The sequence below is a fragment of the Zootoca vivipara genome, chromosome 8 (genome assembly GCF_965207765.1).
Source record: "Zootoca vivipara chromosome 8, rZooViv2.hap1.1, whole genome shotgun sequence".
Classification (NCBI taxonomy): Eukaryota; Metazoa; Chordata; class Lepidosauria; order Squamata; family Lacertidae; genus Zootoca; species Zootoca vivipara.
In genome coordinates this window covers 42,765,234-43,341,949 of record NC_142591.1, presented here as the reverse complement: position 1 = coordinate 43,341,949, position 576,716 = coordinate 42,765,234, and the positions used below count along the sequence as shown (strand labels likewise).

Below are 576,716 nucleotides of genomic sequence, written 5' to 3'. Positions count from 1 at the left end.
TATAATGTTCCCATCTGGCGACTGTAAGGGTACAGTGATAAAGTTGCATTCCTTGACAATGGAAGAGGTTTGGAAAGGGTGAGACAGTGAATATGTTTTACAGAGACAAATAATGCTATGATACAGTAATTGACTCTCATGGTTTGAAAAATGACATTTTGGATGTGATCCCACCTTCTGACTTTATGCTTGTCAGGAATAGGATCTATTAGTTCTTAACAGAAATAATAATAATAGCAAGCAGCCAAGGACAGCCGTGTGAATTGGCTTTAAATCAATGTTTCGTGTCCCCCTCCTCCTTTGTGGGCTGTTCTTAATTCTCTGAAGTTAAGAGATGAGATTTTACAACCTCCAGCCCTTTTTGTCTTTTCTTTTTTCATATTGTGAGGTTACTAACCTTTTGCGGATTTTGTTTTCTTTCTTTGATAGTGGTCTGTGTCCCCAAAACCAAGATCTCCTATATTGCTCTTAGATTAAAGAGAAATTAAACAAAAGAAAGAAAGAAACACTGGAAATGTTTTACATTTTGTCTCTCATCAACTGTCATGTATGCTCTTTAAGCTGCTATAGGAAACTCTACTTTCAGTTTATATCATTTATATTTTAGTTTATATTATTAAATATACTTTCCTGGTCCATTCAAACAAACACAGCAGTGACCAATAGATGTTAATTCTTCATCAGTTTAAATGGCACTCACTTTGAACAGTTGTTACAGGAACCTCCCTGGATGAGAGCTCAATGATCTTGGTATTAGGTAACGTTTTGTTCTCTTTGCTATAGTAATTTGGACTGCAATATTTATTTTGGCATTCCGCTCTTCAGTGACTCGGCCTCAGCAAAATGCTTTGATGATATTTACAAAAGGAAGATGAAGCCCAAGAGACAATATCTTGCTTATTAGTATAACTTTACTTATGACATAATATTTATTAGCATACAACCCTACGATTTCTATACATGAGTTATTTAGTCTAATCAAAATTATTTTCTAGATTGGTGGAAATATTCCAGACTAGGGATGGCCAAATTCCAGAAGTATATAGTTTGTGAATTGTGAATACAGATGCTGGACCAGAAGAACATTTGGTCTAATTTGGTAATCATCATCTTCTTCTTTGCAAAGTTCTGAACCAGAGACTTCCTAGTTCACATTCACATCCAATACGGGTCTTCACACCCTGGTCTGATGACCACAGATTAACTCATCTTATTTGTTTCCCTGAAGCCCACTGGAGCTGCCGCTATTGTTGCTTGCAGAATTTTTAAGGTTGCTTCAAGCTCAAGATGACCATTTTTCTGGATAATCATCATCCATGGTGTTTTCTTCTAGTTGTTTTCCACAAGCAATCCAAATGGGGTGTGTGTGTGTCCTGCTTTCTATGCTATATGGAAAGAGCATAGCTTGGTGCTAGAACATCTGCTTTGCATGCATTTCCAGGTAGGTCTGTGAATGTCCGCCATCTGAAACCTTGGACTGGTGCTGCCGGTCAGTGTAGAGAATATGGAACTAGGTGGACCAATGGTTTGACTGGGTATGAGGCAGCTTCCTAGGTTCCTATGATCACTGCTGATCCAAATGGATTGGCAATATGAGCATGAGTGGTAAAGCAACGGCAAGGATTGCACCAGCCCCTCTCCCTTGTAAAAGGTGGTACATTTTCTCCTTGTGGGGTGCTATCTGAAATGTACTGAGGAATTTATCTTAGAAACATTTTGAACTCCTTGATACACAAGTTAATGGTAAGGATAGTCAACATATGGTGAATACCCGGGCATAATGTGAACATTTAGGGGCTGTACTCTTCTAAGCTAAGATCATGATCATGGGCACTGGTCTCATCACCTCCTGGCAAATAGAAGGGGAAGAAATGGAGGCAGTGAGAGTTTTTACTTTCTTGGGTTCCATGATCACTGCAGATGGTGACAGCAGTCACGAAATTAAAAGACCCCTGCTTCTTGGGAGAAAAGCAATGACAAACCTAGACAGCATCTTAAAAAGCAGAGACATCACCTTGCCGACAAAGGTCCGTATAGTTAAAGCTATGGTTTCCCCAGTAGTGATGTATGGAAGTGAGAGCTGGAGCATAAAGAAGGCTGATCGCTGAAGAATTGATGCTTTTGAATTATGGTGCTGGAGGAGACTCTTGAGAGTCCCATGGACTGCAAGAAGATCAAACCTATCCATTCTTAAGGAAATCAGCCCTGAGTGCTCACTGGAAGGACAGATCCTGAAGCTGAGGCTCCAATACTTTGGCCACCTCATGAGAAGAGAAGACTCCCTGAAAAAGACCCTGGCGTTGGGAAAGCCTGAGGGCACAAGGAGAAGGGGATGACAGAGGATGAGAGGGTTGGACAGTGTTCTTGAAGCTACCAACATGAGTCTGACCAAACTGCGAGAGGCAATGGAAGACAGGAGTGCCATGGGGTCACGAAGAGTCGGACAACAACAACTCTTCTAAGCAGCATTTTTCTCAAGTTATCTTCAGTAAATAAATGAAGACATAGAATCAAACCCTTTTTTTAAAAAAAGTGTTCAAATTGCAATTGTTTTTCAAATTCATTGATTGTGACACTAGTGTACTCTTCGTCTGATTTTTTGTAGAGTATAATTTATGCCTCCTCTTTTGGAGTGCTGTTTCATTTGGCCCATATTTGAATATACTGTCAAAAGAAAAGAATGCCCTTCTTGAAAACAGTATCAAATATTTTATACGCAGTGCGTTTTAAAGAGTCCCTGTGGCAAAGGCCTGTATTAAATTTCTTGTTCACAGTTGTACTAAAGCAAGATCTTACCCTATCTTTTATATTCCTTTTGTACATATCATCAAAGCATTTCACTTAGGCCAAGTCACTGAAGAGCGGAAAGCCAAAATAAATATTGCTGTTTAAATTACTAGGGCAAAGGGACTACAATTTTATCCAACACCAAAATCATGGATCTCTGATCTAGGGAGGTAACTGTAGTAAGGTTTCTACATTTTATAGATTTGGCTAACATATCAGTTTTGATTATGCTGGTTATTTATTCCTGATTACTACAGACATTCTTCCATCTAAACAGTAATTTATCCTGACAGACTTTTGGACTGGGAACATTTATAGTAACTTAAAATTACAGTTGCTCGTCAAATGAAGGTCCTTGTTCTTACGTTCTTTAAATCTCCAACTAGGTCTCTTAACAGGAGTAAAGATGATGCATGTGAAGTAGTCTATTTCTTCTGGATCCTTTCTAGATATGGAGAATGTAGGAAGTGCCTTGTTGTGCCACATCTAGCTCAGGCCTGTGTGCACCACTGGTCTTCCGCTGTGGGTCAGGATCCAGTACTCTGTACCAACCTGATCTAAAGTATGTCATAACAGCACTGCCACCACCATACAAAAGCATGGTGAAAAATTAATGTGAGCCCACAAATGCATGTCTGGGCTAAAGGTGGCATTTATAGTCCCAGCTCCTGCCTACCTAGCAGTTCGAAAGCACATCAAAGTGCAAGTAGATAAATAGGGACCGCTCCGGCGGGAAGGTAAACGGCGTTTCCGTGCGCTGCTCTGGTTCGCCAGAAGCAGCTTTGTCATGCTGGCCACATGACCCGGAAGCTGTCTGCGGACAAACGCCGGCTCCCTCGGCCTATAGAGCGAGATGAGCGCCGCAGAGTCGGACACGACTGGACCTGATGGTCAGGGGCACCTTTACCTTAATAGGAAGAATGTCATGAGATCACACAGCACTGTGAGAACTGGTTGCAATGGAAATGCTAATCAGTTGTGGGGATCACATTTACACACATTCATCCAGCAATAACAACTGAGAAAATTACACTTCTCTGCAATCAAAATTCTAGACCACCAATAAAAGACATCTAGAACCATCCTCAATGGCAATGCTAACTTAGAGATTATGGTCTGGATCCTACCACAGCTGCTGTATCAGGACCACACTGGGCCACAGCTCAGTGGCAAAGCATCTGCCTTGCATGCAGAAGACCTCAAATTGTGTGAAGAACAATATGGGATGTACATAACTTAAATGAATAAATAAGAACAATCTGATTTACATTTGGTTCCTGACCCAAGAATAGAAAAGAATCCACAAGCTGAAGTCTGCTACTCTATATACATCTCCCTGCCTGGGTTGCATTTTAAGGCTGTATGATACATATCCCAGATACACTGCCCACATTTGTGAATTCTCTTCTTTCTGGCTTAAAATGGATCACGCTGTCTCGTTTTGTGACGAAAAGCACATGAAACCAAAAGGATTAATGCAATTTGTCCTAACCAAGACATTAGGGTTGTGTGCCCAGCCCAATAAAAGGAAATACATTGTTCATGATTTCATTTGCAGTGACAGAACAAGAGAAGGAAAGAGAGAGACAGAGAGTGAAAAAACAAAAATACAATATACAGGAGCCTAAGCTGAAACCTCATTTGTCACGGGAAGGGGGCTTTGGCACAATTCAGCCTGTTTGTAATGTAGTGTCTCCAGTCGGCTTGAGTAAAAGTTGGCTGCAGTTTCTTAGAACCTGCCTTTTGAGACTCAGTGGCTGCTTTTCTTCCCACAGATTTGATTACACTAATTGCACATTTTTTACAATTATAAAATCAAGGTCATGGGACAACATAAAAAGCTAGAAATTGATGGCTTTTGTTTTTATCCTGCTTTTAGTGAGGTGTTTGTCCTTTCCCGCAGCTGCATTTTTAACTAGCCTATAAACATTGTAGATCGGTTGGACACAATATTTTATGGATTTCAGCTTCTTTTTAAAGGAAAAACATGTAGGAACAATGTGATATGACAGAAGGAAGCTCTGTCAAGATTCTTGGTTGTTTTTTTGTAAAGCTGTAGTCCTATAACACTAAATCCTATACTTCTGAATAGATATGCATAGGATCGCACTGTCAGGGCTTACCCACACTTTTGCTTGACCCATATTTTGATCGTATTGTGTGCCAATTAATTTCCCCAGGTCTGAGAGGGCCCAGGCGCAGTGGAGCCAAGGCAGAAGGGGGCTGAATACAACACAGGTGGCAATAAAACACATGACAGCCATATGGGATTAAACAGGCCACAACTTCTCCAAAAGATAACTGGGTGTGGCTAGTTTATATTTCCCGGGAGGGGGCACGGCTGTGGCTAGTTTATATTTCCCGGGAGGGGGCCAGAAGGAAGACTGCGAGATGAAGTCTCCCCTCTGGTCTGTTCCCCAAGCCATGTCCAGAACTCCCCTGTGGTTGGTCGCACTGCTCATTAGAGAGTCTCCAGCAGCCAGTGTGGTCCATAGGAGTCAACTCCTAGGAGCGGAGGGATCTTCAGCCCCCCCCATAAATATTTGAGGGGGTGTAGCGGTCACTCTGACCTGCACATCACCACTGGACGTTTTACGGTCGATTGGTGATGTGCCAACTACAAAATAAACACCTCCACCAAAACACCACAGACCAGGATACAGATAAAATAAAACGAAGTTGCTTTATTGTGTGTTCATATGCTTAATGGTTGCAGTACAAATCTTAGGTTGTTCTAAATTTCAGATGGTTCCTATACCGGCCTATTACCTCTAATTATAAATTACCGGCCTATTACCGCTAAAGTCAACTAAGTAAATATTTATTAATAATCTCACAACTTTGTATCCCGTCTGACTAAATCACCACCTATTCTCCTTCCTCAATATATTAAACCAGCTCTCTTTGCATATAACCAACCACTCCTAGCTCAACACCAACTCCCACTCCCTCAACCTCAACTGACTTAACTCCACCTCAACTGACTAACTGCCACTCGGGAGGGGTTTTTATCCCTGGGCTGAGCCCGCCCCCGAGGGTTCTGGGTCTTGTCTAGGTGGCGAATCGCCACAGGGGGCTGCTCCCCCCAAAGTTGATGGGCATTGCCATTCAAATGGTGTGCATGCACCACATCATGTGATAGATTATGCAGGGCAGGGCTTACCTGGGCTATTGCTCCGCGGCAGTGCCTTGCGAAAACCCAATCTTGTTTGTTGAATCAGATCTTATCAGACGCATGGGAAATCTGAAGAGAAATTTTGCTTCACCAAGCTTCAATCCGGTGAGTAAGATTGGATTTTTGCAAGGCTCAGCCACAGAACAATGAGAAAGCTCTCGGACCTGGGGTTCCATGCTACTTCCACATCAATCTGTTTTTTATTTAATCCACACGCCAGTTTGAATTCAAAGTACCTATTTAAATGCATGATCTTAAATGCACTTTTAGACATATTTTATCTCAACACACACACACACATACATACATACACACACACACACACACTGTATATTTTATCTTTTTTTAAAAAAATGTAATTTTAAAACTTATCCTAAAATATCCCAATTCAAAATGTAATTTTGAGATGAGAATGGCATTGCAAAAGGTGGAGAAGTGTGACATCTGAAGAATGGCCGTGTTCTGACCTGCACATTAGTTTAGCAGTCTGGAAAGTTCAGATTAGGGCAACTTATATCAGGGTTTTAAAATAATGAATTCTCCAAGCAGCCATAACGTCTAGTTTGGCCCGGCTTTCCAGCTGCTAATACACATCCAACCATATTCCTGTTGGCCCTGTCAAAGGCTTCATGTCCAGTTTTATAGACCACCACAACCCCGTTAAATTGCCTCAGTCTGCTTTGCAGATGGGGCGGAGGGAAATGAGGAGAGGCGTGTATTTCTACATTTGTGAGAAAAGTGCATAAAAGACAAGGAATGAATCAACCCAGAAAGCGGAGGTGGACGAGGACTGTGGTTTAAGTGGGGATTTCCATCGAACCAACAGTAGGTGACGACTCATGTGGAATGAATACATACCAGACAAGGCATGCAATCCCTAATATTGACCTAAGAGCCCAAAGAACTGGGTGTGAAGATTGGGAGGAAAGCAGTGACAGATGTGTTTCTTACCCAATGTAAGTAATTGTCAAAATGGACGGCACAAAGAAAAGGTTTTCATTTACTGTATTATTTCAGTATGTATAGCCCACTTTTCTATCCCAAAGGATCTGCAAAAGCCCAGAATTATTTGTGGGTGTGTGAATATGCATCAAATGTGCTTTAAAGGTATAGCAGGTACTCAGCTTAAAACTCCTTTTAAGAGTTGGGTTGGAAGGACAAAGGAGTGTGTGTGTGTGTGTGTGCGTGTGTGTGGCCAGAGCAGAAAGAGAAGCAGCAGAAGCCAGATGGCTGATCATGGTGAAGGTCTTTTATATTAAAACTTCATATTTGTCATTCACTTCTAGCTTTCTTCATTCATAGAAGGAACAACACAAAGCCCACTTTGTCACCTGCATGAAATGAAATCTTATTCAGCAAGTATGCAAAGGAAACAATTGCACAGAAGGAATGGCACCGAGATGCAACAATTACTGTGATAATTAAATCTTACTCTTTTTAATTCTCCCCCCCCTTCCCCTTCCCCTTGCCTCTCTTTGTTAAATTTGCAAATTAAAAATTAATTAAAAAGAAAAAGCTTATATGTATGTTAAATACATAATTGATTCGTAATTGCAGCAATTATTATATTAACACCCAGAGAGGTAGGCAACAATTAACAAGAAAAAACACAACCATAGCACATGTATAGTGATTAAAAATCACCACCTGAGGGTGTCCTGCTCCAGGTGACTCTACCTTCAGAATGTAGGTGAGGGGAATTGGTGGCAGGGCCTTATTGGTTGTGGTGACTTATCTAGGGAATGTCTTCCTCAGATGCATTTAGCTGCCCCCCCCCTCATTACTATATTTCAGATGCCTGTTGCATTTAGTGACCCCTGATTTGGGATCTGCGTGCTTTTTATGCCCCATCTTCTGATATTGTTCTTAGATTGGCTTAATTGTTGGGTTAGTTGCTTTTAGTTAATCATTTTTAAATTGTTAATTTGTTTGAGTTATTCTTTTATAAATTCCATGTGCCCTTGTGCAGAAAGGCAGGAGAGAATTTCTTTAAATAAACATTCATGCCACATGTTGATAATCTCAATATGGGATAGGACACAGAAAAATAAAGGAAATACACATTTGCCAGTATCACACTCTGATTACAGATTTGGTTACAGGTAGGTAGCCGTGTTGGTCTGGATCGAAGTAAAATAAAAAAAAATCCTTCAGTAGCACCTTAAAGACCAACTAAGTTTTTATTTTGGTATGAGCTTTCGTGTGCACTTCTGAAGAAGTGTGCATGCACACGAAAGCTCATACCAAAATAAAAACTTAGTTGGTCTTTAAGGTGCTACTGAAGGAATTTTTTTGATTACAGATTGAATTCCATTTTCCATTACGAAATAATATTGCATGCTTTCTGGATTAGGCAAGTGAGCCATCTTCTTCTACCTAGAAGGTTTTATGGACATTTTTACAGGTGAAGACGCATCGCTTATAAACACAGGTACAGAATTCGCTAAAGCAGTAATCACTTCATCCAAGATTTGATTGCCATAAAACGATCTTGTGGACATGCCGTAAGACTACTTCTTTGACATCACAATAATTGTTGTGGAGACCCCCAAAATTGGGTCTTTGGTGGCTGTACCTAGTCAATTGGGGGGGGGGAGCTGCTTTTCCATTTGGCGTTTGTGTAATTTGAGTTGCATTTCCCCCCTACATATGGGGAAAATTTATTATGGTGCATGTACCGTAATATTTCTTAATGTAACATTAGATTTCCTACACTGGGAGGGCTGAATTTGTAAAGTCTGTAACAACAACAACAACAACAACAACAACAACAACACAGCAAAATCATACTGATATGATCTCAGAGCCAGCTCCTTCATCACAGTGTTCAAGACTGCGCAGTGCTGCGACTTTGCTTCTGTAATACTTCAACAAACAGAGTCCTTGTGCTATTTCTCTTCATTAGCCTCACGCACCAGTAAAAATATGTGCCAATGTTGGCCTCATGCAGAGGAACAATCAGAGGAAGTAGTTCAAAGAGGTCATTTCTCCCCTTTCCCTGTGACCTGTGCTTCCCTCCTCCCTTAAATCAGCAGCGGCAAAGATCAAGAAGTGTCAAAAGATTAAGATTTTCCACTTCGGAGCATTGTGTGCACGTTAGCAGCATTACACTACATTGCCCATGATTCGTTTTTAATTTCAAGATAGATAGATATGACAGGCAGAGGAAGAATGGGATGTAGCAGAGAAACCGTGGGAGAGGAAGGGTGTTGGTTAAAAAGCTGTGAGAGATTAAGGCAAATACCGCTTTTCAAATAGATCTTTGTATTTTGCACAAGTTCTTTATGTGGAGAGAGAACAAAACAAAACAAAAAAATCAAGCTCCACGTGTCTTTGAAACTCCTGTGTTTCCTAAAAGGGCTTGCAATTATGGTTGCCAGCTGTTTATTATTTTACTTGTCCATCCACATAAACTCATAAAGCTGGCAGGTGGCCAGGACTGAAGACTGAAAAGCCTGTGAACTTCGGAGTCAAACTAGCTCTTAAAAAATAAAATAAGATCATATTGGCCTCATTTTTCTGCTTTGTCCTCACAGTTGCTTTCCAGGTACTGCTCTTAACCATTAAAGTTCTGACACCCCAGCCCTGCTCAGCAAGGTGGAGGGAACTGCTTCTGTATCTCCTTGGATTGCAGTTGTAATGTTTATATAGGGAACAAATGGAGAAATAAATGTTGTGGTTATGAATAGGATGTATCAGAATCATCTGGGTGTTGCTTGGGGGGGGGGAATCATCCAGACATCCTTTATGTAATGCCTTTATGATGAGTTGGGCTCATGATGCTATCCTATACAACTTTTAATATTGTTTGTGTCTGAAAAATGTTTTGGGAAGGCCACACTTCTTCATTTCCAATTGGTACATATCTTATCATGTCTTGCTGAAACCCCATAACATTTAATACTACAAATGTTCTGGGTTATTTTTGTCCCTCCTTGACTGTACACGTGTCCTTTAAATACTACAACTGCTGTGCAAAATGGCAAACAAGTGAGTTCTTTTTGGTGGTGTGGCCATGTTGGGACCACATTTGAAGAGGTCTTTTAAGAGTATTTCTTTTTATAACTATTGGGGTTATATTCTCAGCAGGGGTAATAAAACTGGCCTTGGTGAAACCAACCAACAACGGAGGAAGTATCTGATGCTTGGGTTTCAGACTGTGACAGTGGCTCATGAAGAAACACTGATTGTGCCAATATGCCTGAGAAAGATTGCCTTTAAAAGTTCACAGGAAGCCTTTTCACCAGTGAGGTACAGGTGTAAGAGATGGATTCATGGAGTCACTGTAAGAACATTTAAAAAATGCCATGCAGGGACCTGTGTGCACATCCTTTCCTTTTTGAAACCCAATCTTGCCTGGATTTATAGCAATGGGAATGAACAGAACAAGAAAATCAAAACAATCAGAGAATTCAGCCCTGTGCGACATTGCATCCTAAGAATGAGATGTGAAGCCCTTTCTACCTTTCCATTACAGAGTCTGTGTGTATTGTTCAGTCTTTAACAGTCTTTTAAAGAACTCTCTGTTTGGAGTTGGATAAGCAGACTATCATTAATTTTCATACCGTAGTTCTCCTTGGTATAATGTTGTTTCCTTATCTGTCCTCTCTCCTTTCCTTTGACTCAGCCTTTGAACGTTAATCTGCTCTTCAGTGATGACTGCATCCACCCTCATATCGGATCTATTTGTTTGCATTGCTTGAGCCTAAACTGGATTGCAAATTTCTTCTAAGAGGTGGTGGTTTTGATAACAAAAACAAAAAGCTTCACAGTGTTTCAAGAATGCTCAGACCTGGGACCCTTGAGTAAAACCAGGGAGCTGTGATCTGGGTTTGAATCTCCAGATTCTGTGTGTGTTCATGTGCAGAAATCTACACAGAGGACATGATTCAGAGCCCTGCATGCAGTAGGAAAAAGGGGGGGGGAAAGCAAATTTAAGAGTGCATAGGAACGCATAACACTTACTTCAACATACAGGATCACCTATGGTGGTCTACTTATCCAGCGGATAAGGCAATCTGACACAAGTGGGGTGTGAAGACACTAGAACAAAGCAGATTATTTTCCCCAGCCTCTGTTTTAAACAGAAACACACAAAAACACTCACATATGGCGGCTAACAGATTGAGGTTGAATCCTGACAAGACAGAAGTACTGTTCGTGGGGGACAGGAGGCGGGCAGGTGTGGAGGATTCCCTGGTTCTGAATGGGGTAACTGTACCCCTGAAGGACCAGGTGTGCAGCCTAGGAGTCATTTTGGACTCACAGCTGTCCATGGAGGCGCAGGTCAATTCTGTGTCCAGGGCAGCTGTCTATCAGCTCCATCTGGTACGCAGGCTGATACCCTACCTGCCTGCAGACTGTCTAGCCAGAGTGGTGCATGCTCTAGTTATCTCCCGCTTGGACTTCTGCAATGGGGCTACCTTTGAAGGTGACTCAGAAACTACAACTAATCCAGAATGCGGCAGCTAGACTGGTGACTGGGAGTGGCCGCTGAGACCACATAAGACCGGTCTTGAAGGATCTACATTGGCTCCCAGTACGTTTCCGAGCACAATTCAAAGTGTTGGTGTTGACCTTTAAAGCCCTAAATGGCCTCGGTCCAGTATACCTGAAGGAGCATCTCCACCTCCATCATTCTGCCCGGACACTGAGGTCCAGCACCGAGGGGCTTCTGCCAGTTCCCTCGTTGCGAGAAGCCAAGTTGCAGGGAACTAGGCAGAGGGCCTTCTCGGTGCTGGCACCTGCCCTGTGGAATGCCCTCCCAACAGATGTCAAAGAGGAAAACAACTACCAGACTTCTGAAGGCAGCCCTGTTCAGGGAGGCTTTTAATGTTTAATAGATTATTGTGTTTTATTTTTCTGTTGGAAGCCGCCCAGAGTGGCTGGGAAAACCCAGCCAGATGGGCGGGGTATAAATAAATTATTATTATTATTATTATTATTATTATTATTATTATTATTATTATTATCATTATTGGTATTTCCCAAGTTCTGTGTTTAAGGCATGGCATGTGATGGGAGTTTTTTGTTTTTTGTTTATCTCGGTGCTCCACCTTCCTCATTCCTCTGTGTGTTCTGGGAGTCCAGGGGGAGCGGAGCTGGTCGCAGAAGGAGGGGGAGACTACCTGGAGTCTTCAGCAGACTGCTCATTGCTGCCTCTTGGCCCCCCTCCTCCTCTCCAGCCTCTGATTCTGAACTGCCCTCTGCCACAGCCTCTTCCTGCTCACTAAACCTTGTTGCTTCTTCAGCTTCTGACACCTCCAGTCTACTCCCTCTTCTCCCTCTGACCTCTCATTGTCATCCCACCACCAATCCCCTGGCTCTGAGTCTTCTTCTCCTGGGGGTTCCCTTGGGGTTTCCCCAGCTGGTGCCTTCCACCACTCCTCTGCATCCAGTCAGTCCATCACACACACACACACTCCCAGGATAATGGGAGTTACTGTCTGGTTTTTTTTTTGCAAGAACCCAGTTATTGTCTTATATTCTCATTATAACAGGCAAACATTTCAAGGGACTCATGCAGCTAACCCTGGCCTACATTGTTTAGCTGCTAGTGACATGCCCTGGCTCATGATATCAGCATGGCAGAATCTTCTTCATGTGGTATCAATGACAGTAGCCCAAGCTCTGCAGTCAAACTGTCAAGCGCAGCCTTGGATGGTGCGAAATACTCTCACACTCCTCCTTGCTGTATTGTGACAGGACGATGTGTGATTGCACTAATAATGCGCAACGTCAACGTTATCTGTACAGGAAATAGTTGCCTGGCTGATGGTAGTGACAGCCTTTAGCTCGAAACCCAGAAGATTAAACCCAGCTGGTTGAGGGCGATCCCAGTCTAGTAAATTTCTCCATGTCATTGACTTGTACCGGTATGTAACTAGGGGAAGCAGCTGCCTAGGAATTACAAAACAGAACAAATAGGCCCCCGTTGTGAGGTTTCCCCTTTTGCTTCACGCAATCATCAAAGTACCCATACTACATTAGGGCTAGTTTATGCCACAGTAGTGGCAAGGGGGAAACTGCTCCACAAAAATAACTTCCTGTATACAGAACGGTGTACATATCAGCCACCCTGTCAAGCCTGTCTTTACTCTCTGTGTGAGAATGTTTATTATTATTATTATTATTATTATTATTATTATTATGCCCCACCCATCTGGCCCCAGCCACTCTGGGCGGCTTCCAACCCATATATAAACATAATCAAGCACTAAACATTAAAAAATCCTGATACACAGCTTCCTTCATTTTTTCTAAAAGTTATGTAAATAAATACTTTAGCAAGAAATCCTCCAGTATCAACAATCAATGGAGGGAATCAGGGAGGGAAATGTATAATAGTTGTTCAAGACTAGTAGTTAATTTTGAAATGCTAGTTGTTTAGAGATGGCAGAAGTCCCATGCCTGTGACACACATGGAGCATACAGTATGCCTTCTGCAAGTGTCCGCAATAAATGGAATTGTCTTTCATTGTTATGTACTAAGCTTGGATCCTAGAACAATAGGCAAGTAGGATCCTAGAATGCAACAACTGATTGGCTTGCAGTAGAAGACCAATCAGGCTCCAGGAAGAAGTTAATCAGCCTATTAGGCTGATAGGATTGTAGAATGCAACATCTGATTGGCCTGCAGGAAAAGACCAATCAGGCTCCAGGAGGGAAGCAGAACCAGCCAATCAGACGGGACTCATTGTGTAAATAATGTATATAAAAGCCTGAGGTTTGGGGGGCATTTCATTCACTGTTTTACAAGTTGCAATAAAGAGCATGAAGTCACTACAGGACTCCGAGTATATTTCATTCATTGAGTCAGACCATTGGTCCATCAAGCCTTGAACAGTCTACACTGACTGGTGGTGGCTTTCTCCAGGGGTTCAGGCAGGAGTCTTTCCCAGCCCTATCTGGAGAAGTTGGGGATTGAACCAGAGACATTTTCTGTGAAGCCAGATGCTCTACTATTGAGTTAAATCCCTTCTTCCATCTTTTCCTCTCCATCCCATCTACTTCATGCTCAGCTCCTGGGTAAACCCAACTTTCCTGATTATCTGATTGTATCTTGTCATTGCTGAAAAGTATATATTTTTCAGCAGTTAGAGGAGATTCTTCCTACAAGCAAAGCTGTAGAAGGAAATCACATCACCAGTGAAGGGACTGCCAGCCCCGTTGGCACTTTTCTTCTCATCCTGTTTTCGGAGCCCAGTGTCTGTCATCCATTCAATAAACAAGCAGCTTATCACACCATAAACATTTATTTAACCCCCCCCTTCACCTAGATCCTTACCAGCCAAGCAAAGGGCTTGATGGGGGTATCCCCTTCCTGTCTCATTACCACGGCAGAGAAAGACACACACACACAAACTTTATTCCACTCTGCTCTGTTCTTCTGACATATCTGGAAGGGAACACTTCATTTCACTTGGCTGATAAGTACCTTGTTTCCCTGCCTTCCTCATAGCTCTTAGAGCACGGCCACCCTGCTTCCCTGAAGACATCCAACTGGAGTTAGCTCTAAATTCTGGAGATGGCAAGCACAGTTGTTTGCATTTCTTCTTTTAACAACTGACTGTGCTGGACCCAGATTGCAATTCCAAAGTGTGTCTGTGTGAGAGAGATATTTTATTATATATATCTCACAAGATATTCTTTGACTCTGACATCATCAGAAAATGGAATTGGTTAAGCATGTCCATTTCCTTAGCTCCCACAATATCCATTTTTCTCTCTGTGGACTTATTTTGTTTTTCTTTCATGGTGTTGCTCCCACACAATGGGGCCAATTTTTGCTCAAGACAAAGAAAACATAAACAGACATGTATTTGGAGTTAGCACAACGTCTAAGCTCAGATGACTCTCCCCCTCCTTCCCTGCCTTTCCTCCCCTTTTTTCTATTTTGCAGCATATAAGAGATGCATTGGTCACTGCATGTTTTAACCATTATATATCTGATTTACAGTAAGTGGGAACTGTGTGCCTCTTTTTGAGAGCTGCAGTCCTAATGACACTTCCTTTGAAGCACATTCCAATTAAATCAAGGGAACAAATATTCAGTAAAATGTACACCAATCTAGGGGAAATTGGCTAGCTCAATGGGACTTAAACATTACTCATTTTATTTGGATCAGGGAACGGTATTTAGGATCAGGTTGTAAGGGTTGCAAAAAAGGAGCAGCAATTTCCAATTGCAGTGAGTGTTTTGTGCTGTAGAGTCAGAAGAAGCATTATACTCATCCCTCTGTTTGCTGCAGGTTAATGAACCTCAGTTTGGAAAATTGCCTGCACATTATGCTTCATAACTTTCTTTTTAGAAGGTCTAGACTTTTTTTTAAAGAAACACAACCACAACACACAATGAAAGCTCAGACTTTGGGGGTCCTGCTGGCATGGGCCTGCTGCAATTACTCCACTTGTACCATTATAAATCCAGTTATCTTAGGATGCCATGAATTTCTATGGCTTGGTGTCCAAGCAATAGAAATTATAGTCCCTTGTCAATTGCAGCTCTGCCTTCACTCATTAGCTAAAATGATGGGAAAATGGCAGCAGCAGCCAGGATAGTTCATTTAATAGAAATAGGTTAGAAATTGCACATGGTGCTTTAACTCTCTTTGTAGAAGGGCTAGAAGCATGCTTTTTATTTTATTTAAATGAAGTCTCAGAGTCTGGTGCACCTGTTTGGGGGTACCAATGAAGACCTTCATGGGTGCTGGGTTGGCAACCCCCCCCAAAATGGGCCATGCCTCCTTTAGCTTTAATTGGAGAGTAGGGAAAATGAAGAGTAAAAATGGCACAACACACTAAAATACTAGAATTTACTCAGCCTACCAGTCGCAGGATACCCTAATTCTGCACGTACTGTGCATACATATAAACCTGCCGTTGATTATGGCACTCCTCAAATGCCCGAAGGGTGGTTGTCACAATGAAGAGGATAAAGGACATGTTCTCCATTGGCCCAGATGGCACAACTAGAGCTAATCGGTTTAATTTACAAGACTGTAAATTTTGACTGAAGCTTCTTGATAGCAGTAGCAGATCAACAATGAAATAAGTTACCTAGAAGTTGGGATGGGGAAGAAATTCAGTTCAGATTGCATTTAAAGCTGAATTTATCAAATTTGCATTTTCTGAAACAACTTAAGAACTTAAACACAAGCATTCTTGAAAATTTTCTCTTATCTGAATTTTGTGATGCAGCTAAACAATGTTTCGAAAATGCAAAAAAGGGGGGGGTATAAAAATGAACATATCTGTGAAGATAAGATACAATGCAGGATTATATTAAACAGAAGTTGCTTGCAAAAATGTGTACATTAGTGCAAACTGCAGACCAAAGTGTGTGCATATAGAGAACTTGGCACTAAAATGCTGGAGAATTTTCGTGAGGATTTTTTAAAATGCAAATCTCTGCAGAAATGTGGACAACAGAATTTAAAACTAGAAAAATTAAAGAGAGAGAGAGAGAGAGAGAGAGAATTGAAATTGACAGATCCTTTCTTTTTTATAATATTTTTATTAAGTTTTTGCATATATATTCCATAAATCATTTAACATTCATTCATATCTTATACAATATTTTTTGGACTTCCATCAACCTCATCTTAAGATTTCTAAACTTTTTAACTTCATCTAGTATTCCTTATTTCAATATTACTTTTAATATTAATTTAATAATATTAATAATCCCTAATCGATTTTCATTTTCTTAATTTATCCCTGTAATATTTCATACACTTCTCCTTACAAAACTTCCTGCAAACCTACAAGCATAATTTGTTGATTACAATTGTTTTTCAAATATTTCTCAGATTTAGTCCAATCCTTCAAGAACATCTGGTCCCGCCAGTTTCGAATTCTTCCTGTCATCTTATCTAATTCTGCGTAGGCCATCAACTTCATTTGCCATTCTTCTATCGTCGGTAATTCTTCTTGCTTCCATCTCTGCGCCAACAGTACTCTTGCTGCTGTAGTCACATATAAAAACATTTTTTATCCTGTCTATTGATATCCTCTCCTCTAATGCCAAGTAAAAAAGCTTCTGGTTTTTTAATGAATGTATATTTCAACATCTTTTTCAACTCATTATATATCATTTCCCAGAAGCTTTTTACTTTCTTGCATTCCCACCACATGTGATAAAACATTCCTTCTTTTTCTTTACATTTCCAACATTTATTACTTGTTTTGTACATTTTAGCTAATTTCACTGGTGTAATATACCATCTGTACATCATTTTCATTATCTTTTCTTTCAAAACATTACATGCGGTAAGAAATTGACAGGTCCTTTCATCCCTGCCTAGAGGACGGATAGTGGGCTCTCCTTTGTTGGAGGTCTTCAAGCCAAGGGGTGGAAAGCCAGCTGGTGGAGATTCTTTGCTTTGGATTTTCTGCAGTGGGTTGGACGAGAAGACCTACAGGTCCCCTTCCAACTCTGTGATTCTAAGTTTGGGTGGTTTGGGGCAGTGCTTTTATTAAAGTGCATGTGTATTGCTAATATAGAGAGTGAAAAGAAATGAGACAAAGGAAATTAAAGCTACAGAATATGGAATAAACTTGTGAGTGTGTATGGAAGTAACCAGCACACTGCTAGCTTTTGAATGCGTTGGTTGAACATTAGGAACAATTCCAGGAATTCAGAACTCTTAAATCGGGGATTCAGGTAATTAGAGTTCTGGAAGCATCCCTAAGAGCTGATCAAATAGGCAAACAAGCATGAAAAGCAATGCCGGTTTGAGGTGCTTATAAATATCCCACTGTAGACGCACACAGCAAAATGAAAGTGCCCATTAGCATCCAGTATCCAGTTTTATCCCAGCAAGGGAATCCTCACACTGTAGCAGTCCCACTGGGAGAAGCAGTTGAAGGGCACAGCGTCCTGCTTATAAGGGCTGCCTGCCAACCTTTTGCAAGAATGTGTGTCTCCCTATTTTCCTCTACAATAAAATAATAATTTGGCAGAGCCGGGGAAGAAGATAGTAAATCAATACCAGATTGCAGACCTCGCTGGGAAACTCAGCCTATTTGTCAAAGCGTGTCAGCTTGCTATGTGAACTGAACCCGGTTCGAAGCTTCTGTACTTGCTACATGCTTGGCTTTAGGAAATGGAGAAAAAGCTCAACTCCGTGTGGTGCTCACAACAGGGTTAGCAATAACGGTAATGTGCTTTTGAGAAGAAAATGCTGGTTGGGGTGCAGCGTTTGTTATCAAGATTTCAGCACATGGGTAGGGGAGACTTAGACCTTCCTTCACTGATCACTGTCTCTGTGAACTGCTCCTTATTCCCTTTCAATGTGACAATTAGCATTAGGAGAAAGTTCCCATTGGCAGCAATCACAGTGATAGTGGCAGGGAAGGGAAAGCTTAAATCTCTCCTCTGCATACAATACATTGCCAACTTGATGGCAGTCCCCTTGCCTCATGCCATGCATTTAATGGATTAATTGCTAATCACACTGTTAATGGTGCATGTAGTCAGGCTCCAAATTCATGGTGTTGAAGGAGGAGCAATGTCATTATTTGTCCAAATGGGTGCCATTCCACTAGTCTTACACTTAGTGAGCAATGTGTGGTAGGAAGGAATCAATGGCAAGTAGAGTAGAACCTGGGAAAGACTGGGTGAGTAAGCAGCCACAATGGTTATCTGAGACTGTGGGGCAGGTGGTGTTTACCTGCCAGCAGGAAAAGGAGGAAGAGGAACAAATTGAGCCTTGTCGACTCGGAAAAATAGAGTGGGATGCTACAGAAATGACTGGACTCTATTTTCAGCCCTTATGTGATGAGCAGTTGATCGTGTTACTTGTATGATGCCATGAACTTTTTCCTTCTTACAAGAAATCCAAATCATTCAGAATGTCTCAGGAAACACCTTTCTAGACGTTTATCCATGAACATCTCATACAAATATGGTCTAGGTGCAATCATGAATATAATCCCCTGGTGATGCCACAATCTACTTAACAAAGTTTTCCCAGTTTGTCCCCACCCAGATATACTTCAAACTGAAGCAATGAGCCATAAATAAAGAATATGGTGTTTGTTTTGTTTAGAGTTTGGTCTCCTTCTTTTATTTTTTGTCTCATTTGTGGAGGTTGGACCAGTTTTATTTCCCCAAACCAGCAACTAGGCTCCCTGTGAGGAGGTTTGAGAACCCTGAGCATTAGAGAATGTTTTCAAACTCAGTTCCTCCAAGATGAAAAATGTAGGCTGTAACAGACACATGCACTCTCAATCTCGCTTTTCCCCTCACAGCATTAAATTTCTCCTTATCTAAATGTTTTATAGCAAACATTACAAATGCTACTTTACTTCCATTTTGCCCTGATGCTGTTTGGCTGCTCTTAGTGGAGTTGTTCGGCATTTGCCTCCTGGCGTCCGAGATCAGAAGCAGGCCTGAGGCTGTTATTTATTGCCTGGCTTTTGCTTTCGATAAGAAATATTCTTTCACATGCCACTTTCCTTTTACAGAAGCGCCCTGTGTCTGGTGTTCAAATTATGCTTTCCAAGTTCAACTGTGCGTCTAATTGTTTCTGGCTTCTTGAAAAGTACTCTGGGGTAGTAGACAAGCCGTCAGCATGTGGGGGAAATGACCAGTGACTTAATATAAACCTCCTGCCTTTTATCAGCTAATGTCCTAACTTGGGTTCTGGCACAGACCTTTACCTTAAAGCCATCTAAATCTTGATGGAAAATAAAATGGAACTTCACATACCTGTCCTGTGGATTGCCCTTATCAGAAAGGGTTAATTGGTTCAATTAGCCCCCTCCCCACGCTTTCTAGCTTTCCGCACTTTATGATGAAACAAGACATATTGGCATTTTTCTTAAATGAAAGTATCTTGCAACTTTGGATATGAACTATGCCACTTGTTACACTTCTTCATGTTTCCTTGGATCTCTTTCTTACCCTGGAAAGATAATGTTCCCTTGACAGAGCTAAAGGATGCTATAGCAAAGACTGCACTCAGAATTTCCATTCAGGACAGCCTTTGCTGTTTTTGTGTCCAATACAAGTACCATTAAATTTACTGTTACAGGGAAATGTGTTCAGAGCCAGTCAAACCCGTGGGCACATAGGTGTTTCTGCATGCACCTATATGCATAGGTTTTGGGAAGGGAAAAGCTACTGAACTGTCAAGTCAAGATGGACCAGATCAAGCCTAAAGTGTTTAGTGCCTTTATCTGCATTGACAATACAGTATATGCTTTATTATTAAATCACTTTGGGTTGTTTTATGGGAAACAATTTCATGACTAAAGTAAGTAAGTAAGTAAATAAAATGTTGTTTTTCATTTCTTGGGGTTTTTTTTGGCTGATTATTGCTCCAACTGTTTTACCATTTGATTGTTTTTACTGTTTTGTGCTTGTTTTATTGGTCTGTCAATGGCTGGCTGCTATTAGCGGTCACTTTGGGAGAGTTTAACAAAAACAATTATAGTTGTTAACCACCCTGAGTGTCCTCATGTAGGGATGGGAATGCGGGTTGTGAATATTTTAAATAAATGAATAAAACATGCCCTGTGGGTGGGTGGTGTGGCTTTTCTTTGCACTGGCTAATTCATTACAGTGGTACCTCGGTTTGCGAACGCAATCTGTTCTGCAGAGGCGTTCGCTCGCTGAAGGCATGCTTCTGCGCGTGCACGAAGTGCCGATACAGCGCTTCTGCACACACACACGCTGCGCGGATCACTTCTGTGCATGCATGAGCTGCGCAGATCGCTTCTGCGCATCCGTGCGCTGTGTAAACACTTCCGGGTCCACGGCGTTCATAAACGGAGGTGTTCATAAATGGAGGTAGGCGTAAACTGAGGTTCCACTGTAGTTGATTCCAAATGGAGGATAAATATGGCACAAAGATCTTGCAAATGGGGCACTGGCAACAGGTTGCTGTTTTCTAGTTTATAGGATCCCCGCCCCCAGAAAGGGTACATCCAGATTAAATGGGGCAGGTGTATACAGGCTGCCATTTTGATGCCAATGACACCCATTCCACAATAGACACCCAGCTGGACACACACACACGCACATTGACAACTCTCATAGATAGCTTTGAATTCCATTGACTACTCCTCATGCTTGTGGGCATTATTATGACTTGTGGGGAAGTATCTAGCTTCCACAGAGGAAATGGATTTTGTGTGTGTGTGTTTTGGTTAATCACCATGTATAACTGCATGATAACATTTAAAGTAAAACACAAGACACAAATCTCCCTACTCCAAAGATTTGGGAAGGTTGGCAGAAGAAGCGCAATCTCAGAACGGACTGTTCTCTGGAATCTGGTCATAGGAGCCACAGGGCAGGTTTCCTTTGAACGACAACAAAAGAGTTGTTGTTTAAAAAATCAGCTGAGAAACTCTTCTGCCCATGCTCAGCAAATATCAATGGATGAACCGTTAAAGTTTATGGGAAGTTCCATTAAAAGAGGTTTGTTTTTGCTTTTCCATCTGAAAGTGACATCAAATAAACCAATATATATAAAGGTTGAAGTGTGGAAATGTGGAGATGTGGCATGTGAAATGTTGAAAACCATTATAAGACCCTTCATTTTCTATCTAATCTACCTATGTATATCTATCTATCTATCTATCTATCTATCTATCTATCTATCTATCTATTTTTAATGAAATAAAAACTGTAAGGCTAGAATAAACCATTGAGACAATGCCCTTCATGCATACATGCCTAACATATTACTGCGATATACTACAATATAAGGACGGAATAATCACATCAGCCAAGCGAGGGACAACGTTTTAGCCATGATTTTACCCAGTGTCTATTCAATGTGGTAGTAAACAACTAATTGCAATGTAAGCAAGTGTGCTTTCAGACCACATTACCTCACTACCGAGCCATTGGATTGAAGCATGTTGGTTTATGTCCAGAATCAACAGACCCACCTCATTTTAAAATGTCTGAAGTTCTTTATTCCCCAGGACAATTCTAGGAAGATAACACTCCAGAATTTTATTCCTCCAACTATTACTGTGTGTGTGTGTGTGTGTGTGAGAGAGAGAGAGAGAGAGAGAGAGAGAGATGAACAAATATTTTATCCTCTCAACTTGTTACTGTATTTTTATGACCACATGTCCATGGCCTGTGTAGTACCTACAGTATCCTGTTAACTCTAGGCAGACAGGTTGTGAATGACTTCAGATAACCTGTGCTCCCTCTGCTGGTCCGAGAAATGCGGGAAATAAGCAGACCCACACTTTGAACGGAGTATACCAGAAAATGTAACAGCAACACTTTTGATTTCAGGCAAGATATGTGGATATATTTGTGAAGTGGAATTTGTAGGAGCCAACCAATGTTGACTTTCAATCAAATTTTATAACTGCTGAATGTACCATAAAGGTCAGTCTCTCTCTTCCTTTCTCTCTCTCTCTCTGTTTTTAAGATAAGATAAGATATAACTTTATTGTCATTGTACATAGTACAACGAAATTGAATGCCGTCCCATTAAAACAAAAACAAAAACACAATTACAGCCACATATACACATACATACACACACATCGCAACTCCCCAAGATCATATTATTTGCTGTAGTGTAATAATAATAATAATAATAATAATAATAATAATAATAATTTTTATTATTTGTATCCCACCCATCTGGCTGGGTCTTCCCAGCCACTCTGGGTGGCTTCCAACAAAGATTAAAAATACATTAAAACAATTGATAGCCTACTAAACCAGGTTGCGGATGCACACACACACACACACACACGTGTATATACATACACATGATGGCACTACTTAATCTCTATTTTTTTAAGCCTCACACATATGAAGCACATTGGAAAGGAATGGGTCTCCATCCTGAAATACCCCACATGGATCTCAGTTGAGTATTTCCTTTTATCTCTAGCCCTTGAAATAGTTGTGTGACCGTGTGACAGTGCCAAAAACCCTATCTATACCTCTAACCCTGTAGCCTGACAAAGACCAGCCCACATTTATATTTGGGTGCGCACGCTAGATTGCCGACCGTAGCTTGCTTTCCCTCCTTTATCACACTCATGAGCTGATTTTGTGTGTCCGCGTGTGGTTTTTTTATGTTTTTTTTTAAATGAGTGCAATGACATAAGCGCTGTGACTTCCAGTGATGCTGTGTACCAACAATTCTGGCAGGAGTCAAGCATTCTTAGAAAACCAGGCCATTTTTATGTATGAGGTGCTTAAATGCAGTCCTGGATGAAGTCAGTCAGCTTAAACACTTCAGCCAAACATCCCCCCACTCCCCAAGCATCTAAACTATTTCCACTTTCAAGTGGGCCACTTTCTCCTCGACACTTGAATCTTTTGGCAAAGAGCACCAGTGGCAAGAAAAGTACATCTTCTCCAATTGGCTCAAAAGAAGAAGAAGCCAAAAAGAGGTGGGTCAGTCTTTCCTTCCCCTTCCCCCTCTCCTCCAAGTATGCAGTGGGTGGGTGTTTTCAAGGAGTGTGTGTTTTGGATGAGGGAGAGCATCAGCTGCCTGGTATCAGTCCTCTGGCTCCGGCTGGGCGGGACGGAGTCTGAGCAGAGCCAGGCGCGGGAGGGTCAAGTACAGGTTGCTGAGCAGGAAAGAGGCAGGGGGAAGGGAGGCCTGGGTCACTCCTTTCTGTCTTTCATTCCCCCCCCTTTCCCGTCTTGCACAGTGAAGGGAATGTTGGGTCTATTCCATCAGTGTGGTATGTCTGTATAAACATCATTAGCCCGTACCGAACTGACATGCTGTAGATTTTCATTTCTCCTTACAAATTGCTCCTCTCCACAATAAAAATACCAGCCGTATTAGATGGAATATGTTGAGGGAGGGTGGGCAGAAAGAGATGGAGATGTTTATTCTCGCTCCCTTTGATCTCGTGGAGAGCCGGGAGCAGGCTGCAGGCACGAGAGGCGACGGAGACAAAGGCAAAGACGTCACCCAAAAAGAGTTGGGTTCTTTTTCATGCTGGCGCACCAAACAGTGGGCCCTGTTTTGAAAACAGGTAGGAGGCTTGGAGGCTTGATTCATGGCAGGGCCCTTGGAATGATGTCATACATTCTTCAAGGGAACACTCCATGGCAGCAGAAAGCAGAGTTGGCCCCAATTTTGCCTTGTTTCATCCTCCCCCAGAATGATCCTTCTTTAGGCAAGAAATTTAACTGATGGCTCCAACTTCTTCAGCAATTATATTCAGCGGTGATGGGTGACTCTGCTCATTGCAGGGTTTCTTGTTTTACCCGTCTTAAGTTCAGTATTCCACATTTCCAGTTCAGTTTGCAATATTATTTTTTAAAGTCCTTATGAAAATTCACCAGCGTTTTAGCATGAATTTCTCATAAGAATGTAAGAAGAGCAGTCTGGACAGGCCAGAGGTCTATCTTGTCCAGCATTCTGTTCTTACAATGGCCAGCTAGATGCCTGGGAGGAACCAGCAAGCAGGATCCAAGCTCAAGAGCACTCATCTCTCCTGCAGTTTCCTGCAACTGGTATTCAGAAGCATCACTGCCTCTGACCGGTGCAGGCAGAGAATAGCCCTCCTGGCTAGTAGCCGCTGATAACCTAAGCCTCCATGAATTTCTCCAACTCTCTTTTAAAGCCATCTAAGTTGGTGGCCATCATTGTCTCCTGTGGGAGTGAGTTCCATAGTTTAACTACTTGCTGTGTGAAGAAATACTTCTCCCAATACACGTTTGTATGCATCGTTGTCAAATGTACGCATTTCTGCTAAACTATTCCATCCAAGTAATGTACTTTTATACGTCCATCTTCACCGAAACATTATTTTTTATGGACACTTACCCCAGTATATGTGTTTCTGTACACATCACATGACCAGAAAACTTAATTGCAACATTTGAATAAATGTCAACTTTGAAAGATGACTGTGTTTCAGTTCTGATTGTTTTTGAAAGTAAGAATTTGGTTTTTTTAAATGGCTTTAAATGTGAATGAAACTGAATTTTTCACCAGCCCTACTTTTCAGACCTGAGTTTGGAATGGCTTTTGGGCCCAAGGGCAGAGGTTTTGACATTAGACCTTTTCAAAATAAATTTGACAAATGTGGCCATGGGCCTGTCTGGTTGTTTTGAACCCACAAACCCTGGCAACCCACAAACTCAAAACAATATTAATTATTGTAGCAACCATGCAAGGGGGGAAACGACTGGTAGTTTGAAGGAGTAGTAACAAAGTCCTATCAATGCATAGTCTTCCATCTGTTTTTACCAACAATTCCTATTTAGAAACTTATCAGCCTTTAAAAACCAAAACCCTTAATTAAAATTTCTAGAGAAAAATAGCATGGAGCAACACACCCACCAGTCTTCTTCCAGGAAGCCTGGAACACTGGTTGACCGGCTGAGTAGCAGCATCAATCCTCCTACACATTATGGCTATTTATCACTGCAGGCACTCTCCTGAGATCTTTACTCAATGTCTGAAATGCCAGTGCTAGGAATACAGAATGAAAGGAAAGCGGAAGCTGCCTTTTTACACAGTCCTTTGATAGATTAGCAAAATGCTCTCTGTGACTTCAGTAGGTCCGTGTGGAAGCAACTTGAGGAGCACTCTGCATGTGATGTTTTTCCTACATGGAAAGCATTAAATGTCTGAAATAGCATGCAGTCAAATGTCACATGTAACAATTTCAAACACCTGTATTTTTCTCTATGCACGAAAGCAATTAGATGACCATCATTGACCGCTGCTGCCCAGCATGTTCGTCAATGAGCAACATAAATGCACATCACATCTGAAGATCTGCACTCAGGTTTCACAGGATTGTATCTAGTATTAGTCATTTCAAGCTGACCCCTTGAAATGATTGGGCATGACTAATACAGGACTATTAATTTTCTTCTTCTTTTGAAAAAATTAAATACCATTTAAAAAGATATGTGAATAAATATATTCTACGGGTTTCTCACTATTCATCTCTCCCACCTGCCTTTCCTTGATTTTGGAATTGCTTTGCCCTGCAGGCTTTGCCCTGCCAGATCTGCAAATTTATTATGAGGCAGCCCGTTTGTGCTGGTTAAGAGAATGGATTACATTGGATAATGCAGACATCCTGGACTTAGAGGGTCATGATTTAAAATTTGGCTGGCATGCATGTCTTTGATATGGGAAGGCAAAAATCTATAAAAGTTTTATGAACCATATTTTAAGGAAGAATTTGTATAGAGTTTGGGAGAAATATATAAATTTGCTGGAAAGGAAAACATCTCTATGGCTATCTCCCATTGAGGCTATTACAATAAAGAGAGTTAATATGGATAGACAATGGGCAACTTACAGGGAATTGCCTCACTTTAGGGGGAACCTAAATTGAAATCAATAGAAAATGTAAAGAGCCATGTTACAGACAGGTAGCTCATGATTTGAAAAAGAACTCTTACAAAACAAAGAAAACCTATTATCTAAAGTGTACAATCTGTTGTTAGTTTGGGAAACTTCTATGACACATTGAACACACTTTTCCATTTAGAGATATCCAGTGCTTCCCCCCCCCCCTGGGGGGGGTTACAGGGGTGTGCATACTCCTAAACATTTTGTGAATCTTTGTACTTTTGTTCATTTACTGCAGGGGTCAGCAAACTTTTTCAGCAGGGGTCTGATCCACTTGTGGGGGAGCCAAACTATATATTTTTTTTGGGGGGGGGTGAATTAATTCCTATGCCCCACAAATAACCCAGAGATGCATTTTAAATAAAAAGGGCACATTATACTCATGTAAAAACAAGATTCCCGGAACGTCTGCGGGCCGGATTGAGAAGGCGATTGGGCCAGATCTGGCCCCTGGGCCTTAGTTTTCCTACCCATGATTTACTGTATCTATTTTCCCCGATTTGAACTATAAAATGGTGATTTTCTTGAGTCAAAATGAGAATACCCCTTAAAAAAATTAAGAAAAAAGCACTGGGGATAGCAACAATTAACATCAACAGTTAATTGTTCGCCCACTTGATCACTTCAGTCTGTGGAACTGGAACTGTTACAGGTGCCCCATAATTCTCATCCCACAGTTGTGAGAAACTGGTCTTTTAGTGTGGCAGCACTGCACTGCCTATTGGGGTTAGGCAGACACCTCTGCTGTACTCTTTTTGTCGCCCGTTTAAAACATTTTTGTTTGGGAAAGCGGCAAGCCTATCCAGATGCATAGATACTGTTGTCTTTTGAATCTTTTTTTATTGTGGACATGATTTTTATTGTTTGTAACTGTTTTTATTGGCAATGTTAATATTTCTCGCAAACTGCTTAGAGGCTTTACTGCAATCAGTGTTGTTGGGCAGGTGTGGAGCCCCTTCCGTTGCTGGCACCACCTATGTCTGTTTTTATCTGTTTTCAAATGGGGTAATGCAGAATCACTCTGCAATGAGAGTTTAATCTTGGAATGAAACCAGCTTCTCAAGAAGTGCTTTCCAGGGTCAGAATTATTCCATATATCTAGATTGGGTGTAGACTACATAGAAAAAAAACGAGTACTTAGTCTCTATTGGTTCTGGAATAAAATGTCATGCGTACACCCCCTCAATTTTTCCCTCCAAAGTTATCATTCCGTCTGCCTTTTCTCACTCTAATTAAGTTAGTCAACTTGGCGTTCCAGGTAATTTCCCACTCCTTAGAAAGCCAAGTGAGTAGAGTAGGTGGTTTGGGATTTTCCTGGTTTTGGCAAATGAAGGTTTTTGCTGCCTTTAATAAATTTTACTCAGAGTAGACCCATTGAAATTAATGGCCTCTCACATATTGCGTAGGACCATCAAGTTCAATGGGTCCAGTCTGAGTGGAACTTAGTTGGATGCAACCCATGATATTTCCATGCAGGGAAGCAGGTCTGAGAGGAATGTGTTAGTGGGGAACCAGGCCCATACCAAAGGATTCTCAAGCTGGAGCTGCAATCTTTCAATCATAGCAACACACTTCCCAATAAAGTGAAACATACACAGGCTCAGTGGTTTTTTCTGCTAGCATTGCTTGATGAAATGTTTAGCTTTGTAAAGCCTGTGAAACTTTCTCTGCACTGTATTGCTTGCACCTAGTTAAACTTTATATCTACAGTTTTCTTTTCGACACACATGGGTTTGTAATTCTTGTGCAATCATCTGAAGTTATCTTTATGGTTTTCAATTTATAATTTATTTTGCTCAGTCTTTCCCCAGAATGCATTGGTCTGGAGAATGCAAGGCAAACTAGACAGGCAGCTGTTAACATGATCAACAATGTGAGCTCTCCCCACCACCCTAAAAGGAAATAGGAGGGGCAAGGTGGCTGAACTGGATTGAGACCACAGTGAGGGGGGTGGAGAGAAAATTCCCCTCAATGCCTCCTGGACCCCATTCCAAACTATCCCCTACAGTAAAAAGCCATTGATGCTATTGCTAATGGCATCCTAGTCCTGACTCATATGAACTCTGAGTGGGTACAGCCATTGCTTCTCAGGTTCAGGTCCACAATTGCTTCTTCTGAACTAACTTATAGTTCCTATGAGATCCAGGTTCATATGAAACATTCTCTGAATGAACATATGCTTTGGGAAAGTTGATGGGTGTCCTATGTCATAGCTGACAGGGCTGTCTTAAGCATATGCGGCGCTGGGGTGCAAAGATCTGCCCGGCGCCCGCCCCGGTTCCCCAGTCCCAGGCGCGCAGGAGGGCAGAGCCAGCTGGCCACCTCAGCGTCTCGCTGGCTCAGTTGCCCCCAAACTCAACTCTCGGGCCCTGGACTCTCGGCCTGGTGTCCCTGAGAGCCCGGTGCCCAGGTGCACCCCCAAGCACCTATGGGTAAGACGGCCCTGATAGCTGGAATGCCTGGCTCCTCCTCTGGGAGGAGGAGAGTCAGTGTGGTGTAGTGGTTAAGAGCGGTAGACTCGTAATCTGGGGAACTGGGTTCGTGTCTCCGCTCCTCCACATGCAGCTGCTGGGTGACCTTGGGCTAGTCCCACTTCTCTGAAGTCTCTTAGCCCCACTCACCTCACAGAGTGTTTGTTGTGGGGGAGGAAGGGAAAGGAGAATGTTAGCCGCTTTGAGACTCCTTAGGGTAGTGATAAAGCGGGATATCAAATCCAAACTCTTCTTCTCTTCTTCTTCTTCTACCCTTGTTGTGAAAGGGAATAGCCAAGCACAAAACCCAGAACATCGAGCTCTTGTTTCTCACCAGCTCACTTGACTGCTGAGACTGGCTCCTTTCTACCTCTGGTTTTGAATAACGACAAGAGCTGCAGCCCTTGAGGCAGACCTGGCAATTTGTGGCTCTCCAGGTGTCAGTGAAGTACAACTCCATCACCCAACAATTGTTCATGCTGGCTGGGGCTGATGGGAATGGGAAGACAGCAACATCTGGAGAACCACAACTATGCCATTCCTGCCCTGCGGGGAGTGAGTAAGGGACATGGACATGCCTAACACAGACAATGAACCACTCGAGGGCCAGTAGTGTTGGAGGAGGCAGAAGCAGCCCCAATGTTATTGTGCTGTGTTGTATTTTTGTGTAAGCTTTGTGGATCCTTCAGAATAGACAGACAGGATAGAAATTAGGGTTGCCATATGACCGGAATTTTCCAGACATATCAGGAATACCACAGTTGTCAGCAGCGTCCGGGCAGAAATCAAATGTCTGGGAAAAACCAGGTGTATGGCAGCCCATATTGGCAGTGCCGATTTTGCCCCCTTAAAATAGCTCCCTATGGAAATCAATCCACCAAATGAACCAAGTAGAGACAAAGTTAACTTCCCCCTAAGGATTTTTTTAAGAGTTTAAAAAGTATGTGAGTCTAGTCATAAAACAAAATAAAATCTACATAAACAGATATATTTTGGATCTTGAATATTGCTGCTGCTGCTGCTTCATAAAACATTACAGAGCACATATTATGGGGAAAGAGCCTTGCAAGGCTGCACTTCTACATATGCTTACTTGGGAAAAAGCCTCAGAGAACATTGTGGGACTTAAGATTATGCATATGATTGCACAATATATTGACCACCCGCAGTCCAGTCAGATGAGAAAGAACTAACAACTCATTGGAGCAGTACTCAGCCCAAGCAGCTCTTCCCTTTAATAAGCTACTACAGGTGACAATGACGATCATTTTGATGGGACAGCAAGAGTGGGGGAGGCTGCAGATATGCGACAGAGTGGTTCTGTATATATTGCTGCTGAGGTACAATTCAGTGTTGTTGTTGTTGTTTTGGGGGGCAGCATTGTTTTCCTTCTATGTTCCGCTAAGTTTTATTTGTGATGCAGTTAGACTACAATGATAAGCCCAAAATTATAAAGGAAACCAGTGACTTAAAAGTTCACTCTATATTTTTCCTTCGCAAACTCAATTCTGTAGAGGTGACAAATGTTTAATAGATTATTGTGTTTTATTTTTCTGTTGGAAGCCGCCCAGAGTGGCTGGGGAAACCCAGCCAGATGGGCGGGGTATAAATAAATAAATAAATAAATAAATAAATAAATAATAAAATGCAAGCTCCGTGTGAAAATAGAGGAGGGTCTTATTCTAAGCTCTTTGCTGGACTGTCTTCATTAATGTCTTAACCTTTTCGCATCATGAAGGAGCAGTAGTGAAACGTTAAAGAACCAACTTGTGTAAATGGAAGCTTTGCTTCCCATGCAAACTGCAGATGTGAGTACCCATTTCCCATTATGACTACAATCGGGGGCTAAGAGTTAAAGTCCCCTAGCCCTCCCAGCAGGGTCCCAATCCAGATCTCCCCTGCTCACACGCCTACTATTTAAATTTTAAAAATTCCCATAATTACTAATTGTGTGTATGGTATGGCATCCGTCACACATATCCCTTTTGATGGTTCTGGCCTAACATGTACAAGGGAATGTAACACTCTTTCCCATGAACACTGAGTTTTTCCTGCATGTCTCTGAAAGGGACATGTGTGCATTTCCTCTGGGCGCATTACAATGGAAGCGCAAGAAACAGACACATGATTCACTCGTGCTTCCTCTTCCCATTTCCTTAATGTGCAAAGCCATCATTAGCCTTGACTTTCCCTTCCACTTTCTCTTACTTCAGAAGCTCAGTTATAACATATTTTGTTGACATTATGTGTTTGCCAAGTTTGGGCTGTTCAGTGTCCATAGAATTTCATTCAACCCCCCCCCCTGGTTCCTTATCCCTTTTATCTTTGCTCTTATTAATGTGGTTATCCGTTGACAGTGTTTGCTGGAACAAGTACAGGAACGCTGGAACAAGCAACACTTTCCTGTTGTTGCAAAGTGCTTGTTTCGAAATGAGCACAGTTCAGCAGGATATATCATGTTACATGTTGGGGAGGGGTGTATCTGTGTATAGATGTGTATTACCGGTAAGTATATGTGTGCAGTATGACGCAATGCAAGTTAATTGTGCTGATCACTAGAGATGAATATATTTAAGTCTTCAGGAGAGAAAGAAAGTGGAACATCCCCAGAAATCCTTTTTATTGCACATTCATCAATGGTGACTGGTGCCATTTTGACTTGGTAGGGCTGCAATTTTTCACCTTGCATTTTCCCTCACAATAAGACTCATACAGCAATTGTTTAGGAGAGTGTGCCATTACATATGTGCAGAGTGCCATTGTCTCCCCATTGAAAAATATAAATTATTCTCTGCACATCTATGGGAAAGAGCTTACATGTAAGAGTCTCCAAGTATTATTTTCAGACAAGATTTGTTGTTGTTGTTGTTGTTGTTGTTGTTGTTGTTGTTGTTGTTGTTGTTGTTGTTATGAGTTTGGGGATTGGCTTCTATAGTGCCTGAGTCCCTTGTAATCCCTGGAGTCCTGTATCCAGCAAGGGTACAGGGGTCAGCAAACTTTTTCAGCAGGGGGCCGGTCCACTGTCCCTCAGACCTTGTGGGGGGGGGCGGACTATATTTTGAAAAAAAAAATATGAACGAATTTCTATGCCCTACAAATAACCCAGAGATGCATTTTAAATAAAAGGACACATTCTACTCATGTAAAAACATGCTGATTCCCGGACCGTCCGCGGGCCGGATTTAGAAGGTGATTGGACCGCATCTGGCCCCCGGGCCTTAGTTTGGGGACCCCCTGGGTTAAAATCTAATGGAGGATTCCGTTGTTGAAGTAGCCAGGCCAGCTTCTTGGTAATGGGCCTAAGCATTGTCCATAGTCTGACCAAGGAGGTTACTCTGACCCAGAGGGCAAACGGGTGGGTCCCCTCCCTCACTTGGTTGGTAGTGAGAAGAACAATAGCTAGTATAAGAGAGAGCTGGGCTAAAAGCAGACAGAAACCAAAGAGTGAAAGCCATGTTTGATTTCTGCTTGAATCCAAGACTGTGGCTATGGAAGAAAAAAGACCTCTTGGGGTGTTAATGCTGTGAGCCCCTCCATCATAGGCTCAGGTTGTATATATGTTGTACTACTACTACTACTACTACTTCTACTAATAATAATAATATATGCTGCCCATCTGACTGGGTTTCCCCACCCACTCTGGGCAGCTTCCTACAAATTATAATACCCAAACAAAACTTCCCCGTACAGGGCTGCCTTCAGATGTCTTCTAAAAGTCAGATTGTTGTTTATTTCCTTGACATCTGGTGGGAGGGCATTCCACAGGGTGGGCGCCACTACTGAGAAGGCCCTCTGCCTGGTTCCCTGTAAATTGTGTCCCCCCCTCAAAGAGGGCACATGTTGCGGTGAGATCTGGAGACCGACCTCCTGTGTTGTGGGTGGGTAAGATTGGTTAGCCACAACACCCGATTGGTAGGTCCCTCGGTGTTGGGATCAACTGGCCAATGGGGCACAGTCCAAATGGATTGAGGGACCTACCTATAGCCATGCACGTGACCCAGAGCTTCCTCTTTCGGTGTGTGCATTCAGAACACCCGCCCACCTCTCCCTACTTTTAGGGCTTTGTGGCGCTTGACCTTGCTATGCCATCATGTGTTGTCTGTCGTTGGGACAGGGGCACGGCAGGAATTTTCCCCACTTGGCTGATTGGCTGTTGCCATTTGGGTTTCGCCTGCCACGTAGCAAATCGTCACAACTTGTAAGGTTGTGGATAGGCACTGGTTCAGGTGATAGGGATGGGAGAATGCTCTCGCCATCCCTGTGTGAAGGAATCCAGGGACTCAAATGGTTTGGTCAACCCCTGTGAGGGGGTTGTGCCCGTGCCAGAGTCCAGGGGGACATCTGGGTGGTGGACATAGCCTGTTCCTGGCTTTCCGCCATTCCAGGTGTTCACCCTTGGCTGACCTATGCTGGTGTCCTCGGTCAGCGCTACCTGCAAGGGTGCAGGAAGCTAGTCGAACCAGAGCCTATGCAACCATTCACTTTCTGTAATCAATAAAGTTGTGGCCTAAATTCTGCCAAAAACCAAACCAAAATTTGAGTCAAGTGTGAATTTATTTAGGGGGAGGTCTGAACACGCAACCTCACTTCTTGAATTGAGAGAACCGCCAGAAGGCCCTCAGAGCTGGACCTCAGTGTCCAGGCTGAATGATGGGGGTGGAGATGTTCCCTCAGGTAAACAGAGTTGAAGCCATTTAGGGTTCATACCACAGAGAACCACAATCTCCGCTGTCCCTTGTTCCAGAGATTAGGGTGCCTGCAACATTATTATTAATTACTCACCCTTCACCCCAAGGTCCCAAGACTGACTCACTATCTCTTGGAAAATAAGCCATGACACTTGACAAAAACATGTGAATTCATAAATTGTTTACAGGAACACATAGTTATTCAAAAGTTTTTAAATGTGGGGAACAGTTGCTTCTAGTTGCATGCAGTTTTCCTTCCCCACAAAATCAATTTGACTTTTCAATACCCAAAACTTTTATTTCTCTAAATTAAAGGATAAAATATTCCAACCAATAAACAAAACATCATTTGTGCACATTGTGCACACTGTTCAGGGCCTCATACCCTGCTAGCAAAAAAAAAACCCTGCCAGGCCACAGCAAAACATATTTACAGTGCACAACTCAGTCCTGAATATGTGAAATAATAATATCTTCTGTGCAGAGTACATCACGCCAATTAGTAATCATAATCAGCATGATATTTATGAGATCAGGGAAAGTACCTTCCAAGTCATTGCAAGAATGCTTTGATGGTGTTTCCTGCTTGGCAGGGGGGTTGGACTGGATGGCCCTTGTGGTCTCTTCCAACTCTATGATTCTATGAAGTCTGAAGAAGGATGAGGAGCTAGTCAATGTGATATCCAGACAGGCTTAGAACTTTTCATTTTGGAAATTCACTGACAAACTCACCAAAAAGTTACTAAGTCATAGTCAGAAACAAATGGATTTAATTGTCCTCAGCCTCACAATGATGATATTGTTCTAAAATACTGTAAGTCAGAGGCCTTCAACCTTTTTAATCCACAGCTCCCTTGACCAACTACATTATTTCTGCAGCACCCCTGTCGAGCTCAGGAGCCCAGTTATGTCACCCATTACCTGCAAAGCTGGCAGCCTCTCACCCTTTTTCGAACACCCTCCCTTGTGGAGTATTCCCTTAGCTTCCTCTCCTCTCCCCTCTCCTTGGGAATCCTTCGGGCAGCCGCTGCCACCGCCCCAGGTCTCTGAGCTCCTTGCCCCAAAGAGAGGGTGTCTCCTCACACTGCCCCACAGGAGCCTGGGACTTGTCTGTCCATTCCCAACAGCAAGGGCTAGTTGACTGGGCTCCCTCGCCCGCTTGCTTGCTTACTCTGAGTGTGCTTCAGCTCCTGGCAACCACCACCCCCTGGCCAGCCCTAGAGGCACCATTCGCCTGTGGGGCTTATAACCAGGGCTGCTGCAATAAACAACTGTGCAAGCCTTTGGGAGGCAGAGACACAACAGGGGATCAGAGGAGAGAGGGAAGGAAAGAGGGACAGAGGCCAGGGTTGCCCGCGGCATCCCTGACCATCATTCAAGGCACCCCGGGGGTGCCAGGGCACACTGGCTGAAAAGCACTGCTGTAAGTATACATCAGGCCTCCTTGCAAAAAAAGCTCCGTACAAGCTGTTATCTCCCTTTCCAAAACACTCAGACTCATTTAAATGACACAGTCCAACTAAAAGCATGAGCCTTTGTTTTGAAGAGTTTTGTCTTTGGCAAAGTTCCCAACTTGGCAATTGTCCTGTTTTTAGCCAGGCAGGACCATTCTGTCATCCCCCAGCCTTGCCAATGCCTCCTTTCAGTCAAGCCATTTAGAAACAATAGCAGCAAACCTTTCAAAATTCAAAATGTTCTGAACTCAAGCTAGGAGACGGGGTGGGGTAGGACGGGGAGGTTTCCCACTTTGGAAAGCTAATCAGTCCCTGTATTTACCATACTTATCTACACAATCAGTGTTGTGTCATACCTAACAAGACTCCCAAAGTGACATTGGTGGGTGCTGGGTCAGACTGGTTCTGCCTTGACCAAAAACATAAGAAGATCAGGCCAATCAACCATCTAGTCTGCCATCCTCTTCTCTCAGTGACTGATTGGTGGCCATCACTGCCTCTTGGGGGAGCGAATTCCATAGTTTAACTACGCGCTGTCTTTTCTTTTATATGTCCTGAATAGCAGGATGGCGAGCAGGATACTTGGCTGTTGAGGAGTGCACCTATTAATAATAGAGACAAAGGAACTTAATTAGTGGGCCATCTGGCTCCCAAATCTGTTTGACTGGCCAGTTACATGTAAATTGGCCAGAGTTTCACAGAAATCAAACGTGGAATCTGCAGGTGTGAGGCGTGGCCCTGGAAAGTAAGGGGCTTTATTTTAGAAGTGGCTATTTTGGATGCTGGGAACAAAAAGCAGATGGAGAACTGTAAGCTTGCTGGAAACTAGAGATCTGTAATGATTCTGCCTAGATGTAATGCACTTCTCTCTCTCTCTCTGTCTCTTCTCAAGTAAAGATATGAATGGATAAATTTCCCTAGACATCATATTACTCCAATGCTTTTTTTTCCTGGTGGAAAGTGAACTGGAAAGATTTCTTTGAACTGCTTACCCGCAAAGAGGGGTCAAAACAAAGGCATAATATTCATTTTACCTGCCCTATTGGCAATCACCTATAAATACTGAGTTAGTATCCAACATGCTAACATAAATTAGACATTTGTATGCACTTTAAACATAAGCTATGCATGCACTCAAATGGGTCAGCCTATGCCTTTGTCGTATTTCAAACGTTACCAAAATTTATGATATTCTGAACTTGTGGAGAAATCCCCTCTGCTTCAAGAATATCTATCCCCAGGTTTGCACTCTGGTGAGTGCATTCTGGTACAGAACTTTTGGGGAATTAATCATTACCGTGTGAATACTCACAGTACACATTAATCAGTAGTGCCTGTAGTTTATATATGTATTGAGTTTCAGTGGCTTGATTTAAACAGATCCTCCGCAACTTAGAACATAAATATATCTGACATGCTGACTCAGGCTATTCCCTTTTCCATGAGCTGGTTTCCTTTTCAAACTCATTTCCTTCGTCTTAGGCCTCTCTGCAAACCTGGGCTGCAGTCCGAAGCACACTTACTAAGAAGTAAGTGCCATCAAGTTCTATGGGACTTGCTTCTGATTAAACATGCATAGCATTTTGCATAGCATAGCACCACCACAGTGCCTAGAATGCAACATGTTTAAGATTAGCTATGGGCCTATTAGATATCCTCAGTTTAAGTTCCTGAATTGCAAACAAGAGTAATAGTAGACATTGGTGAAGCTACTTTATACAGAGGCAGATCATTGGTCTGTCTAGTACAGTGTTATCTACTCCAGGGGCAGACAACATTGTGTCTTCAAGATGTTGGAGAACTCCCATCATCCCTGACGTTAGCCATGTTGGCTGGGCTGATAGAAATTGCACATCTGGAGGGCACCACATGTGGGCCCTGGCCTACTCTGACTGACAGTGGATTTCCCAAAGACTCATGCTGAAGCCTTTCACATCTCTATTATCTATTAAACTGGAGATGCCACGAACTGAACCTAAGAAAGGAGTGTAGTTCCATGGTAGAGCATCCCCTTTGCATGCAAAAGATGCAGGCCCAATCCCTTGCATCTTTAGATAGGGCTGGGAATGTCCCCTGCCTAAAACCCTGGACAGCCACTGCAAGTCAGTGTAGTGTAGACAAGGCAATACTGAGCTAGGTAGACCAGTGGTCTGACCCCTAAGTTCCTTCAGCAGCTTCCTAAATTCCTATGACTTTACATATGCAAAGGCAATGCTATGGCTCCTATCTATTTTTTAAAAGACTCCGCGGCACGTTTTCCAGCCCTTTAATCTGTACTTGTCCCTAAGAATTTTGCTGAAATTTTGCCTAACACATGTTATGAGGAATGCTCCTTTGATAAACCAGCATTGTAATCGTTTTCAGGCAGCGATTTCACTAAGCCTGCAGCTTTTAAAGTAAAGTTTCTTGTAGCTGAAAAGAGAAGACAGCCAATTCTGGTGCTACATTTAATAATTCATAAATCAAATGAAGTTCAGGAGGGTTCAGAGTTTAAAAGTTTAAAAGTTTTGCTTAAGCTGCCAAAGGTTTTAAACAACAACAGAAAAAAACACCAACAAAACTTTTCCATCCTAGAGTGCTACGCTCAAATACATGCTGCTCGTGTATTCATGTTTGTTTACTCAGAAGTCCCACGGACTTACTTACAGGTAAGTGTGTGTGTGGGGGGGGGGGAGATTAGGCTTCCAATACATGTAAAATACCTACCTCTATTTTTATCCTTTAAAAAAAATCTTCCATGAATATCTAGGTGACATGATTTCCTTCTGTAAACGGTACCCAAATAAGATCACAGCTTGCATGAATGATACATCAGTTGCTGCTGGTATGGTTATCCCTGCGATTACTGAAATTCTGTTTTTAATTGGTCTTAATATTACTGTTTTTATGTTGGTCTCTCCTATTTCCTCCTATCCTACTTTTTTTGCTTTTATGTTAGATTTTCATATACCACTTAGAGATTTTAAACTATTAAGCCATTTAGAAATCTTTTAAAATATATAATAAAGTCAATCAATGGTTATTATGTATAATAATAATAATAATAATAATAATAATAATAATAAATTATTTATTTATACCCTGCCCATCTGGCTGGGTATGCCACACAGCCTCCAATTGCATATTGTTCATAGTTGCAAGGGAGGGTGGGAGGGGGGAGGCTGCCCCCTTAAATCAAATAAATAAATAAAAATAACTAACTGACCAATTGCATCACAGATAGCTCTGTTCTCCCCCCCCCTAACATGAAGCCAGTAGGCTACTGAAATCTCACTTGCAGGAGTATTGGGGAGGAGTGGCTACCATCCATTTCAAGCATGCATAAGTGATTCTACAAAAAGGCCCTTATAAATCACTGTCATTTAAATCCAACACAGGAATCTTCCATCGTTCTGCCCGGACACTGAGGTCCAGCACCGAGGGCCTTCTGGCGGTTCCCTCGTTGCGAGAAGCCAAGTTGCAGGGAACTACCGGTAGACAGAGTGCCTTCTCGGTAGTGGCGCCCGCCCTGTGGAACGCCCTCCCATCAGATGTCAAAGAGAAAAACAGCTATCAGATTTTTAGAAGACATCTGAAGGCAGCCCTGTTTAGGGAGGCTTTTAATGGATTACTGTGTTTTACTTTTCTGTTGGAAGCTGCCCAGAGTGGCTGGAGAAACCCAGCCAGATGGGCGGGGTATAAATAATAAATGATTATTATTATTATTATTATTATTAATTAGGATTATTTGGAAAAAGTAGTTATTGGGGGGTGGGGGGGGGAATACCTCTCCACAATTTGGATCTAGCTGCACAGTCACATTAACTTTCTTTGCCTTAACTTTCTGATTAGCTATGGTGGAGCCAGCGGTGGAGGAAGCTGCTTGGGCGGCGCGCCCAGGGGTAGGTGCGAGGCGAGGGCGGGGCACACTGCAGGGCCTCCGGAGTCTGCCTGCCTCCTCCCACTCAGCCGCCCTACGCCCTACAGCTGGGGGGGGGGAGGCAGTGGGCGGATCGTTTGGGCAGCGCAGAGCCTGCACGTGCCGAAGCCACCACATCTCTCCCAGGAGAGACGCATGGCTCAGGCACACTGCAGGCCCCAGGGTGAGTGCCGCCCAGCATTTTGACACCCGGGGCAAACCACACCCACCACACCCGCCTTCCTCCGCCCCTGGGTGGAGTCCAATGTTTTACAAATGTTTCCATTGCTTTGCCACTCCAGAGCAGAAGGGAATGAAGAAGCCTTGTTGGATACAAGGAGTCCATTCCACTCGTGCCCCTTGTGTCTGTGAGTCAGATAATCTTCCCTGTTTTGTGGAGTCCCACAAACCAGATGGGTCTGACTGTACTGTACTTTGAAGCTGGTGGGTGGGATTAGTGCTTCTTCTGACTACCCACAATCAAAATGTTGCCCTTGATGCTTCTTTTCCCTAAGCAATATTTATTGTAATTTCCTATGAAAAAGTAGGGGCCCCAGGTGGCGCTGTGGTTAAACCACTGAGCCTAGGGCTTGCTGATCAGAAGGTCGGCGGTTCGAATCCCTGTGACGGGGTGAGCTCCCGTTGCTTGGTCCCAGCTCCTGCCAACCTAGCAGTTCGAAAGCACGTCAAAATGCAAGTAGATGAATAGGAACCGCTACAGCGGGAAGGTAAACGGCGTTTCCATGTGCTGCTCTGGTTTGCCAGAAGCGGCTTTGTCATGCTGGCCACATGACCTGGAAGCTATACGCCGGCTCCCTCAGCCAATAATGCGAGATGAGCGCGCAACCCCAGAGTCGGTCACGACTGGACCTAATGGTCAGGGGTCCCTTTACCTTTACCTTTATGAAAAAGTAGACTTGCACGCAGCCATCCATGCATAGATGCATCAGTTTCTGTCTCTGTCACGCCCCCCCTCCCCAATTTGCAATAGCATGGTAAGCATAAACATAGCTGCCAAGTTTTCCCTTTTCTCGCGAGGAAGCCTATTCAGCATAAGGGAAAATCCCTTAAAAAAAGGGATAACTTGGCAGCTATGAGCATAAATCTATAAAACTGTTTGTTTAAAAGGGCTTGGCGCTGCTCTCAGTCAATTCACTGTTAAGCAGTAATTCTGGATAAATTCTATGTGCATCTAATTGTACTGTATTGTTTCCGCTAAAGGTAAAGGTAAAGGGGCCCCTGACCATCAGGTCCAGTCGTGTCCGACTCTGGGGTTGCGGCGCTCATCTCGCTCTATAGGCCGAGGGAGCCGGCGTTTGTCCGCAGACAGCTTCCAGGTCATGTGGCCAGCATGACAAAGCTGCTTCTGGCGAACCAGAGCAGCACACGGAAACGCCGTTTACCTTCTCGCCGGAGCGGTCCCTATTTATCTACTTGCACTTTGGTGTGCTTTCGAACTGCTAGGTGGGCAGGAGCTGGGACTGAGCAACGGAAGCTCACCCCGTTGCAGGGATTCGAACCGCCGACCTTCTGATCAGCAAGCCCTAGGCTCTGTGGTTTAACCCACAGCGCCACCTGGGTTTCCGCTAGGTTTGTGGAATTCCAAATTTCCAGCAAAAAGATTTCATAGGATTAAAGTCCACCTCTTGAATATATTCAAGATTAAACCACCAAAAAGCATGGGAAGTGAGAGCACTTGTTAAGGTTACTTTTAAAAATGGCCCTTCCAATAACTAAAGCAGCAATATCAGCTCAGGTCAAACAATCCACGCCCTTACTATGAACAAACAGATTTGGAACTTTGGCATGTATGTCTCATATATAGGTCCATTTAAGGGATCATTTAATAATCAACGAGAGTTTGGAATCAATAAGTTGGCAAGAAATCAAGGTGTTGCTCAATAATAATTACATCCTGGAGGAGGGCACTTTCCCTAAATGGTGCTCAATATCCCAGTACAAATAAAATTTTTGACTTCACACTTCCATAGGAAAGGCATGATCCAGCAATAATGCTAGGCTTCTGTTTCATATTTGGAAATGTGCTGGAAATGTAAAAGGGCTAAGCTAGCCATTTTCATAGGTGGTAGACTTGCTCAATAGCAAATACATTTTTTTGTATAAGATTAAAGAGGCCATTGAGAGAATAAAGCTGCAACTACTAACTACCATTCAGTTTAGAGTAACTTCTTAGCAAACATGCTTTAAGTTTGCAAGGTATTTTGTTAAAGCTTTGCTTGGTAGAGCCACTGTTTTACCAGTTAATTGTACACATGATATTCTAACTTGTCATTGTGAACTAATCTCTTTCATGACATTAACTCCCAGGATAAGTATGCAAAACATTGTAGAGTCATGTCCTTTCCACCAGCTGTAGAACAGGAACTGCTATAAACTATATTAAGGTGAAAGTATTTAGAAACTCACACCTCTGATTTACTCCTGGCAAAATAAGACACATGTGTTGACAAGTATGATTTCATTTACAGCAGTGCCACTCATTTATATGCACACTATAAATTATTCAAGATTTGTATGTATATAAAAAATAATAACAATAAAAGGAGAAATAAGTTTAAATGAAAACTCATTTTGAATTTGGGTACTAGAACTAGTGCCTGAAATTATTTTCTTCTCCTCCCTCCCAAGCCCTTTTCTTTTGTGCCATGCCTTTTGGAGACTGTAAGGGCAGGCGTGGGGAATGTTTAGTTCAAATGTTGCTGAACTACAACTCCCAACTGCTCCAGCAAGCATGTCCATTGCTAGAGACCCAAGTTTGATCTTATCACTGGCATTTGGAAGCCCAAGCATGTTTACACTAGCAGAGGAAGGAGGTGTGGGGTGTGTGGTCAGCCCCGGGTGTCATCCCTGGGGGTGTGTGACATTGCTGCCCCGCCCCCGTGACACTCACCGTGGCTGGCGGTGCCCCTGTGCTTGCCACCCTGTCTCCGTGGGATGCTTGTCGCCCCGCCCCTGTGGGCGGCTCGCCCCACCCCCGTGGGCAGCTTGCTGCTCTGTGTGCCGCAGCAGCTAGCTCCGCCTCTGCATGTTTACCCAGAAGTTACTATAAATTCAAGAAAAGGCTAGTGACTCTATAAAGCAAAGGCTTGAATAATATTTTTTGCATTTTTAGTTTTTTTTGCTGAAGAGCAGGATAAAAGGTTAAATAAGTAGTAGAAGAAGACGCTAAAGTTCCATGGGGTCAAGAGCAGTAATCCATTTAATAAATGACTAAAAAAATAAGGCCCTTGTGATGAATGGGATGGGAAGCTGAGGTGGTGAGGGATATTGTTCAAGGAGTTTGAATAAATGGGTTTTTTTTTAGTTGTTGTACTAAGTGGCATTTGGCCTAACTAGATCCTGGATCTAGTTCCTTTTTGCTGATTTGAAATGAGAGTTCTAGCAACCTTGTACCATATCATATTTAGTTCTATAGGGTTCATTCATAATCAATAGTTATAGAAATCCTTAGTGACAGAGTCCTTTTAGAAATCCTTTTGCCTATCAGCCTAATTTTCATCCTGTGCATCAGATACTAGTGGCTGAGCATTGCTCCATCAAGCATTTCGGATGTGATTGTGAACCTTCTGCACTGAAAAGTTGTTTGAGTTGTGGTACGTGCCCGCAGTTTCACAAACCTTGAAGATGTGTGGCTGTAAAACTAGTGTCCGAAACAGCAAGCTGTGTTAGTGCCAAATCAGTAAGCAGCTGGCCACCAGGTGGAGCTCTAGTTAGCTAATACAGTATGAGCACAATCCAGCTGAAGTTGGTCACGGCTCATTGATATTAATGGCAGATTTTAGCAAGCACTTTACTTTGTCCTGTTCAAATCACCAAGGCCTAAAAGTGGTTAACTCAGCTGGGTCACACCCTGTATGTTTTACCACAGACTTGGCTGCTCTCAATTAATTGAAGTCATTCCTGATAGAGGTAATAACCAACTGTGGATTTGGGAGGGGTTTTTTTTGGTGGCGGTTTTCTGCAGATCTCTGGAACATAGGAAGCTGCTGAGTCGGACCATTGGTCCATTTAGCTCAATATTGTCTACACTGAGTGGCAGCTGCTCAGGGACTGAATATAGGACTTTCTGCCTGAAAAACAAGTATGATGTCCCTTCATCCATAGCTGCTTTCTGTGCAGTCATTCTGTTGCTGCCATCATGCCCATTGGCTCTAGAAAGTCTCCCCCCAACCCACTTTAGCAGCCATGGACATTCAATCATCTGTGCCAAATATTCAAGCCATCCTCCAGGTGCTTAACTTCATAGCTGCCAAGTTTTCCCTTTTCTCGCGAGGAAGCCTATTCAGCATAAGGGAAAATCCCTTAAAAAAAGGGATAGCTTGGCAGCTATGCTTAACTGTCAAGCAACTTTCAGTACTGAATTCAGCACAATTTTATTTTATTTTATTCCATTTTCGAATAAACAGAAACAACAAAGATTAAGCAGGTTATTGTAACATGCAAAGGAATTAGGGGTGGGTGGGTGGCTGGCTGGGGAGAGAAGATATGGAGGGGGGAAGGGAGGGGTATAGCAAGGCCCCAGAACAATATTCACTTGTTTTTCAACTTCATCACAATTTTTGACCTGGTTGTGGAATCAGGTAGAACAAGAGTCATATGTCGTCTGATCTATGTTGTTCTAGTTTATATCACTACACGGCATGCAAGAAAGTCTAAAATCAGGATCACAGCCATTTGTTACTAGAAATAAATGCCAGGCATGTATTGGGAAAAAAAAACATGCCATGGACTATATTAGACAATGCTGTACTGCTTTTCCCCCTCGGAGCACTATAGTAACCTAGCAGTCTGTAGCCACAAGTGCCTTTAAGATGAATCATGCATGAAAGCATCACATGGCTTGCTCTGAAACTGCCTGCAAAATGCTGTGAAACAGGGAAGGAATTGTCTCCTTTCATTCAAATCCAGTGCATTTCATTATATCATAGAATTGTAGAGTTGGAAGGGATCCCCAGGGTCATCCAGTCCAACCCTCTGCAAAGCAGGAATCTAAACTAAACCATCCATGACAGATGGCCATCCAACCCCTCCTTTAAAATATCCAAGGAAGTAGAGTCTGCAACCTCCCAAGTAAGACTGCTCCACTGTCGAACAGCTCACTGTCAGAAAGTTCTTCCTGATGTTTTGTCGGAATCTCCTTCCTTGTAACTTGAAGCCATTGGTATGAGTCCTACCCTCCAAAGCAGGAGAAAACAAGCTTGCTCCCTCTTTCATGTGACAGACCGCATTTGAAGATGGCTATCATATCTCAGTGTGTGGCCACTGTCAGGCTTGCCAATTGTAAGGTTGGCAGTTCAAATCTGTGCAACAGAGTCAGCTCCCGTTGCTTTGTTCCAGCTCCTGCCAAGCCAGCAGTTCAAAAGCATACCAACACAAGTATGTGGTGGGAAGGTAAACGGCATCTTCATGTGTTCACAGTGTTCCATACACCAGAAGTGGTTTAGTCATGTTGGCCGCATGATCCGGAAAAGCTGTTTGTGGACTAATGTCGGCTCTTTCGGCCTGAAAGTGGAGATGTGTGCCACACCCCATAGTTGAATTTGACTGGACTTAGCTGTACAGGGGTCCTTTACCATTACCTTTTTTTAGCTTACTACCCCTCCCCTAACACCCTATGTTTTGCATGTATGCTAAATATATAAGGTAGCAATAGACAATGCAAGAGGATGGTGTTAGCATGTCAATTCAGTAATATTCCAAAGGCGTCATAAAAAGACACACTGACTGTTTGCATTGTGAACACACATTGTGACTGAGTGCAAATATTGTGTCAGACATTGCATTTTCACAGTCTCTCCTTTTGTTTGTTTGTTTGCTTGTTGTTGTCGTCACACATACTTAACAAGCAGACACAAGGAAGGAAATGTTTAGGATCATGGTACCAGTCAAACTGAGGACCTTTGGAAACTCATTTGGAAAACTAATGGCAGATGTGTAACTTTAAAAGATGGCTTAAACAACACTTTCAATGTTGCAATAACATGATTAAAGGAATAAATGGGAGTGTTAAGCAGGAGGTGCAAGGATGTGCACACCAGAAAATGAGAACACAGTAATAAATTAAGGGATTTTAATCTCCTAATAAATATTTTATCTCTCTTTCCTTTCACTATGACAGTTATATTAAAGAACCTCACCCTTTTAAAGGACTAACATAGTTTTTTTTTTAAAGCTGCAATTTATTTATGGTTGGTTGCTTCTGATACTGTATTCCATGGTGAAAACACTGGCGTCTTTCACTTGAAGCATTAGATGCCACTGTGATTCCATTGAACAATGCATGCCAAATTAGTCCAACAATATTGGACTAATAAGAAGGAAATGAAGAGTCTTGGAATGTCGATCATTCGCAACCCAGGATAAATATGGTGCTTGGCAACTAAATGAGGTGATAGTAGAAACATGGAATTTTTCCAAAACTGTATGTTTACAACAGTGACTACTTAGCAATATTCATTAACTTTGACAGAACTCTGCACACAGAACTGGGTGTGTTTCCACAAGTGAAGCTAAGAATGCCTTCAAGGGCTTATCCACATTAGCATAGAAAATTGTGACCAAAATTCAATCATTTCTGGTTGCTGAGGGCAGGAGCTCAGCACAGTTCATTTATACTACTTAGTTGCTACACCAGTCTAAACAAGGCTGTATTCTTGTTCTGAATTTCTCCCACATTACCACTGCAAGATGTTTTAGCTAGGAAAACAAAATTTAACCCACGCTTTCGTGGTGATCCTTGTGGTTGCATGACTGTCACTAGCATTTATTGGACAGCACTGTAACATCACTAGGAACAAATGGTGAAATCCCTTCCGTCACACGCCTCTGCTTTTCTGTACTTTGTTCATTATTGTTATAAATTTACTTTTAATTAGAGACTGCCATGGTTGGCCTCAACCCTGACCATCATACGTTGATTGTTTCTTTGTGTTCGGAGCCTACATGTAGACCAAGTTGCACACAAACAAACTTTATGCACAAAGGAACCATCAGTGTGTGAAAGGCAGGGCCTACCCCAGCAACCCTGATCCTATCAGACTGGGGTGGTCAAGCACAAGAACATCAGCACAGCCCTGCTGAATCAGGCCAAGTTCTTATGTCCAGCATCAAGTTCTTATCGTGATGTTGAGGACAATCTGCAAGAAGGAACTGGGTGCAATAGCGGTCCCCCTCCAGTTGTGATCCACAGCTATGAAATTCAGAGGGATACAGCCATTTTTGCATTAAACTGATGCAAGCGGGAAGTTGTAGAAAAAAGTTGTGCTTTGTGCTCAGACATATGGTCTTGTATATGCTTCCAAATATTTTGCTAGGATGGGATCGTTTACTCATCACTGAGGAAACATGCTCCAACTAGTTCATAATGTTGCCACTTGTCTCCTGATGGATATCAGGAGACAGAGAGACATTCAGTCAATTCTGCGATGGCTTTGTTGGTTGTCAGTTAGTTTCAAGGCCCAACCCGAGGTGCTGATGCTTACCTTTAAAGCTCTCCTGGGAACCACATGCCTCAGAACCAACCTGCCTTTCCCTCTATCAGCCCCACCTCTTTACATTCTCCAGGTTGGGTCCTGTTCTGCGTACCTCCACAGCCTTTCATTTCCCCTGAGGGCCTATCCCTGAGGCGGAGGGATGGCCCCTCTGATGTGGTTTGGAGACGCCCTTCCCATTTGACCTCTCAAAATGGTCTGAACCTCAAGTAGCAAAAGGGATTCAACCGTTATGAAAAAACAGCAAAAAATACAGTACACTCTGAGATAGATGTTAAGATTATATTTAAAGGCCCTACGGTGTTCAAGCATTCATCTTTCTCTGTTTGAATCAGTGACTAGTTCCGTTCTTTGCTTGAGCAGCTGAACTCCTTCAATCTGGTAAGAATTTGAAAGAACCCACACTCTCTCTCTTTCTTTGGTGATCACTCGTAGCCGAGTAAGATTGTCTTCCATAAACACGGTTTTAACAATGAGTCCGCAAGTGACTGTGGAGGCCGGCCATTTCTGGATCCACATGTCCTTCCACAGTGGGGACATTGGTTTCTGGACTGGAGTTGATCACGGCGTGGATTTGCCAAGCGTGCCTTCCTCTTAGCACGTTTCTCCCTTGTGTCCCGAGTTTGAGTATCTTCAAAACCCATGACACCTTTGGTAAAGGCTGTTCTCCAATTGGAGCACTCACAGGCAAGTGTTTCCCGATTGTTGGTGTTTATACTACTTTTTTTTAAAAAAAAATGCCTTGAGACAATCTTTAAACCTCTTTTGTTGACTACCAGCATTATACTTTCCATTTTTAAGTTCGGAATAGAGTGTACTGTAGTTGCTTTGAAAGATGATAATCAGGCATCTGCACAACATGACCAGTCCAATGAAGTTGATGTTGAAGATGTTTCAACACTGGTAATCTTTGCTTCTTCCAATACACTGGTATAAGTATGCCTGTCTTCCCAAGTGATGTGTAAACTTTTTCGGAGACACCGTTGATGGAATCCTTCGAAGAGCTGGAGATAGCGTTTATAAGTGGTCCATGTTTCACAAGCATACAGTAAGGTTGATACTACAACACACACACACACACACACACACAGAGAGAGCAGAAGTAGACTGTTTCAAATTGTTTAAACATGCTGGAAATTAAATATACTTTTATCACTGTACAAGTACTTTTGCAAGCTTTTTAGGGTGTCAAACTCACCTCTTCCAAGTAGTTTTTGGTTACTGAATAATGGTGAGGCCGGTGTGGTGTAGTGGTTAAGAGTGGTAGACTCATAATCTGGTGAACCAGGTTCACATCCCCACTCCTCTACATGCAACTGCTGTGTGACATTGGGCTAGTCACACTTCTCTGAAGTCTCTCAGCCCCGCTCACCTCACAGAGTGTTTCTTGTGGGGGAGGAAGGGAAAGGAGAATGTTAGCCACTTTGAGACTCCTTAGGGTAGTGATAAAGCGGGATATCAAATCCAAACTCTTCTTCTCTTCTTCTTTCACTATTGCTATTACCTTATTACTTCTTTTTCTTTTTTGGTAAATGTTCTGGTGGGAGATATTTTTGTTTTGCTGCTTTTAATCTTTGTTGTTAGCTGGGAGGAAGGTTATAAATGTTTCAAATAAATTTGTGTGGTGACTCCTCTTGTCTTTGAAATGAAGAAATGAATGTTGGAATGAATACTGTATTGCACACATAGCTCTGTGCTACAAGAGTTTCATGGGACCCTTTTCCCGATGAAGAGATAGTTTGGCTACGGGTTCCGGTTTCCGCCTGCAGGAATGGCGGACCTGTTTTCCATCCCTCTGACCTTCGTAAGGAATTTGGCGGTTGCTAGGGGAGTAAATGGCAACCTCCTACCCTCTCCGGGGGTTACGGAGAGGGGCCGCTGGCCCGCGATGCCCCCAGACCCACTCCGACTGTTTATGGAGTGGGGGGAGCTTGGGCTGAAGCACTTACGAGGGCCAGGACTCCCGGACGCTAATCTGCATGGCGGGGATTTCCATGATTAAAGAAGATAATTAGGCTTAAATCTATGGACATACTTCAGAAGGAGGGGCAGAAGCGCTGTTTACTGCCGAGAAATCTATGCTGCTGAGGGTGAGGAGTTAAAGGCTGTATTTCATCTGGAAGAAGGATTGATGGGGACGGAGCGATAAGGGAAGCGAGTCTTTTTTATTTTTTTTCATATGAGTTACTTCGTACCTTCCCAGACGTGATGTCCTGGCTTGTTTGGAGTGAAAGAGAAGCAAAAGACTGTGTGAGTTGAACTTTATAAACTGTTGTTATTGAGCATATTTTTTGAAGATGAGGAGTTGCTGACGAGAAAAGCCCCCCTCTAATTGGATGGGAGGAGTGCCTGGACGCGTTCGGAGGATTTATGAGTTGTGACGCACTTTGAATTGGAGCAGCGACCTGAAGCTAAGTTCAGCTATAGGGCAAGGAGATCCATTAATTTACCAAGAGTCTATGCATGGTGTGAGGTCTGGTTCTTCTGCCTGGAAAAGCTGTAAATTTTATAAAGATCGTTAATCTATGAGAGAAAACGAAAGTGATTTGAGTTTTTTTAAGATGGCGCTGCTTCGTGTTGAGAGTCGACGCAATAGGGACGCTCCAGACCAAGAAGATTTATGGGGAGGCTGGACCGATTAACTCACACAGGAGAAAGAACATTTGTGAAACTTTGTTTGACATTTATCTCAGCAGCTGGGAAATAATCGGTTGAAAGAGGAAAACATCTATGTGACTGTAAGGGAAAGATCTGGATTATTATGAACTCGGAGAGACGATTTGAACTTTAGAAAAAAGACGGCAGTGGACGGTTGCGAGGAATCCCCAATTTCTTGAAGCATGGGAACCCAAAAAATTTTTCTACCGTGTTTCTCATATTATAAGACACGTCTTATATTTATTTTTTCCTCAAAAAAACACACTATGGCTTATTTTCAAGGGATATATTATTATTTTCCTCCTGCTCCTGCCGCGGCCAGCATTGCTGCTGCGCCTATCACTATGTCTTATTTTCGGGGTATGGCTTATATTCCTTGAATACTTAAAAATCCTGCTATGGCTTATTTTATGGGTATGTCTTAAAATATGAGAAACAGGGTAGATGATTTGGCATAACATTCGGTTTGATTGATATATATGTGTATAATTTGAAATAATGAATGTGATATAATTGGTTTTAATTGGAAAAATTAATAAAAATATATTTTAAAAAAAAGAGATAGTTTGGCTAGAGTTATTTATATATCCAGAACATTTTTATCCTGCTCTTCAGCAGAAAAAGGCTCCCAGAGCATCTTGCAATAATCAGTGATAAACCCCTAGGTTAAAATCTAAAAGATATAGCACAAAAGGAAAACTGACTGGGTGGGAGGAAGGGAAAAAAGCAAACTTGGGCACTAGTTCTTAATTACAAAGTTCTTATAATGACCAGTTTAAATGGAAAGATTTCTAGGAGAGGAGCAAAATTTTTCTGGTAATGGAAAAGCTTTCCAGTCCCGTCTCCTTCAGCAGCCTATCATGGCAGGATGGTAAGACCAGGGTTTTTTTGGGGGGGGGGATAAACAAAAAGATGATGGGAAAAGTAATTAATCATAAATAGATGGTTTTTTAAAGAACACTTCTGACAAGTGATTTATGTCTTGAGACAGAAAAGTGAAGGGGTATAATTGCAATCTCCTATCTCCATCACAAATAGGGTTCAACTGGTTACCTGCATAGGGAATAATACAAGTGAAAGGAGAGGCATAGTTTTTGAATTGAGTAAGGCTAAAGAAAGGTCTGGGGCCAAACTCTATATTAGTAAAATAAAAAAATTCCTTCAGTAGCACCTTAAAGACCAACTAAGTTTTCATTTTGGTATGAGCTTTCGTGTGCATGCACACTTCTTCTATATTAGTAACTTACTTCCTCTTGTGGATGGAACCCAGTGCTGTATATGGAGGTTTGTTGAAAGAATCTATTGGTGATCTCACAGTGGTGAAGGACAAAGGAAGGAAAGGACAGCAAAGAGTCATTTTGTACACGACCAGGGGGGAGAGGGGGAGTGCTAATAGATTTGAACTATTAACACACTTGCTGAAGAGCATGGAACACAAAAGAACGACCCTGGATGCATGGGAACACTAAAGACTGAAAACTCCACTTCTGCAGGAGTTCCTTGAGGCTAGGTTCTCACAGCTCAGTTAATTTACACAACTCCAAAATTCTTTTGGAGCCTCTGTGGCCTAGACTAGAGAATGCTCAGAGGGTTGCCGCAGGTGACGCATCTCTGGGGGCCTTGTGGACTTCCGGCGAGGCAAGATGGCGGTCGGCACGGAGCCACAGAGCTCCTGAAAGTGACCAGCGCTGCCGGAGCTGCCGGACGGGCTCCTGAGCCACCAAAACCACAACCGCCAGCGCCCGGCCACCTCCCCAGCGGCAGACCCATTGGAGAAAGGCCTGAGCCCAGAGTCCCACTGGGAAAGACCTCTGGGTTTTTTCTTATTTTTTTCCCCTTTAATTTTTTTTAAAAAAAACTTTAATAATTTTTTTCTCCCCTTTTTCCTTTTTTTAAAAGGGGAAACAATTCTACATTTTTGTTATTTAAACTATAAATATCATGAAATTATGGTTTTTTGTCTCGAAGTGACACACCACCCGAGTTATGCTTGGTTTTTTGGCGATTTTTTACACACCAAGCTCAAAAGGTTGCCCATCACTGAATTAATACCTTGAAAGTCCCCAGTAAAGGGGGGGAGGAGTGACACAGCAGCTGTGGTTTGTTCTGTCATTTCCCCATCCGTTGTATAATCCACCTGGACCTGCGCTGCTGTTTCTGCAATGAGCAAGTCTCCAGGTGTGTTGTGCAGCAGGTGAGAGAGGATACAAAGGGTCTAGGCCGGGCACACATCCCCAAACTGCGGCCCTCGAGGTGTTTTGGCCTACAACTCCCATGATCCCTAGCTAACAGGACCAGTGGTCGGGGAAGATGGGAACTGTAGTCCAAAACATCTGGAGGGCCGAAGTTTGGGGGTGCCTGGTCTAGGGGAACGGCTTGGAGAAATTGTTTCTGTTGGAGCTCCTGCTGGATCAATAAACCTAAGTGTTGATCTCTGGGTGCCACGTGGCAACTCCAAGTTGCCTTCTTTGTGTTGAAAGATTGTGTAAAAGTGTCATTATTGTTTCACTGTACCTTTAAGAGTCAGGAAAGATTTAATGACTGGGGCTCTGCAGCTGTGGAGCAGCTCTACAGGTGTTGCTGTGAAGCTGATGATGCAGGGTATATCAGGGGTGTTGTGTGTTGCCTCTGTGCTGGGCGTTTTCCCAGTGTGCTCTTGGTGGGTGGTTTGGTTGTGCGGGTATTTTGTGTAAGCTTAATTTAATTTTTGTTATTTTTACTTTCTCCATTAAACCAAGCATTTGTTTAAGTCTTGGTCTCTATGTGTAAGTTTCTCAACCAGTTTCTGCTGATTTTGCTTTTAACCCCAACACTTTGTAGAGATGTTTCCTACTGGTTTCACTATGGAACTGCCTCAGTTATACCTGAGCTGCCTCCTATTTGCTGTTCTTAGGGAATTAGGGGAATGGCTGCAGGGAAGTGGATGTGGCGGCAGCTGCATGGCTGCTCAACTCTTGGGGAGATTCGGGAAAGCAGGAAAGCTGAATGGTTTTATAATTATAGCTACTTCTCTCACAGGGTTGTGTTGTGATAAAATGGGGTGGGGATAATGGTATGTGTTGCCCCTTGGAGGGAATAGTGGGATATAAATGTAACAAATGAAAAAAACGAATCCCTTCCACACTCCATATCCAAAGTCACACTCCAAAGTCACCAGACTGCTGGGTCCAAGATCAGCATGTGGGTCCAGCAGGTTAGCTTGAAGCTGGATTCTGTTTGCACATGATCCTGGTAAAATATTCTGAGAACAACTGGGTTAAACCACAGGTCAGAAGATTTCATCACAGGTATTTAACGTTAATGTTATGTTGTCTGCAAAAAAAGGAACAGAGCTATGGCGCACTGACCAATTCCCTTGTAACTCTTTTATGCTCATGGAACATAAATGTGGGGAAACCTTTGACCCTCCAGATGTTCTTAGACCCCCAGGTCGCCACAACTCACAAGCCAGCATGTCAAATAGGCATGGGTTTAGGGAACTGTCATCCCTCAACGCTATCTGGAGGGCCAGAGGATGCTCATCCCTGCTTTTGATCCGTATGCTTATATTTCATTCTGATACAGCTGTTCTTATAAGCATGTACCCAAGGAGCAACTTTTAAAAAGCCAGCCCATCACCACAAATGAATCAAAAGGGATCCTGGGCAGCTGGTGGTTTCAGAGGACTTCCATATGTTACTCCCAGCAGCAGAAGACATGAGGTGGGGTTGGAAGAGGTGTGAGTAGCATCTTACAGTCTCTCCAGGGAAGACCTATTAACTAGGGTAGGAAAGAGGTGTTAACTACCATCCCTGTTTTGAAGTGGATGTTGCTGTGCCATCCACACTGGCGTGCCAGTCGTAGGCACTGAGCATGGAGATTGGCACAGTCCCATGTGGAATGCAAATGTTCAACAAACAAAGCATACTGATCTTTGGGGAAATACCTTCAGGGCCTAAGCATACTTCACAGTGGATGGATGTTTCCATGGGTGAAGCTCCCTTACCTTTATCTTCTCATCCCCAGATTATCGAGATATGGATCTATGAGAAGAGACGTAACAGGAATACTGAAGACTGCAGGAGTCTGGCAATGTGAGACTTTATGTCTGGCACGGCTTGAGAAGAAGGAAGTCTGGCTTCCTCTCTTAATTACGAGAAAGCGTACATGTACAACCAAAGAAAGCATTTGTCAGTTACAAGCACCTACTGCCTTTCTTTTAAGCCTGCAAGCAGTAAATAGTTTCAAAACACGAGGAATGGAATTGTAATTTGAGTGTCCAAAAAATGAAAGGAAGAGAAAACATATTTTTTTATAAATAAAATGCATGGTTTTGTTAAATTTAACTCTGAAAATATATTTTAAACTCTTCTGAAAAGACAGAATCCGGAGCTGAAATCACTGATTCAATCCACCACTTCTAAACTAGGTTGTGGGAAAGTGTGTTTCTGATTGGAAAGAGACTCATTTCCTTGCAGTGAATTCCTGAACAGGCATTATGCTAAACATTGCTTGCTTCCTTAGTTGTAGACATAATTAAGAGTTGCTCTTGTTGTGTATCCCCTACTGGCATGGAAAGGCTCTAAGCAACTATTTAAGTGGCACCCGCGCCACCCTCTCCAGCAGATCCATTCCAGGGACTGGGAGAACCTGCCATTTCCACTCCCATAATTATGTGTCCAGATTAACGGATATTTCTTGCTGCACTGGTGCAGCCTAGCAAGCTTGCCTGAATGTTGAACAATCACAAAAAGTAAACACAAAATGTAAATCAGGGCCCTAAAGGTTACCTTAAGCAATTGCAACTGGAAATTAGAAAAATCAAGACCAATATGGTTTACAGGTTTAATTACAATGAAATATAACAAGTTATAAAATTATGTGTGGCAAGGAGAAAGTAGATAGAGAAAAGATTTTCTCTGTCTTTCATGACACTAGAACTTGCAGGCATCCAATGAAGCTGAACTTTGGAAGATTCAGGACAGATAAAAGAAAAACCAAAAATTCATAAACCGAGGTGTTCATAAACCGAGGTTCCACTGTATGGTCAAAGGCTGCAAAAGTCACAACAATATTTGACAACAGGAAGGATCTTATACTGAGCTTAAGGTAGGGGACACGATTCTCCCCCTTCTGATTTAAACGCCACAATAACTCTGTGAGGTAAATTAGGCTAAGAGGCAGTGACTGGCCAAATATCACCCAGTGAGGATTTGAATCCAAGTCCTAGTCCACTAAAAGGGACCCAGGTGGCACTGTGGGTTAAACCACAGAGTCTAGGGCTTGCTGATCAGAAGGTCGGTGGTTCGAATCCCTGCGACGGGGTGAGCTCCCGTTGCTCGGTCCCAGCTCCTGCCCACCTAGCAGTTCAAAAGCACATCAAAGTGCAAGTAGATAAATAGGGACCGCTCCGGCGGGAAGGTAAATGGCGTTTCCGTGCGCTGCTCTGGTTCGCCAGAAGCAGCTTTGTCATGCTGGCCACATGACCCGGAAGCTGCCTATAGAGCGAGATGAGTGCCGCAACCCCAGAGTCGGACACAACTGGACCTGATGGTCAGGGGCCCCTTTACCTTTACCTTTACCTAGTCCACTACACCACACTGGCTCTAGAGACAGCTTTGCTTGTGTAAGTACCATGGTACAAGTAAATCAATCTTTCATCTGATATCATTTGGGTACAGCGATGGGAGAATTGTTTCACTTTTATGAGAAACAAATTTTGCATGGTTTTAACAGAGAACACAACATTCTTTAATTATAAAGCTTATCCTGTCATTCTGCAATTATAGTTTCATGCTCTCCCACCACTCCCTGCTAGCCCCCTTAGTTTCTGTGTTGTAGTACAGTGTCCCACCATAAAGCCCAAACTCCATACCAAATCAGGCCAATAAATCAGAAATCCTAATAAAAGGGAGGAGGACTTTAAATGTAGCGCGTGGGTCTGACTTGCGCTTTGGTCAATCCTGGGCAAAGTACACTTTTATTGGGCCAACATTGTGCAATAAACACGGCTCCAGAGACCTTTGCCCTACTGCTTCCCAACAGAATTTATGTTTTGTTTGCATTTGGGGGTGGAGGGCAAGTGGAAAAGGTAAGGATTGTTGTTTTAAAGTCCTTATATCACACCACTTATGCTATGAAGGTAATCTCAGAGCAACACTAAGAAAGACTACTTTGCATTATTTTCAGAAGGACTGATAAGAGAAAAATCAGCTGAAAAATCAGCTGAGAATATTATTGATTTGAATTGTATCATGTTGGCTGCAACCTAATGAGTGAGTAGATTTGCTGAGGGTTTTGTTGCTCTTTTAGGGTACGATTTTCCTGTTACTTCAGATTTGAATTCGCTTTCTTGAAACCTAGCAGTAACCCCATGATAGGACTTATTAGCATATCTCACCATTTTCTAAAAAAAAAAAAACCTTGATAAGAACTAGTCACATCTCATCTCCTCCTAGCTAACTGTGATAGAAGAGATTCCAGTGACAAACTTTGTATGTTCACCAACCTAGAATTCCATCGGTCAGGCATGGCCAAACTTGGCCCTCCAGCTGTTTTGGGATTACAATTCCCATCATCCCTGACCGCTGGTGCTGTTAGCTAGGGATCATGGGAGTTGTAGTCCCAAAACAGGGCCAAGTTTCGCCATGCCTGCTAGGATAAAGGACAGCCTAGAAATGTCAATAGTAAAAACTGTATTCAGGTTTCTTCCCAAATGTAGATAACTTTGCCCTTATTTCATCCACTTTCTGAGATAATGAATTCATTAGGTTGAATCCCAGCAATCATTGCATGAAAAAAATTACTTCTGTTCAGGCAACAAAACCTCTCTTCTCCATGTGCCCCCCCACTCCAAATCTGCTCCAGAGGGTTGGGGGAACCTGTAGAGCAAGTACAGTAGATGGGAGGAGGGTGTCCAGGGGGCAAGCAGGAGAAGACAGAGAGGAACCTCCTCTGCAAAGTCACTCATGCAATGACTTTGTTGGGAAAAGTCCATTGTTCATAACTTTTTTATTATTCTTTACATTCCTGATACCTCTTCATTTGGTGACCATCTACAGTTTTGATCAACGCACTCCTAGTTGCCTTTCCCAACTCACTAAAAATAAAATTTACTTTTAGCAAACATTTTTGACCCAATTCATATAAACATCAATGGCACCACCAAATTCTTTCTCATTCTTACAGTTCAATGGAAATGAACTTGTGACCCAACATGTTCATATCTGTTCAAGATTGCAGTAATCCCTGTGAGGTTGCTAGCAAGGTTTTTTTGAGCTATTGAGCTGGGGAGACATGCAAGCGGTTACTCTGAATTCACCTGTAAACTGCTGCATGTCGTCAATTAAAGAAAAGAAACTAGATCTGAAATAGTAATCCGCTTGACTCATTTGGAAGAAAATTAATTTGACCAAAATGTTAAAAATAAACCTGCTTATTTCACTGATCTTCTGCCACATATCTAATAGTTAAAGGTAAAGGACCTCTGGATGGTTAAGTCCAGTCAAAGGTGACTGTGGGGTGGGGTGCTCATCTCACTTCAGATCAAGGGAGCCGGCGTTTGTCCACAGACAACTTTCTGGGTCATGTGGCCAGCATGACTAAACCGCTTCTGGCACAATGGGACAATAGCTGTCAACCCTTCCTTTTTTTGTGAGAAACTGCCTTATTCCAAGCCACGGCTGTCAGCCTTCCCCTTTTTTTGCTATCCTGGATTGTTAGATATACTGTAGACTGTCCCCAGGATGGGTGAGGCTGCTGATCCCTTATTTTCAAATCTGAAAGTTGACAGCTATGAATGGTACACCGTGACAAAAGCCAGAGCTCACAGAAATGCCATTTACCTTCCCGTTGCAGCAGTACCTATTTATCTACTTGCACTAGTGTGCTTTCGAACTGCTAGGTTGGCATAAGCTGGGACAGAGCAATGGGAGTGGGATTGGGCCCCACCCCCACCCATTCTCATTGCTTCTTATTATCATGTCCCGTTCGTTATCTTTGTCTTGAATGGTACCATAGCCTAGAAGCTAAGAGAGACCGCAGTGTTCATTGTACTGATACATTGACAGATTGAAGAAAGGTGGCATGTCAAGAAATTGCTTCCACTCATGTTCATGCTGTTTTGGTAGGGCTGTTAAGACAACACTGTCCAGAAAGAAAGTACCGCATGCATGTGGATGAAAAATGTAAAATAAACAAATAAACCCAGCTTCTAAAAGTTGAAAAAGAGGAAAGAGAATCATGACAGATGTCCACCCCCGACCCCTGTTTCAGCCAAAGCACGTTGAAGGCTTATCGCTTTTGCTTTTTGCCTCTGTAATACTTTTGAAATGTATAACAAAACAAGCTTTTTGCAAAGACACCATCAATCTTCATAAGAAACTGGTTCTGTTGAGCATGTTACTAGATCTGCTAGTGTGTCTGTACACACATGCATATGAACCCATATTTTACATGCATGTACACGGACAGTGCTCACACCTGGGACCTTTACCATTATGTGCTGCAGACAGAATTGGCTGTGACCACCTTGCTCACACTGGAAAATTAGGCAGTCATCACTAAGAACCAAATATGAGTGTGCTTCTTCCAAACAGCTGGCAGTAACCACACCAGAGTTGCAATTGCAGTATTTATGAATGATTAAAATGGTTTAAGGGTAGAGTGGCTTTTGCAGCTTGAAATGTCATTACAGAAATATTAAGACAGGGCTACATGGGCTACCCAACCTGTGTGGCCTGATACATGATTGCAAAGGTAAGAGAGAAATGGCTCGAGGTGAACAGTTGTCTAATATGGAAGTGGGAGGATGAACCCAGTTTTGCTAGGAAGCAGGAAAGATTCAGACGGGGGCGGGGAGGCCACATACAATGGACTAGCTTTTTCCAGTCTCTTTCTGCCATATGCAAATTTGCATTATATTTTGCTGGTGCCACACACTCAGGAGCCATGCAAAAATATTGAGATGCCTGAGAGAAAGAAGACAAGTTTGGGATTTCACCTGAACACTCCACACTTTAAAAGCAGGGAGAGAGGCACTATTCTGTGCAGATTCCTCACCTCAAGGTTCCTGTGGCCACTCAGTTCCAGCCCAATGCCTAGTGTGAGACATCTGCAGGGAGCTTTGTCGCCATCTGAACCTTTGTTGGCAAGTTGGACCAATGGCCTGACTCCATAGAAGGAATGTCCACATGCTAATACTGTACAATGTTGACAGGTCATCTGACATGGTAAATTGCCAAGAACAGACTAGGTGACTACAAATCACTAACAATCTCAAATTAACAGGTCAATGGACTCCATCTCAAAAGCATTTCAGAGGTGCTAAGGACAATGGTATACAGTACAGTACATGTTTGAAATATTCTTGTTTTCCACAGAGTCAGCAAAAGAGAGTGGCAAGGAGAAAATATTCCATAATTGCATCAGCCCCTTTTTTATTACATGTCATGTCATTGCTCCCTGTTATTACACATATTTGCCCTTTGATACAGATCAAAAAGTGCATCTGTTAAGGAAATTAATGAGTCCATCAACTGCTTTACTGAGACTCCAGCCCCAGAATTCAGCTTCCATGCATGGGGACACTGAAGAAATAGAAACACAAAGACCTACCAGTATATTTTGCGTAGAGAGCAATGCTCCCCCTCCCCTCAAAAGATTTTCCCCTTCCTTGACATACTGTATTCCAAAGGCTAACACAGATGAATAGTGGGGTTGGGTGCATTCTGACAATCCATGCAGACTTTCTCCCTGCTTGGATTGTGTAGGTAGTTCAACACATTGTCTACATAACCTACCATCGAGCTGGGTGTTGATTTTTCTCATCATGGGCATTCAGGCAATTTGTACTCATGGCAACCCTATGCACATGACAACCAGTTCACCATGCACACATTTTAGTTGTGGAAATCCCCCTCCTCCCACAACCGTACATAGGCATTAAGGCTGAAAAGCAAGCAAGACATTTCAGATAGACATATTTGCAGTCATGTCAAGAAGGGTCATTTATGTACAGCACCAGAATCCCTATTATTGCTCACCCTTTTGGCTGGAATCTATGCACCACAGATCACCACATCAGGTAGGCAACTTACCTTCTTGCATCCAGTATGTGGGGTTGTAGACATGGCACTTCTGTCTTAAGTAATGAATGGATGGCTAGTGTCTTATCAAACGTTTTGATTGATCCCTTGTGTGACCAATGGGAGTACCAGAAGTCATTTCATTTTATTTGTGCTTGATTTTGAAATCCAAAATGGAAGTTTGAGTAGTCACCGCCTGCTGGTTGAGTCTTTTAAAAAACCTGAGTACAGCTAATCCACAATTTCAAAATCATGAGCTTTAAGATCAGGTTAATTGTGAAGTTATTTCTATTACCACTTTGGCCTTTTAGTCTGTCTTTCAGGATAAAAAGTGCCATGTTGTACATTATGTGTAAAATCATGATAATTAGAAATGTGCTATAAAAAGTGAAAGGTGGGGGGGGGGAGAGATAAATATACTGTGAATCTAAAGGTTAGAGGGCTTAGGGCCCTCATATTTATGGGACCACCTCTCCTGGTATGCCCCACAGAGGACCTTAAGGTTCATGAATAACCAAAGTTTAGAGGTCCTAAGCCCTAAGGAAGTCAGACTATCCTCCACCAGGCCAGGGCCTTTTCAGTAATGGCTCCAACCTGGTAGAATGCTCTGTCCCCTGAGACTAAGGCCCTACAAGATTTAACCTCCTTCCGCAGAGCCTGTAAGACAGAGCCATTCCGCCTGGACTTCAATTTAAATTCAGCCTGATCTTTTATTCCCCTTCTCTTCCCTCCCCCTCTTTTTATGAAGATTACCCGCTCTTGGACCCCACAGCTAACTCTCCCCTGGCCTTCTCGCTGGCCCAAGTAGGACTAATTTAGCCAGCTAGCCCTGGTGACCAACTAATGTTTATTGGATGGGTTTTCCCCAAAATTGATTTTTGAACTTTGAATTTTATTGTTATTCCTGCTTTTATACTGTATTTTATGCTGTTTTTATGTTGTATCATAATTGTTTTCAATTTGTTGTTAGCTGCCCTGAGCCCGGTTTCTGAACCAGGAAGGGCAGGGTATAAATAAAAATAATTTATTATTATTATTATTATTAGCTTTTTAAAAGCCCCTGAAAACTTTTGTCCTGCCAATAGGCTGGATATTAAATTCACTGAACATGTCAATGAGAAAAAGGATGTGTGACCCTACCCAAGTTTCATTATTTTCAATGGGGTTTAGTACTGCAGTCTAGAATAAGCAGGTTTCCTTGCATCCTTTCGGAGAGCAATGGGGAACCACCAGCCACTGCAGATGCTGCTGGACAGCAATTCCCATTATCGCTGGCCATTGGTCACACTGGTTGCAGCTGATGGGAGTCCAAAACCATCAGGTCCAAAAACATCCATGCAAGGGAAATTGACAAAACAGGTACTGGGTCAAAAGGTGAAACCTGCCCTTCACACTACAAAACCAAAGTATGATCTCAGGTGGTAGATGTCATGGACTGGCTCCCTGAGCATAGGGCATGAGACTCTTAGGGTTGTGGGTTTGAGGCTCACACTGGGCAAAAGATTCCTGCAAAATAGAGGGTTGGACTAGATGACTAGTTGTGGTCCTTTCCAGCTCTACAATTCTATGATTCTGCGGGAATCTGTAGCCCTCCAGATCTCTTTTTGGCCTTCCAGTTTTCATCATTCCCAGCAAATGCATTGGTCACTGATGATTGGAGCAATGTGCGGAGTGCCGCAGGTTTGCAGCCTCTGGCATAGCTTATACTGGTTCAAAAACCATGCTAACATTGGCATTGCTGGCTAGGGATAAATGAGATGAGATAGCATTATTTGCGTGCATGAATGATTGGAAATAAGAATATTCTTTTGATTCCTTTCCAAACTTGTATGTAGCTGTTCCTTGAGTACACCTCTCTATTGTATAATACACGTAAGAGAAATCACATTGTACAAAGAGAGAAAAACACATAACCTTTTATTTTTAAACCTCTGGTGAAAACTTTTCACATGACATCCCTTTTTTAAAAAATGTAAACCAACCTAGCTATGGGTCAGGTACATTATACAGATTGCATCCAGTACTTTAAAGATGCCTAAATATTTTGTTGGAGTATTTACATACTTTATCCATTAGGTAGTAAAGTTTCACTGCAACTGATAATTCTTCTAGCACATACTTTATTCCGTGGCAAGATACTGGGGATGACTGTGTATATAAAAGCTCATGTCCAGATAGACAGGTAGGGTCAATTTCTTTTCCTGAGAAAACGTTTGTTCTTGAAACTTGTACTTTATAAATCAGAAACACAGGAGAATGTTTTCTGTTACAGTAAAAAAAAAAAACTTGCAACAAAAGGATGCTTAGTTAACTTTTTTCTTTTAAATTATTTACGTACCATTAAGTTAAAATGTTTACATTCATTCCATTCATTCATATAAAAAACTGTTGTTAAATCTTATGCTGATGATTTAACACTGATTGCTGCAAGACAAATTGCACTTTTTTAATATAAAAAAACAAAATTATTGTATATATGGAAGGGGGAGGGGGAAAAATCTGAATGCTACCCTGTTTACAAATTCTGACTGACTACAAACAGTTCAGCCACAACATAGACGCTCTGCCTCCTCCATCACAGTATATGTTAAAAACAACAACGAAAATATTTTAAACAAAAGTTCTCAATAGCCAGTTCTAATGGGAGAAGGTTTTTTTTTTTTTTACAAAAATGTGTTTCTTTCCTTCGTTAGGCTGTATTGGAAGTCTGCTTCAGAAAAGCTACTCAGATATGGGGGCATGTCGTGAGTGGAAGGCACTAGCTGAAACACTGACATGCAAGAGGAGATTGCATCGAACTCTCAAGTTCAATATATGCTCACTTGTTGCTTAGCTCTTCTGTGTTGCTCTATAATGCAAGCTTTGCCTATTTTGTCTTACAACAATATCAACACCAATCCGATCTTGGATGTTGGTAGAGTGGGAATGGGGGAAAAAATACACAACCCACAAATACACAAGGTGGCACTGGTGGTTGTGGTGAAGATGTAGCAACAGTGCAGATGGGCACTCCTCGTTGAGCTAAGAGAAGTGGTTTGGACTCCCTTGGTTGTCTTGCATAGCTGAGGACCTGGGCAATGAGACCATGAGAAGAAAAAAAAACCACCCCCCTTCCCGCGCGCACACACGTTAGAATCAAGGCACAAAAATGACTGGCAAGGAATGGCCTTGTCATCATAGTCACGGCTTCTTGGGACAAAACAAAACAAAACAAAACAAAAAAACAAAAACCACAAGTGTCGCTGGCTGGCTGATGCCCAGTGCATGGATCCAGCACCACTGACTCATCACCACTTCATGCTAGAGCCAAGGCACACCAGGAGGAATCCTGTCTCACAGAGGCCGTGACTTCTGCAGTGGAGGTCAAGCTGACGCCTGAATACAGCCCTTCCTGGCCGGAATATTTGAGTGTGCTAGTCTCGGGACTGCTGGCATTCTCTCCCCGGCCGGACATCACGGAAGAAACTGCCTGCAGAAGAAGGAAAGCAAGGAGGGATCAAAAGCTGTAAAAAGCAGCACATATTTATCAAGGAAAAGCAAATCTGCCTGCCCAGGCTGGGTGACTGCTGACACAATCACAGGAATTACTACCCGTCCACCCATTAGGCTGAGAAGTGATGAGAACATCATTCAGTTTGAAGGAGTGGCGTGAAACATGCATGAAGTGAATCAGTTCAGTGTCTTTGGGTTAGATCTGCACACGTAAGGCCCCAAAGCCCATCCACCCCCCCATTGCTGCTTCCTAATTCATTAGGTTTTACACAAAAGCAAAATGTTTCCAGACTGCACACTCTGGACCTGTGTGCAAAGTAAGCAGTTTTCAAAGGTGAAATAAGTAGTGTCCTGGGTTTTATCTCAAAATTATCAAGAGGGTTGGAGAGCCGCTTCTGTTTGGTGCATCATTATGGGGAAAGGAACAAAATTGGTTTAATATCTTATGTTTCAAGTGGGAAGATCGTTTTTCAATCAGATTGAAGTACCCAGGAACTCCAATTTCCCTTCTGGTGATATTCCTGCAGATGTGCAAGGTCCAGGGAGTTCAGGAGCCATACGCTGAATTTAGAAATGCATCTTTCAAAACATTTTATTTATTTATTTATTTATGGAAATGGTGTCCCTAATCTCCCAGCCCTGCACCCACAAGAAAGGAGGAGTCCTCTTCCCTTTCCTCTCTGCGAACTGGTACTCAGGTATATGCACAGCACGTGACTCACATTTCGAGAACAACAACAAATGCTTGTAGATAAGTTCAGTGCTTTTTTTTTCTTTGAAAAATGTTTGGGGGTACTCTCATTTTCCTACTCATATTGAAATACTGACCCTCAATGAGTCCAAACGTAAGATTCACAAAATGTTTAGGGGTATGCGTACCCCTGCCCCCCCCCCAGGAAAAAAGCACTGGATACATTACATTCACACATCACCTTTCAGTCAGAAATGGCTCACGAAGCTGTTCCTCTACAGGCCAGGCCAGATAAATCAGTTTATTATAGGCCAATGAAAACTTTCAGTTGCTAATAACACCAGTTCTCTGAGAACGGACTCACTCCCTCTGTGTAGGGAACTCTTGATTCCATGCCTCATTTTTTGCTGCTCCTGAAACAGCATCTAGCCATTGGTTTATTCAGAATTATTTATCAATAACCAGGTGTTAACAAAATAACACCAGTACAATAAAATAGCAGTAAGCCCTGGTTTGAACATCACACTAAACCCAAACTATAGCTTAGCAGGACTGCATAAGTATTCCTGGTATTTTTTATTGACATGATGTGGTGAACTAAACCAAAGTATTGTCTGAAATGGGGCTCGTGGTTATGCCCCCTCCTCACTAACTATGGGCTGGAACCAAGGTTTCTTCGGCTAAGCAATAGTTTAGCTTAGCATGATGTGCGAACCAGGCAAAAAAGATAATTCAGAATGGTCAGTAAAGCTGGCATTAAGGATATATGTGTGAATATTTGTGAATATATGTGTGGAGTATTTCTAAAGGCAGGTAATTTCACAGTTGGGGGGGGGGCACCACAGACAAGGTCTTCAAGCCGCCATTAGATATAACTCTACTAGGAGCAGTGTGACTAGCTGGGGCCGATGAGGACAATCTCAGTTAATGGGATGTTCTATAAAGGCTATCTCTTAGATAGCCTGGTCCTAAGCCATATGGGGTCTTATCAGTAGACAACAAATCCTTAAACTTGGCTTGGTAGTGAATAGGCAGGCAGTGCAATTCCTTCAGCACTGGTGTACCTTATGTACACAGTCAAGCACAGTACTCTGCAAGAGAAGGTGCCCTGTAGATACCATTTCATCAGGAAGTCTGTTCCCTATGATGTAGGAATCAGACTTCTAATGTGGCGGCACCTAATCTTCAGAATCCCCCTCCTTCTCCCGTCCCATTATAGGTCAGACAGACACAATCTTTCCTGTCTTTACGGCACCTATTGAATAGGTTTACTCTCAAAAAGCCTGTTTAAGTGGTGAATTTTATACCAGTTATCTGTAAGGGCCTTAAATTGTATTTATTTCTGTCCTATTGTTAATGTGAATGTAGTTAATTAACTAAACAGACAAGCAAACAAAATGTTCAGTCAGATGCTCCAATGAGCATAACAACAGCAACAACAACAACTTGTTGTTATTCACAAAAGAATCCCTAAAAAGCTGCAGCCATCCCAATCTTTTTGATTTTCTTTTCACAATAATGTATTCTAGCAAGGTGTTCCAAAATTGTCTTATAACCATACTGCATGAGCCTCGAGCCTCCTTCCTTCTGCTTTTTTTAAAAGCACAATTCAACATCAAACCCTATTTTAGGCCCAAGGAAAACATGTGAGTGGTTTTATCACTGGCACAGTGCACACAGCTCAGAGTGTGGTTGTGCGTGACAGAAAATGGGGCTGGCTGGGCTACATGACAACTGGCAGTGGGTATTCAAAACACAGTATCAGTGTGAATTCCAGAAGCTGGCCTTGGGACAAGAGATAAGAAATGGGAGTGGGGAAGGACAGGCAGGCTGCTCTAATGAATTATGCACCTGGTGTGGCCTTCCCCAGCCTGGCGCTCTGTAGACTACATCTCCCATGGCTGCTGCAAGTAAGTTGTAGTTCAAAACATCTAGAGGGCACCAGGTTAGGGAGCAGGGATTGACAATGACGGTGGTTCAAAACAAAGTTTAAGTACAGCAAGAAGGGAGTTTGGAAAGGATCTGTTGTGTTAACCTTTTGGTATTCGCTTCTGTGTTGTGCCCCTATTTCTTCTCAAAGACACATCAAAGAAGCGTTTCAGTTAAACGTGTTGTAAACTTTGTATGAGAAATCAGGTAAGCGAAAACAGAACTCCACAGCACCATCTGGTGTCACAGTGTTAGAATGCATAAACAACGCATATAAAGCGTTTTTTCTTTGCCATTGTAGTTGAGTCCCTTAACACGGGTTTGTTTTCTTGAAAACAAATGGGGAACAAGCAGAGGCACAGTCCCATATTATTCTATATACATGATAATACATGGGTTTATCAATATTCATATTTTAAATGCATTACTAGGTTCAGATGTGTTCTATTTTTTGTGGTATGAATATAAATGGGAGAAGAGAGCTGGAGGCACGTGAGATACGCTATCTAATATGGAAATTATAGTGACTTTATTTTTTTAAGATTCATTTCCCCTTTTCCCTCTTCCAATATGCACTGTTTTTTTACTCTTCTTTATACCCCCCCTCTACCTTTTTTTTTGAGGGGGGAATGACCTTTATTCAAGTTTTTACAGATGTGATGTGTCAGTCTACACAAATTATATGCTTAATATGTTTGCCTGGTATGGATTTCTTTTATAGATATCTATATTATAAGGATATTGTAGTTCCTAGCATTGTACTATCAATGCTTGGAATGTTTTCTACTAACGTAGTTACCAATATATTGCCTTTTCATTTATGAGTAATATGGATTTTAGTAGTTGTATTTTATGCCTGGGCATTAGAAGATTTTGAGATGGAGAACAGTAATGTGTCCTATACTTATAGATGACAGATATATTATACTTACAGTACTTTAATAGATTTATTATGACTTTAAAATTTGTTACATGGTGTGTTAAGAGCTTAGGTTCTTCTAGCAAAGGAAACAGGTGCTCAATAAACTTTATTTTTAAAAAAACTTAAAAGCTGATGTGGCATTATTACAGGAGACACATCTTTTTGTGGAAGATAAATATAGAATGTGTGGGAAAAATGGTAGGGAAAGTACCGTATTTTTTCATCTATAAGAAGCCCCCAAATTTTGGACATTATTTTTTTTGGGGGGGGATTAGTCTTATAGTAAATGGAAAAATACAGTACATGCTAGTGATCATTCTAAGCATTCTATACTGAACCTCATAGAAAATATCCACTGGGGTTTGAAGAAGGTGGTTGCAACATGCAAACCCAAGAATCTCTACATTGCTTGGAATTATTTGGCACCGTTGTCTAGAAAAGACGAATGAATCATTTCTGCACAAGCAAAGGAATGTGTTTTCTCTAATTGATTAATTCCCTTTTTGTGAACTGAAAAAGTCTTCTAAAAAGTCTTCATATTCTTTTGTGCCAATTTGGAATTTTCTATGCTGCCAGAGATAAGAAGTATGGAAAGTTGCAGAAATGAAATATTACTGCAATCACTTAACTAGCAAGTGTATTTGGAGGATCGTGAGTGAAGTACTAGTATTGTGGCTTCGTGGTGGGTTATCATCTGCAGCATTTTTAACGTGACACCCTTCTTATCTATCCCTACTTCCATCCTGTGAAGGATATTGGGATGAGAGACAGGAGCACTAGTTGAGTGTCTCCCGTCCCCACCGCCTCAGTGTGCATGGCTCAGGTGTGCGGAGTGAAGTGCAGCCTTGCTTCCTGCCAACACCAGTGCACGAACCCAGCTCTCACCTTCTGACCTCCACAAATTCAGTAAAGATTCAAAGGAAGAGCCAGTGGTACTCACATAGACTTTTCCCTACAATGAGCAGCCCTGGTCGCCCAAGGCTCCTTCAGCAAGTCCCCCATTCAGAACTTAGTTGAACGTATGGAAGTCAAAGGAACAGATCTGGCCAGGTGCACAGACATAAGAGGTGGAGCAAGCCCAGGATGTGTAACTAACTCCATCCTCCATGTGTGGCCAACATCTACAATCACAAAACAGCCTTACCATGAGGCAATATGAATCAGTCACTATAGAAAGCCATTTATGGGTGTGACCTGTGAGCCCTGGGAAAGCAATAATTCAAGCATGCACACATTTCTATGGAAAGGGTCCCTTCCATTTCTATAGTCCAATCAGGGGCACGATAGGTAGGACTGCATCATCTCATCTTCACATGATTTGCATTAGCAAATACTGGGGGGTTAGGTCAATGCTACTGGTTAATGATTGCTGTGGAAAATCCTAGTGCTACATACAGTAGGGTTTCTTGAAGCAGATGTGTAAAAAGTGCAAAAGCAATAGTCATATGTACATGAGCCTTTAAAAAATGTGTACATGTATCTGGAAAATCTAGACAAAACAGATTTTCCAGACAGGTGCATCTGGATGTTTAAAGTTGTGCCCACACATCTCTTGCCATCCCACTTCTGTGTGTTTTCTGCAGAAATCAAAGCAGGTAGCAATGGCTTTAGTCCCGGAAACAAACAAACAAAACAAACAATCGTACAGCTGTGTTTCTTACTGCTCTGACAAACATTTCTCATCATGCTGTTCGTCCTGGTCACTATTCTTATCTTCATCTACCACTACCAACACACACACACACACACACCATTGTGCACTTAAAGCCATTCACCAGCATCAAGGATAATTCCTTCTTTCCATTATTTTCCATGACCTTGACAGCTCCACCACCACCACCACCACCACCACCACCACCACCACCACAATCCCCAGCACATAGCTGTCAAGCTCTCCCTTTTTTTAAAGGGAAATTCCCTTATGCTGAATAGGCTTCCTCGCGAGAAAAGGGAAAACTTGACAGCTATGCCCCAGCAAGTGTTTCACAACTCCACAAATGTGTTTCAGTGTGGTTGTATTTTGTGTAGTTTGGCAATGTTAAGTCTCTCTAGGGGGCCTGAACTGCTGGTGGATGCATTTGTTATGTTGTTGGTGTATTGCAAACCACAAGCTTGCCCTGAATGTTGAAAAATAGCATGCTTTGCACTTTTGACGGCATGCTCCGCATACATTTAAAACACATTTAACGCCCATGGCTTCCCCAAAAGAATCCCAGGAGCTGTAGTTTACCCTCCCACCCCACAGAACCGCAATTGCCAATAGCTAACAAAGTACAGTTCTTAGGATTCCTGGGGAAAGTCAATTGTATGGTGTGCACGCAGCCCTGGAATTAAAGAGCTGGAAGGGACTTAAAAGGTCATCAAATCCAAACCTCTGTTGATGCTGGGAATGCCCAAACAAAGCAACCTGCTTGATGCACTACCTATGTTTGGTTGGTGTTTGGTGTGATAAATATGAAGGACATAATCTAGTCCTCAGGAACATGCGGTGACCACATACTCAAATGTTGTGAATATCCATGTCTCCCTAGTACGGTATATGTTTGGAAATATGCACCTCTCCTCTGTACATCACATGTTTTCTCCAGCAAATACCAGTTGGACACTAGTATTCCCGTGCTGAATAAAGGACCAAAAGCCTCTAACCAAGTCAGGTATGGGGATCAGATGGGCTTGCCTCCTAGTAAATGTGCTTAGGAGTAAACTCATTGGAACTCGGTGCAACATAAGTCCAAGTTAGCACACATTGGCTTGTCACATTGGCTTTTCAGAAGCATAACTAGAAGGCCAACCAGTTCAAGGCCAAGCTAGCAGCACTGTAGAAGTGCAGTAAATGTCCATCCATCCATAATAACAGTTGCAGGAGGACATGTTTTCTCTTTCACAATGTAACTGCATATTTGAGCAGTGAAGCAAATAAAAGGAATTGGGTCAGAGAACAAGAGACACTGAAACCAAGGATCATAAGACAAATAGCTATGGAGCTTATTTAACTAAAAGGAAGCCAGAATGAAGCTATTTCCAAGTAACGGACATGGCTGGAATACATATACAGTACAGCTGAATGTGCAATGGATATAAATCTAATGCACACTGCCCAACAGCTCCTCTCAGAGTCGCGCTTCTGTTATGGGGATAGAGCCCAAATTCCAGCACAGAAACAGCAATACTTTGTACTTAGGAAATGTGCCCTTTTTTCCTAGATCAAGGGTGATGAACCCCCAGGCCGGATATGGCCCACAGCTGGATTTCATCTGGCTCCTTGGGTTCTCCTCCTGCCCATGAGCAGGAAAAAGCTGAGAGGGGAAAGAGTTTTGATGTTCTGCAGAATGGTCAATTGCAACTGTGTTTTCTGAAGGAAAATCAAAGCCAATGGAGAAATGTCCCAACAGAGAGGTAGACTTATTTGCAAATTTGCCCAAAATGTTGGGCATTTTTGCAGTTGGATGCGTGTAGTTTTGGGGGGTGCAATTGCATTTTGAAGTTTGAGGCTCTGAATCGCTGTAAAGCAGGGCTCGGAGTTCAGCTGTGCATTCAACTGAGTCTTGACATTATTTGCATTCTTCTGCTGGGATTACAGAGTTCTTTTTGCCTTTTGCACAGCCAGTACAGATAAAGGAGGTTGGAGAGCTTTATAAACAAACTTTGTTGGGTTTTTTTTTAAGTCTATGGAGAAAATGGAAGGGTAAAGCGAGTGGCACTGCTAAAAAAATATTTCTCATTTTCCATAGGAAACGGCTGTTTGTGCCTCAGCTCCCTTTTGGGTCTGGTCCAGTGATAGGTACTACACAGCCTCCTATTGGAAATTGCTTAAATCATCAGCTAGCTAAACTGTTCTTCAGAGAGCCTATATTTTTACCGTTCACTATGGCTTATCATGACAGGCAAACTGGAGCAATGTTTCAAAGAGCCATACATATTGAGATGTCAGCAATATGCAACTGTATCAAAACGTAAAATTGAGTTGGTACGTGGTCTACTCAGAAGTAACCCCCACTGATTTGAGCAGGACTTACTTCCAAGTAGCTTGCATAGAATTACACCCTAATTACTCAGTGAAAAAGGAAGATGTTCAACCAAGCACCCAATTTTAATTTAAATGCTTGATAGCCCTGACATACACTTGTATAAAGTGAGTTGAGCGTTAACGGCTCTCCATCATTATCTCACAAAGGTGGATTATATTCACTTAATTAACCTTATCAACAAGGTATTTGCAGTACTCAATGCTGAAATAAAATGTACATTGGAAGTAAAAGTACCTATCTTCCGCTCATTTACCTCCCTATCAAATACATCACCATCAGAAAAGGCAGCATTTCCTAGACTGGACCCATGAGTGGGGAGATGGACTACAAGTAGAGCTTCAGTACTGTGATTTCTGCCAATACTGTATCTGTGTATCTGACCCAACTCCCTGCTAGGACTGCTGATCATGAAGGATTTCAGAATATACAGCTTTTATGAAGCGGAAACTTGTTTTAGCCCATGGATCACCCCAGCCTGGATCAGGGCCAACGCCTATTGTACAATATATTGTACAATATAAGATAGGATACAGCACAGTATAAATAAGAGATAAACCTTGTAACTTAATAAAGATGTTTGTGAAGTACTTTAGTTTTACATTGTGTTTGCGTTGATAGGTAATTTCCTCAGATATTCCCCATCCAGTATCAGCTCCCTAACTGAAAAGTTTATTTAGATTACTGTTCTACTAGATAAGATAAAAATGGAGATAACGTGCGCCACAGAAATCTACTCGCTTGCAAGCATGGATACTATTTTGTCACTTACCCCTGAGGCTGTGGTTTGTGTGCTAGGGGAAGCATTTTTTCGGCAGTCATCTGAGTTCGTAGAAGACGTGGAAGTTGGAGTCATAGGAACGGCATTATTGCTATTATTACCTGCAACGGTAGCACCCAGGTTAGAACTCTGCGTTCTCCAAATGGCCAAATCTCTGTCCCTCCACAAACTCTTTGATTATATTTACCCGAGCATGACTTTGTCTTAGCCAAGTTCTTTGGTTTTCGTTTCCTGGTTTGAATTCCCTCTTTCTTCATAGCAAGGGGTCGGGGCACCTAAAAATGCAATACCCCCAAAATTTAAAAAAATCTGAAATTTGTTTTCTCTTTGGATACATTAGAGACATGCTACTATAAGCAACATTACAGTGAAAATAATGGCATTAGGACATGTTTAATTCATTATGTAACCACTATTCATGTAAAATTTCACTATTTTCCTTTCTCCAGTTCGACACCCCATATGTACACAGAGGAGCAGCCATAGGATATGGTTATGATTATTATTCTTTAATCTGGCTGGCAAACAGTGACACTTGATTCTGCAATGGACATTGTGTTCTGTGCAGATATAGAGCTGCATTGTACATATGTGTGTGGGATCTTTTAGGCCTATAAACCTTATCCATATTCAGCATCCTCAAGAAGATGGTAGAATGGTAGTCTCCTTTTGGGCGGCTGTGTTGGGAACAGGGCTAGACACAGTCCAACCTTTTCTCATCCATCTACTCAAGAGTTGGGCCTTTCCCATCAAACTTGCAGCCTTTCTTATCAAAAGCCTTTCCCCCCAAACTTGAGGTCATTTCTCCCAATTGTCTGCACTCTTAAGAACTTCTATGTGGCTAGAATGTTTTACATGTGGAGTAAACCAGTGGTTCTCAATTTGCTAAGTACTGCGGAGCCCCTGTTTTTCAAAAGCTGAACCAATGGACCCCCTACTTTTAAAAACTTTGATATCTTTATCGTAGTTTTTGGTATGTGAATGGTGCCACAGACACCCTGAGTGGGTTATGCAGACCCACTAGGGCAGGCAGACCACCCATTGGGAACCACTGGAGCGAATTATTCCTTCAAAGTCAAGACTGTTCCCTTTCTCTGAAATAGATTTTGCACTTTTACAAGTGCCACGTAATGTCTGTTCCACATTTGCAAAGAAGTTGATATTTTAATGCGGCAGAACCTGTGCTTTGGAATTCCTGACTCGACAATAGGCAGGCATCCTCGCTATCTTGCTTTAGATGCCTAATAAAAACTTTTTTTTGTTTTGGCAAACCTATCCCAACACATAATTTCATTGGCTATATTTGTTTTAAATGTGTAACTGATGTTAACTTTGTTCTACCGTAATGATTGTTTTATGTACTGTATATTCGTTTTTTCTAATTGTTCTGTGGATTTTTGGTTGTGCTTCATCTACAATTATATCTGTACACTACTGAAACCACTCTTCGATTAAGCAGTTCATAAATTTACCAACTACTAAACCAATAAATAATACCGAAGACCTGTTAGTAGCAGCAATCAGTGACTTCTGTTTTCTGTTTAAATTATTCTTTACTGGAACATTAAATGATGGGCTGTGACAAGACGTGGTGACATGGGATTTCTCTATTGACATCCCCTATCATTTAATAGCTAAGTACAATTGCATACATGCAAAATAAAAATAAATAAATTGGGAGGGATAAGAGAAGCTCTCCCCACCCCAAACCCCTTTCACCTGCCTAGCAGAGTTGGACTTAGGTCTCCTGTGAAACGAAATGCATGTTCCATCTCAGGAATGGTGTGCTGGATGGAGTGGCCTTTAAGCATGCATCAAGCAAGGACTGAAATAGCTCCTGATAATATGAAGTAGCTGCTCACCCCATGAAGTTTCATGTACAGGCCACAGGCATTGCATACGGGCTCTCCTTCTGCATTCCTGCGCCAGAGGGTGGTGGTCGTAGTGTGACAGTTGGCACAAGACAAACCCACTCTTCTCGAAGAAGGCTAAGAGGCAAGCACAAGGGAACGCCAGATCAATACAAAGACATGTGGAGAGAGCTCTTCTGCACATAAGCAGTAGCAGGATTGTGTATAGACCACAAAACTGGCTTCAAAAGAAATAGAGAGAGAGAAACAGACAGACAGACAGACCGACCATTAAGTGGTAGAAAAGTAAAGAGTCTCAAAGGTTTAATGGGCCAACACATTTCAAAAATATATTCTCCATGATCACTCAAATACACAATGCTATGTTTTCTACCATGCTAATTCATTTGGAAGGAAGTTCCACTTTATTCGACTGATAGTCAGAAAGAAAAACATTTCTCAGTACAAATATAAAAATATAAAACTGAAGGCATCAGAAGGATACATAAATGAAGTAGGACCGCGCTACTGAACCTCCTACAGGTAACCCACATGAAGGCATTCGATTATACGTTTCCGACACTTGGGCGCCAGGAAGAGGAATTTAGCCACTGAGAAGGTTATATTCCCAGTGGCCTTGTTTAGCAAATATGCTGCCTGCCGTTCTCTTAGTCGGGAACTAAACTAAGATAAATATGGGGTTATAATATATTGCCTTAAATCGTTATAAAAGGGACAACTTAGTAAAACGTGTTCTGTGGATTCTACCTCAACCAAGGCACAATGGGAATTCATTTGGTTACACAGTATGGTTGAAGGAAAAGTTGTGCCCCTGAATAAGATTTTTTAACATGTTAGGCCAGAGGTTTTCAACCTTTTTAATCCACAGCTCCCTTGACCAATTACATTCTTCCTGCGGCACCCCTATGGGGGTCAGGAGCCCAGTTATGTCACCCCTTGCCTGCAGAGCTGGCAGCCTCTCACCCTTTTTCAAACACCCTCCGTTGTGGACTATTCCCTCAGCCTCCTCTCCTCTCCCCTCTCCTTGGGAAGCACCCCCTGGCCAGCCCCAGAGGCACCATTCGCCTGGGGAGCTTGTAGCAAGCGCTACTGCAACAAACAGCTGTACAAGCCTTGGGGAAGCAGAGACGCAAGAGGGCATCAGAAGAGGGAGGGAGGAAAGAGGGGCAAAGACCAGTGTTGCCCACAGCACCACTGACCATCACTCAAGGCACCCCAAGGTGCTATGGCACACTGGTTGAAAAGCACTGTGTTATTTTTCTGTGCCCTTTTCAAACTCCCATCTCTCCCCTCAGCTCTCCAGTAAATTGGCTAGCCACTTATTTTTATGTCTCTGTTCCCACCAAGAAGCAAAACTAAAACATCTTGCTCCCCCTCCTCCTGAACCATTATAGTTTCAGTTTCTGCCACTTCTTCCTGCTCTTCCCCCCCCAAAAAAAAGTGTTTTGGGAGCATCTGAATATATTAATCACCTTCCAGTAATTCATGCAAAGAGCTATGTGGAAAAATTAACATTCCAAAATCCTTTGCAGAAGTGGGCTTTAATTGTTGTTTTTTGGAAGGGGGTGTCAGTAAACTCATGTATAGCAGAACAGCCTATATTATAAACAAGTCATTTATGGCACTCTTCAGTGGAGTTTGGAGCCAAGATGAGGCAACTCTACATCAGAAATAATCGTACAACAAAGAGCTTTACAACCACAGACCATAGATCATAAGTAAAGCTGCTCCCATAAACATGTGAAATGAAGGTGAAGGGGTTATAAAATTTCCTGTAACAAGTGATCTCTTTTCCATTAATCATGGGCAAGAATTTCAGCTACATCATAAATCTGCTGTTTTGCACAAGTACTCAAACATTACAAAAACACAGACTGACTGACTATAGATTTACAAACTAACACATTTTGGGGGGGGGATCCATTACAGAAATATGTATTTTTCTCATCCAAGATTGTAAAATGATGACACCCTGGGAAAAATGAATTTGTTCACGTTCCACCCACCCTTCTTTCTGCAAAATTTGCCATTGTTTGCTAGGAAATTTTTTAACCATTGGCTCTACTGAGACAAGCGACACATAAAAAAAACACCATTGTCAAAATCTGTTTAGAATATTACTGTTTCTTTATCTTTTGTCACTTTTATAACAGAAATGCATTCTTAAGCAACTTTTAACAGATAGAAGGGACAGTAAGGGGGGAGAATCACAGAATTGTATGATTATTACATAAAATGATTTTATTACTAATTGTGTTATTCTAAGGATAATATTAGATTCTCAGCACTCATTCTGGAAAAATGTATATTTCTAGTTTTTATGGTTCCAGGATTTCCATTTGTTCCAATGGCTCAGGAGCAAATTGACCAATGTTTCTCAACAATGATCATCAAATAGTTTTGTCAATGTGTTCATTATCTGTCAATGTTTTGAGGTGGCAGTTCTAGGGTACAACATTAAAGTTCATATAAATTAGATAATATTGGAAGCTATTAAAATAAATGTACAAATTATTTCCATTAAATGGGCTACAGTATAGTCATGTCTTCTTAAAAATATATGACCATATATAAAAGAAAAGATGTATGAAATAACTCGTTTCCTTTTCACTTATTTGGAATAAATAGAGGTATTTTTTATTCTTGTAATGTGGTTATTGGGGAGACACAGGAAGACTTTCTTCCTCCTAATTAGATTATGCCCTACTTGATGAAATTAGGTAGCTAACTAGCTACAAAACTCCTCCTGTTTTTAACTTTGAAAAGCCCTTTGTCCATGATGGCACCATTGAATAGATGGTAATCAGGTGAGGAAAGTGTGACTTTTAAAAGCTCATTGTCTACCTTGCCCAGTTTGTTTGTTTGCATTTGAAAAGATTGTGTCATCTTAAGGCAGCCTAAATGAGATTAGCATTGATTAAATTTATGGTAATCAGGATTACAACATAAACAAAATGCAGTTCAAAATCTGTAATAGTTGGCTGAGATGACATAGCCTAAATAAGAAGAGTATTGATTAAGTAAAATGCAATAGTAAAAAAATCAAAAATCTCTAATAGCACATTATTTTATATGGGAGGAAAATGAATATATTCCAGTTGCAAGGGAGGAAAATTTGAAAAGTCTTTCTGTTAATTATTAGTTAGCTATAATTTCTTGCCTTCCAAATGTATTTTTCTGGGCTATTTACATAACATTCATGTAAAATAACATGAAAATACAAAAACTAGCTGGAATAATAATAGATAGTGTAGTGTAAAACAGTCATTGGCTAAATGAGGTTTCAAATTATGGGTTTTTTTTAATGTTCTTTACCTGATCGTAGATGCCAGGTAAACTTCCATGGGGAAAGACAGGTAAGAGAATACCAATACCCCAAAGATCCCTCTCTGGTTACCTAGTGGTAGGATGAGTTGAGATGGAGTGGAGTGGAAGTTGGTGAAGCAATGGCAATGTCTACAATCCAGGGTAACTGAATAACCCTTAAAAGCCATCTGAGAAAGATGGAAATCCTCAGAGGCTGGATATTTCCCCTTTGATAGGATCCCTAATTCATGCTAGTTACGCCATGCAACGGGTGTGCATTTCTTATTTAATAGTCAAAGGCTGCATTTCAACTTTGTGATGATCTTCTGTTGATGCTTACTGGGTTTTACTTCCAGGTCATTAGGCATCAGACTAAAGGGTTTGTGAACCCAAATCACCTAAATCCCAGCCAAATGCCAACATCCTAACTGCTACACTACCCTCTTATGAGTTCACTGTTCTCAGATTCTAATTAAGTGAAACAAAATTTTAAAATTCCTTCCAATAACACCTTAGAGACCAACTAAGTTTGTCATTGGTGTGAGCTTTTGTGTGCATGCACACTTCTTCAGAAGTCACCAGACCCTTATATATAGTGAGAGGGTGGAAAGGTGTATTACTCAGAATGCTGGTTGGCTGATAGGTGTGGTAAACCTGTTGACGACTGTTAACGCCTGCAATTGGACTTACAGGAAAAAGCAAGGGTTGAGATGGCTAAAAAATAGCTTTATCATGAGATAAGAATCAAATGTCTCTATTCAGACCAGGTCTCTCTAATTAACTGGTTATTGTGCTAACACACAATATTGTGCTAACACACCCTGATTTTTTGGACTACACCATTGCTACCGGTAGTTCCCTCCCCACATCTCATCTTACTCTGTTGGAGGCATCTAGGGGGAAAGTCTGACTGTGACATGGGATTTTTCACAACCTCTTTAAATATCAGCTTGGCTATAAGCAGAGCCAGGGCATGCATTTTGCTGTTTGAGACAACAAGATGACGGTCCCTCAGCTCCATACAGAATCTTACTTCAACATGAAGCAAGGATAGTGTACATGAGAGCAGCTGGCTTGCTTGGGGAGGACAGGAGAGGCTGTGCTGTGTACATACACTTCCCTCCCTCACGGTGCCCATATGTAGAGCTGGCTCTAAATGAGCCATGTCTGGTCCTTAAACACTTTGGAACTCCCTTCCTACTGACATCAGGCAGGCGCCCTCCTTAAACTCTTTACAGTGCCTGCTTAAAACATTTTTGTTTAGGCAAGTCTATCAGGAAATGTAGAAATTGAAATTAAAACACATATCTTTTGGGCTTATTGTTGATTTTCACTATCTTTTGAATGTATTTAAATATGTGCCGTGAACAGTATTTTACTGATCACAGCAACATTTTGTTTTGTAACATTTTGTTTTATTACAATCAAGCAGTATAAAAATTTTCACTCAATTTATTGGCTTTGATTAACCAGGGAGAGAGAGAGAGAGAGGGTGGTAGTGGTAAGGAGTGTGTGTATAAATTAGACATTGAGAGCCCCAAAGAGGAAAGACAGCAGAGTTAGAACCTTCAGCCTTTCAATAAAAATCCTGGCAGGGTGTGTGCTTGGAAATGACCCCCCACCAGCCTTCAGACTTGGCTCTGGCCATAAGTGACACATGCATATGTCCTTTTGACACCAAGAAACAACCCCCAGCAGCGGAAACTAGCCCTGAACTACCTAGGAGAGGGGAAGGTGAAAGGTGGAAAGTGGCCTCTTAGCCCAAAGCCTCCCCCAAAATGGTCACATCAAAAGACTGAGTGAGGCTTTAGTGTACTGGTCCCTCTGCCCAGAGGTCAATTCTGGGCCAAGTCTCACCCGAAATTTAGTGGGATGGAGTAGCAGGATAAACTCTCAGGTAGAAGGCAGTTAAAGGCGTCTTCCCATTAATTTGCCTTCCCCCCACACACACTTCCACAGAGGAAAGTGACAAATGAATGAATGATTGAAAGCAACTTAGAATCCTAGGCTCCCTTACTTCCCAACACCCCAACTCATGAACCTTAACAGCCATTCTCATGGAGTGAAAATCTTATTCCTAAATTGCTTTTATTGTGCTTTAATCCCTCAATGAAGAATGGCAGCATTTGGGATATATTTGTTTCCTGGGTCAAACTTTAATGATGACAAAGTAGAAACTTGTCAGGAATGTTTGGGGAACATATTTTATGAATTGCTTAATTCTGGAGAATTAGTGGTTTCTACTCCTAGTGCGCACTGACATACTTTGAATTCCTGAAAATCCAGCCCTAAAAATCTCAAGGCTTATTAGACAGCAGTGAGGATCACAATTTTGTTTCTGAAACACAGTACATCCTCATAGTCCTTATGATCTGGTAAAAAATGCTTAAGGTAACCGGGGGATTTCTTTTACCAGAACCAAACAGATAACAACTGTCTATATACCAAAACTACAATTAGGCCATTCCCCATCCTGAAGAAGAAGAAGAAGAAGAAGAAGAAGAAGAAGAAGAAGAAGAAGAAGAAGAAGAAGAAGAATCCTGAAAAATGAAGATTGGATTCAAGCAGCTTCATTAATTTCCTAGCATTGGCAATATTTAATTGCATCCCAGACTTAATCCCACTACATGGTTAGTGAGGATTCCTTCATTATTATTTTTTGCTAAACAACTGACCATATTGAGAAAAACACGTCTAAAGTCCACATAGGCTTTTGGAACTTGCCCCATGCATTTAAGATTTGTAGTACGTCTTACTGCATATATCTTCCCCAGAAATAAAGCTTACTGAGTTAAAATTCAAAAGAATGTATGTGTGATTGCACCCCCTGTGAGTGCCATGTTTCAATCATTTCATTTCATTGCTAAATCCAAGTTCAAGTTGGCTACTTCTATAAAACAGCCTAATTTAGGTAGTTTTTAAATGAATGACAGAACTGGACGAAAATCCAAAACCTCAAACCTTTGATTTTTTAAAAGACGTTTGTTTGCAGTGCAAAAGTTTAAAGTACAACTTCTTTCAGAATGTTTTTAACTGTGTAACTGCTTTGAGATTTTTGGGGTTTTTTAATTGCCATCTGTTTGTCACTGTGAACCTTCCACATAGCAAGTAGCTCTTAAAATGAAGCAAGAAGTTGTGGTTCTTCTGATACCATGGATCCGCACAGGGCTATTGATTTCAGGCATCTTGTTTTGCAATAGAAAAATATTGAACTGCAATGTTTAAGCAGGAGGGGGAGAGGATCAATGAATTCATGGATCTGGGTGGAGACAGGAAAAAGACCATTCAATCTTTCACTCACCCCACTACTCACCACTCTCTTGTTGTGTGACTTGATGAGAGGCCTGCTAAGTCCATTCATTTTGGTGTAGAGCCCGCAAGCATTGCAGAGATAGTTGCCAGTTCCATCCCTTCTCCACAGGGGGGTCTGGTAGGAGCCACAGTTGACACATTCCCGGCCCTCAGAGAGATCCTCCAGAAGCTCTGTAGCGGAGAGGGGCAAAGAGGCTGAGTTAGCTTGGCAGTCATGCAGAGTCTCAGCTGACTGCTTTGGAGTTATCTTGCCCCTCTCCAATCTCAAAAAAGAAATCAGCTGGATTGCTCTTCCTCCCCAAAGACATAAAGTGGCTAGTCCCATCACATGCAGTGGCCAAGGATTGCACCCCATGGATTAACATCACAGTCAAAACAGCTGTGAAAAAAGCCACACTAAATTTTCAAGTGCATCCTGCAGCCCCCCCAATCAACCCATATTTTCCCCGAATGATTCAAAGTGCACATTAGATGCACTTAGAAGCTGCAGTCGTCCTATCCAAGTTTACGGGGGAGTTGGTACCAATGAGCAAAGCAGGATTTACTTAAAAGTAAACACACATATGCTGTCTGGTTGCAAGCTCTTTGAGCTAAGAGAATAAAATCAACTTCTGAGTAAAGTGGTTAGGATCAGATTCTGCTCAGAAGCCTAAAACCAGTGGAGCTTCCCCTCCCCCCCAATGAAGTTCAGCAAATTAAATGTCTTTAATTATATTTATAACAGCTTTTCTCCAAGGTGCAACATGTAGATAGCTATTCCCCCTGCTAATTTTACAATCACAACAACCCTGTGAAGTAGGTTCGGGTAAGAGGTAGTGAATGGTTCAAGATCAACCAAATAAAGCTTCATGGGAGGGGATTTGAACCCAGATCTCTCTCTCTCTCCCAATCTAAGTCTGACACTAAAACCCCAAGGCAGCACACTTTCCCAAAGTAGTTCCCAGAGTCATTTGTAAGAGCAAAAACAGAGACTTCTTGCGGCATCTTAAAAACTAGCAATTTTATAGTGGCACAAATTTAAATGGATGTGAATCTTCTTCATATCCATGTACAGTACTATGCAGGTATATTTACACACACACACCATTTTTTTCCATTATAGAACCCAAAGTGGTGTACACACAGTTCCCATGCAGCCACACAAACCCCCACCCGGACCTTCTTAGCTGGGATGTATGCAGAATAAGCTCAGTGACCCTTTAAAAACTTAGCACCAAGCGTCAAAGAAACAATTGGGTTTTTCTGGTTTTAGCTGTTCTCATTTTTATATGTGAGCCATCTTGAGTATCCTGTCAGGGAAAGGGAGGCAGGGGTAATAAATAAGAAGCAGAAACAATCAAAATGCTGCTGATTTTAAAGGGAGGCTCCAGGTTGAAACTGAATTACAAGTCCCCAAAGAGTCCAAATGTGATCATTTGGGGCTTGAATGATCAGACCCAAAGGAGCAGAGCTGAACTTAAGGTGTGAATCAAGTTTACCTATGGGGCCTCCCTTTGACATTCCTTTACAGCCACCTTAATATCAGTGGCAAGAGAGTCCTGGTAGACCAAAATGTTCTCTTCCTGGTTTATATACAGTATTGCCATTGCTGGTGTCAAATTTGTATCTTCCTATTCCTACACACACAGAGTTTCCATGGACTGCTCTGGTTCGTCAGAAGCGGCTTAGTCATGCTGGCCACATGACCCGGAAGCCCTACACTGTGCCTCTGCCAATAACCCCAGAGTTGGTCACAACTGGACCCAATGGTCAGGGGTACCTTTACCTTTTATTTCTTCACACAAAGACTGGCCTGTTTGCCTTAATTGAAAGGGGGGCAGATGGTGGTGTATACATAGCTGCCAAGTTTTCCCTTTTCTCGCGAGGAAGCCTATTCAGCATAAGGGAAAATCCCTTAAAAAAAGGGATAACTTGGCAGCTATGGGTGTATATCACTTTGCAAGATGAGATGATCAATGAACCCAGAGTAGGCACGTTGCCCGAGTAGGCATGGGGAGAGAGTGGACCTCTATCTGGCCTTGCTGTTGGGTCTGGTTCCTGTGCCTGGAACTACTGAGAGGCTGTTTTAGGTTGGGGACATAGAGGTCTGTCTGCAAGAGAACAGTCCTGCCAGCCGAGATGAAACCGGCTCCCTTTTCTTCCCATTCCCAATAACCATCTACTTGGACACTAAATTTGCAGAGTATTCTCCCATCTTGACCTTGCATGTCCTTGGTCCTGTTCAATAATGAAAGTAGTAAATCAATCCTGCCGCCCTACTTCTCCTGCTTGCATTAAGCCTGCCTTTACTTCACAGCAAATTTTTAAAACATGATCCTTTCAACTGGGGCTTAAAAAAAATAAAATTCCAATTTAGAGAGGATTGCAGTGATGAGTGTTACCACAGCAGCCTGAGGGAAGGTCACGTATCTCTTTCGCAATGCTACAAGCCCCTTCCTCCTCCTCCTCTCCCCACATCCACCCAAGTCAGGCGCTCTGGTCAAGAAATGGGAGGCAAATTCAGCATTTGCTGAATCTGGGTGTTCCCTGGAAAACTTGAGCCAGCAGCCTTGGAGGCAGGAGAACTGCAGGCAGGAAGGCGGTCGTGCCCTCCCCCCTCCCTCCCCCCAGTCCTTTGCGGTTATTCCCCAGCTACTATCTCGTCTTCCGACGGATCGGCTCAGGCAGCGGGCTGAGGAAAGAGATCACTCAAAGCAAGCTTTTAAAAATCCAGCAGAATTAGTTTTTGCCTTGCTTTCTGGCTTCAGCAACCTCTTGCGCTGTTCTCACAGCAAACGCTGCGCAAAATGCTAAGTAAGCCTTGGCAATTTCAGATAGGCTTCCTTCCGAGTAAGGATGGAGACCCAAGTGGGAAAACAACAGGACTCGCCCAGGAACACGGTGCGTTTGCGGTGCAATGCTTAAGAGTGGTGCCTTTACTCAAAAGTGTAAATCTGCACTTGCTCCACGGGGCTAACTCTAGAATAAGTGCGTTTAGGATTGCCGCTTTAAGCACCTTTTATTTTAATTTGTCCCTGTCTTCTCCTCTCTGAAGGGATTTAAATCGGAGTCACTTCACAATTCGCGCGCGCTCATTGGTTTTTACTGCTTATCTTAGACCCTTGCTGGGATCGCGACCTGGAACGTTAATAACTCAGTTTCTGCGATCGCTCCGGATTTCCTTGAAATCCAAGCCAAAGAATGGCGTGGTTTACAACGGAGGACAACATCTTCCGTGTTCCCGACCCTAACTCGAGGGCTGGGAATTCCCTGTCGCGATTTTAAAAGCCTCAATTTCCCCAGCGCATTTCTTTGTAGATATATAGATACAAGGGTGTCCGCCCCCCCCCCATTTCCAGGGATCCGCATGCAGCCCGATCTTGTGCAAGCTTACTCAGAAGTCAGTCCCTCAGAGTTCAGTGGTTCTTAATGCCGCGTAAGTGACCCCCAGAATACATGCACCTAATGGGGAGTTCGCCCCCTTGAATGCGCTGGAATTTATTGTCAACATTGGGTACAGTACATATTTGGAGTAATTTACACGGGAGTGCAGCTTCCCCCTCAAGGAGAGCGTGCCTTTATTGATTAATAGAAACCTTTATAGACCGCCTCGTGAAATATCAAGGCGGTGTCCAACATAAATGTGCAAGTGCAATAAAACATGGCATGCATTTTTTAAAATATATATAAATGCGGGTTATTGATTCTAATAAAATGCCATTGAAATCGGTGATTTAATTATGCTTTGGAACAAGCTGCTCCAGGCTCCCTTGAAATCCCCACTATTTGCCTTTGGCGCTGAGTTGCAAGGGGCTTAAGCCCCCCAAGCAGTTTCTTTGGAAAGAGGAAGGAAACTCCGTTTAAATCAATGGGCGGGGGGACGATTAAGTCGCTGCGAAAGCCTAACGTCGTCGTCTCCCCCCCCCAAAAAAATCCATGTACTTCGCTGGAGAACGGGACGTGCCTCGACTTCGAGAGGATCTTGAAGGTTTCTGGCAAATCCCAGGGGGCGTTCTCCTCCCCCACCAACCAACCCCCCTAAAACCTGCGGAACCGAAATAAAAGGGGGCTGTGGAAAAGCGCAGGCGCCAGGCGGCAGACTGAGAAGCTTCTGCAAAAGATCGGAGGTTTTGCCTCTGTGCAAAGGTCGGCAGGCTTCAGACTACTTTTCTGACCAGAGGACAGAGCTAGGACAGAACTGGACTTAAGCTGCTAGTTGAGAGGTTTTTATGGGATCGAAGTGGATGCGAATTGCGAGCGGGAGTTGGAACGATCAACTCTGTACCGAAAAAATAAAAATAAAATAAAAAATAAAAAGCTAAAACCAATCTGCCAGCCGGAGCTCATAATCACAGAAGTCCGTGCAATTAAAAAAAACAAAACAAAACTTCTTAGCTTACAATCAAATATCCGTTTTCCTGGGAATTAGCCCCAATGAATTAAACGGGACTTCCTTGTGAATAGATATGCTTAGGAGTACACTGTCCATTTTAAGATCCACCAGATTTTTGGGGGGGGGGGTAATTTCAAGTAAATTGATGGCACCTTTGGGGAAAAGCAGGCAAGCCGTCCTCTTTGAGTGTCCCTAGGCACCCGCCAAGTATGCCTGCTGCTGATCACAGTCTGATTTTATCACAAAAGTTCAATTACCGCAAGATAAGTCCGTATCTAGAGAATATATGATCCTTCTCCCTCCCACCCCCAAGAAACAATAATATCCAAGCTTTTCAATCTTTCTGGGAATCCATGGTTAATTCTCAAAACGGTTTCCAGAAAGCAGAACCCGAACCCCACATATAAAATCTCCCTGCTGCCGAGAGGAACTGGAGAAATGCTGTTCCTGCTTCTTCCTACTTTGAAATTACTGTTGAAAGTCACCGGATCGTTGCCTTAGGAGAAACCTCTGGAAAATGGGCACGACTGCAAGCCTAGAAGTAACTTTCCCCCCATTGTTTCAAGCCTGCGCAAATAGCGCCGGCTTGAAACTGTTTCAACGGCCTCTCCTGTCCTTTACCTGCTTTGCAGCCCTAGGTTTCTGCTCTTGCGCGCGCAAGAAAGTGAAAGGGACCTCGTAAATGTCAAAGGAGCCATTGCTATTCGTGTTTAACGACAAGAATGGGGGAGTCGAAATCCTGGTGGGGCGAGAGACACCAGCCCACCCACCCCCGCTTTCCCAAAGATCTTGTCTTTTGGAAAGGATAAGAAATGGAACAGGTAAAATCGCAGCAGGCCAGGACTCATTCCTGGTGCAACGTCAGTCTGTAGTTTTTGAACACCTCCTGGAAAAAATCTGTTCATCTCTGCACTACAAGCCTCACGTGCCACGGCTTCAAGGACACTGGAGTCAAACAGTGAGATCACTCCCCATGAAAAAAATAACACACACGCGCTGTGTCTTATCCTGAAGAAAACGAGTTTATACGAGACAATAAGACGTCCATCTCCTCCTCTTCTTTAATAAAAAAAGGTTTTATAAATAACAATTTATTTAAAAATTATTTTAACTTTTTTATAAATGCTTCAGAAGTTTATCTGGTTGTCCTCACAACAAATTTCTCAGGTAGACCACTCACTTTACATGGACATGGGAGATTTTAGGACATTTCAGTAGTCTGCTGCAGTTAAGTCTGGTTCCAAGTTCCACCCATAATATTCAACCCCATAGGTTAAGTTTATCCATCAAAATTGATTTTTTAAATAGTGAGAAACTGCTGTCAAGAATAAATGTATACTAAATAGTTTATTTGGAAATAAACCTAATGGGATTTAGTGGAGTCTGCTTCCATGTATCTTGCATAGCAGCACAAAAATAATTTAGCCATTTATAAAATTTAAATTAATGCACTCTTTATTTTATTCCCATTAAAAAACCAAATTAATTTTGTGCTTATTTGTTTTCTTAAAATGTACGTTAGAATTCTGGATTTCATAAACTAGCAATGATTTTGTATAATGATTAAAATCCAGATCAAAAATTTACTCTGTGGACAGATTTCGGGTAACAATTTATGCATCCCTCGTGGTTGCACTTAATTTAATATTAATTATTTGAGCTAATAAGTTGTGAGATCCTCATTCTTTCAATGCCCCCAAGCTGGAATCTATATTAATATGCATTGTTTGCAGCTGTCATTGCAAGGTGCAGTACTGTTTACTGTGTTCACTTGCTTGATAGATTGCTTAAAAATCAAGGCTGGTATGCCCCATCTAAGCAGTCTAACATAGTATTTAGCATGCAAGCAGGCATGCTTATGGACACAACTTAGATTCCAAAAAGAGCTGTGCTTATTTAGCACTAACAGTCAATAAATTATATTAAACTATTTCAATCCATTTTTCAGAGCAGTGTGTTTGTAGACATAGCTGAAGTTTTTAAAATATTTATCTAAAATTAATTTTCTTGCAAGAACAATTAACAGAATGCCAACTTGCATATATAAAGTTTAACACAACAACACTATCCCCCACCCACCCACCAACAAAATTCTGGTCCTGCACAATTTAGTAACAGAGGAAGCTGCCTGGCACTGAGATGGCCCATTTACTCCATCTTAGTCACTCAAGTGTTTGTTACATTTACTGGAAGCTGTTCTAAGACTGGGAGCTGGGGAGACAGGAGTCTTCCAGCTCATATAGAACTTTTTACCCTATTAAGAACTTCAACAGAAATTTAGGAAGCAAATTTTTTTAAAAAAAAAATTAGAGGAAATTTAATGTAAAACATATAGGAAATCTACATAAACATATCGATCAAGCAAGGTGTGTGGAAGCAAATTTCTTTGCACAGAGCTTATGCAGATGCAGGTTAAAAGCAGCATCTGCATTGCAATATGAATTTGGTCTGCATCAGCTGCATGCCTAGGCTGGATTGCAATACAGTCCCCCAACTCACTCTGCTTGAGAAGTGCGTGGACGAGGTTCAGACTTATGTTCTGTTTTATTCAGTTTTACTTTAACACAAAGAATTTCCCAGTGTACTTGTTTATTAGTGACAGTTTCCAAAATAAACTGTGCAGGAAAAGCAAAGTACATCTTATTCCCAGACTCTACAAGGACAGTGACAGTGGTAGAAATTGTTGTGATTTAGTGTCCCTCCAATGGAGCTCAGAGTACTCTATATAGAAGTATTTCAACAAATGAATGATCCTGTAGACGTGTGCAGGATTGCAGCCATGTGCTACAATCTTATGCATGTTTCTACCTAAGTGAGGTTGCAACCCTATACTCCAGGGGCACCAAATGTGTAGAAAGTAACAAAGGTTACAACTACAGCCATTACTCCACCTGCTTTTGCCTCTGGCCCCAACTGCCAATGGCATTGGGGCCCCAGAAGCAAATGTGTTCTTTGGATCCCACCCCACCCCACCCCCAATTACTTCATACTCCTGCTGAACTCAATGGGGCTGAGCATACAAGTACTGTATAGGATTGCATTAAAAATACTATTTAGATTAATGGGCCTTAGCTTAGTTTTTAATGTTTGAAGCTGTATTGTTTTTAATATTCGGTTGGAAGCCGCCCAGAGTGGCTGGGGAAACCCAGCCAGATGGGCGGGGTATAAATAATAAATGTATTATTAATTATTATTATTAGTAGTAGTAGTAGTAGTAGTAGTAGTAGTACATAGGATACCGTAAAGGTACCCCAGACCATTAGGTCCAGTTGTGACTGACTCTGGGGTTGCAGCGCTCACCTCGCTTTACTGGCCGAGGGAGCCGGTGTACAGCTTCCAGGTCATGTGGCCAGCATGACTAAGCCACTTCTGGTGAACCAGAGCAGCGCACGGAAACGCCGTTTACCTTCCCGCCGGAGCAGTACCTATTTATCTACTTGCACTTTGACGTGCTTTCAAACTGCTAGGTTGGCAGGAGCTGGGACTGAGCAATGGGAGCTCACCCTGTCACAGGGATTCAAACCGCGGACCTTCTGATTGGCAAGCCCTAGGCTCAGTGGTTTAGACCACAGCGCCACCCGCGTCCCTTAAAGGTCCCTTAGCTGCATGTATTGGCTGTGATCCAAAGGCTCCCCTTCTTCAGTGTTTTACACACAAGCAATGAGGACTTTCTCAATCTGCATCAGAGGGTGGCTATCAAATCTCTCCCCACCACCACCATATGCTTGCCCACAGAACAAATCCTCATTTTTTTTACCATCAATACTGGCTAAGCAGCATTTACACATTTCCCCAAGGATCTTCACTTAGACCCCGAGTGAGGTAGGTTACTACTGTGTCAATATTACTGACCAAGGAGTAGAAGAGGTTAAGTGAGAGGCAGTAATTTGTGCAAGACCACCCAGTGACTCCATGGCTCAGGTAGGATTAGATCCAGGGGCCCTTACTGATAATATCTTGCCTACAACTATTGTTCTGCACCAGTTACAAAGGTATGAAGAGCCCAATACTTGGCCTTGGTATTGGAATCAATTGTAGGAAGGATCAGAATGTAGCTGCTTGCAGTGAGTTTTCTTAGGCAACAGCCTACCTTACTTCCTCAAATGTTCTGAGAACAGTTACACAGTAACTCCGCAGTAAGGTTCCCCCTGTTGAATTCATTTCTAAACACATTGAGTCTATTTAGAACTGGAATAAAGGCTTTTAAGGGACTCTAAAGGGAACTCTGATTTTTTTTTTAAAGCAACATCTTTCTAGATATCACATCATGGATACAGTAAAGTCCCACACAGTGAAGATTGAGTTGGGTATAGATGGGTGGGAAGCATTTCTGCTGGCTCATGTGAGGCAATGGACTAGTTTAAATTTAGAGTACTGTAGTAAAAAGCTTCGTGTCACTAAAATAAACTATATGTATGGTATACTAATGTTTTTTAAAGAAAATATCAACTCCCTTTAAATATTTACTTCACTCTTAAAGTGTGTGTGTGTGTGTGTGTGTGTGTGTGTGTGTATAATGAGTATACCCTGCTTTCAATTTAGTTTAGTGACACAAATTTGGGATGAGTTGTGGGGGTTTCTTCTGAAATGATTAATATATTAATCTTTAAACACTTATTTTTCAACACCAGAGCTTTCCATTCTGATTTTATCATAGTATTGAATTCAGCGATATTGCAATATTTGATTCTTCTGCATTATTTAGCCAAAAAAAAAAGTGCTTCATTTCATTCAGAGTTCTCCTACCGGTAATTGATTTTGGAAAATCATCCTGGATGCCCCCCCCTTTTTTTAACAACAATGCGGTATTGAGAAACTAATGTTTGTTTTAAAAGGTTACCCAATCAATCAATGGGCTAAAAAGCACGCAGTTAACTCGCTGAACTTTAACCAGCTAGCAGCCTGAGTTTTTGTATTTTGCAGAGACACGTCGCCTAGATGTAGATGAACTAATTTAAGACACACAGTCCTCTCTTCTTCCCCTCCCACTTTTTTCTTTTTTTGCCAAGTCAAATAAAACCGGTTCCTAGTCAAATCGAAGGGATAATAGAGCAACGGGCTTTGGGGCGCCCAACCTTGAAACTGATTCAATCATTCCCAAGCCGTTTTAAGGCACAATCTTGCAGCCAAGCAGGCCGTTGATTAGGTTAACTTCCTCGACTTGGTTTTGCAAAGAAATGCCCGGGGAGACGATCCCGGGTTTTTTGTCTACTGGAGAAAAAACAACGGCGGCAATTGCACAGCCTATTGTGGTTTAATACTTTACAATGTGCACATTTTCTCTCCCTTAAGAGCAAGGGAGGGTGGAGACATTGGTGGCGGTGGTGCATAGATATCGCCGTCTCTCCCTTTAAGCTATTTTTTCACACCTCGCCAGGAGAAAAAGGGTGCTAAGCGCTGAGAAAAACTATAATAAAGCCAGTTTTCAAAGGTTTCTATCTTATCAGGGCGCTTTGGGCTTACTCCATTGTTCTCAACAGGGGGCAGGGGCGGGGCGGCGTTCTAGGATTGAATGTGAAAAGAACCCAAGAGATTCGGCTTTGGATTTTATTTTATTTTTTAAAGGTGTCCCACCCCTTTATTTAAATTCTGGCCGGGGTTATGATGAGATTTAAAAGAAAGCCATTACTTGGCAATCAAGGCAGAACGACTCTAGGTATATTATACCAGCTGTTGGGAACGCCAGCTGTTGCAAGCGAGCTCAGGTCCTGCTACTGAGCTTCCCAGAACTATTTGGTTGGCTTCTGGAAGACCAGGATTGCTGGACCAGATGGGTCTTCGGCCTGATCCAGCAGCCAGTACTTTGTAGAAGTTAAAATATTGGACCCTTTAAAGAAAAACCAGTCGCCCAGCCCTGCACATTTATCCTTGCCTTGCTTAACGTCTGGCGCTATGTGGCAGCCATCTCTCTCCACCACCCTCACCCAATAAAGGTCCATTTGACAAAATCCATTTTCAGGAGCCTGGTGTGAGATGGTAGAAGGCAGTTGCCAAGTGTTTGGCAGCTCCGCAAGGATCCCAGCTGTTTGTGACTTGTCTTTTGGCACATATGTCAGCATGTATGTGGCATTTCAGATACAGGCAGCCATCTTTTCTTTCTTTCTTTTTACAGTAGGTCTTGCTAACTACAGCTTAAAGGTGGGGGAATAAATGCTATCTCTTTAAGAAAGAAAGTAAGAGACGTCACTATAAGCAAAAAAGGGTCCAGTTCCTGAGAGATCTCAACTGGTCCAAAATATATTTGTTATTAAATGAAATTATGATTTTAGAAATGGCCAGTTAAAATCCAAAATATCTTCAAACACATTTTTCTAATATTAGTTTAATTAAATTATCAATCATTTCCCACAACACAAGGTCCCAAAACTATATTAAAATGAAACACCTAACTTCCAACTAAATGGATATGCGGCTCTTTGCGGCTCCTACTTTTTAAAAAAGCTGTTATCTGAAAAAGGTATAATGAAGTGGTACCTTCTCTTTCCTTTCACTTTCAACCATCCCATTAAAATTCTGTTCAACCCAGGGACTTGCTACATTATTACCCAGTCTCCTCTTTTTTTCGTGGCTAAACCCAAAATGAATTATATGCTAAACACATTTTACCTATTTACCCTGGGCTAACCAAGTCAGGGTGGGAGGCCTTATGCTAATTCTCTCTTACTAGGAAACTCAAACCTTTGAGGCTTTCACACAGGTGAAGCAGGTAGGTAGGTGATGGTAAATGTTGTGGACTAAATACCGATGTTTTGTATGAAATTGGAAGACCTTTATTTTATTCTTTTAAGTAGATTACTAGAACGAAGTCCAAAATATCCTGTCCACAAGTTTGGTTTAAAAATAGTATCTGACACCCAGACATTTTTCCTCAGGGTCCTTCCCCAACCATTTGATCAAAGGATTAAGACAAATCAATTTTAAAGGAATCTACCTGCAATGATATTACTGACTGCTTCCAAATGGGAATCTCTATTTGAAGGGGGGAATCTTAATTGCTGGAAATCTAATTACTTTATTCTTTTTAAAGAAAATAAATATTATGACAACCAAATATTTATTTATGCCATTATTTTATTTAGGGAGATCAGTAGGAGAGAGGAGTTCAACTTTGGGAATAACCACCACTACAGAGTAAAATAGTGTTTTTCTACTCCTTAGGTGGGTCTGATTTCCACATATAGAAACGAAACTAGGGAAGAGGACCCCAGAAACCTCCTTGTAATTCTCAGTAGTGAATTGTGGTCACTACTAGTGGTATCTTAAAAAGCAACTGAAATTCTACATTTGCCCCACCAATTTGTGATAAACAACATTTCACTTAAACATTATCCGATTGCTATTTATCCTGTATATTCACTGAATTTATGCTGAATATTCAACCCTGAACAGGCACCTTAGGACTAAGTGTTAACCTCCTACATCCTCTTCCTTTGCAAACTTAAATGCCTGATTCTAATTAATAAGTTTTAGCGGACTATTATTTTAACACACACACACACATTCACATATTTTAATATGTTTTATGGCCTTTAAGGATCTTTGTCCGAAAGCCAAAGGTTTCTGAAGGTAGGTTTAATGGGGGGTGTCTGCTCCCCCCCAAAGGAAAAGCCCTATAACATTTTAATGCCAGTTAAGGTCCCTGGGGCGCCTCTGTTCACAGGTTTCTTTCCAGCTGCGGGCGAGAAAAGGGAGGCCCTTAGATTTCAGCTCCGAGGAAGGAGCATAGCTGCAAAGTTATCCCTTTTTTAAAGGGATTTTTCCTTATGCTGAATAGGCTTCCTCGCGAGAAAAGGGAAAACTTGGCAGCTATGGGAAGGAGCTTCTCAACCCAGCACCCAATACGACAAAGCGGCGCTCACGAGGTGAGGTCACGCTGCTCAAAGCCTCAGTTTCCTACCACCTTTTTAACCCCAAACTGCAGGTTAGGGCGGTGCTAGGGCGCGTGATTGTAGCCTGGAGGCTCCTTCGGGGAGGGGGGGGCGTTTAACCCTTTCCCTGCTTGCCATTGCAGCTCTCCAAATCTCCTCGACTAAGACGTTGGTAATGAGCGTTTCCCATCAGCTACACAAATAACAACCATAATACAGTATTTAAATCCTGAATTTGTCTTGAGCTGTCTGCTTTCAAATACATGATCATCCCCATTTCCTGTTGTTGTTGTTTAGTCGTTTAGTCGTGTCCGACTCTTCGTGACCCCATGGACCATAGCACGCCAGGCACTCCTGTCTTGCACTGCCTCCCGCAGTTTGGTCAAACTCATGTTCGTAGCTTCGAGAACACTGTCCATTTCCTACTCAATGGATAAACAGGGCCACCATTCAGCCAGGTTCATTGGGGCAATGGGGAAGAGGGGGGAACCAAGCATTTACATGGAAACCTCTATACAGTATCTATCAGCCTCTATCTGTGTATATCTAACGATATTGATCACAGCCCATGTGCCTCTAAGCGATGTACAGGAGACCCAGTACAGAAAGACAAACGGAGCTAAAGGCCAAGCTAGACATAGTTATGTCCAATACGAACTATAACTATGTCTAGCTTTAACTCATTTTTTCTTTCTGTATTGGGTCTCCTGTACATCGCTTAGAAGCACATGGGCTGTGATTAATATTTGGATGAATGTGCCCTCTTTATTCCCAAAGGAGGAATCGGTCCTTCCAAGCCTCCGGTCAGGAGCAGCTGAAAGCCTGACCATTGCCTCCCAACAAATCCTTGGCCCAGCAACAGCTAAGGGGACACTTGGAGAGGGTTACGGGGAGAGAAGATAAAGCGCCCCTCTTTTTGCCTTGGCACAACCGCCACGGCCCAACCGGCAACGGGTCCAGCTTTTGATCCCCGTTTCTCCTCTTTTGCACTTTCGGGGTTCTTTCCCGCATCATGCACAAAGGAGCGCAGTGGACCCAAGTCAGTGCAGACGTGATTAGGAACTGGGTGCCTGTGGCGATTTTCTGGGTAGAAATGTGCCTCTTATTTGTCAAGCCAAGAACACTAGAACCTCTGTTCATGTCCAAATAAAAACCATAAATAATCACCATCACATTTTAAAATACAGCAGCACCTTTTAGAGTTAACAGTCTACACACGCTCAGTTTGCTTAATTTTCCTAGGATTCTTGCTGACCCAGAACACCTTTTCCATGCAAAACTTCTGCCGCTTGTTAATTCGGATTCCCACTTGATGGGACGCTTCGCCTTTCCCGTGTCCTGCCCTCCCCAACCGTCTGCTTCCCTGTCCTGCCTCTCTTCCCCAATTTGGATTGCCACCCCCTCGTTTCCACCTTACCTGCGCTGGAAGGCCGCATGGCGAGGGGCCCGGCCCGGCTGGGGAGGCAGTGCAGCATGGTGTTGTCGAAGGGGTTTCCCCAGCCCGGGCTGGTGAACTGGGAGCCCACGTAGGGCGCGTAATAGGATCCGTTCAAGGGCCGGAACTGCTCGCGGGGGCTGTAGGCGGCCGACTCCCGGGCGCCGCCGTTGCTCGCCGGCGAGCTGCTGCCCGGGTAGCTGAAGCGGCCCGACGCCGGGTGGGCGCACCCTCCACCCGTGGCGCCGTAGGGCGCGGAGGGGCTTTCTGGGCCCGCTTGCGGGGGCCACGCCGCCGGCCCACCGGCCTGCCCGGGCCCCGGGGTGCTGGGCAGGTAAGGCAGCATGGAGCTCACGCGGGTGGTAGGCACGTAGACAGGCGATCCTGCCGAGGAGGGCACGAAGCCGCCGCCTGCACCGCCCGTACCCGGGGACGAGGCGTCGTAGGGGCCCGGCTGCAGGCTTTGGTGATGCGAGTGGTGATGCGCGTGCGGGTGGTGGTACATATCCTCGACGGGCGGCTGCGGCTGCTGCGGTAGCGGCTGCGAGGGATCCGGGCTCAGCTTGGCCGACGTGCGGCTGGACCAGATGAGCTTGTTGGCCTGATCCAGGTCCGCTAAAAGCAGCACGTCCTCCCAGCTGGAAAGGCCGGACGGCGCCGCGGCCAGGGAGACGAAGGGGGCCAGAAAGGACCGGCCGTCGGGGAGGCCCAGCGGCTGAGAGGTCTGCAGCGCTCCTCCCGGCTCCTGCTTGAAGGTCCGGCCGCCGCCTCCGCCGCTACCGCTGCCGCCAGGGGAGCAGCCCGAGGACGAGGAGGGCGACGGCGAAGGGCAGGGCAGCTCCCGCGGTGCCAACGAGTAGGGCAAGTCGTCGGGGCCGCAGCGCTTCAGCAGGCACCAGCCACTCTCAGCCAGGGCCATCCAGCTCCGAGGCGCTCAGCAATTCTCCCTCGGCCTTGCAGCGGCGGCGGTGGCGGCAGCTTCTGCTTCTCCTTCGAAGCTAGGGTGTAAGAGAAGAGGGGAAAGGCCCGTTAGCAAATGCCAGAGGTAGACGGGGCTCTCTCTCCCCACCCGGCCACCCACCTGCCCAACCACCCGATTTCAGTCTTGCAACTTAAGAAGCACGTTGTTGTCGAAGAGTGCCTCTGGGCACGTGCAGAGTACTAGCCGCTCACTACTAAGGAACCGCAACCGCGACCCTCACAACCGAAGCTACAAGAAAGGGCTTTTAAGCCGCCCGCCGTACCCCTGTTCCTCTCCTTTCTCGAAACTAGCCACTGACACAAAATAAAGCGAGGCCTGTGGCGAGTGCGCGGCTCTCCGCTCCCACACCAACGGCCGCGCAGTCCTTTCGCGGACAAGAAGCACAAGAAGCGAGCCCTTTCGCTTGGGTTCCCCCAATCCCATCCCTGCCTCTTTCCTCCTCCCCAGCCTCGGCTTGCCCACCTGCAAAACGGAGCCGAGCCAGTGGAGTCAGCCGCGGGCGCAGCGCAACGAAGCTCTTTGAGCTCCGCGGGGACGCAGCAGGAAAGTGCAGCGCCTGCGCCGCGTCAAAAGGAAAGCAAAGCAAACAAGCGGGCTTGGGGTGGGTGGGAAGATCTCAGCAGGCTACTCCTCGCTTGGTCCCACCTCAGCGTCTTCCAGGATCGGGAATCCCTCCGGAGTAGCGCCTGCCCCAGAACAGCAGCAGCACCGCTCAGCCTGCCCGCCCGCCGCCGCACCGGGTCCGCTCGCTCCGCCCGGGCTGCCTTTTGCTTACAGGCAGAACGAGTGACAAAAGCCAGAGGGGGCGGGGGATGCGGGCCGCCTCCGCCAGGACCAGCACCCCCGCCCACCAACAACCCGCTCGCCGCCCAGCCCCACTCCTTGGTTTCAGCCAATGAGTCACTGGAATGGCTCCAGAATGAAAACAATTCGCAATGCAAGCAAACGGGGGCGACGGAGAAAAGGTGCTGCCGCCGAGCAGCCCAAGGGCTCAAGGGCAGGAAAGTCAGGGGGTGATCAGTGACATACTCCCTTCTTGGAGGTCCCCAGGGCAGGCTGGGTCGGGGTTGGCTGTGTGGGCTGCCCCCCACCCTCGAGGATCAAAGCTGCCAAGGGGAAGTAGAGGAGGAAGAGGTTGGTGCCATCTCCTCTCCGGCTCGCCGCGGCCTGCAGAGGGAGACCCGCCTGGGAAGGGGGCCTCGTCCGCAGGTCAATGGAAGCCCCGAGCCCTGCTTGCAGTCTCGGCCTTATTCCAGCCCTCCCCACGATCCAGGCTCCGGATCATTGATCCAGGGAGCGTCCCAGTGCCGCCGCAGTCGTGCGCGCAGAGCCGGCAAAGCCTCGCCCGCCGTCCGACCCCAGAGGCTCTAAGTGCCCAAATTCTCCCGCGAAAGGCGCAAAATGGGGGAGGGTTCCCTCAGGGTAGAGGGGGCCGAGATGTCAGCGATTAGGCCGATTAGGCAGACCCCGGGAAGAGGATGCTGACTGCCCGGGCTGGGGGCCTCGCCGGGCCCTGGAGAAGTCCAAGGACCCCCCTCCCTCTCCAAGTTTCCCAGTCGCACCTTTGTGGCGGCGGCGGCGGCTCTGCGAGGGTCCTTGTCGGGTGTGTCTCGGCAGGAGGCAAGGCTGCCAAGGCGAAGAGGCGAGGCGAGGCGAGCGGGGCTGCGCGGCGGCTGCTGTATGTATAAAGAGCCGAGCGAGAGGAGGCGCCTCTCTCAGCGCGGCAGGAAAAGTGCAGCCAGCAAGTCCTGGTTGGAATCAGGGAGCTCTGAGCAAACAGCAAGGAGAGAGTATGGGGGCAGGGAAAGAGGAACGGTGGGGGTGGCTAGCTGGGTGGGTGGGGGTGGCTTGGCGGGGGTGCCCGTCCCAGCGCCAGCCAGCCCCCCCCCCGCGCCCAGGAAGACAACCCGGCGCTGGGGTGGAGAAGCCAAGCCAGCCCTCCCCTCCCCTTGTAAGCCAATGAGGTGCTGAGGAAGGAGGCGAGGGGCGGCCGGGACAGGATCGGGAAAAGCGAAGCGCAGGCAAAATCCCTCCGGCAAAATGCGCGGCTCCCAAAATTGCCTCGGGGATTCAGGCGCAATACCACCCCTTCCATCTTTCCCCTTCATGTTTCCTCTTATTATATCGCATCAAGGTATCACATCCTTTCCCTAGTAAACAAACAAACAAACAAACAAACAAACAAACCATTTTCCTCCTCTGATTTTAAATTCAGTCATGGGTAAGGTTTATATTTCTTCCTTTATATTGTTTCTTCGTTTTTCTCCGCGCTCCTCTAGTTCTGCGAAGATTCCTCTGAAGGAATCAGGAGAGAAAATGTGTTTTCTTTTATTTTGAAGTTAAAGGGGCCTTCCCCCAACCTTTTTCGCTTCTGATCCCTCCCAGGCAGCTGAGCCCAGGTCCCTTTGCCCAGAACCAGATCTGCGGAGATCCAGGGTCTCCTGGCTGGGCCAGATCTCCTGCCTGGACATCGGTTCCTTCCTTCGGCTTTCCCTGCCCGGCGGTCTCTGCCTTTCCTCTCCTCCTCTCGCTCTCTCTCCCGGGCCTTTGGCTCTCTTATCTTAACTGCATATATGGTACTTAACAGGAAAGTGACTGGAAATTAAAATAACTTCTTCCCTCGGAGGTTATCAACTAGGTATCTGTCATCATCAGTCGGTCCAGAAACCAAGGCATCTGCGCCCAGGAGCTGGCTCGGGTCCCCCCCCCTCTCTCTTTCTCAGTGGATTTTTGAATTGTATCTGTCGGGAAACAATTTCGTGGCCTTGGCTAAGCGAGCTGCGTTTCCCGTCACCCTTCCTGGGCGCAGATGCCTCGGTTTTTCGCGTGGTGTTATTGTTGTTATTGTGCGCGTGGTGTTATTGTTGTCTTTTCTAGACAAGGAAAGAGGGAGACCCCGTCACTACCGATTTAGATTGCAAGGAATGTTTTTTTATTTAATAATATTTGGGTGTACTGGTCAGAATACACTGTGTACTGTATGGATCCATATGTGTGTGTGTGTGTTTGTAATGAGCGCGCATATATATTGTTTACCCGCTCTCTCATTACACACACACACACACACACACACACACAGAGAGAGAGAGAGAGAGAGAGAGAGAGAGAGAGAGAGAGAGAGAGAGAGAGAGTCATCTTATGTATGTGCCTCGGTGTTCGCGTCTGACTCCTGCAGTGCGTGTGTGAGTGAGCGAGAGAGCAAATGTGTCGCTTAACACATTTCATTTCCTTGAAAACAACCTTAGTTTATTTCGGTTAAACTTCTAATTGCAACGGAGTGAGTGGGTGAAGGAAAGACTTATTGACTCAGACGTAGAAACAAATAAAAGAGGTGATTCGACTTCACAGCCTCCCTGGAAGGGGAAGCGGGAGTTGATATACCTGAAAATGAAAAATGGACCGAATCTATTTTTGTCATCTTCTTCGTGCATACATGGAAAAGGTTGTGCTTGTTAACAACCGAGTTTCAAGATGATCCAAAAGCACGCATTTCTGTGCACGGCTGTGCAGCGATCCACAAGGCGCTGGGATCCGAAAAGCGTGGCTCAGGGAAGGCTGCCTTTCGCTCTTCGTCTAGTTTTGCGCTTTACAACGCGGGCCCGGGCACAGCTCGGCTGCAAAACAAGCTCACAGCCCCACAATCTCCCAAAGTCCCCCGTGATCCAACTTCCTAGGCGAAGCTACGCTTTATGGAAAGCGTACATGACCCCCCCCTCTACCCGCAACCCCCCCCCACCAGGCTGTGTGAGTTGCTGGACTGTTGCTTGCGAAAAACAAATGAAAACTCTATGATGATGAATCCTTTCTTCATCATTCTCGGAAGCTTGGCAAGGAGCCTTTGCGCCTAAAAGTGCGAGCTTCAGGGTTTGTGTGTGTGATTGTGGAGACTTGAATGAAGGATCCACTGCAGGAGCTAGGAGCCATTCCAAAGAGCGCCTGGGCGATTTGGGGACACCCCCGTCCCCGCCGTGCCAGGGCTAGGAGCGACGGCTCCGCAGAGCTCTGATTTCTCCAGCGGCTCAAAGGTGAGCTACGTTGTGAGCCTCTAGTGTCTCCCAAACGTTTTTCCTCGCCGCTGAGCTGCGCCCCGCCCCCTCTTTCTCCAAAGGGCTCCGAGATAAGCAACTTTTGCATGTTCAACAAGGGGCCTTATGCGGGGCTCCCCCCCCCCACCTCTGCCTCCCTCTGGATTGGGGCGGCTCCTCCTGCCTCCAGTCTCGCTCAGTTGAAAGACAATGGGAGAAACTGGCAGGGTCCGTCTTTGCCCTCGGCATGTTCTCGGCTCTCGGGAGAAGTCAAGCAAGCCCGAAGGTAGAATCCAGGTGGATGTTAGCTCGGGCGGAATACAGTATTACAAAGAAGGCAAGGGAAAAGAGAGAGAGAGAGAGAGAGAGAGAGAGAGAGAGAGAGAGAGAGAGAGAGAGAGAGAGAGAGAGAGAGAGAGAGAGAGAGAGAGAGAGAGAGAGAGAGAGAGAGAGAGAGAGAGAGAGAGAGAGAGAGAGAGATGATGGGGAGAGAAAAGTATTTTGGTTCGGGGGCAAATCTGAGAGAGGCTCAAGGTGATGTTAAACACGATTCATGTCATTAGTTCCAGTGGTGGTGGGGTTGTTAATTTTTTATATGCCTCTTAAATTAATGTCGGACTAGGCTTCTATCTAGGCGATTTGCAAAGCGCCAAAACCAGTCAGGCAATGAAACATACAGTACTAGTTTCTTCTAAGGAGTGTCTGCAGGATGGGACTGTGTACCCTTAGGGTTGCATATTAGAACGACCCTAAACACACACATGTATACATCCTTGTGCACTTGTATACCATAGAATCATAGAATCGTAGTGCTGGAAAGGGACCACGAGGGTCATCGAGTCGAACCCCTGCAATGCAATAATATTTTGCCCCGCGTGGCAACCCAGGAGTTATGATGCAGTTATGATGACGAGAGCAAAACAAAAACAAAAAACAAAACCCCCCAAACAACTGGTGCTCCAGTCGACGCTCCTTAGAGCTGGTGGAAGTCTGTCGCCCTTGTCAGTCTTGGATGCTGTGCGGTGCGGGCCAGCTTCCCGGTTCCACAGCACTCTTCCCCCAACTGATGAAGAGCCCCGAGAAATCAGACTCGCGTACTTGTTGCACGATCCAGCAGAGCCAAGAGGGGCGGTCCTGTCTCTCCTTCCAGGCCCAAAGGGAAAGCCTCCGTAGGCTACAGTCACTGCCCCTAAACCCAACCTACCTCACAGGGTTGTGGGAAGGTGGGGTTAAAGGAGGAAGGGTGGGAACCCTTGTAGGGCCTTGGAGGAAAGGGTGGGATTTGAATGCAATAATCAAATAGGTAAATGTGCAGATGCTGGCATATAGCAGGAAAGAGAGAACGCCTGGCAGATGTCTCTGGGCGGGAATAAGAAGCAAAGACCAAATCAAGTAAATAAATAAAAATGCTTAACTGACCAATTGGTTGGTGATAACTCGGTTCTGTCCCCCTAACATAAAGCCCCCTCCCGTAAAACAAATCCTGGCTATGCCCATGCCTCTCTCCTCCATAGGAGCTAACTCTTAGGGGCCGTGGGGGCTTCGCCCCCCCCCCCACAATAAAATATTTGAAGCCCTCCCCCAAAGTTGATGGATATTCCTATTCAAATAGTGTGTGCGCGCGCACTGTGTTATGTGATCGATTACGCGCATTGGGGTTTACCTGGGCCCCCACAATATTTTATTAAAGTTGGCACCCCTGCCTCCCTTCCTCCCTTTACCGAACCAGTTAGTTGGGGCTAGGACTCCAAAAGCCGCCCTCCCCACGTGCCTCGTCTGCTAGCAGGGAATGGTCCCCGCACCAGGGGCCAACTGAGAGTCATGCTTGGGCCAGATGTAGCTCGGGGGCTGTCAGTTGCCTATCAGAGCTCCAGGGGCGCTCCTCTTGCTTCACCAGGCCATGTCGTGCCGTCGCCCCGTCTAGCAGGCAGGGAGGAGGCGAGCCTCTTCCTTTGGTTGCTCGTCAGTGCAAGTGGCGCTTTCTATTCTACGGGGGGGGGGTATTTTGGCTAAGACGCGCAGGCAGGCAGGCAGCCAACCCCCCGGCCCCCAGCCTGCGTTTGAAATCGTCATTCGCAGCAAAGACTTCGAGGGGGAGGACGGAGGAGTCGTCCTTGCACTGCAGCCTTGTTTGCTTTTCAGGTCTAGAACTGGCGTCGGAAGTACGTGAAAAGCGGGACCAAGGGCAGAACGGAACAACCGCATATTTTTCGGCTGGGTCGCGTCAGTTAATTAGGACAAGCGCGCAGCTTATTCAAGGAAGCTTTAACGACTGTCCGATTTATTCTGCCGCAAAGCTCCGTAAACGAGAGTTGACTTCCTCATTTGTCACAAGAAATCTGTGAAATCTTCAAAGGGCCACGAGACTCGTAATATTTCATGACACCTTTAGCTCCCTTATCCTTGCCAACTACACCTCTCTCTCTGCCTTTCTCGCTTAAAGAGACGAGCGAAGGTGCCAAGCATCAATTGCTCACTTCATTAGGGGCAGGTTTTATTTTATTCATTTTATTTAAAATTGCTTAGCCCACCGAAATGAAAGCGGGTTCAGTTTACACGTCCGCATGCATAGTCTCAATTTGACAGGACGTTTAGGATTTTCACAAGATTACTGATTTTGTACACACACACAAACAGATCTGGAAAACATTTAATCCACTTTCATCACAGTGACGTTTTAATTATTCGAAAAATCCACAATACCGCTGCTTTGTGCAAATAGCAATGAGAAGCTCAAATGAAATATCGTCGATCATACAGCCCTTGTATGTATATACAGTATACAGTATATACAGTATACAGTATAACTTAGTACGGTACACTGGGATTCAGACTTAGATGTGCTTCTTTTCTGAAAAGCGAGGGACCCTGACAAAGGACACTCCACTCTCCCGCGTGCGCGTGTTATGGAGTTCGATATTATGGGTCAAAAAAAAGGAGAGAGGATACAAATGTGATTGGGTACTTTGTACATGCCCAGAACTACTCATTTCACGCCGGAAATCTCTGTTCTAGGTACCTCCGCCCCGATAACGGGCGTTTGGGAATCCACTGTTCAGTAAAAAGCACTTTTCTTATGTTCAGGAACACTCTCTTGCTTATGATTAACCCTTAAAATTGAGGACAGCGCCCTGGCACAAATGAAACTCTGATGCTATCTCGATTGGTTGGGTTGGTCCAGTCTAAGGTCAAAACATACTTAATAGAACGTAAGTGCAGATAAGTAACTTAGATGTTTACTCTGTGAGTTATTAACACTTTCAGATCAGAACTGAACCTGAAGTTAATCATGATGACTAATGTAAGTCTTTTTTTTTTTACTTCAAAGTGGAACCAACCAAATGCAAGTAATTTCGGTTGTACTCATTTGCACGCTCACCTGGGAGTAAACAGCACACATAGACATACACAGGATTGTGTTTTTATTCTGGATCCAATCCATTAACACACACCACCAATTGTTGACGTTTTTTTTTTTCCGGGGGAGGGGGACCGCCGAACAGAATAACCGGGATCCCTCATGTTGCTTCGGAGAGACAAGAAGAACTGGATTTTACCCATCAGCTGTCCTGAGCAAGTTGAGTCCGGAAGAGGAACATAAAGTTTCTTTTGAGATTATAATCAGGATTGTCTCGGTCACGAATTTAAAAGCCTCAGGCAAGGCCAGGCGTGAATTTATCACGGCTATGTATCGGCCTGCGGCGTAAGTTCCATGGAGTTCAGTGGGGCTTACTCACAACTAAAGGAGTGAATGGCAGCCTTTGGCTACCGTGGTCTAGAAGACAAAAGAGAGTTAGCTGTGTTTTTCAGCAGAAAGAAAAAGACGAGACTCCTCCTTTTTCCTTTTAGAATAAATAAATGTGTAGCTTTCATTTATTGGATTCCAGTTGCACAACTCCAACAGATAAGGCGAACTACAGCATAAATTAAGCTGTTATTCAATCCATTACTAAAAACACTTTTCTGTTCTTTTTTTGTTTAAAATAAGCAATTCTCTTACTTTAGCTTGCCACACAACTTTACACACAGCTTGGGAGTAAGATCCACTGAATGCTTTGTCCAAGGACCCAAATCTGCCTGGGATCCGGCGGCACATAAATGGTAAAGTGGAGGTGGGGAATCCGCTGTCCTCCTATATCCTTGCATATCTTATTCCTAAATCTCCTTTAATCGCTGATACCTATTCATTCAGGAGAGTTTACGTGCCTGTTTGTTCACACATTGGATTTCTCTCCTGGGCGGCAACCAGCTCCACACAACCTTGTCCTTGTTCAAATGGGGACACTCACACCCACACCCACACCCTGCCCCAAGTTAAATATGCACGCAGCCTTTACAGCTCGAGTCTAAACGTGTTTCCTGGGATTCGCTAAATTTAATGGCTCTCTCTCTCTAAAAATACATATACATACATACAGGTTACAGACTTATTTTAGCAGCATTCTTATCAAGAATGTCTGGTAGTACTGTCGAGAATATCGCCTTAACGTGTGTTTTTTTCATGTAATCCGGTTTGGGGATCCGCTTGTATATTTACAATGCGAACGCCCCAAATTGTTTTATTCTACACGGGAGAGCTCCCATAGAGGTCGAAGAAATTAGTTCGTCCTTCTGCAGAGTGTCAGGAGCCCCCCTGAGCTGCATGGGTCTTAGTGTACCCCCGCTGGGCAAATCCCATCTAATTCAACAGTTTACTTTCAAAGAAGTGTTCGTGGTTGGGATCCCGGTCAAGAAAAGGCGACTGACATTTCCGTAGACTGCTAAATTCCTACGACTGAACTATGGGATAAATTCGGGGTGGGGGTGGAGCTTCTATAATGCATCTAAGATGTTGCACCCTGTCCGCCTGCTATTGCTTTTATCAACATATTATTGCTGTTACTGTAATAACTAAACCATTATTATATTTATAAATTATCTATTTTCACAATCACCGTCTTTATTTTTATGCATTTATATCCCGCCTTTGTCTCAAGTTGGGATTCAAGTCGGTTTACAAAATTTCAAAATATCAGTTTATAACACAGAGAAATAAAAACTCGTTAAAAACGATAATTGAAACTCCTCAAAATTTATCATCCTCATCATCACATTACTTTTATTGCTGGGGTCCTGAATACAGAATTTATTTTTTAAAAAGAAAAGAAATAAACGAAACAAAACCTTGGAAGTGCACAGTCGAGCTAAAATTCTAACTCCCTGTGATTTTAATAATGTTTAAATATGTGTAACCCTTTTGCGCTGGAGAGGAGTCGTGTGTGTGCCTCGGATGAGACTCGGCCTTGAATTGGGCTGCGCTGCGCATCTCTCTAAACTCGGAATCCCGTGTGACTGAAATGCGCTCCAGGAACCTGGGACGTGGCGGCGGCGTTTAGGATCAGGGCGCGGTGCCAAGTCCCAGTGGGCAACGTGTCTCCAGGCTCGGCCTATGCATTAAGTAGAGAACGAAAGGTCACTTTGGTAGCTATCAAAGGGGAGACGCGCATTCTTTTCAAGCTGTGTTTATGTAACACGCTGTGCTTAATAAATTGCTGCTCAGCTCCGAGCAGGCTGATAAGAGCGGACCTGACGGAGAGAGCCAGGCTCTGGGCTGGGCTTCCCCTCCCCCTCTTCTTATCCGCACTTCTTACCAAGGCAGGGTTATCAAGGCCACCCAATGGATGCGAGGAGTCCCACACTCAAAACTCCCCCAGACAGCAAATCAAGAAATGCATTCAAAGGAAAAAGATACATTCGGAAAATATTTTGTCTAGGCTACCTTCATTTTTTAAAAAAACTGTCCTTTAAACTCTGGGAAGTAAATCCACACACACACAGAGAGAGAGGGGGGGAGGGAGGGAGGGAGGGAGAGAGAGAGAGAGAGAGAGAGAGAGAGGGAGAGGGAGAGGGAGAGGAGAGAGAGAGAGAGAGAGAGAGAGAGAGAGAGAGAGAGAGAGAGAGAGAGAGAGAGAGAGAGAGAGAGAGAGAGAGAGAGAGAGAGAGAGAGAGAGAGATCTTATGTATGTGCCCCGGTGTTCGCGCCTGACTCCTGCAGTGCGTGTGAGAGAGAGCTAGAGAGCAAATGTGTCGCTTAACACATTTCCTTGAAAACAACTGGAAAGTCCTCTCAAATTGTTGTTTTACTGCTGAGTGTATACTGTATTCCAAGACAAAAGCTGCTGCTGCTGCTTCTTTGCCGATCTCTAGAGTAAGAGTGCATAGCTGCCAAGTTATCCCTTATTTTAAGGGATTTTCCCTTATGCTGAATAGGCTTCCTCGCGAGAAAGGGGAAAACTTGGCAGCTATGATGAGTGTCTTCCATAAACACGGTTTTAACAGCGAATCTGTAAGTGACTGTGGAGGCCAATTCTGGATCCACACATCCTTCCACAGTGGAGACAGGTTTCCAGGGAGTTGATCATGGTGTGGATTTGCCAAGCGTGCCTTCCTCTTAGCACGTTTCTCCCTTTCGTCCTGAGTTCGAGTGTTTTCAAAGCCCATGACACCTTTGGTAAAGGCTGTTCTCCAATTGGAGCACTCGCAGGCCACTGTTTCCCAGTTGTCAGTGTTTATTCTACTTTGTGTTAGATTTGCCTTGAGAGAGCCTTTAAACTCTTTTGTTGGCCACCAGCATTACGCTTTCCATTTTTAAGTTTGGAATAGAGTAGTTGCTTTGGAAGATGATAATCAGGCATCTCCACAACATGACCAGTCCAACGAAGTTGATGTTGAAAAATCATTGCTTTGACACTGGTGATCTTTGCTTTTTCCAGTACACTGGCATTAGTTCGCCTGTCTTCCCAAGTGATATGTAAAAATTTTCAGAGACACCATTGATGGAATCTTTCAAGGAGTTGGAGATGGCGTTTCCATGTTTCACAAGCATACAGTAAGGTTAGTAGTACAATAGCTTTCTAAACAAATGTTTTTGTTTCCCTGCAAATGTCCCAGTCCTCAAATACTCTGCACTTCAATCAGGAGAAAGCCGCACTCGCAGAGCTGCAATGCGAGAGCGGCAATGCATTGGCCACATAGAAATAAAGATAGGTTCTTAGATGTTCTGAATCTGAACCCTACATAAGAACTTAAGGAGCGTGCTGTTGGCTCATCTAGTCCAGCATCCTGTTCTCACAATGGCAGATCATAAACTCAACAGTAGCCTACTCTTCCCCATCAGGGGTGCCAACTTGAATAAAATATTGGGGAGGAGGCAGATAAGTCCTGGCCCGCATAATCGATCACATGATGTGGGACACACACACCATTTGAATGGCAATGCCTATCAACTTTGGGGGGGGGGTCTTGACCCATTCAAATATTTATTCGGGGGAGGGTGAAGGGACCGCAGCCCCTAAGAGTTTGCTCTTATGCTCTCCATTTGTGCTCCTGAACAACTAGTATTCAGAAACACACTGCCTCTGATACTACAGGCAATGCACCTAATAAGTAGTCATTTAATGATTGATCCTTTCTGGGTATTTTATTAATATTTTTGAAATTATATACTGCCCTATATCCGGAGGTCTCAGGGCGGTTCACAGAATAAAATCAAAATATAAAACCTTCAGACATGACACGGTTTCCTACATGCAGACAGTCATTCCCAATGACCTGACTTGCAGTTGAAAGCTCCCACTCCTGCTCATCTTCACATGTCTCCACACTACAACATGTCTGTACAATATGTGACCCATCAAGCTAAATGCAACCTAGCAGCCACCCTGGAAAAAAAAAGTGCCATAGCTGTACATGGCACAGTGTTTCGCTTGGTGGGCCACACACTGTGCTTTCTTGCATTGTAATTGTCTCGCTTCTGAAGTGACACAGAAGATGTGTGACATGATGCATTCTGATTAGGGTGTCAGCTTGGAAACTGGGGAGCTCTGCATAAAAAATCCCCTATTTGGCCACGTAGTTGGGGACCTTGTCATGTAACCTACCTCACAGGACTGTTGTGAAGATAGAATGAGTTGGGAAGCAAAGGACCATGGGTACCAACCCCAAGCTCTTTGGGTGGGGCATCTATGCAGGAAATAAATATAAAATGCATAGCGCTGACATCCTGCATCGGTGCACAGTAGTAAGCTTATAGGAAGAGACTGGAGAGAGAGGGGAAGTGCCTGCCAGCTTGCCCTGTGGGCATTGCAGCAACCTTCATGTGGTTCTGGAACACGTACAACAACAGTAATGTGCATATTCCTTGGGTGAGACATCTTTCCAATTGACCGGAGCCGCAGATAGAGACAGAAAAGTTTCTGAAAACCAGCTGCCGGAAAACACAAGAGGAAACCTGCTTGCGGGTTTCCCAAAGGCATCTGGTTGGCCACTGTGAGAATATAGATGGGATATTGGCCTGATCCAGCACAATCTTCTTGTGCTCTTATGTCATTTCAGTGGCATGTCTTTCCAAGCAAGCCAGTCTAAGTTCCTTGTTAGGGCTGCGAGAGAGAGGAGCGCAGACTGGCCTGGGCACTCCATCCCACAATGTGCCGCAAGCTCAGAGCAGTTGGTGATTTTAATCATTGAACTTTATAGGTTTGAAATGGCTGTAATGTTAGCTTTTCTTATCTTATCCGCAGTGCAGGGCATGATTCCAGCCTTGTTTTCATTTTTAGTTCAAATTTCAACCTGCGATTAGTAAACCTTTTCCCACACGCCTCAACACAGCCTGAAAATGGATCTGGCTGCATGATGGAGCAGCCAGCTGACCACTCAGAGCATAGCAGCAGTGCAGCCGAGCCTGATTTTCTGCACCACAGTATACAATTATTGAAGGGACCAAATGACCAATGAAGCCTAGCCTGTTGGACAATGCAGCACCACCATCAAAACAGTACTATCTAGCCCAATGTCATGTCCACTATCCAGAGGTGGTTTGTGTATACGGTACATTATAGCATGCCAATTGCGCTCAAAACCATGGTGTTAAAATGTATTTCTCTCGATAGCTTCAAAAAGTGACACCTGTAAATGGTTAAAAACAGAGGTGTGTCAGTGAAAACAATTACAGCACAATCCTAAGTACTGGTAAGTTTATGTAGGGCTACGTTCCACCACTGCAGATGGTGACAGCAGTCACGAAATGATGCTTGCTTCTTTGGAGAAAAGCAATGACAAACTTAGACAGCATCTTAAAAAGCAGAGACATCACCTTGCCGACAAAGGTCCGCATAGTTAAAGCTATGGTTTTCCCAGTAGTGATGTATGGAAGTGAGAGCTGGACCATAAAGAAGGCTGATCGCCGAAGAATTGATGCTTTTGAATTATGGTGCTGGAGGAGACTCTTGAGAGTCCCATGGACTGCAAGAAGATCAAACCTATCCATTCTGAAGGAAATCAGCCCTGAGTGCTCACTGGAAGGACAGGTCCTGAAGTTGAGGCTCCAATACTTTGGCCACCTCATGAGAAGAGAAGAATCCTTGGAAAAGACCCTGATGTTGGGAAAGATGGAGGGCACAAGGAGAAGGGGACGACAGAGGACGAGAGGGTTGGACAGTGTTCTCGAAGCTACCAACATGAGTTTGACCAAACTGCGGGAGGCAGTGGAAGACAGGAGTGCCTGGTGTGCTCTGGGCCATGGGGTCATGAAGAGTCGGATGCGACTAAATGACTAAACAACCAGTTCCACCATAGCCCTGTCCAGTCGATTAGCAGCCACAAAAATGAAGGAAGTGCTCTGCTAAACCTTGCCCTCTAGATGCCAGCAAATCTACTGGCCATGCCCCAGCTCAGCAGGACCTATACACAGATGTATGTATTATGCAAGGCTCTCTCCATGGCAATGCAAACCCTGATCTCCCAGGGTTTTCATTCCTGAAGAGGAAGCCCAGAATGCATGCAACTAATCCAGAATGCGGCAGACAGACTGGTGACTGGGAGTGGCCGCCAGGACAATATAACACCAGTCCTTAAGGATCTACATTTGCTCCCAGTATGTTTCTGAACACAATTCAAAGTGCTGGTATTGACCCTGGCTCAATTGCTACCTCTTGGCCTAACCTATCTCACATGGTTGCTGCCAGGCTAAAAAAAGAAGGTGGGGGGAGCCATATACACCACCCTCATCACTTTGGAGGAACTGTGATACTTCAGGTGATGCACAGTGATGCCAGTGTGATTCCACACACTGTGACATATTATGGCAGCACCACAGCCAGTGCAGCCTCTCCTCGCTGCTGCAGTCTGTTGGCTCCAAGGCCAGCACCCATGACACTAAGCAACTTGGCTCCACACCGTCTGGTTTCTATTGTCCTTTTCCCACCCCCAAATGCAGCACGTGACAAAATGGAGACTGCATGTGACGCAGTCTGCATGTGACTGACTGGGGAAGTTCCGTTATCATCTCTAGCTGTGAATCAGACCCTTGAGGTCAATGGGCTACTGGTTTTGATAAGCAGATGTAAAGTTATGTGTCTCATTTTCCCACAGGTTAGCCTCCGTGGCTCCTGATGCAAGTTGCTATTCTGCTTATCTACCCAGAAGGGACATCTTACTCCCAGCATGCTTTGGGTCCACCCACCCCCAACGAGAGTAGCTGGTGTTGTTATTTGGAATCTGCGCTGAATCACATTTTAGGAACAATGCTGTTGATGTCATCTTTATCTTTATTGCTGAATTTGGCAATCTTGTGGGCATGACTGCCACCGTGATGTAACTGCTTGCCAATAAATAAATGGGGATTTGGCTCTTGATTTCCGTGAGATGCACCTCTTGCTTGGCTACTCCACGCTGGACCATATTTTGACAATATAGCTGTAATGAATGGAATGGCAAAATATTAGCATTCTCATCAAGAATGTCACTCACTGCAGCAGCTATAACTAATGGAAAGAGCTGCTGTAAAGCATGGAATATCATTTAGTCCAACCCCCTGCAATGCAGGAATGTCTCTCTTCCATGTGCCACCCAGAGGTTCAAGGTGTGGTGGCATGTGGAAGAGCCTTCTTGGTAGTGGCTTCCAGGATCTGGAATCTGCCCTGCTCTTCAGATGTTCACCTGTTACATTGTATACATGATATACATTTTGCTGACATGCCAAAGTGCTCCTTTTCGCCTAGATTTGTGGAGTGTCTTAATGTGAGTTTTTCATTCTGCATCCAATGTTGTTTTACTTTGGATTGGTGTTCTATGCTCCCCCCCTTTTCATTTTAGATGTTTTATTTTCTTAATTCTTATTGTTCTTTTTGTGGGACTGTCTTGGAAGACATTTCATCCCGTTTGGTTGAGTTGATCCTTTCTCCTTGAGGATCCCAATAAACTTGTGAGGATCCACAAGGTTCCATGGAACAGTTTGAAAATCACTGCTCTGAAAGAGAATCACCAGTGGGGTTGAGTTTTTTTTGTTTTTGTTTTTTGGTAGAATGTTAATGTACAACATTTCTCTCCAAAAAATAAATAAAGCCTAGGCTAAACAGGGAGCACTTCAGACAGAGGAGGCTAGATAATATAATTTTCCTTTCCCCAATCTCAACATGGGCAACTTTAATGAATGAATGAATGAATGAATTGATCAAGCTACTCATGCTCCTACAATTAAACAAGGTTTCTTTAAGTGGGTGACAACAACAAAAATTAGTAGATTGTGGTGGGTAAGCTATTTTGCTGGCTCCCTGGAAGCAGTTCAGGAGACGGATGGTTGGAATAGTGTTTTGTTCAATCGTATTATGGCTCAGTCTTACAGTTTTATTTGATGAGTGGGTTAACCCCAGAAACCACATGACATCTCATCCTTGTGAAGGAAACGCCAACCCTCTGTGCTTTTGGGTGATTTCCACACATATTTGGAAGGTCGCTCTATGAAAGATCACATAATGTGTAATAGAAAACAAACATAACATTTTATTATCTTATAGACATATGCTGCCTTAACGTAAATACACTTATTTCAAGGATTCCCCAGGGAGAGGGGGTGGAATTGAGAAGTCAGTTAGAGCTTTAGTTCTGTGTTAAAGATTAGCAAAGACATTTTGGAAGGTGATGGCTTGAAAGTACCTTACAGACCCACTCTCCATACAGACTTCAGTATGCAAGGAGATCTGAGCTAGTTCCTCCAGCTGCATGGTTATAACCATGGCTTTAACCAGCTATTTTTGTTTCAGACCAGGGTGGAGTCTGAAACCAACATTTTCCTCTAGCAATAGTTTAGAAACTTTTATCTTGTTACAAAGCAATGTTTTAACGGCCTGTGCATCTTTTCTGACTGCTGTATGGAAAAGCACATGAATCTGACCTTTGAAGAGTTTTTTTATGCTTTGTCAAAGAAGCCACAATACAAACTCAGACGTGGTGGACATCCAGCCTCATCAAGACGAGTCCTTCCAGACCATCTATTTTGTAGAAGAGCACTCTGAAGATATGAAGTCTCGGCTCCAAAAATATGCTCTTGAGATCAAGAAACCCTTTCCTCTTCATTATAATCCCTTTACCTGCAATGTTGAGGTTCTTGACTCACCACAGAAAGTGAAAGAAATTGTCACTCACTTGAAAGAACAGAAAACCCTCTGCTATGCCTTCAAAAAGCTTTCTTAAAACAGCTGGCCTAAGCTATCCCAGTTATAAGATACTTCAGTATACCTGAAGGAGCATCTCCACCCCCATCATTCAGCTGGGCTCGGAGGTCCAGCGCCGAGGGCCTTCTGGCGGTTCCCTCAATGCAAGAAGTGAGGTTACAGGGAACCAGGCAGAGGGCTTTCACAGTAGTGGCATCCACACCCTTGCATCAGATGTCAAGGAAATAAACAACTATCTGACCTTTAGAAGACATCTGAAGGCAGCCCTGTTTAGGGAAGTTTTTTAATGTTTGCTGTTTTATTGGTTTTTAAATATTCTGTTGGGAGCCGCCCAGAGTGGCTGGGGAGGCCCAGCCAGATGGGTGGTGTATAAGTAGTAAATTTATTATTATTATTATTATTATTATTATTTAGAGAAATGTGATTTACAGTGCATTTGTGGTCATAGACGTTTCTTCGGTCAAAGAGAAAATGTATTGGTTAGTATTCTTAGTGGTCAATCTTTAATAAAACATAGCTTGTGGAAATGACAATCAGGGTTGGGGAGAGTCCCCTGAATATTAAGACTGACAATTCCATCAGAGGGAGAGTGTGCTTGTATAAGTACATTTGTTTCTAAACACAGCTTTGACTCATTCATATGTTACAGCTTTAGAGGTAGCCCCCCAAAACAAAACCAATACAGGAGCATAAGTTTATTTTTATTTTTAAAAAGCACCTTATAGATACCATCATCACAATAGGGACATACAGTATTGATTTAAGCTCAGATCTCATGGTTCCTGCCCATGCATCACTCCTGCAAAAGCTGCTGGCATTTTTAAATCTCTGTAGAGAGAGAAAAAACAATGGAAGAAAATAAATCTGTTCTCTGAAGGAACTTAATGTAAGTTGCTGACACAGAGCCATACAGTTAAAAAGTTCTCCTGTCAGGTCCCCTTGAAGTTCGTTTCCTCTCAGACATAGATTTTTCTTCGTCTTTAAAAACAAGACCAGTATTTAAACAGCACTCTCATTCTAAACCTCTTCTCAAAACGATGAGGTTAAATTAGATACTATAATCTCATGCTCACTTGGCTCCATGAAATAATTTTTGCATTTTTGCTTTGGTGAGGAAAACATTTAGACCAGCATTCTGTACAGCAATTTCTCACTTCAGCTACAAAGAAAAGGAAACAATAGAGTAAAGGGCACAATTTAAAGCCTGGATATATCGAAGCATGTATCAACAGTGGCTTAAATCAGTTCAATGACACCTTTTCCTGTACTCAGGTATTATTTGGGTCTGATCATATTGTCTTGTTCTCGGTAAGCACTGGAATGGGAATAGCTGTAAAGGTTTTATTATCATATAATGATAAGGTTGCATACTTAAATATGCACACTTAGTAAGCCCCATTGCAAATAGTTTGAGTAAATATGCATAAATTTTAAATCGACTAAAGTTGTTTTGTTGTTGTTGATCGAACAGTATATACACCTTCCTAAATAAGAAACAAATGAAGGCATTTTAATATGGCAGTTTATTGTGGCCTCAGAGTTGCTCTTACATGCAAGTGTTGATGTCCGTATGACATCATCCTCATCAAAATGTTATCCCATATCCCCACCTTCCATTAACTCAGTTTCATAGTTTCTGCAGTAAAAGGAAAAAAAAACTTACTGAGTTTTCTGTGGAAACAGACTTCCTCAAATGGGAATAATATGCGTTGGCAACTTGACGAGAATGCTGCTGTATGGATGCTGTGCAAAACTTGCATGCATGAGTAGTACCAAGTCCTGCTACGTGGAAGCACCCTTGGTGCATGAATAGAGCGATATAGCCAATATTTCCCCTTCTGGCAACTCTCCTTGTAGCTCAGTGGCAGAACATCTGCCTTGAATGCAGAGGATCCCAGGTTTAATCCCTGGTGGTATCCCCAGTTGAGAATGTGCCCTGCCTGGAAACCTGAAGAAGCTGCCGCCAATCAGTGTAGAGTGACAATACCGAGTTAGATGGACCAATGGTCTGGCTCAGAATAAGGCAACTTCCTATGTGCCTATGTTGTACTCTTGCACAATTACTGACACCCTTGTGTCTGAAAGGTCACTCCTTAAGTATACAGTCATACCTCGGGTTACAGCTGCTTCAGGTTGCGTCTTTTCGGGTTGCACTCCGCGCCGAACCCGGAAGTACCGGGACGGGTTACTTCCGGCTTTCAGTGCGCACCCATGCTCAGAAGTGCTAAATCATGCTTTGCGCTTGCGCAGAAGCGCTGGATCGCGACCTGCGCATGCGCAGACACGCAGACGCGGGTTGTGAATGCTGCGGGTTGCGAATGTGCCTCCTGCACGGGCATCCACTGTAATGAAATATTCCTTTAAACATGCCCCCAGCCCTGACACTTCAATTTTATTTTACTTTTAAAAATACAGTCAAATCATCTCTGAAGGCTATCAGAAAGCAAGGAGCCATTTTTTTCCTCTAGGATGTAGAAAAACTCCCCTCCAAATTTCAAATGACATTCCCCCCTCTTCTCTTCTCTTCTCTTCTCTTCTCTTCTCTTCTCTTCTCTTCTCTTCTCTTCTCTTCTCTTCTCTTCTCAATAATGGCTCCTGCATTGAGCTTCTTCCTCCTGCTTTTGCCTTTGACAAAGTCCTGCCTCTGACAGCGCTGATCTCCTCCTGGCTTGATTTACAGAGTGCTGTCACTTTTCTGCTCTTTACTTTCACAATCGCACATTCAAACCTGATAAAGTTCAAGACCCCAAATGCTTAGAGCTCTCCGAGATTTACAGGGTCTCCCTGTGGATGCCTCCTGAGCAGCATCAAGGCTGATGGAATCCTCCCAGGAGGAGCTGGTGGAGATAAACTCAAAGCCCTGGGAAGGGGGGGGGGAAACCGAGAAGGTAGGTAGGTAGCTAGTTTCCATCCACTCCGTTATCATCTGCATCAGCCAAGACATCTATTCAAAGTTCATCTCTCTGAAAGCTTCTAAAAGTTCCTCTGAGTGCCAGAGACATATTTATTCCAATTCATGAAGAAAGCAGTATATTTAAAGGTATGAATGAATGTGATGCCTTTGGCAGGGCTAGTTGCTGCTATGTTGGGAAATCTCTGCAGCTGCAAGGAGGTTTGGTGGGAATGGAGCCTATTTCTTGAATCTGGTGTCAAACAGTCATTCCCAGCTGCTTTGAACCGTGAGTGGAGCCCAAGCGACTTCATGGGTGAATCATCCATCTGAAAACAATAGATAGCAGAGAGGCTATAACATAGCAAAGAAAGATACTAGGCTATACCGTAAGTGCCTATTAGCAGAGACCCATGGGGCTAAAAGGACGCAAAGTACATCCAGGTGATCTAGGGATGCTGGGAAGCCTCCCAGGAAGAACTTCATGGCAAGAGAAAGACCAACCTGACCCCATCCATTGACCGATGAAGGAGAAGCTGTTCCAATCAGTGCCGGGTTTACGTATAAGCTAAACAACCTATAGCTTAGGGCCCCACTCTCTTGGCCCTCACAAAAAAATTCTTAATTGTATTTCACTAGTAATACACTTCTTCTCAATTGTATTTCAGTTCAACAATTACTTGGATAAAATACATATTTTGTTATGTGCAAATGGCTTTAGGTCCATTTGGTCCATAAATTACCATATAGCATATATTCAACACAAAAAACAGCAACAATTTGTTGTTGACAAAGGACAGCTGGACATATAAAAGGCCCCATTACCTTCAGTAGCTTAGGGCCTCATCAAACCTAAATCCGGCCCATGACTGGCTCTTCTGGCAACTCTAAACAGGCACGAAGGTCATAACAACAATGGAATCTGCCTCATATTGAGGTTGCTTTCAATGTCCCCAATGTAGTGGTTAAGAGCAGTGGACTCGTAATCTGATGAACCGGGTTTGCTTCCCCACTCCTCCACATGCAGCTGCTGGCTGACCTTGGGCTAGTTACACTTCTTTGAAGTCTCTCAGCCCCACTCACCTCACAGAGTGTTTGTTGTGGGGGAGGAAGGGAAAGGAGAATGTTAGCTGCTTTGAGACTCCTTAAGGGGAGTGAAAGGCAGGATATCAAGTCCAAACTACTTCCTCCTCCTCCTCCTCCTCCTCCTCCTCCTCCTCCTCCTCCTCCTCCTCCTCCTCTTCTTCTTCTTCTTCTTCTTCTTCTTCTTCTTCTTCTTCTTCTTCTTCTTCTTCTTCTTCTTCTTCTTCTTCTAGGCTGCGACATTTTGACTGGTCCAGCATCACCTGTGGAATTCATGGCTAAGTGGAGATGAGATCTTATGTCTCTTTGGTCTTAGTTTAACACTCTTACCAATATAGACCATGCCCTAAATCCTTGTATAAACCATAGACAAAGATCTGCCTACAAGACACATGGAAAGCATTAGTTGTATCTGTCAGTCTCTGACTGCTTTGGTCATTATGGACAGCAGCTGTTACTGTTGCCTTTTTCTTTATGTAATCTAAGACAATACTGTAAAATAAAACAATTATATGCACAGTGCCTGGCGTGCTCTGGTCCATGGGGTCATGAAGAGTCGGACACGACTGAACAACAACAACAAAGACAATAAAATAAAAGAATTATATGCACAACCAATAGAATATCACAGTATAAATTTCGTATAAATACAACAGAAGGTTTTTGAGAGAAAGGGATGCTGCATTTTCAGGCAAAGGACAACAAATGCAAACTAATGGCTGAATCCCAAATGACACATTATAAACACAAGCTCACAAAGATAACCAAAGAATTAAATATATATATACACCGGTATATACTGGTAGGAAATGGTTAATCGTGGAAATAAATTCTGTATCTGAGTGCAAAGTGCCTACTGTGTTTAAAAAAGGAAAATCACTTAATTACGTCCGTTGATGTTGGTTATTCATTTGGGGCCATCAAGCAATAAGCGAGTGTAACTTATGGACTGCAATATAAATTGGATCTGTGCCCGCATCATTCAACAAAAACAGGGTTACTGCAAAAACAATACAGAGATGAGGTCAATTGCACAGAGTTCATGAGACAGTTATATCATCTAATTATGGCATGAAATTCACTGGGTGTGCCAGATGGAACCGTTAAACAATGAGGAACCCAGCAGACAGTTCTGAGCAATTCATCTTGGCCTAGCACCTCTTTATGCTGACCTTTGACACCTGAGATGTATCATATTTTTCCATGTATAAGACTAGGTTTCCCCCCTAAAAATAATGTCCAAAATTTGGGGGAGTCTTAAACCTGGGGGCATCTTATAGACAGAAAAATATGGTATTTTTTTCAGAGCTCACCTATTTTTGGTCCCTGCATTTTTTAATTGTAAGTTTTTTTTACTGCTTTAAGCTGTATTTTAAATAGTTGTAACATGCCCTGGAACCTTAGTGTGAAGGCCAGTTCAGTAGTAGTAGTAGTAGTAGTAGTAGTAGTAGTAAATTTATACCCCACCCATCTGGCTGGGTTTCCCAATGTTAACCAACAACCACCATCTAATGTTAACCCACAGTGGTAGGAGGTTCTTTGCATCAGAGAAGATAGAGAAAGGAGGCATATAACCCCTACATTTCTGGTCACTTTCCCCCTAAAACTACTCCAACACTCCTTTTACTCTACCAGTGTTCCAGACCTGTGTTCATCTTGAAAACCTAGGTCTTTTATCCAGTCCCAAGGACCCTTTGCAATAGAGAAGCCATCAGGCCAATATTAGCTCCCAATATGCCCGACTTAACGTCTACAGATCACAAAACTACCTACCAATTCTGTAAAAATAACCACCTCACACATTTGAGAATTCACTAACAAGCTGAAGCTCATGAGCCAAATTTTCTGTGTTTTTTATAATGTTCATCCATAAAGGAGCGCCATGCATTCCTCAATTCCATGATCACACCCTGAAAGTATGGAAGTTGGAAATGGGTGCATAACAGAGTGTTTAGAAATATCAGCCTTCATTTTAATTACTTAATCCTTTATAAGTAAACTTTAAGCCAACTGCAGTCTACCTTCGGTAGTTTGAAAAGCACCAGCTTTTTCCAAGGAGCTTTGCTAATCCTTTCGTGCTTAGCTTCTTTAAGAGCAAGGGTGTCATGAACGAAGAGCTTAGCAATCAACATGAATTTCAGGGGTAAATGTATTGCTAAAGAAAGTTTTGGAGATGTCCTCCAAGCTCATCTTGTCTTTTCTAGAGTGATTCATGGCTTTGAAGACTTGGCAAAGACAGCAAGCAAGAATAATAATTTGAATTATTTTCATAACTTGAAACCATCTTGCTGTGAGCCCTTGGAGACCTGCTTGCTGCCTTGTAGGCATTTTTCAACTGGCCTGGGAGGGTGAGGTCCTGATTGACTCCAGCGACAAAAGCTGAGGCTGCTGAGCAGACTCTTGGGCTGGGGTAGGGCTTTTTGTTGGGGTGGGTTGTTGCTGTTATTGATATTAATCTTTTGCATCTTTATTTTAGTTCTTATTATGATTTATGTGGAAATTGTTCAGTTTGGATGTGTACTTTTTGATGTGTTTTATTTATTGGTACGACAACTTTTGCTTACAATGTCATATGTGCTATAATGTTTTTTTTAGAACTGTCTGTTATTTGTTTACAGTCGTACCTTGGTTCTCGAACAGAATGCGTTCCGGGAGTCCATTCGACTCCTGGAACCGTTCAAAAACCAAGGCGTGGCTTCTGATTGGCTGCAGAAGCATCCTGCAGCCAATCGGAAGCTGTAGAAGCTGCGCTGGACATTCAGTTTCCGAAAATCATTTGAAAACCAGAACACTCACTTCCGGATTTGAGCGTTCAGGAGTCGATTTGTTTGGGAGCCAAAGCATTTGAGATCCAAGGTACGACTGTATTTGTTTTTGGCTATATTCTGTATCTGGCTGACCAGTAAGATCTGAAGATGACAACGACTTTTGGTTATGTTTGTAAATATGTAAGTTTTATCACGTTGTAAACCACCCTGAGCATGGTTTGAACTATGGAAAGGTGGCAGTACAGTCCCTGGATCTGTAATGCAAATGTACCATTGCTGGTTACAACTGCAGAAGTAACTTGATCTCTCCCCACCTAGCTTTAGAAATCCATTTTATTGGAAGCTAATGAAAGCTACTGATTTATTGCCCTGTCTATTTCCTCTCTCTAAAGACACCTATATATGCAATCAGAAGAAATGGGAATTCCACCCTCTTTGACTCTAAATCTTGTAAAAGCAGTTAATATACTTGGGCATTGTAAAGACGACACAGATACTGTGCTTTTAATAAGGCATGTAGCGATATCAGTCCTTGCATCTGGCAGGAGGTGCAAACTCTTAAATGAGTGGGTAGCTGTAGTCTCCAGTGCTGATATCACAGAGTGAAGCCACAGTGCACTATTGCTCACTGATGCGAGAGCAGTGGGTGCGGAGGGCAGAGGCAATAACTCTCGCTAGGCTTCCCCAATAACCTCCATGGAAATAAATCATTTTAAAACTGAAAGTTCTGTTTAAGCTTGACTGCTTAACTGAAATAAATGTTTCTATAAAACATGCTTACAATGAATTACGGAGTTAAAAGTGGGAGAGCACATTCCACAGTGTTGGTGTACAGGTGAGTAATAGAGGGGCACACCATTCAATACAGGTCGAAGCAAAGGCAAAGGGTGCAGAACGAAGGTGAGGGCAGAAGAAGGGCTGAGTCAATGTGCTTTCCAAGTGCTCAGCTCACAAAGAACTGGAACCTTGGCATTGAGTATCGCAGAGACCTTGCAAATGATTGAAATAACCATTGTTTGAGGTTCAGTGTGAAAAACGAATCTAGTGAAACAGCACATTGGGTTGTTTTGAAGATTTTCACAATCCTAAATATCCAAATAGCTTTTTAAGCAATATGTCATGGAATGTAATTGCATGCTTGTTTACTAGTAAGGGTTGCAGCCATAGGCTTTTATGTATTTATTTATTAGGAAGTCTGGGATAGCTCACTCAGTAGAGCACGAGGCTCTAAATCTCAGGGTCATTGGTTCGAGCCCCACATTGGGAAAAGGATTCCTGTACTGCAGGGGATTGGACTAGATGACCCTTGTGGTTCCTTACAATTCTCTGATTCTATTCTTTATTTGCCACTTTTTTCTTTCAAGGACCCTCTGTGAGGGAACTTGATGGCTGAGTGGCAATTCAAACCCTTGTGTCCCAGCACTATAACCTTCATGCCACACATAGATCACCTATGAAATTATTTTTAAATGTATTGAACTTCCATCTATTGATTTCTGCTATGTTTTTTTTTATGTGATGCCCACATTATATAAATCATTATTTATTTAATGATTTATATCAGGCCTTCGCCAGGTTCAATCTTGCTAACTGTAAAATAAATTATTAGTTGTAGTAGTAGAATTTTTTTATGAATCACAAGATCCCATAAGGTAATACTCGATAATTAAAAACAATGCATAACCAAAACACAACTTAAAAACAGAACACAACCCTCACTAAAACAGAACCAGACAACCCAAGAGTCTGCCGAGTCTGCTGACTCAGGCCAAAGTTTCATTCCAGAATCCTGTTCTCACAGTGGCCCATAGGAAACTCACAAGCAAAACCTGAGCACAGCAGTCTGCTCTCCAGCTGCGAATCCCAGCAGCTGGTGATCAGATGCCTACTGCTTCTGAAGGTGGAGAACTTAATACTCATCGAAAGATGGACGAACAGTATTTGCAGTCTTGCTGAAAATGGGGCCAACCTAATCTCCAAATGAAGGGAGTTCCGTTGGACTGCTGCTACAGAAAAGCCCCCACCCCAGGTACACACCAATCTAGCAATCTAGCACACCTTTGCAAAAGAAAAGGAAGAATTGATTGATCGGAGTAGCATGGAACTGGATAACACTGTTCAAGGTGGTATCATCGTGGAGGTTTCCAGAGCGCAATAGTCAGGTTATTTTGGATCAGTTTCTATTCTTATTCTTATTATTTTATTATTAAAATTTGGATACCACTCTATACCCTCTGATATTCTGCATGTACCACTTAGAACACCCAGAAACCAAGAGGCCAAGAAACGATGGTGTTTGACAACAGTAACATGAACAGCAATATTATTAACTTGGATTCGCTTCCTTGAGCTGCCCACACTTGAACTGCATGAAATCCACCCATTCCTATGTCATGAAATGAATCCATCCATTCCTATGTCAATTAGAGCTTCAGACTCTCAGAAATGAACAATCTCCAAAAGAGAACGTCCACTATACATAGCCCAGCTAATGAATTGCCAAAATAGGAAATGTCTGGACCAGAAGCTACCTACTGTGGAATCTATGAATAGGCTGACCTTTTTGCCATTGTTTTTCCACTTTCCATGTGGAAAACAAGACAGGTTGTAACAATATTATTTAAAGGCTTGAGCTGGTACCTAATTACTGCCCCTGAAATGTTATGTATTTAGAGCTCTAGCACTCTGGCAACACAAGTCCCTCATGCCTGGATTCAAAGGCGGACTGGATTCTAAGTGAGTCAAAAAACCCTGGGCTAAAAAGAACATTTGGAGGACTGTATGCTTCAAAGTAGGGAATTTTCTACAATATGCAGCTTTTCACTGTGGCATAAGAAGCTAAACAACATGCTATCCCCCCTCCCTTTTCTATGCATCATGGTACAGAAGCCCCCTAAGGATGTAGGGTACACCCATAGCTTCAACCACTGTGTAAAATGAGAATTATGTGCATTGTAAAACCATCATTGAAATGAGCTCTGGGGGAAGCGTCACTTGTTCCTAGAGGGAGGAAAGCAATGAGAGATTTCTTCCTCTGGGGAGCTATTGACTGATTCCAGCAATTTTAGCTGAGGATCTGAGAGAAGATCACAATCATGTCTACTCAGGTGATCTGCAAATCTCACTTGAAGAAGCAGAGCTTTAAACTAAACTGGAGGGAATTTTACAAGAGCAAAGAAACCCTCCTCTCTCAGACACACATGCACACATACACCCTCACACATAGAGAGAAATGACTTCTTCAAGTTCATTGTTCACTTCTAATAATTTGATCAACATTACTCATAACCTATTCCTATTTAATGAGAGTAGTACAGTAGTAGTATATATAGTAGTTTAGTCAATATAGACCTAAAAGTAAAGCAGTCACTTCTAACTGATTAACACCTTTGTATTTATGATGGAACAATTTTTGACCTAGTCACAGGTTTTAATTTCAAATATTTTACAGCTAGATGAATTATGTGTTGGCGATGTTTTTAGGATATTAAGCAATGGGCATTTGCGTGTGGAGACCTTTTAACTACCCCCGAAATAAATTCAGACAAGACTAAAATTGTAGGTTTGGTTTTTGGCAGAATTTAGGCCACAGCTTTATTGATTACAATCAAGTGAGTGGTTCGACTAGCTCCCTGCACCCTTGCAGGCAGCGCTGACCCTGGGCACCAACCATAGGTCAGCCTCGGGTGAACACCTGGGACAGTGGCAAGCAGGGGGTCTGCTAGGCCTCCACCCAGATGCCCCCTGGACTCAGGCTCCAGGCACAACCTCTCACAGGTAAGACCAACCATGAGTCCGTGGATTCCTTTTAAAGGAATACCCATTGCATAGGGATGGCTAGGCATCCTGCCACCCCTATCACCTGAACCAGAGCCTATCCGCACAGCGCCGTCTTAAGCGCCCCTGTCGCCATGGTGCGCCGGTTCTCTCCGGCGCCCTTCCGCCCCGTTTCCCAACGCGGTGGGCGGGTGGGCGCTGCGCTGCTGCGCGGCGGGCTGGCGGGCAGACACAGCGCGATCTCTCCGGCGCCCTCCCACCCCGTTTCCCAGCGCAGTGGGCAGGTGGGCGCCGCGCGCAGCTGCGCAGCGGACCGGCCGGCCAGCAGGCGGGCGCAGCTCGCGGCGCCCTCCTGGCGGGCCGGCGCCATGGTGCCCTGCGCCACCGGGGGTCTACGATGAGTCGGCCCTGTATCCGCAACCTTACAAGTTGTGACGATTTGCTACACGGCAGGCAAAACCCAAATGGCACCAGCCAATCAGCCAAGTAGGGAAAATTCCTGCCATGCCCCTGTCCCAATGACAGGCGACATACGACGGCATAGCAAGGTCAAGCGCAAGCCCTAAATATAGGGAGAGGTGGGTGGGTCTTCTGATGCACTGGCCCCAAAGAGGAAGCTCAGGGACACATGCATGGGTTTAAATAGAGGTCCCTCAATCGCTTTGACAGGCATCCCTCTGGCCCAATTGCACCCAAGATCAAGGAACCACCAATAGGGTGTTGTGGCTATCCAAACATTTCCACCCACAACACAGGGTCTGGTTGCCAGGCACTGCAACACGTGCCCTCTTGTTAGGGAGGACCCAATTTGCTCTAAATAATTAGCCTGGTAATTATGAGTGCAGCTATTTTTAAAAAACAGAAAGTGCTTTTGCAGGTCTTTCCCTTACATTTAATTAAGAAAGCACATACCGTAGGGGACACATCATGGAAATAAGAGGTAGTGGAATGCCTGTTAAACCACATTATCGTTATTTCTCTGAAGAACGCTTTAATAATGCTAATCTCATCTCCATGCTTTGACAGAAGTTGTAGTTTCCTTCCTTTTCTGTTTCCTAAAGCTGAATTCTTACATGGGGTTTGTTTTATAGGGGGCATTATTATTTTACTTAATTACCTCATCTTCTGAGAACCAATATGTTATTGACCTAAGAAGAGTGAATAGTATGAAAGGGAAGAAAGGAAGAAAGAAAGAAAGAAAGAAAGAAAGAAAGAAAGAAAGAAAGAAAGAAAGAAAGAAAGAAAGAAAGAAAGAAAGAAAGTTCTATATTTTATAAATTGGCTCGTTTCGTAAATCTTTGTTGCTCCATGTTCATAGTGATGGACAGTAATACTTGTGTTAGAAGGTTCTTGTTTTGAGCTACTGCGGGTGAATAGTCAGGAAATGCAGTGTGGGAGTTCCTCTTAGTCTGGCCATAGGACACTGGGATAGGAATATGGGGGAGTGTCTTCTGCATTAGCTGGACCTAAATTGATATAATGTGCTGCTTAATCTGAAAAGCTTAACATATGCAGCAATATATATTAACTGACGGTGTGGAAGATTCCCAAGTGAGAAGTGAAAATGCTTTAAAATGCACATGTGATTTTTGCCCTAAGTACACTGGCAAGGAAATAAATGCCACTGAATTGATGGGATTTACCTCTGAGTAAATATGGATAGGGTTTCACAAGAGTTGAAAATAATAAAAGCATAGACCCCTTCCCCCCCCCCCACTGTGTCCTGTCTATCATCAGCATAAATTGGATTGAGTAACTGTTATTTGCTCCAGTCTCTGCAGTAACATAGCTGAGTGGGGATGGGAATCTCAGATCTCCAAACTAAATACCTGGTCCCCTGACCACACCAGCAATTATGTAAATGAAAGCTGAGTATGTTGGGACATCTTAACGTTCTTGCAAAAAACACCCCTGGACCACAACAGAGTTTTCTGTTCAGCAGCTTCCTTAATGCCAGGTATACAGAATAAACATGTTCAGTTGGGCCTTAATGTTTAAAACTTCCAAAGGAATGTGCCTTCCTTTTAATTAAATGATAGGTGTATGAACCAATTAAAACAATTGATGTAAGTCGGGGTGGGTGTGGGTGGGAGAACCAACTCAGATGCAGACGCCCTGATCCAGACAACTCATTGCATCCCATTGCAATGCATCCCATTGCATCCCAACTGCTTTTCCACTGGCAGTTTCAAGAGCAACTTGTGATCCAGGGTGGAGCCAAGCTTGTTAATGATTGTCCAAATGGCAGAGGGGTAGAACTAGACAATGGAAGTGCAGGGAGACAGGATAGCAATCCTAAGAAGTCAAAGTGCTGCAGGGTAAAATGTACGTGTCACAGGCATTTGGAGAGACCCACCATGTATAGGTATTTATATGCTAATGCTAGAGGCCTGGGAACAAAAATGGGTGAGCTGGAGTACTCTGGTTTTAAAAGAAACCCTAGGTGGAATGGTGAGAACTAGCAAGGCATGGTTAACTCAGGATACAAATTCTATAGCAAGCTTTGTCAACTTGGTGCTCCCCAGATGTTTTGGATGTATTTCTTCACACAGGTCCCCTTGTGTAATTTCCCTAGTACTGGGGAAAGTTCCCTGTTGTCATTAGACAACAACATTGTTGTGTGTTGGTGTGATTCCAGTATTGTGTGATCTGCATAATCAGGACCAGTAGGTCATAGCTGACTTCCCATGGTAGGCATGAGGTTGGGGGGGGGGCAAAGAATCAGCAGAGACTGTATACTTCTTCTTCTTTGGCGATCACTCGTACCCAAGTAACATTGTCTTCCATAAACACGGTTTTAACAGTGAGTCCGTAAGTGACTGTGGAGGCCAATTCTGGATCCACACATCCTTCCACAGTGGGGACATAGGTTTCTGGGTGGGAGTTGATCATGGGGAGGGTTTGCCAAGCATGCCTTCCTCTTAGCACATTTCTCCCTTTTGTCCTGATATTGTGCACAGCGGTCATTTTGTGACCCTTGGCAATGTCTTAATTTTTTATCATTAAGAATTCAGGTAAAGAAGGGCATTTCTAAAACTTCACACCAAACACACACACACACTTTATTTTTATGTCTACTTTTATGTTGAAAGTTCATTACAAATAGAGGGGGGGAACGGCACAGGAAGGGGGAGGCGCAAGAGAGGCATTTTACGATTTTACAATGTATGAATACTAGCACCACAATTTTTTACAAGCATTGAGGAGTAATGATGTAGCAGGCTTTTCTCTCAAATTCTAACCTGTTTCTTGCATCATTTGGGTGTGTAGAAGCAGCATGGGTCGTTGTGGTTTTCTTATTTAAAAAAACAGACCCTGAAGGGATTGCCTAATCATTCCAACTATTCTGAGTTAACTGGATTAGCTGGCAAACCAAATATTCCAGCTACTGACTAGTCAGGCTCCTAAACAAATGTTGCCAGAAATCCTGTCTTCTTGAAGCAGCCTCTTTAATCTGAAACTACAAGCACACACAAAGGACACGATAGACTGATGACAGATATGAAGAAATGTAAATAATCTATTAAAGCAAGGCGGCTGCCTTCCATGTTTTCTGTGATTAGCAGTATACAGAGGATATTTGCACGCGCTCAGGAATCTGTTCCCCTGGTGATAGAGCCTGGTTGTGTCAGCTGTCATCTTTTTATTGTTTCAGTTTGGGACTAGCTTCCTTTCTGTTTCTTTACATGCATTTATTAGAAATGATAATATCATGTGAAGTACATCATTGCAAAGGAGAACAAGAGGAAGTTTTGGGGAAGCATCAAACTTTAGGAATGGGAGGGAGAATTATCGCTGCAGCTTTAACTTTCCTCTCAGAGGTTTGAAATGATAGCTCTTAGATAGATACGCACCACTTCCTAATACAACAAGGATACAGTTATATATCAAGAAACATACATGCAAACGTATATTCTTTCCATTGTTTACATTGTTGGGGTTTATAAAAGCAAAGCAAAACTGAAAGTCTGGTGTGCAATAATAATACCTAGCATTTATGTAGCACTTTGAAAGCAAACATGTATTATGTATTCCAAAATCCAGATTAGGTTAATACAACTTTTATTAGACCAGTTTTTGTAAGATGTACACTTATGGCTTTACCAGCAGCCAATTGCCCCATTTGTTTTCTTTACCATGTAGCCCCAAGCATCCCCAGACTTCGGCCCTCCAGATGTTTTGGACTACAATTCCCATCTTCCCCAACCACTGGTCCTGTTAGCTAGGGATCATGGGAGTTGTAGGCCAAAACATCTGGAGGGCCGCAGTTTGGGGATGCCTGATGTAGCCTGATAAGCCCAGAGAAGTTTAAAACTTGCATACTATTTTGTGAAATTTGGATTGGCTTTATAAAAGTATTGTCCTAAAGAAGCTTTATTTTTCTTATGGACCAACACAGCTTCCTCACTTTTTATCTATTATCAAGTTAACCTTACAACAACTCTGTAAGGTACAACGACAACAACAACTTCTTGCAGGTGCTGGATGGAGGCTGAGCAAAAGCTGACTTGCCTTAGAGTCAGACCATGTAGACCAGGCATAGGCAAACTTGGCCCTCCAGAGGTTTTGGGACCCTGTAACTCATTCATAACCCAGTAGGGCTACATTTTAATCATAGCTGCCAAGTTATCCCCCTTTTTAAGGGATTATCCCTTATGCTGAATAGGCTTCCTTGTGAGAAAAGGGAAAACTTGGCAGCTATGATTTTAATCTTCTTGGGAACTGAAAGCTGCAGTAAGAATTTCAAAGGGATTCCAGAGTGAGACAGCTGAAAATGAAAAGATGTTATCAGCAATGACTATTTGAATGGTCACAAAGCTTGTTTTGCATACATTTAAGCTTTGATTAAATTGTCAGAGACTATACTTCTTGCATTTCAGGGCACTTTGTGTTACTATTTTACATTTTACACACCCACCCCTTGCTTTGGCAGAAAGGGAAGCTCACAGAAAGGCCACATTTTATCATTGTTCCCTTGTGTCACGTGAATGCATAGTGGCCAATTTAGGGTAACACTTCAATGTATCCAGTGAAATTGATTCTAGTCCATAAAAGCTTTGTTAGTCTTTAAGATGCTACAAGACTCTGCTGTTTTCGCTACAATGAACAAGCATAGCACAGAAATAATTCTATATCACATCACAGTCAGAAGAGGATTAGGCCTTTTAATGTGTTTCTTTTTTCAGTAAACAAACAACCCATAATATATCAAGGGTAATTTAATCAGTACAAAGCCTCCTGTCAACCAAATATTTAACGTGGAAATGCCCAGAGGTCCCGGACTTTCTAGGCTAGTTTCCTGTCACTTTTCTTATCATAAAACACCAAAAAAAAAAGGGGGGGGGAGAGAGCAGGTATGTTGTACAAGAGCACCAATTTCACTGTTTTGCACTACCTGAATTTGCAGGCATGTAACTGAATTAAGCTGCAAATCACGAACAGTTTGGAAGAGGCTTTGGAAATACTGTATATGAAGTAATTATTTTGTTTTGTTTGAATAAAGCATCTTCCTTCTAGGACAAGGAATCTCAAGGTGGCTTAGAGCCAATTAAAAATAATCAGCATCAAAAAGCATCAGCTAAAAAGTAAATATGCAACAATGAAACAAAAACACAAGTGTGTGTCTAAAAAAAGTTTTTCCACCAGCTTTCTAAAAACCAACAAAGGGGTGAGTTCAACAGCTGTAAAGGTAAAGGGACCCCTGACCATTGGGTCCAGTTGAGACCGACTCTGGGGTTGTGGCGCTCATCTCGCGTTACTGGTACGGCTTCCGGGTCATGTGGCCAGCATGACAAAGCCGCTTCTGGAGAACCAGAGCAGCACACGGAAACACCATTTACCTTCCCCCTTGGAGCGGTACCTATTTATGTACTTGCACTTTGACGTGCTTTCGAACTGCTAGGTTGGCAGGAACTGGGACTGAGCAATGGGAGCTCAACCTGTCGCGGGGATTCGAACCGCTGACCTTCTGATCGGCAAGCCCTAGGCTCTGTGGTTTAATCCACAGCGCCACCCACGTCCCTAGAGTTCAACAGCTGAGTAGGGCTTAATTTCTTATAGCTACCCACATTACATCAGAAGGTGGTTCATTTTGAGCAGGAATTCCTTGAAGGATCTTAAATGTACTGTATTTAGACTACTAGGACAGCCTCGTGGCAAGCTCCCCACTCTTCCTTATGTCAATAGAAACCCTGATGCAGGCCTGTGTTGAGCCCTGACAATGAGCTGTATATACCCCTATATATAAACGCCTGTTGTGTTACCCCAGGCATCCCCAAACTGCGACCCTCCAGATGTTTTGGCCTACAACTCCCATGATCCCTAGCTAACAGGACCAGTGGTCAGGGATGATGGGAATTGTAGTCCAAAACATCTGGAGGGCCGAAGTTTGGGGATGCCTGTGTTACCCACACTTATACAGAAACTGAATGAGTAAGCAAGCTACAAAACACAACACCTGTTGCAATTAGCGATATGTGTGGATTGTGTAAATGTTATGTAAAACAGTATTTGAATTTTCTTTGCATTGGCCAGGCACGTAAGATGTAGTCATTTGTCCAAGAACCTTGTAGCCATTCTTATTCCATATTAGGCATGTAGGAAGCTGCTGAGTCAGACCATTGATCTCAGTATTTTCTACACTGACTGACAGCAGTTCTCCAGAGTTTCAGGCAGGGCTCTTTCCCAATGCTACCTGGAGATTCCTGGGACATTGTGAACGAACAATAAATGCTCTACTACTGAGCTGTTCTTCCATGCTACATTGACAACGAGGTCCAAGCAAAGAATGACCCGTGAGAAACCTGTCCTAGTGGGGGAAAGGGAGACTGAGTCATGCAAACAAACTCCCACATGACAGAAAGACCGGCTGGGTAAGGCGCACATTAATATTGTAGAGAGGAAACCAAGCACCTTTGCATATTGGGACTGCTTACAATGACTTTTGTTGCTGATGGCGCATGTTTGGCTCTCCTTGTTAAATGTTGTTAAGCAGGAAACAGGTTTTAAGGCAACAGGGTCCTTGGGAGTTCAAACTCCTGCCTCCAAATGTTCTTACAAGATGCACACTTGGCACCGACTTACAGGAAATATTTAATTAGAATCGGAAGGCGCTGGCTCCACTGACCTTGTATTTATATTCCCCGTGTACTCTGGGCTACAATGGCTTCGGCTGATAGTTTACACTGGTGATTTATTTATATCAACCAATGGAGAGTTCTGCGGATTCGAGGAAGATTTGAGTGGATTTGGGGGGGGGGCAGCTCAGCGAGCAGGGGATGTGGGAGACAGTAAAGGAGTCCTCTTCTAAAGGAGGGGGAACATGAATTAAACAGGGAGAGTGACATATTTATGAGTCCAGTATCAGTTGCCTGCACTGATAAGCCGTGGTCATTAAAGGAAGGAAAAGTCACCTTTGTGTATATAAAATATGCAAGATACATAGCTTGAAAAGAGTGGACAGGAAAGCATTGGGTAAATAAAGGATATCCCATGAAGCATAATGTGCAAATGAAATTACCTCACCAGACAGGAAACTTATCCATTTATGCAAAAGGCATTTAGGAAGCGAGGGGGGACCGTGTGCTCTTATTATTTATTTCATTTGTATGCTGCCTTTCCTCCAAGGAGCAAAACAAAGCATTCATCTTTCTTCCCACCTATCCACCCTTTTATCCTCACAACAACCATGTAAGGTAGGTAAGGCGGAGACACAGTGAGTGGCCCAAGGGCACCCAGCAAGCTTCATAAAACAAGGGGATTTCAGCAGCCATCAAGCAGAGCAATAAACAGCAACAGCTTCAAGCTAAACAAAAACCACAACAGCTCTACAGAACAAATTAACGGAGAAGCAAAATCAATTATCACTGGAAGCCCAGGCAAATATTTGGATCAAAACAAGGAAACAATAGATGATCATAGTAAAATAAGATTCAGGTAGGTAGCCGTGTTGGTCTGGCACAGTCGATTTTATATATATATATATATATATATATATATATATATATATATATATATATATATATGTCCAGTAGCACCTTAGAGACCAACTAAGTTTGTTCTTGGTATAAGAACTAAGAACACAAGTATCTGAAGAAGTGTGCATGCACATGAAAGCTTATACCAAGAACAAACTTAGTTGGTCAATAGTAAAATAAATAAGCAAATAAACAGAGGGGTGAATTTTCAATGAAACATGTACTGGATTGTACTGAATTTTAGGGTATTAGCACAAGCATACAACAAAGGTCGGGACCCAGGTGGCGCTGTGGTTAAACCACTGAGCCTAGGGCTTGCTGATCAGAAGGTCGGCGGTTCAAATCCCTGTGACGGGGTGAGCTCCTGTTGCTTGGTCCCAGCTCCTGCCAACCTAGCAGTTCGAAAGCACGTCAAAATGCAAGTAGATAAATAGGAACCGCTACAGCGGGAAGGTAAACGGCGTTTCCGTGTGCTGCTCTGGTTCACCAGAAACGGCTATGTCATGCTGGCCACATGACCTGGAAGCTATACGCCGGCTCCCTCGGCCAATAATGCGAGATGAGCGCGCAATCCCAGAGTCGGTCATGACTGGACCTAATGGTCAGGGGTCCCTTTACCCTTTACCTTTACAACAAAGGTCAGTACTTTTATGTAATTTCTCGAGTTGGCATCGCATTCCTGCAGTGCTCCAGAATCCCCTCTCATCTCCATTGGTATTGTGTCCAGTTTGGCATACAGATAGGGAAGCATCACCAAAATAAGAGATTTAGAGGTGGCAAGAAGGTTTATATACTGGTGGCATAAAGGAACAGCAACAACACAGTTACTACATGACTCTCTACTTCTTAGGTTGCATCTACTAGTTGCAGATGGTGACAGATGGGCCTAGCCTAGACAGTAGGGCCTAGCCCTAGCCCTTGTCTGGAGTACTGTGTCCAGTTCTTGGTACTACACTTTAAGAAGAGTATAGCCAAATTTGAACAAGGTCAGAGGAGGACAACAAAGATGGCCAGTGGTCGGTGGTTGGGCAGTTAAGACCTATGAAGAAGGTTAAAAGTAACTGGATAGTAAAATAAGACTGAGGACATGATAGCACTCTTCATGTGTGGCCTGGAGGGCTGTTACATAGAAGACAGAATGTTGTTTTCCGCTGTCCTAGAGGACAGGACTAGATCTAAGGGGCTTAAGTTACAGAAGGGTAGATTTCAGTTGAAAAACATATTGATTGTAAGATGAATTTGACAATGGAACCACTTATGTAGAGCAGGGCTCCACAGACGATGCTGGACTACAACTCTCATCATTCCTAATTATTGGCCATGCTGGGAACTGGATTCCAGCAACATTGGAGGGCCAAAAGATCCCTAGCCCTGACTTAGAGGGATGGTGGGCTCTCCCTTGCTTGGAGGTCTTAAAGTGAAGGCTGGACAACCATCTGTTTGGAGTCTCTTGTTCTGGATTTTCTACAGTGGGAAGCTGGACTAGGAGAGAGACCAGTGCCACTTCATGGCTGCTGCTGCTGCTGCTCTATTTGCAATGGGAAAGGAGATCCACTGGGAAAGTAGCTGGAAGAGAAAAGATGGATGTTGAAGGAGCAGTAAATTAGAAGACTAGATGGCAGACTCCTCTAATTCTTCTGAAGCATAGCCAGCTTAGACAGTCACCACTGAGCAAACCACATTTTCATTTGGGCTCATACAAACAATGACATAAAAGGTGACTACAGGGATGACTCAAGTGCCCACTCCAGTAATCTTAGAAGAAGAACAATAGAACCTGAACCTCTAATCCTTTTCAAGAAAGAAGATAAACATAATAGCAGAGAGGACAAGCAGAAAGAACCACAACCCCTCTCTCCCTTAGCTTTTATAGAACTCTTCAGGAGGAGAGGTTGATGATTAATGTTAATTGGTTCAGTCCAGCCCTGTGGAGTATTGTCATTGGTTTCAGTGGAGAAAGGATTGCGTTTATTCCACAAGGGCACAGAATTACACATTTTGCACGATCCCACTAGTTAATGTTATGAAAAAATGTACCCCAAAATGCGTTGCCTTTTAAGAAGGACAGACGCGGGTCGGAAGCTCCAAAATTTGCACTAAGTTCAGCTCCGCCGGGAAAATGACAGAGACCACACGATGCTGTCAGGAAAAACAAACTGATCCCTTTATTGCAGAATGCAAAGCTACAGCTGTAGGGTCCCTGCCTCTGGAAAGAAGGAAGGAACCCCGGAAAATGGTAAAGTCCCCTTATATACCCTCCTGTCCCTGCATGGAAATCTCTGGACTGGGAGGGAGGGGGAGACAAGGGCGACGGGTGGGGGATCGGATTAGCTGGGTGCGGAGATGACTTTTCCTTTCAGATGGAGAGATGTCAATCGCTCTTCTCCTGTCGCTGATGGTGCTCCCTGTTGTTTGGCAGGAAGGGCAATCAGTCGAGATGGGTGCAGAGGTGGGGCAGTTCCTGGCGATTTCCGTGGGGTGGAAGTCCACCCGGCAGGTGTTTTCCTCCAGGCCATGGAAGGGTGGGCTACGTTGAGGATGGCAATTTATTTGAATAAAGTTGTTCCAGCTAATCCCTCTATTGTCCGTGTGTCCTTGAATGGGTATAGGGTGGTAGTAGGGCAAGGTTCAGGTGGGATGGGATCATACAGGGTTCATACAGAAAATATACCTGGAAAACATACCTAATACAGGGATTTCTAATTAAAAGGTAGCAGTCCTGACATATACAGTTCTAAGATATAAAACAGCAATTCTAATACAGAGGCAGCGGATAGAGATTTCATGGTAAGAGAATATATAATAGGCTGTATTATTAACTTGAGTAGAAAAGTATCACTTTAGATTTGGGCGGTTCCCCCCCCTTCTTCTGGAAACATTGTTTTGTTCTGGGCGGAGGGGAGGTGGAGAGGGGAAATGTGTGAGTTTATGCTAACTGTTGTGCATATGCAGATCCTTAAGCCTCCCAGAAGTGCAAGCTGGATTTCGAAAGGGCAGAGGAACCAGAGACCAAATAGCAAACATGCGCTGGATTATGGAGAAAGCTAAAGAGTTCCAGAAAAACGTCTACTTCTGCTTCATTGACTATGCAAAAGCCTTTGACTGTGTTGACCACAGCAAACTATGGCAAGTTCTTAAAGAAATGGGAGTGCCTGATCACCTCATCTGTCTCCTGAGAAATCTCTATGTGGGACAAGAAGCTACAGTTAGAACTGGATATGGAACAACTGATTGGTTCAAAATTGGGAAAGGAGTACGACAAGGTTGTATATTGTCTCCCTGCTTATTTAACTTATATGCAGAATTCATCATGCGAAAGGCTGGACTAGATGAATCCCAAGCCGGAATTAAGATTGCCGGAAGAAATATCAACAACCTCAGATATGCAGATGACACAACCTTGATGGCAGAAAGCGAGGAGGAATTAAAGAACCTTTTAATGAGGGTGAAAGAGGAGAGCGCAAAATATGGTCTGAAGCTCAACATCAAAAAAACCAAGATCATGGCCACCGGTCCCATCACCTCCTGGCAAATAGAAGGGGAAGAAATGGAGGCAGTGAGAGATTTTACTTTCTTGGGCTCCTTGATCACTGCAGATGGTGACAGCAGTCACGAAATTAAAAGACGCCTGCTTCTTGGGAGAAAAGCAATGACAAACCTAGACAGCATCTTAAAAAGCAGAGACATCACCTTGCCGACAAAGGTCCGTATAGTTAAAGCTATGGTTTTCCCAGTAGTGATGTATGGAAGTGAGAGCTGGACCATAAAGAAGGCTGATCGCCGAAGAATTGATGCTTTTGAATTATGGTGCTGGAGGAGACTCTTGAGAGTCCCATGGACTGCTAGAAGATCAAACCTATCCATTCTTAAGGAAATCAGCCCTGAGTGCTCCCTGGAAGGACAGATCGTGAAGCTGAGGCTCCAATACTTTGGCCACCTCATGAGAAGAGAAGAATCCTTGGAAAAGACCCTGATGTTGGGAAAGATTGAGGGCACTAGGAGAAGGGGACGACAGAGGACAAGATGGTTGGACAGTGTTCTCGAAGCTATGAACATGAGTTTGACCAAACTGCGGGAGGCAGTGCAAGACAAGAGTGCCTGGCGTGCTATGGTCCATGGGGTCACGAAGAGTCGGACACGACTAAATGACTAAACAACAACAACAAGCCTTCCTTCAGGCAGGGTCGTGTCCTAGCGGGAGGGGTGGGGAGACAGGGAAGATGGCATTGAACAGGATTCTGGGTATTGCAGCTGTCAAATTCTGTCACCCCTCTCTGTTCATTAATAATGGTGTCCTGCAACCCCCCCCAATATGATTTTATAACAGTCCCCTCTCTGAGGCAATATTGTTGTGTAACAACCAATCATTGCCTCACATAATCGACAGTGACGTATTCTCAATTTCCCAGGTGGTACATTGGCACAACCTCGGGGTATGTGGTGGCGGCTCAAAGGGGGGCTTGGGTGAAGCATTTTATAAGAAATGGTCTATTTACCGGGAAGGTCCACCAATGACTGAAAAATGCAGTTTCCTTTGAGTCTGCCTTTTGTGTGTTCTCAGGTGTCAAAGTTAGCTTTCTGGTCCCACACCTCCATCATGGCACACCTCCATCATGGCACAGCAGCAACAATCCCTGGTGAATCCCCTTAGGGCTTTCATATTGACCATGTCACCTGGCACTCACCATAGCTGCCACAGGTTTGGACATGTCATGAGAGAGATGCCTTTGCCTTGGCCTTTCTATGGGATTTTTTTATTATAGGCTCTGGTCTTGCAGTGTAGGGAGTTGCTCAGTTGCTCTTAAAGGGAGAAAGCTACTTGCACCTTGGATACACTTGCCCAATTAGAATTGACCCAATTAGAATTTATACAGCCCCATAAAAACCATTCTGAAAAGGGCACATGTCCAAATTGGTCAATTTAATTCTATAAGGAATCATTCCTGGTAAATCAAGGCATATACACCTTCTTGTATCTGCTGTTTTCATGGATCCTGAAACTGCTTCTTGGTAAAAAGAAGGCTGGCACACTACAAAGTGCCAGGTGAGATAAGGAAATGTGGTCATAAATTGATCTAAATCTCAATAATGGACTATGCAATAGCCTGATCTACAGTGGAACCTCGGTTTACGAACACAATTGGTTCCGGAAGTCTGTTCATAAACCGAAGTGTTCATAAACCGAAGCAAACTTTCCCATTGAAAGTCATGGAAAGTGGATTAATCCGTTCCTGACAATGGGAAACGCTGCGCTGTGCTCATTTAAGGAGGCTGAAAACCGGGGGGGGGGGTTTCCCTTCGGAAGCTCTTACCTCGCGGGTAGAAAAGGGCTCCCAGCAGCAGCAGCAACAGTGGCTGCGGAGGAGGAGGCAGGTGGAGACTCCCGAGCCGCTTCATGGTGGAGACCCCTGCTGCAGCTCCCGCAGCCCCTGCATGACACAGCCTCTCCCCTGCTTAGCAAGCGGCAAGAGGCTTGTTGAGTCGTTTCATTGCGCGGCGGCGGCGGCTCTCCGTCCCTCTCGCTCCGTGGTGCCGGCGGGCGACCTTCCTCCTTCTCAGAGCAGCCGCCACCACCACCAGGCGCCAGGACTGGCCGGGGTGGCTCGCGGTGGCTCGCGGGGTGGCTCGTCGTCGGCTGCTTCCCTTGACCCTGTGCCGACGTCTGTCTCCACCCCGCAGGGGCGCGACTGCGAAGGCCCGGCTTCGCTTCTCTCAACCCCTCCGCGAGGCTGGGCCTTCGCCGTCGCGCTCCTGCGACGTCTCTCCAACTTCTCTGTCGCGTTCCTGGACGGCGCGAAGGTGGAGAGACGTCGCAGGAGCGCGACGGCGAAGTCCCGGCCTCGCGGAGGGGTTGAGAGAAGCGAAGCCGGGCCTTCGCAGTCGCGCTCCTGCGACGTCTCTCCACCTTCGCCGTTGCGCTCCTGGAGGTTGCGCCGTCCAGGAATGCGACGGAGAAGGTGGAGAGACGTCGCAGGAGCACGACGGCGAAGTCCCGGCCTCGCGGAGGGGTTGAGAGAAGCGAAGCCGGGCCTTCGCCGTCGCGCTCCTGCGACGTCTCTCCACCTTCGCCGTTGCGCTCCTGGAGGTCGCGCCGTCCAGGAACGCGACGGAGAAGGTGGAGAGACGTCGCAGGAGCGCGACGGCGAAGGCCCGGCCTCGCGGAGGGGTTGAGAGAAGCGAAGCCGGGCCTTCGCAGTCGCGCCCCTGCGGGGTGGAGACAGACGTCGGCACAGGGTCAAGAGAAGCAGCCGACGACGAGCCACCCCGCGAGCCACCGCGAGCCACCCTGGCCAGTCCTGGCGCCTGGTGGTGGCGGCGGCTGCTCTGAGAAGGAGGAAGGTCGCCCGCTGGCACCGCGGGGCGAGAGAGACGGAGAGCCGCGGCCGCCGCCGCGGCGCAGTGAAACGACTCAACAAGCCTCTCGCCGCTTGCCAAGCAGGGGAGAGGCTGTGTCATGCAGGGGCTGCGGGAGCTGCAGCAGGGGTCTCCACCTGCCTCCTCCTCTGCAGCCACTGTTGCTGCTGCTGCTGGGAGCCCTTTTCTACCCGCGAGGTAAGACCGGAGCGCTTCCGTGGCCTCGGAAACCTCGGGTTACTTACTTCCGGGTTTCGATCGTTCGTAAACCGAAAGTTCGTAACCCGAGGTGTTCGTAAACCGAGGTACCACTGTATTAGAAAACATGAGTCCTCCATTGGGCGTATAAGGAATAATACCACCATACAATAACTTACTATACATTAAACATGAAAACAATTACACACAAAAATGCCCCCCTTTGTGGAAATAACATATACTTGTCAGACATAGGTCAACGTTTCTGCATAATATCACGTAACATAAAACATAATTATATATCAGTTGCATATCTTGAGGCCAACTCTTAACAGGGCACAGAGTCTTCCTTGCAATTCACTTTCCCCCCTTTGTCAGCCCTCCACCCCCCTACATAATAACACATAATACACAAAACCTACAAATTAGTAATTCCACCCCAGTTGGATGTCTTTGAGGAAATCGTGGTTTTGAGGCAGTTCTTGCTTTTTCTCACATCCTTAACCATTGGGCACATGGGCTTGAGGTCAGAAAGGGAAAGAAAATGTCCTTACAATTCAACTCCCTCCCCTTTGTAAATTTCCCCAATCCCCCCTTTCGTCAGTCCATATCCCTTTGGAATGAGATTGTTGTGGCCAGTTTGAAAACTCTGGTGTCTGTTGTTGCAGGTAAAAGTCTTGTGGTCCGGAGGATTTGGGTTCAAGGTTTTTTCCATCATTGCATCTGTAGTAACATCTGTAGAAGGAGTATGCTGTAAGGGGCAGGGTTTGGGGTACTTAAGGGCACAGTTAGAAGAAGGAAAGGACAAAGGCCAAAGGGAAGAAGAGGGAAAAAGGGGGGGGGGAAATATCTCCTGGAGTTTTCTTGGGAAGCTGCAAACAATAAAATCTTGATGCATCAAGTATTTTATTCATCACATTTCTATATAATTACTACTGTTGTTAGCTGCTAAGTCTGTTTTCCTTTACCTAGGGGTTTATTATTATTACTACTACTACTACTACTACGGAAAGAATGACTTAGATGTTACATTCACATGTACAGAAATAAAGAGTAGAAATACAAAAAAGTAGAAATGCAAAATAATGCAAAAATAAGAACAAAATAATATTTAGATTACCACTCAAACAACAATTTTTTTCAGATGGACTTGACACAAAAATCTCAGATTAAAAAAAGAATTATTATCAAATAATATGAAGACATTATAAAGACCATACAGGTTAATATTGGACTGTAACCTAAAGATTTGAAGGTGAATGGTAAAATAATGGGGGGAAACCTTAAAAGTCATCATGTGCTATCTGATAAAAGAGAACTCTATGGGGAAAAACATAGATGGTACCTGAATAAACATCAGTAATAAGTTTTGGAGATGCAGTGAATGAAAGACCTCATTCCACGTGATGGACTGATGGACATGCCCCAAAATATAACAAAACAAAACACTGACATATGAGGAACCAAAATAAATAAATGCTAAAACACACAATTTCTAATAATGAGCATCTCAAATAAATGCTAAAACACACAATTTCTAATAATGAGCATCTCAAATGAAAATAAAGAGAGTAGCAATCTAAAGTTGTGCAAGTATGGTTAGATTAATTTCATAGACATAATGGAAAAACTGATTTAATAAATGAAAGCAGATTATTTGTAACCTAAAGAGAAGCGTCAAAGTAAAGGAAATATATAAAACTATAGCGGGAAGTAAACTAATACAGCAGGGATTTAAGCTCGTTTTGCAGACTGTAAGGAAAGAAATTACTGTTTGTATCTCTTCACCCCCCCTTTTTTTTTTTGCTGTGGGAGAAAAGAATAGACACTTGTTACTGGGGTTTAGTCTTCTTAAAGGTTCACATATCCTTTAGAAATGTTCTTCCTGGGAAAGCTGTGAGAATAATTTTTGCATGTTAGGTTGGAACTTTGCAAGGGGGGAGGTTATGCAGGAGTTAATGCTTGGGGTGAAATGCAAATGCAAGATAAAGAAAGAACAATAGTGCCTGGGAAAGAACAATGGTGCCTTAGTTTGCATAGTCTGTCACCTGGGTGGGTCTGACCATCAGAGTAGTATGAAGAGAAGACAGCGAGATTTTCTATGAATTTCCAAGTGTGAAGGGCACTTTACATTTAGAAATTTGAATAATATTTCATGTGCAGAGTATAACCTTGACACCTCTTAAGTTACAACCTTCCTTTTCTCCTCTTGAAAGGGGAAACAAACAAACAAACAACAACAACAACAACAACAAATACTCAAGAGATGAACTCAAATTGGGAGTGCTGAGATATTTACCTCTGGAAAGAAATTTTGCATGTTATATTTGGAATGATGGTCCAGCACTTGACCCTTTTGTTTTCTCAAGTGACCCCTGGAGTCAAAGACACATAAGGAAATTTAAACAAATTTCCCCCTGCAGGGCACAGGCCCTTCAGCATTTGGTTGCTGTTTTTGTTTTGTTTTTGTTTTTAACCTCCTTTCTCTCTCTCTATTTTTCTCTTCAAGCTGGCATAGCCTCTGTGCATGTACAAAGTTCATGATTCAGAAATCCATTGTACCACTTGAAAGTGTTGCAGCTGTTGGCTAAATTACCATTTGAATAGAGGAAGGGAAGGGTGAATAGGTTAGATTTTACACAGAAACCCAGCAATTTACACTTCCAGCAACAAAAAGTGGTCAAATTAAATTCTTTGGTCAGTTTAAATTCATTTCTTTAGCTTTTGTGTCCTGAGATATTTCTGACACCTCTTATTTCCTGTTCCTTGCTGCTTAGGAAGCAGGCGTATAAATCTTAAACTTTAAATATATAAAACTTCAACATCCAGACAACCCAATATTTTCACAAGAAAGCTGCAATAAAAGTTTGGTTAAATTAAACTACTTAATGAAGTCATAGCACTAATTAGCCATGTTTACTGTACTATATAAACATCTCATACCCCAGGCAAAATAAATCTAGATTTGCCCCCTTTATCTACAGGGTTTTGGGGTGCAGACTTGTATTCAAGAATATTTCACAAATGTGGATTATTATTATTAGTGTGCTTTCCCTCTGTCAGAATTCATAAATTGCAAATGTTTGTTTGTTTTAAATAATTTCAGCCATGGCAGACTAAATTCCCTGCCCCCTCATGTATGGGAAAATGGCTACAGGGTCACCATTCATGAGATATTTTCTGCCATTTATTTACAAGGGAAAATGGTCAAGACTTTCATATGTGCTTAAACTTTAAACCTTAATAGACAAAATGGTAAAAACTTATATAATCACTCCTTAAAAAACAACGACACTCTTGTTCTGACTCTGAAAACCAATAATCTTTCATTGCCAGAAAGCAGAGCTGGGCTGAATTTCAACCCATCACCACATCAGACACATTGCCTTTCACATAGCTCTAAAATGGAAGTTAGAAGGGACCCTGAGGTCATTTAGTCTAACCCTCTAAGATACAGGATTCACAAGATTTGAATGAGAATACCAACCCTATACAGAACCCTTTAGCAGATGAGTTTTTTTCTTAAGAGACTGATATCAGGAGCCCAACAAGAACCCTTCTGTCCAACACAATCAAAGTTAAAACTAGACTCAGATAGACAATTCCTGGCTATGGAAGCTCTACTTTTGACAAACAAATCACCTTTATAGGAATAGCTGTTCAATTTTCCTTTAGTCAATATTCCTCTAGTCACTTGGAGAAAGACTCCCCTTTGTAGCCGCTCTCAATAACAACATTTGCACACCTCATTCTCATATTTATCATGTTTAAGATTGATCGGTTCAACATTGTTTCTTTATACTAGAAATTTAAAACAAGTTGGCAGTTTTAACTATGCACACTTAAGAAGGCAGTCTATGGATGTTGTGGCCAATTTAAACACAACCCCATAACATTTCTAAACATTGAGTACATCTCTTATCCACTTATAGCTGGAGTTTATGAAGTGAACATTTTCAAGTTTCGAAATATTTTCAAAGCATTGAGCAAGCATTTTCAAAGTTACAACTCTTTATTTTCCTTCATCCTGCCCCTCTTTTTACTTTTGGAGAGGAAAAAATGGCCTTCTACAGCCTCTTTAAAACAAACCTTTACACACTACGTCCACTCTTTTTAATATTTGCCATGTTTTGGGTTGATCAAGCCCTTACATAAAAATTATTTAAGCAAGCTTGCATTTTGTTTTGGTTTTTTCTTTTGTTTTAGACCCTGAAACATTTCTTAAATACAATTGGAGGCGTTTATCAGAGTTCAGACGGGAAGTAAGCTCTCCTTGGGCTTATTTCTCCCCTGAAGCCTGCAGAGTTGTCTCTTTGGACAGGGGTGCACCCATTTTTGCCCTGGTCAGTCTCCGAAGGGGCACTTGCGCAAGTTCTAGCCCTGGACAGTCTCCGAAGGGGCTGGGGGGGTCTCTCGGGGTTCTGGGGATTCCTGGGGAACCTGGGGCACGTCTAAGGAAAGTGGACTGACTCCGATAGGAAAGTGAACCGACTCCGATAGGAAAGTGGGTTAGGAAAGGTTGCTATAAGGGGTCTCCTAAAGGAAAATGGGATTTTGGAAAGTCTCTTTAGGAAAACGTTCTAGGAAAGTGGACACACTCCGAGGAGGACTCCTATTCCCACCCACATTTTAATAGTGCCACAGCAATCTCCCTGCCTTTTATACTCTAGACTCAGGTCCTACTGAACGCTTGCCTACGCAATGTCAGATCGGAACTGAGGAATACAAAGTAGGAAAGGGAACGGGCGCACTTGCAATCTCTGGTCATGGGTCATACCCAACAAGGGTCGCCATGGCAGAGGGGCGTCTTCACCCGGAATAGTTAGAGGATGCCTTGAAACTCTCTCTCTGGGCAGCGATGGACCTGTGAGTTTCAGGCGAGAGAAGGTAAAGTTACCCAAGGCTCGCTATCTGGGCAGACTCCGACGGATAACAAGCCTTGGAGAGAAAAGGGCAGCCGCAAAACCTTCAGCCTAGGCAGACTCCGACGGGCTTTGGGCTTTTGGCTGTGAAAAATAGGAAAGAGTTTGATTGCTGTGACAATTCCCACCCCGAAAAGCCAATTTCCCTATTGATACTCACGTTGCAGCGCGCTGCCTTCTTTTCCTGAAGCTTGATCACCTCGCGACAACAGGAGAAGAAAATCTTGGAAAACAACCCCCACGGCCGTCTGGATCCTGTTTGTTTTGCCTGTGTGGTCCCGCTAAGGATCCCAGTTAGGCCAGAACTCCAGGGACAGTCGGGGAAGGGGATCCCCCCTGCAAATGGCTGGGTGCGCTTGGGCTCCCCAACCACGGCGCCCCAAGAGTACGGCTAAACGGAGTCTCCTGGCTGGCTCACCATATTGTTATGAAAAAATGTACCCCAAAATGCGTTGCCTTTTAAGAAGGACAGACGCGGGTCGGAAGCTCCAAAATTTGCACTAAGTTCAGCTCCGCCGGGAAAATGACAGAGACCACACGATGCTGTCAGGAAAAACAAACGGATCCCTTTATTGCAGAATGCAAAGCTACAGCTGTAGGGTCCCTGCCTCTGGAAAGAAGGAAGGAACCCCGGAAAATGGTAAAGTCCCCTTATATACCCTCCTGTCCCTGCATGGAAATCTCTGGACTGGGAGGGAGGGGGAGACAAGGGCGACGGGTGGGGGATCGGATTAGCTGGGTGCGGAGATGACTTTTCCTTTCAGATGGAGAGATGTCAATCGCTCTTCTCCTGTCGCTGATTGTGCTCCCTGTTGTTTGGCAGGAAGGGCAATCAGTCGAGATGGGTGCAGAGGTGGGGCAGTTCCTGGCGATTTCCGTGGGGTGGAAGTCCACCCGGCAGGTGTTTTCCTCCAGGCCATGGAAGGGTGGGCTACGTTGAGGATGGCAATTTATTTGAATAAAGTTGTTCCAGCTAATCCCTCTATTGTCCGTGTGTCCTTGAATGGGTATAGGGTGGTAGTATGGCAAGGTTCAGGTGGGTTGGGATCATACAGGGTTCATACAGAAAATATACCTGGAAAACATACCTAATACAGGGATTTCTAATTAAAAGGTAGCAGTCCTGACATATACAGTTCTAAGATATAAAACAGCAATTCTAATACAGAGGCAGCGGATAGAGATTTCATGGTAAGAGAACATATAATAGGCTGTATTATTAACTTGAGTAGAAAAGTGTCACTTTGGATTTGGGCGGTTTCCCCCCCCCTTCTTCTGGAAACATTGTTTTGTTCTGGGCGGAGGGGAGGTGGAGAGGGGAAATGTGTGAGTTTATGCTAACTGTTGTGCATATGCAGATCCTTAAGCCTTCCTTCAGGCAGGGTCGCGTCCTAGCGGGAGGGGTGGGGAGACAGGGAAGATGGCATTGAACAGGATTCTGGGTATTGCAGCTGTCAAATTCTGTCACCCCTCTCTGTTCATTAATAATGGTGTCCTGCAACCCCCCCCCCCAATATGATTTTATAACAGTAACAATGCATCGCTTTTAGGAAACTTCAAACCATTCCCAAAAGGAAACTTCACAGCCGTTATCTGTTCATTGTGCAAGTCGCATCTGGAACCTTATTTGAATATTCACAAACAGAATGTATATCCAGCCACATCTGAAGGGCCACAGCTTAGCAAAATCATGACCCTTCAAGAACACATTCCAGCCAGGTCAAAGCCCTTGAGGAGGAGGGGTGTCGAACAGGCTGGGTGGGGGCACGGCTGAGGAGGGAATGTGTTTCTTCTCTTTTGGAGGTGCCTAAGTGTCTGCCCTAGCCCAGGAGCAGGGCGTTTTGAATTTCCCCACCTTCTTCTCAGCATTTTCCCACTCTTACCTCCCCCCCCCATTTTCACCTTCAGCATTTGCATATAGACACTCAAGGTCACAAACAGATAGGAAGGTTATGCCAATCAGCAATGAATTCCCCATAGTTGCCTTTACCTTACCTTCCAAGAAAAAAGCTGCATACAAGGAGGCCAGGGTAATGAAACTGTGCATAAGATACACAGATACACAGTTGTTGGGGAGTCTTTCCTTGCACTTGATCCATAAGTTGTGGTTAGTGCAGAATGCTAAGGAATGAGACCTTATCAGCATGTAGCACCTGTGTTCAGAGATCTGCACTGGTTGCTGATTTGCTACCAGGAAGGTTCAAGGTATTCCTGTTAGTATATAAGGCCCTTAACAATTTGGGACTAGTTTACCTTTGAGATTGCCTCACCCAATGTATGCCCACCTGACCACTGAGATCTGCAGAACTGGCACTGTTATAGACACCACATAATACCTGGGACGCAGGTGGCGCTGTGGGTTAAACCACAGAGCCTAGGGCTTGCTGATCAGAAGGTCGGCGGTTCGAATCCCTGCAATGGGGTGAGCTCCCGTTGCTCGGTCCCAGCTCCTGCCAACCTAGCAGTTCGAAAGCACGTCAAAGTGCACGTAGATGAATAGGTACCGCTACAGAGGGAAGGTAAACGGCATTTCCATGTGCTGCTCTGGTTCGCCAGAAGCGGCTTTGTCATGCTGGCCACATGACCTGGAAGCTATACGCCGGCTCCCTCGGCCAATAATGCGAGATGAGCGCGCAACCCCGGAGTCGATCATGACTGGACCTAATGGTCAGGGGTCCCCTTTTCCCTTTACCCTTTAATACCCATTCCACATTAGTAAGGAATTGATACCACATGTTTGCAGAACAGTCATATATAAAATAAAACCATTTGATTTGATATAAATATATTCGGCATTTGGAGGAGAGAGGGTGCCAATTCTTTTAAAAAATTAAAATCACACAAATTTCTCACCAGTTTACAAATACAAACCTTCATCATCCCATTATAATTTTTTCCCATTTATTGTTGAAATTTATCTTGCCTCATGTCTGTTAATTTTTCCCATAACAATTAAAAAACACAGAGAGATATAACCAACCAGAGTTAAGCACTTTCAGTTTTCATTTATTTCAGTGAGAAAAGTAAGCAAGGTTATGATCCTATATAGACATTTATCAGGGAGCATCTCTGAGCTGGCATATATAAGATTGCACAGAAGTCCCTTCTATTAAATTCAATGGGACTTTAAGCTTTCTGACTTTGATTAGATATGAGTACGGTAACTGCAGCTTAAAAGTATGGTTCTTGCCAGTTTGCTCTTATTTCTCCATGCTCATATAATAAAATCTAGGGATTAAAATACTGGCAGATAATATATATTTTAACACCTATATTGGTTTCTTTGATAGTTCTGTTTTTAACAGAGGGTGCGTTCAAATTGTTGGGGTTGGGATGCAATCATGTAAACTGGCAAACTGAGGTCATGCAGTTAAAATGGATTATTATGACTTCTGACTTTATCTCCAAGAATATACAGTACTGTATCTTTTTATCATGCATCATTTTCCTTTTGATTTAGCAAATAGAGCTCTTTCTTTTACTTTACATGCTTTAGGCATGGACGAGCACAAAAATACCAAACCCAGGCTTGCCATTGAAATGAGTGTACTGTATCTGAAAATGTCAGAGGTATGCCATTAGACTTTGCTGTAGTCCAGAGTCAGCAAACTTTTTTAGTGGGGGGCGGTCCACTATCCCTCAGGCCTTGTGGGGGGCCGGACTATATTTGGGGGGGGGGGGAGAAAAAGAATGAATTCCTATGCTCCACAAATAACCCAGAGATGGATTTTTTAAAAGCACACATTCTACTCATGTAAAAACACCAGGCAGGCCCCACAAATAACCCAGAGATGCATTTAAAATAAAAGGACACATTCTACAGATGTAAAAACATGTTGATTCCCGGACCGTCCACGGGCTGGATTTAGAAGGCAATTGGGCTGGTTCCGGCCCCTGGGCCTTAGTTTGCCTACCCATGCTGTAGTCCATAAAGGGATTCCAGTATCACAGATATGAAAAGGGCTTTAGTATTTGGCTCAATATGACGCTAAGAAACGGACTGGTAAGCATACGTCAAGCTATTCTTGAAAGGTGCCTGGAGGTTTAATTGCTGACTTCAGTAAGATGTGATTTTCATTATTTTTATCAATTAGAGTCATACCTCCAAAGTCAAACGCCTTGCGACTCAAACGTTTGGGCTCCCGAATGCTGCAAACCCAGAAGTGAGTGTACCAGTTTGCAAATGTTTTTTGGAACCCGAACGTCTGATGTGGGTTCCGTGGCTTCCGATTGGCTGCAGGAGATTCTTGCAGCCAATCGGAAGCTGCGCCTTGGTTTCTGAATGTTTTGAAGCATGAAGAATCTTGGGAGCTGTAGTTTACCATTCACAGAGCTACTATTCCCAGCACCTTTAACAAACAAATACAGTATAGTGAAGTGTATGAGTGAAAAGCTATAATGACTGTATTCCCTGACCACTTTTTTTTCAAAGGCCATATGATAGTAAGGTAACAGAATTTAAATGCAATAATAGACTATAAAACAGACTGCAAAAATAAAATGTGCAAACTACTCAGAAACTCAGAACAAACAAACCGAAACCTTCACAACAGCAACAACAGAATGATCTTTTTGTTCTTTAGCTATGATTCTCCACTTTTTGGAGGTCTTCTGTCCCCCGCCCCCCTCTGCCCTGAACTGCTGCAGGGAAAAGTAAGTGGAGGGTCAGAGGGATGAAGACACTGAGCAAAGCACTTGGGAGACGGAATATGTTTGAAGCCAAACCACAGGCCGCATTTGTCAAGCTCTTAAGAAACAGAAATGAAGGATCAAAGCAGGAGCCTTCGACAAATATTAACATTTGTCACCTACTATAACTTTTGATGTGCTTCTTTTTGAATTTTGTAAAGGCAGCCAAGTCCTACAGGAAAGAATCTTTGTGCATCCAGAAGAATAATATAATGGTAATGTTGCCATAATAAGGAAGTCCAAATTTAAGATAAGACACTTTGTATGCTTCTCCCTCCCACCCACCCTCCTCCGCCAACAGAAAAACAAGCCATCTATTCATAATATCTGTGTAAAGTATCTTAATATCCTACCCTAACAGATTCCTCTAATTTATTATCCATTTAAATGGTGTTTTTTATTTTTTAAAATAGTTTTTATTAAAGATTTTCTTGTGTAACAAACAAATAAAGAAAAGTACACATAGCGCCTCCACTTTCAATTCGTATAGTCTTTTTAACAGTTTGTTTACATTTGGTATGAGACGCTGTTGTCATAGACATTGTGGGGTTGGGGGAAAAGGAGGGGGGAGAGCTGGGGGGAATAATGATATTTTGTTCTATTGCATTGTGTTTGTGCAGGGTTTTTGTGCCAGCATCATGTGGGTAGGTTCGTTATTTCTATATTTATTTAGGTTTTTTGGGGCACTGTAAGCAATTGGGGGGGGGCGGGTCCAGAGTTTGGTTCGGTTAGTTGCAGTGTGGTTTGTTTGTATGTGTGAGGGTGAGAGGGGGCAGTTGTTGGGTCAGCTTAGTCATATTGATTCATATGCTACTGGGGGGAATAGGTAATTGTCTTGTTGTGCCATACATGTGATAAAGGGGAGCCACACTGGGGTGAAGGCGCTCTCCTTTGTTAACCATTTTAATATTCATTAATGTGCAGTTAATGCTTGTTGGCTGTTGTTGAAATGGGCATTCAGGTGTTGTTCTTGAATTTTGTACCCTGTCTAGAAAGAACCTCAGCCTGCAAAGGTGCTTACATTTTGAAAAGAAAAGAAAAGAAAAATGAACTTTTATTATTAAATGTTTTATTATTAAATTAATTAATAAAACCAACCATTTAAATACTGCAAAAATCACCAGATTAATAGCTTTCTTTTTGACAATAGAACAAATACATTCATTCCCATGTAAATATTTTGATAGTTTTCTCTCACCTTTTTTATCACCTAGGCAATGTTAAACAATTTGGAACAACAACCTTATCTGGTCCCTTTTCAAATCTTGAATCTAGGGCCAATCCATACCTTGGCTTAATGTGGGTTGTGAATCCCTTATGCCTCCTTTAGTCTCTGCTTGTCCATTCAGCATTCTCCTCCAACTACTGCTATCCCACACACTTTCTCCTCCCTCAATCTAGAGATTCCCTATGTAATCAGTGTGGTTTATGTGTTGGTATTTTCAAAGCATAGGGAATCTCCAGATTTAGGGAGGAAAGAGTAGTTGGAGGAGAACGCAGCATGGACAAGTGGAAATTAATTAAAGGAGGCAGATACACAATCCACATTAAGTTGAGGGATGGGCAGGCCCTTATCCTTAATCAATTTCCCTGCAGATCTTATTAAATGGAACTCTTTATGTGTGTTCAAATCTCAAATCTCTGAAAGCTACACGCGTCTCTGCAGTGATTCAAATCGATGAACTGATACGCTAGAATATTTTGCATTTCAATGGAAGATCACATAACATTTCATCTTTGCTGACTTAAAGTATGTTATAGCTAGGCAGTTTTTCAGCTCAAGATTGTCATATGCCTTTCTCCCCCCTTTAAAATACAGCTCCAGGAGACACGCTGAAAAATTAGCAGAAAGGTTCAAAGAGGAATCTTCACGACTGGCTTTGTTTCAGTTTTCGAGCGGGATTTGTCAGCTACGCATTTCTTCTTCCAGCAGACTAAATAAGAGACAGAAAGCCAGATAATTTCTAGGGCCAGAGATGTGCCGAGGTCTCAACCGGCCGGGCGCCAGTTCTGTTTTCCTCACCCCCTCAATCAGGTGGTGTTCAACTCTATGCTGACATCCAGACCAGCAGAAATCCAATTTAGAAGTCTTGGCCCTGCTGCTTGTTTTATGAGCAACTTGAACCATCCTGAAAGATTTACTGGTCTAGGGCCTAGGTATTTCTCTGCATAATGTGAGATGCATAATAGTGACAATAGCTCAGCCTTAATTTAGGAAATCTAGTCACTGTCAAGTATGGTAAATCATCTTTAAAACAAACACTCTTAACATTTTCAAGATAAAGTTCATTCTCCTGTGATGATGTGGTAGTATGGAATGCCGCGAGGATCTGGGCAGGGATTCAAAGCAGTAAAATCACATTAGGTAAGATATAGCTGCCTCTTGTTGCCGGGATTTCAGAGAATGTTGGCACCAGGGTGACAGGCCGGATAATCCTTAACGGGGCAAGTGTGTCTGATACATGTTCTTTGTTCCAGCAGTTTCGCCTTTGTATTTAAAAAATATTTTAATAGTACACTCTTGATTTTACATGCAATAAATGCAAATAATTGCTACGCTATTTGTTGGGGAGTAGGGGAAAGGATCTGCGGCCAGCCCTACCATTAAGCAGAAGGAGGTGGCAGCCTCAGGCTGAGGATGCTGAGGGGCAGGTAGTTGCAGTGACGTGTTGGAGCAGAGCTGTGTCTGCCCCACAGCTGGCTGTGCATTACCAGGGGCAGCCGAGAACAGTGTCTTGTTCCCAGTGTTGAAATAAGATTCAACTACTAGTTCAGCTGGGACGCGGGAGGTGCTGTGGGTTAAACCACAGAGCCTAGGGCTTGCCGATCAGAAGGTTGGCAGTTCGAATCCCCGCGACAGGGTGAGCTCCCGTTGCTCGGTCTCAGCTCCTGCCAACCTAGCAGTTCAAAAGCACATCAAAGTACAAGTAGATAAGTAGGTACCACTACAGCGGGAAGGTAAACGGCATTTCCGTGTGCTGCTCTGGTTTACCAGAAGCAGCTTTGTCATGCTGCTCACATGACCTGGAAGGTGTATACCGGCTCCCTCGGCCAATAACGCAAGATGAATGCCGCAACCCCAGAGTCGGTCACGATTGGACCTAATGGTCAGGGGTTCCTTTACTAGTCCAGCTAGCTTCTGTACAGAGAATAACTCGGACTCTGCTTCATCTTAGGCAGCAAAATGTCTTGGTCTGGTCCTAAGAGGATTCAAACCCTTTCTTTGAGGAAGTAATTGTGAGGAAGTAATTGTGTGGCTTTATATTCCTAAACAGATATTAATAAAATAATAATTTATTATTTATACCCTGCCCATCTGGCTGGGTTTCCATTTTGTTACTGAGAAAATTAATTTTTATTTTTGTTGGTCATAAAATATTTCCCTGCCCTGTAGCTCTGGAGTAGAAGCTATTGTGATTCTTCTGAGTGTTAAGCAGTACATGCTTATATGAGTGTCAAAAGCAGCTATTGCATTGACAGCGCCAGTGCCATAGCCATCTGTTTTCAAATGCTTCTCATTATTTCATACTGTCCAACTTTTTCCAATGCCAATCTGGGATGCACATCCTCTAGGACGGGCTCCCAGGTGAGCCACATGACTCACACCTTGCTCTCCCCCCCCCCAAGTGATTTTTTTCAGAACAAGAGCGCAGTGCAAAAATGTGCAAGATCACAGCACCCAAATGGCCACTGGGATCTTGCGTGAAAAAAATTGGATGTTCCATTTTTTCCAGTGCACCTGGAAGGTATGTTATTTATTAATATGAGGTGTCTTTCATGGTTACCCTCTGAATGCAGCTCCCAGAGTGCTGAAACACACTGTTTAGAGCATCAGATTATAAAACCAGAGGTGTATGCATATGCATATTCTAGCACATTAGGGTGGGGAATGATCGCAGCAAGAGATTAAAAAAAAAAAGCAAAACAAAGCAGTACAAATATTTAAACACACAGCAAAAATAACAGATTAAAAAACCACCAGCAGCCGATAAATTCTAAACGTAAATATATATTCAAAGTAGTTTGGAATAAAAATGTATTCAAGTCTTATTTAAAAATCATTTGTGTAGGTCCCCCACATACCTGTCTAGGGAGGGAGGGAATTTCATAGTCCATAGGCTTATATTGGTGCAGGTGGTCATTCCAACAACCTGGCCCCAACTGGTATGGGCTCGAAATTGGGCCCAAAAATGCTCATAGCACTTTGCGACCATTTATAATGACATTATTGCTACTACCATAGATAAGCACCAGTGTGAATACATTGTTAAGGCAAAAATAGTCTTTGCTTTACAACTTGGAAAGGCCCTCTATATACAACAGTGCTTTTGGCTGCAACAATCCAATACTCCCTTACTTGGGAGTCAACCCCTCTCAAAAATAGGACTTACTTTGAGGGATATAGGATCATGTTAACCTGTTTTGTGACTCTAATGAGAAAACTTTGCTAATGCTGAAGTAAGGCAAACATGTTGATGCTCTTTAAGTTATCTCATTTTGCTCAGATTCCCTTTATTAATATATGACTGGTTCTGGATGTAATCCCAGGCAAGCTAACTTCCAAGTAAACACACGGGTGATTTTGAATGAGTTCTTTATCTATATTTTTCTTAATGAAAAGCGTAAAGTAAAGCACCATAGGTGCTTCCAACATAGTGATGGTTAGAACTGGCTCTGCAGGTTTATCTGTCTGCCTTTGCACAATGTTGCTCTTGTAAAACTTTGTACTCTAACATGTGAACTCCCAGTGCCCTCACAACATTCGGTTCATTTCCTCGATATCACAGCAGAACAGATTCTCAAGAGACTATAAAACTGAAGGTGTAGGAAGACGTGACTTGAAAATTGTTCTCATCAAGGTGGAGAACATAATCATAAAAGTGCTCGAATGCAAATACATCAGAGGAAGTTTGTGAAAACTTGTTTCACACCTAAGCATGTACCGTAAGGTGACTACAGAGCATAAAAGGCTACTTGCAATAAAACAAACTGGTTTATAACAGGGGAGTTATGCATGGATTGTAATCATTGCCATCAAGTATACCCCACAGGAACCTTGGATGTATAGTTCTGTATTTGCCAAGATTCCAATTTTACCAGCGGAGGTGGTGGACGCCTTGAAACATGAAAAATCTAGGAGGGTGTAAAATCCAATACATGCTGGAATAGCCATTCTGTAAATAAAATTGCTGTAAGAAGAAAGGGGATATGCTAGAAACAGTTGAGATCAATTGTTTAGAAATGAAGTCCTTGGAATATTAACATTTTATTAACCTGAAGACGGAAACCATCCGGAGCAGCATAGAAAGGGCAAGAATAATCAGTTTACAAATATATGAAATTGCTGAAACATTTTTGTCTGATAACACTCAGTGCTATTTTTCTAGAACTCACCACAAACGCCTCCCTTGTTCTCTTAGAATAGCACGGCGCCCACCTGAGAGGTGCCAGAACTGAGTTCCAACGTGTTCTGGCTGAAAAAGAGCCCAGATAACAATATTTTGGAAATATTAGAAGTCTGAACTGTATAGAATTCAGGTCCTGTGATCAGCAGCAGAGGAAGCCGCTTGGACTCCTGGGGCAGTGCGAGCCACCCATAGGGGCGGGGCGAGAGGGGGGTGAGTCGTCCATAGGGGCAGGTCGCATCGTGGGGCCTCCGGAGTCTGCCTGCCTCCTCCCACTCTGCCGCCCTACAGCTGGGGGGGAGGCAGCAGGTGGACCGTTTGGACAGCGCAGAGCCTGTGCACACCCAAGCCACCACGTCTCTCCCAGGAGAGACGTGTGGCTTGGGCGCACTGCAGGCCCTGCAGTGAGTGCTGCCTGGCATTTTGTCACCCCCCTCAGTGGTGACACCCGGGGCAGCCTGCACCCACCACACACCCCTTCCTCCGCCCCTGCCTGTGCTAAAGGCCACTGTGGACCAGCACTCCATGATGCAGATGCAAGGTCCTGTAGAGGGAAATAACATAAGTGTTTGTTGAAACAGAATCTTGCCCTTGCTCTTTCCTGAGCTACAGGTCTCTTAGCACAGCCTAGATGAATTTTAAGGCACCTACCCAAAAGAAGGTCCAAAGACCTGAATTCTATCGCAGGGCAACGACTAACATATTGAGCAAACTTGAATATTTTCAGTAATAGGAAGCTGCCATATGCTGGCTGGGGCTGAGGGGAGCTGGAGTCTATCATCTTGTTGGCCACAGGCTCGCTACCCCTACTCAAGGGGAAATTTACCTCAGTGACAGGGACGCTGTTAGAGAATGGCCCAAGACCCGGATTGCAGGTGCTGGGCCTCAGGTCACCTACCCCTTGGATTCCTAGAACTAGTTTTACATAGCTACTACTTTGTGGTTCTCCAGCTGCTTGAAAACCGAACCATTGATTGGTCCTTCCTGAAGAATAAATCAGGCTTCTCCCTCAGAATGCAACTGCTACAGTTCCAGCAGGGTCTCCTGAAATCAGCTCGAAGGCTATAAACCAAATAATGAAAGAGTGCAGAAAATGAAGATGGTGGGGCTCCACTGATATATTTTGTTAAAGAAATTGCAATTGATTTACAGGTCAGGGGCCTTCATCAGTACTCTGCAAGTTTAAGACAAAATATTTCAAAAGTTACTTTTCAGGGGTGGGGGATATTTCTGCTGATCCAGGAAATGTTCTGAGGGCAATGATACATAACTGCAGGCAAGTAAAGCGATGTTCTCTTCTAAGCTGGGCAGAAGTACCTTTTGCAGGATAACAACAGTTTACTAGGATTCACTCCTCAATTTCAAAAGTTGGATTTCCTGAGATATTTGAGGGTGGGAGGTATGGAGTTCAAACAAGAATGAGGAAACTGTGGTCCTGCAGGTGTATAAGTCCAACTCCCATCAGACCCAGCCAGCATGGCCAATGCTAGGATGATGGGAGTTGTGGTCTATCAAAATCTGTAGGATCACACATTCCCAATCTCTGCTGTAAGGCCTCCTTCATCCTTGTAAATTCTACAATACAGGGGCCCTCCACTATCATCATCCCTCCACCAACTGGATAAGTATCCTTGGCACAAGAGGATAGATATTTGTCCACCAGGGAATGGGTCCCTTCTAAGAGAATGTTTCTCTCTTCCTCAGGGTGACACTCACCTTCCCCAAGACCCTCATTCTCCCCAACACCAGGGGAGCTGTCAGTGTGGGAACGGGACACAGCAACAACGTTCCTGAAGGTTTCATATCTCTCTCTCTCCCCCCCCCCCCCGTTTCTAGTGCTGCCACCTTGGCGTCTATGGAACGAACTTAGTACTCTGCTCCTGAATCCTCTAATGACAGCTACCATCAGATGTTAAACAGCCTGGGTGACAAAACTGATCCTGTAGGTTAATTCCCACAGGACTGAGCAACAGTCACCCAGTTCTATTCTCTGGAACTGCCCCAGGAGATAGAAGCAGGATCAAATCAATACAGTATGGTGTTCCCATTGCCCATCTCTATGTAGTGGTCTAGAAGGTTACCATGGCCAATGGTCTCAAAAGCTGATGAGAAGTCAAGGAGAATCCAAACAGGGTCATGTTCCCCCATCCCCAATACAGAACATCCAGGTAATAAATTCAAAGCATTCAGGAATGGCTACAATATTGCAGTATTTGGGTGTTGGAATCATCTGTAAAACTCACACATCCCTTATATTCAAGGCAGCACCTCAAGTAACGTTAGCTCTGCTAGCTAGGAGAAGACCCTCTACTTCCTAGTACCAATCTATGGCAGTCAGAGTGCTGCAAAAATAGTGTTTCTGTCAAAAAATATATGTGGTTCCTGTGGAATAAATGAGCCAAAATTCATGGTTGTGTTAACTGTTCAGAAAGGAACTCAGCAAATACCGTCTAACTGTGTAAAAGCAAATCACAAGTAACAGATATTTTATCTTGTTCAAATCTATCTAGTTCCCTTAGGCATGTAATCCAGCCTGAAAGCATTGAAACACCTTCTTATCTTTAATATATTTACACTCCCATTTCCAGATAGGGAACTCCTGGACATCATGCCCAAGGGAACACAAGTTGTATTCGCTGGAAATAATCGCAGCATGCAAGGGATGTTCAGCAAAGCTAGCGCATATATACATGCCATAGAAAAAACTTAAGAGTTCCTGGTGGGGTTTTGAAAAAAAATATAATCTACAGGAAACTAGAACTGGATTATCTTCTCATTTTATATGTATTGAGAAAAACAAATTTCATCCCTTGTGTACACATCCTAAAAGAGGCTCCCATTTGGGGAATAACCAGCTAACCATGCAATCCTATACACACCATTGCCTAGGGGTGTGCATCACTGAAAACAATAAGAATTACTTTGGAGGAGAATGTATAGGATTGTAGCCTAAATCGTTTTTATTCACATTCTGCTCATGCAGATGTATTTTTCTCTTTTCCACTTTCTAAAAATATATATTGGTATCTTTCTTTATCCTTTAGGTAACATAACCAACCACAGTCCCTGAAGCTCCAAGCATCTCTTTGACGTGATGAAGCAAGGTCTTCTACAGGTTTTTGTTTCCCCCCTAAATAAGGTGGAAAAGGTGGTCAAGAATTTCCCAACTGGCTCATGTCTCTGAAAAGATAACCTCTGGTCAACTGAGTCCCAATTCTTCTGTCTCCACTTTGTGATATATTTTATGATCTCAGACACAGCAGATTGTTAGCCTGCAATGTTTGGAAATAGTAGATGATTAAACCTTCTGGCCAGGTGTAAATGCAACCTTTGTCTTCCTCAAGCTGTGCGAGAATTACCTTCCTTCTCAAAATTCCCACCTGGCATTGAGCCTTACAAACAGCCTCATCATACAACCCAAACCCAACCTTCCACAATTTCTGATTTATGAACATATTAACGGAACATATTCACTGGGTAACCCTAAGTTTTAGGGAAAGTGCTGAGCAAGCCACTAAAAAAATAGAAAGAATGTGCCCTTGGAGGATTGTGTGCCCCCCTCTTCCTCCACGAGAGAATTTTGTACCAGGTAAATAATAAAAAAGTGTAATGATTTACTAGGCTTTTAAAGTGAACTGAAGGTAAGTTTGCATTGCTGCTCCATCTAAATATTCGCTCTGCCTCTATTTCCCCCACCTCCACCAGTGTCACATGGCAGACTATTCCCAAATCCTAATGCACCCATAGTTCTTTAATAATATGATAGTTATTTTAAATCTTACCTTGAAGTCCTAAAAATAAGTCCTATAAATAAAACATTGCTTCACACACAGAGAAAATCCAAAGAATAGTTTCATTTCTTTGGATACGAGGATTTCACATTTTTTTCCTTCTTCTGGTAGGGTTTCTGTATCATATGTCTATTGAATTATATTCATTGTAAATTGTTTTGAGACTTCTTTATTGCAGAGCAATATCCAAGTCTAATAAATCAAATCAGTCATCAATAGTTGCACAGCAGGCAGAGATTCAACATGTGAAGCTTTCCCCAAGTCTGGAATTACAGTGATGGTAAAGTTGCACCTGCAAAAATGGTAATTGTCATAGAATTGGAGAGCTGGAAGGGACCCCAAGGGTCGTCTAGTCCAGGGCGATTCAGCACGCAGGCCTTGAGGCTTTGTTTGACGGCCCCCATGCAGCCCTTGCACTGCCTTCCCAAAGCCAGTTAAGTGAGGTGCTGAGCTTTGGAAAGGAGGCAGAGTCCTAGAGTCCTCCCACCTCCTTCCAAAAGCTGAGAGAACACTAACTAGGCTACACTTTGAGAAGGTGGAAGGCTATAGGACCCTATCAGACCCCTCACACCTCCTTCCCCAACCCCAGTGCCTTGCTTACTGGGTTTTGGGAGGGCAGCGTGAGGGCGCGGGCGTCAAATTTTTGATTCACTCTCCCCCCAGGTGACAAGGCAGTGTGTGGCCTGTGGGTTCCATGTCAAAGTACTCTTGTGGCCCACTAAGCAATATCCCCATATGCTGTATTGTCTCCCATTCACTCATATAGGAAAATAATAAAGCACTATACTTCAGGGCAATAATGTAGTGAGGTGGTAGACTGTGTTGTTGGGTCTGCACAAACCACCTTCAGTCCACCAATTCAAAGTGTTGGTGCTGACCTTTAAAGCCCTAAATGGCCTCGGTCCAGTATACCTGAAGGAGCGTCTCCACCTCCATCATTCTGCCCGGACACTGAGGTCCAGCACCGAGGGCCTTCTGGCGGTTCCCTCGTTGCGAGAAGCCAAGTTGCAGGGAACTAGGCAGAGGGCCTTCTCGGTGGTGGCGCCTGCCCTGTGGAACGCCCTCCCAACAGATGCCAAAGAGGAAAACAACTACCAGACTTTTAGAAGACATCTGAAGGCAGCCCTGTTCAGGGAGGCTTTTAATGTTTAATAGATTATTGTGTTTTATTTTTCTTTTGGAAGCCGCCCAGAGTGGCTGGGGAAACCCAGCCAGATGGGCGGGGTATAAATAATAAATTATTATTATTATAAATTATTATAGAGGTTGTAGAGTACAAAGGGATGGGTTGCGTTTCCCTCTCCCCAGCAGCCCCTGCAGCCCTGCAGGGCTGGCCCAACCATGAGGCAAGGTGAGGCGGCAAATACAGCTTTCAAGGAATGCATCGCCCATTGCTGCAGTGGAAGTGGAAATGGCAGCTGCAGCATGCTACTTGGAGGCCAGATTTGTCTCCTCCTCAGCAGCTGCCCCCCCTTTCCACCTCTACAGTGGCCTCTTGGTGAATAGGAGGCACTGCTGGTCTCCTCACACCCTTGTTCCCAATGTCAATCTTTATTCCCCACTTGTTCCTGATCTTCACTCATACCTTCTTCCCTGGCAGTGGCAGGGAGATACCATTTTGGCGCAGGTGCAAAAATGTCTTGGGCCACCCCTGTACCACCCTGTAATATTCAGATTATTCTGATGCCACTGTCTGATGTATCATCACGATAATTTTTTTTCTAGGGTTAAAGAAATACTGCACAGAAGAAGCAAGCATGGAGGATGGTTTTTGTCCACTCTCCAGTCAAATTGTTCAGCCTGCTCTATATCTCTCTTCAATGTCATTAGCAAACTCAGCCCTTTGAGGGTCACTGTCCAGAGGCCATTTATTTGCTTTTTAAGGTAGAGTTCTCACCCACAGGCATATGATGCAGAGAGATTATTGCTGAGCAAATAATGGGCAGTAAAGGCCCTTGTCCAAGTATTTTCTCAGCACATTGGCACTGACTACTATTCAAGGTAAAATGCAAAGGCAACAAAATTGATCTCCAAATATCTTTATTTCATTTTGGTCTCCTCCCACCCTTGAACCTCTGTTTGCTCAAACACTGTCTTCCTCCTAAATTTTCCGATAGAAATTCTGGAGAATAGAGAGCAGGTGAAACTACTGAAAACAAGAGATTCTTTTTGTCTAATTTCTGAGCCAAGAGGAGGCAATGCTCAAGTGACCAAAATAGATGATGATGATGATGATAAACAGTATAAGTGGTTTTGCAACCTCTTGCTCCAGAAGGTCTTCTGTGCCTTTGAAAGATGTTTGGCAAGGAAAAATGTCAATAGATAAGATTTCCCCTGGTATTGAGATAAAGTGATGAGGATGGCTTGTTAAATTTCTGTCTATCAAGAAGCTGCTAAAAGGTGTCTTGACTGTTTGTCTACCTCCCAAAATCTCCTTCTAATCCCTAGTCATCTTCTGCGCAATGTTTTTAATCCCGGAAAAATGGACAATGTTCCTTTGCCTCTCAGAAGCTAGTTTGCTCCATAAGCAACATTGTCCCATTAGTAGGGTTGCCATATTTCAAAAAGTGAAAATCAGGACACAAAAGTTCTTGAGGAAATTCACCAAAATCTAGACTTCTGACATTAGGACGTTAAAGAGATTTCCACTCAGACACTGCTTCGACTGCCATATTCTGCCTATATCCGGGAAATTCGGACGTAACAACCAAACATTCCAAGCCACCACACCAGCCACTTTTATCCATCTGTTGCACAAGCTTCACAGCCACACAGGAAATACTAAATAAACAAGAACTGCATTGTAATACAAATTATTTACGTATACGGAGGTTGCCCTGAGAGATGTACCTACGAGTTTGTACCCCCAAGTCAAGTCTCCAAGTGGCTAATTGGAATCAGTAACAAAGGCATCAAAGTGACTCCAGTGTCATTCACTGTTTGTTCCATAATATATTTTGCTGTTCTGATTACTGTCATTTTAGCCCAAATCATTTTACTAATCATTGCATGGACTTTGTGGCTGTTCTTCCTAGCAGAGTGGCCAGCTCTGAGTGACCATTAGGCACGAGGAGCGACGGCAACCAAGAAGTAGATCAAGCACCGCATCTTCTCCATCCTCGCAATTTACCTCTAAGATTCCATCTATCATTTGCAAAGCAAACTTAACAGGAGAAATATGAACACAGAACTGAGCAAAGCAGCTGCATTAACAATGTCAGCCAGAGGGTCAAGTGTTATGCGACTGACTGCTTGACAAAGACGGAGGATATACTCTGACCCAAAAGTGAGGAACATGAACATCCCCTACAGTTCATTTTGTCCTTGGCTCTTGTAACAGGAGTGAGGAAACTCAAGCTGAGCCAGGCAAAGCATCTGTATAGATCTATGTTAGCCTTTCCCCTCTATCTAGTCTTTGTTTTCTGGCTGTTTAACTGGGCTTAAAGCTATTTCCATTTTTCTATTTTTCTTCTTCTACGCACTTTTCTTCTCAGTACATTTCCCTCCTTATCCTTAATGCTGGGCTGGGGGCGGTGTGTGTGTGTTAAAATCTTTGTTTCTTAACTTCAGCCTTGGCAGCAGGCAGAGATGCTGGGAGCTGTGCCATAGTTTCATTCACAGGGAATGAAATATGCACCATCCTGATAAGAATGGAACTATGGAAGGGAAACTGGGCTGCACTATATACCTGTTGGTGAATAAAGGCAGGGTTTGTGACAAGGTATTCCCTGCAGTGTCTCATGGTAGTTTTCTTCCCAGCACAAACAGCAGCCACTGGGGAAGCGACGTAAAAGTTGCTGTTGGCATCTGACTGTCTCGAGAGACCATGGAGTGCACCCCTGGGGGAGAAGTCAAACCGCTATGTTAGCAGCACCGAAGTGACCTCCACAGGGCGCAAGCCTGGGAAGTGTGTATGGGGGCCCTGCACTGCCCAGACATGAGACCCCCCTCTTGGTCTCACTAACATGGTTCAAAGGAAAGCAGTGCAATACATTTGGTACCAGCTTGGCTGCAGGAGCTGCCAGAAGGAGGCTAAAAAGGCACCATCCAGCCACTCCAGATTTGTGTAGGGTTTACTCCTTAGCCTTTTCTTCTCCCAAAGATGTCCTGCAAGGCAGCAGAGGTTTAAGATCAGTTTTTTCCTTCTTCTAGATGAGCTGCTTTTCCAGGTTGGTGAGACCCATCCGCCTCTCACTTTCCACTACAGCAGGCATCCCCAAACTGCGGCCCTCCAGTTGTTTTGGCCTACAACTCCCATGACTCCTGGCTAAGAGGAACAGTGGTCAGGGATGGTGGGAATTGTAGTCTAAAACAACAAGTCTAAAACAACAGCATGTGCAGAACTGCCTTCTTGACTGTTGGACCCACTATTGATCTTGTCCATTCAATCCACCGAAGCCTGTCTTCGCGTGCAGGGGAAGTCTCTAAATCACCAAGGGTTTGAGACCCATCAGCTAACCTCACCTGGATTAGCCAGCCAGTCGCAATCATTCCAGGAGCCACAGGTGAGAGCTGAGTGCAGAGTGGGGACCAAAGGAGGACAAAGTACCCCAGAAGGTGCATGGCATGCCCCCAACCAGAGCTACTAAACCTCTCCTAATATACCACAAAAAGTATTGAATTGGCATAAGTGATGTATCTTCACTGTTAGGAGCAGAGCATTCACTATGGTTAATCTGAGATCAGAGGCTATATAGTCAGGGGTGTCTTGCCCATAGAGGCAAGTGGCATAGGGCGCCAGGGTGCCAAGTTCCAGAGGGAGCCAGGAAAGAGGCGGAGGCTGGACGCGACACCTCCCGGCATCAGCTTGCTGCCCTCGCCCACCTCCGCCATGCTGCGCTGAAGCAGTGCCGAAGCAGTGCCACGCCCGGAGCCTCCGTCTGACATGGCCACCGTGGCACAGGCACCAGGGAAGACGTAGAGGCTGGGTGCGGCACATCCCAGCATCAGTTCGCCACCCTTGCCCACCTCACTGAAGCGGCGCCGCACCCAGAGCTTCCGCCTCTTCCCCACCGGAGGAGCCGCTGCCCGCCTCCTCCAGCCCCGCAAAGCTGCCAGCAGTGCCGTAAAAAGGTCGGCAACTCTGGGAAACAGGGGGAGGGGGAGGGGCAGAGGGATCTTTGCACCACGGTGCCAGATATGCTTAAGGCGGCCCTGTGTTAATGTTCTGCTTCACTCAGATTGAACAAAGGGAGTCTTTAACTTGGTACAAAACCAAAAAGTCTGCTCTTAACCGACTTTGCTGCATCCTAGTTCTATGGGCTGAGAGTGTCTGACACAAGTGACACAAGTGATCCATTTTCAAGGGACAGCTTGCTTCTCCTGCTCCACTTGCCGTTAGGGCTGCAAGACATATGTGGTTCAGCTGGCATTTGGCTGTCAAATTTCCCATGCTGCATTGTTTCAAATTGTTTTGCTTATTATATTTTAAGCAATGTCTTTGTCCACTTCGTGCCAATATGACACAGCATATAAACAGCCTCAGCCCAGCATACCACCCCCATCGCTCAGCCCAGACACTGAGGTCCTCCTCCGAGTGTTTTCTGCTCACCTCAAGAAGCAAAGTTACAGGGGACCAGGCAGAGGGCCTTTTCGGTAGTGGCGCCCTCCCTGTGGAACACCCTCCCTTTGGATGTCAAGGAGATACTGTATATTCGGTATTTTCCCCCACGACTTTTAGAAGACATCCGAAGGCAGCCCTATATTGGGAGGTTTTTTAAAGGCTTGAACTTTTTATTATGTTTTTAGATATGCTGTAATCCGCCCAGTGTGGCTGGGGAAACCCAGCCAGATGGACGGGGAACAACAACAACAACAACAACAACAACCTGCCTTAAACAAATTTGTGGGGAAAGTGAGCTTGGAAAAAAGATCTGAAGGGAGATATAGAGATCGGTGTCTCCGGGGGCAGGGGGAGTTGCAGCAAAGGAAAATGCGGCAGAGGTATCTTTTATAGCAGGTATCTTTTATAGGAGAGCGGAACATAATAAAATCCTGGTTGGATCAGGCCAAAGGTCCATCTGCTTCAGCATCTTGTTCTTACAATGGCCAGCCAGATGTCTATGAGAAGAGCGCAAGCAAGACCTGGGCAAAACAGCACAACTGAGAGAAAGTCAAGGTGGGGCACAGACACCTGGAAGATGAAAGAGAATTTTAGCTAAGGAGACATGCAGAGGAAGTGTCAGAAGTTTAGAACATTGCATAGGGAGAAGCAAAACAATCTGGCAATGGACTAAATATTAATTTAGTCAAATGTTTACCGTATATTGCTCCTTTCCTGTCCTAATAATAGGACTTGCAAAACAGCTCAAATCAAGGGGGGTGAGGGTTTAAATAAAATTACCAAGGCTATGTGCCTGGTCAACAGGGTGGGTGGTGGCATTGCCAATGGAGATGAAGCAAAATCATCATTGTAATTTGCTGTTTGTTCTGTTAGGAAATTATCCAGTGCCAGCTGATAATGAAAACACTTACTACCTAGATAGAAGGAGAAGTCTATTCATGCAGTAAGATTTAAAATGACTCTCTGTATCTAATGGTTGACCGATTGAATCCAAAGTAACTGTTGAACTATGTTCTTTTAAGTATGGTCCATGGGGTCACAAAGAGTCGGACACGACTAAACAACTAAACAACAACAACAATAATTTCATAGCTGTTGCTCTTTCTCTACATTTCACCTCCAGCCATTTTTAAACTTCCCTGCTGTAAACTCACTTGGGTACTTTCTAACCATTGCTTATATCAAATGTTGTTTTATGACATGTTCAGTCTGAGGCTTTTTACATATGGCATAGTTTGTTTTTACAGTAGTTTTTGGTATCAACCAGGGTGCGTATTGGCTGGTGTTGATGTGTATATAATATGTATCAATATTGATGTATATTTAGCAAAACAGTATATATAAAATATGAATTACGTACACATTAATGAGTTGATTACACATTATTAAACTATCAGTGGAATTTTGCAATCTAATTTAAATAAGAAGGTGGGTGAGAAATTCTGCTACTGTAACTGCCTCAATGATTTTTCTTCTTCTAAGTGCATTAGTGGTATTTGCCATTTCCTTATTTTTAGTGTTGAAACCTTGGGAAGATGTTATTCACTGCAGCAGCAAAAAAAGTAGAAACAAAATAGGCAAGGTCAGACATCTGCTGCTTTCCCCACTTTCTTATCCATGATGTCACAAGCATCAAGGTCTTCTGGCTCATTTTGGCTCACATCCTTGCAGAAGACACAAAGTGACTCAATTTGCAGCCTTCTGTTTTAGTCATAATAGATGCCTACTTGTTAGAATATGAGGAATGCAATCCAGTCCCATTAGAACCAGTGGGAACCTTGCCATTTACCTCAAAGTTATATGAACTGCTTGCACCTTTCTTCTGCAACTGAATCAAGGACACAGAGACTGAAATTAAGAGCTATGTGCAAATGCATCAAGCGGCCTGGGGCTTATTTATTCATTTTAGATTTATGACCCCAACCACTGCCTATCAGCAGATGCTGAAGACTTGACTTGTCCTAGCCTTATAAAAGCAATGTACCAGTTTTGTTTTTATATAATTGTGTATATATACAGTACACACACACACACACACACACACACACACACACACACACACGACCCACATGTTTTAAGATCTATTTCTAAGCTATCCCTTACCATGACCCAAAAGAACTACCGTGTGCCTGGGTGATACCATAATGAAGAAGAGAGTTTGTGACCTGGGAGAAACCACCAAGACTGTTTCTTTGCTTTTTCTTGCTACTCTAACACAGTTGTGGGGAACCTTTTACCCTCCGGGTGTTGCTGAACTTCAGGTCCCATCATTGACCATGATTGCTAGGGCTGATGGGAACTGTAATTCAGTAATGTCTGAAGGTCAAAGATTCCCCACTCCCACACTAACATATCACAAAAATTGGCTACTCAAGGTGATCCTATCGGGTGATATAATGGAGACAGCAGGCAAACATGAAGGTAAGCAGGTATGAGGTTTAATGGATTCAAACCTTTTAAGACTTTGCAGGTAAAAAATAGTGCATTGAATGCACACCAGAAGTCAGGGCAGACACTGACCAAATATGCTTCCAGCGACTAATCTACTTGTCAGGATAGTAGGCACTGTGTTTTCTACTTTCTGCTCACCATAGGATACATTAAAACAGCCCCATGTGCCTTGTACAGTAGTGTGATATATCAAAATGCTACAGCTGGAGATATGGAGTAAGTATTGAGCTCTTAGACCTGGCCCAGGTGAAAAGATACAGAGTAAATGGCATCAAATTCCATGTCTCTGTGGTTTCACCCAGTGAGCCCATATCCAATCGAAACAGTGGGAGAGACAGAATAGGACATAGGACAAAATGGTGACTGGGGGACAATATTAGCATTTCTCCATCATTTTCCCTGTCAATATTTTACTCACTCTGAAGAGATATTGGGAATGCCGGCAGCCATGTGGCCAATATCTGCTGGTCAAGAGTATTAAAGATTACAGAATTAACATGATCGAAAGGACCCAGTTCACCCTACTTTTATTTTGAAAGAGAGATATTCTGATTTTTATTTTTATTTTTACATTTGCGTCTTATCTTTCCTCCAAGAAGTCTATACACGGTTCTGCCTCCATTTTGCTCTCACAACAATTCGGTAATGAAGGTTAGGTTGAGAAAGAATGAACATCATGGCCAAACGGGGGTTCAAACCTGTCTTACTTTGACATCCTAACTGCTACACCATCTTTGCTTCTGCAAGCCACAAGCTCTATCCCAGTATGATAAAAGCCAGGCTGGCAGAGATCTAGAGAAGTAGTGATATTCAAGTAGCCTTGAAGCTGCTTTGCAGCTTTCAGCGGCTGACTCAGCAGTTTCCCTCCCAAAAGAAATTAACAGTCCACATCAAAGTTGGATTTTTTTAAAAAACAACAAGGACAACAATAATAAAGTAGGGAGCTGATACCCACCATCCTGAAGCCAAGTGATACCTGTATTGACCATTTGCTCTGTCATTTGGCCTTGTAGAAACATTTCACATGCATGACACACTTCACATGCATGAAATTACGGCGCTTGATACCCAAGGCATCGTCCTGCTAGAATCACCTTCTCCACAATCCAACATATAATTAAGCACACATAACATACAGTCATAAACACATGGATATCATATCAATCAGCATGGGCACTGCAACCCCATGTTCGATTTGGTCCCTGTTTTTCCTTTTGAGAGATCAACACAGCTTTGAGCACTCTTGTAATTAAAATGGAGATAAATTTTAGTTAATGTATACACACACACACACACACACATTTCTTGCTTTGTATTAAAACCTAAAACTGTGCTTGGTTTTTGACCTTGCAGTTACCAAGCAGTAGGAGTCAAATGATGCAGCATCTTTTTATAAATACAGCTCTATTCAGTGCAAGACAGGAAGCGTGTTAAAAGTGTTTCCCAAACATTAATTTGGGGGGTGGGTCCATGTCTTTGCTTGATTTTAAATTAAAAACTTGTTCTGCGTCTGATAGGGTCTTTTATGACATTTCTCATGTGACAATAGCAAAGAGTCTGTTCCACTTAAGTTTTGTAGTATTGCCTACTGATTGAATCAGAAGCACATGATTAAGAGCTGGCCAAAGACTTTTTGGCACCAGATGCAGATGACAAAATGGCTTCTCCCCCCTGCCAGGGAAGAAGGGATGAGTGTAAATCTACATTGGTAACAACAAGGGAGGAATAATTATATACAATGGGAACAAGGGTGGGAGGAGATGGGCAGTGCCTCCTATTGACCAAGAGGCCACTGTAGAGGTGGCATTGGGAAGTGCTGCTGAGGAAAAGGTAGATCCAGCCTCCAAAGAATTGCAGCAAGGTGGAGAAAGACTACCTGTTTTCTCTAAACAAAGTTTCAGAGTAGTAATACTGGCCCAAACAAGGCACATATCAGCATGTTACTGAAATTCAGTACTTTGATTCCCTACTTAATTTTTAGTGCTGGTTCCTTCCATTGTATTTCCCAGTGCTGAAATTACAAAGGAAGACAGAAACTATGTTTAAATAATAAAAACCATCCATCAACTCCAAAAGGGTCAACATTTTCTTAACCACACTATTAAAAATTCAGCAAGTCTGCCCACATCTCAGCTCAGAAAGGCGGCAGTGGAGCAAAAAAGAAAGAAAGAAAAAGAAGGTAAACTCGAACAGAAGGCTGTAACAAAACCTTTTTGTGTTATTGGTGGAAATGAAAGAGAAGTGAAGGGGAAAAACAGAGGAGGGGTGGCTAATCTGCTTGCCATCGGAAAAGAGCCGTCACAGTGTTTTCCTTTCTACGTAACACGTGGGTTGCTTAGGGTGTACAATACCAGGCCGTGCAAAGGCCTTGTAACCTTCTGTTTCAATGGCTTGTTGACATAAGGTGGAGTTTTGGGTTACTGTGGTGGAGGCAGCTTCCTGCCACAGTTTCTGATAGCCATAAATCAAAACATTGTTACTGGCCTTTTTGTTCGCAATCATGCTAGGCAGAAGTATAAGCTTTTTACGGAACCCCCCCCCCTCCTTATGTTATCCATAAATATCAGAACGCTTCTCCAGAGATTAAGCCCTACAACTATCTCCTTTTTTAAAAGTATTAGAAAACTCATTTGGACCTCTTTCAATCTCTGTCCCTCTCTTGCTTTCAAAGGAACATAGGAAACTGCCTCCTTCCACTTTCATGGGCCCATCTTCAGCCTAGCTGGTGTGTGAATGCCTCAATAAATGGTTTCTGACCTCTGCATATGCCATAGCAGCGAACCTTCCAGAAACTGAGGTAGACCTTATTGGAGCAGACCATGTTCCTTTGTTTTTGTGGGACAAGGTATCATTCTGTGAGAGGAAACTGTGTTACAAAAAGGAACTCTCAGTCAGCAGTGTCAGGAGAGAAAGATATCACAACCAACAACAACAACGGAGCTAGTTCTCCACAGCACAAGTAAAAAAATCAACTGGGTCTGTTGTGGATGGAACCAGAAGTCAAACTTGCTACTCTTCCACTCAGGGGACTCAGCTATATAGCTACAAATAAAACGTTTCAAGTGTGTTGTAAAGTGCATGATACAATTGTGACACTAGATGGTGATGGTGAGCTACGGCAAATTTAGTATTTTTTTCAACACTTTTTTTATTTAAAAAAAGCATTTTCACTGTGTTTGTTTCTATGTGTCTAGATTCCACCAGGCTCTCCTAACTCTGCCTTCAAATCATGGAAATTATATTCAAGTTGCTCTAAATAAATGGTATCACACCTTTCATGGTGCTGGAAAGAAGTGGGAGGAAGGCTTCAACTTCTATGGAATTTATTTGTCTGGTCAACATTGTCCTCTGGCAAGTAACTTTCAGTGAAAAGTCTCACTAAGAAGACAAAAAGACTGACAGCTGTAACTTTATATATCTAAATGTTTGCAGATACTTTGTAAACTACTCTAAGGGAAAGATCCCTTATGCTGCCTGCACTGTGACTTGTGTAAAGGAGTTGATCTCTGAGGTACACAGAAGGAAAAACTCTACTGGCTTTCTAGAGTCTTCCAGGGAAATTCAGCTAGAAAAGTATGGAATGATAGTATAACAATGCTGCATACACACCACCACCACCACCACCACCACAACAACAACAACATATTACCAATATTTATACCCCACCCATCAAAAGCACATGGCTTCCCCCAAAGAATCCTGGACGCTGTAGTTCAACCCTCAAAGAGCTACAGTTCTGAGCACCCTTAACAGGACTTTCTCTGACCCAAAAGATTGGGCCCCATTTTGGATGTCTGAAATTCTATTTTCTTTTCGTTGATTTGTTTGTCTATTGCTGTTCCAACTGGTTTTTGTTTGCATGCTTTGATAGCATATTGTGTGAAATATTAAGTGGTATATAACTGCTTTAAACTAATATATACGGTATATTCTATGCCTGCATTGACACTAGACAAATGAACTTGGAACGCCCAGAAGATCAAATATATGAGTGGTGGCAGACCTTGGGGTCTCACATGTCAGCGGTCCCTTGTGTGACTCAAAATTCGGTGGCGCCCCACCTCTCGTGCACCATTCTGCATCATAGTTGTGGCACCCCAAAGGCTTTGCACTCAATGTGACCAAACCAGTCACGCACCCCAACATGCACCTCTGTTATGAGTTATAATACAAGTTATCACTTCTATTAATCATTTTGATATTTCATTCACAGTTTATTTTATACATTCTGTTGACGTAGCATCACATTCCTACTTTAGCATGTCATCTTTATCACATTATGTACATTAAAAGATGCAGCCACTCTTCTTTGGGCTCATTTGCACCAGTCCTTTGTACCTTTCCAAATTACAATGACACTTGGATATTATTCCTTTGAAGTGCTTGATTTATTTCAACAATAATTTTGGGATACTCCAGCAAATGAGTAGATGATGTTGCTCTGCTCATATTTAGAGCTTTTCCTGTCAAAATGTTTGTGTGTGTTTCAAGTCCTGTTATAGTATCTTTAAGCTGTGGGTACCTAAACCTTCTGCTTTCTCATCACACATGTGATAAAAGAGACACTTGCCTATCATAGTTCATGCTATAAGAGTCTTTAATGGACTATGGGCCTTTTTGCGCTTGCTGACAACAAGATCTCTCCAAGATTATTTTATCTCCCCACCCCCACCCCACCAGACTGCTTCTACAACCATGAATCTGAGGATCAGAGTTTTTCACAGCATCTCTTGCCTTTGCCCAGTGGGTAAACAGACAACCAAAATATCCAGATCTGAGGCAGCTTGACCTTTCAGTGACCCTTAGGCTGACCTAACACAAGTCACTCTCACCAGCCGATTTGTTTATCTTGGGTTCTTGGTGCTCTGAACCCTAAAGCATCAGCATTCCCAGTCTGTAAACTCCCAAGTCCCACTGCGGCCACTTGCCAGTCACAACTTAAGTGCCTGCCGCCAGCTGAATGACAAAAGCAATTTTTAGTTTCTACTCCCATCCTTGAGATTCAAGCAGACTGGCGGTGACACAAAGTTTCCACAGACGGTGAAAGACCCCAAAGGCCTTCTAGCTTATACCCCCCCCCCCTCACTGCCATACTGTTATCTCTCTGCCTCTGATTAGCAGTCTCTTTCTCTCTCACTCTATAAATTAAACATGCATCCTCTACACAAAACTCGGTGGCAGTGCCTGGCTTCCTGACATGCTAAGTGAATAACGCAGTTGAAGTGATGCTCTCATATCAACAAAAGATGGTCACCCAATAAAGAGGTCGTGTGATGTCTCTTTAACTGTTTGCAGTTTTTTAAAACTTTTTTTTTTAAAAGTATTTCTCCAGCCGTCCCCTCAAAGATATTGGACCAAGAATGAACATTCATTTATCTACCACCCATTCATTTTGTTTTTATATACAGTGGTACCTCGGTTTTCGAACGTCTCCGCCAACGAGCATTTCGGTTTTTGAACACTGTAAACCCGGAAGTAAATGCTTTGGTTTTCGAACACGCCTCGGAAGTTGAACATGCCACGCGGCTTCCGCTGAGTGCATGATCCTGAGGCCTAGCCGTCAGCTCTTGAGTTTTCGGTTTTCGAATGTTTCAGAACTCGAACGGCCTTCCGGAATGGATTATTTTTTGAAAACCGAGATACCACTGTATATAAAAACAAAATGAATGGGTGCTAGATAAATGAATGTTCATTTGCACATTTTCTTCCTGTGAGGATACGTGGGATGAGGCTCATTAAGCAATTTAAACATATAAACCAGGGATAGAGGACCTGAGTCCAATGGGACCAGCTTGGCTCTGTGACTGTGGGTGCCCAGAGCCATGGGTGCCATGCAGCGTGCATGGCCCTGGCACCAAAATTTGTGAGTGCCTGGCCCCTTCACTGGGAATTTTGTGGATGCTTGGGCCCCCAGGGCCCCAGGGAGTTGTCACCTATGCCTCCATGTATCTGTATCAGGGCTTCTGCAGGCCTTTCACCCTGTCCCCCAGTCTTACTTCTCACAAGCCCAACTTCACACCCCGAGAGTTTTGCCTGGCTGGAATGTGTCCTTGAGCTATGGTAATGCTTCTTGGTTGTCTGGTTGGAGGAGGGAGAGGGTTGTGTGAGTGTGTGTACAAACTAGCCAACTGCACCAAGGTAAAAAACTGTATTTGCTCCTCCTCCCACTTTTGCTTCTGGTACTGTCCACCTCTGACACGTGTCCCATATATGGCCATTGGGCTGAAAATGGCTCCCCACCCCTGATATAAACAGAACTCCCTGTACGAAAATGGCTTTGTGGTAATAGTTAATATTTAAATAAAGAAAAGGAAAACATGTCTTATATTCACAAGGGCATAGCCCTGCATAGGCGCGGGGGGGCAGGGGGGGAAGCTGCCCCACCCAAATCAAGTAAATAAATAAATAAATAAATAATTTTGTCAGATTTTTCTGAGCACTTGGGGTCAAAACAAAGTAATTTAAAACAACTGCTGTTGAGTCGTTTCATTCCAGATCTGCTAAAGGTAAAGGTAAAGGGGCCCCTGACCATCAGGTCCAGTCGTGTCCGACTCTGGGGTTGCAGTGCTCATCTCGCTCTATAGGCCGAGGGAGCCGGCGTTTGTCCGCAGACAGCTTCCGGGTCATGTGGCCAGCATGACAAAGCTGCTTCTGGCGAACCAGAGCAGCGCACAGAAATGCCGTTTACCTTCCCGCCGGAGCGGTCGGTCCCTATTTATCTACTTGCATTTTGATGTGCTTTCGAACTGCTAGGTGGGCAGGAGCTGGGACCGAGCAACGTGAGCTCACCCCGTTGCAGGGATTTGAACCGCCGACCTTCTGATCAGCAAGCCCTAGACTCTGTGGTTTAACCCACAGCGCCACCTGGGTCCCAGATCTGCTAGACAGAGCCAAGCATAAGATGAAGGCAGGTAGGTGTCCTGCTCCCACCCCAACATAAATCCAGGCTATGCCCATGTATGTTCATAACATTACATTGGTATTGAGCTGTGCAAGAGGAAAGAAACAAATTGTCTTTCTCCCAGGTGGGTGCATGATCCACCAGAGAACACCTGAAATGCTAATGTTCGAATTTACCAAGGAATGTAGTAAACCCCATTAGAGATAACTTTAGATTTGGTCATTGTTCCACACATGTAACAATTTCATTGAGGCTAAGTGGTTTTTTAATCCTGTTGATATCAAACAATATATATGTATAAAGAGTTCTGTGACTGTAATACCAAGGGAGGGCTACACATTACCTCCAATATGCCTGAGAACACCAGTTGCTGGGGAACAGGAAGAGGAGAGTACTGTTGTGCTCATAGCGTCAGAATAGGAAGCTGGCTGGACGGTGTGAAAAGAGAATGCTGCACTAAGCCTTTGGTTGAACCTAGCAGGGCTTTTCTGATGTTCTTACCTCCCAAACTTTAAGCCAAAAGCATTGCTGCTTCATACGGCCACACTTCTCTAAAACGCACAACTGTACTAATCTGGGCAAGCCAATAATAATAATAATAATAATAATAATAATAATAATAATAATATTTATACCCCGCCCATCTGGCCGGGTTCCCCCAGCCACTCTGAGCGGCTTCCAACAAAATATTAAAATACAGAAATCCATCAAACATTAAAAGCTTCCCTAAACTGGGCTGCCTTGAGATGCCTTCTAAAGGTCTGGTAATTGTTATTCTCTTTGACCTCTGGTGGGAGGGCATTCCACAGGGTGGGTGCCACTACTGAGAAGGCCCTCTGCCTGGTTCCCTGTAACTTGGCTTCTCATAGCGAGGGAACTGCCAGAAGGCCCTCGGCGCTGGACCTCAGTGTCTGGGCAGAATGATGGGGGAGGAGATGCTCCTTCAGGTATATAGAAGAACAGATTTCAGAATGCAGACCAATCTTTTCCATAATGTTTGTGTGTGAGAAAGTGGGCGGGGGCGGGGGCGGGGGAGGAGAGATGTCATGCCAGGGAATGTCTCCTCTCCCAAGAGTGACTAGAAACACCCCATCTCAAATACAGGCCCATTATCAAGCCCAGCTTAAATAAACTTCACTGTGCATTCAGCGATCAACCTCCCTCAGAGCTGCTGGCTCCATTCATCACTGCCACGTTTTCAAAGTGACTGCGATGACAGCTCATGATCATTAACCTAGTGATGGTGTGTTTTACATTAAAGTGAAGGCACATCAAACAACAGGCCCTTACAATTCAAAAAGGTAACTAAATGATAAAATAGACATTCTCCAGCTAACCACATACAGATGGTGACAAAAACCTGAGGAATGAAAAAGGACTTTGGGAGAGGAAGAAGAGCCAGCTATTTATGCAGCGATCGGTTGTTTTCCCCCACTTGTTGGCATTATCATTGATTATTATGATTGATTTGGGAGGATGAAAATGATTAGGATTTTGAGTGATAGTGTTTTGAGTGACTTATGTCATAGACATGCATGCTATATTGTTGAAACTTTTTGTGTGACAAGATTAGAAACTCAGTTCTGGACCTGAAAACAAATTCCTGAACTGATCATGTGCTCAGATATACCATGTTCTTTAATTCCATGCCTCTCCCCCCCAGACACGATTTTGCACCTGGCTCCAGTTAATGGATCTTGGGGTAAAACCTGCAAGTCTGAAGTCTGCCCACCCTGGGATAAAGATAAAGAAGCGCATTGGGTGATCTTTGGCCTTTCACCATCTCTCAGCCTTGCTTACAGTGTTGTTGTGAAGACCAAACAGGCAAGTGGGGGAAGGGAAGCCTTCACACACCCTTAAGACAAAAGGTAGGGAAAATATGAAACAATTCAAAATAGTTTTTTAAAATGCTGCCATTCCCAGCTGAAAGAACATTATAACTATTGTTATTTGAAGTGAACATGGGACAGCCAAAAGCCCTCCACCATCAATACCAGCTTTTGAGAGTCTTACATGGTAAGACTTGATCCAGCTTACCTTGATCCAGCTGTAGCCATGGTTAACTAGTTGAACATAATAAACTCTCAATATATACATTCCCATTTGGCCTATCATATCCGCTCAGTTCTATGGCTCTTGGATGACCATGCTGAGGAGGATGGGCATACAGATCAGAGTTTTCAGAGATATGTATGTTAGTAGTGATAATAATAATAATAATAATAATAATAATAATAATAAATCAATAATCTTTTAGTTAGAGATAGTGCTTCCCTAACACTGGAGGTGATCTTGGTGGGGAAGAAAGATGGGAGAAAGATGAGAGAGATACAGCAGCCTAATCATTTCTCACACCTTGCACAAGAGAACTGGCTGTGCACAATTCAATTGGGTGGTCCATTACAATTACTTTAGAGTAGACACACCCAGACTGCTATCTGTCTTGCCACTGTATTCCAGTTGAATCTGTGACATGGTGCTCATGTAATAATTTTACTGCAAGTACACTTTTGGATCACCAAGCCGTGTTTTCTGAAAATGGTACAATAAAAAAGGAGGCAGCAAAATTCATCCATGGGGGGAGGGGGCGGAACCAAACTGCACAATACCTTTATTAGGACCAGCTAAGCAAAAGGTGTGGGCAAGCTTTCAAGTTCACCAGGATTCTAAAGAAGAATTCTGGTGAACTTGAAAGATCCCTTCCTGCTTTGCAACTTGTCCATAGGTCTTAATAAAAAGTTTTTGTTTTGTTTTTTGAAAATAAACAGAGATCTAGTATGTTACAATGATAAAACCAGGAGTAATGTAAGCATTATCAGAAGACTGGTTTTCAACAGTTTCAAAGCTTGGTGTATGTACTAAGAGGGTCATGTGAACCAATGAGTTTGCATAGAAAAACAAGTGAGGTTAGTGAGCAATGCGAACACTTAACTCAGCACAAGTAAATATTATTCTTAGCACAATCTGTTGTTGAACAATAGTCTTAAAGAGCAGGAGCCCCAGCACAGAGTGACTAAGGAAAGCTATCATCCCAATTAAGTCATTGGCATTTTGCTTTTAATCCAGCAGGGCTATTTATTTGAAATATGTACATGCCAGTCTTACTTTTTTTTAAAAAAGTGATACAATAAACATTTCTCATAAAATGATTTTTTTTAAAAAAAATCAAAACAAAACCGTTCTAACAGCAGTGATAAATAAAAAGCTGTATAAAATCAGAAGAAACAGGCTAATGAAACATAGCAGCCACCAATCACTCAAGGAATTAAAAAGCCTTGACCTGTCAGCCAAATAATAAAGGTGTTGGTGTGAACCAGACCTGTGTGGGGAGAGTATGCTATAGCCAGGGCACCACCACTGAAAAGGCCCTCTCTTCAGTGTTATACAGTCTAGACAGGAGTTCTCAGGATGACTTAATACAGATTTCCTAATCAAGTAATGTAAAAGACGTAAAATTATGTAAAAGACATGCAAAAGACAGATATAAGCCTGGGTCTTCATGTCTGCAGGGAGAGGGGAGTAGGATCACAGCAGCAAACCACACATCCCATCTCAGGAGTGAAAATTTACACTTCTGCAGCTTTCCTACATGTGTGGCAAACTAATGGGGGCTCCAGGTACAGTCAGAAACCCTGCAAAACATCTAACCATGTGTAACAGCCTACGTGTGCACAGGTTTTATGTGTGTAGTGCAGATGTGCAAACAAATACCCATTTGCTAGTGGACAGTGTCAGAGCCCAGCAGGATCAGAAGAAAATGCTGGGGTCCAAGGCTGGCACAGGTCATCTTAAGGTAACAACTAAGAAGCTTAAGAGCCAGAGGCAAGCAGCATCGGCCAGAAGTGAGGTTCTGTAGCCAGACAAAAACTAAAAGGGCTGTAGCAAAGTTGTCAAAGACAGGCCAGTGCAAGTTCTGAAGCAGACAAAAAGGTATGTCTTCTTTGGAGATCACTCATAGCCGAGTAAGATTGTCTTCCATGAATACGGTCTTAACAGTGTGTCCGTGACTGTGGAGACCAGTTCTGGATCCACACATCCTTCCACAGTGGGGATATAGGTTTCTGGGCAGGAGGTGATCATGGTGAGGATTTGCCAAATGTCCCTTCCTTTTAGCATGTTTCTCCCTTTCATCCTGAGTTCATGCTTCTTAAAGTCCATGACACCTTTTGGTAGAGGCTATTATCCGATTGGAGCGCTCACAGACCAGTGTTTCCCAACTGTTCAAGCTTATAATACTACATTTTTTTTTAGACTTGCCTTGAGAGTGCATTTAAGCTTCTTTTGTTGTCCACCGGCATTTCACTTTTCATTCTTAAATTGGGAATAGAGTAGTTGCTTTGGAAGACAATAATCAGGAATCCAAACAACATGACCAGTCCAACGAAGTTGATGTTTAAAAAGGTATGTATTGCCTTCTTGAGTGATGAACTGCTCAGGCTGAGGAACCAGCCCTGTTCATGTCCTATAATATTGTCCCAGTTGTATCAAATCAGAAGAGAAGGAGGGAAGAGGATAAATGCTTGTGCAAACCTGAATAATTAAGATACTTAAAACAAATGCTGCTTGGCACACTGTATAGACATGTAACATTTACAAAAAAAACGATAGCCCACCCTGCATGGATTTCTGCTATTTGTGCTGCTTTGTTCCTTTGAGATCTCTCGCATTGAGTTTCAAATTGTTCCCTCATTTCATACCTCAAAGGGGATTTTTTAAAAAAAAAATGTATGCACACAACACACACTAATGAACATCACAGCTGATTTCTTTTTTAAGTGAAAGGGACATAGTAATTTAAGGAAATTACTAGTAATTATCTAGGGAGCCAAGAAATAGGGATGCATTGCCACAGAATGTAAATTTATTGGGATCAATTGTATTCCAGCTTTAAGGTTTTGGGTACAAGCTGTCTGTGGTGTGCCTTCCACAATAGGGGGTCTGTTCTCAGCAGGGGACAAACTACAACAGTGGGTGAGGGTGGTGTTTGTTGTTTGTATTATAGTTCTCTGATATTTATTTCATTTCCCCCTCTCAGCTTCCATTGGATTAAGCCTCCCTCAGACAATAGAGCCAACTCTGGCTGTTTAGGTTAGTTTTTAAAGGTCAATAAAGTTCTTTCTTTCCCAGGAAACCCTCTTCCTTCCTCTTCAGTCCTGAGCGTTCCCAGGGTTAGAACCTCATGGTTGATTTCAGCTTCACTGGGTTTGGCCATTACCCTCCCTCCCTCCTCCTTCCAAAGTCATCTCTTTTATGCAAAGGGGGGTCCTTAGATTTTGTAAATAATAGACAGATGAGGAACTGTGCCAATCAGCTACTTGGAAAATATCCAAGAGCACCTAGCCATGATTTTAAGTAGAATCTCAATGACTATTCTGCTCTCATGTAAAGTATTGTTTCCTACACCAGTGGAACAGGGAGGAAATCCTAAACATACGGCCTTAGGCTTCCAAGGATGTGCATTTTTGGTCACTGTGCTTGCAAGAAATATGACTAAGGCAGAGTAACCTGCTTCTCTCTTAGTGAGGGTTGCTTAGCATTGCTTATGCTGTATTTGCATCTAGTGCTTTTGGCTTTGCATGCTCTCATAGGAAGAAAATAAAAAAAAAATCCTTCCAGTAGCACCTTAGAGACCAACTAAGTTTGCCATAGGTATGAGCTTTCGTGTGCATGCACACTTCTTCAGATACGAAGGCTTAGTTGGCATGCACATGAAAGCTCATACCTATGACAAACTTAGTTGGTCTCTAAGGAGCTACTGGAAGGATTTTTTTTTTGTTTCGACTACGTCAGACCAACACGGCTACCAGGGCCGTCTTAAGCAGATCGCACGCCCTGGTGCTGAGGGGCGGAGATCGCTCCGCCGCCCGCCCCGCCTTCGCAGGGCGCAATTGGTTTCCGCGCGGCTTTGCCGCCCGGCGCCCAGCTTACCAGCCCCGCGCCATGGTGCACTGCGCCACCGGGGGTCTACGACGAGCCGGGCCTGACGGCTACCTACCTGTATCTCATAGGAAGATTGCACAGTTCCACACAGCTTTAGAAATTTCGGGGTATTTTGCACACATCTCTTCACTAGAATTCTACATGCTTACATCCAAGCACCTTTATTTAAAGCTACCCTTCTGGACAGTGTTCTCGAAGCTACCAACATGAGTCTGACCAAACTGCGGGAGGCAGTGCAAGACAGGAGTGCCTGGCGTGCTATGGTCCATGGGGTCACAAAGAGTCGGACACGACTAAACGACTAAACAACAACAACACCCTTCTGTATCTTTCAAGCTCATCAACTGCACAGAATATGAAAGGAACATAGGAAGCTGCTTTATATTAAATCTGACCTTTGGTCAGTCTAGCTCCTTCTACAGTGACTGGCAGTGACTTTCCAGGGTTTCAGGCCAGAGTCTCTCCTAGCCTTTACATGCAGATATTGAGGATTGAGCCAGGGACCCTCTGCATGCAAAGACCTTGCTCTACCACTTAACTCCGGCCCTTCCCCAAAGGGAGGTGAGGGGGGGAAGGGTCTCATTTTCAAACTCGAATAGGCAAATCTTACTTTGGAAGATGATACGGAAGGAACACACCAAGCTCATCTCACAGAAAACTCACTTTACTATCGCAAAGGATAGCTGTTCCTACCAGTACGATAAATTGCAGCGCTCCGTGCTGCTTACACCCTGGATATAATTTGGCAGTTGTTGTTGTTGCATACCATAATTACAAACAAAAACAATACTCCTCCATATTATTATTTCTGTGTGTACCTTCCCAAGGGCCGCATGTACACTTCCTCACATGCAGAACCATAAGGCTGGTCCAATGCACTTCTGGTTGCTAAAGAGTGCTACTGCTACTTTATGAGGAATAGCTACTCTGGTAAAGAAAACTTCTGTAGTTCTGTCTTTAAAGTCTCTCGATTTTATTTTTGGTTTTTTGCAGTGAGGGGCTCCACCCATCACAGCTTAGTGAAAACAATCTGTTCCTTGTGTTCATCAAAACACCAGTCAAGTACAGCCATCAACAAAATCACAAGATAGAGATGCCTCCTTTCCATGTAATTATAGGATGTTCCACTGTCTTCCTGGAAAGCTGCTGTGGTCCACAAGTAACAAGAAGCATCATAGAGCAAATGCCGTTACAAGCAAATAGAGCTGGGGGCAGGGGCAGGGACGATTCCTGAAGTTTATTCTAAAAATTGACACATCTGGGTATAAATAGCAAGAGAGGCAGCATATCTTTGCCACAAATGGGGCATTTTGAGCCAAACTTCTTCTTCTTCTTCTTCTTCTTCTTCTTCTTCTTCTTCTTCTTCTTCTTCTTCTTCTTCTTCTTCTTCTTCTTCTTCTTCTTCTTCTTCTTCTTTTTGCAGCACTCTTTGTAGCCATCTGGTCCCAATCCATGTGCAACAGATTGTGTTTTAAAACACTGCTTGCTATGCCAGGATAGATAATGTAATTAATAATATTATTGTAATTAATTCACTGTTCTCAGAGTTCTAGTTACAGGTAGGTACCCATGTTGGTCTGCCATAGTCAAAACAAAATAAAAAAATTCCTTCCAGTAGCACCTTGTTGTTGTTTAGTCATTTAGTCGTGTCCGACTCTTCGTGACCCCATGGACTAGAGCACGCCAGGCACTCCTGTCTTCCACTGCCTCCCGCAGTTTGGTCAGACTCAGGTTGGTAGCTTTGAGTAGCACCTTAGAGACCAACTAAGTTTGTCATTGGGATGAGCTTTTGTGTGCATGCACACTTCTTCAGATACACTGAAACAAAAGTCACCAGACCCTTATATATAGTGAAAGGGTGGGGAGCGGTATTACTCAGAAGGGTGGTGGGAATCGGTGACTGTCACAACAGGTGTGGTAAACCTGTTGATGGCTGTTAACGACTGCAATTGGTCTTACAGGAAAAAGCAAGGGGTGAGATGGCTAAAAATAGCCTTATCATGTATAATGAGATAAGAATCCAATGTCTCTCCATTGTTATAAGTTTGGTAATAAGTTGCAATTCAGCAACTTCTCTTTCCAGTCTATTTCTGAAATTATTTTGTAATAAGACAGCTACTTTGAGATCTTGTATAGAACAACCTGGGAGAGTGAAGTGTTCTCCTACTGGTTTCTCTGTCTTGTGATTTCTGATGTCAGATTTACCGTATGTCCATTTATCTTTTGGCATAGGGTTTGGCCTCTTTGTCCAATACAGAGAGCTGAAGGGCACTGTTGGCATTTGATGGCATACACAATGTTAGAAGATGAGCAATTAAATAGTCCTGAGGTGGTATGTTGGACGTTGTTGGGGCCAGTAATGGTGTTGTCTGGGGGTATGTGGCAGCAAAGTTGGCATCTGGGTTTATTGCAGGCTGTCTGTAGGCAATGAAAGGTCTTCCTCCCAGAGCTTGAGAAAGAGAACTGTCATTGTCTAGGAGAGGTTGTAGATCTCTGATGATGCGTTATATTCAGAGTGGGAGGGATGGAGATTAGGGGAGGGTTTTTTTACTCCACACCTCTTACTAAAGACCTAATGAGGAATTTGCAAGTGAATGGAAGGCCATTGCTAGCTGTTATTGTAAAACAGGGAGAGATGTTGCAGACACAGATTCCCTGATAAATACTCCATGCAGAGCAATTTGGCTGCTGAGCTAACAAAGTCTGCAGCAGTGAGAGACAGATCAATTAATTAGCCGCCACCAGTCATTACCTGTATGAGGATTGTTGAGCAGAAAGCCTACTCTGGGGTCATCATTCATGAGCACAGACTTCCAGATCTCTTAACACCCTTCTAAGCTATAACAATGAAACTGCTACCTGATCAGCAATTAATCAGGACCAGATGGACCTTTTAAATGCAGAGAGACAAGAGAGGTGGGCTTCCTGGTACCCTTTTGGCAGAACAGTTTTATGGGTTTCTAGGGGAGTCTACCTTCATATTTACTAGAAGTACATGGAACTAATTTTAACAGTGATCACCTGGCTGGTGACATTTCCTTCCTCTGGTACCTGAAACACACACTTTTAACGGACTTCTGCCCAAAAAAGATTTAAGATTGAAATCCTATAAGGACAAACTCCACTGCCAAGTGGTACATACATACATACATACATACATACATACATACATACATACATACATACATACCTAATTTTATTTCTACGCCAACTTTCCGTGGTTCAAACCATGCTCTAAGCATCTTACAACATGAAAAACGCATGACCACAACATAACAAAAGTAGTAATAAATAAAACATTGAAAAACACACAACCAAGCTGAACAATTTCCATATAAATCACAAGATTTAAATAAAAACACAAAAAATAACAGCAACAACACACACACACACACCCCAAAAAACCCCTAACAACACCCCAGTACAGAGGCTCCCCCCGCCCTAGTTTTTCTAGCAGATAATCAGGTTAAAATACTGAACTCAGCCCTGGGAGTGACACATCCCCACCCCCCTTACCGGAGACACACTGGCTTTATTGTTACTACACATCTTTTAGTAACTCTACCATGGCCAATATTTGGCAAGACACCTTGGAATGGCTTTCAGCATCTGATGAAATGCATCTTTTGCCGAGTGAGCATCTAGGAGAATGAAAGGATTAAAGACAGATTTCTTTCTTTTTAATCCCCTGTAGAGGCAGGTGACCTAAGCCCATTGCACTCCTTTATATGCCACTTTACAAGTAAAACATAATGGATAATGCACCAATTGTTAGCCGAAAGCAGTCATTATAGCTGCCTCCTTAGGTTATGATAAAAAGGGAAATTGCAAAACAAATTATCCGAGGTCCATTGTCTTGATGTTTATTCATCTGCTTCAACACACACACACACACACACACACACACACACACACACAGCTCACGCAATTGGTGCTGCCCAGTTTATTGAATATTCAAAGTTGCCTGCCAGGTTGGATGTAAATGCTGTTGTTGTTTAGTCGTTTAGTCGTGTCCGACTCTTCGTGACCCCATGGACCAGAGCACGCCAGGCACTCCTGTCTTGCACTGCCTCCCGCAGTTTGGTCAAACTCATGTTCGTAGCTTCGAGAACACTGTCCAACCATCTTGTCCTCTGTCGTCCCCTTCTCCTAGTGCCCTCAATCTTTCCCAACATCAGGGTCTTTTCCAAGGATTCTTCTCTTCTCATGAGGTGGCCAAAGTATTGGAGCCTCAGCTTCACGATCTGTCCTTCCAGGGAGCACTCAGGGCTGATTTCCTTAAGAATGGATAGGTTTGATCTTCTAGCAGTCCATGGGACTCTCAAGAGTCTCCTCCAGCACCATAATTCAAAAGCATCAATTCTTCGGCGATCAGCCTTCTTTATGGTCCAGCTCTCACTTCCATACATCGCTACTGGGAAAACCATAGCTTTAACTATACTGACCTTTGTCGGCAAGGTGATGTCTCTGCTTTTTAAGATGCTGTCTAGGTTTGTCATTGCTTTTCTCCCAAGAAGCAGGCGTCTTTTAATTTCGTGACTGCTGTCACCATCTGCAGTGATCAAGGAGCCCAAGAAAGTAAAATCTCTTACTGCCTCCATTTCTTCCCCTTCTATTTGCCAGGAGGTGATGGGACCAGTGGTCATGATCTTGGTTTTTTTGATGTTGAGCTTCAGACCATATTTTGCACTCTCCTCTTTCACCCTCATTAAAAGGTTCTTTAATTCCTCCTCGCTTTTTGCCATCAAGGTTGTGTCATCTGCATATCTGAGGTTGTTGATATTTCTTCCGGCAATCTTAATTCCGTTTTGGGATTCATCTAGTCCGGCCTTTCGCATGATGAATTCTGCATATGTTAAATAAGCAGGGAGACAATATGCAACCTTGTTGTACTCCTTTCCCAATTTTGAACCAATCAGTTGTTCCATATCCAGTTCTAACTGTAGCTTCTTGTCCCACATAGAGATTTCTCAGGAGACAGATGAGGTGATCAGGCACTCCCATTTCTTTAAGAACTTGCCAAAGTTTGCTGTGGTCGACACAGTCAAAGGCTTTTGCATAGTCAATGAAGCAAAAGTAGACGTTTTTCTGGAACTCTCTAGCTTTCTCCATAATCCAGCGCATGTTTGCTATTTGGTCTCTGGTTCCTCTGCCCCTTCGAAATCCAGCTTGCACTTCTGGGAGTTCTCGGTCCACATACTGCCTAAGCCTGCCTTGTAGAATTTTAAGCATAACCTTGCTAGCGTGTGAAATGAGCGCAATTGTGCGGTAGTTGGAGCATTCTTTGGCACTGCCCTTCTTTGGAATTGGGATGTAGACTGATCTTCTCCAATCCTCTGGCCATTGCTGAGTTTTCCAAACTTGCTGGCATATTGGGTGTAGCACCTTAACAGCATCATCTTTTAAAATTTTAAATAGTTCAGCTGGAATATCATCACTTCCACTGGCCTTGTTATTAGCAGTGCTTTCTAAGGCCCATTTGACTTCACTCTCCAAGATGTCTGGCTCAAGGTCAGCAACCACACTACCTGGGGTGTACGAGACCTCCATATCTTTCTGGTATAATTCCTCTGTGTATTCTTGCCACCTCTTCTTGATGTCTTCTGCTTCTGTTAGGTCCTTACCACTTTTGTCCTTGATTATGGTAATCTTTGTACGAAATGTTCCTTTCATATCTCCAATTTTCTTGAACAGATCTCTGGTTTTCCCCATTCTATTGTTTTCCTCTATTTCTTTGCATTGCTCATTTAAGAAGACCCTCTTATACCTCACCCTCCCTGCCAGGATATTTTCTGTGTTCCCAACATAGCTGCCAAGTTATCCCTTTTTTAAAGGGATTTTCCCTTATGCTGAATAGGCTTCCTCGCGAGAAAAGGGAAAACTTGGCAGCTATGGTTCCCAAGTTATGGACTATTCTACCCAAGCATGAGAAACTGCCATTTGGACTGCCAGGATCCAAGTTGGAGAACATGATCTCTTCCAGCAACCAAAAATAAAGCGACTGTGACTTCTCCTGCCCACTTCCTCTTTGGTCCTGTTTCCCCTCTCCCCAGCATACTGGAATTGATCAGGGCTCCAAGTATGCCACACAGAGAGCCAGTGAGAAAGAAGGCAGGCAGTAGACATTGCTATCTTACCTCCTGACACATTCGGAGATGTAAAGGTAAAGGTAAAGGGACCCCTGACCGTTAGGTCCTGTTGTAACGTGGGGTTTGTGATTTCAGCTCTCTTCACATAACATGCTGGAGACAGTTCTCTAGTAACAGCTCTTTATTAAAGTGAACAAGACTGAAGACTGAGGAGAGGAAAGTTACATTTATAGGGACAGGGGACTAGCTAGGAAGGGATACATTTTGGAGGGAACAATATCAGGCAATCACAGTGCTGCCTTTTGGAGGGAACCAGTAAGACAGAGGATCCAAATACAGCAGCTTAAATGAACCAATAGTAGCTGTACCCTCTGGAACCAAAAGGCAGTTACTTTATCCTAATGCAAATACAGACAATAATAATACAGATATAAAATCCTTTGACTCAATACACAACACCCCTCCCCCCCTAGTGAGCACAGCAGACGTAATCCCTCAGGTACTGTGGGGTCCTACAACTTCTACCTGATCTCCTGACAACAGGTGTTGCAGGTTCTGGATTGGGTGTTACCTGTGGTGGAGGGGCTGCTATAGGGGTTTCATCAGGAACAGATGGAGTCCCAGACATCTCAGGGTCCCCGACCTGTACCTCGTCATCCTGAGGACTAGCAGACCCTGGTTCATTTGCTGAAGCCCCTGGTGACTGCACCTCTGGGCCATCTTCACTCTGGTCTCGCAGCTGTGCGTCATTAGCCAGGGATGAATTATCTGACTCCTCCCTGCTGAGCGCCCGGCGCCTCAGCTGATCTATATGTCTCTTCCAAACTTGCCCATTTTCCAAGGTCACATAATAGGACACAGGTCCACTAGCCCGGGTGATCACACCGGCCACCCACCGCGGACCTCGTGAATAGTTCCTCACCCAGACCAGATCTTCAGGGGCGAGATACCTTGTTGTGTCAGTCTCAGCCTGGGGGGTTGCTCTTGAATTACGGTTTGGCATTTTATCTGGGTGGACATAATCCAGCACCGTTACCAGTCTTCTACCTAAGAGCAGCTCGGCTGGCGACTTGCCCGTCGCAGTACACGGTGTTGCATGCTGCAAAAATAACATTCGCGCAATGCGAGCCGACCAGTTACCCTCCATTAAGCGCGCAATGGATTCTTTGGCCGTTCTTACCATGCGCTCAGCCTGCCCATTGGAGGATGGGTGAAAGGGCGCGGATGTGACCCCTCTTATAAAGTTATCAGCCAAGAATGCCCTGAATTCTTGGGATACAAAAGCTGCCCCATTATCTGATACAATGGTCTCAGGTAACCCGTGGGTAGCAAACAGCTGCCTCAACACCTTGATTACGGCAGCTGATGCCATGCTAGGGACCATCGCCACTTCTAACCATTTGGAATATGCATCAACGATAACCAAAAAGACCTTCCCTTGGAATGGCCCAGCAAAATCTATGTGCAGCCGGCTCCAGGGAGTCCTGGACTGCTCCCACCAGTGGACTGGTGCTCTGGCCACTTCTGGCCGCACCTCTTGGCATGCCTTGCATGTTCGTACCCATTGTTCTATGTTCTGGTCCATTCCAGGCCACCACACATAACATCGGGCTAGCGACTTCATTCTGACCATTCCCGGGTGTCCCATGTGAAGCGTCTCAAGAACCCTGTTTCTCAGTGGTGCTGGGATGATCACCCTATCTCCCCATAGGAGACAACCCTTATGCATGGACAATTCGTGCTGCCTTGTCGCATAAGGCCTGAATTTTTCTTCATGCGGACCACCTGGCCACCCCCTCCCCACCCAAGTGAGAACACGGGAGAGAACAGCATCTTTCCTAGTTTTCTCAGCTATATCCGTAGCTGTTACAGGAGCCCCCGGAAGTGTTTCTAGCATCATAATGTGCTCCGCCGGAGCAGGATCCTCATTGCTCCCGCCAGGAAGGGGCAATCGACTCAGCGCATCAGCATGGCACAACTGTTTCCCTGGCACATGGGTCAAGGTGTACTGGAACCCATTCAGGAATATTGACCAACGCAACATTCTGGGGGAGAGAATTTGTGGCGTTTGTTTGTTTGGGTTGAACAACCCTAACAGTGGTTTGTGGTCCGTTTCAATGGAGAAATGGCGACCGTACAAATAATCATAGAACCTTTTGATTCCGGACACAATAGCCAGTGCCTCTCTATCAATTTGAGCATAGTTGCGCTCTGTGGGCGACAACGTACGGGAATAGAAAGAGATGGGCTTTTCCGACCCATCCGGTTCCCTATGACTCAGCACAGCCCCCAGACCGTATTGAGAGGCATCACATGCCAGGACCAGCGGCTTTGACTCATCATAATGAGCAAGGACGCTCCTGCTACTCAGCATTCCTCGCAAGGAGTCAAAAGCCTTCTGCTGCTCCCGCCCCCATCGCCACACATTCTTTTTCTGCAATAGTCTATGTAATGGTTCAGCTACCGAAGCTTTCTGGGGTAAGAACGAATGATAAAAGTTAATAAGTCCCAGGAATGACTGCAACTCCGTCTTGTTCTGTGGTCGTGGTGCCTCGATGATGGCCTTAATCTTAGCATCTGTGGGGTGGATGCCTGATGCATCAATTTTAAACCCCAAGAAATCCACAGTTGGCACCCCAAAACTGCATTTTTCTTTTTTCAGTTGCAACCCCACCTCCTTGAACTTGAGCAACACTGCACGGACACGCGCAACCAGTTCCTGTGGGTCTTTTCCAGCAATCAAAACGTCATCAAAAAATGGCAAGACCCCCGGCAGACCTCTTAACAGGCGTTCCATGAGCCCTTGAAAAATCCCTGGGGCCACACAAACTCCGAACTGTAATCTGTTAACTCTGAACGCCCCTTTATGTGTGACAATAGTCTGTGCTTCCGCTGATTGTGGGGTTACTGGCAGCTGTTGGTAAGCTTGTGCCAGGTCAATTTTGGCGAACACCTTGCCCCCAGCCAGTTTAGCCAACAGATGTGATACGACTGGAATGGGGTATGAGTTTCCCCTGAGTGCCTTATTGATAGTACATTTGTAATCTGCACATATCCTGACTTCCCCATTTGCTTTAAGGGGCGTGACGATTGGAGTCTCCCACTTAGCAGAGTCCACGGGTGAGAGAACTCCCTGCTTGACCAATTTATCCAGCTCTGCCTCGATCTTGGGTTGCAGTGCAAATGGCACTCGCCTTGGTTTGAGTCGGATTGGGGCCACCCCGGGGTCCAACTCGAAGTCAACTGGGGGCCCTTTGTAACAACCCAGTTTTCCATTAAAGAGACCAGCAAATTCCTTGCATAATGCCTCGCTCATCTCAGGGCAGGTTTGGATTGAATTAAGCCCTGAGATACTCAATCCCAGGGCGGGGAACCAGTCAGTGCCCAGGAGACTGGGGCGACTGCCCTTCGCAATCACCAGTTTGAGTACAGCCTGTTTGTCCCGGAACTGTACTCTCACGGCACACATTCCCATAACATGGATGCGGCCTGCTGAGTACGACTGCAAGGTTGCCGGGAAGGGCTCCAGAGGGGGCAACTTACCCCTGAGGAAGAATGTCTTCGCGGTCTGGTCCGACACGATGGTGAATGCAGATCCGGAGTCCACCTCCATGTCGCACTGCTGACCCTCAATCTTCACCTTGACGTGTGCCTTGCCTTGCGCTGGAAACTGCACGGCCCTCCCGTTGATCTCCGTTACGTAGTGGCAGTCCTTTAGAAAACGAGTTGCTGTGGGCGGTCTGCGATGCTCCAGTCTAGGTGCTCCTGTTGCTCCCGACGCCGCCGATCTACAGACCCTGGCGATGTGACCCGTCTTTCCGCACGTCCGGCACATAGCATCCCTGAAACGACAACTCTTCCGCTCATGGTTTCCGCCACAACCTGGGCAACTGCCTCGGCGATCTTTGTGCACTGTGCAGGCCTGACGCACCAACTCGACCCCACGGACTGGGCTCTGGCTCGGAGTAGCCTCTAGCTCGTCCATGGCATGCGCAACTTCTATCTGTGGCTTAGTGGCCTTGTGACTGGCATCAAGCTCCTCTCTTTCATAATTCTCCGTGGCGGTGGCCTCCTTCAAGGCTGAAGCAAGGGTAACCTCTTCTTTAGCCACGATGCGTCTTCTGGCTTTCTTGCTGCTCAGACCACCAATAAACCGATCCAGGAGAGCCTCTTCCAGATTTTGGAAGCCGCAGTGCTGAGCGAGCTTCCGGAGTTCAGCCAGAAATGCGGATACAGACTCCCCAGCATGCTGCTGCCTCTTATGGAACTCCATCCGCCGGGCCATCTTGGTCTCAGTAGGCGCCAAGTGGCTTGTTAGGCAGGCAAGAATATCTTGGAGAGATGTCTCACTCAGCTTCGCTGGAGCAAGTAATGCCTTGGCTAGCTTGAAGGTCTCGGGCCCACAGTAGCTCAGGAATGTGGCCCTTCTTTTGCTGGCATCGGTGATCCCTTGAGCCACTGCGAAGAACTCGAAGCGTTCGACGTAGTCTTCCCAGGTGTGGGGCTCTGATGGCTGGAAGGGCTCCAATACCCTTGGACTCTCCATTGTCCTAGCGGGCAGGGTCGTCTTCTCAGCTGGCCAGTGAGTCTTGTTCTCAGCTGCAATCCGGACTCTGAGGCAGGGTTGTGTTTAACCGCTCCTCAGCATTCCGGATCCCATCCTCGTCGCCAGTTGTTGTAACGTGGGGTTTGTGATTTCAGCTCTCTTCACATAACATGCTGGAGACAGTTCTCTAGTAACAGCTCTTTATTAAAGTGAACAAGACTGAAGACTGAGGAGAGGAAAGTTACATTTATAGGGACAGGGGACTAGCTAGGAAGGGATACATTTTGGAGGGAACAATATCAGGCAATCACAGTGCTGCCTTTTGGAGGGAACCAGTAAGACAGAGGATCCAAATACAGCAGCTTAAATGAACCAATAGTAGCTGTACCCTCTGGAACCAAAAGGCAGTTACTTTATCCTAATGCAAATACAGACAATAATAATACAGATATAAAATCCTTTGACTCAATACACAACAGGTCCAGTCGCGGACGACTCTCGCTTTAGCATTCTGCAACTTTGATTCTGGCAGCTGCAATGTTTAGAAGTCCACTCCACGTTTTTCTAGTAGTTCTAACACTGCATAATCTGGAACAGATCCAAACTCTTGTTTCAGTCAGGACTCACACTCCCTCTACAAGCTACACTTGCTGTGAATGATTCCTGGTAGACCTCATTCTATATACGTGCTGCTACTAAAATAATTTTAATAAAACCATTTTTTTCTGGCTTTCCTTGGCCTCTGAAGAACCATACAATAACACTTCCCTAGATAGCTATAGCAGCATTAATAACAAAGTCTACTTATATAAATGTTTACTTTTGTAAACACGGAGAGACACACTGGAAGCAATACACTGCTTTCTGTAATGTAATCATAATGTAATGCAAGATAATAAGAACCATTAGTGGGCAAGCAATGATAACATATACAGTATTATACTCAAACTATATAGTCACATGCAAGTCAAACAACTGAAAACCATTTCCTACAGATTAAGAATTCACACTTTTCGTCAAAACAGTTGCATTTATTCTCCAAACATGTGCAAAACAGACATGAATTGACTCACCCAGATGAATTGTTTCAAAAGCAGGAATAATATCTTGCCACTGATTTGTAATTCTGGACTCAGGCTTCTCGGATCAAATGTGGAGTGATTGTAGCTTATATCATATGACAAAAGCCCATGAATGTCGTATTAGAGGCCCTTTGATTCCATATAGTACAGGTCTAATTTCTAAACTTGCACACTGCAGAAACCCTCCCTTAACGATCAGATTCAAGGTCAGGCTTCATACAAACCAAATTCAAATATGGCTAAGTAACACTTCCTGAGGAGCTGTTTAGCCATTTGTCAAGGAACAGCTGTTTATGCTTGCTTAGATATAACTATTGTGCATAACAGAGATTAGGGCAACAGCAGCATCATATTTAAATTGGCACTATTTAATTTCCATGTTTTTTCCACAATTCTGTGCAAGGAAGAATTTAGATTCTCTCAGTGTGCTTTGCAGATGGTGGCTTTGTGTGTTATTTCTGTCCCGCCTTTCCATTTCATATCCAAAATGCCCAATGCGGCTTACATTATACAATAATACATCAATCATAAAAAACAGCAAAAACTTCAAGCTAAAAGCCAAGGGCTAATAGGGAATTTTCAGCAAGTGTCTTAAGACTGTCAAGGAGGAAGCCATATGCACCTCCCAGGACAGGACACTGAAATACAAAATACCAGGAGAAATCTAATTTGTGTGTGTTATGTATATGCAGCGAACAAACATCACATCTCACAATTATACTTTTATATTTACAACTTTTGAAGTGGGCTTATTCTAGTCATAGACTGAGAGATAGATGCATGGAAGTTTCTAATTTAACTGTAGCAGAACTTACACCAAGCTTCTCTAGGTATAATAGTGCAATCTTACTAATTTTTATTCAGAAGTAAGTCTCATTGAGTTCTGTGGAACTTACTCCCTGGTAAGTGTGCTTAATATTGCAGCCTCAATACTGCACACCAACTATCTACTTCATCGCACAATTTTTTACAATAGGTAAATTAATTATCTGGAAGGTAATTATACCAACAGTATGCTTAAGTTCAGATAGCATGCAGGTACCCTTACAAAGAGCAAGCATGGAAAATTATTCTCCATAGATGATAAGGATTATATACTTATTGTGATTTTTACATTGTGATGTATACAACGTTGTGATTGTTATATACAAGGTGGTATAAACAGTGCTTTTTTTAATAAAAAAAGTGTTTAGGGGTACTCTCATTTTGACTCAAGAAAATCCCCATTTTATAGTTCAAATCGGGGGAAATAAATATAGTAAATGGACATTGGAGTAACAACGGAACTGATGATTCACCGTGCTAGAGAAGAAACTTAAAAAACATAAAAATAAAATTAGTTTCTTCTCCTGTTAGATTCACAAAATGTTTAAGGGTATGCGTACCCCTGTGTACCCCCAGAAAAAAAAGCACCGGGTATAAAAACATTTTAAAACAAATAATATATCAATTTTAGAGCTGATTCAAATTTGCAATGATGCAAGTCTATATATTAAAAAATAGTGCATAGAACACAAATATTGAGTGATTGTTTTTAAGCTTGTGTAAGTTACACAAAGTAAAAACATGACATTAAAAGTAACAAGAGAAGCTATAAAACAGCAGCAGATAAAACAAAATAATAAACACCAGATTAAAAAGCCAGACATAGCAAGCATTAAAAACTCAAGAACCGAAATGTCTAGATGTCAAAAGAAGAGGAGTTTGGCGTATCCGCTAAGAGAAAGGAATTTCAAAATTGTACTGCCACCACCGAAGTGTTGTCATGGGTACTTGCCCATCAGATTTCATGTATGGGCAGGACCATGATCAGAGCCTCAGATGTGACCTGGACCCCAAAGGCTTTCAAGGTTAAAATCAGTGTTTGATCAATCCCTCAAACAACAGCCATGCAATGCTAGACAAGAGTAATATGGAATGCAAGAAGCTGTCATATGCAAAAAGTGGACTATTGGCCTCCATCTGGCAGTGACTTTCAGTACATAATTTTTCCCCAGCCCTACCTGAAGAAGCCAAGGATTGAATCCAGGACATTTTGCATACAATACATGTGCTCTGCCAGTGAGAGACAGCCCTCCCCGACAATTGGATGGAAGCAATAGCACAGGGACCTCCACAGGAAGCAGGGAAAACCTCCTTATCTGAAGCTGTGAGTCAGTGTAGAAAATACCAGATAGAATCTGATAGAGCTAGACCAATGGTCAGGCTTTGCATACGTAAACTATTAAAATAATAGATTGAAAAGATACTTGGTTGTTGGGGAGTTTTGTTTTTTTTATGGGAAGGAGGGAACTTCCAATCAGTTGGGTGAATTACAGCACACAGAACCAGCACAGAAAAACATTTGTGAAACCATTCCAACTAATATCAGTGTCATTACCCTTCATCTGAAGAATCTGAAGAAGTGTGCATGCACACGAAAGCTCATACCAAAATAAAAACTTAGTTGGTCTTTAAGGTGCTACTGAAGGAATTTTTTTTATTTTACTTCGATCCAGACCAACACGGCTACCTACCTGTAACCATTACCCTTCATCGTTTGGGGAAAACAAACATAATTTTACTGCCATATGAAAACTGTCGCTGCATTGTTAAGTAAGCAGTTATGATACGCTGTGATATTAAAGATAAATACGCTTGTCAATTGAGCTGAAGCAGTTAATTAGATAAACAAAACATCTCATTTTTATTTCCTCATGACCAGCAAGAGATGGGTAGAAAGTAGCGAGTATTAATGATGTTATTTTCCCTACCATGGAAGAGTGTTTTAATAAACATACAAAGCAACTTTATCGGTCCTCATAAACCTTGATTGAACACACAGTGATAAGGTCTGTTTAAAATGTCATCTTCACAATAACACACACAGAGCCAACTCGAGCCTTAGCAATGACCTGTGTAAAAGAGGCCGCTCTGGAAAGTGCAGGCCCCGTTGTGCGATGTATATCATATAAACAGTTCAAAGCTTCTGTGACTGTTCTGTGTGTGCGATTATGGGTGGCTAAAAGGTGGGGGTTGTCAAGTGTGTATATACATTTATGTGGCACCAGCTTTAAAGGCTATTTTCTTCCGAACAAGTCTGGCTTTGGTGAAAGGTGAATAGCCTGAGAGGGCTGGGTCCTTTGAGCCAGAATGACCTTCAGCACTTAGATCTGCAAATAGAGACAATTTCACAGGGCTTTTTGAAGGAGAAAGGCCTCTCGTTTTAATCACCATCATTATCATGATCAATGCTCACACACAGCCTATGAAAATAACCTAATTTGCATGGCAAACTATTTCAAGTCCTGTGAATGGAAAGAAGTGACGGAAGAATTTTGTGGAATGAACAGCCTCGACACTTTTAATTTTCTTTAAAAAATGTAACTAGTCCTACTAATTCCAAATCCAGTAAATTGTTGTCTTTTTCTTTCTTTCTTATAATCTCATTCTTGTCATCTGTGGCCTGGGAATATTTATGGTAAATGTCCGAGTTTTTTAAAAACCAGTGACAACAGTGACACCCAATGGTACTAGGAGGCAAAGCCCCAGTCAACAGATACCATAATAAATTCCAAATCTTTTTCAAATGGAGAATACTGTATTGGAATAGACAGGAACAGCATCTGAATGGAAGAGTAACACACCAGCAATTTCCTTTTGCAATGGAAGCCTGGTTTTGATGTGGGCAGTGGTGTATTGGCAAGTGAAGATATTGCAATTCAGCACAATTTCATTGTTGTTGTTTAGTCGTTTAGTCGTGTCCGACTCTTCGTGACCCCATGGACCATAGCACGCCAGGCACTCCTGTCTTGCACTGCCTCCCGTAGTTTGGTCAAACTCATGTTCGTAGCTTCGAGAACACTGTCCAACCATCTTGTCCTCTGTCGTCCCCTTCTCCTAGTGCCCTCAATCTTTCCCAACATCAGGGTCTTTTCCAAGGATTCTTCTCCTCTCATGAGGTGGCCAAAGTATTGGAGCCTCAGCTTCACGATCTGTCCTTCCAGGGAGCACTCAGGGCTGATTTCCTTAAGAATTGATAGGTTTGATCTTCTAGCAGTCCATGGAACTCTCAAGAGTCTCCTCCAGCACCATAATTCAAAAGCATCAATTCTTCGGCGATCAGCCTTCTTTATGGTCCAGCTCTCACTTCCATACATCACTACTGGGAAAACCATAGCTTTAACTATACGGACCTTTGTCGGCAAGGTGATGTCTCTGCTTTTTAAGATGCTGTCTAGGTTTGTCATTGCTTTTCTCCCAAGAAGCATGCGTCTTTTAATTTCGTGACTGCTGTCACCATCTGCAGTGATCAAGGAGCCCAAGAAAGTAAAATCTCTCACTGCCTCCATTTCTTCCCCTTCTATTTGCCAGGAGGTGATGGGACCAGTGGCCATGATCTTGGTTTTTTTGATGTTGAGCTTCAGACCATATTTTGCGCTCTCCTCTTTCACCCTCATTAAAAGGTTCTTTAATTCCTCCTCACTTTCTGCCATCAAGGTTGTGTCATCTGCATATCTGAGGTTGTTGATATTTCTTCCGGCAATCTTAATTCCTGCTTGGGATTCATCTAGTCCAGCCTTTCGCATGATGAATTCTGCATATAAGTTAAATAAGCAGGGAGACAATATACAACCTTGTCGTACTCCTTTCCCAATTTTGAACCAATCAGTTGTTCCATATCCAGTTCTAACTGTAGCTTCTTGTCCCACATAGAGATTTCTCAGGAGACAGATGAGGTGATCAGGCACTCCCATTTCTTTAAGAACTTGCCAAAGTTTGCTGTGGTCAACACAGTCAAAGGCTTTTGCATAGTCAATGAAGCAGAAGTAGACGTTTTTCTGGAACTCTCTAGCTTTCTCCATAATCCAGCGCATGTTTGCTATTTGGTCTCTGGTTCCTCTGCCCTTTCGAAATCCAGCTTGCACTTCTGGGAGTTCTCGGTCCACATACTGCCTAAGTCTGCCTTGTAGAATTTTAAGCATAACCTTGCTAGCGTGTGAAATGAGCGCAATTGTGCGGAAATTGTGCACAATTTCATTACATAAGCTTTACATGGGGCACCATTTTATAGCTTAGTTACAAATACATTTTATCCGCAATTAGCGCTTAAAAGCTTTTGGAGTGATAACCCTTTTAAAACATTTTTAAAAACTGCTTAAATGAGAGTATTATATTTCTATGGTCCTATGTGGTAAATTAGGGACGCGGGTGGTGCTGTGGTTTAAACCACAGAGCATAGGGCTTGCTGATCATAAGGTCGGCGGTTCGAATCCCTGCGACGGGATGAGCTCCCGTTGCTCAGTCCCAGCTCCTACCAACCTAGCAGTTCAAAAGCACATCAAAGTGCAAGTAGATAAATAGGAACCGCTGCAGCGGGAAGGTAAACGGCGTTTCTGTGTGCTACTCTGGTTCGCCAGAAGAGGCTTTGTCACGCTGGCACATGACCTGGAAGCTGTACGCCGGCTCCCTCGGCCAATAACACGAGATGAGCGCTGCAACCCCAGAGTCGGTTACAACTGGACCTAATGGTCAGGGGCCCCTTTAACTTTATATGGTAAATTAAAACAATCTAAATGGTCACCACCATTTTATTATTATAAATTAATTTTCTTCCATCATACATAAAACAGAAACAAAAACAAAACAACAAATGTAATAAGACAAAAATATCAGAAATAACTAAGAGGGCCACGAATTCATTCTCGTAATTGGTCAACAAAATCTGCATTTTCTGTGCTTGCAGCACCAGAGTTCTGGTACTGAAGGAAATAATTTGTTGGTTAAAATAATAAAAGTCCAACCACAGTATAAAAACTTTCTAGCTCTTCTAAACCTTTGGAAACCTTTGTATTATTCCTGTGGTTGCAAGGCTACAAAAATGATTTCGGCAGGCTCTGCAGTCTTCCTTCATTGTGCTATGAATATCCTAGCTCCACCATTGTGGAGTCTTGCACTTTTGAACCAAAATATTAAGCACACATGTTTCTTCTTCTTCTTCTTCTTACATTCCATGGGTAATTATGAAGATCATGTTTAAATTAATAAATGCTTATTGCAAAATTATCTTTTTTTTTAAAGGATCCTTGGTGCAGTATTTCCAATTGTATGGAAAGTTCATTGCAGCTCTGCTCTGAGTTTACATTGCGAGATCAGTTAGTGTTAGTAGCCACCCACCTGAAAGCAGACTTGGAGAGAAAGAACGGAAGTCTTCTAGCTCACTCTCATTTATAGAGAGATAAGATTTAACTAATAACTGCATTGTGATATGATCTTCTTAGCAGTAAAGTGCATTACTGCCCCCTAGTGGACTCTCTCTCTCCCCACCTAATCCTTAAGTGCTTTTGGCCTTCGGAGATAACCTAATAATCTTTGGTTACAGGTAGGTAGCCGTGTTGGTCTGGATCGAAGTAAAATAAAAAAAATTCCTTCAGTAGCACCTTAAAGACCAACTAAGTTTTTATTTTGGTATGAGCTTTCGTGTGCATGCACACTTCTTCAGATACTAATAATCTTTATTAGAGATTCATCTTTATTCAAATTTTATTGTTTTAAAAAATGTGCACTTTTTAGAAATGCTTAGATAAAACATGGGTCAGAAAATGCTTGCTATGGGAGAACACCTAGCTCTGTTTTAATTTTCAAGCCTTCCTTTGTGTCATTGGGCTGTCCTAGATGAAAAAAGGCACAGATCTAATACTTAATTCTGTATTTGCAAGAGAAACACAAGCAGCTACCATGGTGCTCTGGACACACACACATTTCTAGTCTCCAGGCAGCTGTCCACAGATCTGTTGTTGCAGCAACAGGGAGACCCTACTCTGCTGCTGGCTTATATACCCTCCCCAGTCGGGTTGCATGCCCACAACCTGAGACTTTTCTTGCATGTAAGGCGCCACTTTTCTTCCCACCTCAAGATCCTCCTGGTTATAGGAGACAATAGGGACAAGGGAAGGTCCGCTGAACAGCTGATATGCCTTCCTGTGTCTCAGCCTGCCTTGACGCTCCCTTCTCTCCTGGCTCCTGCCTTGCGGGCAGTAAGACCCCATAAATCAGTGGTCAACTCTTCTGGGGCTCTCCCCTGGTCCCCTGCCTCAGTCACACATTCTTTGGAGCCCTGCAGTCCCTGACACTTTGCAATTTGAAAGAGGACATGTACTGACCTAGAAATATTGAAGCCAACAAAAGTTGTCATCACACCCATTTTACTCATCAAGCAAAAACTGAATTATTTTAATCTAACCAAAATATCTTTTGAATTCCCAAAACATGTTAGAACATTTTAGCACTCATTTTTGGAATTTGAAAGTTGAAAAATTCAATATGCCCCACTACTGCATCTTCCATACCACCAGAAGCTGACCACCCTCAGTACTCAACTATACTATACTATACTATTACTATACTATATATACTATACTATACTGTTCTATAGTCTAGAAATACTATAGTTAGTTGGTAAGCTGGAATTAGTCTAGTTTTAGAGCCACCACATTGGAGTTTATTTTGTGATCTGTTTTGACCTCTTGCCTGCTTCCCCCTACCCTTTCATTCTTAAGAGTTTCTTAATTTGACCACTGAAGTGCGATTGCCAACCTCTGGATTCTGGAATCCCCACATCTAGACACTTGGAATCCATGCTACAGAGTTTAGGATCTGAGGCATGAGAAACCAGCACATTCTCCTGAACTCTAAAAAGGTAAAGGTAAAGGGATCCCTGACCATTAGGTCCAGTCGTGACCGACTCTGGGGTTGCGCGCTCATCTCGCATTATTGGCCAAGGGAGCCTCTGCCTGAGATCAATTCAGTTTTCCACAAGCTGAAATAATTGATGTTATCTACTTTGTGACCATCTCCAATTAACCCATCTGAGAATGCATCTCTAGATGTCCGTAGGACATTGTTTATAGACATCATACTAAATCCTTCTGCAAAACATATTCCTTGGGTCATTTCATTCACCTTTGTTGGGCAAAATAATGTCTTGCTAGGTTGCTCAGTGCTTGCATTTGTTGAGTTTACAGTTCTCTGAATTTGGTGCCTCCTAAAGACACAGCTCAGTCTACTCAAGCAGTGGCCACAAGTGCAGGCATTTTCAACAAATGCACCTTTGCATCATGTGTGTCAGGTTGAACCCAAGTACATTCACAAAATATTGCAAAATAGATTTGTACTCTTCTTCAGAGGTTGTGCTTCAGAGGTGTCTCCTCCAGCAGGTTATTTAAAATTGTTAATTTAGCTGGTGCCCACTTAAGTCAATAGGAGTAGCTTAAGAACATTGCTGTTGTCCTAGTGCCCACTCAAGAAGGGACCACTGGCCTCACCTGAAGGGTGTTTCTGAGGTAGCACCAGGACAACACCAAGACTCCACCCCCATCCCACTGCTGACCAACATACATGCAATAATTGAAGACCTAAATGTCTAGAGTGCAACCAGTGCAAATATGTGTTTGTGTTATTGTGCTTTTATGGAAGTTGCATTGGTTGTATGTACTTCCTTGAGTATTAGGTATTCTTCTACATTTGGTTAGAAGCCAAACTCACTCAAGGAAGGAGTGAGTCAAAGATTCTGTTGGGAGTGATGACATTTTCCGGCCTTCAAGCAACAGGATGACTACAGCTGACTTGGTAGTTTAATGTCCATTTGAGAAATGTAGTTTCCTGCTGCTGTATTGCACAGCTGCTCTTTTCGCCTATTGGCTGTGAAGTAGTGCCCTACTTCCAGTGGCCCTTGGCAACCCTCCTCACCCCCAGCTGCTATACAGCACAGGCACAATGCAAAACACTGGAGCTAGGAAACTGGCTGCACAGCCAGAAGAGAGCACACGGCTAGTTTAGGGAGCTAATTACTGGAACAATATCCGTAGGAACCCTGTTACCATAGGTGTTGGGCCCTATGGGTAGTTCTCTGATCAGGACTGCAAGTACTGTTTCTAATATTGTGCAGATTAGAATATAGTTTGACACAGTCATACAATTCAGGTTTATATTTACAGTTTAATAAAAGTATAAATTCAAGTCTCAACATCTGTCTTCTATACTATAAAGGTTTAACAAACTACTTATTAAATAAATTAAGAAAGGTTTAAACAAATGTAGTTTTCTGTTGGCTAAGGGATGTTAAAGTAATTTTGTTCTCTACATTGTGAACAGAATGACATAAAATAGCATCAAAGCAACAAAAAGTAAGATTTGCTAATACAAGTGCCCTACTTCCTTCTACTAGATTTGAGGTCAATGCAGCACCTCGCATCCATTCTTTTAGACAATGAATAACTTAATTCACCTGCTTATAAGACTAGTCATGCTATGAATGTGTTTTGTAGAACGGATAAAAGGGACAGAGGATACAAAATGATTTAATAACTTTATCATTCAACTTTTCCAGCTGTGCTAAAATAATAGAACACAGAATTACACCATTGTATACCAGAAACTCCTTTGTCACCAAAGCATTGACATTTGCCCTACCTATGACATACAACATTCTTCCTTTACTTTTCGGCATAAAATGCCTCGTTTGTTTTAGTTCCTTATATAAACTGGGTGTTCAAAATCAATGAAAAGTTCTTTGATGGCAATCTCCTGAAAAAAAAATCTAGCCCATGTGCCACATTATTTTCTTAATTATGTTACTATTAATAAACTCTCGAAGATCTTTTTTCCGTGCATATGCATGCACAATTTCAGAAGCCCGTTTGGAACTAGCTATTTCACTTTTGAAATACTGCAGCAACTATACTATTAAATAGCCAGCAATTTCTAAATCAGAACAGAAACAATTATTTTATAAATGTAAGCATGCTTGTCTAAGAAGTCAAGCAGCTCACACTTATCTAACAAATTTATACTTCATTCTAATACACAATCATATGCATCTTTTTTTGAAAGATAAATGTAAGGGATCCAAGACCCGTTTGCTTTTATGGAACTTCCAGGTGGCTGTGCTTAGGAATCACAGCACAATCCTATATACCATGGATATTTTTATGTATGCAATGTTTCTGTACCTTCTTCCGTTACAAACCATTCCTAAGACATGATTAACTTTGTTCCAGGCAATTTGCAAACTTCTGCATAAAATAAAACAAAAATCTCAACCCAAATTTATATGACACAGATTATATTCACCAAATATACGGTAGTATATTCCTGCAAGTACGGTAATTCCCTTTGAGCAAATTTAACAGGAATCAAATTGTTAAAGGCAATTTTCTTTCTAATCTAATGTTTCACCACATGCTTATAAGAATTTGACTGAATTGGAGTTAAATACAAATAAATGGTGTATCTGTTAATTATAAATCCAAAAATTAAGCTTATTCTCTGCAATCATGCACCATCTAAAATATGTGATTTAACCTTTGGGAGACTATCTATAGCCTACTGCAGAACATTCAGAGCAAGATGCTTTTCCATATCCTTGGACAGTATTTATATTAACCCATCTTTGCCTTATCCTCCCTAAACAGCCCCATCCCCCAATTTAAAGAAATCTCACAGACATATCAAGCACTGTCTTGGTTATTAACTGAATGGTCCCAATGAAGTTTCACAAAAGAAAAGTTCATGCATACTGTGAAGTCTGCACCAAAATGAGTAATATTCATATTACAGAAGCTACTGTTCCTATTTATCTTAAAACTCTTTGCTGTATATTCCCTTTTTGCAAGGTGGCATTTAAGTCCAATTACTAGACTTAAAATGTTAAATTCTAGCCTATGGATAGAATGGTTTTCTTTTGCAAGTATACAAATAATAAAGTCTGTCACCATTCTAAAAACTGTTCTCCCAGTTGAAGGGATTATGGCCGAGATCCTAAAAGCCTCTCAGGCAGATATAAGGTTTTGCTATTATGCAGTGGGTTTTCTTTTTATTACTAGCAACAGCCTGTACTGTATTCAGCACCACCACATTGGGTGTTTCTCCCATTTGTGGAGGCGGCATTTCAGGAGGCCAATTCTAGAAAGCACCCCTGCTATGTATGTGGAGGCTACAAGCAGTCCTTTAAAATCAGGAACTTCTTTTGTAATAATCCTCATTCTCCTTTAAACTAATGTGGAACAATAAGAAAACCATACAAAATTATAGGCTTTCAGATTTTAGAGGCATTTTGTAATACTGAAACACTATTCATTTATTGTGCTGATTTTTTAAAATTCCTGTACCTAGCTCCGAGGCTTAGCTTGCTTTTGCAATTTATTACTGACACTACTATGAAAACGTATTTAAAACAAATACAATTTAGAGAATTAAAAATATTTATACATGAAAGCAGATGACAGTATAAAAATCAACTGTGAAATTAAGGGTTCATACATATAAAATAAAAATACCAACAGGAAATTGTCCCTTTAACATAAAGGGGTTGGGGAGAAAGAGAAAGGCAAAAGATATAAAAAAACTGCATTGTTAATTAACCTAAACTTGGTTTAGCTTTCTTGATAGGAGAGGTTGACCACTCAAATACTGATTTGTATTGTCAGTCTAAGCACTTACAATGCAACAACTCCATAGCATTAGAAATGTTTTCAGGACAAACTTTAGCTGCCACTAAAGCTTATGAAGATTCAATGAGCAAAATGTAGTAATAATATGACAAGCTACCGTAAGACACTTTATATTTTAATACAAAAGGATTCGTCGTTCAATAGCCTTTCGGCAAATAGGACATTCACTCATTCGATCGCCACAAAGCTGACATGTTCCGTGACCACAGAGAAAGATCATATTCTTTAGACGGTCCAAACACACGGGACACATGGTCTGTAAGAGACAAAAATGAAACTAAAGAACTGTCTGGAGATAAACAATAACCAACTATTATACCTTATTAGCTTACTACGCCTAATGTAAATACCATTTTCAGAAAGTGAGGGTGGTGAAATAAATACCATAAAAAACTCTGAAGGATACTCATCAACCATCTGTCTTAAAGTAGTGTTGCTAAAATTTAACTCAGCCATTAAAAATTCTCAAAGCACTTAACATACATCTTTAGCGGTCCTCACAGAAAGATACACCAGCAGCATTCTGTATTGTATATGGGCTTAGGCCAACTTCACATTCGCTAAATGCATTCAAAGTTTAGAAGTTTCTTCATAATTTTATATTAAGACCATCATTGCTAAGGACATAACTGTCTTTGTAAATGACATCTATTTTATACAATTATAAGGTATAGTGAAACATGAAATGAATCTGTCATACAGAAACAGACTGTGAAGCTCAGTTAAACACTTCTGAAATTTTGGAAACACACAAACCCTTTTGGAATTTCTAATGGCAACTAAAAATGAAATTTTCATATATTTCTAAATATTATGACCCCTTTTGAGTCTGTAGAACTCTGTCTGATGTGATATTAAATAAAAATGGAGGCCATGACGCCCAAGTGCTGTCTGTATCAAAGGAGGCCAGAAAGGAGACTGTTGGTCCTGCCTACAGGACAGAAAGGAAGGCAGAGTCTAGTTGGGATGACTTAGCTGATTTGTCCTTGGAAGGATAGACCATTCAGGAAACTCACTGCTCAGTTGGAGGATCACTGCTGTCCTGAAAATAAGTTTAAATATAAGTTTGGGGGCGGGGAGGGGAACAAACTAAAGGTGGCTTTTGGCTTTTTATCTGTGCATTCATCTTTCTCCTCTCCTTTTTAATAAAAGCATAAAAATTAGGGATGCTTTTGAAAGCAGGACTAGTTGTAGTTTCCTGTGGATTTGTTCTCTTTGGCTCTTGTTCAGTTCTCTGGTGGCGGGGGCGGGGGAGAAGAGACTATGGACTATATTCAGCACTGTACAAACAGTTCCACTCATGCAATGGGATTTCCCCTTCCTCTTCTCTCCCCACGCACCCCCATGATCTGCTCTGCAGTTTACGTGAGAACCATTGCTGTTTATATTTTCTGCAGTGTTTGTGCTAGAAAGTGGGTAGAGGAGAGGAGAAAGAGTAAGACATGAATAGATGAGGGAGTGCCTTTGCAGTGATTGTCTTAGCACAGGCACCCCCAAACTTCGGCCCTCCAGATGTTTTGGACTACAATTCCCATCTTCCCCAACCACTGGTTCTGTTAGCTAGGGATCATGGGAGTTGTAGGCCAAAACATCTGGAGGGCCGCAGTTTGGGGATGCCTGTCTTAGCAGTAGCATCCTACCGGCACTTTCTTGCTGTCCTGATTCAGAGGGAGCTGAACTCAACACTACTGCCTGTTAACTACTGTCTTACTTTTATCACTGTTATTTATTTTTATCATCAGCTTTGTGGATAAGGGCTGGGTAACAAGATAGTGGACTAATAGATAAAGGTTGATGAGGTCCAAATAGAAATGTCATTTCTAATAAGGATTTAAAAAACAAACAAAAAACACCCTTCTACAAGGCAGGGTTTCACTATTTGCAAAGGTTTAAAACCCATATTAAATCCGCCATAAAGTTTGAAAAAAAAGAAATGTACAGTAATTTTTTCAAATGATGTTCCTTTTGTCCTACATTCCAATTGTTAAACAAACATGAAATTAGTTGCCTTTGCGCGACGTATGTCCATGCAGCATTTTTGATGTCCTGAACCTTTCTCCATATATATATGCAGTGCACAGCATGCCTATTATCTATATTACTTTAATTGTTGTTTTAATAATTGTTAACTTGCCCCATGATGTGAAGATAAAGGATTGGTAACAAATTAAAATAGCAATAATAATATTCATAACATAAACCTTTTTATTGTTAACTTTTATATAATGCCTTAAAAAACCAAGCTTTCTTTTGACATTGATCATAAAAGTGTATCTATTTCTTTTACCTGTTCCTTTATGTCCTGCAATTGCTGCTGCAATTTCTGTACATCAGCGTTGACATTGGTATTGTCCTTGTCTTTCTGCAGAACAGGAATGTTTCCACTTGCTACACAATGCAGAGAAAAGAAAATGGTGACATGAAATACTTACAAAAGAGCTGAATCAATTTAAAAATTACTACTAGCCTGTTAATTGCATCAGAACAATGGTTCCAATGCAACCCATTTCCTGAATCAGGAAGGAGTTTGCAAATTGAAACCACTGCTAAAAGAAGAAAAATAAATTAACTCACCAATGTCATCTGTGGAGTCTTCTGTACCTTTCCCACCACAACACATAATGAAAGGCACTCTTCGTTCTACCACTGCCCGACACTGTACACATTTTTTCATCAGGCTGGCACAATCTGGAGGGGAAAAATTATTCAGATTGATGCAGGTTTTCTTACTTATTTAATGTAAAAGTGGAATGTAAACGAACAGATTAACAAGAAAATATCGTGGGGAGCCTAGAACACATATCACACCCGTTTTGCATACCGTAGTCCTCACCAGTGAATATTGATTCATCCATGTTAGGAACTGGAGACAGTTTATTGTCCAGCACAAGATAGTTTCAAAAAGGTATGCTCCTCCCACCAGCATCTACAATCAGTTATTCACTTTTATAAGCAAAGGCATGAATCTCACACCAATTTGGGACTAAGCCTTTCCTCTTCTCTGGTAAGGGGGTTGGCAGAACACCCCGTATACATGTGAGTGTGACAAACTCAGAAACTAACTTTTATATTTTAATACATACATCTTCCGATAAACTCGATCTATTTCAGTAAGTGAATTTAATCATCTTATTCCACAGAACAATTGTTAGCCACAAAAAGAACTTACTTTCACAAGCACACATGTGTCCACACGGCTGAAAGAGCACAGCTGCTTTTTTGTCTGAACATACTACACATTCTTCAATCTACAAAGAAAAATTACATAGCTCTTCAACTTTTCATAAACAAGTTTTTAGTTTCTCAATTGTAGCTCAATCAGCTTAATGTCTGTTCTGGGTACATTAGTTCAAAATATGATTAAATATAACACTATAAAGCCTATAGAATAACATGTCTTGCTAGGAAGACACAATGGCTCCAGTCTCACAACATTTTAACATTCTTTGAGTGTGTTAGCACTTAGAAAAGGATGATCTGATAGACACAATATGCTTGTATTTTTTTAAAAAAAACTTTTCACAAATCCCTCACAAATGCTCTTGAGTTAGCTTAGCAACTGATTGGTTAAAAAAAGAATGAATAAATGGACAGTCCTCACAGCGGAGTGAGGTGAAGCAGGGTCTCCTAAGCAACCAGTGGTTTTTAATTTTTTCATAAAGGATTTGGAGTTAAGGAGGAGCAGCAAGGCGGGCAAGTCTGCACACACTAAATTCTTCAGGGTGGTGAAAACCAAAGGAAACTGCAGAAATGCAAAAGGATGTCTCCCAAAATTGTAGACCTAGTAAAGGTGCAGAGAAAGTCGATCAACATAGTCATGAGGGTGGAGCACATTCTGTACAAAGGAAGGTTGAAAGTTGGGGGTGGGGTTTAGTTTCAAAAGTCAACCAATGAGAGTGGGAAAAGGTTTATAAAATTCTGCAAAGCATGCAGAAAGTGGAAAGAGATTTCCCCCCCTTTTACTCATATCACCAGAACTTGGGATCATCTAATGAAAATGATTGGCAGAGATTTAGCACAGTCAAAAGTAATTCATAAAAATATAACAGTCTGCTGGTTAGGACTATGACCCAGAGTGTCATTTGCTTAAGTGTTTCTGCTCTAAGTTTAAAATGCTGCATAAACACTTATATTTTAAGATATGTCATACTAAAATGAGCTGGAAATAAAAGCACACACCTTTGTCCTGGACTGAACTTGTTCTTTGCAGATAAGGCATTTCTTGACTCTTGGTGAACAGAGGGAACAGGTAGCAATATGCCCACATGGACCAAATAGAGTATCTCTCTTCATATCAGAACATACCATGCATTCTTCTAAGGTTTCTGAATCATTGCTGATCATAGAAGGGCTCCGGGAACCAACCTGACCACTGAACACAAATATTCATTGAGACATTATATAAATATTCAACATAATGTGCATAGTTCACCTAACCAGCCATGTACAAATGACTTCCACATGCATAACAGGGCTTTCCCCTCCTCTCCACCTCCTGCAAAATTGGCTTGGGATGTGTGTGTTTTGGGAGAACCCCCTAGAACAGAGTATATTGGAGGGGAGAGGGGGCTGGCAAGTTGCAATGCTTACACAGGTTGAATGACTGGAAAAGCATGATGTTCAATTCCAACTTATATATGTAATCATTTTGCATTATATCATACTTGGTTCTATTGCTTCAAGATTAATATTTACTCATCTGCATTGGTAATTGAGGGGAATAGTAAACAATGCACCTGCCATTAAGGTAGAAAGAATTAGGTAGAAAGAGGTGGCTATTCTGTATAGCTTAAAATCATGCCAAAGGCAAAATACCTTAAGTTTGGTAAGTATACTAATTTTTTTAATTTTTTACATCCCTCCTGGACTGCTTTAACACTCAGAGCGGCACTGACATTTAGTAAAAATTGAAAACAAATAGCAGAACAATATCTTCATTAATACTTCTTAAAACGTCACAAAGTGTGCATGCAAAGCTGAATTCATCAAAACTCAATCAGGCTAGATATTATGCAAAAAACCTGACAAACTAATATTATTTAACTTCCAGCTTGTTTTTCTTAATGTCCAGCATATGAAGAATCTCAACAAACTCAAAAGCCCTCCTTTATGGCTTTTCAAATGGTCTTGGCCACATGCACTTTTGACTGACTTTTAGTTAAATTTATGTTGGAAAACTGGCAAAACCTTGGATTATTATTTAAATATTTCAAAAACCTGTGAGGCCCACTGAAGAATAAAGAGGCAACAGCTGGGATCTAAAGTGCTGCATACAGAGTTCAGACTGGGCACAGGAACCTTTACCTCATTCCTTCAATTGGCAAGTTTCCTAGGCAGCTCAAAAATCCACTGCATGGTCAGGGGCTTTCTACACCAATATCCCATGACACACAAGGTGCTGCCCCTGGGAGACTATATGCAACAGTGTGTATGTGAACGGAAGAGCCAATTTTGATCATGGCTCATATTCAAAAATTCCTGACTTCCTGTATGATCTGGAACAGGGAGCATGCATTAAGTAATTTTCTATCACAAAGTTTTGACCAATTTCAAAATGTTGCTGAGGGCAGCATGCACAGAATAGCCACAGTGGACAGTGAATTCAAAATTCAAAAACGAAAACATTGTATGACATGTTAATTAAAAGTCAATGGTAAAATAAAATAAATGATTGAAGAAAAAGGTTCCACTAACCCTGGGGTGGAGAAAACATTTTGGCTCCAGGGGCTGATTTCAGGCCCCAACCCGCAGGACAACTTGTGGGAAGAATAACTCACCTGTGTATCACATGTCATTATGATGTCATATGGTTGTCCTGCCTGCCCATTCAAACCCCCTGCATATGGTGTACCCCAAGCATTTGGGAACCATAGCTCAAGGGGCATTGCCGCCCCATGTGTTGCACTTTGAGAGGGGAAAGGAGAAAGTAGTCTGCATTTTGCAGGCACTGCCAGCAAGTGGAACTTCTCATTGTCAATGCTTGCAAAAAGAACCTTTCTCCCCTCTCTATCAGCCCTATGGTCGGCACTTCTCAAAGTGTTTGACATAGGGCTAGGAAAGGCTTCTTTCTCCCTTTCTGATCAAGTGATTGGGAGCAAAGAAAGAAGCCTGAATATTTCAAGTATTGACTGTATACAGGAGAAATCCCTCTCAGTCAATGCCTGCAAAATACCAGGGCTGACTGTCTTTACAGCCAAACTGAGCTGGATTTAAGCCCTTGCTTGTCAGCTAAACCAAGGATTGTATACACGAAAACATTAAGAAATTTAAATGAGAACACCACTATTCATTTTAGCTCACATGAAACTAAATATTGTGAGAATGCAAATCTACCTTAATTTTATTTGCTTCTTTTAGAATTGGGATAAACGTACTTATTTATTTACAAGGTTTCTTACCCACCCTTCACCCCATAACATCCCAGAGTATGTGTGTACTTTATCAGCTGTTCTATAGCAAACAGAAAATTGGAAAGGAAATGTGGGTTAATCCTATCGCACTGCTACAATACAAACCTGACTTTTTCTTTGTGACATTTAGCCAATGCTTTACAGAGGCTAGGATCAGGACACAAGTCAAGGGGCGACTGACCCTTCTTATTACGAATACCAAGGTCAGCTCCGTTAGCTGCCAGGAAGCAGGCAATAGATGCTGCACTCTTCTTTTCTGCTCCCTGAGTACCCAGTCCCATTATCAACTGAAAGAAAGTAAATTCGCAACTAATGATGTACCTGAAAAATAATATCTTATGAGAAAACAAAACCAACAAGACAAAACTGTATCATTAATAGATCTGAGCAAATACTAGCCCTGAAGTGTAACTTCATGCCGTTAGTTCTTTTCAAAGTTCCTTGAACAGAGTGAAAGATTGTATCGTCTGGTAGTATCAAACACTGCAGGTGCAGAGTTCCAGTGGCATAGTGAGTGGGACCTACCGGGTTGCCTCAGAAGATGGCGGATGGCGGGTTTTGCTCCGGTTGAGCAGCTCACTTGCTGGGAGAGCTGGGGGGAAGCACAGAGGCACCCCCAAAGAGAGCCCAAAGGATACATTTGGGCATCTAGCAGTCTAGCGGCATCAAGGTTTTTAAGCTCTCTCAATGCTTTCTGGATCAGGAAGTGTTACCCTTCCTCTCCCTCTCCCCATATACCATCTAAATCTGCACCTTAGAGTCCTCCTACCCTATGGAGCTGATTTTGAGTATGCATGGGGAGCTTCAGAGAACATGAGAGGAGGAGGAAATTCCACTGGGAAAGTCCACTGCACTAGTGGAGCAGTAGTGTTGGATAAGATGCATGATGTTGACAGTTCTTTTGTACCAAGCCATTCTTCCCACATACCAACCCTTCATCTGCAACTCAGCACAATTCTGGCATTTGCCATATTTTAAGTTCAAATCTAACCCTCATCTGCTGTTAACACTACTGCCATAAAAATCACATAATTTATCACATATTTATTCCTATTGTTCTGCCTCAATGAAACTACTTGAATAATAAAAATTAACTCACTTTCCTAATATATACAACCAAACAGACAAATATGCTCAAAATACTAAAACGTAGATATAAATTATATTGCCAGTTTCTATCGTTTAGTACAAAGCATACAAGTGAAAAGTTAGAAGCCATGCATACTATAATTATTTAGCCCATTTTTGTTCTGTATTACTGCTTGTTAATTCAAATGACATTTTATGAACTTTTAAAAAGGAATATAAGCTGATTACTAAAATCAGAAATATTTGGGGATTTAAAAAAATGTTTTTCTACCAAAGTTGTCCATGATAATATGCCAAACTAATTCTCAATTGGCATTTATATTTAATGGAATATTATCTTTAAATAATTGCTTTTCAGAAAACAGAAAGCAGTCCAAAACAAAACAGGATCTTGCAACATACTGCAGAGAGACAAGTATAGTAGAGAAGAAATAAATAAATTGAAATTATTTACTGTGTTCTTCGATGGCTCCCAAGCAGTATCTACCTTGCCCACATCTTGCATGTCTTGGAGCTGACGAAGCTGTGACAAAGTATGATGCCTCAGGGCTTCATGGAGGGGTGTATCCCCATCTTTATCCTGAATATCCAGTTTAGCACCTGCACGAACTAGAAGCTGAGGAGAAGCAATTCAACATTTTGAACATTTCTTTTCTCACATGAGTCACAGACACATTAGAAACTCTGAAGTGCACAAGAGCACATAAATTTGCCATGCAAAGTCACTTTAATTATGTTCAGACTTATTTGTATCTTTTACAGTATACAGTGGTACCTCTGGTTACAAACTTAATTCGTCCCGGAGGTGCGTTTTTAACCTGAAACTGTTCTTAACCTGAGGTACCACATTAGCTAATGAGGCCTCCCATTGCCACCACTGCGTGATTTCTGTTCTCATCCTGGGGCAAAGTCCTTAACCCGAGGTACCACTGTATACTTTAAACTCTGTTTTTACCAAATCTAATTTTAATCTCGGGAAATATAATTAGCACACAATTTGATATGTCAGAGTTAAGTAACAAGCTGATAAGAATGGGCTGCATCTAATAGTTGAGTGGCTGGAAAAATGCAGCCAGATGAGCGGGGTACAAATAATAAATTATTATAATATTATTATTATAGTTGCATGACCAGAAGGCAGCTCAGACAACCAAACTTGCTCTTCCTCTTTTGCTGCAGCCCTAACACAACCTCCAAAATCTCTCTATAGGGTTGGGGACAGGGCTCCAGAACAGTGCAGGCCACAATGTACAGGAGGAGACTGCACTGTGCAAGGTTCCCCCATCTGATTTCAGATGATTTTCCCCACCTCCCACTATTCAGGAGTCTATTTAGTGAGGCTTATCAGGAAATACAAGGGTTACAGAGAGGGAAGAGGCAAAGAGATAGGTGGCAAAAGCTGTCTTCCATTCATGCAACCATTGGGACACAACAAAAAGGGTGTTCTATCAGCAGCTGCTTCAATTCAGTGATACTGTAAATATATATTTATTTCGTTTGACCAACACCACTTCTGATGCATCCCTATTTCCAAATTCAGGAATATTAATATAGTTGGGATAAAATGAAGGCAAAATACAAGTTTGCTGTGAAAATGTATGGAGTACAAGCTCAATTCAAACATTGCACTACACCAGGCATCCCCAAACTTTGGCCCTCCAGATGTTTTGGACTACAATTCCCATCCTCCCTGACCACTGGTCCTGTTAGCTAGGGATCATGGGAGTTGTAGGCCAAAACATCTGGAGGGCTGCAATTTGGGGATGCCTGCACTACACCATAGCTTAACATGATAGGAACAAGCTACAACAAGCCTTGGGCTTGTGTGCTCCCGAATCTTCCTCTGGGACAGCCACAAGGCATAATTCAGAAGTGTTGTTGTGCAAATAAATCACCTTTGGTAATACAAACTATGGCTTGTTTGATGTGAGCCAATTTCAAACTGCAGATGGTAAGCACAAGAACCATGTAAAGGTAATGAACAAAAAGCAGATTCAGAATGTAAGGGGGGGGGGGAGTGAGAATCAACTATGGTCTGAGAGTTCATAATGCCAGGCAAGGAAAACAAGTTATTTGTAGAATCTGCCAAATTATAAATGGAATGAAGTGAATAGTTCACATGTCAAAGGAAATGCTGAAAAGGACAAAAATAGAAGCGGTAGATATGGAAAGATACAATGTACCACATGTTAGCTGACCCTTATGACAGTACTTCTGAAAACAGGTCCCCATTCAAAACTTCACCTTTTGAACCCTACTTTTCAATAGAACTAACAAGAATATAGACAGCAAGTGTATATTTCATTTTTTTAAATGTTAATATAGCAACAGACAGTATGTGTTTGAACAGAATTTAAGCATGATATATACTAGAGAGAATGAGCAAGCATATATATTGCAGGGTCCACACAACAGGAATTGTGTGCTTGTGGCCTGGTAAAAAAAAAAAAAGCACCTAATTGTGCAACTCATCCAGGAACACTGTAACCTAGTGTCTGAGAAACTGCCTTATGGTCTACTATTGGTACCTTACCCGCACTATTTGGGTGTGCTGTCGTTCTACAGCAAGGTGCAGTGCAGTTTGTTGATTTACATTCTGGATATCCAGGTTAGCATTGCCCTGAAAGAGATGTTTCAATTGTTACTTATTAACATTAAAACCAACAAGAAATCCTGAACTGGACCTTTTCTTGGGACGTACATGGGCAAGCAGTGGGGTGGACAGATGAGGCCACTTTGCCATGTTCCCAAAAGCAAAAAAAAATTCATCTACATATTAGTTCACGAGTCTAAAACCAAATGAATATCTAACTATTTATAATAGCATACATTAAATATTGATCATGTGACATGAAAACCGCATTAGATCTTTCCATTAGTCATCTTTAAAACCCAATTTATACACAAGAGCATAACACTACTTGCAAATGGAATTAATGTAAGGAACAACCCTCAAAATGTCTTACTATATTAGACCTTCAGTTAGTAACTTTCCCACTTGCTTACAATAAGGACAGCTGCTTCTGGATGAGCACCTTACCAAATGTGCAACTTAAGCTACACTGGGACTAGCTGGTAAAATGGAGTGGGGGAGCCTTTCTTCCTGCAAGGCTAACGTGTGCGGTGGCAGTGAAAAGTGCAAATTCCATGCTAGGGATAATTATGAAAGGAATTAAAACTGCCAGTATTATTATGCAGTTATACAAATTTATGGTGTGACCACATTTGGAATACAGTTCTTGTCGCCTCACCTCAAAAAGGATATTGTAGGGGTTAGAAAAGGTTCAGAAAAAGGTAACCAAAATGATCAAGGGGATTGGGCAACTTCCTTGTGAAGAAAGGTTGCAGTGCTTGGGACTTTTTAGTTTAGAGAAAGTGGAGAAAGTGGCCTGGAGAAAGTGGGTAGATAAAAGTCCTCCCCCCTTATAATTATACAACCCTTGAACATCCAATGAAGCTCAATGTGGAAGACTCAAGACAGATAAAATAAAGTACTTCTTCACGCAGCACACAGTTAAACTCTGGAACGCGCTTCCCCAGGAGGCAGTGATTGCTACCAGCCTGGATGGCTTTAAAAGAGGATTCAAAAAATCCTAAACAAAAACAGGAGAGGGCTATCGAGGGCTACAAGCCATGATGGCTATGCTCTGCCTCCACAGTTGGAGGCAGCATAGCAGTTACTAGAAGCCACAGGAGGGAAGAAGGCTCTTGTGTTTGTATCCTGCTTTCAGGTTTCTCACAGCCATCTATATGGCCAGCCACTGTGAGAACAGGATGCTGGACTGGATGAGTTATTGGTCTGATCCAGCAGGCTCTTCTTATGTTCTTACAAAAATGTTAATACTAAAAATCAGGATCATTGTAAAATACACTAACACAGTGGTGCCTCGCTAGACGAATGCCCTGTTAGACGAATTTTCCGCTATACGAATAGGTTTTGCGATTGGAGGTTGCCTTGCAAGACGAGGTTTTCTATGGCCGCCGCTTCGTCTTGTGAAGCGTGGCCATAAAAACCTCCGATCACAAAACCTACAGGGCATTCCTCTAGCGAAAGGGGAACGAGCTGCAGCACAGGAAGAAGGCAAAGGAAGATCAGCTGAGAGGCGCTGACAGCTGTCACCGCCTCTCAGCTGATCTTCCTTTGCCTTCTTCCTGCGCTGCAGCTCGTTTCCCTTTGTGTTCCGCTGGTCTCTGCCGGTGAGGGGCAACTGGCAGAGACCAGCGGAACACAAAGGCTGTAGCGTGGGAAGAAGGGTGGAGAAGTGGATTCTTCCCCCTGCCGCCAAGCCAGTCCGCAGCAGGGGCTTTTCGGATCCTCCGCTTCCCCCTCCCCCCTGCCCGACAAGGCAGGGGTGGGACGAAGCTTCTCCAGCCTCGTCCGATCCCGGGCAGTGTGTGGTGGGGGAAAGTGGAGGATTCTCCGCTCCCCCCCACCCAACACTGTGGGGATGGGACGAGGCTGGAGAAGCCTCATCCGATCCCCGGGCAGTGTGTGGTGGGGGAAAGCGGAGGATTCTCCGCTCCCCCCCACCGCCCAACACTGCGAGTATGGGACGAGGCTTCTCCAGCCTCGTCCGATCCCCGGGCAGTGTGTGGGGGGGAAGCAGAGGATCCTGTGCTTCCCCCCCCCACGGGCTTACTAGGCGCCATTGGAACGGCGGCTAGCACGCCTGCTGTTGCGAGGGGGGTGGTGGGAGCAGCGCCCCAAAGGAGCCCTTTCGGGCGCTGCTCCCGCCGCCCCCCCTCACCTGGGTGGGCTTGCTAGCACCCGGCGCCGATGCGGGGACGTTTTCGCTGGCTGCCTTCCCCAAGCCAAGGGGAAGGCAGCCGGCAAAACACCCCCGCATCAGCGCGCTTTGGCCCCGTCACCCGGTGCCGAAGCACGCCGGTGCGGGGACTTTTCGCCAGCTGCTGAAAGCCCCGCTTTCCCCTCACCCTGCCCGACACAGCGCAGATCGGAGGAGGCTTCTCCTCCGATCCGCGCTGTGTTGGGCGGGGTGGGGGGAAAGCTGTCGGCGGCAGGGGGAGAGGAAGGAAGGTAGAGAAAGGGCTGCTTTCTCTTCCTTCGTTCCTCTCCCCCCCCCCGCCCAACAGAGCCCGCATCTGATGGGGGTTTGGAAGCCCTGTCAAATGCCGGCTCTGTCGGGTGAGGCGGTGGCACACACCTCTCTTGGCTCGGGGAAGGCAGGCAAGAGAACAAGCACCTGCCTGCCTTCCCCGAGCCAAAAGAGCAAGTACCGCTGCCGCCACCAGGCCCCCGGAGCCCATAGGAACGCATTAATTGACTTTTAATGCGTTCCTATGGGAAACGGTGCCTCGCTACATGAAATTTTTGTAGGACGAATTGAGTCCTGGAACGCATTAATTTCGTCTAGCGAGGCATCACTGTATAACGTAGCAAATGTAACTTTTGTCATATCAGAATTGGCAAAACAGATCCCTCAGAATATGTGCATTTTCCATTGATCTACCTCTACAAACAAACCAGTGATGCATGGATTATAGACAAGGCCACAGCTCACTAGAAGAATACATGCTTTGCATGCAAAAGATCCTGGTATTTCCACAGTTGCCTCAAGTAGCAGACAATGATAAAAGAACTTTTCCAGACACCATGGAGAGTCAAGTGACAGAGTAGACAATACTGGGTAAGATGTACAAATGATCTAATTCATTAAAAGGCAAACTGGCATAGAAAAAAAGTTTTGGAGCCCATGTAGATATCTTTTTAACAAAATATTGCCAAAGTATATTAAAAAAACCTTACCTGATGCACCAAGAGTTCTGCTACTTCCACATGATTATTAAGTGCGGCCAAATGCAAGGCAGTGTAGCCATCATCTTTTTTCTCATCCACAATCCATGGTCTTGGGAGCTTAGACAGTAACACCCTCATTGCACTGAAATAAAATATAGAGTACTGTATTGTTGTCCTGCAATGGTCCAGTGGTCAAGTTGCAGATATTGGGCAACATTCCAAAGGTTTCCATAATGGAAATCCATTCGTGCAATAGGACTCCTGTTTTCCTTTGTCCCTACTCTAGCATCTGCATACTCCCAAAATCTGTTGGGATTCTTTTCTAAATAAGTTGTTTTTAATCACTTTAGTGAGATTCTTTGAATTTTACTAAATTTTCATCCTAACTTTCAAGCTCAATGAGAACTATGCAAAAAGGAAATTATTACATTCCAGGAGTAATAAATTATAAACAGCTTCTCAACGTTTATCATGAAGGAAACATGAAGGTGATCTTGTACCAATGTCCTAATTATGCAGTGATATGGGGTTGCCTGAAGAAAGAAAATACTGACTGACTTTCTTATTCTACAGAAGTATATATGTAGAATGTCTACTTCTAACCCTGCCCTCAATCTCAGTTTCTTCCCTGCGACTAAGTTACTTCACATTCAGGAATGATGTTCATGGAGCTCATGTACCACCTGGTGTGCTTCAATCTGCTAGACTGACACTACATATTTTCTTCCTATTAACTTATATGAATGGAATTCAGAGACAAGATTCTATGGCAGCAACAGTGCTCCACTGCTTTTTTCTTCAGAAAATTTCCCCGGCCTTTAAACTATGGTAATTTCCCAAGAATATACATGGAACCTAGAACTTTGGTTAGAACAGAAGGTGCTGCTAGAGGAGTACAGAAAGGAAATGTATCTGTGTTATACCTTACATATATTTATTTATTTATTTTATTTAATTAATATATTTAAACAGTGGAGGGACCTAGGCAGGAGAATTCAAACATGGGGTGCCACCAGAGAAAATGGCCATTATCTATCTAATTATCATCCATCTGACATTCACAGGTTGCAAAATGGAAAAAGGCATGTACAGGTTAATACCAGGGAGTCCTTGTGATATAGCTAAGGTTAAATAATTCTTATTTGTCAATTATTTTATATTGCACTTATATATTGTATTTCCAACACATTATTCCTTTCAAATATTTTAAAACATTTAATAAGGGATGCTGTCCCCCACACCCTCTCTACCCCCTTTTCTGAATGTTGCATGTTGGAGTTTTCTGCAACAGCAATAACCATCCTTCCCTTCAGCAGTCCTCCCATAAATGGAGAGCTGTGATTACAGGAATGCTGCATTGAAATTACTTGTTTGAGGTCCATCTGATTGGAGTCCACCCTTAATTGCTTGCAATAAGGTATTTTATCAAGAGACAAATAGGAAATACCATCTTTTTAGCCATGTTTAATAAATTGTTTTGTCTGCTGTTTTCACTATTCGTAAGATATACTGCAGTATTTCCTAAGATCAACTGCCCTTGTGCTATGAAAGATTTTTAAATAAAACTAAGTACAGTTTTTCAACCTTGCTCATTAACAGATTTAGATTCAATTCTTCGAATTTTGTTTTCACACACAGAAGTATTTCTAAAATGGCATTACATTTAAATGCTGCTTATTCCTTAGTTTTTTCTCAGTATCTTTCCCCTCGTTTTGATGTCTAATGCCTCAAAACAGAGTCACAGATGCTTGAGGCTTGTGAATTCAAGATAAAAAAAAACCTAAGTAGAAACAGAATACCTCACTTTATTTGACATTGCTAAAAACATATCAGCACAAATGACTGAGCACTGTTGGGACTGCAGGATGAACAATCAATAGAGAAAGAAAGATAGAGCCACGCTCTGCCCCTGGAACTGCAACCAACAGCCGAGATACTATTTTTTGCAATGGTTGACTAAATATGGTCAGGGAAGAGAGAGGCAGAAGAGAGTCTGTTTGCCTGGGAGTGGATGTTTTGAATGCTTAGCTGCCTATAAAGCTGAAACAGTTTTGCTCGCTCACTCTGAGAGGCAAATAGATCCAGTCGAAATAGCATGTATGTGGGAGCCCTGACCTTAACAACATCTATTTGACATCTGAAGATAGAAAATAGCTACAACAAATGTGGCTGGAAACTAAAACCCAAGGAAGAAGAGAGAAGAAGCGCAACATCTGAAGTGAAGGAAGGGGGAAATATTTTATTGGGAAGGGGTGGTGGAGATGCAGGTGCATGCTGAATTTTTAAGATTTCATGAACATTTTTTTAGTTGTTTTCAACTGACAAACAAGAAGAGTTTGCCCTGCTTTGGGTTTCCTAGCAGCCTTACCCTGGATATTTTACTTTCAGTCTTGCAGCCACAAGGAACTTGTTTCCACGTATCCACATAGCAGATACCTATTAAAATTCCTGTTTATGTTTTAGATAGAACTATTTTAGAAAGTGAAATATGTATTCACTTTCACCTTCTCACTGCTCACCCTCCCACATAATGAAGAGCTGATTCAGCGAATAGAGTGAACACTCAAGATGAGATGGCTGCTGCTGATGTCTCTCTCTAGGTCACTACCTCTCTTCCAACTGCAAATGCTGCACGATAAGCTTACAGGTAACAGAGCATTAGAAGTCCTAAGTTATTCCACATGTTTAAAGGATTCCTGTCTGCATGTATCATTTAATAGATTGTTTTTGTTAATCTCTATTGTAGGTGACACTTATTGCCAGTGTGTTTAAGTATCAAGCATCCGTAAAGAGTAAATTTGGAAAAATCTTATTTAACCTAAAAACCATAGACAGGTACCTGTTTGACAAGAAATCTTGTCTTAGCTGTATTTTAGAACATTGCATCCATTGCTATCTAAGCAATTTCTAAAAGTAGTAATTTTAGAGAAATGCATCACTTCGTTCTCCCTTTCAAACCACCTCTAGCTAGCATTTTGTGACCATTTTATTATAGTAAGGAAAAAGGATGGCAATGCATTAACTGCACAACACTTTTACTAAGAGAGAACATTAAAGGTATTTTATTCTTAAGCATGATTACAATCCAGTTCAAATCTGAAAACAAGCAAGTTATAATTCTTATGCTGCATTGCTGTTCCTCCTTGTAGAACTGTGCTAGCTACTGCTAGGCTCTGATTTGCTCTCTATCAGCTGCACTAGCTTTTTGTCATGGGCTGCAGAAATTGAACATACATGGTTTTTCTCTTGTCTGACTACCATTTAGATGTTTTACTCAAGCTTTTCTCCAAATCAATACTTATGAGAACCTATTTCCTTGTTCAGATCACGAATCAATGTCACAAATGCAATTAAGCATCTTTCAAAACTGTTATTTGTACATTTCACCTCTTAAAAAATAGCTGACCCCACAAACAAATTTTATAGGTTCTTGCCACCTGAGCTTGTAATTTCTATGCCACACTAACAGATTCAATAGAAAGAGATGGAATTAATTAGATGTCTAAATATTGCAATATATCTGATATAGTAAATGTAGTAAGCTGGCAAATGACTCTGCTTTGCAAATATAGAACTATTCCATGAACTTAACTATTTCATAAATGTTCAGTAAGGACCAGCTCACAATGCATGAACTAGAGCAAACTATAGGCCAAATCCTAATATTTAGAAGATTTCCCGTCACCCGCTTTGAATTTTGTATCTTCAATAACTCGATAAAAAAAATTGTGGGAGCTACAACAAACTACTAGCATTGGGACTTTTACAAAGAAAATCATTTTCATTTTATTTGGATAATTGCCTTCAGCCTCCTGAATGAACAGAATTAAATATGGATGCAGACAGCCAGCAAACCAAGCTCAAAGTGGAGTACAACATCCCATTTCATGGATATAATTGGCACAGCCAACTTTTGATGAAGGCAGATTATTCTTCATATGCAAGCTTAATTGACAGTAAGAAGCAACGGAAGTCTAGACAAGTACTTGAAATCCTCATAGACAAACAATGACTTTTAATATGCTTTAAACTACTGTGCAGGTAAACTACACTGTGAATTTTAGCTTCACCAGCAGATTAAAACAAAACCAGTTCCTGAAATTAATTGGGAACAATTATTTTGCACCTAAGGATAAAGAAAAAATGTTTTCAGTTTCAACCGGCAATAAGCAGCTGTTAAAGCCTGTCCAGAGCACATACTTCTTTATGTACCCATATGCAGATACAATATTATGGAATGTAAAGAAGTATGTATTTTTGGCAGGTATGAACTACAACTAAAAGAAAAATGAACTAAGCTGATCAAAGAATAAGGAATCCACTTTAGTCGTATTTGGGTGAAAGGATCAGGTGAATAGTAGTACAATTTGTGAAACATTAACATTTGTCTAAGTGTTGCATATATCTTCATTGTCAGAGCAATATTGGTTGTAGAAGCAGATACTTTATTTTCAATCCTAAATCTATCCTAAGAAAATAAAATCAACATCACTAGAATAAACAATAAAAACATAACACTTGTGTAAGCATTTAGGTGCGAGAAGATCACTACTAATCAATTGAGGGTCATAACCTTTTAAAAAAATATATTTTTTAGCTGAAAACTCAGGGTAAGTGGATTTGATATTATGGCACAATGACATCTAGGCCATAAGGCACCATATACTTGCTTATGTTGCAAGCAGCCTCTCTAAATTCTCATTCAATTCATGTGTAAAGCTTTCATATGTCAGCAACCAGATGTCTTTAGTTCCCAAAGGCTTAAACTGAGGAAAGCCAATTGTTTTCAAAAATCAGAAGAATGCTAATTAAAATTTTGAGAAATTTAAAAATGGTAGATTAAATCTGAATATCATGAGGCAAAATTTGAACCACAAAGTTTGAAATTAACTTGTTATTTGTTAAACAGATTTTTTTAATGAATAGTTAATAAATGAAATGCTTGCTCTACCCCTAAACTATTACTTGCAAGAACCAGGTAAAACCTGAAAAAACAAGAGCTGAAGCCTTAAAGAAACATTCATAATACATATATGAACTCAGCTCATATTAACATTTCATATATCAAACAATTCATAAGTAGTACAGATTCTCAAAACCAAATTCTAGCTGTTACTAAATGGAGCAATGTTAAAAATATCAAAAGTTTTCAAATTCGGATTATATTAAAGATGTGAATGTTTCTCATTATGTAGATTTGAAATTGAAAGTTTTTTGTGTTTTTTGTGTATGTTTAAGCACATTTTGTTTTAGCCAGCAACCAATATTCAAAGATAGTTTGTAAAGTAACACTGGTATTATAACTAAAACTATAATCAACCAATTTATAATCTTAAGAGCAGAATTCACTAGCAGCAAAGGAAGAAAACCTTGCTTATTTCTATGGAGTACTGCCCATTTCTAGAAATAGTGCACCTGAGCAACAAATTAAAGATTAACTTTTGAAGGCTCACATTCTTAAACCTGAGCATTAACATGAGTCAGACTTTGCACCTTTTCCTGCACCAGTATTGTAAACAAGCAGCAAAACAAACCTTAGATAAAAAATCACATAGAACTCGGTAAAGTCTTGTTTCTCTTAGAACATAGCCACACTATGTCATCTCCATCACTTAGGTCAGCTGTTGAATTCTAGCTAAGCACAAGCTGAACTCTGGACATCTGCTGACACAGTTGTAACTCAAACATCTCAACCATTTGACTGACAAGGATAACAGATGCTGACATTATCAAATGCTACCATGCTTCTTTCCATGGCCACTTTTTATCCTGATATAGCCAGTACATGAAACTATTGCCATCCAAAAGAACACTCGAGCAGCTGGACCTGTACAACAGTTTCCATATAGCTGATAAAAATAGATACCAGTTTTATTGCTGCTCAAGGTTTAAGCCAAATATGTGCTGTTTCTATATTTAATAACAAGGAATGAGTGCATATTTACAGAAATCTCATCACCACCAGGACACTTTGCAACAAAGCTGGCAGGATACATTTAATGTATGCATTATTAATATACAAGTTGAATATTATCCTTCCTTTCATTTGGCTCAGTGTTTAAATATCATATTGATTTACTGCATGTACTGACATTTCTTCAAAATCAAAAGTGTATGCACTTTTAACTCTGATATCAAGGGTTATGTATTATGATAATTGAAACAACAAGGAGGTAAGAACTGTTTATGTACACACACACACACACACACACACACACACACACACACACGTTCTATATTGAATGAACATTACTACAGAAAAGGCCTTATAGAACACAGAAATATGAACCAAGTTTGTTCCAAAGTACAACTGTAGAAGCATTTGTTCAACACCACTAGCAAGCTAACATTGCTCATTCTTCACCTTCCCGTAATCAGTTCTCTGTCAACAGCTGCGGTAATTAAATGTGGCAGAAGCAAACTTATATAAAAATAGTATTCTCTTTAACTGAAGTAATCCCCTTGGGAGATAAATATGATACCCGATAGCCAAGAAAAACACATTACTAGTATTAAATAGTTCAACATTCATGAGAACATTAAATTTTAAGGCCATGACTTAAAATCTTCTGTTATGAATCTTCTGTTATGATTAGAAGTTGTGATCACAAAAAGCATACAAAGAGAACAAAACCAACTATTACAAGCCACGAAAGTGTTTTCTCCTATTGTTTAACATATGGAGTTTTGCTTTTTTGAACTTTTTAGATGAGCCATTTAGGGAAACTTTGGAAAATTGCAAATTTAAAAAGGAATACTGCATACAGATCTTGTATTCACACAATAACACTTTTATGAACACAACATGGAAACCAATTGTATGCCTCTTAAACTTCAATGCTTTGCTAAAGCTGGTAAAATGGAACCAAATCACTTGTTTAATGGATTTGGTCCCCTTCAACCAGCTGTAGCTATGTATTGATCACTACAGGACAAATGCTTTCATCAACAAGATATGTTAATAATGGAAATAAGAAAATATTCAAGAAAAAGAAGGCTTTTAAAAAGCAGTCAAGCACATGAATGCAAACAAACTATCAAAAACTGACCACCAGCATCTATTCCTGGCAAACTTATAGTAGGGACCTCACTTCCAAACCAAAATCCACAATATTGGAAATTGTGTCTCATCTGCACATTCTTATTGTATATCAATATGAATTTGAGATTAACAGTTCCTCTTGTTTTATGTCACTGCTTTTTTTTAAAAAAAGAGTACATGTATGTCAGTTCTTATGAAATAAATGCAAAATACATGTAAATATATTTGTGCTACAATTCCTCTATTTTAATACAATCTTTGTAAAATTCAGATTAAGTTTAAAGAGTAGCGAGCATTCACTAAGACCTCTTTTCTATTGTGTTCTACAAAAATTAACAAAGATGAAAACGAAACCTGAGTGTTTTTTCAACACCAAAGGGCCAATACAGATATCAAGCTTAAGATGAGATGAATCTGTGATAGTAGTACTCTTTCACAAAGGCATTATGGGATCAAAAAATATCCTATTAAATCAGGTCAAATTGATACAGTTAACATGCAACTATTATAGATCATTATAGATCATTATAGATCACTATTATAGTAACTAATAGCATTACTCCAGGGCTGAAGCAGTAGGATCTAAGACTGAGTTGATAAGCTTGTTAATAAATTCAAAGAAGAGTAGGGGAAAGCATTGCAAGCAGTCTAATTTTATAGTTATCACATGACTGGAAGTACACGGTAAGTAGAATAGCTTTTACTAAAGGTTTGGGAAAGCAATCAGTGTCCAGATAAAAAGTAATTGTGTAAGCAACGGGAACAAATTAAGCAAACTTAAGTACACTGTAAACTTAAGTACATCTTTCTGGAAATAAATCCCATTGAGCTTAATGAGTTTAAGTTCTGAGCAGACATGAAGAGCATTCACTTTTAAATTAACTATGACCTGGATTGCACATAATACTAAAACAGACTATGATTTAGCACATGAAGCGGAGACTGCAGCTGCTTTGCTTCTCTATCCAGTCATGCTGGTGCTGTGAACTAAAATGTGGTTTGGTTTAACATGTCATCTGAAATCAGGCTCATAGTTTCTCTTTCTTGACAAATCACGAGCTGCAAACCTTCAATAAACTTTGTTACAGCTCATGATTTGTCTGGAGCTAAGCAAAACCATTCCTAAATTCACAGCAGAAAGAAAACCGGAGGAGGAGCAAAGCAGCTACAATCTCTTTTCCAGGAACCAGCATGCAAAGCAAAGCTATAATTCTAAGAAATGCTAAGATTTCTAGAAAAATATTAAATGCCAAGATCCTGGCATTTATTTAAACATCACCTTTTAAGATACAATTATAGGACCCAAATTAGAATGGGAGAGATGAACTAATTGTTTCTATTGAAATACATTGTTGTGAGTTCGTGCAGCAAAGAAACAATACATTTACAACATAGTTAAAATATTGCTTTCATTTTCTCTGAACAGGAGCACACACACACATACACGAGTCATACACAAATGGTTAATATTTTTTAAATAAAAAATGAAAATGAAGGCCGCACCACACAGATGCAGAGATTGTCTATGCCAAGCAAAATGTCCTGAATTTCTTGCCCACTGGGGCCAACTATCCCAACTCTGGGCCCATTATGTAAGCAGACATTTTTACAGGGTCTATGTGCATAAAACTCAGTGCATACATAACTGATGATATAAGGATCTTGCTAGTGTAATTATTTAGTTACAGTAACTTGTGGACTATTGCAATGGACTCAATTTGGGGCTGTCCTTGAAGACAATTCAGAAACTTCAATAGGTCCAAAATGCAGCAGATTACTAGCTGGGGTTCTATTTAAAAGTCTTATAACCTCTGTTTTAAAACTGCTGCAGTGGCTGCCAGTTCATTTACAGGCGCCCAATTCAAGGCGGTCATATTAATGTTTAAAGCTCAACTAAGGGCCAATATCTGATCTTTCTGCCAACCTCCATCCTTACTGGCCTTTTCAGGTGTTAAGATATGCAGAGGAAGGTCTCTTTGTAGTTCTATCACCAGCCACCATATAGGGGCATGGAATTTCCTGCTCAAGGGCAGAGCAGCAGGCCATCCAAAGCTATAAAAGTTTCCAAATGCTGCTTTGCACAGTGCAGATCCCATATAATCTCTTCTAATATATATTTTTCTTAGGCTGTCTTCACGCTAGTTTCCTGTGGCATCTACCAACAGGTGTACCTACAGCATAGCTGTCAAGTTTTCCCTTTTCTTGCAAGGAAGCCTATTCAGCATAAGTGAATTTCCCTTTAAAAAAGGGAGAACTTATGACCTACAGCCTTCTGAGAGCTGCAGAATTATGGCAGCAGAGAGAAGTGGAGGAATGAGGTGCTGGGAAACATTTTCTTATGCAACTCTAATACTTGGGAAATGTGCCTTTATTTCTAACTTTGAGGGCCAGTGTCATGGTTTTGATACATCAGTTACTAGCTATTTCATTCCAAGGCTCTTCTATATTAATCCTCTTCATGGTTTCTATCAGCATACCTCAAATACAGGTATATCACTTCTCGACCTATTCAAATTACCTGAATTTTTAAGCAATGAGAATACATATTCATTCTAAACACAATAATATGTTATAGCCATGTAGTGGTAGCTTAAACAGCGCCACATGATGGCTATTATCAGAGTCCAAAAGAAGGAATTGTGGTGGCAATCAGATAAACATGGGCAGCAGTTAACAACACAGGATAAAATAAAGGATTGAGGTGGGATGGAAATACAAATGCAGTTATACAAGAAACATCTCATAATATAAACTCACATGTGTACACAGGCCCTGCATTGTGTCTGAATAGCAGCATATATTACAGTGGAACCTTGGTTCTCGAACTTAATTCTGGGAGTCCATTCGACTCCCGAAACCAGTTCTGCAATGCTCACTTGTGCTGCTGGGAACATTTAAACCACTTAGCAACAGAAAAGCCATAATGTACGAATGAAACTTGCATCTGAACAAATGTACAGTCTTTCCCACAATGAAATCAATTTTTTTTCTTGATGAACTTTAGGAACTAACAAATGTTTACTGTACCTTGGATTTCCTCTTAGTGCAGCATGATGGAGAGCATTAAATCCATTGTTATTTGTAATAGTAACATCTGCTCCAGCTTCTAAAAGTACGGCCAAGATGTCATCACGTTTTTTACTTATTGCATCATGAAGGGGCGTGTCACCCTCAGAATCCTAAAAATAGGCATTAGTTAATTCCTGCTTATACTGCATATTTGCAGAGAAAATGTCTGAAGCAAAATTTACATTTAACAACTTGTGTTATATAAAGATTACATCTATACAGAATATAAAAATATGAATGTTAACTTGATCAATGCAAAATGTGACTTTTGATAAAATACTATGATCTTTTAAGAGGGCTCCCCATGTTTCAGCTGAGGTTGCTTTCCCCACTCCAATAACTACCACTGGAATACCTAAGGGCTATCGTGCCCTGAGGGGAGGAGGAAAAGATAGAAAAGACTGGAGAGCTGTCCATCATCTAGCATCTAGCTCCCTATATTTCAGCTGAAGTGGTCCTGCCTTCTCCCAAACTGTTACAGTAGGCTACTTGATACCTATCTTGCCCTGAGGGGAGGAGAAATACAACTTTCAATATAACTATTCCCCTTTTCAGCTTCTTTTTGCTGCTTCATTATACAATTTTAATTTATGCTTACTGTTTCTATGTAAACTGCATTGTAAGGGTCATCTGAATAGCAGCATATATAACAGTGGAACCTTGGTTCTCGAACTTAATCCATTCCAGGAGTCCATTCGACTCTTGAAACCATTCGAAAACCAAGGTGTGGCTTTTGATTGGCTGCTGGAGCTTTCTGCACTCAAGCGGAAGCTGCGTCAGACGTTTGGCTTCTGAAAAGTGTTTGCAAACTAGAGCACTTACTTCCATATTTGCGGTGTTTGCGAGCCAATTTGTTCGTCAACTAAGCAGTTCAAGAACGAAGATTCCACTGTATATATGAAATGTAAGTAGAGACCAACCATATATTTAAAGAATACCAGGCATGATGAAAATGTCTAATACATTTCCATCTATGTTTGAGGAATTTCAATAGTTATTTTGTAATTTGTTTGGAAATTATATCTGTAATTGTATCTGTAAATCTGTAAATACTAAGTGTAGTTTCCACAAACTATTTAAAGGACACCTCTTGTATAGTGTGTTGAAATAGTCCAATGTTGACATAACCAAAGCATATACCAAAGCATGCTTCGCTACAGCCATAAACTGGCCTGCAGGAGTACAGCTGGGTATAGAAGTGTCCCCAGGCTGTAAACCTGATAAGGTGATACTTATTCCATCCATAAGAGATTGAACACCCATTTCCAGATCAGCTTGCTCACCCTCATCCAGCTCATTACAACCTCTCAACATTGACTAAGAGTTTCCACTGCCTTCCTGGCATCTGATGGGAGAGAGTTGGGTATACCAAGACAATTGCACTCCAGATTGTACCATTGCACTCTAGAACTCTAGATAACGTCTTGCAATGTAATATATCAATACACCATGCTATCCCTGAACATACATGCACTCTATTAACTATGAAGCCCTTACTGTCAGATGAAACCAACTTTGTTGAAAATCTGAGACATACTGTTTCAATCAATAGTAAAGATCTCCGAGATTACAAGAGTTGTCTGTCTATGATCTAAACCAGGGATGTCCAACACGACGATCGTGATCTACTGGTCGATCCCTGTGAAGCTTTGGTAGATCACGGTCGATAGCTGGTCCCCTTCCGGCCCTGCCCCCTCTCCCTGCACTGGCCTCTATTGTTGCAGAAGGGAAGCCTGAGTTTTGAAACGGAGGCTTTTATGTTGTCTGCGTTCAGAAGGTTAGTGTCTGCCTCTGTTCCTTCCCACAATAGTGTGCTTTTCCCCTCCGTAAAAAAAGCTCAGCAACTTTGAGCTGAACCCCCAAAAAACGGGGGTAGATCACCGCCAGATTTTAAATTTGAAAGTAGATCGCAGTGTCTCTGGAGTTGGCCACCCCTGATCTAAACTATTAAACACCACAGAACATCAACAACTGAACTGATAGTAACATGTTCAAATCAAATCAAAGAATAATGGCAACAAATCAAGGTTATGATTGCATAGATCAAGGTTATATTGCATATACTTCCATATACATATCAATGCATACAGCAAGAAAAACTGCTCAAATCTAACAATTATATGGAAATTTGGAGGCAGATCCCATTTTGTAACTTTAATGTTATTTATGTACATTCAAAAAGCCCACGTTTCCATACATTTTATTGTATCAAAACAAATAATAAACAGGAGCTTACATTACCTGGAGGCTGGGGTGGCAACCAAAGTCCAGTAATGTCTTTACTACTTGGAGATGACCTTTATTAACAGCAATATGAAGTGGTGTCTGTCTACGTTTATTGCGAGCATTGAGATCTGCACTGCCTCTGTGCAAAACTTCTATTACAGCTCCTTCATCACCAAAAGCTGCATGGTGAACAGCCCTGTCTCCATCTTTGTCCTAAATGATCGACATTGGGTGGAATTAGTCATATTACTCTTGCACTGGACAATAACTCTGGCTCATGATTAAGCACTTTCTATACCAATAGCAAAACTGTCTTATACAGGCCTTCACAACACAAATTTTGTTACTGAACCAACCAATATCTACTGATGTTTTATTTATGTTTTATGGATACTTTTTACTGTTTTATTATATTGTACAGGTTGTATGCTGCCTATATATTCCTTTTGAAAGAGAGGTTTGTAAGTATTTCATTATTTAAATAAATAGCCACAAAGGAAAATGCTGCAATGGCATAAAACATCACAATTATCCTAACAGTTAGAGAAAGAATGAATGAGAATACTGTATAAAGTACAGTCCCTGTGGCATTTTGGCAAGATGTAAACAACACAAATTGTGCTACTTATGCATCACACCAGTTATTTTTGCTGTTAAAATGTACAACTATTCCATGTAATAGTCTAGTGAAGCTACAGCACAAAGACTAGGCCAGAATTCTACGGTTTAGCAGAGTAGCACATACTGCAGAACACAGGTTTCATGCCTCTTCACTTCAAAGTGCAGTCCCTATCACAATATGGATGTCTCATCTCTTGAATTGCCACTGTTAAACTATGTAACTATCACAAATTGTATTTTTCTGCATTTCATTTCCTTCTGACCTCACTGTTTACAATCCTCTCCCCAAGGTACAGGCATATATGTACATACCTGCAACTAAGGATAATACTGAATACATAAGATGAAGTGGATAGTAGTCCACAAAAGTTTATTAATATGTCTGTTAGTCTTTTAAGATGCCTCAAGGCTATGGTGATTTTGCTTAAAAAGACTGGAATCAATCAAATTAAACAGATTGCAATAAAAGAGGAGTCATAAAAAGTAAAAATATTCCTTAGCCAGAAACATTTATAAATGACTGATCTGAAAAGTTTAAAATCATTATGTAACACTAAGTGACTTCTATTAGTAGCATTTAGTTGACAAATTAAATATTTAAATACCTCAGCTTCTACATCCACATTCTGCTTCAGAAGCAATTTCAAAATATCAACATGCCCATTCTGACTAGCAGCTTGCATAGCTGTGTGTCCTGCACACTGCCCATTCACCTGGAAATACATGATAAATCAAGTCAAGACAGCTTACAAATACAGCATACATTTATTATATGTATGTATATATTTATTATATGTACATATGCTCAAGAACTGCACCAAACTATCTAGAGAACAAATTCAATATTGAATGGCAAGTAAATAATCTAACATACTTTACAAAAAATGTATTGAACACATTTTAATACTTGTCATTTGATGAACTGTCTCTTCAAATTCCAGTATCTCTTTCACTTACCAGCTTGGCTAAAGTAATGCACTATAAAGACCTTTAAATCTACTAAAGAATTTAAGATTTATATTAAAAATTTAAAAATTCCAAAGGATTATGGAATGGGGTGTCAATGATCATCCTTAAAGTCATTTGGCTAGCTTGGGTCAAATTATTATCTATTAAGACTACTTTTTCAAGACATTTTAAATGCTTATCAGTGTATCTGCAGACCCCAAGATACAGGGAAATCCAAAGCAAGACAAATCAGGTGAAGGCTACATGTCATAGTTCCCTATTTCTTCTCTTGGATAAACCAGGGCATTCCACCCAAATCCTAGCTACTTGAAGGGATAATTACAACAAATATTTCAGGATAAAACTTCCTCTTCTGGGTAAGTTGAAACAATATAAAAAAGCTTTTGATAACAATACAGTGTGCTGTACAGGAATCTAACGAAAGCAACAAGCTGAAGAACACCAGAGTTGGACTGATTTTCCCTTTTAAGCACTGTGCAATTAAACTTCTTACTTTCACTCAATGCCATTATAGCTCTAGCTGCAAAGATCATGAAAGGAAGGCCCATCTTTGCTTTGACCAGTGAGAACTGCTATTTTTTAAAAATAGGAAGTATCTTTTTGCATAAGTAGTTAAAACAAAGTACTCACATCCACATCTGGTCTCTTAAGCAAATCTTCCACTTTGGCTACATCTCCATTAGCAGCTGCTTTAACCAGCTCTTCATTAAGATCCCCAGATTCTTGAGTTTCAAACAGTTTCTTCAATAACTGGGACAATCGCTCTGTGAATAGTGTAACAATTTATTTTAATACAAATCACAATATCTGAATATTATGTTGCACTTGAATGAACTTCAATGTACTTATAACTCAAAAACACTCTTACGTAAACCAAACAAATTATCTATTTAAAACAATGTTGCAATTTGCTCCAGAAAAATAACAGCAAAAACAGATCCACCACTACATAAATATTAAGAATCATTCCCTCTAGTAGTGAACTTGGGTGGGTCAAGTGCCTATCCACTTAGAAGTAAAACATGGCCAGCAAACAATACAGCAGTACTTCTACATATTGAGGGTATTCATATGGTATACAGAACTATAGGACTGTACATTTAAAAACTCATATAGCCCTGTGAGATTCCATGACTTACAAAATATTGAAGACATTATATATAAGGATCTGGTTACTTCTGCTTCAGTGTATCTGAAGAAGTGTGCATGCACACGAAAGCTCATACCAATGACAAACTCAGTTGGTCTCTAAGGTGCTACTGGAAGGAATTGTTTTATTTTGTTTCGACTACGCCAGACCAACACAGCGACCTACCTATAACTACAATGTTGAAGAAACAGAGATAGGAAAACACTCATTTCATTGAGTGTTCAGAATGAATGGCAAAGGCAGAGACTTGTGCCTTTGGCTCCTACCTTTAGCTGTGGTTGGACAGCAGCACAGTATGTTTCCTCCCACTTAACTCTAAAATTATGGATTTCTCTATTCTTTTCTATGGACAGCATTCACTTCCACTCCCCAAAGGAAAGGAAAGGAAGGTTCTAAAGGAACCTAAAGTTGAGCAGACTGTGAGAGTTTAGAAATAGGTGTATAGCTGAGGGCAGCTGAGACATGAAATGGCACCTGACTTCTCTGAGCTTCCAGTGGTTCACTCACAGAATCTGTCTTACCAGGATTCAATTTCAGTTTATTGGCCTTCAATTAGCCTGACTCAGAACATGTAAGGAATTACTTCCACTGAAACTGCCTACAAGCTTTCTTGCACCATCTTGTGGACTGTCTGGTGCTTACTACTGATGGAACATTTTAGCTGCATCTGACCTAGTAAGGTTGCAATCCTACAAACAAATACCTGGAAGTAAACCCCACTGACTTCAATAGGGCTTTTTCTGAGGAGGCATGTTATTTATATCCACAACCTGCTTTTTTATTCTTCTGCAGCAATTTAGAACACCAGACAACAAAAGTCTCTTCTAAAATCAATTCCACTCTCCTCTGGAAACAGAATAAGTGACAGAACTGTTTTACATTAAGAAAAAATTATTTCCCTGAAAGTTAATGCAGTACTTTCACTACATATTTTTCTCTTAGATAATACAACTTTCATAATTTCACATCATGTAGACACTAACTTTCTAACTTACCCCCAGATGCATTGCTTATAGCGGAGCCTGCTGATGCTACCTTTGACACAGCAGCTGGATTGTATGTCCAAGAAGTTCCACAAACCTCTACTTTTAAGTCACTATCTGAATAGATCTGCTGGACCCTTCCAACTTTACCTAAAGTCTACATTGAAAACAAGACAGTCAAACACATTTATTATGTTATAGCTTTGTAAGTACAGATTGCATAGCTGCCAAGTATCCCGTATCCGCCGGGAAAACCCCTTTTTTCTTACCGTTTCCCGGCGGTCTCCCGTTTGGTGGAAAATCCTGGTATTTTCCCTTTAATTGGCTTCTGCCCGGCGGCCATTTTTCTGGTGCCGCTTTGCCCTTCTATGGGCACCAGAAAATGGCGGTGCCGGAAGTCGCTTCCGCGCAAGACCGGAAGTTGCGTGACGCGACTTCCGGTGGCGTTGCCCTTCTATGGGCATCAGAAAATGGCGGTGCCGGAAGTCGCTTTTACGTGTTTCCGGTCATGCGCGGAAGCGACTTCCGGTGCCGCCATTTTCTGGTGCCCATAGAAGGGCAAAGCGCCACCGGAAGTTGCGTCACACAACTTCCGGTCATGCGCGCACTGCCGATCCCGGATCTTTACGACCCGGACTTGGCAGCTATGAGATTGTAACACCCCATACTATATTTTCAATCAAGTTGTATATACCCTAGCCTCCCCCAGTCTACTGTCTTTCAGAAGTTTTGGACTGAGTTGTATGTAATGCAAGCCCAACTCATAGCAGATGCACTGAAATTAATGAACATGACTAACTTAGGGTAGTACACTCATTGAAATTAATTGAAACTAAGTTTTTAAAACAAAAACAAAAAAAATACAACTCCCATCAACCCTGACTACTGGCCATGCTGTTTGCGGCTGATGGGAGTTATAGTCCAAAACTTTGATGGTACCATGTGGGAGATGGCACCACTATTGTTTGAATCATAACGATAAGCAAAGATGAAAGCTAGAAATGTGCAGAATAGATGATTAAAATAAAATCTAGTTAATTTCTGTTATGACAACTGTCAGTGCTCCTCTAAAAAAAGGACATGCTTTTCTACCAACTTGTCCCTTACTCGCATCACAATGGCAAATGTAAGTAAATAGCTTGAAAATACATCCAGCAAAAGACATATATTCTCCTTCCACTGAGCTAATTATATGGGGATGGTGGTCTCGGTTTGCATAGGAAAAAGACCTGCCACACTTTTATTTCAAAGGTTATCACAAATATCCATAAAATCTCATTGAAGGTGTTGTTAACAGAAATTAATTATTTTCTGAGATAAGCTGCGGTTGTAAAAGAACAACTAGAACAATTGTCCTGAAAGAGGGAAATGACAAGTCTTCTTCATGTTGATTAAAGTATCAAGACTAACATTTCACTACCAAATTCTTCTATTTCCAAGCATTAAGAGACAGAATTATAGCGTTATACTAGGAATTCCTATACCAGCACCACAAGACATAAGTGGACACCAGCATCCTGACACTGATACAAGGGCACAATTGACACCAGACCATTGTGTACATGAGCCAACATCTGTACTGGTGCACAGATTTCTGCCCAACTGCCACAGCAAGAATGTATAAGGGTTCTTGCACCATACTATTAGCACAAAAACGAAAGGTTTCCCTTCAGCATTGAACAGTTCTTCATTTAGAAGAAACCAGACTTAGCTTAAACTTACAGGAAGCATTGCTTCAGCCCATTCACCGTGTCCTCTTTGAAGCAGCTTAATTCTTTCTAGGTCATAACAAACTTGGACAAGATCACCCACTTGAAATTGTGAGGTACCGCCTTCAGCACCTTGAGCAGCATCTCCACTTCGGACAACGTTGGCTTTGGTGAGAACAGCAGGGTTAAAAGTCCACCTGAAAAGTATCAACAGCCATGAAACATTATGATGAAGTGTTTAGTGTTTATATTAACTGTATAGCTACATTACTAACCAATCTTAACCCACATCTGCCAGTCTACAACTGGTTGATTTTGCAAGAATCCAATATGTCTCCATGGTTGTATCTACTAGTTTAAGAGTACCCCTCAAATGTTTAAAGTAAAATGAAATGGATTAATGTAGTCACATTTCTGTAATAAGTTACTAGCCCAACATGCTAATTCAATTTGATAACTGACTCCCAAGGCTGGCTCCCATTAAGTATTCCAGGCAAGAAATAGGGGCATAATGTACCTATTGCCACTTGGATACTGAACAACAATGTCATGATCTTCATCTATGCCACAGACTGTGCCAGTAGTAGTTAAAGTTTCAAACATTCCATCAGTCCATCCTCCATGGCCATGCTGCAAAGACTGAACAATCTCCAAGTCAAGATCAATGTTTACTAGATCACCGATCTGCAGTCCACCAGGATTTCGGTTACCATTTTGTTCACCTAAAGTTAGAAATTTAAAAAGAAAAGGTAATGTTTAGGAATCCTCATTCAATCTCACAAATAACAAAACTACCAACTGGATCCACTGTAGTGCTAAGGTTCTCATTCCGGTAGTGCAAGGATTTAACCTTGGCAGAGCAGAATTCCCTCCCCTTCTCCCTCTTGTGCACCCACTAAATCTGGGAGCTCACTCACAACCCTGCAGAGGAGATTTGGGAGGGAGCAGGGCAAGGAGAAGAGGTAGTGTAACTAGCAAGCAGTGAAATGTATGTAGAAGTGCAATTCACTAAGCAATATAAATAATAGTATCACCATTATAGCTAGTGGAAGTAGCATACAGCTAGGAATTGTTAACTATGATAAATACTAGGAAAAAAGTATTTTACCTTTAATGGTATCAACCCCCTACTAGGTTATGCACACACACAGGGTTGTATTGAATGCTGCACCAGCAGGGTTCCACTGGTACAATGGGATTTCCGTTTCTCCTCCTCACCCCAATCCCAACTCTAAATCAGTGGAAGGGGGTACCCTCAACCCTTCATAGCTGTTTTTGAGGATACGTGGGAAGCTAGAAGAGACATTCCACTGCACACACAGAATTCCACTGCATCACTAGAGCTCCAGTATTGGATACGACACAAAGACTTGAGTCATAGCAAAATTCAAATTATGTTACATTTAACTCACCAAGCACAGGACAGTGGTCTCTGTAGAAGGACCCTCCTTTCGCATCCTGAACACATTTAAGGTCTGACTAAAATAAAACAAATGCAAAGACAGAGACACAGATCTTTAGCTTAATATTTTAATACTTAAATACTGAGCCAGAATTTGTATCACAGTAGTAATCTAGTATCTAGACCAGGAGTAGGCAACCTAAGGCCCACGGGGGTCATTTAACCGGCCCACTCAGCGAATCCCCGCGCGCTGCGCTAAACTAGCACAACACGGCGCGGGGATTCAGTTCCGCAGCACCGGAAATCATGTCTGCACAGATGCAGACGCCAGAAATTGCGGGCACGCGCACACAATCCAGCCCATGGAGGGATCTCCGCTGGAGTGAACCGGGAAGGTAAACCTTGCCGACCCCTGATCTAGACCATTTTTTCAACATGCTTCCCCCTAATGTTCCTTTCGTTGTACCCTTCCTTCTGTGGCCTATGGAAATTTGAAAATAGATGAGTGTGCTTTGTGACAGATACTGTTTCAAATGCTAATTCAAGAGCACTATAAAGGGAAATGCTAGTCCTGTTGATATGGATGTAATTTTAAATTTTTATATGGTGTTTTTTGTGTGGTTTTATGTAGTATTGTTGTAAACCACTGATATATTGTATGAATAAAATATATGAAAATAAATTAATACTTTCGTCACTCATCCTGTTCATATCATGTGCCCTCTCAATCAGAGTCAACTCACAGAAGGCTTTGTCCAACACTATCGTCCTTTGTTTCACCAGTCTAATAGTACCATGTTGTATTAAAGTTTCCCAAAATAGTCTGCAAAAGCTTAACTTGTATTTCTAAAAGTGAAAATAAACTTTCTATGCACAGTAGTTAAATAGTTTTACCAAAATATATGGTTTCTATAATTTTGAACAAGCACATTGAAGTATTCTGGATGCTATTTTATCCTTTACTGGATACATAAGCAACTTATTTTAAAAAGTAATCACTACTGAATATACCGTAGATAACAGCAAAGTCTAGTATGTTTCTTCTTCCCTAACTCTTGCTTTCACTATTCCTAATCCAAGTAGCAGCCATCTGGTGCTATCTCTGAAGCAATTCCCATTGAGTAAAGGTCATTCAACGCATGTACACTAAAGTGTGAAGTGAACAGGAAGAGTCTTCTAATCTGTATCATCTGGAACTAGAGGAGTAAACAAAGGAACAGGTGGTGTATAGGCCAGCCATGTGCTGTTCAAAAATCTTTCTCTTTATTACTTGAGGAAAAAAAGGTCCCAAGTACTAAACTTGAGGTACTGGCAGTTTGCATCACGAAAAGAATACATCATCCACCAAGTTATATGAACACACACCAGAATGATCCTAAAAAATGAAAGGCTGCTAACAGATTATCTCAGAACCAGAACATTTATTTTAAGAAAATACCTCAACTGCAAAGCAAAACACATATGCATTCACACAGCACGCTGCGATGTTACAAATATGCTTGCTATAATCTGACCCTATATTTCTAAGGATTAATTGAAATGTACTGCTCTTTTTTCACTCCTCTCACCAATTCAGTGTGATCAGAAAAAATCAAAGCATGTACATGAAAAACAAATGACTGAGCTGCTTCCAATAGCTAGGCATGCCTTTGCCTAAAGAGGAAGGAAGCAAAAAACCTTCCAAAAGAGGATTCTAGACTCAAATGATACCTTCTATTCAGCAACAGTTGTTTCAAAATAAAACTATTTCCTTCGGAGAAAGATGAATTTAAATACAACAGCCAACACAACAGGAATATAAGTATAATCATATTTACACATTAGTTACAAAATTTTGGCACTGGTATACCTGTATAGGAAACTTTTCCTGCATACGAAATAAATCACAAGTAAGGGTCAACTGGAAATTAGTAAATCACTGTTTCCAAATAGAAAAGGAGGGGTGAAGTTTGATTAGACAATATTTGTGTAAACTACTACTAAATGCAGTAGCAGTAAATTGAGATTTTTAAAAAAGGAATAATGACTTCACTAATGTGAAGAAATACATTTGACATACTATTATAACAGGTATGTTCATGTTTAATGAATCCTATTTAACACATTACTTTATTCTGCTGAAACAAAGCATTTCTCAGTTTGCTACATAGCACTGTCAAACTGGAGAAAAGTAAAAACTTTCCCAGTTTTGCCAAAGATTCTGTAGTACTATTGGAATCACATGGGAAGTTCACTTCTAAACCGTGAAATTTAATCAAACTTCAAAGAGCACTAAAATACTATGAAACTATCCAAATATTTACTACAGCCTAGGATGTAAATAAATTAACATTAGGGAATTAAACTCTTTTCAGCAATTGTCTCATTTATTTTGTTGTAAATAAGTATCTTACTTACGAAACTAAATGCGTCTGATAGAAATAGAAACTAGCTCAAAAGTTGTAAGTAGTTTGCATGTTTAATGAACTGAAACCAGACTTGCATATGCATGAGTTGTCCCTACAGCTGTAGGAACAATGAAGTTGCTAATAGCATGCAAACTGACAGAAGGATGTAACAAAAGAAGATAATAGCACAGAGCAAGCCGTTTTTACTATTCCCCCATGAAGCAATTTTACTCTTTGTATTGCTTTACTCCTTACCATGCCCTCAAAGCCAACTCTGTAAAGGTTTTTAGCGCCATTGTCCCATAAAACATATGCTGCACTGTGTGGACTTGATGCACTCCAGTCTTGGATTTCAGTGACCTAGCAAAGTAAAGAAGAGGAATGGGAGTATGTTGCCAAAAAAAGTAAATAATCTTTACCCACAACCTATAGATAAGAATGCTTCCATTTATTAATCATTTGCTTAAAACAGTTGTGCAGCACCTTTGACTTCCCAGATGTTGCTGAACAACAATTCCTATCATCTCTGACCATAGGATGTGCTTGCTAGGGCTGATAGGAATGGAAGGCTAAAGGTTACTGTATCCTAATTTAAAACATTTATGGTATATCCTACTTGTTGAAAAAGTTCAAGACAGCCAAGAAACAAAGTTATAATATATAAATAAAAACACGAAAAACCCAAAAAACTACATCATGATTTAAAAATACATAAGGCAGCACCAAAAAAATGGAAAGATAAACCCCTTAACAACCAAAGGTTTTCAAAAAGGAAGCTCTTCACATGGCAATAGATGACCATCAGGGAATGGCCAAGGTGGCTCGCTCTCTGGGAAAGGAGTTCCAAAGCCTGGGCACTGCCCCCCAAAAGCCATCTTCTCTGCTCTTAGAAGATTTTGGAACACACAGGAGGGTCTCTGTTAGTGACTGAATGCTTGCATATCAGCAAAGTAGCAAGCCAAGTTATGCCTCAATATTTACGCACATTTAGAGGAAGAGTCTTAATTTTCAAACTAAAATCAGCTATAAGCACCATGTCTTTCTTGAGTCACAAGCAAACAGACAAACCCCCATTTTTTATTTTTAACCAAGTAACAAAAGTGGAGTTTCCTTCAATTTAAACATTAGTGAAGTAAGCTTACACAAAATATAAAAACACTGGACAACCAATAAACTGACAACATAGCAAAACGTAAAACAGATTAATTTGTCTTAAAAACCTAGCATATCAAGATAAAGCCTCTCCTAAATAAAAACATGCTTAACCCAAAGAGAATTTCATTAAGAATGTGTACACCCCATGCACACATACCCGGATCCGATTCAGGGCCCAATCTGGCACTTCAAAGCAGCCTCAATCCAGCAAAGATCTAGACCAGTGCTAAATTAAGAGACTTGCTGACTTTAATCAGGGTTTAAAACACTAATTAAACAAGCAATCATGGGGAGTAGGTGATGTATGCATCTCCTTCAACCCCTTGACTTCCCCACCCCCCTTTGGATGGGCCCAGGATGCTCTGGGCAAGCACAATCCAACATGGGACTGCCTCAACCTGCTCTAGCTAAATGCCAGGTCAACCCAAATTGGTCTGGGATGCAGTGTAAGCCAGTGTAGATCTCTAAATTATGTATCTGGGTGCCACTACAAAAAAGGCACCGTTTCTGTACTCAAACAGGTGTGATTTAGTGAAAGGTCAGAGTCTAGAATGAAGATTCCCAAATCCAGTTGGAGAGGTTCATATGAGCATAAAAGGTAAAGGGACCCCTGACCGTTAGGTCTAGTCGCGGATGACTCTGGGGTTGCGGCGCTCATTTTGCTCTATAGGCCGAGGGAGCCGGCGTTTGTCTGCAGACAGCTTTTGGGTCATGTGGCCAGCATGACTAAGCTGCTTCTGGCGGACCAGAGCAGCGCACAGAAACACTGTTTACCTTCCCGCCGGAGCGGTACCTATCTATCTATTTGCACTTTGACGTGCTTTCGAACTGCTAGGTTGGCAGGAGCTGGGGCCAAACAACGGGAGCTCACCCCGTTGTGGGGATTTGAACCGCCGCCTTCTGATCAACAAGCCCTAGGCTCTGTGGTTTAGACACAGCGCCACCCACATCCCGTACATATGACCATAAACAGGCCTTAAATAACTGGGTCCCAGACCACTTCAGTTAGAAAAAAAAGCCAGCACCTTGAATCAAACTGGTAACCAGTGTAACTGGTGTAAGATGGGGTTAAATGGTCTTGCTCCTACCATCCTCTTAGCAGCGACATGTTGAACCATATAAAGCTTCTGGTTCTCTTTAAAGGCAACCTAACTTAAAGGATATTGCATTAATCCAATCTGAGCGTTACCACTGCTGATGTAGGCTGGTTTTTCTATTGAAGGTCACAACTGGAGAGTCATCCAAAACCACTATCAGACACTCCTGACTACCAACATGACCTGAGCATCTAAGGTTAGCATCAGATCCAGAATCCAAAAGCTGAAAATTTGGGTCTGTCAGAGGGAACATAATCCTATCCTGTTCAACAGAATTCCCCACTAACAGTACCTCTACCTTGTCTGGATTATGCTTCCATTTGTTTGCCCCCATCTATTTCAGTATTGTCTCCAAACAATGGCTTGGGGTGTCTACCACCTCCCTGGAATTATCTGGTAGAAATGTATAAGTGGAGCTGTTACTGGCATTAACAGCACTTCAGGTCAAACCTCTGGATGATCTCACCCAATGGCTTCCTAGATATGTTAAAAAGCTTGAGGGACAAAAAGGAACCCTGTAGTATTCTACTCACCAAAACCATGAGGCAGAGCAGCCTTCCTCCAGCACTGCCTTCTGGCATCAACCTTCCATAAAGGACTAGAGTGGCTGCAACACAAGTGTCCTCAAGTTCCAAGTCAGCAAGCCAAACCAGACACAATACCAAGGCTGATCCAGGAGAATCAGTAGGTACACACATACCAGACACCCAAATCTATCCCCCAAAGGACAATAAAGATATTTTCTTTCTTGGAACCAGGCCAAAAAACATATTAGGATGGATTTAAGCAATTGTCATTATTCAGTACTAACTGGAAAAACCACCAAGCATTTTCAATAGCAAGTTTAAAAGGCAAGTTAGAAGCTGGATGGTAGTTAAGGTCAGTCAGTCCCTTCTCCCCACTCCGCTACACAAAGGGTCTCAATATGTCTTCATTTATCTCATTTCCCTTAGAGAAGCATAAGTCACTTCTGTGGTCCAGGTAGTCCATGGGCAGGCTCTACTTAACTATGAGGGACCAGGATCAAGAATACAAGAATATATAAGTAGACTGTATTTCCTCAGGTATCTAGTGTACCATCTAGACATGTAATAGTGGAAAAATAATCACTATAATACTGTATGACTAGATGGTATACTCACTATATCCATATTTGGCTCTGCTACTATGATGAGATCCAAGTTGGTACAGATACTACGGTAGCAACTTGACCTGTAAAATATATTGACAGCCGCTCTTCCAGAGGGTGATGAGGGCCTCAGCAGGATTGTCAAATACCTCAGCAGAAAAATCCCCCAGACACCAAGAATACATTTGAATCTGTAAGTGCCCACAGGAGCATCAATGCAACAGGTCCACCAATTCTGAATAATTCTTTTGTGGCTGTATTCAAAACCTAACTAGATACTAAACTGTGCATGAGGGAGTTGTCATATTCTGAACACTTACTTTGCCTCGACGTCCATTGCCGCCATCCTGATCTTCCCATTGCCAATCAACTCCTCGTACCACCCTGGCACCTGTGAAGATTCCTCTTGCAGTGATTTTCTTTGATTTACGGCGAGACTCCAGCAACACCCTAAAATTTAATATCAAATGGTAAGTTACAAGAAATATCAGATTAAAAACAAGTTGTTCAATAGCAAATCTTTAATTTTCAAGAATTAAAAGGAACTATTTTGATTAAAACTATGCGCTCCTTTGCAAGAATGTATGTGATAGAAATTAAAATAAATTTTAACACATCTTAAATTTCAATACGTTGAACATCTCATTATCTGAGGTGGTGACAAGACCCTTCTATACCCAACACACTCATAATTAGGCATTTTAATGAAAATGAGCATTTAAAATGTACCTTTCACTTCCTGGTGTGGTTATTCTGTAAAAGCGATGTCTAAGGTGATGTTTATCCCCATGATAACACACAGTGCATAAGTCATAATTGGTGCATTCTGCACATTTCCATCGAATACCAATTATTGGTTGTTGGCGACAAGTATCACACATTGTTCCATCATGTTTAATTCCTGTGGAAAGGAATAGAGTTAGAACAGTATTTTGAAATGCATAGATGCAAGCACATGCAATATACAAGAGCACATGCATCAACAGCATATGCATACACAAAACAGCTTGCTAAACAGCCAAGGGTTCCCCACCACTGCTCCATGTAACTGAGAACACTGAAAAAGCATTACAGCTGGTCAGTGAAGGCTCCAATACTCAGATGTTCTCAGATGAACTTATTTGAGAGGAAGGGGACAAAGCATTTTAACAATGTAGTCCTAAGCGTGTCTACTCAGATGTAAACCTCACTGAGATCAGATAAGTATGCATTAAGTCAGGCTTCCTCAAACTCGGCCCTCCAGATGTTTTTGGCCTACAACTCCCATGATCCCTAGCTAGCAGGACCAGTGGCCAGGGATGATGGGAAGTGTAGTCTCAAAAATCTGGAGGGCCGAGTTTGAGGAAGCCTGCATTAAGTACTCTCAGATAAGTATACATAGCAAGAGTGGGAAAACTTCTTTAGCTCATATTCCCTCATGGCAAACCTTCTAGGGGCCATGCACCTGTGATGGGCAGTACCAGAAGCAAAGATGGACAAAAGCAACTGACGTCTTACCTTTGTACAGCAAGTTACATTCCAGCCACACAAAAATCAGTTCTCCCCAACACATCTCAGCCACAAACATTTATCACAGGACAAAGGTACACTCCAGCCAGGCAAAAACATTCAGGGAGGTTGCAGATCAAGGCTGACAAGAGGTGTGGGAATGTTGGTCAGATACAGAGGCCATCTTGGATCCCTGGGCCTCAGCTGCAATCCCAAGACTTATCCAAGAGTACCGTAAGTCCCATCAAACTCAACAAACTTACTTCTAAGTATACATTCCACTGTAAATGTAATTTTCAAACTATTCAAAAACTCTATTTTGAAATTCTATTAAAATACTTGACATATTTTAAAGATATAATTCAACAGCAATGAATTCCCTTGGACTGCTTAAGTCAGGCATAAGCAACCTCGGCCCTCCAGATGTTTTGGGACTACAACGCCCATGATCCCTAGCTAATAGGACCAGTGGTCAGGGATGATGGGGATTGTAGTGCCAAAACATCTGGAGGGCCGAGGTTGCCTATGCCTTGCTTAAGTGTTAAGAAAAACTTATGAAAGTACTAAGGATGTTTAACATACTCATTTTAGCATGTCCAAAAAGCAACTGTCATGTATATTTACAATTCTTAAACTTCCCAATTTGACTGATACCATTTTAAAGGTAAAGGTAAAGGGACCCCTGACCATTAGGTCCAGTCGTGACCGACTCTGGGGTTGCGCGCTCATCTCGCATTATTGGCCAAGGGAGCCGGCGTACAGCTTCCAGGTCATGTGGCCAGCATGTCAAAGCCGCTTCTGGCAAACCAGAGCAGCACGCGGAAACGCCGTTTACCTTCCCACTGTAGCGGTTCCTATTTATCTACTTGCATTTTGACGTGCTTTCGAACTGCTAGGTTGGCAGGAGCTGGGACCAAGCAACGGGAGCTCACCCCGTCGCAGGGATTCGAACCGCCGACCTTCTGATCAGCAAGCCCTAGGCTCAGTGGTTTAACCACAGCGCCGTATCCATTTATTACACTACCAATTAATTAAAATAACTTTTAACTAACCCTTTCACATAAAAATATAGTATCCGTTTTAGTATCCATTTATTACACTACCAATTAATTAAAATAACTTTTAAATAACCCTTTCACAGAAAAATATAGCAATGGAAAAGTATCTGTCCCTCATCACGGGGCACAAACTTAATTTTCTGCCCAACTTCTTGCCTAATGGGCAAGAGTGACAGTACTGGTAAAATGTTAGGTGATGTTTGTTATCAGTACTGAAAATCCCCTAAGGCAATATGAATATACACATATGCATGCCCTTTACACTTTGCATGTGATGCATCAAGTGTGGAATGCCCTATAACAAAGACTACATTCTTATGCACACTTACTTGGGAGTCACATTATGTTCAATAGGGGCTTCAGAGTAAATATACCTAGAATTGGGCTCCATTATTAGTTAATATGCATAAACTAAGAAAAAAGGCTAAGAGTATTTTAATAAAAATTTTGAGCAGGAAAATGTACAAACCACCTGGTTTTGCTTGTTACTATTTACTGAGATGAATGTAGTTTGTTAGCAGTTTTGAAATGTTGAATTATACCACAGGCACTAAAAACCACCTTCTATCTGTCAAAATAGGGACACCTGCCATTAACATTCACTTGCAAGTTTACTGCTAGAAGGAAGATGCTCAACATAGTTGCATTCACTTTCAAAGAACTCTTTCAAAGTTACCACAGTCAAAGGCTACAATCCAGTGCACGCTTACTTAGAAGTAAGCACCCCTAAAGACCAGGGGGTGGCTCTTTTGATTAAAACAGCCAAGGATCACCCTATAAAATCCCAGACCTAACACCACCAACTGGGAAAAAGTTGCAAGGAAATGAAGACTTCCTTTCAACAACAAACGACAAGGTTAGATTTGTAGGTCCCCATTTTCAAGAAGACAGTCGTTCCTGCTGTACTTATTGCAGCTTTATAAATATAAATTTTATTTGTGCATTCAATAAACAAACACTTATACCAAAGACCTATACTCAACAGAAGCAATAGTTCTACGCATTCTTGCCTTGAGCAAGCCCACCTGCAGTAAATGAAGCTTGACTTCCTAGCAGAATGAGCACAGGGTAGCGCTTGTCGCCCCTTCTGCGCTGCGTGGCATCCCCACCCGTCCGTTTCCCCTGAGTCACATATTTTTTTTGGGGGGGGGGGGTTGTAGGAAACAGAGTTTCCATCACAGTGAAGAGCCCGAGGGCGGGCAAGCCCATCGCAGGCATCAGGGGGCCGCCTGGATGTCTACCGACTACCCAAGCCGGCGCCCCGACGACGCGACGCCAGCCACGGGCAGGGCGTCCTCCACGAAAAACAATGTCCTCTTTCTCTCTCCAGCCTCGCTGGGAAGCGACCCCCGCCCCACACTCCCCACTCGGCCCGGCTCGCGACTCGAGGCGCCGTCCCCTGCCACCATCTCACCGGTGGGCGCGCTGTCGAGGATGCGCAGGTCGTAGGCTCCCGAGCAGCGGTAGTTGGCGGCCGTGCCGTTGTCCCACACCACGACCACCTCCTCGGGGCTCTCGAAGCTGCGCACGGTGCCCACGTGGCCCTCGCCGCCGTCCTGCTTCCCCCACTTCCAGTCAGGCCCCCTCACGACCCGGGCCCCGACGCCCTCCACCATCACGCGGTTATTCCTCGAGTTGCTCATCCTGCCTCAGCGCTTTCGGCCGACCACGGCGTCACGGGCGGCGGCGGGCCGTTGAGGCCAGTAACGGAAAACAGGGAGGTTGGGGGGGGGAGGGCCCGAAGGCTGCGTCCACTTCGACGCCGGGGGCAACAAAGGCGGCGAGCCAGAGCCGGGCCGGCCGGTCTCCCTCACTGGAAAGGGGTGGGGTCGGACGCGGCCTCCGCCAGCGGAGCGCGACGCCTGCAGCTTACTGGCCGCCTCGCACCCCTTTTCCTCCCCGCGATGGTCTCTTCCCCCGCTGAAGGCGCTCGCGCCGCTCCCTACAGGTTCCAAATGCAGGGGCGAACCCGGCGCTTCAGCTGATCCATCCGGGCACCATGGCGGCAGCGCCACCACGGCCTTGCGAATGGAGGAAGGGCGACGTGCCCTCCTGCGCATGCCCCGGTTCTGCCATTTTAGCTGCCGGGGGAGGGAATGACCCCCTTTCGGAACAAAGAGGAGAGTTTCATCAGCGCCACCTAGGGAGCCGAGACGTGTACTGCATTTTCTAAAGGCGTTTTCTGTTTCCGCTTTTCCTTAAAAACTTTCCAAAAAGGTAAACGGGGATTTTGTCTGAATTGAAAAGTGTTTAGGATTGTTAAGTACACACGTATAGATGTTCTGCTGCTGTCCATGGATCCCCATAACACTGCCCCTTTTAACAGGCATCATCTCATCACACCGAACGTGACCAAGATCTTTCATCCAAAGCGTCGAACTGTTTCTTGATAATGGTAAAAATCATTTAAAGATTATGGCTATAAAACAAGAATATTACACACCACTCTTATGTGCTTAATCGAGACGGATGCTAGTTCCATAAATGTATGGGTCCTTGGTACACAAAACTCGGTCCAGGATTGCAGTCTGAACGTATCGGGAAAATAATATGGGCAAAGTACTTGCTGCCAACAAAGTTTTTATTAAGACAAAAATATATAACCTCAAAAAAAAACCCTGGTATTACAGGCATGCCTTACAAATAATAATGTGTTCATTAACTTGTTTTTGTTTTGTTTTTTAAAAAGCTTTGGAGATTTTACTATATTTCATCCACTGGAATTACATTGAAAGATGTCATCCTTGCAGATATCCTTACTAATAATAGCCTGGTGATAACTTCCAGAAGACTAGCTGTATGATTCTGTTGGTGCAAAAAGCAGCCTTAGACTAACACTTTTATTATGACATATATGCCTTTTTTGTACTAAAGTCCACAAGATTTTGATTCCATGTATCGCACCAGCTGGCAGCCTTAGAAACTGTCAAACCAAATTCATTACTTTCCCCTTACCACTGAAAACAAAAAACAAGTACAATTCAAATTCCACCCAATAGATGGCAGATACTAGCCATCTAAAGTTGCGGCAGCAGGGATGGGGGATTATTTTAAAAAGTGATAAAACTGCAGGTGGCAACCCCCATTGTTTTCTTTCAGGTCTTGGGCTTTACTGATTCCCTGAGGAAGCCTGATGCAATGTGTCCTGAGTATTAATTCGGGAACTCTATTGTTATACCCCTTCTGCCTCTTGAAAGAATAACTCTATACAAAGCTGCGTCAGTGTATGGTATCTTTCCCAGCTGTGTGCATACAATACATTTCCTGGTACATAACAGCACCCTTCATGCAACACATGTCCAGCTTCCATTTTCGTTCTGATTACCTAGCTAACAATTTCCTTCTAATGGTGCCTTTGTTGTTTTTCCTTATTGCTTGATAGTGCCTTCCTAGCATTCCATCCCAAGCCTATTACAGCTAGCCATTATTCAAATATGCTGGTCTCAACTTTTGATTTGCTTTGTCATTCTATACATGATGGAATTTTCTTTTGCTTTGCAGGTGCATTCCATGCACCGACTGGTGGCTTAGCTTCCGACACAGAGTATCTTTGGGGTGGAGTGGGGTGGATGGCTGAAGATGACATATCATGTGACCAGGAGCAGGGTTGTACAGCAAGACCAGATGTACACTGAACGTTGATGATGAACTACAAAGAAGGGGAAGTTACTATTAAACACAGCACACACTGGATTGGATTATAACATTTTTATTGTGTTGCTCAGAGAAATCTGTTTATGTAATAGCATACAAATGTTGTTATTATAAATGAATAAATTTGTTTATCAGAGCAAAACAGTTATATAGATTTTACAGTTTTCTTGCATTTTTCTTTCTTGGCTCATAGTCATTGTGCTTTTTGTTCCCTTAAGGTTTTTCAAGCTTTTTGGGTCAATGGCTCCCTTGACCAACTACATTCTTTCTGTGGGGATCAGGAGCCCAGTTATGTCACTCCTTGCCTGCAGAGCTGGCAGCCTCTCACCCTGTTGGAGTATTCCCTCAGCCTCTTCTCCCCTCTCCTTGGGAGTCCTTTGGGCAGTTGCAGCTGCTGCCCCAGACTCTGAGCTTTCCCTCCTCCCTTGCCACAAAGAGAGGTGCCTCCACAGGGGCCTGGGAAGCAATCCCTGGCCAGTCCCAGAGGTACCATTCACCTTTAACATTTAGTCATACAAAATGTCCCAGGTGCAATATCCAGTTTAAAAAGATATCTAATAGCAAGAGGTGGTAAAGACCTCTGCCTGAGACCTTGGAAAGATCCTGCCAGTCTGTAGACCAGGGCTAGCCAAAATCAGCCCTCCAAATGTGGAAGAACTCCCCATAAGTTCCAGGCAGCACAGAAAATAATTGTGATGAGAGATGTAGTCTGGAAGACACCAGATTAGCCGTTTCTGCTGTAGAACATACTGGTCTGGGTAAACAAATAGCCAGACCTGGCATTTTTATTTTTATTTTCTATTTATTTCATAAAATTTATATACTGCTTGAGGGGGGGGGAGCAAACAAACTTCAAAGTGATTTCTTATCTCCAGCAGGAGGAGCTAACACGGTTACTGTATTTTCCATGTTCCTACGTGCTTGTGGGATTCCTGCAGCCATCTGGTTTGCTTCCGTAAAAATCTGAGTCCTGGACTAAATGGATAATTGAGGCATTAAACAGTTAGGCATATGCTACTTTCAGTGAGACTGCCACAAATCCTGATAGCGGAAAGGTATGGACATTACTGAAAATGGATTTGAAAATCATTAATCCGTGAAGAGATCAGCCATGCAAACCTGGAACTTCTTGCAGGCACGTTGATTTCAATGTCCAGAATAACCAAAAGCATCAAAGCTAATATTTGGACAGAGGTCTTTCCAGTAGCTGCCAATATTGTTGTTTTTTTAGCGTGTGGCCTCCACAACAAAGGCCGATCTAGCCACGTCACCAGGAAACAGATAGTGTCCGGATAACCAGCGTCACGGCCTGGTTGCCACGAGCAGCTTATATATATGCCGCCCCCGATTCGGCTTCAGCGTTTGCAGTCAGGATAAAGGTCGGTCTGCACAGAGAGGAAGGAGGGCCAATCAATGCCCGCGTCCTGCCGATTCGCAGAAGGCCGGCTCCAGCCTCAATGCCCACCCATCCTCCCCAGGGAGAGAAGGGGGAGCGAGGGCGGAGCAGCGTGTCCTGCTATGCCCTGTGGCGAAGCAGCGGACGGAGGCGGAGAGCTTCTTGCTGCTGCTGCAGCCGCTGCAGGTGGCTGCTTTTCTCGGATCCTTCCGGAGGGGGCGCTATCCTGCTTGGACTCAGCCTCGACGGCAGCAGCAGCAAGACCACCAGCATCCTAGGCGTAGCCGCGCGCTTCCCCGGGGCTGTAACGTAAGCTGCAGCCGCGCAGCTCGGCGGCGACTTCTGGAGAGATGAACCTGCAAGGGCTAACCCAAGAGGTGTCCTTCTATCTGGAGAGCCGCGTCCGGGAGGGGCTGCTGGCTTCCGGCGTCGGGTGGTCCCTGGTGCTGTGCTTCGGTGCCGCTTACGCCTGCTATTACCTCAGCAGCATCGCCAAGGTAGGGGGGCTTCTCGCGTCCCTTGGGAAGCGGGCCCGCGGGGCCGACCCCGGCCAATGGAGAAGGGAGCCGCAGGAAGCGGAAAAGGCCAGCCGAGGTCAGCGCCAGGCTAAGCCCATCTTTGAAATAAGCAGGGCAATTGTCCTTGGCTCGCCTTGGGTGCAGAGGCGGCGGGGGAAGCCTTTGCAGCGCGCAGCGCCCTAATGCAGGTCGATGGCTGCTGGGCTAGTTTGAGGGGGGGGGCTTTTCGTTTTCACTGGGAAGGAGTGAAATGCAGGTCAATTTGACTTTGAGTTCCCTGTTGGCTGGGCAACCTGGTGCTTCGGGATTGCGCAGCGCATATTGCAGGTGAAAAGCAAGGTGGAAGAGAAAAACAGTGAAATCTCAAATCTGGGGTAAAACATGTAGAATTATATACACTATTTTATACACACAATCAGGGACCCAGGTGGCGCTGTGGGTTAAACCACTGAGCCTAGGGCTTGCTGATCAGAAGGTCAGCAGTTCGAATCCCTGTGATGGGGTGAGCTCCCGTTGCTTGGTCCCAGCTCCTGCCAACCTAGCAGTTCGAAAGCACGTCAAAATGCAAGTAGATAATGCGAGATGAGCGCGCAATCCCAGAGTCGGTCACAACTGGACCTAATGGTCAGGGGTCCCTTTACCTTTACCTTTATACACACAATCACACTTTACATGAGGAGTTGATGTCTCCTTCAGGATGTGTATAGTTTTACTTTTGCCTCCTAATAAGAGCCCAGCTAGAGCAGACAGACCAGAGGTCTAGCTAGTTAGGGACCTTGTTTTCTTCACAGAGTGGCCAAAGGTATGCCTCAGGGAACCTCCATTTGCAGGGCAGGAAGGCAGTAGCTCCTCTCCTCTTGTTCCTCCGCAAGGAATGCTTAGAGGTATACTGTCTTTGAACCTAGGGGTTGTTTGGATTAAGCTTTAGTTTGTTAGCCTCATCAGCCCATTACCACTCTCGGCACTGATTTAGAACATGGACAGTTTTCTGGGTAACAAATGAAAAAGAAAAATAGAGCTGCCTGTCATCTACATAATGGTAGTATTACTTGAAAAGCATTGTACCAAATACAGCACTAACACACACAATAGATGTAGGAGCAGCAGTAATAGATAAAAAACAAAGATTTAGAATTGGCGGGATGGGTTTCTGTATAATTAGGAAGTTCTGTGAAAATAAGTTGTTAGGAAGAACCTGAAGAAGGGGAATAGCTTGAGCAAAGAATGGATCTTGCTCCACCAAAGCCATGAATAAATTTAAGACTACAGTACTTACTTAGGAGCAAGTCACATTGAACTCAGTGCCAATACGCTTGCCTTTTTCCTCTCTCTAGAAACCTCAGCTGGTGACAGGCAGCAAAGGCTTATCCTGTTTCCTACAGGACCATTGCCCTGTGGTGACAGAAACATACTATCCCACTGTGTGGTGCTGGGAGGGCCGTATTCAGACTCTCCTTCGCCCTTTCATCACATCTCGACCATCTGTGCAATACCGGAAGTAAGTGCCTCTGTCCTTCAAAACCTTTCTTCTGTGAAATATTTATGAAGGTTCAATCATATTCTTTATAGATTGGTTCTGTACTGTTACCTCTAACATAAGATCTTAGCGTGGTGTACTGTGCTATGTTAGGCCCCTTCAGGAGTTGCCTTCCACATGTGTTGGGTGGAAGGTCAGTTTGAAGGGGGAAACCTATGCACATTTAGCTGAATGTGCACAGCCGGGATTCACAATCGCACAGGTTCCACATTGCATAGACGAGCCTGTATGCATTCAGCCAAAATGCCCATGGGTGCATGGAAGTCTGAGGGCAGAGCTGGTAAAAGGGGAGTCATTGGGATGGGGACAGCACATTTTGCCCTGCCCCACCCCTCTTCACACCATTATGGAACATGTGGAAGGTAACTTCTGAAGGGACAAGTATTCATACATATATGAGAACTGGTCACACTTCTGAGCATCATATATTATTGTAGCTAGTGTTTTTGAGGCACTTCCAGTATACTGAAGAGCTAGGCTGTATGCACATGACAAACCTCTGGGCTCGGAAAAGGCACCAGACTGGTGGAACGCCGTCTGTTTCCTAAGGATTCCTGAGAATTTGCTGTGATTCCAGTTAAGTGGGAAATTTTACTGTCTATTTAAAGGGTCTCTGATATTTATTTAGCATGGGAATGAATGGCTCTTCCATTGTTAATGGGAATGTGGGTGCAAAAGAGCTATGTATCAAGAAGTTTCCCACACACACTTAGTTCATATTCTGTTGCAGAAAGCAGACCTAAAACTGGCTTCTAGGTTTCCTTTTCAGAGCTTTTGCACTTAAACAAAGTGGTCAGATGTTTGCTCCTCAGTAGTGATACACAGCAGCTGCTAGACAGAAGCAGCACAGATGTTTTTATTTTGGTATCCTAGTCATGTGCTTGCTGACACTGCTCTGCTTATGCAGCAATACGTTTTTAAGGTTGACTTAATAGTTTCACCTTGGTTGCCCTTTTTTGCTACTGTACATTAAATTAATGCATATAGAAATATGTTTAATTATTTTTAAAGAACTGCAGACAGAAGAGCAAAGCAGAATCTGTTTTACCTCCCTCTCCATCCCTATACAGTGGTACCTCGGTTCAAGTACACAATTGGTTCCGGAAGTCTGTACTTAACCTGAAGCGTACTTAACCTGAAGCGAACTTTCCCATTGAAAGTAATGGAAAGTGGGTTAATCCGTTCCAGATGGGTCTGCGGAGTACTTAAAACTGAAAGTACTCAAACCGAAGCGTACTTAAACCGAGGTATGACTATATGTGCTTACTCACCTAAGTCTAACCAAGGAGTCCACTTGATGGACCTTGACCTGCATAAACTGGATGCACATCCATATGCATGCCTGAATGCAAATGCTCTCTGCACTTCATGGTTTCCCGCTGAATGTGCATTTGGATTCATGTTCTGGAGAGGGGAGCATGTTTGAATGTGCACCTGAACGCATTTTCCACAAAAAGCAGTGTAATCCAGTTAGAACACATCTGATTTAGACCTACTGTTCTTGATCTAGCCAATGATCTACGGTATGCATGGACACCTGTTTCCATGTGTGGATTTGATCAGGTTGGCTGACTCCATGAGACCAGTTCTCATGACAGCACATGCACTTTCAGGAAACCAGGAAGCACCTACTGCTCCTAACAACTGCCACTGCTGCTTCTCACAACTTGAGAAGAAGAGCTTAAGCAGGTTTCCTGTGGAGATTGGGCTGTGAGATTCTGCACCTTAGGGCATGGGTTGAGGCTAACTCCTGACTTGAGCCATTATTGACATTGCAAGGGGCATTCCACCCCACAGTTGAAAGGATAATTGGGCTCTCAGCTGCATATTATCCCGGACCAGTTCATTCCCCATTTTAAGACCCAAGCTGAAGGAAGCAAGTAGCCAGCTGTGCCTTGTCTTTCAGCCAGCTGGTTGAGACCTCATGCCTGCCTGCTATTTTCTGCTGCCAGTGTTTGGAGACAGCATGAAAGCAGTGTGCATGCCAGCCCTGACCTATTTTTTCAAGCAACAACACATTATTATTTTTTGCATACCTTGAGGAGTAGTCCTAAGGTGGGGCCTCTCTTTTCTCCCATTCTCCTACTCAGTGTGTCCACCCATGAAACATCTGATTAATGAATGGGAGTGAAGGCAGTAGAGTGATTTTTTTCTTTATTGTTGTTTTTGCAAAGCTAATCATTGTTGGTTTTTCCAGTGAGCTTATTACAGCAACCGATGGAGGGCAGATTTCACTGGACTGGTTTGACAATCATGATAGCATTCATTACCCAGATGCCAGCATCAGACCCACTATCCTCTTGCTGCCTGGCCTCACGGGAACTAGCAAGGAATCCTACATTCTCCATATGATTCAGGAGAGCAAAACACTGGGCTACAGGTAAAATCAGTTTGGCTTGCTAATGTTTCTGTTTTAACCACTCGGATTAAATTTGCACAAGCGGGAAGCCACAGTCATATGTAGCAGGTAGAGGAGTAGCACAGACAGCACTTGGAGACACTTTTCATCCCTTCGTTGGCCCACTGGCAGAGGAAGAGGAGTGTGGGGGGGGGAGCGCACCACTCCTGGCAGCACAATTCCTGCAGGGTTCCATTGCAGCTCCCCCCTCCCGGTGCCAGAGCATGAAGCTCTGCCACTGCGTTGGCCCTGACTTTCCACCCACCAGATCTGCCACAGGCTCCTTTGGTAGCTGTCTCCATGACCCACCTCCAGTCTCCAGACCGTTTCAAAGATGGTTCCTGATGTTTTGGGGGACTTCAATCAGGGATCCAGGCAGACTTAGCTTGACTGGGGTAAATAACTGGTGACTACTTTAGCATAGTGGCAAAGAAGATGAGCTGTGAAGTCCCTGGCTGAAATCTGACCATCCATGAACTCTGTTAGTGGACCTAGGCAAGTTACTGTTACTTAGCTTCAGTCTGCCAACCCATCGGCACTAAGAGCATAATAATGGTAATAATGAACTGCTTGGCAAGGTTTACTGAGGTTATGTATGTGAAACACTTAGGGAAAGGTCACTATCAACCAATACCTCTGCTTGTAAACCATAGTGCTGGTGTTCAGACCCCAGAAACTAAATGCAGGAGTGTGGAAGACAGGGCAGGAGTGTGTGTGTGTGCGTGCGCATGTATGTGCAGAGGGTGGCCCTCAATGGTCCAAGCTATCACCACACAAGCATAAGCTTATGTGGGGGGAAGGAATTGGTCTCAGAGGATGCAAGCTCTGGAATGCATGTCCACCAAGCCAAATCCATCACAGTGAGAGAAAGGGAAGTGGAGAGGGAGAGAGAAAGGTTTCTTTCAGCAATGAGAGGAACTTGCCCGTCTCCACCTGGGGCTGGGAATAGGATTGTTTCAGTAGAGGCAGAGACTATTACATCCCAATTCCATACCAACCAACATTCCTTTCAACAGTGAGGAAGCATTGCTGTTTTACCCGCCCTCCCGCCACGTTAACACACTCCCTGTTTATATGTCATACGTTTGTGCAAAACAATGTGTATGTTGATGTCCCTGTTTTGAATAATTGGCAACTCTATATTTTTAAACTGGAGCAGCTTTGAAATGTACGGATCTTCACATCCAAAGACCACACAGGTTAACAGTTCTGGTAAACGGTGCTCTTCTGTTTTTTTAAAGGTGTGTGGTTTTAAACTATCGAGGAATTGCTGGTGAAAATCTCTTGGTAAGAATTGCTCTTAAATTAAGTAATAACACTGAGCAAGCATAATGTTAGTATATAGCATGGGTGCGAATACCTCCAAGCATGCAACACTTCATAAGCAATTTACGGTAATTCCATCTCTGGCAGGGTTTGTTCCTCATTGACAATTGTGCCTCTTTATCTCATGCAACACAAAGATAAGAAAATAAAACAGTAAGTAAATGTCATATAAATAAGGAACCTACATCATTCACTCACCCATTCATTCATTCATTCATTCAATTAATCAGTATTTTATCATGATTTAATTGCATTTAATTAATCTACTAAATGATTTACCTACATAGAAATTTATCTAACTTGGAAAACAAAATAGGGACTTCCAGATTTGTAGATTCAATTGAAACATTACTGGAGGTTTGTGCAGTGGACCCCAATAAGGAGGCATGGACAGCTGTCAACGGAGACACTAGTTCCAGGCTAGCCCTTTGCGAGAGTCTTGACAGAAGGAGGAAGCGGAATGTAGAAGCACTTCTCCCTATCACTTACTGCAATAGATGGTGTTGAGTTGTAAGGCTTAGTGGTTGTCATGCTGGGGGCAAGATGAGGCTAGTGTCAAGGTCTGGCATGTTCAGGCAGCTGCCAGGCTTCAGATCTATGCTGAAAAGGGCCCAAAGTTGATCCCTGACCTTGCCACAGTGGCCACTCTTCTTGCTCGCTACATAGGAGAGGATAGAAGCTGCTCCTTGTCACTTTCTCTTGTTGCTTGATTGCTTGCCTAAATGGTGATGGTAGGAAAGAGGAGGAGGAGCTACTGCTGTTGCTTGCTTTCTCTCTTCAAGACAGCGGTACGGAGGGCCAGTCCTTACATCCTCACTTCCATCGCTCCTCACTCACACGCCCAAAGTGTGCAAGTGCAAGTAGTGATGACAACAGGGAGCAGCTCCTTGGTCACTGTTGGTGACAAATGGGCCAGTGGACCCAATCCCACTTCTGTCCAGAGGGGGAGAGGGCAGGTGGGTGAACAAACAGAGACTGCTGCTCCTCACTATGGCCTACATCAGGGGTCCCCAGACTTACCGGCGTTTGGGCTGGTTCCCACCGCGCCGATCGCGCGGCGGGCCGGCGGGCGGGGCGCGCTTCCAGGGTGGAAAAAGCGCCAAAAATCCATTGTGCGCATGCGTATGGGCCTCCCCCGACCTGGAAGTGCACCAGAAATGACCTCTTCCGGGTCGGGAGAGGCCCATACGCATGCGCACAAAGGATTTTCGGCGCTTTTTTCTCGACCCGGAAGAGCGCTGCCGCGCTGCACGCCGTAAGAGCGGGCGGGTGGCGGGGGTCGTCGCAGGCCGGATTGGCAGGCCAATTGGGCCGCATCCGGCCCCCGGGCCGTAGTTTGGGGACCCTGGCCTATATGTTCACTTACCCATTGGCTCTCTAGACAATCAAGCAGGATATAAAGAGATGAGATACTCAAGCGTAAGGAGAAGCTCATCAAGGGCAACTTTTGCAGCACCCCAAAACCTAAATCCAGCTCTGGAAGTAGGTTTGTAGGCAGCATGTGGAGATACAGAAGCAGCCTTCCCTACTTGTTTGGATCAGTGACCAAACAATTTTAGGGTTTGTGAGGATTTAAGGTACCCTATAAGCTCACATGGTCTTCCTTCCTTCCTTCATTTAATCCGCCTCCCCAGAAGGCATGGAGATCCACATTCAGTGCATCCTTCCTATCTCTGCAAGCTACAAGGTGCCGTGGGCTGAGGTGGTAGAGAGGGGTGATAAAAGGGTCAAGCTCACGTAGCATTGCTGCTCCATATACTTTTTGAAGGATGTCACTTTTACTACCACTTCAGATTTATGTATTTTTGTGATTTCATACAATAAACCTACAACTTATGTGGGGGTTACGTTCCGGGGATCGTGCCTAAAGCCAAAATTGTGTATAGTCCAAACCCATTGGGTTCAATGGTGGGTGAGATTGCCAAAGTCATTTCCCCCAGAACTCCTTTTCCATCCCTTTTTTGCCACATGTGTAAAGCTGAATGTGCACAAGTTAAATGCATTTAAGATGCGGGCTTAATATACTGTAAACAGCCCTGTGATTCTCAGATGAAGAATGGTATAGCAATTTAATAAAAGAAGTGAAATAAATTTATTTATCTTTCTCCCAGTAGTAACTAAGAAGATGGAGGAGTCAGTGAGAAGTTATATAAATGATTAAGGTCTTGGTCTTGTCACATAACAGCTGTTGACAGCCTCTGGAGAGGATTTTTGCATGTGAAGCACAGTGTACAGTTTTACACATTTAACATGCTGGTTTCAAAGTATGAATAATACATTCTCTTAATGAAAGAAATGTGAGAATCCATTTTCAGCATACTTCTGGAGATGAATGTACAAAGCAGTTTTGTGGCACACCAAGCCTTTTTCGATTATATATCAGATGAAGTGAAAAGATCTTTTGTTTAGCTGTACTTTGTGAAATGCCATGTAATCGGCTTTGCCTGTTTTTGCAATACACGGCTGTATCCCCCTATAAACAGCTGCAGTTGTAACTCGTCCAGTGTAGAATTTTTAGCATAATGATTTAAAATCCAGTCCTAATGGTTCTGAAGCGATAAACAAGAAATGAGTTAAGACAAGCACAGGGACATGCAAGTAAGTTATCGTAATCCTCAGAGCACTCCCTCATTTTGGCAAACAATGCATTTAAAAAGAATTAAATTACAAATAAAATACCGGAAGATTAATGGTGCAATGCTTCGCATATTTACTCTGTTCAGTGTGGCTTGCTTCTAGTTAAGCATGCAGAGGACTGTGGCTTAAGGCACACTTTCCTGGTGATCAACCCCATTTAACTAAGTGGAAATTCTGGGGTAACATGCTTAGAATTGCACTGCACATTGCCAAGCAAATTAAGAGATTCCCCCCCCTTCTAATTAAATAATTTAAAGGAAGCTGAAATTTTAATGTCTCTGCCATCTGGGAGTTTAGCTTGTGGAAGAAAACAGCAGTGCAATCATATACATGTGTACTCAGAAGTAAGCCTTGCCGTTTTATTTATGTCATCCGGCGGGCAGGGAGGGTGGAGTCCCATTGAGTTCAGTAAGTGAGTATTAAATTGCAAGTGTAGAGTTCAGCCTAAAACATCTAATGGGGCCAGTCTGAAGAGTCATTGCCTTGAAAATCAAGGTTTCTCCCTTTTACTTAGTAAAAGGTAAAGGGACCCCTGACCATTAGGTCCAGTCGTGACCGACTCTGGGGTTGCGCGCTCATCTCGCATTATTGGCCGAGGGAGCCGGCGTGTAGCTTCCAGGTCATGTGGCCAGCATGACAAAGCCGCTTCTGGCAAACCAGAACTTAGTAGCCAGAGACTATTCTGCGCACACATCTGCACTGAGCACAGTGCACACATCTGCACACACATCTGCACTGAGCACACATGTGCGCACACATCTGCACTGAGCACAGTTCCCTTTTAGATAGATTGTACATAAACTACCCTTAAAAAGAAAATGCTATGCCGAAATATTCCAAGTTTTGTTGATTTTGTAGCTCATCTTGTAATGGACTGTGATGGATGGAGGCAGGGGGAAAAGAAGGTGGAGCAATGGAGACAACAACAAGTGGCGTGGTTTTAACCCATCGGATGCCAATTATTAGCTGTAGGTCTTCATTTCAATTTTCAGCTCAGCCATGGACTCACTGCTTAGGCTTGAGTGTCCCAACCCAGCATTTGTTGAACTAAAGAGGAAGAAGCAGTTAATCAGCCCCGAATCTGCATATTACCTACCTGCATGCACCTCTCCTACCAGCTTCTTCTTTTTTGTTTCAGACAGAGCCCAAAAATTAAACACTTCCGGCATTTATAGGGGAGAATTTGTGGGTGTGGAAGGGGTATCCATGGTCTATTTCCCCCAGAAGTTCAAGTGCCTCCTGTAGGGTATGGAAGCCCGTGTTTCCCTCTTAATGTCTAAGCTCTAAATTCTTGTTCATGAAAACACAGCATAATAAGCTTGCTTGCCTTTCAGATGCCACAAGATTCTTTGTTATTTTAGGATCTAATACTTCTTAAGCTTCACCCTGCCATCTGCATAGTAAGAATAATAATGCTGGCTTGCTTTAAAAGTTTGCTTAAAGAGCAATGTTTGCAATATTTTGAACTTTAAAGGAAAAAGCACAGTGTTTAAATATTAAATCATGTCATATGACCATTATAATAAGTCATATCAAGCAGTAGGCGTCAGCACCCTTACAACTTCATTGTTCCACAGGACAAGTGGGGCAGGTTTATCCTACCTTGCTATGGCAGCAGCAATCCAGCTGAAAGCTTTTATTGGTTTATCCTAGATTATGGTACAAAGTGCCTTTAGGAAGTGGTACAGATGAGTTACCCACATGCTCCTTTTCTGCACAATTCCGCACTGCGCAAGAACTTGGTGCACAATGGATTTAGTGAAGGTGGCTCTTGCCAGTGTTGCTATGCTTCCGTACGCTGTTACGGTACTCTCAATCAACTTTGGACACCAGTGCAACAGTTATTGCATCTAACTGTGTGCACTGATTTGTAATTGGGCTCCCAAGTCTAATTACAAATATACATCTTTTGTAGAATACCCTTCCTTAACATATTGTGAGCTTAGTAGGATTTAATTGCTTTGCAAAAGTTATAGTGTAGCGGGGAGAGGGAGTTCGTAAAATTTTAGTAGTGCTGCTATTAATACTAAAAGTGAATGCATTTGAAATCGTACCTCATTGAATATCATAACTTCTAAAATCGTCATTGGCGCTTGTGTTAATCTTTTTGCATTATATTGCTGTATCAACCAACCTGGTGCTGCGTTGGCCTTGGCTTAAAGGCAAAACAAGTGTTTATTATACTCTCTCCCACTTTTGGTTTCTTACAGACCCCAAGGACTTACTGTGCTGCTAATACAGAGGATTTGGAAACCGTTATTCATTATGTACACAACTTGTACTCCTCAGCTCTGTTGATGGCAGCAGGTGTTTCTATGGGCGGGTAAGTATTTATGCAACATAAATCCCAGCAGTGTAACTCTGTGGTCATTAGAAACCAATTTGCAAATGCCCTCAATAAAGATTCTGTATACATAGCACAGACTCCATGGGAAATGTACTAAGTCTAATTTTCCATCATGTTTCTACTTCTTCTTGAAAGAAAGTTTAGAGGGGAAGAGTGTTCCCCCCCCCCTTGAACCTTCCACATGATATGCTTTTGTTTACCATAATCACTTACAAGTTTATTTGCTGGAAACTAATGGTATCTCTCAGAAAACAAGTGACAATAATTGGCACATATGACTGGTGGGAGCTATGTTTGAACATTTAAGCAGCATTTTATTTATAAACCTCAAACCTGAATTAAGGGCATCTGCAAGATAGTAATCAGTACTTTATTATTATATACATCTTGTGTGATTGTAGGATATGCTTAATATATTTAATGTAACCAGTCTTCAGAATTGTGGGATGTGACCTACATCTTGTGATACCGTTTATTGTATTGGGCCAGACACATTCCTTCTTGTCTGTGTTTGATTATGGCAGTAGGGTTGCCAGACTCAATAGAGGACAGGTCTTCTGTGCCTTTAATTGCCCTGCTCTCTTTTGAGTCTGGAAACCTTAAAGAGAAACCAGCAGACCCTTTGCTTGGAAATTAAACAAAGGGTCTGTTGGTTTCTCTTTAAGGTTTCCAGACTCAAAAGAGAGCAGGGCAATTAAAGGCACAGAAGTCCTGTCCTCTATTGAGTCTGGCAACCCTATATGGCAGTTGGTTTACAAGTCATTATCATAGGGTTGTAGTACCATGAGGGAGAGATGCATTGCTGCTTACCTGAGGCAGTCAGCTCTGTGTAACTGTTTATATTCCTTAGGGATTTGGTTATTTTTAGTAGGAGACTTCTAAGACATAAACACATAATCAAAAGCCTTGTACACTAGTCTGTTTGTTTATTAAAGAATTTGTATAAAAGGGAGGCAGCAAAGAAATGTTTTCTTCCCCTCCATTTTTATCTGTTTTATTGTGCATATGGACCATCAGCTGTAAACTGGAACACATTTATCCTTACCCAGTCTTTGTCGTTCTTCAAAAGAGCGGCACCAGGCCAGCTAACACTAAAAACTTTTACAAGACCTTTTCAGACATCATAAGGAATGGAAGCAAAAATGTTTGCCACATACAGTCTGTATTGTATACACAACCTTACATCTAAAAATGGCCCCAGAGGGATGACAAAAATTTGCTGCTGCTGACACTAATCTCCGAAGCAACAAAAAAACCAACAACACCAGATTGGCTGATTGGCTGTGATCTATCTTTTGCCTCTGGAATGGGCTGTCCTTCCTGTTCCTTTACACTGTAACCCCAGTGCCTTTGAAAATTTGATCCTGAGGTGGTGGAGATACTGTATTGGGGATAGTGTTGGAGTATAGTGTGGCAAACTGTGGGAGGAGCAGGAAGTAGGCAGAAATTGCATCTCCAGCTGCATGAGGTTTTTTTCCATAGGTGGGAATAATATTGTTGACTACCAAACAGAGTTTGGGCAAGAAATACTGCAATACTATATCCAAAGCACTCAGGGGAAAACACACATATGCTAATACCCACGACAGCTTTCTTCAGATTGAGTCAGATATCAATCCAGTGAGTTTAGGTAAACTTTTAATTTAGTTGGTTGAAAGTTTCAAGGTTATTATCCGTATCATAAGCCATGATGGAAGCATATTAAAATGTTTGGCCCCACAATGCCATGCACATGATGGCCAGTATTGCCTTGACTAGTTTCAGCGCTTCATCTCCTACTACAAATGTTTAGGACTGAGGTATTTTCATTTGTGATTTCTTCTTCTCTTTACCTATTTGTTTATCTCTTGTTTGTAGCATGCTCCTTTTAAATTATTTGGGCAAAACCGGCAGAGAAACACCATTGAAGGCAGCTGCAATTTTTTCAGCAGGATGGAATGTTTTTGAATCTGCAGACTCACTGGAAAAGCCAGTGAACTGGCTTCTCTTTAATTACTACTTAACCAGCTGTCTACAATCTTCAATTATTAGGTGAGTCAATCTCACATCCATTTTGAAAGACAATGTATTAGCATGAAATTCAGGTTCATTGCCAGTCATGTCAAATATGTTATGGTGTGTTGAAGGAAGCAGTACCCAAGTGAAAGCTGTCATCTTCGGCTATTTTTTGCTTATGTGGTTACTCTCAGATCTCTATTTATTTTACAGACATCGGGAAATGTTTGATAGGCTGTTCAATATGAACCTTGTCATGAAGGTATGAGGGTTAGCCATTTGTATTTCACTTCATGTTTTATTTTTTACTAACACTTACATAAATCCTTTACTTGAATTCTGTACTTCAGGCTAAGACCGTTAGGGAATTTGATAAGCAATTCACCTCAGTCATGTTTGGCTACCCTACAATTGAGGATTACTATGCAGATGCTAGTCCATGCCATAGACTGAAGAGAATTGGAATTCCAGTGTTGTGCTTAAATGCTATGGATGATGTCTTCTCACCAAATCATGGTAAGTTTTTTCCCCTTTTAAGAAGATGCTGTTGGTTGACCTCAGCGATTAAGTTGTGTCCGAAATAGAATGAGAAGTTAGTACAGAACTGGGTACACAAGTCACCAAATATTGCACCAATAAAGGGTACATAATAAAAATAATTATGGGCTGCTTACAGAATATCTAAAAACCTAATAAAAACATCAAGCCTTAAAAACCTCCCAATACAGGGATGCCTTCAGGTGTCTTCTAAAATTGTGTAATTCTTTATCTTCTTGACATCTGAAGAGAGGGTGTCACTAGTGAGAAGGTCCTCTGACTTCATAGTCAGAAAAAGAAGCCTTACATAAAGCATGTGTCATAATTCTTGATTTTTTTTGTTACTGCATAACATCTCTGGCTGGCTCTAGTTTTAATTATGTAAAATGAAAATATAACCTTTAGCTGCCCAGAACCCCAGACCTTTGAACATCATAGCTCAGTTAAAGCTTACAGTATATTACTGAAACTGGTCTTCATAAAATAGATCTTTTAAAACTCCATTCTGCTCACAGCAGAACTGCACTTCACCAAAAACATTCACTGTGTTATAGACTGAATGATAGTTATGAGAGAGAAATGTTGGGATGGGAGCTTATACTTTGTTCCCTTATTTCTTTAGCCATACCAGTAGAAATTGCAAAACAAAATCCGAACGTGGCTTTGATTCTTACTTCTTGTGGAGGCCATATTGGTTTTCTGGAAGGACTGTGGCCAAGAAGATGCACATACATGGACAGAGTCTTCAAACAATTTGTTCAAGCTGTGTTTGAGCATGGAAGCAAAATCCTTAACATATAGCAACTTATCAGAACCATGACTGCAGCACAGCGGCATATTATGATCAGGGTAACGAAGCTTAATGCACATGATTTAGCAAATAAGCCAGCAAATGGATGAAATCCATTATTAGGAGTGAAATATGGTTTTGCTTTGATAATTTTGCAATGTAGTTACTTTTTTTATTTTAACATGCCTTATAAGAATGACCTTAAATAAAAAGAATACTCTGCACACATTAAATTGCACTTAACCAAAACCATGTAAGTAAACCAATAAAAATTACTCAGGTTTTTTATTTATTTAGGAATCTTGCATACTTGTTCACATGCACATAACATTCAAAACCACGATTCTATTGTAATAAATGGAGTGGGCTTGTCTCTAAGGGCACTTAGGGAGGAAAAGCTTTAGGAAGATTTTACAAGTAATGCAAACAGGAGTTTAAAAAGCCATCATTATCTTTAGCCATGGGCTACAATAGCATTACAGCACTTTAGACCCTATGGGGATTATATGTACTGTTTTTTCATTTACGTTGATGCCATATATGTCTTACTTTTTAAACATTGTTAATTAACTTACAACATTTATATTTATACCAGATGTTTTATGTTGAAATGCAGAATGGAAATAAATTACATTTTTAAAGAAACATCTTCGTTTAATCTTCTGTGCAATAGCAGGCAAAGTTTGCTTGTCAATAAAGAACTAAAATGGAACCCTTCAATGTCCTTTCCTCTACTCTTCCTGTACTGCAGTACATCATTCTACTTAAAGTGCTTCAGGGTTTAATATGAGGCTATGCCCTGGAATGTTTTCTTAATGTACCGTAATACCTTTGTCCTCCGCTTTTTCCTATGTAGTGGAGTAATATTCAAGAATGATCTCCTCCTGAGTAAATACAGCACATTTTCCACATGTCCAGATACAAATTCCTCTATTCATATTAACAGAATGGAATAGTGAAGCAATACAAGTAAATTTGCTTCTCTCAAAATGCTTCCTTCTGCACTGCTATATAAGGCCCAGTTCCACCTCTGGCATTCTGCTGGACAGCCCATACAGAGGACTTAACAGGGAGCTAAAAGTTGTTTGCAGTGGGTGAAGGGAGCAGGTGTCGGCCCATCCCTCTGCCCCATCCCCTTTATCATAAAGTATCATACATCACCCCTAATTTCCTTCTAACAGATTCTGAAGCTTTTAAACCTTCTTCTCCACAGCAGAAAAACACAAGTTAAGCAGGGGGTAAATGCACTGGTTGCAAAATCAAGCAGAGTGTGGGAGAGTTATCAATTATTCTCTAAAACGAGTTATTGAATAATCATCTTACTAAAATAGTCCTTATAAATCAGCAGCTGCTGGAAGTTTTCATTCAACCGGGACACAGTATCTCCTTGAAAAGTGCTTTAGAAACAAGACCTCAAAAAAGTGTCTGAGAATGTATTGTCCTGTTGACAATGAAGCATTTAAAGCCAGAAAACATATGCTCAAAAGCCTTTCATATAAGATACTTTGAAACCGAGTCATACTGCTTAATTCTAAAGTTAAATTGATTGTGACAGATTTTGGATGAAGATTTCAATCCTACATGCACTGACTACAGCAAGACTTGCTTTCAGTTTGAGCCTTGAAACAAATAAAGCAGCCTGTTGCTATTCATTTCTATAGAAGCAAAAGTAAAGCACACTGACTTAATTGGGACTTTTCTCCAGGGAAAATCCATTCAATCCTTTCTTTTTATAATATTTATTCATTTTATAATAAAACAACATACAAATATGTTGCGTTAGAAGTCTATGTGAAATTGGTGGGATTACCAACTGTATGGGATTAGAAGAGAGTTGTGTGTTATGGGGACATTAGCATTAAAATACAGTACAAATTCAGTTCTCTTCCCAGTACTGTATTGCCCAGCAGTTTTCTATAATAAAAAATATTTTCTAAAACCAGAACTGTTCCTAAACTACTTGTTTTGTTTAGGAACACATGTTTATAATTCCATTCATGTAGTGTTTTCTTCATAATATTTAAATACTATGAACAATCCCCAACCTCTTTTCAGTCCCACATACTTTGTAGGACTAAGAGCACTGCTATGCCATTCGTTTGACCTACTGTACACCTCTTTTCCCCCAGGGCACAATAAATTGCTAAGTGATTTTAACACTAACCAGAAAATAAAGATAAATCTTTTCGTATATAGCACTCCTTACACACGCTTTCCTGGAGTAAGCCCCTTTATAAACACATTTTATTGACGGGAGCACCAAGCGGTCGCTATAGTGCCAAAGCACCTTTTCTCATCGGTGGAGGAAGGAATTGGTGCAATTCCGTTATATAAAAAGGCTTACAGTATAAATTGTGAATTTAATTCTCTCTAGTGCCTGCCCGTATGAAGCCGAAGCTACAAAAGAGAAAGGTATGGGAAGACTCAGGGTTTGCAGAAGTGTGCAGATGTATGTGTGCAGATGTATGTGTGCAGACATATACATAATACATATGTACACCAAAACCCCAGGCTCCCACAAGGAACAGTCCGAGTGTGCCGAGTGTATTTGAAACAGCGAGCTTTGGAGGGAGATGAAAAGGAACGAACAGCCACCCGAACGAGACAACTGCCTTTAACTGCTCATGCGCAGGTGCTTCTTAGAAAGCTCGTCGCCGGAAATCCGGCCCAGACGCAGGGAGGCTTTTCGGGCAGCAGTAAGCGTGACTGTCAGGTGTCAGCTGGCAGCGCTTTGGGGGCGGGACTAAAACTATGTCTTCGCAAAGGGAGGTTAAAGCAACAAGACGTTTCGCGCCGCCGTCATACTTCTGGTTTCTCAACGCAGTCTTTCGACTCCTTCGTCAGTAGGCAGGGAGGCCCTAAGCTGCGGAAGGTAATGGGGCCCTTTAAATGTCCAACTGTCCTTTGTCAACAACAAATCGTCGCTGTTTTCTGTGTTGAATGTATGCTATATGGTAATTTATGGACCTGATAGGTTTCTAAAGCCATTTGCACATGCAACCAGTCCATGCAGAATGTAAAGGTAACGGTCCAGTTAGGTCCAGTCGCGAACGACTCTTAAGTTGCGGCGCTCAGGGTTGTGGCACTCATCTCACTTTACTGGCCGAGGGAGCCGGCGTACAGCTTCCTGGTCATGTGGCCAGCATGACTGTAGCAATTGGTCAGGCCAGTCAAATGACCATGCAGCAACAGAGAAATAAAGCAAATAAAGTTTTAATATAATAATAATAATAATAATAATTTATTCCCCGCCCACCTGGCTGAGTTTCCCTAGCCACTCTGGGCGGCTTCCAACAGAACATTAAAATGCAATAATCTATTAAACATTAAAAGCTTCCCTAAACAGGGCTGCCTTCAGATGTCTTCTAAAAGTCTGGTACAGTAGTTGTTCTCTTTGACATCTGGTGGGAGGGCGTTCCACAGGGCGGGTGTCACTACCAAGAAGGCCCTCTGCCTGGTTCCCTGTAACTTGGCTTCTCGTAGCGAGGGAACCGCCAGAAGGCCCTCAGCACTGGACCTCAGTGTCCGAGCAGAACGATGGGGGTGGAGACGCTCCTTAATTGTTTGCAGGCAGGAAACAATGGCATGGAGGGATAAGTTCCGAGGTTCGGCTCCTCCCAACAGGGGAGGCTTCCCTTTATACATTCTTGAACCAGGTCTTTATCCAATCAAAAGTTACAGCATACACTACTCTAAAAGATACATTAGATTCTGCCTAGATACATGAACTGCTCTGGGTGGAGTGTGTGCTCCATTATGGTAGGTTCTGCCTAGTGAAAGGAGAGTGTGTTGGACTTTTACCCTTCCATGTCCTTATTTGGTAATCCTTATTCTACCTCTGTGTGTGTGTACTGGATATGGGGCCTGGTCTAGATCAACAAAATGGCTTCCTTAACATTTTAACTCTCACAATGGCTTCCCTGTGCCCATTGCCACATGACTAAGCCGCTTCTGGCGAACCAGAGCAGCGCATGGAAACACTGCTTATCTTCCTGCCGGAGCGGTACCTATTTATCTACGGTACTTGCACTTTGACGTGCTTTCGAACTGCTAGGTTGGCAGGAGCAGGGACCAGGCAATGGGAGTTCACCCCGTTGCGGGGATTCAAATGATCGGCAAGCCCTAGGCTCTGTGGTTTAGACCACCATATGAAGTGGATGCTCGGGTTGTGAACGTGATCCATGCGGGAGGCATGTTCGCAACCCGCAGCGTTCGCAACCCGTCTGCGCACGTGCGGGTCGCAATTTGGTGCTTCTGTGCATGCGCAAAGCGCCGAAACCCGGAAGTAACCCGTTTGGGTACTTCCGGGTTCGTGCGGTGCGCAACCCGAAAAGACGCAACCTAAAGCGTCTGTAACCCGAGGTATGACTGGAGAGAGAGAAAGAGAGGGAGGGAGAGAGAAATGAGCAGGCTAGCAGGCAGGGGCCATTACTTACATCTGTTCCTGTATGTAGGTTTTATTTTATTTGTTTTTTATCTTATATTTTGGAAATGTACGTCCATGTTATTTTCCTTTACATTTTTTTTGGGGGGGAGGGGGGGGGGCCAAGAGAGTGGAGACCTAAGCTATAGCTTGTTTAGCTTATACCTAAATCTGACACTGGTTAGGGTAAGAATGATGGAGGTATACTGGGCAGCCGATGGTTGCACTCAGGCAGCCATAACCCAGCCGTCCACAAGAAACAAACAATACTTCTGTTTCCGTGTATCTGAAGAAGTGTGCATGCACACGAAAGCTCATACCTATGACAAACTTAGTTGGTCTCTAAGGTGCTACTGGAAGGATTTTTTATTTTTATTTTTCTTGATTGGTTGCTAGAACAGAACTCTGGGGTTTTGAAATAGAACTGACTCTTGTCCGGTGCAGTAGAATGCAGAGAAATGGTTTATTGCATGAATGCAGCTGGGTGGTTATTTCAAAAGAAATACACCCCCCCCCAAAAAAAAAACCCCTCAGTGGGCCTGGTTCTTGTGGGGCAGTTGGCGGAAATCAGTGGAACACTTTGGCCCGGCCTTCCTCTAACCTGGTGCCCTTCAGCTGTTTTTTGGCAAGGATATAATCATTTCCCGCATTCAAAGATAGAATTATTTCAAAGCAGTGCAGCGAAAGGAGGGCTTGTAACCTTTCACTCTTAAATGGTTTTTTCCATAAGTTCGCTTCCTTTCCCCGCACATGGAGGATTGTGAGCGCTGCAATCGGGAACCGGAGATCCTCCTGAAAAACCATTCCAAGCGTGCCCTTGGGCTGGCGTGATACCCGGATATGAGGAGGCGTTCTAGTCGCTTCCTTTTTCTCCCTCTCTCTCTCAGTGTTATTCGGCGCCGGCCGGGTGACATGAGGAACCTGCGCGGGTGACACCGACGCTGCCTCGAGCGGAGCCCTCCCCCTCTCCACGCCACTTTGTTCGCGCGCCGCCTCGCTCGCTGGCCCGCCCGCCCACCCACCCGGCGCCACGGCCCCAAAGCGCCTCGTCCTGTGAGGGGAGCAACTTGGCCGACCTCCTCCTCCTCATCAAGAGGTAAATGACAATCCTCCTGCCCTTCCTCAAGCAGCCGGTGGGGAGGGGCGGGGATAAAACCAGAAAGAAATATACGGAGGCTGTGGCCTTTCCCCGTCGGAGTCTCCCTCTCCCCCTCCAACCCTGAACCCCAGTTCGGCTATCGGGACCCCGAGAGAGAAGGAAGCCCACGGGTGTGCGCCGGTTTCTAGACTATGGGAATTTTGGCTTTGTTGGAAGCGCGAAACCGCCTTGGGGAAGAGGAGCAACGCCTCCCCCCACTTATTCCCTCCCCCCGCCTCAAAACACCCCTTACATTCTTTGTATTTACAAGCCCCTTTCTTTTTCCCATGGAGCCCCGAAGCGGTGCATAGCGGATTAGGGATTTCTGGTGTCAATAGGCAACATGGGCTTGGGCTGCAGTTTTTTAACTACTTGGAAGGGAGCCCCATTCAGCTCAATGGGGTTCGCTCCCAGGTAACATGGCTCTCCCTCCAGCTCCCCGCCTCTCTCTCTCTCACGGGCAAATCTGGCTATTGTTCTGCTAGGTACTAGCCAGGTGAGGGGGAGGGGTGGGGAGAAGTGGCACAAAGCCACTTCTTTGGATCATGGCCATTGCATTGATAAAGGAATTGGTTTGGGAAGCTCCTCTTTAAGGTCTACCATTGTAAGATACCACAACCCAAGATTTGTAGGAGACCCAGGATATCACCTGTTCTGACCCCAAATAGTATCTGATGTTGTGCAAGTGGCATTTATTTAACACAAGATTTTGCCTTCTTCTCGCAGCCCCCCCTCCCTCTGGATCAGATTTTAGGGGTTTGTGGGGAGAGGAGGGAGAAATCATAGAATTGTAGAGTTGAAAGGGACCACAAGGTTCATCTGGTCCAACCCCCTGCAATGCAGGGATCTCTTTGCCCAACATGCGACTCAAACACACAACTCTGTGATTAAGTGTCTCGTGCAAATCAAAGTGTGTGTATGAAAAATATGCAATATAATGTCCGTATGAGGCACTTGGTGATGAAAATGTTTATAATGGCCAAAGATCTATGGCCTTGTGTACAAAACCTGGCCTTTTGTATAAGTCAGGTGGTCTCACAGTTGGGGTAGGGTGGGCTTTTGTGATAACAGGTAGCCTTAGACAATATTGGAATCGCTAATGCTCTAGAGATAACTTGATCCAGGACTTCAGAAGGAAGCTTTATGTGACTTACTTTTCAGTTCAATCTGATATATGCTACAGATTTAATTACACAACAAAACATTACTTCTGGTGGTTGTTGTTGTTGCTGCTGCTCCCAGCATATACCTGTTTGCCATTGCTGGGTGCTCTGTGCACTTACAGGAACTATTTGTTTCAACTATCAAATAAATACTTGTTATGAGAAAAAACCAGAACCAGAAACACATTGTTATCTGTCTATCTAGATTCATCATACTGCCAGATAGCTAAAGTAGTTCTAAAGATATTAGAGATAACCAATATATAAGTAGCACATATACCTCTCACACATCCTTTTTTTAATAAAAAAAGTTTAACTTTTAAGGAAGTTTGTGCTTGTTCTCATTTCTTGCTATTGTAATTAAGAGAAACTTACGCAGGAGACAAATTACCAATTTTTCCTCTTAAATTTGGTGACACTAATAGTTTGAGTCTATAGATTTGTTCCTGATCAATCAGTGGTAAGAAAAACATAGGTTTCAAAAGGAGACTTGATAACACACAGTATCCCCCCACCCCCAAAAAGCATGCTAAATGGCAAAAATAAAAGAAATTTCAAAATAACTTGTGCACAGTAAAATGGCATTATTAGAATCTGAAGTAGAATAAGGCCTGGAGGTTCCTGAGATGGTTAGAAGGAATGCTTATTCTTAAATGTTGATGCTGTGCTTTTCAAGACAAATCCTGTTAAATTTTTATTTAATTTAGAATACTGTAGAATCGAATCTAGAGTGCAACATACAGAGCAGCTTGAAGCCGAGTCAGGCAGGGGAAAGGAACCTGTGACCTCCAGCTCCCATCAGCCTCAGCCAGCATGACCAGTGGGTCAGTGATGTGGGAACTGTAGTTTAACAACAGCTGGAACAACAACAGCTCACCATCCCTGGAATAATTTTGTGCCCTATTTAATTTACACAAAACATGTATATTATTAATTACCCAAAACACTTGCTTATTTAATACTGTGCATGGTTCACAAAATATCTGCAGCTTCCCATAGACTCAGAAAACTAGTTGAAAATTTGAACGCATGTTTTTGGAAATAAGTCTCACTACTGTAATGAAATACAACTGAGGGATAACTGTAAAACACTGTCATTTCCAATAATATTTTGTTGTTTCTGTGTTTATAGGAGATAGGTAATGCTCTCCTTGGATGCAAATTTATAAGGAATGTGTTTTTCACAGATCAGCATATTACTTCAGCTGAGACAGAGTTTATTTATAAAGCAGTACCTGTGAGTAAGCCAAGTCATCATGTTAAACTTTGTATTTAAGTTCTATTTTTTGCAGAAATAGTTAGAAATACTGTATAAATGACTTAATACTTGTCTTTTTCAGAAATGGCAGCACAGAAAAGAAAATCTGTGCTGGTAGAACCCCCTGCTAAGCGGCAGAAACTGGATAAGAATAGTAAATCAGTATCAACTAGCAAAGGAAGAAAAGTGCTTCATGCCAAATCAAATAAAAATACTGTGTTGAAGAAAGAAATTAACAAAGTCTCTACCAAAACTAACAGGACAGCTGTCAATAAATCCATAAACAGATCCTCTAAACCATCCTCCCAAACTAAACGAGCACAGAAGTACTCCAGACAGACTTCAAATGAATTAAAGAAGAAAAGTTGTAAAGCAGTACGTGCGAAACAGACTTCCCTAAAGCCTATAGGAAAATTATCTTCTACAAAAGCATCCCTAAAATCTTCCAAAATAAACCATGGTAACCATCTGAGCAGTACAAAGACTTCCTCCAAACGCACTTCTACAGGGAAGGAAAAATCCAGTGCTGTCAAAAGTAAGACTTCTCATGAAACCAAGAAGCAAAAGAATTCATCTGCAGATATTAAAAAGTGTTCTACTGAAGCTCTGCGTAATAGACGTTCAGCATTGCACAATAGAGCTACTCATAAGAACTTGTACTCTGAATCAAAATCGAGGGCAGAAAATTCCAAAAAGGGTAGAACTACTAAAGCCACTAAAATCCTTAAAAGTAACAAGGTCAACTTTGAGGTTCAGAATTCAAAAAAATCTTGTGCAAAAAAATCAGCTTCTCGAAGCATTGAACGGATGCGGACTAAAACTTGCAGTGACAAAAAAACTTGTGAGTCTGACAAAGGGAAAAAATCCACAAGGTCAACAGATACTAATTCTAAAAAAAGTACTGTTAGAAATATAGAAGAGCAGTTGCATGTCACAAAAGCTAAGGAAGTGTCTTGGAAGGAAACTGTGCAGGATGTTCCTCAGTCACAACCTACTGTTTCACATGATGAGCATCAAACTCGAAGATCACCAAGATTGCAGCAATCATCTAATGTGCCTACCATATCTTTGCGCAGCAGGAAAATTGAAGGAGGACATGCTTCTACTCGAAAGCAATGCATCCAGATGAAAAAACAGGTTCCATGTATTAAAAATGAAAAGCTGGAATCTGTCCAGCCAATAATGGAACAAAAAATCATGAAAAGCGATAAATATAATAATGGAGAAATAGAAAGAACAAGTTTTGAGAAAATTGATTCTCTGAAACAGAAAAAACATAAGGTGGGTTCTAAAATCAGTGATTTGACCACTTCTGAAGAGAAGGTAAGAGAATCAAGACATAATCCTGACTGTAGCCTTCAAGAATCTAATAATGGATCTGTCAACACAACTTCCTGCTCTGTGACATCAACATGCAGGGTAATAAGTAAAGAAAAGGAATCCGTGCATAGAAATGGAAGAATCAGTGTAAAAGCAAAGAGAGATTTTTCAGAGTCTTTGAGTCAAAAACCTGCTTATCAACCAGAGGATGTGATGAAGTCAAAAAAGATTAGCATTCTTGAGCTATGTGAGGAAATTGCAGGTGAGATTGAGTCAGACACTGTGGAAGTAAAAAGAGATCATCCTAATGCTGAATATGGAAAAGAGGAAGAGAGAGATACAGTGGAGTTGCCTCAGACTGCAGTATCTACTGAAGAGGAAACTAATCAAAACTCTCAGTGTAAGCGATTTTTCCCCAGCAAAAAAGGAATGTCTGTCAAATGTACTGTGAATGGCAGACATAGTACTGCAAACAAAAACTCTAAATGGACCAAAATAAAATTAGCAAAGGTTAATCATGTGACCCAAAGTCCTGCAAATTCCTCAAGTACTCCAGCACTTGGTTTGTTAAAGTGCAATATTCCAGAGAAACAACAAGCAGCAGTTGTAGAAATGCACCTTCCAGAAGCCCAAAGGAAACAGGTACAATCAGAGGACAATGGCAACGCAGCACAAGAGCAGAAGTTAAATATACCTTGCTCTAAAGGAATCCAGGCTAAAGATAGGGTGGCTATAGAAAATGGTCTCTCTACCCTGAGCCAACACCATTGCCCTGAGCCAGCCCCAGATGAGGTAATCAGTTTTTAATATTATTGTATGATAATTGCACACATTTATTATACGGTATTTCAGTGTCAGATTAGAAATGTTTTGTGAGGCAGTCTGTGCAGTTACTTTAATATACCACGGTGCAATCTGCTTAAAATGGGTCATTTCATCCCATTACTGCTTTTTCTAAATCATATGAAAAAGCTATTCTGGTCAATTTCACTTTAAGCAGGTGTGCATGGTTGGCTGCCGATGAAATCTTCTAGCACATCCATTGTTGGTTTACAGTACAACAGAAGCTTTTCAAAGCTTCCCTTCAACAGCAAAACCAGACATCTCTGCAGTGTACCACAGCATAATTGCTTTCTGTGGTCAATAGAATAATGTGCAGGGCAGCACCAAGTGCAAAAAGTGGTCCGCAATATTTTTGCCACTAGACTTTTTAAAGCTAATTTATGTAATTCAGTTACTAAATTAAACAGGAATAAATAATGTGAATGATTGTTGTTTCCCAAGTGCTGTACTCTTTTTGTCAGTATTGGATCTATTGTCAGATTGCTAATATAGTAAATTCATATGGGTTTTTCTAAGTCTTTGGTTTGGTAAGGCACATGACACATAGTGGAATAATTTGTCTAAAATGCTATGTTTCAATATTTTCTTTAGGGCTTCAATTTACATTTGGACTCAAGTCCAGAAAGTACGCCAAGGAAAATAATTACAGCACAGTCACCAGTGAAGGAAGTAAAAAAAGAAAGAGCAGAAATAAAACCTCAAGGTGAATCTTAAAATACAAGTTCCATACATTTTCACAACTTTATAACATCTTATTTGTGTGAATTATCAGTAGCTGAATTACAAGTTGTATTACAGGAAACGCTTGATGGATTTGTTCATAAAACTAGAAGCATGAATTGGAAAAGGCACTGTGTATAATTCATTCCAGCACTATGCCCTTGACAGACTAAGCTGAAAGTATCGTCGCAGCTGACTAGCTAGACCACATGTGGACAGCTCACTGGTCTCAGGCTCTCCTTGCAGGAATTACACACAACTTTCCATGTAAATTGCTCCATATGTCCTGCAAGGGAGGCAAGTGCCCCAGGTCTTTAGGGCTGGACCATTAACAGGATCCAAGCGCTGTTTGAGCCTGCAGCTGTGATTTGGTGCTGGTGGTGCCAAGATTGCTTCAACTGGTGAGGAGAGCTGCAGCAGTACCAGATTATTATTTATTAAATTTCTATACCGCCCTACACCCGCAGGTCTCAGGATTGTTACAGCATAAAATCACAATATAAAAAAACAAATTGGGTAATAAAATAAAAACAACCAATTAGCTCCAGTTGGCTTCACATTTCCAGGGCAGCTGGAGGGTCGCAGTGGGTGTTGCAGAGAGAGACCTCTTGGTCAGCAAGACCCTCTGGCCTTTTGGCTCCCAGTTGCTGTTGAAAATAAAGAGGTGGAGTTAATCTAGTTCAGAAAGCAGCTCAGAACTGTGTAGCTAAGTGATAATGACTCGCTTGGAGGCAAAATGAGATTGGTGTCGTACCGACTGAACCTTAAGCCATTTGTACATGGAAGAGCAAGCCTAAACACAATCATGTGCTGTGTGTGTGAGAAAATATGAATGTATGTGTGAATGGCCCCACCAACCACTAGTCCAGGCCCTAACCATCACTGGCTTTGGCCATGCTGACTAGCATGTGACTGCCAACTGCACATCCACTGCTGCATGTCCTTGGGAACAAAAGTGTTGCCCACCCTTCCAAATAACACACAGCGGTTGATCCCATTGTTCTTATTTACCAAGTTCACATATCTTTGAATGGATTCCCTGGTATGTTCAAAAATTGTTCACCTCAAACTATGCCATTGCTGACAAGACTACTGCTTTTACCTTACGGTAGTATATCACCTTAAGTATAATGCTGGTCTTAGTACTACATACTAAGTACTAAGCTCTTTGGCTACATACTATATACTGCAATTCTTTAATCATTATTAGAAGTGCTACTGTGTTGGCAGTTGTTCCTTATCTTAATTTTTGAGTCATACAATAGTTCTGATGCTCTTAGTGTTCTCTACTTTTACAGGAGCTATCTTGGTGAAGCTTCGGATTAGGTCTTTCTTAGTCATGTTGCCTGGAATTCTTAAGATTGGAGATGCCAGGGATTGATTTTGGCATCCTGTGCATGAAAGCTCTCCCACTGAGTTCTGCACCCTTTCCATTTTTTTAGATATGCAGACCACACAAAGCAGCTGTAATGGTTTATATTGTGTTCAAGGGATTATGTTTGACTACTGTATTCTGAATCCAACTTTGCATTTGGTTACAAAAGTTTTTTAGTGGCCAGATATAAACCTTCAATAATAGAAAATTGTATGTTGTAAGGCAAAATTACACAGAAAATTGATTTATTTTAGGTTAATATTTGTGTTTTATTTCTGCATGTCTGTCATTCTCTGCCATCAAACAGATAAAATCTCAAATACTGGGTATACATGGGATATTATATATGTGTGTGTGTGGAAGTAAAGTAACACATTTATTCCTTTATAGATGCAGCTCCCAAGCAGTTGGTTCGGACTCTGTTCACAAATAAAACCTCTGAGACAATTGAGAGCAGGTATAAATTAGTTGCATTGCTTGTTGCCTTTGTTCCTGCAGTGAACCTTTTAAAGCATGTATTAAGCCCTTCTCACCACAACTATTGAAATAAAATCATAGAATTGTAGAATAGTAGAGTTGCCAGGGACCCTCGTCCAACCCCCTGCAATGCAGACCCACAACCCTGAGATTAAGATTCTCATGCTCTACCGACAGAAGCTGTTGATGCAAGAATACCTTCCTTTTTGTATTGCTCTTGGTTTTGGAAAAAGAAACTTTTAAGTGGCTGCAGACCCTGTATTTTCAGGCCTCTAAACTCATGGGTATTCTTTCCTCCTGGTATGATCAGGCTCTGCCAAGACTAGTACTTCCCCCTGACATTCCTATGAAGACTCTGAAACAAATATAGCTGCTTCCCATACTTTTTTCGTATGCAAGCCTTGGTTCTTGCCATAAGCTATTCTGTATTTCAAGTAATTAGAGGTTTCAAATGTTAGAGGTTGCTATCTTTTATTATTGAAGTATTAAACTTTTATAGACTTAGTTATGGCTTCCAGTTAGCCCGTTAGCTTATTGAATATAAATGCAATTATTCCTTATGGGAGTTGTATGCAATTTGTATTGACTGAAGTCCCGAGTGATGATATAATTAAAGGCTTGCTATTGAGAATTAAAATGTTCATAACTGTATGCATCCATATTGTTAGGATAAGCAGGACATGCTGAACGGTGCCCTCTCTAAATAGGCTCCGCTATACTTCTTCATCATTCATAGTAAGGAAAGGCCCCCCCCCCATTTCCCATAGATATTTCTGATAGTCTGCCATGCAAATGACATATTAAAGAGAAATCATTCCTCTCCTGAGTTTCATCCCCACCCTGTGTCTTTTCCTAAGGCTACATTTTCCACCACCTAAACTGAGAAGAAATGGGAAGCTGCATGGAACAACCTCCATTAATGTTGTACTGCTTGCACAACCCACTGTGAATCATAGCATGGTAGTAATAGAACACTAGTGCAGCCTCCCAAACCCAGCAGGCTGGCTTCTCTCACTGAACTTTTAGAAAGCCAGCAAGTTCGTTAAGGCTCATGGGAGAATCATGATGGGGTTGGTCAGTTGTGTGTGGTCACCTGGAAGCAATTCTTAGTTGGCCGAGCAAGTGGTTATTTACAATCCTGGTCTATCAGATGAGTGTAGGATTTGCACTTGTAGATTTTGCTTGTTTTTTTAATATGAACCATATTTTTTCAACAAAGCATAGCTAAAGAATTTTAAACAATTAAAGTTTTTTTGCATTAAAATAGGTTCCAGTTACCTTGGTTTAATATTTGAATTTTTAGCTGAATTTAACTACATATTAAAATATATAGAGAAGTAGGCAACATATTGTTTATTTGAACTATTTTTATACTTAAAGGACATGTTTGCCAAAGATTGCCTTAGCATCAAAATGTGGTGGTTTGCTTTCATCTGAAGAACATATTCGAAAACCAAAAGATGTAGTAAAAGATAGCGATAAGCAGCTGATCATAGTAAGTATTGTGCATTGTAAGTATTTTTATGTTCTTGTGCATAATTTTAATCAAAATACATTGTGTCTAAGTTTCACACAGAGTGGACCCATTGAAATTAATAAACCTAAGTCTGCTTTGCGTAGGACTAGCGTTGGCTACAGCCCACTGACTACCCACCCACCAATGTCATGGATGACACTGACTTTTATTCCTCCTAAATACATTGATGGTTATCATTTAATTATGTAAAGAAATGTAAAGTGCAAATTTGGGGATTAGGTCACAGAGAGGAAAATCGTGCCTTGTGCTTCTGACTCTGGGTGCCCAGATTACTACTGACAGGTATTGTTCCATGAGTGAACAAAATATAAACTCGCCTCCATCCATACTCTCTCACACATTAGGATTTTGCTGGTTTGTGTATGTAAAAACAAAATTCAAACAAATCACTTGATAGAGTACACTTGCAGAAAATCTTTTCCTCATAGTAAAGGAAAGTAGTGTAAATTTAAGCAACATGGAGTCAGCAGGAGTTCATGTTTTTGTAAACTGCCTATTGTGTTAAGAAACTTTGTTTAATGTGCATATTACTGCTCCTGAATGAGCACTATATTTACTTTTTAATATAGGATGCAGGACAAAAGCGGTTTGGAGCCATTTCTTGCAACATTTGTGGGATGCTCTATAGTGCTTCAAATCCTGAGGATGAAACTCAACACCTACTCTTCCACAACCAGTTCATAAGTGCTGTAAAATATGTGGTAAGAACATTTCTTTCATATAACATTGTATGCTTTGGAGCTTTTGCTATGGATCAACCAGAACAGCATTTACTGTTGGATATAGACTATTTAATAATCACCCTAAAAATTGTAGGCAAGAGTTAGATCCATTTAAATGTGTTTTTGAATGCTAGTCAGTTATTAATGTATCAATGTTAATTCATCATACCTTTTCAAGTGTTTTTTTCCTGGTCCTGGTATTTTTTCCTATGCAGCAATCTTACAGTACTGTATTTGACTTGAGCACTCAAGGATGGACTAATCTAGTCAGTAGTTTCTCTATTTGCATAAAACTGTAAATATGTGTAAATTAGTTACTGTATATGGCCATATTTTCAAGTAACTTGGCTAATAGAAAATGCTAAACTTTGCATAGTCTGACTTTTAATTTCAAAAATTGCATACCAAACAAAACTGCTATTAGTCTAATCATAATGTGTCCCTGTAACTTCCATTAAAATCAGTGAAGTTTGTTTTCTTTATCATATGTGTTACCTTCCGTACATTGACATTGATAAGACCTCCAGGACAACTGAACTGAATTCACCAAGCTACTTAATTTATGTATGACACAAATTCAATCTTTGGTTCAAATCTAGCTTGGGATATAAGAATATTTTGTATATCGTTATAGTTGTACAATTCACAGTCATATAATTTTTAAAAGAAGTAATCATCCACAGATATATCACAACATTTATAGTTTAAAAAGAGGCTATCTGAAAACGATCAGACCAGTATTTGTTACCTACACAAGGTAGTTAAGCCATTTTAGCTTTTTAAAAACTTCTCTCCAGGGCTGCGTTCAAAACGATCACAGCATAGCAATTGATATTACTAAAAAGGCTCTTGTTTCTAGACTCCTGTATGAAAGTACAGGACTAAATTAGTTTTTTAAAATAATAATTGATATAAACTGAAAGCTAAATTAAGGGTGCATGTTGGAGGTTTTGTGACCCAGAAATGGAGCAATAGCCCTTGAAGCTGGCAAAGCACTGGCTTCTGTGTTCATAATGCCTAGTCACAGCTAGCCACATTCTGAACTAACTGTAGTTCCCAAACTGTCTTTGGAGGTAGCCCAATATGTGATGCATTCCATTGTCTAACCTTTTACAAATTCTACCCTCAGTTTGTGATGCCCTATATCGCTATTATTAAGGGAGAAATAAATCCAAAAATGTAGATGAGAATGCATATTAGTAGACTTTGAGGAAGTTTCTTTTAATATTTCTGGGTTTCTAAAATTGAAACCTACCTTTTGAATAGGGTGGAATAGAAGCTAAATACCTTGATGAAATGAACTCTTACTGCTAGTACTGAAAAGGATCTTAATCTGGTAGCCATGGTTAGTTGCTTTAGTACATTATTATTTGTTTGAAAAAAGAGCATGTAGTACTGAAAACAACAGTTCCAGATTATTATTTTTAAGTCATGTTTTAAATTTAGAAGACAGCATATCTTCCAGGGAGTTCCCCTTTCTCCCTGCTTCAAAGTGTTTTGTGTTTCAGATATACGTCACTTAGGCTAGTGAAATACACCATAACTTTCTGCATCCTTTCTGAGCAACATAAACTCTAATTTCTGGCTAAGTCCCATCTTAATAGACTTAAGTGGCTTTTTGTTTTGTTTTTCCATGCAGGTACTGCTCATTAATCACCATCAGTGTGGATCTGAAGAAGATTTAATTACCTAATTTTTGAGTATGTTTAACTTCAGATACACACAGCATAGCAACTTATCCCTTTAGGTTCTTAGAAGGTAGTTATTCTTTTTATAGCCTCATTTTTGTGACTATGATCGTTATGACCAGTTACAAAATGAATGATTCCGTATTTGAACCATTGCATGCCACTCAGTTCATTGAAAACCTCCTGGAGGTCTTTTGCATGCCAAGATGTTAAAATGTAATATTTTGTATTTATGGAGGTAACAATGTTTGTTAAAGAAACTCTGTTTTTAAAATCGGCTCATTTCTGTTCACTAGTGGCTAGAATCATCCACCTGCACATATAGTTGCTCTGCTTTGGTGTTTGGGGTATTGGATCTGATAACCAAGTAGATGTGCCAGTTGTCAGCTACTTTGTCTTAGAGTTGTTTGGGGCAACCACAGAAAAAAGAACAAGAGGAAATTCTGAAGTATTAAAACACTTTGATGGTGTTAATATGAATAAATTAAACAACAACCCAATTGGGTTTGTTGCCTACTAAACAAGATGCAGATTTTAAGGGTGTGCTGAGGGCTGCGGTAGGGGAAAGTGAAGTCCTGTTGTACAAGCAGAAATCCATTCCTCTTACACATAGATCATTTTGCATTGATGCGAACGTTGGGTTAAGCAATGTAAAAGTGTCTATTTAGTCAAGTATTTATTATGTGCTTTTTTAGGGCTGGAAAAAAGAGAGAATTTTGGCTGAGTATCCTGATGGCAAGATAATAATGGTACTTCCTGATGATCCAAAATATGCACTAAGAAAGGTAGAACAAACCTTTAAAAAAAACTCTATTCTCTTCTTTGTTTTTCACATGAGCAAATAGCTTAGTTAAGCATTTGTATGAACTTGGCTCATAATTTCAAGTGCATTTAACAGGTTGGTTCCTGTGTTAACATCAGCTGGCTGTCTCCTAATCAGCACACAAATCAGCAACCAGAAAGACCTATTACTAGTACAGTGGAACCTCGGTTTATGAATTTTCAGTTTATGAACGCCGCAGACTTATCTGGAACGGATTAATTCACTTTCCTTTACTTTTAATGGGAAAGTTCGCTTCAGTTTATGAACGCTTCAGTTTATGAACAGACTTCCGGAACCAATTACACCCATGTTTCAGTTTATGAACGCTTCAGTTTAAGTACTTCGCGGACCCGTCTGGAACGGATTAATCCACTTTCCATTACTTTCAATGGGAAAGTTCGCTTCAGTTTATGAACGCTTCAGTTTATGAACAGACTTCCGGAACCAATTGTGTTCATAAACCGAGGTACCACTGTAGTGTTATTTTAGTGCTCCCTTTTTGGGTCTAGATGTAGATTAGAGAAACTTGAAAATAAAGTGAATGCATAGGGGCTGACTGTTTGTAAACCTTTCCCCGAGATTAAATATCTGCTGCCTCTGACTATCCACATAGACCTGTGGCATTTAAAGGTACGGATATAATAGGTATGAATGGTCCAGTTATTTTAGATAACATCACATTTGCCATGCCAGAGCTTGTTATTGAATAGAAGTATATAACTATCCTGACAGGCCACTGGGGAGCTCTCGAAGGAAAAAATGTAAGAAAAGATTTCTAGTTTACATGGCTAAGTAACCTGGAACTTACGACACTCTACTGTAGAGGCTACTTTTTTGATCATAGAGAGCAAAAACCTGCAATTGAGGTGTGCTGTCTTTCCTCCATGGAAGAATAACATGTCAGAACTTGCAGAGAAGATCTGAATGAGAAAGACTCCTGAAATATAACCTCTCTTAGAACTGATTCTAAGGAACTAGGAAAGCACATTAAAATCAGCTTTGTCATAGGCAATTATTTATTTCATGAAATTTTTGCAAACAAATTTTACTAAGTGATGAAAGAATAAAATTTCAACCATACTTTAAAATCTACAAAAGTGAAAATACTAAAGCAGATTAAAATTGCCTCATAGGAAATATGCAGGGTTTGTGCAAGCACAGTGCCTGAATGTAACAGGATCTCTATTGAGCGTAACTGAACCCTGTTCTTCTAAACCAGGCATCCCCAAAGTGCGGCCCTCCAGATGTTTTGGCCTACAACTCCCATGATCCCTAGCTAACAGGACCAGTGGTCGGGGAAGATGGAAATTGTAGTCCAAAACATTGGGGATGCCTGGCCTAGAACTTATTTTAAAAAATCTTTTTTTACTTGTGAATATACTGGGTATAATTATATTATGCAATTTTTGGCAGGTTGATGAAATCAGAGAGATGGTAGATAATGATCTGGGATTTCAACAAGCTCCTCTTACATGCTCCAGAACTAAGACATTGTTATTTATTTCTAATGATAAAAAAGTAACAGGATGCTTAATCGCCGAACATATCCAATGGGTGAGTAAGGCTGTGTCCAGAACAAGTTTCTTCTTCATTCATTGGGTGGGGTTTTTTTAAGCTCTCTTCATTTTTGTAGTATTTTCTGTGGGTAGGCCATACTATAAAGAGCATTATTTGCAAGTGGCTCAGTCTTCTGAGTAATGTTGAAGGCTGGTTTTTGGCTTTTGTTCAGTTTTTAATTTTTCATATGCTTCTTGACACAGCTAGCAGTAACCCTTTCTGTAATGGGCAATGTGAACTGTTTGAGGAGGGAAGGAGTAGCATACGGGAACTGAAGTCTCAGCCCCACTCACCTCACAGAGTGTTTGTTGTGGGAGAGGAAGGGAAAGGAGAATGTTAGCCAATTTGAGACTCCTTCGGGTAGGGATAAAGCGGGATATCAAACTCCTCCTCCTTCTTCTTCTACTTCTTCCCTTAAATTGGCTGTTAGCTTTATGCCTGAAGCAATCTGGAATGTCTTCTGTAAGTGGGATTACTCAGAATTCTGTCTGTTGCAAGCTCCAAGCTGCCTGAAGACAATGTTCTCTAGTTCTGCTCAGATATCGTAAAGAACATAGCTTGGATGGGTGGGGTTTTTTTAATGAGGTATTTCCTTCTACCCCCCAAAAGTACATCCTAATGAGGGATACTATCAAGATGAATTGTATGCTGCACCAGCTGGGCAGAGGACAGACACACCTGGGGGGGGGGACAGGGGGACTGTTGCAGGCCATATACCCTAATTAAACTCTAAAGTTCCACATTGTAGGAAGTGACTGTTAACTCTAGCAGATGATTTCTCTGTTTGAAACACAAAAGCTGCTTGCTTTTTGTTCTTTTCCTTGTAATAAAAACGGCAACGGTGTGATTGAACAAAATTCTGAAAGGAGGTAGTAATGAGTTAAACATCTATAATAGACAAGTTCACCTTACATTAGCTGTTTTAGTGCACTTTGCATTGGTAAAGTATGCTGAAGCTAGGTTTGTTCTCTAGGGATACAGAGTTATCGAAGAAAAGATACCAGAAGTTAGTTCAGAAAACGAGAAAGTCACATTTGAAAGGCAAAAGGCTTGGTGCTGCTCAACATCTCCTGAACCTGCTATCTGTGGAATTAGTCGCATCTGGGTGTTTAGCATGATGCGTCGGAAGAAAGTTGCTTCTCGGATGTTAGAATGTTTGAGGTAAACATTTATTTTATATTTCAGTATGAAATGTGTTAAGTATAGGACCGGAGTCCCCATCATGGTGCCTGCAGGCGCACATGCACCATCCCTGATACCCACAAGAGCATCTCAGTCCTTAGAATCAAACAAAAATTAGCTGGTTGAAGGCTTTCCCCACCTCTGCTGTCTGTTAAGAATAGTTCCACTTTCTTTCGCCTCTGTTCAGAGTTTTGAAATGCCCTACAATCTTTGCCCTTCCCTTCTCAATTCTAGCCAGAGGTGAGAGAGAATGTGCTGTGGTGGATGTGTCAATAAGGAACAAAAACATAGTGTGTTTGTGAAAGGGAAGTGGCAAGGCACATTTTTAGCAGCAATAACCACAGGGTTCCCCCCCCCCCTTCCGTGAGGAGGGAATAGGAGCTTTTTGGATCTCCTCCCAAAATAAAGTCCCATGAGAGAGAGGGCTGAATGACTGGGGAGCAATTCTGTAGTTCTCTCCATCCAGTTGGATAGACTATTTTTACAAAGCAATTCATGGATCCAAAGCCCAGTTCCTCATGATTTTCACAAGGTACCAGCTGAAAGCCAACATCAAATCACAGATCGCATTGATGTCCTCCACATTTGTGGAACATGGCAGATGCTGCAAGGGGTAGATATTGGAGGAGGAAAGGGAATCTTATTCCACTCTTGGACAGGACAGAAGCTGAATAGTGCCCAAAATATTTAGCATTTTATACAGTCATTTGAATATTCTAAAGTGCTTCAAAAATCAGAATATTAATCTAAATAAGCATGCTTGCAAAACATAAAAAGTAAATAGTCAGCCAGTCACACCTTTCACTTTATGTGCTATTATTGGAAGCCTTCTGTTTCATCGTAACTGAGTCCAGAGAGTAGATAGTCATATTTCAAAAGTTGTGTGAACTGTTGTAATTTCTCTTCTTACCCTCCCACCCGGTCTTTAAGACTGCTTTTTAAAAAACATGGAATCGGGTGGCATTTGATGGTGCTAGTTGTTTCACTTGATTGATGGGGGATTATTTGATCAAATAGCATGGTACCCGTGTATGTTATGTTAACGCTGTTACTTTTTAAAATATCTTTAAACAGGAGTAACTTTATATATGGCTCATATTTGAGTAAAGAAGAAATCGCCTTTTCTGATCCTACCCCTGATGGAAAACTGTTTGCAACACGGTACTTTGGAACTAGTCAGTTCTTGGTATATAACTTTCTCAGTGGACAACAACCTGCTTAGAGTGGAAATTCAATAGCAAAATTATTGTCCAGCTGCAGACAGATATGGGGACACTTCCTAGCAGTTAACTCAGGAGTAGTAACAACCAAAATGTGGTTGCTGTATTTTGTTAACTGTAAACAGTTCAAAAAGTAGGGTAATTTTTTTAAAGGCTATTTTTATATAAAGAATGTATTATATCTATAGTTACTTAGTCATGTTTACATGCAGTATATAATTGTTCATAGTGGACTGTCAACTAGTGCAAGAAGTGTGGTCGCCTTTAAAGTACATTTTGAAGTTCACAATGAAGTAATATACCAGGGCAGTGACAGCATTCCTTTTCATTAAGAGCCTATACATACATATCACCGCTAAAGGATGTTCTACAGCATGACATTCTTTAGTTTCCATATACAGTACATTTTGAATGGAAAACAATGTTTTAAAAAAGACAGTGTTGAATAGATTAGCCTGAGAAGGAGGAAGCCCTGACTTTTTTCAGCAATAGCATACTTTTTTGTGGACTTCACTTTGATACTTTATTCAAAATCCCTCCAATTTCAGAGGGTGCATATGTTGAAAAAACTGCTGTGGCCTTTCTTGACCTGTATATAATGTAAAGTATTTGATAATTTTAAAATAATGTACTAATGTTCAGTAAATTAATCAATGCCTTTGATATGGTTGAATATTAAAAGTTGATTGAAACACTAGTCTGATTATTATATCAAAATGATGAGTTGATTACCAACTATGCTAGCTAAATTTTGAAGACCTAATATATCGGGTTCCTAGTGTCACTATGGAAACTTTCCATCTAAAAGGAGACTGACAACAGTCTCTATCTCATTTCCAATAGTAGCTGGTGCACTACCTCTAGGAAGCCCTACAACATGAAGGCATTGCAGCTCAAAACACCACTTACCTTTACATTGTTAGTGTAACACTGGAAACAGATTTAAAAAGTGCTGCTGTTTCACCAAATAAAAGTTTGATGGAAGGAGATTTTCCACAATTTTAAGAATGACAGACTCTTGAATGGTAATGTGATAACATTAATTGAATTTAATGAAAGAACATTATAAACATACTATAGCCACAATTGCAGACAATTTCAATTCAAACAATAAAATGTGAGGTAGACTGGCTAGTGAAGCTAAATTCACCAAGCTTTGGTTAAGAGAATTTTACATCAAGGATTGCTTCAGACCTGATGAACTTCTTACACAGAGAATGTACCCCTACATAGAGAAAAAGCAGGCAGACAATGCAGAGCAACATATATGATGCCTACACACAGATTTGTTATATATACATATATTGTAACAAATCTGATATGGGATAATCACACTATTGATTTACAGTTTGCATACCTTTCCCCCTAGAAATAAAAATTACCAGTATAGGAAATTGGTCAGAAGTGAAGCAGTCCTACGAAAAATATTTAAACCCTTTTCAGAGGTAACACAAAACAACTGCATAAATTACAGATATGAGTGATTTGTTTTATAATTACAGATTACATTCAATATTAGCCGGTGTCTTAACTACTTATATTTGACAAGTCTACCGGTAAAATAATGCTGGCCTCTTTAATACATTCATGTCACTGCCTTGCTGGCAAGGCTTGTAACCAAAATATTAGATTGTAGCATCTGGTATCTTTTTCTGATGTACTGTCCCATAAAATCATTTAGAGAGCTTGCATTATTAAAGCACATGGATGTCAGTAATTTCTGAATAAATTTCAGCTGGAATTCAACCAAAACTCTTTATTTCTTTGCCTTAGTGACAATGCTTTGAATGTGCTCTTGTCCAATACAGAAAGAAAATAGATGTATCCAGAATCTTTCTACACAAAGCATTCCCCAATATAACAGTAGTTGAACTTCTTTATTTCCAACAATGATTTAAAATATTTCTGCACGCGTTGGTCAGTGGAGTGCACTATAGTAAAAACCCTAACCAAAAACTGCATAAGTGGGGTAGCAATGTGAGTGGCAAGAACTTCAGGCAGTTACTTTGAACTACTACTGCTGAAAACCATGTTCAGAAAGTAGTGTATCAAGTAAGGATAAGAATATGCTGTCAAGGAGATAGTACATTTTTCTAGGTAGAGAATATAGTGCTTAGAAACTGATACCCATAAACACAAACTGTTCTGAGATGGTATGTAGACAGTCTGCTACAAATATGGCCAAAAAACCCCGATTGTGTGAAAAGGCGCTTAGCCTCCAAGTTCTCAACTTACACATATTCTTGTACCTCTTTACCTAGTGTCTAATCACTCTTAGCACATGGAATTTTAAGAACTTAGTGCAAACATCATATATACAAAGATTTTTTGAAAGTTTTTTTATCTGCAAAGTTTGCATTAAAATGGAAACTTTCACAAATTCATCTTATGCGGGAACAAGACCCTAGAATGCAAGTAATTCTACATGTGTCTTAATAGGCTACACAGTGAATACACTAGCCTTGTAGTTCCTAACCGTAGTTCTTACATAACCTACCAAATAAAAATTAAGGTACTCATTAGGTATAAGGCAGATTTTGTATGGGTACAAAAAATCCCAAATAACCTACACTAAAGTAAACAATCGTTCATTTGAAACATGCTACATTTACATAAAGCTATAATAAAATGAACAGGTATGAAAACCATTACTTTCCTTTTCAACTTCAATCAATATATTATGCTTTTCATTATTTGTAAACAGCTTTTTCACAAGGTTAAAAAGTTGTACAATTAACACTTTTGTTCTAAATGCAGTTTGGCAGGTGCTTCTCAATCGACTTCTTGTGTTTAGATCATAATAAGTTTAATGCAAAGAATGAAATTCTCACTAACAAAACGAAAACGGGCTGCATATTTCTTGGTGCAACAAGAAAAAGTGTAAGAATGTCAGTGAAGGAAGGAACCACCAACAAAGTGTCACAGTAGGAAAAGCTGGAAAAATCCGAGTAGGAAAAAGGAAGTGAATTCTATCCATAAATGTTAACTGCATTATGAAGTCCTGCTTGTACCGTACTCATTTAAACTCTCAGCATATTTCACAGCACAAAGTGCTGGTACAAAGAAACCCACTCTTAAAACAATTCACAGCCTATTTAAAAATAGTGTTATTTTAACACCTCTCTCTAATTCAAACAAAGCACAGAGCTTGATCCAGTTAAGCACATGTGTTCAGTACCTAAGGATGAAAGAATTCTACAGACCCCAGCTGAGTTCTGCTGTAACTATTTCCATCAAAACAAGCATGTACTGAGGCAGTACAAGGGCACTTGCAGTAACAGGAGATCTGTGCCCACCTCCCGTATCCCCCTTCTATTTCTGTGCCTTGTATGCTACTTATGTTTAGGACCAAAAGGAACATGTATGTTGCAACAGTAAGAATATGGAAAGTGCTCTCAGACTTCCCATTCCTTCCACTATCTTTTCATGCTACCTGTTTATGCCCATGTGCTTGCATTGGGGAGTTGGGAATAACAGCTATATTGAACTCAGTGGAACACAGGTGCTGGAGTTATGCTCCATTACATCAAGCCCTAAATAGTTAAAATGACCTGGTCAACTTTTCCAGGTGTGCTTAAGACATTTATATATGCGTGTATGTGTATAAACACATAGCTCCTGCTGTTGGTCCCAATTCAGTTGGAAGTTATTTAACTTTGGCTCTCAGAACTGGTGGCTCATCTTGCTTCAGCCATTAAATACTTCATGCTCCTGGTCTATGGTTTGTCTGTATTTCATGGGTTAGTAAATGCTCTCCATAAAAGCACACATATAGCATTCTCTGCCCATAAAACTATAAAGTTGTAACAAGCGAGGCTCCGACTGCAAAAAGAAATAAAGGAACTTCTGCTGTGTGAGAACAAGCTAGAAGGCTGATTTGTCACCTCAAAATGATTTCTGATAGTACTGAGGCTTACATCATTTTGGTGGAGTTTAAGCACACTGATGAGACAATATGCATAAGCAGGCTGGTTGTCAAGATTGATCCATGTGCAAAAATAGGTTCCTGCACGTGGCTTGGCATGCTACCAGAGAGGAAAGGCTGATCACCTACTGAGTTGAAGATCTTTCCATTCAGACCAATAATGGATACCCCAAAAGGTGAAAATAACAGCTGTTCTGACAAACCAGCGTGTGCATACAATGCCTGCCTTACATTCATCGATTTGTTCAGGCTTATGTAGTAAACTTTAACTTTTGTGGAAATTTTGCCAAAAGTTTCAATACATATAAAATCACAAACCTTAAGCTAACACTGCACAGAAAGTGAACAAAAATAATCTTTCAAACACACAATTCTAGGTTACTTTTTGTCTTTTCAAACCCCTGAGTTATACCGTACCAAAAGTACAGATATGAAGAGAAATGGACATCATTCCTCAGCATATTATCTTCAAATAATTCCACGTTCTTACTGTGAACCTCATGTAACACATTCAAGCTGATAGATGCCAAAAGTCTGTTTAATTCTCCTCTTTTAGCATAGTATAAAGTGAACAGGAGAACTTGCCATCCACAAAAATGTTATTCTCCACATCATGGGTCATAATGGGTATGCCATTATGTAACAGTGACCCATGAGGAATCGCCTTGAATCAATTCACTTTTCAGTCATAAAAAATAAAGTCTGGGTTAGAAATTTGGGGGATCCTTAAGAGTAGTGAACATAAATATTGGTTGCACTTTGCTCCACAGTGATTGTACTTTCAAAGAAAGGGGGAAAAGACACAATCCGACTTGTCAGGTTCTGTTCTTTTCCTTTGCCATGTGTTTCCTCTCAAACTTATATATGGCGCCCAGTCAGAAAATAGAGTGGCTTATCATCGCTACTATTAGCAGTCTGAAATTCATCTCTCAGACGAAACTGCCATTCATCTTCCAGCTCTAGGCGGACTATTGTTTGCCGCAATGAGCTCCTGTCTTGGCAAATGACACACAGGGTTGCACCTTAGGTTAAAAAACAAAGGACAGTTTATACCACCGTTTCAATTCCATGTTTGTTTGTTTGTTTTGTTAATTTTCTGATATTTCTCCCTCCTACTTGGAAATATTACATATACACAAATGAGGCATGCACCTTTCCCAGCCTAATTTCAATGTATACAGTACACAGCACTCCCTCAACCCACTTTTTTCAGATTTCCTCCAGGAAACAGCTTTCAGGTTCTACTTCCCAAGAAAGCCAAAAGCCACCACACCGTTAATCATAAGATTGCCCATAATATGCCACTAGTGATAATGTGAGGTTTCCTCAAACACGGTGTATCATCGTAACCTGTGAAACGATCAAGCTCCAACAAGGTGGAACTGCTTTTCCAGTTGCAACTGTAATGTCAAGTCTTAAACGGGAGTTAAGCAACCATATTACAGTCATACCTTGGTTTACAACCGCCTCGGTTTACAAACACTGCGGACCCATCTGGAACAGATTAATTCACTTTCCATTACTTTCAGTGGGAAACGCTTCAGTTTAAGTACAGACTTCCAGAACCAATTACACTCATACTTCGGGTTAAGTACACTTCAGGTTGAGTACTCCACGGACCCGTCTGGAACGGATTAATCCACTTTCCATTACTTTCAGTGGGAAAGTTCGCTTCAGGTTAAGTACACTTCAGGTGAAGTACAGACTTCTGGAACCAATTGTGGTTGTAAACCGAAGTACCACTGTATACCTAACATTAAAAGGCCTAACATGCGTTTTTACTAATACAGTATTCCATATTTATAAGAAGAATTCCCACTTCATCTTTAACCATGCTTCAAAGGCAAGTGAAACAATCAAATGTTTTTTCTACCCTTAGGGGAAAAAGTACAAAAAAGGTAGTTACAAGTAATGAAGCAACTCAACTAACTCAAAAGGGATACTTCCTGAGTTGCCAGAGTAGATTGTGCTTCCCTGGATGTGTCTGCAATGGATTTGGCTTGCAGAGCCTTGACATCCCCACCAGTCTTTTAGGCTCCTGCCAACTACCGGTACCATGGTTCCCAGTTCTAAAAGGCCCCAGAGAAAAAGGAAGCAGCCATGGATGGAGATATCACCTGCCATTACACTGTGACGAGCTTTATAGTTCCTGCATGTAATGACAATGCCATCCCAATCTACTCTGCTAGAAAAACATTAAGCAAGCACTAGACACAAAAGTTCAGAACAGAAATCACATTACCTTTCAGGAACTTGAACCTCTTAAGAAAATCTGCTCCTACAAAGGAGTCGCAAAGATATAGAAGTAGTCCACTGAAAAATACCGCTTCACAGTTGACATTGACAGAGTGCGGCCGTGAACTGACGTAGCAAAGAGCTACCTAAATCAGAAATGGGGGGAAATGGTTATATATGTTTGAGTTGTTGTTTTTTCTTTAAAGTTTTATGCTCTAACTTACGAACAGGAACATCACCACAACAGTGGTGGACTAATGCTCTGAATAAATTGCAGTTACTACCCCAACATCTAAACAGTCAACTCATGAGTAATTGCATAAAATAAAATAAAATATTGAAGGAATTCACAAAAAATGTAAAAGCATTATCCTGCCTACAAAAGGACAGGAGTAGAAATGTATGAGCAACTAATCTCAGTTTTCATGGGTCCCTGCTTATAGCAATTAAATACAACAATATCAGTACATCAGCAACATAAACAGAAGCTAACGACCTAAGAAAATCACGGCACAGTTGCCTTGTTTTTTGAAGGAGTGGAATCCCCCCTTCAAAAGTTGATTATTGGTAAGATTCATAGATACATACTTCAGGCCCAATGTTCAGATAGCAGTCAATGGCTAATACAGGGTTTCTGAAGTTGTGGATGGCCTTTGGGAAAAGCTTGTATGTGGCGTGTTGAAGAAACTTCTCCAGGAGGAACTGAGCTGGAGCTGCCAGGAGTGTGTGCTCGCTGTCTGGAGCACAGACATACTGAAGAGGCATTATTGGAGTCAAGCTCTCAGATACCTGTGAAGGAAATATATATATACCGGTATATGTAAAAGTGAAATGTAATGAGCAGCATGTCAATCACCAGGCAGCTGCCTGAGGAGAACGTGTGCCAATGCCAAACTTGAGAAGAAGCATAAGACTGGAAGAACGCTTACTCTCTGGCGTTTTAACAAGTTTTTCATAGCAGCTAATACTAGAGGCCTCCATCTAGCTACATCAGGCACCCCCAAACTTCGGCCCTCCAGATGTTTTGGACTACAATTCCCATCTTCCCCAACCACTGGTCCTGTTAGCTAGGGATCATGGCAGTTGTAGGCCAAAACATCTGGAGGGCCGCAGTTTGGGGATGCCTGAGCTACATTATGCTCCTCAGAAGCATGTACTGACTGCTATGGACAGGTGCGGAGGCAGCACACAAAATATGCACAGCTACAGTATACACTAAATATAACTAGTTGGATATTTTCACATTTTGGTTATGTGTCCAACCACTGGCAGCAGAGCAATGGTCAAGATAGTAGTTGGGTGCAAGGGTGGGAAGACTGGCCATGTCATTTGAGACCAGGCAAGGTAGAAAAGGCCAGAGTCAAATAATCTGTCAAATAACAGATTTCTTAACTTCTCTTGTTGCCCTGCTGTGCAATGGATGTTCTGCTATGTATGACGACTACACAGATAGAAAGACTCCAGTAAGTTGTGTGCTGTGGGGTGTCAGGAAATGAGAAATGACAGCCTTGGAGAGCAAAAAGGAGGCTCCAGAGGCAATGGTTTAACAGGCATGGCCAAACTTAGTGTAAGAATGAAACACCACAAACTAAGATCAATGGAAATTACATAAGGTTCTTTACATAAGGACCCCTGGACGGTTAAGTCCAGTCAAAGGCGACTATGGGGTTGGGGCGCTCATCTCGCTTTCAGGTGTTTGTCCGCAGACAGCTTTCCAGGTCATGTGGCCAGCATGACTAAACCGCTTCTGGTGCAACAAAATACTGTGATGGAAACCAGAGCGCATGGAAACACCATTTACCTACTTATCTACTTGCACTGGCATGCTTTCAAACTGCTAGGTTGGCAGGAGCTGGGACCGAGCAACAGGAGCTCACCCCGTCGTGGGGATCTGTACCTTCCAATCAGCAAGAGCAAGAGGCTCAGTGGTTTAGACCACAGCACCACCCGTGTCCCTAATACGTAGGATAGGGGTGAAGAACCTAGGTTCTCCAGATATTGTTTGCCACCCCAATTTAGGGTTATATGGGCTCATGACAGGCTATAAAGACACACCCACACCCTGCCGCCCCACAAAGCACCTTCCCATTAGCTTCTAGCACCACCAATGAGCTCACAGACAGCAAAAGCAGTCAGGAATTAGTGTTTGGGAGGATGTAAACATGCTCTTAAAACAATATGCCAACATGAAAGGAAACACCTTGTATCATCAAGTTTTCCCCAAACAGGTGTGTGCCTGCCTTTATCATTCACCTAAAACTGATTTTAAAAAAGTTACGACAGGAGGTCAGGATTTGTATGCAGACCTGGATTAGAGTTTCAAGTATCAAATAGATTAGTATACACAGGAGTCAAATAATACATTTAATTTTTTGCAATTTGTCTAAACCACTAAGCCTAGGGCTTGCCGATCAGAAGGTTGGCGGTTCGAATCCCCGCGATGGGGTAAGCTCCCGTTGCTCGGTCCCAGCTCCTGCCATCCTAGCAGTTTGAAATAACGTCAAAGTGCAAGTAGATAAATAGGTACCACTCTGACGGGAAGGTAAACGGCATTTCCGTGCGCTGCTCTGGTTCGCCAGAAGCGGCTTAGTCATGCCCTGGAAGCTGTCTGCGGACAAATGCTGGCTCCCTCGGCCTATAGAGCGAGATGAGCATGCAACGCCAGAGTTGTCCGCGACTGGACCTAATGGTCAGGGGTCCCTTTACCTTTAAACCTCTAAGAGTACGTTATTAGGAGGCCCTAATAGCCAAGACAGCTTCCCCTTGAGATAGCTAATCACCCAGCTATTAAAAATCTTCCCCCTTCATCAGTGATTTCACCACAAGCAGGTAGTATCCCTCTGAATGCCAGTTGCTGGGAAGCATAAGTGGAGAGAGATCAATGTTGCTCTTGGGTCCTCCTGTGGGCTTCCCATAGGCATCTGACTGGCTACTCTGAAAACAGGATACTGACCAAGATGGATCCTGTGCCTGATCCATCAGAGTTCTTCTTTTCTTCTTATGAGGTAAAATGAAACTGTTGTCACTGAAGAAAGCAAAGGCACTGTTTTGTTTTCTTGTTGTTCAACGATGGTACTCACCATGATTTTAGGCTTAATGGCAAAGTTCTTTTGACCTCCAACCTGGATGTGTTTCTTCATGAGACTGAAGTTGTTAAAGCAACAGATAAGCAGGCCGCTACTGTTTGTTCTCAGATTAAAATCTACATCTTCACAGAAATACCTAAAAAATGGATACAGATTTTGTTCAAATCATGGTATGCACCTTCTGATTACTTACCATAAATTGTATTGAGACCAACTCTCCTATAATCCTAGATTGCAACAAGAACACTTATCTGTAATTATTGTTCCTCATGAATGGCCTTTGCAGTCACACATATAGATGGCTCACCTGACTAGTGACTTGGAATTTCTTAAAAGCAACAGCACACACCATATGGATTTCCCCTTCCCTACCAGGTGGTAGCCTGAGACAAGAGAGGATTTTTATAAGAGGAAGGAATAACACCTGTCACAGTGGCCTGAGTGGGCTACTTCAGAGTAACGACTCCACACAGCTCTGCATTTTATCCCTTTTATTGGTGCTGTGTATTTACAGTGCTAAAGGCAGTGCTATTTACAGAAAATGGCACATCTTGTCAGTCTTCTTCAGTACCTCCGAATGGAGGTTGGCGAGTTTTCCTCCAGCATAAAAGCTTGGGGAGACCCAGCCTCTTCCCACGACGTTTCTTGCGCAATTCCGGAGTCGGTGGGATCGGCCTTCCCCCCTTGCTCCCCCCTTCCTGTCCCACCTTGGGCAGTGGCTCTGCTACCTTGCCTGAGCCTCGGACACCACTTCCTGCTTCTCCACTTGAGTCGGAACTCTCCCTGCTTTCCCCAGCGCTCGGGGATGGGCTGGAGCTCAAGATGGGAGGGACCTCCCGATATCCTCTGTCCCTCACAACACCCTTTTGTCTCAGGTTACTACCTGGAAGCTGCCCAATATGGAAAGTGGGAAGAATGGAGAAAGGGACAGCACCATAGGAGCATGTCTGTAGGGGTTAAATTCACTCTTTTCTTGAAAAAAAGGCATTTCTGTACTAATATATTTATATTTATTACATCTAAAGCCCACTTTTCCTCCAATCATCTCAAGTCAACATACATACATAGTTCTTTATCCCTCCCTTTTATCTTCAGGCCAAGAGACAGTGACTGGTACAAGCTATATGCCTGAGTGGGGATTTGAAACTGGGCCTCCCCAAGGCTCCCTACAGATCATGCTGTAAGCCTGTCTTTTACAGGGAAATAGCTTAAGTCAAGGCTTTACAGCAACCATATTTCTTAATTCTAAATGTGTCTGTGTAGGATCAAATCAAGAAGAAAACATATTCACAGCGGCCAGAGGCTGCTCTTTCAATCACCAGTTGTCCTGTCCCTTCAGATTCCAAATAGGTCAAACAAACATATTAAGACACGTGGCTAATCAGCCTAAGGCACATGTGCAAACTGTCATTGATATGGTATTTTAAAATCTCATTATCTGTGCTCTTAGAAAACTCCTATTTCAGTGGGGATTGTGCTGGGAAAGATCTCAAAGACTGGTCCAACTGGAGTCCCACTAAAATGCCCCAAATGAAAACACACATACATGGCCACCTCCGTTTCTTGTTGGTTTCATATACAAGCGGTGGCCATTTCCGTTCCTGCCTCCTGCCGCCCCAACCCATTCCGCCCTTCCCATCCCCGTTCTGCCTTTGCTTTGACCTCGTTTTGCCTTCTTCCAGGTCCAAAAGGAACCACGCATTGCTGATCACATGTCAATTGGACACACCAAAAATGGTCGCCGCCTGTATTATTTTCAATCTATTGTTCAAGCAACCAACTTGTATTTGGCAGAACTACAATCTCAGAAATAATTCAGCTTATTTTCTTTACTGGGTTGACTTCCTTTAAGCCTCACTGACACCTGTACATTCAAAACTAGTATAGCAACTGACAGCAAAAGGGTTGCATTTTCCTACCTGTTTAGATCATATTGCACATTTTGGGTCAGGTCTACGTTGAGTAGTATAAAGTCATGTATGTGGCATCTGGAGAAAGGAGCTTTGGGAGCTCTGAAATTCAGTTTGCTGTTCCATTTCTGAATGCCCAGTATTGCATAATGGACAATTTTTGGTGTGGCTTCAATGTGCTGTAGAACGCTCTTCAGAGACACATTTTTACTCGTCGATCCTTGATCCATGGACTGACTATGAAACGCAAAATATTTTTTATTGTACTGCATCACAACTCCACTCAGAGGAACAAATTATTACCAAGCAATCTGACTCTACTGGAGCTTTGTACCTCACAGGGTTGTTTGGAAATTATTGTGCTTGCTTTAAGAGATATTAGGCTGCATGGAGTGATCAGTCTTATCATACTCTTTGTCTCTTTTTCATGTTGCTCATCTTTCAAAAAACTAGGTCTAGAACGTAGAAATACTAGTTATATTAAAAGTACAGAGCAGCGTTCCAAATCAAATCAGCAAGAAACACACATGCTATCCAGTTACACGTGTGAGAAGGGGCAGCTTGGCCATGCTGCTGGTCTTACCTCAACATCACCCAACACGGCTGCCCTGTCAAAGCATGGATAATGCGTGAAGGGGTTATAGTGTAGTGATCCAAGATTCTGCTATAGCTCCTAGTCTCTAATTTTGAGACACTGACTTACCTGAACTGTTCTTGGGTGACATGGCTGTTCCATAAGACACAGGAGTCATCCATAACCACAATGAATGGCCAGACACACTGACGCTTGACTCCTAGCTCCTCCAAGCGATTTCTCTCCAGCTCCAAGTTATGGTAAGAAAGCTCTTTAATAAGGAATCTGGCAGCACCTGAAAACATGTAGCATAGAACTTTACCATTTGGGGGGAAACAGAGACCTCTAAATTCCACATAACAGTTGGAAGTTTGTGAAAATAGACAGTATGGAAAATGGTGTTTATGAACGCTAAGGGGTAGGAATCAAGTGGAATTATGCTGTATGAAATGGTCCAAAGACAGACTTTGAAGCTAGGACTAATTGGAAACTGGCCGACTGTCCAATGAGTGTTGGCTGCAGAGTCAATCATGTCTTCTAAGGTCAAAGAGCCATCATATGACATGGCATTGAAGAGGAAGTCACCATGCTAGGTCCACTAAAATTCTAAAGCATTGCCAAAGCTTTAGCTATGCTAATATATTTAATCAGTATTCGAATCTTTGAAAATATTCAGTGAAGCTGAATTATGGGATCTTATTCTTCCTGCAGTCATGAATGAAACTGGGAGGCCCCAAGATGAACCTATAAGAGGGGCCGGATTTTGCTTTCTGGAGTAAGCATTCTGCACAATTTCAGTTCTCCTGATGAAGCTCACAAGCTGAGCTTTAGTCAGTCACTATCTCTCAGCCTAAACTACCTCACAGAGTTGTTGTCAGGATAAAATGGATAAGCTGGGGGGGAGGAGAAGTATTGTATGTACGCTACCATTATCTGTCTGGAGGAAATGCAGGAAATGTAACCAACAAATAAAAATATTATCAAAACTTCCTAAGTTCCAAAATTCCCTCCACATTTTGCTAACTGCTTGACCACCAACAAACACCAAATACCCAATGTGAGCAAGACCATCTTAGATGTGTCCATTAACATGTCATACAGAACAGTACATGTAAGTGAAATTGTAGTGGAAATCAAAGAGAATAAAGGGAGGGAGGGGGAGAAAGTGCCTATAAGACAAGAATTATAAACAACAAAGACATTTCTTCAGTAATTACACATTTAATGCTAACTGGATACTGCTCCCTATAATTATGCTTCCATGTCATTAACGGGTATGTTTAGAATCAAAAAGTTATAGGACTATATAAATGCTTACCAACTCCAGCATTGTTGAACATTCCTGGCAAAACCAGCATGATGTGGTTGGGCCAATATTTGCGGTAAAGTGGCATTTCATATTCCTTCACCACAAGCAGATGGAGGTGGCTGATGCCTTCCATAGCATGATATAGATTCAAGAGGCCATGCTCATGGCGTCCACTTGAAGGAGTGAAAATGGGACTCTTTACTGCATTCAAGTTCTGTTAGCAGCACAAAGAGAAAGGAAGAGTCCATATATGTTGGGCACAACACATCTCTCTTTGCTTCTGAGGTGATATACCCAACTTTCTTGTAGGGAGAACATGCACACTGGTAGACCAAACTTTGCCAATCAGAGGGTTCTTCGTATTTCTCACCTGTCCCATCCTTTTCCTACAGAAATTAATTAATCCAACTGACTTCTATAGTAAACATTGATGGGTCTGCTAAGGCTCGGTAAAAAAAAACTACCCCGTTCCCTAAACTCTGCAGGCCACAACATAACAGAGAGAAAGTTGTTTTGCTCTCACTTTGTGCTTTCAATTAAAACCAAGTAGCTTGTTTCAATGACAACTAAAGAGAATCACAGCATTCTGTAAAGGAATGGCAATCAATAAATATTTGGGGCGGGTGTGGGTGTGTTAAAATAGTCTGTCATACTGATAGGCCTTTACTAACATTAATAATTGTTTTCACTTGCAGCTGACATCTTATGTCAAAAAGAAGTGTTTCTTTACAAAGCCCAGTGTTGAACAATGGAAGATGTAGTGATGGCTTTAAAAGGGGATTAGACAAATTAATGGAGATTACAGCTGTCAATGACTACTAGTTATGATGAGTATGTTCTACCACCAGTCAGAGGCAGCCTGCCGCTGACTGCTACTCACTGGGGAATAACAGAATAACAGGAGAGAGCTATTGCCCTCATATCCTGCTTATGGGTTTCCCACAGGCATCTAGTTGGGTACTGAGGGGAACACATGCTAGATTAGGTAAGGTTCTCAGTGCTCCAAACCAGAGTTTGGAAGCTTAGAAACAGGTGCTGGGCTTGCAAGCTCCCTCATCTGTCCTCTTTATCCCTTCAAGACATGGGCCTCCTCTTCCCTTTCCTGGTTTGCATACTCTATTTTCTCACAATGAGATCCAAATTAGACAAGCTATGCTTAGAGCTAACAGGAATTACTTCTATACCTTGATGATGAAATGTATAGTTTAAAGTGGCTTTGGGGTCAATTTTGTTTACTATTAACCAGAATTTTCCTAATTTGGATGTCACAACAAACTATGGTCATGCAAACTAGGAAGTGAAATGGAATCCATGCATGAGAGATTGTAAGAGAATGTTCATGAGCTAAGAGCATATTCCTAATCTTCCAAAGCGCAGTTTGGGACATTGGGAATGTGGCAAATGAATTCATCCATGAAGCCAAAGAGTGTTAATATATATATAAAATATAAAATTCACAACAGAACAACAAGCAAAAAGATCAGCAAGCTTCTAACTATATGAAGCAAGGGTGAGGGGGGTGGATTCACTTGAGCACGTCTTGTAGCTTCCTTGGGTTGTGGTAACTCCTAGTCATCTGTGGGCCCATAGTAACTCAAGGCTTACTTTATGGCCAGAGATGCTTGGGATGGTTAATTCCTGATTGGGGAGGGGGGAGCAATGCAGAGGGGAACTAACTTCAGAATCTAGGTCAGTTTCTCAGAGCTGAGCTATACTGAAATATTATGCTACAACAGGGTGTGTTTTACGTAGCTAAAACAGATTTCACCCACCTTATCAGATACAAGAGGAAGCCGCATGCTTTCCAAATGCTTGCCCTGCTTGCTGAAGACAAAATAGCTCTCTTTGGATTTGGGAATGATAAAATGAAGCTGGATCTCTTCTCCTAACATTGAGGATGAGAATGTAAATGCATGTAGGGTGGAGTCAGACATCTGCATGCAAGGAAGAGAAAGAAATTGTAACCTACTAAAGAGGCCACATGCCAATGCATTTCAACAAGTGTGGGCAACACAGTTGGATAAATCTTGCATAGAAAGTAATCTACTAAGCCTAGGAACACAGCTACAGTGGCTCGGTCTTCTACAGTTTTATTATTTGCAAGGTTACAGTATAGGGCATTTGTCATTCTCACTTCTTACATCAGGCTGCTTTAAAACTCCTGTCATTTAGGACAAGCTGGCTACTTTACTCATCGTCTTTACTCATTGTTGCATACTAATGCAAAAAGAGAAGCACCACCAAGTTTTCTGAATTGAAGAAGGATTTTTTGTGAATGTTGCAGAGCAGATGGGCAAGGAAGCCAATGGGCAAGGTACACCTTACACCTCTTGCACTGCATGTGTGTGGTTATGTGTGCGATGGCAGAATAATGCATCTTACAGCTGAACAGATGGATCGGGTCCCAGAACACAATTCAGCAAAACCGCATGCCCTTTAAAGGGCAGATCTACAATGTTATGTTGATTTTAAACCTTTATATATCATAGCTTCCTCTAAAGAATTCCATGATTTGGGATTTGGTAAAGCATTGAGGCATTTCTGCTAGATCAGATCTCTTTATCTTGCCCTCCAAACTCTCCCCAGGCTACCCTCCTGAGTCACACCCCTCTTTAGTCCTCCTGGAATGTGCCTGATAATGCTTCTTGCTTACCTGGAGGACAGAGGCAGAAGTTTGAGTGTGATGGAATGTCAAGGGTGCTTCCCAGACAGAGGAATGTACATGGCAGATACCGGTAGTTAACTCTTTAGTGTCAAAGATAACACATACAGTCACTCCCAAAGTTCTAGAAACCCCCCCCCCCCAATCTAGCATCTGGGCTGCAATTCCCAGGTCTGTACTCTATGGAGCAGTTGCAGCAATAGGGGACCACTCCCCCTCGACCAGTTTATGTACCTCCCCCTGATGGGCTGCATGCAGGCAGGCAGAGTCATTGCCTGCGTGGCAATGTCCTCTGCTCATCCCTTTTCAATCCCTTCCTGGTTCTGGGAGACAATGATGCAGGAAAGGATGGGGAAGCACCTGGCACTTCGCTTGCCTGACTTGCCTCTTTTTCCTCTTCTTCCGACCCATCCTGTACTCCACCCTCCAGCTCTGGAGCTTCCCCTGACTCTGACTCTTGTCACAGTTCCCCACAAATCACAGTTCCCCACAAATCACTGACCCCCTCTTCTGAGACATATTCCAGCCCTCCTTCAGCCCTAGTGCACACTCGTCCACGTTCAACCAGTCTGACAGAGAACTAGCCTACCATTCACATTTATTGTTCTGCCTACATTTGCCTCTGGTTCTGCCCACCCCTGGAGCATGTGGCCCCTGGGAGGCTGCCTTAGAATGGGGTGTGGACTTCAGGCTGAAAAAAGGCTCCCCACCCCTGGCACTAGAAGCATTCCTGTCTTCTATTCTGAAAGACTGATCTGGAGCAAGGATTGGCAGAAGGTAGATCAGAAGGTCCACCAGCAGATCTCTGGGTGCTTTTCAGCAGATCTGTAAAGGTTTCTGACTTGTTCCCAAGATAAAATGAATGATTGTTAATGTGCTTGTGTGACTTGAAGCCCAGGTCTAAATGGAAGCCCTGCATACCGGAACTGAAGGGTTTATGTCCATATATTGATGGCACTGTTCACAGTGATGGAAAGTATTGTAAGCTGCATACTTTGTCAACATCATAGACACAGTAGCCCGTTTTCTGTGTTCCTCAGCTTTGGTTTCTTTGCTTGGTTCTGTGGACGGAGACAATGAAGGAACAAAAGGCAATGACATTCCTGCTAGTTATTTAAATGTTCACAACAGAACTGAAAGATCAATTACTTTCTAAAATGTTTCAAATGGCTAGGAAGAAGAAAGCAGCAAAATCAGTTTTCACTTGCCTTGTTTTACTCTTTGTAGCTGGTTTGTATATACCAGACTCATGAGGAAATATTTAGGATCATGCACACTGAGGTCAAAAGGCATTTTGCTGATTATTTCAACATCAGGCCACTGATCATTGCTAGGCTGGGCAATTTCCTTGTCCTCTGTATGACCTGAAAAAGGAATTTTATGAATACTGATAGCAAATAAAATCTTATTATTTATACAGTACTTTCCCACTACCTAAATTCTCTAGGCACATAAACATACATTTCAATATGCTGTTGTCACAACTGCTCTGACAACAACTCACAACTCGCTCCCATTTTTACAGATGAAGGTCTGGTTCTGAGAGGTTGCATGCACATTCCATCTTTGAAGCACATTCAAAACACATTCTTTCCCTCACAGAGTTATAATCCCTGGCACCCTAAACAAACTAGATAGTAGCTTTCCTAGGAGTAAAACAGGGCCAAGATGTTAGAATAGTTAAAAAAAAAACCAGAACTTGGGCAGTTCAACTTAGCAACTTTGAAAGCTAGGCAATTGTGTCTGAAAATAATCTTTATAGTTACGTTATGTACATTATTTATGATGATCAAGGAGAATGTTGGACAAGGAGAATGCAAGTCTAACAAACACGTGCATTTCTAGTCCAATTTTCACTCATTTGTACAATTTGCAGAATGTACAAAAAAGTATACATTTCCTACAGAAGGCACACAAATCTTTGATAGCAGTATTTTTTTAAAAAATCCCTCTTCCCAGGGCACTCTGAAAGCTTCATCCCTGACAAAAAACTGGTCATAAAAAATTATAATTGGACCTTAGTACTTACTAGTATTAATATCTTCCTCATCATACACATCCACTTCCAGCAACCTGATCAGCATGCGAAAGAGAATTCGTAGGAACTGCAAGTAAGAACCAGTTTTCCCAACCTAAACAAAGCGGGGAGGGAACTCTCAGAAAAACGTATAATCGGAGAAGTATTTTTGTCTGCTATGAACTTTCATTTGAAGATCTGCTAAGGTGGCCCAGCATGGCTCAACAACCATCACCAGTCACTATGCAGTTTAAGTCCCCTTTTTTGTATTTGTCCTTTTGCAGAGAGAGCAACATCAGTTTATTGTGATCAAAGGTTTAGAAGATTAGAATTAGATAAGATTAGATTAGAATTAGATACATATCCAATTCAAGAAGGCTGCCCTTCTGCAGCAACGCCAATGCAGCAATACTGTGAAACAATACTGGCCCAGTTCACAGTAAACCAGTTGGTGGCTTACCATAAAGGCATCTTACTGGGTTGTTTTGTCTCACTATTGCCTGCATGAGGAGGAAACAAGCCATGATGCTTGGGGCTTAGCATTACATTTGAACCAGGAATCATAGTTTGTTTCACTCCAACAAACCACTGTAAGTAAATCTAGAGCAAACCTTCGCTACAATGATCACACTAATAGTTACTTTGCTCAATAGCAAAGTAAGGTCATATGCTACTGATATTAAGTCAACCCACAGATTTGCTCTCACTTTCCAAAGTGTTCTATGCAGTGGTTTGCAGGATTATGCAAGCACAGGAATAAGGAAGCATGGAAGAAAAACAGTTGACTTCTCTCACTGGCACACTTGCGTGTATCCTAACATGCCTTTCTATACCCTAAAGCCTGTTGGATTTCTAGTCCTCTCACTGTGCAGATATGTAGAATTGGTTCATCACATGTCTGTGTTATGCATTCCAGCACCGACTGTTGGAATCACAGGAGTGGATGTTTACTGTACTCTGTTTCCGTTTGTTTTTGCTTTCACTTCTGACTTCTCTCCAAGGAAGACCAGAGAGAGGAGACATGTTTTCTTTTGTTCTGCCTTATGCTTAATAAAGTAGCTTTAGTGCTTACAACCTCAGCCTAGCTCTGACTGCGTTTATCTCTGCTGGACTCTAAATATGTGCTCAGTGTCTCCAAGACATGAGTCATTATAAAATGTCGGGGAAGGTGGTTCGGAACTCCCTAGAGCTGCACGCTGATGGGAGAGACAGGCTGCAATCATTCCTGTCGCATGTCTGGGGGTCGTCCTAGCCCCCGGCTGATCCGACAAAGCCCAGCCCTTCTGAGCTGCTAAATCATTTTGACCCACCCCTAATCGCCCTGAAATTTGAGAGCTGCCACAACAGTCCCAAAGAGGACATTACCTGCGGAGGTCCCGTTAGAAGCAGCCGTCGTGGGTGAAAGTTCCTGCCGCTGGTGGTTTCCCCATGGTTATTGTAGTCCACATGGTGCTGCCGAGCTGCAGTCCACTGTCTGTAGTACAAAGACTGCTCTTCACTGGACATATCCTTGTGTATCAAAGGCCTCAGAGAGCTCACCCAAGACACATCGGCATGAGGCAAGAGAGAAGAGGAGAAAGGATGTTGCCCACTCTTCTGTGCACCAAGAAGGCAGTAGGCGGCTTTGGATAAGATCACAGTCCGGGGTAAGGACACCCACAAAGCCTTGCCTTCTTTCACAGACTGGCCCGGCCACCGGAATGACTGGCTGATGGAGGAGGATGCTGCTGACAGTTTAGAAGTGGTGCTGCTTGCTACCTGGTTGCCGAGAGAGTCACATTCTTGTTTCAGGGTCTCCCCAGCAGCAAATCCTTCATCAACTGAACTGTGGGCCACATTCTGGAAGTTCAGGGGTGGCGGTAGCTTTTGAGACTTGTCTGTAGCACTGGAGGAGCTCACACCATTTTCTGCTATAGAACCTGAAAGAAAGAAAGAAACTGAAAAATACTCAGTAAGCTAAACTACAGAATGTCACACCCATTTTCTGCCTTACAACATTTATACTGTAAATGACTTCATTCTGTTTATGGAAACCACAAAAAGGCAGGAGATGAAATAGTTGGTGAGTTAGTGAATTAGATCTAACCAGCCAGATCTTCTTCTGCTACAAATCTGAGAATTCTCATTTAAAAGTTTGATGATTGGCTGAAGTGTCAACAGGTGTGGCTGGCCCTGTCACTGCATTCCTGCCTGTCTTGACACAGGCAACAACCTACAAGGTCTAAGACACAGGTAGGAAACATTTATTTTTGTCTCACCTCACCCCCATGGGACCAACTCTGACAGATGAGCAGGACTGACTGGTGGCACTTGGGAGCCTTGAGGCAACATACACTTTTTTTGCCCACATTGTCAGATTTAAAACCACACAGGTAAAAACGGGTCACCTGGCGTTACTATGCCCCATCCACCTATCAAACTCAGCCCTCAAACTCATGGAGATTAGAATCCAAGCATGCTGGCTGGCTGTAGCTCCCTTGTTGTTGTTGTTTAGTCGTTTAGTCGTGTCTGACTCTTCGTGACCCCATGGACCATGTCCGAAGTATCTTTAATCTGCTCCTGATTATGATTAAAGGGATAACCCAAATTTGTCATTAACTGATCACAGTTAAAGGGTTCAAATGTCTCAATGAGTCCAGAAAGGAGAGTTCTACAACACACAGCTTCTCCTGTTTTTATATAACACTGTGATGGGAAAAGAGGGACGCGGGTGGCGCTGTGGGTTAAACCACAGAGTCTAGGGCTTGTCAATCAGAAGGTCAGCGGTTTGAATCCCTGCAATGGGGTGAGCTCCCGTTGCTCGGTCCCAGCTCCTGCTAACCTAGCAGTTTGAAAGCACGTCAAAGTGCAAGTAGATAAATAGGTACTGCTACAGCGGGAAGGTAAACGACGTTTCTGTGTGCTGCTCTGGTTCACCAGAAGTGGCTTTGTCATGCTGGCCACATGACCTGGAAGCTGTACGCCAGCTCCCTCGGCCAATAACACGAGATGAGCGCTGTAACCCCAGAGTCGGACACGACTGGACCTAATGGTCAGGGGTCCCTTTACCTTTATGATGGGAAAAGCCATTACATCAATCCTGGTTTCAAGCCATTTGTTTCAAGTCCAAACTGGTTTAGACCTATAAAGCCTTAAACGGTTCAGGACCACAATGCCTCAAGGACCACCTCTCTCCATATGATCTTAACCAGGCTCTGTGATCATCATCTGATGCCCTTCTTTGTGCCTCCTCCACCAAAGGTCCGTGACATGAGAATGGGCCTTTTCTGCAGTGGCTCCCCACTTGTGGAATGCTCTCTCCAGGATGGTTTGGCTGGTGCCTTCATTATATACCTTTCAGCAGCAGGCGAAAATGTTTCTCTTCAACCAGCCCTTGGGCTGATTAACATCCTATACCCTTTTAAATATGTTTGCAGAAGGGGTTGGGGAGAGGGGCTTTATTATTTCGTGTTGTTTTGTTTTTTCTTGTTTTTATTATGTAGTTTGTGTTTTTATCTTGTATTTTTATGTTGTGAACCCCCCCTGAGATCTACAGATGAATGGTGGTATACAAATCTAATACATAAAAGTCTGATTTTACATCGCATCCTTTCCACTTCCCCTCTGTACCCTCTTCCCCTTGTCCTCCTTCCCACTCTGAGATCTATGTCTGATTTCCTATTCTTCTATTTTCTCTTATAAAAACTGAAATTGCTTCTTACATTCCTGCTTGCTTAACTGCTGACTATTCAGCACCTCCCCAAAGTCCAATGTCTAAGAAAAAGGACACTCATTCCCAAGCAAGGACCATATGGAATGGTAAATAAACAGCTAACCTGAAGTTCCAGTCACAGCACTGCTGTTACTCTGAGGTCTCTCCAAGTCAATCAGCAGCTCATCCGTATCATTCTCACTGACACTGGCCTTTTCCTGCTCCTTTTCACTAAGGTCTAGAGCTACAATGGGTCCTCGGATTGCTTCCTTTGAAACATAGCAGCATGCCAGGCCCACTTCTTGTTCTAAGGCAGTGCGAGTTAAATAGCTTGAGTCAATCAGCCGAAGATCACAATATTTCAGGGATCTGGAAAATCAATATATAAGGATTTAACAAGGGGTGCATCATTGCATCATCATCATCATCATCATTATTTCAATAAAACATTTTGAGCTGTGGTTTTTAGTTCACAAGAAACATACTGCTTTCTCAAGTTACACTAGAAAGCAGATGACTGGAATGCTGGAACGAGGGAATCCACAGAACTATGGGATGGAGTCTTCATTTGATCTTTTATATTTGAAAAAGCTGCTGTTTCGGTCTTTTACCTTCCGATTCAGTGAAACTACTGAAGAAAGCATACAGCATTCTGCTAGAATGGGAAACGAAAGATGAGGAGGTCAAATCGGTTAAGATTAAATGGGCGCAAGATATAGGACATAATATACAATTTGAGGATTGGGAAAAATTGTGGAAAGTAGATTTGAAATTCACAGATTGTTCTCTTTTGAAAGAGAATTATATGAAAATTATGTACAAATGGTATATTACACCAGTAAAAATGGCAAAAATGTACAAAAGTGGGACAAATGTATGTTGGAAATGTAAAGAAAAAGAAGGTGCTTTATATCATATGTGGTGGGAATGTAGAGAAGTTAAAAAATTTTTGGGAGATGATATATAATGAATTGAAAAAGATGTTTAAAATGACATTTGTAAAAAAAAAAAACCAGAAGTGGCCTGCAGAAGAAGTAGCAATGAATAGTGGACCCTCAACCAGGCCAGGTGAATCAGGTCCCTGGTCTTCTCCCAGGCTGAGAGTTATCTGAAGCCTTAAGAAGGCTAGCATACTCCTGTTGAATTTTTTAAAACCGTTGTTCTGCTCCTGTTAATTAAGTGTGGTTTTCTACTTTTGATATCAGTGTTTTATTACCCTGATTGCATACTGCCCTGATAACTCTGCTGAAAAGCAGAACAAATGCTTTTAAATGAAATAATTGTGAAACCATTGAAATGAATAAGCAAATAAATAAATGAAATATTCATTTCAGTCAAGAACGTGTATTTTCACAATGACGCTGCGCGTTTTACAATGAGGGTTTGAGAGAGACTAAAAAAGTGTCACCTTTGCCGATTATCACTTAAAATAAGTGGTTAGAAGTTATGCATATACTCTGTTTCTCCGAAAATAAGACATACCCATAAAATAAGCCGTAATAGGATTTCTAAGCATTTGCGCAATATAAGCCATACCCCGAAAATAAGCCATAGTGATAGGCGCATTTCTGGAGGGTGCCAAGGAAGAGGCGAGGCTGGACGTGTAATAAAAATTAGACATCCCCTGAAAATAAGCCATAGTGTGTCTTCTTGAGGAAAAATAAATATAAGACAGTGTCTTATTTTTGGGGAAACATGGTATCTTTTGAAATAACATTTGCACTGTAGAATTCGGGGCATACCTGGGAAACGTTTCCCCTAGTGGATCCTTGCCAGTTAAAATAACAATACAAGGCAGACCTTCTAAATCCTGGTAAGTATGAGGAAGCCAATCCTCCCGCTCATTTCCTCTCCAGGCCTGTGAGAAAAGAACAGCAAGAAAGCTTGAGATCCATTTCCCCCCCAGTATTACTTCTCATACATTCTTTGTTCTAAGCACAGTAATTGCATACGTATCCAAATCAAGTTCATTCTCTGAGGCTAGCTGAATGCTAATGGGTTTGTTGCATCTCTCTGAAGGACACCAGACTTGCAAAGCTCATTTTTCTGGGATGACAGCAAGCCAGATTGGACTGTGGCTTTGTGGTGTGTGTTAACCCTTTGCTGCAGTCCCAGCTGGAATGGGGGAGGGGAAGCTGTGTGTACTATTCATTTTGTGAATAGCTGGCATGGGTGGGGAACAAGTCCTTAAAAAATAATAATTCATTTTTATCCTTAACAATTATCATAATAAATAAAGCATAATCATGTATACATAGGATTCTCTGAATCCCTGGACTTCCCTCCACCTTTCCATGGTTTCCATCGTTATTCTTTTCCAGCTGTATCTTATAATGTTCTCCATATTTTCTTAATACAGTAGTACCTTGCTGTTTGAACTTAATCCTTTCCGGGAGTCCATTTGACTTCCGAAACCATTCGAAAACCCAGGCGCAGCTTCCGATCGGCTGCAGGAGCTTCCTGCACTCAAGCGGAAGCTGCGTTGGACGTTCAGCTTCCGAAAAACGTTCGCAAACTGGAAAACTTCTGGGTTTGCGGTGTTCAGGAACCGATTTGTTTGGGAGCCAAGCTGTTCAAGAACCAAGGTACTACTGTACTCAGTTCTCACCATAGTTCTCTACATTGCAAGTGTTTTTTGTTTGTTTTTTTAGAATCCTGCCAATGTTTTTAATTGTTTACAATGTTCTTTTAAGTAACTTACAATTTTTTCCCATTCTTTATTAAGGTGGGGAGCAATTCCAATTGGGGCCATGACAGAGGGTAAAGGGTTAACACCCCCCCCCATCTTGCTAACACTGTTACCTGGCTATTTATGAAAGCAAAATGAGGTATGCAATACCCAACTATGTGAAATACATAGTTGGTCAAGCTTACTCCGAAAATAGAATACAACACATATAAGCAAAGTAAACTACTGAGTTGGACAGTATCCAGCCTTAAGGTTTCACAGACACCTTATTAGGTATAATGTTTTCCATTATATTAGCTTAACTGGCAGTTAGTTTGGAAAGAAATCAAAGTGGTCAATTCAATACAAAACCATGCAGTACTAACCTTGGACACTGGAGGATTATAGCGCTGACCTCTCTCAGCACAATGATTAACAGAAGAGACTCAATTACTGACAAGCCAATGCCAACTATTTGCCTTAAATTGTATCAGTGATGGGGCCTACTCATGACCTCTTCAAGAAAAAAATGCTAATGACCAGATCAATTACATTTGACATTCTGTCCGCTGGCCAAAATCCTATTATTTTAAAATATGAAGTAATACAGTTTTTCTCTTCTTTCCTTCCATGTCTAAGAACATTTCGCTTTTCTGTCACTCAGAAACTTTCTTGTCATAGAGGTTAGGTTACCACAGTCATGTCCTATCTGTGACCTGATGACGACTCTTACAACACCTGATGCACTTACATAACATTGTTACATGGTACTCAGAAGTACCGTATTGGCCCGAATATAGGCTACACCCGAATATAAGCCACTTCCTTAAAATTCCGCTCACACCTGTTCCGTTTTACCGTATCTCTCATTTCAGCAGCGATATCGTAAAAGCCAGTTTTTGTAAGGTCATGAATTTAAGCCATACTTTAACTTTTCACAGCCAGAATTTGGGGGGAAAGTGAGGCTTATATTCAGGCCAATATGGTAAGTTTCACCTGCCATGGGGTATACTCTCTAGTCCTCAGTAAGCATACTCAGGACCGCCAAGTTGTGAGTGGTTTACTAGATACAAATTAAGCAGTACAATGGTACCCTGGTTCTCAAATTTAACCCATTCCAGGAGTCCGTTCAACTCCTGACACCGTTCAAAAACCAAGGTGCGGCTTCCAATTGGCTGCAGGAGCTTCCTGCACTCAAGTGGAGCCCATGTTGCATGTTCGGCTTCCGAAAAAGTTCACAAACTGGAACACTTACTTTTGGGTTTGTGGCATTCGGGAGCTGATATGTTCGAGAGCCAAGCCGTTCGAGTACCAAGGTACCACTGTATGTGAATTAAGCAGTATATCACTTTCTTTCCTTGCAATGCAATGTGTTTAAAGCTGTATTGTGCTTCATTACCGGTTTCAAATAACTGGACAAGTTTTATTTGCTATTTTGCTGCAAGAATGTACATTTTTATCTTTGAAATTTCTGGATTAAAACAATCCATATTTACAATTCGTATGCATTTCCTCCTTCTCTGCTTGCTGAAGTATACATGGCTTTGGAACTGTACGGTATTTTCAAGGAAATAACAAAATGCAGGACTCTCCCTGTCACATACTCTGTCCCAAGACACACCCCTCACCATCCCTAATTTAAACCCTTGGGTGATTTTGCCTGGCTGGAATGTGTCCTTGAATTCTGATAATGGTTCTTACTTGCCTGGATAGAGGATAGAGAAGGATGAGGGATGCGTGCTGCAAAGGTAAAATTCTATTCCCCTACTATAATGGCTAACATTTGCAGCTAAAGCACAAAATCTAACCACGACCATCTGAATGAAGGAAAGTAGCTTATTACGTTGTCTCTTCTCCATGGGAAATTTAAACACACATCAACAAATGACTAGGAAGATGCTTATTGCATGAAAACCCGTAAGTTCTATGTAATATGTAACACAAAAGCAAACAAGCCACCTATGCTAACCTTTAATCGCTTCACAAAGTGCTTGGCAACACTAAGTTCTGAAGCTGGATTCCCCAAGATGATCTCAAACCGATACTGCAGGCCTAGTTTATCTCGAGCTTCTTGCAGCCTCTCTTTTGCCAGCATTGCCAGTTGTACAGAGGGAATCCTGATGACTAGCATGTGGCCACGGCCATTCTTATCCTTGCCGGGTGTAGTGATGATGTCATCCATTATGCTGAGAGTCTCAGGTGTGCTGTGGTCCCTGAGGGAGGCCATGGTGGTGAGGGCCATCAAGGCTTCCAAATACTGCTGAATAAGCAGATAGCAGCGAATCACCATGCTGTGCAGCCTGGGGTACCTTGAAAAGAGCACAGCTGAGTTTTAATCAGTCAAGTTAGTAGGTGCTGGTCTGATGTTGGGTCCAAGCATCAGACAAAGAAAAGGAAGAAGCATAGCCTGGGACTCTTGGAAAATATTCTCATTGCTGCTTTTGCATACATTTCTATACTGCTAGCAGAATTATAGACAGACCCTAAACATCACGATCTAATCCAATTCAATCCAGAGGTTAAGTCCCACTATGTTCAGTGGAGATTATTCCATAGCGTGTTCAGGACTGAGTATCCTTTCCTACACAGTGCTCATTAGGATGGGGATTTTGACATTCCTCTTTCTAGACACACATACTCATGGACTTAGCTAAATACTATTCCAAAAGCATTTACCTCTCTAACAGTGTATTCACCATTTTTTCAAAGGTTTCATCACATCTCAGAAGAGGACTTGTGATTCCCCACTGCAGAGATTTGCTGTATTCATTCAAGCCAAAATACAGCTTCTCATCTTGGCTCAGTTCCTCCTGCTCCAAACAGAGATAATGCAAGCAATGTGATTCTTAAGAGTGTATACTTGTCCTATATACAAAACACTCATGTGTTCTTCGCTTCCCCTTGAAAATTATCATTATGTTCATACATCTTATAAATAGCCTTTCCCCTTCATAAACAAGGTATGAAATAACATTTGTTCAATATAGCCACAACCATATTGCCCACAGATTCTGTAGCTGAATGAAGAACTATAATAGTCCCAAATAATGGATTATATAGATCTCCACATCAGTTAATTTGTCCTAAAATCCCTTTATGAGGGAAGTAGTCTAATGTAGGGCTGCCTTCAAAAGACAGACCCAAAGCTAAAATGATTTCAGAAAGCAGCAAGTAGACTGCTAAATGGACCAGGGGATGGTCTCACATCGCACCTCTTTTGAAACAGCTTCACTGGCCTCCTGTTTGTTTTCTGGCTCAGTTCAAAGTGCTGGTGCTTACTTCTAAAGCAGGCATCCCCAAACTGCGGCCCTCCAGATGTTTTGGCCTACAACTCACATGATCCCTAGCTAACAGGACCAGTGGTCGGGGGAGATGGGAATTGTAGTCCAAAACATCTGGAGGGCCGAAGTTTGGGGATGCCTGTTCTAAAGTCTTACATGGCTTAGGACACAGGTATCTGCTGGACCGTCTTCATGTCTTACAATTCACCTGAGATATAGACTGAGGCTCTTTTGGGGGGGCTCCCAACATCAGCAGTAAGTCAGGTGGCAACCAGGGAGAGTGCTTTTTTTTGGCAATGGCACCCTATCTGTGAAGTGAGGCTTTCCCAGTGAGGATCACTCTCCTCCCCCTCCCCTGGCTTTTAAACACTGCTAACATTTAAAGTTATTAATTCATTAAAATTGCTGTGAGCTCTTACTGGCTGGAGGTGGAGTTTTTTTCATCCTATGTATAAAAAAACCATTTATTATTATTCTAATGTAAATATTTAAGTGTCTTATGAATGGTGATATGTTTTGTCCTATGGTTAAATGTTTAATTCTGTTAGCTGTAGTTTATTTGTTCGAAGATGCCCTATTCCCCTCCCAGTGTGGTTTAACAATCTCCTCACAGTGCACTCAGAATTGTAGCTCTGTAAGTAAAATAGGGGAGCTCCTAACAACTCTCTCAGCACCTTTAATAAACTACAGTTCCCAAAATTCTTTGGGGGAAGCCGTGACTGTTTGAAGTGGTATCTTAGCACTTTAAATGTAAGGTGTGAATGTGACCAAAGCTGGGAAGGAGGGAAACACCTTTGGCAGCTAGCAGTACTGTACTGGAAGGGAATGTCACTGGTCTTTATACTGATCAGAGCCATTAGAAGGGGCTAATCCAATTGGTGTTCTGAGAGTTCTTGGGTAAAAGCAAGGAGGTCCTGTGAGGTAGCCACAGAGGCTGTGGACAACAAAGCATAAAAAGCCAGATGAAGCGTCAAATAATTTGTTGGAGGTGGAGTCAGGCAGCGGACAGTTTAAAAGGGAAAGACAGAAGAAGAGACATAGCTGAAGAGACAGAGGCTGCCAGAAGCTGAGGGGTCTGGTATGCAGCTGAGTGTGAGAGGCTGAAGAAAAGCTAAAATGGGAAGGACCAGAAGTGCAGTAAGGGGTGGAAAGTTCCAGAGGAGTTGTGCTTAGGAAAGCAGAGAGACTTCAACAAGCAAGCAGCTAGAAATCTGAAGCCAGTCTTCAGGGTGGTGGTCCTGACCAAAGTGAAAGCTTCTCTTCAGAAAGAAGTCTGCAATGTGGCTAAGATCGATCAAGTCCATGAGAAGCAAAGTGAGGGCTGGGTCAGAGAGAAGACTTCATTCCAGAAACCAACTGTATTCTGTGAGTACTAGCTGGGGTAAAGAGACAGAGGAATTAGGCCCTTAATTTAAATAGGGCAGCGGTGGGGTCAGGGCTGTCTTAAGCGCCCCTGGCGCCGTGGTGTGCCGGATCCCTCCGGTGCCCCCCACCCCGTTTCCCAGCGCGGTGGGCGGGCAGGCACAGCACGGTTGCCATGGGCGCAGCTGCGCGGTGGACCGGCCGGCCAGCGGGCGGGTGCAGCTCACGGCGCCCCCCCTGGCGGGCTGGCGCCGTGGTGCCCTGCGCCACCCAGCCTGGCCGTAGGGCCGGCCCTGGGTGGGGTATTTTAGTTGTTCTATAATGTTTGTATTTTTGGAGTCTTTTGTAAGCACTCTATGGATGTCAATTGGCCATTTAAGGTTGGGCTATACATCACAGAAAATAAATGAAGTTGGCACCACTAACAACCAATTTCTGGAACAAAATAAAAATATCTGAAGAAGTGTGCATGCACATGAAAGCTCATACCAATGACAAACTTAGTTGGTCTCTAAGGTGCTACTGGAAGAATTTTATTTTTTTTGTTTCGACTATGCCAGACCAACACGGCTACCTACCTGCAACTAGAACCAATTTCTGGGATTTACCAAAGCATATGAAGCAATTGATAGGCGAGACAAGGATCAAGTTGAGCATTATATGAATCCTATCCTTTCTTAGATGCCATCAGAGCTTGACTATAGACTTGATTAGATCAGCAGAGGAAATCAATTCCCACTTTATGACAACAGCAGGGACAAAGACCAAAGATGTTCATAAAAGCACATAAACGCTTCCTAAAAGCTATTATAACATTTAGACCTCTTACCATGTTGCCTAACTGTATCCAGTGTACTTCATTGGCAGAGCTGATTCTGGACTGCAGAGTTTGAAGAGCGTATGGGAAAGAACTCACTTGGAGGACAAGGAGGTTGAAAGCTTCAAGTACCTCTCTGCAATTTATCATTCTATCAGCCAGTCCATGACTAGGCTCCCCATGGGATAGAGAACTTGAGATGGCACTAGGAAAAGCAACAAGACATTTCATTTTTAATGTCTGCTTCGTGTTCTGTAGATCAAAACTAAACAAAAAGATTACAACAGGAGCTACAGAAGTCACTTAGGACAAAAAGAATCAGGAACTACTTAAACATGGCGTTGGTGTACGAATGCAGAAATATTGGCTTAATGTCCCCTACTCCACTCTACAAAACAAGGTTTCATGTAGTAAATATTTGTGTTGCAGTGCCTGTTTATAAAATTACTAATTGGTGGTACCAGTTATATAGAAAGTGGCTCTGTGTTTTTCAAGAGGTTGGGGAAGAAAAGAAAAAGCTAGTAAGTTTGAAGCAGAGGTGAGCAGCATGCAGGCCCCAAAGTGGGGAATTTAAAGTGTGGGTCATGCTGTATCATATGGCCTATTCTGAATCTCTGGTACCCATTGTCAGCATCCTAATGCTATGAACACCACGACTCTGCCCATTTCGCAAAATCTGGTCTTAAGGCAGTCAGTCACAACAAGACATAGTACAGATAGAACAGAGCATACCACTGACACTGGGCAGGATTCTTGAAACCCATGGCGGTATAAATGAGGGAGCTGCTATGGAAGTGATCCAATGGACACAAGTGGCTGCCCAATTGCCATTTATCTACAATATTCCATAACACAAGCCCTTCACCACCTGGAGCCATAATCATTTTGGGTTTTGTCCTGTGTCTTTAACAGCAGCATGTGGCAGGAAGGTGTCTGACAGATATGGTTCATTCTGTACTGCAGTGACGGGTGCACTTGTTTCAACTTACTAAAAACCTAAGAGCTCATACTTGCACCTACAATTTGAATGAAAGCCTACAGTATAATATTAACTGTTAATATATGCTTTACTTTGAAGGAATTACCTTGTTAAATCCACATGGGCATTGTCATGCACCAGCACAAAAAGGGTATACGGATTCTGCTTTACCCGTCTCATGAAAACATCAAACTTGGTTTGAATATCATTGTCTAGCCGCACCACGTATTTTTCAGCTCGTTGGTAAGCTGCTCCAGTTTCTTCAAGTCCCAAGTCTACAAGAACACCTGAAAGAAGAAACTTTGCTTTTGCCCAATAAACAAACAAACAAGTTCTGGAGATGCCAAAAACATGCTGCAGAACAAATCAAATGCCAACTCAGCCATGAAACTCAACATATAGGAAAAACTCACATGTCATGCATGGTAAGCTAGGATTCCTGGTTTAGCCTGCGTTATTGTGACTAAGTAGCACACTGTCACACAGAGATAGTTTTGTCCCTACTTCAAACCTCCCTTCAAGTGAAAAAGTAAAACAAACCAGGAAGCAACAATTAACTTGGCTTCCTGTGATGTGTCCTGGATTATTTCTCCCAAACAAACCAGGATTTGTAATTCAAAATTTGTTTTATGATCCTGCCTTGTTTGGGAGCATGATACCAGAAAGCTGGGTTTGCACATGACGGGAAGCCAAGCCTAACTGCAGCTTCAGAACAAACTTTCTTCATTAACAATATTATCTATATATTAAATATGTGTAACTTCTGTCAAATGCCCTAGGCTACATTTCATTACCAGATTTGTCCATTGTCACTGTGTGTATTTTGTAAAACTCTATGAATGTCAGAAACTATACTGTGCACAAAATTCAGGAATCTAAAAGTGTTTAGTTCATTTTTTTTTTAAAAAAAAATCAAGTTTCTAGTTCCCAAAGTCTGGCAAGGAAGACGAAATCTTAAATCCCAAAAGCAGAAGCAAAGAGACAAGCAAAGTTTCCATTGGGGGCACTATATCAATTCCCTGAGAATCCATGTTCCAGCCAGTGAGTGATCACGTGAAACAGAATTATGAAACAATAAGGAAATGCTTATCGAGATGCCTGATTTGTGTGAGATATATAAGACACAGACATAATCTTCTCTTTGATGCAGAATTCACAGGAGCACAGCTGCAGATTACGTCATGATCTTTTGTATTTTGATTTTATTTCATTATGAATTCAGTCCAGACATATATAAAACGCTTTGTTGGATTTAATACGCTGCTTTTCTCCTTGCTTTCCTTTACCTGATTGTCGAATCCGTTGAATGGTTTGTTGGACCAGCACCTCTGAACGAGGGACTACAACAATGAAATCTACTTTGCTGAAGTGACCAAGATCCAGGCTTTGGTTGCCACTGTCTGCAATGGCGCATACCTGTGACAAGAGCTTTCTGGCAATTGTGAGTTGTGGTTGATAAATTTGGAATGTTTCAGTGTCCAAATCTAGGAGAAAAAAGAACTATAATTTAGCTTCTGGGTGCCAGAGAACAGTCCAGAGATGCCCATCAATTATTTTCTATTTCTGAAGCTAAACAAGCCTAGTCAGTACATGGAAGAGAGCTGAATGGAACTTAGTCTCAGGTGAAGTGTGTGTAGTAGCAGTAGGGATTTGGATCTGGCTGGCAGACCAGATCCTGGGTTCTGCCACCCTTAGTAGACCACATTGACAAGTGGGTGTGTCAGTCACTCGGCACTGCCAGGACAGCAGGTGACCCAAAGGAAAATCCATGTTGAACCAAGCATGGCTTGAAGTCACCACCCATAAGTCAATAAGTACTGACTTCAAGCTCCCTTTTTTGTGAATTTTGCTACACTATGAAATTCCCTATGGAGAAACTGGTAGCAGAGCTGACAAAAGCAAGCTCTCAGCTGATCAGGTGGGACAGCAAACCTGCCTTGCCATTGAACACTCTGGAACACGGGTGTCAAACACAAGGCCCGGGGGCCAAATCCGGCCCGCCAGACCTCGTCATGTGGCCCGCCAAGGACCCAGCAGCGGGACCTTGCTGCTGAGGCGCCGCGCTGACAAAGTGCCAACAAACAGCTGGGGCCGGGGGGGGGGTAGAAAGGCGGCCGGAGCAGCGCCGCACGGAGAGTCCCGAGCCTCTGCGACGCAGAAGTGCTCTGTAGCACTTTGAATCCTCCTCCTCCTGCCACGGCTCGGCGCCTGGAAACGGCTGCTGCTGCTGAAGCACAGACAAAGCACCCAGCAGCGCCCCGTGGAGGAGGAGGAGGATCCAAAGTGCTACAGAGCACTGCTGCGTCCCAGAGGCTCGGGACTCTCCGCACGGCGCTGCCGGGCACCGACCCGGCAAGCCTCCGCCTCCTCCTCCTCTTGCCTCACCTCCTCCTCCTCCTGCCACGGCTCAACCTCATGAACGTGAGCTCAGCAGCAGCTCAGCCTCACGAACGTGCAACTCTGAGGCTTTACGCACTTCTCCTAAAACGGACACCCGCTGCCTCACGCTGCACAGGAAATGCTTTTTGCCCCTGGGTCCCTTCGTGCTCTTTTCTGGCGCTGAATCAAGGCAGCGACCCCCCCTTCCCTTTCTTTCTTCCTCTCTCTCGTTCTTATTCTTTCTTTCCCTCTCCTTCCTTCCTTCTTTATCTCTGTCTTCTCTCCCTCTTTCTTTTTCTTTCCTTCTTTATTCCTTCTTTCCTACTCTTCTTTCTCTCACCTCTTTCCTTCCTCTCTCCCTCCTTCCTGCTCCCTCTTTTCTTCCTCCCTCCCTCCCTCCCTCCCTCCCTCCCTTCCTTCCTTCCTTCCTTCTGTCCTTCCCATCTTTCTTCCTCTCCCTCATACTTATTCTTTCTTTCCCTCTACTTCCTTCCTTCTTTCTCCCTTTCCGTCTTCTCTCCCTCTTTCTTTTTCTTTCCTTCTTTATTCCCTTCCTTATTTCCTACTCTTCTTTCTCTCCCCTCTTTCCTTCCTTCCTCTCTCCCTTCCACTCCCTCTTTTCTTTCTTCCTTCCTTCCTTCCTTCCTTCCTTCCTTCCTTCCTCCCTCCCTCCCCTCCCCCTCCCTCCCCTCAGAAACATAGGATGCTGCTTTATACTTCTGGCCCTTAAACCCTGGAACCAGGAGAGCAGCTCCAGTGAGTCAACCTCAGCCAGTCCCTTTGGTGAAGGGTGGTGGCTCACTGGCAGAACATCTGTCCTGCATGCAGAAGGACCCCAGCATCTCCAGGTACTAGTAGCTCTGCAAAGGTCCTGCATGAAACCCTAGCGAGCCTCCACCACCCAGTGCAGTTACAAAAAATCATTTTTCAATAAATTGTACAATAATTGTACATTTGAATATCTACTTGCCATTATTCTGACTATGTTTCTGCTTTCAGAGCTAGTTATTACTTACATTATTACAAAAAACAGTAATAATTGAATGCAGTGACAATAATTTATGATAATAAAGAGTGGACACATAGTCCTACAGATACAACCGGCCCTTTGAGGGTGACCAAACTGCTGATGTGGCCCCCGATGAATTTGAGTTTGACACCCCTGCTCTGGAATGTGCTTTAAGGCTCCTAATTGTGCACTGACAGCCTCACATATGATGTCAGATACATGACAGGTGGGGTTGGTGTGCATGAAAAGGCTTTGCAGGTCAAACTGGGACCCACAAGCGGGTGGCTCCCCATGCCTGGTAGATAAGCAGTGGCAAATTACAGAAATCTTCCCCCCCCCCTCGAAGGAGAAATTCCATTTCTGTGTAGGGACAAGTGTAGCAATATGGTCCTTGTGACCCAGCACTTTTTGATCCAGAAATAGTAGATAAATAAATATTTAAAAATTAGTAATATTACATAGTGACTGTGACTTGTTTAAAAAGCAGCTTTATACAAGTTTGTAGCTGTTTTGGTTGCTAATGCATAAAACTGCAGTAGATGTGGGCAGTAACACATTTCAAATCACTTTTTAAATACCCTTCCTGTAGCCAAAGCACACAGGAAATTTTTTCAACACCCTTCTCGCTTCATTCATACCACACTGGAAACACCTTTCTAAGATTACAATAGGTGGTTTCTGTTATAGCATTTTGTTATCAGAAGCCTGCTATGAATTTATTTGCCATACTGTACTTGGTTTACAGTGGTACCTTGGGTTACAGACGCTTCCGGTTACGTGTTTTCAGATTGTGTACCATGGAAAACCCAGAAGTACTGGCAAATTCAGTATAAACCTGGCAGAAGATACCACAACTGTGGAACTACTGACACCACTTTCTTCTTCCCCCCCAGAATTAGGGTTCCGTGGGAATATTTCTATGCCAAGCAAATACCATGTTTTCTGTGGCTTCATGGTCTGGGCCAGTGTAATGAGAGCAGGGTAGAATCTTAATAGTGCAAGCTTTTATATTCTCCAATTCCCAGGTGAAGGCTAACATTTGGTTTCCACATAAAGTGTTTGTTTTTCATAAGGAAGCCCTTACCTAATTCTTGGGTGGAAACCATGGCAGCTGCTTCTTGAGATGACACACATTCATTGACATCCCCATTGAATGGGATTACGACGTTATCTCCTCGTCTCTGTTGCATTGTCTCTAACAACTTGTCCAGTTCATCGCCTAGTAAAGAACTTTCTTTTAGAACAATAAGGTAGATTAAAAGGTATACCACATCCCTATGAAATCTTTCCAAGAAACGGTGTAAAGAAACATCATGCCACTATTGAACACCTATCCAGCATTTCCCATCCAAATATTGCGGAGCAAATGAAGATGAACAAAAAGGTTAAAAGCCAACCAGAGCTGTCCAATCTGCTCTTTTAACATCAGTGGTTAGGTCATATAATAAGTAACATTTGCAATGGAATTGATGGAATTGCTTTGGGATGGTTCTGTTTCTTCCTAAAGAGCATGTTCCAGAATTAGTGCTGAGAAGACTGCCCCCACTCTGAGTTATACCCTACATATTTCCACTAGGTTTAAGCTTATATTCTATGCTTTTTAAAATCCCAACAAAACCACTGGGAGAGTTCATCCAGATGGAGGCATCACAAAAATGCAGATTATGCTAAATTCTATTCCCCCTTTTCACTAATGGGCTGGATGATGGTTCAGTCAAGACAAGAGAAAGCTATTTACAGTGGAGGACTCGAGGGACTGGCTAGCTGGTGAAGTCCTTGTGGTAGACTGGCTCATTCTCTCCCCTAAGGAAAAGAATCTTTTCTACTCTTCTCTAAAAGTGTCTGTTCCCACATGAACCTGCTAAAATGCTGAGATCAGCTTCAAGAGCCCTTCTCCTTATGGAACTGAGGCAAGTGACAACAGGAGAAAGGGTATTTTTAGAAATCCTGAAATGAATTGGTTTCTTTTATTTGTATAGGACTTTTAACTTGTTTCAGTGCTGTTTCTTTTTAGGCTTTTAGTTGTACTTGTTTGTAGTTGCTGATTCTTCTATTGGTTTTACTTATAAACTGTGAGTTGCTCTGAAAATGTTAAATCTTTTAAATCAAACAAAACAAATTAAGCAAACACTATTGGGCTTGACATTGCTGTAAAGTGTCTCAGTTAGCTTCCATGACCCAGAATGCCTTTTAGAAGCTTCGGTTGATTGACGGTTGTGCTAGAAGAGAGAGACCTGGGTGTTGGCCTTGGAAACCAGACTGGGCTCTATACAGGGCATTCTTTGAAAACTGTCCAGAAACTTCAACCGATGCCCATTTCTTAATAGGTGTGAGCTATTGAGGACCTCTCACGCTAGCTCTGCAAAATTTCCATTTGCTTCCAGTTTATTTCCAATCGCCATTCAAAGTGCCAATTTTGCTCAGTTAAACCCTACATGGCATGGGCCTCAGCTATCTCAGGAAATGTAGTTTCCCGCATGAAGCCTACAATTTAGCATTTTAAAGAACTGCCAATGAGGCTCTGCTCTAAATGCCTTATTTCCAAGGGCTGGAACTTACTTCAACTAAGAGCGAGCATTTTTGTTTGTGGCTCCTGAGCTGTAGAACACATTTCCTGGAGAGACCTGTCTATATGTTCTTCCTTGGACTCATTTTGAAGCAAAGTGAAAGCATTTTTATTCTTCCAGCCACTTGGGATTTCCCTGGAAGTATGCTTTTAATGTCGGCCTCTCCACCCCCACCAAACCATTTTATAATGTTAAATTTTCAAATTGCCTTAAAATGGCTCTAATTGCTTTAAAATTTGCCGGGGGGGGGACATACGATGTAGAAATGTGGTAAACAAACAAAACGCAACCCTCTAATGCCATGGTTGCTCCAGTCTAGAAAGAGGCAGTGAATGCCAATGATTAATGTTAACCGTGTTTCCCCCTTTTTAAGGCGTAGTCATAAAATAAGCCATAGCAGCATTTCTAAGCATTTGAGAAATATAAACCGTACCCCGAAAATAAGCCATAGTGATAGGCGCTGTGCGGAAGAGATCACTGAGCTCCCCGAGTCAGCAGCAGCAACGCCGGCCGCAGCAGTGTTTGCTGAGTCCTTTCTTGCTTTTGGGACTTGGTTACTGTGCTGGCTTGGGATGGTGTGTGTGCAATTGCTGTTGCTGCTTCGTGTTTTTCAGCTGGATTCTCTGGGTTCTAAGCACTTTCCCCCGTTTGTTTGTGAAGCAGCACTCGGCTGCAGCCCCTGCCTCTCCCGACGGCTGCATGAATGCGAGGCTGGATTTGATCGCTATCTCCTTTTCCATTTCTTTTGTCTTTGAGCACCCGGCCCCGCCCCCTCTCCCCTTCGTGGAATGAAGAACGGAGTTTTAGCAGCATTTCCTCATTATAAAAAAAAGGTCAGGAACTTTTACTTTAACCTCAAAAATGGGATATTTCCTCTCTCTAAAAACAACTCTGACCTGAACACCAATATAACGGGGGTAGATCACCTCCAGTTTATAAATCCGCAAGTAGATCGCAGTCTCCTAGAAGTTGGGCTCTATACTTTGGCTGATTGCAAGCCTTTGCATCTTTAAAAAACAAAAACCATGCGCTTCTCAGTCTTAATTTTCCTTTAATTCATCCCCCTATACCCTCCTCCAACCATTGCCTCCTTCCATTCCTTACCCCCCTCCCTCTCTCCCCACTTCCCTCACTCCTGTGCGATCTCATTTAGTCATATACTTGCTTTTTCTGTTGTGTTGTCTATTTTATATTTAATATTATTACCCTTTATGATGTTATTTTTCCCCTTGCGATAATTATTTATTTTTTATCTTTAACTAACTTTCCTTTCCATATTTTTCCATATATAACTCAACACTTTCCCATTCCTTCTTAACTCTTTGGATAGAGTGCCCCCCCATTATTGTTGTTAATTTTACAATTCCTGGATTTTTTATGGAACCGAACAGCTCGGGTGCTTCAGAATGTGCCTTCTGTTGCTACAGGGCTATGGGGCTTCACTATTTGACCCCCCCCCCAGGTTGGGATTTTTAAAGTAGTTCTGTGGGTCCCAGGGCACAGAATCACCCCCGATCCTTTCCTTTGTCTAAACAGACCTATTCCCCCCTGACTTTGGAAGGCTGTGCTTCAAGGGTGATACCAGGGGTTTTTTAAGACCTGCGCCTCTTAAGGATTGTTACAGTCCATAACTTCCATTGCTTTCTACAGGGTTGGGGGTTTAAAGCACTGCCACCCCCACCCCACCCTGCAGGCGCTCGGAACTGGCAGCGCCAACAACGCGCCCAGCAATGTGCAGAAGAGAGCACCGAGCATCCTGAGCCAGTGGGTCCCAGTTGTACCAGCACTTTTTTTTTTAAAAAAAGACACCCCCTGAAAATAAGCCACTGTGTGTTTTTTTGAGGGAAAAAAGTTATAAGACGGTGTCTTAAAAAAGGGGAAACACGGTAAATGAAACAGGAGGGGGAGCCCTCACTTCATAAAACAAGCATAAGGAGGCAAGAGATGCTTTTAAGCTGAGGATGGAGAATAATATTATCTGCTCACTTCCTTGTACGTTGGCTATCACACATCTACCTCCTATACTAAACGTTGAGATTTCCTGAGTCAAGATATCTCAAAAACTCTACTATTATTATCTTTTAATAGGTAGTTGTGGGCTTCAAAGTATCATGAAAGCAGCAGCTCTGTGTTGGTCACAATTGACTCTCTCTCTCTCTCTCTCTCTCTCTCTCTCTCTCTCTCTCTCTCTCTCCACCAGGCATGTCAAACCTGCGGCCCTCCAGATGTTTTGGACTACAATTCCCATCTACCCCAACCACTGGTCCTGCTAGCTAGGGATCATGGGAGTTGTAGGCCAAAACATCTGGAGGGCCGCAGGTTTGACATGCCTGCTCTACACACACACACACACACACACACACACACACACACACACCACACTCTATATATATGAGAGAGAGAGAGAAATTGACAGATCTTTAAATCAAAGAAGTAACAACAGGAATTTTAATTCACTCACCTAAAGATGTGTTTTTGAAATGTGATGCCAGATAACTAACTTTTCCCGTAATGAGCTCATAACTGATTTCCTTTAGAAACTCACTGGTAGTAAGCATACTCTCTGCTAGAGCTCTAGACTGATACTGACCTAGAGAACAGAAAGGGAAGAATCATAGGACATTGTCTGATACAATGATACTGCCTTCATAAAGGACACCATGTGTCACAGCTCCAGTTTTAAGGATCTATAAGCAATTTGTGAGAAATGAAAGTTTTAGCCGAGAACCCCAAATGCTTGACCTTCGATGACACCCCTTTATTTATTTAGATCCTTGGGCATCTGTCTGAACTTCTATCCAAGCATTTAAAAAAAGCCCCTGTACATAAGGATAAAAACAGTTGTACACCATTTTACTACACAGTAAGTGGCCTGGGTAGTGCAGCCAGTACAGCATGAGACTCTTAATCTCACGGTCATGGGTTTGAGTCTCATCCTGGGCAAAAGGTTCCTGCATTGCAGAGTGCTGGATTATATGACCCTTGAGGTCTCCTCCAGCTCTGATTCAATGGCAGGAGCTGATATGCAAATGTTGTTTTTAACCAGTATTCATCCTATCTAATGGTAGTTCATATTCTGAAACAGAAAAAATCTCATTAGTAAGAAATATATTTCCTGATGTGCAAATGGTGGTCTCAATCCCACAACTACTCTCAACTTATTCAGATCTTCTTCTTTGTATTTTTTTGTGCTTTGGAAATATTTGTATTTCCAGCGTTGGAGCCATAGAAATGTGGGTGGGAAGAATTTGATTGGTGTGAGAGTGCTGAGGAGGACAGAAGCCCTGAAAATCAGACATGGTATTCTATCCCTTCGGCAAGCCCTAAAACACGGAGTCTTTAAAATAGCAAAAAAAAAAAAAATAGGCACATAGGGTGTACTTTCCCAATATTGCTAGAATGTGTAGATGCAAGAATTAGACTGCAAGTGTTAAGAGCACTCACATTAGTATTAGAAAAGTGCATTTCTGAATATCCATGTCTGGAATGCAAATATAACAACAAGGGCTAGAATATGCAGTCAATTAAAAAAATTAGTTCACTCCTATATTAACGGCAATCATACATGCACATATTTAGTGTAAGGGAGGTTCAAAGGTGCATTTAATGCCATGTGAGAAAGGCTGCACGTCTGCCAAAAACAGCATTATAAATTCCAGAGATAAAAGCGCAATATCCTGACACAAATTTAGTATTGTGTGAGCAAGTGCTTCCCTGCATCGAGAGTAGAAGGAGCAACAAGAGAGTGCATTTTCACATCAATTCAGCACATCATTTGCCTGCTGTTCCTCAAGGTCAGGCTGGCCCCTGAATCCTGTGAGTGCTCTTCTTGTTAAAAGAAGTCAGGCAGAGGAATAACTTGCTCAGAAAGAGCAGAGAAGCCAAGTAAACACAAAAGAATAACTATGTATATAACCATAATGTCAGACAAAATTGTCTGCATTAAAAAGGTGGGCTTTTTTTGAAGGGTACAAATTAATCTCTCTCAAACTAGAATTTCTCTTAAACAAGACATTTATGGAAGATATTTGCCTGGCATTCAGTATTATGCAAGGAAATACATAAATAACCTTCATCTATTATCAGAGCTGAGCTGAAACTCTATAACCAATTTTGGTTTAGATTTTGTTTCGTTTTGTTTTCAAAAAGCACCTCTGATTTTCATCAACATTTTAAATAGATTTTTGCTCATATTGTGTTACATAATTTCCAAGCATGGATCATTCCTAAAAAAGGTGCCCAATCTTATAATATTTAAAGGCTATTCTGAAAGATGTTCCCAAGTTCTGGAAAATGATATGTATTCCAGTGGTTGCTGCCACAATGCCCACAAATATTTTCATAGGTGCCCCAGTCTCTCAGCTTTCATTTTTTTAAAAAAGCAAGTCTCTAGACCTCCTAGAAACAAGGTTATGGAGCAAAATGTGCTGGTACCTTCTCTATTTTTCTAGAAAAAGAGGTGTCAAAACTCACCATTAACACCTCCCTTGTTCTCTTATAATAGAGAGGTGCAACATGCTGATGACTTCACTAATACCATTTTGGGTGGCTGCGCACAAATCAATATATACCGCAAATAAATTAAAGACAAACTTATCTGGCTCAAAAGGGAAGTGGTTATCACCCAAGAGTGAGAAACACCCCAGTTCCAAAGATTAAAGAGATATACACTAACAAAAGGGATACTGAAATTGAGAATGTTGGATAGAAATGCTGTCAATGCATAAATAAGCCAACAACAGTGCATGTGCATGTTTATACATGTTAACACTGTGCCTGTGTCTTCACTCTTCAAGATATCTCCAAGAAACACCTGCATTCTGTTTTGCCAGTGAAATCTGGTTGTTAACAAGGCATCACCTTTACCAAAGTTGTATCTATATTGTTTTATGGGGGGAAAGGTACCCACCTAAAACTACCACACAGAATTCGTTCCCTCTGGTCTTTGACGCGCAGATGGCAACAACGTAATCTGGCAGCCTTTGGTGGTGCTTCATTTCACTGAGTGATCGCAGTGTTTCTGAAATGCCTTCGGCCAGGGAATTCTGAGTAACCACCACATGCACCATTTCCTGGGAGACACTGGCAATTAGCCTGGCAAGCCATGGGAGTTGAGCTGGCAACAAGATGCCCTGAGCACTCGTTTGTTGGGACTGCTCTCTCACAGTAAACTCTTGCATAGCTTTCAGCACAATCTGTTCAAATTCTTCCCTGAGTGGTATTTTATCAGGACCTGTAATTTTTGATAAATTAAATGATTAAAATAGGTCATTAAAAAAGTCTCTTCCTGCAGTAGGAGGAGAGGATATAATGTTTTGATATTATTCCTCCTCGCTCACGCTAGTGAGGAAACAGCAGAGCACATTCCCTTTGCAACTTATTGGAAGCAAGTTGATTATTCATTAGAATCCTTGAATTGAGCAATCCAGTCTGGCTTGTCCTGTCTAGATTTGTTTGTTCCTGGCGAGTTTCCCCTTTTATTTCCCTCTTAAAACAATAATAACACAACACAGTCTTTAAAAGTAAGAATAAAATTTTACTCACATTCAGTTCACAGCAGTAATCTGAAAACAGGCTTCATCTTGTGGGTACAGTGAAAAGAAGTCTGAGCTACATCTCAGACTTTCTGCTTGTGGGCTCCATCTATGTGAAGATTGAGCTATGCACTGGCTAAGAGCCAGAAGAGAGAGATGGTTGCTGGACCAGCCCTTTTACCTGGTCAGCTAGGGTCACGCCCATCTACCTGGTCACACACAGAGGTCGGAAGGTCAAGAGCAGGGATAACAGGAAGTCCTCCCTGTCTGGAGCCACATTCCCCTGTGTGTCCATTCTAGGCAACAGGAAAATGTTGTACTTGACTGCTCTAGTAATCATACATCCCACACTTCCATCAGACTGTCTCATTCAATTACTAGGGAAGTGTGCTAAGATATCTAAAAGCACAGGACTCAAAGCACAAAGTTGGTCACAGCAAACATCTCCAGTTTTGTTTTTTAAAGAACATGGATACAATAAAATAAAAGGCAAAAAGTGGCTGGCAGAGATTATTACCTCACTGAGAGAAATTCAGTGGGGGAAAATATGCAGACTTCTCTCCTGCAACCTGTAGCTTGACTTTGATTGCAACAGTTTCAAAAGGACCTTTTTATGCAAGCCACTTTAAGCAGGTGGCACAAAGCAGTTTGGATTGCAAGGGGTGATAATGACCTCTAATGAGTGCAGAATTGCTTGGTGGATGGTTAGAACAGAAGGCCTTTCACTTCCTTCAATTTTCTTAATTCTATGACAATGTTATTTTAGGCACCAGAGACAAGGCAGTTGGAGATCATGAGGGAAGCTAGCAACTTCCACAGGCCTAAAGCATTGGCAGTAATCAGAAGTGGGATTCTGCAGTGCTCACATTTTTCTTGTTGATGTGCTGAAGGATGGAAAAGGCAACCACATTCTCTTCTCATCCTATTCAGCACTCACTCAAAAGTAGAGGAAGAGATGTAAGAGGGAAAGACACACTTTCCTCAGCCGATCTGTTTGTCTGTTAGGAGACTTGCCTCATGCTTGACAGTCATATATTACAGCCATTATTTCGTACAAAGATTACCATAATCAAGGACAAAAGTGGTAAGGACCTAACAGAAGCAGAAGACATCAAGAAGAGGTGGCAAGAATACACAGAGGAATTATACTAGAAAGATATGGAGGTCTCGTACACCTCAGGTAGTGTGGTTGCTGACCTTGAGCCAGACATCTTGGAGAGTGAAGTCAAATGGGCTTTAGAAAGCACTGCTAATAACAAGGCCAGTGGAAGTGATGATATTCCAGCTGAACTATTTAAAATTTTAAAAGATAATGCTGTTAAGGTGCTACACCCAATATGCCAGCAAGTTTGGAAAACTCAGCAATGGCCAGAGGATTGGAGAAGATCAGTCTACATCCCAGTTCCAAAGAAGGGCAGTGCCAAAGAATGCTCCAACTACCGCACAATTGCGCTCATTTCACACGCTAGCAAGGTTATGCTCAAAATTCTACAAGGCAGGCTTAAGCAGTATGTGGACCGAGAACTCCCAGAAGTGCAAGCTGGATTTCAAAGGGGCAGAGGAACCAGAGACCAAATAGCAAACATGCGCTGGATTATGGAGAAAGCTAGAGAGTTCCAGAAAAACGTCTACTTCTGCTTCATTGACTATGCAAAAGCCTTTGATTGTGTCGACCACAGCAAACTATGGCAAGTTCTTAAAGAAATGGGAGTGCCTGATCACCTCCTCTGTCTCCAGAAAAATCTCTATGTGGGACAAGAAGGTACAGTTAGAACTGGATATGGAACAACTGATTGGTTCAAAATTGGGAAATGTTGTATATTGTTCAAAATTGGGGACAGCTGTATATTGTCTCCCTGCTTGTTTAACTTATATGCAGAATTCATCATGCAAAAGGCTGGACTGGATGAATCCCAAACTGGAATTAAGATTGCCGGAAGAAATATCAACAACCTCAGATATGCAGATGACACAACCTTGATGGCAGAAAGTGAGGAGGAATTAAAGGACCTTTTAATGAGGGTGAGAGAGCACAAAATATGGTCTGAAGCTCAACATCAAAAAAACCAAGATAATGGCCACTGGTCCCATCACCTCCTGGCAAGTAGAAGGGGAAGAAATGGAGGCAGTGAGAGATTTTACTTTCTTGGGCTCCATGATCACTGCAGATAGTGACAGCAGTCACGAAATTAAAAGACGCCTGCTTCTTGGGAGAAAGCAATTACAAACCTAGACAGCATCTTAAAAAAGCTGAGACATCACCTTGCCAACAAAGGTCCGTATAGTTAAAGCTATGGTTTTCCCAGTAGTGATGTATGGAAGTGAGAGCTGGACCAATGGCTGATCGCCGAAGGACTGATGATTTTGAATTATGGTGCTGGAGGAGACTCCTGAGAGTCCCATGGACTGCAAGAAGATCAAACCTATCCATTCTGAAGGAAATCAGCCCTGAGTGCTCACTGGAAGGACAGATCCTAAAGCTGAGGCTCCAATACTTTGGCCACCTAATGAGAAGAGAAGCCTCCCTGGAAAAGACCCTGATGCTGGGAAAGATGGAGGGCACAAGGAGAAGGGGACGACAGAGGACAAGATGGTTGGACAGTGTTCTCGAAGCTACGAACATGAGTTTGACCAAGCTGCAGGAGGCAGTGGAAGACAGGAGTGCCTGGCGTGCTCTGGTCCATGGGGTCATGAAGCGTCGGACACGACTAAACAACAAACAACCAACACAGCTATAAGCCTTTCTGAATGAAAAAGATTTGCTGTGACTGAAGATTTAGCACAAAGCAAATGTGAGATTTTAAAAGCAGGATAAAAAAGGGAGGTACTGTACTCTGAAAAGGGTAGCAGAGTGACCAACTTCTAAAGATCCATCAATTTTAAATTTACTTTCTGGAGCACTGAGCATGGAAGTCTTTTTACATACAAAAATTAGTAGCAGAAGGTTTATCACTAGCAAAAACAGTGATTTGTTACACACACATACACTTGTAATGACTTACCTAGTCGGACAAGATACTGTATTGTTAAAATAATCATGTTTTCCACACTTAGTAACTGACTCCCAGTCAAACCAAAAAGTTCCAAATCTTTGCTTTCCAGCTGAGGCATCTTGTAGCAATTCACTAGCAAGGGGCTTACTACAATATCTCCAACATTCCCATAGAAATAAGGTAAAGTGCCATAACCTTCAAAAAACAGACAAAAACAAAGACAAAAACTCTAATCAAGTTGTTTCAAAACAATTTTGCAATAACGGAAATATATTCAAAGCAATATTATTATAAGTAATAAAAGAAGGGATGGTGCTCTAGTGGCCCTCTGGATCCCTGCAATGTGCTGTAGGGGCTTTAAACTTGGTGAGAAAAGTCTTTGCATCCTTGCATCTCAGAGCCAAACTCCACATTTTTTTAAAGTAAGATAAGCCATAAAATGTGGGAGGTTTTTGAATTTTTTAAAACACAACTTGCCAGTGCGGTAGTTAGGGGCTTTCTACGTCTGTGGTTAGCATCAAGATCCCCATGCTAGCAATTTGTGGAAAAATCAACAACCCTGTACTTAAAGGCGGAGCTATGTAGCTAATGTAATATGAAGTTTAGCCCTTAGAATATGCAGAATGAATGCAGTGTCCTGCTGAATCAGCCAAAAGCCTATCTAATCCACTCCCCCCCCCCACTGGGCAATCAGGTGCCATGGTACACCCAACAGAGCAACAGCACTCTACTTCTCGTAGGAAGATAATGTCATTGTTTTGCCCCAAAACAAATAATGTCTTTTTTTAAAAAAAACACACACCTTTATTTCATATTTTAAAATTACAAAAACAAAATCATAAATTAGAATTACAAAAGCAAATCCAAATCAAAAATAAAAGGAGAAAAATACAAAGGGAAAAAAAAGAAGAGAAAAAAAAGAAAAAGAAAAAGATGACACACACACACACACACACACACACACACACACACACACACACAATATATATGTACATATGCATACACATAGAAATAACACATACAGAAACACAAAGAATACAATACAAATATATTTTTAAAAAGGCTTCCTATTATTTGAACATCGCTTTCCTTTATCAATTTTTTCCTTATCCTGCTCTATCTTTTCTTACTTATTTTAGCCTAATTCGTCTAATTTATCTCTTATCTGATAGCCATATACCAATATATCTGTATATACTTATATCTATACACATATTAACTGCTATGTTGACACATTATCTATTTATTATAAATTTATTATTCATTCTATATGTATTTCAATCGAAGCATATCACCAAATTTGTATTTATATTTTCTTTTATTAAATACTCTTCTCCATATTTCCATTCTGCCTTGCTTTTTTGTATCGAAATATTTCTAATTGCTGCTGTCATCTTTGCCAAATTCATAAACTCTACTAATTTTTCTTGCCATTCATCAATTGTTGGTACTTTCTCCCCTTTCCATTTTTTTGCTATGAGAAGACGAGCTGCCGCACATGCATATAATAATATATTTTTCCTATCTTCAGGGAAATTGTCTGGCACCATACTTAATAAAAGAATTTATGGGTTCTTCTCAAATGTAAACTTGAGCATCCTTTTTAGCTTTTCATAAACATTATTCCAGAATTCATGTATTTTATCACATTGCCACCAGCAATGAAAATAATTTCCTAATTTATCTTTACATTTCCAACATTGTTTCGAATTGGTTTTATAAATTTTTGCTATTTTTTCTGGTGTGAGATGCCACCTATATATTATTTTCATCATATTCTCTTTTATATTTGTACATGCTGTAAATTTCATTCCCTTCCCCCACAATTTATCCCATTGCGCCCTATAGATTGGTCTTCCTAGATCTTGTGCCCATCTTATCATTGTACATTTCACTTCTTCGTCCTTCATCTCCCACTCTAACAAATGGCTATATAATTTTGCCAATGGTTTAATTTCATTATCTAATAATATCTCTTGTAATTTAGATTTCTTATCTACAAAACCAATTTCCCTATGCTTACTCAATAGACTCTGCATTTGATGATATCAAATCAACAAATAATGTCATTGACCATAGGCATAGCCAGTATTCTTGTTAGGGAGGGCCAGGATTTTTGTTATAGAGGGGGCAGAACTGATGTGATTGGTCAAGTTGGTTAAGTATTTCTATTGTTTTACTTGATTGATCTGTGGGAGCAACTACCCCCCTGCCCCCCCCTAGGCTACACCCTTGTGCTTGACAGTCTTTCTGAAACCACATTTTTGAGCCTTTTAATATGTGCCCAATTCTTCCAGAAGTGTTGTGGGAATGTCACCTAAAATGCAGTATGGAAAAAAATGAATATATGTAACTAGTGGACAAACTACACCTTATATGCCAGCATATGTGAGGAAGCCCCTCAATGCAGCTTTGAGAAAGTGCAGTTTTTGAGCAAACAAGTAATAGATGAAGAGATGCTTAACCTTTCCCCAGCTGTCTCCCACCCCTGCAATACTGTATGAGGGAAGGCCTTAAACTCAGACATGTTGGCATCCATCTGTCATGAGAGGCAATGGAATGAATGCGCCTCTGGGGGTGAAGTCAAATCACTGCATTAGCAGAACCAAAGCTCCTTGGGGAGCAAGCCTGGGCAGTGTGTCTGGAGGTTCTGGGCTGCCCAGATGACAAGACCCCAATCTTAGCCTTACTGATGTGGTCAGGCCCAACACAACTGAAGGCTTGCCTGATTTAAAAGGTAAAGGAAAAAGACCCCTGACAGTTAAGTCCAGTCGCAGACGACTCTGGGGTTGCAGCGCTCATCTCGCTTTGCAGGCCAAGGGAGCCAGCGTTTGTCTGCAGACCATTTTTCTGGGTCATGTGGCCAGCACGCCTAAGCCGCTTCTGGCGCGACAGAACAGTGAAACCAGAGCAGCGCATAGAAACGCTGTTTACCTGCCCGCCGGAGCGGTACCTATTTATCTACTTGCACTTTTTGGCGTATTTTCGAACAGCAGGAGCTGGGACCGAGCAACGGGAGCTCACTCCCTCGCGGGGATTCAAACCGCCAACCTTATGATTGGCAGGCCCAAGAGGCTCAGTGGTTTAGACCACAGCGCCACCCGCGTCCCTGCCTCAATTAAAAACATGAGTTAAAATATTGTAACAGCAGTATTGGTACAGTTCTTGACATAGGGTACGCCTTTATTCCTGTATGCCTGTTGTGACTATTTTGCTAAGGAAAACACCACATTGCTCAGCTGAAAGCTGGAATGGCAAGTTTCAGGCAAAGTTTAGACAGCCCTCAGGTGCTTACTTACAGCCTCCTCCAGTACTGGCAAGTTTCTATAGTTCTCTTTGCACTCTAGTCTACAGGGCCAAGTGAACAGCAACGGCTGGCCAAAAAGTGTTCCATTTGATGTTTCAAAATGAAACCCCACAGGCAAGAAGCAAGCCACTAGTTTGTCCATTTGGCTCTTAAAGAAAATAAATAACTAGAGAAACATTTTATCTTCACCCTCATTCAATTTAGCAATGAAACTGACTAAACACAGAAGCTGCCAGCCAGGATCTGCTTGCAACCAAGGACCCTAGCCTTGGAAGAGCTCCTGCTACTTCATGGGAGACGTTTGCTTGGGCAAAGACCAAGCAATGTTTGCTCAGGCATGCTGCCAGGGGAAAATCAGTTATAATGAGGTGCTCCCTCCCTAGCTTGCAAAACCCAGAAGCAGAGCTCTAAACAAGGATATCAGTGGGAATGTGATGCAGGATGCATGCAACAGCATGCCAGAAAGAAACAGTTGGCATGGACACACTTTTAAGATGTTTAACAAGTGAGAATCCTGGACATAATTTTGAATGACATAATTCACAATTGCAAAAAGAAAGAAAAAACCACCACCAGAAAGATAACAGGGCCATTAAACTGATCACATTGAAAAGGACTACATTTCCCCTGCAGTAAAGAGGGGAGGAAGGGATGCGAGTGAGCCTAAGACTCTTTGCAGTTGACATTTCCAAATTAAATAATACAACAAAGTGGGCCCAATAAGGTCACATGCACAATGTATAAAGTACATGGCTTCCATTGAAGAATTCTGGGAAATGTAATTAACCTTATGCATAACTACAATTTACAGCACCCTTAAAAACTACAGTTCCAAGGATTCTTTGTAGGAAGCCATATGCTTTAAATGTATGGCATGGATGTGAAAGATCTTAAATTCTTAATCTACATTTAACTATGCGACATCCTATAAGAGGTAGTTGTAATATTTTATACAAGTACACTTTTTTAAAAAATCAATTGTTTCATTTAGTTGTTTTCTATTTTTTCATTTAGCAAATTAAGGTTTGAAGGTATAGGCATCAAAAAGTAAGAGTTGGGTTTAAGTCATTTCCTCTTTTGATTCTTACGTTGCAGCTTAATGCTGCTTTTCAGTGATTAAATTCTCTGCTAATTAAAGCACAGTTCTAATGTCAAGGATAAATTATCTCACAGGCTGCGCAAAGAGCTTATTTCCTTTAGTCCCTCACTGAAGAGCCAAATATGACGCACAGACAGCCCCTTTCATGTTAGGCTTCAGCAATGGGTTTCAAATGATAAAACATTCTTCAGTTAACACAGAACATCTCTGGGATGACACATTTGGAATGTTTGGTTGTGGTCTGGCTGCTTTCCAGCTCTTTGGGAATGGAAGAAGCTTTTCAAGAAAAACGAGTGGACTGGATTTTTACTGTGTTTCACAGATGAATAGCTGCAATATTTAGATTTCAAAAGTTTTTTTTAATAAAGAAAAAAACCCCAAAACATAACATCAGATGGTTTTATTTCATATTCTGAGCTTACCTATCAGTATTACTGGCCTGACTCCTGAGTTATTCAGCAGATTTTCAGGAACTATTACAGTCTCCCCTGCAGGGATGGGCTGAGGCTGTAAAATTCCAGTTAACATTGATTGAGGAACTGGGACTGACAAAAGAGGCTCTATAAAATACAGAAGGGGAAAGAAAACTCCCATTACTAAAAGACTCATACTGTGATTTGGCCCTATGAACAATTAAAGGGGAAAGAAAACCCCTCCCATTTCCACTGATCATTAATCACAATAAAATTCAAAACACTTCTGCATTTCCTCTAGCAGCTATAACAAATTTAAATAAAGAACCAAATACCCTTCCTTAACTCCACCCCATAAAACAAACAACCTTTTTCTATTTTTTTAAAAGGAGTTACTGTATTGTTTGTAGCTAAGGGTGAGGGGAAAACTAAAGGGGCCAAAGAGGAATATGCATCTTCTTACAAAGCCAGGTACTGGGCTAGGAGATGTTCACTGGGGCCACCTTTTACGGCTACCTGTCAGCATAAAGAAAGGATGAGAGTCCCTGCTAACCTATGACCTATGGCATGCTGATTAGATAACTAAACACAGCCTGCCATCTCAAAGCACAATTGAATTTTGTATTGGTTTACATGCTTCTGAAGTCACAAACATTAAAATTAAGCTTTCATCATGAAGAAGCCACGGTGGTTTTTAAAGTAAAAGAGGGCCCCAAATACATCTTAAGAACTAGATATAATCCTCATCTTTTTATGTAATTGTAAGGCTTCCCTAATGATTTGCAATAATCTATAAGTTGTTTGAAGGTAAAACAAGGTTGCTGTTTTGAAGCTACAGATATCTTCTTTGATTTATACAGGGATTTTAATCAACCAGGAAATGGATTGTTTAAAATTAATACCCTCTTAGTATGGACTACTGTTATCCATTAACAACATATTTCAAAGTAATTCCACAGAAATGAGGGAGTGGCTTGAGCCCAAAAGATGCCTTCTCATTTTCTCTGTATAGCAGAATTTAAATCCCATGTGTGCCCATAAGGTGCATGATATTCAACTAAGCCCTGTTCAGAGTAGACCCATTGCAATTAATGGACCTAAGTTAGCTATGTTGGTTAACTTCACTGGATCCATTCGGAGTACAACTAACACTGATTATAACCCACTATATTTCCAAACCAAAAGACATGGGTTTGAAAAATACATATGCAATTTTACATACATGTCAATTATGTGCAATCTGAATTTAAATATTCTAATAGAGAGAAGTTTCATTATAGAAATTCAGACTTTAAAATTACCAGCAAAAAATGGCACTTGGAGCATATTTCACAGATGCACATGCATACTGGTTTTCGGAGCTGCTGAGTTCTGAATGGATTTGTACATTGCCCCTTAAGAAGAGAATCATGGAACTTAAACCCATATTTCCATCCAGAATGTGACTGCAACATTCTGTTATAAAAAAATGCTCTTGTTAAATCAGACTGTGGTCCAGAATACATATAGGGGGTTAATAATTTTTAAATATGCTGCAGATCAGAAAAACTCAAAAGACAGGGAATGCACAAAGTACTAGTAAAAAGTAGTGGCAGATGATGGGTGAATAACTGCATTAGAATACTGGAAGGCAGGACTATGAAACAGCTGATGTGTGCAAATATGCATGTAATTTTGCATCGGATTCAAATGGAGTATTTGACTGATAAATGCATTTAGCTTTATTGATAGCACAGTAAAGTAGTAACTACACAGAGAGGAATGCAATTTTAAAGCAAAGGGCTACATCCAACTAACAAATTCATGGAATCATAGAGTTGGAAGGGACCCTGAGGGTTATCTAGTTCAAACCCCTGCAATGCAATCTCAACACACAGTTCCACATCCAATTTTAAACCATACTGGACCCTGCTTAGCTTTGCAAAGTTTTACTGTTGCACTATGGAGCTTAAGTTAATTGTATCCATGAATTTCAGTGGGTCTACTCTGAACGCAAAAGACAACTGATATTTGCCAATTATGAAATGTTGAAATTTGGAGTAAAGTTTTCCACGTCATGGAGAAAAGGGCATGCTGACATACAGCTGGACATTGGGGGCACCCAATTATCTCATCTAACTCAATAATGTATTTGTAAAAGCATTTGAAAACACTTAGTGATGGGTTTAAGCCAGGTGGGCTACAGTGCTATTAGTAATGACATGCTCTTTTGGTTGCAGAGAAGTGAGACAAATCTAGTGTGGACAAAGCCACATCTTAGGATCTTGCCTGATCTTGGAAGAGGTCGAATGGCAGGAACAGGCACAACTAAGCCAGGAGGAGGAGGAGGAGGAGGAGGCGGAGGAGGAGGTGGAGCAACTGGTGATCCAGGGGACCATCCCCGGTGTCGTTTCTTGGGGGGCCCAGAACTGGACATGGATGCTAGGTTGAAACAAAGCACAAACGAAACAAAGAAAAGAGAGAGATGAGAGCTTGCGCTAATTTAAACAGAAACCCAAACAAATGTGCAACGGGAGCTCAACAATAGGTGATTTGCCCAGTAAGGTCCAGTGACCCCTTAACACTTTTAATTGCCTCAGAAATGAGCAAGTGTTCCAGTTACAGGGAACCCACAATCAGGCAAGGAGGAAAAGACAGAGCAATCCTAATTCTGACCAGGGTTTGATCAAAGCAGCAGAATCACTGCCATCTATGAATGTATTTCTGGTCAGGGCAGAAGGAAGTGGTGGAGAGTTTTTGCTCCCTTTTTAAATATTTGCTGTGTCAGCTCTAGGTTGGCGCAGTAGAGGGACCTCAGAAAATGAGGTGCCTTAAAAATCCAGCTGATCTTGGACTGACCCCACTTTGCTTCTGAAAGGCTCCCGTTTCGGGGCCTTCTGCTGGTTACCACTAGAAGGAACATCGTTCATGCAAATCAGCTCAAGTCTTCCGCAGGTACAGCAGGGGCTTCCACAGCACCAGTATCCAGAGTAGGCACACTTCCACACCAGGGATTAGGATCACCATAAATTTATTAAATTTACATCCTGCCCTCCCACTCAAAAGCAGCCCCTCACGAAAAACACACCAAAGTGATAAAACAACCAAAGCATCTACAAACACAAAACATTTTAAAAGCAATTCCAATACAGGTGCAGACTGGGAATGATCTGAACTTAAAAGGCTTGTTGAAAAAGGAAGGCCCTCAGTAGGCACCAAAAGGACAAAAAGAGACAGTGCCTGCCTAATATTTAGCAGGAGGGAATTCCAAAGGGCAGTTGCCACTTCCTGTATTGTGCTGAATGACTTCCTGATCAGGTAGCATCTGCAGGAAGTCCTCTCCTGCCGATTGCAGTGATCAGCTGGCCTTAGTCCAGTATACCTGAAGGAGCGTCTCCACCCCCATCATTCTGCCCGGACACTGAGGTCCACTGCCAAGGGCCTTCTGGCGGTTCCCTTGCTGCAAGAAGCAAAGCTACAGGGAACCAGGCAGAGGACCTTCTCAGTAGTGGCACCCGCCCTGTGGAACACCCTTCCATCAGAGGTCAGAGAGATAAACAACTACCTGACATTTAGAAAATACCTAAAGGCAGCCCTGTTTAGGGAAGCTTTTAATGTTTAATAGATTATTGTATTTTAATATTCTGTTGGAAGCCGCCCAGAGTGGTTTGGGAAATTATTATTTATTATTTATTATTATTACTTATAAAAAAAGCAACCATCTCTTTAGGATCATGCAAGGCTGGGAGGTGTGGCCACTGCAAGTGGGAGCCTTGAGGGGCAGCCCAGAACATTATTACAGGCACTAAATGCCTGAAATGCCCCTGGTTTCATCCAAACAGTGTTTCTTTTGCACTCCATTCCAATATGGTGCAGCACTCTTATTCATTCAAAACTCTGATTATCTGAATGTTAACTGCAGAACCATTGAGGCTATATTGAAATAATTACAAATTCAGAGGGTTTTGTGATGTTGCTTTTTACCTGGCTCCCCAGCTGCATTGCTAGGGCCAGGAGACATCGAGTGAGACACAGGTCGGGAGACTGTAGAGCTTATCACATTAGTCCTTCCTCCATGGTTGTTTCCACTAGCAACATCAGTGGCACGCAGAGACAGGGGAGCTGAATGTAACAAAATACAGAGTACCCATTAGATGACTGTTGGCAAATGAACATGCATATTGAAGAACACAGAAAGGCTACAATAAGCTGATACAAGCAATGTGTGCACAAATTGCGTCCTATGCATTTGAACCGTTGTGTAGGGCTTCTCTATTTTCTAGCATAAACTATAAAGTAAGAACAAAGTGGGATCAAGCGTATCTGGAAAACAGAACCGGGAATGACAGCACAATCCTATGCAAGTCTACCCAAAAGTTAAATCCCACTCGGTTCAGCAGAGCTTACTCTCAGGTAAATCTGTTGTCAGTCCCAGTAAAAAGGCATTTGATAATTTTAGTTTGCCTTGACTAGATCCCCCAAGAATTATTAGTTTTTAAAGTGTTTTAGTTTCATTTTATGAAACACAACTATATTTAGAGCCTTAATGTCTGAAGCACTGTTTTCCCAGAAGGTACATTAAGTACCTGGACAAAATGCTCAGATATGAATTTGGATACACAAAAGAAATCTATGTACTAGGAAGGGGTGAAATTCACCAAGCACAGTTCTATACAGTCTTCGTTCATGTCAGTGTGCCCTGAGCAGATAGATGCAAAAGAGGACAACACTCCTGCACCTTTAATAGTTGCCTAGGAGGAGGAATTTTCACAAGCCCTACGCGAGATTATTTATATCCATCATTTTTATCATGGGAGGGGGGTTTGTCGAAGGGGAAACAGCATGAGCGTAACCAAAGCAGCTTCCCCCTCCCCTAGATCAAGTAAAACAATATAAATACTTAACTGACCAATCACATTGGTTCTGCTCCCACAACAAAAATCCTGACTACACGCATGGTAGCCTTGCATGCTCCTAGTAGGAGTAGGGCTTGATGGAGGGAGTCTGATCTCCCCACTCCTCTTTGGGCTGACAGAAGTTGTTGGATGTGAAACTACAGCTTCACCTTAAATAAGCAGGTTTTCCAACCACTGAACATTTTGGAAAGAGGGGCGATCCTGAAGTGCTAATATTCTTCCAGTCATAGGATTCTGGAAGGGTCCCCTCTTACAAGAATTAGCAAGCCTGATTACTAACTACTACAGACCAATTGTGGAAACCGGATGTTTGGCAGTGTCATGCTGCTTTGACTTTGTATTCTAGTTGATTTATTATTTACTAAATGAATAAATTGGTGCACAACACTGTTAATCTGTTAATGATGAGAGTCAAGATTATCAGACTAGAACTAGGAAGACCCAGGTTCAAATTCCTACTGTGATATGAAGCTCACTGAGTGGCCGTGGGCAATTCACTATGACCTGGTTCACATGTCATGCTAAACCACAATTTGATTATCTGATTCTGGCTCAGCAGCTTAGCCATGCTGTATTAACCATGAACAAACCATGTTTTTAAGTCACAGTATGTTGTTAGTTTATAAACCTTGGGTTAATGTTAACCATGGCTTAGTGTTATGTGCAAACCCAGCCACTCTCTCAGCCCAACCTACATCATAGGACATGAAGATAAAAGGGGAGATATGACACCTTCAGTTCCTTGGAGAAAATGTAAATCACTGTGATATATATTTATGATACAGCAGTATATAACTATTTTTGTAAACAAATACATAAATAGAATAAATGTCTCACACACATCAGTATGATTATTATGAAAATAATGTGTGGATAACAGCAAACTTTTAGAGAGATATCAAACATTTGATTGTTGTGGCATCTTGCTTTAGAAAGAAAAATGCGTAGCTAATAGATCTATGTTTTGAGAAAATTTATAAATTTAGGTGAATGCAAGTTGACTCCTTTTCCTCACACAAATAACTTTATATCAGCCCTCCTGAACTCTGGGGAAGACATATTACCTGTTGCAAATGTGTTTCCTACAAGTTGTACCGGCAAAGCAAGTGGTTTCACTATATTCTTATTCCGAGACAAATCTTGAATTCCACTTAAATTAGCAGAGGAAGATTGTGCTGGACTGAACAATGAGGAGTCTGTCAAAGAGATTGTTGAAACTACTTTACAAAATCTACATTATCTTTGAATTTTCCTAAGATGTCACTTACATGAGCTCATTGAAATAATCATGCTGATTATTTACAAACATATTATATACTTACCACTTATAACACATTCAAGACATTTGTAAACTTATAACACATTCAAGGCATTTATAATTTTTAATACTTACTATAAAAGTGGTTTAAATCCCGGAACAAGTTACTAATAAATACTCTCATGTATTCAACTAAGGTTACTTCCAAGTAAGCAGTTTCATCTTCTAGGAGACTTACATACAAGTCTGTATGTTTCTACTTGAAAATAAGTCCTATTGTGTTAAATGGAGCTTACTCCTAGGTAAGTGGATACAAGCCTGCAATCCAAACTCCTAGAGCTTGCAAGTAGGTACACTTTCCATTTATCAGATATGCGAAGCAGAAAGTAGAAGTCGGCAGATGTGTCCTCTTCGAAATATGACAACCCTATCACGCACACACCAGATTACTAGTGGTTGCTGCTGCCTCGCTGCCATAGGGGATGTCTTGGGTCATCAAGCTCAGAATCACAAAGTTGGTTCTGGGGGACTGGGAAAGCTCCAAGTTAGGGTCCACAATTATGCTGGCCATGGAGAGGGGTCTACCACCTTCTGGCAAATATGATAAACACACCCTTTCTTTCAACCTAGGAACTTAGGAGGGATCTTCCCACAGTTGCAGTAGATTTGGAGGCACTTGGGAAGCCTAAGTTGCAGCACAACTGTGTGAGGATGATTTCACACCTAGGCAGGCTTCACTTCCAAGGCACTTTGAGCACTTTGGAAACGTAGTGTGACTGCAGGAACAGTTTAGTTGATACCAGGACTCTTTCACTGGTGAAAATCCTGGTGCCCACTACTGTTTTGCTGGCTACCATGGGGACCCGAACTGTAGGAACCCCCTGCACCAAGCAGTTTCACACTGCCCCATGTGGATCTCAAGCACCTCCTGTTGCCCCATTTTCTCCTTTTAAGTGATGCCATGCTCAATAATGCTTAGTCATCATTCAGAAGGGTGCCCCATTAACAGCAGGTAAACTGAGACATGCTTCCATTTCACGGTGATAGCCCAGAATTCTTCCCCAGTCCTCTGAGTCCTCATCAGACTCATAAGCCATCAGCAATAAAATGATTAAGTCTAATCATGATTTCCACATGGAAAGCCCTGGATAATTATGACCATCGCCTCCCCATAATTAACAGAAGCAAAACAGATTACGCAACATGCATTTAATTGGAGTGGACTTTTCCTTGGAAACAATGCATGCTGGATTTCACTGTGCAGATGAAGAAAAGCAAACAGGGCCTGTTTGTTTCAGCCTACATCAGCCCCAGCGAAAATAACCACTGAGAAAAAGCAGAAGGCAGAAATTAAATACCCTAGAGATAACACAACACTCTGAGAACAACCAGTGCAGTGCTGGGGAGGGGAAGAGAGGTAGAAGGGGGCTGTTTGCCAGCTGGAATAATGACGGTGATGAATACACACAGGAATTTCATATCATTTGCCAAAAGCCTGACTGCACTATAAAACACTGGTGCTTCTTGAGAACGATCAGTGCAGGGAAGCATGGCAAAGAAATCTGGAAGAGCACCCTCTTGCACTACCATATCTTCCAGAATCACTCAATTGTGGGCTAGTATGGGGCCTTGATGGGCTGGATATATCCCATTCTGCTTGGAAAAACTAAGTGCAACATGACAAAGATCTACATACTGTATCATGGTTCTAGTCACAAGGTAGCTAGAAGAAGCTGTAATATAAGGCAAACCTGTGGTCATATTTTTTCATATACTGTACAGACTTACCGTATATAGAGAAAGTAACTAAAACGACAACAATAATCTCTGTGGGTTAGTTACATTCAGGCAACAGTCTTAACTCTGTTGTTACAAAGAAACACAACAGGAATTATGTGCAAATATAAAGCCCAATATGCAGCATTTCTAGAGCAGAAGCTCTCGCCTTATTTTCCACTTCCCTGCCCTTCCCTATTTCCTTTTCTGCTATGCGTTTTAGATTGCAAGCCTTTGGGCAGAGGCTGCCTTGATCTTAATTTCCCCATTTAGTAAATTTTAGGAGTGTTAACATATATGTAATAAAAATAAATAAGTAAGAACTACAATGTTAAAAATATACAATGCTTAGAAGTTGGTTAGAAAACACAACCCTAACACACACACTGATGCACAAGCACTGGGTGTGAGGACCCCAAAAGAAAATTGTGGTTTTCATTTGAAAACATGAGTAAGGTATCTGGATTCAGGGACTGGATGTTTTCATAGGACTCCTGTGCATTTTATAGTTATGTAGAAGAGGCAACAGGAACAATTTTCTTACTCCTGTATGACAAGTTGCACCTCCAGAAATCCCCAACTGTTGGAGGTACAGGAGCCTTGTCATCTTGTAAATCATCCTATATATAGAATCATTTGCCAACCTGGTTTCCTTCAGATGTTTTGGACAACAATTCCCATCAGCCAGCTATATAGCACTGTCAAAAATTAAAGTTGCAAAGTAGTAGTCTGTGTACTCCAGTTCCTCCTCCTTCCTAACAGACTCAACTTGTGTATTTCCTAGTCCCATTGGCCTTGTCTACAATGAGCATAGTAGAATGCATCTGAAAAAGGGAATCGATTTCGGCACATGGAATCTATGAACTAGTCACCCTCCAAGTAGCCTTTTGTGTGTGGCTGCACTCCATTTTTTGAATGACAAGGAACTGGCCTGAGACATTGTTAAATTCTCTTTCAGGCACCAGGCAGAGACAACTCAAACATTTGTCACTTAACTTTCTTATTATTCTGGTCTGCTTTTGGTGAAGCTTTGATCTGACTGGCATGCTGGTAAAAGTGGGTGGAATTGTTTTTAAATGTGCTGTAGCTTTTTTTTCAGTTTTGTATTGTGAGATAACATTTTTCTGTCTGTTTCCTTCAGTTTCATTTCTGTGATTGATTTAATGGTATTTTAATGAGTTATTGTTAGCTGCCTTCCGTCGCTTACTGGGGAGAAAATCAGCATGCAAATGTTCTAAATAAACAAATATAAATCTCATATCCTATCAAAAGCCATGACTCCTCAGGATTGGTGTATATAATAAAACTTGCATTTTTATTATATTAGGTGGCATTTGTATTTATTGATGAAGGTAATGTGATAAGTGTCTCCACTGAAAGATTATAACTCTAGCAGGAGGTAAAAAGGGTTTGGCAGCTATGACCTGACAAACAAACAGTGATCTGGAAAAACAAACCAAATGAAAATCATGATGAGTTGATAAGGCAAAAGGAGAGCATAGAAGGTAGGCTTATTGACTTGGCAGGTGTAATAAGATTACTCATTATAGGTAGAATTGCTTCTCCGATGACTACATGTTTCCCACCAGATGTCAAAGAGAAAAACTACCACACTTTTAGAAGACATCTGAAGGCAGCCCTGTTTAGGGAAGCTTTTAATGTTTTATAGATTATTGTATTTTAATATTCTGTTGGAAGCCGCCTAGAGTGGCTGGGGAAACCCAGCCAGATGGGCAGGGTATAAATAAAAAATTATAATTATAATTATTATATGCCAAGAAAGCTCAAATCCAATATTTCTCTCTCCCTCCCCCATGCTCTCTCTTCTCTCTCACACAAAACACAGAGAAAACTTTCTTTGCATTGGGTTTGGGGCTTCTTACCGGTACAATAGAGTCTTATACATGTTCACCCAGAAATAATTCCCACTGAAATCAATGGGTCTTGTTCCCAGAAAAGTGTGGACAGGGCTGTAGCCTTAAGTTTCAAATGCAATATAAGAATGATTTACATTGCTTCAAGTGTGTTTAAATACAGACTCTTGAAACCCAGTATTTTTTTTTATTGTTGACATCACTGGAGAACAAATGAAGTACAGTCGTACCTTGGAAGCTGAATGGAATCCGTTCCGGAATTCCGTTCGACTTCCAAAATGTTTGAAAACCCAATTGCGGCTTCTGTTGGCTGCAGGAAGTTCCTGCAGCCAATCAGAAGCTGCAGAAGCCCCGTCAGATGTTCGGCTTCCAAAAATAGTTTGCAAACCGGAACAGTCACTTCCAGGTTTGTGACATTCGGAAGCCAAAATGTTCAGGAACTAAGCTGTTTGAAAACAAAGGTACAACTGTCATGGTTTCTGATCTTTTTGTTAGACATAGGCACAGTTACAATGTAAACCTTTATGGCCAGTGTTGTTATTGGCACAGACCAGTCTTCCCAGGTCAGCAGGCTCGGACTGATGGGAGTTGTAGTTCCAAACATCTGGAGGGAACCAGGTTGGTTTCCTGCCATGTGGTCCCAGAACTCCTATTTGGCCAACACATATGGTGTAGGAGGAGAAAACAAACTTACCGGTGACAAAAAAAACCAAAAAAACCCACCACCCTCTTCATCAGGATTCTGGCCATTGAAGAATTAAATTTACCTTGAAAGCTTATATAAATTCTACCTAGATTTCAGACAATTCAATAGAACATGCCAGCTCTGTTCTACCACTTAATGTTGCACTATAGGTAAAAAAATAATAATTTATATTTATTTATTTATTGAAGCATGCCATTTAAAAATATGAGCTTGTGCAAAAGAACTCTTAACCATGGCTAATAGCTGCTGTCAAATAAACACTGAAGTACCATTGAAGCAGGTGGGTAAAATTTGAGCTCAGTAATGGAGAGGGGGAATGACGTGTATGACCCCTTGGCCTGCTCTCAGTCTTTTAACCAAAATCAAATGAATTGTCTGCATTGGCTATATGAGGTCTTTTTAGGATAACTGAGGCTACATATACTATTTTTTTATTACACTGGACTCAGACACACCTTCCTCGTCCTGTTTCTTTTGCCCCACACTGCATGTCAACTTTGGTGCAAGGATCCTGGCTTTTATTAAACTAGAGTTTAATACAACCAGAGGCTTAATATTAGAGGCTGAATGGTGGTTAACCAGCACATGACAGGAGCAAGGAGAGACAAGCCAGGAGGGCAAGTGCTCAACTCCAATGCTCATTCATAGCATCATAAAACAGTTTATGAAGCATCAGGTTGTCATCCAAACAGAGCCTGCAACTTACTTCCTTTAAGACACCAGTGGCAATTTAAAGGAGCCTGTCAATTTATTAAACACAACATAACCAAAAATAAAACGAGTTTTCATCCAAACAGCTGTTCATTAAGATCCTAACTGAAGTGTTACCTAAACGATGGACCATTTAAATGCTGGAAAAAACATTTCTTCCCAGTTGATCTGTCTTTGGCATGAGAAACACATGGGCTGGACTCTCCCAAGCACAACTTTGATTCATTTCAAGGGAGGCTTTAGCAAGTCTTCTCCACAAGCCAGTGAGATGCATTGTGTGCTGAAGATTCCTCACACTTGGAGCAAACCCCAAGCCATATGATGCGAGTCATAACAGACAGCACAGTCACTGCTTCATCAAGTGTCAGCTCTAGGATACAATTAACTCACAGTGTTTACCTGTCTGAGTGAACCCTGGCTTGTATCCATTAGCTGTTCCACTCTCAGGGGTCACAGATGGAGACGCTGAAGAACTAGGTTTAGCAGAATGGCTATCAGAAGAAGATGGCCTGCTTCTACATTCTGCAAGTGAAGTAGCTACAATACATATTAAAGCAGCCAGGTTTCACAATTCAGCAAAAAAAGGAAGTTTGAAAACATCAACAAATCTTTTTAAACATTTTTAAAATGCTAGATATAAAAATCCATTCAAAAGCAACACTCTTGGAATTTTGTCAGAAAAGGGCTGTTTTCAGCTAAGAAAGCTGCAGCATGCAGCAAATATGAGCCTTATGCTTTGCTAGGGAAACTCAAGAGTGATTTAAGGGAGAGAACATCTTCACACAAAGAGGGCTCAATACCAATCCAAATAACACCACCATTCCGTGGTATATTATGCAAGTCAAAAGTAATTGTTATATTTGTATAACAACAAAAGAAAGGGCTTCTGCATAACTGCAAAACCAGTGTTTTACTTGTGTGCAGAAAAACACCTAGGATGCCGCACCGGAGAAGCAATGCAAAAAAGCAGACAGTTATAGACTTATGGCTTTTTGCAAGCCACATGTGGGGACAGAGCAGGAAGGTGAGGGAGTAGCAACATTAAGTGCAATTGCACACGACCAGGAATATTATGACAACTAGGAAATTCACTGCATGGCTGGCTAACTGAAAGCCTTTTGTAAACATCCAGAAGACTGCCTAATATTTGCCCAGGGTACTTGTTCTCTCTGATCTCATCACTCAAGGAATCACAAAGCAAAATGAAAAAGTTTAAATTCTGGCATAAGTATCTATCTATGCCCATCACTGTCAAATGTTCTTGAAACACATTATTTGACTCAGGCTTTTTGTGCTGAAGCTGATCTTTCTATTAACATTGACCAAATATTTGATTTCCACAGTTTTCACAAAGCTCATAGTGTTCGTTTAGTGAAGGCCAGTGTGTGTTGTTGAAAAGAGTGTTGAACTGCAAATGGGGAGTGTTGAACTGCAAATGGGGAGGGCCTTAAAACATAACTGTAGTCAGCCATGAAGTACAAGGAATGGTCTCAGGCACACACCAACTGTGTTGCACATCACACTAAAACATGGTTTGGCATGACACGAATGAGCTAGAACAAGCCCAGGTTCCTTCTCTCCTCCCACGCAGCTCAGAGGAGAACATTGGTAGCATCTAATTTCAGCTTCCTTGAATCTCTAGCAGTTTATTGTGTCTATCAGATTGTGGTTTATCACTAACTGTTGTCCAGACAACACACACACACACACACACACACACACACACACACACAAAACTGAGATTAAAGGAAACTGAGAGCAAATGCCACAAAAGTTCTTGTCCTGGTTGCGTGGGAGTATGTGAGCCCAGGGAGAACATTGTTCCAGCATGTGCACATGTGTCAATGTGGCCACTCTCTCTCATCCTAACTTACCACACAGGGTTGTTGTGAGAATAAAGAAAGGAAACCATGTTAGCTGATCTAAATGCTTTGTTGGAAGGGTGAGATAAAACATAATAAATATTTGTGAACAGGTATCATGTTGTTGTTAACATGATGCTCTATTTCCTTTAAACTGAGCTCTAAACTCTAACCTGAGCTGAAGTTGTAGCTCAGTCTTCCTCAACTTGGTGCTCCTCATATATTCTGGACTATAGCTTCTCATCGACTATGCTGGCTGGGAGTGATAGAAATTGCATTCCAAAACATCTGGATCATACCAGGTTAGGAAAAATTGAACTAGTCTATCAAATACATTCACTTACTACACTGTCATCAACTGAATATTTCTGCAGCAGTTGTTCATGGACGTATGCGAACAACCATGCAGGGATAGCAAACTTTCAGGGCATCTTATTATGTTTCTAGGTCTTCACCCAGAAATGTTAAGTGTGAATTTGTTTAGTATCATGATAGGAACCTTCCCTTACAAAAAATAAAGGGGTGGGGGTTTCAACAACTTACTATTTAGTCAAGCTACATTTAAAGTTCTCTAAACCAAAATAAAGGGTATGTATCTAACAGGATGCTTGTTACCTTTCCAGCATATTAAAGGTCCCTTTGACAGCACACCTTGGGAGCTCCTTACTAGGTAGTACTTTAAGTGCTTCTGCTTCTTTGGCTGAGTGGTGAGCTTCAAGTTAATGTGGTTGGAAAATTCAGTGAAATATCGAAATCCTCTTTCTCCACAGCCTATACAGTTCCCAGAAAAACCTGAGGAGCGGTGGGGAGAGAAAATACAGATCAAATCCTTCCCAATATATTCTGTGAAGTAAAATAATTCAATCCCAACTCTTCATTTTGCTTCTACTAACTGCATGCACCAGATTCCTGCTTGGAAACAAATATATTCCCAGTTGCACACAAATAGCTTGAAGAACAAACAAAAGATAAGAGCGACATCTAGCTTCATCATTACTCCCCAATGTATCATTCACCAGCCTTGATTCCACCTGTTCTTGTACATTCTAGAAGAGCAACACTACAGTATTAGGAGGTGCAGATAGTTCTAATAAGATCCTCGGTATCCTTCCACAAAACAGTATTTCTTTGCCAGCTTTAGAATGCAAAGATCATATTTCCTACCCAGAACCCAATGTTCGTCTCAAGTTCTCTGTTAATGCTGCCTTGGTTTTCCTTGGATTTATTTTATGTGGAAAAAGGATTTAAAGTAGTTACAGTGGATGGGAGAGAGGAATCAATATTCTCTAGTCCACAAAATTCCCCGATGTAAGAAGTAGTGTTTTCACAGCAGACTTTCCCCTTTTGCAGGGGGTTCTGACAGGACATAAATAAGTAAATATTTGAGGCAAGGCACTTAGTACCATTGAAACAGAAGTTGAAAGCTCAGCACTCCAAAGAGTACTGTAATCTCTTCTAAACATAAAAGACTTGGGAAGAAAGGTCATAAGGTCAAACTAGTTTCACAAGGTGGCCTAAATTACATCTTTAATTGGGCTCTACTGGATAAAGTTAGGGCTATATATTATCTTTGACCCATTGTAGATTTCCTACTGATTTCAAAGAGTGCTTTGCATGACGACAGAAGGCAAACGACAATCGGCCAGTGAGGTGTAACAAAACCATCTCCTAAACATAGTCCCCTGGGGATTATAATCTGCGTTTAGACAACGTGTTCGACAGCAGGAGCCACACAACACATGAGCCATGAGCTAGGGACTCAGCTAGGGTTGTTTTAGCTGCCTAATCAACAGTTCATTTTTTATTTCTTGAATCCTACAGAAGGCAAGCTACAATGACCACAACTAATGTATTCAACATCATTTGAAAATATTACATTATGCTCCCAGATGTACAAAAACTTGGTTCAGAACTTGAAATTGTGAACCACATTTGTGTGGGATGCTCTTTCATCCTTACTTGCATCCAGTCCTTGGGAATTTGTACCACTACCATGCCAAACCCAATTCTTCTGTAAGGACTAGAAATTCACTTTTTGTTGAATTAAGCAGAAAATATATGAGGTTCCTAAAACCCACAGCCCAATCAGAAGGGTCTGATGAATTGCTGAGTTTTGTTATCTATAAGCTATTCAAAAAGTAATTATTTATAATTTATGTAAGGATACTTGGAAAACATTGCCCAACCAGCTCACACGTTCATTGTGGGTGTCAATATAGAAAACTGAAGCTTGGTGCATATGAAATGTAAGAAAACTCTGGAAACAGCCCATTTCTTGCCTCCATTCCTCAAAATGATTGGACATGGAGTGCCTTATAAGAACAGCAAGCACTCCAGCTCAGAGCAAGCCAAGGCACAGATAGGATGGAATTTAGGCTGTAGGATTTCCAAACCACTCCCAGACAAGCTGATGTAGGGGGAACCAAGAATGTAGTTCTGAAAATGGGACAGGCCACACATGTGGAATTTGTCTTTACATGTTTTAATAAAACCTCAAGATGCTGGTGAGGGGAGAAACTCAAGTGACAGCTTAAAATGCATGTAGGGTGCAAAGGGTATATGCAAATCTCTTCATTTGTGGAAGGCAAATTGAGTATGCAAACAATTATTTGTATTCAGGTAGGTAGCTGTGTTGGTCTGACGCAGTCAAAATAAATTAAAAAATTGTCCAGTAGCACCTTAGAGACCAACTAAGTTTGTTCTGGGTATAATCTTTCGTGTGCATGCACACTTCTTCAGATATGTACCTGGACAATATTTTTTATTTATTTCAAGTATTTGTATAGCTTTCTTGCCACTCCATCTTCTGAGCATAGCTGCCAAGTTATCCCTTTTTTTAAGGGAAATTCCCTTATGCTGAATAGGCTTCCTCGTGAGAAAAGGGAAAACTTGGCAGCTATGCTTCTGAGAGAAGTGCCATCTGGCAAGAAGAGAAAATGGGCATACTGCTAAGGCAGGAGCTGAAGAAGGCTCCATACATTACATAGAAAATACAATGGTTGTGCATACATCAGTGACTCTTTCCAACAACAACAATTGTTGTGTTCAGGCAGCCAACCTTAGTGTTACAGGTTCTCCAACTCTCCTTCTCCACTGCAGCTTTGAGAAGGAGCTCGGAGGTATTTGCTTCTGATTTCCACTAAACTCAGTTTAGCATGTTATCTGAACCTAGAACTGTGGTTAATATTTGTATGGTTTGTTTAAACAAACCAGCCTCATAAAACATGGTTTGAAGTAGATACTTTGTGGGGAGCTGCAGTCCAACAATATCTGGAGAGATATTTTCTCACCCCTGGTGTAAGAAATTAGAAGCTGGTCGTTTCTGAGTCAGCAAAAAAACAGGCACCAGCACCACCCAGATTCCAACATCATGCAATTCTTCTATGTATAACTGATGTCCCAGTCTGAGCAACGTGTCGCAAAGACCTGGAGCTCCTATGTTATGTTCCATCATCTTTCCCAGGGGTCAAAATACTTGTCCAGCGTGTTCCAGACTCCAGAGCCCTTGTCTTCCCTCTGTGTCCAGCAAACCAAATTCCTGTCTCTGGCCTTGGACTATCTCAGATTCTACATTCCTGTCACAAATAGGCTCTACTGGCTGCTTCTCCTGCCTCTCGCCCGGCTGCCTGCCGGACTCGCCGCTGCCGCTCCTCCCAGCGCTCCTTTGGGGATTAGCATCGCCGCGGGCAAGGCCACATGGGCGTGAGCGTGGAGACCATCTCCCCTGGGGACGGGAGGACCTTCCCTAAGCGCGGGCAGACCTGCGTGGTGCACTACACGGGTAAGTCTAGCCAGGCTTTGAATGACCTTCCCCCCCCCTTCCCGGAATGTTGGGGGGGGATTTTGGGTGGGGTGGTCTCTCTGTGTCTGGTGGGGAGGGAGGGGGGTCACAGCTGTGTTTTGAGCTTGGAGCAGAAAAGGGAGGGGTAGAGGGTGCAACTGTGCGTGTTGTGGGGGGGGTAGTGTGTCTCAGCTTGTAGGGGATGAAATGTTGAGGGGGGGGAGGGGAAAAACAAATAGGCTCTACTGAATCACCCCTATCCTCAGTTGATAAACCTGATCCTAGCCTGCAGAAACTCCACCCAAGACCTGAAACACTCATCTGAGGACAATTCCTTGCTGCCCCTAGTAAGCAGAAAGTGGTTATTTAAACCTCTGGTCAACAGACATTGGGCTGCATGTAATGGGCATGGACTTCTATGGCAAGTATGAGAAACTATCAGGGCAATCTTTTATATGTGTGCTCAAAAGTGAGTCCCACTGATTTCCATGGGCTTAAAACCAGGTTAAGTAGACACAGGACTGAATAATATTTTCAAGATTTGGGAAATCAACCCTGAGTGCTCACTGGAAGGACAGATCCTGAAGCTGAGGCTCCAGTACTTTGGCCACCTCATGAGAAGAGAAGACTCCCTGGAAAAGACCATGATGCTGGGAAAGATTGAGGGCACAAGGAGAAGGGGACAACACAGGACGAGGTGGTTGGAATGGACAGTGTTCTCGAAGCCACCAACATGAGTCTGGCCAAACTGCGGGAGGCAGTGGAAGACAGGAATGCCTGGCATGCTATGGTCCATGCTCGAAGAGTTGGACACGACTAAACGACTAAACAACAACACAAGTGTAAGAAACCTCTTGTCTTCCAGATGTTGGTGGACTACAACTCTCATAATCCCTGACCATTGGCCATGCTGGTTAGGCTGATGGGCGTTGGTCTAATAACATCTGGATGGTTAGAGGCTCCCCACCCTTGCTTTAATGATATTAAAATTGAAAAACTGGATTCATGTTTTGTTGATAAAAAGCTTTAAAAATGAATGTCAGCATATTCCGGTGAGAAATCCATGTACTGAATTGGCCTAGCCTACCATTAACCCAAACCTTTGGTCAATTATACATTTATCATGACATGAAGAATAATTAATGAAAACCTTTTACCTAAAAGTGCATTTTTTCCATGGTCATCTGGCAAAAACCTCTTGTCAACAGCACAGACTAGAATGTGCTCGGGAAGGTTTGGAGACTTGGCTCCTACTAACAGGAATCCTGCTGGGATATCGATCTGTTCCATACACAGTGAAACTAACCTCAAATCTTTGCCTGCTTGACAAAAACCTGAAAAGAAATAATACATCATGAAGTGATTTACTGTCGCCTTGTTCCACTTACTCAGAGCAACTAAGGAGAACAACTAAGCCTAATACTGCCACGCCCTCCACGCAAAAGATCTCATGAAACAATTGCCTGCCCTGGTTCAATATTTCACCAAGCCCTCTAAAGTCTATGGACAAAGGGCACTAGACAAATTAGTAATTTATAAAACAAATGTAGACCTATGACAGAAGATAGCAGTTCGTGTGTTAAGCAACTACCACGAAATACAGTAATATTTGTGCTATTAAATTTTATTCCACATTTTTTGTGAAAAACCTGCTGATAAATTAAGAGTGAGGTTTTCTCAGTGTATCTCAGAGGAAGGCAAGGCAGGCACAAAGAAAAAGTACAGGCCCCTTTCTCTCTCCCTTTACAATTCAGTCTGACCCACTGAACTGTGGGGTGATCACTACTGGCAATGAAGCAGTCAAGCAGACTTGTTTTGCCTTTTAAACCAATATTTCTACTGGAAATTTTAGTGATATCGAAATATTTCCCCAGTTTTTTATTTCCCATAAATTGGGGTTGCGATCCTGAATATCTACTATTTGCAACTATCATCTTTCCGAAGGACACGATTTTTTAAAATCCATTTTTCCGGAGGAGGGAATCAAACTAACTATAGTGTTGTTTATATTTACTTCTCTTACGTTTTTATATATTGTAAGTTGCCTCAAAGTTTTGTGATGAGTTGGGACATAAATATCTAAAGTAAAATAAAGTTATGCACACATTCAAAGTTATCTTTGACAGCTGTTATAATACTGAAGATATTGTCTCAGTGTTCTTGCTGGGACTTACAGTAGCAATGACCATTGGTGATTACTGTTATGTTATATAAAGAGCATTGCCATGGCCAGAATTACCCAGAGATGACTGATAAGGGAAACAAATACCACAAGTGATAAGCAAGCAGCTTTGATGTCTTATTTGCTATCATCATTATTCCAAGGTATGTGGGTTTGCCTGAATGAATATTAACTCTTGAAAGTTCAAATACTGTATTGCATTAGACATTACTAAAGCCATCTGGTTTGAGTGAATTTTAAGCATAGTATTTGAACAAAGGCTCCCTGAACCTGTCTGCAAGAAGCTTTTTTCAGCACAAAAGACTCTCTCAGCTATTATGATCAGCAGTAGGGGTGAGGAGAGCTGTTCCTAGTTCCACGGCCCTCAGAAGTTCAGGGTTGTGTGTGACCAAGGCCCTAACCTGTGGAATATCCCCCCTCCCCACGGATGTGCATCTGGCACCCATCATTATGCACTTTTTGGCCTATGCTGAAGATGCTCCCTCTTTACCCTGGATTTTGTCTCCTGAGGTTTATTTTTTAGGATATATACTATTCTGTTGATTGTAGTTTTACCTGATTTTAATATTGTATTCCTAAATTGTTGTAGCCTATCCTGGATGAAGAGTAGGTAAATAGGTAAGAAACAACAACAACAACAACAACAACAACAACCTTATTTTAAAATGTTGATTCTATTCTATTACATCTACAACAGTTAAGTATTGTTAATTTTGTAGTTTAAAAAACCCCAAACACTCATCCTAGCCAACAATTTCTTCTCCATTTAGGAAAGAATAGTAATATATGTTTACTTGTGTAAGCTCTACTAATACTAGATTTTCATTGCAACTCTCAACAGCTCCAACCAGAAAAGCTAATGGTCAGGGATTATGAGAGCTGTATTCCAGTAACAGCTAAAGGGTAGCTGTTTGCTGCCCCGTTAGAAGGTAGAAGCAGCTGAAAAACAGATTCTGGTCTTCCTGGTCAGAAGAAGCTGTAAATTTATCCCCACTGGCAGATTTACTTTATCTAAGGGTAGATTACAATCTTCACATGAAGAATCAGCAGAGAGAATAGCGCAGGACTTAAAACAGTTGACAATACACCATGGGCGTAGCCAGGATTTATGACAGGCATAGGCAAACTCGGCCCTCCAGATGTTTTGGGACTACAACTCCCATCATCCCTAGCTAACAGGAACAGTGGTCAGGGATGGTGGGAGTTGTAGTCCCAAAATATCTGGAGGACCAAGTTTGCCTATGCCTGATTTATGATAAGGGACAGGCTTCATTTGGGGGGGGGGGGAGAACCTTAGCTAGATACTGTAAATATTTTTATTGATTTACTTGATCTGCCTATGCCCATGCAATATACTGGGTACAGTGACAGAACTGCAGCATGTTGCAACTCTTTACAATGGATAGATATCCCTTCCTACATGGGACATTTTAGGTAAGGAGGAGGGTAAATATGGAATAAAAAAAACAAGCATGTTCAAATTAAATGCATCATTCCAAGAGAAAACACACCAAATATATTTATTACTTTACTCAAAGCATTCTTACTCTGCTCTGCGGTCAATAAAAAGCTCCCAGACCAGCTCACATATATTTATATAACTAGAAATTAAAGATTAAATATATGTGAGCTGCTATTTATTTTGTATCTACAGCTGAAGCTTAAACCTGGCCTCTGAACTCCCAAGAATATAAGAGTTACAGCACTTAATGAGATTCTTAACAGTTAACATTTGAACAGTTCTGAAGCTAGGCAACCTGTTCCATTTTAGCTGACAATAAACCATTAGTGGTTGTTGTTTTAATGCAGAGTTCATTGTTATTTTCCTTAAGTACTCAGAGTTTGCTTGCACTTCTGGTATTGTCTCAGCAAAGACAATAGCATTTTGGACCAGGAATGTCAGTGTTAGCTCAAAGGAAGAAATCATTAAGGAATGCAAATCTCCTTCTCTGAACTAAAAAAAAAAATCTTACATTTTCTTCTAAAGAAATGCAGATGGTGTTGCCCCAAGAGCAACTGAATCAACATCCCTCACAGTTTAACAAGAGTAATCTCAAATTGTGTGTAAAACTATGGCCAGGCTATCTATCTTTATTAGGCCTGAACATGGATTTTTTTTCTTACACAGATCAACACAACCACCTCTCCTTTCTGTTTCACAAATTATTTAATCTGAAAAAATTGCCTCTTCCCCTTTTCCCCAAATGCAAGATATCTAAGACAACAATGTATCTCACTAAATGTAAACAAACTGTGAAAAAGACTATGAATTGAAAGTGGAGAGTGTAGAATTGTACCTTTCTCTGTTTACCTGTTTGTTTTGTAACACAAAAAAGTTTAATAAAAACTAAAAGAATATGTATCTTTTAAAAAAATTCTTGCTTAAAACCTATTGATGTTGATGGGACATGCAGTGGTACCTTGGGTTAAGAACTTAATTCGTTCCAGAGGTCCGTTTTTTAAGCTGAAACGGTTCTTAACCTGAGGCGCGCTTTCGCTAATGGGGCCTCCTGAGCAGCTGGCGCGCGATTTCCATTCTCATCCTGGGGCAAAGTTCTTAACCTGGAGCAACCACTTCCTGGTTAGCAGAGTTTGCAACCCGAAGCATCTGTAACCCGAGGTACCACTGTAGTTTGATTTGAATCCCAGTGACCTGAGGAGTATGCCACTGGAGTGAATTTTTGCTAGATCGCGAACAATGTAACCTACAGCAGATGTTTACTACCTATTTTGTGCAATATAATTGGCTGATGGCAACATGCTTACATTCACAAGGGGCATACACATTTATACCGTCCATGGTTACATTGAATGCATGTACAACATCTAGAACAGTGGTTCCAAATTGGTTGTCCATGGACCCCTGGAAGTCTGCAAAACCCTCCCATGGGGTCTGAACCACCATCCACATAATAAAAACTACAACAGAGGTATCGAAAATTTTCAAAAGTAGGGGGTCCATGGATTGACTTTTGAAAAACAGGGGGGCTGCAGTACTTAGCTAATTGGGAACCACTGAACTAGACCAATCATGATATCCAGAATGTAAGGTTAAGGGCTCTAAGGTCCTTGCCGTCATTAACAAACATCTTTTGAAAAGACAAGCATTGGTTCTTGAATGCTTACATTTGTTGCTCGACTTTAAAGGCATGGAATATAGAATTTAAAATGAACTTGTAAGCAATTGAATAATCAAACTTCCTCGTGGTTACAGTTACCATGTCCATTGTCAAATACCTTGAATTTTCCTACTGGTTTCTATATTGATTTTATTATTTGTTCTTGTTTTAAAGGATCCCCCCCCCACCTTTTTGGATATTGCTTTGCCATCCCTAATGTAAAACAATAAATTCTATAATAAATGTATTCAACTGGGAATTATTATTATTTTAAACATTTTAGAAGACACAATGCACTTGAACTTTGCGACTTATTTCATGGGGACTTGATACACACACAAAAATCTGTCGTGGGATGATGAAGTGAAGGAGCACCTTATGTCAATTTCAAGGGGTCATCACTCAATGTATGAATCTTTGCCCCCAGTGTGGAGAACTGAAATACTAAGTGCATTCTGAAAACATGACTGTTACTTCCCCAAGCCTTGCAAAAACACAATAGAAAGCAAAGCAACAAATTAATGATAAAACAAAACGATAAAGACATTAAGAATGCTAAAACATTTCTAACTTTCCCCAAAAAAAGTCAGTGAGTGTTTTTTAGCCAATGAGAGACTGCATGCTACAATCACCCCATCTAAAATAAAATAAAAACCTCACAGAACTCATATGCTAAAAAGAAAGGAGTTGGCCAACACAGCTGTGAAAATAAAACAAAAGCACTGATGCTGTGTAAAGCAAAGATTGCATCCCTTTCTCCACTCCCCACTCCTCTTTTCTTAACACTAACAATTAACATCCCCTCTGTGGGGTACAGACCTGTTATTGTGCTGCTTTAAGATAAGGCATAAGAAATTCCCCACCAAGATCTGCATAAGAATTGCAATTCACAGTCTCTTCCACTTTTAACTTCACAGCAGCTGATCAGGTATTAAATACCTGGCTACCTAATTGCTGCTGAAATTAAGGTGTCAGCTCTCACACAGTGCAGAAAAAAACCGGCAGTTTACAACCAAACAACTTGACTGGTATTATTTGTGCTTGACACGTATCCTGGATGCTCTGTTAAGGACACTAATCATGAAACCAGCAGCTATTAAGGTGATGGGAAACTGAACAAAGGTGTGTGGGTAGGAAGAAGAAGAAAAAACAGCATTTGCCCACATCTTATTGCAACACTCCAGAAAGCCACAAACTAAGGCAGCCTTGGTTATAAAGAAGCTGTTCATAGACATTAATTTAATTTATAATTTTATAGGAATATTACAAATGCTCACTACAAATGCTCGCTATTAAAGTCTTCTTGTTAAAGCATTTCCCAGCTTAAATATAAATTTTTGTATTAAAATAGCAATACATTCCTTGGAAATTGATTTGCTCTACCTGCAGATCCTGCCACCTCACCTTGCCTCATGGGCAGGCTGGCCCTGCTGCTATGGACACTTAAATACCCTCAAGCAATACAACAATGTTAACTGTCACAATTATTGCTTGCAATTCAAAGAGGTATGAATTAGAAAAAGATCAAAACATTTCACATCTACTATACATACAACGAAAGCTCATTCAGTCTGAATGGAAAGCCATGGACGCATAACCGAGCACAGAATGCAATTCAGAGTTTTGTGGCAACTTGAAGACTAAGAAAATTATTATGCAAGATGGAAATCCTATATCTATTTACCCAGGAGTAAGCCTGTTGAAGAGTCGGACACGACTAAATGACTAAACAACAACAAGCCTGTTGGAACTCGTTAGAACTTTGAAGTAGACATTTACATAATTGCATTGCTAACTCCAAGATGACACAGAACTCTGTTGCTTTTGCTGTAACAGACGAATATGGCTATCCTTCAGGAAAATGTTATACATTAATGCTATTGTAACTGCCTATGTGTAGCCTTTTGCAAAATTCTAATTCAAGTTAAGTCTTAAACCAAGTAAGGCTTAAACCAACCATCAGTAGTGCAAGACCCTTCTGGGGCAGGTTTTTGTGCATATGGGATTGGTGGACTATTGGAATCAGACATGTCTTCATCCTCCTCATCTTCTTCCATTTCATTAATTGTTTGGCTAGTAGAAAAATCCAAAATTCCATTCTGGGTGTAACGTTGCATCAATTCTTTGTCCAGCTCTTCCACTTTTGGTTTAACGTCTAGAAAGCATTATTTAAAAAAAGACAAGAGGCCTGCATGTAAGTGACAGTGGGAAAGATATTTAGGCAGTTATTTTCAATGAAAAATATACAACATTTTATCTAGGATAAGAAGGGCAATTAAAATATGCCATACTTGCTTGGTTACCTTTCGGCAAAATAGGAGGCTGGTCAGGGTCAAGATACAGCTGGGAGAAGATGGGGCGAGGAACCACACTATTGCATCTTAGAGAGGCCTCTATCGAGTTGTGCAGGGCTTCTTCAAAACGGGCAGATTTCAGTTGCCCTGCATACGAATTCCCCATGTTCTGAAAAACAAATCTGAAGGGTTGGTAAGAGATTTAGGGTTAAATATGCAGACACACACCCCAGCATTACAGAAAACAAGAAGTGATGAATGAACAAATGTTTTGCATAGTGCACACATGAAGGATAAAATATTAGCAGTGGCAAAGAAAACCATAAAAACAACATAATGGAAAGCACGGACTGTTCTTGTTTTTGTTCAAGTCTGCCAATCTGCCTTTCACTGATAGAGTTCTTCCTGTCACTGAAGAGTGCTGCAATATATCAGCTTGTACATCAGTCTCCATGTAAAAAAAGAAAGAAAAGGAAACTGCCATTTCCAATTTCACTTGGGGTAGAGGGAGTGTTCAGCAAAAGATCAAGGCCAGCTTTATCTTATTTATTTATTTTATTATATGTTGTTGTTGTTGTTTAGTCGTTTAGTCGTGTCCAACTCTTCGTGACCCCATGGACCATAGCACGCCAGGCACTCCTGTCTTGATTTTTATTATATATATTTATTTATATCCCGCCTTCTCCCAAACTGGGAGTTCAAGGCAGCGTACAACCTTTAAAAACATAATTATAGAATACAAAACAAAAACCAAGTAAGTTAACAACAACAGTTAAAATGCAATGACACACACATTTAAAACCAGCATCCAAACAGAGTTTGCCCTGATAGCAGCTCAGTGGCCAACATCATCTGCCCCTTCATTTCCAAAGGCCTGTCTGAATAGGAAGCTTATAGATACATTCAAGGTTAAATAGTGAAAACAATTTATTTCAGGAGCACTTCTTGTTTTTGTTTTTTTCTATCCTTCTATAACTTAACAAATTTTGATTAGAATTCTGTTTTTACAGGAATGGCTTGCTATGCAAAAGGAAGCGCTGCAGAAATATCTATGAGAGAGAGGTTAAGCAGGTGATGTGTCTGGCAAAGGTCCTGCTTAATTTTCCATCCTTGCTTATGTGCCCAAGCAGGAGGTGCTCTTGCCTCCCTCCTTATGAGGCGATAGTTCTTTGGTTGCAGAAGAGAAAGAAATGAATGGAGGAAGGTGAAGATGTCAAAAAAGCCAGGAACCATGAAGCACGTCCCTAGGATAGATTGCCAGACAACACACAGTGCAGAGCCAACTGCTAGAGCCAATATCTTAACCCAGGGGTCTGTATTTTTTGAAGTTGCTCCCCATTAATATTACCTGATTGACTTTGAAAATATGCATTAAGGGTAGGCACAATGTCATGCAAAGTGAACTAAATCAGGTCTAAGCACAGAAGGCAGCAAAATTGTGCTTGCTGGGTTCTTACTGTTTTGAAGCAGAGGCAATCAGTGAATTAGAATGAAATTCATAGATAGTGGCCTAAAACTGATTCCTGCACTGCTCTAAACTTAGGAAAATTGGTGTTAAGGCATTGGGTTGCTAGTAATTCTGGACATGAGCATGATAATTTAGTTTATTTTAACAGAAGTGATACAAGCACCTGCTTAACTTGAAAATTTTAAAATAACTTAGTTTATGCTAGCTTTTCTGCAGAAATTGCCATTATTAAACATTCAGCAACTTTGGACTAGGAATGCTTCTTTTGTTTTTTCAAAGATCTACCGGTAGACTATTAATGTTTTGGCTACAGCTGTATCAGCTTGATAAGAAAAGACTAAATTTAAATCCAAGGAAAATATTTTCACCATACATATAATTCTTTCATGGTACTAAGGAAAAAACATGGATTATGGATTTCAATGTGTAAACACACATAAAGGATTTATGCAATAATTTATGCAATAACTTGTATCTGATAGCCTTCCACTAAAATGTTAAATGAAGGCTTCGACTTTACAAAACAGCTTGCTTTGCATTTTTAAATAGCCAACTTTGAAGATAGGATCTACTGCACCTCCTGTGATAATTAATAGGTAAAGCCTAGTAAGTCTTTACAACGTTACTAGAGATGACAGCATACTGAAAATTTTTTATTAGCATCTAATTCATCTACTGAAATACACTGTATGTATTCCAGCAAAATACTGTAACTGTAAACCTCAGGCAGGTTTTTCCCCCAAGTGCTCTGCTAGACTGCAATGGCAAGACCCATTTGTTTTAATCAGACACAGGATTATTAGATAACATGGGTGGGTCATTTTTTTCACTCCCAGTACTTTAAACAGTATTGGCTTCCCCCAAAGAATTCTGGGAGCTGTAGTTTGTTAAGGGTGATGAGAGTTGTTAGGAAGCCCCTTCACAAAGCTACAATAGCTAAGAGTTCCCTGTCTTGAAGGATTGTTAAAATATTACAGGAAGGGTCGCTCTGGAAGAGGAATAGGGGTCTCCTAACAACTCTCAGCAAGGGACGTGGGTGGCGCTGTGGGTTAAACCGAGGGGGGGAAACAGAGTTCGGGGCAATAAAAAGCAGTGGAGGTGGCAGCAGATTGGACAACAGTTCAGAGGGTGCAATGTACTGCACTCATTCTCGATGTATGCAATTGAGCTTGCATCACACAGAGATCCACAACCTTTCAGAAAACCCCGGTGAACCCTATTTTGCAGAGAGTCATCTGCGTATCAATAAAAACAGAAGAGCCACTTTACTGACTCACATCATAGGTCCCTCCAGCCCAGATATCCATCTCCAGCATTAGCCAGACAGAAGGCTCTGGGGAGTTCTTTAGCAGGCCATAATCATATTAGTCTTGCTTGTCCTCAGGAGCTGGTACTCAGAGGGACTGTGACTCTCAAAATAAATTTTCATATTTTTTTAGATTACTGATGCTGATAACTCAATAAAGCTCTCCACCATGCTTCTGTCTAACCACTTTAAAAAAAACAAAAAACCTAGTTTCTGGTAACAAATTTTGAAAATTACTTTTTTGACTTAATTTATTTTGAAATAAAGTTTTCAGAAAACTGGCCGCAAGTTTTTATTTTACGCATTTATTTATTGTAAAACTGAATAAAACAAATACAAGTATAAAACAAGTAAATTTGTTCCAAATGGAACAAGCTCATAGGCTCATAGTAGATCCTATCAAGTTATAGATAAGGACAAGCAGCAGGTATATATATTATTGGATTAATTAATGCTTTAAAGTTTTGAAATGTAACCCTTTATCCAGCGGCGGAGCAGGCTGATCGGGCGCCTGGGGCAGTGCGGGTGGGGGATAGGGGTCAGCCACCCATGAGGACAGGGCAAGCTGGGGCAGGATGCTCCACGGGGCCTCCGAGGAGTCTGCCTGCCCTCCGAGGAGTCTGCCTGCCTCCTGCCACTCAGTTGCCCTACAGCTGGGGGGGGAGGCAGCGGGTAGACTGTTTGGGGCAGTGTGGAGCCTGTGGGCGCCCAAGCCACCGCATCATGCTGCAGGCCCCGTGGTGAATGCCACCCGGCATTTTGTCACCCCCCTCAGTGGTGACACCCGGGGCGAATCGCCCCCACCTCACCCCCTTCCTTCGCCCCTGCCTTTACCAATAGACTTGTTTGCTACCATTTGTTGTTCTCTAAGTTAAATGCTTGACACTTGTTAAGAGTGTTAAATGTGATAGAACATTTGCCACCTTTTTTTAAAGGCCCAAGTTCTTTCCAAGGAACACAGCAAATCAGCAAAGTAGATACTTCTCGCTTGATTTTGCTATCCTTTCTATTCTTAAATTCTATGTGTAACCTTACCATTTATACAGTAGTCAGGGAAAGCAGTTGCTAAAAACATTATGGAAAATAACACTTATCTGAAGTTTTAATGTATGTACTTAGAAATGAATACATACTGTACGTTTCCAATTATTATTTCTCTTTCCAACCAAGAGATATTATTGATGTTCCATGATTAGGACATGCTTTCTCCCCAGATTTTTCAGTTATGATCTTGATATCCTTTGCTTATAAATAACTGATCCTGAAATAAATATGCTTTGCTTTCAAATAAACTTGCTCAACACTTGCCAGATGTCTGAGGATGACACATTTTGTTTTACATAGTGCCAAAAAGTCAAGTCCAGAAAACTGTTGACATAAACTGGTGAGGAATTTGAAATAAAATGAACCCCTTATAAAATGTGAGGGGAAAAAATAATTATTATTTCATAATATAGAAGCTAAATCATATAGGATTACTGCTGCATGCACCTTTCTTTTCTACCCAGCATCTTCCAGTGATGTTAAAAATGTTAACATAAATGGGGGGGGGACTAGCACCAATAAGAGGATTTTTTTAAAAATCATATATATATATATATATACACACACACACACACACACACACACACACACACACACACACATATATATATATATATATATATATATATATATATATATATATATATATATATATATATATAGTGTGCTGCCACCATACACACAGAGCATGCAGTAATAGCACATGTTTGATGGTGGGACCAGTGTTTTCTCAAGCAAAGTACCAATGGCGTAAAACCTCAAGGCTTGCCAGAAATAATGGGAGCTCTAACAGTCCCCAAATGGACCCAAGGTAGTGTGGCATCTGGGCTGTGTACATACCATACATTTAAAGTGCATGGCATTCCCTGCAAAGAATCCTGGGAACCGAGGAAGGGTGGGATACAAATTTAATTAATACAGTAACTAGAGGATTAGCAATCTTCATGGCCATAAGGCTTAAAGTGAGAAGTTTGCCCTATGGGATCTTATGGCCCCGTTGCCTCCTTAGATTTTATATAAATGCTCAAGGGTTAGCTTTACAATAGGTAATGTTTCAGCCCACAACAACTTCTTAAATCTAACCATTGAAAGAGATCAAGAATTTCCTGGATATAGCTGGTATTTGGCCCTTGTAGACAGCGTCCGGACGGAAATCCCGGACATATGGCAACCCATGCCGGAAGTGTGAAGAAGAAGAAAAAGTTTTTTGTGTCTGGATTTTCACTATTTGAAATATGGCAACCCTACCCCAAATATCCTAGACCAGTGATCCCTTGACTCCCCATCACCATCACTTGAAAATTACTAAGGATCTTGGTGGACCACTTGATGATTCCTGCAATTGTTGTAGTTTGCAACACTCTGTCTTTTTACAGACATGCTGTGGAGCACTTGAATGAAGCTCAGTTTGGGAACCCCTGTCCTAGACGCATTAGGAGCCAATTATGCAGAAGGTTCATTGACCTGAAATCTGCTTTGCTCATCTGCTCTGCTCATCAATACATGGTGAAAAAAATGTGGACTCAACTGGCATCTACCACCATGGATAAAAGGCAGTTCTTCTTTTAATTAAAAAGCTTTATACTGAAACTTCACTTCAGGTTTGTTGAGGCATAGATGGGCATGTGGCCATCCTAGTTAGTATTTCTCAGGGCACAAGGCTCCATCCTGGCAAAGAGCCTTTTTTAAATTTGCATACTAATGATCTAGTGCCAGCTCTTGTAGTAGTTGCCCCTCCTAAAATTGCATCTAAACCGCTGCTAACATGCTCATCATGCAGTCTTGCTCTCAAGGACGTGGCTTGGCCTGAAAAGGCTATTGCAAGACATTTCAACTTCTTGCATTAGCAAACAGTGCTTCAACAACTATGATAAAAGTAAAATAATGAACTCCTCCAAAAGGAATTTGGTTTATAAATGGGGTTTTCAATAAAATGAGATCAAGCAAATTAAAATCGTTAAAAGCCACAGATTTTAGTTCCACAGGCTCCAGGATGTCGTAAATATGTTTTAGTTTGCGGAGAGGAATGTCGTGCTATGCCGGGCTACTCTGGAGTCGCCCCTTGCCCACCTCCCTCCATCCGTGCCTGCTCCCCATGGGCCTGGGCTTCTCCCGCTGCTGTCTGGGAAGCATAGCACGCTGAGCAAGGAGCAAGCAAGCACTAGTCTGGTGGCCATTCAGCGAGGGGGCAGGGCTCAGCACAGCCTGGCCTGGAGACTGAAGGGCGGCCTGGCCTCAGGAATGTACCCTTGAGAGCGCAAGGAAGGCAGACAGAGCCCTATACCCAGCCTGTATGGAGCCTCTGTGGTCACTGACCTCTGCTGGGGTTGCAGACATGGCAGGAAGGCCAGGCTCTGGGTCCAAAGACACCCAGTGGCAGGCTGGCAAGGGTAGGGATGGGGGCCGCCAGGACACGCCTGTGTGGCGGTGGGGGCCGCCTCCTGACAAGCTGTTCTGCCACCTCCACCAGGGCAGAGCAGGGGTCATAGCTGCCAAGTTTTCCCTTTTCTCGCGAGGAAGCCTATTCAGCATAAGGGAAAATCCCTTTAAAAAAGGGATAACTTGGCAGCTATGGCAGGGGTCCCTGTGGGAGCGAGCACCTGCACAGGGGTGCTTGGTTGCACCCCCTGAGAATGTTGTGCCCAGGGCCGCAGCTCCCCTGCCCTCCACACTACACCACTTACTAGATGAGAAACTTACTTCACAAAGAGAATAAAGCAGACAATTCAATGGCTATTCCTCAAGACCAGGAATGGGATGTTTCAGCCCTTCAGACGTTGGGCCATGTTGGCCAGAGTTCATGGAAGTTATAGAGCCACATGTTCCCCATCCCTGCTCTAGATGATAGGAAATGATTATTTTCCTTAGGCTCACACATACCCATGCACTATATAAAACTGTAGCCAATTTATTATAATTATAACTGATCATGTAACTGCAAGTGCATAGTGATTAATTGCTCCATAGGCTGCTGTCAGGGTTGTTGTGGCTACTCTTGAGTAACGACTCTCCACATCTGCTTGCCTTTTAGATGTTTTTATTAGTGCACATTATTTACAGTGTAAGGTGCCACAGATTTCACGTCTGCTCATTCCGAATCAGATTCCTGCACTGCCAATTTCCGGCTCTTAGACCAACACAAGAGCCTTGGAACCGTGAAGCGCCTCCCTCTTCTTCGACGCCTCAATTTCGGTGTGTGTGTGGGGGGGGGAATGGCCTGCTGACCGACTGACTCCTGTCCCCTCTTTCCCCCTCCCTCTCTTCCTGCCTATGGAGCAAGGGCTCTTGGATGCTGCTCGAGGGCCGGCACTCCCTTTCCGTTTCCTGACTCTTGTCACCTGACCCTTCGCTCGAGTTGGTGCTCGGAGACGAGCTTGTCCTGATGAGGGGAGGCTGTTCTCTGTAAGCCTCCCCCCTTACATCCGCTCTATCAATTATGTAACTATTTTTGCAAACCTATCCTCCTTATATGTCCAAACATGTAGCGCTCATAACCTAGTTTTCAATTAGCAAGCAAGATCTGGGTGAAGTCTAGAATGAGATCGTCCTTCTACAACATTTGATAATTATTTGTTGCACAGAAATTTCAAAGAAGTGGAAGTTGTGCTTCATTTAATTCATGTAATCTACTTCTTTTTTACCTCAGTTATGGAAAACTCTTTGTTACTCACAGAAACCGCAGGCAAACGGGAAGAGGAAAAGGTGGATACTTATACTGCAAGAATAGGGAGTCCCAACTGTGAATGTGACCCTTCTCTCTGGTCTTTGGGACTCTTCCCAAGCCCTACCCCTTCCTCAGACCATGGCTCTTTGCAGCCCTCCTCCGTAGCCCCGCAAATCATGCACACATTCATAGCATATAATGTAAATAAGAATGCCATGTGATAAATCAGCGCTGCTCTATCATCAACACAGGGATTTCTGGCTTACATGCTGTAGCCTTTTTGTAATGTAGTAAAGACTGACCATTTGCATAGAGCGGTGCCTGACTCTTGCATGTCAAATAATGAAGTCAACTTACTTTAACTTATTAATTGAGCTTATCAGGGCTTTACCACAAATGCCCTAGCAAACAGAGGGCTAGGAAAAGTCCTAGGGCAATTTCAAAATGAATTTTCACTGAGGGTAGAGGAACTCAAAAGGAAATTTAAATCATGCCCCCAAAAAGGCATTTTTAATCTTCATTTAAAAATAACAAAACACATATTTATACAGGATTGCAGCCTGAATTGGTTAAAGGTGCTAACAAGGGACCTCATAAATTTCTAGGCATATGAGGAAAGTTTATCCCATTCTCCTAGGCTTGACAAGATCAGAGGAGCCACAGGGGTTTCCCAGTTTCTCTCCATATGCTCAAGTAGAACAAATGAAAGAATGGAACAACTCTATATCTGAGGTTAAAGGGAGATACAAAACAGAGGAAGGATGTTTCCTCTTATTTATCTTATTCAAATATCTATAGGCTGTCTTTCACATAAAATAATAAGTGGTTTGCAACGTAACATTAATATAAGAGACAAAAGATTACCAAAAATATATGAATAACAAAAATACCACGACTAGCCAAAATTCCTAATAGAGGCAGCACTAAAAATCAGTGTTCCAGAGTTCCATTGTCACAACTTCTTTAGATAACCATGTTTTGTAACCAAATGCATGTATCTCTTAATGGTCTCTCATCTGCCTCCAGCACCAAAATAAAACCCACCAGAAACTGCTGGTTTTAAGACCACCACTCTCTTATTTTCTGAATGTTTATATTTTCCAATGCAACTGAGCACTTGTGCAAAATGACAAGCAAGGCACAGGACTTATTTGGCTACTATAGGTGGTGAACAGTGATAGGCAAAATGATTCCAGATAAAGCTGTCGTTCTCATTGATAAGCACATTTCAACGTTTTGGGGCAAATGTCAATACCTTAACTCCCTTGCCTTCTTCTTGGTCTTAGCACTCTTCTTCGCTTATATACATACAAAAGCTTAGTTGTAAATTGACGAAAACATGGCTATTTGGCAGTCCAAGCGCAGCACTCTGAGGAAAACAGCATTTTCCTTTTAGAAATGCAAGCTCTTCCTTTCAACATCTACTCAATGAGCACAATCTAGCCATAGCCTGTTCCATTCATTTCAACTGAGAGAAGCAAGCATATTCTCAACTCTCCCATTGAACTCAATTGAGTTTGAAGTGCTTAATTAATCTGGACTGCAGAGTGTCCCAAGTTGTTATGAGAAGGAGGAAAAAAACAATTTGAAAGTAAAACTTTAGGAAGTGAAAGTGAATGTCCTTCAATTCTGTAATCATGCTTTCCATTCCTACATCGACAGCTGCAAACATTTGGGAAGGATTATCCTTTAATTTAGACAAAAGCAAGCATTCCTTAGGTAAATCAGCACTTTTTTCCCCACCATCAGACCCATAAAACCTTTTCACGACACAGATTTCAAGAGAACCCTTTAAGGTTTTAGGATGTCGCCCCTTTTACTAAGTAACAAAATACACCCCATGGTGTCTCATTGACCCCACTCAGCTGTCCTTTGACCTCTTCAATTGTTGTAACCTAACTTCAGGGGCCACAGAACTTGCCTCCCGTATCCAAAAAGGCTAATGTTGCTTCCTCCTAGCACCTGGTGAAACAAAATGCAGGGAGTCTTCCTCCCCCTGCCCCCCCCCCCACTACAGCTACTATGCTCCAGATGTTCCCATCTAAAATCTTTCTGAGAGTTGGCTTTCTGTCTGTGTGGTAACCAAGAAGCAACAATTAAGACCTGGACTATGGCAATGACCCTCTTGTTCATTTGGGCCTGAATACTCTGTTGGGCCTCCTGCCCCTAAGGATACAACAGGTCATAAAACAGGAATAGATCTTTGGCCTCTTGGAAATACTGGGGTATTTAAGTACAACAAGAAACAATAGGAGTCCAATGTTCCATATAAACGAAGTCAAGCCTCTTCAACTGACCCGTAGCAAGGAAGAGGTCAGTGGATTCCTTTCCCCCCCCTTCCACGTATTAAAATATCAATTGCATACTTTCCCTTCCGCTTCTTTTGCCCAGCTCCCCATATCTTTACATATTTTATATTTCTGAGAGAGCAGAACATAAATCTCGTTTTCATTAAATATTTGGCTGAAAGAACCCACAGCTTATGGATTATAGCATGAATTTCTAGATAGAAGGAACAAGTGGTGATCTCTATCACAGAATCTCCCATCCTCATAAAAAAACCTACCAATGTAGCATTTGCAGTTGAAAGAATATGTCCGATTTCAATTTGCAAAAATGCAGTTACAGTTTTCAAATACCATGCCAACTGTTTTTGATTCTTTTCTGGTAGTGTAATAGACTAGACATAAGTAAACAAAATGATACTTAAACTAGACAGGAGAGCAGTGCTTCTAGTCAGAAAGCTTGCTGACTCAGGCTCAGCCCATTCTGGATGGAGTTGCACTCACCTTGAAGCAGCAGGTTAGTTCAGGACATCTGAACTAGATATCTCAGATAAAGCTATAGTGTTGGATGCTAAGGGAGTGGTAGTGCTTTTGCCCCACTTCAGCTGGTGTGCCAACTATGCCCATTACTGGGGAAGGCAGACCCAGCCATGGTCTTACAAGACCTGGCTGCAGCAAGATTGGATTACCGGAATGTGTTTTACATAGGGTTGCCTCTGAAAGTCATTTGAAAACTGTAGGTGGTACAGATGGTGGCTGAACTGTTGATGGAGACTACTCATTCAAAGGACTGGAACATATATCTTATTATATTCTTGTAAATCAATTTGGGGCGCCTCTGGCTGCATAAAGAGATCTATAAATACAATGGGTTGTACAACTAAGTTTTACTCAGAGGAGACACACTGAAATTAATCAACCTAAGTTAGTCAGGTTCATTGATTTCAATGGGACTACTCTGAGTAGGACTAGAATTGGACAAAACCTAAACTTCCCTAAACTCAGTTTGACACTTTTAACAGAGGCGTCTTTTCCATAGGGCTTAGTGGCTTGTTGCACCAGCGGCCTCCCCTTTCCCTGCATGCCGCTAGATGGTTGGCGGGGCTCAACAAGCCACTAAGCCCAAGGCTCCTCCACAGCCGCCACCTCCTCTTGCTCGGCTGAAGGAATCCCCTCAGCCACCGCCCGCCGAGCCGCTGTTGTGAGGGAGCGGTGGGAGCGGCTCCTGAGGGGCCTCCTCTGCATCACTGATGCCCGCCCCACCACCACCACCACTTCCCAGGGCACAAGCAGCAGCGTGGCATCCGCCTCCTGCTCTTCGGGCCGCTGGGCAGCAGTGAGAGCACCGGTAGCGGGCTGTCGTCGTCAGACAGCGGAGGAGGCACCCTGGCGCCTCACAAGCGAGCGCGGGGTTCCGGCTGTCTGGCCTGCCGTGCCGCGGCCACCACACCAGTGGCGTCTTCTGTGGGCGGCGGCTCCAGGGTTATCAGGTGGTCCACAAGTTGGGCCCCAAGTTATAAATTCTGGGAAAGGGAGGGGGCGCCGGAGGGATATTTGTGCCACGGCACCTGATGTGCTTAACCCTGTCTTTTAAACCTTAAATAGCTTTGGACTTGTATAGAAGAGCAGGCCTGTATGTTCCTGCTCAGATTCTGAGAGCATCAGGATATGCCCTCTTAGCTGCCCAGCTCCCATCTGAAGCACAGGTGGCATTCTCGAGGGCAGCACTCAAATTGTAGAACTCGATTTTACTCTAATGCTCCCTCATTTATGGCACCTCTCTCGGCTGAAAACATTTTGAGTTTGGCATGACTTTTTTTTAATGCTAGTTCTCCATTTTGTTACAATTTTCTTAGTTTGCTTCTGTAATGATGGTTTTGGTTTTTTTTAATATATGTATGTGTGATAATAGTTCCCTTTTTGCACTAGGAAGCAGGGCCGTCTTAAGCACCTCTGGCACCCTGGTGCGACCGATCCAACCAGCGCCCCCCCCCCGCCCCATTTCCCAGTGCGGCAGGTGGGCGGGCAGGCGCAGTGCGGCTGCCGAGGGCGCTGCTGCGTGGAAGAGCAGCCGGTGGGTGGACGGGCGCAGCTGCGATGCGCCCCCCTGGCGGGCCGGCGCGTGGCGCCCTGCGCCACCCAGCCTGGCCGTAGGGCCAGCCCTGCTAGGAAGGCAGCATATAAATGTTTATACAAAATAACTGGATCAATATTAAGATAAAGACTAATAATATACAGTAGTACCTCTAGTTGCGGACTTAATCTGTTTTGAGGTGCCGTTTGCAAGTGCTTCTGTGCGTAGCGCACAGATCATTTCTGCACATTCACGTGCACATGCACGTTCATAAGCTGAAAGTCCGTAACAAGAGGAGAACGCAACACGAGGTATGACTGTATATTGTGTGATATCCAACATTACTCATATGCAGAATATTCACCAGAGACCCACTGAAATCAATGGCCTTAGGTACCTTAAATCCATTCATTTGTGTGGGCTGCTTTTTAACTCACTTTGGATGCGAACCGTATCTTGCTTAGTATTGGTATTAAAGGTAAAGGTAAAGGGGCCCCTGACCATCAGGTCCAGTCATGTCCAATTCTGGGGTTGCGGCACTCATCTCGCTCTATAGGCCAAGGGAGCCGGCGTTTGTCCGCAGACAGCTTCCGGGTCATGTGGCCAGCATGACAAAGCTGCTTCTGGCGAACCAGAGCAGCACACGGAAAGGCCGTTTACCTTCCCGCCGGAGTGGTCCCGAACATGATTAAAAATATACAAAGTCCATCTTTACTGTCTTTTGTCTAGTAGTTTTGAAATATAAAACAAAACTTTTGTGTACAAGACCAAAAAAACCCTTTTAGGTTGACATTTCAGCAGAAATATTTATGCTTTAAAAAAAAAACCACCATATTCAAAGTTTCAATACATTTATTGAAACAAATAAGTACTGTAACTGGATTCAATGACTAATGGTTTTTACCAGAGTGTAAAGTAACTAGGAATGATACAAGGTTCCACAAGGTCATAAATCGTAATGTTTATGCTCATGTTACAATAACTTCACAGAGGCACACACTAGCCTAAGTGGTATGAATTCATGTGCAAATTAAAACTTGATAATTAAAAATTGATAATGTAATTGAATGCTTCTGAGGAAAATGTCTATGTTAGAAGGCTGAGAAAAAATACATCTTTGTACTTCCCTCACTGCTATTAAAGACGATGAAGTCACCAATGATAAATGCATAATTATACAAGCATGAGAAGAGAAGACTCCTTGGAAAAGACCCTGATGTTGGGAAAGATGGAGGGCACTAGGAGAAGGGGACGACAGAGAACAAGATGGTTGGACAGTGTTCTCGAAGCCATGAGTCTGACCAAACTGCAGGAGGCAGTGGAAGACAGGAGTGCCTGGCGTGCTATGGTCCATGGGGTCACGAATAGTCGGACACGACTAAACGACTAAACAACAACAACATACAAGCAGCACTCTGAATGTGAAAATAACACTACCTTTTTTGTATTCCTTTCAACCTTTTCTAAATGCATTCATGATGTACGATTGTTCAAATTTATTCTGCCACTTGATCCAGATTGGCGAGTTTTAAAGATCTGTAAAATAAAATAAAAATAGTTTAAAATAATTGAAAATGGCAGAGAACCAATAATATTATTTGTAGCAACAAAGAAGCCTGAAAACAAAATTCTCATGTGGCAAACCCACTTAGTAGTTGCTCTAATTTTTGCTCCCAGTTATACATTCAGTTCTACTGGTGCTTACTTTGGAGTAGTCACCATTAAAACTCAACAGAGCTTGCTTTTGAATAAGCCTAAATACAGTTTCTTACATAATAATACTCCCCACAGACAATAATGTTCTGGAATATATTTGAATAAATATAACAATAGATTAGTATAGATCAAACACATTTCTGATAAACAGCAAAACTCCAGAAACAGCTGGTATAATAAAAAATGGCAATCTCTCACATTTGAAAACTACTGAAAACACCGAAAAACCAAATATCAAATAAGCCACTTCATATAGTAACACAATGGATCATCAAGCAGCCTCCAGGCAGTTTGTATTTCAATTAAATACAATATGGATACTCCCTTATGTGAATTAGGTGAGTGGTTCTAAATCAAAAGTTAATAAATATGAAATGTGTGTTTCCTTTTGGAATTAAATAAAAAGTTTTCATTCTCCAGATTTGCTATAGTGAAGCAAATGTGTGCACTGACGGGCAGGAGAACAGTTTTAATATTTAGAATAGAATAGAATAAATCTTTATTGTCACTGTCCCCTTGCGGGTAACAACGAAATTTCTCGGTTGCTGTATGAACTCAATTAAGACATTCCACATGAAATAAAATACTAATAAGCACAATACAATACAGAACAATAAACAAATAAAATAAAATGACTTCAAAGTCCAGAATTTCCATTTAAGGCCAAAATTGCTCTAGGAAAGAAGAGGAGTTAGTATGCTTTCCAATACACATTTGTAGTTATAATTCCATTTGCTACAGTAAAATCTGTTACTTGAAATAAAACCACCTAATTTTACTCATAGAACTAGTTCTGTGCCACTAGCAGAGATGTCTAGATTAAGGTGCATATTATATGCATATTAGGATTAAGGGAAGAGTGAAATTTTATAAATATTTTAACTTTAGTACGCTCAAAAGATTTGTCAGGCAACATTTCCCCTTCATAAATATACCCGGATTTTGGGAGCACAGGCCCAGATTCGGCACCCTCTGTCCACCAGTGCAAGTGCTGTTGCGCTAGCATAAGGACAAAAATTAAGGTTGCACAATATGAAATACAGCACCACAGTTGTAGTACCAGAAGCTTATTGAGCAACATAAAGGACTGGAATTACAGCAACAATCTGTTATGGAACCAGAACAAGAACCACAGAGGCTTCCTGAGGCTTCTCTAGGGCAACTAGTATACTGCTAAGTGACCTTAAATTAGTGTGACATCAAATTTCTCCCATAGTTTTACAGAAAGAATATTGTTATTTATGATAAAAAGGTAACCACTAATTTAAACAATGTCAAAAAACACAACATTCAAGACCTGTATACAGCTGTCATACCAGTACTGATGCCACTGTTGTATTGTTTTCACATGCCATGAGTAGAAACTCTGTGTAAGAGAAGCTTTTCATTTAAGAGAGAATACTAGAACCTAGAAATCAAATGCTGAATACCAATGACAAGTTCTAAGAAGTGTGCCACAGAGTGAAACTTGCTTTGGAAAAGCCAGTGTGGTGTAGGGGTTAAAGTGTCAGGACCTGGGAGACCAGAGTTCAAATCCCCACTCAGCTATGAAGCTCATTGGGTAACCTTCAACCAGTCACCCTTTCTCTGTCTAATCAACCCCACAGTGTTATTGAGAATGAAATGGAAAGGAGGTGAGTCCATGCTACTCCTTGTGCTTCTTGGAGAGAAGGTTGGATGAAAACTCAGTAATAAAAGAAAATAAATAGAAGTCCATCGCTAATCTGCATTCATGAACTGGTGACACAAGCCTAAGCATACTTGCATTAAAATGATTCTGATTAAATCCTTGGGAGTGCGATATCACATAACCATCTATCATGTGGTAACATAAAAACTCCCTGTGTGGATGGTTTTAACCACATGGAGAAACAATTGTCTGTAGAAATCAGCTACACTTTGCCAAGATTTCTGAGTGGTTGCAGAAGTGTGGGAAAAGCCAACTTAAAAGTGTGCCCAGACTACAGGGTTCAAGCCACTAAACAATCCATTTTTTTAAAGTCACCATCACCACGTGGTTATATAGTTTTCCCCTCCCTTCCATGAAGCATGGCATATTGGGAACATTATGTTGTTGTTGTTAAAAAAATGTATACTGCCCTTCATCCAAAGATCACAGGGTGGTTCAGAACATAAAAATACAAAATGAGAATACAAAATACATAATAAAACAAACACCAACCAGTAACACCCTCCCACAAACACTATTATCTAATCGAGCAATGTACAGCTGTCTCCGGGAGTCCAAACACATTTCCTTTTGTCTTTCAAAGTAGTTGCTGGCAATGGAACATGACCTTGAGTTACAGTTCCATTAATCTATATCTTATTGGGTAGGTTTTCTATAATTATTATTTGTGGGTGGTCTGCGTCCTATAATCAGAACAGCACAAAATTTTCAAGCAGCACAAAATTTAAAAATCATGCCAATAGTAGAGTGTTGAGGAACTGGAAGCAGAATACTGTAAAAACAGAGACTTCGACCGCTTTCCACAGCTTCCCAAAAATTATGGTGTCAGTGTGAGTTATTGGGGGGTCCTCTTGGTGCCTCAGCACGCAAAAACAGAGACTTTGACCACTTTCCACAGCTTCCCAAAAAGTATGGTGCTAAGAATAATTTAAGACTCTAGCTTCCCAGTAGAGTAGAAGACAGGTCTGCCACTATCACACAAAAGAGCCTGGGATCAAGTCAGTGACACTAAACTCTTTATTTGCCCCATTTGCAGCGCTCTCTCTCCCTCTCTCAATCTCTCTTTGTCTTTCCAACTTTCCACACTGCCAACTTTTTAAAACTACTGCAAACGCGAGACGGATATCAAAGTCAAGCTACATGGTTTCTGACCAAACTGCAGAACCCTGCAAAGACTTTACTTATTATTATTTACTATTTTTGAAGTCCACAATACGGTTCCTTCAGGGCAGAAATCACTATTTTGGGGGCCACGTGCTGAACATTTCACCTGCTAGTAATGACATCTTTGTATTTTCTTCTAATTACACTCAAAGCTAAGACCTTTGGCCCTGGGCCACAGACCTCTATTCAAGCTGCACACATTCTCTTAAGCACCCTGATCCTTTGTTGTCATTCTCAGTCTTTCATCTATTATTTACATCCATTGAGAAGGGAGCTACTCTACCATTTGTGAAGCTTTAAAGCTTCTAATCATCTTAATTTCTTTGCCTTTTCTACCCCTGCTTCCCCCACCCCACAACACAGCAAGCAATTTGACAGAGTCATTTATTCAAGCCAACAGTTTTGACACCTCTGAAAGCTTATCAAAAGTAGAAGAGCACTCTCATATGTATAAGTTTGCTCTTACTAGACAGCTTCAGCATCAGCAGCTTTAAAAAAATAAACATCATTTTCATCCCGTAAAACATATCAAACACAATTAAGCTTCACCAAGAAATCACGGAGCTAGCTTTTGAATCGAAACAACAGGGAGCAATTCCAAATGTTTACAATTTAAATGCTCTCTTTCTTCTGAAAGCAGGAGTGCTAATGATATAATCAGGCAAAACCTCCTATTAAACTAAGCAACTAACAAAACCCGATTGCTTTTTTCATGAGGAAGGAAGAAAATCAGCCAACAACACTTTGAACCACGAAGTAGAGCTGTCTGGGCTCTTTCTTTCTTTTGGAAAGGGCTTGAAGAATATGGCCTAATGCACATCCCACATGCACAAAACACAACATTAAAAAAAAACCATGCTGTATCAGTACAGAATAAAAAGGCAATTTTCCTATACAGAGAGACAATCAGAGTTCTGACTCTCCTGCTGAAGGCAAAATACAAATAAAAAAGTTGATGAGATTATTTTTTACCATGATTTTGATAGCCAGCTCTGATTCTTACACCTACTAAAAAGTCTTGATGACAACATATGATCCATCTTGGTGCTTTCTTTTGGTACTGCCTTCCTTCCTAACTGGGTTTCCTTGTTGTCTGCCTGCTCTGAAAGCCTCTAGCCCCTTTGTCTTTTCTTATTTTCACCATTTGCTTCAACTAGCAGTCCACTTGAGACTCATCCATCTTACCGGTATACATCCTCAAGTGACAGATGCTCTTAGAAATGACCATACTGCTGCATGAACAAAAGATAACATCACCTCTAGGAACTCAAGGGAGAAATACAACAGCAACCTTAACACTGCGTTCTTCTGATGGTTGCCACATCGTAAACCTCTCAGAGTAAAACAAGAAAAGCAGTTACAGAGAAAACAATTTAGCAATTATTTGAATGACACTTTCAAACTTTGCAGTGTAGTTTATAAGCTAAAGGCTGAGATCCTTGCAATTCATCCCCTCTGTGAATTGCACTTTAAAACAGAGGACAACCTCAATACCGGTAGGAACCCAAATGCACATTTTCAGGTAATCACTTTGTTTCAATGCAAGAGGTAATGCAGAATGGTGTGTATTTACTAACACACACACAAAGTATGGAGATTAATAGTAAAAAAAAACTTTAAAATAAAATTTATTTTTATTTAAGAGCTAGAACTGTTAAATACATTTGCAGTATGGTTCAGCTGACTTTGAAGGGATTTTGTTCTTTTATACATTTTAGTACAGATTTGTTTGTTTGTTTGTTTGAAATTAAAGGGACAACAGCAGACCCAGAATATAATCATACCATGTACATTCACTCTAGTCTTTAAACATTTACTCATAAGTGCAATTAGTCATTACACAATGTGTAGCTTGGGATGTAAAAAAGAAAGATAAAAGAAAGAAAAGGATGCTGTGAATAGCTATAAATCACTTCTCTAACAAAGGAAGGTCATATTAAGATCTCCCAGCAACAAACTAATGAGACGCCACATATGAAAACAGTCATTCCTCTCTAGTAAGAGAAAACTATGGACTGAAAGTCCATTTCTTTCTAGGGAAAGGGCAAATTTTATTTCCTCCCAATCAAATTATAAATGCAGAACAACCTTTGCTAGATAACAGGGTTACTTACTCCTCAAAACAAAGGGGAAAAATCAATACTGATTATGATGTGGAAACAAGGGGGAAACAGTATTGTTGAAAGGAATGGATCAATTGGTCCAACATTTTTAATGAATTATACATTTGTATGATTCCAACATACCATTTAGCACCATATGCATTAGTCCCTAATGAGTTACAAACAGAAAACAAAGTAAGACCCTAAACACATGGTCAAATATTGGCCTTCTTCAGACATAAAGCTAACCATAGGCTTGTTTACTCTTCCTTGCCTGCCAGCACTCCTATGAGGGAGTTTGGAAGCTTTCCCTTCCCCCAGCATAGATTAGCTGCACATAGTTTATCATGACATCCAGAGCTCAACAACATGCAGTGTGTTGAAGTAAGCCAACTTCAAAGTATTAGTTATGAAGCTGTCTTGTCTCAACAAACTATAGTTAAGATTAACCATAGTTTAGGGTCCAGATGATCTGATAAACTGGTTAATCTAAAAGAGAAACAGAAACTTCCAGTCTCCTCCTTGCATCCTGAGGAGGGAAGGGTGGCTTGCATGAATCTGAGGCACACTTGATGCTAATTTTTATTACATCTCAATGCAGCCACTAAGTTTAAAGTTTTCTTCCATTCCCAGCCTTATAAAGAACAAGTATAACAGGAATTACACATTCATAAATGTTTTGAGGATCAAAAACATCTGCAACTGAAGCCAATTGCAAAGTAAAGTAGGAGTGGGGGTATTATGAAGCACTTTAATTTTTAAATTAATTTTTATTAAACTTTCCAAGAGAGAGAGAAAATAATATCAGCAAAAAAACCCCCAAAAAACCAAGGAAGCATATATCAGTAACATATGCTAACACACACAACTACATTAATGGAGACATTGAACACTCAACACTAAGGAATTGGACCAACCAGGTAAGGACTAAATAAGCAAAGGAAGACATGGAAGACATATTCCATACTGATCTTTTACCCTGGGAGCACCTGCACTTTGCAATTCCCTGCCTATTGATATCAGGAAGGGGCCATCAGATCCTGGTTCCAAATACATTCTTGTTTAGACAAGCCTACACCGTTATCTAGAATTCTGATGTTTTAAGTTTATTGCTGTTTTTAATTTTCTGAACAGATTTTTAAAATTATTTTTGTAAAATACTGTACATTGAAGGTTTTGTTTTGTTTTTACAATCAAGTGGTATATAACTTTTATGAAATAAATGAATGATTCTACAGACATTCCCAAGAAAGACAGGAAAAGAACATGTTTGGGGGTCCCCCTGCTTCAATCAAGGCTTCAAGCAATATACTAGTCGTCGTCCCCTTATATTTGCACCAACAGAGGGATTAGCAAATTATGTCCAATTATGTGCTATATAGACCTTTGTAGGCCTGCTTCCCACGCAGAGATATCATGGCATCCTTCAAAAGCAGAGGTAGAAGAACTTGTTCACTTAAAATAAACAAGGCAGCCTTTGGTTGACAGAATGAAAACATCCAAACATTTTAGATTAATCCATAAAAATTGTAGAAACGAAGTGGTCACTGGCCAGTTACGGACATGTTCAGATTAGACTGTCATGCAGAGCAAGTTTACTCAGAAGTATGAGGTTCAATGAGATTTTTCCCTTAGTGGATGTGATTAGGATGAAGCTGAAGTTTGCCGGTAATTATATGGGTAAGTAGAGAGACTGGTTCAGCTTCCTACTGAAAGTAATCACAGCAGACTAGCACTTCTTGGTCTAAGAAGTCCACCTTTTATGTATTATCATGATCCAACATAGGTAGAAACCTTTAGGGTTGTTTAATGACAACAGAGGCATAGTAAACACTCAGTATCAGTAGCAAGAGACCCAGGCTAAATTTGTTTCTCCAGGTAAATGAGAAGCCTTTAAATTAACTTTCCCAGGCAACAGATATTAAATTAGACACTCTTTGAAGCAGGAGAGGTTCTGAAACGAAACCCCCCCCCCAAAAAAAAACTTTGACCAGCTATGGTGGTTTTAATATTTAAAACCGTACACTGTACAACATAATCCTATGCACATTTGTATGGAAGTAGCTCCCCCTATGTGCCCTGTTAGTGTGCACAGAATTCTTCAAAACATAAGTTATGTTATTTGCATTTTAGTTTATTGGCAGTTACATCATAAACTATCATTGCTTTCCAGTTAAGTCATACACTACTATCTCTGCAGGCCGTGATTCAAAATATTGGGGAGGGGGAGAAGAAATTTGATTCAGTACACATTTCACACTGTTTGAAAGAATATTCCAACTGAAAAACAGCCAGCCTTGGAAATTCACATTTCTCTGAACTTTGCAATGCAGCTCTCCAGCCATGTAATGTGTACAAAAAGCAACGTCCAGGGTGAAGTGTGCATACAAATGCGTATGTTAGTGAAAGCAACATACATTAACTTATCACTTTTTAAAAATGCATATTAGTCAAAATATGCATATTTTTGCACGTGTGTATGGATATATTTGTACTAAAATGTTGATGGATTTTGTACTTAAATATTGATGGATTTTGTACTCTATCCACAAGTGCCTTTTCCTCAATATCACAGAAGGCTGCAATTAACATGGGTATCTTTTTTTAAAAAAAGATGTTAGTATCTATTTTGTTATAAGGTCAACAATGGCGTAATATTTTACTATGCTATTCTAACAAACAACTCGGCTTAAAGTTAGTTTTGTCCTGATTAAAGTCTCCCATTTCTTTGGTGCCTATTGCATCATCCTATTTATGGTGTTCATAGCATTTTATTGCATTTGCAACAGCCTCTCAACATACATTCAAATTATTACTTTAAAACATGGGTATTGATTAATTATCCCTACAGCCAAAGAAGGCACAATCAGCAGGCTAATCCAAACTCATTTCTTTCTTCTACACTCTACAGGAACCTTTTATTCAAAAATGAAGTTGCCAGAACTGGAACATGACCTTGAAACGACAACTTCCATTAACCGATGTCTTATTTGGTGGTTTTTTGGTTTTTGTTTTTTTTAAAAAAACCCAACAACAGCCCATTAAATTAACTACTTTTAAACACAATAGGATCAATATGAATGCAGAAAAAGTACACCCCATGGCAAGTTCTTATTGCATGATTGATCAAAAACAAAATAAAAACACCCTGTAGCTTTCCAGATCACAGTCAGTGCCAAAAAAAAAAAAAATCCACCCAGGAAAAAAATCCATCAAAATGAAACACTGAAAGGGCTTTCCCTTCACCAACCTATTTGCACTTCAAAAACTCCTTAAGTCCCTTCAGCTAAACCCCAGGGTTTAAAACATTGCAAAACTACAAGAGGGTTTGGTGTCATTTATCTTCCTTTTGGCCTCTGGTCAGAGCTATAAAGTCTGCCAACTTTGGAAAAGAAGAGAGAGAGAGAGAGAGAGAGAGAGAGAGAGAGAGAGAGAGAGAGAGAGAGAGAACAACAGTCTTTGTATATAACCCATTTTGTTTCAAAGAAAAGTTCCAGACTTGCACAATTTGTCTCTTTAAATCTAATCTACAATTAAGAGCTATTTGTAAACCAGAATGTTCCTAATTACGCACTGAAAACCCATAGAATTATAATTGTGTAACATTTGTATACGTGAGAACAGATTCTTTCCGTGTCCTACATATTATACCCAGTGCTTTTTTCCCCTGGGGGGACGCAGGGGGACGCATACCCCTAAATATTTTGTGAATCTAAGTTTGGCCTCATTGAGGGGCAGTATTTCAATATGAGTAGGATAATGAGAGTACCCCTAAACATTTCTTTAAGAAAAAAGCACTGGTTATACCCTAGAATGAATCTGATTTTTAGTACGTGCAAAGTCACTTAAGCCAACAACATGCCCTATACTAGGCAATGCACAGAATGCATTTTGAATTTCTGCTAAGATGCACATACAATTTCAAGGAAAATGGAAATTTTATGCACCACAGGCATCTTCTTAAACAACTGTCAAGGCACAACAACTCTATTTATATGTCTTACCCATACAGTATTATCAGATACATCCTGTAACTGCATTCTTTAGAGCGGTTTTCAAAGCAAAGTACTGTGGTTTGACCAAAATCTATCTCTAGTGATTAATGATGATGCCCAGTAAATACAGTGAATATCAAAAGTTACATTCTTTCCAATATGAGAATTAAAACAAGCAACAGCAAACCGTAAGGTTTATTTTCACTGAAGCCACCACTTTGCTGTAATTAAGCAACTCTAGGTCTGCCCAGTCTTGGGAGGGCACATATGCATTGCCTAAAATTCCATGATGGAAGTTAGGCAGATATAAATTGATGATTCCCGCCCCCAAACAACTCTTGAACCACCTTAACCTGGAAGTAAGACCCGCTGATTTCAATAGAATTTACTTTCAAGTAAACACAGTTGGAATCAGTTGTGCGTTAGACAAAAGTAATTCCCAGTGTGTTCAGTGGTCTTACTCCTTAGTGCACAGGATTGCAGCTTCAGTATGTAGTCCAAAAGTCACAAGAATCAAATTCAAAGTTTGCCACTGCTAAAAACACCAAACTGGCACCAATAAAAAGAGTAAAATGATTCATTTTATCCATTTTGCTGTAAACGTGCTTTGAATGGCTGGTTATTCTCAAGATTATTTTCAAATTGGATTGCTACGTTCGCCTTCTTTTAAAAAGACCACATTTCACAACCAATGTCCCGTATTTCAGAAAGCCACAGCCTGACAAGGGTCCCAATTTTTGAAAGGAAAAAAATCCTATTGATTGCAAATGTGCAGTGTAATTACATATAAAACAAGATTGTCAAAACAATGATAAATCTCTGTACAGGAAAAGTGCCCCAACTTGTAGGAACAATAACTCAGAGACCGAACCACAAAAACTTTGGTGCTGTGGAAATTTCATCAATTTTAGAGGGGTGCCTTTTGGCTAATACAGTAAATTCTAAAGAGTTGAGAATCGAACACAATGAGAAATAACACACACCCCTAAAAAGCAATTTAAATTAAAAGCTTTTGCGGATGATTTGGTTTTGACTTTACAAGAACCAGAAATCAGTGCAATTAAAGCACTGAATTTGATTCAAGAATACGGAAGTGTCGCAGGTTTTAAGTTGAACAAGGGTAAAACCAAAGTGTTAGATAAAAATTTAACACCAGAGGAAAGAAATGATTTAAAAGAGGCTACTGGTTTGTCTTTTGTGAAAAAGGTGAAATACCAGGGTGTGAATTTGTCATCGAAAAATTTGAATCTGTATAAAGATAATTATGTAAAGGTTTGGAATGAGATTAAGCGAGATTTAGATAGATGGTCAGATTTAAAATTGTCCTTGTCAGGTCATATTTCTGTAGTAAAGATGAATATATTGCCAAAAATGTTATTTTTGTTCCAAACATTGCCAATTATTGATAAAATGGAGTGTTTTAAGGAATGGCAAAAGGTATTATCGGAATTTATATGGCAGGGGGGGAAACCCAGAATTAAATATAAGCTTTTAACAGATAGTAAAGATAGAGGGGGTTTCTCCCTACCAGATTTGAGAATTTATTATGAAGCAGCTACCTTTTGCTGGTTGAAGGAGTGGTTTTTATTAGAAAATACAGACGTGTTGGATCTGGGAGGTATGATAATGTATTTGGATGGCATGCTTATTTATGGTATGACAAGGTCAAAGGTCATAAAGGGTTTAAAAATCATATAATTAGAAAGTCATTGTTTAATGTGTGGAATAGATATAAAGATTTATTAGAAAGGAAAACACCTAAATGGATTTCACCTCTAGAGGCCAAGGCTCAAAAAAAGTTAAATATGGAAACCAGATGGCCAAAATATAGAGATATTTTGATAGAAGAAGGAGGCCAGTTTAAGTTAAAAACATATGAACAGTTAAAAAGGAATCTGGATGACTGGCTCCAATACTATCAGATAAATGAGTTGTTTAAGATTGATAAGAAAAATGGTTTCGCATCAGAAAAATCCAAGTTGGAGACAGAATTATTAGAACCAAAGACAAAAAATCTTTCCAGGATGTATAATTTGTTGTTAGCGTGGCATACGAAAGATGAACAAACAAAGAAAGTTATGATAGATTGGGCAAAAGATGTGGGACACAATATTATGGAGGACTGGGAAAGGTTATGGAAAAAGAATGTGAAATTTACTGTGTGTACTATTTTAAGAGAAAATATTATGAAAATGATGTACAGATGGTATTTGACACCAGTAAAGTTGGCTAAGATTTACCATAGCCAAGATAACAAATGTTGGAAGTGTAAGAAGGTAGAAGGAACATTTTATCATATGTGGTGGACCTGCCCATTAGTTAAGGAATTCTGGGAAAAGATTTATAATGAGTTGAAAAAAGTGTTGAAGAACACCTTTATTAAGAAACCAGAATCCTTTCTATTGGGCATAATAGGAAAAGAAATACCTAAGAAAGATGTCAATTTATTTCTGTATGCCACAACTGCAGCTAGAATATTGATAGCAAATAACTGGAAAACACAGAAGATACCAACGGTGGAGGAATGGCAAATGAAGATGTTGGGCTATATGGAGCTTGCTGAGCTGACCGGGAGATTACGTGACCAGGGAGAAGAGATGGTGGAAGAGGAATGGAAGAAGTTTAGAATTTATTTTAAAAAGTATTGTAGAATCGAAGTAGGAAGAGAATTATAAGTAATTGTGAAGTTGCAGGTTTGAAAAATAAGCGAAATTTATTTTGAATTAGGTATGGAATGGTATAATGAGATATAATTAAGAAATAGAAGGTGTAATTAGATTAAGGAAATTAAGATTTAGAATTTGCCAAAAATGATCTGCAGTGAGCCGCTAGAAGAGGGACTTGAGGAAGTCCTATTTTAAAATGTGAGGAATTATTGTATTTTTTCTTTTTCATTATGTTTTTTTAAAAAAAATTTTAATGTTCTTTTTTTTTTACTTTTTGTGGTTGAGAGAATCATGTTGGGATAATTATGTATAAATGTATGGATGCAAATTATTGTAAAAAATTAATAAAAATCATTAAAAAAAAGAAAAAGAGAAAGAACACACAACGTTTAAGTTCATGTTTTTCAGAATGAAGGTGGAAAAGAAAACACACAAAAAGCTATCCTGCAGATTCACCAGCGACTAGGGTGGCAGGCCTTGGTCTAATTCCCTAATAAAAGCTCATGACAACCTGCAGAGCCCAGGAGCGCAAATCACATTAGTGGGAGATACCAGATGACCAAAGAAAAGCACTGGGGGCCTGGTAAAACTAGTAAACAAAAGGCAACATTCCAGATAAATACCATTGCTAGAATTAGCATTGTGAGATCCCTGGATCTGATAATACAAAAACAGATTAGGTGCTGGCAACAAAAGAATAAAACTGGGAACAAAGGGGTCATTCTGACACATCAAGAAATGATCTTCATTAACCCAGCGCACATTTACTGTGCAGCATTAGAAGCAATGAAACTGTGATGACACTAAGACTCATGATACTGGAGGTAACACTTTCTTTACTGCATCCAATTTACCAGCCAATTTGGTCCCTTTCCCCTTTAAACTTTGTGACAATTTAAAGACCTGTAATGATTTTAAGATTTGCTGTCCAGCTCATTGCAATTTACTGTCTGACACTCAACTGTGCAGTTCCAGAATGAGGTGATTTACAAGCCTCACAAATAAACCTTTTGCCGTCTTACAGTGTAAGTTGATAACACTGGGTGTTGTTATATAAGCAAATTATCCTTCTACCATTCATGAGGCATTTATGTTTGTTTGACTCCTATAGGAATCAAGCATGCTTAACCAAGCCTTGGGGCAGTGGCTCCCAGCCTTTTTGGCATAACCAAAATGGCTTGTTGTTGTGTGAATAAGAGTTATTGTTGCTAGAAATACAGACCTTAGGTCTTTGGCTGCCATCAGTTTCACACATTTTAATGGCAATAATTTGCTCCAGACCACTATTCATGTGGACCTCTTCACCGTTTTGCTTATGGGTAATGCAAGGACACCAACTGTCTGGTTTCATAATATTGCTTTATAAGTGATAAAATATATTACAAAACATATTATAAAAATGTATGGTTACACAAGTGTGTAGTTTGTGAAAGGTCCGGAGTGTTGTTAGGAGAGCCCTATTTCCCCTCACAGAGCTACAATTCCCAGAGGGGTTTAACAACCTCTCTTCCCAGGGAACTCTGGGAATTGTAGCTCTGTGAGGGGAAATAGGGCTCTCCTAACAAGCATTATAGCATGCCAACGGAAGTTGTGAAAGGTATTCATCATACTAGTTAAGGACTAAAAGTTATAATTACTTTGGGTTTACTTATAAAGCTAATGACACACTTGCGCAGGCTTCGCAACTCATTTGTGGGTCACGGCACACAGGTTGGAAAACACTGCCTTAGGGTGTAGTAATAATTTACGTAGCAATCAGGGTCAACCTACCCATGAAGTGGAAGTGGGGTGAAGCAGCTGCCTCTGGTGGGTGGAAGCCCACAAGGCAGTATCCCACCCGCCCCTCTGCTTCTGCTACCAGAAGCAGCGTTGACACCAATTTCCAGAGATATCTTGCTCAAATCTTGTGCAGTGTGAGAGATCTTTGCAAGATTTTGGCAAATTCACTCACATTAGGAATTCATATTTTAGAAGTCAGCAATATTTGCAATAGAATGTATAATTTTGCATTTCGCCCCCAGGGAAACTTGAGATGGATTTTGTTTTGGGCTTTTAAAAATTGCCACAAGGACATAAATTGCCTATTCCTGTTAAACTAATTAAAAGCAATTAAACTCTAACAGTGTGTTCCTAAAGATGTCTATTCCAAAGTAAGTAACTTGAGGAAGGCACATAGCTCAATGGTAGAACACATGCTTGGCATGCAAGCAGGGCCAGTCAAAGACAGTTTGGTGCCCAAGGTGAAACATAAAATGACATCCCCCTTCCAGGGATGACGGGGTGATTGAAGATCTATATCAGGAACAAGGTAGAACGAAAGATCTATTCTACATGAAGAACAAGGGTGGGAGGAAACCGGCTGTGCATCCTATTCACTGAAAGGCTGCTGCAAAGGCGGCAGCAGCAGCAGGCGGCAATGCATTCCTCAGAGAACAGCTCTGCTGCCCCTGTGAATCCTACCACCCGAGACAGGTGCCTCATCTTGCCTCATGGGTGAGCCGGTCCTACATGCAAGCCCAAGGCAAATCCCTGATATCTCCAGAAAAGGCCATTGGCAATCAGCATAGAGCCTTCTGCAGACAATACTGAGCTAGATGAACCAGTGGTCTGATTCAGTATAAAGGCAGCTTCCTGGATCTCTTGTGTTATTCCTTGTGTAAATCCCAATCAGTTCAATGATGTCTACTCTTAGGTAAATTGATATAGGATTGCAGTCCAAGTGACTTATTTTAAGCATATAGAAATATTTTTCTTAAAAAGCTAGCTCAGGATTTCTTAATATAGAATTGGATTTTTCTAAATAGCTAAACCAAAATCAATATTACATTCCTTAAAATAGGACTACAACAGCTGAACTCAACTGCTAACATCCTTAGAGGAAGGTGGATCTGCTTCTAATTTAATTTGCGGGATAAAAATAGACAAGTATAAATATTTTGCATCTATATACCAATATCCAACCCACATCCTGTCTGTCCTTACAATATGAAATACAAGCTGTCCTAATATTCAGAGATGCAACTGGTTGTGGGACAGAAATGGAAGCCAAGACAATATATTTTTTATGCTGTAAACACCAGCAACCTTCCCTTTCAGATGAATCCACAACAATGTTCGCTGGCGCTCACCTTAGCTTGGAAGCAATTGTTCCAAAAGTAGTATCAACCTTAACTGCAGAACCACCCACTGTGTTGAGAGTGCCATTTTTGCTGGGCTGGCCTGGGGGGGGGGGCAGGTAGTGAAGGGAAAAAAATACTGTATTCCATATCTAAAGCAAGGAAGAGAAACCTCCTTCAGTTCAAAGTCAATATGGTCAATCCTGTAGCCCAGAGCTTTCCAAACTTTTCAAGTTGGTGACACACTTTTGGGACATGCATCATTTCACAATACAGTAATTCAGTTTTGCATCATTTAGAAACACAGTAATTCAGTTTTATTAGCAAACTGGAAGTTAATCTAACCCTATCTAGCCCCAGGAAGAGTGTGGGGAAAGCTCGTCCGACACATCTACACATTGCAGCCGACACACTGTGTCACAACACACAGTTTGGAAAGCTCTTGGTGTAGCCTAACTCAGTGTTTCTCAACCTTTTTTGGGCCACGGCACACTTGTTCCGTGAAAAAAATCACGAGGCACACCACCATTAAAAAAGTTAAAAAATTTAACTCTGTGCCGCCCTATATTATAATTATGACTGTAAGAAACACTTGCCAAATATTGCTTTCTGGCGGGTCAGTGTTGTGTATTGGCGGCCGCCAGGCTCGTTTGCACTGAGCTTTGGGAAAGAGGAGGAGAAATATTGTTTTCCGGCGGGTCAGTGCTGTGCATTGGCGGCCGCCAGGCACGTGACAATGCAAATCGCCCTTCTCGTCGCCGCACATCGCAGCACACCAGCCAGCGTCTCGCGGCACACTAGTGTGCCGCGGAACAGCGGTTGAGAAACACTGGCCTAACTTGACAACCATGTATGGCCTCTAAGAAGCTTAATCCAGGTACCTTGTTACAGCTACTGAAACATCAATAAGGTTCAAAATAACTCATTCTCCTCTCAGACAGCAAATGGCTTTTGACATTATTCTGTTGTAAAATGGTTGCATTCTGTGACCTGGAAACAACATATCATGGTAAGCTAAACTATGGCTCACTGGGACATTTCCCCAGATAGGAGCTCTTACCCCTTTGCACCTCCCTGGTTCTTTATGCATGGCAGGTAAACCAAGGTTTGGCTAAGCATCTTGTCTGAACCAGATCATCATCATTTTTCACCATCATCATTTTATTTGTATGCCGCCTTTCCATAGTTAAAACAATGCTCAAGGCGGCTTACAACATGACAAGATTTACACAATTACCAACATAACAAAAGCCATAAGCAATAAATAAAACACATCAAAAGGTACATAACCAAATGGAAACCAATTTCCACATAAATCATAAAATCTAAAACTAAGAATACAGCATTAATATCAATCACAATTTAAAATGACGTAGATAAAAGAAATAGAAGCAAGGTCAGCAAGTCAGTCCTCTACTCTGTAACCCAAGGTTCATCTAAGGTTTCAGATCTTGCTTAAGAAGGTAAGATCTTTAACCACAATCTCAGGTTTGGACAACAGAAGCCAATTGTTTTGCTTTCTATTACCATCCAATGTTTACCACCTCTCTAGACTTGCACAGCTGGCTCTGGCCTTAGCTGTTGACACAGTAAAGCAGGCAGTGCTCGGTAGAGAGCTGGCACTCAGGAACTGCCAAAGGTCGATCAACGGAGTAAGTGCGTGCAGCCAAGTGCTATCCCGGTTGCCTCAGGATTGATTTATGAAACAGCGCTGCGTCCAGAGCCAATTGCTGCTGCTGCTGCCTTCCTGTGGCTCACAGTGCTTCTCAACCATCAGTTTGTGTAAACATGACCTAACATGCTGGCTTTGACACACACTAATATTTTAATTGCACCATTGAAGCTAAAAAGCCCTAAGCTCTTCTTAGGCATCCTGTTCAAAAGGTATCAGCTACTGGAAGCTACAATAAAACATGATTCTACACATGACTGGTTTGTTTGTTTGGTTGGTTGTTTATATAATGTATCATTAAAATATATCAATATTTTTAAATAAGTGAAACAAAACGTAAAACAATGCAATAAAAAACAAAAATGCCATGAAAGGTTAAAAATAGGCATCAATTAACCATTGTTAAAGAATGTACTCATACTTGCCTGTATAGACCTGTTAGAATAGAAAAGTTTTCAGCAGGCATTTAAAAGTTGGCACAGAAGGCACCTGCTGAATCTATTCCACAAGACTGGGCCAATAGGGCGTGTCATTTAAGGACGATTTTTTTTTTGAATTTGCTCAATGAGGGGTTCTAAAAATATGTTATTGCACATGAGGAATCCAAATCTGCAATTATTTTTATGATTGGTTGATGTTTAGCTTGGTAAATTGAGATCTGTTTGAAATACACTAAAAAAAGCCGAAAACTCGCATTTTGAAGCGAAGTTAAAGTTTTTAATCATTTTGTTGTTGTTGTTTAGTCGTTTAGTCGTGTCCGACTCTTTGTGACCCCATGGACCATAGCACGCCAGGCACTCCTGTCTTGCACTGCCTCCCGCAGTTTGGTCAAACTCATGTTCGTAGCTTCGAGAACACTGTCCAACCATCTTGTCCTCTGACGTTCCCTTCTCCTAGTGCCCTCAATCTTTCCCAACATCAAGGTCTTTTCCAAGGATTCTTCTCTTCTCATAAGGTGGCCAAAGTATTGGAGCCTCAGCTTCACGATCTGTCCTTCCAGGGAGCACTCAGGGCTGATTTCCTTAAGAATGGATAGGTTTGATCCTCTTGCAGTCCATGGGACTCTCAAGAGTCTCCTCCAGCACCACAATTCAAAAGCATCAATTCTTCGGCGATCAGCCTTCTTTATGGTCCAGCTCTCACTTCCATACATCACTACTGGGAAAACCATAGCTTTAACTATACGGACCTTTGTCGGCAAGGTGATGTCTCTGCTTTTTAAGATGCTGTCTAGGTTTGTCATTGCTTTTCTCCCAAGAAGCAGGCGTCTTTTAATTTCGTGACTGCTGTCACCATCTGCAGTGATCAAGGAGCCCAAGAAGGTGAAATCTCTCACTGCCTCCATTTCTTCCCCTTCTATTTGCCAGGAGGTGATGGGACCAGTGGCCATGATCTTGGTTTTTTTGATGTTGAGCTTCAGACCATATTTTGCGCTCTCCTCTTTCACCCTCATTAAAAGGTTCTTTAATTCCTCCTCGCTTTCTGCCATCAAGGTTGTGTCATCTGCATATCTGAGGTTGTTGATATTTCTTCCGGCAATCTTAATTCCGGCTTGGGATTCATCTAGTCCAGCCTTTTGCATGATGAATTCTGCATATAAGTTAAATAAGCAGGGAGACAATATACAACCTTGTCGTACTCCTTTCCCAATTTTGAACCACTCAGTTGTTCCATATCCAGTTCTACCGTGTTTCCCCCTTTTTAAGGCGTAGTCATAAAATAAGCCATAGCAGCATTTCTAAGCATTTGAGAAATATAAACCGTACCCCGAAAATAAGCCATAGTGATAGGCGCTGTGCGGAAGAGATCACTGAGCTCCCCGAGTCAGCAGCAGCAACGCCGGCCGCAGCAGTGTTTGCTGAGTCCTTTCTTGCTTTTGGGACTTGGTTACTGTGCTGGCTTGGGATGGTGTGTGTGCAATTGCTGTTGCTGCTTCGTGTTTTTCAGCTGGATTCTCTGGGTTCTAAGCACTTTCCCCCGTTTGTTTGTGAAGCAGCACTCGGCTGCAGCCCCTGCCTCTCCCGACGGCTGCATGAATGCGAGGCTGGATTTGATCGCTATCTCCTTTTCCATTTCTTTTGTCTTTGAGCACCCGGCCCCGCCCCCTCTCCCCTTCGTGGAATGAAGAACGGAGTTTTAGCAGCATTTCCTCATTATAAAAAAAAGGTCAGGAACTTTTACTTTAACCTCAAAAATGGGATATTTCCTCTCTCTAAAAACAACTCTGACCTGAACACCAATATAACGGGGGTAGATCACCTCCAGTTTATAAATCCGCAAGTAGATCGCAGTCTCCTAGAAGTTGGGCTCTATACTTTGGCTGATTGCAAGCCTTTGCATCTTTAAAAAACAAAAACCATGCGCTTCTCAGTCTTAATTTTCCTTTAATTCATCCCCCTATACCCTCCTCCAACCATTGCCTCCTTCCATTCCTTACCCCCCTCCCTCTCTCCCCACTTCCCTCACTCCTGTGCGATCTCATTTAGTCATATACTTGCTTTTTCTGTTGTGTTGTCTATTTTATATTTAATATTATTACCCTTTATGATGTTATTTTTCCCCTTGCGATAATTATTTATTTTTTATCTTTAACTAACTTTCCTTTCCATATTTTTCCATATATAACTCAACACTTTCCCATTCCTTCTTAACTCTTTGGATAGAGTGCCCCCCCATTATTGTTGTTAATTTTACAATTCCTGGATTTTTTATGGAACCGAACAGCTCGGGTGCTTCAGAATGTGCCTTCTGTTGCTACAGGGCTATGGGGCTTCACTATTTGACCCCCCCCCCAGGTTGGGATTTTTAAAGTAGTTCTGTGGGTCCCAGGGCACAGAATCACCCCCGATCCTTTCCTTTGTCTAAACAGACCTATTCCCCCCTGACTTTGGAAGGCTGTGCTTCAAGGGTGATACCAGGGGTTTTTTAAGACCTGCGCCTCTTAAGGATTGTTACAGTCCATAACTTCCATTGCTTTCTACAGGGTTGGGGGTTTAAAGCACTGCCACCCCCACCCCACCCTGCAGGCGCTCGGAACTGGCAGCGCCAACAACGCGCCCAGCAATGTGCAGAAGAGAGCACCGAGCATCCTGAGCCAGTGGGTCCCAGTTGTACCAGCACTTTTTTTTTTAAAAAAAGACACCCCCTGAAAATAAGCCACTGTGTGTTTTTTTGAGGGAAAAAAGTTATAAGACGGTGTCTTAAAAAAGGGGAAACACGGTAACTGTAGCTTCTTGTCCCACATAGAGATTTCTCAGGAGACAGATGAGGTGATCAGGCACTCCCATTTCTTTAAGAACTTGCCATAGTTTGCTGTGGTCGACACAGTCAAAGGCTTTTGCATAGTCAATGAAGCAGAAGTAGACGTTTTTCTGGAACTCTCTAGCTTTCTCCATAATCCAGCGCATGTTTGCTATTTGGTCTCTGGTTCCTCTGCCCTTTCGAAATCCAGCTTGCACTTCTGGGAGTTCTCGGTCTACATACTGCTTAAGCCTGCCTTGTAGAATTTTAAGCATAACCTTGCTAGCGTGTGAAATGAGCGCAATTGTGCGGTAGTTGGAGCATTCTTTGGCACTGCCCTTCTTTGGAATTGGGATGTAGACTGATCTTCTCCAATCCTCTGGCCATTGCTGAGTTTTCCAAACTTGCTGGCATATTGGGTGTAGCACCTTAACAGCATCATCTTTTAAAATTTTAAATAGTTCAGCTGGAATATCATCACTTCCACTGGCCTTGTTATTAGCAGTGCTTTCTAAGGCCCATTTGACTTCACTCTCCAAGATGTCTTAATCATTTTATACAAGCGAAAATATAAAGAAATTTTGTTTCCAGCTGTAACAACATATCATTACTTTATCTTAGGCATCCCCAAACTGCGGCCCTTCAGATGTTTTGCCTACAACTCCCATGATCCCTAGCTAACAGGACCAATGATCAGGGATGATGGGGATTGTAGTCCAAAACATCTGGAGGGCCGAAGTTTGGGGATGCCTGCTTTATCTTATAACGTCCTATTATAGTTTAAAAAAGAATAACAAATTAACAACTTCAAGGGCTGGTGTCACATGATCATGTATCTGATGAGGGCCCACATCTGAGTAGGAGAGCCACTGGCAGAAGCCCCCTGGACCATGCTCTTCAAAAGAAGTGTACACTGTTAAAATTTGATTCCTGTAGAATCTAAAGGCCTGCTCTTGATCCTCACAAAGATGGTGTCAGACTTAGAGAAACCATATTCCATGCAGGTCAAGACTTCTGTTCATTTAATGGTTCTGAAGCAGGAGAATATATAGTATTTCCATCCTTCCATCACTGTGATAGAAGGGTTACCATAATGCTTATTATCCATGCTACTATTGAAGGAACTAAAATCTTGTCTTTCTTAAAATGTGGCAATCCTTATCTTAAGATTGGGTGCCTGCCCAACAGCCTTAATCCTACACTATCAGAATGCTGTTTTTGCACCCCCAATTTATCCAATAAGGAAAGACCATCACTCGACTGAACTTTGGTAGCTCTACTTTACAGTGTATTTTTAACACCTCCAAGTAGTTTATCCAGTCCTCTGCATAGACTTCCTTATCGTGTTTATCATCATAGCTATTCTTCAAAGAAAACATGCTTTTCTCCTTCATGGTATATATATACAGAGAATATAGTATAGTATAATAAAATGATGTTGGTGGGTGAGGATCCCAGCTCCTTTGATGACCACACAATTGTTCTGGTACCAGAGATGCTCTGTAACATATTCAAGCAAGACCCCAGCCCCCAGTCTCCAATGCAACACAGAAGACAATTGCTAGGGCTGGTTAGATGTCCTCATGCCACTTGTCAGAGCATTTCGGCTTTGAAACCCCAACGACCTCAGTGGGTGGACTGGTGGTAGAAAGCAAAAAAGATATCACATACTGTTGTATAATATTAATATTAATATTAATAGTACAGATAACTACAATACATATATAAGAGAACTACAATACAGTGGTACCCCACAAGACGAATGCCTCATGCAACGAAAAACTCTCAAGATGAAAGTGTTTTGTGTTGCGCGAGGCGACTCGCAAGACAAAGTTTCCTATGACCGCGCTTCGCAAGACAAATAGGAATGCATTAACTAAATGGGTAGACCGGGTAAACCGAGAAAAATTTAAACCGTGCTTTGCAAGACGAGTTTTTTGCTATATGAAGCGACTTGCAGAACAAATTAATTTCATCTTGCAAGGTACCACTGTATCTTGTAATCAATTTTAGGCACTTATCAACATCTGTTTTCATCAAAATTGGGGAATAACCTATATGTTTATAAATGACAGGAAAATTTAAAAAATGTTAAAAAGTAGGAACTTTTCGCATAGAGATTTACCAAGCAAGACCTCAATATTTACAAGGAACCAAAATATATTTCAAATTACCTCATCATACCACAACTTTTTAACACCCCTCAAATCAGGATTTTTAAAGATGAAAAATTCAACACGCCCTACTGGGCCAATGACAGTAAAGGTTCAGTTTTTGCTGTTGTCAAATGAGCCTCACCAACTCAGGTGACCAATGACACGCCTGCATATGATCTCAGGGATCGAGCTGGATTATAAGGAATCAGGAGTCTCCTGAAGTACCCTGGACCTAAGCTGTTCAGGGTTTTAGAAATTTAATACAAGAACCCTTAACCTGGGTCTGTATTATTAGGCAGCCAGCACAGCTGTTTTTAACAATGGTGTCACATGTTCTCGACCAGAAGCTGCCATCAGCAGTCTGACTGCCTCATTTTGCACCAGCTGGAGTTTCTAAAACAGACTCAACGGCAGCCATAGAGGCCAGAGCTCATTACAATAATCTAGCATCCAAGTGACCAATGCGTGGACTATAGTGGTCAGGATATCCCTTTCTAGGAATGGCCGTAAATGGAGAGCCTGATGAAGCTCGTTAAAGGCACTCCTAGCCACAGAGGACACTTGGACTTCTAGTAACACAGAAGTCAAGCCAAGCACCTGCTCCTTCAGAAGAAATACAAATTCAGCAAATAATAAAACAAAATTCATTACTACACTAGCAAAAGAGTGAAAATTCTCTCCCTCTAACACTCAATGGACACCAAAACTGTTCTAACTCTTTATCTCCATCATGGAGTACAGGCTTCTTAGTAACTTTGCAGTCAGTCACATCACACCTGCGGCACTATGGAGAAAGGGCACTTTGCACAAAAAGGGCCTCAGAACAAATATAAGAGCAGCACATAGTTAACCCTTGCCTCCACAGAAAGCTTGCTGGCACCATTCTATACAATTAATTATTAATGTAACTCCAGCCAAATTGAAAACTACCCAAAGCAGCATTTAATTTTTTCAGGAACTACCTCAAAAAAACTATACACCCACACTAAAATGAGGACATTTACAGTTATCAATATCTGCAGCACTTTTTTCTGCTTTAAAATGTAAAGAATGCAAGCCAAACTTATGCTATCAAGTTGTTAGGCCTGAATATATATACAAGTGTTCTAATAAAAATGTTTCCTCCATAAACCTTTGAACTTCTTGAAACATAAGTATTTAAACCCCATTATGTTTGCTTTTTTGGTGCTCCCCCCCCCCTAAAATAAATATTTTCGTTCAAGGACTCTTCGCTATAAGATAAACCTTAAAAGGTATTTTTAACAACAACAACAGTGTACCTCTTCTTTTTTTAGCTTCTTTTTTTTAGCTTTTGTTGACTGAACATAAGCTTAATAAATGTGCTAAATCGGGTCACAATCTCATCAATTTTATCTTAATTCAACATTCCCGAAAACAAACATCACTGCTTATAGGTGCCCCAACTGAGAACCTGAACCCCACTACACAATGGGAAATCCCAGACTGTTGCAAATCCAACTCTCATGTTCTCTTCCTGACAGGGTTTCCCAGACAATGAATCTAGGTGCAGCTGCTAGGGGCAGGGGGCCCTTATGCCAAAGTCTTTCACTGGCAGCACACACAAAAATTGGGGGGCAAGGGGATTAGTGCAATAAAATAATAATAAAAAATTGAAAGGAGAGCATTCTACAACCTGAGGGTTTAAAAAATGCTATTTGTGTGTTCTTTGGTGAGTACAGGTCCCTCGTCTCTCTTTTTCTTCTTCAATTTGTCCCTGGTACAACTGACACCCTTTTTTTTTTTTAAAGTGAAAAAGTAAAAAGCAGGAAGGCAATGGCAGGAGGCCCCTGCAGGAGTATCCATGTCTGTGTGCACACATGCCTCTCTGGCTCTCTTCCATCCAACAAAAGAGAGCAGTCCTGGATCTTGCACTCTGCAGTGTGGTTTGGAAAAATGCCAGTGTGCTACCGACTACATTTCTACCACAGTTAGTTTAACCTTTGAAACATGTCAGTCAGTGGACAGACCTCTAGGTAAGGTCAGCACAACCTTGCCCATGCCAGCATTCTCTCTGTATTTGCTTGGGAAACGGTAGTGTGTTCAGTAACTTGTTCTCCACGAATTCAGACTGTAGGCAGCAGATCACAGTCAATCACCATTCTCCCTGTAGGAAGCAGCCACAAATGATTCTTCAAAGATGCATATGCATTAAAACTCTAGCCCATTTTTAAGATGACGGCCCTTTATTCAGTGGCACCACTGATATTCAGGCTGAGATTTATTGAAATAGCAGGTTTTTATTTACTGTTTGCTTATTAATGCCTTTCTTAGCTGCTTTTCAGCCTCGGTGCTCGGGAGTGGTGTACAGTACTGCATGATGCAATAAACACAACACATACCATACACTGACAAGAACAAATTGTAGCAGCAGCAACAGCAGCAGCTAAAGTCCAAAACAACATTTTAAGACAACAGGAAATAACTTTCCACCTATTTTTTTATTTCTCATATTCCAATGGCTTTTGTTTGCTTTAAAGCACATACAAATAAACTTCTGCACAGCACACAATCCCTCTGCCTAAATAATTCTGAGGCAGCAATAGCCCTGCAAGGAATCCACAGCAACTGCAGCTTTGAGGAAGGAAATGTGGGTCTTGGGGAGCACTAATTTTCTGGGGCTCAGCCCCTACCACATGAGAGAATTGCCCCAGTTTGCCTTACGGAAGGACCGGCCCTGTTGAGACAGCTCTGTACACAAGCAAGCTAAAACTAAGAGTTGGTTTATATACGACACTGATCAGGGAAAGTTTATTCACATGTTTATCTCAGCTTTCTGTCCATGACAGGCAATCCTGGTGGCTCACAATATGAATATAAAAGGACATAGTAGACACATAAAATGGCATGCTAGCCAACAACAGTAGTCAATAAAAACAGCCGCACCTGAGAACAAAACAGCAGCAATAAACTGGAGTAAGAATAAAAGAGCCAGAACTTTCAGCCACCACTCAGGTCGGCAGCTCACTGAAAAAAGCCAGCATCTTAACCTGGTGCCTAAAAAGAAACAAGCAGATTTTATATCTCAAAGATAGAAAATCCACACCAGGGCACTTCTGTGGAAGAGACCCTTCCTTGTGTCCAGCAAACTTGAGATATGGAAGAAGGATTCACTTAGGGATCTTGCAGGTGGAAACTCCATATCCTCTTCCTGCATTGCACAAAAACCCCACTTGACTGCATCCTGAGCCAGCAATCCAGGAGAGGACCATATAAAGGAGGCTCTGAGGCTAAGACACAGTGAGGTCATCCCACCCCACCCCACCCCACCCCAGTGCTAGGGTTCAATGCTATTTTTTACATTGCTGTAAACACAGTGGGGGGTATCTTCGCCCAATCTGCATTATTTGTTTTCCTGCCCCTGCAACCCTCGAACCCCAATTCAATGAAGCTGTCAACTGTGCATGTGCTATGGCTGTCTGAAATGTCTACACTTCAGCTTAACTGCACCTTCTGTTTTCAAATGGGATAACACAGGGGATATGCATCAAACAAGATTCTACAGAATAGATATGGATTGCGGATAATGTCATGTGTGCATGACTTCAAATGCCAGTTGGTGGGAGCCCACTCAAGCCAGTGTAAACAGTAATGTGTACACAGCCTTAGTCTCCTCTGGACCTTCACTGGGTTAATCTCCAGCTCTTTCTGCTTCAGCTCTAGCTATGTTTCTGTCTCCATAGTCCATGCCAGATGTGGGCCTAAAACAAGTGCATTTCCCCTACATCCCATGTTCCAGATTTATGTTTGCTGTGGAAACAAGGGTCTAGAACCTGGGGCAGAGAAAGAGAAGCAACAGAAAAAGAAGAAGCAGTTGTTACAGTAAAGATGTAATCACCTTCTACCTTTAGACATCTAGACAAAAAGTCAGCTGATAGACGAACCCAGCAACTGGGGGAATCTATGTCTGCTCATTAAGTTAATATCTTTCTATGTCTAAGCCCAAAAATAGGACTAGAAACTAGAATTTTTAAATCAATATAATTAGTTGTTGATGGATAAGATAGAAGAGAAAAACTGAAATAATTTTAAGGTATACGGTAGTTTTATTCTTCACAGGACAAATTTTGTATCCAAAGCTTTCAGACAAGTTGGTCAAACCAATATACTTCAAATGCAATTAAGGGCCTACCAAATTGAACCTACTTGCATGGAAGGCATTTATGCCTATCGAAGTTGAGAGGTGGAGAAAATCAAGTGCAGTAAGAACAAGCTACCCTTTCCTATTTCCATAATGCATATACTGTACTTTTTAAAAGTTTATTTGTTAAAGAAAACAGTGCTTATTTAAAATGTGCTACTTTCAAAGGTTTTTTATTCAACAGGTACATTTCCATCATTTCAGACTTCTCACTAATATAAAGCAAACCTGCTTTTAAAAAAGTAAATGTTGAGAATAAGAGAGTGTTAGGGAAAGATTCCAAGTGGCCTGCAGCAACACAAGAGTCAACAACAAAGTTATCAATGTTCTTTTTGTATATATCTGAAGAGCGTACACTGAACACATCCTAGAGATTGTTCTCATTAAATTGGGAAGTGTGCAGTTGAAAACAGACACAGTGTACTTGGGATAAAGAGTGCAGAAGTATTATCTGTGTTTCAGAACTAGCAGGGGGTGAATGGGAGGTCAGCTCAACAGAAGCAATTTCTTGTGGTTTTCTGAGAAGAATCTGCACTTTAGCTGAGCTCTACTTCTGATGAGAGAGAGAGAAAATCTAAATATTACATTTTTTAAATTCTCTGTTTTAATTTATTTTATAGTTATACTTTATATAAAACCTTCCTATATTTACCCCAGGTCATACAATTGCAACCTGGGTAACTTGAACTCAGCTCCACAACTGATATTACTTCGGTGTTATTTCCTCCCTGTCTTTTGGTCAGCCACAGCCAAATGCTGATAAGGAAGAAAATCTGAATTTCCCTGAAGCACAGTACTGTTTACAAGAAAAGCCTTCCACATTTCAGGATCATAATCACACACTCCGAAGAGTAATGTTTTCTGCTTTTCAAGAAGTAAAGAACTCAGTGCTTCTAAAGAAGCCTAGAACAGCAAGTGCTCAGGAATGCTCCTTGGAATCAGGTCCATGGGACAACAACTTTGAACAGCCACTGCTTGACCTAGGGGTATACTCCAAAGCTTGCACTGAAGGCAGCAAGGTAATGACAGTAAAGCCTTTTAAGGTTTTTCTCCCCTTGCAAAGTCTGTCCTGTCACAGATCAGAAGGAAGACATCCTAGTCCATCAAAGTGGAGGAAACACTGCTGTGTGCCATGAGCACAATTAATCTTGGGCACCCTTGACAAAGAAGTTCCTTGAGAGAGGAGTCTTTCTGATTTCCTTGCGGGCAGGACAGAAGATTGTTTTGATCCATCATTCCCACTTCCTTATCTCTTTTTGCCAACTATCAACATCAGCAGAACTGCCTATCAGTAGAGACAGCAGGAGGGGAAGACCTAAATGATGGATGGGGGCACCAGTCCTCTTCCACTGCTATTTAAGTGTAAGAATCTATTGTTAGGAACTTACTTTACAGCAGTTAAACAAATATAATGGTTACCAGATCAACCATTGTGTTGCTAGAGTTAACCTAAAAGCACCACGAAGAAGTTAGCTAATTACACTAAACCGGATCTTAAACCCAGATGAGTTTTATTGACAAGGGACTTTGAATATACACATGTTGAAAGGGGATTTTATATTTTAGATACACACACAAGAGAAACTTAAGCAATTAGCCAGTGATCTCCTGTTTCCACTTGAGTAGCATACCCAGCACTAATTCATACAACACTCTTTAAAACTCTACTAAGTTTGGCTTAAAAACAAACACCCCAACCACCACGTAACAAATTTGCGGACCAGCAGTGGATAGATTATTAAAGCATAAACAGAGGCAGGGAAACCAACAGATGTGTATGTTTGTCTTCCACATATTCTTTGCTCACTTGACTATCTTTAACTCAGGCAACTCCCCGTGAAAGGGAATGGTAGATAAACTCAACATGACTTGCTCTGCTAGAGAGTGGTGCCACTTCTTAGACATCACCTGTTTCTTAACATAATATGCTTTCATAGACAACAGCCTACTGAACTTCAACTACATCTGGAAGCACATGCCATAACAAGTCGATAGAGCTGTGGGGTGGGGAGGGGATTTCTGGCCAACAGGTCAAATTCAGCCCAGAATGGGTCTCAATTGGGCCCATGAGGGTGTTTGCCCTGAACCATGCCCAAACGCCCCACATCTGGCATCATATATGACATCATGTGTGGTGCAAAATAAAAAAAATCCTTCCAGCAGCACCTTAGAGACCAACTAAGTTTGTCATTAGTATGAGCTTTCATGTGCATGCACACTTCTTCAGATACCACCATACCATGTGTGTTGCAGGTAGAGATGTAACAGGATCTGTCATGCAGCGAAGTTTCCTGTGGGGAACACAATTGTGTAGCTGATCCCTGCAGAAGCAGCGATGAACACTGTTAGAGAGTTCACCCTGCCCTTCACATCTTCCTTTCTTTTTTGAGGCTGCTCTGCCAGTGGCGTAGCATGGGCTGATAGTGCCCGGAGCTGTGTAGAGGGGGAGGGAGGGAAACAGAGTATGCATGTGCATTCAATTGCCTAATAGCATCCTCATTACCCAAAAGATTGCAGCCATATTGATAAGAAAAGAAAAAGATTTGTTCTGTTGTCTGGAGAGGTCACTTCCTGGAGAAGACATTTTCAACGGAGGTGCTGTAATCAGGCAACATCAAGTATTGAAATGTTGTGCCCCTGACGATTTTGCGCCTGTGGCAACCACCCCTGTACCACCCCCACTATGCCACTGTGCTTTGCAGATATTGTGTTGCTAGAATATTTCTTCATGTGTCATAGATGTATTTGCTAGAACACACATTATACCAGAGCTAATGAAATTGACTTCACCACAACACTAGTGCTTCCATCACTCAGTGCAATGCTTGCATTGCCTTTTTGTAACAATCCTGGAAATACAATTAACGGGTAGTACAAAAATATAGTAAGTCTATAAAAGAAAATGTTCTGCAATCTGTAGAACAGTTTTTAAGTGCTAAAGGATGGACATTTCTGCAAGAATGTGGAAATTGCGAAGCTGGAAAGCATAGTCATGCCAAGGGCCATTGGTACCAATGTGTTCACTGGCAAGAGAGGGGGGGGGGAGTAGAAAAGTAGATATTCACTTACAACATAAATATTTTAAGTATCAGGAGGAGTTACTACCACCCATTCTGTATAATTGCATACAAGATACCTTGCTTAGTTGACAGAAATGAGCCAAAGAATGGGAATAAAGCAAGAATGCCAGTAGGTGAACTAAGCTACGAAACTGGGGAAATACAATGCAGGTAAAAATTACCAGGTGTCTGTTGTATGTACAATCAGTGAAGAATATTCCAGAGCCATAAAAACCTAGTAAATAAGACCACCGTGATCTGAGCAGTTGTTCAGTTCCTGGAAGGAACTGTAAATCCTGCCTTATATTACAATTATCTCTAGAGCTATAATCCTGATGAGCAACATATCATTTTTGTTTGAAAATAGTACAGGCAATATTAAAATTGCTCAAGTTCAAGTGCTTTCAGCAGCCTTTGCCAGCATGGTGCTATCCAGATGTTTTTGGATTAAAATTCCCAGCCAGCTAATGGGAGCCTCAGCCAACTAATGCGATTTGTAGTCCAAAATGTTTGGAGGGCATCAAGTTGGCAAAGGCATTTACAGAAATGGAAAGACTGTCAAAACTGTCATTTTACATCATTAAGTATTCAAAACTATGGTGCTTTGTTCAATTGAAGCTGTATGGTATGCAGTTTTCAAATACAAATGAAGTACTACCCTGGTATTAAGTGAAAAGAGTTTTTAGGCACATTTTATAAAAACAAAAATAACCGTTTTCATCTTAAATGAGATAGAATGTGGCTTTCACTGATCTATGAATATGAATCTGTGGAATCAGGCTGTCTTGTTCTTCTTTACAGTGACTGGCTATTTGGATAGAAAAGGTTGTGAATTCTGCCTTGAGTGATGAGGTGAACTTTGTAGGTTCATCAGGCTGTGATGAGATAGTTCCTGGAAAAAAACTTCCTTAAAACTATATTTGTTTAACTTGTTCATAAACTAACTAGAGTTAGGGGTTAGGAGTGAGCAATCAGGTTTGCAGATGATACCTAATTGCTCAGTGTGGTTGAAACAAAAATGGATTGCAAATAGCTGCAAAAGGATATGTCTAAACAGGGTGGATGGGGAGTAAAATGGCACATGTGATTCAATATAAGCAAGTATAAAAGAGAAATAAACTAGCCGTTACTGACCAGAAATGAACTTGATGAAGACATTGACCTGACTCAGGGTGTGGCCATAGCTGCCAAGTTATCCCTTTTTTAAGGGAAATTCCCTTATGCTGAATAGGCTTCCTCATGAGAAAAGGGAAAACTTGGCAGCTATGGGTGTGGCAGCTGATAAAAAGGTTAATTCCAAGTTAGGGATCATTAGGAATGGGCTTCAAAATAAAAAGTGCCTGCATACAAATATATGGTGTGATTGCACTTGGAAAACTGTTCACAGTTCTGGGTGCCTCACCTCAAAAAGGATATTGTAAAGGTGGGCAAGATTCAAAAAAATGGCAACCAAAATGATCATGGGGCTGGAGAAATTCTTCTATTAGGAAGGGTTACAACCTTTGGACTTCTTAGTTTAGAGCAGGGGTTCCCAACAAAATTTTCTCGAGGACCCCTCATCGAGCCACTATTGTGACAAGGACCCCCATTAATTCCTAATCCTAAAATTAAAAAGTGGTTTTATTTATTTTTCAGTTGTTTTCCTCTTTTCTTTATCCTTCGGGGGGGGGCGTTGGTGTGGTGGTGGCTGTGGTGGCGGCGGTGTGATGGCCGTCTGGGGGTCGGGGGGTTTCCCTCTGGAGGGGGGGAGGTTTCTACCCTTTCACCTGGGTTGAGGGTGGTGGTGGGGCCCTCTCTTCCCTGTCGTCCCCTCTTCTTTTCTCCTCCTCTGGGGGTGGTTGTATTTGCGGCGGTAGCAGCGCCAGCGCCAGCAGGTTCGGTGCGGCCTTTGTTCTTCGGGTCCCCACGAGGCTCCCCGTGTTGCGCACAGGAGGTGCGGGATCAGGGGCCTTCACTTGGGGGGGGCTCCTTCCCCCTCTTGGGCAGCTAGGGGTGATGGCGACTGCAGTCGCGAGGCAGGCCCCCAGGATCATTGCACGGTGGGAGGTCTCGGGCCACGGAGCTCCGCTCGGCCGTCGGCCGGGCGCCCTCGGCTTCTGCCCGGAGGGCCTGCGGGGGGCCTCAGCGGCTCCTCACTTGCTCCGCCGGACGTTTCTGACACCCACGCAGTCGCCGCGGGGTCCGCGGCCTGGAAGGCGGTTTCGGGCCTCTAGGCCCAGGGGTTCTGCCGAGTCTCCGGCCGGGCGCACTCAGCCTCGGTCTGGGGTCGCCGGGGGGCCTTCAGCGGCTCCCCGGTTGATCCACCGGGCTCGCTTGGCGCCCGCGCACTGGCGGCGGCAGTTCCGCCGGTTCCGGCGGGCCAGAGGCTTGGCATCTAATACCATCTTGAGGACCCCTCTGGCATAGCTTGCGGACCCCTGGGGGTCCCTGGACCACCTGTTGGGAACCACTGGTTTAGAGAAAAGGGGAGTGAGGAGGATCCCTGAGAGAGGTATATAAGATTTTGTACGGGGTGGAGAAAGTAGATAGGAGTACAGTACTCTAAATCCACTGGCTACAGATAATTATTTCTAATAAATAAAAATATGTTGCAATGCTTTAATACTACAAAACAGCACTCATTCTAGTCATGCTGACTGGTGAGGCATTGCATGCATGTTCAATCAGGATGACTGCTATTACACATACACAAATTGGCAAGATATAAATATGGCGGCGTGCTTCTATGTTCCCTTTGTTCTTTGGTGTACAAGCAGGGAAAGAAACAGAATTTGTGTGGATTTCTTATTTACATCAATTATTTCTTCCCGAACCAAATCACCAAAATCAGAGCCAGACAGAGGCTGCTAGGAACAGGGCAGGATGAACATCTTTCAGTTCTCTTAGTGACCTGTGTTTCAGTTCTCTTAGTGACCTGTTTGCGGAGGAAGCTAGACTAGAGTCTTTAGAGAGCTGTACCAGAACAGCAAAAGGTTATGGCATCCTGTATACCCTTTTGTTGAGACTGCCAAGAAAAGCAGCCGTACTCAAGATATGAGAACTCAGCGAACTTTTCAAGTTTATCTGCACTGCTATAACCTTGACTGTTTAGTTCTGGGCTTGCATCATAAAAATATTTGTTTGCACTGTCTGCTGTAGAATGTTCTAAAGATTAGCCTTCTCCCAGAACTAGAAAAAAGCAGGCTAATGAAACCCCATAAAAAGCAGAACTAAGCAGTTTATGTACCAATTTTCCTGAAAAGTTTCAACTGTCCCTACCAAACATCCCACGGTAAACGTGCTCTGCTTTCTTTCCTAAGCCGAGCTAGAGCATAGAAAACCAAGAGAACATCCCTAGGGATCCTGGATGATTGCAGAGCGCTCAGTTTGCAAAGGGAGCCAGCTCTGCAGCAAGTGGGGCAAGAGTCTCGGCTAATGCATATCTTCTAGAGGCGTGACCGATGCTCCTTGAATTGTGCCACATCTGCCTTCAGACTTTCCTGTCTAATTGCGTTTAGAAATTATGGTTGGACTTATTCCCAACCCTCTGGGGCAAGGCAGGAAAGCAAACCAGAGCCCTCTTCAGCTGTTATTTATGTGTGTGAAGGGGGAGACTCATTTTAGAAGGGTTAATTAAATAAACAGTTTGCCAGGGCCCAGGATGGTATACTTTGGCAACCGCTGCATTTAAAAAAATCAAAATATTAAACACTGCAGCATATTTATGGAGACACACAGTTCACATCTAAGGCTCTAGGCAGGGTCGTCTTAAGCTTATCCAGCGCCATGGTGCATGGATCCCTCCAGTGCCCCCCACCCCCACGTTTCCCTCTGGGCGGGCAGCAGCTGGAGGGAGGCTCCTCCAGTGGGACAGAAGCTCCGGGCGCCACGGTGTGTGACATGGCGTAGGGCTGGAGCGCAGCTCCTCTGGCAGGGAGGAGGCTCCAGCTGCGGTGCGGCGGCGGGCGAGGGTGGCGAGCTGATACTGGGAGGCACAGCATCCAGCCTCCGCCTCTTCTCTGGCACCCTCCAGAACTTGGCGATGTGGTTCCCCACGCCACTAGCCTCTATGGCTAAGACACCCCTGGCTCTAGGGATAACGCGTTCTCTATTGCCCACTTGATGGCCCTTCTGTTCAGCGGCGTAGCTAGCCGCCTGGCTGCCCGGGGCGGCAAACCCGAAGGCACCCCGCTGTGGGGCGGGGTGTCCATCACACACATGTGTCGCACACACAGCTTGTGCTCTGGATGCGTTCCCGGATCCTATCATCTCCTGCAGGCCCTGGGCGAGAAGCATCGGGGCTTCTCCTCGATGGCGGCGGCCGCTGGAGGTGGTCAGCCCCGTCCAGCCTGCTGCCCTCCACCCATTCTGCCGCCCGGGGCGGCGCGTCCCCACCCCCCATTACTACGCCACTGCTTCTGATGTTACCTTAGCAGTACGGAAACAACTTCAATACAGTCGTACCTTGGTTCTCAAACGCCTTGTGGCTCGAATGTTTTGGCTCCTGAATGCCGCTAACCAAGAAGTGAGTGTTCTGGTTTGTGAACGTTTTTTGGAAGCTGAACATCCAATGGGGCTTTTGATTGAGTGCAGGAAGCTCCTGCAGCCAATTGGAAGCCACGCCTTGGTTTTCAAATGTTTTCAGAAGTTGCACGGACTTCCAGAACAGATTCCATTCGAGAACCAAGGTACAACTGTATCTCTTCTTCCTCTATGGCACTGCTCTGGGTAATGATGGGAAAACTAGGCCATGTGGAATGACCTGATTCCTTTTCTGATAGCACCATCACCCCTCCCAAGACAGTTCCCACTGCACAAAGCCAGATCTGAAGTATCCATGCTATGGGATCCTTCCACATGATCCCAAGTGTGGGAAACCTGCATCCCACCAGAGGTTGCTGGACTACAACTTCCTGACTACTGGCCACAGGTTTGGGCTAATCGGAGCTGGGAGTGCAACAACATCTGCAGGGGTCTCCCAACTCTAGTTTAGTGCTTTCAGCACTATCAGTACTTGGTGGCTACCACACCATAGCAGCTGTGGACAGAGGTGGATCAGGACTACAGGTGCAGGAGGGTTAACCATTTCATATTTGCATCAAAAGTGCTACACTCACATTCATGTTAAATGCAGAACATATGTTTTGGCCCTTTGCATATGCTTCTTCACTCTGGAGAAGAAGTGATGAAAACATTTTTGAAAACACGTGACCCGGTACTACTATACAAGGATTTCTTCCAGAAATCTTAGTGAACTTTTGAACATATGTGATGATGCAATAGGTAACACAGGCTAAGAAGAAAAAAAGGCTTGCATAACCTTATGAAGCAACAATTAATGTTAAAATCGAATGAGCTGATTACTCAACTCAAACCCTCCCTTACATCCTTGAACACAGACCCAAACTTCTGAAATGTCCATTCTCCCCAGATGATTGACACACTTGTTCCTCATTGGCCAACACATTCTAATTCCATGCCTCCTATTTTTAAAGACTGCAGACAATAGGATTTCATGTCTACATCACACCAGCTGCATGGCACCCCCTGCAAAATTCATGATAGTCCACAGGGAAGACCATGGGAAACTGGCACAATGGCAGAATAATAATAATAATAATAATAATAATAATAATAATAATAATAATAATATATTATTTATACCCCGCCCATCTGGCCGGGTTCCCCCAGCCACTCTGGGCGGCTTCCAACAAAACATTAAAATACAGAAATCCATCAAACATTAAAAGCTTCCCTAAACAGGGCTGCCTTGAGATGCCTTCTAAAGGTCTGGTAATTGTTATTCTCTTTGACATCTGGTGGGAGGGCATTCCACAGGGTGGGCGCCACTACCGAGAAGGCCCTCTGCCTGGTTCCCTGTATCTTGGCTTCTTGTAGCGAGGGAAACGCCAGAAGGCCCTTGGCGCTGGACCTCAGTGTCCGGGCAGAACGATGGGGGTAGAGACGCTCCTTCAGGTATACTGGACTGGGGCCGTTTAGGGCTTTAAAGGTCAGCACCAACACTTTGAATTGTGCTCGGAAACATACTGGGAGCCAATTTAAAGATATGCAAATTCCATGCAATGAATACCTGTTTTATCTTGATATATAATCCCATACACTAAAAGTCAGTCAGAACAAAAGATGACCACAAAGTAGACAAGCCCTAATGAAAACTAAAGCTTCTGCCACCAGATAGAACCAAAGTCACATATTATTGAAGATTATTTTTAAAAAGAGAAGAAAAATCAACAACAGAACCTCTTTACTACACTTCCTATCAGGAGCCCCCTTAAGAAGACCAGAGACGGACAACCTGCAACCCTCCAGATGTTGTTGGACTACAACTTCACCTCTGGAAATTCTGGCTGGGACTAAAGGGACCACATCTGAAGGATCAAAGTTCTTGTGAAGTAGGTGGTGAAGTGCCATTGGAACTAGTCCCCCACCCTATTATTACAGTATTATTATAGTCCTGGTCTTGCATACAGAACCATTAAGTGGCTGGCCTTTCAGATACAACCCTACCATTAGACAGTGTGAGGCTGCAGATTTGCAGTATCTTGAAGGGGCAGAATATTTTTAGTTACTCAGGTTGCAATCCTATGCACTCTTACCTGGGAGTAAATCCCTCTGAGATTTACTACTGAGAAGATATGTATAGGATTGAACTGTTTAATTTCTCACTACTATTTTTTACTCCCAGGGATGCGGGTGTGGTGCTTCTGGAATTTTCTTGCTCTGGTGCAAAAACCATAAAACCCTGAACCAGCTTTGCCCCAGATTGGCACCTTGACTGGGGAAGGGAACAGAAGCATCGTTTTGTGGTCTTTTGCATTGATAGTACTTTGTTTTAGAGACATTGATAATCATACCTTTAGACAAAGGGGTTCCCTTTCCATCTGGAACAAGGGCTGAGGGGAAAGCAGCAGGCAAAAGAAGGGTTAAGTGTCCTCCTGTTCTCAACTTCTTGACAAAGTGTTTCGTATATGTGAAAAACAACACACACACACACACACACACACACACACACACACACACACACCTTTTTATGATCTACTTTCTACTCTTTTCTACTCACCCATAGTTTTGCCTCCATTTTGTAAGGTTGGCTCAAACAAAAGACTCATTCAACCTTTGCTGCCAATATTCCTGTAAAGTTTGGACTCTCAAGTATGTTAACTGGTATCACCTGGAAAACTGAGTGAATGGGTAGCTCTTTAAAAAAAAAAGATATTTGCTTTAGCCTGCAATCCTGCACCAACTGGACTAAGTCCAGATGTACTCAATGGAACTTACTCCCAAGTATACATTTTGGAATTGCTGCTATCTGTCCCCCTTCTCCCACCCACCAAGCAGCTGAAACAGGAAGCATTTCCATTCTCCCACCCACCACGATCTTAACAGGTTGATCTGCTTTTCAAGCTGCCATGATTTCCAACCTGGCAGACTGGATCAGACTGCACATAGCAACAAATCAGCACCAGTACCTAGAAAATCTGGTCCAGGGTGTTTGGAGACCCTCTATAACCATGTGGGAGGTGGAAAGGGGGCTGTTGGAAAGGGCAGAGTGAAAATTGTCTTCCCTGTCCATTTGCAGCAGGCCTCCTTCACTGGATGAAACCTCTTTCTATGGACAGAAGGGGCCCTTCTGCAAAACACAAGTTATCTCAGGATCAATCCCAGAAAATATTCCCTCCCATTAAAAAAATACAGATATAGTAGATATGTAAATAATACTTGTATATATAACACATACATACAAATACAAAAGACTTCAATCTGATAATGATTAAAATGCATCTGAATAACTTTTCTTCAGTGCATGCTGTTCTCACCAACATAGACATTTACAACAATTCTTATCTTCAAGGGGTACATTTTGTTCAGTGTTGTTCCACCATGTACTCCAAATCATAAATTACCAAAAAAAAAATGCCAATATACTGAAAAGATTTGTGGACATTTTTATGCAGATTCGCTTTAGTAGTGGAAGTCTGTTTCTACGTATTTATCTGCTTTCATATCGAACATAATCATTTATTATTTACTTTCTGAGTATCTTGGCTCCCTTATTACTTACAATGCTTGATAAACTTCATAACACATTTCTTAATGCATAACAGAGTGTGAGACCGTTTTATTTATTGACAGTACCTCAATATGTCAATATCATTTTACTCTACTACAGGAATAACCAATGTAGTACCCTTCAGATTGCAGGCGAGCTGAGAGTTTGTTTGGACCCTGGGTAAGGCCAAGAAGGTTGAGAGGGAAGGTGTGTGTCTAAAGGTGAAATAAATGATACTGGTTTATACTTATTAGTAATTTTGTTCAATGTAACATTTTTATATGGTGATGATGATGATGATGATACCTTTATTGTCATTGTACAACCTGTGTACAATGAAATTAAATGAGCCTCCCTCCTCCCACACCCAAACACTCAATCTCTTATCGAACAACACACCACCTCACAAGTCAATTTCGCTATGTTATTTTCCGTTCAACAGCCTAACAGCCCACGGATAGAAGCTATTTTTTAGCCTGTTGGTATGGCTGATTATACTGTACTTCTATATCTCCTGCCCGAGGGTAGAAGATTAAAGAGGTGATGGCTGGGGTGTGAGTCATCCCTGAGAAACTGTGTATTTTTGTAACATTTGTTGTTTAAGTTGTCTGATGGTGCTTGAGTTTCCTATACATCACTTAGAGTTGAGAGAGGTTGAGAGGGAGGGAGGGAGGGAGAGAGAGAGAGGGGGGGGGAGAGAAATGTTATAAATAATATGCTGCTGGACAGATCATAACTCCCATCAGCCTCAGCCACCATGGCCAAAGAATTATGGGAGTTATAATCCAGAAACATCTGGAGGACTTGATCATTATAGCGCAGAATAATTTCAAGAAGACTATAGTTTTTCCTTCCACTGCTGATCTAAGCCATGGCTATCCAGGTTCTCTGGTGAATTGAAAACTTCAGTGCCATTTTATGTTTTAGAAAAGCCAAACACAGTGTCCAGGGTCACAATGAATGTGTGTCTCAATATTGGTGCCATTTTTTTAGTCTACTGTATGAGCATTATTATTATTTATTAAATTTATTCTTGGAATTGTGATTAGCTGTGTTGACGTTTGCATGTTTGCCAAAATTCCAATGCAAGTGCACAGTGGGTAAGATACCTACTTAAAAGGCTTGTTTGAAGAGGAAAGTCTGCAGTAGGTGCTGAAAAGACAACTGAGACAGTATCTGTCTCTTGCCTAAAGGGTAAAGGTAAAGGGACCCCTGACCATTAGGTCCAGTCGTGACCAACTCTGGGGTTGCGTGCTCATCTCGCATTATTGGCCGAGGGAGCCGGCGTATAGCTTCCAGGTCATGTGGCCAGCATGACAAAGCCGCTTCTGGCAAACCAGAGCAGCACATGGAAACGCCGTTTACCTTCCCACTGTAGCGGTTCCTATTTATCTACTTGCATTTTGACGTGCTTTCGAACTGCTAGGTTGGCAGGAGCTGGGACCGAGCAACGGGAGCTCACCCCGTCACAGGGATTCGAACCGCCGACCTTCTGATCAGCAAGCCCTAGGCTCAGTGGTTTAACCACAGCGCCACCTGGGTCCCTTCTTGCCTAAAGGGAGGGAACTCCAAAGGGTAGGTGCTTCAACATTAAAGGTCTGATTCCTATGTTGCAGTAGAATGGACCTCCTGTAAGAAAGTATCTGCAGGAGGCCCTCAAGAGTGAGATGGTCTTTCAGGTATCCTTCAGCTAGTACCCCTCTGATGATGGTGACACCATCCACCTGCCACTGTGGCCTGTCTGCTGCTCATCCAGCTACACAGTTTTCAGGGCTCATCTGCCATATTCCTGTGCAGCTGCTGCCACAGATTACCTGCCACATGCTGGCCACTGCTGCCACAGATGCTAAAAGGCAAAGAAGTGAGCCCATGCCAGCCCATCAACACAGCACCTTCAGAGAGGCAGCCAAATGAAGCAAGCAGCATCTAATCCAGTATGCGCCACATTGCAGATGTTTGTCTGGAAAGCAATTTGCATGAGCTGAAAAGTGTGCTGCATGCTCACATGAATTGCCAGAGTGGCTCCTATAGCTGAAGATGCTCTGGGCCAGATTTACTTTCCCCATGCAACAAAGTCTTCAGGCCACTCAATGTGGAGAGATTTTTCAAGTCTGAACTGTCCCATAGAAGTGAAAAGCGCATGCAGAGTTTGATTACACGAATCTTCAAAACAAGAGGAAGAATGACAAGATATCAAAACTTTATAGACTTGCAGGTCTGAAGGATTTATACTTGTGTTCATTACCATATGGTTTTAAAACAAGGAATCCTTTTAAGTATATAACAATTAAACAGGAAGTAGCAAAGTCATAATCAGCAAGCTTAGATCTTTTTGAAGTGCAAAGAAGCCGAGTGACAGCCTACTGAGTAAAACAACATCACACCTTTACAGAAGTGACTGATGAGAGAAAAATCATTAAACAGTCATGCTAAAGTACAGTGAGAACTTAGAAGCCAATTACACTTAAGTGAGTAGAATCAAACAGACTTACTCTGCCATTTATTTTACCATACATTTCACTTGCATTTGGAAACTTGAGCTGCAGGGCAGGAACTTCAATGGAGAAACTGAAAGGTTTTTCAGTAACTTGCTCCAACAGAAGCCAATATCTAGATCAGGCATCCCCAAACTTCGGCCCTCCAGATGTTTTGTACTACAATTCCCATCTTTCCCGACCACTGGTCCTGTTAAGCTAGGGATCATGGGAGTTGTAGGCCAAAACATCTGGAGGGCCGCAGTTTGGGGATGCCTAATCTAGATTATTTAAACCCAGTAAGCATGTTAATATGAACATTGTGCACAGCATTGTCAAAAAATGTTAAATGACCTGCCATGTAGAATCAGATGTGACCCCAGATTTTTTTGGGGGGGGAGGGGTCATAGGAGATTTAAAAGTAACATTTGAAATAAGTAAAGGATACGTAAATTCACACCATGAGCAGGGGTATTCATCAGTTCCTTGATTATTGCATTAAGATTGTAGAGGTTAATGTGGAGAAATATGAAGGAGGATATGATGTGATTATTGTAGCATCCTCAAATGTCTCCTGCTGTCCAAAAGGTCAACAGAGTAACGAATAAAGGATCACAATGAAAGGTTTCATTGCAGAACAAAGTAAAACCCTTTGAAATAAAAGAACGGGGCGGAAGGTTGGAAATCAAAGATGGTGTAGCACATAGCCAATAAAACAAACTAAGGTATAAAGAAGATTACCTCCTATAATCTTTACCTCTGCTCTAGCAAACACATGATAAACATAAATTCACAGCTTACAAAAATTATGTCAACTTCAAAATCAACTCCATGTTTATCTTTGGTCTTTCTACTCACTTTTTCTGGTGTGAAAGAAGAGGAAATCAAATGAGGAAACATCACTCAAAGTGAGCCATTTACTGTGGACCCGAAAGGATAAGTGCCTCATAAACTGCAGTGATCCATTTCCAATTACCGTCACACAACAGAAGGCAACATCATTTGCATTAACATTTTTTATGGCCTCCATAGGTAAAAAGGGCAAGTTTAGGAAATTACTTATTTCTTCTTGCTGCTATAAAATGTCTTGAGACAGGATTTTGACAAAATGCTCCTGTCATTGAATGTGGAAACCACATTACCCCCTTGCAGTTTTAAGAATGGAGCAACAAAGTATTTAAAAATTATAGCAACGCTTTAAAAGATAAGCATCATCACCTATTTTTAAAAAAATAACTGGGTTTGCAACAACAACAAAAATCCACAAGAAAGGAGCTTATAGTATACAGGAAAATTCAAAAGTGCAGACACAAAAGAAGAAACCTCTGAAGCTCATAATGATTATATAGCACCCCACCATATTACACAGAAATAGCACAATTTCATATAATTATTGTAAAGCAGAGGGGGAGAAAGCCCTGGACTTTCATTCCTCTGGTATTATATTTTATTACATACCGGTATATCCTGAAAAAGAATTGCAGGGAAGGGACCAAGAAATAGCTGCAGATCTGTCTCTCTAACTGAAGAGGAGCACAATATGGCAGAAAAGGGTGCTGGAGGCAACTTAAGAAGAGCCTGCTGGATCAGGCCAATGGCTGGATCAGGCCAATGGCCTATCTATCTAGTCCAGCATCCTGTTCTTATAGTGGCTGACCAGATGCCTGTGGGAAGCCTGCAAGCACAACAGTTCTTTGCCCACCTGTGATTCCCAGCAACTGGTCAGAGGCATAATGCCAAGCAGAATATAGCCATTATGGCTAACAGTTGTTGCTAGCCTTGTCTCTCAAAGCGGCACAACATTACAAAATAAAAATAAAAATGCATGCCTATGGCCATTTTCTGTCTGCTCCCTTTACATATTTTAAGAATCTGACATGAGAAAACATATTGTTGAAAGCAGTTCCAAAGCTAACATTCGTTGGATGCAAAGGAGAACAGGGCTCCCATCACAGATTGTTATGCTGTGGTGACAACGTAGGATGTTGCCTTCAACCAAGTCAAAACATTAATCCATCTAGCTGAGTCTTATCTGCCACAGTGGAAGAGAACCTCAGGCCAAGGAGCCCAAAGCAGCCTGCCAGGCCTCTCTAGGCCTTGGAACTCTCCATAGCAACGCCTCCAGTTCTTTTGCCTCGCTAGAATACGTCCTTGAACTGCAACAATGCGTCATGCTTGCCTAGATGGAGAGAGATACGCATAGGAAAAACAGATCTTGTGTGTGGCTTAACTGTAGCCTAATGTACAAAGATAAGAGTCGCATCCATTGCCCCACCTGTCACTGGCATATGGTCCCAAGAAGGCTGAACGCAAGGGAATGCAGTCCTTAGGCTGTAAAAGATTCCCCGGCTGTCATCTACAATGACTAGCAATAGCTTTCAGGGGTTTGAGACAGAGCCTTTTCTGAGATACCAGGGATTGAACCTGGGACTTTTTGCTAGCAGTGCATGTGCTTCTGCTGAAAGCTCTCGTCTACACAACGAGTAAGAGGTGGCACTCATGAAACACGGGGTGGGATGTTTTCTGCTATGTCCAAAGAAAGAAATTGGATGAGCAATTTCCTCTCCCTCCCATGTGACATAAGCAGTTGAAGGATCACTAATGGAATCCAAGGACCCCCTTTGGCTAAAATGTCCTGGCAATTGCTCAGAAAAGGTGTGCTGTTATCTTGTGATATGCTCTCAGCTTCTTGGCCTGTATTTTTCTGAGGAGGGGGGTGCGGGAGAGATTTGGACAAATCCTCCTGAGAAATACAAGAACGAACACTTCACAATTTCACACAACAAAGGATCAATCACTTTGACACAAGTGGTGTTCCCCACAACCCTGCAAAAAATAAAGCCTTTATAAAACACACATAAACATGGATACAGAATCAGAAAAGGAGTCCAACGGCAGCTTCCCGTTATGCCTACTGGCAGTTTCCCCAATATACAATATATTCCTGCGTATAAGACTACTTTTTAACCCAGGGAAATCTTCTCAAAAGTTGGGGGTCGTCTTATACGCCGGGTCGTATTTCTTATATGGCGAGTATACCCCAACTCTATATTTTAACTGGAAAAGTTGGGGGTCATCTTATACGCCCAGTCGTCTTATACGCCGGAATATATGGGTACCTGTATTAAAATGTACAGTGACAAAAACACTTCAAACAACATAGGGTCATTGTTCTGCATTAAAGGACTAGCAGGCCAAAAGACTTTCACTGTGAATTGGATAGCTCATTTACACACCCATAAGGCCAGGTAGTCCCTGCAGCAAAATTTATGCTTATGGATTTGCAAACCAAGAGTTCAGCAAAGTGTCAAGTTTGTGCAAGCACAATGGAATAGCCACACAGAAATCTTCAATAAAGCTTAGCTGTGGACATTTAAAAAATGAGAGTGTATGTTTGGTTTACTCTGCATAGAATCCATTGGCACCACAAATTTAATAAAATTCAGCGGTCATGACCCATGCATTTCTACAACCATGGGCCATTGTCATGAATAAGACTCTTTGCCCTCACAATTCACATGTTCCTAGTAATCACAAAGAGCACAGCATGTTGCAGCAGTAATCCAAGTAAACAGATGGAAAAAACTCCTGTACTGCACACTGCTTAGAGGAAGACAGACTCTCAAAACCACACCTAATCTGCAACAATGATTGAATTACATTAATTCCCCAATGGGGATGCTATTGAATCTTATACATTCTATTATGAGAAATCAAATGTACTTATGAGAAGACAAATGTATCAATGGCAAATAGGTTTTCCCTGACCAAAAATAAATAAATACCATAATTCTTGATTTGTTCCACAAAGAGGTGTCTCTTACCTCCCACAGAGTACCTCTATACAAGGACTTTATTACGGCTTCATAAATTAGAAAAAGTGCAGCAAAAGAACCATGTCAAAGGAACAACAAGCACTGGGAACACCAACTTCTTAGGGAAAATGCAAGCATGTCAAAGGCCCAACTTCAAATAATGCCAAGATGTTACCATGATTCTTGAGTGCTCTAGAGGTGCTGACAGCTCTAGTGCCAATGCCCTTCTTTGCCAGCCGCAGGGCCATTCTATCCTATCCTCATTTACAAGGCTCTGATGGAAAGTTCCTATGTATTTTTCCCACAGATACAATTTGTTCCAATCTACCTGTTGCAAAGGAAATGGTTGACAAGCATGTCCTGAAGTTCCTAAACAGCTCATTCTCTTCCAGAAGTAGCAAACTGGGCAGCTGATAAGAGCTAAAGTCTAAAAAGTTAGGAATCTGTATTTTTGCAGTGCTATGCTCACAGCCTGGAACACAAGGAAAGTGCATTGTGCTGATCTAGCTCATTACTGTGTACACTGACTGGCAGGCTTTCAGAAAGGGGACATTTCCAGCCCTACCTGGAGAAGGGCAAAAATGGAACCTGGGACTTTCTGCATGTAAAGTAAATGCTCTGCTACTGAGCTACAGACCTTCCCTTCAGCTATATCTGTTTAAGGTAAAGGTAAAGGGACCCCTGGCCATTAGGTCCAGTCACGGACGACTCTGGGGTTGCAGCGCTCATCTGTCATTACTGGCCGAGGGAGCCAGCATACAGCTTCCGGGTCATGTGGCCAGCATGACTAAGCCACTTCTGGCAAACCAGAGCAGCACACGGAAACGTCGTTTACTTTCCTGCCAGAGTGGTACCTATTTATCTACTTGCACTTTGACGTGCTTTCGAACTGCTGGGTGGGCAGGAGCTGGGACCGAACAATGGGAGCTCACCCCATTGCAGGGATTCGAACCACTGACATTCTGATCAGCAAGCCCTAGGCTCAGTGGTTTGGACCACAGCGCCACCCGCGACCCTCTATATCTGTTTACATATTTGTTAAAATAACACATGTATGGTATCCTACTACTCTAGATCTTACATGTTCACACTAATTATAAAGCCACATATTATGCAAAGCTAAATTTTAGTCTCAAGTACAACCCCTGTAAAGGTAGAAACCAGGAATGTGGGTGAATTTTTTCATAGGGGAACAGTTAGGGCCAGAGACACCAGTATGCAAAGACAATTCCGGGGGGGGGGCGCATCCCAATGTCCCACACATGAGCATCGCCTTTCCTCCCTAAGCCAGGCAGAAGCTTCCTGGGCTTTGGGAAGGAGGCACCAGACTTTAAATACTTTAATACTCTAATTTACCATTTAGGAGACTAGCCTAGTCTCCCTAGTCCACTGACCACACACCACTGTAGGAACTGAGGTACACCATTAGACATTCTCATTTATGTTCAAGGTGACAACATGAATAAATCTTAAAAACATCTAACTCATACGGTTTATCCACATTTACCTTTTGCCCTGCTCTTTTCAGACAGCTGAGGTGCACACTTTAATGCTCCAAGTGTTTTTTTGTGTGCGTGTTTTTGCCCCAAGCTTTCCTTGTGAAAACCCACTCTTTAAAGTGAAAACTCACTCTTTAAAGATGAATTGGAGCAAATGTCAATTCAGGATTTCCATGGGTTTTAAACAGGGAGTTTTCACAAGGAAAGCTCCAGAGCAACAACAACAGAAGGGGCACTTGAACACGGAGCTTTAAATCACGGACCATGCCTAGAAAGAGTGGAGGAAAGGTAAGTGTGGATAAGCCCTTAATGGAACAAAAGTTAATAGGGAAACAAACATCCAGAATTTGAAATGGGCCTTCTCAGCATGAAATAGGTGGTGTTGCAAAACCAGATATGCTTACAAAGAGTGTTTTACTGCCAAAAGTTAAATATCACGGGAATACGCTTATAACATTTAAAAATTATTACACACTGAAAACTTTCCGAATGAACAAGCAATAGATTAACCGTTTTTTATAAGCCAGCCAGATTTATTTATTTATTAAGTTAATGGAATAATTCATCCCAAATACTGCTATCAATTAATTTCAATGTTTCTCACAAGCTGGAGTTGCAGAGAAGAGAATCACTCCTGATTCTGAATTCTGTTCCAACAAACTATGGTCTGAAGTGAGAAGAATACAGCTCTCACCAATAATCGAAAGTGCATGTACTGTAAAATGATTTTTAAAATACTGCAGACAACATGCAGATATCCTCACTGCAAGTTTACCACCTTGGCAATAATTGAGGAACCAATATGTAAGTAGAATTCAGATCAGCACTTAAGACCACAAGACCACCCTGATTAATTCTGCAAGATGATATGCAGACAAACACAGGCAGAAAGAACAATACAGCTGAAGGAAATAAACATCACCTCTGTGGCGGGCAACATATGGCAATGTGTCAGATGCTGTCTGCCTTTCACACAACCCCCCAGCACAATCTATGCAACACTACTGTGCGCAATCACACATTGTTAGCATCCCACACAGTTTGTGCTATTTGGGCCCAGTGGTGTGTCACACTGCCTCACAAACTAGTTAGAGTTGGTTGCCAAAAGTAGGAAATGCCAAGGCAAGCTAAACATGAATAAATAAATGTGTCAGAGCTGTATGGAGGAGAGCTGAAAGTCAGTACTGTCTTCTGAAGGGGTTGCTCATTACTTGGAATTGAAGCTAAACTTTGAAAGAGATCATTTGCACAGATAGAACTCACCTCTATGAACTGTTTCAGTGGTAAGGGGTGATGGGAGCTGTAGTCCAAAAAGAACTGAAGGGCTGTAGCGTTTCCACCCCAACTTAACCATGGTTTAAGCCTAGGAGTCAGAAATTTCCTCCATCCCATTTTGTCATGGACTATCTTCTGGGAGTTGCTTGCCAGTGATGGGTAGGGTCAGAAAGAAAAGTGGGCAGGCAATGCATGTTATTCTTACCTTTTTACAGTTACATTTCAACCAGAGGATTCTATACACACACCTCTTTATCCTCCAGCCAGCCAGCCAAGGAAGACACATTATCATAGTTCAACAGATTCCAACCACACAAAAGCACCTGATGGGTGTGTGGCTGAGGGATGTGGCCTGGGACTAGTTCTGAAGGCTGGATGGAGAGGATTGCATTCAACCCTTGGGCCTGAGGTTCCCCACTCCTGATTTAGGAAATCACAAAAATGCATTGAACAAACATTGGCTCATCACTCTTCTCTTTAAGTAAAAAGGAAGGTGAATCTTCCCATCCCCTCCACATTGATCATTATGAGAAGGAATGTCAGCTGCAAATTTGATAGGATGATATGATTACTAGTAGTCTTCTATGCAGCATTTAAGGAAATTTAAGAAACCAAAAAACCAGTGCAGTTTGAAAAATTCAGTCTGCCACTTTGATTCAGATTGGCATCCAATTGTATCCAAACATACATGAAAACCTGCTGCTTCATCTCCTTGATATCATGCAAAATTTGGTTGCAATAGTTTAAGAAGTGTCCAAATGCATAGCAAACAGACAACATAGTAGATTAACTGTGTTCTCTTCCCAATACAGAAGTCACTTCTTTGTTTCCAGAATTTGGATGTTTAGTATATCCCCATGGAAAAGTTTTGAAGAAGACATTAACATATTTTAAAGTTTCTAAAGCTCTAAAGTTACAAAGTAATAAAGACAGTTATAACAATAATGCTGTTAGAAGTTACATAACTGAAAGCAAACAGAAAAACAATATAATTTTATCACAAAACTGTGTTCAACTTGACTACCATAAGCATTGACAATTTTGGTACCTAATGCTGAGCTTCAAGGATGCTCACTCTGATGAGTCCTTGGAAACAAGCTGGCACAGTTGCGAGATGCATCTGTCTCAAATGTCAGCTTATGTGAGGAAGTAAGGCCATTCCCAATTGCAAGGTTTTTAAAACAATATCACATGAAAAAAGCTGGAAGAGTTTTTTCTTACCAAAAAAAGATCTAGAGATGACTCTCAAGTAAATACCATGAAAAATGTAAGGGCATTACTTAAGAAGACAGATTATATCAGAAGAGCAATCAGAATTCCATACAAATCCCACTTCTATCAACTGCACAAAGACCACCTTCTTTCAGCTTAGACTTGGATCTTTGTGTGGGCAATCTTGATCTATCTGAAGTGCCTGCTACCAGAAATGAACTCAAGCGCAGCAGGAGCGTAAGTATTCATACCAAGATACTGGAAATCAATTGTCTTTCTGCCCCCTTCTACTTTGTGCAGGAGTGTCCATTATAAAGTAGTCTACCTTCTCTTGCTTGTTACAGGTAGGTAGCCGTGTTGGTCTGATGTAGTCAAAACAAAAATAAAAAAAATCCTTCCAGTAGCACCTTAGAGACCAACTAATTTGTCATGCATGCACACGAAAGTTCATACCTATGACAAACTTAGTTGGTCTCTAAAGTGCTACTGGAAGGAATTTTTTTTATTTTAGTTTTCTCTTGCTTGATCACTCTCTTTGGCGATCACTCGTAGCCAAGTAAGATTATCTTCCATAGATGGGTCCATAAGTGACTGTGGAGGCCAATTTTGGATCCACACGTCCTTCCACAGTGGGGACATTGGCTTCCAGGCAGGAGCTGATCAAGGTGTGGATATGCCAAGCGTGCCTTCCTCTTAGCACGTTTCTCCATTGCATCCTGAGATCAAATTTCTTCAAAGCTCATGACACCTTTGGTAAAGGCTGTTCTCCAATTGAAGCACTCGCAGGCCAGTGTCTCCCAGTTGTCAGTGTTTATACTACACTTTTAAAGATTTGCTTGAGACAGTTTTTAAACCTCTTTTGTTGACCACCAGCATTACGTTTTCCATTTTTAAGTTTGGAATAGAGTAGTTGCTTTGGAAGATGATCATCAGGCATCCGCACAACATGACCAGTCCAACAAAGTTGATGTTGAAGAATCATTGCTTCAACACTGGTGATCTTTGCTTCTTCCAGTACACTGATATTAGTTTGCCTGTCTTCCCAAGTGATGTGTAAAAAAATTTGGAGACACCGTTGATGGAATCTTTCGAGCAGTTGGAGATGGCGTTTATAAGTGGTCCATGTACCACAAGCATATAGTAAGGTTGGTAGTACAATAGCTTTGTAAACAAGCATTTCGGTTTCCCTGCGAATGTCCCGGTCCTCAAACACTCTGCACTTCAATCGGGAGAAAACCGCACTCACAGAGCTCAGGCGATGCTGGATTTTGGCATCAATGTTGGCCCTTGTGGAAAGGTAACTGCCTAGGTATGAGAAGTGATCAACATTTTCCACCGTTACACCACTGAGTTGGATTTGTGGCACTGCAGAGGGGTTATTTTGTACTTGTTGGTGCAGCACTTTGGTTTTTTTGATGTTGAGTGATAGGCCAAGCTTTTCGTAAGCTTCTGCAAAGATATTTAGGATGGTTTGGAGGTCATCCTCCGAGCGTGCACACACTATGTTGTCATCAGCATACTGAAGCTCTATGACGGAAGTTACGGTAACCTTACTTTTTGCTTTCAGCCTGCTCAGATTGAAGAGCTTTCCATCTGTTCGATATATGATTTCTACTCCGGTAGGGAGTTTCCCTTCAACAAGGTGTAGGATCATGGCAATGAAAATAATGAATAGAGTTGGGGCAATAACACAACCCTGTTTAACAGCTGGTCCCACTGTGAATGGTTCACTTTGAGAGCCATTGTTATCTGCGATTGTTGCTGTCATATTATCATGGAGGAGCCGAATTATGTTTACAAATTTATCTGGGCAGCCAATTTGAGCAGGAGTGTCCATTATAAAATAGTCTACCTTCTCTTGCTTGATCAATATTTGCCACATAAAGGGGCACAATCCAAAAGATAACCCTCCACTGACCACAGAAATCAACAGGTTGCAAAGGGAAGGAGGTGACCTTTTAATATACACAGAACTAATGTTGGCTCCATGTTTTGAAACGCCCGACGGCAATACACCCTCCATAGGCCCCTGAGTCTACATCCTCATTGCAGCAGCCATGTTGCTCACCAGCTCAAGACTGAGCATATAATATCAATCTTGAACTAGCTGCCAGTCAGTTTCTGGGCCCAAATCAAAGTACTGGTTTTGACCTATAAAACCTGCTCAGGACCACAATATCTCAAGGACCACCTCTTCCCATATGAACTGACCCAGACCCTGTGACTGTCATCTGAGGCCCTTCGTTGTGTGCCTCTTCCATGAGAGATTCAGAGGGTGACAACACAATAAAGAGGTCTTTTCTGTGGTGACGCCCCACTTGTGGAACGCTCTCCCCAAGGTGGCTCACCTGGCGCCTTCATTACATATCTACAGTATAGGCACCAGGCAAAAACGTTTCTCTATACATTCAGGCCTTTGGCTGATTTAATTGTGTTTGTGGGAGGAGGGGTGTTATTGGTTTGCTATTGGTTTTTTTTTGTTATGTATTCTCATTTTGATTTTTATGTTGTGATTCGCCCTGTGATCTTTAGATGAAGGGGTGGTATATAAATTTAAGAAATAATAATCATAAATGATCCCTGTCCCTTCCAAGGTATGGTCTCAATCTGCTCCCTTTACTATACTAAAGGGCAAGAGGAGTTAGTAGTAGTTTTAGCAGCCACCTCTCTCCCTAAGTAAACTTTGTAAGAGGTTTTAAAAAAAACTTTGATCAAATTTCCATGTGGAAATCTGCCTTTTCATAGTAAGTGTATGAGCCATTTGCAAATTAATTCCATGCCAGCATGAAATGCTTCAAGTGACATGCACTGGTCCCACTTTCATAAACCATGATACTTTTCCGTGCAGGCATGCATGTTAGAAGAACAAATGTTTACTTTCAGGATGAAAGTTATAGGACATTGTTGGGTGGGGGAAAGCCTAACCTAGCAATGATCAGAGCTTTGGGTTTATAGACCTACCTTACAGTCTTTGTATGGGTCAGAGAAGGGTTCAAGTTTGGTATCAACCTGTAAACTGGAACTGGAACTTTACAAGCTCATAAACAAGCCATGTATTTATAAAATGCAGCCCAGATTATTATTTGGTTACAGTTACAAATAAGTTTAATAACTTTTTTTTTATTTGCTGAAGGTGGTGGCATCTTGATTGTTTGGAATTTAAGAAGTTCTGGTTCAGCTTTCGGGAGGGAAAGGGTGGTGGCTCATAAAGTCCTTCAATAAATTTGATAAATGAATAAATAACCCAAGTGAAAAGTTCAGAGGGAGAAATTTACCAGTGGCCACTCTTCCTTTAGTAGTTGCTCTTATTCTGCTGCTATCTCTGTAGTAGCAGGACTCGTCCCAGAATCTTTCACCCAGTCCTCCAAATTTTTGAAACTGCCTCCTAAGTTTTCCACCTGTGAACGGTGTGTGGGTGAGAGAGATTAAGAGGTATGTTGCCACTAGGAAGAGAGAATAATTCTGTTTTAGATGGGTTTATGAACAGATTATGTTTGTGACCCCATCACACCAGACTGCCTCTTGCACCAAGTGCCCTCTTATGTCAGAGCTGTTGTTGCACTCTTTTTTTAAGCCCAACTAATTATATGAAATATATATATGCATGTTATACATTCAATATTTATAAAAAGGTTAAGCCCCATGTGGTTTAATATGTTTCTGCAGCATAGTTTTGTAAGTATATTTATACAGTTATGTGCATTTTTATACAATTTTACAGAGTTATATACTGTACATAATTGCTGCTTGTATCTGTTTAAGCTCTGGTTACTTTAGGAAGCTTATATTTGCAAATAATAATGCACATATAATAATGAAAGAATTGTTCACATTTTTAGCAGAACTGGAGGGGGGGAATTGCTTCTTGTCAAGATTAAGGAGTGAGATAGGAATTAGGGGGGGGACAACTGTGTGTGTGAATAAGCTTGACATCAAGAAAATTCCATCCCTATTTGTCACAGCCCTGGTTTATATTACGAAGGGCAAACTGGCAGCCCAAAGACCAGATCCAGGGCCCGAGGCAACTTTAGCTGGCAGCCTGCCGGATTTTAAATCAAGGTGTGGTAAAATGTTTCCTCACAGGGTCATTTGTAAGGGAAAGTAACAGGAAACCTCTGTATGTATTTCATATAAATGTCATTGTCTACTTCTACATACTTTGAAAAGCAGTTCATCCATTTGCCCATGAGCTGTCTCTGAAGACAGATGGATGCCAACAATAACAATGCCTATGTGTTCTCTATAGGTTCAACCACCTCTCGAGATATATCCTCCAAATTTGGCACAAGGGCTCCCAAAGTGGGAGTGAAAGTCTTCATTGGTGTTTGGATACCCAGCAGCCATTCTGAATCAAGATGGTGGAGCGAAAAGTGATTCTGACTTAACTTTATCCAATTTGGGGCAGGATGGACGCCTCTGAAAATATCACCACCTCACCTGGCAGGATTTTATCAAATGTGGTGGGATGGTGCCAACCTAAGTCAATCTGGACAGCTCCGAATGTTCAGGGCAGGGCAGAGGCGGAATGGGATGTTTACAGGCTTTTTCGATGGTGTCTCAAATATACGCGATTTCACTTACCGTATTTTTCCATGTACAGTGGTACCTCGACTTACAAACGACTCGACAACCGAATTTTTCGACTTACTAATGGGGCAAACGCTTACGAATTTCTCGACATCCGAACAGAAACCGTGGCGGTTTTAGATAGGGTTTTTTTGACTTACGAATTTCTAGATGGGGTTGCTTCGACTTACGAATTTTTCCATTTCCAATGCATTCCTATGGGAAATCGCGTTTCCAATGGCGCTTTTCGACTTACGAATTTTTCAACCTACGAAGGTGCCTTCGGAACGGATTAAATTCATAAGTCGAGGCACCACTGTATAAGACTAGGTTCCCACCCCAAAAAAGTAATGTCAAAAATTAGGGGGTGTCTTATGCACGGATACATCTCCCCCATTTTCTTAAATCTGAGTCCCCCAAAATAGGGGGTGTCTTATATAGGGGGGTTGTCTTATAGATGGAAAAATATGGTAAATACACATTGCCTTGGAACGTAACCCCTGCGTAAATTGAGGGTGGGTGGGTTGCCTGTAGTTTATCAATCAATTCTTCTTCCAAGGGAAATATGGCAAATGTATCTCTTTGAGGGGAATAAGGGGCCTCCTAACAAACTACATTCCCCAGGATACTTTGGGGGAAGCTAAGACTGTTTAAAGTGGTATAATGCTGTTCTAAATACCTGGTGTGGCTGTGGCCTAAGTCAGACCATTACAGAATTGTCTATATCAGTGGTGGAGAAAGCTCACACTCTGGGACCAAATGCAGCCTTCCAAACCCTCAGAACTTTGCCTCAGAAATTGACTCCATTAATATTGTAAAAATAAACTTTTTGTGGGAATACAGTTCCTTATTCCACAATTCATAGGACAACTCTGTAGTTGGTCAGAATCCCAATGATGTAGATGGCATGTATAGCTCATTGCTAATGCAATGGGGCTTCCACTATTCCTCCCTTCTCTTGCATTCCCCTAATCTCCAGAGGTTTCAGCAATCCTCTGGAGCATATTTTTCAGGAGCATAGAGGGCTGAAGGGGAAAATCAGACTCTGTTAGATTTCACCCAGTCTGAGCAGGGGTTACCAAATTATGTCTAGCTCTGGATCTCTCACTGATAAATATTGTGTGCTAGATCCAGACATAGTCATACTTCATATATAGATCCATTGAAATCAATGGAATGTAAATGAATCACAACTAACTTAAGCCCCATTAAATGTCAGTGGGTCTGTTCTAACACAATGTATAAATCCTCAATTTTTAAATTCATACTATAGTACTGTAACACTTATGCCAGTAAGCTTTATTTATTATCTTCACTAAATATCTGAGCTCAGGAGAGCACAAACCATACCTACATACATGGGTGTACCCAGCGAGGGGCAGGGGGGGCAGCTGCCCCCTAGACGCAAAAACTTTTAAACCGTATTTTACGGACCATAACCCGCACTTTTTCCCTCTGAAAACTGAAGGGGGAAAGTCGCTGCAGGTTATGGAAATCGGGCTGTTTCCGCCCCCTCCGCGGCTGCAGCCAGTGACAAGAACGTGGGGAGGGTGAGAAGCAGCCTGAAATCGGGCTGTTTTCGCCCCCTCCACGGCTGCATCCAGGGACAGGAACGTGGGAGGGGGGAGGAGCAGCCTGAGCTGGGGGGCGGGAGCGGATGGGAGCTCCTTCCATCCTTCCTTCCCCCCTCTTTCTTTCTTTCTTTCTTATTTTCTCTCTCCCTCTCCCTTCTCTCTCTCTCTCTCTCACCCCTTCCTTCCTTCCTTCCTTCCTTCTCTCTCTCTCTCTCTCTCTCTCCCACACACCCACACACCCTTTCCTTCCTTCCTTCCTTCCTTCCTTCCTTCCTTCCTTCCTTCCTTCCTTCCTTCTCTCTTCCCTCCCTCCTTTCTTCCCTCTCTCTTCCCCTCTCTTGCCCCCCCCCCAGTTTTGATCCTGGGTATGCCCCTGTCTACATATGTTAAGACAGAGTCAATAATTTTTCAGCTTCTCTTAAAAATGCTTAATATGAAGTATCCACCTCCCAATCTGCAATTATCAATAGGTATATCAGAGCATTCTGTTATTAGCTAACACACACTATTGCAGCATAAACGTTTCAAAAGTAATTACTACTTCACTCTGATTGCCTCCTGTAGGAAAAAAGACAAGGAAGACACAGGGCTTTTTTTTACCTTTTTCTACAAAAAGTACTATAGTTGATAAAAAGAGAATGCAACTGATTCATTACATCAGTTAACATTTGATTCCCTTTTTTGTTCTCATTCAAAAAAAGCACTGTTCAAATTGCCCTAATTTGAAAACAGTAACAGTAAGAGTAGGAAATACTTGACAATGAAGATGTGAAACCTCTAAAAACCAGTTACCTTAGTAACCATTAGAATGTAGAAGAATAAGAATACACCAACAGTCAGGACTTCATTTCAGATTCTATGGGGGTTTAGGCTAGAATACAGTCAGCTTTCATTAGCTTTTTGTTTTTCTCAGCAGGTCCTTGGACTTTGAAAGGAAACCTGAATGACAGCTAAGAGCAATTCCAGCCTTACTCTTGATTACCCATGCCAAATAGGACTGCTTTCTCCAGTGTAAACTTCCCAAGCAAACCACAGTGAGCTAGCCCTGAATGGTATTGTGAGTTATAGTCCTGAACCCCAAATCATAATCCATGTAGTTTAGTGCTCTCTCACATGTGGAATAAAATGGCATACTTTTGTAGATATACCAAGTTAACCTTTAACGAACAAAGGGTAAAAAAACTATTTAAAAAACCAAAAACTCTTTCTCACTCTCCACCCTTATAAATGGTGGAGGGGAACATGAAGCTTCACAACTATAAGCAACTACCGTATGTTTATTACCATTTTAGAGACCGGGAAGTAGAGACTAGTAGTAGAGGCTCAGAAAGCTTAAAGAAACCTGCCAATGTCACTCATGATCTGTGTCAGAAGCAGAAACAAAGTATGTTATAGAATAGATCGTGGTACTGTAATGTGGGAAAGTAGTGGCCAATTTTATTCTGTTTTGGGTATACTACTATTTATGGTAGAACGTTCTTTTTAAAAAAACAGAAACAAAACCTTATCTATGAGTTTCCACTTGATCCTAAGTATTTCTTCTTAGTCTTTTAAACTGAGCAGTAGGGAAAGTAAACTTTGGAAAGTTTAGAAATCTAGTACTTCCTTCTTCTTGATGAAGAACATAGTAACACAAACTATCTGGTTAGGATACAAGTAGGATAGCAAATGAAATATTTTTGTCAATTCTCCCAAATAAATACAAAACATCTGGGGGGCCGCAGTTTGGGGATGCCTGCTCAAGAGCATAACTTATTTGTTCTGCTTACATGAAGCAGAATAACTTGTCAACTAAAGCAGAGGGTTGGACTGGATGGCCCTTGTGGTCTCTTCCAATTCTATGATTCTATAAGGAAAGAAAACACCTTGAATATGCTGCTATCTACCATTAGAAAATAATAAAAAGAAAATTATGCTTATGAACAGCTCTCCTTGTTTAATGCTTAAAAATGTGCTCCTTCAAATAAGTATTGTATTTAACAGGGATCTCTCAGTTTCTTTTCTTAGCAGAAATGAGGTGGTTCAGTCTCTGAAGCTAATGAGATTTGGCCCTAGTCCAGGCATCCCCAAACTGCGGCCCTCCAGATGTTTTTGGCCTACAACTCCCATGATCCCTAGCTAACAGGGCCAGTGGTCAGGGATGATGGGAATTGTAGTCCAAAACATCTGGAGGGCCGAAGTTTGGGGGTGCCTGCCCTAGTCAGTACTGGGATATCTTATGAACATTGTTCAAGATTGTCCTGAACCATGCCATCTATGACTGTGGTGGACAACTGAATTTATTGAAGAGTTGAAAAATATAATGACAATCACTTAAATATTGGTGACTAGGCCATGCATACAGTAGTACACTCAACATGCCTCGACGCCATAGCTGCCAAGTTATCCCTTTTTTAAAAATATCCCTTATTTTCCCTTATGCTGAATAGGCTTCCTCGCGAGAAATGGGAAAACTTGGCAGCTATGCTCGACGCTGAAATAGAATGTAGATGCCATTTTGCTCATTTGGAGTGCTTGTACCTACAGACAAACTTGAATTAAGGCCAGAGCACAGATAAATTCAGGAGCATTTTCAATCTCCAGCTGTCACTTTTAAAGAAGTATAAAACAGCTAGCCTTATATAAATTATTTAAATACACTTCTAAAACCAAGATGTTGGAAATGCCAATGCATTCCACTTGTATTGTTTTGCAAATACTGTATACAAACTAAAACGATAATAAGTTGTAAAAGAAGAAGAAGAAAAGAACACCAATTGGCTCCCCTGCTTTTTTTTTTTTACACAAAGGCATCAGCGCTTACAGCTTCAGCACAATTATTCAATCAGTGATATTACCTCCTGTAACTCCAGAGTGTCTGTTATTACTATTAGTTAAACTACAGCTATCCAGTGTTAAAATACAGCTATCCAGTGTTTACAAATGATGGGATTCGGGAGGGAAGAGATGCCACCAGTGGTATTTGAGATTGTATATGGGCCCTAAAGAGAACCAATTGTTTGAGAGAGACAAAAGCCAATTCAATAGGAAGCCAACCATCTCAGGACAGATGGTCACTGATTCAGGTTTCATCCCTCCCCACAACAAAAATAAGCTTAGGAGGTATTTTCTGTTACTAAGCAACAAGCTGAAGAAGGCATAAGTCCTTTACTACATGTTATTTCCCCTGCTTCTTTCTGATTTAATGTAAGAAAACAATGTCATTCTCCAAAATGGCGAGTTTTAAAGAGGGGCTGAAATCAGCTCAGCTGTGAATGTTTCCACTAAAGCTGGTGTTTTAAATCTTGAAAGCACATGATTAAAGCGGTTAAAGTTACTAGCTTTAAAAAATCATGCTTTCCAAGCTTTGATCACTTAGCTCTTTAAAAATTATCTAGATCTCTCAGAGAGAGATCCTAACTCCCCCATTTCTTTTTTAAAAAGAAAGCAAAAGCAGCAATGCAATTCTCCTTTGCCACATAAGGAAATGATTAGATTCACATGTGCCTGGAACCTGCCAGAGTTCAAGGCTTTCTGCCTTATTTTTCCTAAGTGCTTCAGCCCCAGCCCACAACCTGACGTGCATTGCCTTTAAAAAAAACAAACACCCAGCAACATAAAACCATGACAATGTAAAGCTGCAACCATAAGGCCTGTTTTTGTCTGTGTGGTATCTATGCACATAAGTAGAACTACGGTACTGTATACCGGTATGCATGTCGAGAGACCTTGGGGAGAGGGGAGGGGAAAATACAGACTTTGACATAGGGAATTAACATAGACATCTCCCTCCAACAGTAATAAACGTCACAAAAAAGCTTGCAACCTCGCCTAGCAAGTTTACTTTTTTGCAAGGATTGCAAAGATTACAACATAGCCATCTCAACCAGCCTTCAAAACACTAGAAGATACTGCTAGATTATAAAGGCAACTCAGTTAATGAAAGTATCTTGATTAAAGAGGGGTGTAGTGGTGTGTGTGTGTGTGAGAGAGAGAGATTCTCCCACACCCTTTACCAGTATAATTGTATTATATTTGTGTTTAAGCTCCAGAACAAACAAACAAAAAACAAAAAGATTAGTATTCCTTTGCATCTTTCACATTTCTAATTTATTTAAGTAAAGCCAAAATGTCTCCAAAATGTCTGCAAGTTCCACCAATCAAGAATAAACAATGAAAAACCGGGGGGGGGGGGAATGCAAGGAGGAGAGAGAGAGAAGATCTAACAGGGATTCGAAAATGCTATCAACATTTGTATCCCAGAGGGAAATCTGGTGAAGGACTGTCTTGGCTGTGGAGAAGGGGAAGAAAGAATGAAGGATGAGACAAGTTACAGGGAGGAGAGGGAAGGAGCCCTTTGGCTCAATTCAGATTAGGATCAAGAAAGAACAAACAGGTTTGTTTGACCCCCATTTCATGCAAGTGGGTTACCAGAGGCCTAGCTACAAAGAGACAGAGTTAAAATTATCCACACGAGTGACCTGCAATAAAACAAGATTTACAGTTATGATCTTCTTTACCCCAAAAAATGTGATGGAAAGATACTAACTTCCCAAGACAGTAGCTGATCATCTGTTTAAAGTAGGGGGCCCCTTGATCTGTTACGAACACATTCTTAAGCTGTTTTCACAAGGGATGCCAAATAGGTTTTGCACGTCCTGTTTCACCAACTCAATGCAGTACCTACAGTGTGCGCTTGAATTCAGTCCCCACAGTGTACATACACTTAAAAACAAAACAAAAAAGTAAAGAAGAAGAGGCCACCTTCTAACTCACATTAACAACATTTACACATTCCAGACGAAAAGGCGTCAGCAGCACTAGGTGGGAAAAAAGCCCTGTAGACTACAAAACATATGGTCAAATAAAAAAAGGAAGAGGGGGAAAGCTGTCCACAGCATGTGGTCTGCAAATGCTTTTGCTTGTGTGTCCATCACTGACTGTGCTGTGCCTTTCCCAAGAAGAACTCATCTGTTTGACTCCTAAGCTTTGGGACACACAGCCCCCATAGACTCCCTGATATGCCAAACTGAGCTAACAACCTTGACTAAAGAGTCCATTTCCACCAATCCTCACCCCCAAAGAAAACCAATACCAACTGGGAAAGAAGCCAGGTCCTGGTCTTCTTATTCTGCAATGATGTTGTCACTTAAAGCATTGCTACATTTGTCTCCTACGCCTACAATCAAATAGGCATGATGCAAGAAGAAAATTGGATGGGGAAAACAAAAACAGGCGCTACTATAGGCGATAACTTAGGAACAGGAGGAGCAAAATGGCAACAGGCAGTGCTTTTTCTGAGGGGATGCAGGGGTACACATACCCCTAAACATTTTGTGAATCTAAGTTTGGCCTCATTGAGGGGCAGTATTTCAATATGAGTAGGATAATGAGAATACCCCTAAATATGTTTTGGGGGGGGGGAGCACTGGCAGCGGGCACCAGTAGAACCAATTGTGCGTAGACCATGCGTGTCTCATTTCTCCCTGTGATGCTAACCAAAATATAAAGCCGTATCAGAGGCCAGTATGGGTGCAGTCAGACATCAAGGTTTAGTCTCACTTTATTCTTCACTAGCCAGTACAGTACTGAAAATCATAGAACTGTAGATTTGGAGGGGACCCTGAGGATCATCTAGTTCAACTCCCTGCAATGCAGGAATATGCAGCTGTCCCATATGGGGATTGAACCTATGACCTTCCCCATTGCCAGCACCACACACTAACCAACTGAGCTATCCACTATTCTTCCAGAAAAAAATGGATGAAAACACCTCTGCCGAACAATTTTGCATTGCTTTAAATATATATTTTATCTATTTTTATGGTATGTCTGTAAATTGCCTTAAGACCTGGGTCACAACCACATCATACATTTAAAGCACATGGCTTCCCAAGAAGAATGCAGGGAACTGTAGTTTACCCCTCACAGAGCTACAAACAACAAACAAAAGTTCCCAGGCTTCTTTGAGGGTAGCCATGCACTTAAAATGTTTTAAAATGTATGGTGTTGATGTCACACACACACAAAGAGAGAGAGAGAGAGAGAGAGAGATTCAGAGCAACAATAGTCAGAACTCATCTGGACTACACACAGTACTGGGCACTGTGCTTTGAGGAGAAAGTATATTTGGGGGGGGGGGAGAGAACCTCAGGCCCAGGAGCGAAATGAAGCCTCCTCATGACTATCTCTATAGCCCTCAGGACTGTCTCTAGGCCAAGCCCCCCCTTCCTCAGCCCCCCCTTCACTGCGCCTGATCTGTTCCCACCTTGAGTGCTTTTTCCTAGGTGGAATGTGTTCTTGAACTGTGATTATGCCCCTTGCTTGCCTGGGTGGATGATATATAGGGTGTGGGGGTGTATAAACCTCAGAGTTTCACATGCCTGGAATGTAGTCTTGCAAAGGTAAGAGTTGCATCCTTTGCTCTGTCCGCCTTTTGCCTCCGGCTGCCACTCTCCATTGGAATCCAACCACAAGGGATTGCAGCCCTCTGGCTCAAAAGGGCTCTCTACCCCAGAGGATGACAAATTGGAAAGGGTTCTGGGAAGGGCAATGAAGATGGTCAAAGGTATGGCAAACAAGGAAAGGTTGAAGTATATACTGTATTGAGTATGTTTCAGCTAGAAAACAGAATTTGTGAGGGGAGGTCTTTAGAGCACTCTACCTCAAAACATTTGACAGGCCGTGTATTCTCTGCTGCCCCAAAGGGAAGGACTACAACTAGGAAGAAAGTTACAGGAATGAAGATGCTGACTGACTGACTGGTAGGAGAAATGCCTTGATGCTAGGGCAGTTCAATAATGGAACTATTTACCTAGAGGCCAACCCTCACTAGTGGTATTTAAGCAGATGTTGAATACCCATCTTTTAGGGACTGGGACTCCCTAGCACTAGATTTCGGTCATCAACCATAGGGCTAGGCTACAAAGGCTGCCCCCGACTCTAGGATTCTATAATCAGTCTCATTTTAGCCCAGGAATTTATTTTTTATATTTATATCCTGCCTTTCAATGTCAAAGATATCTAGGATAAAATGCAACAAAACAAGCTAAAATGCAATTCTAAAAAATGATGGAAGAAATCCACAGCTTGACCACCAATCCCTTCTGTGCCTTTACTAATTGAAGTTTGTATAGTTCCAAGCAGACAGAAAGGGCAGGACAAGTCATGCACAGGTGGTAATGGTACTTTTGATGTACTGGGTGTGGCAACAAGTCGCTCTTTCTGGTGCATATATTCTAGGGTTCCAGAAATGGGACAAGCCCTCCGTCTCTCATGTGTGTGTGTGTGTGCGCACGCATGCACACATACATGTAGACTCACAGAGCTGAAGTGGCAAATAATACATGTACACATTGTTCACTATTGTACTCTACCCAAGGTTCACCCCCCACCATGAAAGCTAAATGAAACCTCCAGGTATAGAGTAGCATAACTCTGCATGCCAGCTCCTGGGGAGAAACAACAGAGCATAGCTGTCCTGGCTGTGAGTTTCCTGCAGGTCCAAGTGGCCCCTGGTAGAAATACACAATGCTGAACTAGATGGACCTTGGTCTGATCAAACAATAAAGTTCTCACTGAGGGTATTAGATGACTATTAAGAGAGACCACTCTTCTCATCAGTTGTCTGCAGTCAATGTGCACTGCTTTGGAATCTGATTTTTCCACATCGTTACACACCCACTTTTGCACACAGCAGCTGCAGCCTGCAGCAATGTACTTTGGCAAGTGCCAGTGAAATGAAGACGCTAAGCAAGCAACTCCTAACAGTTTATTGTCAAATAACAAAGCATTTAATGCAAAGTAAACCACTTTACTTCTTAAATAAACTATCTAAATAAACCCATGGTTATTTCAAAACAGCCAAATCCCAAAGAAGAACATCATGCAGAATAAACCTCAAATATGACAACATAGCCAAAGTAACAATGTGTTCAAATACTATGACTGGGTTCCTATACAGTACAGTACATTCCATAAAAGGTAAAGGGACCCCTGACCATTAGGTCCAGTCGTGACCGACTCTGGGGTTGCGCGCTCATCTCGCATTATTGGCCGAGGGAGCCGGTGTATAGCTTCCAGGTCATGTGGCCAGCATGACAAAGCTGCTTCTGGTGAACCAGAGCAGCACATGGAAACGCCGTTTACCTTCCTGCTGTAGCGGTTCCTATTTATCATGGAAACGCCATTTACCTTCCTGCTGTAGCGGTTCCTATTTATCTACTTGCATTTTGACGTGCTTTCGAACTGCTAGGTTGGCAGGAGCTGGGACCAAGCAACGGGAGCTCACCCTGTCACAGGGATTCGAACCACCGACCTTCTGATCAGCAAGCCCTAGGCTCAGTGGTTTAACCACAGCGCCACCTGGGTCTAAATTCCTCCAAGCACAGTGAGGCTTGCTCCTGAGTACACATGACCAAAGGCATAGCTTGGGGAGGAGAATGGGTGCCACATCGCAGGGAGCAGCACTTACCACAGGGCCTGCACCTTGCCTGAGCCACACATCTCTCCTGGGAGTGACACAGTGGCTCGGGCGCCTGCATGCTCTGCGCTGCCCAAAACGACAGCGTGGGGCTTGCATCTGCCCATTGCCTCCCCTCAGCCGCCCTACAGCTGAGGGGGAGTCTCTGCATTGTGCCCTGCCCGGGTCACCCTGCCCCATGGGCAGCTTGCTCTGCCCCCGGGCACAGTGCGCATGCATTGCCCCAGGCACCCAGGCAGCTAGCTATGCCGCTGCACATGCCTAGGTTCAGGCTGCATAAAAGTAATAAGTGAACTTTGCTTCACAAGCATTGACTGTCTTATGCAGTTGGTAAGGTAACCTGCAGATCAGTCTCCCCAATCTGGTGCCGTCTGGTGTTTTGGAGTACAACTCCCATCAGTCACAGCTGTTGTCCAAAACATCAGGAGGGCACCAGGTTGGGGGAGGCTGCTGTATCCACAGAGTATCCACCTGTTTCTTTGTGATCTGTAAGAGGCATTAGCACAGCACCCCACTAAGGATGGGCTAGCCACAGTGCACTTGTGGATTCCCGTATTCACATTTTATCGATTTTGATCTCAACTGTTGTTCATTTGGGAGGGGTTGGTCCCCTTCCTTAGTTAACCATCTACAACTATGTCTGAGAGTGGGAGGTAATTCTGCACTAAAAGAGAATACTCAGGTTGCTTCATTCTGCATTCTGAGTAGTACAATGGTACCCTGGTTTACGAACTTAATCCGTTCCGGAAGTCCGTTCTTAAACCAAAGCGTTCTTAAACCAAGGCATGCTTTCCCATAGCAGCAGGGGACTCAATTTACAAATGGAACATACTCAAAAGAAAGCGGAACATGTTCTGCTTCCAAGGCAAAGTTCACAAACCGAAACACCTACTTCTGAGTTTGCAGCATTCTTAATCCAAGTTGTTCATAAACTAAGCTGTTCTTAAACCAAGGTACCACTGTAGTAGAAACAGACCCTTTCCTGCTGGCTCTCCCAGTAACTGCACAGAAGGGAACTTTCACAATAAGACTATTTTCCTTCTCTTTCTATATGTTACTCCAGCCCACTTCCTGACTTCCTGTGTTTGATGATGCTGCGAGCAGCATAAAATGTCTTCTCACCACATCTGAATAGTTTCCAAGCCTCATGTCAACTTAAACGGGTGATTTCCCAAAACAACTCCAAGCACATACTCCTCCGCCAACTTTGATCTGCAGCAGCTGTGCAAATTGCAATTCAGCAAGTAGCATAGTAAATTTCAGTGAAGAATTACATTTAAAATGAGCTATAATCCTGACTCCACAGAAATATTATAGGGAATATGTAATCTAACCACTGGTTCACATTGCCTCCCACACATTGCAGCAGCACCAGATACAGCTGGAGGGGGGCAGGGGGCAGGGAGAAGCTGTCACACGTTTAAAACCACTATAAAAGAAAGTCATAATGAAAAAAATCAGTTTGGCAATGCTTTTATATCATCATATAATACAACTTCTTTCACATCCCCAAAATGGGACCTTCAAAGCAGCTGGCAATCATAAAAGACAGCAAACAAAGAAATATAAATAAATAAATAAAGCACAGCTAAAAACAAACCAGGAGCAATTATCACTCCAATCAACAAAGAGAGCATAGAAGTCATTAAATTTAAACTAATTCCTAAGAAGGCTCTACATTTAGAAACAAACAATGAACCAATACCCACATGGAAAGAAGCATCTTCACTTCTCATTGAAAGGCAAAAAGGAGATTAGTTGCCTCTCCAGGGATTCCCAAAGCCATGGTATCAGCACTGAAAAGGCCCTCTTGCATGCCCACTCACTGTGCCCCAGCTGGGGATGGGAGGGTCTTTGCTGCCAATTGAAGCATTTGGGCAAGTTCATATGACAAGAGACAGGGTTTTAAACAGCCTGGTCCCAACTCATTTAGGTCTTCTTAAAGGCCCCCATTTTTTAAGGTGAGAAACAGAACCAAAAGGCAAAGCAAAAAAACCTACAAACAGTAAATATGCTATCATGTCAACCAATTTATAGACTAAACCTAATGGCTATAATGCCTACGAGTGTTTATGGAAAAAAAAAATTCAAAAAAAGTTGAACCATATGATGAAAAATATATAAAAAAAGGATACAATTAAAAACAACAACTAAGGTTGTGCAACTTTTAAACAAAATCTATAGGAAACAGAAATTTCAGATTGCTAAAAAGATGAACTGTAAAATATAATAATAATGTAATCACAGCATGTGCAAAAAACATATACAGTGGAACCTCGGTTTATGAACACCTCGGTTTATGAATTTTCGGTTTATGAACGCCGCGGACCTATCTGGAACGGATTAATTCACTTTCCATTACTTTTAATGGGAAAGTTCGCTTCAGTTTATGAACGCTTCAGTTTATGAACAGACTTCCGGAACCAATTACACCCATGTTTCAGTTTATGAACGCTTCAGTTTAAGTACTCCGCGGACCCGTCTGGAACGGATTAATCCACTTTCCATTACTTTCAATGGGAAAGTTTGCTTCAGTTTATGAACGGTTACTCCGCGGACTGTCTGGAACGGATTAATCCACTTTCCATTACTTTCAATGGGAAAGTTCGCTTCAGTTTATGAACGCTTCAGTTTATGAACAGACTTTCGGAACCAATTGTGTTCATAAACCGAGGTACCACTGTAATGACATGAATAAGAAGGAAAAACTCAGCATAGCTCGTTAATTTTCTCAATATTTGTTGAATACCTGGAATCCCAGATGTGTTTCAGCTTGGTCTGCTTCTCTCAGTGGCATGTATTCCTGTACAGCAGTTCCTTATGCATAAGTTCTACATACAAAAATAAATAAATTGTTTTATTAAAAAATATAATGAACAAATTGACCATTTATCTTCACAATACTTAAAATAATAATGTGCTCATCATTTATCTTAAGATAGCTTGCAATGATTTGCAGAATCACTGGTTAAGAAAAGTATATTACAATCATATTAAAAAGAATCATTTTTTGTATACACACATATATAAACACACATTCACAACACACTCAGCAATATACAAACATGGAATTTGATAGGTCCTGTAAGATCATGCAAAGGTTCTGCTGAGGTTATTATACCTAACACAACATGCATACCTGATTTCACAATTGTAATCAGGTGTACAACTGCATTGCTTAGCCATTCCATGGCTTCTGAAAAAACTTACATTCACCTGTATTCTGTGAACATATATATTAATACAGCATAAAATCAACAATGGCAAGACATTTACTAACATTATTTTCAATAAGCATACATCTTCAGTTTCCTACATAACAAACATCCATTCTAATTTTTTTATTAAATCCATTTAGAACTATAGCATTTAATTCATAGACCCACCTGATTTACTTACTTTTTAATTGTGTAATGGTTTCCTTGAACCCCATGCTTTCTCAACACAGGTTCTCCAGCACTTTGAATTGATCCCAAATAAGAGTTAAAACCATAAGCACAAACCACAATTATAAATGTGTATTGTAATTGTGATATGGCCCTCACTCTCTGGATCATCCCCTTGTCGCGGTGAGTGGGTTTGCATGTTCCTATGACCCCTGTGAGCGAAGCCATCGGGAATCTCATACTCCCAGCAGGGTCACCCAAGGTGGTAAGGTCAAAGGGAAGGAGCTAGACAAAGAATGATCCAAGAAGTCCTCAACGGCAGAACAGGCGGGTGATAACAAGCGGTATGTTACAACGGCTGTGAAGGCAGATGAAGGCTGCAGCAGATAGGAATCTACTGGTTTGTCATGACTACTTCATGCCATCAGAACAGAGCCCAACTGCGAAGACTGTGCATTGGTCTGCGTGCACTGATCTACACACATAAAACAAATTCACACACAGGTGTCTTCCAAAAACCCAACCCAAACCCCCAAAGTCCCATGGCGATCGGCAAATGGTAACGGGGACAGGATCGTGAAATCTGGAAGCCCCTAGTCATGAACCGGCACATGGGCGGTGGATATAGATCCAGTCGTTCTGACTCAAGGAACGAGGCAGTTGAGCAGCTCGGCAGCTGTATCCATGACTGAGCAGCGCTTTTTAGGATCCACTCTGCTCACCCCAAAAAGGGGGAGGGGCTAGAAAAGGTGCCCTAAACATAGTCTGCCTCCCTTTTCCCCTGACTGGATTACCGCGCCCAGTGGGGTCACCACCTAGCAGTCGTAAAAGACAATTGAACTTTGGAACATGGAATATCCGGACTTTGTCAGATAACACAGACAGCAAGCGTCCTGAACGCAGAACTGCCATCATTGCAAGAGAGCAGCGACGTTTTAACATCAATATCGCAGGGCTTCAAGAGACTCGAAGAGCAGGTGAGGGACAACTGAAGGAAGAAAAAGGAGGCTACACATTCTTCTGGAAAGGTCTATCTGAACAAGAACATTGAATACATGGGGTAGGCTTCACTATCAAAAACGACCTTGTGAAGCTCCTGTCAGAAGTCCCTACCAGCATTAATGAGCAACTCTCAACCCTTTGAATAAAGCTCTCCAAAAACCAACAGGCTACTATTATAAGCGCTTATGCACCAACACTGGATGCCGATGAATACATTAAAGAAAAATTTTACTCTCATCTGGATACCGTCCTATCAGAGATGCCTATGGAAGATAAGATTATCCTCCTGGGTGATTTTAATGCAAGAGTGGGTGATTTTAAGGCAAGATTTCGATTTGTGGCCTGGGACTATTGGGAAAGAAGGAGTTGGCAACAGCAACCAGAACAGAATCTTACTTTTGACAATATGTGCAGCGCACAACCTTGTTATCACCAACACACTCTTTCGACAGAAAAATAAATTTAAAACTTCATGGAGGCATCCTCGATCAAACCACTGGCATCTCTTAGACTATGTTATTGTCTGTGCTAAAGATCGCCATGATGTGCTCCTTACCAGAGCTATGACAAGCGCCGATAACTGCTGGACAGATCACTAATACGCTCCACGATGGCTATCAAGATTATACCTCAACGCAGACTTCAAGGAAGGAAACCAAGGCGTAAAATGAACACTCAAGCCCTTCAAGATCCCATTAAGTGGGATTGCTTCCAAATGACTCTTAAGGACCATCTGCCTTCAGAATTCCCTAATAACATTGAGGAACACTGAACCAAGCTAAAAACATCCATTATTGCAGCCTATGAACAAACTATTGGATACCAAACCAAGAAACACCAGGACTGGTTTGATGAGAATGACAGTGAGATTGAACACATGATTGACAAGAAAAGGAAGGCCTTTCAAATCTGGCAAAGAGATAGAAACTGTGCCACTAAGAAAAAAACCTATGCCAATGCTAAGGCTGAGGTCCAAAGAAGAACCAGAGAACTAAAAAACACCTGGTGGATAAAAAAAAGCTGGTGGTCAACAAAAGAGGTTTAAAGACTGTCTCAAGGCAAATCTTTAAAAATGTAGTATAAACACCGACAACTGGGAAACACTGGCCCGCGAGCGCTCCAGTTGGAGAACGGCCTTTACCAAAGGTGTCATGGGCTTTGAAGAAAATTGATCTCAGGACGCAAGGGAGAAATGTGCTAAGAGGAAGGCACGCTTGGCAAATCCACACCATGATCAACTCCCGCCCGGAAACCAATGTCCCCACTGTGGAATGACGTGCAGATCCAGAATTGGCCTCCACAGTCACTTACGGACTCATTGTTAAAACCGTGTTTATGGAAGACAATCTTACTCGGCTACAAGTGATCACCAAAGAAGAAGAAGAAGAAGATGGCCCTGATTGCATACATATTAAGGAAAGAAACTGCACTCAAACTGATATAGACATCTGAACCTAAGAAATACTATTTTCTAAAAACACTCACTCACTCACAAGGAATATTTTTTGCTACAACTCTCTTCCTCCTTTCTTGTTCCTAAAAGGCGCAACAAGCTCATTATTCAAGCTTGTCAAACCCACGTTCTGGCCTATGAGGCAGGGAACTGTCTATTTATTTATTTATTTATTTATTTATTCATTCATTCATTAATTTAAAATATTTGCATACTGCTTTTAATTAAAAATATATAAACAGTTTGCAACCACCATACACATATACAATAGAAAGCATGTAAAATTTAAAATTGGAGATCAGCTAGGCATTACAGTAATTCCTTAACTGAGTGCAGAAGCTAGGTGGCATACAAATGTTTTCTGCAGACATTTAAAGGCCAGAACAGAAAGTGACTGCTGAATCTCTGCTGGCACAGCATTCTCCAGGACCAGGCCGAGGACATTAAAGGCTTGGTTTCCTGCTGCTGTCAGATGAGCCTCGCCAACTCAAGGTTTCCTATGCACCATGTAGCAAGTCTTTAGGAAATCCAAAATATGGCATCCTACATGGATTTCCAAGTTAATGACCCAAATCACCAGTGTATCTTCTTATTTCATTTGGAAAAGAGCTGGTGCGTGACAGCTTCGTGATGCAAAACTTGCTCTATTCTATACGTTTCTTCTACTCTGCTCCTAAACCACAGAAAGAAAATGTTCTGCTGTTCTCATTAAATATATCCTTACTTATTCTTTTTTGTCTCTGTATCTTGAGAAGTCAGGCCACCTCCAATTTCTTTCACCAAGTTACTTGTTTTCCTGTTAAATGGGTTCCCTCAACAAAAAAAGGGTTGAAAACCACTGATTTCAACAACGGAAAGTAACCTGTTGAGACAGGTTTGTCTGCAGCGACCTGCCTGCTGCTGAAAACTATAAGCCTGGGTCAAGTTTGCCTCTCTCTTGCAGAAAATGATCAAGCAGACAGCACAAGTAATCCTCGTATTAGATAGATTTTCTAGAGTCAGTCCAGTCAGGGTTTAGAACTGAGATTAAGTGAGAGGCCACATTGTTTTGTCCCTATTCACAAACTGGGGTGCAGGGCCGCCTCTAGGGGTAGGCTGGATGGTGCGGGGCCGGCAGGGGGGCGCTGCGTGGCATGCTGCGCCCGCCCACCAGGGCGAGGGTGCCGGAGCGATCTCCGCACCACGGCGCCCGACATGCTTGAGATGGCCCTGATGGGGTGTGTGGGTGTGTAAGGGAGAGAGAGAAGAGACAGACAAAGACAGATACAGGGACAGAGAGAAAGAAACTGTTCACTCTTCTGGGCCTTTCAGCAGCTTTTGATGAACTGATCATCAAATTCTTCAGGAGTATATGGCACTGCCTGACAGTCCATCTGTTCCCAATTGCTGGACTGCTGCCAAAAGAGGGCTCTTTAGGATGGCAGCTCCACCCCACTAGTCTTTGTCCTGTGTGGCACAACAAGGGTTTGACTTAATCTCCTGAGCTTTTCAATATCAACACCTGCTCTTAAAAAACAATGTTTTTCAGTTTACTTGTGAAGTTTTATTGCTTGCTGGAAGTGGTTTCTTCCAATTATTGTTGTAACTTTTATATTTTGAGTAGCACTTGGATTTTCCTTTAAAAACTGCAGACAAATGGTACAGAAATGCTAAATAAACGAAATAAACATTCTTGCAGTTATAAAGACTCTTTGGATCCCATCCAATGCGTACTTAGATGTCGTCATTTAATTGCCACAGTAGTAATTCACTCACCATTACCATTTGTATTGTAACAGTTACAATTTTGATGGGGAATTAGAAGTCTTTTATATATATTTCCCCAAATCTCATCAACAAACTACACCAATTTTCCCTCCATATGCTCTTTTTTATGTCATTAATGGCTGGAGGCAACCTCCCACTCACCTATTTCAATGTCGCACATGTAATCCAGTTCTCCCGATAAGCAGCTGTTCTCTTTCCTGACATTATACAGAGTTACTCAGAACTCACAATTTGCACTCGGAAATGGTGAAGGTCAATCTCAGAACTAAGGATAGGGAACAAGACAGTCAGCTAAGGCTGCAGTCTTAAGGATGCTTACTTGGAGATAAGTGCCGCTAATATCAAAAGGGCTGGCCTCCACACAAGAACCTTCAGAATCAGCTTGTAAAACTGAACATATATTCATGTTTTGGATGCAGTTCACAGTAAGCAGATAAGAATTAACCATGCACAGAACCAAGAACCGTGGAAGGAGAGAGAATATGGAGCATCTGAAAACCCCTTCACTGCCATAGCAATTTGGCAACTATCCTGGTTTAAAGACAACTGCAGATCTGTGTGGAGACTGCGGTAAGCAGAACATGCCCCAACTATGCAGCCGACTCCTCCTTCTCAAGAAACATATGCAGATAATAAAAAGAGGCTTTGTTTCATTAATAAAAAAGAGGTCACTACTATTGTCAAACACTAGAATATTTTCAGTACTAGAGAATAGGGAATTCAGTATGAGAATAGGGAAAACATAAAATAGATGAGTGCTGATGAAACGTACATACTGTACTGCATTTTCCCCCTGCATTGCAACCCACCCCTGGAATTATCATCCAGGTCCTCTAGGTCAACTTCTCCCAATCTGGTGTCCTCACGTTATGGACTTCAACTCCCAGTTTTCCAAGTTGGCTGGAGCTGATGGGAGTACAAAACACATGAAGGACACCATGTTGAGGGATATGCATTTTTGTACTCTTTACTTGGCTGGAGAAGCGCATTGCAAAATTCAGAGAAGTGCAAATTTAGAAGGATGCCTGTGCTTCACACTGCATATTTGTTTCAGAAAGTGCAGATTAGGTAGGTTCACCTTTAAATGTGAATTGTATTTGATTCCCCCCCCCCCAACCCTAGCTTCTGTTAAAGGAAGAGGCCCAGAAACAAAGTTGACAAACCCTAGATCTCTAGAATATACAGAACTTACAGTACTGCTGCACAAAATTTAGGGGTAGCCCAGTCAGAATAAATGCAGAATTCACAACAGGAAAACATCATCACTGGGACTAACCAAAGCATAACAAAGTAGCTTTCAAGTTTTTGTAACATTTTGGTCGGTCACAATATATTGCCGTATTGTGGGTACTTCTGTCACTTGATATGGTTATCTATGGGTTGTTGTTGTTGTTGTTTGCATGAATTAAGATGAGACTAGATATTCTTTTTCTTTAGCAAGCATAATACTGGTGGAAATAACAGAACTCACCTTATATAAGGCAGAGCTCAACCTGTCACTGAACACAGGTCCTAACATTGAGCTGTTGCAACAGCTATTACTTATTATGCACCCTGGAGTTGCTGCTTCTTCCCTGGTGGAGCCACTGTGATTTTAACACATGTGGAACAGGCAGATATTCAATAAGTGCAGATTTATCCACAAAAGTGAGTCAAACTTCTACTAGCTCCCTGCCAGCAGGTACCAACAGAAAAAGAAAGAAAGAAAGAAAGAAAGAAAGAAAGAAAGAAAGAAAGAAAGAGGAGTTTCATAGACCAAACTTACACAATAATAGTGTCACAAAACAGCTCCTAGGTCCACAGCATTAAAGCCACATTTGTTCCTCAATGCAAGGGGCTATTTATTAGTACCAAAAGATGTTTGGCGGGTGTGGCAAATATTGACTAATGATGTGCATGTATTCTGTTTAGTTTTAGGTCGTGAATTTTTGGGTTTAGTACATGTATGTATTCTCTGCCCTAGGACCATCAGGTGAAGGGCAGATGCTAATGCACATAAGAAGAGGAGGAGGAGGAGGAGGAGGAGGAGGAGGAGGAGGAGGAGGAGGAGGAGAAGAAGAAGAAGAAGAAGAAGAAGAAGAAGAAGAAGAAGAAGAAGAAGAAGAAGAAGAAGAAGAAGAAGAGGAAGAGGAAGAAGAAGAAGAGTTTGGATTTGATATTCCGCTTTATCACTACCCGAAGGAGTCTCAAAGTGCTAACAATCTCCTTTCCCGCCCTCACAACAAACACTCTGTGAGGCTGAGAGACTTCAAAGAAGTGTGACTAGCCCAAGGTCACCCAGCAGCTATATGTGGAGGAGCGGGGAATCAAACCCAGTTCACCAGATTACAACTCCATTGCTCCTAAGCACTACACCACACTAGCTCAATGTGAAATAAAAATTTCTGCTGCTATTTTTATCTACAATGCTGCTTTTAGATTGCATGGTTTTAAGTTTGCATTTTCTTTGATATAGATTGCATTTGTTATATGCTACTCCCTGAGCTATGGTTTTCCCAGTAGTGATGTAGGGAAGTGAGAGCTGGACCATAAAGAAGGCTGATCGCTGAAGAATTGATGCTTTTGAATTATGGTGCTGGAGGAGACTCTTGAGAGTCCCATAGACTGCAAGAAGATCAAACCTATCCATTCTTAAGGAAATCAGCCCTGAGTGCTCACTGGAAGGACAGATCCTGAAGCTGAGGCTCCAATACTTTGGCCACCTCATGAGAAGAGAAGACTCCCTGGAAAAGACCCTGATGTTGTGAAAGGTGGAGGGCACAAGGAGAAGGGGATGACAGAGGATGAGATGGTTGGACAGTCTTCTCGAAGCCACCAACATGAGTCTGACCAAGCTGCGGGAGGCAGTAGAAGACAGGAGTGCCTGACGTGCTCTGGTCCATGGGGTCATGAAGAGTCGGACACGACTAAACGACTAAACAACAACAACTCCCTGAGAAGAAGACTGGGTAACAGGACCACTTCACATTTTTACACATGAATCAGGAGGACAGCTGCTTCTTACCAGCTTCTGATAAAGTGGAGCTGTGGGTGGGGATTTTCATCCCAACAGGAGTGTTCCAGACAGTAGTGTAGTGGCAAATGCAGAAGTTCAGGTCCCTTCATGACTGTCACAGCCATGGCACCTCGCAGTCACACCCATTCTAAGATTATACAATAATCTGATAATTATACAATAAGAATCAGGGGTGCATCACTGTGATCAATGTTGCATTTCAGCAATATCTACCGGTACTATTTTTCGTGCACATACAAGGGCAAATTCCTTGGAGTGCTCCAATAACATATTTCAGAGTGACTTAAGTTGTGTTTTCCATGAAGTACCATTGTAGGCTACATATCAGAACCCGCATGCAGACACATGCCTAGGATCCCTTGCACCCTTGGCAAGGAGCTGCATGGGCTCCTCCAAAGCTTGGAGAGACCATGGATCAGAAATTTCAAAAGTTTGTGCTATGGCAGCGTTTCTCAACCGCTGTTCCGTGGCACACTAGTGTGCCGCGAGACGCTGGCTGGTGTGCCGCGACGTGCGGCGACGAGAAGGGCGATTTGAATTGTCACGTGCCTGGCGGCCGCCAATAACCAACACTGACCCGCCAGAAAGCAATATTTGGCAAGTGTTTCTTACAGTCATAATTATAATATAGGGCGGCACAGAGTTAAATTTTTTAACTTTTTTAATGGTGGTGTGCCTCGTGATTTTTTTCACGGAACAAGTGTGCCGTGGCCCAAAAAAGGTTGAGAAACACTGTGCTATGGCACCTTTCCTCTGCAGCCATCGGGGTCACGTCTGCTCTGCTCCACCTCTCCTTCCCCTCCTCCTCCTCTTACATTGGTCCTTCTGCCCGGGTGAGTGGGCAGGCTCAAAGCAACTCTGAGCCAGAGTGATAAGATGAGATTTTTGCACACACACACGGGCCTGCACCCTTGGTGGGGGCCAACCTAACCAACCCCTAGGTACACTTCTGCCTTCATACTATTCTCTTGAAATTCAAGTGCCTTGTGTTTTCATTTTTCTTAAAATCTTTGGAGCATACTGTGGCTAAAAATCTCCCTTTTCATGCTGATTAACCAGCTCTAGAATGCTGGAGACAGGACCCTGCTACAGAAATAATAGCAGATCTTTGACCCCTCCAAACCCCAAACCACCAGAGGTACCAGAATCCCAGCAATGCATGACCTCCTCCTCAGTAACTCTTCCACATCCTCAAGGGTCTCCTTAACCCCCTGTGCAGATTGAGTGCCTATCCTTTTACATGAATGAAATATTTATTCCAAACTCAGAAATTTTCATTGTGTAGCCATCATCACCCTGAGGCAAGTTGTAAATAGCATTCGCTAGACATTCCAGGAGAACAGCTGGCTGCAAGTTGCTTTATCCTTTCACCCCTTACCTTTATTCCCAGAGTCAGGCTCCCTCCCCTTAACCCCATTTGGCATCAGTGGCAGTAGCAACACTACAGCTAGTTGCGAATCACACCGAGGTTATGAACACAGACTTAGCGGCTAGTGTGCAAGACAGTGTTTGTAAGGGAGACAGGAGCCATCTGTGAAGTTGGATCTCTTCAGGATGGGGTGAGGTGACAAATTAAATAAACAAGGAAACCTTTACAGGCAGGCTGTTTTTGTCTTCTAGCTTGCAAAAGTTCACCAGGAAGAAGAGTAAGAATTCATTAAGATCTGTATTAGAGGTGTTTTTTCCAGGTGATTCCACCTGCAGAAGGGAAGAGACCCTAGTGATAACCTTTATTTAAAATTTCTTAGATCCCAATTACTCTATGTAGATTATGTATTAAATGCCAAGGCATTGTACTAAATTTTAGCAAAGCCTGCCTTTTGTTGCTATGTTGCATAGATTAAACAGATTCCAGACTCAAAAGCAAAACAAAGCCCAAGCCCAAGCCCAAGCCAGATAATGCTATTTCAATCAGCTCTCCACAAGCACCACACACGGTTGTCCTTAACATTGGGGGTGGGGTGGGGGAATTGTTAAAGAGTCATGATCAATCACAGAGAACTTTCGGGTAGGGTGGGGAGGGGAAACCAAAACAAAATTCCTGAATTGCACTCAGAAACCAATGTTCTGGTTTTCAAAGAACTGGTAGAATGTGTTCCTGGTCACAAGCTGTGCCAAGTAGACAGACAGCTGGATTCTGTTCCAAGACACAAAACGTTCTATTCAAAGTGTATGCAGCTAGAATAACCAGCCATCAAAATGACTTTTGTAACAGCTTTCTCCACTATCAGACTCAGGTGGGGGGGGAGTATTTCACAGCAGTGGACTGATCACTTAATGTGAAAGAATTTGGGGTGGTTTTTTTATTTAAAAAGATCAAATGGGTGTACAATGCATATCAAAGAAATGAAAGACTCGACAAATTATCAGCAGGTGAGTACACAGTTCGCTCCACAACTGGAATAGCATGCAATCTTGATGGCACTGAAGCAAGCCCATTCCCGAATTGGAAAGATGCCTTATGTAAGTGAGACCTGCAACAAAATGTTGCAATATCTACTTGCCCCCTTAGGGACCCAGGTGGCGCTGTGGTTAAACCACTGAGCCTAGGGCTTGCTGACCAGAAGGTCGGTGGTTCGAATCCCTGTGACGGGGTGAGCTCCCGTTGCTTGGTCCCAGCTCCTGCCAACCTAGCAGTTCGAAAGCACATCAAAATGCAAGTAGATAAATAGGAACCGCTACAGCGGGAAGGTAAACGGCGTTTCCATGTGCTGCTCTGGTTTGCCAGAAGTGGCTTTGTCATGCTGGCCACATGACCTGGAAGCTATACGCCGGCTCCCTCGGCCAATAATGCGAGATGAGCGCGCAACCCCAGAGTCGGTCACGACTGGACCTAATGGTCAGGGGTCCCTTTACCTTTACTTGCCCCCTAACAGGAGTGGTCCTTATTGGGGTTCCAGCTGGCCATGGCCTCCTCCAGGAGACCATTCCATGCCCCCTCCCTTCATTTTATATTTTTATTCTTTCTTTTCTCTTTTCCACTGTTCCGACACTGAACAATCTGTGGCCATTAAGTCTGCTCAGTACTCAATGGGCTTTTCCCTTTTAGTTGCAGTTCTCCTCTTAGGTTTTGGGGGCTCCTAAAACCATTTTTGTGCTTCTGCAAACCCTGTAGTTCCCCTGGACATACTGATATCACCCTTCTTATTTCCCAGATTTCCTGTTTTGGCTCCACTTCCATCAGCAGTCAACACTCGAGTTTGTTATTAGAGGGACTGATTGATAGCATCATTTTGCAATCTAGCTAGTACGTAGTCTCCAATGGGGAAAAGTTACAAGCCATACTGCTGATGCAGCCCCAACAGTTGGTACAAGTACCTCGTAAAGCTGTAGACAGACAGTCAAGGGCACAGTCCTAAAAACATTAACTAGGGAACTCAGTGGGAATGACTTATCATAAAAACAAAGTTTAGGACTGGAGCCTGCAAGATTCACCTAGGCCTAGGAATGGATGGATGGATAAGTCAGATTTGATTTTTCTCCATTTCTCATTTTTCCAATCTTACATTCAGTTCTCCACATGTCCACATCAGTTTGCAATGAAAAAAGTTCTCAAAAAATGCACTAGTGTTTTAGTGTGAATTTTTCCTGAAGTACATTTTTTAATTCAACTTTGCCTAATATGCACATTTTGCCGGAGCAATTTCCCCTTATACAATGCATTTCTGCATGCTATTTTCATTTATATGCACATTTCCCCCTAGTATATGCATCTTTGCATACTTTACTTGGATGGAGAACTGTATTGCAAACTTCAGAGAAGTGTGAATTTCAAAGGATGGCTGTGTTTCAGTTCAAATATTGTTTCAGAAATTGAGAATTAAGTAGGTTTGCCTTTAAATGGAAACTGAATTGAATTCCTCTCCCATCTCTACTTAAGCTAAAGGGCTTTAGGGGGTAACTATAGCATGTAACAAGGGGAGCAGTGCCAATTCCAGCTTGTGGGGGGGGGTATCCCCAGGCAAGAACCATTATTTCCTGCCACCTTGATCGGGCCCACCTTGCATCTATCTCCATTGCCTATTCTCTAGGATTGGACTCTTCTTCTGGGTCCAATATGCAGAGCAGTCCAAAGGCAGAGGATAATGTAAGCAGAAGCTCCTCCTTCTGCAGCTGCTGTCATGGCTCCCTCGCTTACAGAGCACAGATAAACAGGCTGTGAGAGCAATTGAGGGTCAAGGGGTTCTCTGTTGAGACACAGGCCTTGGCAGGTCTCCAACAATGTTGATCCCTGATGCTTGCTGTGATGGAGAGAGACAACAGCTACCCAAGTTAAAAAACAACAACAACTGTGTGGACGTTTTTAGTATGCATTTTGACTGGGGCTAACAACATTTGGTTGGTATTACCTAGGCAACTGATTTATACCAAGTCAGATCATTTGTCCACGTAGCTCAGGATTGTCTACATTGGCTGGGTGAAGCTCCAGGGTTTTAAACAAGGATCTTTCTCTCCTCTACCAGGGGAGACTGGGAATTGAATCCGGGACCTTTAAAGGCAAGTGCTTTAAGATGAAGCTATGACCCCCCCCCTTCTTTCTTCACCACATGGTTTGTTTGTTTTTAAAGGCCCCAATTAATCAGGCATTACAATGCCTGGTAACCAGGCAAAACGTAGAGACGTTCAATTAAATCATGCTGTATTATGGAGCTGTGCTGTTCCTAGTTCATTTCAGGCAGACAAAATGGGGGGGTCATTGCGGTGCAGGGCTTAACCATAGTTGCCAAGTTTTCCCTTTTCTCGCGAGGAAGCCTATTCAGCATAATGAAATTTCCCTTTAAAAAAGGGAGAACTTGGCAGCTATGGGCTTAACGCAGGCATAGGCAAACTTAGCACTCCAGATGTTTTGGGACTACAATTCCCATCATCCCTGACCACTGGACCTGTTAGCTAGGGATCATGGGAATTGTAGTCCCAAAACATCTGGAGGGCCGAGTTTGGGGGTGCCTGGCTTAACGCACCAAGGCACGCTCTAGGACAGGCAGCCTTCTAATCTCTTCCTCATGGAAGAAGCTCCTCAAGAGGAGGAGAGGGAGCCCTAGTTAGGGCAGTGAGGGAGAAGAGTAGTGGGCCAGGAATCAGCAAGCCCTTCTTGCAGAAGCTTTGAAGCATGCACATCATGTAGGGAGCAGAGTTTGTTGCCTCTTTTCACCAACATCTAGAAGTGGATCCTTTAATAAGCAAAAGCATAGACTCGGCAAATAAGACAACACCATCTGACTGCACTCTGCTTTCTACTTGAGAACATAAGGAAAGCCTACTGAATCAAGCCAATGGCCCATCCAGTCCAGCATCTTCAGAGTAGCTAGCAAGATGCCTGTGGGAAGTCTGAAAGCAGGGCTTGAGTGCAACAGTACTCTGCCCACTTTTTCTGTCTCTTTTTAAGGCAATGGCTTGTCTAGGTGGGCTAAAAGGAAGAAAACAGGAAGTACGGTATGTTCTATTTCCATCAGAATCTTTGGTTTTACTCATATACAAATTTCTGAAAAGGCTAATCAGTTAAGATTAATATGAACCATTGCCTAATATTGCTTTAAAATCAAATGGAACTCCTAGTTTGGGGTTTTTAAAAGTTAAAATATTGTTTGACATTTAAAGCTATAGCCCAGCATTGCTTATATAAATGTTTCTAAAGAAAACATTGAAAGGAAAATATAGGGTCTCATTGTAGGGTCTCCGCTGTAACCCAGAGAACTTTTATTCACTGAAGTCAGTGGGACTTGCACTTGAATAAACATGCCTACAATTGCATTGTTACAGTTTTCACACAACACTTTCTATAGCTAAACTCAGCTGAGATTTGTTCGTGGAACTACTATGACAGATGTCTTGGGAAGCAGCACACTCAATCTGCATGCTGTACTGTCTGTAGCTGGATGTTTTCCAGATTCACCAACTGCTTGCCAAGCTTTTCTTTCAGAAACATTAAGTCACCAGCTGTAGTCCACCAATAATTTGAGGTCACAGGTTTCCTACCCATGCTCTATATCATTATATCCGACACTGAGCAAAATGACATGGATTGGGGACAATGCATGAAGCTGCATAGAGGGGAAGATTCCACCAGGTGCTTTTTTCCTATCGCTACGATTCCATGATGAGAAAAGTGGTAAAATTAACTCTACACATTGAACCGAACAGCCTGAACTATAAACAAATCGACCACCAGCAGTCCAGAGAAACACACAGACTTTACCTGACATCTAAAAGATAATAGATGAAGCACTAGCTGGGTAGTTATGGTGAATAAGTCCCTCAAATGGGGTGTAACTAGAGAAAATGCCCTCTTTCTAATGGCCAGTCACCTAACTTCCACCAGTGATGGACCTGGAGAAAATCCTCCAATGATCTCACACGCTGAACAGGTACACAGGACAGCAGACAGTTCTTTATGAATACTAAATGACACCATACTGGTTGATAGGATGGCTCCATTTCTGTTTACAATTATGCTTCACAGCACCACCTCCAAGCACATGTAAGAGACAGCACTGCCTAGGGCAGTGTTTCCCAACCAGTGTGCCTCCAGATGTTTTGGGACTACAACTCCCATCATTCCTGACCACTGGTCTTGCTAGCTAGGGATGATGGGAGTTGTAGTCCCAAAACATCTGGAGGCACACTGGTTGGGAAACACTGGCCTAGGGTAACCAAAGGTGACTTGCTTGGTGGGGCAGTGCCGCTCTCACAACACTGGTGTCGCTGATGTGTACAACAGGGCAGCAGTGAGTTTGGAGCTGTGTAGGTACACTGGCAGGAGCTCCAGATTTCTTCCACAGGTGCATCTTCACAACCCCATCCTCGCCATGGCCCTACCCCACCCCATCATGGGATTCAGAAGCACACTGGTATCTGGAGGGCAGCAGCACTCCACCTCCTCCTGAGTGTAGCAGACTAAAACCGGAGAGATCTACTGTAGGTTCAAATTTGGATTCAGCCATGAAGACCACCAGATGGCCTTGGGTCACTCTCTCAATCTAATCTACTTCACAAGGTTGTTGAGAAGACAAAATGAGAGGAAGACCTTGTAAGCCACACTGAACTCTGTGGGGGAATGTTCAATAAAAATGGAATATGTAAAATGTGTCATTTCTATGTGCAATGCCAGCATAATGATTTGTAATGGTGCACTATCCTAGCACAGCAGTAATAGCTCAAATCCATGCACATTCACACAGATATAAGTTTGAAGGTGTTCAAAGTGCCATAACACTTATTTGAAAGGCTTTCGTTGTAGAATACATTGATTTCTAATGCTGCTGTTTTTTAAAACTTCAGTTCAGGGTTTTTTAATAAAAAATATTTCACTTATTAATATTCTCATGAAGGTGTGACAGTGGTCAACAAGATTTTAAGCAAATCATCATTTGCTCCAGGATTTATGTTCATAGCTGCCAAGTTCTCCCTTTTTTTAAGGGAAATTCCCTTATGCTGAATAGGCTTCCTCGCGAGAAAAGGGAAAACTTGGCAGCTATGTTTATGTTAGGGGGCAGGACTTTGGTTTGGAGGGGCAGAACTGAGCTATCTGTGACCAGGGGCGTAGGAAGGGTGGGTGGAGGGGGCGGGCTGCCCCGGGTGCCACTCTGGGAGGGGTGACAAGATGGCTCCTGCCTCCCCCCAGCTGTAGAGCGGCCGAGGGCACGCGCAGTCTGTATGGGCGCCGCTCTCATGCGCCATCCGTACAGGCTGCTGTTCTCGCGCACCGTACATATGGGCTGCCGCTTGCATGGTGACCACACAGGCTGCTGCATGTGCGGCGACTGTACATACTGCGCATGTGCGGCAATCGCCACACATGCGCAGTCCTATGGGATGCCACTCACATGGCAGCATGTACGGTCGCCGTGCAAGCAGCAGCCTGTACGGCCTGTGGAACGCCCTCCCATCAGATGTCAAAGAGATTAACAACTATAGTACCTGACATTTAGAAAACATCTGAAGGCAGCCCTGTTTAGGGAAGTTTTTAATGTGTGACATTTTAATGTATTTTTAATCTTTGTTGGAAGCCGCCCAGAGTGGCTGGAGAAACCCAGCCAGATGGGCGGGGTACAAATAATAAATTATTATTATTATTATTATTATTATTATTAGGAAGGTCCTTATCTCCCTAGTCAAAAAGAGGGGCATTTCCTTAGTGAGAAACTGGGTGAAAACGGTGCTTGGAAAGTTCACTCCGAAAAGGAAGTAGTTTGAGTTCAAGTTCATCTTATCTAAAAGGAGCTGGTTCCAGATTAAGTTTGCCCTTCTACAAAATGAACTACCGTATTTTTCTGTGTATAAGACACTCCCATGTATAAGATGCCCCCTATTTTCAGGGACTTCAAGTTAAGAAAACACCCCTCAGCACTACCTGTGTATAAGACGAGCCCCAATTTTAAACCTAAAAAAAAAAACCCTAGTCTTATACACTGAAAAATATGGTAGTTCAGTTCAAGTTTATCCAAATTAACTTTTTGGTTCATAAAAAGTTTGTCTTTCGCATTCAGAATGTTACAAGCTGCTGTGATGAAGTAAAGGGTCTAAAAGTAAATTGGGACCATAATCAATAATCATATAATAAAATGTTTGACAGACGGAATATTGACAGGTGATGCTTTCCCTAAAATTGTATTTCAAACATGCTAGCACAGGCTTACCCTGTTTAATTTCTGTTTGCCACACAGCTGTTAATGGCACAAGGCATCATGCACTTGGTACCTGTACTTTGTGCTGAAAGTTGCCAGTATTGGAGGACAGTGAAATTCTTCAGCAAGGAAAATACAAGAAATGCCTCATGTTCCTTCTGTTGGTTGCTTAACCATGGTGATTAAGTCGCTAAGCAACCTTAGAAACAGCAGCACCTACATATCAACCTAATAAGCCTTAGAACATTTCTCCCACAGTTTGCTTTCTAACTTTTTAAATATATGTCTGATTGACTTACTTTTTGTTTTAAATGAAATCTAGGACTGGAGGGAGGGAACAAACATGAATTGTTCATAATTTTACACCAAAATGAACCTTTCATTCACCCAGCAAGTACTGGAACTACTTTCAAGTATAGTTCAGAGATGTTTGAAGTATGTAGTGAACTTTGTTCAAATAAACTAGTTAATTCCAAGAACTGGATTGAAATTAGTGGTTTCGGGGTAGGGTGGGGTTGTTGTTATTGCATTGCTCTTATTCAGTTGATTTGTTTTTCTGCACCTGATTATTGGTTAGTTGGTTAAAAAAAAAACTGAAGTGAGAATTGTATGCCTAAAGTGATATGGTGAATGTAAGGAGAGTGTGATTGCTGTTCATATTTATTTTACTATGTTCATCGTTTGAGATACTTATTGTTACTTAATTGTGTTACTTGAAATGTGGGAGTAGTAGTAGCAGGCTTTGAATGTGGAATTAGTATTACCGTATATTTCATATTACCTTAGTTTTTTGTTGTTGTTGGGATATGTAAACCACTTAGAGGTTTCTGTTGAAATATGAAGGAGTATATAAGCAAAATCAATCAACCTTTCAATCCATAAATCCGAAATTCTGGTTGCTAAATTGGCTGGCAAACAATAGTGTGTGCTCCTACTTCTGAATTGAATTAATGACAAAAGTAAAATGCAAGTTACTTATTTGAAGTACATGTACTTAACCATTTTATCCCACTGACCTCTATTCAATGGGACAGAACTAGATTGTGCAACCTGCAGCTTGAACTACAAAGGATTTCAGGTTGGGTGTTGCTGGTTTTCTTTTTTTAAAAAAAACAAAACACTGTATGAACTATTTACCTGCCCTTCACCCCATTAATATTGCATTACTGTTCACTAGGCTACTTTTAAAGTCAAGAGCAAGATCCCAATGTCAGTGATGTAGCATAGTTGTTCATCAGATCATCCAAATAAACTACCTACATATTTTCACACATGATTTAGTCTTACCACAATTTAACTAGAGATTATACATTTAAACGCAAGTAAACCTACATAAAAATAAAACAAAAACAAAAAATCACATAAAAATAAAATAGTAAAAACACTTCTAAAGAAGCAAGTAAAGTAGCAGATTAAAACTGGCAAGTCAATGAGTTGAAAAAGAAGAAAAATGTTCCATAATTCAGGCGGCTTTCTACATTAACCATCCACCTAGCCTCAGAAGGTGAAGTATGAGATAAAACTATTGGACTAAGACCTTAATTGCTAAAAAAGAAAAGAAAAAGTGAAGCTGGAGGGGCTCTCCAGAAATAAGTCCATGACCACCCCACTCAACGAAGCGAGAAAAACTTGCTCCAACCTCCAAAAGTACCTCCCAGACCCCACCACCCACTTTCTCTCAGCTACTTTTTGTAAGCCATAATGGGCAAGAGTTAGGGGAATAGGTGAGAGCCAGCAGCTCTTCAAGCATGCCTTGTACATCCATAACTTAAATTTGTCCATACAATACTAACCAGATAGATCTATAGGCTTATTCCTGCAACTGAATAACTGGAGATGGGGCATAAGCAAATGATTTTATTTGAAAAATATCTACCAAGGGCGCTGCAATTGGTTTTTGAAGATAATTTGCCCGAGGGCCGAGATTGAGAAAATGTCTTATAATTTAGAAAAGCTCCACTAGGCTAAGGCAGCACAGGTACAATATTAGCAGAGAACAGAAAAGTATTGCTTTTTCCACACTACCTTTACCACAAAGTAGTCCTTCAAATGGTTCTAGCCAGTGTTTCATCTGACTTGTTATGAGCTTTTACTCCATCTGTATCCCAGTTAATCCACCAGCTGATTCCCAAGCTCCCTGGAAAACAAGGGAGCTGATATGGGTCTAACCAGTAGGACAGAACACCTAAGAAAGCCTGGGTTTATTACTCAGAATAACTCCAAATTCCAGAGACTGGCCAGGGTATCAGCAAGGATGCAAGCCATGTCAGCAAGAAAATCTCCCAGGGCAATTTGAAAACCATTGGATCCATCAGATGCCAAAGGTAATATGAAAAAGTCCTTCAGCTCCCAAAACATTAAGGTCACCAATAGCCTAAAAATTACTGAGGAGGGGAGTGACCTACAGCCTTCAAAATGTCCCTGAGTCAGAACAACATCTGGAAGGCCCAATGTTCCCCATTCCAGTGTTACCAGATAACCATGACAAGGAAATAGTTAAAAATGTGCATACACACACACACACACACACACACACACACACACTATACAACTGATCACAACCACTGAGTATGTGCCCTACTACATGTGAAAGGGCCCAGATGACTTGTAACAACCCCATGGTTGTCTTGGTGACAATGAAGTCCTGAGCTATATCTGTCAGGAGGACCCTGACATGGATGTTGAAATTCACCAAGACCATTAGCAGAGATACTGTTGGGCAGCAGGATAGATGATACAGTACACCAAAAAGGGTCCTTAAAAACTGTCATTCTGTCCAGCCAGGTGAGATGGTATCAAAAATAGACTATGGCAATGGCAGTCAATGTGGTGCCCTCCAAGCATCTGGAGAGTGCTGTGTTGACTATCCTAGACAAAAGAGAGAGGTCTCCAATTTCCAGCAAGATCAACAGCCTCATCCAGGCTCGGGTCCTGGGTGGCATTCAAGAACAGCAGCACCAAGCATAAAGGTTTGCTGACAACACAATCTGGGTTTCTTTGGGAGGGAAACAGAACAAATAAGGGGAAAGCTCTTAAATATCTAACCCTTACTCCTTCAACAAACCACCTGTCTTGCACCACAATATATCTCCAGTCCTTACTCATAATATTGGAATGGGGTACCTACATCCTATAACACAAATCTAAAGGAAGCACAACCATGATATTTAAAACATGAATTGACAAACAGTGAGTAAGCTGTAAAAATTGGATGTTTAAAAATATCAGCTGTTAAAATTAGCAACAGACATAAATTTGATGGCAAAACAAATATAAGTCATTTACTAGAAAGTAAATAATCTGAACTCCATGACTTTTTCCATGAGACTGTTTTTATTAAGGGGCATCGATGCATGGTTACTGAGAACCATTGGGCTCAAGCAGATTGACTTCTGAATAAGTATGCATAGGATTACAGCTCTATTTTGCATTTTTCAGATCTGTAAATCTGTATTTAAAAACAACAACAATGCAGGCAAATCAGTTCAACTGCAGCTCTCTTCTGGTTTTTATCCTACACTATCAGCATTATGAAGGGATGAGTTCCAGACCAAAGCAGCAGACCTACACAAGTTTTCCTTGTGTAGGACTGTACCATTAAACCCTGTAGATGGAATTTACTTCCAAGAAAATATGCAAAGTATTGCACTGATTAAGGCATTCTCAGGATAAGTGTTCTCTGCCAGCTATCCTTAATTCAGTCCTAGAGACTGGAACCCTACAACTTGGAATTTTGTCCCACTGAAATCAACGGAGTAAATCTGCATAGAATCTGTCTATATTACTAGAAAGCAAACAGGATACTGCATGTATTATTGAGTCCAGTAAAATTTGCGGAGTTGGGCTATGTATTCAGGATAGGAATGTTTTCCTGAGTGTTCTGGAACAATTCCCTAGTTCCCTGAATAGGACTTCCGGGCAAGTAGCTACAGTACTGTACAGACTTTGGCACTTCTGCAACCACCTTCCTCCTACTTCAAATTTACATCCGTAAATTTAGGACCCAGTAGCGATATCATGCACAGTTCTTTTGTTTGTTTGTTTGTTTGTTTGTTTGTTTGTTTGTTTGTTTTACACTAAATATACTTCTTTCTCCCTCACATCTGTACTTGGTAGTTTGCATCTGGGGGAAAAGCAACCCAATGTACTCGTTCGTACCGTACCGTAAAGGCCATCCTCATTCACCCACCCACCAAAGAACCATGAACCCCAAAGAGCGCCAAGAACAAAAATGTTGCAGGAAGGGGCGGAGGAGGAATACCCTCCTGCCGATTCCCTTTATTTATATTTTAATTCCCCCTGTCCGCCTCCCGTCGGAGAGAAGCGCCTGTCACCTCCAACTGTCACCACAGCTGCGTGTCTCCGAAAGGGATCCCAAAACTTTACAGCGACACGGAAGAAGACTATCCGTGAGTGCGAGGTAAGGCACGTCCAAAGAAACACACGCGAGTCACTATCTATTGTTTCCAACCCACTTCCTCCCGAAGAGGAACCGCGTTGGTTTAATTCATTCGCCCCCGATGGATCGATTCGCCCCACTCGGAGAGCGTTGAGAAGTCTCTCGCGGCCAGAGGCACGTCGCTCCTCCGCGCGAAGCCTCCTGTTGGCAGAGGGCTGGCCTAGCAAGTTTTGGGGGAAGCGAAGGGCTGGGACCAGGCGCACCGTCTGTTGGCGAATCTGACACCCACATGCAGCCTTCTTCGGGGGGGGGGGGAACCAAGGCTCAGGGCAGGCCACGATCTCCCGTCTGGGTCCTCTCTCCTCCCGCCCCCCGCCCCGCTTTTGCAATCTCCCTTCTCTCCAACTGGGTCAAAAGTGGACTTGCTGGGTCCCTCAGCCAAAAGCAGCCCGATCAAGGAGGCGCATTTTGGACCCAAAGTAGTGACGTTTACTGGGAATGTAAAACCGACCCCACCACCACCACCACCCCTCAACAAGCCCTTCCAAGCGCAGCCCCTTCCTCTCCTGGTGCAGCCCGGCCCGGCCTGCCGTTCCCGGGAGACGAGCGAGCGGCGAACCCCCTCCTTTCCCCGCCCCTGCTTCCCTTCCCCGCCCCGGCCGGGTGTCCCTCGCCGCTTTTTATTAATTATTGTCGCTGTTATTATTGCAACATCCCACCAGAGCAAAGGCAAGCGAAGGCCCCCCTCCCTGCGGGAAGTGCGGTCGCTTCTGTTTCCTTACCGTGCGAGGAGCAGGAAAAGGAGCGCAGGGTCTCGGGGGTCTCGCCGGACCCCCGTCTCTGCCTTTCGTGCCGCCCGCCCCCTCCCGCACAGCTGCTCCGCGAAACTCTCCGAAGGCGATCGGCTTGGCGCTCTCCGGCTGCCTCTCTGGCGCTGGCTCTGAGGAGGAGGAGCGGCCGAGCCGAGGGGCGGAGACAGGGGGCTGGCATGGCGGGTGCCGCCCCTCTTGGCTCGCCGGGCGGGAGGGGCAGAGACCCAGGGGCGTCCGAGCCGCGCTCTTGGGCTCCGTGTCCATTCGGCCCTTCATTCTTCTCGGGCGAGGCGAGCTCTTTCGAGGGGTCTCTGACAGGGAGGGAGGCAGGAGAGGCGCCTTCCTTGCCTCATACTGACTGAGGGGGGGGAAGGGCGTTTTGAGGCGCTCGTGGTCGGAAACGTCCCACTCGCCTCAGTGGGGTTTGGTGGCGCGTCAACGTGGGTCGCCTTTCCGCCTCAGGAAGAGTCCCGGAGAGGGGGAGAAAGAAGTAGGGCAAAGAGTCGTGGCTCTCGCGCGGATTTCGGCCACATTTGAGGGATGGCTGTGCGCGCGTGTGGGTTGGGTGGGTATGAGGGGGGGGGCGGACACGAGCAAAGTAAGCAGCGCAACCTTGTACTCTGGAATACGCTATCGCCGCCAGATTCCGCACGGACAACAGTCCTAACTTAGATTAGGAGAGGCTTTTTGACCACAGGCACTCGTGAAGTGATGTTGAATTTGATGTTGTAAACGGACAGAACAAATACCTTCCTTGCGTTTGTTTGCTTTGCTCCGCACCTAGGAAAATGGGTAGAGGCTTTGCTATGCAGTGCAGTGGGATCACCTCTGCATATTTACTCAGCAGGAAATGTTGACTTCAATGGGATTATTCCCAAATAAACGTGTCCAGGATTGCAGCTTCCCAGTGCAATTCTATGGGACGGCACCACCCCTTATTAGGGTTGCCTAATTTCAAAAAGTAAAATTCCTGACACAAAGCTGAGCTATATATATATATATATATATATATATATATATATATATATATATATATATATACACATATATATATATATACATACCCACCAAAATTGTTGAGCTTTTTGGGGGAAACATTTTGCCAATTCGGCAAAGTCCCCTCCCCCCACGCCATTTTTGCACCCGAAAACCAGGTCATGTCAGGAATTTTCCTGGCGTGTGGCAAGCCTACCTTTGCTGAAGCTAAGCAGGCCTTGGTCTGGTCTGGAAACCACACTTCTGCATGCCTTAGGTTGGCATGATGGATAAATGAGAGTGAGGGCATAGCTGTAACGTTTTATTGGAAGTAGGCTCTACCTTCTTCAGTAGGGATTACTCCCTAGTTAAACTTGTTGAGGGTTTTGCAACAGTGGTAGAAATAGAACTGAGAATATTGCCAGAGTTCCTCTCATGATCACAGATAGACTTGGCCTAGAGCTGGGGTGGGGGTCAAAGGGCAGGGACGGAGTATAGGAGAAAGCAAAGCAGTGGGAGTCAGAAGAGGCTTATTTGAAGATGAAGAGGAAGGACAGAGGGGAAGATGTCAGAGATGGGCTTTTGTTCAGTTGGACCACCCACCTCATACCCATTCCTCCTCCTCCTCCTCCACCCCCCTTCCTGCTTGTCCTTCAGAAGGGGAGTGCCTCTAGCCTTGGAGATTGAGATATCAAGAGCTTAGCCAGAAATGATCCCTTGGCTTGTTTCTCTCCTTGGGGCTGAGAATTACATAAGTAGCTCTTTTTCTTACATGATAGAGCAACAACTTTGCTGGCAGTTGCAGAGTAGGATGCCGGGGAGGGGAGTCAAGAAGAACAAATTAAAACATTCCATTACCTAAAGCAGAGGCATCCTTGCACCCAAAGTTCAGAGCCTGTGCTGGTATGAGCTAAAATAACTCATAATTACAGTCTGGTAGGTTTTTGAAAAATCTTGATGCACTTGGTACACTTTATATTATTTGGATTGCAAGCTGCAATAGAGTTCATTGTATAAACCCATCTTATCCTGACACTTTTTTACCTCTCTGAAGGGCTGACCACATTGCAATTTTATCACACCCCAGCCTACAGATGTTGTTGGAGTACAACTCTCATCATCTCTGATCATCTCTTCATTCCTGATCGTTGGTTGTGGTGCTTGGGCTAATGTAGTCCAACAACAAGTGGATATATCAGAGTATCTTAAAGATTAACTATTGGCTGCTCTATTCTGCACAGATGAGCCTGCATCTAGAGTACTTGGTTCAGTTCTGGGTTCCACAACTGCATAGGTGTCCATAGTTGGAGTAGACCTAGAGAGGATGCTTGACCACCACCCCCCTCCCTGGAATTCTAAGTGTGCTGATGATTTTAATACATGGGAATGAAAGAGCTCTAGTACACATCACTAAACAGCCTAAAGAGATCTCGATTCCCAGTTGCAAGGCTGCCTGATTCTTTGTACTTTTCTGGAGGAGAGCCCAAGCTAGCAGCTCACTGTTCAGATTAATGTGGCTTGTTATCTCTGCTGATGCCGCTTTCGATTAAATTTTGAAAATCTTATGTCATCAATTACATTAGCATCAATTCCCCCCCCCTTATTGCAATAGACCTTATTGTAATAGCCTTACGCAGGCTTCCAGGGACCCTAGAGGGGAGGGAGACGGTTGGTGATAATTGGGTTCAAACTGGAGGGATTCAGGCAGGAGTGTGGAACATCCTTAACTGAAGACACTGTTCCCACCTCAACATACCCCCCTCCCATGATAAAAATGATGGATGTAAATAATCTCATGTTGCTTGTATAAATTTTCACAAAAAAGACCCACACCCACTTCATATACATTCACCTGTTCTAGTACTGATCACAAGGTTCTTGAAGTGCAAGTAAGCTGTTATACCGGTATTTGTGCAAAATGTTGTTGAAAAACCTAAACCACTTTGGCAGCGCAATGCCCCCTTTTCTGCAGAGCCAGTGGTGCTAGTGAAGCTAGAGCAGAAGGTTAAAGCAAAGACCGGGGGGGGGGGGAGTATTCCTATCACTCTTTTGTTGATGCAAGATTGAGACACAGAAGTTAGCAGGCTCAGTGAAGGTTATGAAGCCTCTGCAGCAAGATCAACAAAAAAAAAACAACCCTCTGAATTCTGTTCCTTATGGGCATGTCTGTCTTTTTATCTCATTGTGTCTGAGATGATGAAGGATAATCTGACAAATATACACTTCATAACAGTACTGGAGTGTGCATCAAGTTCTTGGGTTTCATAATTCAAGACCACTGCCACAGAGAAAAGAAGTAGACCCAGGAGATAAGGTTCTCAAGGAGATGAAAGTTGAAAGACGGTTTCTTACAACCAGTGTTGACATACTTTCTTTATCTTTCCTCCCACTGAGTCACTCTCCCAACAGACCTAAGTTGAGCAACAGGCATGCAACTACTTCTGCAGATAGTTCAAAGGCATACATCTCCTGTGAGGCATTTGTTAGAGAGAGAGAGAGAGAGCAGGTTGCTTATTTAGGACAGCATCACAATTGCTATGAGTACATGTGTTTTCATTAGGAGTGTGGGTTTCATACAGCTGTGTGCAGAGATCTTTAAATATCTGAACATATGCATCTGGGAACTCTGTATGGACACAGAAAAACAAAGTTGGAAGGAACCCTGTGGCATCTTAGTTGCTTTTCACATGGAAATATCCGGTTAACCTAACACCTAAGTGTATACACAACACTTGTGGCTGCTGCTTAATTGCCCCCAACAGAAAGCAAAACAATGGTTTGGATCCAGACTGCATTAGTTTAACTTGGTTCCTTCCCATTGAAATCAATCCCACTGAAATCAACAGTCATGACTTGACAATTAATGTAAACGGGAACTAAGCTCACCCAACAGTCTGGCTTCAACCTTATGTGCTTTTCATAGATTGTAATCAAAAGACAGAAATGTTATGGGAGAACAGGATGAAATTCAGCCTTGGCATTTACTGAACAGTGAGTTTAAACTAATACCTTTGGGCTCCATGGGTTCATTAACAGGAGCAAGCAGCTATCATATTGCCTGCATGCTAGCTCCCACAACCCTTGCTGCACTTTTTTTTTAAATGGCACCCTGGAAAATCACCAGCCTCATAAGTCCCTCCTCCTGGCTCTCAGGATCTAATCATCGTGGCCCGAGGAGGCAGTGAAGACCTTTTCAACTGTACCACAACAGGCCCAGAACAGAGGTATTAATTGTGCAAGCTGCATGGCCACATCCCTGACACCATAACTGGAGCATCACCAGGCCAGGTCCAAGGCAGAAATTGGTTTCTGCCATAAGTGCCCAGCCTTTCCCAACCCACACCCTGAACCCGCAGAGCCTCCATGGTCTTTGGAAGCAGCTGTGTGGAGCACAGGGAACAGGCAATGCACCATGGGACAGGACAGACCCCCTCCCATACATTACACATTTTTTAATTCTCTTCCATCCCACACCTCCTGCAGATGAAGACAATTGGCCAACTCCACCTGTGCAAGTAGCATCCAACTGACCTCAGGAATGGTTGGATCTGACCATTTTGGTTTATCTAATCTTAAATTTAGTTCTCTGCCTCTCCTGATACCGATGGAACAGAGAGATAGAGATGGGTGCCATCAATATACTGATGACACTTAGTTCCAAATCCTGAATGATCCCAGTGATTGTATTGTTTTTATGTGAATGTGACCTGTCCAGCAGTCACTTGTGTTGAAGGCTGGGGTATCAATTTTACATAAATAAAATAAATAAGTACAATATGCAGTTTGGTGCTAATGAAGCATTCAGCCAGAGCAAGACACAAAATGTTTGGTCCAAATAATCCTTCCATTGTATAGCTAACCATTGTATGCTATATTGAAAATGTAGGCCCGTGAAAATATTGAGAGAAGTTTGATTTAAGATGAACAGATAATAATGAAGTATAGTTACTAAAATTCGCAATGCATTTTCTATGCAATGCATTTTCCACCCGATATTCTATACCACCCTGCCATGGGATACCTTAAATGACATTCAATTCATTTTAATAGATGTTGGCCTAAAATGCATCCTGAGTTCTGAATTTCTTTATACAGGTTTTTGGTGGTGGTTCTGAAATGGGCTAATTCAAACAGGCAAATTAAAATGGTGTGTTGCATGCCCACGCCCCGATAATTTGCACCTTGTTGTACTTTCTTATTTAAACAAACTGCAGCTGATCGGCAGCTCTAGAAAAAAACCCACTACAAAATAAATGCAAGGATTGTGACACCTAGTGCCGATGAGCCCATATTGCAGAAAGGCTTAATGCTGGATTTAGCCCAAATGCAGAACGAAGGAAAGTGTCAGAAGAATAAATAAACCAGTGAAAAACAGTAATGATGACAGAAGGGGAAGGCCAGCATGTCTATAACAACATTTCAATAAAACACAGGCTGTTTCAGAGCCACGATGCAGCAGGGAGTGCTTGGAAATAAAATACATTGATTATGTTCTCTAGAATGGTGATAATTAGAAACAGAAAAGGTCAAATCCCAGCCCTCAGACACCTACCAAGCTCTTACTTGTTGGTTAAGGCAGTCCAGGATGTCTTAGGAGGAGAGACACTACAAAGACAAGGTTGCCCACTGTCCCCTAAACAATTTTTAAATCTTTATTTATTTGATTGTTTTTATTTCTGAGAGTCCTCATGGATGGAAAGCCACCACACAAAAAAGGAAAATAAAGGAACCCTCAGGCAGAATTCCCAATTTGACAAGCTGCTACTGAGTTCCATGTAACTCATTCATGGCCTCTGCATTAATTTTATTTTTAAATGAGGAGCCCCATCCTGGCATCCCTTGCACTGGCTGCTATGGAACTGTTTCCTGCTCATCTGTCTCTGTTCTTTGTTGAGCCTTAACATATTTGATGACCCAGGGTTTAACTTCTTGTTGTTGTTGTTTAGTTGTTTAGTCGTGTCCGACTCTTTGTGACCCCATGGACCATAGCACACCAGGCACTCCTGTCTTCCACTGCCTCCCGCAGTTTGGTCAAACTCATGTTGGTAGCTTCGAGAACACTGTCCAACCATCTTGTCCTCTGTCGTCCCCTTCTCCTAGTGCCTTCAATCTTTCCCAACATCAGGGTCTTTTCCAGGGAGTCTTCTCTTCTCATGAGGCTTTAACTTAACCTCAGAGAATCTTCATGCTGGGTTACCCTGTCTGCTGGGCAGTATGAAGTCTGTCTGGATTTTATTTCAAATAGACCTATCATGAAGAATTGCAGAATGATTGCCCGCATGAGTTCTCAGTTTACCTTACAAGCAATTGACAATAGTGGCACCACATTCCCTGTTGGCTCCCACCGAGGATAATACAATGGTGCCACAATCCTATGCATGTCTACTCAGAATCATAGAATCATAGAATTGTAGAGCATGGCAGGTGGCTATCCAAGCTCTGCTTAATAACCTCCAAGCAAGGAGAGTCCCACCACCTTCCGAGGGATTCTGTTCCACCGTCTAACAGCTCTTACGGTCAGAAAGATCTTCCAATAAATTAGTTGGAACCTAATTTCTTGTAATTTGAAACCATTGGTTCAGGTCTTAGCCTCCAGAGGAGGAGAAAGCAAGCTTACTCCATCCTCCATGTGCCAGCTCTATAGATATTTGAAGATGGCTATCCTATCTCCTCTCAGTCTCCTTTTATCCAGGCTAAACATACCCAATTTCCTCAAGCGTTCCTTATAAGGCTTGGATTCTAGACTCTTGATCATCTTGGTCATGCGCCTCTGTATGTGTTCTAGCTTGTTACTATCCTTCTTAAATTGTGGTGCCCAGAATGGGTTACAGTGCTCCAGGTGTGGCCTGACCAAGGCAGAATAGAGTGGTACCATGACTTCCCTCAGTCAGGAGGACACTAGACTTCTGTTGATGCAGCCCAGGATAGCATTAGTGTTGTTGTTTTGCTGCTGCATCACACTGTTGACACTTCTTAAGCTTGTAGTCTACTAAGACCCTAGATTCTTTTCATATGTACTACTAGCAATCTAGGTGTCCCTCATCTTATATTTGTGCAGCTGGTTCTTCCTGGCTAAGTGCAGAGCCTTACATTTGTCTCTATTGAAATTCATTTTGTTGGTTTGGTCCCTATTCTCCAGTCTGTTGAGATCATCTTAAATCCTGATTTCTCCTAATCTGCACTGAAATAAGAAAAAAAAAACTTTGGCAACTCTCTCAGTGATATAGGAGGACACATGCTGTAAGTAGAATGCCAAGTTTTCAGAAGATATTCTCAGATCAATTTTTAGCAGAGGGGGGGATCAGCCTGTTTCTGGACTCACTATACAGGTTAAATATGTTCAAAAGATTGTAATGTTCCAGCTCCACACAGACACAGCTGTTCATTAACTGAGGATTTATTGAATCATCTACTTAACAGTGCTGAAGGCAGCATGTTAAAGCGAGCCAGAATAAATGCTCTCCTTTGAAATGGTTAGTGTATACAAGTATAGAGCTGTAGTGATCTCATAATTTGAAGAGTAATGAAGAGCAAGAGATATTAGCTGCAGTTTTCGGATACTGTAGATCTGAGCCTACTAGGTCTTTCGACAACAATAATTTGGGTTTTAGTTCTTCATATATACAAAGCCCCCTTTGGAGGATTTATCGTGCCTCATCACAATCTTGGATTTACATGAAGTCAGGGTGGGGGAGGAGCAAAGGAGAAGGCAGGTTGCATAACGGTAATGGTCATGGCACTGGAGCAAGAAAGGGGAGACACCGAGGAGAAAATGGCAGACATTGGCAGAAGTGACTGGTATTCAATGCTAGCCGTACTCAGTGTAGTCCCATTGAAGGTAATAATCATTCATTTCAGGGGGTGTACTCTGAGTAGGACTTAGCTCAGGCATGGCCAAACTTGGCCCTCCAGCTGTTTTCGGACTACAGTTCCCATCATCCCTGACCACTGGTCCTGTTACCTAGGGATGATGGGAGTTGTAGTCCCAAAACAGCTGGAGGGCCAAGTTTGGCCATGCCTGATTTAGCTGAATATAACCCTTTGACTTGGGAGGAGCCATTTGCTACTGTGCCTCAGGCAGCAAAATGCCTGCAGCCAACCCTTAAATGTTTGCATATTGATCATGGCGATTCATGTGCTGTAGCCAGATGAACTGCACTTGAGCAGGATGACAATGACATTACTATACTTCAATATTTACAGTGGAAGCAAGTGACATAGATCTGTTTGACCTGTGTTGATACAGTAAGGATTTGTGAGACCCTGGGGATAAAATGTCCTGCTTGTGAGCATCTCTTAGGCATCTGGTTAGCCACTGTGGGAACTGAATGGGCCTCTAGTCTTATCCGGCAGCATTTTTCTTATTTTTCTTATTTATTTTTTAGTATTAGTGTGGAGTTCCTCATTGATACCTTCCTCAGAGCCAATGTCCTTCTTGTCCTGGCAAGGTGCAGCTTCAAAAATAAGCTGAATTTTGAGATACACTACAAGTTGAGCCTGCAGTATGTTGCAAAAGCAGATGTAGGGAAGCGCAACTGGTGCCATCGCACCGGGCGCAGAGCTTCTGGGGCACCACAGGGGGTACCACAACTTTGTCACCCAACAGAAGGTGAGAGGCAGTGGGGGCACTGGATTTTGGCATCGCACAAGGTGCCACTTAAATTTGAGGTGTCAGGGTCTGCCACTAAGTTGCACCACCAGATCCTCACTGCTCAATATTTGTGGGAACTTGCTGTGGTTAGTCAGTGGAGAGGGAAGTGTAGTCTTTTCCTTAGTACGGTATTACATATCCAATTGTATAGAATTTAAATAGACTCCAGGGCTGAAGGTTGGCTCAGTCAAGCCCAACTCCGATTAAGCCCTGATTATGGCAATGATTCAAGATAACTGAATGTTCCCCCCAGCTGTAAACCTAAGGACAATAGGCTGAGTCAAGTAATTAACATTTAAAATAGAGACAGGGATGCCCAGAACAGGGAGAAAGCTGTTAATGGCTTTGCAGTTGTTATGTAAAAATAACATAACATGACAACTTCATATATATATAAAACAGTCTGCTAAATCAGTGGCCAAACCTATGTGTTTGTTTTTTTTTTAATTTCATTTTTATTGTTTTTTCAATCAAATAAACATGTTACAAATAAAAATGTTTCACATAAATTACAGTGTATCGTTTCTTATTTACATCTCTTAACTCTCATTCACCTCTTATCCATTCCAAACATATGTTCTCCCGAACTTGACTTCCTCCCTCTTCTCTCTTGGTTTTCTATTTTCTTCTACTCATTTTCTGCGCTTTAACCTTTCTTCCCTGCCTTTCTCTCATATAAATTCTACACATACATACCGGTATTAACAGGGCTAGCTATTTCTTATGTTGTATTTTCAAGTTAATCCTACTAGTGTTTTAACATTTGTACAATATTATTTTAAGTAGTCTCCAAATTTACCCCATTCCTCCTGAAACCTTTGCTCTTTCTGCTCTCTTATTCTTCCTGTCAGCCTTGCCAACTCTAACTCATTTTCTCTCTCCATTCGTGTACCGTTGGAATTTCTACTGTCTTCCACCTTTGGGCTAATATCACTCTAGACGCCGTGGTGGCATACATAAACAGCTTCTGGTCTTCCTTTCTAATTTCTCTTCCCATTATTCCCTATGTGTTTAAGTAGTTTAGTTTGCACAGACCAATAGGCAGTTTACAGGGATTTTGGTCTGCAAAGCTGAAAAGATATCACTAAAACCTGCAAAGGGGCAATGGTTCAGGTTGTCCCCCCCCCCTCGGCAATGTAGTATATGGCATGCTAGCTCCATCTACTGAATTTTGGAGGGAGTAGCAGGATAAAACTTGAGAATGTGGAAATTTGGCCAAGAGCCAGCGAGAAGGAAAGGAAGGAGAGGCCTCCAACCATACCTCAAAATGGGGATAAAAGTTCAAACCTCAGTGGAGAGCTTTGGAAATTATGAGGCAGCTGTATTAACTGGAATAATAGTAACCTGGGGCTATCGTGAAAGGATCCACAGCAGTGCTGAAACAGTCTCATCTATTCCCAGGGCCATTGTTAAAAAGAGTATAAGGAGTACGGAGTGAAAAAAAGTTGCCTCAGACACATTTTCTTTGCACTGAAAGTTGCATGTGTCCTTTGTGGGACTAGCATTCCTTGGTACAATCCCAAGGATTCCATATGCCTATTCCCTAACCTTTCTTAGGAGAGATCTTTTATTAGTGACCTAAGAGCGAACTTTATATTTTAAGCAACTGTCTCCATTATTTAAACCTGGAACTTTCCTGAATATTTTTTTCTTAATAAAACAACAACAACAACCCCTACTTGGAAGGGATGAATAAGTGTTGATATTGTTTGTTTTGCTTTATTTCTGATTTTGCAATGCCAGCAGTTGACAAGAAGGGATACCCATTAAGGGCCTGCTATTATCCCCAAAACAAATTGGTTAAAAAATATTAAAGATGCTCTATTTCCCCCCTCTTTTTAAATCCTCATAATTGAAGCACACATACATACAAGCTCTCCTCGCTTTTAAGAAAAAGACATTACCATATTTTTTCACTTTGGAAACACATTAAGGATACATGCAAATTTTCTGTATTTTGTATATGAAATTATTCTTGGCTAAAGTAGTTTTTATTAAATATTTATAATAGATTTGAATAGATTATTTTGTACTAATCACTTTTTTAAAAAGGTGAATTTCATACATTCTGTATACAACAGATGCAAATGTAAAATTACTGGAGATATCTTATTTCAGAGATAATAGGAAATGATTGCTTTTGTATGCATGAGTCATTGTGATCCTCAGGCTTCTACCTTCCTCTTCATGTGTTTTGCATGTCAGAGGACAATATAGAAATCTTCTGCTTGGGTTTTAAACAAACCATACTTCCCTGTGACATCTGAACACAGCAAATTATGCTTTGTTTAAACTCTGGATTCAGAACTGAAACATTAGTTAGAGCCTACCTTTAATCAGTAACTATAATTTAAAGCATTGATAGCAAATGTGGTACCTGCCAGACGTTGTGAGACTATAAATTCCATCATTCCTAACCATTGGCTACCCAATGCTAATGGGAAGCTGTAGTCCAATTACATCTCAAAGGCACCATGTTGACTACCCCTGGTTTAGATGTCATGGGGAACTGTGGTCACTTTAAAATTAAAAACAAGAAGACAGATTCTTTCTATATCATCCCCTGAAGTGCACAAATGAGGAGAAGTGGGAAGTATTTGACACAGAGACTTCTGCAGTAATAGACAATTTAAGACCACTGAGCAGATTGGAAACCAGTCACTACAAACAGGGAAAAGGTAACTTTCTAAATGCCAGAAGAAATCATCAAGAGCATGAGCACAATGTTGGTGACACCAGTATTGCAGCCTGAGTCAATGGTTGCTATCAGCGGTGTCTTGGGTGTTGGTGGCTCACGCACACAGCCCCCCCTCCGGCACCCTGTTTGGTGTTTAAAATATTGTTTTCTTAATGCTGGGTTCAAAAAAAAATAGGGATCATCTAATACATGGAAAAATATGGTATTCATGCTACCGCTGTCCATGGTACTCATTACATTAGGGAAGCAAAATAAAAAAATTCCTTCAGTAGCACCTTAAAGACCAACTAAGTTTTTATTTTGGTATGAGCTTTCGTGTGCATGCACACTTCTTCAGATACAGTGAAATGGAAGGAATTTTTTTATTTTACTTCGATCCAGACCAACACGGCTACCTACCTGTAACCAGAACTATTAGGGAAGCAAGCAGGGGTCTTGCTACTTACTTGCGGCAGAGGCCCATGACATAAAATTGTCTCTGGATGAAATAAGATGGGTGGTAGCTGGGGTTTCACAAGCACCACACTTTGCAGCATGCCCAGCCACCCTGTAAGGAAAGTGTTTTTGTTTCTGCTCTTTTTTAAAAGGTTAACCAAGGGAGGGGCAGGACATCCAGAGCCCAGTTGAACAGACCCAGGGTTTGGGGCTATGAGATGACTGTCTTACAATATTATTGGAAGCAAGGACATTTCTGTCTGAGGCTTGAATTGACTTATTCCAACCAGAAGATCAGGTCAGTGGTAGAGCAGATTATATGCATGCAGAAGGTCCCAGGGAGAAGTGGGGGACATTCCTGTCCCATACTCTGCAGAACTGCTGCCAGTCAGTCTAGCTCAGTGGTGTCCAAACTTTTTTCAAAGAGGGCCAGATTTGATGAAGTGAAGGGCCGTGGAGGCCAACCAAAGGGCCGACCAAAGTTGTTAACCTTTTTTTAGGATTGACATTATTGAGCTTTTTAAAGGGTTGTGGTTGTTAAGCTTCTTTTAGGATTGAAGTTGAGGTGGTTTTTTTTAAATGATTTTACCCTAGGAAATAAACTGCCATAGGGGCCAGATTAAACCAACTGGCGGGCCGGATTAGGCCCCCCAAAACGGACTTTGGACATGCCTGGTCTAGCTAGTACTGAGCTAGATGGGTCAAAGGCCTAACTCACTATTAAGCAGTTTCTATGTTTTTGGATCTCTCCCTTTCTAAATGTGTGTTCCTGAGAGCAGCATGTGTGGACCTGTAGACTATGCATCCTTTCACTTGATCTATAGTTTATGCAGGGGGGAAACAGGATGCCACCAGGTTTTCATAAGATTTTAACTTCCTCAAAGTTGCTAGTTGTGAAACCCTCAAATATGTTGTAGTGTGTCTCCACCTTTTAACCACTGCTACTCAGAACGTGATTCATCCCCTCCCCTTTGGATTATTGAGGGGATAGGTCCCCTGTCTGGCCTTGTTGATTTCATCATCTACATTTCAAAATATAATTTCTCAGGCTGCCCTCCTGTGCACACATACATGGGAATAAACTCCATAGCCTCAGTGGGACTTAATTCTGAGTAAGCATGCTTAGGGCTACATTGTCAGAGCCACATCAGCAAAACCCTGATGGGGTCAATAGTTTGACTCCTCTTGTTCCCTTGGTGAACCTAAGTAATTGGACCCTGATGGACTTTGTTGTTCATTCATGCCTCATCCCAGAGGTGGTGAATTACCCAGGGCCAGAAGAGGTGTGACAAGGGAGATTCATGAATAGGATCTCCTATGGCTTTTCTTTTGAAGAACAGAAATGTTGTGCTTGGAGAGAGGGTGTTCAGTCCTCTCCTCCCAAGCCCTTTCAACCCTTAGCTCTGGTGGGAGAGAGACAGGAATGGCATTTGAATCTGTCTGCTCTTGCCCCACTTTACCCCAACCCCAGCTAATTGGGTGATTTACATCAGAGAAAGGGCATGGGAGGAAAGAGTTAAGTACCCCAGAGCACCACTGCCCCAATTTTTATGCAGTCTTATGGAACGCTAAGTACCGAAACCAAAAACAAAGGAGATCCTAGCATGTCACTTGAACCTCATACTCTAATTTCAGAGGGATTCTTTGCTTGGTGGCTCACCTTCCCTTGCCCCTTTCAACAAGAGTTCTTCCATCTTCCTTTAGCTCCTACTATTCCCAATAAGCACAGTCATCAAGGTGGCACTGAAAGGGACATGCAATTCCCCTGTCCCTTGGTGTACTTTTGCAGGATTCTTTTGCACAACTTTATTTTTGAGCAACCTACCTGCTCTGGTTAAACCATTTGGTAGCAACATAAACAAGACATTGCTAGATTTAAGTTTGCAGAGTAGATGTTCTTCTGCTATATTATTTAGCCTCAAAGTATGGCAATATTAAACTTTTTTTCCCCTTTCAGACAGTATAAATGAAAAATATGACACAAATGATTGTGAATATGAAGATAGGTAACAGATGAACCTAATGAGCCTAAATCTCCCTTTTTGAAACAGTTATAATGGGGGAGGCTTAAGCAAAGGTTGTTGTTGTTGTTGATGATGATGATGCAGTTCTGCCAGTAAAGACTGTATAGGGGCTCAAACACACACACACCCCGCTTGCCCTGTGATTTCTAGGCATGGATCCTAGAGGTTTTCTTTTGTACCTCTGCTTTCCCTGAGAAAACCCACTGTTTACTGCTGAATCTGAATCTGAACAAACATAAATCTGCAGAAAACCCAGTTGACGTTTGTTCTGATTCAGCCATAAACAGTGGGTTTCCCTGGGGAAAGTGGTGGGACAAAAGAAAAACCACTCTAGGGCCTGAGCCTAGAAATAATGGGACAAACAGAAGTGTGGAATAGCCCTAGTAAATCCCAAGGTTTAAATGGAAGTGCCAAGCACCTGGCTGGATAATTTCTCTTTTTAAAAAATAAAATCAATAGATCTTAGAAATGCCAAGCTTTGGCTGGATCATGCCTTTAATTCTCTATACTGCCAGAATTATCAACTTTCTATGGCATAGAAGTTTTTAAAAAGCAAATAGGTTACATTTGTCTCTTAAGTTACACAGTTTAAAACTGATTTTAATACTGATGTGTTCTTACCAAGAAAAGCCCTACGCGGTTAATTTTTGCTGGCTGACCCAATCTGACCTCTTGTTCTTTCTGCTACTTTTGAAATTGCGGCACTCTGTTCAGCCTGGAAACAAACAAAGAAAAAAGCCACCCCAATCATAGAAAAGCTTGTGCTTCAAGGTTATATTTTTTAAAAGCCAAAGTTCTTATTTTAAAAATAGAAGCACCAGTTTCTCTGTAAGTACGACATCAGTTCAAGTATGTTGATGCAGTTTCCAAAGCAATAAGAAATGCCTTAGGTCACATTTCAGTCAGGTCAGCCAAATCCACCATCAGTGATTAAAAAAAATAAAGCAGAGGGAAGGGGGAGGTCCTTAATGGTTCATGTTCTGGAATTATACATATCTCTCTTCACATTCCTATTAATGAAAATACTTTTGGTTTTGTTCAGAACTATATTTAACTTTGCTTTGACGAATACTCCATCTGAGCCCATAAACCCGCCATACACTGAATGATACCATTGGATCATTTCCCCAGTATTGTATGCATTGCCTGCAAATGCATTTTTCCGGAATAGTTCTCTCAGTTCTTTATCTGAGATGCTAGAAATGGAATCTAAAACCGTATGCATGTCAAACAGAGACTCCATCACTGAGCTGTGGGCAATCTATGTAAATATAATCAAGTCCTCACAGCCCATTATTTGAAATAACATCATCATCATCATCATCATCATTTTGCATTCACAACCTTAACCCTAACAAAACATGTTTATTTATGGTTACAGATGCAGAGTTACTGTTGATATAGTGATGTTCCAAAAAGCAACTAGCAGCCTTCTGTCTAACTAGGGGTTTGAACTCAGCTTCTTAAATTCATGTCAGTGCTCTAACATGATGGGAGTTACCGGTGGAATCATGCAGCCATGGGAGCAAGGAAGTTAAGTTAATGTGTGCTTTTTGGGTGTCATGTTCTTTCATATCAAACCAAGGTTTGTAATAAATTTTAATGATAAAAAGTCATATTTAATAGAAATCTGAATTTGTTTCACAATATCATTGAAACAGATGCTTTGAATATGAACAGCAGTATGAGCAGGTAAGGGCAGGTGATTAAATATGTATCTGACCAGTGAATAAGTAGTTAGAAATGCTCTAATAGTTTGTTTGTTTTTAACTTCAGAGCTTGCAACAACATCTTTGAAATAGTGACTGGCCCAGTAACAGAGGTCATCTCATAAATTCTGCCATGGTTTCTGGGCACCAGGTTATTCTGAATGGTGAAGACGAAACCAGACTATGGAGAGCTTCAATAGGAGTTTTAAAAACTTGGTTAATGGATGACAAAATAGACATAAATTAGCTAAATAATATGATACACACTGGGGTAAATAATCTTGACTTTAGTTATATTGATGGGATTTGAAGTGGCTGCTGTGTCTGAGGTCATGATATTGAATTACAGTTCCTGATTTTTTTTTTCCTAGAGAACGAAAGGGGGTTGCAATAATCTCTTTAAAACATAATATCACCTACACCTGTATGTAGCTCAGTTCTAGTTCTTGCAATGCTTGGCAGTGCAACATGCATCTGTTTGGAAGTAAATCCCACTATGTTAGATGAGGCTTACTCACAGGTAAGTATGCAAGCCTTAAACTTGTTACTGATCAAGGGTTGCATCTCATCCTGGTAAAAATCTTGAGAATCCTTATTTCTAGGAAGCAAAGTATATTTTTAGACACATAAAAATGGTCATGTAGCAGCTGTTTAGAAACTGTGTGGAAGTCTGGAATGCAACAAGTGATCTCTGTGGGAATGTAGCTCTGACTGCAGGCTCTGATATAATACTCAGTGCAATTAATCACTGAGTTATCACCACAAAATGCACCCTGAGATGATAGACCTCACCACAGTTCTCACACGATGAGGGGTCTTTCCTAAATAAGTGCAAATAACTGCAAACCCATACCTGCAAACCCACACCAGGATTTTGTGTTTGTGTGTGTGTGTGTGTGTGTGTGTGTGTGTGTGTTTGCACTGTCATTCATTCTAGTGGCCCTTTGTCTCTGTGAATTAATGATCCATTCTGGCAAATTCTATTTTCCAGAGAGAGATTTAAGCAAATCCTATGGACTTAGCAGAATGATACAGAAAAAGCTGGTATGTGAGATACAGCTTCCAAATCTCAATCTTCGTATCTCTCATTGTAGGGGAAATTTTTTACCTTGTCCCATGAAAGTTAGTACTGAACAAACACAGAATACACCATATCGTGTCTACACCATTTTGTATAGTACAGTAGGATTTTATCTTTTCAAGCTTAAAGGTGGCAATTAATTTAGCTTTGACACAATTAACACAGCAATGCATTGTTTTTTATTTAGAAATTGTTATTCACACCAGGACAGGCTCCCTCCCTTAAAAAAAAAGATAACAGTGTAGTGTCATGCTCAAAATAAAGTGCAAAGATTGTTTGGAAGTACAGTACAAGTTAAGTGTGTGTGTGTGTACACACACACATGACCACTTTAATTAAAATATATTTAAGAACATAAATTTCCATTTTCATAAAGTCTTGTTGCAAAATATGTTTCAGCTTCCATTTCATGGTCTTAGATACGCCTTATGCTGTTTTCATAGAACCATAGAGTTGGGTGGGACCACGTGGATAATTTACTCCAACTCCCTGCAATGCAGGAATCTTTTACTCAATGTGAGATTTGAAAATATGCTCACTCCCTCAACACAAGATCTTTTAATTCTAATATTCTTTTATATTACTGGTTCAAAGGGTAAAAGAAGACTATGAAAAAACAACTAATTACAAGAGCAAATGTATCAGAACAAAAGCTACATTCACACATAATTGCTTTTAGACACTTTATTTCAAACATCACATCCTGTGCTTGCTGTCAGGTCTTTTTAAGAAAAGAAATAAAAAAAACTGCAGCTAGTTACTGTATTTAGTAAGAGCCTCCTTTGCCACCGTGTTTTCTCTATCCTTTGACTTCTCTGTGGTCACTCCATGGGCTGAGCCAGGAAACAATTTTGCAAGCACTTATATGGCTATGAGCCACGTACTGTATGAGTCAACCATTTTGCATATTAAGAAAGTTCCTCTCCATTTCCTTTCAGCAGTCTAAAACCTTCCTATGGCTACACACTGTGCTGTGCTTTTCTGATTATATGTTTGTTAACATAAAAATATTGTGAACCTTTTTAGATCCCACTACAAGAGATCGGGGGGGGGGGGGAGAGTGAGACTTTTATTTTCAGTCTGCTTAATCAGAAGTAAAATAAAATCCCTTCTCTTATTTTGTGCTTGTCCCTGTGAAAAACATTGATAAGCAGGGAGTCCAAATTACAAGAACATGCAATTATGCAAATGAAGACTTTTCCATAGATTGTCCCAATATTTTTGTGTGCATCAAGACATCTTGATGATGCCCAAGGCAAAACAGTAAATGGCACTTCCTGCAGTCCCCTCACTCAAAGTAGACAGTACTCAAGGCTGGACCTGAGGCAGAAAATCTTACAAGCACCCCTCCCACTCTGAGGCAGTAAATATATAACCATTCTAGATTAAATAACCAACAACTTGCTGCGCTTTTATTAGATCCCAGATCTGCTGCTTCGGGCAGCTGCTTCACCCTGCCTAATGGTAAAATGGAACAAACATTAATGCTGCAATCCTTATCTGAGAGGAAGCTTCACTCAATATACTGGGACTTGCTTCTAGTAAATATGCTTAGGGTCATGCTATAAAACATATACAGCATTAGAAGAGGAAGTGGAAGAGTGAAGGCCTAGGAGATGTCTTGCACATGAAATCCAATCCTCCGACCATGAAAGCTCTCCTTTGTTTTCTGACAGAGTTGCAAGATGCCAAGTCTTTAGCAAATAGGCATACAGTATCTTTTCAGTTGTATTCTGCAACCCTACCAGTACAATGAGAGCCAGCCCAAGACATTTTGGCACCTGAGGCAAATCACAAAATGGTGCCTCACCTCCTTGCCAGGGAACAAGAGGGGGAATTAAGACCTGCATTGGAATCTGCTGCCCTTGTAGATCCTGCCACCTGAGGTGGTTGCCTTGCCTTGCCTTGCTGCGCCTCATGGGGTGTGTGGTGGTCCTACGTACGTACAATCTTATATATTTTTATCATTAAGAAAACTGCACCAGGCCCAGTGATGCTTCCCTTCCTGCGGTGGGAAGGTAAATGGTGTTTCTGTGCGCTCTGGCACCAGTCACGGTCCTCCATGTGCCAGTAGCGGTATAGTCATGCTGGCCACATGACTCGGAAAGCCTTCTTGGGACAAACGCTGGCTCTCTCAGCCTGAAGCAAGATGAGTGCCGCACCCCATAGTTGCCTTTGATTGGAATTAACCGTTTACCTTTACCTTTTACTACTTAGTAAAGAGTCTTTAGGACTGAAACCCAAAGGCTAGAAACTTTCTCACGTTTCTGAACTGAGAATCAAAATGCTTGTGCAACGTGCACCTATTTGCTTTGCAACAAAGGTCACAATTTGATGTTTTAAAGGCTAGGCAAAAGGGTCAGGCAATTGAATTTAAAATATCGGAGCCCTTAACGATGGTTCAAGAGAAAGGCTCTTACAAGATGAAAGACATTAGCACAGTAGGTAACTGAGTTGCTGGGAAGATGATAATTGGAATTAATGTTGAGTCAGATTTACTAACTAACACAGGTATGTATGAAGTGCAATCTAGAATAGGTGTGGAGGGGATTCTAAAATGGTATTACCTTATATCATTCTTATATTTCATTTGTTATCAAGACAACCTTCATTGAAGTGTATCAGACTAACAGGTGCTAATGCTGGATTCAAGAACTGCTCACGGCAATACAGTGTGTTTCTATACTGTATTTCTGGGACCAGGAGCATGGCCACAAAACTAATAGGATTATGAGAGAAAAACTGACACTAAATTATTGAGTAAATATATTTTCTAACCAGTTTAATGCTGGAAAACATCATTTTATTGTTATGGATATACTTCTTTATATGAACATCTACAATGGAGTAGTTTTCAGTTTTTTGTGCAGCATCACAAAAATTATGTGCAGTCTGTCCAGAGAGCCATTCAAAACCGCATGGCAACATTTGTCCACAGACTGGAGATCTGTTTACTGAGGAGTTATAGGGTCTCATGGAAACTCTGCTATGGTGGTGGAACAGAAGATCTACCTTCGCAACACATACACCTAATATATGCTGGTAGAACACTCTGTAGACAGAGCTGTACTACAGCTGGAGATAGGGCAGCAGAATGGCTAAAACAGTTATGGGTGGTATAGGCAGCACAAGGAAGGAGCACACTTAAGCTATATCCTAAGCTGTATTGTGGCCATGTGCAGTGCTTTAGAAAAGAAAAAAAGTGCCGGTACTCACCATGAAGCTGTTACAGTAAGTGTCACACTTTTAACATGGGGGGGGGGGGTTTAAGTTGCCAATACTGTGTACCCTTGAGCACCCCCAGGAAAAAAACACTGGTTGTATCCCTGTATACACTCCAACTTAACATCAGTCCGAGAAGAATTTCTCTCTCATTGGCTTCAGGGGGAAGGGAGAATATATTTTAAATGTGCCTCTGCGAAAATGAGTACACTGCCCATCTCACCAAGACAGAGCATAAGATGTGGTGTAATCAATACACAATCAGAGCACACCACCATCAGCATAGAAACCCCACACAGGGCAACCCCAAATAAGGTGGCAGAGATGCAACAGGTCACACACTCCTAGGAGGAACACTCTGGAGATGAGAAACTACAATGGTACTTTGCAAAACAAACAAACAAAAAAAACCAGCCCGGTCTTAGGGCACAGATCAGGAGTTGAGCATATTGGTAGAACTTCTATTCCTTGCAGACAGATATGCTGCCTCTGGACTCCAGACGCAAATACCTATCGGCAAACCCCACTCCACTCCTCTCTCTCTCTCTCTCTCTCTCACACACACACATACACACACAGAGAGAGAGAGAGAGAGAGAGAACAGGAGCTATGGGTTGTAATCTTGAACCTATTGACAGTGACACACTGACTGCTTTGTTTCTTAAGAATTTAACAGTCTATAATGAGCTAAAGAGACAGTATGAAAGTGCATACTCAAAAACACCAGCACCACTTTCCCTTGTGGCATCAGCAATTTCTGTGAGGAATAAACATGCAGGGTGCTGAGACACAGAACTTTATTTACTTATTTATAAAACTGATGTATCACCTTTCTCTCATTTTGGCATCCATGATGATGAATGAAATATTAATGAAACATAACAATAACAGTAATTAAAAATCACAAAACAGGTGTTATATTTTAAAAAGACAGCAAAGCGGCGTAATTAAAAACACCAATGCACAGCAAATCAAATGTAGCTATCTTTTACAAGCCCAAGAGAAGACAGACTTTGCTCGTTGCTTAAAAAATAAGAGTGAAGGTGCAGGGCAGATTGCTTAGGCCAGATTTTCATAAATGGGGTGCAGCCACAGAAAAGGCCCCCCTTGTTCGACACCTGCCTACCTTCCACAGGTGGGGGCACTGGTCACCCAGGCTACTTGGGATTCCTTCCAGTAGCACCTTAGAGACCAACTAAGTTTGTCATTGGTATGAGCTTTCGTGTGCATGCACACTTCTTCAGATACTGGTTTCTGAAGAAGTGTGCATGCACATGAAAGCTCATACCAATGACAAACTTAGTTGGCCTCTAAGGTGCTACTGGAAGGATTTTTTTAATTTTGTTTCGACTATGTCAGACCAACACAACTACCTACCTGTAACTAAAGCTACAGGGGCCAAATTATTTAGGACATGGATACTTAAGCTGTGCCCTCCAGATGTTTTCAGGCAGCTTCCATTATCTGTGACCATTGACCATGCTGGGCAGGTGCTAATGGGAGTAGGGATCATCCAATACTGCAGTGGTGTCCAAACTTTTTTCAAAGAAGGCCAGATTTGATGAAGTGAAGGGCCATGAGGGCCGACCAAATGGCCAACCAAAGTTGTTAACTTTTTTTTTACGATTGAAGTTGTTGAGGTTTTTATCCCAGGATTTTATCCCAGGAAAAAAACTGCCACAGGGGCTGGATTCAACCAACCGGTGACCGGCAGGCCAGATTACTGGTAGGCCCCCAAAACGGACTTTGGACATGCCTGCAATACTGGGAGGGAAACATGTCAGGACTCCTAATTGTGCCTAGAAAGAAACTGGAAGTCACTGAAGCTCTTTATGTACTGGTATTAAATTACCAAATTCTGTCCCAAACCTGGCTGCCTGGAAAAAGGTGGGCTATAAATAAATCAATAATAATAATAATAATAATTGTTCAGGGTGATGGTGGAGGAAAGTCATGAAAGCCTATGTGAGGGATGCTTTTATAAAAAATTCTGATTCAAATCTTAGTAGTCAGTGGCTCCACAAAAAACTTTAATAAAGTAGTATTTTTCTAGCAGGGGAGAGGTGATGAGAAACTGGGGAACTCAGACTGAAATAAGGCTACAAACACATTAGAAAAGAGCTATAGCTGTAATATGTGTTAACTAAATAGAGTATCTACAGCTATTGGCCTGCCCAGTGAGTAGATAATAGTTTACATCCCCTTACTCGATTGTTCCAAACATTTATTTGACAATTCTGGTCTTGTCCATCCAAGTACTTCTATGCCCTCTGAAAAGAGTCTCCCCTGAACTGTATAGCAGTAGCAGCAGTTGGCAGTAAGGCTGCAATGCGAAGCATGTCTACTCAGAAGTCCCATGGAAGTTTACTCCCAGGTAACTGCGCGAAAACTATTCAGGGAGTGATGGGAGACAGAACCACCCGCAGGATGTACTGAGCTTCCGCATTTAACTCCTAGAAACAGCATGAAATATGACAACGCGATGCAATCAACGAACTTAAGCCAGGGAGTCCTTGGTTACTTGACGTCGGCACGGGTCCCCCGCAAGGCACCGAAAAGAGCAACCTCAGTTTATAATCCCCCAGTCCGCAAACCACCTCTGCCTGGTGCAACCTAGAACCGGAACGGACTTGCTGCTGGGATGTCTTACACACCCATCCTTTCGTGCGGTCTGCAGGCAGCACACGCCGCTCCGGCTTCAGGAGATTGTGGCTTGTTGCGACAGCAAAGGCTGCGGTCGCAACTCAAAGCTGCTGCCACCGCTGCAGCAGCAAGAGCAAGCAAGCAGCTCGCGGCTGCCTGGCGTTACCTCAGCACTTCACGAGCACAGACCGGTCGCCACGCTCGCGCTCACAGAAGGCGGCACAAGCAGAGAAGAATCTAGACAGGAGAACCCGGGGCGGGCGGGAGGGGGAGAAGAGAAAAAAGGAGGCGCGCGCGCACGCGCTCAGATGCCAAGTAAAGTCGCCGCGCGCTTGCTTTCCGCCCCCGTCCTCCGGCGCATGCGCTCCCCGCTTCGTTCCCCTCAGTCTGTTTGAACAGGAAGGCGGACATATTTGTGTGAGTCTGCCCTCCTTGACTAGCTGCTGAGGCAGCGGCGGCCGCCCCGGGGCCTCGCCGTTCTTCTCTTCGCCTCCTTCGGTTCGGCTTCCCTCACGATTTGGGAGCAGCGGCTCCTCCTCCTCCGCCAGTCGCAGCTGCGGAACAGGGGCGGCAGCAGCAGCAGGGTCGAGCGGAGTCGGGAGTCCAGCGGCCGCACCAGCTTCTCTCCCCCCCCCACCCCCACCGCCCGCCCCGAGAGAGAAAGAGAGACGTGAAGCCCGGCGGAGTGCGAGGGAGCGCGGCTGCTGTCGGGAAAGAAAGAGCGGGGAGGAGGAGGAGAGAGAGCGGCATAGAGGCGACGAGCGGCCGCGGAGGACCTGAGGAGGGGAAAGGGGAAAAAAGGAGGCGCGGGAAGGGAAGATGCCTTAGCCGTTACGCGGCCGTTGCTGGAGCCGCGCGTGTCCAGAGGGCAAGGCGGAGGCGGCCGCCCTTCTCTTTCTCTCTCCCCACCCCCGTGTCGCGGCCTATTCTGCAGCTGGCAACCTCCCGCCTCCCCCCGCTGCTGCAGCTCGGCGAAGCCGTGCCCTCCTCCTCCCTCAGGCCCGCGTCTCCACGGAGGGAGCTGCCCGGCCCCCGCCGCCGCCGCCGGTGACGCTCTGCTGAGAAAGTTTCCTGTTTTCATGCTAGGCCTCTCCTCTCTCTTTTTTCCCCTTTCCTCCCCTTGTTTCAAAGAAGTTGCTGCTGGGTAGCTGGCATCGGAGAGGAGGAGGAGGAGGAACCGCTACGCTGGCTGCCAGGGCGGCTGGGAAAATGTGGCTGCAGAGGCACGGGGGCCCAGGCTGGAGGCGAGAGGAGACTGGCAGGGCTGTGGCTGCAGCCTAGGCGCTGAAGAAGGGGCAGCGGGGAAGGACTGCTCCGCATCCCCAACCCCCCCCCCCTACGGGAGGGGGTAGCGCCTTTGCTCCCGTTTTCGGCTTTAGCTCTCTTTCGCGCGAGGATGTGTGGCAGGGAGAGCATGAGGGACAACCCCAGCGCATCCCCAGACCTCCTTTGAGAAAGGAGGACTAGGAGAGCCAGCTCAGGGAGCACTCCTGTTTCGTTTTTTCTTTTCGTTTTTTCTGTGGATTAATAAAGCGATCACCTCTTCAGCACCATGTCGACGGGAGAAAGCTTTGACTCTCGGTTTGAGAAAATCGGAATGATGATAAAGGATCCCAAATCTGAAGTGAACTCGGACTGCTTATTGGTGAGTTGTATGTACTGCTTTTTAAAAATAAAATAAAATAAACGAACATTATCTCGGGCTCCTTCTTAGAGAAGAGAGCTTCCTCCTTGAGATTTTTTTTTTTAAAGTCTACTGACGTTTGCCTTCTGATGAAGAGGAATAAATTTATTCTGTGTGCTATGTGAGATCTATTTTTCCAAGAGGTTGCTTCTCATCTCCTTATGTCCTTCTTTAAGCTGCTGCTTTGCTTTCACTATTTGATAGGCTGCAGTAGTATTCAAAGATTTGAGAGTTAATATGCTGCAATAAAAATGTTGTTAGGTGGATTTGCTTTTATGCTGCAGCTGTAACCCAGGAAATCCTGCTGTGTGAATATTTGTACTTCTAAGGGACATGTTAAGAGTGACTTGTTTTTGTTCCCACCCACCATATTCTGGAAAATGTGGCTAATTTAACACTCATCTAATGTATTACCTCTGCTGAATAGTGCACAGGTAAACTGTGGGTTTCTAAATCTGAAAGTAAATCAAAATATTATTTCGTTCTTACATGTGAAAGTAAACAAATGCCTTAATTCAAGACATGGTAGAAAAGTGGTAGGAGTGGTGGCATCAAAACTAATCACAGATTTGTACACACAATCTTTATTTGGTTTGTTCAGAGTACATTTAAGAGTCTTTCAGCATGGTTCTATGCACGCCTACTCAAAAGTAAGCTCCAGTGAAGAGCTTACTTCCCATGAAACAAAGGCTTTGCTTTTGAATGAAAGATGAAACAAGTGAGTATCTTTGATTTAGTAGGCAGCTCTTTGTAAAAAATTCTTCTCTGAAGCAGACTGTTTTTAAAGCATTTTGACAAAACCTTTTAATACTCTATCGAAGAAGCAGCAGTTCGACTTCTCCTTAGTGCATATAAATTTTCTAGTGTTTTTTTTGTTAAGAATTGCTCAGTATTTCATTTGTGTCATTTAAGGGCTTCATTAAGGTAGAATACAACTTTATCATAGCTTCCCAGAGCCAACTAGTGTGGGAAGCTTATATGTGCAGCAGTGGGTTTTGGGTGTACTGTATAGCAATATAAAGGACTCCAGGGATTTCAATATTGTAACTGACTTGGGTCCTAAATGAAGACAGGATTCCACTAGCGAGTTCTCTTAAATAAAAAAAAATTGCAAACCCATGCCAATCAGAGGGTTGTAATATGTAAAAATTTAAGAGATCGAAGTTATTTTTGTCCATTATATGTATGACATACATTTTATAATGTACTGTATATAATATAATATTTATAATAAACTGTAACAGAGGTCGGAAGGTATGCCATCTGGTACTGAAACATGGTTCTCCAAGTATAAGTTAACTATGTGGACTAAACACATACTGATGTTGGCCTAAGTAATTTCTGTATATAGACTCTAGAATCCAGTGGTTAACTTCCTGTTAGGGCCTGTTGACATGATCCTTTCAGCCTATGGAAGCTGCACTTTTGTACAGTATTGGTTCAGATTGATACTTAGCACATGAGCTGAGCCCAATAGTATAAACATCATTGGCTATGTTTGTACATCTCTATAAGCCATAAACCATGGTTTACCATGCATAAGCAAATTGTGCCAGCTTCACTCTTCCTGCTTTTGCCAAAAGGAAAAAAAAACCCATGCAGACATGACCATAGTGTGATGTATTAAACTTTGGATAGATCATATTTGGGTACTTAATCATAACTACAGCTTTTCAACTTACGTTGTATGAACAGTTTCTGTTATAGTTCTAGAATATGTAAGCATGGGAATCTCAAGGAAAATCTTAAGGTGTAGTAGAGCATTTTCAATGTTTGTTTGAGATAAAGCTAGAACTGATGGAAACAGTGTAATTCACACTGAACCTTATCTATATTTTGTAGTCATCTTATAACATTTGTGTAGTGATTATAGACCTAAAATTTAATTATAATAGACAAAGTGGGATCCATAATCTTTGAAAAAACATTAAGGGAATTCTGTAAGAAATAGTAGGTCAAATAGTAAGTAGAGTCCCTCCCTTCAGTGGCCCCTCTCTTCCTTCCTTTTTAAATAAGGGCTCTGATAGCTGTGGATTAACCTCCAGTCATGGTGAGGCTGCTTGTAAATGGGTGGGAGAGATTTGGAATCTGTCGCATAATATTGGCCTTTGCTGTGATACTGTTTCTGGTTAACTTTGAAGCAGCTACACAGCTGACTGTTGTTGCTAAGCAACAGTCCTACATATCTTCATTTCTTTTCTTATAAGGCAGGGCACTTTTACATACCTTGTTCATGGGTGTTGTATGGGCAATTCATGTGGCAGTACATGGCAACTAAATACCCCTATTGCATGCTTCTGGATAAAGGCAATGAATGTTTTCATGTTTGTGATAAAAACATTTAAAACATTACTCTGAATCAAGTAGATAGCCTTCACGGAAAAACATTTTCTAGCAGTAACCACAGATTGGTAATATGTAAACTAGGCCTCAGTATTTAATTTTTGGGCAATGGCAGGAAATGTGTATGGGACATACTGAATATAGGAAGTTGAGTCAAACTATTAGTCCATCTTATTTAGTATTAGTTACAAGTAGGTAGCCGTGTTGGTCTGAGTCGAAGCAAAATAAAAAAATTCCTTCAGTAGCACCTTAAAGACCAAAATATAAACTTAGTTGGTCTTTAAGGTGCTACTGAAGGAATTTTTTTATTTAGTATTGTCTACTACACTGATTTGACAGCCATTCTCTAGGGTTTCACACAGCAGCCTTCTTCAGCTGTTTTGAGAGATAACAAGGGATTGAATCTAGGAACTTCTATATGCAAAACATGTGTTCTACTCCTCCATTACAGTCCTGCGTGGGTGAACAAATGATAGACTCTCTACTCTCTTTCTTATTCGTGCCATCTTTTGTTCCCTTGTTTGCCTTTCCCTCCCTTTTTGACTCCTGCATCATCTTCCCTTTCCTGTAGGAAACCCCAGTGTATTAGTCTAATATACATATGGTAGGTAGTTTTATATTTTTCAGAAATGTTTTAATTAAGCTTCTGCTCTGCAGCATATCTTTAGTTTACAGAAAATAATTGATGTTTCTCTAGGTGTGTGTGTGAGTGTGTGTACTGTGATGCTGATTTCCTACTTAGCCAAATGCCAGATGTGAGGTGGTAAGGATAGTGATCTCACCCATTTTTTGTATCTAAGCCTGGTTAGGGAAGCATCTACATTTATTTCTCAGCAAGTATGTAATGCTTCTGTGGACAGAGCTGGATTTAACATTAGTCCAGTAGGAAATCTTCAGCATCTACCTTTGGATACCATTCTCTTTGACAGCTTCCCTTTAAGATGAGGTCTGAAAGAATTTTGCAGAACAAAAAATGTGTTATAGACTTGTTCATTTGCATCTGTTCAGGAATGCAGATATGTTTGTCCAGGAATTTATATAATCTAGTACATTACTACAGGTCTGAGATAATTAGTGAAGAAACCTGTAGGCTTCATGTAGCCCTCAGCTACCTTGTGAAGTTAATGGTGTCATCTTGAATTCCTATATTTATTTTTATCATCAAATGTTGTGTAACTTACAATTGTAGAAAATATAATGAAAAAAACCTAATTCATGAAAATTTTAAATAAAAATGCCTTAATTTTATTAAAATATTTATAAGTTTATCCAGTGTTAGGGATGGATGTGCAAGCTGCTGAACTGTTAGGTACCCAAGTATATTATTTTTGCAAGTTGGAGAAAATAAAGGGGGTGTTTGGAAATAAACAGTGTAGTAAACAAAATTAAGGATTAAGTATTTGTATTATATGCATTGTCCATATTTCATGTTATAGTGAAGTAGGGGTGGAGAACATGAGGCTTTCTAGGTGTTGCTGGAATACAACTCCATTTCCCTTGACCATTGGCCATATTTGCTGGGGCAGCTGGGAATTAGCATCTAATAACATTTGGTGGGCCACATATTCCCTGCCCTTGTAAACACAGTTACCGGTAATGGTTTACTGTGGACATATCGAGATTTCCACTTGATCCTCACCAGTGACTTAGCATTACTGTATCCAAACCAGGAACAAAAAAGCCATCATCAGGAAGCCATGAACAAATCTTTGTTTCAAATCATGGTTTGCTTGGAGCCAAACAAGCCACTATCTTTTATTTTGGTATAATTAAGCCAGGGATTTGTGGTTTCAGTGTTCCCACAGGGAGGAGCAAGGCAGAAGCCATCTACGCATACATGATAAACTATTAACATGCCAACTGAGCAAATATGTAGATAATTCTTATGTAGAATTATCAATCAGAAATGGGAGAAACTTAATTCTGTAAAAGCTCATAAAATATCCCTAGAATGTAATAAAGTTGTAGCAGTACCTTTGGTGCTCAGTTACTCCTTAATACTATTGGTTGAACTTTTTATTCTGTACTGTGGTGTTTTTTTAATTCATCGGATTTGGTTGTCACAGCAAACCATAACATAGCATGACAAGAATGAACCTCAGCCTTGCTTCCCCCCACCACATCCCAGATGCAAGGAATTCAGAAGTGTTCACTTCCCTTGACATGCTGTCCAACCTATAAACTGGTTAATGTTAACATTAGCTATGGTTTGTTAGAAACATGCCAACTTTATGCCATGGGTACAAAGATAACTTGTTTCCTTCTGTGGTTAATGCTAACCACAATTTGCTTCTGACTTTGTCCAAAGCTTGAAGTGATGCAGAAGCAGACCTCTTCACTTCCATAATGACAGCTTATCATGTGCAGCGAAACCCAACCAAAATTTGCAGTCCTTTGGCAGTATGCAACATCTACCTGTGTCTATCAAAAGGCTCTAAAATAGTTGTGTGTACCTTGACATTAGTTGACCTTGTATCTTGGGTACCTAATTATAAGTTTTCATCCCCAGTGCTCTGCTGATTGGGCCTAGATCCTTACACTCTCAGTCAAATTGGAATAAGCAAATGGCAACAAGAAGGTCCTGATTTGCCGGGCAACATTCTCTCTCAGATAGATAGATAGATAGATAGATAGATAGATAGATAGATAGATAGATAGATAGATTTGTGTGTGTGTGAGAGAGAGAGTGATGCTGATGCTGTGGTGCTGCCTGGTCTGGTAGTGGGGCAGCAAAAAAAAAAAAAGGTGCCTAGACAATTTGTTTTGGTGCCCACAACCTAGGTCCCAGGAGCCACATGTCTCCTAGCATTGCTATCTCAGTTTTTATCACTGGCTCCTGCTTGTGCAATGGGGCTTTCCTCTTTGCCCCACATGTACCCCTGAGATTGATTTGGGGGCTCAAGAGAACCTCCCAGAACACCATGCAGGGGGAAGGGGGATTATTTTGTCTGGCAAGCTGCTATGCTCACACAGCATAGCTGCCAAGTTATCCCTTATTTTAAGGGATTTTCCCTTATGCTGAATAGGCTTCCTCGCGAGAAAAGGGAAAACTTGGCAGCTATGTCACACAGACTGCACATTTGTGATAGTGGAATTTAATTTCAGCACTGTGTACTTAAACTTCCAAAAATATTTAGATAAAACCACTTACCAATGACTCCTGAGTAAACATGGCAGTCATGGGATAAGAGAACAGGTTCTCTTATGTATCAGTTATTTTTTAAAGAACAGGAAGTGAAGAATAGAAATAAGTGGACAGTTCTCACAATGAAGAGGTGTAAGAAATGGGCACCTTCAAGGGAACCCATGTTTTAAAACTTGTTCTTGTAAATGACTTTGAGTTAGAGGTGAGCAGTGAGACTGCCAAGTTTTCTGATGACATCCAATTGTTCAAGCTAGTAAAGGCTATAAGAGTTTGCAAGGAGCTCCAAGAGGATCTCTAAACTATAGGAACAAATGACAAAATATAAGCAAATGTGGTACAGTGTAAGTAAATGTAACATGATGCACAACAAATCCTAACCACTTACACATGGCCGAAGTGGCAGTGACTGACCAGAAAAGAAATCTTGAGGTTGTGATATAGTTCAGAGAAAATGAGTTCAGAGAAAATGTTGAATCAGTGTGCTGCAACTGTGAATAATGGGAATTCCATGTTGGGAATAATTAATAAAGAGATTGATAATAAAACTATCAATATCATGATGACTTTTTAAAAAACAAATGCAGTATGCCCACATTTGGAATATTTTGTACAGTTCTGATCACTCACCTCAAAACAAAACTGGATTTCATTACCATAAGATACAGTTACAGCCACTAACTTGGGACAGCTTTAAAAGAGGTTAGACAAATTCACAGAGGAAAAGGCTATGGCTGCTACCGGTATAGGAAGGAATTGGGCTGTTCAGGCAGATGCTTTCAGTGTAAAGATGATAATTCCTTTTGAGGCATATGATGTGGGTATGTCCTGTGGAGGTATATTTTTCATCATAAATTGTAGTATTTTGTTTTGGTAAAAATCCTTGATATTTGCAAATGATGTTGTGTTGTGGGGTTGAACTACCGGTATAAGGACTTGCCTTGTCCACATGTGGACAGTCAATGGACCCTGCAAGTCATTAGTTTCAAACAGACATAAAAGGATGAACACCTACCATCCATTGCTCAATGGGTTGAAAATCTTACATCATTTTCTACATTTGAATGCATATCTTATAATCATCAGTTGTTTGGATATCTTTTTGGACATATGGACTTTCCCCCCTGCTGGTTCAGAGATCAAGGGTCCATCTAGGACAGTCTCTTCCCCTTTTTGCTTTAGAAGTATTCTGTTCATGCACTGCAGGGGGTTGGACTAGATGACCCTCACAGTCCCTTCCAACTCTACAATTTTATTATTATGATTTTATATGTGTTTAAACTAGGATTTATGGATCATTCTTAATGTGGGCTGACATTTCTTTCAACATATGTTTTTCAAAAGATAGCTGCAATGATTTACCATACTTGATCTTAAAAAACGTTCAGGTGAAAGAGTTCCCAGTCTCTAATATCAATTTTGGTCTTACATTTAATCTTTTATTAAAAATAAATACTGTTAATTTTAAGCAAACTTATTTGTGTGGATATATATTCTTGCAAACAGTGTAATTAAGGAAAGAGTGCTCCCAACCGGTAATACCTCAAAGAGAGTAAGAAACCTATTAACATGAATGTCATTTTTAATTTTATCTCCCTTGTAAATGTTACAGTTAGATAAAATATGGAGACATCAGACATTGCTTTTATAGACCATCAGAATAAAATTACTATTTTTTCTATAATGTAAAATCACTTACCGGTAATCCCATTTAAAAGTGTGTCTGATCATGTATTTAAAGCCTGGGGGAAAATATTCTTCCACTCCAGTCTAATTGTGTCCACAAAAGTTTATAGTTAAAGTGTGTTTAGGGAAAAAATAATCTTTGTTAAGTGATCTTGAGTGTACACTTTAGAGACAGCTGATGTGTGTTTGGTTTACTTCTTGGCAGGCTTCAGAAAGGGAGAGGAACACTATCTCTTTACACCCCATGATAGTGAGGGAAGAAAATGGTATGTCAACACAGTGAATTGATTTAGAAGAAAAGGGCAATTTAAATGAAGTTTTCTAATGAAAATTGTTCATTTGCTTCCTAACATAACTTTTAAACCATGTTAATTTACAATTTGTTGTTGTAGTTTAGTCGTTTAGTCGTGTCCGTCTCTTTGTGACCCCCCATGGACCAGCGCACGCCAGGCACTCCTGTGCGTGCAACTAGATGGGGTATTACTTGTAACTGTGCGTTACAACTAGATGGAGTATTACTTGAAATTTCATTCTACCAATCAGGTTTTGCATTTCTTGTTGCACTTTGTCTTTAAAGTATTTCCATATAGGGTCTGCCTTACTACCAGCATCTGACAGTTTATAATGTCACCAGTGCAACCCTATAAAACAAGGTGGGCAACTTTCCTTTTTCTTTTCAGGACTGCATTTTCTTGGGGAGTAATCTCTTCCAGGGGCAGAATGCCAGCAGTGGGTGGACCCAGAGCTAATGTTGGAGAAGCAGAGAAGAATTGGGAGAATGAGAGCGTTCTAGATTAACTAATTAACACCACCTTGTTTCAGATTTCATCATAGCTACCTCAGATTCCCAATTCTTTGCAGGTTTACTAAAAAATAGTGCTCAAATATGTATACGAAGGATTTTGTTTTTGTTGTTACATCAGACCAACGCAGCCACTGTTCTTGAAAGAAATTGAAAACAATTTTTTTCTGATTAATGCTCTCTGTACACTCAAAAGACATGTGGCAGAAACTACCAATTTGTTGCTGGACAGCCGTACAACTGGTGGTGTACAACTGTAGAAAAAGTTAAATCATGTCAATTTTTGAAACAAAATATTGCCCTTCTGTTGTTTAAGACCCTGTATTTTTCTTAGCTTTTTGAAGTTTGCTTTCCTTCTATGTAGTGTCATAACAAACAACAGTTAAGGAATTATGATGGGTTAGAGAAGTGGGACAGTTTCAGGAAGTATCTAGGAATGCATAAAGTGAGGCTTTGGTTCCCAAGCTGCAGATTGTCCATTTGTGCTATAGTTTTATCCCGAGAAATATGACTCATTGACTCAGTGGGGCTTTCTCCCAGATAAGTTGGCATAGCATTGCAACTACATCATAAATATGGGAATATAGGAACCCACACATTAGACATTTTTTTCTTGTCTTCTTTCTAATGTTGCAATCTTCTGCTTCGTTCTGTTCCATCCTCATAAAAAAGATAGGGAACAAAAACAAAATGCTTATGGATGATAGCAAACAAGATCTTTTAGTTACTCAGCAGAGTCATTTAAAGAGTATAAATTGTCATATTTGAGAAATGATCAACTTGTTTCTTCACGTACATAGAAATACCACATTTATCTCATTGTATCTGGTAAAGGCATTGATTGAGTTTAGAGATCAATTAGTAGCAAGTTTATATCTGAATTATTATTAACCCAAGAGAAAATACTTAGTTTTAAAAATCCAATTTAAATGTTAAAAAATCCAAAGCTTTAAAAGATGGATATTCACCCTGCATGTAGCCGATTGTCAGTATTATTTATTTTACTGCTAATTAACCCCCCCCCCACGAGCCCACTAGGACCTTCTTTGGATCTGACTTCTTAACTCCCTGATGTCCTCCCACTCCTCCTTGTTTGACCACCCTCTCTGTGGGCCTCATGATATGCATGTGCATGTGTATATCTGGGGAAGAGCCAGCTATGCATTTTTACTCAAAAGAACCCCATTGTGTTCCTTAGAGCTTGCTCCCTAGTAAGTGTATTTAGGAATGCATGTTTTGTGGTACAAATTACCCACCCAAGCAGTTCCATACATTGTGGGAGAGGGAGAAGTAAATAAATCTTCTTGCTTTCCTCTTCATCACAGGTTCAGGACTTGATAGTAGTGCTAGACTCCTGAGGTTCAGGATTAGGTGAGGGGGATTAGGTGATGGGGAAATTACTCCACTGAGCTTCAGCAGTCTTATAAACTATGGGGAGAATTTACCTGCTGTTCTCTCCCCTCCTGCCCACTGCTGTTTCCAGATCTTTAGCTTATTAGCTAAAAGGACCATTCACATTAACAGGGTTACCAGACATCCCCGTTTCCCGGGGACAGCCCCCAGATTCGCAAATAAGTCCCTGGACAAATTTCATTCCCGGAATGTCCCCAGATTTCATCTAATGTCCCCGGGAAACACAACAGTGGCAGTCTCAGCAGCCCAGAGCAGTTGGCTCTGGCTGGCTTCAGGAGCTGCTCAGAAGTCCCCATATGATGGTGGTGCAGGGGCTCTAAGATGCAGTTTCCGGGCTGCCTCCACCTTCCCTGACCCCAGCAACTAAACTGTGAAGGGAGGCTTCATGCTGCCAATTGGAGAATCCTCCCAACTCCTACTTGCGTGCAAGCAGGAGCGGGGCAGGGATCTCTCAGCTGGGAAGGGAGGCTTCACGCTGCCTATCAGAGCTTGCGTGCAAGCAGGAGGGGGCAGGGATCTCTCAGTTAGGCAACAAGAAGCCTCCCTTGCCAGTTGAGGGATCCCATCCCCTCCTACTTGCACGCAAGCTCTGATAGGCATAAGTAGGAATTTGGATGGGGCTACTCCAAAAGGCAATGTGAAGCCTCCCTTCCCAGCTGAGGGATCCCTGCCCCCTCCTGCTTGCATGCAAGTCAGAATGGGATTGGGGCTGCTCCATTGGGAAGGGAGACATTGCGCTGCCCGAGCCTTGCTGCCTTCTCCACTTTCCATGCCTGATCCACTGCACACCGCTTCCCCACCACCACCACTGAAGAACCAACAACTCAGGGGCTGCTCAGGCTCATGGAGAAAGGAGATAGAAGCCTCGGAGGAAGGGGAATTGTGGCGGTTGAGGTCAAGGCGGCGGCCGCCTCTCTGCCACCACCATTGCTGCAGCTTCAAGGTCCTGAACGTGTAGCAACTAATTAATTAATTCATTAATTAAAGTGTCCCCGGATTCATTGAAAATATCTGGTAACCTTACATTAAGAGGCAGTATGTTTCTGCATACCAAAACAGGAGAAGGCCATGCATTTAAGAACAAGAGCAGAACAAAGGCAGAACAGAACCCAGCATCCTGTTCTCCTAGTTGCCGACCAGATGTCTATATTAAGAATACTATATTAAAAAAGGCTGTTGCTTTGCCTTTCTTGTCTGTTGTGTAAGCTTTTTGGAGGCATTTAGTTTTCCACTACTGAAAACAAAATGGTGTACTTGATTAACTTTTGGATTGATCCAGCAGGGCTTTCCTTGTGCTATTATCACATTCCCATTTGTTCTCAGATATCAGGCGCCTTCCAATATCTGAGCTGTATATTTTCATAGTTTAGTCATACCTTGATTTAATAGACAAAATATCTGGGACAAAGGACACTAAAACAATTAGACTTTTATAACCAAATTTCACAAGCTGAGAAATAAAATAATTAATGATAATAAGGCTTCTGGGCAATCAAAATTATCAAGGAACTGGAGCAACTCCTCTGTGAGGAAAGGAAACATTTTGGGCCTTAGTTTAAAGCAGGGGTGGGAAGTTTTTTTGCTTCTTGGGCCAGATTCTTTATCAGGATCAGACTTACGGATGGTGTCACCCATCTGTCAGTTGCATAGCTGCCAAGTTTTCCCTTTTCTCGCGAGGAAGCCTATTCAGCATAATGGAAAATCCCTGAAAAAAAGGGATAACTTGGCAGCTATGGTCAGTTGCTTGATGTCACAGTGATGGTGAGTGATTTGGCACTTTGAAGTCTCATAGTGCATTGCAGGTAGTAAAGCGCTGCTAAAACAAAGGTGTTTTCCTCCATTTACATTTAGCCCTGCCCAGCTGGTAGGATTCAACTGTTGCTCATCAGTTGATGAATGGGGGTTAAATCCTGCTATATTATTGAGTGTTCCAGTTCCCTGCAGGATTGAATCCCAACTCTCTGCCAGAGAGTGACATCAGTTGGTTGACAGAGATGTTCAGTTTTGGGGAAATGGCTCTGTCAGCCAAATAGGACCCACTGAGGGGCCAATATTTACTGCCATGTTTTAAAGAAAAGGCAAGTAAGAGGGCACATTATAAAGGTTTGTGAAATTATGCATGGTGCTGAGAAATTGAATAGGGAAAAGTCTTTCTTCCCCTCTCATAACACTACAACTCACTGAATCCAATGAAGCTGAATGTTCGAAGATTAAGGGCAGATAAAAGAAAGTACGTCTTACAAAACAATTTGTTCTTACAAGAGGTAGTGACAGCTACCAGTCTGAAAGCCTTTCAAACAGTGTCTCCTAATTGCTGGGGCAACCCAGTTAGATAGGCGGCATATAAATATAAATATTATTATTATAATTCCCACCAGATGTCTAATAGAAAAAGAACTACCAGACTTTTGGAAGACATCTGAAGGCGACCCTGAGGGACGCGGGTGGCGCTGTGGGTTAAACCACAGAGCCTAGGGCTTGTCGATCAAAAGGTCGGCGGTTCGAATCCCCGCGACGGGGTGAGCTCCCCTTGCTCGGTCACAGCTCCTGCCATCCTAGCAGTTCGAAAGCACGTCAGAGTGCAAGTAGATAAAAAGGTACCGCTACAGCAGGAAGGTAAACAGCGTTTCCGTGTGCTGCTCTGGTTCACCAGAAGTGGCTTTGTCATGCTGGCCATATGACCTGGAAGCTGTACGCCGGTTTCCTTGGCCAATAACGCGAGATGAGCGCCGCAACCCCAGAGTCTGTCACGACTGGACCTAATGGTCAGGGGTCCCTTTAGCTTTACATTTAATGTTTAATAGATTATTGTATTTTAATATTCTGTTGGAAGCCGCCCAGAGTGGCTGGGCAAACCCAGCCAGATGGGCGGGATATAAATAATAAATATTATTATTATTACAGTATTTATTATTATCTAACTGTGAACCACCAATTTAAAAGACAGATTCAGACGATTAGAAAGATTCATGGAGGATACGACTTTCAACTTCTACTGGCCATGATGGCTCTGTTTTGCTTCCACTGTTCAAAGTATGCCTCTGAATTCAAGTTGCTAGGAATCGCAAGTGAGAAGAGTACTTCTGTGCTCAGTTTCTGCTTGCAGGCTTCCCATGGGCATTTGGTTGGTCCAGCAGGACTCTTATGTTCTTATGACTGCTCAATCAAAGCAGTTTGTCATAATCCCTTACTAATAGGAGTAAGACATGCTGCATGTGAGAGTCTATGAAATGGGGTAATTATCCAGCCCTGGCATTGGAAGAGAAATAATAGCACATCTCTGACCTTCCTTCACCTAAATCTCACACGGGGACCTAGTCTCAGATCAAAATAGTTTTTACTAAATGTTCTTCCAATATTATTTGGATTATATGTGTTTGGGGATAAAAGTAATGTAGGTAAATGAGAATCCTCTTCTTGAACCTTTGAGGTAGGCATAGGTTGACGGGGTGGTGATGGAATCTTCACTGGATTCAAGCCCTATATGCCCTTTGAACTTTACTAAGTAGAATGCTAAGAAGAGAGTTTGTATTTGGGGTCCCTTCTACACACGTTGTTTATTAAATATGAAACTTAAACTAGACATTATTTTGATGGGGCACCAAGTAGGTCCATTTGACACAGTTCAGTATACTTGTGCTCCCTCAAACTTTAGCTCTTGCCCTATAAGTGCTTTTTCTCTCCTGCATTCAGAGTCAAGCTCCTCTGCCCCACCTGTGACCAACTTTTTACTTCTTTATATATCTCATTTTGTAGACGGTAGTGTGATGAATTATTTAAACTTCTTGTATTCTTTAAACATTTTAAAGCCTGAGAAGTTGTATATAGCTAATGCATACAAATTGTGTTCTAAAGAAAACATCACTTTTGTTCTTCAGGATGGATTAGATGCATTGGTGTACGATTTGGACTTTCCTGCCTTAAGAAAAAATAAAAACATAGACACCTTTTTAAACAAATGTAAGTATATGTCTTTGTATATATGTTTACAGGATTTCTGGTGTTGATAATGTTCCAATATACAGCTTTTTTATAAAAAGAAAAGGAATTTTATGTGGTTAGCAGTATGCATGGAAATATCTTTTTCTCACCTACATATGTATTATCACAGAGTTGTTACTGCCATGAACTTGTTGGAGGAAGCATGGGCTTAAAATTAAAGCAAAGCTGGGAAAAGAGAGGCAGATGTGGCAATTCATGCTGTGCATGTAATGAGTAGGCCTGGGCAATGTTTGTATCAATTCATTGCCTGAAAATGGTTTAAAGTTAAAATTGCAAGACTAGTTTCAGAATTTTGGAAGAGACAATGTATTGTGAATCCCCACTCAGCCCCAGCTGCAGCCAGCATCGTGCTCTTCAATCCAGAGAGCCCAGCCAGGCCACCTGATGGTCACCCACTCCCTCCCTTCCTCCGCAGCCCAGCTGCCAGCCCCTGGAGCCCAAGACAAGAGTGTGGCTTGCCAGTCTGCGCCTTAATTTGTTTCTCTGGTTGTGTGAGTGCCGGCAGGCTGTCTCCTCCCTCCTTCCTCCTTGCGCTGATCACTGAGCAGAATGGAGGCACCTCCTGTGACTCACGTAGCACTCCAGAGGGTGGCTCCCAGTAGCTGTGGTTTCAGGGTGAGCCGTGGCCCGTGGCTGTGTGGAGGGTGGTGGCTTATCTGTGGCAGTTCCAAGGCTTTGGAAGGCCCTCTCTGTGGAAATCCACCTGGCTTCTTCTATGTTGCCTATTTCTATAAAAATATAAAATGATTTTAAACAAACAAACTTTAAAAAAGTTGTTATTTTTATTCCTGTTTTTCTTTTTCCCCTTTAAAAAAATTAAATTGCTTTATTGAAATTATAAATTAAAACTTACAAATCAAACCAATCAAAACATGTTCAAATCAAAATCATACATCAAATCAAAATCAAAGCACATCATAATCAAACATACATACAATGATGACTTGTTATGGCAGTAAACCAGAGGACTCTTTCATATTTTCACATTTGCTTACTGTCCTGGTAATCTTACATTATACAACTTGGTAGTCTAATTGCTTAACTTTTAAAACATTATAATTTTGGATTTCCTCTTCATATATGCCAAAATATTTATCATTTTGTGGGCAAGCCACTATTTTATTTCAATTTAAATGTCCTAACTGCAATGGGAGAATGATAGTATAGTATAGTATAGTATAGTATAGTATAGTATAGTATAGTATAGTATAGTATAGTATAGTATAGTATCAATTTAATGGATGTTTAAAGATGATGTTTTTGGTGCATTAAGTTGTCCAAGTGTTACCTTATGTGTTTGAATAGCGTGAAATCAGAGGTTTCCTACTTGGTAAGTTCATTCCTTTGGAATGTAGGAAGTTGCCTTATACTGTGTTGGACCATTGGTCCATTTAGGCAGCAGCTCTCCAGTGTTTCAGACGAGGTACATTCTGAGCCCCACCTGTACATGCTTGTGATTGTACCTGGAAATTTTTCCATGCAAAGCAGGTGCTCTGCCACTGATCTACAACCCTTTTGCCTTCCCAGCACTGAAAATTTACAATAGTTTATCTGTGGCTTGGGGAGGCACACTCTATATGTATATCTTAATAAGGATTGTAATTTGTCAGTATTCTAGGATGTAAATATTGTTCCTTTGAACCTTTCATTAGAAAAGTCTGTTTCAGTTGCTGTGTTCTGCAACCACAGAACTGAAATACTTTTTATATAATCTCATGCCAGTGTTGACCCATGTAGATTAAAATAGAATGTTACCAAATTTGGAGTTAGACTATTTGACCACTGGGAATTTAAATTAATGCAGTTTATTGGATGATGATTTTTAAAAATGCAGAATTCCTGCTTTTATTTTCATGGTAAATTTGTTTTTTAACATAAAAAAGGCCAAAAACTGGAATCTTATTTTAGTATCTAGTTTGTAACCTAAATAGCTGTTATGCTATTTGATGAATGCAGATTTGTCTAGTCTAATTACTAGTCTAATTACTTGTTTCATATATTTCATAAATTAAAATTGAACTTCTCTCCTGACCTGTTCCTACAGTGAGTTGTTTTATTGTGCATTTGGTATTTATATGTTGCCATAGGAATGAAAGTAACTTCGAAAGGAGATATTTGCAGTAAAGAAAAAAAGAGCTTTAAAAAAAGCAAACTCTTGTCTTTAAACAATTTGTGTATTTAACAGGCAACAGATGTTGCAAGAAATTACCAGCAAATGAAATATGAATAGAATGAGATGTTTACCCAGTACATTTTTCTTATATTTTTAAGATTGCATGTGTGCTTATGTCTCATGGTGTAGTTTTTTTAATTTATATTTTCATCACAGATAAAGACACAATAAACAAAATCAGAGATCTGCGTATGAAAGCTGAAGATTATGAAGTGGTGAAAGTGATTGGCAGAGGTGCATTTGGGGAAGTTCAGTTGGTAGGTTTACGTTTTGTGTATGAATAAGGCTAGCATTTATAAAAGAGGCAGCTGCAATTGTAATGAAAAAACAATGCTTACATGTGCACCGTATATTTGTGGTGATTTTCCATTTGATCCCATGACACTTCATGTTTTTTTTTAAAGTTACTTGTAAGCAATCACAAAGCTCTTTTGATGAACAAGCATAGCAGGACCAAAACAGTAAAAAATGGCCCTGATTTTAAAGACACCTATTAACCACAGGCTTTTGTGGGTGCCATGGTGCCTGCTAGTGCTGGGTTAGTGATATCTACTGTGTGTCTTCAACCAGGTACACCAGACCAAGCACATTACAGTACCTTTCAGTCATAAAATCATTCAACATTTCCCATAGATATGCCAAGCCATGCCATGACCTTGCTGCTTTTTCCAGGGTCACAGTGCTAAGGTTTTTCAGGTTTACAAATGCGTTGACTATGCTCTGGAGAGCTTGAGAAGATCAGGGGTGCTGTCTGTCTTTATGTGAAATGCAGAAGGACCTGCCATGCAATACTTGGGTATTGCATATTGATTGATGAAAGGCATGTGTAGCATATTCATGTAGACTAAGCTTTGCCTTAAATTTTAATTTATGGTAACATTTTCTTCATCTTAAAATTTGTTTTTAAAGGTAAGACACAAGTCATCACGGAAGGTTTATGCCATGAAGCTTTTGAGCAAGTTTGAAATGATAAAAAGATCAGATTCTGCATTCTTTTGGGAAGAAAGAGATATCATGGCATTTGCGAATAGCCCTTGGGTTGTGCAGGTATATTGACTATTTTTTGATGTGTTTATACCATTAGTTTTGCTGAGTAAGGAAAAGTTCATTTTTCAGTAAAAGTGCTAATTTACAGATTTTAGCAAGTTTAAGTATGTTTGCATTTGCTGTTCCAAGTTGTGCAGTGCATATAAATGTGATGATTACTAAAAATAGAAAACCCGAGTGAATAATTTTTAAATATCTTGGGCAGAATCCGGCATATAAGACGACTGGGCGTATAAGAAATACGACCCGGCGTATAAGGCGACCCCCCCCCATCTTTTGAGAAGATTTTCCTGGGTTAAAAAGTAGTCTTATACACAGGAATATACAGTAATATGCTGTCCTGTTTGTTCTCAGGCTGGTAACCATTGTTTCCTTGTTCAGATGAAACAAGGAAACTATGGATAAGTAAGTCCTTCCTGGTTTAATTGCAGCTTGCTGCAAGTGTATTTTCAGATAAATAAGGCATTGTATTTAGATGGTAAACTGGTTCTTCCTTTTGGTTGATACACATATTGAACAGCAATGAATTGCTAATACTTTAAATGTTAACAAATCTAATTGAGAGGAAGGCAATAATGATGAACGCAACACACAGTAATCTTAGTTTTATTTCCTTTTACAGTTATTTTATGCATTCCAAGATGACCGCTACCTTTACATGGTGATGGAATACATGCCTGGTGGGGACCTAGTGAATTTAATGAGCAACTATGATGTTCCTGAGAAATGGGCAAGATTTTATACTGCAGAAGTTGTTCTTGCATTAGATGCAATTCACTCAATGGGCTTTATTCACAGGTGCATATGCTATTTTTATTAATATCTGAATACCTTCAGTATTCTATATGGAGTGCATTACAGTATAATCAGTTGCATGTTTAAAATATTTTTTGAACATTTATTCTAAATAGCCAGAATTTGCCCACTTTCTTACATGTTTGGGCTTGTCAGTGGCAGCCATTTTGGGCAGAAACCATGGATGGAAAGAGGAAAGGAGGCAAGGATTGAACAAATCAATTGAACAAATCAAGAAGCAGGAAAGATTGGACAGGGAGAAGCTTTTTCCTTTGTTTGTCTTTTGCTGGTTGGCTGCAGAAGTTTGTGGTGGAAACCAGGGAGGGAGAGATTTATGCTAGTATAGATGAGAAATTCCAAATTCTGCAAAATCCAAACTCACTCCCCCCCCCCCCCAATGGATCTTGGATTTGGGTTACACAAATAGACTTCTGATTATGTTGCCACTTCTGATTATGTTGCCAATAAGGTAAGGTGAGGCTCTACCACAGGGGTTGGCAAGGTTTACCGGCCATGGGCTGGATCACTCCCACGGAGATTGTCTGTGGGCCAGACTGGCGCAGCATGACACCGGAAATTGCCAGAAATTGCTTCTGCACATGCCCAGATGCTGAAAATCGTACCTGTACAAGAACCGATTTTTGGCGTCTGGACATGCACAGACACAATTTCTGGTGCCGCTCGGTGAGTCCCTGCACCAAGCTACACTGGTTTAGCGCAGCATGCGGGGGACTTGCCGAGCAGGTGGCTCGGTTCAGGGGCGGTTTGTGGGCCGGTAAAATGGTCTTCGTGGGCCGCATCTGGCCCATGGGCCGCACGTTGCTGACCCCTGCTCTACCATATGCTGAGAGAGAGAGAAGAGGGAGGGAGAGGGAGAGAGAGAGAAAGAGAAAGAGAGAGAGAGAGTAGTGGGGAAATTAAAACGTGTAGTTTTGCAATGTATTTTGTGTTAAGAGATACAGAGGCAGCTTCACATTGAACGAAAGTCAAGTTTAAGAAATACTACGGTGGCACTGGAAGCTTAGCCTCTTCCTAAAGAAAATTTCTGTCCTCTGTCTCATTTTTAATGGTGATATGCTCATGGCAAATTATGCTGCCAGTGGACTTTTAAAGGGGTCAGGCAGCTGGTGATTGGAAAGACCTCTGAGACCCAGGAGAGCCACTCACAGTTGTGTAAAGCAGTTTCATTTGTTTGTGTGTTTAAATCACAGTTAGAGGAGGAATTTGCTCAAGGAAGAGGATAATGGCCAAAGGTTGGTTCTAAGTTTGCTAGCTGTTGGTTGTTAACCATCTTATGTGGCAAGACGTTTATGTAGCATAGGTGGGTTTTTAAAAAATATATAAAACCTAGATTGATTTGCTTTCTTTTCAGAGATGTAAAGCCTGATAATATGCTGCTAGATAAATCTGGTCATTTAAAACTAGCAGATTTTGGTACCTGTATGAAGATGAATAAGGTTGGTATGCTTTTTTTATTTAAAAAAATCTGAATTAACTTCCATGCTTTTGGAAGTAATATTTTTCTGGAAGAATGTTACTTGGATATCAATTTTGCCTAAATTTTAGATACTTGGAATACTGATGTGGTTTTTTTTAGTTTATTGCTTGTTTAAAATTTTTTGGGCATGTTTTAAAGTGTTGCTTTTATTGTATATGCCAGTAATTGTATTGTTTTATTCTTTTTGTAAACTAAATAATTTTTATGAAATAAATAAAATTCTTAAGATTTAAAGTTTAGCTTACATTTTTGACACATTTCCCCAAGGAAATCTAGGAAAATGTTTTGCTTCAAGATACTTTTCAGATCTTAGGTGAATTCTACAGAGTGCCTGTTTTAAATAGCTCCTCTCTTTTCTTTATAGGAAGGCATGGTACGATGTGATACAGCTGTTGGAACGCCAGACTATATATCCCCAGAAGTATTAAAATCTCAAGGTGGTGATGGTTACTATGGACGAGAATGTGACTGGTGGTCAGTTGGTGTCTTTTTGTATGAAATGCTTGTGGGTGAGCATCAAAATAATCAGTGTTCTGCAGATGACATGAACTGTATTTACTGTTGAATAAAACTGCCTTTTATTTTAACTATTGCTTACATGGAAGCAGGCCCCACGGAGTTCAATGGCTGCCTTTTACAAAGGTCATAGGATTGTAGTCTTCTATACTTCAACGCTACATCCTTCCAAATCTTATGCTGTTGCGAAACATCAAGTCAGGGAGCAGAAAGACTTCAGCTATTCAGGGTTTGATCCTTGTGTTCAGTAGAGACCTAGCTAGATAATGGGACGGCTTAATCTTATCCAACTCTTACTGAGGGATTGCATGTTGCCTTTCGGTGTAGAGTTTAGGATTTCAGTCTCCTTTATTTAATTCTCCCACCTGATGCTCTCTTTATTGTCTCTGGATGTCACTTTATTTATTTTATGAATTGACAGTATTATAACATTAATTGTTACACCTGTCAAAACAGTTGTATATGTAAAAACTATATATCTTATCTATAACAAAAACGTTTTAAAACAACACATAAAAACTATTCAAATCCAAGACATATACCAATGGAAAGGATAGAGGCTGCTACACTAAATGTCTGATTTTGATAGTAGTAGTAGTAGTAGTAACAACAACAACAACAACAACAACAACAACAACAACAACAACAACAACAACAACAATTTATTTCTTCCCCTCCCATCTGCCATGCAGAACACTGCACAGTGATTGGTTTTGTATGTAGAGCACATTGTAAAGGTTTTTGGTGCATAGATAACAATGGTCAGGCTATCTAAATCCCAAAATGGCCATAGTTGTCTTACCAACTCTAACTAGTACAAGGCAGTCCTAGCCACTAAAGTTAGAATCATGTGATGTGAAAATGCTTCTACCACATACATGTCAGAACATGAGCTTCTTGGATCTTCAGTACAACTGGAGTATTGCTTTCTAATTTGATTTTTATATTACGGTAAGTGATAAGGTGAATCCTGACTACTTAAAATCATGGCATGAGAAGTAGCAATCATTTGCTTTCTACATCCAGTATTTAGCCTAGTTCTGACACAATGTTTCCTTGGAATTTTATTGTCTTCAGGTATTGTGTGACATTTTCTCACTTTCGTTCTTTTTAATTTTAGGGGATACACCTTTTTATGCAGATTCTTTGGTTGGAACATACAGTAAAATTATGAACCATAAGAATTCTCTTAGCTTTCCAGATGATAATGATATTTCAAAAGATGCAAAAAATCTTATTTGTGGCTTTTTAACTGACAGGTAATATTTTACATCAAAATGAAAGTTTTTTATTTAGAGATTTTTCTATAGTAAACTTCATCACCTGGTGATAAACCAGTGTTTATGAATTTTACATATGTTTTAATAAACTTTTTAATCCTATTAGGTCTTGTCCTGATAATAAAATACAGTGTTGCTACTATAAAACCACTCTGTATACAAGCTTGAAATCAGTTTCCTAGTAATTCTATTTGTGGAATAATAATCTATGTTAATTGTTTAAAAAAATGTCTTTTATAAATGCTTAAGTACTTTAAGTTTATATACATTTTAAGCAGTGGGATAAAATAGTATACCCTATTTCTAATCATACCCTGCAAAATATTTAAAGAAATTAGAATTAAACTGGCTTCAAGTTTGAATATCTTAACATTTGTATGAATTTTAAAATCTTTTACCTCATTCCTGTGTGTGTGTGTTCTTTTCTGGACGCAAGGAATCATTTCTTGGACAGTCATTATCCAAACAGTTATTAGCTGTACAGTACAATGTGTTTCTCTTTAGCTTTAGTGTGCATGAGTATACCTGTTTATTATTCTTAGGTTTCATAATTTATGTAGAGATGGAATTATTATTTTTTTGCAATTTAAAATATTAGTAGGATTAGAAATGTGGTATCTTGAATACCCTAAACAGACTATAGATACACTTCTTCAAAATAACATGTGTGAGATTGTGCTGCTGATGTTCTCATAGACTTGGATCCAAAAGTATCCTTTCTGCAAGCAGAAAAACTATTCTGCTCATAAGAATGGGTTTTTATGACTTGGCAAAGAGCAGATGAGAAACTAATCTATAATGCCAGTAATGTTCTTGAGTTTGTAAAAGCTCCTATATAATCGTATGCGCAAGACTATTCAGTTTTTTTTTTCCAGGAAAAAATACTTCAAACTGTTTATAGTGTTAATCCCTGATGTGGAATAATTTTGTGCATTAATGATTGGAGTGCACACTTGCAGTTCTCCAGAACTGCAAAGCAAGACCTATGTTTTGGGCTTGCATTGCAACAGGGACTTGTTTATGAATGGGCAGGAATGCACCTAATCATTTTGTATACTTTGACATAATTCTAGATACATTGTTGTGAGAAGACTTACCCTAGCACTTATACAGCAGCTTACAGAAACAGTGACGATTCAGTTCATAGTCTGTAGCAGTTGAGGAACATATATCAAAAGGAGGGGGGGATCTGCAGTGTGTTTTGTTGAGGAAAAACCCCACTTTGGGAGGGTGTAAAGTGGATGGGAGGAGTGGTTAATATTTTCTATATACCTTATTTCAGTCTACCCCAGACAGAGCCGTCTTAAGCATCCCTGGCGCCGTGGTGCGGCAGGTCCCTCCGGCGCCCTCCCTGCTCCGTTTTCCAGTGCAGTGGGCGCTGCTGCGCGGCGGGCGGGTGGGCTGGCTCAGCGCGCAGCTTGGCTGCCGGGCGCTGCTGCATGGTGGGCGGGTGGGCGGGAGCACGGCCGCCGGGCACGGCAGCGCGGCTGTGCCGCGCCCCCCTCTGGTGGGAGGGCGCCCTGCGCCACCCAGCCTGTCCATAGGGCCGGCCCTGACCCCAGAGTTTCAAGACAGTGTTATGAGGTAGCATGAGTTTGAACCACAGGAGGTGTGAAACTGCTCCCTCACCCCAGATTTGGAGTGGATAAGCAGTTGGTGATTTTCTTCTGAGCTCTTCTCAACTCCCAATAATCCCCTTTCTAATTTTCCATTTAAAAAGTGACTTATTGGGCTACTGTTGCAGACATTTGCATGCTTTATGTATTTTGATCTTCAGAGCTTGCATATTTACTTGTTTCAAAATATCCCTTCAACAGGGAAGTCAGATTAGGCCGAAATGGTGTGGAAGAAATCAAGCGACACCCTTTCTTCAAAAATGACCAGTGGTCTTGGGAAAACCTTAGAGACAGTAAGTATCTCTTTTGGCCATGCATGAAGCTATCTGCATTGAGGCCCATATCACCTCTTTTAAAACTCACTAGTATTAATTGGTTTGGTGTCCACACTTGTATATACACAAAGTTGCGTATGTATATATAGATCAGGCGCCTACTCCAGGCATAGAATTCACCACTTAGGACACTGCAGAAATTAAATAGCAACCAATTTTTAGTATTTGTGAAAATATATTGCTCAAGAGATCCCTATTTCATTGCTAATGTGAGGTCTCTTGAGTGACCAATGGGTGTGAGGTTTTTAAATTGGCAGCTGTCTGGGGACCTCAGGAACAATCTGTTCTGTTTAGTAATTACAACTATATTTAAGTTTTGAAGCTTTGAATTTTTAATAATAATCTTTTTTTCTATTGCATGTGCTGCTCAATGTAGAATAGAGTTAAATCTTGCCACGACTCCTTGTGATTCTTTCATGCCTCTTGTCCATTTCACATATAACATTTTAAATATATGAGTTTCAATAAACATTTTAGTAATCCTTTTTTTGTTTATATTGATAGCTGTAGCACCTGTTGTGCCTGATTTAAGTAGTGATATTGATACTAGTAACTTTGACGATTTGGAGGAAGATAAAGGAGAAGAAGAAACATTTCCTATACCAAAAGCATTTGTTGGCAACCAGCTGCCTTTTGTAGGATTTACTTACTACAGTAACCATCAGTAAGTATATATGTGCTACTGAAAATGCAGGCATGTGAGCATAAGTTGTGATAATAAGTCCTGTAAGATTTGAAAGCAATGTCACAAATGCAACTTAACAAAATCTGTCTTGCCATATACTGAAATGTGCAACACTTATTATAGCAGTTTTGAACTGCTATAATATGGTACGGGCAGCAATTTTGCACATCTAATTTTGGTTCCTCTTGATGTGACATCATACCTTATCTCTGATTTTTGTGTTTTTCTCAAGCAATGTCAGAAGGCCAGGCTTTTAAGTAATGATTACTTACAGTGCATGCTTACCTGGGATAAAGTCCCATTGAACTCAGTGCAGTTTATTTCTGAGTAGATGTTTGTAGAATTCCCCTGTGTTAAGGGTCAAATTATTCTATGTAATCTGCTCATTAATGTGCCTTTGAATTTGTTTGCTTACTAGCTATGGAGAATAGCAATAATGCCTAGTGAGAAAACAAGGAGACATCATGCAAGAGGTTGATTCACTTAGTTATTTGCTAATTTAATTTGCAAAGAGTTCATGGAGTCTTACTAGGATTGAGAAAAACGTCAGATTTCATCAAGAGAAGTTTTAACTCTTAAAGAGCATTCAGAATATGATAGTAATACATCCTACAGGTTAGAAATACATAGTTAGATACACATTTCACAATTACACAGCTAATTTCATGATTTTTGAGGAACTGTCCAGCGTTTGGTGTAGTAAAGCTTTTTACTACTACAGACAGAGGTTGTCCAATCTTCCTTGTAAGTTATGATTTTTCATCAGCTGCAAAACTGCAGAAAAAATGTTGTAAAGCAAAACAGTATATGATATTTGAAGGAAAGATGTCTAAATAGGGTGTTCATGTTGCATCTTTTCAGAAGATGTGTGCTCTCACGTTCAAATTTTAGTTAACAGCAGCGACTCAAAAATGTCAAAATACACCCTTAAAATTGCATGCACCCAACCCTCTATATAATGTGGGCATTTAAGTTTCAGGTATATGAGTTGCAGAAATGTGCAAGCAAAGTGATCAGGGGGCTGGAGTACTTTCACCATGAGGAAAAGCTAAGATGTGGGGTAGGGGGGGTTAGTTTTAAAAAGGGTAACTGAGGATAGAAATGAGAGAATTTCTAGTATGTAGAAAGTGGGGAGAAAAAAGTTGTTCTCTCCTCATATTACTATAACTTTTATTGTGTGCTTACAGGTATTTATCTAGCTGTACAGCAAACTCAAATGACAACAGAGCAAGCACCAATGTAGATAAAAGTTTGGTATGTCTTTTCTTCTTCTTTTACTCCCCCCCCTTTGTTGTCAGTTTAAGACCTCAAATAAGTGCTATTCGCTAATTGAATATTTTGTTGATGAATCCTTTGTATTGATAACTTGATTTGAATAAATGTAAATTACCAAGACATCCATATATACACAGGTCGCTCTTTCCGAACACAGTATAATCCCAGGAAATCATTTGTTAGGCAACCATTTGCATAATGAGCTGATGATTTTTATTATTTCCTATGGGAACATTTTTCTGGCTCTCTTTCCCTGCTTTCTGCCGGAATCTGATGCAACCAATCAACAAAAGCCAGACAAAGGAAAAGCTCATGTGTCCATTTCCTTTCTTCTCTCCCTTCTTTCCTCCATTCTCCCCCCACTCCCTCCATGCTTTCTGCCCAAAATGGCAACGCCAACCAGCTATTCCGATATCTGAATCAGCCCTTTGTGTAGTGAGGGTTGGGTATAATTCTTTGTGTTTGGATAACTGAGATTTTGTATAACGAACATTCCGATAGTGGGACCTATCAGAAGATTTGTTTTCAAACTATTGAAGGAAGTGTAACGTAAAGATTAATAACCAATATTTGCACTCGTGTAAGAATGAAAATGAGCGGGACGCAGGTGGCACTGTGGGTTAAACCACAGAGCCTAGAGCTTGCTGATCAGAAGGTCGGCGGTTCGAATCCCAGCGACCGGGTGAGCTCCCGTTGTTCGGTCACAGCTCCTGCCAACCTAGCAGTTCGAAAGCATGTCAAAGTGCAAGTAGATAAATAGGTACCGCTCCAAGTGGGAAGGTAAATGGCGTTTCCGTGTGCTGCTCTGGTTCGCCAGAAGCGGCTTTTTCATGCTTGCCACATGACCTGGAAGCCGTATGCCGGCTCCCTCGACCAATAACGCGAGATGAGCACCGCAACCCCAGAGTTGGTCATGACTGGACCTAATGGTCAGGGGTACCTTTACCTTTACCTTACCCTTACCCTTTACCTTTAAGTACTTTTTCTTTCCCATTATTGCAGCACAGCAGAGCTAAAATGTCACCAAAAATTAAATCTATTTTAATTTACAATGTTTATATACTACTCAATTATAATAAAACCTCAAAGTGGTTTACAAATGTGTCTTAATTTCTGGTCCCATTTATAAGAATGTGCCCATGTTTATTAATCTGTTAAAGCAGTAATCTCCTAGCTGAAACTTGCTGTTCCAATTTTACTGTGAACCATTCAAAGCAATTTTAGATAGCTGTTGTAAAATTCATTATAATTTAGCTAGTCCCATAAGATCCTGTAAAGTATGGCTTTCATTTTCATTTTGTATTTTATATTTAAAGCTGGAATCTCTGCAGAAAACTATCTATCAACTTGAAGAACAGCTACATAATGAAATGGAACTGAAAGATGAAATGGAACAAAAATTCAGGTGACTCATTTCATTCTATGTTATCAGAACTTCAGAAACATATTTTTTATTAATTTTATATTGGGGAATTATGATGGTATTAACACTTTATATGTGCTGACCAAGAGATTTGTAGCTCACCTCCAAAACTGAGCATCAGGGGCTTCGGAGCCAATTAATGGCACCAATTCTGAAAGTGATATTTTTAAGAGTTGCTGGTAGGAGCACGGATGCTTATGCTTGTTGGCATTACAAAGAGCAAGACTAAGCACTCTTAGGTGAATGTGCATCAGTTATCTTGGGAGTGAAGAATTTGAAAGGTAGGGATATAGTCACTTTGAGTCTCCCATTTGCCTGCTTTTTGGTTTAGTTTCCTTCCCTCTTAGAGCTCACCCTGGTTCTTCTCAGATTATGTTTAGGCTACTTGCTAGAGTATATGCATCTGGCTGCTATAAAATATTTCATATTCCTTAGTGGCAGCTTCAGATATTTGGAGCTAGTTTAAGATCTAAGGTGCTAGTTCTGCACAGAAATAGTTAAGTAAAATTCTTAGGTTGCTAGGATATCAGTGTTAGACATAATGCGTATTCAACATAGCACTAATTTGCTGGTTTCGTCAGCACAGGAATTTTCCCTTACGGATTGTTTCCCCCTCTGGAGCAGATTGGAGATGGCATAGAACACTCACAGTGAAGCAGAGGGAGAAAAGTCCTGTTTTCCTAGTGCTATTTAGTTGAATACTACCCACTCTATATGGCATTGGGCTATACCCATTAACAGGTTCGTGGTAGCCTATTCTGTACACCACTGTCAGCCTTTTGGTCACTTGGATGTAGATTACACAGCCATGATGATGTGAGTTATTCCAGTGTAATTGAGTTAAATTGGGTTGTTTGCAGAGGAGTTGTAGAGCAGTGTCCAAAAACAAAAAAGTGTCACTAACGTAATTTTATTTTTTTCTAGAACGTCAAACATTAAATTAGATAAGATAATGAAGGAATTAGATGAAGAGGTAAGTGATTTTTTGTGTGTGGTTGGAATTAGTCGTCCCCCCCCCATTTTTTTAAACAATGGTGTTAGAAGTTTATTTGCATACATGTGATTTCTTTCTTCAGTCATTTATTATTGCAAATAAAACAAATCTCTCTCTGAAGGATTTCTTTCCTTTTGGGAGAATGAGGAAAGTAAAGACTTGGATTGCTTGTACAGAGAGACTTTTGCCAGGGTCTTCATTCACTTATTTTAATCTCTACTCTTGGAACGCCGTCTCTCTAGCCCAAGCATGGCCAAACTTGGCCCTCCAGATGTTTTGGGACTACAACTCCCATCATCTCTAGCTAACAGGACCAGTGGTCAGGGATGATGGGAATTGTAGTCCCAAAACTTCTGGAGGGCCAAGTTTGGTCATGCCTGCTCTAGCCTGTCAAATTGATGGGCGTGTGGCTAGTGACTGTAAAAAAGCCAATATACAGATAACTCATATCAGTTTAATACAGTATTTTTTAAAAATCTAACACATTTATGATATTTATTGCTCTATTATATTCTAAAACATGAGAATATTTTCTTTCAAAGATGGATTATGAATTTCCTTAAAAAATTAATTTGGACCAGTTACAACTAAATAGTTGTCTGAGTGGGAGCCAGTGCAGTGAGTCCTTCTAGTGCAACAGGGTTTCCCCTTCTCTCCCTACGCACCCACTTAGATCGGCTCCCAGAACAGTGGGCAGGGAGAGAGATATTGTTCAGTCTGGCAAGCAGAAATGCTTATGCTGATCATATTAGCACAACGTTGAATTCCACTGACAGCTTCATTGGGATGATTAGAATTTCCTACTAAAGTTAAATGGTGAAAATTTCCTACTAAAGTTAAATGGTGAAAAATTAAATGGCAGTATTTAACTTGCAGGGCAGTCAGAGAAAAAATTTGGAATCAACAGTTACTCAGGTTGAAAAGGAAAATATGCTTCTGCAACATAGAATAAATGAATATCAAAGAAAATTTGATCAGGAGAATGAGAAACGTCGAAATGTAGAAAATGAAGGTAAGCTATATTTCCCTTCAGGAAGCACCTTTCAGGTAAGACTGATGGTCTCTTTTGTAGGATATTTTTTGAACAGCATGAATATATTAGTATTCTTTTCAGTATAATAACTGGGGCATATTTGTGTTTGAATATGCCTCAGAGCAGTGGTGGCTTGTTTTTTTTCTTGCTGTATAGAAATATTAGAAAAAATAACTCCAAGAGAGATGTATGTTTATTTACATTTAACATTTCCCCTTTGCATCTAGTGTCAACGCTAAAAGATCAGTTGGAAGACTTAAAAAAAATCAGTCAGCATTCACATATTACAAATGAAAAAATAACGCAGTTGCAAAAGCAAGTAAGCAATTTTCTATGGCTATATCTGGTTTCCCTCCAAAATGTATCAATTTAGGGTAAATGCAACAGAGCTGGATGTATTCATTGTATGATACCCACTGCTACTTTTTCTTAACTCCCCCTTCCCTTCCCAACAGCTTGAAGAGGCCAATGATTTACTGAGGACAGAGTCAGATACTGCAGCAAGATTGAGAAAGAGTCACACAGAAATGAGCAAGTCAGTAAGTCAGTTTGAAGCCCTAAACAGAGAATTGCAAGAGAGATGCAGAATCCTGGAAAACACAAAATTACAAGTGGAAAAAGACTATTATCAACTTCAAGCTGCATTGGAAGTGGAAAGAAGGGATAGGAGTCATGGATCAGAAATTATTGGAGAGCTACAAGGTAATAATTTAAGCCAAAGTAAATCTAATACAGTGGTACCTTGCTTTATGAACTTAATCCGTTCCGGAAGTCGTTCTTAAACCAAAGCGTTCTTAAACCAAGGCGTGCTTTCCCATAGCAGCGGGGGACTCAATTTACAAATGGAAGACACTCAACGGGAAGCGGAACATGTTCTTATTCCAAGGCAAAGTTCACAAACCAAAACACCTACTTCCAGGTTTGCAGTGTTCTTAATCCAAGCTGTTCTTAAACCAAGGTACCACTGTAGTGCCTTCATTTTTGTATTGATCAAATATACCTTAAAAATCCTGCTATTGCTTATTTTATGGCTACGGCTTATTTTCGGAGAAACAGGGGATATATGAATTCAGTGTGCTTTCAATATAGTGGTACCTTGGTTTACGAACTTAATCCGTTCCGGAAGTCTGTTCTTAAACCAAAGCCATTCTTAAACCGAGGTGCGCTTTACCTAATGAGGCCTCCGGCCGCTGGTGCCCTTCCACCGTTCAGCTTCCATTCGTTGACCGAGGTAAAGTTCGCAAACCGGAACACTACTTCTGGTTTTGCGGAGTTCATATACCAAATAGTTCATAAACAGGACTGTTCTTAATCCGAGGTACCACTGTGCTGAATTTTAATCCAAGTTGCGTAGCACTAACATTAGAAACACTGTCTCTTTTTTAATTAACCAACTACCTCTGATGTTTGTTGGGAGCTTTATGTGGGTAAATCATAGTTTCGGTTTTGTGTGCAAGTACTGTAGCAGATTATACTATTTAATTGTTTATGTAGCTCGGGTTACATCTTTACAAGAAGAAATCAAAGGTTTAAAGAACAATCTTGAAAGAGTGGAAGAAGAAAGAAAGCAGGCCCAGGACATGTATAATAATTCTGAAAAGGTAAGACCAATGAGGTATAAATTTATTGTTTTTTTGGAATACAGATGCATATTTATAAAAATCTATAAAAAGCAGCATGTGAATGTGATTGATAGGATGATTTTATAAGATCTAAATTAAGCCACTGTGTTTGAATTTAAGTTTGTTTAATTCAGTTGATGTGAGTGGGAATACATTGGCTCATGTAATATTTTTTATATAGTTCTGGATCAAGCTTTTAAGGGTGATAGAAATGTGGCATTAATACCAATGCATCTATTGTTGTTTTTATTACTATGATACCATCAATGTATATATTTTCACCAAGTATTATAGGCAAAAAGGACAGACTGTTACCCTAAGGGACTTTAAGTCTGTATCTTGATAGTGAGAGGTAGGGAAAAGTTAATATTTGATTCATTTATGGGTGAGGATTAAAGTATTAAACCAAAACCTTTATGCAAAAAGTGGAGTTACATGAGAGATGTTAGGGCAAGAGTTTTTGGGTGGCTAAGCATAGCAGAATTGAAGAGGAAAAGTCCTAGGAGTAAAATTATTTGGGATGCATCTTGAATCAGTGCTTGTGGTTGTCAATTTTTTTTTAACCAAATGCAGATGCAGTGATCCCAATTCCTATCAGCACTTGTAATATAGGTGGTTTAACCCTTCCTCCTTTGCCATCATTGCACTGAAAAATCACCCCACCAAAGCTTCTAGGAACAAAGGAGGTTTAGTGGGGAAATGGTGCATGAGGAAAGGGTAAAACATCCTTTCATGAGCTTTGGTCCCCAGATGGATTGTGAAAGCCCATGGCTACATTGTGGGGGAGGATAATACAGAGAAACTCAAGCATTGCTTTCAAAAACATTTACGTATAACTTGTGACTTAACCGCAGATAGAGAGACCCCAGCGCAGGGCAGAGCTGTTAATCATTTGTGAAATTCTAAGCGTCTTCAATCATAAATATTTGTGGATTGTGTGTACTAAAAGAAGTATGTGTGTGCATCACTTTGTCACTCACTTCCAATGAAACAGTTCATTATCATATGTTAAGTTTTTTAAAAAGAAAGCTGAGATGGGCGGGATGACAAAAAGCTATTGTGTCATGAAATCTGAAATTTTTTTTTAGATTAAGGATGGTATGGTGTTCTTAACCTGATTTAAGATTACAAAATATCTTACAGGAAAAGAATAATTTAGAAATTGATCTAAACTACAAACTCAAAATATTACAGCAGCGTTTAGAGCAAGAAGTAAATGAGCATAATATAAATAAAGCTCGTTTAACTGACAAGCACCAGTCAATAGAAGAGGCCAAGTCAGTTGCAATGTGTGGTAAGTTTTTATAGCATTTATTTGTTCATGTAGCATTTATATACTGTCTTCCGCCCAAGGCATGTTTACAGTTTTAAAATACTAAAACAAATAAGTAAATGCAGTCCAACTGGAGCAGGCCATGATGTTGACTTTACCTGCCTCCTTCACTCTCTTCTTCCTTCTCACAGGGAAGATCATGTTCAAGGTTAAAGTAAGGTGTTTGTATATTTTTTCTTTGGATAATTACAGGATAAACATGCCAGTTACGTATATAATAAAGAAATGACAGCTGCAATGTTACTTGTAAGTCAGTAGGAGAAAGGCACAAATTGGACTTGTGCCTTCAAATTTCTCTTTCCTATCCAATCATGAAACAAAATGCTGCCTGTGGAAGCAGTCATAGTGAAATACTCAATAATACAGTGCTGAAATGGAAAGTATGTTTCTAACAGTATTAGCACATAAGTATTGTTTGTTTTCCCCTCACAATCATCACTGGTTTTATCATTATACAAATTATATCCACACACACACACACACACACACGTATATATATATATATATAGAGAGAGAGAGAGAGAGAGAGACTAACAAATTTTATTACACAAACATAATAAATTAAATTAATAAAATAATAAAAATAAAATATCTACTTAAGGCCCCTTTGAATAGATAAAGACATACAATGATTCTCCATAAACTCTCTAAGTTAAATTACACAATTACAATATGTGTTAACAGCCAACAATGCAGCTGGATCATAAGGGACTCACAAATGGGGATAGTGCTGTTGCACTCAGATCCTGCTTGTGGGGTTCCCATAGATATTTGGTTGGCCATTGTAAGAACAGGATGCTGGAGTGGATGAGCCTCTGCTGGTGGCCATTCTTATGTTATTAAGGGGAATAGATAAATTCATGGAAGATAAATAATCATTGGCTACTAGTCATTTAGTCATTGCATGCCAAGTCCAGGATTGGAGGCAGCATGCCTTTAAATACAGTGGTGCCTCGCTTTACGAATGCCTCGCACAACGAAAAACTCGCTAGACGAAAGAGTTTTGCGTTGCGAGAGGCATTCGTAAGACGACAAAATTTTCTATGACTGCCGCTTCGTCTTACTTACGTCAGCTAATCTTCCTTTGCCAGGGAGGATGGACCCGAAACGCGGCGGTGCGGTGGCTGCCCCTGCCTGTCTTCCCCTTGGCTCGGGGAAGACAGGCGGGGGCAAGCAGTGCCCGCTGCGATTCGGCTCCGTCCCCCAGAGCCACCGCCCCGCCCCACACCACCGGGGAAGACAGGCGGGAGGCGGCGGGGGGAGAAGCGCTTCTCTCCCCCGTCGCCTCGCCGCGCTCATCCGGCACAGAGCGCAACTTCGGAGACCTCCGAAGCGCCGTCTCATGTCGGGGAGGCAGGCGGGAGGCAGCGGCGGGAGAAGCTCTTGTCCCTCCCTCCCGCCGCCTCTCTTTGCGCATATCCGGCACGGAGCGCAACTTCAGAGGTCTTCGAAATTGCGCTCCGTGTTGGGGGAGGCAGGCGGGAGGCAGCGGCAGGAGAAGCTTTTCCCCCGCCACCGCCTCTCGCACACAGCCGGCACAGAGCGCAATTTCGGAGGTCTCCGAAGCTGTGTTCCATGTCAGGGGAGGCAGGCAAGGCGGTGGCGGGGAGAAGAGAGCTTCTCCCCCCGCCGCCTTGCACACAGCCGGCATCAGACGGGGCTTTGGAGACCTTCTTCGAATCCCCGTTGCATGCCGCCGCCAGTCCCCCAGAGCCTATAGGAACGCATTGATTAAGTTTCAATGCATTCCTATGGGAAACTGGGACTCGCTAGACGGAAAATTCGTTACACGAATTGACCCGTGGAACGAATTAATTTCGTCTAGCGAGGCACCGCTGTACCAGTTGCCAGGGAACAACAGTGGGAGAGGGCTCTTGCTCTCATGGTGCTTATGAGCTCACCACAGGCATCTGATTGGCTAGTGTTGGAAACAGGATGCTGGGCTAGATGAACTTCTGGTCTAATTCAGCACACCTCTACTCACATTCAAACATTTGGCATTTTTTTGTATATTACTAAGATGTCTTGTCAGTGTTGAAATAGTTTATTTTTCCTCACTACTTGTAGATAGTTTTGAGTGCTAAGTCTTACTGCCCGTGGTAGTAAAGAAGTGGTGATGGGGCTAATAGTCAAGGAAGAAACTGCCAGTCGATATAATAATTCTGGACTGTTTTAGTATCTGCTATGGCTGCTTACAACACCTAAGTCTTACCTTCCCACCACCACCCACATCAGATTATTGTAACTACGGTAATTGGCCAATGTCTGTAGACAGTGTAGGGCAGGCATCCCCAAACTTCGGCCCTCCAGATGTTTTGGACTACAGTTCCCATCTTCCCCGACCACTGGTCCTGTTAGCTAGGGATCATGGGAGTTGTAGGCCAAAACATCTGGAGGGCCGCAGTTTGGGGATGCCTGGTGTAGGGTGTCTGGTCAGGTACCACTGCAAATGTGAAAGCTCTGTCCATTTAGTATGCGGAGCAGCCTGCATAAAATTCTTTTATTTGATTTTTTTAAAAAAGATGTACTATCTTTGGTCCTTTAGAAATTGAAAAAAAGGTGAAAGAAGAGCGATCAGCAAGAGAGAAGGCAGAAAATCGAATAGTCCAGATTGAAAAACAATGTTCCATGCTAGACTTTGACTTGAAGCAATCTCAACAGAAGCTGGAGCACCTTAGTGAGCAGAAAGAGAGACTAGAAGATGAGGTAATAAAAAGTGCTTAGTTAGTTGCTGTGCCAAAACAAAGATAAGTTTGAGGTACTTAAGAAAACGTAACTTTCTTCATATCCCTTTAAGCAGAAAACTCCCCAAACCTCTGCTTTTGCATGTGGATGCAAATCCAATTTCTGAATTCATTTCCCACCAAATTAGTGTTGTTATTTGAAATGTTTTCTCAATCATACAATTTGGATTCTACGTGCCATGTATTTTGCACTACAAAGCTTTGCTACAAAAAATGCTAGTGAAATTGGAAATATATACAGAAATGATTTTTATAAATTTAGTAGGACCTTCCTTTTGTATTGTGGGGAAAATCATGGACGGGGATTCAAAATTTAGAATTGAGGAAGATGGGCTGCTTTATAAAGAAAATCTGTATGTTGCTGTACATTCCGTTCTACATGGACATAAAGGCAGCTTAGGCAACCACACAACTTGTTTTGCATGCCCAGGCAGTTTGTGCATGCATGTAGAGGCTTGTGTTGTCTTCAAGTCTTGTGTGTCTGATGGCAAACTGCTTTCAAACCTGAACACACTTTCAAAAGCAGCTTTTGATACTGCATTGAATGCTGCTGTATAAAGAAAAAAAATGTTTAAATGCTGGCATTAACTTATTTATAAAATTTTACTGCTTTTATAGAAATCAGAACGCCTTTTCTATTTGCTAAAATATTTCATTGTGTGGTTAGGTTAAGAATATCACACTTCAGCTGGAGCATGAGATTAATAAGAGAGTGATGACACAGAATGACCTGAAGATTCATGCTATAGAGGCAGATAACTTAAAAAGTTCTGAGAAGCAGCTAAAACAGGAGATCAACACGTTGTTGGAAGCAAAGAGATTAGCAGAATTTGAGTTGGCTCAACTGGCAAAGTAAGTAAACTCAATTTAGAGTCAGCTGCTTCACCCCATAATGTTACAAATGTTACTGAGTGCTCTTCCGTATTCAAATATGCATACATTTCAGTACATGATTATCTGTTTATATGGTCACAGGAGCCTCATTCTCATATGCAGAGCTCTTTCTGTTTGATAGGGTCTGATTAAAGTACATTCTTCATATCCCTTGTCTTTTAGGCAGAAGTGCACTGCTTATTTTCTAGTTGTATTACAAATCAAAACAAAGCACTTGTTCCAGTTTGAAGTTTCAGCTGACATTCATTTGAGAGAACGTATAACCTTAAATTAAAACCTTGGAGTAAGACAAACCATTTCAGAAGTTTAAGCTGTCTAAAGGCTTATTTCATACGTCATGCACAACTTGGATGTTTAGTTACTTGATTAACCAGCACTTGATGACTGATAGTTTATTGTATAAACTCCTTCAATTGAGAAGTATTTTATTTGAATGTGTATTAGGAATTTGAATGATGTGTCAAAAATGAGAGATTTTTTAAATTTGGTGGTGGGGAGCAGAAGTTTGCTGATTGACTAGCTAATGTGGGGATGGGATAGAGAGGGTTGTGTGGGTTAAAATTTACCAGCTAAAATGCTGCCACCAGGTCTTTGGTTAATATGTAGAATTCTCTTAATTATTTTTCTCCTCTCAAAGGCAGTACAGAGGGAATGAAGGCCAGATGCGTGAACTGCAAGATCAACTAGAAGCCGAACAGTACTTTTCTGTAAGCTGTCCACTTGTACATTACACAAGCAAATTTTCTGAGTGATGATATGGTAACATTGTATAAACACAATAGTAGTGACTTTCTATATTAGCTTGATATAATGTTTGTGCCTGGAGACGGAAAATGGGTAAAGAGGTAATGATAAGGACAGGACAAACAGACAGAAGTGAAAGACAATGTGCAAATAGTGCTAGCAACCCTCAAGGGCTATGGTTTTGTAGTCAATCCAACAAAAAGCAACTACATCCCTTGGGATGTAGCACTTGGGAGCCATCAAACTCAGGGTGGTAATTTGCTGACTCTTGCTAAGGATATCATATGTAATGATGTTAGCTCAGCTCTTGAATATGATGGCATTAGTTATAGGGATCACACCATGGGCCAGACACCACTCCCGACCCTCCTACTATACCAAGGCATCATAGACAATTGTAGACATTGCCAGATCCTCCTGGTGGTCTACATCAAATGGCTCTTTCGGTGGTGGGGCAACACCAGTACACCTGATAGCAGGGGTTCCCCTAAAGAACCTACCACCCCTAACTATCACAATGGATGCTAGACCCAGGAACTGGAAAACCCACTAGTGGGCCAGCATGTCCAGAGCAGGAGGACCAGGCCAGAAGCCCAGCATTCTGTCAAGTGACTGGAGTTGTGAGTTGCCTACCTGATGCTGAAACACCTCACCCACACATTGCTCATATTTGATGTTCAAATATGGATGGACAACACAACCATGAAAGCCCACATTACAGGTAGGAAGGAACCATATTGTTGCCCCTTCACCTGGAAGCCTTCCATGCACAAGACTGGGCAGTGATGCATGTGACTTAACTCACATTGGAGCATATCATTGTAGTTTCTTGTGAAGGTTATGATTTTATAGGAATTTATAGACTTGTTCTCTGTTGCTTGCTTTATTGCCTTGTTTAATCATATTTTAAACCTCTTTGAGATATTGCCTATACCTGTCAGGGTGCTGTCAGTGACTCCCGGCTGATTGCTTAGGGAAGTATGAAGACAAGGGAAAGTTTTTTACAGTCCTTTTTTATTTCAAACTTTTCAGAGAGAGGCTATAGAACCCAGCCTCTTGGATAATGACATTGTCCCAAGTGAATCTCCACCCCCCCATTCTCTCCCACTTCCTCATTCTTCTTCTTATTAATCTCCTCTACGGGTGCCGCTATGTACCCTCTGTCTTTGAGCTCTTTGCTCTCCTACTTTTAAGGCTTGCTGGGTTCTGTGAGATGGTGGGTCTGGAATGCTTTCTAGTGACGTGTCAGCCAGCTGCTGCTCCAACTCTGCCTGCTCCTCCTTTCCTATTATTTCCCAATTTCCTCCCTCATCTGTCCCTGAGCTGTGACCTCTGGCAAACCACAGTTGTAAATCTACAGTGTCTTCCTGTAGGATGGGGAGACAGTTTCCACCACTACTCCTCTTCTGCCAAAATCCCTGACAATACCTGCAAAGTGTTTAATAAATGTTCAAAATAATAGAAAAATATACAGTAAGTAGAAAATAATGTGCCAGTATTTTTATTACATATGCAACATTGTCCTGTAATAAAAAATGTCTGAATGGTTAGACATATTATTGAGCACAATATGATAGATTTGGGTTTGTTTGTTTTTAATTTGCAGACTCTATACAAAACTCAGGTTAAAGAACTTAAAGAAGAAATTGAGGAGAAGAATAAAGAAACTCAGAAAAAAATACAGGAATTACAAAATGAGAAGTAAGTAACTGTTAGAAGCACAATCTCACCATTATTAAGCACCTGTTTATTTTAATTAGAAAGTGAAGCATGTACTCAGCCTCTCTAATTTTGGAGACATTTCTGTTGCATTTCTGTTGCATTCTCACAAGAATGCATACAATGTGTTTTTAATTTTGCCTAGAAATAAAATTTCATCTTCATAAAAATTGGTAATTGTAGGACATTACATATGCTAGAAGTGTAGGTATATAAGGTTGTACTTGAGTAAAAACTGTACTTGAGTAAAAACTGTTTTTTTTGGTTTTTACTCCCAAGTTAGGACAGAGCAGAACATAATATTCTAGAATATTGTGGACACAGTATATGTTGACAGAAATTTTAGTTCTGCAAGCAAATAAAAAAAAAGTATTTAATGATTGTAACATACAGAGGGACATGAAAAGAAGATCTTGCTCTTTCCCCCCTGCAATAGCACCTGTGTTCTCTGGAACAGACTTTTTGTTTTATTAAAAAGACAACACAGCTTATATTTTGTTTGGAAAAAGTATGTATAATTTATATGCCACATTTATTTCATACCTTTACATCAAGGAACTCAAGGTAGCAAATATAATTCCACCCCATTTTGTTTTCACAACAACTCTTATGAGATAGGTTAGCCTGGGAGATAGTGACTGGTTCTTTGCAGTCTTAGTCTTTAAACACTACACATTGCTACTTTGGAAAAAAATATTAACTTTTTGTTGTAGAGAAACTCTTGCTGCACAGTTAGATCTGGCTGAAACAAAAGCTGAATCTGAGCAGTTGGCCCGAGCTCTCCTTGAGGAGCAGTATTTTGAATTGACTCAGGAGAGCAAGAAAGCCGCATCACGAAACAGACAAGAAATTGCCGATAAGGATAATATTGTAAGCCGGGTAAGTTACTGTGCAAATAAACACATTAAAACACAACTTTCTATCTTGTATCGAAAACATCTATGAATCCTCTATTTTATACTGCTTTAAAATATTATTCCAGAGGTACATATTGCTCTGATGGAAGTTGTTTTCCGTAGTGGAGAATGGAGAACACATAACAGGGTTAAACTCCCCTTACAGCCAGCCAGTAGTGCTTTTCAAGTTTTGACCCTGCCTCAGAGAGCGTTAACTCCTTTATGTGTGCTTCAATTTCCCACTGAACAGAAGGGCACTTCATGGTAAAGCTAAAAAAACCCTAATCTTATACACAGAAACATACGGTACATGACACACCTGTTTAGTGTCTAAGAAGCTATTCCCAGGTCTGTGCTCTGTGGAGCAGTTGCAGCAAGAGGGACTGTGCCTCTTCCACCAGCTTATTTATCTTCCCCAACAGGCTGTGCACACGCTACTGGATACTACAATTGTGTGTGAGCTGCTTCTGCTCTTCCTACTTCAATTCTCTCCTGGTTCTGGGAGACATTGGTGCAGGAGAGGGTGGGAAGCACCCAGCCCTTCACTTTCCTTACCTGTCTTTTCTTCCTCTCCCTCTAGCTCTGAAGCTTCCCCTGGCTTTGACTCTTGCCTCCTGGTTGGTACAGGTCCCCACAAATAACTTTCCCCTTTGCCCTAGTCAGACTTCACCCACTCCCCCCCCCCAACTGCATACTCGTCAGCATCTTGCTAGTTCATGGCAGTTTCCTTGCCTTGACATACAGTGGTACCTTTGTTTTCGAACGTCTCCATTGACTAACATTTCGGAGCTCAAACGCCATAAACCCGGAAGTAAATGCTTCTGTTTTCAAACGCATCTTGGAAGTCGAACTGGAAACATGACTTCCGTCTTGAGTTTTCTGTTTTGAGGCTTTCGTTTTGGGTTTTGAGAACTCATATGGTCTTCCAGAATGGATTAGGTTCAAAAACCCAGGTACCACTGCATTTGAATCGGTGTTAAGTTTTCTAAAGTTTCTTTACATAGCAAAGCACTGTATGTTATCTTTTCACACATCACAACATATGTCTAGTAGAGAAAAGATCTGCAGAAACTAGTCCAAATTTTTAAAAGGATAAATTATGAGATGACAAATTGTTATTGGTCAGGCGTTTGTAATGTGCTTATTGATGTCAGAGGTTTAACAGAGCCTTCCCCCGGTCTTGCTTAGCTTGAAGAAACAAATAATACATTAACCAAGGATGTGGCATTTCTAACAAAAGAAAATTCTGAACTAAATGAGAAGATTAAGAAACTGGAGGAAGGTATGTGATGATTTCCATTTCAATGACCATCAAAAATTAAATAATGATTGATGGGGGAGGGAACCAAGTAGGGTGCAGTTATTTTGATGTCATAAAAGGCCATGCTTAACCTTAATTCTTAATATTGTCAACAGATTATATATTGAAAAAGGAAGAAGAAATAAATACTATAAAAATGCAATATGAAAAGAACTTGAACACTGAAAGAACCCTTAAAACACAGGTATTTGTCTTTTCTTTTGATGCTGTGTTAAACTACATTCTGAAAGATTTTATTAGCCCTTCATATGTTATGCTGTTTTCAGTACAAACAAGGATGAATGGTTTCAATTATGATTATACACCCATAGCATTTCCCCATTCGTCTTAGCTGTGGTCCTACAAAATATGTTATCAAGGTTACACTTTGTCCAAAATATAAAAATCATAAGCAATCATCACAATAAGACTATTACATAAAATATCAAATAAATGAACATTTTAACAACCAGTATGAAAAGTAACAATCAGAAGCAGAGTTTCTCAGTGATACCCTTTTCTGTACCTTGAAAATGCAAAATGGAGCTTAGGCAAATCTCTCTGGGCATCACAATAAACCAACCACAAGGCTGGCTGCTTTGTGGCACTGTAAAGCATAGACTTTAGTTCTCGGTTCCTGCAGGACTGAACTGGTAGCAGAGCTGGGAAGTGCTGTTGCTAGAGTAGACAATGTTGGATTAAATGGACCAATGGGTTAGTTCAGTATAAGGCAACCGCTTATGTTTATAGGTTTTTTTAATGATAGGGTCATGCTGTGGTAGTATTTCCCTACATAGTTCGAGAAGAATAATGGGTTAAATGGGTTAGGCCCATAGAAATATATGAGATCCATATATTTATTTCACTAATAGATCATGCTTTGTAAAACGTTTAATTTGCGAGCAAGACTCAAATGTTATCATTGGTTAGAATAATTCCAAGAGGGTAGGGACCATATATGTGCTTATATTTTTTATGTTTATTCAAATTTGTGCATATTTGTTTGATACATAACAGGCTGTCAACAAACTGGCTGAAATTATGAATCGAAAAGATTTTAAGCTAGATAGAAAGAAAGTAAACATGCAAGACTACAAGAAAAAAGAGACAATGTTGGATTAAATGGACCAATGGGCTAGTTCAGTATAAGGCAACCGCTTATGTTTATAGGTTTTTTTAATGATAGGGTCATGCTGTGGTAGTATTTCCCTACATAGTTCGAGAAGAATAATGGGTTAAATGGGTTAGGCCCATAGAAATATATGAGATCCATATATTTATTTCACTAATAGATCATGCTTTGTAAAACGTTTAATTTGCGAGCAAGACTCAAATGTTATCATTGGTTAGAATAATTCCAAGAGGGTAGGGACCATATATGTGCTTATATTTTTTATGTTTATTCAAATTTGTGCATATTTGTTTGATACATAACAGGCTGTCAACAAACTGGCTGAAATTATGAATCGAAAAGATTTTAAGCTAGATAGAAAGAAAGTAAACATGCAAGACTACAAGAAAAAAGAGACAATGTTGGATTAAATGGACCAATGGGCTAGTTCAGTATAAGGCAACCGCTTATGTTTATAGGTTTTTTTAATGATAGGGTCATGCTGTGGTAGTATTTCCCTACATAGTTCGAGAAGAATAATGGGTTAAATGGGTTAGGCCCATAGAAATATATGAGATCCATATATTTTTTCACTAATAGATCATGCTTTGTAAAACGTTTAATTTGCGAGCAAGACTCAAATGTTATCATTGGTTAGAATAATTCCAAGAGGGTAGGGACCATATATGTGCTTATATTTTTTATGTTTATTCAAATTTGTGCATATTTGTTTGATACATAACAGGCTGTCAACAAACTGGCTGAAATTATGAATCGAAAAGATTTTAAGCTAGATAGAAAGAAAGTAAACATGCAAGACTACAAGAAAAAAGAGAAGGAAAATCGGAAGTTACAATTGGAACTTAACCAAGAAAAAGAGAAATTTAATCAGATGGTAATAAAATACCAGAAGGAGCTTAATGAAATTCAAGCGGTAAGACCTTACCCCTTTTTTCTTTTGGTTTTAGATAGACCTGTCAAATACATTCACTGATGGTTTTCTACTTAAAAGGTAACATATATGAGAATGAAATGGTGTTCAGGACTCAGCTTGTCTATCTAAACTCTACTGTGGAGTACATTGTTCAACTAAAGAGTTTTCAAATGATTACTGTCATGCACGAGGAAGTAGCAGGACAAAGTTAATGTAACGGAGCAACCAAGGCAGTTTCTGTGCCAAGACTGGTGTTAAACCTGACCCCAAACTGGAAAATCTATTATTTAAGAGACTCAAACTAGCCAGTGATGATATTGTATACTAGTAAATAATTTTGTTTCTGCAAGTTTCTGATGGTAGATCTGCAAATAATGAACATTTTGTTTGGCTCAGTTTGAATTTTAATACTTCGTGTTCTTAACAAATTAATTCATACATACATATAATATTCCCCACATTTTCTACTGAATACAGCAAATTGCGGAAGAGTCTGCACATAAGAACGAACTTCAGATGCAGTTGGATAGCAAGGAAAGTGATATAGAACAACTGCGCAGTAAAATTAATGACTTACAACTAGGCATGGACTCAACTAGTGTTGCCAGCCTTCCACCAGATGACACTGATGGAAATGTTATAGGTAAGAGGCATAGATGTTTCACTTGCTGTTTATGCATCTTGTTCACCAGGCTTTTCTTTTATATATACATAAGCTATCACCTTTTTTGTTTAAACAACCTTTGGCTTTATTATTTTACATTTCTTTTGTAGATAGAGGATCATTCTCTACATACTCCTCTATAGAGAAAATTTAAAAGATTGAATTCCCATTTAGATAATTCCTCTTAGTATGCAGCTTGTTGTAGATGTGATATCTGCATTTGCCATCATTGTTTAGTTGGAGTAGATTTACTGTGGATTACTGGTATATTTCAGTGCACAGATAATTAACAAGTCCACTTCCCTACATGTACTGTTGCATTAGGAAAAAAAATTAGCTACAGGTCTGTTAATACTACCGGTATGTTTTGTGATATGGATTTTTTAAAAATCTTAATTATATTTATATGTACTGCAAAGAATAAAGCCTTTGACAATTGTAAAGTACCTGTTTCTTAGCTCCCCTTTTACAATTACTGTATATCAAAATAACTGACACATCAAGATTGAATTGTTTTTTGATTCTTGATAAAATTAATTAGGGTCATTTCAGTTTGTTTTCTTTTATGCTTTTAAACTTAGCGTGTTGCCACCTGTCTTTTAACTGATTAATTGTTAAAAGACTTCCACTCATTTTCATTTCTCTTCTTGCCCTGCATGCCCCCAAAATCTGCTCTGGAGGACCCCCCAACTCTCTGGAGCAGACTTTGAGGGTCTGCAGGGTGGAGAACAGGAAGGTGAAGTCTCATTGCAAGTCCTTTCTGCTCGCTTACAGACAAAAAAAGAATATTAAAAATGAAACATCTTAATTAATAGTGGACAGAATGGCCAAGGGATTAATTACCTAATTATTTCTTACTTGGTTGACAGTTCTATTTAAAAAGTATTAGATGGGTAAACCTATATAACAGGAACCCGGAGGTAAGGAGAGATGGGGAAAACAATATATAGATTATAATTTCACATCAGAATCTGTAATGTGAATAGTTCAAGTTTTAAAATGTAACAGTTATTCTGCTCATTTACATGTGATTCACCCCATCTGGCCAGATTCTATATCTCTAGTCTCCAGTGAAGTGCATTTAGGATTGGATTCCTAGAGACTGAACACTACCGCTATCTTCTCTGATTCCTCCACCAGATTGTTTATCTTCTTTAGCCCTATTGAGAAGTTAGACATGTGCAATGCTTTATTTGAAAAAAATGAGTTGCCAGTACACCTACCCCTCACCCCTTTGCCTGCCTCCTCCTCCTCCGCCACTGCTTCCCACCCACTGCCACTCCCAGAGGCATTTTGGCGTGACCTACCAAAGCAGGTCTACCACAAAATGGTGTGGCTAGAGTGGCCCACACTGCAAGGAAAGGAGGGAAAAGAAGTGTTGGTTGTTCTAGCCACGCCACTTTGTGACAGAGCACAGCAGTCCCCCTCTACCACAAAGTGATGTGCCTGGAGCGGCCCACTAGTCAAGGAATGGAGGGGTAAGAAAATCGGCCGCTCTAGCCACGCCACTTTGTGGTAGACCCACTTTGTTCCAAAATGGCTGTGGGGAAGCGGTGGAGGAGGAGGCGAAAAAGAGGTAGCGGTACAATGTACTGCCGCATACCACCTAAAAAAAAAAGACCTTAACATGAATGGGAAGCAAGGTCATGCTGAATATCTGAAAAGTTCATGCACCGACTTTGTGTATGCTGAGTATTCCTGCCTCCTGGTGTCTGAGCATACAGTGTAAATATATGTCGAGACAAAGCCTTTGTGTGTACAGTTGTACGTGCAAAGAATTCAGCACAATCTTGAACCTCAGTTATGAGGGGTTCCAGATCACATGTAAATCAGTTGTTTGCACAAAGGCTTCATCCACACAGATATTTGTGCTGTATGTGCAGATGCCAGAGGGCAGGGCTAGTTGGTGCTACTTGGCACAGCCCTGCTCATGCGCTGGTTTCATGTGTGAGCAGAATTTATGAATGGCGTTAAGTATTGTGTTCTTTAATGGACTTATAATGGATTTATATGTAGGAATCTTGCCACAGACTGAAAATTGTTGTATGAAAACTAAATAAACTGCTTCTCTCTTATTCTTTATATCTAGCTGATTCTTCCTGCATTCCTTATTTATTTCTCTTCTATTCTTACCTTCTGTGAGTAATGGGACAAGTGGGTACTTTGTGTTTGCTCTCCTACTTTTTTGTTTCTTGTGAACTGTGGCTTTCAGTTATTATACCTTTATGCTTATCGGTAGTATTTCATCTTCCCTTTCCTAGTGTTACATTATATTTATGTTAAAATTTTAATAATACTATGATTCATGCTATACCACCATTTTCAGACCAAAGTCTGGTCTGGCTGTTTCAAAAGTTTGCCGTTGAAACAGTATTTGATGTTACCCTTGTAAACCCTTTTGCTGCTTATCCTGCAATAGGTTTATTGCCATGGAAAATGAATTTGTGACTAAGCATGAAAAATGCTTCAATCCTGTTTTTTATTTAGCTGTGGCTTTTTGTTCCTGCTTCAGCTAATGGCTGCATGAAATTTATTTTCTTATAGTTCTCTGTTATTAAAATGTTGCCTAATATGTTCCCCAATAGAGTCAAGAATGGAGGGCTGGCTTTCAATACCAAACAAAGGAAATATAAAACGTCATGGATGGAAGAAACAGGTATAATAAGAATTCTATTTTCTTTTGAAGCATAAGCCAAATCAGATATTAAATTATACAGCTTACATCCAACGCATGAGTAGAAAACGTTTGATGCTTACTAAGATACACACACATGCTGAAATAGAATTGGTTATGTAAAACCATTTATGCTGTACAAAAAACAACCCAGGCCATCTAGTTATCATTTCTTCTATCTGCATATTTTTGAATTAAACAAAGCTTGAAAAATATAAATCTTTTGGCAGACGTCAAAATATTTTCCCATTGCTATAAAATAGAGATCACAAGTAATGTTTTTTAAAATGATTTAAACTGAGTAAAAATCAGTATATATGCACCATTGGTTTTTATCCTAATTTATTAGTGGTTAACTAATGTTGTCTCTGGGGTTGTTCACATGTCACCCCCCAATTTCAGGCTTGTGTACTCCATGCTCCCTATCTTCCATCCTTCCCTTCCTTGTGTTCATAGTTATCTGAGTTTGAGTGAGATATGGCAACTTATCATTTGCCCCAATTAGGATCAGAGGTCAAGTTATGATTTTGCATTACACCTGAATGGCCTCTCTTTTTTTATCCAGAGAAATGAGGAGGTGGATAGAATTGCATTTTATGTATTAACAGTCTTTTTCCTTTTCCTCTTTTTCAGTATGTTGTGGTCAGCAGCAGAAAGATTTTGTTTTATAATGACGAACAGGACAGAGAACATTCTAATCCATCCATGGTATTAGATATAGAGTACGTACTTCTAATATCAGTTTGAGATAACAGAAGGGAATTTTCTAATTTAAAAGGTTAAATTTTTATGGGTCTTTAGATACACATTTTAGTTTTTGTCAGACTGGATAGACTCAACTATTCAGAATGGTACACTTGAGCATGTTCATTTCTACAACTTTTATATGTTCACATGTCACACCAGATTTTCCTGCAGCAAATATGTATGTGTGAACATCAGGTGAACGCCCATTAACACCACAGGATACACTTCTATGATCCCTGATTCAATTGCATCTTCCTGTTACATATAGTCTGTATACATATACATATATGCACACTTCTCAATAATTCTTTATTTTGTAGGAAATGCAGTAACACTATGTACTTGTAGCAAAATGGAGATATGGATATTGATGTTAAACAGTAGGGAAATGAATTCTGATCTAATATCTGCTTAGTTGTGATATACCTGTAATTATTAAAACAGTGCAATGTTTTTATTTGATTTCAGAAAATTATTCCATGTGCGACCAGTAACACAGGGAGATGTCTACAGAGCGGAAACTGAGGAAATTCCTAAAATATTCCAGGTAACAGCAACTGTCATATATTGATTTGAACATAGTTTCTTTAAATAACTTGTCAACTTTGAAGAAAAATGTATGAAGTACTACTACCGTATATGCCTTTCTTGTTTTGCTCAGATTCTATATGCCAATGAGGGCGAGTGCCGAAAAGATTTGGAAGCAGAACCAGTTCAGCCACCAGAGAAGACAACCTTTCTGAATCATAAAGGTCATGAATTCATCCCAACATTATACCACTTTCCAGCCAACTGTGAGGCTTGTGCCAAGCCCCTCTGGCATGTATTTAAGCCACCACCTGCAGTAGAATGTCGGCGATGCCATGTTAAGTGCCATAGAGATCACTTGGATAAAAAGGAAGAATTAATTGCACCATGTAAAGGTAAGGTGACTAATATTTATATTTGAATTCAGTGCAGTTCTATCACAGGGGCAATCCAAACTAGGTTGATTATATTATGGGTTGTATCCGGTGCTCTGCATGTGTAATTCCACTGGCTGAATGGGACTTCCATTTTTTATCCTCTTCTTGTGCCCCCACCCTCAAATCTGTTCTGGAGGGTCCCCCAAACCCCCACAGCTGATTTTGAGGACACCCAAGTGCTTGTGTTTATATCTAGTTTTATTAAAAGTAATTTGAAAATATATTGAAATATGCTGAGTGACTTTTAAATCAGTAATCTGCTTTAAATTGATTAACCAGTTAAGCAACTAAGTAGTGCAGTTTTAAATTTGAAAGATCTGAATTTCTTTGCTATATAGTATGTATCTAAGTGCTACCAACCATAATACATTATTTTAAAATCATAGAATTGTAGAGTTGGAATGAACCCTGAGGGTCATCTAGTCCAACCGCCTGCAATGCAGGAATCTCAACTAAAGTATCCATGACAAATCACCCAATCTCTTTATTAAAAACCTCTAATGAACGAGAGGTGTTTGTTCAATACTTTCATTAGCCAACCAGTGGTGATAATGTTTATGTTATTATATCTTGGTTTTATTTAACAGTATTCTTTTTTCTCATTAATAGTGAGTTATGATGTAACTTCAGCAAGAGATATGTTGTTGTTAGCCCCCTGTCAAGAAGATCAAAAGAAATGGGTTTCTCATTTAGTAAAGAAGATCCCCAAGACACCACCATCCAGTTTTGTTCGTGCTTCCCCCAGAACTCTTTCCACAAGGTCTTCAGCAAATCAGTCATTCAGAAAAGTTAAGAATGCATCTGGAAAAGCTAGGTGAGATGTGAATGGACTAAGTTTATTTTTTTATTTTTTTTAGGAGGGTCTGCATATGAAATAACTGACCTATCCAAAGATTACTGTGTTGACTAGATTCACTTCTTACAAATCTGATTAAATCTGGTTCCTAGTTAAGAGTATTTACTAACTGGAGATAGTGTCTTTTTAAATGCAGCAAATCTTACTTTGTTTTTTTTAACAAGCAGCAGGAATTCAAATCAATGTAAAATGATTTATTGAAGTCATTTGAAAATCCTAATGCATTTTGAGCAAATTGTTCTACAATGGGATTTGATTTTTAAAATAAACATTCAGTTGGTGAACATAACATACTTATACTTTTTATATTTGTAAATATTATTAATATAAAAAATTCAATGCACTAAAACAATTTTAAGTCTTTAAAATAGACATACCAAATCCACCTTACCCTTCCATCTATGCCTTTCTAGCTGATTCTAACTTGCTATCACATTAACAAAGGAATTGGTGGGGGCTGGGGGATTCAGAGTCTTATATAAGCATCTATTTTTCAGTATAATCAACTGGAATTCTTCATGTACCTATGGTGATGTCCATTTTTACACAAACTTCTCTTAAAAAGAGGAATGCACCCTTAAAATGCATTGCTACTTGTTTCACCAGGTTTTTGCTTTATTGTTGCCTTATATTTTGCCTTGTATTTGGTTACTAATGGAAGTTTGATCTTCAGTATTATATAACTCTGTGCCCCTCTTTGCTGCATTATTCCATATTTTGGTCAAGGTTCTCAGCAAAGTATCCTGATAATAAGTCATATCATTGATGTTGGTAAATATCCCTCCATGTAATCCTTAATACACTGTGTTTTATTTCTAGGATGCACAAGCCATTTCTTTAGCCCTTTGTGTGAAAGTGCTTTCCAATCTTTAATACTTTGCTCTTTTTTATGGCAAAAAATATTTTATGTAGATTTTTAAAACCATAGGTACATGCTTAAAATGGCAATACTTGAGAAATGTAAAAACTCCATAAACTCAGTAATTCAATAATAGAAAAATCAGCCTTCCCTCACAAGAAAGTAATCCACCCCACTGTGGTGTAACTGACAAGAAATCTCTGCTTCTCCTTGGAATATTCAAATGGCATGACTTCCCAGGAAAAATAACACAGTAGAAACTAATTACACTGAAGAAGGCAACACATTTAAATGGTGATAATATTGGGGATGTGCACTGACCAGAGGATTTGTTCAGACCCTGATTCAGCACTTCAGAAAATGTCCACCTAAGTCCAAAGTACTTTAGAGGATGCCCAATTTGTGTCAGTTCCAAGTCTGCGTCAGAAAAAAAGGCTTCATCACCTCTCCCATTTGCTATTGAGAAATAAGAAAAAAGCTCTAAATTGGGCAGAATTTGATAAAGGTTTTAGGTGTGCATGCCTAAAATCCTTTGGCAGAAACAATCCTGCAAAATCTTGTGAGGTTAACTGCAGTGCTTTTCCCACAAGCGGAATCATTACATTTTTGAGGTGGTGTAAGAAAGCGATCACATTAGTCTTCCCTACTGTGGTGGACTCCCAGGGGTGTATTTATCAATCCTTTAGAGTTGATTTTGGAGTGGGGGGTAGGGACTACAGGGAATTTCCTGTGGTTTTGTTTGAGGGCACTACTTCAGTGGCACTACTTCGGCGCTCATAGGTAATACTGCACAGAGAACTGTATGCAAAATGCTTTGCTTACTTGTGTGCCTGTCCATTATGCTGGGATATTGTACTTTTCCCACCCCAAGCTCTCCATTGTTGCTGCCTAAGCTGCTATTGTGTATCTTCTTCCAGCAAGAGGAACTGGAGCTGTCTGGTGTAATGCCCTTGAAACACTCAGCTTTTTTGGGGGGGGGCAGTATGGGCAGATGGCATAGCTGGGATCCACTGTCATCTCAAAATTATCCCAGATTATGCTCTGCTACTTTCTCCTTCTTATGGTTCTGCCAGCCTTGGAGAGGGTGGGGGAGAATTTGTATCCGCTGTGTATGTTGTCACTGCTCCTGCCTGCAAAAGTTTCAGCTTTGTGGGAGAATAATTCTACTGGGCAGCACTGCCTCTACCTCTTCCATTGCCCCAGTGGGAATCACCATGTGGTTTGTGCCAGCACCAAGTACGTGCCTGCTGATCAGACATGTAAGGGTGTGGCTATGTTAAATGTGTCTATTGTTCTGCTGCTTTGCTACCTATACCCTTTAGCCCAGTAACACACAACAGTATGTATGTAGAAAAGAAGCACATAAAAATGGAAAGCACAGAGTGAATTGAATCCATCTAACTAATTAAATCCATTGAAATAAATGGACATGAATGATGCAAATTCATTTATTTGAATGAATTGGTTGGATATGGCTTGTTGTAATACAGTTTGTGCTTCTGGAAATCACTAGTACATATGATGAAAACAGGCTCAAAGGACAGTAAGCAACCATTAACAAATATGGAAAAATGGGAGAAATCACTTGAGGATGGGCACATATGGGGGGGGGGGAGAGGCTGAGTGCTACTTAAATAAAATTACTGTGACTTAAAAGGAACTGTTTTTCTCATCTTTTGAGTGACTGAAAGTGTTCAAGTGGGTTTGGCTATCCCTACTGCTCAAAGGCAGGAAACATTGAACTTTAGAGGAAGTGCGGTAGATGGTTTTCTCCTTAGACTTCAGTTTGCTTCATATGCAAGCTTAAAAAAAACCACAAAAAAATTATACAATAACGAAGAAACCACTGCACCAGAAAAAGCTTGCTAACTGAGCACACAGCAGAGCATAAGACCAACCTTAGGGACAAGGAGACCTAGTATGGCAGTTGAAAAAACATTTTTAAAAGGAAATGGCACCTTGAAAACTTTTAGATCATCCAAGGACAAACACCTTTCAGTTGAGAACAATGGTTCCTTCTCCCTTGGGTATTTAAGGTCTTCAAGTAGGATGTTGCTGTTCATGCCCTTTGACCACAAGGTGGCACTAAACTCTCAGTGGTTCAGGTACCGTAGGAACCGAGAATTCTCTCTCATTCCATCTCTCTTATCTTTCTTTTACAGCAGCTTTGCTTCATGGGTGCCTTATGCAGGCATTAAGTTGTGATTGTTGTAACTCATCTGCTCATTTTGCCGCCTAAACCTTAGAAATAATATGATCTCAGTTAAGTTTAATTATGAGTTTCAATGTTAACTTTCTCATTTAAGTTTCAAGCCATTTTTCTTCTAGGACCAAATATGTTTGCCCTACTCATTTGTCTTCCTCATGTGACACTTTCTTATATATATCTTCATTTGTGCTTCCCTACATTGTACTAGAGGTTTTGTATTCTTTAGCTAAGCTCCCGTACGTGGATGGCATGCCTGGGAGCATATATGATTTATATATGATTACATTAATGTTGAAAAATATAGCTCTATTTCAATATAAAATAGCTCATAGAAGATATGTTTTCTGATTTCTGGGAGAGAAAAAACAAATGTTTTTGGATGCAAATGTGATTTGGAAGCAAAAATATATTAGCTAAATATACTGCTGAGTCAACCACTTGGAGTATATAAACATAGATGCTAAGTTGTGCCAGGATCAGTGCTGGCATTCTGTATCATTTTTGCACATTCATTCTAGTTTTACATCTTTCCTTCATTATGTATCCTGAATTCTGATCTTCATCTTTCTATATGTACCCGTGAGTGCATATATGTCTTATATACATCATTTAGCCAGATAAAGAGCTATGTAGCTTCACTTTGTCAATTCATATTCATAGTTGCTTTTCCCTTACCACCATTGTCTTTGGAGGAAATTCAGAATGTTGATTTATTTTAACTAGAGAACTTTGTGTTGTCCTCACCATTTCTTTATAAGTATTTCTCGTCCTATTTCACTGGGATTCACAACCTTCTAGTCATGGACAAGGGTCTTCAAGCATGAAATCATCTTGCACCGACCCTAGTGATAGGCTTAGCTTGCTTGTTTCATCTCTTAACTCTGATTGCTATTAAACTAGCTTTAACTATAGTAGAAATTATCAGAAAGGGCAGAAATATAATTGAAGTTTAAAGACCATTTTCATATTTTTCGCATTTGGTTAGGTTGGTATTTATCAACATCCATTCAGACAACTTGAAACATGCAGAAAATCACTAGTAGAAGAAATTGAACAGAAATGCTCTGATCTTGCTTCACGTGCATTTCAGTATTGCTGAAGTCAGCAAGATAGATTTAAATGCACATTTGTTTGGAACTAGGGACTAAGATACACAAATACTGGATGGAAATATGAGGCTGTATATTAATTTTTAAAAATAAGACCTCTAAAATGTTTTTCTTGATGGTTGCTCCTATTGAACATCCCAGAATATACTAGGCTGTGGATGGGGTTTATTTTATTAGCATTGTGCTATGATGCTTCTGGTGGTACAATTTTGTTATGGCTGCCTGAAGTTTAGGCTATTTGAGCATTTGGAGAGCAGGGGAAGAAATAAATACATGTTTAGAGCTAGTTAATAGATTTTAGTTTTGTAAAATTAATTTCATTCCTCCTGAAGCTATTTTAATATCTGTTTATTTCCTTGTCAGTGATTTTTTATTTTATTTTCTGATGGATATTTCATTTCTTATTTCATTTATTTAGCATGTTGTTATAATTTGTTTATAAATACTAAATATGTGAACAGTAAGAAAAGACACACTATGTATCATTTATCAGAAATGCATATATTTAATAGAAGTTATGCAGTGAACAGTTGACTCAGACAGAAAATAATCTCTCTTTCTTCAAAAACAACCATGATCTATAGTTTTAGAAATGCCAGTTCTTTTAAAGATTTTCTTTTATTGCAAATTAATTTGGCTATACTTTTTGATCCTTCATCTGTGAATTTCATTGCTTGGGTCCTGAACATTTAGAAATTACAGTCTCTTTAATCCTTAATTGAGAGGCATAAAATTTCCACTTAAGGGAATTTTCTTCTTGTTAAAGCAATTCATTTCCCTCCCTCTTTCTTTCCACTGTTTTATTAGAAACTTTGGTCTAGGTCTTCCCTTTTATTTGCTATTAGCATTCAGTCACTTCTCCTGGAGCACCATTTTTCGTATCGAGTGCACAGTGATCCCTCAGCACATCAGAAATAGTCGTGAAATGTTCATTTCTAAATTTCAATAGGTCAAAGGAGTATGGATCTGTGGGGGACATTACCCATTCAGAAAACTCAAGTTACTGGTGAGTAGCCTTTGCTTTTGAACCCACTGCTACTTGTCATGTGACAGTAGTAAGAAAGCAGAATTGCTTTCTTCTAGTAATGAAGAAGGAGCTTTCTTAGAATGAGAAAACTATATTATTTCTCAGATTGTCATTTTGGAGATGTCTGTGGCTTTCTTTATTTGATCTTGGATATCATTTGCTCGGATTCTTTGTCAGCTCTATGCTTTCTTCTCTTCATACTGTTGGTAACAAAACAGTATGCATATCCTCATAACACAATTATGTTGTGTGGAATATGCCGTGGTGGTGGACTCCATTCTTGGAATAAGTACATTTCCCTCATGTGCTCTCTAACACTTATCTATTCTGATGGTGAAGGTGTACCCTAATTATCCACAACAGCCTAATTTGAGAAAAGCCTGTGTTAACTTTGGGCAGTGCTAAATATATTCATTTCCTAGGTAACAAAAAAATCTTCAAAAAAGGGATTGGTGAAAGTATTCCCATTTGATGGCAGTTTCACAAAATTTCTTTTAATTTTACTGCCTTAATATAGGTATTTCCTAGAGTAAAAAGTATATTATGCTACAGCTTTATTTATTATGTTAGTCTAATTTAGCCTGCTTTTCTTAAGGAAGGCCAGAGCAACTTACATGGGGTTCCTAAGCATTCTCCCATCCAAGTTCTAGACTTGTGCGTCTTTATCAATTTTGCATCCTCATGTCACTTGTTGGATCCAATATTTTATGACCATAGATGTCATTGACATATTCTTGACGTTAAGTGAGTTTGCATTTGGTCTACAAATCAGGCCATCCCCAATTCAAATCTTATCCCAGTAGCAACAGAGGTAATTATCCCAGAGTGGCAACAGAGGTAATTCCATTGGTAGAGCATGAGACTCTTAATCTTGGGCAAAGGATTCCTGCATTGCAGGGTTTGGAGTATATGCCCCTTGTGGTCCCTTCCAACTCTACAATTCTATGTTTCTATGGATCTGCCAGGAATTCACTAGGTGGCCTGAAGCAAGATACTCTTGAGTCTTACTGCAGGGCTGTTGTAAGGATTATAAATGATAAGTAAGCAGGTGCTGTAACTCTTCCAACGGTTTGGCTTCAACCCCAAAGGCACACTCTTCCATTGTCTCCTCATAAGACAGATGCCAGCAACTAGCAAAATTATAAGTACAGTATTGTTACTTGCCTTCTGCTAGCTGGGTTATGGCTCCACCTTCTGGTCAAGGCAGGAACAAAAGCTTCGGAAATACAGTAGGCTTTTGCTGCCATGATTCTATACTCCAGTTTGTTTCCTGCCTTCCTCGAGTTCAGTACCGTTTGTTGTTGCTCCTGCTTATCCTTCTAAGGCTAGTGTCTGTGTTTTCCCACTTTTTATTGCCCTTTTCCATCAGCCTTTGTTTTCCAAGATCTTTCACTCTCTCCCATCAGCTTTGTTTCTGGTGGCTTAACATCTATGAAGCTGCTGTGGTCATCAGGGGATTTGGAGTGAAGTGTATCTTTTTTTCTGTAACATCTGAAAGGAGTGACTGTAGAGGCTCTGGACCACTGTTTGGGTGCATTGGGGGACTGGATGAGGGCCAATAATAATGTGTGAGAGCGGTTTCTGTGTCTGGGTTTCCTTTTCTGGATAGGATTACACTTCTGAAGAAACAGGTATGTAGTTTGGGGGTACTCCTGGATCTTTCTGTGTTACTTGAGGCACAGGTGGCTTCAGTGGTAAGACAGATGCTCCTGTTTCCAGACCTAGATAGCTTGGCAACTGTGATCTTGGCATTGGTAATCTCAGATTATTGGAATGTGTTCTATGAGGTTTCTCTTGGGCTTGTTCTGGAAGCCACAACTTGTGAATGCAGTGACTAGGTTGTTGACTGGGGCACACCACCAACACAATAGAACATATTTGCTGAGGGAGATGCACTGGCTGCCAGTATCCTACAAACCGAGGTTCCAAGGTTTTGCTTTTAGCATTTAAAGCCCTAAACAACATGGGACCAGGTTACTTATGGGACTGCCTTGCCCCATATACCCTGCCTGGCAACTGCGTTCCTGAAATGGAGCACTCCTGAGAATACTGCATGCCCCAGAAATGTGCTTAGTGTGTACAGTACTAAGAACTGGGCTTTTGGTGTTGCAGCTCTAGCACTCTGTAATGAGTTACAAACAGTAATTAGACAAGCACCTAGCACCTTGATATCTATTCATATATTTTGATTTAATACGGCTTTCCTTGAAGTGTGACCCAGTCAGTTTATGGAATATTGATTGTGTAATTGTAGAAATGGTTTAAATTGCTCTTAGTTTACCAATACCATATGTTCTATTTTATCTTACTGTACACCATTTTGGTAGCTTTTCATTTTGAAGCAGTATAGAAATGTTATTTAAAAAAACCCCAAAACAAACTTTGATCCTAGATTAGGCACAGCTCTGTGAGTTGTACTAATGAATAAAGCATATATAAACATATTCAGGATTCTGTATTATTTCATTTATGTTGTGATATTACCAGAAATACTAATTATATTTGAATATCTGAATCTACGGAGTGTATAGCGAGGTTTGGGCATAATTCTTTACATTCAGATAAGTGAATGTAAGCGGGTGGATAGTGGGACCTGTGTGTGGTTTGCAATTGAAAGCAAAGTTTACATTTTTACCATCATACATTGGGAATCTGCTGCCAGTTGCAGCTTCTCAACACAAATGCACACAGTAAAAAAACCCAAAAACATAAAAAACCAAATGTTCAATATGTATATAGGATAATCTCCACTAATGTTCCATTGTATACAGAACATCAAATTTAACACTGCTCTAATGTGCCTCTGGTACATTAACTCCTGAACAATATTTTAAATATTGTTGACCTGCTAAACTAAATGACATGATGAAAAATGAGGCAATTCTAATGGTGTCTTTTTCTCTCTTTTTTTTCTTTCCAGTTAACAATATATGCAGCACTCCATGGAATCTGGCTGAGTCTGAGAAAGCTGTGCTTTTTTCCCGCCATACAGGGCAGTGCAGACTGGTTGTTTGTTCCCATGCAATTATCACAGGCTTCAGGGCTAAGACTGCTATTACTCTCTCCTCCTTGCTTTGGCACAAAAAGCACGCTGAGGGTGTCTTATTGCGGGTTTGCCTTAAGGTAGATTAGATTAATTATTACTATGTAATGCAAGTAAAAGCAAATAAAGCTTAGCTAGAAATAAGTTTAAACTGCTGCCTTTTTGGATTTCTAAAAAATAAAACCGCCAGCTAATCATGATGGAATGCAGTGAGCTTTTCTTGTATTAATGAGAATAAGAGGACTATTTACCCTGTGGGAAGGATATTTATATCAAGATAAGCACACAAATATGAGGATAGAAAGAAGGTATCTCAAACTGAGGACTGAATTTTCTTTGAAGACTCGAAGTTGTGCAGAAAACAGCAAAATTTGCTTGAAAACAAATATAATCACTTGTGCCTTTTCTGCATTGTTGTTAATGCTAATAATTCATCATGACAGCTCAAGGTGTTAAATATTTTGCTTTACAAAATACTGATTCTGCATATTTGTAAAGGGGGAGAAAATGAGTAATTGCATGTAATCTATGCATTGTTGCCAAGCCATACAGAATTTTACTTCTAGAGGCATTAGAAACTAAGTTAAAACAACCAGGTTTAGAAGCATATTTTGGTACATATTTTTTTCTATAATTTGTATAACATATTGCATTAACAATTTGAAGTGCTAATTATAGCAAATACACACACCCCACAAAATGTATGCACTGTTTGAAATGTAAATTATTGTTAGAACACTTTTAACGGATGTTGCCCTTTTAGTGCCTTAATTTGTTTTACTGCCATGTCAAATAAGTGTAGAAATCTCAAATACCTATTATGTGTCAGTGGTTTTATTGATCAAAGTATTGTAGAAGCTAGTTCCATTTTCATGTGTACAATTTTAAATGAAATTGCCTGTTACCAAGAGAGATTTTAATCATAAATACAAAAAGTAACAAATGCTTGTACCACGAATTTGAAACACCTAGAACACTTTAAAATTCCAGATAATACAGGAATTAAGTACATTTTAAGCTCTTGCTTTGTAGCAGGAATATTATTGTGGTATGAACAGTATGGCTTATTTTATTTTTTAACCAAATACCTCTTCAGTAACTTATAACAGCTTTGCAGTTGTGTATTAAATAAGAAGCACTGGAAAACTGATTCGTCTACATGACGATTTGCATGTTTAAAGTGGTATTGAAAGCCACACTAATAGATATGTAATAAGCATATCTGTTATTACTATGGTAATGACTCGTGCTCATTTAATACAAAATAAAACTAATTTATGGAAGAACTATTTTGAACATGACTGTGGTATTTTTCTCCAGAATACACTTCTTAGGAAGTTTGGGAAATTATGATGCTTTACAAACAGATAACTGTCAGCATATTTAAATCTGATATGAACTTGATAAAAAAATTTAATTACATTTTTATAATGTCATACTACATTTTAATACAGGGTAAAGTAGAAAAAAATTCATAGGACTTTGAAGAATTTATTTTGATATGTGAATTGTTAAATCCCATTTAGTAAGCACATAATGACTTTCATCAAAAGGAAATTATACCAGGTACACAGCTCTTAAAAGAGAATATTTACATATATTTTAATTTATAATTAAGTCATGATTAGTAGTAAAAACCTGTCAAGCTTATTCTGCACTCTTTGGAAGTCAGTGATACTGTGCTATTCCTAAACAGAAGTAGCATGGACTCTTAATTAGATGATGAGATGGGGATGGCCAGAGAAGACTGACAACAAATTAAGAGTTGGGTTGTAGCAGGGCAGACCAAGAAGAAGGTCAGAATTGTTCAGGAACAGATTTTCTTAAATCGGGCGTTGAGGAAGGAGAGGAAAATGGTTTGAGGAAGGAAAAGGAAAGACGGAATGGAGGGCGGTATGGCTAAGCTGCCAAAAGCAGCAACTGGGAGGGAGAGACACAGGAGAGAAGGCAATAGATGAGCTTGTGACAGCCACAGAGTAAGAATTGGTGTGAGAGGGAACATGCAAGAAGAGGTGGAGCAGAGAGGTGGACCACTGTAAGTTCTTAAAACTGAACAGGGAAGCAACACTGGAAATAAGTGGGGGCTGATATGGCCAAAGTGAAGGAAGGATGAACCCACCTTAAGGAGAAGAAAACGGATAAAGGCCAGCAAGTGATTTGGGCAGATAGTGATTTTGGTGCTTGCTTCCCCTGGTTCAACGGGTGCGGGTTTTTTATTCTGTTTTCTTGATTAAAGTTGTATAATTGTACACTGTTTCCATGAAGATGGATAGAAAATAAATGTTTATTTACAGATGGGTATAAACATTACCTGTAAATGTGCAATTTACAGCCTTTTTGCCAGATTAAGAATTTTGGTAGAGGGGATGAGGGGTGCCTAGGAGGGAGGATAAGAGAGTACTCACAATACATATGGTAGCTTAATAGCAACAGAACTAACATAGAATTTGATAGGAGAGGGAGAAGGGTATTGATGCAGAACAATACTGATCCTTGCTGAAAGCTATGTGGTGACATTTCATGAGTGTTCGCCTGTTACATTCTGGAGAATTATGCCTAAGCCCCAAATTTAGGGTGCCCAATTGGTTTCATCTCCAGGGCATATTGTTATATTCAGGAATCAATTCCTATGGTGCGTAGGTGAACCTGTTGAAATATTGATTCCTGCCCAGTTCTGAATTTGGTATCAGGCCTCTCCTCCACGCAATATTGTGAGTTAATGTTCCCATTTAAGTTATGTATTGTATCAAGATCTGATATATTTTCTCAGTATTGTTTGTTTTCACTGTGCTGTTTTGTTCTCTGGTGTTCCTCAACCCATATGTATATATCTTCTACCTTATCAGTCCACTTCATGAATCATTTGGAGTAGCTGTTGCCTGTAAAACATTATGCTGCAATAAACCAATGAGTCTGTAAAATGTCACACAAGTTCATTATTGTTTCTTTAGAATGCTATGGCTACTATTATGGATGAAGTGTGTTCTCAATAATCAGAACAATAAACATCTGCTACATATACGGTAATTCTTAGAATATGAATTTTGTAGGGGAAAAGAAAGTATAGAATTAAGAGAACAATTGGAAAAACCACCTATTGATAAATATTCATTGGGCCTAACAGAGTGTAGACTTTTCCTCAACCCTCTGGAGACAGAAGGAAGAGTTGGACTAGAGGAAATTCTTATCTTGAGAGAAGGCTGTTGGAAGATTTAAAGCTGGCAGTTCAGTGACTCCAAGACTTACTGTGCTGCTTACTCACAGCCAGGTGCATGAGGTGGCCATTTTGTCCATTTACTGTATTTAAAAGGTAAAGGGACCCCTGACCATTAGGTCCAGTCGTGACCGACTCTGGGGTTGCGCGCTCATCTCGCATTATTGGCCGAGGGAGCCGGCGTATAGCTTCCAGGTCATGTGGCCAGCATGACAAAGCCACTTCTGGCAAACCAGAGCAGCACATGGAAACGCCGTTTACCTTCCCGCTGTAGCGGTTCCTATTTATCTACTTGCATTTTGACGTGCTTTCGAACTGCTAGGTTGGCAGGAGCTGGGACCAAGCAACGGGAGCTCACCCCGTCACAGGGATTCGAACCGCCGACCTTCTGATCAGCAAGCCCTAGGCTCAGTGGTTTAACCACAGCGCCACCTGGGTCCCAGGTGGCGCTGTATTTACTGTATTTATTTTCCCCAATTTGAACTAAAAAAATGGTGATTTTCTTGAGCCAAAATGAGAGTACCCCTAAACCATTTTTAATAGAAAAAAATCACTGCTAATAGACTGCTAATCCCTCTTCCAATATGTGGCATGCAAATAATTTGACACTGTAGACCAGGCATCCCCAAACTTCGGCCCTACAGATGTTTTGGACTACAATTCCCATCATCCCTGACCACTGGTCCTGCTAGCTAGGGATCCATGGGAGTTGTAGGCCAAAACATCTGGAGGGCCGCAGTTTGGGGATGCCTGTTGTAGAGCAGACCAATGTGATGCCCTCTAGATGTTGGACTACAGTTCTGATCTTCACTGATCATTGGCTATGCTGTTGGGGTTGGAAGTTGCATTCTAACAATATCTAGGAGGATACCATGTTGACATTCCCCTGCTGTAAAGGATCTGGATTCTTCTCTGTGGGAGGCAAATCTGGACATTGACTGTATTGAAGTTTATGATGAGGCAGGTCTCTAGGAAGCTTTTCCTTACATTCAGATCTGATGGGAATTCAAGCCCTGCCAGTTATTGGCATGGTTCAAGTCTCTACTGGCAAGGGAAGTCAAGAGAGTGGTGCCTGAGTTGTCCCAAGTGTAAGTTGCTCTCCGTCAAGCCACACAAAGGCAAAATGGGCCCAAGCCCTAGAGCAGCTCTAAGGAGGAGGCTGCAACCCAAAGCCTACTCTAAACAGAGTAGCCACTGAAGGAGTGGTTGGGTTACCTTATGTACATAGCCTTACATTCTCAGGGCTGACAAATTGGACCAGACGCTTCATTCAACATTGGCAATTTTGAATGGCACATTTGGGTTGTGCTTTCTTTGATGTGGCTCTGATGTGGAAGTTTAGACAATGAGTTTCTGCTGACAAAACATTTCCATTAGGCACTGGGAGTACATTAATGATTGCTCTTTGGTGTAATTGTTCTCATGCTGCTCTATTAATTGGGCTTAAAAAGAATTAACAGTTATGTATTGCATTCTGTGTACTGTTGGAAATTGCACTGGAATCAGATTGACCTGATGAAGAGTAGTTTACAAATTGGAGGAATATTAAATCACAGATCAAGCACCATAGACAGAACTATCACATTGCCTCAAAGACAATGCTTTTTAATCAAAGCTGTGAATATATACAGCTCTTATAGGGATGCCCTTGTTGTTGTTTAGTCGTTTAGTCGTGTCCGACTCTTCGTGACCCCATGGACCATAGCACGCCAGGCACTCCTGTCTTGCACTGCCTCCCGCAGTTTGGTCAAACTCATGTTCGTAGCTTCGAGAACACTGTCCAACCATCTCGTCCTCTGTCGTCCCCTTCTCCTAGTGCCCTCAATCTTTCCCAACATCAGGGTCTTTTCCAAGGATTCTTCTCTTCTCATGAGGTGGCCAAAGTATTGGAGCCTCAGCTTCACGATCTGTCCTTCCAGGGAGCACTCAGGGCTGATTTCCTTAAGAATGGATAGGTTTGATCTTCTAGCAGTCCATGGGACTCTCGAGAGTCTCCTCCAGCACCATAATTCAAAAGCATCAATTATTCAGCGATCAGCCTTCTTTATGGTCCAGCTCTCACTTCCATACATCACTACTGGGAAAACCATAGCTTTAACTATACGGACCTTTGTCGGCAAGGTGATGTCTCTGCTTTTTAAGATGCTGTCTAGGTTTGTCATTGCTTTTCTCCCAAGAAGCAGGCGTCTTTTAATTTCGTGACTGCTGTCACCATCTGCAGTGATCAAGGAGCCCAAGAAAGTAAAATCTCTCACTGCCTCCATTTCTTCCCCTTCTATTTGCCAGGAGGTGATGGGACCAGTGGCCATGATCTTGGTTTTTTTGATGTTGAGCTTCAGACCATATTTTGCGCTCTCCTCTTTCACCCTCATTAAAAGGTTCTTTAATTCCTCCTCGCTTTCTGCCATCAAGGTTGTGTCATCTGCATATCTGAGGTTGTTGATATTTCTTCCGGCAATCTTAATTCCGGTTTGGGATTCATCTAGTCCAGCCTTTCGCATGATGAATTCTGCATATAAGTTAAATAAGCAGGGAGACAATATACAACCTTGTCGTACTCCTATCCCAATTTTGAACCAATCAGTTGTTCCATATCCAGTTCTAACTGTAGCTTCTTGTCCCACATAGAGATTTCTCAGGAGACAGATGAGGTGATCAGGCACTCCCATTTCTTTAAGGGATGCCCTTAAATCAACCTAAAATTCAGGAGCCTTGGTAATGAGGCTTAGTGTAAAAATATTTCCACTTCTGGCTGCAGATTGCAGGTGGAAGTCATATAGATGTGGAAATCTGCAGATGAGCAGGGAGATGCACTTTCACACAACTCAAGTGAAGTGTGCAAGACACTTTTCAAAAAGACCCTAGAATGCAGCACCTCTAAGCAATTTATCAAAGAATCCAGATATGTATCTTTAAGAATCATGGCTAATAATTTGTTGGATAAATGACTAAGACTCCTTGCCACAATCAAGGGCGTACCCACCATGCGGCAAGTTAGGGCAGCTGCCCTACTCTAGAAGCAGGGCTGGTGGGCAGAGGCGGAGCACAGCCCGGCGGAGCGCGAGTTCGCCATTCCCGCCGCACCGCGCCCCACCCTCCCTCCAGCTCCCCGGCGCGCCCTCAGGCAAGGCCAAGCGCGGCGGGGAACCAGGGAGCGCGGCGCGGTGGGCGGGAACGCCGAACTCGCGCTCCGCTGGGCTGGGCTCCGCCTCCGCCCACCAGCCCTGCTGCTAGGGAGGGGCACAGCCCGGCGGAGCGCGAGTTCGCTGTTCCCGCCCACTTTGTGGCCCCTCCCCTTCCGTGCCTTGGCCCCTCCCCTTGCCCCCCCCCCCTAGTTTTGATCCTGGGTACACCCATGGCCACAATCATAATTTCCTTTGATAGTAAATTGGGTACTTGACTACCTAACAGTTTACAAGCAAAATGGGGCCAGCCAAATATAAAGCAGTGATTTCTATATACTGTACTTGGGGATTCCTTAGGTATGCAGGAATATATAAATGTATAAATTAGAAAGAAGTCTTTAAAAAAACAACCACCTCAAAAACCGCCCAACAAAGTTGTGTTAAGTTTGTCAAATCTATGGCTGAGCAGTTGCAACAGAGAACATCAATTAAAGTATCGTTTGAGATAAAGGAGAGGTGGGGGGAAAAGAAACGAAAGGAACTAAAGAATGAATTGACCTGCTGAAGGCCCTGACTATTTCATTCCGATACTAGACGGGGATAATTCAGTGATAACGGAGGGGAAAAGAATGCATGCAGAGTGCGATATCAAACGCAGTCAGCCAGGCTTCCTCCAAAGTAAGCAGGGCACACTGGGAACATGCCCCTCCCTCCACCGGCCAAGATCCTTTTGCACGAGTACTTGCCGGGCAAATCCTATTACATCCAGCGGTGCTTACATCTGAGTAACTAACGGGACATATTACCGGGCCCGATCGCGAGGCTAAGCAGGCGGAAGCAGCGCGAGTGACGGCGAAGCTTCCTCATACGGCTCCCTTCCGAATCCGCCGCCGCCGCCGCGATTGGGGGCAGCAGCGAGGCGGCCTTTCCGGAGTTGCGCGCGCACCCGTCCGCGCTTGCAGCGTCATCCTGAGGGGCCGGTTTGAATGAGACCCCGAGGAAAGGAAGCGCCGCGCCGCCAGAGCTCCTTCTCGCTTCCTCTGCGCGCCCTGAGCTGCCGCTGCTGCCGCTCCTCTCCTCCAGCCTTCTTCCTGCAGGCTGCTCCCGCTCGCCGCCATGCCGCTTTTCACAGGTGAGCCTGCTCCGCCTCCCGCCACCAACGCCACGCAGGGGCCTAGTGCGGCTTCTCCTTCGTAGGCCTTGCTGGGGTCCTCCTGCTCCCCGGGCCGGGGCAGAGCTGCGAGGAGGAGGGGAACGGGCCGAGGCTCGCTTTCACGGGACTGCGCGGGCTGCCTTCTCCGAAGGGCCTTCCTGCCAACCAGAGACAGTGGGAAGGAGGGAGGGCGTTTTTTATCAGGCAGGTGCGAAGTTGGCTTGGCATTATGGAGACACCTGGCCTGGTGAGGGAGGGAGGAAGAACTAGGGGGTCGCTTATTGTTTGCAAGGGTCCCCTTCCTGTCCAGGAAAGTGGGGTTGCTGCACAGTAAGCATTCCTCTGTCTTCTCATGCACTGCGTAAGCCACCCATCCTGGATGGTTTCGAGTGGCAATCTTCAGCCTTGTCAGAATCTGGGCCCCTTTTGATCACAACATGGAATACGGGACCTTATTCTTAAGTTATTTTATGCATACACACATCTTCCTTCCTTTTCCCCAGTGGTGATATATGCCGCAAAGGAGAATATAGTGGGAGTGGGAGAATTTTGTTGAATGCTGCTAGTCATGCAGTAGTGAAGGGAGTTTTCCCTCTAGAAATCACCTTTGCATACAACTTTTAAGGCTAAATGAGTCCTTGTTCTCCTTTTCATCTAGCAGTTTTCTGTCTAGCCTTTTGTCTCTTAAAGTGAACAACAAAGTGATGGTTGGTGTTGATGCTAGTGGTGTGATCCATAAAGATCAGGACGTGGTGCATTGGGAGGTACTTTTGGGTCTTCTGAAGACCAATGGTTTAAGAATAACACTGTGGTGAATGTCTCAGCTTGCACATGTGAAAGCTTTGGTGGAAGTTCAAATAATGACCCAGTTCGCAAGTAATGATAAGCCAACCCATGGCTAAGCAAGAACCATATAAGATTCATTATTCTGCAAAGTTCTTGACTGCAGAATCCGTTGTGCTTGAATAGCGAATCTTTCCTTTAAATTTGTACTTTACAATATTTCATTGTAAAATGAAATATAAACCTCTTTAAGCCTTTTCAGTGTATACAGCATGTAAGAACTGCACATCACTGTACCATAACTTGACGGTCCTATTTTTCTTTCCTCCCCCTTGCAGTTAACGTAAAGTGGGGCAAGGAGAAATTTGATGGAGTGGAGCTGAATACAGATGAACCTCCAATGGTATTCAAAGCGCAGCTTTTTGCTTTGACTGGAGTTCAGCCTGACAGACAAAAAGTGATGGTGAAAGGTGGAACTTTAAAGGTAGAGTTTGAGAATAATTTTTGCCATACTTTTGTCATTGTGTGTTTTATAAATTTAGTGGATTACTGCAGTTCTTAGCAGGAGAAAACATATTGAGTTTGGCTTGTGGGATACAGGTAGAGAAGCACCAAAAAATTAAACAAAGCAGGTAACCATAAAGTGGTGCTTCCCTTTAGGTACTTATGTTTTGGGTATGGTAAGCTACTTGGCTGAAAGGAAGACTACTTCCTGTGTGCAATGTGATAACTAAAACTAGCATATTGATGCAAACCAAAGAGAGCTGGTCTGCTTTTGTGGTGTTTTAGAGAATGTGTGTGTATACCAATTCACCAAAATGGGCGCAACCCACCAAGCATTGCTTCCATGTGTGCCCTTTTCAAATGAACTAGAGCTCAGTAGTGCTTGGTAGGTTGCAAGAGGTCTATGCATGCAAATACATAGATACAAACACATAGACACTTGTTGCTTTCCTTTTAGTTTGATGCAGTGAGCTGATAATGGTAAAAACTATCAAATCACTCAAAACTTTAAGCTTTGGCAATTTGATGCCATGAGTATTGCAGAAAAATTCAGGCCTGTGTCTAGGACATTGAGAAACTATAATGTGTCCTAAATAGGGCAGCTATTGAGGAATGGTTGCAAAGCCTGTGTATATTTTGCCTGGAGAAGATTAAGACAAGACGTGAGAGCTGATATCTGAAGTACTGTTACATGCTGAAGATGGAGCAGACTTAGTGTCTGTTGCTTCAGAGGGCAAGACTGAAAGTGATGCTTGGAATTGCAAGGAAACAAATTTGGGCTATAATTATGTGAATACAGTGGTACCTCCAGTTATGAACTTAATTTGTTCCGGAGGTCTGTTCTTAACCCAAAACCATTCTTAACATGAGGCGCGCTTTCGCTAATAGGGCCTCCTGCTGCTGCTGTCAACTTCCACTCGCATCCCGGGGCAAAGTTTGCAACAAGGAGCATCTACTTCGGGGTTAGCGGAGCTCATTACCCGAAGTGTTCATATGGAGGACAGTATGTAACCCAAGGTTCCACTGTACTTCCTAATGTGTGAACTGTTCAGCAGTTCTTGTAGGAGGTGCCCATGTCTTCTTTGCTAGGGGTATTTAAACAGGAGAGGGATCTGTCAAGGATTGAGCAAGAATAACCTTGAGGAAGCAACCTTCACATTCCTGTCTCTAATATGTAAACACTTTTCTAGTTGCCTTAGCAAGTAGTAGCTGTCAGTAAATAATTCCTTCCTGGCTAGTTTAAGAACTTGCTTATTTTTGCAGGTAAATAACATGAAACACCTGCTATTTTATGGCAACTTATGCTTGTATATGGTTGAGAATATTTTCATGTATAATTGGAAAACCTATAAAACATGAAGCAGTCTTAGATACTACACTACTTGTTATATAGTTAATGGCTTGCACAAAGAATGGTATTAACAAATACAGTGGTACCTCAGTTTACAAACTTAATCCGTTCTGGAAGTCTGTTCTTAAACTGCAACCGTTCTTAAACTGAGGCGCACTTTCCCTAATGAGGCCTCTCACTGCCAGTGCCCTTTTACTGTTCGGATTCCGTTCTTAAAGGTAAATAGACCCCTGACCAGCCGTGACCGACTCTGGGGTTGTGGTGCTCATCTCGCATTATTGGCCATGGGAGCCAGCGTACAGCTTCCAGGTCATGTGGCCAGCATGACAAAGCTGCTTCTGGCGAACAAGAGCAGCACACGGAAATGCCGTTTCCCTTCCCGCTGTTGCGGTACCTATTTATCTACTTGCACTTTGACGTGCTTTCGAACTGCTAGGAGCTGGGACAGAGCAACGGGAGCTCACCCCATTGCGAGAATTCGAACCGCCGACCTTCTGATCCACAAGCCCTAGTGGTTTAACCCACAGTACCATCCGCGTCCCGTTCTTAGACCGAGGTAAGGTTCGCAAACTGGGACACTACTTCCGGTTTTGTGGAGTTCGTAAACCGAATAATTCTTAAACAGGGCTGTTCGTAAAGCGAGGTACCACTGTATTAATAATATTCTGAGTCTGTGGCTTGGACTCTAGCTTCCATTCTTTGAATGGGAAGGCACTCCATTTGTGGGATTAGATCCCCCACCTCTTCTTTTCCTTAGTGGCCCTCTACCTTCACATAGTTTTGAAGGTTAGGGGACCTTCGGGAATTGAATGGGAGGAGGACTGCAGCAGCAAGAAGGAATTGCTGAAAATCGGGGGGCCCACCTTGTGAGAGTGAAAGTGCTCATACAACACTTTGGGGGACAAGCCCATGTTTGCAGTTCCAAGTCGCTGCAGGTGTACTCCCCATCCATTATACTGCACATCTTCCGTCTGTTATGTGATAAAGGAATGCTCTGTGTGCACATAGGCTTTCCCTGTTTCATGTATTAAGTCTTTCTAATGGATGAGAGAGAGAGCTTTTACATAGGTGGGGCTCTATGTGTGTTCTTTAAACTACTGCACTGCAGTTCATATTGGTGCAATCTGCATAAAGTTATTTATGTTTTTGTTCTGTTGGAATGAATAGCACTTAACTACGTCTTTCTGGGGCCTTGGGTTTTGCAGCTACTAGATCTGTTGACTCATCTTAATATTATTGAAAGGACTTAAATTTGTTTTGTTTTGTTCAATAGGATGATGATTGGGGCAACATCAAAATAAAAAATGTAAGTATTGCTCAGTGACTATATTAGGCAATAAGTCTTTGATGTCTTGGATCCTAATTTTTCTTCAGTGAATGGGGCAGAGTTCACAGAATGAGACTTTTCTGCCTCCCCCTTCTCTCTACACTTTTGTGCCCCTGTCTTTTGTGCTTCTTTGGGGTTGGATACCCTTGGTAATGGTGTGGGATATGGTGTGGAAGCTACAGGTGGAGGGGAGTTTGGCAGAAATCACCCCAGAACAAGAAAAGCTTGTTCTGTATTTGCTACAATTATTCAGCTGTGAATGTGGTAGTCGGTTTGTTTTTGTTTTTTTTAAAAAAAGAAGCAGCAAGCATAAAGGTAGTAATGGAAAGTCAGACTTAATGGCTGATACCATTACTTAGTAACATTGAATGTTTAGTAAATAAAAACATCACTGGAAAGAAGAGAGGCAAGGTTAATTAAGAATATGGCAGAGCCTACATTTTTAAAAAATGAACTGGAATATACTGATAGTGCTCAATTATTATTTTTGAAAGATATTCCCTTACGTTCATAAGTAACCAAAGTGTTAAAGGTTCTAAACCACAATGCATTTTATTTTAATACTTCATGAAGACTGGAGTATGTTCTCAAACAACATTGATTTTCTTAATTGTCTAATTATAGTCATTGTTCCTTTTTTGAACAGGGCATGACCTTATTAATGATGGGTTCTGCTGAAGCGCTTCCGGAAGAACCAATTGCTCGGCCTGTCTTTGTGGAAGATATGACAGAAGAACAGTTAGCCTCAGCTGTAAGCATATTTTTTCATCCCTTTGCAGAAGTCTGAATGTACTTCCTCATATTGCCACAAGTTTAACTTAATAATGTTAGTGAACTTGCTTAGTTTTGTATGCCTGAGAAGGGTGTTTTAGAACAGCGTTTCTCAACCGCTGTTCCGCGGCACACTAGTGTGCCGCGAGACGCTGGCTGGTGTGCCGCGACGTGCGGCGACGAGAAGGGCGATTTGCATTGTCACATGCCTGGCGGCCGCCAATACACAACACTGACCCGCCGGAAAGGAAGCCGGCCGGGTCACGACGCGGGGCGAGCGCAGCTCTCAACAGCCACCACCACGGGAGGGTGGTTTTAGACAAACTTAAAGAAGCTGGCTGGATGAGCTCAACCTGAAACTTGCTGAGCAAAGGATTGTGCTGGCAGAGAAATCTGCGGCTTGTGAAGCCTTATTACAGGAGATTGCAACCAACACAGCAATTGGCAAGTGTTTCTTACAGTCATAATTATATAGTCAATATAGGGCGGCACAGAGTTAAATTTTTAAACTTTTTTAATGGTGGTGTGCCTCGTGATTTTTTTCATGGAACAAGTGTGCCTTGGCCCAAAAAAGGTTGAGAAACACTGTTTTAGAAAATCTAACAGTCAACTGCTTATTGCCTATTAAGCTAGAAAAATTTCAAAAGCAGTTTGTGATATGGTGTTGGGGTAGCTGTTTAAAGGAAAGAAATTGGATTCATTGGACTGCTGCAAACCTTTGCATAAGTCTTAAGATTGCAATACTATACTTGCTGGAAGTCAGCTCCATTGAACTCAATGGAACTGTTGAGTAGACTTGTATAGAATTGCACTTTGGATCCATAGTGGTGCCTTTAACTGTGTAAAAGCTGTTTTGTTTGTTTGTTTGTTTGAACAAACCACTTAATTTTGTCCACAGAAATGTAATAGCTGTTCATGTACTAGTCTTAGCTGTGCAAAAGTGCTATAGAACTAAAATGTTGAGAGTGCTTTTCTGGAAATCACTCAGGAAAAACTGCTGTAAAATATTCAAGCACTTTTATTTTTGTGGTAGATGGAGTTACCATGCGGCTTAACAAATCTTGGGAATACGTGTTATATGAATGCTACAGTTCAGTGTATTCGTTCTGTGCCAGAATTGAAAGAGGCCCTTAAGAGGTAGGGTTCATATTTTATTCAATGATGTTCAAAATTTTTATTAAATAGAGATTGTGGCTTTGGGGGACGGGCTTCAGTATGAGCACCTTATTGTTTTTAACATTCAACTTCTCTTAATGGGTACTAAATATATTTATGCTTAAAATTTGGTGGTAGAATTCAGATCTGGTTAGTGATCTGCTTTTCTGCAAGTAGACTTAAACACTATTATGTAATTATTTTAAAATTTGATTTATATTCCTATTCAATTTATTCCAGATTTTTTTTCTGTGTCTTGTTTGCCTAGTGCTCAATTTACAAAATGTAGCATATTCAGTATAGTAGCTTCTATGTTGGCTTTTAAGAATACTTATCAGGTTGCCAAATCCTAGAGTACTGTGATTTGAGATGCGATTGAGACTGATATATTAATGCTTTCATATTAAGTAGTTGGTGCAAAATTAATTTGCCATGCCTTTAAAATAGTGTTTTCATGCTTAATGTTACTTCTGTGTGTTCTTTACTGCCACTTTGCTCCCGCTCTTTGTGAATTCATCAAGAAGCAGAATAGGCAAAGGTTAGTCTTGTTAGCACTTTGGGAGGTAGGAATCAAATGAATGACCTGTATAACTTGCATATAAAACAGAGATTAATAGAAGTCATAACATTCTGAAGCATTCCAGATGGGTGAACAGTTCGGCTAAGCAGCTCTTTATGGACTCATTGCCCTTTTAAGGCCTTGATTTGGATGTAAAGGTGCTCTTGTGCAATTGAAAGGCAGTTTTGCTTTTGCAAGGTGGCTTTCTGTACTTTCTTCCTTTTCTGCTCTTTCACTGCAGTCCCCTGTGCCACACTCCCATGTTCTCCCAGACGGTTCCTTAACCCTTGGGTGTAGCTTGTCAGTGGGCATAGGAGACTGGTAGGGAGAGGAAGGGATCAGAAAGCCGTATTGCACAAGTGAAGTTCTGGTTGCTCATGTTTGGGCCCAAGCGCTTGGCTTTTACACAGCAACTCCATTTTTAGTATATCCTGAGATGGTAATGATAAATATGGAAGCCATGGTAGGTGATGGTTGTGCCCTAACTCAGTGAACTCAATGTGTATAGAAATGCAGTTATTTGAAGGCAGAATCTCTGGAACCCTGCAGAATAGAGAATGGTTTTATCTTGTGGTGTTGGGGAGATTCTGCATTGGAGTAAATTTGTGGCCTCAGTTCATTTCTGTGTACAGTGAAAGGAGCAAGAAAAGGAGCCTAACGCTGTCCCAATGTCACTGGAAGTAGAATTTTTGGGGTGGAATGGAGGAACAAATAATGAATAATCCAGACTTGGGGACACACGGATTCTGGAAACCTTGTGCTTTCCTCTGCACATGTGTGCTCATTGTTCTGCAGACACTAGATGACACTTTTTCATTATTATTTTAAATGGAAGCTGCCTCTGAGTTTCTACACATTCATTAGATAGTTTTGCTCCAAGTAACACAGTCCTGATAAAGTCCACCTCAGCATTATTTTTGTGTGAGTTGCCTTGATTCCAAGATCGAATTAAATAACATGTTTTAAACATCTCTTTAGATATGCTGGTGCCTTAAGAGCTTCAGGAGAAATGGCCTCTGCTCAGTACATCACAGCAGGTTTGTCTTTGATCATCAATGTAGAGCTTTCTGCTGCTTAAAAAAACCCCCTTTCTAACAGAATTTTAAGGATTCGATTCACTAGATTATAACTGAGGGGGAAACCAAAGGCAAGTGGTCTCTTAACAGGCAAAGAAACACATCTCACTGTCTTATTTTTTGTACTTCTGAAATGTCTAGGGTTGTCCCCACCCCAAATCAACTGTCATTTTGTTGAAACTGATGGGTCCCTTGCAACTCTCCAGTTCTATAATTCTATCAACAGTTAATAATGTTTCTTGAGTTTTCAAAGAATTTGAAATATAACTAATGATTTTCAAGTGTGTAGTTTTATAATTGTGTTTTAAGAGCAAAAATATCCTTATTCAAAGGTGCTCTCGAAGAGCTTCTGATAAATTTTGTAGTAACAATTGGCTTTTGGTGCCATGCAGGATTCTCATACATGAATCTCCACATGCAGCAGTTTAATCTGTTACAAGGGTGTGATGTGTTCAGCCCTGTTTTGCAGGTAGATTGTTTGGACATATAATGTAAAAAATTAAATAGCCCTGCACTAAAAGCAATACTATGGTATACAAGAAAAAGGGAAATATTTATTTGAAATATATAGTGTTTATTGTATCTGTTCCTTTAGTACTTCACAATTTAATGTTTATTCACTTTTAAAAACAACTCTGTTTTATTTTTAAGCTCTTAGAGATTTATTTGATTCCATGGATAAAACCTCCTCTAGTATCCCTCCCATCATTCTCCTCCAGTTTTTACATATGGCCTTTCCCCAGTTTGCGGAGAAAGGGGATCAAGGCCAATATCTTCAACAGGTAAATGCTTTTATTTTACTTTCTAATATTCAGGCAGCATATGTCTCCCCAAAATACATCTATTGTTCAACGAGTTTCATATGTTTCAGTTGTGAGGCAATAATTAAGTACAAACCTATGTACAGTTTGTGTAAACTTGAATTTAATGATTGTATTCATATGATTCTGTAGCAACTATGAAGAAAAACACTTTTGAAATAATGTTAATACTTCAGATTTATAACGTTTGCAGTAAACTCCAATTAGTATATTTATTGCAGCTTCTTTTGTCAAACTCGAGCTATCACTGTGCCAAACGTTTGCTTTTCCTGCTTCTTTCATAGGATGCCAATGAATGCTGGGTTCAGATGATGCGAGTCCTGCAGCAGAAGCTAGAAGGGATCGAAGATGACACAGTTATGGAAGTAAGTGGTCTTAGTCTTACAATCCTGGAGAAAATGGCATTAACTCTGTGCCCAGCCAAAAACAGCAACAACTTTTGATTTTGGCGCACACACAAAAAAACCCACATGCTGACTGTGTGCAAGTTTTGGGGTAAACCTTAAGGATTGTGACCTTTACTACATAATATTTTTAAAATATGTTTAGTATACTACAGTACTGCATAGCTTCATTTCCAGAGGCTTGCCAAATGTGTCTTTCCCCCTCAATTCTTTGAACAACTGACTGTAGTGGCAACAGAAACCCATCCACATTTTTTACTTAGAATTGAAGTCTCAAATATTAGCACTGTGCAGAAAAAACCTTGAGTAGCAACTACAGAAATAAGAAACTCAAGCTGTTGGATACACCACCATCAATAAAAAGTTGCTTTGATGGAGTATATCTGAGGTACATACGCATAGAAATTTCAGAGAGCACAACTGTCCTTATTTATCCAGTGTTCAGGAACTGCTTTAAGCTCACACAAGGGGTTTGTCCATGCAGAGCTCTCCTTCATATTGAAGAGGATGGGGGAGCATTAGAGCTCTCCTGTTCACTTAGAGCTCCTGACTGAGCTAACATAGCTTCTAAATGTGCTGGAAGCTGTCAGTCGGTGGCTTCCACATGTGGAGTACCCACTCGACCTGGCTTCACTTCCACTCCCTGCCTTCCTCCTTCCGTGTCCTCCAGCTGCTTTAAGCAATTTCACATAGGGAGAGGAAGTGGTCCACTTTTCAACAGCTGTCAAAGCTCAGGTCTGAACCCAGTCTTAATAAGTGCAATAATACTGAAGGTCAGGCATAACATTGTAGGCGTAAAGGAACTGAGAAGACGTAATGTGTCTTAAAGAAGCTCAGAATGAGAAGTCTGCTTCAGAGCACCGTTCAAAGTGTTGGTATTGACCTTGAAAGCCCTAAATAGCTTCGGCCCTGTATACCTGCAGGAGCTTCTCTACTTCCATTTTTCAGCTTGGACACAGATCCAGCTCCGAGGGTCTTCTGACGCTTCTCTCACTGCAAGAAGTGAAGTTATAGGGAACCAGGCAGAGGGCCTTCTTGGTAGTGGCGCCTGCTCTGTGGAACGCCCTCCTATCAGATGTCAATGAAATGAACAACTATATGACTTTTAGAAGACATCTGGAGGCAGCCCTGTATAGGGAAGTTTTTAATGTGTGATGTGTTACTGTGGTTTTACATTTTGCCAGAAGCAAATGGGTGGCATCTAAATAAAAATTGTATTATTATATTACTTCTTTGTTTTTACAGACTGACTCTGGAGCTTCAGGAGCAGCAGCAGCACCTCCTAAAAAGAAGAGCTTAATTGACCAGTTTTTCAGTATTGAGTTTGAAACTGTGTATCCTAAACGTTACTGGAAATACATGGAGGATGATGTTCATGGAAATAGCAACAAGGGCAGGGTTGGGATTTTACTGACACAAGAGGAAACATTTTTTTCTATGACGGGTGACTGTTAACAGAACAGAAATAAGGAATGGCAAGTGGATAGAGGGAAATGAAAATCTAAGTTTGGGAAATCTCCCAAAGTGGGAGCTACACAAACTTTGTTTGTTTGTTTGTTAGTGAATCTGGGGTAGGGGTGAGGAATCGGGGGCCTTCCAGATGTTGGACTTCAACACTCATCCACCCCTGGCAGCCTGGCCAGTGGTCACAGGCGATGGGAGTTATAGTACAGCAGTCTCTGGATGGTCACAGGTTCCTCATCCTTGATGTGATGTAGCAAGGTTTCAAATCAAATAAATACACAGCCAGCTGTTTTTGTTAAATATTTCCAAAGTTGCAAGGGGCGGGTGGCAGGTGAAGTTCATGCCAGGATGCGCAAATGTGTCCTATACAGTTTGTTAGCAGAAGAACTGGTCACTGCTATCAAAACAGCACCATTGTTTCACAGCAGATTAAAACATACTGAAATGCAGAGTAAGTATTGGCTGGCACTCGTTTTAACTGTTTCATTAAGGTCAGCAGTGTTTAAATAGAGCAGCAGTTCTAGTCTTTGCATATATATATATTTGTCCTTAACATTACGCAAAGCATGAAATGCACAGAAGCAGAAGAGGAGGATGTCACAAAAGGAAGAGAGAATCAACTCCAACTTAGTTGTTTTATCAATCAAGAAGTAAAATATCTTTTCACGGGTCTTAAACTGGTGAGCAACTTCACTTCATTGTCTCTGGAAGTTGCTTTCTTTCTATAGCACAGTGCTTGAAAGACCTTGCTTACTTTTGGCTGGCTTGAAAACAAGCCACAAAAAGTTGGTGGGGATAGGGAGAGAAAATTGTTACGTGGGTTGATGGGGCATGAAATGCAGATTTGTGTCCTGAACATATACTCCCAACTTTTAGGTGTCTTAATCTGTAAAGCAGAATTGCATTGCAAGTTATGTTTTGCATTTTGCCTTTTCTGTCTCATCCAATTACTATGTATCAACCATATCTTTAGTAGCTTAATTTTTTCTATGCTAATAAAGCAGAGAATTCAAGAGGACTCTCCTCCCTCTTGGTCTCTTTCAAGACTGATGTAGGTTTTAAGGTAGAAGGCTGAACATGAAATGTAGACTAGTATCACTAAGTGTGACTACAGGATTAAGAACGCAGAACAGATGGGGAAGACTGTCCAGACTAGATTGGGTTGTATGAGCAGATGTCTGATTGTACAGTGTGGAATGTCACCCTTTGCTTTTTAGTTCAAACTTTAAAATGCAAACTAAAAATAGGCATTTCAAAGACATCTCCAACTGTTCCATATCTTCCTATTTTTAATCTTGGTCTTGGTGATCACTTGAAAGTGCTCCAGAGATTATTGCATTTAAGACCCATCCATTGGTATAGGCTACATCTTATTTGGCAGAAACCAAAATAAAAGCAGGGAGAGGGCAAGTTAAGACACCAAAGCAGGGGTTTTGGAATGATCTTGTATGATGTAGTGTAGTATTATGTTTCTGTTTCAGCGTCTTCAAGAAGAAATTACCAAGCTGTCTCCAACATTGCAAAGAAATGCACTGTATATAAAATCTGTGAGTAGGTCTCTTCGTAGCCATAAAACCGTTTATGTTGACATTTTAGAGGTGTAGAGAATAATAAAGTTCAAAGACCCTACAATATCAATAGACTGGATTTTGTTGTGCTGCATGAATTGGAGAAGTACACAGTATACCAGTAATTCTAAGTATTATAATCTGATACCCCATTCCAATACTATAACAAAGTAGCTTATGGGAGTAACTTGTATCACCTGCACAATGTGTGTGTACCTTGCTGGGAGTGGAGACAGTGTTGGGGATGGGTAAATAGCGCAAACCAAATATGGTAACCTGATACTACTTGTACCAAAAGCTGTGTATTTTGTTTGCAGATTTTGCACATAATCCAGTTATATGGAATTCAGTCTTCTTATTTTCAGTGAAATTTCTTCTTGTAATCCAGGGTCATACAGGATATAAAGTTTAAAATGAATGCTTACTTCATTTGTTTCCACTTGCAGCTAAGTAGTTACTGCTGTGAATATTTTGCTTGTTTTAGTCCAAGATAAGTCGCTTGCCAGCCTACCTGACTATTCAGATGGTTCGTTTCTTTTACAAAGAGAAAGAATCTGTGAATGCCAAAGTTCTCAAGGTAGGTGTTTCATACATTATTATTATAATTATTTAAATTTGCATGCAGCCAGAAGATCCCAGGGCGGTTCAAAACACTACTTCAGTTCTGCTTTTTGATCCACCTGGTGGTCAGCAAGCTGCTAAGTGAACTTGGGTGTTTCCATGTCAATTTAAACTGTTGTGATAGGAGTGAAAGTTGAACCAGCATAGCCCATTTGATTAGGAGCATGATTTTTCTGCTAGAAAATGTTTCAGTACAAGGGATAGTATGAAAGCTGTAACATGACAAAACACTCTCCCGATATTCACAGAATATCTTTTTATATGTTAAGGCTAGGCTATGGAAAGGGCTATTAGCTCCAGCATATACTTTGTGTGCAAAAAGTTCCAGATTCAGTAACTAGAATATCCAGGTAGAAACTTGGGAGTTGTTGCCACTCAGGAGACAGTTCTGAGCTAGATGGCCTGACTCTGTATAAGGCACCTTGCTATGTTCATAAGTTGGTTTTTTGTTTTTGTTTTTTTTTAATAAATCCTGAGTTTTGAGTGAATAGACAACTTTAAATGTCTTAAATTAACTGCATTTAAAGCAGTCCTGGGAAATGGTGTCTGTGGTGGTCAGTTAGCTTCATATGATGCTTTACAGAGATGTTAAGCAAGCCTCTCTTCTAACTGCTCCTAGGATGTTAAATTCCCTCTTATGTTGGATGTATTTGAGCTATGTACATCAGAACTTCAAGAAAAGATGACCCCGTATCGATCAAAATTCAAGGAACTAGAAGACAAAAAAGCGAATCAGCAGCCAAAGAACGTAGGTGACCTATTAAGATTGGTTTAGCCGTGTACCTAATTTTCTTTTATACGCAAGCCTGAAATAAGAGCCAGCATTGGGCAAGTGAACCATTGTGACCCAAACATCATTTAGATGCTTTATAATAATGCTGCAATTTCAAAAATTTAAGACTTGAGTATCAATATTTGCTGTTGAATTTCATTAATTCCTAGACCTAGTAATTGTATTAACCACAATTTTTAAAAATAAGTATGCAGCTGACATTTCCCTCTGGCTGACAAAGACTTCCCTTTAATTTTATTTATGGGGAAATTAATGGATAATCCCACTTGTTGAAAACAGAGTGGCTAGTTCTTCATTGGTTGTGCTTCTTACTCTGGCTGTGATACTTTTGGAGCTTTTGTAATGCATTGACACACCATGTAATTTGCTCCAAAGACTTTTTAACTTTTTAGAAATCATTTCTCATTGACATTTCTCATTGAAATCATTTCTCATTGATCATTTATTAGGATGATATAAGTTATTTTATTTGTTAATGTATTTTAATGTATTTCTCTTTTGCCTTATATGAACATAACTCATGTAAACCATAAACATGTTTATTTTTTAAGTCTAGTAAAGGTGATGGTGCACAGAAGGAAGTTAAATACGAGCCATTTTCCTTTGATGATGGTAAGTGGAAATTGAAAGGACTTTGGATACATTTAAAATTGATTTTTTTCACCTTAGATAACCATAAGGCATTTAGGTATTGAAAATGGACAACAAAACACATAAGCATTTTTATTATTTCCTTGTCTGAATATCTGAAGATCTATATGACCAAGTGAGTGAAGGGTGTAAGTGGTGTCTGATGAATTGCAGAGCTTCATATTTGAATGGTACTTGATTGCAGGATCTATGCTACAAAAACTAAAGCTCACAACTGCTACAGAAATATAACAGGAAAGAGATCAGATGAGATCATGTCTTTGCGCCAGACAAGCATTTGATCTTCTACACTCTTTTTTGTTGTTAAAGTAGATGATTTTTAAATTTTATTTTGGCTTGCACTTATTAAAATGGAACTGTGTGGTTTTTCTATGCCTGTTGTTTGTTGTCTGCCGCAGGTAACAAGTCTGGACAAAAATAACACAGGTAGCAATGCTGATTTCTCCCCAAGCCTGTTACATGTAGTTCTGCTATTCGCTCGGGGTGTTTCCACAAATTTCCTTAACCCCAGACACTTTTGCAGGCAGTCTCTTCCTTCACATGCTTAATTTGGTGTCCTTGGGTGTGTGCTTATGTGGGGATAATGCATTCATGAAGAAAACTTACTGGAACCCAACTTTAATCAAAATGGTTTAAAATATATTTTGTATGAAATGGCTTAGTTGCATTTCCCCAGAGCAGGGATGGGGAATCTGTGGTCCTTTAAATGGATTAAGGATCATAGGAGTTGTAATCTAGCAGCATCTGGAGGGTGGTAATAATAATAATAATAATAATAATAATAATAATAATAATAATTTATTATTTATACCCTGCCCACCTGGCTGGGTTTCCCTAGCCACTCTGGGCAGCTTCCAACAGAATAATAAAATACAATAATCTATTAAACATTAAAAGCTTCCCTAAGCAGGGCTGCCTTCATATGTCTTCTAAAAGTCTGGTAGTTGTTTTCTCTTTGACATCTGGTGGGAGGGTGCCACTACCGAGAAGGCCCTCTGCCTGGTTCCCTGTAACTTGGCTTCTCGCAGCAAGGGAACTAACAGAAGGCCCTCGGCACTGGCCTAAAGCTCTAAAGTAGGGGTTGGGAGCCTTTTTGACCCAGTGGGAAGCCACTTATCAGTTCCAATTCTCATGGGTCAACTTTGGCAGGTCTAGACCTCTTGTCACAGTCCCTTACACAGTGCTGGGTGTCAAGTATTTTTGCAGCACTGGATGGTAAAGCTGCTTTCTGCAGGAATCCACTGTGCAATTAAGTGCCCTATGAGGAACTCGAGCTGCATAGCTGATTTAGCTGCTTTAGTATCTGCCTGACACTTGACACCACATGAGCAAGGTTTGGGGAAAGTAGGCTTGTGGGCCAAATTTGTGGGATGGAAGTTCACCATGCCTGCTGTAAAGATTCCTGTGGCAATCACAAAGAGACATGGGTAACTGTGCAGAGTTTACTGTAGTGTTACATTGTGGTCTTTCTCCCCCAGATATTGGCTCCAACAACTGTGGATATTATGACCTACAGGCAGTGCTAACACACCAGGGAAGATCTAGTTCTTCTGGACATTACGTATCTTGGGTTAAAAGAAAACAAGGTACTGAGGCAATTTTAGACACTAGCAAAATAATACTACATGAGGGGTGGCTGCTTTTATTGAATGATAAATTGGAAATCCTAACTGAATAGTTCATGTAATATGTGGTATCAATTTACTATTTCTTTTTCTTCACAGATGAGTGGATTAAATTTGATGATGACAAAGTCAGCATTGTTACACCTGAAGATATTTTGAGGCTATCAGGGGGTGGAGACTGGCATATAGCTTACGTTCTACTTTATGGGCCACGCAGAATCGAAGTAGTGGAAGCGGAAGCTGATGAATAGACTTCATTTTTACTATTTCTGCCTAGGTGTGAAATAAATTTCTTAACTCCAGAGCTTCACAGAGGCTGCAAATTTGGTTCATTCAGTCTACTGTCATTTGGAGCGGCAAGGAAGCAAATCAGGTTTTGAAACTGACCTCTGCACTAAAGTCACTACTACAGTCAGTCACTCAATAGTTGTTATATTTGAAATTGATTTTAGTTTTTGGGTTGCAAAAAAAGACCATTTTAAAACAACTAAATTTTAACAAAATTAGGCAGGCCTCCTGCTCTTTCCTCTAATGTTATCAGCAAGATATTTATTACACACCTATTCATGCATCATTTTGTTGTTAATTCTTGCATGGTTTCTACCAGTTCAGTAGCTGTCGATCCTTTCTATTGTGTCTTGACAGCTTTGTCAAGTGGAATATCAGTTGTTGACTCAACATGTAACAGTGCTGCTGCCCATAGCCTATGGGAATATGGCTACAATCACGTATTTGTCCAGCCTGATGTGCCAACCTGGTCTGTTCTGTTGCTGGCATTCCATGACTTTGAATAAATGGTGATCAGTAATGATGGTGCTTCTTACATAAATGTTTGGTGTTTTGTCTTCTTCATCGTACACCTCTTTGCTTGTATCCAATGCAGGGCTAAGTAAGCATCCCATCCAGCTTGGACAGGAAACCAAATAATACAGTTTAGATTAAGAACTGTGATTGAGTGGTTTAAATTGCAGTAGAGAGGAAGTGGTTACAGTGTTGGGAAATGGTTCTTATTAAAAACTTACTTGAAGAGGAGCAGTCTACCACCTTATACTGCATGCTGATGTTATATGCTTTTAAATGGGTTTCTCTAGGTTGGTGCTCTGTATAGAAGTTAATGTGTAAGCAGTCACTCACTTCTGTTCCACCATATTCTTATTCTTTTATCCTGTTCCTACTAGAAATCTTGCAGGCTTAATAGTTGGTACACTTCCCTAGTCCAGTCTCATCTCCATGGAATGTATACAGTGGTACCTCGGTTTATGAACACAATCGGTTCCGGAAGTCTGTTCATAAACTGAAGCATTCATAAACGGAAGCGAACTTTCCAATGAAAGTAATTGAAAGTGAATTAATCCATTCCAGATGGGTCCACGGCGTTCGTAAACCGAAAATTTGTAAACCGAGGTGTTCATAAACCGAGGTTCCACTGTATTTTGTTGAACCTGCCACAGAAGGCTAGTTTTCCTGCTACGAAGTCTTTGGTAGTAACTAGTTAAGCACCTAGTAATAGCAGTAAATTATAAGCAAGAAAAATGGTGTAGTGGAGTTTCTGGCAATAGAAACCAACTGTGCTCAGCAGACCTGTGTCCTGAAAACTTTCTAGGATTTGAATCGATTCAATGTGTTTGGTGAACAGTAACGGATCTACAGGAAGCCACTGATTTCAAGCAGGCAGTATTGGTCTGTTTGTGTGTAGCTGGCTTCTTGTTTGATCATGTCTAGGCCCAAACTTGATTAGCTATGTATTGGTCAGGTATCATACCTAGGGAATGATGTGAAAGCAAATAAATTCCTTATAAGAAAGCACACTTTATAATTTATCCACAGATAGGCACTATGATACTTAGAATAATATGAACATATTAAGTGTGGTATTTCACAACTTGAGCAGGGCAAGAGAGCAAGCATTTTCTGGGAAAGTACATAGTCTTTACCCATAAGAACATTTCATGCTTAAATCCCACGGGTTCTTCTGTAACTCAGCTCAGTCTTTTCACACTGCATCACAGAATGCAGGACAAAATGATCTGCTAAACCACTAATCAGCCTCTTCATATTGTGATCCTTTCTGGGCATATTTTAATTTTTGTTGCAGTGACAAGGCCATGGATCTCTCAAGTCAGAATATCTACAGCTGGAACATAAACTTAACAAAATGCCAGTTATCAGGAATTGCCAAACCTTAATGAGCCACACCCATGAACATGTATTGCCCTTCACTGTACATCTATACTGCATCCTCTATCCCACAGAGACTTTGTAGGACCTAGCACTCTACAAAAGCCCAAGCCAAAACTGAACATCTAGTTATAACACTGCAACAACAGGAGAGACTTCCACAACAATGAAGTACCTTAGAATGATCAGACATTTGCTGTATATAAAATAAGTCTTCAAGCGGTCGTAATTCCATGCATAAAACACTACAAGCATAGAATGATCATTCGTTAAGTTTATTAAAAAGGTATTTCCATGCCCTTTCTGTTAATAACTAACCAGAGTAATTCAGCATGCTGCTCTCGTACTGTTTTGGCTTACACTTATCAAGCCCAGCCAACAAAGCTCTCAGAGGTAGTGATAATTTTAGTCTACACATCTGAAGGGCACCAGGTTTGCAAAGAATGATCTAGAGGCAGCTTTCTCTTGTGCATGATTTCCATACAGAACTAGGGGCAAGGGCAAGGGAGAGACCAGGAAGATACCATTCTATCAGTATTATATTGGGACCAATTTGTAACACCAGTACAATTCTGTTCAGTGGTTTCCCATTTGCTATAATACTAACACAAGTTTACTCAACAGGCACCTAATTTTCACTAAAGGAAAGGATACTGTTTCACTGCTTTACAACATTTTAACCCACATGTACATTGGGGAAGAATCCCTAACCAAGAGCTATAGTTCTCCAATCTTCATAGAATTTGAGCAATTGAGGCATCTCAAATTATGTAAGGACTATTTGTGTACTATGTCCCTTCACAACCCATACTCCATGGAAAAAGTCAGTAACCTTCCTATCTGCTTTTGAACAGCATTCATTTATTCCTGGAATTTCTAGACAGAAGGTTACTTTAAAATGTTTTATTGCTTACCAAATTAAACTGATCTATCAAATGTTGGGTTGTTACTTAGCAACAACAGCTTCTTTTTCCTTGTTTAACACTTATTTTAGCTATTGTTTTCACTATCATTTGTTAGGCTTTCTGCAAGGTCATTTAATCCAGCTTTGTTCAATGCAGTAATCAGATTTTCCATTGTAGCGTGGATCCCTTCTTGGTCTTGCCAAGTCACAAGCAGCTGCTTAGCTCTCATCTTCACATCTTCACTATCTGATTCAATTTGCCTTATATCTGAGTCTTTCATTTCCAAATATGGGGCCAGAACATTCCAGTATTCCCCAAGCTTGTTAGCAAGTAACTCTATTTGTTCCCCTGTTACAAGTTTATCCCGTTGAGCATCTGGACCTAAAATCAAACAAAAAAGAATATTTAGATAATAGCATTGTATAATGCAGCACTCACCAAAGCTGTTTCTGAAAACTAACACCTTGTTAGCATTGTCCAGTTTCAGTAAAGAATTCTCATTTTACATTCATGCTTCAAGTTTTATTTAAATTCTACAGTCTTAAAATCATTTTACAGAAGTCACATATTGCATTTGTGACTATAGACAGATTGCTTGTTAGGCCTCTTATACTCACTGAAAGTGCAAACCTCAACCATGACGTTAAAGTCAATCCATGATATTAGACAGCTGTCTTAAATTACTAAACATTGAAATTGCCCAGCCGATTTGCAATTGTTTTGCAAGTTCAAAAGGAATCCCTAACTGCTCCAAAAGAAAGCTGCCTTTCCCCAATGTTAATAACTATTGTTTATTTGGTCACATTCATTTACAATATATTTCAGAAACAGCCCTCAATGAAATGAAAACTGGATGGCCAAGGAGTGGAGAAAGGTTCACATGTAGCTGGTAAAAGACATTGTCAGGAAGGGAGTATTTGAACTTTAACCAAAATGAGAGAATGCAATAGAGCAGGTAAGTAGCATAAGCAGGATTCCATTGAGGGAACTAAAACAAGGCTGACTTTTCAGTACTATTGTGGAGGGCACTGATGAATAAGCATAGAAGACTTGCATGAAATTATAGCATGAATCAGAGAGCAAACTGGATATGAAGTGATCCCATGAGGAAGGAAGACATCATGCAAATGAATTTAATCAGAAGGAACACAAAAAATACCCTGTTTCTCATATTTTAAGGCATCCCCATAAAATAAGCCATAGCAGGATTTTTAAGCATTCAAGGAATATAAGCCATACCCCGAAAATAAGACATAGTGATAGGAGCAGCAGCAATGCCGGCCGCGGCAGGAGGAGGAGGAAAAAAATAAGACATCCCTTGAAAATAAGCCATAGTGTGTTTTTTTGAGGAAAAAATAAATATAAGACGTGTCTTATAATATGAGAAACACGGTAAGCAGTCTAAAAGGTATGGAAAAGAAAGATCAAGGATATGCCAAGTTTAGGGACAGACTGATTCACAAATTTTGAGGCAGGAAATGGAACTGGAAGGATGGTCTTTGAAAACCAGCTTAAGAAGAAGAGGACAAATTCTCAAGCTAACATAGCTGATGAGTGAGTGCAACTGTTGACAAGGTGATGTTGTCTTGGAAGAACAGTTTGCACAAAGGAGCTATGATAGATGCAGAAAAAAGCTCAAGAAGAGACAGTACTTTCAAGGTCTACTCATTTAACAAGCACAGACTATCCATCAAGAAGGCCAGGGTCCAAAAAAGTATCAAGGATTAGGAGGCCCTGGTTTGTGCCTTTGTGTGGCTCTTCTTTCTGAACATGGGACAAGCATTATTACTGCTACTCAGAAGCAGCATACAGGATGAATTGGGGGAGAACGTGGGTCTGCTCACATACTCCTTTTACAACACGTGTTGAGGAAAATGGGAAAACCCCAAGAACACAGTCTTACTTTCATTGTTTTCCTTTAACAAAGCATCATTATCTTCCTCATCTTCATCCTCGCCTGTTTTAATTTCTTCAGAAGGAGGCTATAATGAGAGAACTGAATATCACTGAATGGATCTGTACTTAAAAAGAATTTGCTACATGGTGATTCCTGACCTACAAGTAGCAGAATAGAGTTTAAAAAGAGACATTTGAAATTTATAAAGAAACCATACCTTGTTTTTTATACAGATGTCTCTTCTAAAACTACTACTAAACAATAAAATGCTAAATAAAAGCTTAATATTCTTTTAAGAAACTGTAAACCAATGTTTCTATGAATTCCCATGCAAAACTACTAAGAAGACAGAAATTACATCCCATTGCAATGAAAATGAATTCTTAGTAACTGGTTCCAAAAAATAATCACTCACTCAAATTGACTTCCCAGAACTAACTAAAAGCTTCATTGTCAAGACAAATTCCTATTCTATTTTTTCCTGCATATTAAAAGGCCAAGAGAATGTCCAGCCCACAAGGCTGAACCCTTCCAAGGAAGATCATGAGACAAAAATAAAAGTAGATGTACAAAACAAAAAGGATCCTTTAAACCCAAAATTCATGTCTCCCTCCTGATGAGATTTCTTTTCACAAATACTACGGTAAGTGTTACAAATAAAGCACACAAACACAAAATCATCTGCTCACAGTTTAAGGACAGAGAGATAAAGGCATTTAAAGAGATAATCAAAGGTATTTTACTACTTACAGGTAGTTCTTTAGCTAATTTGATGACCATGTTTTCGAGGTATTCTGGTAAACTCTTGAATTGCTGATTGGTTGGCTGGAAGAAGTGGGGGCTTCTACGTGCCAATAGCCGTAGTGCTCTCCAGCCGTAGTTAGAATTATTCACAACCCTGCCATCAAAGTCACAATTAGTCTGCCATTTGGCGTCTAGGAAAAAGGAACTTGTTTCCTCAGCTTTGTTGTGCAAGCCAAACTATGTTTGAAGCAGACGAACAAATCAGTGAAACATTGATGAGAAATGTAAACGGCAATGAAAAAAGATCTGCAGTACATACTTAAACTCTTTATCAACCATGTTTTCAGGATCTGCCTGTTCAATAGCCTCTTCAAAGAACTCTTCCAATGTTGGCATATATTCTCTAGAAAACAAAAGTCAGATTTAGTGTTTAACTTTCTAGACTGCCTTCATGTTTCCACGTCTTAGTTGCAATTCCTTCAATATAAGAGTCGCCAACAATAAAATGAGGAAAAAATACTATTTTTCTACTGTCATATGCATTTATGATGTAGGTTCTGAACAGCTCAGTGAATTAAAGACTGCTCCTTTTACTGATATAGCATATCAGAATCTGTAACATGCAAAAAGTATTCCATCCATATCAAAGCATCAAGAAATACTACTATTTGTTGGCTTAAATCTGTATTTGCAATTACAGGAACAAACATTACAGGTGAAATAACTAGCAGGTGTTCTTTGTGATACCTCATGCCCTAATACCGGTAAGAATCTTACTGCAGGTCCCCTGATTATCTGTCCTCACCCTCTCTACATTTATTCATTCAAATCACTTCATGGGTCTTCTGGCTTTGAGGTTTTTAAAACTGTTTTGAGGTTTTGTTTGTTTTACAATCAAGTGGCATATAAATTCTATGAAATAAAATATGAAACAAAGAAGTAATACAGCTTTCTCCAAGAAGCAGCTCCCATATGGTCAAGCGACCTTGAAAAACTGAAAGGCACAGTAAATATAAAGTCAATTACATGACTAGGATTTGACAAAAATCATTTTTTTAAAGAAGCAATGCTCCTTTTACAATATATATACATCAACATTCCCAGGTTATAATCTGAAGGGACATAAGGCCACCATCTGACTGAAACTAAGCAGGTCTGGATCAGGTCTGGTCAGTGCCTGGATGGATGACCTAGAACAGCCATCCCCAAACTGCGGCCCTCCAGATGTTTTGGCCCCCAGTGGTTGGGGAAGATGGGGATTGTAGTCCAAAACATCTGGAGGGCCGAAGTTTGGGGATGCTTGACCTAGAAACTACCTTGGGTTCCATGGTGAACAAAACAAGGATATAAATATAATAAAATAAAGTGAGCAAACAAGCATTATTATAAAAAACTGTCATATTACTTCAGGATGTACCACTGGCCACAAGAGTTCCAACTTGTTTTATTATGGACCACCCTACCATATTATTTTTGTATGACTTACCGGGTCTCAGATTTACAAGCTTCCATGTTATCAGGGCATAAATTCCAGAGTCGAGTCAACTCTTCACTAAAATGAGAATGAAAAAGCAGGTTACTGCATTGTTATGAATTGTGTTTTGATGAGCCAGATATTTTGCAAAGAGGGGCTTCTTCAAAGTGAAAAAAATTGCATTAATTGTCTAAAACACACACACACACACACACACACACACACACACACACACACACACTAAGAGATCATATCTAACACCTTTAAATTCCTATGTAGGAAACTTCAATACACACTGTTCTGCTGTTTCTTAAATGAACACTGGCTCAGCAAGAAAGAGGCCCAAGTCTTAAGAAAAATTAAAATAGAGATAAAATGAACAGGAGATGCTGTCAACCATTATATATGGGCCTTGTTCTGTCAGCAGTCTTGGTCTGCTATAAAAGCTGTGGCCCTTTGGCCCTGCAGATATTGCTGAACTACATCTCCCATCAACCCCAGCAAGCATGGCTGAGGACGATTAGAGTTGTAGTTCAGCAACATCTGGAAGGCCAAAGGTTTCCCACACCAGCACTATATGGTGACATGAGAGAGTCTTCTTCATTGTGGGCCACAGCTGTATTTCCCCTGGAAATACAGATGGCAGAGATTTTGATGGGATTCCACTAGCATGTAAAAATGTGTGGTGCAATGCGTCAATGGCTGTTAACTAGGTTGGTAGTTTGAGCCCGCCCAGGCTAAGCTGTGGGCAGGATTCCTGCATTGCAGGAGTTGGACTCAATGACCCAACTCTACAATTCCATGATTCTATTATTTCATTTCCACAAGCGTTCAAATTAAATAAGTAAGACCCGCCACCTTGGAATTCTCATACTGCTGCACTCATTAACAATTAAATTACTTGGTTTGTTTTAATCATTGCGTTTTCTGTTTTGCTAGGATCTTTTTAATGTGATGAACAGCAGCCTAAAATGTCAGAAATAAATTTATTTATTGACATTCATAACTTAACCAAACCTCAAAATAACAGTTTTCATGTCATTGTTATTTATAAAAGATTACAGATATATAGATGACGAACTATAAAGGTTTAACATACTTCCCCATCAGAATTTTTCTGTTAGGTCCTTTCCCCAGGAAATCTTCAGGAACGGGTCTCTTTCGCACAATGAGTCTCATTGGCTTAGGATCACTTGGTCTACAGAACAAATATGCCAAGGTTAACAAGCAACATGGTGCAAAGATGTACAGTACAGCTATTATCTGTTCTACCTTGGGCAAATACAGTGGTACCTCGCAAGACGAATGCCTCACGCAACGAAAAACATTTTTATGGTGACTCGCAAGACGAATTTTTCTATGGCCGTGCTTCGCAAGATGATTTTTTCTAAAGCCACAGCACCACCTAGTGGATATACAGTGGAAATACAGTGGTGCCTTGCAAGACGACGTTTTCGCAATACGACACGGCTTGCAGAACGAATTAATTTCATCTTGCGAGGTACCACTGTAATTGTGTTTCTTTTTTATGCTAAAATGCTACCCCAAGCTCCTTAGACATTTCCCTTAGCTGTACCTGAACATCTCAAAGTAGAGGTCCGTAAAATGACAAGAACCTACCAAGCTTATGTATCATGGGTATGCAAACTAAGGCCCGGGGGCCGGATCCAGCCCAATCGCCTTCTAAATCTGGCCTGCAGATGGTCTGGGAATCAGCGTGTTTTTACATGAGTAGAATGTGTGCTTTTATTTAAAATGCATCTCTGGGTTATTTGTGGGCCCTGCCTGGTGTTTTTACATGAGTAGAATGTGTGCTTTTATTTAAAATGCATCTCTGGGTTATTTGTGGGCCCTGCCTGGTGTTTTTACATGAGTAGAATGTGTGCTTTTATTTAAAATGCATCTCTGGCCTATTTGTGGGGCATAGGAATTCGTTCATTATTTTTCAAAATATAGACTGCCCCCCACAAGGTCTGAGGGTCAGTGGCCAGCCCCCTGCTGAAAAGGTTTGCTGACTCCTGTTATGTACCCAATGTTTAATAAATTATTGTATTTTAATATTTCTGTTGGAAGCCGCCCATAGTGGCTGGGGAAACCCAGCCAGATGGGCGGGGTATAAATAATAAATTATTATTATTAGAGAGGGAAAGCTCCATGGTATGAATTTGTTTCTAAATAGTTTAATATAATACAGCACAACCTGTTTATTAGCTTGAAAATGTTATATATAAACACAGGTATAACAGGAAGATGAAGCCTTGAACCGGAATGTTGATCCAATACAATACAATCTCTAAACAACCTTTTTGAACTTCTTACCTTTCCTTCACAAAACTTGGACAACCTTCGTTTTTCCATGCATTCCAGTTCTCTTCTGTGTTTAATATGTGCTATAAAAGCAAAACCATATGAATGTGTCAGTGTGAGTTACTGTCACCTTCAGTATTAACATTTTTCATTTAAAGAAATCTGCACTATGAGCATATCAGATATCCAGGGTAGAGGTCAGAGAAATACAATCTCCGTGTTTACTTCTGACAGTGGGAAAAGGTAATCTTTGTTAATATGAGCTGGATTCAAAATTCTGTTCTATTCACAGGACACTCTTGCTAGAGGAAGAGTGTGGGAAGAAAAAAAATTGCCAATTCCCCCTTCAGCCTCCTTAGTTCAGCAAAACTCTGCTCTAGTTGAGGGACCTGCTGGAAGTGTTGCTGGTGGCACAGGGGCTGCCAGCCTTCACTTGATCACACTGCATTTCATAAATGGAAAGACCCTTCCATTCGTAGAAGGGCATATCTGGATCCAACCCCACACACTTTGTCATGGGTCCATGGCGAATATCTTGCAGTTAGAGGGGAAAGTGCCAGCAGACATTATCAGTAAGCAAACATCAGGTATAGCACTTGAAACTGTCATTTCACTGTTTTGATGCAAACCCCATTTAAGTGGATGGTACTCATCTAAAATTTTATTCAGTTCTATTTATGAAGAGGTCACTCACCTCTACCATTTTTGAGAATCTCTCTCCATCGGGAGGATTTTCTGAAAGAAGCTGTTATCAGATATCAAAGAGTTAGCCAAAGGTTGCAGCATCCAAAGTTAGGACTGCAGCTTCAGAAATATTGTAATATATTTTGGTTTCTAATCCAAAATGTGCTTCACAATCTAGATAGCTTAAGCAAACTTGATTTTTCAATTGCAACAACACAAAACAAAAACAAAAACAGACCAACTTGTACATTTATTGCTTGTAGTCTATATCACTGACCTGGTAAACTAATTTTGTAGTATCTTCTATCCACAGGGACTGCTCATCTGTCAAAATGTAGTTGGAACTAGAAAGCAAGCCACCACATATGTCAAGAAGACTGAAGTTCAGCACATTTAAGTTAGTAAGTTGAGTATGAATTATTCCCACCCCCATGGTCCCTGAAGAGCTGTTCTGGGAGGTTCATGGACCCACCAGAAATGGATGTGAGGGACTGCTGGAGGCTGCAAAGGAAAGGAAGCATTGGTGAAAATGCCCACCTCCTAGATCACAGTTCTCTCTTCCATTATGGGAAACAATAAAAAGTTTCTCCAGGGATTTTATACGAGTAAAAATAAAGCATCTAAAAAACAAATTAGTTCCAATTTAATAATACTACCCTACCTTTTAAATTTCACCTGTCCCTTTAGATACTGAAATAATATTAAATACTGCAATAGGATGTGTCGGCGGAAGTTGCTGTCACTCAGCTGTAAATCCATTAACTGAAAGAAAAGATGCAGAGATGGGACAGAAAGCCTCCTGCAATGTATTTTACAACGTAGAACAGAAATACAGAGCGGGAAAAGTTAACCATGGACCCAACAATGCAGGGTGGGTTGTATCCTATATCAGTTCTACTCAAAGCAGGCCCACTGAAAATAATGATAATTTCAAAAGGTCTACTATGAATAGATCTTAGTTGAAGACCACCCAATATTCCAACTAATTATTCCCCATTGGTAAGATAACACTCCTTTGCCCATAAAAGCTAGCTTTCATGTCAGTTAAGAACAACAAACACAATACCTTCTCACTTGTAAGGAATTTAGCGAAGTAAACATGCTCCCTGCCAGCTTTCAGCTCTTCCAATTTCTTTCTCGACGCTTGGGTGTCATCCAACTTGTAGCTCTTAAAGACAGCCAGTACTTCTTCAGAGTACTTGTTTAAAATTGAAAAAAATAAAATAAAATGTAATATTTAAGGACCTGAAATTTGATATGCAAAATGCTGATCTACTGATGCTCCTTTCCAGAGTCCAACTTTAACATTTATCTACTCTGTCAAACACTATTACACAGCCTGGCGTCAGTTAATTTATCAAGGACCTACACGTCCTCCAATGATATATGCCACCATCTGTCAATACCGTTGTTTACACAGGTCAAACACAGCAGAAAGAGTACGCACAAAACAGACCGTAGAGGAGAAATAATGCCACGAAGTATTACCTTCAGAAATGTTTTCCACGAAACCTTTTCGTAACACTGCACTGGATTCCGAAAGTAATCTTGAAGTGACCAGAACTTTCTATACAGGTTGTAATCTATTGGAATGGAACTAACAAAACATTTAACATATAAACTCACACACTTCTGCTTATTCCTGAAGATACATTCATCGATCATTTAAATTTATACCCCACATGAGGTGCCCAATTAAAATGAACACAGGCAGGAAACTTTCCCAAGTTCGTGCAAAAGTTCCCTCTTCAACTCCTAGAATTAATGTGAAAGCCGTTAATGGTAAATGCCTCTCTGTAAAGCATCCCCTTTTAGAAAATGCTGTATATAACTAAATAAAGCCCATTTAGTGGCTGTGGAATGTCTCTAGTGAACGATGACATTTTTGATGAAGCAGCTACAATGTTATGAATTATCTATTTTTAAAAAATCTTGCACACCTGAAGGAAAGCATTATTTGCATCTGCTATGCTTACTAGTTCTATCCACACTTCTCGTTTGGTCCCTTAGACATGCTAGCAAAGAACTGATAATCCACTAATACAGCTCCAATTTTCAATTATCACAAAACAGTGGCAGAAGACACTCTTGCAACCATGTAAGTCAAAGCTAGATATATTAATGAATACCAAGCTAATCAAATTAACTGCATGATGTATATCACTAGCCACCCAGAAATATTTTTCACTCCAATACAAGTTAGTTGGATGAAACTGTTTATAAACATTATCCCGAATATATCATCATGGATAAGAGGACATGGAATCTGTGGCCCTCCAGATGTTTCCAGACTACAACTGGGACTTATGGGAGCTATAGTTCCTCAATAACTGGAGGACCAAAGGTTCCCCCACCCCTGCTCTAGCCACAGAAGATATTTCAGGCACTTTTTTTCCATTTTAGAACAAACGAATGGCTCGAATTGGTCTAAGAGCTTACCTAGTTGTAGGAGCTTCATCATCTCCCATCTCACCTTCCTCTACATCCATCCCTTCATCTCTCTCCTCAACATGCTGAAGAGAAAGAGGGCATTTAGAATTAATAACGCTGAAAAAGGCTTTGCACCAGAAAATTAGGAGATGCAGATTAAAGATTAAAATATTCTTTATCACTGGAATTCTAAGTAATTAGTAAATTACGCAAAGAGCTCAGATAGGATACAGCAATTTCTTCCACCTTGTGCCTTCTTCCCTTAAGACTCCAGTTTAGAAAAGCGCTAAAATTTGAAATCTGATACTTAAAATAAATTATCTTCACATGTATATTAGTAACAAGATTTTTCAAAAAAATGTTTGCCCTCTTTTGAGAGCTGCATGTGTATTTGTTGAGTGCATAGAAAGCAGAGTGATATTTTATGCCTTGTTCTACAGGTTTCCCACAGAATGGAAAATATAATAGAAAATAAAAAGAAGATGACCCACCTTCTGTCCAAGAGTGCTGTCTTGCTCACTGGTATTATAAACTGTGATATTTTCCAAATTAAATTGACTTTGCAAATTAAGGCCTGTAGAAAAAAGGATGCACGTTAAAAGCCAAGAACAACAGAGGAAATAATTATACCTATAACCCAATATGACATTTGTAACTCGCATATGTCAATTTGCAGAAGATATGATGTTTCCCATCAACAATAAAAAACAATCATTGTACTTTAGCTACAATTAAGCGAGACAGGAAATGCCTACCATTACCAGCTTAAGAGAGTTCCTTGGCTAAGGCAGGCTACATAACTAAACAGATTACAACCATCATAAATTAGAAAAGAACTTAAGATATGCAGCAGACTTCCATTTTTCCATTTGAGTATATTTATGTCATTATACACTAACAAATCTCACCTGATTTTTCTGAAAGTGGGAACAATCTAGCCAGGAATAGCTGGATTCTTCCACAGAATACTGTATTTTGGGATTTAGACAATCGTCTCAGGAGGTCTAAACAAAGAGATAAATATGGAGAATATTTTTTTTATCTTATCATGGCTCCAGAATTTTTATAATTTTCATGGGCAGACTGTGGTATGTTAAGGAGCTGATAAATGTCCTACAGGCAACCAACTTCTTCACTTCCCTTGCAGCAGCAGAGCGTGGCTTCCCAGCCAGGACAGGAGCACCCAAGCATGCCCAGGGACAGGGCTTGGGAGGGCAACATGAGGAAGATACAACAGGGGAAGGCCCCCACCATGCCACTGGCTGAGATTGCAGTCCTAACCCTCAGTGAGAAGCAGGCCCAAACTCACTCGGAACTACTTCTGAGTAATCATGCAGTAATTATCTGAACTTCAAATATAAACACAAAACTAATACCCTGTTCAAAGAGTTCAAACTGAAGCACATGTCTGGCTGCAACATGAAATAGTTTTTTATCTTTAATTGTGTAATAACAATAATTTATACCCCGCCCATCTGGCCAGGATTTCCTCATCCACTCTGGGCAGCTTACAGAATATCTAAAAAATTGTAGCACATCAGACATAAAAAATTTCCCAATACAGGACTGCCTTCAGATGTCTTCTAAAAGTCAGATAGTTGTTTATTTCCTTGACATCTGATGGGAGGGCGTTCCCCGGGGCGGGTGCCACTACCGGGAAGGCCCTCTGCCTGGTTCCCTGTAACTTCACTTCTTGCAGTGAGGGAACTGCGAGAAGGCCCTTGGAGGTGGACCTCAGTGTCTGGACTGTTCAAATGTAGTTGGCTTGGAGATGAGTGAAGATTCGATGAACTGCACTGAACTGGGGATGAAGTGGAGAAACAAGACTACTCACCATTGCACATTCTCAGCAAGTAATTCTTTCCTGCTGAATAAAACGTGTTCTAAAAATAAATTACCAAAAGGATGCAATCAATTAACATTTTAAGTAAGAAGGCTGGAGGTTACATAGATACTGTAAATAAATTCACTTAACTGTAGAAGAACAGGCACTTTATATCAGGCCTAGCCCAGAGCATGCTTGTAGACAACTTGCCCACAACAAGATTATGGGTGACAATCAATTATGTACATCCACTTGTGCAACAAAAAATCCACTTGGGTCACAGGACATCCTGTTTCTCTTAAACCCCTCTCCATCTCTTTGTGTGCCCCCAGAGTCTGCTACAGAGGGCTCCTCAACTCTCCAGACCAGATTTTGGTGGTATATGGGGGCCGCAGAGGAGTAGAGGAAAGGAGAAGCCCTGTGAATTCCCATTATATATTAATAGATATCTATTATTTCAGTCAGAAATGTTCTTTAAAAAAAACCACAATGCAGCAAAACAACATTAAAGTGTTTTAATCCAAAATTACACCAAACATACAATTTCAAAACAGCACACTTTAAACCTCACAGGTCAAATCCCTCCACAGGGCACAACAGTAGTGCGCAGCACCAGCTTCCAGAAAGGAATTGAAAGAATTATTGCTTCGTTCTTTTCTTTCTAAGCAACTAATGGCTTAACAAAGCTATATATCACAGGTACATATTGGAAAGCAATACAGAGATCCAAAAGTCTTCTAATAAATCTATCCTGAAACAATAATACTTACAGATTTCCATGTAGTTACATTTTTTTCCACAAAGGTGAAAATTTTATCACATTGATCCAAAGGAAGGCAATCCAAAACATCGCCCAAGAGGACAAAAGGGGTTGATGCAGTGCAGATACCTTCATGGGTCAGAATACATGTATACATTAGCTTCAGGAAATTTTAAGGCACTTGAAATTTGTTTATGTTGAAAGACTTTCCAATTCAATGTACAATCTAATCAGAATATGTTTTACTCGATTTACAGATGCAATTCTTTACATCTAAGACTGAAAAAAATAGTCTTACAGCCCAATTCTAACTCACTCTCCATATATATTTACCCAAAAGTAAGTCCCACTGTCTTCAGTAATGCTTACTTCCTAGCATATTTAGCACTGAAGCCTTAGAAAATAGTAGACTTTTAAAAGCTATTTCAGTTCAGTTGTTGTCAAATAAGAATGAAAAGCTAATAGTAATTACTAATAGAAAAATCTGGTATCAAGCCACTCAGTGTCCCTTCCTCACAGAAAAAGAAAAAAACACCCAATTGACTGCACAATGCCAGAACTTCAGTCAAACCTTTGGGAAATGTTACAAAATATTATTTAAGGAGTATTTAAAGCAGGGTTTTTAATTATGTTATTCTATTTTATTTATTTTAAGCCACCTGTAAATTTTATAAACAAGCAGGATTTTTACTTAAAGTCATGTAATTCACCATTACGATACTGACACAAAACATAATATGCCAGCCTACAGTTGTAATCACATTAAAGGAAAACAAATCAAGTAGAAATGTGAATTGTATACTTAGAGAGAGAGAAACTGTTCCACACTCACCTTCTGTGACCCCATTAATAACAAGTGATATGATAGCCAGGACATTTTCACAGGAAGCTTGGTTTATCTGAACAAATATAGTACAAGGTAATTATTAAGTGTACACAACTGAAACATTACTTTGCAGGTGAAAATCCACTTAAAAAATTCAACTTGTACACTATACTTTGTTCGAAGTTCACCAACAGCCACACCAGGACATTGTCAAGAAACAACATTAAACTGCTACAATGGCTTAGACCAGAAGTCCAAACTTCACCAGGAAGTGTTTGGACCCTCACAATGGGGTTATGACCACCACTCTCCCCACTAGGGACAAGGACCAAATCAAGGGTATGCCCTGCTCTGTGTGTTGGGTTGGTGACTATCTGGGACAGTCCTGTGGTTGCCATGGAAATCATGTGATCTTGAGCTAGCCCTGAAGCAACCTCAACATAGATGCTGCAGTTGTCCAGGACCACAGTCCAGGTTTCCTCCAACGCAACACCAAGAAATTATAGTTTTTGTTTTTTAAATAGATGAATCAAAGCATTGAACGTTCAGCTGATTTGGTGACTTCCCTTAGTGGCCATGTTTTTCCTGACATATCAGAAGTAATAGGTATTACTCATTTTTAACTCTGAAAAGAACCATACACTTTCTACTGACAGTGATATGTAGAGTTACAACAAGCAGTACTCACAATTTCTTCTTCCAGGGCAACTCTGAAAGCTTGATCCAGGGTAAACTTTTTTTCATTTTCACTACCAGAGGAGAAAAGCGTTAAGACTATTTTGCCAAAGCCTTCCATATCAACATAATTAAATACATGTTATGAAACAAAAAGCAAACTAAAGATTACCTTCCAGGTATCTGGCTGAAGGCACTCAATAAAGGTTTAATAGTTTTGTTCTTAAGTGCATCTCGAGTTGAGTTCTGAGAAGAAAAGGCAAGTGGGGAAGATTAAGTTTTTAAAGTAGTATTTCTATTCAATAATATGTGTAAATCTATATAAAAAAGGATGGTATTTAAGATGGGTAACATATGGTTCCCAGGCACAAATCAGACCTGCTTCACAAAGTTTATGTATTGGGGCCTTTTCACCAGAACCAGGGATAATAGGGATTTTATAAAGTTCCATTATTTACTTAGAATTTAATTGCTCTAGTACTTTAATTCCAAGACATGCTCATAGCACAGCCTAAACCAAAACTAGACTTGTCTAACCAGACTGACTTTACATTATTAGAATACAAGTTCAAATTATAATTGAATATATTCAATACAAGGAAAGGATTAATGACTTATGTACACTCAGACAAAAAAATATTCTTGGGTCATTCCAAATCAAGTAATCATACCTTTAATGGGTTGTGTGTTTTTTTTTTTACCTTGTGTCATTTTCTTAACATTTTGCACACTTGTTGGATCAAAACTAAGTTTAAATCTAAAATTTAAATTGTTTATCCTATCCCATTTTTGAGACAATCAGAAATAATAAATGTAAGCATAAAATGTGCCTCAAGCTTTGTGTATTCTGTACTTAAAGCTTTTAAACGCTGCAAAAATGCATGCCCTTAGCCATGCGGTTTTAAAAACAGATATGAAAATGTAACATGGTGGGTAAAGGTAAACGTAAAAGACCCCTGGACAGCTAAGTCCAGTCAAAGGTGACGATGAGATGTGGTGCTCCCATAAGCACAATCCAAACCATAGTTTCTCAGAAGAAAGCACTACATATTTAAGTATTATCTACTCTCAACTAAGTAGACTTAGGAGTGCATCCATTTATCTCTGCAAATAACAAATTTGTTTTTCGTTGAATTAGGGCCAATTCACATGATTAAACTGGAATGTTTGGAGTGCAGACTGAATAAATCCAAATAAAATCAGACTTCAATGAAATACTCATGTGACTACATTTTACCAGTGTATAACTCAATCTAAGCAAACCACCTGAAAGTGGGCTGAGTTCCACTTTAGAATTAAAGATGAGATATGAATTACAGTGATTATACTGAATGTTAAACTTGTTAAACATATATTACATTCAACTGTTATACACGTCCCTCACTACCGTAGTTGACTGTAGCATGAAACAGTGATTTGTATGAATGAGCACCACCACAGGTCCAGCAAGCTACTTCTATTAACACTCCTTTCTCCACACACCAATTGAAGGTGCAGAAACCCCATTCCCTTGGGCATCTGGCCACACTACTGGAAGCAAAATTTCGACATCTTCTCAAGGAGGACAATATCACCCTGTGGTGGGTTATCAGCAAACAGTTGTTATTGCTGTTCCATATACCCTACCCTTCCTTTCCACAACAAGGTACGGGCATTGAAAACGAAGCCAAAAACACAATTCCAAAGTGCAGAAGATATCAGCGTTAAAATGTGGTCGATACAAATGCAAATAGATTTATGTTAGAACAAACAGGTCTGCAGCCTGTGCCTTTGGGGCGTGGGAAACGGTCGGTTAGAGGGAGCTCCGTAAACACGGCGCCGCCACCGAGGGAAGCCACGTCCACCGAAAACGCTACATTTCTAAACACATTTATTGGGCAGGAAACGCCACGGAATAAGACCGGGTGTGAATGTGTCGTTTTTTCGAGCGGGGGGTGGCATGCAGAAAGTAGCATGGGCTTCTCTCTCCCCATCCATTCCGGATATAAGCGGGGACGAAAAGGGAGCTCAAACGAAAAGGAAAGGCGCCCGGGAAGCCCCAGCTCTCCGGAGTCCCCAGCGGCGGCATTCGCGCCCCAGCCCGCCTTCCCGCTCACCGTGAAACGCAGCCGCGCCTCAGGCAAGCTGAAGAGCGGCGGCGGCGACATAGCACCTCCTGGAAGACTCGGCGAACAACCGGCGTCCCGCTCGGATGACGCCATCCCTTTGCGACTGCGGAAGTCCGAAGGAAGCCGCGAGCGCCCCCTCCTGCACCGGAGGAGTCTTGAAGCGCGGAGGAAAGGAAGAGGAGGAGGAGCTGCGAGGATTCTGAACCACGTGACTGCTCTCGGCCCATTCAAGTCTATCGTCGTCCCGCCTCGTTTTGTTCTCAGTTCGTTTTGTGGTGATGGAAGTACAGTATAGCTCACTGCCTCTCCACCTTCGTTTGATCTTTCCTATTAACATGTAGTTCCTTATAATAAGCATTAGCTTTCTTATTTTCCTAAATCCAGAGTCCCAGCGTGATTGTATCCAGGGGTAAAGTGTGCTCCTCCCATAGGAATTCTATATTCAGTTCAGCTTCTGCTGAAGTTGGACCTTTTATTTAGCTTTAAAAGAAAGCATGTTTCGATGGGTGCAATATCACACACACGGGTGAAATATCAAGCCCCACATGGTGCAATTAAGAATGAGTGTGGGCTGCGGCACACTTGCACAACAAAACAAAGGAGGACATGAACCATGTGGGGGGAAATGGGTTGACCCAAGGTCACAAGTTAATTCAACTGGAAGAAAAAATAAATAAAGATGGAGCGGAGATAGTAGTGCACAAAAGAACACTAGCACCAGTTGGCTCTGTCCACATAATAAGGTTATTTCTTTAATTTGTATACTACCTTTTCAAGAAATGCTGGGTAAGTTAAGGTAAAATAAAGTACAGTATTTCCAAATCCTATCACCATGTTGGCAGGGACATGGGATTAAATGCGATCTTTCAATCTACACACATTGCATTGCATTGCATTGTAATAATTTATTGTGGTAAAAATGCTCATTGAGTTTTGGAGACTTTTTGATATAGTAACTCAATAACGACCCAATTTTCCTGCTGTGTCTTCAACAGATGTTATAAATGTGTGTTTTTAGCAGACATTGGTGCACAGTGAGTCCCAGTCTGATACTAGTGTAGGCAAGCTCTCTTACGGTGAAGAACTCTGGCGTGTTCTATTTTGTTTTGTATGAGCGACAATGCCTAGCTGTCACCTTGATTGATTCTGTGCAAATTTGTAAGAAAACCAAATAGGAAATTGTTCTTTTAGTGATACTACTGCATAGCTAGATGTTTTCATTGCCTTAACTCTCTGGAGACTGAACACTTCTTGTCACCATCTTTATAAGATAACAGCGCAGATTCACCTTTAGATAAGA

General features: G+C 41.7%; 8 protein-coding genes and 1 long non-coding RNA gene across 25 annotated transcripts; 4 read left to right on the top strand and 5 right to left on the bottom strand.

The window, feature by feature from the left end:
• Window positions 1-60,936: 60,936 nt before the first annotated feature.
• On the bottom strand, window positions 60,937-96,230 carry GATA6 (GATA binding protein 6). 3 transcript variants are annotated; one of them, XM_035125182.3, is made up of 7 exons: window positions 95,585-96,230; window positions 93,023-94,038; window positions 79,367-79,536; window positions 72,739-72,864; window positions 71,064-71,151; window positions 70,868-70,977; window positions 60,937-62,505 (listed from the first exon to the last, which is right to left on the bottom strand). In XM_035125182.3, the coding sequence occupies exons 2-7, from the start codon at window positions 93,957-93,959 to the stop codon at window positions 62,332-62,334; spliced, it is 1,605 nt and encodes a 534-aa protein (XP_034981073.1). In that variant the 5' UTR covers window positions 93,960-94,038; window positions 95,585-96,230; the 3' UTR covers window positions 60,937-62,331. The 3 variants fall into 3 exon arrangements, with proteins under 3 accessions (XP_034981073.1, XP_034981071.1, XP_034981072.1); XM_035125180.3 differs by having other exon boundaries at window positions 94,485-95,586; XM_035125181.3 differs by lacking the exon at window positions 95,585-96,230 and adding an exon at window positions 94,668-94,804.
• A 99,686-nt stretch (window positions 96,231-195,916) lies between these two features.
• Window positions 195,917-241,305, bottom strand: MIB1 (MIB E3 ubiquitin protein ligase 1). Of its 2 annotated transcripts, XM_035126452.3 has the most exons (22): window positions 240,606-241,219; window positions 237,375-237,546; window positions 236,966-237,095; window positions 233,520-233,624; window positions 230,888-230,954; window positions 229,993-230,197; window positions 229,489-229,672; window positions 227,779-227,923; window positions 226,264-226,397; window positions 225,270-225,377; window positions 224,059-224,256; window positions 221,776-221,927; window positions 211,716-211,848; window positions 208,482-208,568; window positions 206,403-206,564; window positions 204,965-205,146; window positions 202,629-202,821; window positions 201,619-201,697; window positions 201,024-201,137; window positions 200,737-200,837; window positions 199,466-199,491; window positions 196,283-198,705 (listed from the first exon to the last, which is right to left on the bottom strand). In XM_035126452.3, the coding sequence occupies exons 1-22, from the start codon at window positions 240,832-240,834 to the stop codon at window positions 198,675-198,677; spliced, it is 2,937 nt and encodes a 978-aa protein (XP_034982343.1). In that variant the 5' UTR covers window positions 240,835-241,219; the 3' UTR covers window positions 196,283-198,674. The 2 variants fall into 2 exon arrangements, with proteins under 2 accessions (XP_034982342.1, XP_034982343.1); XM_035126451.3 differs by lacking the exon at window positions 199,466-199,491 and having other exon boundaries at window positions 195,917-198,705; window positions 240,606-241,305.
• Window positions 241,306-242,892: 1,587 nt separating this feature from the next.
• ABHD3 (abhydrolase domain containing 3, phospholipase) lies at window positions 242,893-258,971 on the top strand. The gene is made up of 9 exons (XM_035126453.3): window positions 242,893-244,738; window positions 246,094-246,257; window positions 248,494-248,676; window positions 249,936-249,981; window positions 254,868-254,980; window positions 256,862-257,035; window positions 257,213-257,261; window positions 257,350-257,515; window positions 258,159-258,971. Exons 1-9 carry the CDS (start codon window positions 244,592-244,594, stop codon window positions 258,335-258,337), a joined length of 1,221 nt encoding a protein of 406 aa, XP_034982344.1. The 5' UTR covers window positions 242,893-244,591; the 3' UTR covers window positions 258,338-258,971.
• A 2,022-nt stretch (window positions 258,972-260,993) lies between these two features.
• Window positions 260,994-280,464, top strand: ESCO1 (establishment of sister chromatid cohesion N-acetyltransferase 1). 5 transcript variants are annotated; one of them, XM_088676275.1, is made up of 12 exons: window positions 260,994-261,198; window positions 263,637-263,845; window positions 266,238-266,287; window positions 266,391-268,420; window positions 269,063-269,174; window positions 270,957-271,023; window positions 272,424-272,538; window positions 273,150-273,281; window positions 275,686-275,775; window positions 277,227-277,367; window positions 278,344-278,531; window positions 279,627-280,464. In XM_088676275.1, exons 4-12 carry the CDS (start codon window positions 266,393-266,395, stop codon window positions 279,772-279,774), a joined length of 3,021 nt encoding a protein of 1,006 aa, XP_088532401.1. In that variant the 5' UTR covers window positions 260,994-261,198; window positions 263,637-263,845; window positions 266,238-266,287; window positions 266,391-266,392; the 3' UTR covers window positions 279,775-280,464. The 5 variants fall into 5 exon arrangements, 4 of the variants coding, with proteins under 4 accessions (XP_088532401.1, XP_088532400.1, XP_088532399.1 ...); XM_088676274.1 differs by having other exon boundaries at window positions 260,996-261,198; window positions 266,183-266,287; XR_015951666.1 differs by lacking the exon at window positions 260,994-261,198 and adding an exon at window positions 274,942-275,060 and having other exon boundaries at window positions 263,552-263,845; window positions 266,183-266,287.
• Window positions 280,465-280,798: 334 nt separating this feature from the next.
• GREB1L (GREB1 like retinoic acid receptor coactivator) lies at window positions 280,799-454,151 on the bottom strand. Of its 10 annotated transcripts, none has more exons than XM_035125264.3 (35): window positions 453,979-454,151; window positions 432,299-432,380; window positions 367,326-367,424; window positions 354,045-354,216; window positions 353,711-353,908; window positions 347,610-347,786; window positions 343,287-343,463; window positions 341,209-341,346; window positions 335,549-335,680; window positions 333,553-333,690; window positions 331,858-332,010; window positions 329,599-329,736; window positions 324,780-324,965; window positions 321,153-321,476; window positions 318,705-318,833; window positions 314,761-314,895; window positions 311,575-311,772; window positions 310,395-310,575; window positions 309,322-309,514; window positions 306,526-306,662; window positions 305,819-306,158; window positions 302,924-303,039; window positions 301,306-301,550; window positions 298,856-299,409; window positions 297,503-297,605; window positions 296,682-296,837; window positions 296,395-296,534; window positions 294,584-294,745; window positions 292,821-293,025; window positions 291,632-291,797; window positions 290,938-291,165; window positions 289,013-289,154; window positions 286,521-286,721; window positions 285,940-286,078; window positions 280,799-284,719 (listed from the first exon to the last, which is right to left on the bottom strand). In XM_035125264.3, the coding sequence occupies exons 3-35, from the start codon at window positions 367,359-367,361 to the stop codon at window positions 284,556-284,558; spliced, it is 6,003 nt and encodes a 2,000-aa protein (XP_034981155.2). In that variant the 5' UTR covers window positions 367,362-367,424; window positions 432,299-432,380; window positions 453,979-454,151; the 3' UTR covers window positions 280,799-284,555. The 10 variants fall into 10 exon arrangements, with proteins under 10 accessions (XP_034981155.2, XP_034981157.2, XP_088532394.1 ...); XM_035125266.3 differs by having other exon boundaries at window positions 306,526-306,659; XM_088676268.1 differs by having other exon boundaries at window positions 341,209-341,331.
• Window positions 454,152-476,824: 22,673 nt separating this feature from the next.
• ROCK1 (Rho associated coiled-coil containing protein kinase 1) lies at window positions 476,825-525,353 on the top strand. Its single transcript, XM_035124718.3, has 32 exons — window positions 476,825-478,091; window positions 491,395-491,476; window positions 493,848-493,948; window positions 494,601-494,738; window positions 495,361-495,536; window positions 496,906-496,990; window positions 497,396-497,540; window positions 498,668-498,806; window positions 500,645-500,736; window positions 501,283-501,442; window positions 502,651-502,717; window positions 504,055-504,143; window positions 505,086-505,134; window positions 506,032-506,167; window positions 506,416-506,507; window positions 506,644-506,890; window positions 507,683-507,789; window positions 508,954-509,104; window positions 511,689-511,849; window positions 512,555-512,739; window positions 513,419-513,488; window positions 515,132-515,226; window positions 515,958-516,123; window positions 517,329-517,422; window positions 517,557-517,645; window positions 519,297-519,485; window positions 519,963-520,128; window positions 522,735-522,805; window positions 523,457-523,545; window positions 524,039-524,117; window positions 524,232-524,493; window positions 525,145-525,353. Exons 1-32 carry the CDS (start codon window positions 477,999-478,001, stop codon window positions 525,351-525,353), a joined length of 4,074 nt encoding a protein of 1,357 aa, XP_034980609.2. The 5' UTR covers window positions 476,825-477,998.
• Window positions 525,354-538,421: 13,068 nt separating this feature from the next.
• Window positions 538,422-540,898, bottom strand: LOC148684829 (uncharacterized). The gene is made up of 2 exons (XR_015951665.1): window positions 540,757-540,898; window positions 538,422-539,361 (listed from the first exon to the last, which is right to left on the bottom strand). It is a non-coding gene; the product is annotated as an uncharacterized LOC148684829 (long non-coding RNA).
• Window positions 540,899-540,929: 31 nt separating this feature from the next.
• On the top strand, window positions 540,930-557,432 carry USP14 (ubiquitin specific peptidase 14). The gene is made up of 16 exons (XM_035125080.3): window positions 540,930-541,109; window positions 542,252-542,397; window positions 545,042-545,074; window positions 545,742-545,846; window positions 546,900-547,003; window positions 548,559-548,617; window positions 549,308-549,438; window positions 549,762-549,842; window positions 551,127-551,215; window positions 551,911-552,025; window positions 552,827-552,892; window positions 553,398-553,490; window positions 554,154-554,282; window positions 554,879-554,939; window positions 556,457-556,564; window positions 556,703-557,432. The coding sequence occupies exons 1-16, from the start codon at window positions 541,094-541,096 to the stop codon at window positions 556,852-556,854; spliced, it is 1,488 nt and encodes a 495-aa protein (XP_034980971.1). The 5' UTR covers window positions 540,930-541,093; the 3' UTR covers window positions 556,855-557,432.
• A 960-nt stretch (window positions 557,433-558,392) lies between these two features.
• THOC1 (THO complex subunit 1) lies at window positions 558,393-575,525 on the bottom strand. The gene is made up of 21 exons (XM_035125079.3): window positions 575,405-575,525; window positions 573,481-573,554; window positions 573,322-573,382; window positions 572,640-572,706; window positions 571,818-571,936; window positions 571,057-571,105; window positions 570,131-570,226; window positions 569,714-569,796; window positions 569,232-569,305; window positions 568,281-568,389; window positions 567,859-567,990; window positions 567,454-567,554; window positions 567,070-567,136; window positions 566,803-566,853; window positions 566,121-566,191; window positions 564,901-564,999; window positions 563,814-563,879; window positions 562,647-562,730; window positions 562,334-562,481; window positions 561,590-561,668; window positions 558,393-560,067 (listed from the first exon to the last, which is right to left on the bottom strand). Exons 1-21 carry the CDS (start codon window positions 575,507-575,509, stop codon window positions 559,772-559,774), a joined length of 2,031 nt encoding a protein of 676 aa, XP_034980970.3. The 5' UTR covers window positions 575,510-575,525; the 3' UTR covers window positions 558,393-559,771.
• Between the last annotated feature and the right edge of the window lie 1,191 nt (window positions 575,526-576,716).

Coding starts and splice junctions, on each gene's coding strand:
- GATA6 (XM_035125182.3), bottom strand. CDS start 93,959: ATGGCCCTGGCTGAGAGTGGCTGGTGCCTGCTGAAGCGCTGCGGCCCC. Junction 72,865..79,366: donor AGTCACACAACAAGAGAGTG/GTGAGTAGTGGG, acceptor CTTGCCTCTTAG/CCTTCTTCGAGAAGAGTGGG. Junction 62,506..70,867: donor CACAAACCACAGCCTCAGGG/GTAAGTGACAAA, acceptor CTTCTTCTGCAG/GCAGTTTCTTCCGTGATGTC.
- MIB1 (XM_035126451.3), bottom strand. CDS start 240,834: ATGAGCAACTCGAGGAATAACCGCGTGATGGTGGAGGGCGTCGGGGCC. Junction 201,698..202,628: donor AAGTTCAGTCCAGGACAAAG/GTGTGTGCTTTT, acceptor TTTTCTTTGTAG/ATTGAAGAATGTGTAGTATG. Junction 198,706..200,736: donor TGCAGGACATAAAGGAACAG/GTAAAAGAAATA, acceptor TGTCTCTTACAG/ACCATGTGTCCCGTGTGTTT.
- ABHD3 (XM_035126453.3), top strand. CDS start 244,592: ATGAACCTGCAAGGGCTAACCCAAGAGGTGTCCTTCTATCTGGAGAGC. Junction 249,982..254,867: donor TTGCTGGTGAAAATCTCTTG/GTAAGAATTGCT, acceptor GGTTTCTTACAG/ACCCCAAGGACTTACTGTGC. Junction 257,262..257,349: donor ATATGAACCTTGTCATGAAG/GTATGAGGGTTA, acceptor TCTGTACTTCAG/GCTAAGACCGTTAGGGAATT.
- ESCO1 (XM_088676275.1), top strand. CDS start 266,393: ATGGCAGCACAGAAAAGAAAATCTGTGCTGGTAGAACCCCCTGCTAAG. Junction 268,421..269,062: donor CTGAGCCAGCCCCAGATGAG/GTAATCAGTTTT, acceptor TATTTTCTTTAG/GGCTTCAATTTACATTTGGA. Junction 275,776..277,226: donor CAAAATATGCACTAAGAAAG/GTAGAACAAACC, acceptor AATTTTTGGCAG/GTTGATGAAATCAGAGAGAT.
- GREB1L (XM_035125264.3), bottom strand. CDS start 367,361: ATGCATTTAGAAAAGGTTGAAAGGAATACAAAAAAG. Junction 314,896..318,704: donor TTTCAAAAACACATCTTTAG/GTGAGTGAATTA, acceptor GTTCTTTACTAG/GCGATGAACTGGACAAGTTG. Junction 284,720..285,939: donor GAGGTTCAAGTTCCTGAAAG/GTAATGTGATTT, acceptor TTTTAACCTAAG/GTGCAACCCTGTGTGTCATT.
- ROCK1 (XM_035124718.3), top strand. CDS start 477,999: ATGTCGACGGGAGAAAGCTTTGACTCTCGGTTTGAGAAAATCGGAATG. Junction 506,508..506,643: donor TAACGCAGTTGCAAAAGCAA/GTAAGCAATTTT, acceptor CCTTCCCAACAG/CTTGAAGAGGCCAATGATTT. Junction 524,118..524,231: donor AAATTCCTAAAATATTCCAG/GTAACAGCAACT, acceptor TGTTTTGCTCAG/ATTCTATATGCCAATGAGGG.
- USP14 (XM_035125080.3), top strand. Junction 552,893..553,397: donor ATGCACTGTATATAAAATCT/GTGAGTAGGTCT, acceptor TGCTTGTTTTAG/TCCAAGATAAGTCGCTTGCC. Junction 554,283..554,878: donor CGAATCAGCAGCCAAAGAAC/GTAGGTGACCTA, acceptor TTATTTTTTAAG/TCTAGTAAAGGTGATGGTGC.
- THOC1 (XM_035125079.3), bottom strand. CDS start 575,509: ATGGCGTCATCCGAGCGGGACGCCGGTTGTTCGCCGAGTCTTCCAGGA. Junction 570,227..571,056: donor CTTGCTGAGAATGTGCAATG/GTGAGTAGTCTT, acceptor CTCTTTGTTTAG/ACCTCCTGAGACGATTGTCT. Junction 567,137..567,453: donor GGACAGGTGAAATTTAAAAG/GTAGGGTAGTAT, acceptor CTTGCTTTCTAG/TTCCAACTACATTTTGACAG.